At 42.7% G+C, this 576,716-nt stretch overlaps 7 protein-coding genes and 2 long non-coding RNA genes across 25 annotated transcripts; 4 read left to right on the top strand and 5 right to left on the bottom strand.

Annotated features, from left to right (window-relative positions):
* Positions 1–95,452: 95,452 nt before the first annotated feature.
* LOC115343314 lies at positions 95,453–113,517 on the bottom strand. The gene is made up of 3 exons (XR_003924073.1): positions 113,406–113,517; positions 113,117–113,281; positions 95,453–95,509 (listed from the first exon to the last, which is right to left on the bottom strand). It is a non-coding gene; the product is annotated as an uncharacterized LOC115343314 (long non-coding RNA).
* A 5,398-nt stretch (positions 113,518–118,915) lies between these two features.
* LOC115342803 lies at positions 118,916–130,198 on the bottom strand. The gene is made up of 3 exons (XR_003923908.2): positions 129,881–130,198; positions 128,500–128,620; positions 118,916–120,274 (listed from the first exon to the last, which is right to left on the bottom strand). It is a non-coding gene; the product is annotated as an uncharacterized LOC115342803 (long non-coding RNA).
* A 680-nt stretch (positions 130,199–130,878) lies between these two features.
* Positions 130,879–388,396, bottom strand: PLCL1 (phospholipase C like 1 (inactive)). Of its 2 annotated transcripts, XM_041124407.1 has the most exons (14): positions 387,809–388,387; positions 219,340–221,811; positions 216,940–217,143; positions 205,964–206,039; positions 201,955–202,064; positions 174,916–176,985; positions 151,343–151,467; positions 142,739–142,998; positions 140,390–140,479; positions 137,153–137,209; positions 136,926–137,027; positions 134,531–134,626; positions 134,274–134,444; positions 130,879–133,999 (listed from the first exon to the last, which is right to left on the bottom strand). In XM_041124407.1, exons 1-6 carry the CDS (start codon positions 388,079–388,081, stop codon positions 176,803–176,805), a joined length of 3,318 nt encoding a protein of 1,105 aa, XP_040980341.1. In that variant the 5' UTR covers positions 388,082–388,387; the 3' UTR covers positions 130,879–133,999; positions 134,274–134,444; positions 134,531–134,626; positions 136,926–137,027; positions 137,153–137,209; positions 140,390–140,479; positions 142,739–142,998; positions 151,343–151,467; positions 174,916–176,802. The 2 variants fall into 2 exon arrangements, with proteins under 2 accessions (XP_040980341.1, XP_040980342.1); XM_041124408.1 differs by lacking the exons at positions 134,274–134,444; positions 137,153–137,209; positions 142,739–142,998; positions 151,343–151,467; positions 174,916–176,985 and having other exon boundaries at positions 387,809–388,396.
* Positions 388,397–396,586: 8,190 nt separating this feature from the next.
* BOLL (boule homolog, RNA binding protein) lies at positions 396,587–438,373 on the top strand. Its single transcript, XM_030018111.1, has 12 exons — positions 396,587–396,672; positions 405,678–405,821; positions 409,686–409,777; positions 412,142–412,196; positions 415,095–415,170; positions 418,592–418,719; positions 420,737–420,808; positions 421,839–421,886; positions 429,505–429,630; positions 431,010–431,084; positions 436,148–436,284; positions 438,232–438,373. The coding sequence occupies exons 1-11, from the start codon at positions 396,670–396,672 to the stop codon at positions 436,169–436,171; spliced, it is 843 nt and encodes a 280-aa protein (XP_029873971.1). The 5' UTR covers positions 396,587–396,669; the 3' UTR covers positions 436,172–436,284; positions 438,232–438,373.
* Positions 438,374–446,395: 8,022 nt separating this feature from the next.
* RFTN2 (raftlin family member 2) lies at positions 446,396–483,995 on the top strand. 6 transcript variants are annotated; one of them, XM_041124442.1, is made up of 10 exons: positions 446,396–446,474; positions 446,927–447,073; positions 452,172–452,355; positions 455,035–455,146; positions 457,155–457,467; positions 460,502–460,702; positions 465,351–465,472; positions 466,620–466,723; positions 473,539–473,617; positions 478,871–483,995. In XM_041124442.1, exons 2-10 carry the CDS (start codon positions 446,935–446,937, stop codon positions 479,138–479,140), a joined length of 1,524 nt encoding a protein of 507 aa, XP_040980376.1. In that variant the 5' UTR covers positions 446,396–446,474; positions 446,927–446,934; the 3' UTR covers positions 479,141–483,995. The 6 variants fall into 6 exon arrangements, with proteins under 6 accessions (XP_040980376.1, XP_029873769.1, XP_029873771.1 ...); XM_030017909.2 differs by having other exon boundaries at positions 446,398–446,474; positions 446,869–447,073; XM_030017911.2 differs by lacking the exon at positions 446,396–446,474 and having other exon boundaries at positions 446,629–447,073; positions 478,871–479,144; positions 479,378–483,995.
* An 888-nt stretch (positions 483,996–484,883) lies between these two features.
* On the bottom strand, positions 484,884–505,804 carry LOC115342827 (MOB-like protein phocein). Of its 6 annotated transcripts, XM_041124448.1 has the most exons (10): positions 495,822–495,884; positions 494,953–495,173; positions 494,184–494,348; positions 493,528–493,590; positions 492,903–493,003; positions 491,247–491,289; positions 490,901–490,987; positions 489,190–489,269; positions 488,243–488,354; positions 484,884–487,295 (listed from the first exon to the last, which is right to left on the bottom strand). In XM_041124448.1, the coding sequence occupies exons 4-10, from the start codon at positions 493,552–493,554 to the stop codon at positions 487,164–487,166; spliced, it is 582 nt and encodes a 193-aa protein (XP_040980382.1). In that variant the 5' UTR covers positions 493,555–493,590; positions 494,184–494,348; positions 494,953–495,173; positions 495,822–495,884; the 3' UTR covers positions 484,884–487,163. The 6 variants fall into 6 exon arrangements, with proteins under 6 accessions (XP_040980382.1, XP_029873778.1, XP_040980381.1 ...); XM_030017918.2 differs by lacking the exons at positions 494,184–494,348; positions 494,953–495,173; positions 495,822–495,884 and adding exons at positions 503,698–503,862; positions 505,525–505,804; XM_041124447.1 differs by lacking the exon at positions 494,184–494,348.
* Positions 505,805–506,006: 202 nt separating this feature from the next.
* On the top strand, positions 506,007–516,533 carry HSPD1 (heat shock protein family D (Hsp60) member 1). 2 transcript variants are annotated; one of them, XM_030017907.2, is made up of 12 exons: positions 506,007–506,165; positions 506,926–507,161; positions 510,062–510,314; positions 510,783–510,865; positions 511,546–511,641; positions 511,958–512,051; positions 512,460–512,628; positions 512,987–513,086; positions 514,024–514,269; positions 514,625–514,799; positions 515,412–515,590; positions 515,682–516,533. In XM_030017907.2, the coding sequence occupies exons 2-12, from the start codon at positions 506,988–506,990 to the stop codon at positions 515,832–515,834; spliced, it is 1,722 nt and encodes a 573-aa protein (XP_029873767.1). In that variant the 5' UTR covers positions 506,007–506,165; positions 506,926–506,987; the 3' UTR covers positions 515,835–516,533. The 2 variants fall into 2 exon arrangements, with proteins under 2 accessions (XP_029873767.1, XP_029873768.1); XM_030017908.2 differs by having other exon boundaries at positions 506,008–506,165; positions 506,986–507,161.
* On the bottom strand, positions 516,140–530,234 carry COQ10B (coenzyme Q10B). 2 transcript variants are annotated; one of them, XM_030017914.1, is made up of 6 exons: positions 530,102–530,213; positions 529,318–529,478; positions 526,065–526,211; positions 524,413–524,605; positions 521,718–521,819; positions 516,140–518,639 (listed from the first exon to the last, which is right to left on the bottom strand). In XM_030017914.1, the coding sequence occupies exons 2-6, from the start codon at positions 529,338–529,340 to the stop codon at positions 518,472–518,474; spliced, it is 633 nt and encodes a 210-aa protein (XP_029873774.1). In that variant the 5' UTR covers positions 529,341–529,478; positions 530,102–530,213; the 3' UTR covers positions 516,140–518,471. The 2 variants fall into 2 exon arrangements, with proteins under 2 accessions (XP_029873774.1, XP_029873773.1); XM_030017913.2 differs by lacking the exon at positions 529,318–529,478 and having other exon boundaries at positions 530,102–530,234.
* Positions 530,235–536,970: 6,736 nt separating this feature from the next.
* On the top strand, positions 536,971–562,931 carry SF3B1 (splicing factor 3b subunit 1). Of its 4 annotated transcripts, XM_030017858.2 has the most exons (25): positions 536,972–537,096; positions 544,891–545,057; positions 546,390–546,491; positions 547,186–547,300; positions 549,150–549,229; positions 550,456–550,623; positions 550,783–551,017; positions 551,822–552,034; positions 552,419–552,540; positions 553,209–553,406; positions 553,498–553,599; positions 554,438–554,617; positions 555,064–555,150; positions 555,279–555,549; positions 555,817–555,962; positions 556,051–556,197; positions 556,359–556,484; positions 556,887–557,108; positions 557,359–557,541; positions 558,242–558,353; positions 558,440–558,560; positions 558,991–559,122; positions 560,001–560,273; positions 560,754–560,970; positions 562,299–562,931. In XM_030017858.2, the coding sequence occupies exons 1-25, from the start codon at positions 537,069–537,071 to the stop codon at positions 562,455–562,457; spliced, it is 3,906 nt and encodes a 1,301-aa protein (XP_029873718.1). In that variant the 5' UTR covers positions 536,972–537,068; the 3' UTR covers positions 562,458–562,931. The 4 variants fall into 4 exon arrangements, with proteins under 4 accessions (XP_040980365.1, XP_040980364.1, XP_029873718.1 ...); XM_030017859.2 differs by lacking the exons at positions 536,972–537,096; positions 544,891–545,057; positions 546,390–546,491; positions 547,186–547,300 and adding an exon at positions 547,308–548,833; XM_041124431.1 differs by lacking the exons at positions 550,456–550,623; positions 550,783–551,017; positions 551,822–552,034; ... (15 more) ...; positions 560,754–560,970; positions 562,299–562,931 and adding an exon at positions 548,778–548,833 and having other exon boundaries at positions 536,971–537,096; positions 549,150–549,226.
* Positions 562,932–576,716: the final 13,785 nt, after the last annotated feature.

The following is a 576,716-nucleotide window of genomic DNA, read 5'->3' as shown; positions in this document are numbered from 1 at the left end:
GACTGGCCAGATCTTCTCATTAGCGGATAGACATTTCTAGGAAAGTCTAGAAGCACAAGTCAGCATGATTCCTGTGCAGTCTGATTTATCTGTGGGATTCTGAGGGGGGGGGGCGGTTCCCATCAAAACTGTTTCAGCTCTTTTTAGTGGGTCCTTGTGTGACCTGGACTTCTCCTTAAGAAATGAAGTTCAATTAAATTTTAAAATCCGACTATTTAGAAGCTTTGAGTAGAAAACATTGTCCCCCTAACAGAGACATTCCTTTGGGGATGCTGAAGCATCCGCTCAGCCATGTCTGACGGAAACAGATGGGGAAATTTCATATTCCCAAATAGAATGAAAATGTTACTAGCTCAGTTTGACTTTATGCTCTATATGTGTATAATCCAAACATACTCCTTCATGGACTCAGGTTGTTAGTCTGGCTACATCCTCCAAGGTGCACCTTTTGCAAATTTTTCTGTGGGTTTTAGCAGTTATGATAGTAAGCATAGGTATTTGTCCTCCTATGGCAGATGAAACTTTCTTTAAGCTGATGAGGGAAGCAAAAGAAAAAAAAAGTAGTTTATACACAGAGATAAAAGCTTTAAAATATTTTTGTATGTAAAAGAAAAAACCCAACTCTGCTACCCCAAGAAAGTTAGCCAGAAATTCATTTATTAAAGCCCAAGAATTTCAGTTCTAGCACAACATGTAAAAGGAAAACATTTTTGCACAGTTTGAGTAGCCCACCCACACAATCATCATGTTCATCTGCCAAATCCAGAGGGAGCCAGGGGACAGGGCATGCAGGACATCATGCACCAGTGCCAGCAGGCTCCACAGATCCCCTTCCTCTGCGCATCTCAGACCTCCATGCCGTCCCCTGCCCCTCCTTTCTTTCACCTCCCTTCTCAGGCCACACTTCTTTTAAACCTTGTTCTTCATCTTGCTGCCTCCCTGGTCTCCTCAAACACCCCTCACACCTTGGGTTTTGGCCATGGTCTCCAGCACCTGGAGGACCTGCATGTTCTTCCAGAGACTTGAGAGCAGGGCCAAACAAAGAGACAGCAAAATCCCCAGGATAACAGAACATTTGTATTCAGCCTCACCCCCTCCAGTTTTGTAATATTTTCTGGTAAAACCAAAGCTTTCCAAGTGGTACTTCAAAATATGGAAAATTTCTTGTGCTGAGCATCCAGAGGGTTCATCTGAGCATGGTGTTTGGCATTTAGGAGCCCCAGTATACTACTGCTGATGACTTCTGTCCTGGGGAAAACATAAAACACAGGTTGCTTGTGTCCAAGCTGCAGAAAAAAAATCAAGTTGCCAAAAATGTAAAGGAAAAATTTTATCTTCTACTTACTTTATTTAATGATTTGTAAACAAATCAACTGCTTTGTTGAGAATAATGGCTTCAAATCTGAGAATCTTAGAATAAAGGATTTGAAATGGTACTTGGACTCTCTCCTAGTGACAAAGTTACAGCCTGTCTCTTCTTGACACTGACCGTGGGAGAGCTTTATAAGACTTGGTGTGTTCCTCCTGAGTGGATGAGAGGGTGCTGTATCAGTTACAAATAATGTTTGGCAACACTAAGGTAAATGCAGTTCAAGTTTGAGTGGAGAGATTTACGCAGTGAGAAGGTCAATGATGTTACTTTACATTAATATTTACTTAATACCACTATTTACTTTATTAGTTCTTGCTCTATGTATCCTGGGTAGAGGAAAAACGGTAAGTACCTGCCAACGATAGGTAAATGCTAAGTGTGACAAAGGTGAAACGAGGGAGCAGCGTGGTGTGGGGGTGCTGATGTGCCGCCCTGTCACTCTACTCCCGAGAAGGGCTGGCTTCAGATGTGTCACCTTCTCCTGACTTCTTCAAACCTGCTGTGCAAGGGGAGGCAACACGCAGCGCAGCATCTCCCATCTGCGTCATTACTTTCTAAAGAAATATGACAAGAAGCAGGGGAATGATTTGTGAATCAGACGCATGTTTTCAAATTGTGATAATTAGTCATTTATTAGGAATGCATTTTTTACTTTTTAAATTTTTTTAAAGATTTTGCTTCTCTTGCTTGAGAAAGTGCAAACTTGTAGATGGCAAAGATTTCACAATGCTTCCTATTTTCAAACAATTTAGTATATCTAGGGGAAATCACAGATATAAACCCAATGTGCTGCAGTTGCTCTTGAAATGGCTCTTTTTCTCATCCTCTCATTTGATTTCAGAAAAGTCAGTTCAACTGAAATAGGTTAGTATTCCCTACAAAGGGCAGCTGTGCTCCGTGCCTGGCTGGATGTTTGCTCTGCTGGATGACAGTCAGGACGTGGGTGAAGTGGAGCCCCGCTCTGCTGGGGCCGCAGGCTCCCCAGGCCAGCAAGCAGCTGGCGGGAGAGGGCTAGCAGCACCCCTGTGAGCTGTGCACTTGAGGAATTTCCCTGTGGAAATGCCTCTGTGTGCACAAGGCCCAAACACGAAGCAGGGGAAAGGAATGGGAAGGGAACTGCACCGCGGTACATAGACCTGACTGCCTTAAGTCACTGTCTTAATAGAGAGCTGCCAGCAGCTTCCTTCTGCTCCCAGCACCTTCTCAGATTTGTTCCCATCTCCTCAGGTCATGTCCTGCTATTGGCAGTGGGGAACGGTGGTACATCCCTTCTGCATGTAGCGGAGCTCACATTGAAACCACAGAATATTGCACTGTGCGCTTCGTTTTTCAGGGCTTAGAGACCAGAGCACACACCCAGGCAATCTAGCATCAACTGACTGTTTATTCTGAGATAGATAGATAGAAAGCCTCTTTCAGTCCTGCTGTCATAACAATTTTCCTCCAACTCTGTTTCTGCTTGATGTAAGTCCTAGAGATGAAGCCTGCAACCTGAGGGCAAACTCTGCTCTTGGGTCAGCAGCGCTGCGTGAAGATGTTACAGCCCCACCACAGCCCAGCTATCCTGGTCTCACCTAACTTCAGATCCATGGTTAGAAAAGCTGTATCTTTGTGTTATTCACCATTCACATTGTTTGGGTGATTATTCGCACATGAGATGACTCACCTGACAGTGCTGGTGGCTGCCCGACATCAAGCAGAACAAATGCACGGGGAGTTTATGATACTTGGGGTGCCAGCAGCCAGGTTCACAGTTTGCAGAAGTTAAAAACTCTCACTTTGCAAATAATTTTTTCCCATTAATTTGTGTATGACACTGAAATAAAAATAATCTTTTCCACTTTCTATTCTCTCTGAAGGAAACCGTGCTAATAATTAAGCTGTGTGCCAGGACATTTAAGGAAGAGCAGATACTGAGCTGAATTCTAAACAAAAGTGTAACGGAAGCAAAAGTGTGTTTTCTGTCTATTTTCTCAGATGTTAGGGCCTATTTATGATCTCCCTCATGCCTCAGAAACCTCTCTGAAATCAACACATATGTGCTGTCATGCAACCTGGTTAAATTTAGCAGGGGATGAATTTTCATTTAGGACAACTGTTTGCTCAAAGCTGATAGTGTTTCAGTTTCAGGAGGAGCTCTGGGTTTAGTTGTTACTGATCTGCTGCCTGGAGAGCTGTGTGGTCATCCAGATAATGTGTTCTGCAAGTATTTTGTATGCACTGGCACAGAGGTTTCCTGCTGCCCCATAGCCACGGCATCAGCAGCCAGATCCTCAGCTGGGGTGTCCAGACTGACTCCTCCCCAGAGCCAACACCTCTGTGCCAGTTTGCATGAGCTCAGGGTGTGATCCTGCCTGCAAATGGCACCAGCAAGTTAAACCAAGAAGTTACCAATTATTTTTCTAAGCGGACAAAACGTGGGGTATAAGACAGTCAAAGCGCATCAGGGAGCAGGGTTTTCCTAACTTCACCGCTACTAAGTCACTCCCTGTTTTCTACAAAACAGGAGAAGTTACGTGTCCCCTCTTGCAAAGTCTGCAAGCTGATGCAGCCCTAGATCTGCCTCTTCAGCCTGCACATGAGGAGAGGGTTCAAAAGGAGCTGAAGTAAGGGTTGCGGAGCACAGGCACATGGCTGCTCTCACCTCTAGCCCTAGTGCTGCAGCCCTGGACCTGTCCTCTGAGCCAACAGCTCTTCCTTGCTGCAAAATCCTCTGCTTCATGCATTTAATCCTTAAAAGAGGACTAATGAGAACAGCCAAAGGGGCAGACTTTGACCAGACATGAGAGAGCAGTCTCACCCCACCCAATGGTGCTGTGCTGGTGTACGTACTGAAGAAACCAGCCTGTTCTTTTTGTAATTTTGCATTAGGCAGTACTGATTTCACAGCTTTCCTGTTTGTCAAAAACTCAATAAGCTGGCCATTAGATGGGCAACCCTAACAGTACTGTCTTTTAATGAACAGTACTGTTTCGGTGTATGTGGATGTGTACACACAAGAGAGAATGTGTGAATAGTTGGTAACAGCTGGAATTTAATTTAATAAATGAACAGAGAAAATGCAGGGCTGACTAGTGAGGTGAATTATTGGCTTTTTCATCACTGACATCATAAGCCACATCCAATACAGACCAGAGAAAGAAAAAACCTTTTGATTAAATGTAAGGAGTTGTAAAGGAAATTGAGTACATGCAGGCCAGTTCTGTTCCACGGTTGCCACGCAGAGGCTGCGTGAGGTCCCAGCTATGTTGCCAACAGCTGATGAAACACTAGGGACCTGTGGCAATGGACTAACACAGTCTGGACCCCAATTTTAAGGATGCTGTCCCGGTACCCTGTATTAGAAACCAGAATCTGAGACAACCTTCTCGAGCAATTTCCCTCACCCTAACTTAACATAGCAGCAACTCCAGGAAATTGGCCGGGGGGTGGGGGGGGGGGAGTTGTGGGGGTTTGGGGGTTTGGGTTTTTTTAAATCTAAAGTATCAGCAGACTCATAACCAAGGGGATTAGTTTTTGTAAGTTTGAGATTAAACAGAGATGGCAGTTTGGACATACTAAGGAATTTTTTTAAATAAGGGCATTTTCATTGTTTGCCATCATTGCTTTCCCCTAAGAGAGGATGGTGTTACCATATGTGAGAACGGCTTGGTCTAGAAATCTTGCATCTGTTTTATCTACTTGCTCTTGCTGTGAACCAGTGTGTTTGATTAAAGTTTTTAAGCTGTATGCTTACTGTTGGAGCTCTTCTGTTTGAAGTGTTAGAAGCCTGAAAACTTCATTGGCTACTTTAAATCTTATGTACTTAAACCCTGCAAGGAAGTTATTTTTGTTGGCCATTTCTCAAGCAGCAGCAATGTGCTCGGTGATGTGTGAAATGCTAATATCAGGAAACTTTCTTTCTCAAATAATTTACACTAGAGAAGGAACAGATTCAGTGAGACAGGGTGAAGCCCCCAGGCCCCTGTCACAAAGTCAACAGGAGGTGTTTTCCTCCTCCTTAACCCAGGGTGGTTTTTTATTTCATATTAAGGTGTTTTGGAAGAAGTGATCTTCCAAAACATCAGGCTTGTGCAGGGCGTTGCATGTATTTTAATGTCTCTGTGGCGCGAAGGGAGAGCAGCTAACAGCCAAGAGAGAGCCTGGCTCAGTGTGGTTTGGGGGCTTGGAGGACCGAAGCCGCGGTAGCCCCAGCTCCGCGTTGCCCTTGTGCTGCATGGGTGCTGAGCACCACCCCTGCAGCAAGGCAGCGTTTGCACTAACTCTGCAGTGGTGTCTGCAGCTACTCATGGCACAGATGACAGGTTAGATCTGCTTCAAGTGTCCCAGAAGTCCCTGGACTTGTCATTTTTCCAAGTTTAAAGATATACTTGAGGATTCTAAAAATACTGCATCTTCCCACAAAAAAGTAATAAATTGAAAACTGTTAAAATTCGTTAAGGGCTCTCACCCTGACCATGCCTAAAATCAAGGGAGTGTCCACTTAAGAGAGTACATATTCTTCCTATTTTAACCCACACACATCGCACTTATAACTTCCCCTGACAGACACTGTCTCTATAAATAAGTCCCCGTCACCTCCCCCGGGTACAATAACACAGTATACTAGAGGTGTCAAACATACGGCCCATAGGCCAGATCAGCCCACATATGTACTCAGAACTGACAGAATCTAATCTTTCATCTGAAGAAAACGAAGTCTCTAGACCTCAGAGTTAAAAAAAAAAAAAAAAAAAAAAAGAAAAACGAAAAAAAAAGGCTTCGTCAAGGAGTTGAAACTAAGGAGTTGAGTAACATCTGCTTGAATCCACGGGCAGCCAGACATGGGGATGGAGGGCAGGAGTTTGTCATTGACTTCATAGGGATGTCAGTGCTTTGGGAGGATTATCAAGCCTCATATTTTTTCTCTGACTGAGACACTATAGTTCAATTTAACACTCTGAAGAAAGCATTAATGTTCATTTATGGCTAGTTAACTGCTTGTTATATATCTTTTGCCAACACAATTATTGAAAAGAATTTCCCTCCGTGATGCTTAGTCCTCCTTTTCCTTTTGCGGTCCCATGAATCTGCAGCCACCATCATGGTGGTCTTCTGGCTTCATTTTGCTGGGCTAAACTGGCCAAGATCCATGCGATCCGTGCCTCCCTGCTTGCCCTAATAGCCTTTCTCTCTACCTGTTTCATCTTTCCTGAGCACAGATGGTGATGAGAGTTTGCCGCACTCCTGGTCAGGTCTCCAGGCCTCGAGCAGGGCTGTTACTGCTGCCGTATCTCTGGGGAAATTACCTTGCCTCACCTGCCACTGCAGACTCCTGTTTTTCTCAAGGCCAGGTCGTGCTGGTGAGTCACGCTTGTCCTGTGACAAGCCAATACCTCCATGCCCTTCTCATCTGCTGTCATTTTCAGCCAGTGAGCTCCCAGGGCACAGCAGTGGTGCTGCTCTGACTCCTTACGGCTTATGGTTGGGCACGTTGTGCTATTGAATCCCACCCCATTTCTATCACTCCAGTCATCCAGCTCTTCCAGTTCTCCTCCTCCAGACCAGAAATATCCCTCCTATGCACTCTTTTTCTCCACCTTTGTAGTGTTGATCCATCCATCTCAACCATTAAGAAAATAAAAGCACTTGTTCAAAAAGGGTGTTTCGGATTTTTTATGTCAGGTTTTTAAATACATGGGTTTTGACTCATTTCATTTTATAACAAAAAAAGCAAGAGTGGAAAATGGAATTTTTTCTCTTGCAAAATTATTTTGGGTTTGTTATTTTGAAGGGTTGCCATTTTGACCTGGAAAAATACAGTATGGATATTTGATAAAATGCAATGGTTCCCCTAGTGTCCCAGCTAAGTTGGGAGAAATCCCTTTTTCTGGGGCCCAAGACACCACTGAGATGTCCACTGCCCCAAAGCACATTCATCTGAAGTGGCAGCAGTACCAAGCAGCCAGAGTATTAAGTTCTGCTCCTTGCCCCAATCAAGTCTTTGTTTTCCCTGACTTGGTGACAGGAAATCTGGGCAGGTATAAATAATGTTGTTACCTAAAGAACGCTGTTGGCCTCTGGTAACTCTGGGCTTTACCTGTAATATTGTAAAAGCACTGAGATGTCTCCTCCTACATGAGATATTTGTGAGACTGTGGGAATCTAATTTTTTCTTGATAAGGTCTCAAAGCTGGTTAAAGGGACTCCTTCTGCCTTCTTCCTTTCATATATAAAATGGTTTTAGCTGCTCAGTGCTCTCAATTCCTTACCAAGTAGTGAGGGACTTGCGCCGTGCTCCATCAGCTATCCTGGGTGGCTTTTATGGCATTTAAGCACTGCTTCTGTTCATGTAAGTGGTATATGCCCAGGGACAGCCATTTAGGGCACATATAAACTTTTTGGCTGTAAACCAGGAGAATCCTATTGGGGTGAAACTGGAAACCATCACACCCACACTGAAAACACCATCATAAAGTATCGACAGGAAAGTGAAGGTTGGGGCTCTTGCTGTTCATTCTCATTTAGGAGACAGAAGCATTCAGCATTGCCTCACTCAAAACTTTACTACGGGAAAAATCATCAAGATAGATCTGTTTTCAACCACAATACTCAAGTTGTTTTTTTAATTCAGATTATTTCTACAATGAGACTTTCACACGAGGCATAGAGCACAGGCCAATATACCATATTCATTGGGGCTGGGAAAACCAAAATTACTTTATTTTTGACCCTTGAAAGTTTCTGATACCTCCATTTGGTTTGGATTTTCCCAATCTCCAACATGATGCTGTAGCTGAATAGAGCATATGGTCCTAATAGATATTCAGTCCAGATGTTAGTTGTCTAATATGTATCCTGAACGGCTGTGCCGAGCAGCATATAAGAAAAGCTGGTAGAGCAGTTAAATAAGGAACATGCACATTCCAGTATTCTCACCAGTTTACGAAAGTTAAGAGTTCCAGATTGCAATACCTCCGGTTCTGTCACTTTGAATTTCTGGGAAATGTTAAGAGCATGAAGCTTGCTGTACATGCTAAGAGCAGGCGGGGAACAGGTCCACCTGAAACCCGAGCAGAAATGTGAGGCTGGGAGTTGCAGTGCGTGCGTCCTGGCTTGTGCAGGCAGCGAGTGCTGCCCTCGGCTCCACACTAGATGCGAGAAGCGCTCAGATGTTTGTGGTCTTCTGGTGCAACTGAAGGTTGGATAGCAGCTCGCTGTCTGGATGGTCTTGGAAAGGGGGTTAGTCAGAGAGAAAAATTCACACTTAGTGAGGGAGGGGAAAATTTCCCCTTGCACCTTTTGAACCCAGGGGCTGGTCTCTGCTAAGCTTGAGCAGTGGCTATGAATGGTAAAGATTTTAATTCTGGCAGACTTCATGAAACTGGTGAGGGACAGAGAAAAAGAGCATTAATCCTACTGCCAAGGGAAGGGCTGCTCTCCGAGCAGCCGCCTGAATGCCCCCCACCAGTGGGAAGAGCTTCAGTCAGAGCTTGCATACTGCTCCGCACAAGAAAATCCCACCACAAGTTACAAAGCCAAGGAAACCTTAATGTTTTCCCTGCTGCTCAGAGAGCTATTTATATTTTAGTGTTCGACATAGCATGTAAGCTGAGAACAGACCTGCTTTTCTTCTCCCATACTGTGTCCTCTTCTTGCTGAGGTGATGCTGGAGCTTCTGGGGGGTCCCACACTGCAGGTTACTGGTATGAGTAAGAGGAGGAGTAAGCAGGGCTTGTGCATGGCTGAATACAGCCAAACCGGTTCACAGCAACTTGAAGTAGTCTGAGACATCTGGTATGTCCTTCATTCCCTTTTCTTTGGCTACAGCTGAGGAACGCTAAATCTGTGTGATGCTCAACTATTCTTTAGTTCTCTGGGTTGGATTTTAATTGAAGAATAGGGACAGGACTACATCCACTGGGTTTCTTAAAAAAAAAAAAAAGGTCAAAACCTCCCCCTCTCTCCTTATCCTTTCTGTTCATCAGGAAGATTCACTCCCTGTAACAGCTTCCCATAAACTGTGACTAGATGAGGGTCCTGACCTTACTCCCTAAGTCCTCTCAGCTCAAGCCTTGTTCTGATTTCAGTGGAAGTAGGACCCCACCTGAGGAGATAAAGCAAATTGCTTTATAGTTTTAACCTGTGAGTGCAACTTACTCAGCAAGGAAATTAGCAGCCTCAAACACATGCACAGGTACACACAAACCCTCTTATTACTCAAGGAAACCTGAAAGTAGTTTCAGAGCTACAAGTTTATTGACTGGGAAGTCAATAAAAAGGATTAGCTTTTAAGATTAACAGTAAAACTTGATTGCTGCTTTCAGCAGCTAACCTAATAATTTCAGGAACAGAGACTCTGCGAGCTGTAGATCACATACAAGAACTTGGTGAACATCTTTGAAAAGGAATGTTTTTTACACATGGATGGAAATAATTTAAGCTACATAAAGCAGCCTAGATATGCTCTACTATGTGTGGTTTTTCTCCTTGTCAAATAGAGAAAAGAAGACTTTGACCTTTTTGGGAACAAAAGGAGAGGGTTTTCTTTATGAGAAGTACTCTTTAGTGGTTAAGTACAAGTGTCTCATTGTGTTAATTCTCAAGGTCTATGCTTATTAATGTTCAATTGTTGATTAAAGGCATTGTCTGCAATTAATGCCTGTCACTGACGTTTGCACGTGATGATGATATTTCATTGGAAAAGGTGATACTGTTAATAAGTCGCAACCCTGAGAAATAAGCAGAGTTAAGTGCCACACAGAGGCCGTCGATCCCATACGCATGCTCTTGGGTACTAAGCTGGACTCTCACATATTGCCCCTGTGCTTGTTCACAACGGCTTTGCCTGCTCGGCAGATAGGCAGGTTTCTGCTTTTGGATTAGCCCAGGGAGGTGATGGAAGGGATGCAAGGGGCAACGTGACAACAGAGCTGACTGGGTCCCAATAGCAATCTTCTGGTGGTAGGACTTCTGGGGTGAACGCCATGGTTGCCTGCACTGAAAAACACATGAGCAACTCTCTGAATTCCTTCTCAGTGGCCTTTAGAAGAATGTATTTGACTTTTCTCCCTGGCTTTCGCAATTCTGCCTCACCACCTTTGAAAGGCTTTTTAAGGTACATGATAGTTTGAGGCAGTACTGTCCCCCTGCATGCTTGTGTTTCAACCTGTAGTGTAGCTGTGCATCCTTCCTGTATTGTGTTAACAACCTGACTGTGGGTCCTTGAATGCCGAAGGGAATTTGCACTTCTCAGCTCCCTCAGCCTCAAGGAGAATCGTGGGTTGGAGGTGAAGCTCTCCAAAAACCTCCCATAAGAGTGATGCAAAAGAGGATTTGAGCTCTTTCTTCTGAGATCAGTTGCTGCCACTTGGCCGGATGAGATGCAAAAAATGTCTACTTTACCAACTGTCAAAGCAGTTAGAGTCAAAGGCAGGAAGTGCATATTCAGCAAAATAGAGAGTTGTCTTCAACATCTCCTTGGAGGAAAGATGTTTAAAAGAAAAAAAAAAGCAAATAGAAAAGAAATTGTAACTGGAGAAAAATAATTCCAGTGCCTATAGCATAATAGCTATCTGTGCATGTATTGTATTTTACTATTAGTTACTCAGTGTCGTACCTGAAGCAAATCCTAACTTTAATAGAGCTAAATAACTCCAGTGACCTGACCCTAGCTCCCAGGCTTAAACTTGTGCCAGGACTAATCCCTGCCAGTTCAGAGAGGGTCTGCCTGCTTCCCTCTCTGGGGATCAAGTTGCTCCCTTTTAAGGCTAAACTCCAGTACTGGTCCTATGTGGAGTACAGAGTTGATCTGAAACCTGCAAAAGTCATGTGTTCTTCCCAAAGGAGGTTTGAACTCCACACGGCATTTGTAGGAAGAAGCAGATCCCTCCTGTTAACTCTGGAATCCACTTTTACTTCTCTTCTTAAGTTTCGCAAACAAATAATTGTGCAAGAATTAGTAGGCAAATGGATTCCCCGTAACGACTAGTAAGCCCAAGGGGAACCAAGGGGATGAGAGAACAGAAGGTAACTATGACGGGAGAGAGAGTCTGGGCAGAAACTGAGTAATTGTTGCACTAGATGGAGCTCAGCTCCACTGTGAATTTTAAGTGGACTTGCACAGGCAGTAGTTGAAGGAGCTGAAGGCAGAGCAACCAGGATTAGTGGAACAGGGCCTCTGTCCCTGTGAAGAACCTTCTCATCCACCTGCACAGGTGTTGTGTGGAAATCCACTTACATCACTAGGAATCACTCCTCTCTGAGGACAGTTTAATATCCAAAGCTCTTGTCCACCTGAACATAGACCTTGAAAGGTCCACTGCAAGGTGGATCTCTCCCATGGCAGGAAAGGATCCTTAGAAAACAATACTGAAAGTATAGCACCTTTTCAGTCAGTCCCCAATCCAGGTTCCCCGGTCAAGGCTCTCTCATGTCTCTGGCTCAGATTTGTCCAATCACAGATGAGTTAAAATGCTCCAGGATTCAAATGTTTAGATACTCTTTAAATGTTGCAAGTTCTCCATGAGTAATCAAGCTGCTCATTCCAGGATGACATAGCCTGTACCTATGGGAAGCGTGATGCCATACTTCTACCCAGAAAAATAAAAGCTTTTGGCCTTGTGCCAGTCCAGTTGCCAACATAGCACTTTGTACAAAGCTGTGGCCAGCTCTGAGCCATTACAGATGAGCTCCACAGAAGTTTTCTGCCTTCATTTTTAATTGGTCTGCAGGAGGAAGAAAGCAAATAGTTTCAAACAACTTTCACTTTTGCTTCTCCAGAACTTACCACTGAGATTCTAGCGGAAGGCACTTTTGTGAGTTATAAGTATTAAACCCTCATTTCTCACTGGGTGGTAAATGGACGTTTGCATCCTCACATTGATAGATCAGTCATTCTCAATACAAACAGAGCTCCGCTTCCCTGGACAACCCACGTCAAAAGAAGCAGAACACCATCAGCATCGTGCTTTTAGAAGTCTTGCCCTGTTTAGACATTCTTAGTGTACTAAGTTTGGCTTTGAGGTCACCCTTTCAGTGTCTCTATTTTCTTTGATTTGACCCACCCCATCTGCGGTGTTCTGGATTCAGTCAGGTCTCTAGTTTGTTGACGGGAGGGTGCTCTTTGGAGGCTTGATCCACAGCTCAGCTCAGTCAGTAAAACGGCTCTTGTTGACTTCAGTAGATGCTGGATGAGATCTTGAGCGTCTTTTGCTCCATTATCTTTGGCGTCTACTGCATAGGGAGCACAGCTTGCAGGCATTCCAGAGCTTCTGAATTTGCCCAGCATCTGCATTCCAGATAACCAAGATGCTTACTTCTTAAAAAAAAAAATAGAAATGGTGCCTATAAACCATCCTGGAAGTTTACATTACATCAAAGTTCAGAAGAATGCATAACCATTTCATTCTGCTTCCAGTCTTTTGTGCACAGTTCTAGGTTATCCTTTCTATTTTAGGAAAACCTTTAAACATGATTTGGGGTGACATAAAACAACCTCGCTGACAGTGACAAAGATAGTGTGCGCTTTCAGAAAAATCATTGTGTCTATTTAAATATTAGGCTTCAGCTTGTTAGTGAAAAATGTGTTGCGCACAGCATTTTTTTTGTGTGTGTGGGAAAATACAGTACAGATTTTGAAGTTTAAAAAAGTCTGGCAAATTACAAATTAGGATAATAATTCATGGGAGTAATAAAATATCAGACTTTTATTGCACTATTGAGAAGGGCATTAAAAAGCATCTGGGAACTTGAGGTTTGGAAAGATGGGCTTTGAAAGACTTGGTGGGTTAAATATTAATGTAGAAAATATGGCATCTGTAAATGCCTGGAAATATGCTAATAGGGCTTGATTCAGCGAAGGATCAAGTGTTCCTTTGGGGTGCTGAGTGCCTCCAGGAGCTCATGCTGACAAAGGGAGCTGAGGGACGGCAATATCTCCTGAAAGCCTATGGTTGCTGAGAGACCTGCGCTCATAATGAACGTCCCAAGGGCGTTTGGTGTCAGCTGGGCCAGCCGAGGGGAACATGGCAAAGTGAGAGTCACCCACGCAGCTGAGGTGCCCCAGCGCAGCATTTTCCCAGGCCAGCCTGGGCCCCAGGCAGCCAAGAGGAAGAGGCAGAGCCACCCCACGCAGCGCCAGCCGGCGTGGGGCCGTGGGGCAGGTCGCTCGGGAAGCTGGGCTGAGGGAGGAAACAAAGGCTGTGTTATCTCCCAGCACCCATGGTCCGGCACCCTCCGCTGCCAGGCTGGAAGCAATACCACCCCTGTTATCTCCAGGAAGCTGCAGGAACACTGGCCAGAAAAGCTGCTGTCCCCCAGCATGGTGGGAGCATCAGATGTTTTCTTCTGGAGCCAGCAGGTCTGGAGAAGGAGACCCTCACATTCTCCCCGTGTCCTCTAACTCTGGGTAGCAGCTCCCATAAAGTCTTGCTCTCTTTTTACCTTAATTCTAGTCATATTTTTCAGTCTGTTATTTGTTTAGATGCGATGGTCTCAGGGGAACTGAAGTCTTCACTCATCAGCCTTTTATTGTTTGTGCTGAGGAAACCAGCCCTTGTTAGCAGTGGAAACCTCCAGAGGCATGTGCTTTTCGTGCTGTTTTTCAACACAGAGAACCACTCTGTGTGACTTACTGTCCTTCTGAAGACACTGTGAGTGCGAGGGAGACTGGTGAACTGGGACGAGGTGCCTTTCTGCTTCAGCCACCACTTCCTATGTGCAATGGGCTGCCTGGGTTCTCACCTCGCTCCAGAAGCAGCAGGTTGCCAACCCAGCAACGAGGGCTGTACTCGGCTCTTGAAACACCTTGGGTTTATTTACATTATTATTTTTAATACCACCCCCTGCCCCCCGACATGGTCTTTAGATTGCTGGAGGAGTTACTGTACCATGTGCTCCACATCATCTATGTGTAGCAGGAGAGCTGTAATGGTGCACAGGCGTGATGGGGCCTGAGTCTGCACTGGCCACCAAGGAGTTGTCAGGGAGTGCGGTGCCATCCCTCACTCAGCCATCCAGGGGTGCCAGCACCTTTGGTGCAAGGTGCTGGGGAAGCCTTGGCGGTACTGTGGGCCTTTGTTAGCACTTGTCACAGAGCGGAGCTGCGAGGGGGCTGTGTGTTGCGTTTCCTGAGACAGAACAAATACGTCTCAGCTTTCTGGCATTGATTTTTGACAAAGGATTCAAGAAGCTGCAGCTGTGCTGGCTTCCTCATCCCCTCCCCCGCTTTATTACAATGCATGTTGTTCTGAAATACTCAATTCAGCTATAAACAATCTACTCTATCAACAACATGCTTTTGCACTTTTTGAAATGGTGCTTTGAGGCAGATAAATGAAAGTAAGTATGGCAGCTTGCCAGTAAAAATCCTGCAAACTGTATCATCACAGGGGCACTGACTAAGACAGCACATTATTTTATTTACTGTGGAAACTGAAAATCCATTTCTGCCCATACAATAGCTGTTTATTTCATCTTTGCTTGATGTTTGTTCTGATCTTTCTTGACACTTCTAGATAGTAATGGTTCACAAGCTGTTCAGATCAGTGCTCGCAGGGCTCCATCCGCCAGTACTTCTTTCTGGTTTTAGAAGTCCAGCACCATCTTCGGTGGTGTGTGCCCTCTGTCCAACAGCAAGGGAACCTGCCCAAGCCCTGGACACAGGCAAAGTGCTGGGGAGGTTCTATAACTCCCTATGTCCATCCCCTGGGTTAAATTAGCACATTCACCTCTACCAGCCAAGCTGTACACAGAAGCCCGTATTGTGAATGTGTTGCAGTGGGCTGACCTGGACAAAGGAGCTCCTCAGGTTTTGAGTTCTTCTTTCTAGACGCTCAGCCCATCAGATGTTTACATTGCCAGCTGTCTGAATTATATCACGCATCCCATACTAGATAAAGCCGATTTTGAAATGCAGGAAGATGAGGTGATGGGGTGACCAGTGTATTCCTGCTAAGGCCTGCTGGATTCAGCCTGGCCCTGGTGATTTCTTAATCTGGGCAGTGTGTCTTCTGACAGCTCGATGGCCTGTTCCCCAGCTCCGGCTCTGGTGGAACGGCTCCTCCGGCACCACTCATCACAATGGCTTGGAGACGGGAGAAAACCAGGCTGGGGAAGAATGTTGAAACCATTTCAAAAACCTCTGGAGAGAAAATGAGTAATATTTTGTTTTCCTGAATGGTTTCACTGAAATTTAGGGAAAATAATTGCAGTTGAAAGGTCTCAGTTTTTGTTGTTCTGTTCTGTCTTCATTACTTGTTTTCACGTGCTTCTTTTTGAATATACTTCCTCCTACTCCTCTCCAGCCTCTCCTTTGTTACCCCTTATCCCATACCCACCCCCCAGAAAGTTGTGGAGATGGTGGAAGAGAAAGAATAAATATAATTAAAAAAATATAAAGAAAACAGGTTTTTGTTAACTTTCAGATCTTAATGGTTGCCTTTTATGGCCAAATATCAGCTGAAAATTATTCTAAGCAGCTGTGTTTAACCCCTGTTTGGTTACCTAGCTGTTTCTGGTGAATGCCATTTTATCCTTTGACATAGCCAGAGGGCCTACCACATTTATTTTGCTCTGGGGAGTTCTCGCCTCTGCTTATCCATTATAACCCATCATGCTGAATGGTCAGGAAACCCCTGAAGAGCCTTTTGATACTGTTTTGTTGGCCATCTTACGCTGAACTTGCCCCTTCCATAAGCTTATCCAGAGTACAGTCTCTTCCTACGCCCTCTGCTTGACTTTGAGGGTGTTTGTTAAAGTGTAATGGTGTTTCATGCATGAATATGTTCTTTTCACTGATATTGTATGATTCTGTATATTCTACATTCATGGTTACTTAAGGAAAAACACTTGTATGGAAAGAGATGCACCAGAGGTCAAATAGCAGCCAAAGCATCTCTGCATCCTGAAGCAGGGGAAGTACAGAACTTAGTGATACCTGGAAAATCTACTGAAAAAAACCAAAACAAAACACTTCTAAAGCCACCATCCATGGCCCACAGACAGAACCTCCTTGACGCTTCCGGTAGAGAAGGTGATTGCGCAGGACAGCTGAGATTCACAAGCAAAGAGACTGGTAATAATCCTGTTGCGCAAAGCACTGGCCCCTGGGGCAGTGCTAATGAGCAATTGGCAGTGGCAAGGCAAAAAAGCTGTGTATGGCATGAAACTGGGTAGCTGGGCTGGTAAGAAGGACAGGATCTAGTAGAAGAGGCATGGCTGAAGATGAATTAATAAGAATTACACTGTTTGGAGAGAGGGGTTCCTTTAAATCTGTGGATTCGGCTCTGCTTTTACCTGTTTCTTCTAAGTTCTGAGCAAAAACTGGTAATGCAATTTTCATTTGAGAATAACCTGCAGGCCGAACATGCAGGATTGCTGAGCGCTTTCAAATGGGTGTCAGGCAGATAGGTGGGTGTTGTTCTTCATTCTGCCAAATTTAGGATATACCTGAGTGCCTGCATTTTAGTCTGTTTTATCTTACCTTGAATCTATTAAAAATAAACTAGAACTGACAATTACACACATGCATTGTACATTTGAAACCCACAGGCATACTTGCAAATCACCTAGAGGACTGAAATGTATGTGTTTGATTCATTTTAGCAGTAAAGCGTCCAAATCCCTTACTCAGCCTTGCAGTGCTCACCTATAAGTATCAGCCATACTCCATATTGGTGGCCCTTTTCATTTTTATTTCACAAAACATTTATTGATCTCTGTTCTCAGCCCATCACACTTCAGAGCTAAAAGAAACGGCCCTTCCTTTCTGCACAAATGTTTTCCTGGAGCGTCCCTGATGGTAAAAGGTATGTGCAAGATTTTGGGTATACTCATTTGTGAAAAATTGTGAATCACTGAAACATCCCCAAAGCAAACTCCAGGCATAGAAGGGCTATGTCTCAGACTAGAGGGGCAACTCTTCAGCTAATGCAGTGCAGTAGGCTGTATAGGAAGTCTGGAGAGAGTCTGCCCATCCTGGGTGCTTGCTGGGGGTGGCAGCAAAGTAGTGCAAAAAATTCCAGTGAATGGAGCAGTTCACTTTTAATATTAGTTGACCCAAGAAACCCAGCAGAAAGGGGAGAAAGGAGGTTCTCCTGTTATGATACAACACCTAACATTTCCCCTCTCATAACTGTAATGGGGGGAAGAAGAGAGGCCAAACTGCCATCCTATGAAGACACTGCTGGTAGCTGCCTTTGTACAGTGGTGCTGCACTGTGCTGGGTGGGTGAAATGGCCCACAGCAGAGGCACAAAAAGCTAAACTCCTACAGGGTTGTCTTCTTCCTGTGCAGGAGACAGGGATATCAGCAAATTTATACCAGACTAGCAAGAGTGGGGGCTTCACAGTTTTAACTGGATGTGTAGTTTTAAATCAGTACATCCTTTGCAGATAAACACAGTCTTAGCCCTTGGAAACCCAGGGTAGACAGGATCACTATCTTAAGACCTGCCCTAATAGCCCAGGGCCTAGTCATTACATAAGTCTATTCTAAAATGACTGGTAATGTTTTGGCCGCTGCAGAGCTGGGGTAAAGCTATTGTGCGCACACAACTGTTTTGACAGCAAGTAGAAAATAATGGCATGAAAGTATCTTATTGAGTACAGCTTCTTTCACTCCAGAAAGCGATACAAGCTATGCCAAGCAAATATCAGCTTGGAAGGAGTCGTCATCCTCGGAGCAGCTCCCGCCTAGACAAGGTTCACGCTGCTCTGGCACGGGAACGATTGTTTCCAACCTGTGCAATGCACAAGCAGGTTCAGAGCTGGGGGGAAGCAGACAGGGGGGGATAGGAAAAAAGTATTAAGGAAATCCCACTAAAAATGCCTCTGGGCCAGGAATGCCTTTGCTTGTTTTCTTACTGAAAAGCAAATGTTTTAGAAGACATTTCTTCTGGCCTTATAGATCAAATATAACTGCATTTTATCCTCTCAAGTACCGGCAGGATTCCCAGCTCCTTCCAGAGGCTCAGAGAGCTTCCACAGCAATGTGATCCTTAAAGGGACACAGAAATAGGAAAAAAGCAGTGGACATTGCAAGGTGTCAGTGTGAGCAGCAAATCACCATCACCTCTGCTCTTGCAGAGTGTCCCATGTCCCTTTGGATCAGAGCTGGTGAATGGCTACAGCCCATCCTTCTGTGTTCAAATATGCAGCAAACCACTGCCAGAAATTCCCATAATGAAAAGTCCGTTTGATCCTGGTCCCTTTCTTTTCTGTTTCCTTTCCATTTTGCTATTTCTTGTATCTTGTCCATAATGTTCAATGCCTTATTAAGCAGCATTAACTCTATAAAACTATGTATCCTCCGTCTTTCAGGTCCTGCACCCTGTGAGAATTGTTGTCGTGTGGCATGTTGTGGCGCAGCCATCCTGACGCAGGCGGAGGGACCCCTTGCGCAGCTCCCTTCAGCCCTTTGCCCCTCAGGTGGGATTCAAGCCCTCGCTGGTACCAGTTCTGCCCAAAAACCTGCTCGGTGCTGATTTATGATGGAAGCGAGGCCTCGGTGCGGACGGGCAGGAGCGGCAGAGCAGTCATATGCAGCATGTGCTCCACTGAAGCCTCCCTCCTCTCACCCAGCCCAGGGGAAGCACAGGGGGTATTTCTGCCCTGACCCGTGCTCACAATGCTCCCCTTCAGCACAGCCACCTGCACGTACCCTGGGGGAGTGCAGGGGCTCAAAGTGCTTGTGCTCCTCAGCACTCCCTCTCAGCCAGGAGGTGCCAGCTCAGTCTGCCTGCTTGTAAGGTATACCCCTGTAAAAGAAGAAGTGTTTGGCCTTACAGGTGTCTCAAAGGCGTGGGACCAGAGCTGCAGGTTCGCTGCATAGGCATACTCTTAGGAGAGGTATCACCCACCAACAGGGTGACATAAGGGGTGTGCTCTGGGTGCCCTCAGACCCAAAAGAGGACATCTGACATCCCTTTGAGAGAATGCCAGTCAGTGTTAGTAGTTTAATATAAATCAGACACACAAGAAGTTTTCTTGGGGAAAGCAACATAAATTTAACTGAGCTGGCCCCCATTCCTCCAAAGAGTGATTACTCCCTCAGCCTGCAGTGGGAATTTGCTACTAAACAAAACAAAACAAAACAAAACAAAAAAAAACCAAAAACAAAACAAAAAAAAAGAAGTGGGATTTTCCATGCAATGGATACCAAATGTAACTGCTGGGGGAGAAAGCAGGTGGAGAGATTAGACATGCCTGATGCTGACAGAAAGCATGTTTGTGCCTAATACATCGGAGAAATTGTTCAGGAATAATTCAGCCATGTGAAAATGCGACCCTTGTAATATTGCCAAGGTCAGAAAAATCTAAGGAGATCCGCTGAGTAAGTGCTGGTCCTGCAGGGAAAAGCCATCTACAGGCAGCGTGGTTGTGTTGCCGAGGCAGTTTTCCATCAGGGTCCCGTAGGGGCAGAGGCAGGGAGAAGAGCTCCTGCGGCTTTTCTCTGTTCTTGTTGCTCACAAGGTAAACTCCTATATCGAGATCCAAACATGCTCAAGCTCACCTGGCTGTTGGCTCTTTAATCACTTCTAAGTTGAGTCTAAAAAATCACACTGGTCCTGAAAGGTTCATGAAACCTGTGGGAGGGAGTTGAGTCTCCTATGGGTCCTCTTTCCATGCTGTCTTCTTTTCCTTTTGCTCTGTTCTGAAGATACTGAGGTTTAATAATCTTTTTCATTCCTTCTCGTCAGGGCCAGCTTGGGGAAGAGAGGGAATATGATTCTTCCTACTTGCAAATGTGTCCCTGCCTAGAAAGTCCCTCTGCAAACCCATAAGAGGTGTGTGAGAAGTTTGGGGCAATCCTGGGGTGTACCAGGTGTGGGGAAGAGGACAGATGCTTTTACAGAAAAATGACAGACATACAGGTAGGAATATTGCTCCTCTGAAGTCCTCTCTTTCACTTCCGTAAAGGTTTAATATAAAAGACCAGTCCCGTACCTGCTAGAAGATTTGGGCTGAAGGGAAGTAATAGCCAGATGCTCTTCCCAGGCAACTAAGAAATGCCATAGGTTAGATCTCTGTCATGCCCTGGCCAAGTGAGCTGTGCACAGACAGGCAACTGGCCTCAGGCCTGTAGCAGGAAGGCATGGAAGAGGCAGGTAGTTTTGGGTTGGTTCAGGCAATTTTCACAGTGCCAGCTTGGCACTCCATCCCTCTCATCTGAAGAGATGTTTGCGGGGAAAGCAGCTCTGGAGATTGTCTCAGGCTCTGTGAAGGAGGGAAAAAAAGATGAACTGGCAAAAAGTTAATTAAAACTCTTCTGATTATGAGGTGGAATTTAATACTTTTAAAAATGCAGTGTGACACAGTGCAGCACTGCAGCTGAATTAATCATGAATGAGGATAGTAATTTTTAATTTTTGTGTGCATGAGAAAAACACTCAACAGATTTGACAATTAGAGCAGGGTAACAGCATTGCATGGCACAATGTGAAGTAGTTTTTCCCAGTGGTTTTTGAGAGGGAGCTAAACAGATGTGCTCAAATATTTACAAGTGCACAATATTCACATGCTTTTCAAATGCTGACCCTGCTGATTCGCAAAAGTCTGCTTCAATCTGGAGACCAGCTACTGTGGTGACACAGGCTATTTATTATAGGTAACACAGCGGCACTACTGCCAGCTCCCAGTGTCCTCGTGTGCGCAGTTATCTCCTACTCTACTGACAGTGCTACACCACCTCAGCACCTCACCTGTATCACCAATTTGTCCCGTCACAGTCCTGGCAACAAACTGGGCCCTGCTGGCTCAGCCCCAGCCTGTGGGGTAGAAGGGGTTCCTGTGCCACACCACGCCAAAGAGAAACAGGTTTGATTTCAGCCACAGCAATAAAAATCAGAGTAGTTCAGCTGAAGTGCCACAAGGGCAAAGCAGTCCTGTAGGGGTCTAATATTACATGTTTACACTGCGTAATTCAACAGGGTGAGCCATCAATTATCTGCATCAAAGTGACCACCCAGAGACCCAGTGTATTTGGCCTCGTCTGTTACTTAGCTGTCCCCTGTCACGCTTCAATTAAGAGCTAAGAATGCCAGCTAACATTGTCCGTATCACCAGTAGTGCAGGGTGTTTCATTGCCTTGTTTTCCTCATAAGGAGCCCAAAGAAAAGTCAGGTTTATTCAGCACAAGCTGCAGCTGGGGAGGATTCAGGTAAGCCAGATGGCAATGTCAGTGATGGATGGTACAGATACTGTAGGGCTATACCGGAATATCCTAACTGGGAAAGCTGAGCTGTGCTGTACCTCACTGAAATATTGACTACTGCAGCAGTTGCTTTACACTGTTCAATTGGCTGTGTAATTGCTTTCACAAATTAAACAAAAACAATGGTGAAAATTCGTAAAATGTCACCTGGACTGAATTGTGGTTCAGATCGCCAGTGACAATGAGTTTGGCAGCCTCCCCTCACTTCTTATCTGCTTGATTTCAGCCTGAATGCCTCTGTGCTCACAAGCCCAGGTTGGTGTTGCAGGTCAGGCTTAGATGTGGTATGGGTGCTGCTATGCGAGAAGTCCTGCTTATCTGGCTCAAGCCGGGGTGACTAGCACCCCGTTTTTTTCCAAGCCATCCCCCTCCTTCCATGCCTTGTATACTTTTTGGTTTGCTGTGCCTGCTCTCCTGGGTTTCTTTACTTTGAAGGGCAAACATGCAACGCTGCACTTTTCTCTTGAGCTCACATTTCTTTTCCTTTAGCATTTAGCCCTGTAAATGTGGTAGTCGTTCATTTAGTGAAGGCAACCAAGGGAATGACAAGGGGCCAAATCATCCAATTGCAAGTTTACAAGTCAACAGGTCCCATCCGTGCTGACCTCTCCTCTACAAGCTCAGTGGCACAGACAGCAGTGAGTCAGACAAGGTAGACAGCACGCCCAGCTCTTTCCTCTCCCTCCATTCTCCCCCGTGCTCCTCAGACAGCAGTTAGGGGGAATTAGCCAGCTGGGGTTCTCTTCATGCCAAGGGGTCTCAGGCAATCAGGCACGCCTGCATTTCAGTTTCTTTCCACTGCATGTTTGTGGGGGTTGCACTTTACTCCATTTCCTTTCTCTCCTATTCCAGCCCGATTGTGTTACTGATGCAGTGGCCTGTGTTTAGGAGAAGTGTGGAGCTGCTGCACCCAGAGAAGTGCATCAAGAGACACTGCCATGGACCTGCAGACAGTAACTGCAACTGCTATGATGCATCTCATGGGTTTTCAGGGACAGAGGTTAGCTCACGCACTCTCAAGTGGGGAGACTAAACTCTGCACTCTGTGTCCCCTTGGAAATTCTGGTTATTCTCACATTGCCTTTACCAATGGGTGTGAAGACCTCTAGCCAGTGTGAACCACCGTCTGGTCCTGGAGCCACAGAATGGATTGGTTTTCTCTTCTTTAAGCAATTTAGATTGGAGAGCTTTTTTAAAGTACCAAATGAAAGATGGTTCTGTTTCAGCCATGCTCTCGAAAGCCAACATGCTTTAAATGCCAGTTACTGTGTATCCTGAAAATAATGGGCGGTTGTGAGTTAGCTGTCTTGGTTTTGGTTGACAGTGCCCCGTGTAGAAAAGAAAATGAGATCTCTGCATTCAGCCTGAGGAGCAGAGTAACCCAGGTAGGTATAGGAGAGTCTTCACTCTCAGTGACACTCAGGAGGTTTCTGTACCAGTGAGAGTCTGGATTGCTACAGCTGGAATCACCATCAAGCAGTCACAGAGATACAGTGTTTTCTATCAGGCATGCTGGAGGAGCCCATGTTTCTCATCAGATAGATGCAGTAGTGCTTTTTAATACTTTTTAATAGTTTACAAAATTATGATAAGCTCTGCAAGGCCATTTAAAATGGATAATCTTCAAGTGGTATTAAGGATTAAAATGGGTCTGCCTTGTATGCCTTAATGGGCCCCTCACAGGCTGTTCAACGTTATCAAAAGGTGATTTTAAGAGTTTGTAATAAATATGTTCCTTTGGGGAAGATTAGGAAACAGGGTGGGATTTGCCATCCTTCTGCTACCTCCAAATTGCTGTGCTCTAACTGAATTAATTACAGTGGGTCTGTCTTTAACTCCAGAGTGCCAGCTCACTTTTGATCTATTGTTCAGTAAAGAGGTTTGTCCTTAGGGGGAAATGTTTGCTCCAAGAACCAGGGCTATTTAGTATTTGATTATCAGCCTAGGAGAAATTAGTCAAATAAGGCTCCAGCTTTGTGAACACTTACATGCATGTTTAACCTTCCATTCCTGAGGAGTCCTTTGGATTTCAAAGTGCAATAAAATAAAGTGTGCCTGCAGAAATCTTATGGGGACCAGGGACTATGAGAGCTATTTATTCTCAAAGCAGAAGTGAATGACTTCATTCAGAAAGTTTTCCTTGAGCAAGCAGTGCTTATCCTCTTTTAGTGTCCCACTCCTTGTCTTTGTTGCCAACCCGGCCTTTGTCCATGCCACTGTCAAGGGTTGGGCCTGAAATTACCAGGACATTTGAGTGTATGGGTAAAACTGGATAAAATTACTGCAAGTACCCTCCCTAAGCATTAATTTGTCATTTCACACTTTTCTGTATTGACAAAGTCTATGTCCTTGGGCAACCAAGTTGTCAGAGTGGTACAAAACACAGAATAATAATCCTTCTCTGTGAACCTTCTGAGGTTTCTCTTTATATATAAATTCCATTGTATGTTAGTTAAAAGATTTAAAGTACGATCATGATACTTTCACATTTCATAAGATGTTGAAGGTTGAATGATTTCTTGTGGAGCCCAGCAGAAAACTTCTCATAACAGCTACTGCCAGTGTCCTGCCAGCAGTGTGCTTACTGCTATTTTTGTCTGCCCCAAACCAACTTGAACACACTGGAATTTACTGATTTGTTGAAAATTAACAGTTTTGGAGGAGAAAGTGGTTTCTTTTGGTTTTACCAAATCTGTTTGATCTTTACTGTTTCTGAAGCAGGCTTTTATCCCCTTGGCTCCCCAGCCCCCTAAGCTTTGTGCTTTGGAGCCAGTATTCCCAGAACTTTCATATTGACTGATTTTCAGTTATTATCCTTGCTGAGATACTGAGATGGTCCCTGTTTTCATGGACTTGAGTGTGGTTTGGAGGCCTCAGTTCAGGCAGAGAGCCTTCAGAAGTCACAATAATATTTGTACATCACCAAAGGGTTTCATATAACTGCAAGCTTCCTGCAGTGATGTGTGTGTGTCAACCCACAAATCTCCACACTTAGCTCTAGCCATCTTTCTCGACTGACACATTATTCTATATTGATGTGACCCAAATAGATCTTTGCACACAGGATATTCAATTTCTTAATTTGCTTAACCATATGATTGCAAAATAACAAGATGTAATACAAGAGCAGAAAACATTAATATAATAATTTGTATTAATGACCTAATATGATGACATGAGAAATTGTCATCTGTATATCCAGCTCACACTGATTTTGACTAAAAAATATTGTAATGAGAGGTTAGGGGCTAGAAAATGTATTGAATTGGGCTGGTGATGGTTAATTTGAAGGAATAACTGAGGGAGGGGCAAAGGGGGGGTGTTATGGGGCTGCAGACCTGCTAACCCCATGACGTTGGTGCTCCCAGCTCACACGACAAGAGGAGCACATAGTCAGGCTGGGCAATACCCCCGTCCCAGCTGTGGCTACATTTGCTCCTTTTATTGTGACTGCCTCCAACTATGTAGTGCCAGTTTAACTCAGCCTGAAGGTACACACTTCCTAAATTTCAGACTGTAGTTTTTGAGTCTTTGGTTAGTGCTTAAGCTCTGACTCCAGAAAGTGAAGTGGGCAAATGCTCCTATTGCCTTCTGCATTTCGCACCCTTAATCCTGTGTTTAGGCATCTTGGTGAATCGGCCTAACATCCTACTAATGAAAATGCTAAAGCAGATATTTTACTTTGAGCACATGAATAACCCTGCACCAGTATTTGAAGCCCAGGACCTTTTAGATCCGAGAATAAGCTGGAAAACTCCAATGAGGTATGTACTGCTTTTACTTTTACCCTATGGGACAGTAGTATTTACGTATTTTTGCCTGCAGGACTATGCTGGGCAACTGAAAGCATGTGTGGAATCTGGAACACTTATGGTGCAAACATCATTTCAGCATTCTCCTACGCAAGAGATGATGAAACTTCCTAAGATGAGAGCCTATGTAAATATGTGTTATGCATCAGCTAGGCAAGCAGATGAGGGAATGTTGTTTTTAGAAGCTCCAGATGATGGCCGTGATCCTGTAATGTGATTATTGTGAGCAGAGACATACATCCATCTGCAGTCCAACTAATTCATCCTCTGCAGATCCACTGCAGGACTGGGGTCTAACTCTGCTCAGCCACCAATGCCGGCTGTGATTCAGGAGAACTGAGCAAAGCCAAAAAGGCTGTCACACTGAAAGAGGTGAAAAGGCATTGGAAGACCAGGAACCCTGCCATCCATGCTGAGACAATACTTGTTCAATTAAGCATCTTCTGACTGTGTGGCAATAGCCTGTATCTCAATGTGCAAAATCCCTGGCTCCCTGCTAGCCTCTGCACATACTAGCTGTCTTAAAACCCCTCAGACTGAGAGGTGGCCTTTCCACTGGGGAGGGTGGGGTCCATCCCCTCCTGACCACTGAAGGTCACTTCAGCAATCCTTTCAGAGTTATTTGCTTTGCAGAAAACACGAAGAGCAGCAGGGCTTATGCCAATGCCAAGCCTGGTGCCACAGTCACAGAAAAGGAAGTGCTGTACTCCTACGTGGTAAACCTTCCCCCCACCCCAGGTGAAAAAAAACCATTAGAGCTGCCACTCTAAGCTAGATATTAACAAACCTGTTCTTTTGCAGTAGTATGTATATGTATATATATGTATATATAAAAGAATATAAAAAAGACTACCTTCCATAAATTGCAATGGCTTCTTCTGTGTTCTTATTAATGTTTATTTTAAACTTTGATGTCTAACTCTTCTTAGGCATTCCTGACTAGAGTAATTAATTTATAGTTTGTTCGGAAAGCATATCAGCAAATGGGCATCAATGCAGATAGCCATTTATTGCTCCAGCAGTGAGGTTAAACAGCTTGTGCTTTTAACTGCAGGGTACAAAAGATATAAAACTATTTGCTTGAGATATTAATCCAGGATGACCTGATATAATGTGACAGTAAAAGCGCTTTTCCCAAAGAAGGGGAATATGTGCTCTGCTCAGTACCTCCTGCTGACTCTTTGCTCCAAGTAAATAAACATACAGCTGAATTCTCCCAGCCAGGTGTGATCCAGGAACAAACTGGCAGCACATCTTTGTGTCTGCTAATGTCAATTCTAACTCACAGAAGTGGCCTACCACCAGCTCTGCAGTCAAAATGCTTGCTCTGTTTTCTCAAGAATCAACACAGAATATGCCACAAGCACAGAAAAATCACGAGGTTTAAATCTCTGAAGAATGAAGCACCATGGTTTATACTGATATACAATGAAACATCACATGCAAGAGTGGTGTTTCAGGACTCAGCCACCACAGATGCAATGGAAGTAAGAAGGGAAATCTTGCATGAAGCAGACAATAAATAATCTTAAAGACAACTTACAAAGTCTAATCTCCACAGAAGCTCTAGTGATCTGAATGAGAAGAGATATGTTGGAACATCTCATCTGAAATAATCTGCTCCTCAGAACATAGGAGCCACACTCCCTCAGCCTGCAGCTGCTAAACTGTCCTGCAGGTCAAGGAAAATTGCATGCTGAATTTGAATATTTGTCCTGTTCTTCTATGTCCCAAGTTTAGCTCTGTGCCTTTCTCTCTGCTCAGAAAGAACAGGAAACACAGTTAAACTCAGCTCGACAGCTCCATTTAGGCTGCACATAAAAGCACATTAGCTCTTGACTGTAAAATGCACACCTGGATTTGAATAGGTCAACCTTGTCTTGGTATGGTAATAAGGAAAAAGACGGTTAACAAACGATACATCATATACATAAAGATAAGAGAAGTTGGGTGATAGGTACCAGTGTCTGAACAGTCTTTCACAGGACTCAACTCTCACAAAATAGAGGAAAAATCAAGCAACCTCATGGTTAATTATTGTAATGGGATACTGATAGTTGCCATTGGCTGAGAAAGAATTCACACATTTCAGATCCTCTAATTCACTGTGATCCTTTAGATGTTAAGCTCTGAAGCAGTGCTGAGTTTGGCAAAGCAAGGACAAAAGCCCATTCCTATTCTAAGCATGCTACTTTAGCTACTAGCTTTTCATTCAAGAAAGGGATTTGTTGACAGCAAAATTATTTTCTTAGAAAAACACTAAATGAGAAGATGACAAATGCTGTTGTGAATACTCACACAACTGCAGGAGCAATCAACCATGATTATTCAGACAGGGCTCCTACAGGAATGGGTAGAGCTAAAATCTTGAAATTTGGCAAGAGTAAGGTCCTCAATAAGGAGTAGCACTTACAGTTGCTCTGGAGAAAATCTAGTTTCATTAGCCAGATTCATGCTCATTTGGAATTGACCATGTGCAGTAGAACATCTTGTCTGTATGGATGCAATTAAGAGATGCACAGTGAATAGTTGCCCTGCAGTTAGCGTAACATATGCTCCAGTACTTCCAGTCGTGACTACTGAAGTTGGTAGCAAAATCCTGATGTCTTCAACAAGGCCTCCATGTTAGTCATATAAAAACTGCTACGTGTGAAAGCAGCTGGGGATCTCTTCCCTGGAAAAATGTGAGAAAGAGAAGAGGAATCTGTGCTGAGGAACTGACTGAAAGTCTGGAGAGGTCAGTGGGTATAGCCCTGGGTTGCAGCATTCAGGAGACAGAATGATATTGCTACCCAGTCTGTGACCTGCTGTTTGCCTTCTGGCAGATGCTTTTATATCTCTTACACTTTGCCTTGCGCATCTCAGTAAGAAATCCTCAGCCTGACCCCTACTGAAGGCATCAGAGCATTCCTCTTTGGTCTCCATAAGCATCGATGTAATGTGCTTAACATTTAAATCCCATGGCCCTATGTACTGTAGTCTCTGGAAGAAGAAAGGCTTGATCACTGCACTGGACCACTGTCACAGCATCTTGGCCTCAGGGACTGAAGCTCATTGGTGGCATCGAGGCCTGTTTGATATAGGACAGTAAGAGCCTGCACTCTAACAAGGCAGTGATCTGAGGAGAAGCAATCTTAGTCCCAGCGGCAGTTGTGGATCTGAAGCCTCCTTACGTCTGTGGTGCCAAAATCCAGGGCTAAACTCTGCAAATCGCATGTATTTTCCCAGTGACCTATCCCGAACGCTGGCTCCAAGCAAGCCCCACTGGAACTGTGTATGGTTCCCCACTTGAACCGGCTGATGTGAGCCCATCTCTCATCATGACAAGCCCAGCGGGTGATGCACAGGCTCATCTGGTGCTGCAGTTCGTGACCAACTCTCCAGCTCTGCAGATAGCAGGACCGTGCTGAAGCTTTAGACAGGGCAAACAATTTTAGGCAAGGTAAGGACAGACTAGATTTTTACCCGACCAGAACTTATTTATGTGAGGTTTCTAAAAGTTCAGCAGTTTTTACTCCACTGCTGTGTGCTTTACTGCTGTTTTCTGGAATCAGGAGAGGAAGTAACAAATTAACACAAGGGAAAGTGTTCTTGCAGCAACACCACGGTGGGAAAAAAATCATGAACTGCTGGAAATCCACCCAAGAACATTCCTCTGATCTTCCAAGACTTTTTAATCTCTGTTCCAGATCCCAGAGGTCTATAACACAACAAGTTTTGGATAGGTCTGCCCAACTCTTTCCTGACTAGTTTCCTTTTCACAAGTCCAGGGGTTGGAACATTTCCCTCCTCACTCTGCACTTGGGGTCTCCTGCTTTTAGCAAACCCTCAGGAGCTGCGGCCATGGTGGGAACATAGGCTGGGTGCCAGCCAGACACTGCACTCAGAAAAGCCATCGTCTGCGGCCAGGAGCTCTGCGAGCCACAAAGGCTGCTGCATCCTCTCTCTGGGCTCCCCCAGCTCTTTCCTTTTCTTGCATGAATGCCATCTTCATCCAAGAGAGCAGGTCTTGCCCACCAGCTCTTTAACTCTGCCTTTAACTCCAGGACCAAATTGCCTGCTCTGGAGACAGAGCTGGATTCTCCAGAACTAATTTGAACATCTGCATTTGAAAGACCCAAATTACATTGTTTAAAGCAGGTCAGATCCTGTTCAACCACAACAGCCAGCAGGTAATTCAAGTTCGAATCCGCAGCCTAGGCCATGGATTTGTATGTATCACACGAATGTAAACATCCCCTCCTCCTCACCCCAAGGAAGGTTATGGAGAGCACTGGCTGGCTTCTTCTCCACACAGCATTGTTAAAACATCGTTGCAAGGTCATGGACAACATTCCAGCTCATCGAAACTGCAGATAAACATACTTCCTTCCCAAAGAGGTATGAAAACAGCTGTTCGGCATTATAGTGTATTGCAAATGATTTCTTGTCTCTTCAAAGGCAGTTGTTCTTAAATAATCGAAAGGTAGCGGTCTGAGAAGCACCTATCACCTGCTCGGAGCTATGCTGGTTGGAGAGGAAGCTGGAGCACAGGAAAGGCAATGATATGCCAGAAAGGCAGTGATACACCAGACTCGCTGGTTTGCATTCCGCATTTATTGTGAATTAAGCGGGGGAAAAAATCAGGTGTTTAATAACCAGACTTCGGAGGCAGGCAACATGTCAAACATTTCTCCTACGGTCTTACAGTGACACTCATTTCACTTTCCTTGCTTCAAATGTGTAGGCAGGGCTCAACCTCATGAGATTTGGGGCAATGTGGACCTGCGCAGCAAGGCACAGCCACGGGCTGGGGTGCAGGAAGCATCTGTGGGGAGGACACCAATAACGGGCAGAAAAGGGAGCATCTCATGTGGGGGAAGCAACACAGGGGCTCCGACACCATGAAAAACCAGACCTGCTTGCACAGGGAAAGAGGAGAATGAGATAGGACCAAGCACCTGGCCTGGGCAGGCACAGAGGTGGGGGCAGCCAGGGTCCTGGCTGGAGGTGGGCTGGGAGGTGTGGGTCCTCCACTTGCCCTGAAACAGCCTGGAAAGCAGACAGCTCTGCATTTCTCCTGTCTAGTGGTCAAAAACATACAGACAAGGCAACCTGTACTGCGCACGCCTGCTGAGGAAGCAGCCCGCCAGGCCCTGTGGGGCCTCCCAGCAGGAGGTAGGAAAATATATAGAAAAAACTGTGTTCTAGTACTGTCCTTGTCCTTTCTTTAGTTGTAAAGCTACCCAGGATAGTGTTTGTTTATCGTCCTAGGCTTGCATGTGTGAACGGAGTGCTGACTCGCTGTTTAAAAGCTCCCACAGTGGGCAAGCTTTCTAAGGCCAAATTAAAACCATTAGTTTGCTGCATGATCAATTGGGACAACTGACAATTGATGAAAATGCTTTAGAACAGACAGAATCCACAGAAATAAATAACCCAGTTCTTCTGAACTGAAGGCAGCCCTCCATCCCCCAAAAACATTTCTGTTAAGATACTGTTTACACAAATTTAATCAGTTGTGTCACTGGGGCACAGCGAAAACAGCAATGTGACCTGCTGAGATTTAGCACCAGATTGCGATTTACAATCAAGGCACCAAGAGTCACTGAAGTGCATAGCTCCCACCCCAATTACTAATTAATCAGACCCAAAGAGGTCTCCATAAAAGGCATGGCAGTCAGCTGTGAGCCCTATAAATTCAAAGGGCTTCTCTATCCTTTATGTAGGAAAGGTGACCTGGGAGGATTTGCATCCTGCTGTTAGAAGCTGGCCACAGGAGAAAGCAAACTTGTTAAAGTGTTTTGGTTTTGTTGGGGGCTTTTCCCCTCCTTAATAAGAATGCAGCTAGTTTGTTTGCAGTAAAGCATTGTTAAAAAGGCAGCGTGAGATGCTGGGATGAAGTGAGTTGGCTAACTTGCTTTCTTGAAAGTGTGTGAATGTTCGCATGTTTTTGGTTGATTTGGTTATTTGTTGGTTTGTTTTTTGGTTGTTTTTTTTTTTTAATGTGCTTAAAAGCATTAACGAAGTGGCGAGATGGTAACACAATGGCTCAGAGAGGGCAAACCACAGCCCTGCATGTCACCACATGCTGCAGGGAGCCAGACCCTGCTGGTCCTGCCTGTGCATGGGGCTGCTTCTGCAGCCGGGAGCTTGTCCCAGCAGAAAATGCTGCATGTCAGGACACCGGCAGTGACCTGCTGGCAACGCAGGTAGCAGATCCCAGCAGGCAGCGTGCCTCAGGCTGTCTGTCCGCTGCCGTGTGCATGCAGGGAGCAGATCTCGCTGCTGGCATGCAGGCACGGTGTCAGCGGTTTCAGGGGTGCTGCCAGGGCAAGGCCAGAGGAGGATTTAGCCGTGGTGACCCCCTGGGCTGGGAGGGCCTGGTGAGCCCATCACTTGAATGCTGGTGGTGCTTGGTCTTTAACCTGGCACTGACCTTGCTCCTGGCTGACCTGGCCATGACGTTGGGCTACGTCATCTTTATTCGAGTCCTTCAAGAGTGCTGCTGCCTTTGTGTCTGAGCCCCTCCAAAAGGGGCAATGGGGCTTTGCCAGCAGCTGTGGCATCTCTGGGGTTGGGGCTGCAGCAAGGCCTGTCACCCACGGAGGGGTATCGCAGGGAGCAAGGCATGGGCTTGGCATTATTTGCTTGTTGAACTCTTGCTGGGTTTACAGGACTTGAGGCTTTAAAAGCCACACTGCGGGTACCTAGCTGGGCTGGGGGTGAGCAGTGCTGCTCCCCAGGGACTGATGGAGGTGCCCCTGCGCACATTCCCCAGCAATTTCCAGCTCTTTTCTAGGGGTTGGAGAGTTTTCCACTGCCTTTGGCTCCACTAGACTGTGACTGTTGGCCTCAGTGGGCTCTGAAAAACATCTCGGAGTACCTCAATCATTCCTTAACATATCTTTTAATTATTTCAAGGCAAAGGGGATAGTTCTGACATTTAAAAAAAAAAATGGGGAAGGAAATATAAAAGTATGAACTAGATCCTCCCATTTGATGTTTTTGCTTGCTTTATTGCACTTTGTCTCATTACTTTTATGGTCAGGCCAATCCTTCTTGATGCAGATAGTCCAAAATAGAAACCCACAGTTTTTAATATAAAAATAATACAAGTTTTAAGATGAAACCACAAGATATTGTGAAAACAGGAAGTCCAGTGTGTCATTAAAGTGGACTATTTAAGTAAAAATATTCTATTTTCTATTTTTTTAAGAGTTCTGTCTATATTTTAGGAGATGATACAGATTTATTTTTTGAGAGCTAGAAATAACAGGGTAAAATCACACTGGTGGTATTTTTCTAGTCACTTTGTCAAATGCACGACTGTGCACATTACATGCGGGAAAGAAAAAGCCTTCCCTCTTCTCACCCCTTGGCAACATAACAGGGAACAGAACTGCACATCTGTAAATAAATGCATCATTAGATTCTCATCAATTTGTAAGCTTCACTTGATGTATGGCTAAAATAATCCCACAAGGATAACTAAAGAAGTGTTCGCTTTCAAGCACACACAACACAGACCAGCGGAAACACTATTTCAGTTAAGCAGGGCTTTTTTTTGGTTGTTGGCTATTTTATTTTTTTTTTCTTATAACAGTCCACATTGAAGAATTACTTTAGATGCATTGCTACCAATATATTCATTAGCTGAGGATCTCTGGACATATTAAAAGAACACAGTAAAACAACTAATGATGCACTTGAGCAGTAACAGGTTGTCATTAGAGCAGCATCTGCTCTCATCAGAGTTAATTATTCAGTTGCTTTGTTTTCCAAGTAGGTGTCTGGTAGAATTTAGCAGAATCTTAATTAAAACACATTTTCAAACTCCATGGATGCTCATCTCATCTAAAGAAATCAAGACAATTTCCACCATAAACATCAAGCTTCAGTTGAGCCATCAAACAGCAGAAGGATCTCAGCCAAGGCAAGTTTTAGGCATTAACCATTACAGCGCCAGTGGGATGCAGGTTGCTGCAAACAGGTGCCCCAATGAACTCCCCCGATAAACTGTCCTGTGCATGTACCAATAACCAACACAGGCACATGGTTAAGTAATGAGAATATTCATACTGTGTAATTACTTTCACTGTACAAACCCCTCAGATGCTGCGTGCTAATTCTGAGCTGCAGAGGGGCAGCGTGTGCGTGTGCTCCCCAAAAACATGAGTCACTCCGTGTTCAGATGCAGACCTGCCTTCTGTCCACTTCTGCTGTTCTGAACACCACCACCCTGGGCAGGTCCCCTGAGCTGACCTCGCAGCAGATGCTGGTCCTTTTGAAGCTTTTTACTTCCCTGCACTCTTCTGCAGTGCTGGAAAAAGATGTTTTTCCTCTTATAAAAACTTCTCCCTTGGAAAGGCAAATGGAAGTGTTCTGCCTCTGGACATAAAAAAATTAAGTGATTACTGTGAGGCTGCACTGACTGTCAGAAAATTGCTGCTAATATAGTAGCCACAGACATGCCAGAGAACTTTTCCTGTCGGATGTGGTAAACCCAGCATGCCACCAGTGAGGATGCTTACAGGGAGGGAATGGGGAACTGGACAAATCCATGGCTTTGTGTTCCCACTCAGCTAAAAGCTCTCTGTAAAGGAAATAACCCTCTGAGGTAAACATGCCTAGGTTCAACCTGTTTCACTCAAATGCCATTATCTATGGTTGCTTTCCAGGGTCTCCTCTTTATTAGATTTCAGCAAGCGCATACCAAAAAAGTTCGGTTTATGAGTAAAACCTTTATTTCCCAATGGCCAGCACAGCATATGAGAACTTGAATCTTAAGCTTGGACTTGTTTGCTGCAGTGTATTGACTTACACTTGGAGCTGGTTGGGAAGTTTCTATAATAAAAATGCTGTTTCATCAAAAGAAAATGTTTCATGGAAATCGAGTGTTATAAGCGGACTGAGACAGCCGGATTCAGCCTTGTGGATGGGGATGGGAATGTTCTGATTTTTCATGTTGAAACTGTTTTTATAAAAACCTTTTTATTAGTAACCTTACAAGCAGCTTTTTAAAAACTATAGGTGAAAGAAAAAAAATCAAAATTGTCACGAGACATTTCAGGTTTACCACAATGCAGTATCCATTTCAATCCTGTTTTACAGTGCATTTCAAAGCTTTTTGGGTTGGTGATGTTGGGAATGGAGCTGCACCTGGAAAAGTTTACTTTTGTCTTTGCTTTTTATTCCTTTCTTAGAATAAAAGCTGTTCTAATAGAGAGTATCTGTCTGTCATGAAAGGGAAAAATGGAAGTCTATAACTTGGTGACTGTGCTTTAATGGCTTGTACAATTTTTTTCAGGTCTTTTTAGGAGCTGAGCGAGCAAATCCTCCACAGAGCAGGTGTAATGCCAGGCTCTGCAGTATCGCAGGACTTCTGACTTGGCCGATGGAAATACCTCCTGGTTTGGGCTCCTTAAGGGAAAACAAGCCTCTGAACTCCAAGGTATTACTTTATCTGTATTCTCCTTCTCCTCCTCCTCTTCCTTGCTGCTGCTTCTCACCTCAGAGCAGCTGTAAGAGGCTGCCCTTCAAAGTCAAATTGGGCTTGGAAAGAAGCTCCCCAGGAGCTGTTTCGCCACCACCATCTTCCCTCTTCCCACCAGAAGTGACTCAGGATGAAACCGCCAGCTTTTCTCTCCTGCCTGGATGACTTGTCAGATCTCATACGCGACAAACGGCATACTGCAGGAGCAGAGCAGTCCTGGTGAGGAGAGATGGACATCTCAGGGTGTCCTGAGGGGTTTGAAAGGATACACATTCATTTTTCATCCCAGGCCTGAGCAGTTGGACTCACTCTTTCTGGCATGCTGGCCTTATGGGCAACAGGGCTCAAAACAAGAATGAGCTGATAACCATAGTGCTACCACCACCTCCAAACCCACAAGCTTTTCTCCAGAATAATCAGGGTTGCATCAGAATTGTTCTGAAAACTGGCTCAGGCTGAACACCTGATGGTCCACATCTCTGTGAGCACAGGTGGGACATAAACTTGCCCACAGTTTTATCCCTCAGGAACAATCCAGGCTCCCCAAACTCACGCCGTTAGGAACCGCACCACGGGTGTTTGCACGCTCCTCCGCTGACTAACAGGCAAAGCAGGCAGGCATATCAACAAAGCCGTGGGCTGATGTGGGTGGCATTTTCATGCCACAGCACTGGCGGATGATGTGGAGCGCTGCCACATTCGAGCTGTGGGATCCTGCTTCAGCGGGTGCAGAGCAGCCGTGACTGCAGCTGCGGGTGACTGCTGCTGCTGCGGTGATAGCCTGTATCCGGGGAGCTTTGCTGCTGTGCTTCCTTTTAAAGCTTCATTTTTGCCTAGAAAAAGATATATTTAGGGACCTCTCGGTGTTGGAGGATGCTTGTGCATGACCACTTACGGCTTTCAAATCTCTCAGAAAGGTTGCCGGCATTTGCTGCTTGGAGGGAACAGACGGCTACTGGGCCGTAATCTCTGCTGTGGGACGTGGTGCCCTGCCCTGAGGGAAGGAGGTGTTTTGGAGGGGAAGAGCTTGCTGGTGGTCTCCTGCTCCTGTCATCAAAGCATTTGTTGTGCTGCATGAAAATAAATAAATGAAAGCAGTACTTTGGTCTTCACAAAAGCATCTTTTATTTACTTGCTGAGTGGGGCCTTCTGGTTTCTCCTGAAGAGTGGCTGCTGCCCAGCAGAGGTAGGCGCTGGAGCCTGCGAGCAGCACATGTGTGTGAGCTCCACGTGGCATCTTCTGATGAAAGACCACCATGACAAGACGGCGGCACCTGGGCTAGGGCAGAGGAGAGGGCCACCGTTCCTGCTGCTGTGGTGTAGTCACGGTGACTCAGCCAAGTTGCAGGTCTTGCACATGGCACTCACTTTTGGAAGGGAGTAACATGTATTTACTCACTGCTGTGTGCCGCCAGCAGAAAGATCTACCTTATGCCATCCAGTCTAATCAGAGCTGGGGTCAAACAGTTGCGCAGCCAAATTTCATGGGCACACCTTTGTAAGCAAGAATAACTGCACACGTGCTTACATTTAAGCATGCAACTCGCAGCCAGCATCTGCATCGTGTGGAGCTCAGCACCCCGGAGCTCTGCCATGGAGCTGTGTGGGCTGGGCTGGGGTTGTTGAAGGACCAGAAAGGGTGAGACATGCCACCCCAGCGGAGCACCCAGCCTGCCCCATTCGAGTTGCGGGCGAGAACTCTGCCTTTTTGCTGTGAAGACTTCTGTGCCTGCAGAAGTGCGTTTTTCCACCCTAAGCGAGATCAGATGGGTTGTAATAGCGGAGTAGGCAGAGAGGGGGGCGCGTAGCAAGCCCAAAACTGTAAGTGGGGAGCTACAGTGATGCAAATAGCTCATTCCCAGAACTCACACTTTCAGCTCAGCGATATGATCTGATCAAATTTGTCAAATTCTTTGACAGTTACAAAAAAAAAAAAAAAAGGAAAATGAGGACTTTATTTGGGTAAATGGATTTTTATTAAAACCTTTATAGCATATTTTGTTTCAGTCAGAACTAAACTTGAATCACTGTGCCAAAGACCAAGTTTCTGGTGAAACTCTGTTTCCTTTCATTCTTGCCCAGACCTGACTGCAGGATCAGGCACCTGCACCGCTCTGGCGGTCCTGCACGGCACTTTCGGTGTGGCAGAGGACTAGCCAAGCCCCCAGCAAGCACCCGGGGATCTTCGTATGTACAAACAGGCACACAGAGCAGACTTGGGGTGCCCACCACTGCTGGGGCCCCACTCCCTGCCAGACTACCCTGGCAAGGGCAGGGCTTGCTCGAGGAGGGGCAGCTGCGGGGACTAAGTTCAGCCCTCTCAGGTGCCCCTGAGTGGGACCCCAGCAGGGCCTGGGCACCAGGTGCTCTGAGGTAACCTCTGGGCGAGCTTATTTTTTTGCACTGATGACAGTTGGGGCCTACAGGAACCAGGCTGAGGCTGAGAGAGGGGCTGACCTCCAGAGGAGGTGCAGTGGTGAGAAGGGCTGACCCGCTCCCCCTGCCCTGATGGGCAGATGTGGAGTGAGGGCTCCCTGGCTGCTTCCCTGCCAGGTTGGGGCCCCTGCGGCTGCGACCAGGCTCCGCCTGCCCCAGGTTCCCTGTTGCCCACCTGCCATTGCTGCTGCAGGAGCAGAAATGCTGTGTGGAGACCACCGAGTGGTTTGGACTCTGCCAGGTAAGACAGCGTGAGCGTGCGTCGGTGGCCGAGTGGTTTGTTTTGTGGTGCTCTGGTGGGTTGTTACGCCTGGCTTCCTGGCAGTGATGCTACTTGTTGCCTTTTGTGCTGTTTGGACCCAGCTCTGTGGGTTTTGCTGTGATGGTGCCTGAGTGAAGTACTGCAGGGACTGCTTCTTGCTGGCCTTGCAAAAACAGAGGTGAGAGCAAGTGATTTAATGTTAATGGGACGGAAGGGGGAAGCTACCTGCTTGGGTGTAAAATTTGTTTTTAAAACCACAATGCTTACCGTGGTCTGAAGTGCATTGTCGCTGCCGGGGTTTGACCCAGTTCTCTGTTCAGCTGGGCCGGCTGGTTCTGGGAAACTCCACCTCCGTTCAATGCAAATACGACGTCAGCTCAATTAATCAGGCTCCATACAGTGAAAGCATTGAAAGCCAAAAAGTCCCCTGTGACATTTATCTCTGTCTTCATTCCTGGGGGAAAAAACACAGGCGCACAAACCCCTCCTAATGAAAAATCAGACAGTGTGAGCAAGTGGCTCTGAAGCAAAGTTTTTCTGCTCCTAAACTGTACTTCAAGTCATTACAAGCTTTGCTTGCCAACGTTACAGTAGCTGAAGCAGTATGTACAGCCTGTGATACGCAGACTGGAGTAAAACCTTCTTCATGACATTTTGTTGTATGGGAAAGCTTGAGTTTTTGGAAGACGCGCTGATAACACAATATGGAAAGCATGCTATCTTAGCATTTCCTACGCCGACTTGGAATGCCTTCTGTTTGGAGAAGATCCACTGGCAAGTGAGGGAAGGTCTGAACAGTCAATTTAGATTTTTCTTTTAAATGTATTCTGTATGCATATACTGTGGTTATTTTGAGATTTTTGCCTTCTGGAATGATTACTGTCTGATACCAGAGAGAAAAGTCATTATGCATAAAACATAGGTGTCCAACAAGTTCAATAGCTTAGGGGAGCTGTGGATGGAATCAATTAAGTTTTGTTAAGAGGTGTGGACCTTATTTGTCTTTAAAACCCTATACCACACCTGCAAAGCCATTACTGTTAAATTAAAATCAGTTGTAGAGGCTGCTTCTTTTTCTCTGAAGTACGGTTTTGCTGAGGACAACTAGACACCCTAAGAAAGGAGTAGCATATAGTTGCTGTCCCAGGATCAAATGCATGATCTCACTGTGTCTGTCCCTTCTGTGGTTATGTCCTTACATGCCCAGCTTAAATGGGCTTGACATAATTTGCAGGGGCGGGGGGGGGGGGTGAGGAGAAGTAGGAGTCCTAACCTCTTTGTGAGTTAGACCGGCATTGGTCCCCCCTGGGCTGTACCCCACAGGGCTGGCAGCATGACTTGCCCAGAGGGGAAGGGCAGCACCTTCTGTCCCTGTTTGAGCATGCAGGGCCAGCTCGCACCCGGTGGAACAGCCGGGCTCTGCAATGGGAGCATCCGCGTATCTCTTCTAAAGAGCTTACAACTTGCAGGGGAGTGTAAGGGAGTGGGATGTTATCAGAACATGTAAAAGTGTTTTGTGCATTATATCTGTATTACCTAAATGCCTTCAGGATGGCTGTGAGTGGTGGGAGGATTGATGTGGTTGACTGGAACGGTTGGCTGGCTGGTCTGTGTTGGTGGAGAAGAGGGAAGGATACACAGGAAGAATGGCAGCAGTCGTGTTGTGTGGAGTGGCACAGTAGAGGGGACAAAGACGACTGTAAGGGAGGTGCCAGAGTGGCTGGATAACTCTGCTCATCTACAGTGTTAGAGGAAACAGCCACGGGGCAGGAAAGTGGAAGCTCCCCCAGGTAAGGGTACCTCATTGCACCTTGCGCTGCCTGTCTGTACAGGGCAAAGACAAAATAATACTACTTCCTTGTCCCCCTCTGAAGGAAACTCAACAGAGAGGACATAGTTACTAAACTCAGCAGACGGCCCCCCGTATACCCACAGCTTCTGCTTGCTGCCTCTGCTGCCCTGCTCGGAGCACGGCACAGCTCTGGGGTGGAGCATGACCTGCTGCTGGGGAAGACAGGGAGCCCCGCTGGCTCCTCGTCTCCTTCGTGCTGTAAATGGGGCTTGGGTGATGTGACTGGGTGCAGCAGGGCCAGCATGTGGCCTTATCCAAAACCTGGCTCAGTAAGCCCTGAAGCTGCTGAGCTGTAGCTCTCTGCACATCTGGGCAACACATCAAAAAAGTGGGATGCTCAGCTCCACCGCAGCTTTGTGGAGCCCTTAGTCACAAGCCTGCGTGGGAAGGCCAGGCAGGGAGCTGCCAGCATGGCCTCCTTTCCTGTAGAAGCACAGCTGGCACCAGCCTTTGGTTGCTGTTGTCCAGTGACTACTCTTCATCTCTAGTCAAAAAGGCATTTGCTTACAACGCTGCTAATACCTGTTGTTGCACCGCTGGGGACATACATGTTGCAGGCTGCCCCCTCGGTGCTGGGGAGTGGCTGTTACAGGTAGGGAAGGTATCTGGGCCTGTTGCTGAGCTCCTGGTTCACGCCTGGCTGTTCGTAAGCAGCATTAGCTAAAATCTGAGGCTACGAGCTAGCAGGGACAGCAGCTTTTCCTCCTTTCCTCTCTCCTCTTGGAGGATGCAGCTGTGCAGTTGCCAAAGTATCTGCTGATGCCTGCTCAGCCCTGGGCTTTCATGGATGCTGTGCAGTATAAAGCCAGTAACCTCTGTGCAAGCAGCTAGAGAAAGGCAATCCAAAAAGAGTGTGTGAACAGAAGGCTGGAAAAAGAGCTACTTGATTATTTGGTTCTTAAGATTGGGGGGGGGGGAATGCTGCAAGAGCAGCAGAACTTATGAATCCTGTTTTTTTTCTCTGGCGCTCTCTCCCATGTCTTGATTATCTTGCGTTCATCCTGATTAAAGCTTTTCCTGTGGCTGGATTATTCATAGCGTTGCTTTCCCATGTAGGATCTGTGGTATCTAATAGCATGGGTAATTTCACATTGCAGTCTTGTTCTTCAGAGGGGACAGCAGTTCAAGTCTCTCTACATATTTTCTCGAAACTCATAGGAATTTGGTACATCTGAGATTCCTCTGCAGCTTTAAATTTGGCTGAAATCAGCCGTCAGAGCGCAGCAGTACCAGAAAGGACTGGGAAGTAAATAGTGCAGTTGCGTAAATCTTGCCTCCTTAAGAAACCGGACTGGCAAAAAACATATGTTAACAACATACTATTGAATACCAGGGTCATTTCACCTCCCAGATCGCCAGCTGAAAGCGTACAGGGCTTGCTCACGTGGTGCTTTGAGTGTACCTGTTCTCTTATAGGCTCTGATCCTGCACTTAGTTTTTCTGCCTCAGTAAGTGCCCTGGAAGCTGCAGAGCTCTTGTAGGACTGAAATGAGGCACATGTACAGCTGGTGCGGCCAGGGCATTAGGCTGGTTCATGACGGAGGGGGAGCAGCCTGTACTCCTGAATCTGGATGAGGCTTCCCAAAGTGCTACTGCTGGGTGGGTGAACGTGTTGAAACACTGTTCCTGTGGGCAGAGGGATCTGCTGGCCCAGACCAGGCAAAGGCTGCAGTGCAAGACACCCTACTGGGAGATGGCACCATGTCCCTGTCCCTCATGGGTGGCAAAGGCAGGGTCCCATACCAGAGGGTGCTGGGGCTGGTGCTGGTGTCCTGGCTGTGGCACAAGCACTGGGGCTGGCAGGGGTCTCTGCTGGCTCCTAGGCCGGGGGGGTTGTGTTCATGCCTGGGATGACGTGCCAGGAAGGAAAATGGTTTTTCAGGAAGTGTGGCCTTTGGTGTGAGCTCACGTTGAAAATGAGGTGGCTGTGGGAGACATTGAATCCCACCTTTGTTGGGGGAGGGAGGAACTCAAAATTTAGCAAAACGTTCCTAATCCCAGAAAAAAGCTTTGCTTCGAAACACTTCTCCCAGCAGGATCCGAGAGGCCCGACATGCTTTTAGTGCTGGCCCGGCTCAATCTGCGAAATCCAACGTGAAGCCTGTTTCCCGAGCCTGCGCCGATCGGCGCAGGCATGGCCAAGCGCTGCTGGCAGTCACTCCGGCTGCTCAGCACTCAGCACTGGCGCCAGCCAGAAACAAACAGGCAAAGTGCCACGCCAAAGAAAAGGGAAACATCTTACTCCTTATTTAATCAATATCAACAGACATATTAACAATTGCGTATCAACATGCGCAATTATTTGTAACCCACCAGTAAACATGCTCGTTAGGCCAAATTTGGTGGTCCCCTGCGGAGGCGAGAAGGGAGGAGCGTGTTTGGGAGTGCACAGTCTCCCCTGGGGATGCAGACGGTCTGAATGCTGGGTGCCATGGGCACAGAGCTGCCCAGGAGGAGTGCTGGAGCTCCAGGAGCATCACGGCTCCCAGGGTGGCACGTGTTCCCAGGCTGCTGCGCATGGGTGATGAGGGCAAAGTCATCTCCTCTGCCCAGAGGTGCCTGCAGTGACCACCACATATGCTCTGGGCCCCGCAGTTGTTTACCCTCATGCAAACTTTGCACAAAAGCCTGGAACTTCATCTTTGGTGGCTGCCTGTGGCTGGCGATGCTACAGCTCTGTGTTGCATGGTGCTATGGGCTAGAAGAAAAGCTGGTGTCTAACAAGTAGAAAACCAAGGTCTGGCCTCCAGCAGGGTGATGATAGCCTCAGTGCTTGGGCCCTGTCACAGGCTCTGGCAGCAGCAGGTTAGCTTGCACCAGGGTTGGCGTGAACCAGTGGTTCATAGCCTGCCGTGCATGAGTGTGGACAGGGGAAGAGCTCCTGGAGCGGGTCTGGGGAGGACGAGCAGGAAGGCTGATGATGGTGGGTGAGCCAGAGGACAGCTGGGGCTTCAGGCTCTCACCTGTGCAGAGGGGGGTGGCAGTGCTGCTGTTATGGCATTGGCTTAAGAATAAACTAAGCCTCGGTCCTCCTTGTCCATGTGAATTGCATCTCTAGCAAGTGAAATGCAGAAAATGCCCACTGCCAGGCTTCTCATTTCCTCCCTGGAATAAATGAAGTTTTGTGAGTCCTACTTGCTGCAACGAGGATATGTCCTTTAAGAGAGGCAAAAATAGACCTCTGCTTTAATGTGAGGAATGCAAGTCTTTCTCTAGTGGTTAAGCCCCCCCAGGTGAATGTGCTGTTGATACGAGTGTGTGCAGACAGGAGAGGCGGCACAGCCGGTTTGGGTGGTGGGCTGGTGGGAAGGATGCTGCCTCCCTGCTCCTGGGGCCAAGGGGCAGCGTGGCCACCCTGCATGGGGGACACCAAAGGTGGCGTGTGGGCTGCCTTTCCTGACCCCTCTCTGGGCATCAGCTCAAAGACCATCCGCTCCCTGCAATATTTGCAAATATATCTGCCTCTAAAATCTGCCCGAGTTTATCAATGAGGCAGGGGTAGCATTACAGAGCTCTGCGCACACATGTTATACATTCCCCCAGCAATAATTCCTTCCTCTAGTTATGCTATGTATTTAGTGCATTCCTCCAGTATGATAATCATAAACATGCCTTAAAAAAAGGCTAACGAGGTCGAAACAAAACATAGAAGCTGGCCAGATAGTGGGAAGAGGCTGCTGCAGCCCCTGAGGCTGAGACTTCTGCATCCTGACAGCCCCTGCCCTCTTGGAGGACAGTGGAGCTGCTGCCTGTTGCGAGAGCAGAAATGCCATGGTGGGTGGGTAGGTGATAGCAGCCAGCCCTGCTTGCCGCCTGCCAGGCAAACGGCTGGGGTTGGCAGGGGCAGAGGGGAAAGGAAGGCTACAACATAACAGAAGTAATAGGAAGCAGGTTGAAAATCTTTTCTCTATTTACATATCGACCCACAGAGACCGGGGAAGCTTTGTGGTGCATTCAGCTGTTGCTAGCTGCCTGCCCAGTGCGGAGGGTGAGGGAGCTGCTGTGGGGCTGCACCGGGCCCGGGCCCTGTGTTGTTCTCAGGCTCAAAACCTGCTTTCCCACAGTTTGCATGTGAAGCAGCAAGCAGTGCAAAGCTGTTACCTGTGTCACAGGTTTTTGTTTGTTTTTAAAATTGATTTGAGGGCTCCAGGTCTGCTGATGCTCAGCTAATGATGAAGTGTGCTTGGGTTTGTGCGGCCAGTCTCTCCCCTTTGGCTTGTCCTGAGCAGAAAGCTGCTTCTCAAGCTGACCCCAGCACGAAGAAATCACTGCTCCTTTCCCTTCGTCCTGCTTGCTTGGGGATGAGCACCCTGCAAGCACTAACTGCTCCCAAGTGGGCGAGGGTGCAGGCGACTGTCCGAGCTCTCTCTCCTCCCCTTGCCGTCATCAGACAGTGCCAGGTTTGGCCCCAGCTTTGTCCCCTGGTGGTGCCTGCAGTGTTGCTGGGAATGTGTCGGGCAGCATTTTTCGAGGCTTTCCTTAGCCAGGACTAATGGACGGGGTCTTTTGGGGCCGAGAAAGGTGGAAAGGAGTCACCTGTGTCCGTTTGCTCTCTGTGGGACACCCTCAAAGTTGTCAGCCTGGCAGGAGCCATTAACCTGGGAGGTCTGGGCAGGAATTAGCAGTTGGTGAAGTGCTTTTCCCCCGCACTCTGCTCCCTTGCTTTGTGGGAGCCATTTGCTTTCCTGGGAAAGCAGATGCTCAAGCATCCCGACGGCAGCATGCTCCCTTCAGCCTGAATACGTTACCTGCTTGCTAGTAAGCAGGGGAAGCATTAACCGTGACTGATGGCAGTGAAATGCATTAAAGATGGCTTTTACCAGAGGGGCTTGCCTGGCTTCACAGGTACAATGCCAGCTGCCTGGCTTCCTTCCTGCTGCCCCATGCTCCCCACAGGCCTCCCCACGTGGGGGTACCCCACTCCGCCGCTGTGGCTGACCTCCCTGTGAGGCCACGGGGCACTTGGGGATCACGAGGGGCAGCCACGGGTATCCAAGGGACCTGGTGACAATCAGGGTGGTGTTTCCGGAGGTTTGGGGTGGCTGAGATGCTCCACCTGTGCCATGTCTCAGCCTGCTGCTAGGCTGTGTCGGCTCCAGCGTCAGCAGCCTCTGCCACGCTGCCGGGTGCTGTGTCCCACCGCGCTGCCAGGGCAAGGGCTGCTGGGTTTGAGGAAAACCCTAGACCTCCCAGGACATGTCAGTGCTGAATACTTCCCCAGACTTTTTTTTTTTTTTTTTTTTCCCCCCCCTTCTTCTTCCCCCTAAAGGCAACAGAGATGTGTTGGGAAAGGCAAGCAACTTTCTGCTTCTCTCTCTTCCTGATACGCAGGCAACTGATGCTATTTTTGCTTATTTTCCATCCTCCAGGACAATTTAATGGTAGCGTTTCAGCCGGGCAGCCTGTGCAAGCCCTGCATCCCGGAGCTGCCGTGGCAAAGCAAACTGCTGTGGTGTCTGATGGTGAGAAGCGCAGAAAGCAGGGTCGCACGGGGGTCTGGGCAGGGGAGGAGAAGGAGGCTTGGGTTTAATGCCTGAAGTGCAAATACTTGGCTGGGAGCACGCGTCGAAGCACTACTGTGTGTGCCTCTCTGTCTGCATTCGTCTTTCAAGCAACAAGCGGCAGCACATTATCGGGTGTGTGAATACATATTTACTACGGTAGGCCCAGAAGGGCTTTTCAACAACTTTCCCTGCATGTGTTGCTAACAAGTCACTCTACAGATTTACCAAGTGAGCAGAATCGCAAATGTTTCTCTTTACAATGAGAAGTAATCAGAGAAGGTCTAAATGGCAAACAGCGATCCAATATATACATTTGTCACAGATATAATGTAAAGTCAGCTCAGCCTCTTTGATGTCACATAAACATGTCATTTTGAAGCGACTCAGTTTTGCTGGCATTTCATCAGCAAGCGCACAACAAACAGTGCCAATTACGCTCCATCACTGTTTATCATTTGCCTCCTTTAAAATGCCCATCCGTTACCAGCAGAGCGGTTTGCAGTGTTTAGTCTCTGGTGGGGATGGTATTCCACAGCACTCAGCCCTGAGGCAGATTCTCTCTTTTGCTGTTTAACCCACTGGTTTAATTACTGTGTGGGTTCAAAAAAAAAAAAAACCCAACCACAAAAAAACCCACCAACCCCACCCCCCCCCCCAAAAACCCCAAAACACAAAAAAAAACCCCTACCCCAAAAAAACCTTGAATTCTCTATTCCAAACCTATGTAATATTTAGACAGCCTCTGAAAAAGGAGATGCTGCGGACAGTCATGTTGGGAGTAGGATTTCTGTTTGAGGAGGAAAGGAAGGACGTGTCCCCATCTCCTCGAGTGTCCTTGTTACTTGTCTGGTTTCCTTCTCCCAAAGGAGAGGGAGAGGGCAGGGCATCTCATGGCTGGGCCCTGGGACCTGCCGGCATGGCACAGGCACAGAGCGTGCCCCACCGGCGCGGCTGCGTTGGGTCCCACTGCAGCCTAGCTAGTGCATGGAGAACCACTCCGAATTCACAACTAAGCATTTGAATCCCAGCACTTGTGCTATAAAATACATTTCTGGTTAATTGAAGGAGGATGCGGTGCAATCCATTGTGTATTAGCAAATGCATTGTTTGTAATGTACACCAACCCCCACACATACGTGTGTGTATGACGTAGTTGTCAGATCCTATGCTGATGTTATTCCAAAGAGTTTGGGAGATAGGATACTATAAATGTGGTGTTTGAAATACTAAGGCTACCAGCTGCTGAACTCACTGAAAATAATACAGTGATTCCGTTTGCTTCCCTGCTAGTAGTTAAAAAGTAATGAGTCCTTTTATGCTTTCTTTACATAATAGGCTCCAGCCAGAAAACTGGATGTTTCCTCGTCAATAAAATGAAAAAGAAATTCCCAATATTAAAGGAACAAAGATGAAATTGAGCAAGTCTTATGTTATTGTGGTTAACAGTCAATAAGGAAAACCAGAGTTTTGTTCTGCTGACTTAAAAAAACATTAAGCTGTAAATATCTAACTCCATTCTATTTTAGTGTTGTGTGTTTTGGGTTTTGGTTTTTTTTTTTTTTCCCTTTAAATTTAATTCTGGAAAAAATTCCTTCCCAAAGTTTTGGTGTTAGTTTGCTTCCTCTCCTTCTCTCAAAGCATCAACCAAATTACATATGAGGGTCTTGTCTTCCTAAAATCTACAAAGCTTAATGGAAGCAGTAATTTTTCACATGAAAAAATAATTCTGGGGTTGCTGCATAGTGAAAATGGGATTTCAGCACTCATGGAAACCCAGTCAAAGAATAGGAACGAAATGTCTGAGGTTTGCGCTTGTGTGGGCAGAGTGGGGAGGGGTTTGGCTGCAGGAAGGATGGCATGGCTGCAGCTTTCATGGACAGCCCAGGGTTCAGCCACTGGTGATGGGACAAATACTTCTGAGCATGCTTGAGAAACCTGAGCCACCATAAAATGGGGCCACTGTCTGCTGACTTACTAGCAGGCAGTGGTTTTGAGGAGTTTTTTCACGTGTCTGAAGACATTCTATGACAAATGCTCATCTTGGGTGGGAGAGCCCAGCAGTCCTTGCCTGGTACATGGGAATCCAGCTTCCAGGCAATTTTACTTCTAGGCAGGGATAGGTCCAGGCACACAAGCTGGAGCCAAAGGCTGCAAATCCAGCATGGCAGAGGTAACATGTTAGGAAGAATAATATATCTGAATAATTTTGAGCAGTTTATAGAGAAGCAAAGTTGCACACATACATAAACTGTTGAGTTAGTCTATAGATCACACTGTTCATTAAATATAGCCATGCTGTAAATTTTGCGCACAAATCCGCTCTATATATTTTAAGTGCCCCGACAAAGGCTTTGGTTGCAGTATTTAGAGGAGAAAACTGTTTTCTTTCCCCTGAGCCCAAACTGTTCCCAATGAATAATTTGTCCAGTTTTAATGTATAATTAACATCCGAAGGTGGAGACTGCTGTCGCCTATAAACATTACCATATTTTCATATTCCTACTCTGCAAGTTATCCATTTTAAAAAGGACACCACACGAGCACGCACAGAGGAGTGAAACAGGGCCTGTGACCTGGCAGCAGCGAGTGCTGCTGGTAGGAGTGTGGTCACCAGAGCCCCTCACCCCGTGGCCATTCACCCTTGCAACCTCCCCAGCCTGCCCTTTGCTACCCAATAACCCCCTTCACAGAGTTTGTGTGCTTTCCTCAAAGGCTTATTTAAAGGACAGGGCTTATGGCAAGCTGTGGGTTATCACAGGTGTAGGTCAGGCAGGAAAAAGAGAGTGATGATGTGCTGCTGTGGGTCTGCATCCTTGACATGGCCATGGTGGGACTGACATGGACGCAGCTGCCGATCCCCTCCTGCACGCTGCTAATGGGGGCTAATTGCTGCCTACTGAAAACTTGTCAAGGATCCATCCACAGAAATTATGGACAGGGTTTGGATCATCTGCAGAAATTTGGTTTCTTATTTGGGGTTTAATTGTGAGTTTAGCACTTCTTTTCCCGCCCTTTCATCTAGTTCACTTAACAGATCCTCAGAACCTTTTTCCTGACTTTTTGGACTTTTACCATCTGCTGGTATTAATCTGTTGTTGCCAAACGGTGCCTATCATTCAGGAAAGAGCATGTTGCAGAGGCCTCAGCCTTCTCTGGAGCAGGACCTGAGATGAGATGTGTGATGCTCTACCTGGCAGGGCAGTCACACGGCAGCTGCCAGCCGGCATGGCCATACAGAGTCCCGTACAGCCATTAACCAGAGGCGAGACAGGGGAATTGATGCTCCTGGGAGCAGAGTCCTGTGCTCCAGTCTTTGGCCTGACAAGAGATAAGGCACAGCACTGTTCTGGGGCGTTGGAGGAAATTAATAGAGCAGCATTGGCAGCCGATCCATCCCAGCGCACCTAGCAGATGGGTCGTTACGAAGGAATTCACCTGTATCGCTCTGGGTCCCCTGTACTGCTATCAGAAAAGAGTCTTTTCATTGCCTTTTATCTTCGGAGTTTTTTTAAGGAGGCAAGCGGCAGCATCCTTCCCAACAAGAGCTTTGCATGGGTGGAGGCTGCGACAGCCTGGGGTTGCAGTGCTGCTTGCCAGACCGCTGCCCGGCCACGGGGGCCCGTGTGGCCGCGGCCCCAAGCCGTCACACATCTCTGCACATGTGTGGGATGGAGGGGCCCGCCAGCGGCTCCGGCCTGTGTGCGCCCAAACTGCGCCTCGTCTCCGTCCCAGGGCATCGTGGAGGCTGTCCTTCGGCGCAGCCGTCGGCTGGGGGTGCGGGGTCTCTGTGCTGTGTTGCAATGACTCTCTTTGCTCTGCGGCGTGCGGCACATGGGAGCATATGGCTCTGTGTCTGGTTTGTTTGTTTGTTTTAGTTTTTTTGTTTCTTTCTATTTTGGTTTACTGTCACAAATAATTTAATTATCCCATGACTTGCCGTTTCAGTTATGCATTGTCTCTGTTCCTGTTTGACTTGGGGGCAGCTGTTGAGCTCTCCAGATTTAGGGCTCAAATCTGCTCATCATTATGTGTGAGCACAACACAGGCCGTCTTGTAAAATCGGCAACTCTGCACAAGGTAGGCATGTGTGAGGGCTGAGGTGCTGGGATGCAGCTCACATCCTGCACCAGGAGATGGGACCAGCCCTTGGCCCTCACCAGTGCCCTGCAGGACCCAGAGAGGCCTGAGCACACGGTGAGTGTTTGTTAGCAGCCAGCAAGATGACCCATCTGAAGCACTCATGGGTGGCAAAAATCACTCAGTTGTTTGGGTTTTTTTTCCTCAACAAAACCAGCCATGAATCTTCCTTAATTTGGCTTCTTTTGTCCAGAGCCTTGAGTTTACAGTCCCTCCTGTTCACTGAGTAGTTCCTCATAGCTCTGATACCAAGCAGTTTAAAAGCAATCCCCCCTCATGCCACCTGTACAACTGGAGAGGTCAATGAATGTGAGATGGAGATGTTCAAGGAATCCCTTGAATCCAGCAGCCTGGGGCTTGAAGAAAAATGCCTTGCAATAAAATGCCAAGAGTGGGCTGTAATTAGTGTTGGGTTGATGACTGATAACTTAGGTGCTGCAGCCCTTGCTCAGAAAATTGCATCAACTTGTGTGTTGGTCCATCGCTTCTTATCAAACAATCGGTGTTCGTATTTACATCCAGTAAATCCCCAAAAGTAGCTGTAAACACTCTGCTGGAGATGGATGGATGACTTGTGCCTACAAGCATGTGCCCGGAGGGGAACATTTGTTTGGCTTTTACCTATGTTTTTCTCTCGTGCAGTGGATTTAGGAGGCATGTCCTGTGGGAAGATAGGGAAGCAAACAATCCAACAGTATCTTGCTGGAGCTCTGCAGACGTTTATAAGACATACAGCTGTTTCTCTTTTTAATTTGGAGGAATACAGGCCTCACAAACAGGGTGGTTGGTTGTTCCTACAAATAAAAGCTCACAGCTCAAAGGCAAAATATTTTGAAGACAATGTACAATAAGAGCCTTTTTTTTTTTTAGCCATGTAAAAGCTGTTTTATGAAATTAAGCTGGAAATATCATAAGTGGGAAATGACCACAGAATAAATAGGAACCTTTTAGAAAGACAGCAAACATATGTTATTTATTTTCCTAGTAAATGGAAGTGGCAGATTCAATCAGCAAGAAACATCAGATAGTTATGACCATTTTAATCACATAAAAAAAAAAGTTCATAAGTTTTGTTTATGGTACATTTAACAACATTTTCAGTTTAGTATGGGGGAAGTGAATAACTCGTATTTACTAGTAAACTAGAGATAAGATGGGACTGTTTCTTCTAATATAGGCAGAAAGGGGCAAGAGGTAGAACAGTGAAGTGTCTGTGCTGTTACCTTTTGCACTCCGTGTACACATCTGGAAAGCGTTACAACGCGTTGCATCAGAAATATTTTAAAACTATCAAACAGTTCCAAAGCATGCACTGTACCCCATGAAGAGAGACAGCCTTCATGCCTGCCATTTTGGAAGGCTTGTCAGCATGCCAAGAAAACCTATTTTATATGGGTCTATCTCTGCTTATATTTGCTTGAAAGCTTTAAAGTCACGTTCAAAAATGTTAATGCTAGATGTTAATTTTAGAGATGGGACAAAGCGAGGGTTATAAAATAGCCAGCTGAGATTAAATCCCTACATAATGACAAGCTGCTGATATGCCATCAGTAGCTGCAAGAAGAACGTGGAAGGAGGGGCCTGGACACGTGGCATGTGTCTTGGCACCGGGGCTGCACGAGTGCCAATGCTGACCAAAGGCAGCACAGTGTTTGTTCGTCTTCCCCTCTATTTTAGAAGCCATGCATCTCAAGTTGAAACCCACTGCATGGGCTCATGTATTATAAAGAAAATAGTCGTAAGCAGATATGTTGAGATCTTGATCTTCTAAGTGTTCTTGCAGCTGACGTGTCACTTTGTCAACCTTTGCAGACCCCAGCACGTTGTCCTCACTCAGTGTATGTGTGTGGTCTGGGACAGCTGGGCAACTCCAATTGCTCAGCAAGAAAGGTTAAATTTGCTCTCAGCAAATGTTCCATTACACTAAGTGGGAAAGGCTCGTATTTGAGGGACACAGAAGGAAAAATATACAAGCAACATAAATACACAGGGGTGTTAACTGTATGTGGAATAGACTGATTTATAAGAGGAGAATGTGTGCTTTTGTGGATACCACATGTGGTATTAGTGTCATCTTGCTTTGGGTTGTAATACTGTAATAGTCATACTACAGATGAAAATTGTATACTTGGGATGAAATGTGTGTACTAGAAGAGGTATTCCTGACATTATGTGCTCTGCTCAAACATGAGTGTTTTCCTTAGAGACAGCAGTAGATATAGAGTAAGTTCATATGCTTGGGATATCAGCTGTATTGACTTCTACAGAGTAATGAACCCAAAGAGGGGTAGCAGAAAAAAGCTCAGGGAAGTCTTTATCCGGGGAGAGAGAAGTTAGCAGTGGGACAGCAGAGAATCATCAAATCATAGAACCATTTAGGTTGGAAAAGACCTTCAAGATCATCGAGTCCAACTATTAACCATGCCCACTAAACCATGTCCTGAAGTGCCTTGTCTACACGCTTTTTGAATACCTCCAGGGATGGTGACTTAACCATCTCCCTGGGCAGCCTATTCCAATGTCTGACAACCCTCTCAGTAAAGAAATTTTTCTTAATATCCAACCTAAACCTCCCCTGCTGCAATTTGAGGCCATTTCCTCTCGTCCTATCTCCAGCCACCTGACAGAAGAGACCAACACCCACCTCACTACAACCCCCTTTCAGGTGGTTGTAGAGAGCGATAAGGTCTCCCCGCAGCCTCCTCTTCTCCAGACTGAACAACCCCAGTTCCCTCAGCTGCTCCTCATAAATCTTGTGCTCCAGGCCCCCCACCAACTTGGTTGCCCTTCTCTGGACACGCTCCAGCACCTCAATGTCTTTCCTGTGGTGAGGGGCCCAAAACTGAACACAGTACTCGAGGTGCGGCCTCACCAGTGCCAAGTACAGGGGAAGAATCACCTCCTTGCTCATGCTGGCCACACCATTTCTGATACAAGCCAGGATGCCGTTGGCCTTCTTGGCCACCTGGGCACACTGCTGGCTCATATTCAGCTGGCTGTCAACCAGTACCCCCAGGTCTTTTTCTGTTGGGCAGCTTTCCAGCCACTCTTCCTTCCCCAAGCCTGTAGCGCTGCAGGGGGTTGCTGTGACCCAAGTGCTGGACCTGGCACTTGGCCTTGTTGAACTTCATACGATTGGCCTTGACCCAATGATCCAGCCTGTCCAGATCTCTCTGTAGAGCCTTCCTACCCTTGAGCAGGTCAACCCTCCCTCCCAGCTTGGTGTTGTCTGCAAACTTGCTGAGGGTGCACTCGATCCCCTCATCTGGATCATTGATAAAGATATTAAACGGAACTGGCCCCAATACTGAGCCCTGGGGAACACCACTTGTGACCCGCTGCCAACTGGATTTAACTCCATTCACCACAACCCTCTGGGCTCGTCCAGCCAGCCAGTTTTTAACCCGGCAAATAGTACACTTGTCTAAGCCATGAGACGCCAGCTTCTCAAGGAGTATGCCATGAGAGACAGTGTCAAAGGCCTTGCTGAAGTCGAGGTAGACAACATTGACAGCCTTTCCCTCATCCACTAGGCTGGTCACCTGGTCATAGAAGGAGATCAGGTTGGTCAAGCAGGACCTGCCTTTCATAAACCCATGCTGACTGGGCCTGATCCCCTGTTTGTCTTGCACAGAAGTAACCCTCAGGAAAGATTTGGGTGGACACACATTCATAGTCAAGGAGCAGTGACATTCCTTGAGCACCTTAAGTATTCGTGCAGCCAGGCAGCACAACCTTTGCCTCCTTGCTCTCCTTCATCTCAATTGCTTTCAAATGAAGAATGAAAACTCGTTAGATCTGGTCTGAGAGTCCAGGAACTGGCCTGCAGTACAGGAGATGACTGGGCCTTAATGATGCCCAGAGTACAATCACCTTGTGCCTGGGGTGCCCTGAGATCCCACTTTAGTTTCACAAGCGACTGGATATCCTGGGAAACTGGCTGGAGGATGTGGCATAATGCTGCTCATCTCTTGTGATCTTGTTGACTTCCAGCGAGTGAAGATACACAGTATAGATATTAATATAAGAGAAGATTGCTTCTAATGATAGGTCTTCACAACATAAAAATGCCCTGTTGCTTAATTGCCCCATGTCTATCAATGGAGTCAGTGTAAAACACAGGGAGCAAGCGGAGAAGCTGATTTGAAGGTGACAATAAAACTTGCCCTTCATGGGGAGGTGTTGATCTGAAGAGCTGTTTGAGGTGGAGGTGCCTCCACCTGCCTGCTGAAAATTGTCTGTCCCATAGCTTTGTTTCTGGGATATGAGCCCTATTTCAGTGTCAGGTTAGCTTGAACAGCCTCTGGTAGCTGTTACACCAGTTCGACTTTGCCCACTAGTGGGTTAAAGAACATTTCCAGGATGCTTCCCAGCAGCAGAGGAGTGGGGCTCAGGTTGGAGACAAGTTTGTGGATTGGAAGAGTGGTCCACAGCATGGGCAGACATCATTGGCTCTGTATAAGCACAGCAGTCATGGAATCTGGAAAATGCTGGTGTATACCATTAAAAAAGGGAAGAAAAAAAAAAGTAGTTGTTGTCATCATGGATTTTCTCAAATTCAATCCCATTATGAAACTCAAGTATCTTTGGTTTGGACAGAAATAAACACCTACATAACTCGATCGGCACATTAATGCCAAGGATTGTCTGGGTGAAGGGTAAATTCTAGCTCGTTTACAACCAATGGTCTAGCAACCTTGTAGTGTGACTTTGGGTACTTGTCAAGCTGATTTAGAAAGAGGCTTGGAGCGGGAATGGTTCTAAGGGAAACCTTGTGCTGTTGGGTTTGGTCCTGGGCTGAAGGCGAGATAATGTTCCTGGGGAGAAAGTGCAAGAGCGTGTCTTTACTGCCCATCCTGGAAAGAACTTCTGTAATCAAATCAAATGCAATTTCTTGCTTTCGCTTTCTAGCTGAGCAAGGGAGAAGAGGTTATAAGATCCTCTGGTGCTCAAATCCTGGGAAGACCTTGGGGGTGGGAGGGGTAAAGGAATTTTCTTGTGGTTAAAGTCCCCAGATGCATGGTGTTCAGCTCTACTTGTCTGAGGGTAAAATAGAGCCATAAATCTTTCAAACAAATACACAACACGCGTTTTGGCCTTTAGAAATCTGCGCAACTTCATACCACTCCATTTGCCTTTGCTTTAAAATAGTGTCTGTGAACAAAGTCACAGAAGGTGCTAATAACTGAGTAAAACTGCAAAACCTCTTTGTTTTGTTCGGGCTGCGTGTCCCTAAATGTGTATTTATAGTGTGGAAAAAAGCTACTGTCAAAAGCACAGCAGCTGTGCCTCAGGTTCAAGGCTATCGCTTAAATTCTGACTGTCCGTTGATGAAGGTGTGTGTTTGGATTATCAAACCTGGTGGATGGGCTCTCTTGCAGACTGAAGTCAGATGGCTGCTGACCTTTGGGGTTTTACTGGTTTTGTGTATATCCAATACTGGTTTTGTGTATACGCAGTGCTATGTCAATGAGTGATGACAGCCATGTCGTGTTAGGTGTGACATTCAGAAGGTGGATGTGTGGTTAGCAAGCAAAGAAACACAGGGGAGCAGGGGCTGCTGCATCCCTGGGCTCCACCACCGGTCTATGGCATCAGCCTGCTCCAAGTGAAAGGGGTGCGAGGTCCTCCGCTTCACCTGCCACCTTGAGTTGTCCCTGGTGGGAAAGCATAGATAGGTAAACATGGGCATGGTCTCCTCTGGCCCCTCGGCAGGTTCAGTGCTGTATCCATCGGAGATCTGGGCGTTTCTGGGCTCCCCTGAAGTTACTCTCGTTCATCAGCAAAAAGAGCATGATACAGTTCTGTCGGAGGAAGCCTCATGTCACCTAAGAAATGTGACAGGTGTGTTACTGTATTTGTATGGAGCAAATACAGATAACAGCGAAGTGACCGCCAGGGTTTGATGGCTTGGCTTTGTGGCAGGGGCAGGAAGGAGCCTGGGAAGGCACGAAACAGTTGGGAGAAAACAACTCTGCACAGGGCTTGGGGAGCGGGTGCACAGCATGTCACTGCCGGGGCTTGCCCCTGGTCAGAGATTTCTTCTGTGTCCCTCAAAGCACAAGGTCTGAGGGGAGAAGTGGGAGATGGCTCCTTTCCCAAACGACTGCTTTTGGGGGACAGACTTTCTCAGAGGCTCGTGACTCCCACTGCTTTAGTAGGGACCTGGAGTCAGCCCCCCAGGAGGAGATGGAGAGAAAGCGGAGCAAGGTTTTGGTGTGATAGGAAAAACATGTTTCCACTCTGCTGAAATACTGAAATGCTAAAATGCGGGCAGACCTTGGCCACTCCAGCAACAGCAGCCTCAGCATTGGTGCTTAGGATGGGCCTGCTGACTCTCCCAGGTCTCTTGTGTGCGGTCTCACTCTCTATATGTATGTACACATACACATATAGCTTAAAATAAACAATGCCGCACAGCTGCTGAGTCAGAGACCAGCCCCGGCTGGGAGCCCGCAGCTTGGCATTACCTCTGTTCCCTCAGGGGATTTCCAGCATAATTTAGCCTTGAGCTTAATTAAGACCTTGGGTTGCAGCAGCCAAATAAAGGCTTATAATAATCTGGAAGATAAAAAAAAAAAAAAAAAAAAGTCATAATGCTGTGTATGAGAAAAGCAAAGAACAAGGGTCACGTAGCAGAAGGAATAGCCACCGTTACGTAGTGGTACAGCCTCGCACATGGCACTGCAGTGGATCCCGGGTATGATGCTGCCGCTTCCAGTGTGACGAGCATATAACAACAAAGCCATGCAACAGATGATGCCCTCTTCCTCTGACCCCTGATGTTTTGTAGAAAAAAGGAGCATCCATGACACAACAAACATTATCAGTTCGAGTTACGCTGTGGAAACGTTGCACCATGCCAGTGAGCAACCTCAAGGCAGGGTATGTTGCCTGCCAGCCACACCGTGCCACCCCAGCCGGGGAATACAGTCCTGCCCAGCACGTGGAGCCCAGCCATGGGCTGGAGCCGGCACTCGGAGGATGCTTTTTGTGTTGACTTTTGGTCAGGAAAATAGCACACTTAGCCCATAGAGAGATGAAAAATCAGCTGCTCCTGACCCATGTGCAGGCAATATTTCTGCATAGAAGCACGAGTGACGCCGCTTGGCTCGGACACGTTGGTGGTAAGGTGCAAGTGTGAGTGCGTGCATAGGGGAAGAGCCCCTCGCTGCATTTTGGTGACCAGCACTGGACTTGGCAGAGCAGAGTAATGTCTGTTCTGCATTCGGGCTTGCCTCTCTCTCTCCGCCCCAAACACACACAACTGGGTAATTAAAGTCACCGAAATGTTCTAACGCAGGAAGGTAGTCTGTGTTTCGTCAGGAGGAAAAAAAAACGTTGGCTGCCGTGCAATGCTGCGGACAATAGCTGGAAGAAGTCTAGCTCTTTTCTGCCTCGGAAACAAATCTCCCTCAATAAAATAGACCTTGGCTGTTGCATTCTTCCTACAGGGTTAAAAGAGACAAAAAAAAAAAAAAAAAAAAAGAAAATCCAGGACATGATGCTAATTTTCCTTTGCATATTAGGGGTCATTTATCCCACCACACTATTGCCCTGTGCCAGCAGCATCTTTGGGTTGTTGCAGCCATGGGGCCAGTGGCAGAGGGACAGGCACCGTGCTGCAGGCTGTCCTCGTGGGAGCAAAGTGGGATGCTTTGCTGCCGAGCGGAGCTGGTGCTGGGTACGGTGTCCATGGCACCAATGGTGCCTCTTCCCTTGTAAAACTAAGACCGAACCCTTGTACATGTGATGGGTGGCAGAGTCCCAGTGTGGGACTGGTTACCAGCTGTGGGGAGCAGGAGGGCTAATGGCAACCCTCCACCATGTGGGAGTGATTAAAAAAAGAATTGTGCTGGATAGATCCCAGATGAGTTAACTTAATAAAGTTGTGGCCTAATTAAACCACATCCCTTGCATCTTATCTGTCTTCCTGCATGTCCAGAGCAGTGCCCGAAGACTGCATTGCTACCGAGCATTCACCTCACGCTGCAACCCAATAATTGCTATCTGCACCCCTGGATGCTGGGCAGCATGCTAATGAAATTGCAGGGGCAGATAACCTGATTTCAAGTTCTCACTACCTGGAGCCATTACATGCTGGTCAAGCACTTGAGGGTTATCCCATCCTATAAATGGGGAGGCAGATGCGTGCAACTCTTTCAAACATGGCTATTTCTATTAAGTATATCCAATTAACCTTGAGCGGTACAGAGATCTGAGAGCCGGGAACAAAACTCATAATGTAAAAGGCACATGGCGTCTTCAGTAACGAAGTAAAACGCCTGTGAGTTTAAAGGGTCCCTCCTGCTCAGCCAGTGCTTTGGAGGTTTGTTACTGCCCAGCCTCTCAGCGGCTGGGCTGGAGATGTCACCCGTGGGTGACAAATCTGTGCCTGGTGTCAGTTAAATGAAGGAGGAGGGGTTAGGGGTGGCTTGGCAGGGTGGTTTTGTAAGTGAAACCTTGCACCCATGCACCTGTAGGTGCTGCTCGGCAAATGCAGAAGCTGCTGGTGTGGTTTGCTGTGAGTAGACGTGAATTTTGATGCAGAGCTGCAAAAGCTGAAGCCAGAAGGTGGCTGGGGCTGTGGATTGGGGAAGCAGCCCAGGGGTGTCTCCCCAGCCCTGCCAGAGGGGCAGAAGGGGTCCAGGGCAGGACCTGGCAGGGACCTGGGGCGGCTGTGTCAGGAGCAGTGTCCTTGGCATGTCCGTTGTTGCCTGCATGTGCTGGTGCTAGGAAGGGCTGCCCGCACGCTGCTCCTCGGTGCGGAGCTGACACTGGATGGCTTGAGGGACTGACTGCTGGTATACAGATGTCAAAAAACAGAAAAAGAAAAAAAAAATATTTAGCCCTACTTGTTTTTTAGGGAAACTAACTAATGGTGACCTGTGGAACGCCATCACTAACACACGTGGAAATCCTCTCATGGGAGTTTGCGGCTGACCTGTAAGAAAACAAATAAAAGCTTCTCTCGAGTGGGAGCACAGGAGATGTCTGCGGCCGGGACCAGGCGGGTTTGTTACCTCTCACTCAGTGCCGCGGTCACGGCTGTGTTTCTGACTCCTAGCTCACTGCACAACCAGAAAGCTGATCCCCAAAATTACGTGCCGTTAAATGAGTTGGAAGGAAAAAGTATACTAGAGAGTCCTAATACGAAGGTTTATATTCTACATATCTGGTCTATGTCTTGCTGCAGAAATAAACAGCCCTTAACTGAGAAGTCTCTGTGGACAGGAGCATAATAGATGAAGGAGAGATGGTTGTGTCATTTTGCTCAGTTGGTCATTACATGGAATTATAACTGTATTATCAATAAGCCTCAATGTCATTACCTTGCTGCACTTGGCAAATGCACACGTGCATTCAGATAAACATTCTCCGTTAGAAATATCGCAGCCCATTAGCTAACTCTAGCTGCCTGTGGCCCAGCCAGCAGGTCCCTGCTGCTCACCTGGCTGGGGGGAGATGCCGTGCTGCTCCCGCAGCAGCACCACGGCACCCCGCATCCCCCTCCTCGCACCCCACAGGTTCTGGGCAGGCTTCACCGGGATGTGGGTACCAGCAGCTAGCCTTGCCGTAACGTTTTGCTGAGTCTGAACGTCCTTCTTCAAAGGAAAAGAAATTTTAGCGCTCACTTAGCTATATCAGCATCCGCAACCCATCCGGTAAATCTTGTTGCGAGTTTCAGGATATTTATTTTTAAAGAGAGAATTAATAATAATTGTCTCCTCCCTAATGAAGATAAGTGTCACAGGAGATTCGAGCTATCGTGTATTTCATGTATATGGTCTCAAATTCTTCTGTATCCCTCTGCAATTTATTTTCACTCAATTAATTTTATTTTATGATAAAGTAAATGGCCCACAGTGCTGATGGGCATTAGCTGTGGAGCTATCACATTATAATACAATCAGGTTAACTCCTAGCACTATGAGTTAACACTCCCATCTGCCACACATGCCCAAAAAATGATTATCTTTCTGGAAAAGCATGTCTCTAAGTCTGCTAGTAACCTGCAGCTGAGTTACCATCAGAGGCCAAAGGAGCATGTACCTTGCGGGGGAGCTGCAGCGTGGGACCTTTATTGCCTCCAAAAAGCACCAGAGTAGGTCAGATATGTTTGTTATTCTTCATGGATTTGTCGGGGTTTTTTTAATTGTGCTGTTCTCTTGTGTGTTAAACTTCTGTGGGTTTTGAGCAGCAATAGGAAAAGTTGGGTTTCAAAATATCACAGATTCTCAAAACCAAAGCTGATATTTTCTTAAGTTGCTTTGAAAAAGTGTAACAAACATTTCTAGAAGGGTATTTGCTGGATTTGAAGGAGGAAAATGTAAGATAATTCTTTTGCCCTAAATACTGTGTAACATATCCATAGCGAGTAGAAAACCCGTTTTTGTTTAGGAGGAGGTCACGGGTGCGTGCCTGCAGCCAGGGTGCATTTCCCACCCCTCTGCCTGGCGCCCTTGTCACGGCGGTGCCGTGGGGTGCTGCAGCCTGGCGCGGCGCGGTGCCTGCCAGCGTCCCCGGGGAACTGGGGAGGTGTGCACCTGTGGTGCTGCTGCTGCCGTCCTCTGGCTGTGCCCCGGGGAGTACGGGGGCGTCAAACCACAGCTGAGACCCGTCCCGCCGTACCCTTCACGCTGATACTGCTTTAAGAAAGGCCATGGTGTTTTCTCTTTCAGAGGGCTTGAGTTTCAAGAAAACGGGCTTTGGCTGAGTCCTTGGTTTAGAGCCACGTTTAAGGCTCAGAGTGAAGCTTTATGGTCGTCTTTGAAAATTTCCCCTAAGCAGGGGTTTGTTGTGGAAATGCCGCCGCAGCCTTTGCCATAGCAGCAGCCCTGCTCTGCGATTAGCTCTCTCTTCTTGCAGGGGCTGCCAGACGGCGGGGGGACAGGCGCCCAAAAGGAGGCACCCCGCGTTTGGTCGGGGCAAGGTGGGCATTGCCCCACGGCCTCTTGCTCCCACCTCTGCCGGTGCTGCGCCCGGTGCGAAGGCACCCGCAGCGTGCAGGCAGGATGGGCAGGACCATTTTGAGGCAGCGCGTGCTTCAGGCAGGTTGACGGGTGGGAAGACGAGTTTTGGTTTGGATGTAGGCAGTGCTGAGCACATCAAGTGCTCCAGAGTGATTAGACTGGGCTGAACACCACGGGGTCTTGCTAACTGGTGAGATTTGGAGGCACTTGTTTTCTCATCCCACATGTACCTGAAGATTTCAAGCTTTTCCTTGCAGTCAGTACAACTGGAAGCTTTTTTTCCTTAAAGTTGGCTCTAATGCCTTGGCTCTGGGAGGTGAAGCTTGAGGGAGTAACTCCTTAATGATAGTGATGAAAATGATTTAGTCAATAATAACATACTCACAGAATCTATGCCACTGGCTTTTTCCTCCCAGAGGAAATCCTTGTGGGCTGGAGCAGTTTGCTGTGTAGAGAATGAACAACCTGCTGATTTAAAAAAAAAAAAAAAAAAAATTAAAAAAAATTTAAAATCTTCCCAAATTCAAAATATTAAATCCACGGCAAAGGTTGGGTCTCTTTGGGTTTGCCTACTCAGACTGGGACTTCCCGAGCGAGCGGTACCTCTCACATTGCAGGACTGCAGGGAGCGCAGTCTCGGGGCAGGCTTGTCCCAGCTGAGGCTGGTTTTAGCCCAAGGGAGAGAGAGACCTGCCTGAGCCGCAGTGCCAGGGCAGCGTCCTGCCTTCCCTCGGCATCGATGCCCGCAGCGCCGGGGGATGCCGCGGCCACCCCAGGGAGGGCACGGGCCAGCAGGGACCTGTGCAGGGGGCTTCGGGCTGAGCGAAATGGCAGTTTTACTGCTTAAGTGCAAACAACTAAAAACGCTTTCTCAACAAGCACCCAATAAAACTATATTATTACATCCTGTGAACAGCTCCAAAATCCTTCACTCGGGGATATCAGCAGCTCCTCAGTGAAACTAAGCTAATAAACAAGTAGATAATTAACAAAGGCAAACATGAATCTCGGTACCAGTGACTTCATATTAAGAAACCTTCTGGTTTTAATATTTGGCATGTATGCATGAAATAATTTATTACTGTTTCAAAGCAATTTCAACTGTTAAACATTCATTGGTTTGCTGAAGGAAATAGTAAAAAAAATTCTTTCATGTGAACATTAGTTCTTAATTTTAACATTTCCTTATTTTCTATAATGGGATTTGATGTGGCAATAAGCTTTAGGAACAGATCTAAGTGGAAAAATATTGTTAGCAGGTGAAGGTTTTCTTGCCGGATCCCTTAACTATCAGCTGAACAGGATAGTTTCATCAGCAAGCACCCGCCAAAGCACGGCATTTGAGTGGCAGGGAGGGTTGCCTCCCCTGCCAAAGCTGATGAGTAGCCTTAGGGATAGCTAAATAAACCCTCAGGTGCGGGGCACGCTCTGCATCCCTGTGCTGCTGCTTCCCAGATTTTGGGAAGTATCAATTTACTGAAGGTGCATGCGAATAAAGTGCGTCAACTTATGACCGTGTGAGCAGCTGGGGGACCTGTGTATAGAAAAGTGTCGTTCAGGTGTCACCGTGTGTCTGCCAACCCTTGGCAGCCCAAGCCTGGCCGCAGGCAGCCAGCGAGCCCCGGTTCACTGCCGGAGCTGGAAGAAAAGCTCCGCTTTGACCACGGCTGCTGCTAGCGGTAACCTTCAGTTTGTCGAAAATTGAGTTGTATGTAGAAATCGGGCATTTTTGCACACGGATTCCATGCCCTGTTATATCTGGTCTCTGTTTACGCACTGATTGAAGAAAGAAGACGTTTTGCTTGACAGCACTGTGCAGCTGAGAGATAATATACAGAAACGTCTCCAAAATACTTCCAATCTATTTTTATTTTCAAGCAGCCCTGGATAATGTCATGGCACGGTGCACCTTCAACTCGCTCTGGAGAAGAAAGCCCGTGCGGGGAGGACCCGTCGCCCGCCCGGTGCCGCGTGCCAGAGCAACCCGGCGCTGCTCCTGCTCGGCGCTCGGGCTGGCACGAGGGCTGCGGCCGCCGTAACGCGCCGCTGGCGGGGCGGTGGCTGCAGTGGTGTTAGAGGAGCCTTGGCTGAAAGAAACAACCATTTGATTCCGGAATAATTTCTAGGCAGCTAATGCAGTGAGAGCCACAGCTGGGACAGGGTGTGCTGCGCTCTCGGTTTACAAATGCTTTGCTAAGTCCTGCTCCCTGCTAAACAGCAGCCCACGGCTGCCATCCCTTCACACCCCGGGCACCCCGCAAGCAAAGTGCGTGGTGCAAGCTCGCTGTCCTCACCACAGCTCTGCGCCGCCTCCATCAGAAAGGTTTTATTTAACGGAGGCATGGAAAAGTGATGATACGGTTTTCTTTCCCAACCTTGTTTTACTATTAGTGCTGTGGGATATGGAGAGGTATGGATAGGCGGGAAAGCCGCGGCATACTTTTGAATAGGAAATCTAGCAATTTCTTTGTGGTGAGTTTAATCTCCTGTGTTTTTCCCAGCTTGGTTTTCACTATTATTAGGCACAATTAAAAATTAGTAAAGCTGAGGTAAGAATTAAAGTTTGTAATTAAATTTTCTCTCCCTCCCGTGGTTAGCATGAGTTTGATGTCGATTTACAAGGAAGACTCCTTTTTGCGGCAATTAGCTTTCAAAGAAGTAGACAGTAATGGAAAGCATTTGCTAAATTAAAAAGACTATGGTAAACCATGGCTATTTACAGTTAAGGGGCACTTTCCGCTCAGTGCGGGGCCAACGGCAGGCTCCATCGCTCTCTGCCCGCTCCTGCGCAGGCCCCGTGGCCGCCGGGCGATGCCCCGCTCGGCATCATCTGGGTGCTTGGGTGAGCCCCTGCAGACGGCAGCGGCTGGGGTCACGGGGAGGAGCTGGCAAGCCCCGCACGTTTATCCAGCAGCCTTTGTGTTGAAGTTGGAGGTGCTCTCGCTCTGCTCGCCGCCGCTCTTCCTCCGCGCCGCGAAACCAGGGAGGTGGGAGCTGCCCGCCTGCGCGGCGGCTGCCCTACATAAAGCGAGTTCCCAGGCTTGCATCTCATTTCGGTGCAAAAGTCAAACTGAATGACTCATGCCAAATCTTTTTATCTTGTCGCTGCGACTGTCAGCGTAGCTGAACTCCAATATGACTATACTTATTGGAAGGGTTATTTTTAAGTACCGAGCATATATTTATATGTGCAGCGATACTTCATCATTTTCAGCTGATTTGATCTACCGGAGCAGAACAGTCCCTCTTCATAATAATCTCCAACACGTTAACTCATTCATCTGGGTAAGGCAACAAGTTCAAGTGAGGCCTCCAATATGTTAATTATTCACGCATGAATCTTTTATTTCATCTAGCCTCATCCGCACCAGACTGCCTTTTCGAGGAAAGCTCTCTGTTGAGAAGAAAGCAACAAATACTGTACGGTGATTTGAGGGGAAAAAAAAAAAAAAATCCGCTGCATATTCCAAACTATGAATTGTCTAGTCTCAGCCTTTTTTCTCTACTGCCATCTATTGTGCAGCAAAAAATGCATAGTTCGCCGGCACAAAATCATGAGTTCTGGTTTAAATGAGAAGGGTTATTTGGTGGCGGCTCCTGGGTGCTTGCAGTTGCTTCTGCTCATCAGAGAACCTATTAAGTTAATAAGGAGAAGTAAAAACGACCAGGAAGCAATAATTAGGAGGCCTTAGGAGCACCTAAGAATATAGACGGGATCTGGTGTTAGAAAGTACAAAATGGGCTGCTGGGACTTTTCTTGTAAAAATTCCCCATAAAGGGGAAGCGGCCCCTGGTTCCCCGGACGGCCAGCACCTGGATGGCCCCGCGCGGGGCCAGCCCGTGTGTGGCCTCGGGCAGGGTAGGCACAGGCTCCTGGTCCCCCGCTCAGGGCTCATCCCCCGCCCCCGGGGAGCCAGGCAGGGGGTGGCACAGGGACCCCTTGTCTGGTCCCCCCTCCCACTGCACAGCTGCAGCTTCTCCGAAGGGCAATTGCAGTCAGCACCTCTGTGACAGCAGGCAATAACCAGAATGGATATGGGGGGGTTTCTCCTCTGCTCGCTCCCTCTGTGAGGCCGCCTCCTCTCTCCAGAGAGGCACTGTGTTTCTGCAGAATGGGTCATGGCCCTTGTGCAGAGAGCTAAAAGACGCTGTTTGCCGTCTGTAGTAACAGTAACTAGGCAAAAATGCCTTCAGAAAGGTAAGCGCTATGGGCCAAGTGCTTTTTTTCCCCTGTAGGATTGGTTCAAGTGTATCGCAGGTGTTTTGTCTCCTGCTCGTACTGGTTTTACACTAACCCTACTCGCTGGAACAGGGTTACTCCTGGTTTACACCGACATGATGAGAGAACTCGTGCCCAAGGCCATCCCCGGAGAGCCTGGGTTTTCAGAAACATCATCTGGCTGCAAAACTAGGACCGTGTGAGTGTCCCTCATGGTCTTGCCCCCACCCTGGCAGCCAAACGAACAGGACCCGTCGCAGCAGAAAGCAGCAGGCAGCCCTTGCCCTCTCTCCTTGCACCGCTGATGGGGTGCTGTGCTCGTGGCCCCCAGTGCTGCCGGTTAATGGTGACCACTGGTTTTTAGGGATGCCTGCTCCATGTAGACAAAGACAGACCTACCAGTAAAGGGGGGGTTAGTGCTACTGGGAACTCAGGGTGAGCCCTTCAGCGGTGCGTGGGGGACGCACGGCAGATGCTCCAGCAGCTGCCCGTCCCGCTGCAGGGACGAGGTCCCTTCCCTTTTGTGGCTCTGTTTGCTTCCAATTTTGTCAGCCATTTCCTGGGCAGTAAAATAAAACTGCCCGATAACAAAGATAAAGCCAGTCAAGCCCTTCTCCACTTAGGCTGCCTCTCAGGATGTCCCCGTGAAGGTGCACCGTCTCCCATCATCAGTGGCACACAAAAGGGAAGGATGTGGTCACGTCCCAGCTACAAATTTAAATGCACTTGTATGACACTGAAAACATAAATCCACAAACTAGAGGGAATTCAGCAGCAAAATCAAGTGCAGGATGACCGCAGCAATGATGCATGCTTAAAAAAAAAAAATCCTAAAAGGTTATGACCCAGAACGTTTTCGGGGAAAGAAAGGTTAAAATAATGATGAAAAATAGCATCAAAGTAACAGAAAGCATGTGAAAATTAACAACCGTACTCAGTATGTCTTGCATAAAAGACAGCTGAAAGCCAGTTACTAGTGGAGTATGTATGACAGAGTATTGAACCGGTTTTGAACACGTGAACGGTGTAATGCACCGTGGCCCTAGGGCAGAAAGGAATACGGCTACCCCGCCAAGTATCGCTCCTTTTGCTGAACGCCATGACAGTACCTGTTTTACAACTTTACAAATACTAAAAAGTCATCCATCTATACCTAAATCAAGATGACGTTACATATTTTCTCCGATTTATTAGTAAACTACTAAGTAGTAACATTAAGCTTTTAGGAAAAGATTAACAACACTGTGCAGCGGTAACCTGTCATCTTAATTTAAGGGCAAGCCACTGAAAATGCTCACGCTTTGCAAGGGAACATGCACAATCCTTCGCCTAATGGATGTGGAAATGGTATTGGATCCCTCCCGCACCGGGACATTAAAAGCGTGTTATTTGTTCTTTATTTGTTCGGTTTGAAGTTTTGCTCCGGTTTTGTTCGGCTTTAGTTTCCTCGCAGAGGTGACAGTACGCGGGCCCTTGCTCGCCGCGTTTGCGTTCCCCGCTCTCTCCCCCGGCCGCGACCCCTCGGCCGGCGCGGAGGAAGCCCCGCGTCCCGCCGCCGCTCCGTGCCGGGGCTCTGCTGCGCCGAAGCGGCGGCGGCGGCACCCCCGCGCGGCGGGACCCGGCCGGCCGCTGCCGCCCCACGCTCCGGGGCCGAGCCCGAACCGTGGCCGGCGGGCACCGCTGACGGCCCGCGTCCCCGCGGGACGGGCGGCCCGCTGCCGGCAGCCGCCGCCAGCTGCCCGCTCCGGGGCGGCGGCGTGCGTGTGAGGCGAGGGGCCCTGCCTGCCCCTCGGCGCCCGCGCCGCCCCCGGGCGGGCTGCGGCCCGGGTGGGCCCGCGCCGCCTCCGGGCGGCCGGCGGGGGGGACGAGGGGGCTGCTCCCGTCCCTCCCCTGCGGCTGGCACGCCTGCTTCGAGGCCGAGGCGGTTGCTTGCAGACCTCGGGTTGATTCTGGCGTTGCTGAAGGCTGTTCTGGCGGTGCTGGGAGAACCCAGACCCTTCAAAGAAGTTACGTGAGCGACTGCGTGCGTTCGTCAACGTTACAACAAACGTTAGTTTCTCCTCTTAGGCTGGGAGGGGTAGCATCGACAAATGTTTTTTGTTTTCGATTGCTTCGCTCAAGCATTTTAAACGGTAGCCACCTCAGCCTAGGAGCTTACGAAAGCGGTCCCGGTTCCCGCTGGCCGGGACGGTGCTGTGCAGCAGCACCCAACAGGAGCCTGCCCCCAAACCCGCTTTTCACAGGAATACGCTGGTTCGCCGAAGCCGACGGGTTCTGGTGACATCTGGGTTGTGCTGCACCCGTGCTAGCAAACCCGCCTGGGTCTGCCCGGTCGGTGCCTGACGGACCCTGGAGCGTACACAGTGCCTGCAGCCTCGTCCCTGCCCCATGAATCGTCCCGCCCAGCCAGGCGGGACCCCCAAAATCGGGGTGCCTGCCTGCGTGCTGCCCTGCATGGGAGTGGTGGGGCGAAGGCCGCCGGGCTCAGCTTTGCCTGGTCATTGCCAGCTGAAACATGGTGCCGGTCTTAAAAATGGTAAATTCGAACTGTAGCCCGGAATTAATTTATACTAACGAAGGAGATCGAAATGCTGCTGTTGTGACCTAGTAACGCTGCTGCTTACGATGCGTTGGTGTAAACGAAATGGAAGATGCCAAACGGGGGCAAACCAAACCTGCAAAATTTGTAAAAGCTTTTGAGTCCGTTTGAACGCAGAGGCAGGCTAAAGAGAGGTTTCCATATCAAGGCTGGACAAAAATTCCCAATCGCTTCCCAGACAAGCAACCATCGATATGTGCCGGTGAAACCACGTGTGCTCAGACAATGCTTTTGCCACAGAACTCTAAGCCCGCTCGTACCTGCAATTATTGCCCTAAAAACCTCTTAGAAAACCAAGTAAGGGGAGAGGGCGTGCAAAAATCTTGCTAATGATTCAACAGTAAAACATAAAATAGGTATTGAATCAATATTGCACCCCAGTCCAAAGCTCACTCAGTTCAAAGCAAAATTCCGATAGATTGGGATACGGATTGGATCAGCCCTTAATGAGGTGTTGCAAAAGAAGTGCCAGTAAAATATACAGGCCAGCGTATATTTTATGGGGAAGATAGTCTGAAGTCAACATTACAATTTACTAATTCAGTAGAACAGCTGGAAAAATAAATTTGTTTAGCTAGAATAGCACATCTATTTATTGAGCCTCCTTCCGAAGCTATGCGCATATCAACAGTAGGATTGGTCTCTAAAACACGGGGGAGGAGAGGAGGGGGATGATGGTGAATTCAAATTGATGCGCTACTTATTCCACACTAGTAATTCAATTAATGATTTTATAGACCCTGCGCTGTCTCGCATTCTCAGTCGTTCTCAGGCAAATGAGATGGGGAATCAAGCAATTAGCTGGGGTTGGCAACGCGGCGGGTTCAGCCTGAGCAAAGTGCTGCACAAAAGCCACCTCTCGCTGCCTGCTGGAGTGCGGGGCAACGGGGAGCTCGCCTTTGGCTTTTGGAGAGGAGGCTGGGCGGCTGCTTTCGCACGCCTGCCACCAGAAACTTTGGTCCGTTATTCTCACCATCAGCAACAGACTTGCCAGCGCCAATGCAAAATGCTTTCATCTCATCGCTCGTTTCCATAACCTTTTTGGTGGGGGAAAAAACCCTAACTGAGGTTTTCCATACTCGGTCTTTGCTGAGGGCTGATGACATAAGGAAATAGTTGTGTGTGATTTCTGAGTTATGACCAAACTTTTGGTCAAAGCTACAGCAAAGCTAGTGCTTGAAACTTGAGATGAATGTAAACTCGATCCAGGAAATTGTTTAGGTACCTGCCTAATTTTAAGCAGTGAAATAGTCCTACTGCGTTCACCTGAATTACTAAAGTGCTTGAAGATAAACGTTTGCTGACATCAGGCCCTGAGACCCCCCCGATCCGTGCTTCTCCCAGACCTGGATGGAGTCGGGGCTGGGCAAACAAAGCGAGGGTCTCCCGTAAATCATGCTTTGAGTATTTAATTTCGTTCGGGTACTTCATAGCAATATTTGCCGATCTGCATCAGGCTTCATGCCGTGCTGCCATTGAGAAATTATTGTCGTATGCGTGTATGCACGTACGCTGCAGGCATCGGTCGCAGTTGCGTCCCTTAAGAGGGTGTCCCCTGCCCTGCCGGGGTGGGCGTGCGGGTGGCTGGGCAGGCGGTCCCTGACAAGCCTGTGCCCTGGCTTAGTCTGGAGTAACAGCCCTCCCGCAAAGGCAGCAGGCGCACGCAGTAGAGGCATTCCTCTCTGTCTTTCTCCCACCATTCATCCCATTAGTCATTGTTTTATTTGCAAATGAGCATCTCTCCAAAGACTTCAAACTGCAGTTTTGCTGAGATATCTGACAACTGCCATCCTTGATCTCAAGAACGCTCCGCACCTGGGCGACTGAGCGCGGGCAGGAATGCTGGCTGGGCGCGCTGCCGGCAATACCCGCGCTGGGCTGGAGGTGCAGGGAGAGCTGCGCCCTGCACCTCGATGCACGCAGGGCACTGATGCATGCTGCTAAGGCACACTCAGTTATTTTCTTCCTATGCAGGAAAAATACCTTTTTTCAGGAGGCCAGCAGAGGTCTTTATATTTTATTCACATAATCCAGACCTTCAGTGTCAGTGCCTGAAACGAATTACTGTTTATATTAGAAACTTAGTTTAATAAATTAAGTCTGGTCTATGAACTGTCAAAGTTCCTATAGTCTGCAATTCATATAGAACAGATGCCTTTTCCATGACTCTTAACTAGAAGTGGCCAACTTGATTGCTTCCTTTTTGCCATTACTACATTCTGTAGGTTTAGTTATCTACTGCCTACAGAGAATTCAAAACAATTTAAAAGGGCATCTGGTATAAAGCACTCTCCGGGAAAAAAAAAAAAAAAAATCTTTCCATATACAATAACTTTCTGTTTAGGTCAGAGAATTATTCAATAATTGGCACTTGTTTAACTAGATCATTCAGAATCAGTTTGATTTGGGTTTTCCAACTCTAGGTAGAGTTACAGGGGTTTTTTCTTTCCAAACAAGCAGGTTTGCGAGTCCTAATTTCCAACATATTTGTGGCACCGCTGTGATTAAGAGCTAACAACTAATTTTTGTACAAGTAACAAACACATATTTCAAAAGTGCCATAAATAATTCAGTGATTTTTTTTCCCCAGATTGTTTATAAATTATAAATTTTCATTTACTCTGTCCTAGTTTTATATAATACTGATAAAAACGAATAGCTAAAAGCAATGGTTTAATTGAAGAATAGAAAATGAGGATAGGATGGTCAAAACAGACCTCCTATACTTGCATTCCAGTTTCCCAGTCACCACCATTTAAAAGGCTGGACCCGCTAATACGGGCTGTTAGAAGTCCTCACTTCCAATATTTATGTTTTGTGAAGCACTTTTAATGCACAAACAGTTGTCACATGAAAAGTTAATAATGAAGCACATCTACGAGGATGAAAAGAGAGCGGGGCTGATGCTCGTTGCGTCAGGAGTTGCACATCCAGGCATTTCCAGGTAATATTTTTTCCGTGTTACGCATTAAAATGATTCATCACAGGACCTCGAGCCTGCCAGCGAGGGCAGGGGGAGGCTGCAGGACCGGGACGAGTCCCCACAAGGACAGCTGCCTGATGAAATTTTCATTGTGCTCCCTGCTAACACGTTAAGCTTTTGGGACAGGCTACAGCCCTGTTGTGGTTGGAAGTGAGAAACATTTTTCCGTGTTCCTGTGTCTGTCACAGCCTGTGAGATGAAACAGCCACAGGACAGCCTGAGCTGTAGCTGCCGCTGCTGCAGATACGGTGTCTGTCTCAGAGATCGTTTCCTTAATGGCTGGGGCAGGGGCTGCTGGCAGCGGGGGCTGCGCAGGAGCCCTGCACCCCTCGCCCTGACACAGCCGGGCTCTGCTCTGCTCCTGTCTGTAACACGCATCTCAAGGCAGGCTTAGCTACATGGCACATTTGTGTCCCAGGGCAGGGCCATGGTCCGTGAGTTCCTCCTCTGTACCTGGTGGATGTTTACTAAAAGCGGCTGTGGTTCGTGCTTCCTTCGACGATGATTTTCACAGCTCAGGCTAGCTGTGTCGTGCCACTGGACACAGGTTGTTCTTATCTAAATACCACCAGTGCTGCTGTGCCGTTACGTGCAGTGACACCCCGTCAATCAGACATCTGCATGGGGTGCCAGTCCGGGGAGAAGTTCTTCGCTTTGGTGCTCTCCTCTTCTTTGAGCAGAAAACAAGAGTAAGGCCAGAGGAAGAGAGAAATCTCCAAGCTGGAGGGACCATCAGTCTGCCTGGTCTCGCAGCCTGTCCCCACCCATGGCAAAAGCAACTCGATTTAGTGGAAAGTGAGGGAAATTTTGTAATGCCAAGTTTGAAATAAAAGTTAGTGAACCTCTGCAAACGAGCGGCTATCTTGTGTCCGGAGGCGTGAGAGGTCCCTCCCTGCAGAAATGCGCTCTGCCTGCTGCAATTTGTGAATGAACGCTGTCTGTCCTGACTTGCAATTTCTTTACAAATCCTATGTGGGGTTTATTTTTCAATACTGCCCGCTCCCACAGCCCCAGCCACCTCCTTCGGCTCACAGAGCCAGGCAGCAGTCACAGGCTTAAAAACTCTTCTTAAAAACTCTGCTTTCGTAATTGATCGCGACAACATGGATGATAACGTTACTTATTAGTCATAAAAGTTACTTCCTCTGTGGAAAACAGAACTGCACAAGGAGGTTTATATACACATCTATGTGTTTATAGTAAGTATACATATAAATTATCTATACGTGTGTAAGTAATATGTAGAAGCGTAATTTTGCTTGTGTGGGAAAGAAACATCTCTGTTGCTGTGTTTTGTGTAGACCCAAACTCTTATGCAAATAGATTTTGTTAGCTATTTAAACACAAAAGGAATAGCAAGTAGAAATCAGGATTGTGAAACTAGAATGTAAATGGCAAACGCATACCAAAGCTGAGAGCAAACTCTCTGTGTGTAGAAGTTGTGTGGATGCATGGTTTGCTTTCATACGGGAGGGTGAACAACTCCAGAGCTAGCGAGCACCGGGAGAGTGTCGTCACCGCACCGGTTTTAGTGCGGCGTCTATTTTTTAGAAAATAGATGCCTGCAGAACTCATCCCATTGTAGTTGCTGGCAAAATTCCTGTTGGCTTGGGTGTTTTACAACGTACAGTCCTCTCAGGTTTCCAGTAACAAGGGATGTGGTACTAAGCAGGGCTCATAAGCGCGTAATTGTAGGGATTGATGGGTCTGCGCCATGCATGTGTTTAGGCATAGATTCAAGCACCTGGCTGAATGGGGCTCAGACTTGCTAACATTGACTAAGGTGCTGCTGCTTCAGTGAAAGTCTTCTCGGTTTACATAACTGATTTTTTTATTGCCTGGCTTGTCCTACTCCCAGTCAGGCCAAACACGCTTAAAATGTCAGGATCAACTCAAAATGTTACTTCCCAAAGTAGTGACTTTCTTCTCTCACGCTTCCTCTTGATTTCTAATTTACATCCATTCAGAAACCCTGTGCAACAGCCAGCTCTGTTTCTCTTTTAAATTCATTTATTTAAATTATTTAAATTCATTTATTAATCTCAAATTGCTGGGAGGTTGGTCTATTTTTACTTTTTTTGCTTTATTTTTTTACTTGGTGCTTGTCCTGTGCAAATCCTGTACAAATGACATGAGTTCAATCTGCTGGGTATGCCTTTCTCCTTCAATTATTCTGTTCTGAAACTTTCTTCGTGTCTGTAATCCTTTTTTTTATTGGCTTGTCTTTTTTTGTCTTCTACCCTTTATTTTACTGTCTCTCCCCTCCACAATGCTCTAATTATCTTGACTTTCCACAGCCATTTTGCAAGCCACTAGCCAAGGCAATTTCAATATATTTGAGCTTGCCAAAGTATTCTTGGATGGTCCCTGCAATGGAATTATACTGTACTGAACCTAAATCCGACCCACTGCTGCTCTGATTATAGCCCTGCCTGGTCTGCATTGAAAAACCCCAGCACATTTAAAGAGACAGGTTTCCTATTATCTTAAGAGGCAGCTGTCATTCTCCCGCATTCCTCCTTTTTCTAATTAGTTTAGTGAAATGGTGTCTGTCAAACCCACTCTTGACGGTGATCTTTGCACTACGTTTCTTAAGCTGAAATGCCACTGTCCCCTAAAACCCCAAGGTCTGTTGCCATCAAGGGCTTACTGTGAGCGACTCTGTTATACAGTGCTATGAGATAAAACATTTTTTCAGCCAAATCCACATGTGCCTGGTTCATAGACCACTGGAATTAGAGGGACTCTTTCCACTGGCTGCTTTGGATCCTGTGCTATTTCTATTCGCCCTAAAAAGCGCAAGCTTTCGGCTAACGCCCCGTGGCATTGGCCTCTGAGCCGCAGCTTTACCTCTTGCATCTTCCACTGCCAATAAAAAAGCTTCTGTGTAGCCGCCGACCCTAGATGACCTCCCAGGGTTGTTCTCTCCGTTGCAGGGCTTCTACTTTTTCTAGCTGTTTCGCCCCGGCTGGAATCACCTATGTAGGGGGGATCAATGGCGCAAAGTCAGAGAAGCGTTTTTGTTTGACAAACAGAAGCACCAGAGGAAACGGAAAGCTTTTGCGATCTCGCTATGGGCCCAAACGCAGCAGTTCCCATCGTTTATGTCCGTATCCATATGGATACCCTGTGACCCAGGGCTGCGGTGCCGCGCATCCCTTGCAGTGAGCACGTGGGAAACCGGCGTGTCCAACCGCTGGTATCTGACTGCGGCGGGGCCGAGGGCCGTTCTTACGTTCTTGCGGTGGGCAGCCAGTGGGGCGGCTCAGTGTCACCCGTGCCGGCCGAGGCAGGAGGCACGCTGTGTGCTGCGCAGCGCGAGGACCTGTCAGCCAGTGCCTCACAGCTTCAAAACCTGCTTGGCCTCCTCTTGCGAGACCTGCGTCTTATAACTGACAGAGCTGTATTGATCTGCTGTGTCGCTTCTTTTATTCCAAGTCATTTATTTCATGAAGAAAAAAAAAAAAAATCCCAAAATACCCCGAGCAATGGAAATAAGCCTGCTCGCATCTTCATTTTATTTTTGTTTTCTATCACTGTTACTTCACCTCGCCTCCCTCTCAGCCTCGCTGTGTGTACCAGCAAACTCAACATTGTGTTTTGCAGTCACGTACTTGTCCCTTCAGGTTTTTTGCGTTTGCAGGGTTTGGTACAGGGGCCAGATTTCACGTAAGGAAAGATTAGTCCAGTGATACCTGCTGAGGAGCTCTGGTTGGGTCTGAGCAACTCTCTAAATACCTGAGGCATATCTGAAAGCGTTTGGCAATGAGCCGTGACATTCCTGAGGCCGTTGCAATGGCACTATTGAATGCTGCCAGTCAAATGCCTGTTGACGTCAGTGGGAATGAATTTAGGGGCAAATGAAAAGCTTTGAGAGCCCACAGCCTGGGCGTGCTAGGAACAACCTGTATCATGGTCAGAGATGGAGAGCTCTTGGCTACAGAGTCTTGGGAGAGTTTGGTGTAGGCACCCGTGCGTGCAGGCAGGCCGCAGAGGCAGCGGAGGCAGGAGTGGCTTTGGTTGTCTGTCTAGATGAAGGTCTCTTGACAATTCATCTCTTGCTCCCTCTCACTCGGTAAACCCACTTAAGAACAACTTGATTAAAAAAATGCAGCAAGTTTTTAGTGCCTTGAGATGCAGCCTCACCCAGGTCTTGCACCCAGGCAGAGGGAGTGTGGTGTCTGGCTGTGGGCACACACCTGGGTCTCCTCCCTGCACAAAGTTTTGGGGTCTCTGGGTACCTGCCCAGCCCTGCCTGCAAACTGGGGAGTGGCAGGACCATGTCTGCGGGCCTGGGGGCTCAGAAATGTCTCTGGGCTCAGAAATGTCTCAATCAACTTTGTTGGGATGAAGCAGCAATACCAGGATGATATTTAAACAACACCAACTAACTAGAAAAAATAATTCGTAAAGAGCTGAATTATTTTAGCACTACCTGGGCTCATACCTGTCTGCCTTTAGGGATGCTATTTCCTTCAAACTTAAAAAGTCTGTCAATCCCTTTTTGACACCCCCTTCCTCCTTTCTGTTGGGAAAAACCTTTTTTTTCTGAAGCTACCTCACTGACACCTCTTCTTTGCTCTCCTTTTTAGAGGCTCTAAGGATTAACAGTGAACTCCCAGCTGTCTTCCTACAGGCTTAAATTATGCAGATTCACAAGCAATATTTGATCGGAGCTATCCAGTCTACCCAATGAGCTCTCTTACAGTCTTGAAGCTGTCTTTCTCCCTTTGATTTCTCAGCCTCTGTCCTCCCTCTCTGCTGCAAGGAGGGCAGGTAGCCACTCTACGCTACGCATGGCTGTGTCTGCTCTCCATCTATTTGTGCTTGTCCCCAGCTCCTCGCTGATGCACCCAAGGGCTGAAGCCATAGGGAAGACCCCAGCCCCGCAAGCTGGGAGGGATGGACCCCTCGGCGCCTCTCGATTATTTCCCACCCACTGTGAAGCTTTTCGAGGCATTGTCTTGGCAATCAATGGCACCTCGGTGTTTTGCAAAAGGATTCTGCGTCCCCATCCCTTGCCGGTGTTGTTGAGTCCCTACGTATTCGCTTCAAGGTCTCCAGCGTCGGCAGAGCGGTGGCGTCAGCAGATCGCAGGTGGCTCGGGTCCTTGGGTCCTTTTCTTTATCCTTGGAAACCTTGAAAGTTTTTCCCCAGGCAGGAGGTGAAGAGTCTGTTAATTTCGCACTTCAAAATAATCTTTGCCCTCTATTTCTCGTACTTAAATATGATTGTGTTATCCAGGGAGATGTTTTAGGGACTTGGAAACAATGTGGGGCTTCTCTGTCTTTCTTATCCGGTGCTCCCACAATGCTTTTATTTCCACTGTCTTGAAGCACGTCTTGCCATTCACAAAAGCCGACCACAATGCCCTGCGGGCTGCTATCCCTCTGGCTCCACGCTTGGAGGCGACCAGCCAGGCAAGCTGGCAGTAAACATCTCAATCTTGGCAATGCTAAGATAAATTATTTTCCCCTGCGGTGCAGGGGGTAAGGGCACAGAGCACCTTGGCGTGTTTCTGGTGACCTGCACTGCCGAACGCTGGGAAAGCAGGAAGAAGGAGGCAGCCCCCCGCTCCTCCCCTTGGCAGAGGGGCTAAGCGCCTGGGCATGAGCCCAGCAAAGTGTGGCCCCCCCGCCGGCTGGCGTCCCCGCTTCTCACCCCAACCCTTTTATCCAGAGAGGCAGGGAGAAATGGGTGGAGAGGGTGGGAAACTGGTGGGATTTACCTGCTGCTCTTGCAATTGGTCCTTCCTGCAGCACGGTGCCATCAGCGCAGCCCTGCGCCTGCCCGCGGCTCTGTGCCGCTGGCCCGGTGCCACCTCCACACCGTGATAGTCCTCTGGCACTTCGGTCCTTAGATGCAGGAAGGAGCAGGTTTTACTCAGAGAGCCTGGCGATATGAAGAAATTGAAGCGTATGAGCATTTGTAGCGTATTGGTCTATGGTCAGTGGTCTAGTTAGATTTTCTCCTACAGATTTGGTTGAATTTCAGCCAAGTAAAGCTCCTGCCCTCAGCTCATCTTATACTGCAGGTCTTGTGCACAGCGACTGGGAAAAACCTGAACTCACTGAGTTCCAGCACGTATTTACTGGTGCACATGGGATTTTCCAGCGTGGAACTTGAAATATTTTAAAATGAGAATTTTTCCGCAGAAGGGTCCAAGAGGTGCTGTGGTGAGGTATCCACGTGTGAACAAGAAATAAGGACAAAACTGTGGGCTGAGCTTTGCTGGAAAATAATGAGGTTGGGGAAATGCTGGAGTAACCGACGTGTTTGTGCCACTGCGATGCCACCTGAGGAACACCTAAGCACAGCTTGTGGCTGATGCTACCCTTGTTTACTTTTTCCACTAGAAAAAAACTCTGTGCAGATCTGATCTCAAATACGGCCCTTCAATCCTGCGCCATACGCCCCGGCAGCTCGTGGCACGCCAGGGAGCTTCATGCAGCCCCCGAACCACTCAGAACCTGCCCCCACGCTGAATTTTTGGGATGGCTGAGGGGTCACCTGTTTCGCCCTTCCCCTCATCCCCAAATCCACACCAGGAGCTCTGAGCACACTGCCCGGTACCAGCGAGGCAGAACGGGCTCCTTCGGGGAGGGGGCTTGCAGTAGGCTTGGGAAACAACAGGATGTTTTAATCTTTTCCTGCAAAGCTTTGCACAAGAACTGGTGTTATGTTTGGCTGCGTAGAGGGGTCCTGTCTTAAAGAGCTGGTTTTCTTCTTGCCTCAGGGGGAAGGAATGATATCAACCAGATTTGTTGAATGCTAGCAGTTTTACATGTCATTGTTGGGATTGTAAACACTTTGGGTCATCAACCCTCTCCTCTCCTGATGTCTTTGCCCAGGTTCTGCACGAGGAGCCCCTTGTCCGTCTTTTGGCCATGGCTGCTGCCAGGACACTGCTAAGAAATCACAGCAGCATTTCTCATCTGCCTCGAAGTGCTCGCAGCTGCAAAAGCTCCTCTGGCCCCAGGAACTGCTGCCATGGTGCCCCCAGCAGCACCTCTGGTGTTTTTGGGCTACCCCCTTCCCAATTTCTGCTCTCTCTGCTCATGGCCAGGTGCATTGCCAGTGTGTTTTGGGGCAGGTATCTGCTGTGCGGGCTCTCCCATGCCCTCCTCAGTGGTGGCCGGTGTCTGTCCCCAGGCTGCGGCAGCCACACAAGGGCGCACATCCCTGCACAGACACCCGTTTGTAGGAACAGACACATCTTCCGGAACGCTTGGGCAGATAAAAACCGTATGTGTTTTGGATTAGCTTTCCCCAGCTGTTTTTCAGCTCACATTTTCCCTCAAGCTGAATGGGATTTTGTTTACGCACTGCCCGGGTTTCCCGTTCCTGTGGGCCCTGGCACTGTCCCCCTGCGATGCCCCTAGTGCTGCCTGTCCCCTAGGACAGCAGGTCCAGTCCCTGAGGGGCTTTATAAAGCACTGCAGACTCAAGGACCCCAAACCACCCATCACTCCGGAAAGCCCTGGGCCTCGTCACCCCACAGGCTGGCAGTGCCCTCTCGTCCCCAGTGGGGCGATGCAGGGGTGGCCGCATCCAGCTGGTCTGGTGGAGTTTTGTCTTCAGCTCTGCCTGCTCCTCACAGTCCCCAGCTGCTTTGCACCCAAAATGCTTGGTCCGTGCCCCGACCGAGGCTGGTCCAGCAGCTGGGTTACCCCAGCACAGATCAAGCTGCATGTGGCAGAGCTCGTTTTTTGGGGCGGGCTGTGCCTCCCACTCCCTGTCAGCTGCTGGCAGGGCAGCAGCTGCCCGCCCTCCTGCCCAGCCGTGGCCTTGCAGGGTCCGAGCCGGCCATTCCTGGCTGTAGGAGCAGCCCATGTACCGTCCAGGGAATCGCACAGGTCTAGTTATCAGCTTGGAAATTGATGATCCCGACATCAAAGGGAAGGAGACCACGGTGAGAGTGTGGGTTTTCGCAAATGCACTGGCAGCAGGATTGACCCGACCTGGAAACTCTCCCTCCAGCAGGAGCCACTTAGCAAATCGGGTCAGGTCCCTGCCGACAGACATCAAAACTTTCTCACAAGCCAATGACCCGCTTTGTATTCCAACTTTAAAATGTTTATTTGCCTCTATCTTTGTGAGAGTCACTTTTGCAAAATTAAGCGACAGAGCAATGGAAGCGTGGTGTCTTTGATTTGACTAATTAAACGAAGGCTGTGCTAAGTTCACAACACAGTAATTCGTGCTACCTGGTAGCCTGCTGGCAACTGTGTGAACTGGGGGAGAGGCAACCCTTGCTGAAGAGCCCGCCTGGATCTGCGCTGGCTTTGTTCGGGGGGAGGTTAAGTGCACTCCAGCGCTGACAATCACAGCGTGAGAGGCTCTCAGGAAGCGGCAGCCGCGGCTCTGCCTGCGCGGGAGGGAGAGGAGCCGCTTCTCACTGGAGAGACGGCCAGCCTTTTGTAACGCTGAGCGCCGGAGAGAGTTGGTTGTCTCTGCTTGGGAAGCAATTGCTCATACTTGTGTCTCTCGTCGTGCTTAGGGAGAGCCTCTTTCCTTCAGTCGGGGAGCCAGGCCGCCCCAAAGTCATGCTCCGGTTGCAGGGAGCTTGGGAGCAAAGCCTCCCACGGGTGCAGGAATCCCTCCCTGATTCCCGGTGTGTGCTGGACCCGTGCTCGGGCAACACTGCCGCATCATTTATACTTTAACTTCATTAATTACAGAGCAAATATGTGCTTTCCTCCCTGCATTTCAAACAACTAGGGAGACAGCGCTACTCTACCGACAGCATCGATGGGTATCTGGCTTTGATTCCTGCTTCGGTGTCCAAGCCCCTGGTCTCGGTTTCAGCGAGGAAAGGCCATCCCATGCAGCCCACCAGTGTCAGGAGAGGAGAGGCTCATCATTTAAAAGAGCTTATTAACAGAAAACCCGGATGTTTAGTCTTCTCTCCCCCGGGGTTTAAAAAAAAATGTTTTCCAAATATTGTTGCGTGCCATAAGGTCTTTCCCCCACTGCCAGTCGCTTCTCTGGTGCTTGGATGGGAGTCACGAATTCGCTGGCAGGCTGTGCAGCAAACCGCCGCTTCTGTCTCCTGCCACCCATCAACCGGCCCCTATTAGAAGAGAAATGGCAAGTGGTTTATTTGCTGCCCGTATGGCAGCCCTTATGGGGCAGGTGTCGGGGGGGAGAGTGCCGCCTGCCAGGGGGTCGGCCCCCCTAAAAGTGGCACTCCCCCCCCACAACACCCCCTCCCTGGCAGAAGCCCGCCTCTGCCAAGACCCCGCTCCCCCTGCACCTTCCTCATCTTTGGCATAAAAATGGGGGCTGTGGGGTAAATCCCATCAAAATCACGACACGCCGGGATTCTGCTCCCCTTCAGGTTTCCCCATCCGCAGAGCATCGCTGTTAACCTGCCACCAGCATGCTCCCTCCGTAACCCCCTTCTCCCAGCTTGTTTTCTTTGGAAAGGCCATCGCTCCTGCGGTTGCTGACAAAGTTTCTTTGTACGCGTCCCGCAGGCTGTCAGTGCCTCTTTCCCCGGCCTGGCCAGCAAGGAGGGCTATCACTAATGTGTGTCATTCATCAAAGCAAAATTACATGTGTCCCAAAAAAAGGACAGCATGCAGACAAATTACAGCATGCAGCAAATTGCTTACTTGCAGAGGAAAAAAAAATACAGCACGCTGTTTTCCTCCCCTCCCAGAGGTAGGTGTTTAATTCAACATATTAAGACTGAGAAATCTAATTATAGTGGTGGGACAGGGGAAACCCAACTGCAGTGAGGCACAGCTCTCGCCCCAGCCGCCGGGTGCGGTGCGGCCAAGCTGTGCCACATCCCAGCAGGGTCAGCCCGCGGCCCGTGCCGGGGGGGTCCTGCAGCACGGGCCAGGCGAGCCCCCCCCATGCCGCACCAGGGAGATGGCACGGGGAGCCGCCCCGAGGCCACTCTGCGTTGCACCAGAGCACCTGGGGCCACAAGGGAGAGGACATGCCTGCGCAGGGGGGCATGCTTGGGGCAAATTTTATTGTTTTTAAGGGTTAGAGGTTTAGATAATATTTTTTAAGCGCCTTCCTGCATTGAGGGACACTTCATTTCTCTGTGGCTGCGGCTGTGCTGCTCTGGTGCGAGCCAGGGCTGAGGCTGGGGAGAAGGGCTGCCTGCATTGGCGAGCAGCTGGTGCTGGGGAAGGGGTGGCTGGAGAGGGGACCCCGGGAGGCAGTGGTCCTCCCAGAGCCCCGGGGCAGGGTGTGAGCCTGGCACATCCCTGGCATGGCACCTCCGTCCCCAGAGGGAAGGGCCAGAGGGGGCCTGGCCCCCAGCCACCCTTGGTTCCCACCTGGCTGGCCCACCAGGAGCACCCTGGTTTTATCTTTCAGATTGCAAAAGCCCCTCTTACATAGTTTATTGATTTTCATTAATCACAGTCTTCTCGTCTATTTGTTTATGTTCTTCGCTACTTCACAAATCTACTCTGACATCTGATTTACAGATTTCAGATACTAACCTTCCTCCAGTGTTTCTGTTTCAATGTATCTTTATTTATTTATGTTCCTGTCAAGTGCCTTTCAATAGGAATGATTTCTACTTTTGGCAAGCAGAGGAGCCTATTGTTTTCCATGGAAATGTACGGGTTTGCCAATGGGGTAGAACCCAAATGGGTAATTGTGGGTCAAACCGTAACACCCTTACTGCAGTTCAGCGGCACTGGGCTGCAAGGCGTCCCAGATAGCCGGGCTGCAGCGCAGCCCCTGCACAGCCCGGGCATCCCAGATGCCCACCCGGAAGAGGGAGCTAATGGCAAATCTCCCTGCCCCGGCTGGGGCCGGCCGGGAGGAGGGCTGGCCTCTGCACCATCGGAGCTCTCCGGCAAAGCTGCAGCCTGGCACTTTGATTTGGTTTGCTCCAGTGACCCGGGTGCTCTTCAATCAGAGAACAGCTGCCTCCGGGAATAGGGATTCTGTATTTCAGAAGCAACAGTTACCTGGCAATGACATTATTTTCTTATTTGCAGGACTGTGTGTGTGTTAGTACTGAGGCACCACAGAAATAAAGCTCTTTGGCTCACTCTGCATCCGAAAGCTATTGTCTTTTACAAAGCATCATGCAAAGAGCGAGAGTAGCTTCTCCTGCAGCAGCTGCAGTAGACCTTGCAAAGGAAATTAAAACAAACCATGAACAATTCTTTATCAGAATGAAGAAGAAGAAAACAAAGGGGGGAGGAGAAAGTGAGGGCACAATGCACCAAGGATTAAAGGTAATTTTGGAGTGGCCCCAAAATAATTACCTCTGTTTTCCCTGGAGATGGTGGTGCTGCGGGCAGGAGGGGAGACAAGGAGTGAGACCTAATGGGTGGCACCGCACAGAGGCAGCGATCCCCACATCCCCGCTGGCAGCAGCAGCACGCACACCTCGCAGTGCTCAGCCTCCGCACCGGGCAGCAGAGAGCAAAACAGCCATGCCTGAATAACGCAGAACATGTTTTTCCAGAAACAATACTGAAGGGTAAATGGCAAATGCAATAAAATGTAGCATGGGTTTACCAAAGGCCGTTGGAAGCAGACTAATCTCATTTCCTTATTTAGTGAATGATTTCTCCAAAGCAGTGTCATCCATTCCCTTTCATACGACACCCTGTGGGAAATTATGAGGTAAACAGGTGATGATGGGAACCAGTACGGGAGCAGTGGGATGGCAAGGGCAGCAAGCAGAGCAGAGACGACAACTTTATAAGCTTCAAGGGGATGTGTTGCGTGAGAGGGTAGTTGCCCAGTTTCTCGAGCATCCTTCTTGGGACCAGACCGCTTCCATATTTTAACCATTTACCTTGACGTAAATGTGGTAATGTGCTGATGAAAGTTGCTGGGGAGAGCGGAGCAGGACATGGTGCTGGGGCAGCTGGATGGCCACAAGCAGGGTGCTGCCTGGAAGGAAGAGCAACGGTCATGCACTCAGGAACTCATAATTACTTCTGTCGTTAGCTGGGAGCGCATCGGTCAGGAAGCACGTAGCGGCTGAAAGACCTGGCTGAATTAATCTAGCCCTGGGTAAACCACGAGCCTCTGCTGGGAGGTGGCCAAGGAAAGTGGGAAGTCAATGGCGGGGCGTATCAGTCCAGGCAGCCCCAGCAGAAGCAGCACTGAGCAGCACCGTTCAGTTTGATGTCAAGGTGGCAGATAATCATCCACCTTCCCGGTGAAAATGTGGGTGGCTCTACCACCAAGAATGAGCCTGACCCTAGAGCAACCTCACAGCCCTTCCTCACCCTTGGCTGCTCTCACCGTCAGACCACATTAGAGCCAAACACCGGAGGGGGAAAAAGCCATAACCTGCAATAACCAACCTGAAATAGCCCAGGGGACCGGTTCCTGACCCTTGCGGGCTTCCTGCGAGTGACTCTCGCCTGCTGTAGCGCGCGGGTGGCAGCCGGTGCTGACTGCCCTGTGTGCAACCTGCACCCCCGGGTACCCCGAGCCACCGCCTCGTCAGCAGGGCGGTGGGGAGCCCTGCACCCGAAATGCCCCGTGGCGGGGCGTTCGGGGAGCTGCCAGCCGAGCCCGTGTGCCCCCAAAGGCCAGGGCACCATTTGGCCGCCCCATAGTTACAAACCCAGCCCGCGACCTTCCCTCCATCTGTCGCCTGGCCTCGCAGTAATGGAGAGGTTTCTATTCTTGCTGTGCTGAGTCCACTGGTACTTACCCACCCTGTAAACAAAACCAGCCCTCTGGGAGCCAGCGGACATCAAGGATGTAATTTAGTTTCTTAATAGCCTTGCTGAGGCTATTTCGGCACGCACGCCGCAACGGTGGCGTGGCGCTCCCTGCCGCCTCGGCCAGCGGTCAGGGCAAGGGACAGCGGGACGAGAGCCCGGCAAGACACACTGATGGTCAGAGACCTTCAGCTGCAGGGGGACTGCTGTGTTGGTCTTGCTTTGTTACAACTGTCTCGCTCGGATGATCGCCTTACCTTCCTTCGCAGTTGCTGTAAGGTTATCATACCAAGCACAAACATGTTGGTATTTCATTTCCCTCTGAAACACGAGGGCAGGAGGTGGAAAGCCCGGTTTTCCCCTCAGCCAGGTGGTTCTTCACAGTGTTGTCCTGTTGGTGGTTTTACTCCAGCCCAAGCCCTAAATTTGTTTCTATGCTGGCTGTACTTTTGCCACGGTGTTGCTACATGGCATACTCTTAGCCTCGGTGATAGTGCACCATAAATCATTATTTGTAAACATAAAATAAAGTGCATCCTATTTGAAGGCGTTTGCATTAGTTTGGTTTTGGTCTACAGAGCAATGCACGCCTTTCAGAGCAGTGGGGCGGAAGGACGTAATCAGAAATATATCCCTTTTGGGTACCTTTTAAAAGCAGCCAGGCGGCTGTAAAGGGAATCTTTCCTCTTCATAAAATATTAGAGGCAACAATTAATACCTTGTCTGCATTTTGTATTTCAGTTGCTCCCTTTCCTTTCCAGTGACCATGAACTGCGCAGCTTATTCACCCGCAGCCGCTGGGATTTCGGTGGTTCAGGCACCCTTCAGGAAAGCGTTCATTGCCATAAATCAAATGGCTGTGACAAAGGGCTCATGCAACCAGCTGAAACGCCATGACCGGCGTCCCGACGCTACTGTGGTGCCGCCGCCTCGGCCCCGGCGTGCCGCGTGGTCCCTGCCAAGCCGAGGCAAGCGGGTGGGAGCCTGGGCTTCGGCCGAGGCGCGAGCAGCGTGCTCCTCAGCTCTCCTCCCTTCACGCTGAAACGCGGCCTGCTGGCACTGGCCCGGCAGCCGAAGGCACGCTCCGGCACTCGCGCCTGAATCCCCCCGAGCTGAGCCCGCCAGCTCAAAAATAAGGTGAAAATTTGCTGTCCTTGCAGCAAGGCTGTCCTGAGAAATTGTTGCCTGGGCCCTAATGTTAGCTTTGCCTTTGAACGCTTCTGCTTGCAGCACGCTGTTAACATAAACAGCAGGTTTTGTCGGCAGAGTCCTTTTTCCCCTGTTTCCTCCTCTAACCCTGCGTTTTCAGGGTTGACTGCCATGACGTGGCATCAGGGTGCAGGAACGTGGCAAGCGTGCCCCTACAGCGACTCCAATCTCGCCGGCAGCCAGGTACACCAAATCAATTTATTTAAACTTCAGCCCTCTGAAACGCTCGTTCATTAGAAACGAAGCCATTTTCCTTGGCGCTCACAGCTCTCCGTACATGTGCAAACTCATTCAAAACCCAAATTCCTTCTCTGAATTAAATTGTCAGCCTCCCACTCAGGCAGATATATTAGCACTGACTGTGTAACATCAGCCTGGCTCTCTGTGTAACATATGAATAAGCCTTTAAAATTGTATATTCTGCCCTGCAGCATTTATCTCATATTTTGATCCTGATTTTTCTCCGCTAAAATGTTTGCTGGCCTATTCAAGTGCCTTGATGGTTTATGCGCTTCTAATTTAGGGTTCATTTGGGACTTACCAGTTCTGTGCTCGTTTGGTAACAGTTCGTTCACTTACTAATACATTCTCAAGCCGTGGCTTATAATGGATTTCTGAAATTGTTAAAGATAGTGACAAAAGATTTTTTCACATTTCATAATGTGTAGATGTAGCAGTTTATACTTCTGAAGGAGCTCTTAATCACCATTTTCATTCTCTTTTTAAAGAAAAAAAAATGTTAATTATCTTTAGAAGTGAAGACAGGGTTCAGGGGTAATTTTGGGAGTAGGGTATAAGAAGACACTTCATTAAAATAAAAAAATCATATTGGCTAGAAAAATTTGTGTTGAGACAATACTCCAAAGTTAGCAGAGAACTGATGCCTGCCACAGAGCAGTAGGTTGAAATGCGGTGGTTAAAAATAATGCCTCTTATTTTCAGTAATATATTGCCTTTGTGAAATTTCTCACGAGCAGTTTGAGTTCCCAGCAAACCTTAAAGGCCAAGAAATAGCATCTTGGAGGCCAGGAGGGGAGAAGGGAGGGGAAGAGAGCTCTGCTAGCCCCAGAGCAGTGGCAGAGCCCTGGTCATGAGGCTGCGGTGGGCAGTGCTGCTGTATGGGAGTCGCTGGGAACCGCGAGTCTCCAGCTCTGGCAATGGGCAGATCCTGCTAGATTAAAATAAATGGCAAACATCGCATCGACTTTGAGTGAGAAAAATATCCCATCTTTTCGTGTGCAGCGTGAGTAATAATTAAAAGAAACATATGGGTTTTCAGCTGATGTACAGCCACATAAGGATTATCAATGGTATCTTTCTCCCTGTCTGTGTCCCGGTCCCATGGATCGATTTGCTTATCCAACGGCATCGAAACTCAGCAAAGAAAAGGCGCCATGCTTCTATTGTGTGCTTACAACTGCGGCGCTACCTTTTTCTTCTCTCAGAAAGAAAATGCAGACCGCCCTGCAATTAGCAGCAAAACCATGAATACTTTCTTCGTTAACCACAAATGGTTCTTTTCGCGACGAGCAGGCTCACATATGTTCTAAATATGTTCAGTTTCATTAGGCGGCGAAGCGCTGTGGATCTGCTATTTTATTCAGGAAGGCAAACAAGAGCTGCATATGTGCAACATAAGTTGAGGAGAATGGGAAAAACTCGAGGCACTTGCAGAGTGCCCGAGATGCTCGGACGTGCTGATTTAATGCGGGATTGCTCCCAGCTCGTTTCCGTCAGCCTTGTTGCTAGCGGAGATCGGTGTGCTCGAGCCGGTGATGCTCCTGCCCTCTGCCAGCCTGAAAGTCCTTCAGAAAGGTGGATTTGTGTGCTGCAGGTGACTTGCTTTGACAGGGCGTTTGGCTGCGTTGCTGGAGTTTGTCTCCGCTGCCCGGCAGCCGCCTCTCGTGCCGAGGAGCCGACTGCTCCCCCAAAAAAGAGCGACCCTTTCTGTACAAGGTTTACAAAAGGCAGCTGCAGTGAGATGTGGCACTGATTGCAAGCTGCCTGCAGGGTCCAAGCCCCCCCCGCCCTGGGGGGCAGCTGGACCTCGGGGTGCCGTGGCAGTCTGCGGGCTGAGCGAGATGGCTGGGGCCTCCCCCAGATTTTCTCCCATTTGATGATAATTTGAAAAAATCTCTCCTAAATTTTTCCATTTGTAGTTTTTAGGGATTTCTTATTGCTTTTGTGTTTCTCTAGTTAGCTGGTCAAAATGTTTCAAGTATTGGAAATGCATATATTTTTAATAACTCAGAAACACAAACATTCATTTTTTCTTATTTTCTTCAAACCATTTTGGACACTGGAGGCAAAGCAGCACTGCAAGCTGTGTGTGAGCAATCCCCCCAGCACCCCACCACCCAGCACAGCTGCCCACCAGACGGGTGCATGGCCTCTAAAACCAAACTTTCAATATCAACACTTTTCCTCTTAAGGCTAGATCCCACCCCCCACATCACTTAAACAACTACAGTTTGTTCTGGTGAAGAAGCGGGTAGAAAGGGTTCTTCAGACCTCGGTGTCCCTTTTTTGTGTCTCCCCTGAAAGTGTGATGGACTGGTTTTAATCCATGTAGCAAGTTTATACAGTGTAGAAAATGAAGATTTGTGTAAATCACATTTTTTATGTAAACACATACAGTGTTAAAAATATTCACACCCCTAAGTGTTTCCCATCACGTGTACGCTAATGAGTGGATTATGAAATACGTTTCCTGTGTCTTGCACTTGGTCCTTCTGATCCACTTTCTCCCACCAGAAGGGACCCCAGAGGAAGCTGGACGTGCCCGCAGGCAGAGCAGTGTTGTGAGAAGTTTTAAGAAAGTGCACTGTGTCCTTGGTCCCTACCGAGAGCTGGAGGTACCACGTTACTGGTGTCATGTCATGGGACTTTGCATTTGTCAAGGGGAAAGCTATCTCCTGTGAAATTGCAACCCGTTAAGAGATATCTCAGGTGGGGCTACAAAAGGCGATGCTGGTCGGGTGTCCGTCCAGTGTCTGCAGCCAGGCAGTGCCCTCGCTTAAATTGCATATACAGAGTGGCATTCCTCAGAAATACAGACAGCAAAATATAAATAAACAGAGAATAGTTCTCAGAAAGGATCTGTAGGAAATTCATCTATTATTATTTGCTGATGGTGTAAGAGGTATGTTTTAAATGCCTGATTTGTGGCAGAGAAGCAGTTGTAAAGCACCAAATCAAATAAACTAGTGAGAGCTGCCTTTGTAGGAACAAGCAGTGATCAATAAGTATCCTAATATGTGCAGCGACTCAATTAATTTTTCTTCCCCCTAAACCCACGCATTATATTAATGATGTCTTTAGCTGTGCATGGGTTGCTCCGTAATCTTTGTGCAGTACTGCCAAGCCATCTTCACCTCGGCACACCCCGTGCCTGCTGCCAGGAGCTCAGGAAGCATGGAGTTAAATAAGTTTGCCTTTTCCTCCATCCGAACAATTGGAATCAGCAGTTTGCATTATTTTAAAAATGAATGCTCGGAATCAGCAATTTTCTTTTTCCCTTTTTTTTTTTTTTTTTTTTTTTAAGATCTTGAGGGTTTTTTTTATTTAAAGTGGAAAACTACATTAAGTGCAAGGCACTCAACAAAGAAACAGTCATAAAGCCTAAGTATTCTTAGAGTTATAAAATATGTCCGTGGTGGCAATTCTACTGCCAACAATGAAGTTTTAAGCATTAATATGCCTTCATTGCAGTTTTAATGCCTTAATATTGACTCTATAGCTCTTTTGGGTAATTTTGCTTTCTCTGGTACTTGAAAGGTGATGATGTCAGCGTTCTTCGTACTGATTCATATGCAGGTTGATGAAGCTGAGTTATTTATTGAGTTCCATTATATTTTCTATAAACATTAGTTCTCAATAAACAGAGACATTTAGCCGAGGGTTTATTTATTAAATAGGTACTGTACAGATGGTTTTGCCACACATGATGTGCTGCAGAGGATATTACTCAGGAATAATCAGCTGTGTTATAGCTTGGCTAAATTAATAAGATGATAATGATGAAATTGATGCTTTTGAGCTAGGCTTGGTAAATGGTTTTTGCATAAACAAACTGATAAATTTGAGAAGCAATTACTTGCTTGTCAAAGATAAAAACACAACAGGGCCCATTTATAGTTAGGTCCTATTTATTTTTAAAGATTGTACCAGATTTTATGTTTAATACGCTGCAATTAAAAAATAATACTTAAATGAAGAATAATAAAAAACTAACTTTCTGAGCTCTCCTTCAAATTTGAAGATGCAGCATTGCTTGGTTAGACATCAAGTAAACTTTTTCAAGGCTTTCACTACATCTAGAAAAAATATAATTGTTTTATGAAAGATGCTGTCTGGAGTTGTGCAACGCAGACACTGGCAGCGCTTTCTGTAGCAGTATTTGCTCTAAATTCAAGCTGGATTTCCTATAGAGAAACACAGTCTCCAATTCCCTGTTTAATGTGGATTTTGCTGCAGTGATCACGCAAGTGAACAAAACACTCCACACACACACACCAACTTCATGTAACTCTCCAATAAAATAATGACTTGTGTGTGTATAGATGTATATGTGTGTACGTATACATACACAACGAAGACTACCACTTGACTTGTCTACTAACAAACATGTGTGTGTTATGTGGTTTTATATAGCAGCCAGAGTAGCTTATTTATGTTTATTTAGAAAAAACAAATGGACAAGTGACATGCGGCCCCTCGGGTGGCCCCACTGGAGAGAACCTCACAAGCTTCTGCCACTATCTATGTTCTCAGAGCGATAGCAGTACTTTACAGTGACAGTGGTTGGTGGTTTCCATCTGAGGGTTTGAAGGCACCTTGTGAACATGCATTTAGCTTTGTAACGTCCCCAAGAGGTAGGTGTTATCACACGGCTCACTGCTGTCTCCTCGGTGGGAACAGGCAGCTCTTGTGTGCACCAGCAGGACAATGATGCCCCTAACGATTTATTTTACCTTTTTGTGCACTGAAGGAAGGGCTCAGGACTTCAATTAATTCCTTCTTTCCCTGGAAATCGCCATGCCCCAAGGGCACTCATGTCTTCTACATGTAAATATTCCTGTGGGACTGTCCTAAGTGGATTATACCTGAAAAGAGGTATTGTATGGCCAAACATAGCAAGCTGCATAGGCATGTCCTAACTTACAAGCATGTGTTTTCCACCTTGAAACAAAAGGCTTTTACTTGTAGCCTTGAAGAGAGCTTTTCCTTAAGTACTTTGCTCCATAAGGACCTAAAGCCGGTAGCAATGTGTGGGAGGAGTCCAGCCCTGGGTTGCAGCCCCGCAGCGACATATGCCAGCACGGCCACGAGGTCCTGCTCGTCCAGGAGGACTTCCCTCCCGCCTGGCAGTGGTGTGGCACCATCGGGAGATTTTGCAAAGGGAGTGAGCAAGGAGCCCTTCCCCTTGCTATTTAAAATGTCCTGCCATGAGCAAGAACAGATTTCTAACAGTCCTTCTTGGCTGTAACTTTTTTTTAGGAAATTTGGTGCTGAAGTATTAGTGTAATGTATTCTATGACTTTATGTTAGCAAGTCCTTCATATGTTTTTCTTGCAGCCATTCAAAAAGAATTTAAGGTCTTAGCTGACCTGAAACTCTTGGCAGAGACAAGCGGGAGCGTCATTCTCTCGGACGTGATGCCAGCAACAACTACCTAAAGGAAAGATCATAATGTGTCACAACATCAGCAATATATATAAAATACCCCACAACCAGGCACAGTTTTTGCTGTCAGCTGTTAGTTCAGGTTGATTACCTGAATTACAATTATTAATTATAATAAAATGAAACAAGGTCATTGGGTTAGCCTTAAAAACCCAAAATGAAGTTGTCTATACTGCTTGTGTCAAAGGTATGAACGTCCGTGATGAGTTTTGCGCTGGATTCCAGGCCACGGGGAGACACAGGGAGAGAAGCTGTGGTTTTCTGCAGGTTTCACCAGGAAGGCAGAGCTGTTAAGCTACCTGAGGTGGAGCTTGGCTAAGCATTTAGCGATCAATTATCCCCTTGATTCTTTCCGTAGAAAACAGCTGCATCCACCCAGCACCTCCCTGGTCCTGCCTGCAGCCAGTCCTGCTGTGCAGCGCGGGTCTCGGAGCTGACCCGCGGGGCCATCGCCCGCCGGGGTCGGCTGGAGCGGCACGGCTCCCTGCCGCAAAACCCAACACGCAAACCGAGGTGGCAACACAGCCTCGGCCCTGCCCGGCTCCCGCCACCCCACGGGGAGATGAGGCCCCTTGAATGCTGCAGAGGGGCACAGACGGGAAGAAGGGCAGAAGCTGCCGCTTCCCGGTAAACGTCCGCACGTGCCTGGACCCAAACTTGTCACGTCGTCCCTTTACAGTCTCGTCATGTAAATGGCTGTGCTTGCAGGATACAGAAGAGGAGGTTTGCATTCACAAAAATACCGTTTATGTCATTATAACTATTTTAGGCTTTCACAAACATTTGTAAAATGTGCTCAATGGTCCGCAGGGAGATTTGAAATGATATGACTTTGTGAAAATCCAAATCCAAAAATACGGTGCGGATCAACCTGCTTAGCTGGGACGGGTTTGCAGGGGACAGGGACTTCCCTGCGCTGGCCCTCCAGGAATGAATTTAACTCAGACATCTGTGTGAATTGACGTCCCTGCTGCTGAACTGAAACATTTTTAGCGAGGAGGTGTTGAGTAGGGAAAGGCGAAGCTGTTTCCATGCTGTGGTGCCACATTTACTTACCCAGGCTGGGGGTCAGTGTGAAATGGAGCTGATGCCGTTCAGCTGCGTGGCACGGGGTGGCTTAAAAGGGGGTCTTGGCAAAAGACTTGAATGAGACTGCTCTTGGAAAAAAAGACTCCCTATATTCTTTTGGGTATTGTCAAGTTTCTTGTGCTGAGAAGGAAAAAAAATGAGAAAAGTCAAAGTCACTTCAGTGCTTTCAAAATAAAATTACTTTTTAAGTATTCCTGGGAATTTCATGTAAAAAATTATAAGGCTTTCTTTTTTAGAAAGTGCCATGTTCAAAGAAAATATTTACTTTTAAGTAAAACAAGATAGCTGTCAGTGAAGATTTTCTCCTCCTGCACAGCTTTACAGTACTCAGAGATATCGTTGATCAATGAAAACGGAGACAGAATTTTCCCAAAACATTGTTGAAGTATTTTCTCGCTTTAGACAAGGTCAGTACTGAACTTTGGTTTCAGTAGGAGAGTCAGCTCTTAGCTGCTGTCGCAAAAAAAATTGACTCTGAATAGAGACAAATCTGGAGCTGTAGCTGCACAAGGCGCCTGGGCTTAGGACCGTGGGCTGCAAGCACGCCGTGCCGGCGCAGCGCTTGCCTGGCCTCTGCCAGCACGGCCGGTGCCCGTCGGGGTCCACGGCGGCCGAGCAGCACCTTCTCGCACATTTCTCACCGGGCTGCGAGGAGCAACCGAGCCGCTTCAGCGCGGTTCGCTGTAACTCTTAAGTCTGCCTTAAAACCCGGCGTATGGCGGCGCTTCAAAATAGAATCATTCATTATTAATTAGGTCACAATAAAAAAATCCTATGGATGCATTCGTGACGCTAAATGAGCCGATCCCAAATAATGCGATTGTAATGAATTCCAAAGGAATAAATAATGGCTGGGCCATTAGCATAAAGTGCCAGCCACAGCTCTGCGCTGCCCGCCGGCGCCCGCCCGCCTGGCACTGCTTCCAAACCCACCCAGCCGGCCGCCGGCCCAGGCGTGGGGGTCCCTGGGCACAGGCTGGCGTGGGGATGGTGGGGTCTGTCCCGCCGCGGGGGGATGCCGCGGGGGGTCAGGGGACTTGGGAGGCTCCCGCCGGGCCTTGCAGTGGCATCACCCCCAGGACGGCCACCCCAGAGCCCCTTGGCAGGCAAGAAGGTGGAAGGTAACGTGGAAGCATGCCGGAAGATATTTTTGCACCTCTTGCTCTAATGTATAATCAGAGCTTTTGTTCCGTGGCTTGCACAAGCAAATTAATTAGAAATTTATCTGACCAGAAGTTCAGTTCAGCATGCGTTTGAGGCAGAGGCCATCCCTGAGCACATATTTGCTCTCTTCGTCATGGAACAATTATCTGCCCATTTAGGAAATGCAAAATTTGTTTGTATTTTCACAGCCGCTCCTAACCATAAAAAAATATCAGACTGCTTCTGACTGTAGCGTGGTTAAAAACCTCTGAGAGGAAAACACCGTCTGTAACCCCCCTCCTCCCACCCGGAGCATCGCCCCGCGTGTTCCCGGGAGGCCGCAGGGCAGGCGGCAGCGCCAACCCGCACCGGCGGCGGGACGGACCGGCACGGCGCTGGCCGCGACGGCACAGCCACCTGGGCGAGCGGAGGGCCGAGGCGGCGGGAGAGTAAGACGGGACCGTGCTGGAGGGAGAGGGGTGCACGGAGGGAAGCAGCGATGGCGGGCTTCTGGGAAGGAGGGCTGTTCCCCCCAAGGCGTGCGGCCGGTGCGGGGGCAGAGCGGGGCGGCGAGCGCTGTGGCAGGGCAGGGACCGGCGGCTCCGGGGACGCCGGCCCCGGGCAGAGCCCTCCATCGGTCTCACCGGGTGCCCTGGCAAATGAAATGAGTAGGTAGAACAGGTAGCGGGGACGGCGGTGGGACCTGTTTTGTCAACGTCCCCTTCCCTCCCAGCAGCCAAGCAGACAGGCGCGTCAGGTGCCTGTGCCCCTCTTATGTCTGCTGTTGAAAAACCCAGCCAGGGAATGTCATTAGAAACAGCCACACCATCTGCCTTTTCCTCCCCTCCCCTTTAAATAAGGAAACACCTTGTCAAACACATCCCACTAAATATCCCTAACACCCTCCCGCACGCTTCACGCTCGGCGGTTCGCAGGATCGTGCACCATCTGGACCCTCGCGCGACGTCTCGGCGGCGAGGCCCCGGCTCGGACCTGCCGCGTGCGCTACGGCCGTCGGTGGGTCTGCCGTGGCCGGCGGCGGGTCCGCACTGCCCGCATCTGTGCGTGGCAGCGGGACGTCGTGGAGTTAAGCAAAAGCAATGAGTTCACGGGGAAAAAAAAAAGCCCACCAACTCCCCTTCATATTGTTAAACCTAGAAAATTAACCATGGAGGACCTTAAACACAGACATTTATTAACATGTAAATGGACTTGAGTCAGCAATTAGTCAACAGTCAGCATAATTTAATAGAATATAGTAATTAAGTTGCCATTTAATTATTCCCATTTCGTTTAAGGTAAATATTTACTACAGTCATGGGTTTTCCATTGTCTTTCACACGGAAAACCAGTATCTATTCAGAGAGTCTCTGTCAAAGTTTCTCAAGAACTTTAAAAAGGCAGGTTGCCTCCCCCTGTCCCGGCGGTGCCGGTCCCCGATGCTGTGGGTGAGCGTGGCTGAGGAGCATCGCTCGGTCTCCTGTGCTTGGGACGAGCTCTGCGGGACGCCGTGGCCAGGGCCTCCAGGCCCTGAGCCACGCAAGGTGCTAGCTGGGAGGTGTGGTCTGGGGCTCGGCGACTTCCCACCCACGCCCCTGCAAAGCCGGGCAGTGTCTCAGGCACACACGTGTACACACACACACGCTCACACACACAACCCCCCCCCGCTCACTGACCGTGCAGATGAGTCTTTGTTCTTGGTGATTACTGTGCAGACAACACACTCACCCGGCTGCGCTGAGACACTGCGTACGAACCAAGCGATGTGCTGATAAGTAAAATAGTGTTGAGAAGAGCCTTAGGAGATAGAAGAACATTATTTTAAATTATCTTGAACATAAAAAAGAAAGTGAGGATTTGGCAACCTTGCAGCAAAAACCTCAAAACCAGTTATTCCTTTTAAATAAAAACAAAAATGAGAAACAGTAACTATTAGAAATCCCACCTGGTGCTTTCTCTGTGTTAATGATGCTTCTTAAATTGCATGTGGGTAAATGGTAATTTTGTCTCACACCATTAAAAACTAATGGAACCCTTGATGATAAGAAATGCCATAGCTAGCTTGTTGGAAAACGTTTAATTAATAAAGTAATAAAATTATTGTAAACTAGTGCAGTTTCACAGAGGATTCAATGGGATATAAAACAGATAAAACATCCTTGAGAGTTGGTACAAGAAATAAATGCTCCTCTATAAAAAGCAGCACTATAAAGTTAAGCTGGTCTGCGTTATAACGAGTTAAGGCAAGCTATGGTGATAGTAAAGGTATTTGGATGAGCCTTTCGTGGGAAGTGGTGGGAAAACCTCATGAGTGCAGGCGGGTGTATTTTCACAGGGGCAGAAAGCCAGCACCCCTTCCCCGGCGCTGGTGTGGGGCCAAAGGTGGCTGCTGACGGGAGCTGCAGCCCTGTGAGCCCATGGGAATATTTCGGTGCTGTTATTGCTGTCATTGGCCTGTCCCAGAGCCTCCGGAGTCAGTGAGACAATCTCCACTAGCTTGAGCGGGTTTGGGGTGAGGCACCATCCAGCCCTGCTGCTACGGCCGCTTTGCCGCGTAGTATTTGCGAAGCAGGTGGCTGGCAGAGAGCGGAGAGGAGGGGTTGGACCCTTCACCCCCGCCCACCGTGCTGCCGGGGAACGAGCCCCTGTGCTCCGAGCCGCCGGTCTGCAGCTCCGTGCAGGTGGCCGGCTGGTGGCATGGGCAGTGGAACGGCCGTCGTGGCTGCGGTACCAAGCATTTACACATTGGTAGGTCGGTGCATGTGCATCGCGTCCCGGCTGCTCTACGGGTGAGAAAGGGCTGGAGAGGGGCACGCATGGGGAAAAACACGCCATCAGTGAAGGCTGGGTACCGCTCCTCGTCCTGCCGCTGACCCCAGTCTGTGCTTCATGTCCTTCGGGGGACGTTTCCTTGCAAGCTTTGGGGATGAGTATCCTGTAACTGGGAGACTGTACAGAGGCTTTCCGCATTGCACAAGCTGCGCCTGGTACTACTAGTATATACACGCCCATCTACAGGAGCCCATAAGTCTCTATTACACGCACATCTTAAATATTTGCAGAGGTTTACATTCAGGATGAGTGTAATCTGCCAGGTGCCCAAACTTTCATTTAGTCCTAAGACCAGATCTGCGCATCTCACTGACAAGCACTGTCAGCCCTTTATTCAGGAGCGCTCAGCCCACGGTGACAGGAGCCTGGAGGAAGCAACGGCTGGGAGAAAGGCATGCACGGGCACATCCCGGATTTCGGGGTGTCGCAAGAGCCAGTTGCAGCCCCTGGCACTCGGCAGCCCCTGTGCAGAGCCGGCGCTGCTGGGGCAGTGATGCCAAGCGACGCCAGCACTCTGATGTGCCACAGACAGACCTGGAAAAATTTGGGACCGACCTCGGCCAGTATTTTTCCAAACCTCCAATGATGTTTTTCTGTGAAGAGCTGGAAGTGTTTCTGCAGCGGGTTGGCATGCCTTCTTTCCTCCCACGTCAGAACAGTTGATGCTCATACTGGGAAATGAAGGACGCTCCACTGTGCTCCCGGTGTGGATGGTTTCTTTAACCAGGGCTTCGTACAAAAACAATCACAGCCATAGCCTCCGTCTTTCATGTAACTGAAAGAAATGATATTGCAGTATATACAACTTGTACATTGTTGCACCACAAAGGTTAATGTTTGTGTTCATTAGCCTCTTATGGCTTGATTGTAAACAAGGAGGTGGTCAGACCTTAGTCACAAAAAGTCCACTCTCCTCACCAAGTCACCGCAAATATTGCTGTGCCCACTGATGCAATGGCAACTTCTGGTTAGCGTTTGCAGCATCATCTACCTTTAATTTGAGTGCCTTTAGTTTCCTCTGCAGTCTCCACCTTGATCCTTAGTTAGAAGCCACCCTGCTTGAGCTCTAGTTTTAAAATAAAGTGGGGGGTGGGGGGGGGTGGGGGGGGGGTGGGGGTTAAAACACATCAGCATAAATAATACTGCTGACATTAACGGTCGCCCAGCTCCCCGGTGCGACAGCACACCAAGGGGCTCCTTACTCACTTCGGCCTTGGTGCATGGACAGACTGGCAATGCGAGACCTTTTCCGCACCCAAAGCACTGGCTGCCTCTGGGAAAAATACTGTGGTTTCCTCTTGTAGGCAGATTTATTTCTGAGGTAGCTTCAAAAATGCAGGCGCAGGGAGAAGGCTGCCGCTCTTTACTGAGGCATTGTGAAAATGTTTATGGGGCTCCATAATTCAGCCCCACTGGCAATACCAGCAATGGCTTTTTCATTTCCTTGGTGCGTGAGAAATGAAAACATGAGCGGCAGTTCAGTAAAAAACTGGTACAGCCAAGGCTGGGTTATTTGTTCCCTGGCAAACTGTGGTTGCTCTGGATTTAGCCACAGTTTTCCCAGCTGATGTTTTGCAAACCCAGCAGAGGATTCAGCTTTCAAGGCTGTGAAAGTGAACGCAGGGCTGGAAGCCACCCCTGCGCTCACCGGCAGAGAGTCAGGCCGAGCCTCCTTCTTTCAAAAGATGTTGCTGCTCCCAGGACTGCACGGCTGCGGGGGCAGTTCGGAGATGGAGATTTAATCTTTTATTTTTCCCATATGTCATAAGTATGTCATAAGATGATGACAAAATAATAACAAGTTGGTGGCTGCTTGAAACTTTTTTTTAGCAGCTGTGTTTTTAGAATATTATAATTAACCATCCATTTGCCTTAATCACTTTAAGATTTCTAAAATAACTAGGAGCTTACTGTACCTTCCCTCAACATGAAGCTTCCCCATGTGGGGACCATGACTTTATTTTCAGGCAGGGAGGGCAGAAGAAGCAGGGCAGAGCTAGAAACACATAGTCAGGTTTATCAGTAGAAATTGCAGCATAAATTACTGAAATTGCTGTAATAATTTTAACTTACAGCCATCGTACTACAAGCAGGAAAAGAGGTGACATTGTATTTAATCTGCACAATGACTGAGTCGCTTCGCTCGGGCTCGTTTTTGCAAAAATTTAAATCAAGTAAGCGCAGTATTTGTCGGAAAAAAGAAAGGGTGAACTGTGAGTAAAGGGAAAAATATTTGTCGGCTTGCCAGGGAGAAGCGCGATTAAAAGCTGACTGTTAATAAAGCATGTGGGTGACAGGGCTGTCTCACCACGCGGTGCTGGCGCCTGGCTCAGGTAAAAGCAGAGGGCTTTCGCTCAACAACGCACTCCTGTCTGTCAATGTTAGTTTTTTTTTTTTTTTTTTTTTTAAATGACATGTTTTCTTTTGGCAGATGGGAACAAGCCTTGAAGAATAAATTTTTTGGAGGCAGACAAATTGGCTGCCTGGAAATATATGTATTTAGGAACCTGTCGGGTGGCTGTGAGTGTCAGCACCACCCCAGCTGAGCTGGCCAGCACCGCTCCGTGTCTTGCCCACTCCAGCCTCCCCGTGGACCCCCCAAATCCCCAGCCGGCCCCTGCCGGGCCGGAGCAAAAATGACAACTCCGATACAAGATTTGCTCTGGATATTGCTGATATTGCTTTGTGCCTGCCTTATAAAACTTCCCCGTTGGCTATTTCTCCAGCCAGGGGATTTTACCCAGATGAATGTGCTTGCCTCCCTCTCACCGGCTGCCAAAACCCAACTTATCTGTAAGTGGAAATAACGCAGTGGCCCCCGGTCGATCGGAGCCACAATGCTCTTTACGAGAGGAGGCAAAATAAAACCGTTCCCCGTGTTAACAGCTGCGAAAGCCGACGTGCTGAGAGGTTAAGTGATTTGCCGGGTGTGAAGGGGGATGGCGCCCGGCTCACAGGAACCCCGTTTCTGCAGCGATGGGGGTGGCTTGGGGTGGGTGGGCAGCCCCGGGGGGGGACCCCGGACCCCGGGCATCACCACCAGCCCCAGCCCCCCATCACCTCCCCATCCCCACAAGGGCAGCTGGTGGGGGGAACCACCTGCAACACGCCTACCCCCAAACCAGGCGTAAACGAAGTTTCACCAGTGAAAAAATACATTCTTCAAGAATGCCCCCAAAATTAGGTACTGACAGCGGGTGTTGGGTTTTGTGAGCCAGCATCAGAAATAGCTGGCAGCTGGAAAGATTTTTGAACGTCTCAGCAGAGCCTAAACGTTGGAGGTAAGCAAAGGAAGAAGTAGATTAAGCCAAAACCCAGATGCCTTGAAGCCCACATCAGCGCACATACCCAGCACAGCCTCTCGTCTGCCTCGGGACATTTAGGCCTGCTTGCTTAACAAACAAAAATAGGCACCTTTTAAAAGCAATTCAGGATGCCCAAATCAGAGCCTAAGTATCTACACAGTCCTTCAATATAGGTGGTGCAGCATACGTTAATACAGCAGAATAGTTAATTTCTAGAAATGTAATATCTATTGCTGCTTTATTAGAGGAATGTGCGAGACATGAAATGGCTGTATATATGCAGGTAGGTAATAAAAAAGGTACGGTAAAAGGCACACTCAAAAATAGGCAGCATTGTTCCCAGGTTTTGGGGGGTCGATAAAACTGGTAGCAGCTCCCTAGCAGTGGCTTCATCTCCACACTCGCAGTGTGTGTTCTTCACACCTTCCTTCACTGCAAAACTGAAGTATTTAACCCAAAACATACAAACAAATCTGTTATTCTCCTCCTTTATTAACCTTCCAAGTCCTCTGAAATCTCACACGAGGAGAAAGCCCTTCCCTTTTCCTTTGTCTAAGCGAAGGGGTTTCAACTTTACATACAAATAGACATGTGCATATGTGTAAAACCTATCCGTGCAATCAGACACATGCAGCTCACTCTTTCTCCTTCTCTATAAATATATATACACATATGTATATCCACAGATATACAGGCATGTGTGCGTATGTGTGTGTACAAAGAGAGAGAAAAAGACTCTCAGAAAATGAAAGACAAATGTTAGAGAATGATATTCCCAAGCCCTCAAATCCCTAATCATGAGTTTGATGCAATATTTGCCCTAATGGGAAATGATAACTGGCACTATTCCAAAGCAAACCTCGAAGAAAGGAGCAATAAAAAAGGAAAATGCTAGCTTGGCAGTTAAAGAAAGAGGAGCCGAAGCGAGAACTGCTGTCGGAGATAATAAAGAATTAACCACAAACCCCTTTTCTATTAAGCACAAAAAAGGATATTAAAATAACATGCCCCCTCCCTAAATGTTTCAAGGCTTGTGTCATGCTTTGCTGCGCAGCTTCCCCGGGACGTTCTGAGCCACAGGGCTGCAGCCCCGTGCAACCGCCTCCCCAGCCTCCCCTCTCGTGCGAGGAAGGCTGCTCCAATCCAACGCACAGCAACTCACTCACAATCACGCTCCTATTTTTTTCTAACTTACACACTATGTTCCAAATCTTGCCCTTTTGAAGGAGAGGGAACATGGTCGCAGCCCGTGACCATGTGGACCTTCCAGAACCGGCTGTGATAGAGCAGTTCTGATGGGCTCCCTCTCCCCGTGGCAGCCTATGCATTGCGAAGCCCGCTGTACAATGCAGCTTTGCTATGTTATCCATGCCATCCATAGGCACAATGACATCTATTCAGTATACAGTGAGTCTTAGTGCTCTGTTTTCTGGCTATTGTGGCAAACATCAGTGCTTTTACCTTCATGTTTTTATACTGACTTTTACATTCGGGGCATTTTCTCACTTTAAAAATTATATGTGATCAATTACACAGAAAGTGCCACAGATCTGGGACAAAAAATTGGTGCAAAAAACCCCTGAATCAACATCTGCTAGATATAGGAAAGAAGAAAACAGAAGGGATGGCTATGAGTCAGGAGGCACTCTTCCATACAGTACGCCCCTTGGGAGCCTACTGGGACATCCCGTAACATTACCAACACACAGAGACACTGCTGTCTGCTGAGTTTTGTTTGACTGAGGGTAATAGGCACTGCAGGAGAAGTGGAGCTGATTCCCAGTGCATGTGTGCCTCGGCACCGGAGATGCTCTCGTGCAGTGCTCCACAGGCAGGGACGTACCAGACGGCCCTAGATCAACACAATTTCTGTCTGGTCTCATGATGTGCAGGGTTTCGGTAACCGATTTTGACCATTTTGTGACTACCCAAACCATTTTAACAGCAAGATCCAACATAAACATCCCTTGACATTTCCACCTCAACTAAATACCAGATTTTACTATGGCAATTTTAAATTTGCAAAAGAAGCGGTACTCAGTGCACTACAGACCCAACAGGCTGAAGTTACCCCTTTATATCAAGTCAAAGAAACCCTCAATAACCTTATATTTCAAAGCCATTATGACCTGACTTTGGTTCATTAGCACATAGGGAGGCATTAATCACGCGGAGTAATGAAATGTAACAACTCCTTTGGTACTTTCTTATTATCTGGGTCTTTAATATGCGGTTTGACAAGAGCTAGACTGTAGCAGCTCTAACAGGGTTTTGTAGAGCCAGTGCTTGCTTGTGCACTAGGAGCGCCCCGAACCCAAAATGACACAAGCCAAAAAGATGAAGACGCAGTAAGGAATTGCTAAGAGTTTATCGCAAATGTTAAATGAAGTACATCTGCCAGTAAGAGCTTATTTAAAAAACCAATGTGTATATTGCATTGATCTTAGCCACTAAGAGGGTAAAACCTTTAGAAGGGAAAAAAAAAAAAGCCCACCTGTACAAGACATTTTTAAAACCTGAATGCCTTGCTCTTTTAGACTTTTAAAACTCTTTGTGAAGGAGATATATAATCCACAACTCAGGAAACTACTAGTGCAATCTATCTTTCAGAGGCAAAAATCAAAACTCCCTCCTGAGTTATGCAAGTGCAGAAAAGCAGAGTTAAACATCAGCTGCTTTTATCTGAGTGCCTAAATGTAAAAATACTTAACCAGAATTATACCAACTATTACATGGTTTAAAAGCTGATCGTTTGTATGCCAGTACCAGTCTAGTTTAATTTCTAAGCTGAGCTTAAAAAAAAAAGACCAATAAAGGTGTAGGTGGAGAGGTTTAAAAAATAACTACTGGAAATGGTGAGCCAAGATCTTCAGAACAACTTGTCTCTGCCTGAGGTACAGGCAGGCTGGTTTTTAGATCAGTCACCTACAACTGTGGTGTCATGAAGTGGAAAAATACCACCGAGAGTCATTTTTAGCAAAGAACACCAACAGCTCCTCTCACATTTGCATCCAGTGAAACTCTATTCCAATTAGATTCATTGCCAAATTGTAAATTCTTATTTGATTTATCAATCACAATTTTATATTGTTAATTCATATGTTCATTAGACAAATCTATCCCTCCAAGGTAATCACTTAAGGTACTGCTGGCACGTGAACATGCACAAATGGATAATTCTTAATGACCTTCCAAGTTGACATATTTTTGGCATCAGTTTTCTGTATCCTAATTTCAAGCTGCCTCTCTGGTGTTATCGTAGGGCTGACTCCACTCAAGAAGGACTTGCAATTGGAGGTCTCTAGTAAGGTTGTTCCCACCAGATAGCAGCAGAACAAGGAACAATTGAAATTACCCCCTTGGAAGAAACCCCCATATTTCCAGCTGGGGAAGTCAGTAAGTAGTCCTCTATTTCAGCAGCCTTGGAGGAGAAAACATTCACATCGTACAATTTGAGCGGGTTTGTGACTTTTTCAGTTTTTCCACAGTAAAGAATTTTTGGCCAACAGATGCTTGTTGGAAAAAAAAAAAAATTTGGTAAATATAGGTCATCCAGGCTACTGTTCTGCCGGCTGGTCCACACGTTGCCCTCCCACAAGGCCAGGCCAATATCACAGATCTTCTACTGCAGGTTAATGTGGTGCAGGTGGGTCACAGACCAATGTACACATGGCATAGCCATCTATTGCAGACGTGCAACAGAGGAGCTCACACTCTTTAGACCTGTAGATGGATCCATCGCTGGCTGTGGACACCAGGTTTGCAGCATTACAGAAGGATTAGGTCAACTATTAGAAAATGCAGGACTGTTTTCCATATTCTCAATTTGATAGATGGGATTTGCCCAGCTGAACGACCATTATTCACAGTGATACCCAGACCCCACGAGACCAGCTCTCTCCACGCAGGCATTATCCCCACTGGGGCTGCGTGGGGTCGCTATCCCCAGCCTCACACTCTTACTGCTGCTCATCCAGTGCCATGAGAAGGGGGAAAAAAAAGGCGGTGTCTTAAACGCGGGGTTTCCAGGGCTGCCAGTGTTTCCACAGTGCTTCCCAGAGCAGATCCAGGCAAGGAAAGAGCAATTTCTGGCATTTCCCAGAGTCTACAAGAGACGGGAGGAAGAAGTGGGGGGAAAAGCTGGGGTAGACACACTGCCACTGTCCACTGAGGTTTGGAAATTGGCTTTTATGGGTTGGGAGGCAGGCTGGGAAGGGAGTGAGATGGGACGGGAGAGAAAAGCGCCGGGAAAGAGCCTTTCCCCAGCTGACGGCCGACACGACCGGCCCAGACCCTCAAGAAGGAGCCGCTGGGGCGAGAGGCAGTGGGTCGCAGAAGAAGCTGGCAGGGGCCTGCGTGGGACCTGCGTCCCCTGCGCGCGGCAGGCTGCAGGCAGCGCCCAGCTGCCTCCGAAAAGTTGAAGAAAAGAGTTTGCATCCCTTCCTCAAAAGCACAGCTCGGGTTGCAAATCCAAATGTATGGACAAAATGTAAATGCATTGTGACAAGCTGTACGGAGAATCAAAACAAGGAACAAGGAGCGTATGTTTCTTTTAGAGAAATGTCCTTTATCTTGCAGGCAGAACGAAGCGTGTGGCATTCAAATGTTAAGATTTTTACACACTTTCATGAAATACTAAAGAGAAACCAAAAAAAAAAAAAAAAAGAAAAAAGAAAAAAAAAAACGACAAGAAAATAACCCAAGTCCGTGTCACTTCTCAGCTAGTTTGGTTATTGCTGCTCCTGAGTACTGTAACATATGCACTTTCCCTTTTGAAAATGTATCAAAGTTGTTATTTTGGGGGTGGGATAAACTCTTACCCATGCATATCTTATGTTTCGAAGCCAAGAATGCTTAAGAACCTGCTCTGGATCCGCACATCAGATGCATAACTGATTAGTGACAAGTGACACAGAAACAGAGAATGTGCTGTGTTACGATGAATAATAAACACGCGCAATTTATGCAGGCAGAGCGAGCGGGGAGATGGCATCCTGCACTTTTTCCATATAAATAATGTGAATCTCTCGGCAATGGAGCCAGGCCGACCGGGGAGTTTCTGCAGCCCGCCAGCCACGCAAGCCGGCGGGGAGCAAAGCGGGGACAGGCGAGGAGGGGTCGCCCACGAACAGGGCTGCTTCTGGTTTCCTATGGGTCATTACAGAATAAACCGATGGCAATTAGTTGTCTCTAAACTAGAATCAACACAGGAAAAAGATTCACAGTGGGCAAAATTTTTCACTCTCTGGGAGAAAGGAGCTTTTAGATAAATGAAAAAATCTCACTGAAAAATATTCGTATCATTTTCTGCTTCCTGGGTTTCTGGAGAACATCACTACAGTGTCCGCTGTAAAAAAATTGCCTTGCAATAGGATTGGTGACGCCTATCTGAAAAAGCAAAAAATAATTAATTTTTGAAGGAACAAACTCAGTTTTTAGATGAAGTTTCTCCAGAAAAGGTGAGCACGCACCCTTGGGAGGCTGGCAGGGCTGGGGAGAGCTGGCAGCAGGGTTTCCCAAAGGGCCGTGGTGTACCTGGCTGGCACCTTGCCACTTTTGCATTTTCCATTAGCAAAACCACACATAACCCCTAAAAAAACCCCAAATGCCAAAGCCAGACAGACATTTGTCCTTAGCCCAGCTCCGGTGTTTTTCCTCTTATGTTTTTCCTCTTGTGTGCATCCACCATGCACAAACACCAGAGCCGCGGGGTGATGCAGAGGCGTCCTCCCTCGGCCTCGCATCCCTCGGCCTCGTGCTCAGCCGGGGGGACAGTCCCTGGCCGGGCATGGGGGCTCCTGCAACGTCCCCGCTTTGACGCCTGCTTTCCTCTGCCCCTTACTGCCCTCCCACAAATGAGCCACCCTCCAGGGAAAAGAGAAAGGTTTTTTGGTTGGTTTTTTTTTTATTAAAAAAAAAAATACCCCAAATGCACCTGCTACTTAACTCTGCACATTTTTTCCTGGCTGTCCTGGCCTGCCAACTCCGAACAAGCTTTTCTCTCTCATTTTTACACTCTCTCTACACTTCCAGAAATGTACGCACTTGGATAAAAGTAGAACTGAGAGAGGAAAATGCATATTCTGTTAGATTTTAAAAAAAAAGTTGAAAAAAGTGTCTAAAAGATGGATGCGTAAAGCAATCATACCCATACTTTAACTCTGGGTTTGAGTTATATAAACTGAACTGTGGTAATTACCAAGCTCCTCCAGATTAATAAACAATTACCATAGTAACTACACCATCATATGAAACCTATGCTCATGAATTTTTAAAGCATAAATGGAAATACACGCTGGATGAAAAAGTCTCCTATTTATTTTGTTCCTGGAAGACAAGGGAGACAGATCCATTAAAGGATCTCGTCAAGTTATTTCTTCCTCCGCTGGTTCCTGCAGCCACACTTCGGACAAGTGCCATATATTATGTACTAACTAGGAAAGTCCATTACGCAGCACAGGGCTGTGGGCTGGCGAGCACGGGGGCTGACCTCACGCCCCGCTCCCCCGGCAGCCCCAGTGCTCTCACGCCTCGTTTCCCCGGAGGGTTTTAGCTGACGTGATGCACCCCTTTATTTGCCAAAATGTAAGGGGTTAGTCGGCACAGCAAGTTGCCCCCGTTTGCCCAATGGGCTGTTTCTGTTTTTCTTATGGATAACATGTGAGAGAAGCTTTCAGGTGGATGTTGCACGACCACATGTAGGAAAGGCATCCTCACCAAATATTTGGTAAGCAAACTACCGTGAGACAATGCACACATCCAAATCTAGCCTTCCACAGCACGGTGTGATCGAGCCTGATTTCCAACATACCCACCAGCGTCCCGCCGAGGTGACCCTACCGCAGGGCACACCGCAGCCTGATTTTCCACGAGTGGAAAAACCCAGCGTGGGCTGCTCTCGTGCCGGCGCCTCGCCCGCGGCGCCGTGCCGGGCACGTGCATTCAGCCGCCGGGAAAGGGCTTCGCTGGAGCCCCTGTGCCTCCGCGCGGTCTGACCCCGCCGCGACAGAGGCAGCGAGAGTGGGCAAACGCTCCGGGCAGAGCAGCGCTAAACCAGGCGCGGACTCCTGTCGTGTGCCAGCTGGCAACACGGACCGCCCGGCAGGAAGGGTGTCTCGATCCGGCGTTGCCTTTCCTCCCGAAGCCCAAGCGGAGCAGCCCATCAGCACTGCCCCACGTTCCTCCTGTCTCTGAGCCGATCCTGCCAAAAAAACGTGCCAAAACGTGCCCTCGCTTCCTTGCAGGAGGCATCAACGATTAAAAGCGGTTTATGAGATGCACCCGAGGTCATTAAAAAAAAAAAAAAAAAAAAAAAGGCTTTCTCCTCCACCAGCGTCAACTCTTGTATTTTACTATCACAGACGAAAATCTCGTTTGAAAGCTTGCACCCTTATTTCGAAGCTTTAACACAGCTGAGCCTGGCTTTACTGCACCTCGCAATTTGTTTCTAACATGTAAAAAGAAACATATCAAAATGCCAAATAACAAGATTATATATCAACCTGTTGATAATTCTGACAGGAAAGCTGAAAAGCAGCACTGAGTTAAAAAGTACTGTTCAGCGTTTGCAGTAATAGTTTAGAACATGAGGTGAGACCTCTACACTTCAAGTTTGAGCCGCTTACTTTTGATAATTTTGATGAGCTGAAATAATATCCCCCTTTTGTAAGAAAGTATTTCTTCAGACACTCTGAGAGTTAGGAAAGCCATTAAATCCTTGTGGATTGAAGGTAGAAAAATAAATTGTATGTATTTTAGACTTTGAATGATCTTCCTATAGCAATTTTCGGGAAAAAAACCTATGAAGAATTCTGCAATTTTAATCTCCTCAGTAGCTTCCCATTACTAAACAAGCAGAACGCCACAGTACAAATGTGGATGTTACATGTCATCTTGATCTGCTGCTTTTTTCTTTCATTAAAGCTTTAATGCAGCAATTATGGCTACGTTGCCCTATAAAAAAAGGAAAAGGCAGTTTACTTTAAAAAGTGAAATTGCATAGCCTACTATTTAATTATACACAAATGTAAATGGCCTATTTTTCCATAACTGGTTATTACAGCACTGTTTTACTTTCTGAGTTTTCACAATCTCTAAAACCTACAACGCTTCCTGCTATATAATTGTTTTGCTACATTATTGTTTTCATCTTATTTTTTCTTTTAATGCGAGTGCAGCGGGATAAATCTTGGTTTTAAGCCAGCCAGTACTTCATCTACTTAAGCTTTTATAGATGAAGATTGCTGTAATTATCAGAATACCCGCTTATTTCTGAAGTATTATCTTGGCAACCTGCTGGCATTTACAACCAATTAACAAGCTTTGCCCATTAGTTGCATAAGGGGTATCACAGAGTAAAGCCATTGTGTGCTAATTTTCTATTTTAGATAATCAGTTTTCAGAGTAAAGCCATTGTGTGCTAATTTTCTATTTTAGATAATCAGTTTGGCCATCCAAAATGGAAAGGGGAAGAAAAGAAAGGTTTGACACCCAGTGGCAGACATGTAAAAATGACTACATGCCTTCCAGAGACAAAGGTATCCAGCGACTGCATGATTGCTTCACTGTCGTCACCACTGGGTTTTAAGTATTTATTCCCTTTGTCTCTTTTGGAAGAGAAAATAGAAAGTACGGCTTCCGCAAAGTAATCATGTCCTCTTTTTATTTTTTAAACAGACTAGCTTCTCCCTCTGTCCTTTCGGGCTTGTAATTTCACCAAATTGTACAAGTGTTAAACACGATTTCTGGGGAAAAAAAAAAAAAAAGGGGGAAGAAAAAGCAAGCGAGAGAAAGAAACCTGGCCACCGGTGGAAATCACAGCTTTCCTCTCCTAATCACAGGGGCCGAGCAGAGCCTTTGCACCGAAGGCAGCCACTCTCGCTCGCCTTGCCGGCACCGCGCTTGGTTAAAGCCATGTGCCAGCTGGGGGGTTTTAACCAGGCGCCGCTATTAGCAAATGGGCTCCCGGCCGTCCTTTGGTTCCCGGCTGCTGAGCTGCGTGCCAGCCCTGGCCGTCTTCTCCCCCGCCCTGGAGGGTTTGGGGCAGGGAGACCCCCGGCACAATGCTGGCTCAGACGGTAATGCTGGGCACTTCTCTCTGAGGAGAGGGGAATAAAAAGCTGTGAGAGTTTGAGGGATTTTTTTAAGCCTGAACCACTGGTTAAGGCACTGTTTGCTTTCCCTGTTGCCTGGTGCAGAGCAGGGAAGACGCATCGCCATGCAGGTGCCCTGGGCGGGAGGATGCTCCTGCCTGTGGCCACAGTGCTGCATGCTCACAGCAACCCCCGAAGTGCTCGGCCCCACCAGACCCATCTCCAGGGCGGCCCCACAAGCACCCCAGCCCCACTTTGCTGCCCCATCCACACAGCCTTTAGCTGGGTCCTGCCTCGAGCACGGGCACCGTACCACAAAGCCGGCACAACAGGGATGTGGGCACAGCCTGCTCCAGCATCCCAAATCAGCAGTGCCCTGCCCCTGCCCGCCCACCGACCCCGCACCACGCCAGCCCATGCCTTCGCCTTCCCACCCCATCCCTGCTGCCCGGCCGGCACCAGGCACGAGGCTCCGTCTTCCTCGGTCTCCCGCTGACCCTGGGCCGTGAGCTCGGCCTTTCTCTGCATCTCCGTCCCATCCTGCCCGCAGCAGCCGGGACCGTAAGGGTCCCCTCCGTGCCGAGGTTCGTCCCGCGCTGCGGGCAACGGGCAAAACGGGGCTCTGATCCTGCCCAGGCTGCCTCAAGGTAAATAACGACGATGAAACGATTATGCTGGAGGCAGCAGGGCTTGCCCATCTAATTGTATATAAAATTAGATGTTAGACCTGGTATAGATGCCTGCGTTTTGTAATAAGGATAGAAACTAATCAGTTTAAAGATGAGCGCAGTCCTTAAAGCATGGTTAGATCCCATTTACTCCATTGAACAGAACGGGTGGATGGTTCATGTTGTAAAATGGTTTTATAAAATGTAGCGAACTGTACAATGACGTGTTTTATTTGCCTCCTGTGGTTTAGATTCATATTTTGCTTTAGCATAAGTTAAACAAAATTAAGACTATGATTATACTAAGAGGATGCAGCCAGTAAAGTAAAGATAGAAAATGTTGAACTCCTCGAAGTCGTAAAGAATTATCAACTGTGCAATTAGTAAAGATGGAACATATACACTGAAGTCTATTAAGTCATAAATGAATGAGAAAAATGTTGTGCTTGGCAATTTGATGTGTATATTTGTCTTAATTATTTTAAATTAATTGCTATTGGCTACAATCATTAGAAAATTTAAGATTTAAGTAAGGTACAGCACAAACCCCCTCCTGTAAAATGAATCTAGTTATACAGCCAAACCGTTTTTTTAATTATTTAGGCTACTGAAAAGGAAGAATTAAGAAGGATCAATGAGCAGAGTGCTGGGGACAGCTCTGAGCTCCTCACAGCCTGTCTCCAGCAATGCTGCCCCAGGCTTGAATGCTCTGAAGCCCCTCCACCGCTGGCAGGGAGCACAGATTCCCCAAGCACCCCTCTCTCCTGCCGGCTTCAGCAGCACGAGAGGTCACAGATGTCCCCTTTTTGGGCACCTCTGTACAGTTATGCCCCTAGACATGGCCTGGCCGCACGGCTGCTCGCAGCCCCTGCAGCGGGGCAGCACACCGTCAGCCCAGGCACCACCAGCAGAAGGCTGTTGGCATTATCCCTCTGCATGGTCACGAGAAGATTATTGTTGAAATGGAAAAAAAAAAAAAGAAAAAAAAGCGGGTTTCTCCCCATCTTTCACTCCTGAAGGACCCTTGAGAGATGAAGCTTATCCCAAGCTAAAGGAAAACATTTTTGTGAATGATATGTGGTGTAAGTAAGGACCCTACCAGTGTAGCTAAGGCACGCTGTGTGCCCCGTCTCAGCCGGCGGCAGGGAGCAATGCCCCGCAGAGGTCTCCTCATCCCGCTGGAGGAGCCCTCCCCGGCTGCCGGCGGGGCACTGCGGCACAGCTCCTGGCACCAAAGGGCCGGTGGGACAACGCTGCTGCCTCTTGTCAGGCACTGCACCGTCTTCTTGGGGGGCTTTCAAGATGCTACAACTAGCCAAGGGTAGGAATTGAATGAGGCAATGGGTCTTGTCCAAAAGCGAGCATTTCAGAAAAGCCAGCGTGTTTTTTTTCTGATGTCTTGGAAATTAAAAGTTTCTATCTCCTGTTCCGAAATGTGATTTGGAGATCACTTGTAGTCACATTTCATTTCCTTTTCAGAATAAAGGTGATTAAAACCATAAGACAGATATCAGAAGGTATGCCCTTTTTCCCAGGTTTCCGTTTTGCTTTCAAGAAAAAAAGGAAACCTGTATTTTTGGGGAGTTTCTTTCAAAGTCTCAGGTGAAAAAGCAGTTATTTGCCCAGTTCTAATTAAGCCATTCCCAGTCAAGATTAGAGTGTCTGAACAGCCTTACCAAGATGATGACAGGGACAACTAGAAAATGGGTGAGCAGAGAAACCCTCACTAGGGAAATGAAACAGTACAAAAATCCCCATTATACGTTCTGCATCTGCAAGGAAAGAGGCACGTTCCTCCAGGACTCTAATCTCCATCGCTAATATTATTATTAAATATTTACGTACCACCCTAAGTTTGCACGACACTTTACAGAGATAAAAGATGCTCTCTTTGCACTGAAGATCTTACAGCCTATGACAGACAAACAAAGAGAGCAAAGTTAGCAGAAAGAAGACATGATGAAGATTAAGAAATGGATCTAATTCTGGTGACCCAAAAGCATTTTTAAATTGTAACACAGCATGGGACTAGGGCTGAGGAAAGCTAGCAGCATCGGGGCCCATTTTGCTATTAGTGGCCAGCTGACCACCTTTCAAACTCACAGTGGTTGTGTGGACCTATTTCCCAACAGCCTTGACCCCAAACAAAGAAAATAACGGCATCCTGTAACCTTTAGAAAAATACTTTTTTTATCTGACTTGTCTAAGGAAGAGAGAACAGTTCAGCAGTGTGTTTTCCCAGGCTGCACAAGTGGGAGAAAGGCCGGTACGCTGCACCACTGAGCTGAAAACAGAAATAAGAGTTGCTCAGTCCTTCAGCTTGGGTTTCCTCTATGTTGCTTAGTTCCCTCACTTCATTTTCTTTTCTGACAGCGCAACTAGACCGCCCCAATGAATTCAGCCTTCCCTGCCAGACACACGCGACTGGGGCAGCTCTGGCCTTCAGCTGTGGGGTGAAGCGCTGCAGCAGCAGGAAAACAAAGCAGCGAAGGGGGAGAAATGGGAATACTCAGCACAACTCTACCTGCCTGGGGCGTGTGGCGGACTCCTGTCCGGCACAGTACAGGGGAATACACCTCTGCAGAAATGATGCTAAAAGCCCCTCACTTGAGGGTAACGCTCTTTCTATGAAGTCTGTAAAATAATTTAATGTATTTTAATGCAGACGTCGTTAACATCTTGGGTAGCCAAGCCAAGCCCAATGCTAAACTGCTGTAGGGGAATGCCCCTCTGCTGCCTTTTCCTCTCGGCGCGGAGGGGAGCTGGTGGGGCAAGCAGGAGCCAAGCCTGCTCTGCAGCAGCTCTGCCCCCCTGCAGCGCCGCAGGGCCCGACCCCAAAACCCCTGGGGCTAGGGGGACTGTGGAGGTGGCGGCAGCAAGGGCAAGGCCACTGGGCTTGGGGACAGCAAGAGGCAGATGAAGAGGGGAGGTGCCGGCACCTCCAATGGAGGGGGTCTGGGTGCCCCAGCTCAGGGGGCAAAGACCCCTTCTGGGTCCCCACCACCCACCTACTATTTTCCTTCACAAATTTGGTGATCAAGAAAAAGAATATTTCTCCTTTTTAAATTTTTAAAAGTAATGCTAGGCTAATCAATGGCAATGGGAGCTTTCCCCAGGTTTCCAAGAAGAAATACATTTGTAGACGGACCTGAGCCATCGTGCAGAGGGAAGCAGCAGCACTCATTGTATCACCTGAAACAACAATGGGCAGGACATGCAGAGCAGATGAAATGTAGTCTAAGGCATATAGCAACATATATATCTGCAGACACACGCATGCACACACGCATACATATGCACATATATATATATATATATATATACACACACACATTTACATGCTCCTAACAATTCAGTTAGATAAATTTGCTTTGGCTATTCCATTATTTAACTATAGTCCTTGTATAGTACTTAAAGAATCAGGTTAAGCATTCTGCATTAGGTATACAAACAGTGGTGCTTTACCTCCACATGGGTGTTGTGAGACTTTAATTAATGTTTGTAAAGTGCTTTCAGATCCCCAGAAGAAAGGCACTATAGAAGCGTGAAGTCTGATTATTTCACAGCATACAAAAGTAGAGGTGAAAAGAAATATTCTCCTTACACATAAAACTACTGATCTCAACTCCTGCATTTAAGAAACCAAGATATTAAGAAAGAAAAGAATTCTGACCATGAACCTACTTCAGGCTTCCCCTTTGCCTTTTTCATCTGATTTCTGGTTGAGTGAAATAATAAACTATTGTATTGCTGTAAACTCTTTGTAAGTAGATTTGACTAAGACAACAGAGTTCAGTGCCAGCAGCTACTCTGATCATTCTTTTAAATGGAAATTTACCGTCTGCTGCATCACATGGAAAAAATATAGAACTATTTTTCACAGCTTGTTCACTGAACAGATTATTGGAGGGAAGAAAAAATAAAAAGGCTTCATTTTCTACAGATCCCAAATCTCAGCGTAGAAAGTCTTGGCAATTTCCTTTTGAGAGGAGACAGATTTCACTTTCACATTGATTTAACAATGAGAAGTGCATCCAAAATGGGGGCCTGATTCTGAACATTCAAATGTTTAGCCGTGGTTGATTCAATAGCTTATCTATGGGAGCAAAATTACTCACATCCATAAGTCTATGTAGGATCTGGTCCTAATATAGAACCAGTTCTTGATGTCATAAAATCTTTTTAACAGCATCTTGTGTTACATTTAATTTATATCACATGGCCTCATAAAATAAGATAAAAGCTTGTAAGTCTAAAAGTCATATAAAGAGGATGGAAAAAAAAAAAAGTCCTACAATGTATTCGTGTTTATTAAGTATTGTCTTCATGCAACTTATAGAGTTTTAACTCCAGAATTTCCAAATTTTTTCTAATCCTAATAGCAGTCAGCAAGAGCTGCCAGTGCGTAATATAAACAGATTACAATACACATGCTTTTTGGAGAAGAAAGTCCTTCCCAAAGCTCTCTCCCAGCCAGGTCGTCCCTTTTAGCTCGTGCTAGCAGCACAGAGCTTTACAAAGGCGCCTTACCAGCTTACCTCGTGCCTGGGCAGGGCACAGGCAGGGAACATCCCTGCCCTCCCTGGCACCCAAGCAGTACAGCTGTGTGGTCTAACCTCCAAATTTAGCCCAGGAAGCTCCAGGGTGACAGCCGCGAGAAACACCGGCTTGCATCAAACATGGTTTAAACTGGTGGTGGCCTAAAGAGTGCACAAGCAACTCTCCAGTTCTCCTATTCTTAAATACAAAGAAAGGCTCCAAACAGAAAAGTCTGTAGCAGAAAAACCTTTTTGGAGCCAAAGGCGGCCTCACCCTTCTTTAAATGGAGGTTACAGAGCACCTTCCCTCCACCACTGAAAATGCGCTTTCTGCTTAGGTCCCAGGAGAGGAAGGCAAGGACTGCAGCCACGTGCCCCAGGATCGAGGGTGAGCTCACCTGCAGCCAGGGGGAGATGGCCAGGAGGTCCCAGGAGGCATCCATGGTAGCCCCTGGGGTGTGAGAAGGAAAGTAGGTCCATGGGTGTAGCTTGGCACCCACAAATTCCCCACGGAAAAGAGGATCATTTTCCAATCTTTGAGGGATGACATTTCTGGATGCTGGAAGGTAAACGAATTCAGGGACGCAAGTCAGGAGGTGAATCTTGGTCTGCCTTTAGGGCTCCCAAAGGTGTGTGTGCATCTGGGAGGTGAGGTGCTCCTCCAAGATTGGCAGTGGGGCAACCAAATGCCAAATGGGGCAACTTCCGACTCACAGTATGGGTCCTTTACTTGTGCAAGCGTACAATAGAAATCGTTATAAAAGTGCCTTCAGCATCTCAGAGCATGTCAGTGACTTCAGAGGGCTACTGGTATGAGTACTTATTTGCCAACAAGAAAAAAATTTGTACAAATAAAAAAACCCCAGTGCCCTGGTTCTGATGCCTAGGAGTGAGCATCATAACAAGTTAAGGGTATGCTACATTAAAAAAAAAAAAAAACAAAAAACAAAAAACAAAAAACTAACAACCAACCAAAAACCCTAAAAGAAAAAAGTTGCCCTTTTTTTCAGCTAACATTTCCTTAGTTTATCAACGATAACAATTACTGTAAGAAAATTATGAGGTCTTACCTCATGCTGCTGCTAGTAAAATGGTTTCACTACCAGAAGGCCATCACAGACTGGCACTGTTTTAGGAACCAGCAGCAGACCCATCGCCTTTCCTCCAGGAAGAACAAGCCAGAGGCAAACCCGGGGGTAACGTGGTAAGCAAACACTGCGCTTCCAACCTAAGCCCTGGAAAAGAAAAGTTACTTTTGATGAAGTAAAAGGATTCCTGAGGACAACTTTCAGTAAAGATAAACTTTAACCACAATCTGACACGACAGCCGATAAATAGCTTCAAGATAATCGCACATACCTCTTTGGTAGGCAGTGGTCTAACCCAGGCAGAGATGCTTTTAGAACATGGCTGTTCTCACCAGCCCTTGATATTTTTCTTGTGATCCAGGCAACATCCACATTGAAAAACCTACGCCACAGCTGTCAGGGCTTCTCTCCAGCAGATAATTAAATTCCAACTCTATTGCCATTGTGACAAGTGAGCTCAAGTTTAGCGATACCATCCCTGCCAACCGAACAAGAATTAGAGCCATCAGCTGCATAGTCGTTAATCGCTTTGCTGAAAGAAGAGGTGTCTGCAGTACTTACTCGCATCCTCCCAGGGTAGGTGTTCAGCCTCCAGGAGATATCTGACAATAGCATGAGTACGTCTCAAGGGATGATTGCGTTTGGATCAGTGTGCTTACGCAGGAAGGCCTGGCAAAAATGGAGCAAGTCAACAAGTTTAAAGGACTTCCAAGATCTCTTCCAAACCAGAGAAAGGCAGGGTTTAGCTTGGGCGGTCGCATGGTAGGGTTTTGCTAAATGCAAAAGGTGAAGCCGTTGGCGTTTTCGCCTATGGATTGCCCTCTTGAGTTGCTCTTTCAGGTAAAGAGTTTTTCCTCTCCATTTGACTGCAACATGCACATCCCATATTTTTGCAGATATGTCTACTGTCCTTAGAGTATAGCTTTCAAACGGAGCTTACCCATCAAAAATCAGACTGCACATTAGCTAGGACCTATTTAACTCCCTAATAACTGCTTTTTCATAGCTATCTTACTTCATATGTAAATGTGTTATTTCTAGGCTAGTTATTGAACTACCCAATTTTAAGTACAGCTAGAGGAAAACTGTATTTTTTTCTCACAAGAGAAGAATACTGCTTCATTGCTAGCATTCCAGAGAGACTCCCTCAGTTAATATAGGGTGACCATGTCTCACATTTAAGTATTGCTTGAGCCATACCTGTTCCCTTGCTTTGCCCGTTGCTCAAGTGTTTAAAGCTAGTGTTCCTGCTGCAGCAGCTCCATGGAGGCCGCTGTGGAGATCGCAGTTACAGAGGCGTACATCTGCCTCCGACGTGCTGTGCCAGCCGAAGAACAGCTCAGACCCCACACAGGCTCCAAGCTCTCACCCGGTACACAGGAGGAGGTATATATGGCCTCCGGGGAAGCACTCCAGGAGCCTACTGCTAAGCCAATGGCCAGAAAATGCAGCATATTTGAGAAGGAAATTAAACCTGACTCTCCCACCACCTCAACAAATGGCTCAACCAGCCTGCTATAAAGTCAGTCTCTTGGAAGTCTCTCCATCCCCTTTTAAAACCGAACACGAGCACACACTTTCCGAATCAAACCTGGCTGCCCCAGGCCGGGGGACGTCAGCATCGGCAGCTGACTGGGGAGGTCTGAGGCTTGACAGCACCTAAATATTGGGTGTAGAGACTTAAAATTGTGGCTAAATAGGTTAGCCCCTTTCTAGATCTCATCCTAGGCTCCCAAAGGCTGAGTTTATTCATCACCCTATGTGCTTTGCTTGCAGCATTGGCTTCCCTGCTTGTCAACACGCCGATTTCTGAATTCTCAGTGCAAAGGAAGCCTTTCATGGTTTGGCATCCTCTTATATGTTTATGCTTCTCAAGATATATTCTCTAGCCAAGTCTTTAAGTTCTTACATTAGTCCCCAAGCCCAGACATCAATCTGTTGCTGATCAGGTCTTTTCACATCATGCTGCTTTTATCTGGAATGCTGTTTTTGATGCTTCCAGGGAAGCTCTGGCTGATGTTTTTAAGAATGTGGTTAATTTTTTTTTTTCCTTTTTGTTTAAAATGACACTTGAGCACAGCTATTTCTTTTAACCTTTTGCTTTTACTGTAAGACTTTAGCAAGAAATTTGCCTTATAAATGCTATTATACTGGGGAGGTCCTGATTTGCATCTTTGTCCTTGGATAGTGTAGAGGCAGCACAGGGGTCCACAAGCAGAGAGAGAGATTGATTTTTTTTTTTTCCCCTTTTATAGTCTACAATAAAAAGTTTCTTTAAAGGGGAAGAAAAGAAGGGCACATGCTTAATACTGAAGAAAAGCCTGCTTGTGCTTGATACATTGGAGAAACAGTTCAAGAACACTTCATCCTCCTGCAACTATTTCCCGCACTTCTGCCAAGGTTAGGGAAACCTTGGATTAGCTGCCGTCTGAATAACACAGGCTGGTATCAGTCTGAACAAGTTCAGCTGACTGCTTAGATTTTCGTCTTTATTCTTCCTTCTGTTGTCTCCTGACTTTGGCAAATAGAAATCACCTTCATCTTTGGGGGAGGCCTCAGCCTGAAAGCGCCCAGCAAAGAGAATTCCTTGAGAGATGCTGTCTGTGGGGTCAAGGTCCTTCCATTGAGTCCCCCAACTCGGCTGTACTGGTGATCAGCCAGCTGTCATGAAAACGAGACTCTGTCGATCAGCGTGGTCTGGGACCAGGTGGGTCAGAAAACACAACAGCATAGTCTGATAGATGACCGAAAAATTAGACCAACCAAAACAAATGCAAGAAAGATCCAACCCTGCCCCTCACATGTAAACTCCCATTTTTTCACACCAGTGAAGAAAGAAACAAAGTGGCAGAAAGCAAAAATATCAGGCAAGTATGACAAACTTTACCTCATTTTTCATTTGACTTTAAATGAAAAACACTGCTGACTAAAACAATCCTTGGATGCCAATTGTTTTTGCACACAGCTCCTCTGACGTACAAACCAGAAGGGAAGCAGCGCTGGGGCGGAGAACAGACCGATCGAGGGATTCCTGCTCTGAACAGCTGCGGGACACCCAGGCCAGCACGACTACAAATGGAGAATGCAGTCCTGCCCTCCATGCTTGCTTCGGGTTGCCCCTTACCGTGGGAACCAGCTCTTTCATTGTCCTTTTGCACTGCTTCAGATCTAAGGTCTAGATCAACCAAAGGACTGAAAACAGTATTTTGTGTCTAATGTACTGGATGATTAACCAGAGTCAAAACCTGAAGCATTAGCTTAAATTTAAACTCTTAATTTTTATGGTTTTTTTTAAACTAACAAATATATCTGGAGCACCTTATGCAGAAATGGCTTGGGTCAGATCATTACATCATGGAGTATAAGCTCAAATGGGCTTTGACAGAGTTACAACTGTTCTTATCACCATGGAGCTGCCCCAGCGTTTGTGCAGAAACAATAATACTCTCCTGAACTCATTCTGTGTATCTTATAGAGAGAGCCACCCGAGTAAACCTGACCTGCTGGTTCATGGAAAATAAGACAAAAATACAGCAAATTCCTCCTCTAATGGTTGTCTTCTTTGTAACAAGGATCACGCTAATCACTGCTTTCTCTCACAGGACCATGATCTGGGCCTAATTGTAAGAGCTGCAGTCATTTAGAGATGGGAAACGGAGAACATGGGGATGGGAAGAGCTTGAGCGCTTCAGCAGATAAAGGAGAGCAACTCCTTCTTCTGTATGCTCCCTTGGGGAAACTGCTGAAGACACATTACCATGGCTACCTACTTCGGCAGACAAGTCTTTTTTCAGATATTTTGTGGCAGCAAAAGGGACCCCAGTGAAGGCTTTCTTCTTCTTCTCTCTTCCATGAAGAGATGCCAGCAGTGGTTCCCGCTGGCCAGCCCACCTCCTCCCACGGTGACTGCACTCACAAGCCCCTCAAAAATCCTCTGTGGACCTGGGGCTGCTCTGCCTCTTCTGCCTGGGGGCTGCTTTCCACTGCACTGGCGAAACCCTGGAGATGAGCTACCAAAGACCCTGCCACAGCTGGGGGGGGCTGTCTGGCAAAGGGCCTGGGCCCTGCTGTGCTGGGGGAAAGCTCAGAGGTGGGAAACAGTGGGAGAAGGACCAGGGGGGTCGGGGGAAGAGCACAGGTTTATTGGGGAGGAGGCGCCCGGAGGGAATGGGGTGCACTTCATGATTGTCAAGTCTATTTTATGATACGTCTTTGTTTTTTTTTTTTTCCTTTCTGAACAACTGTGGTTAGAAATACCCTAATTGGCAGTAATACAGTTAATGACTAGTAACTGGCAACTACACGGGCAGCTGGCCAGGACAGCGAGGGGCACAGAGAGCCGAGGAGCCGTGCACCCCACGCTGCGTGGCGGGTGGCTTTGCCCAAACGGCCCCTTCGCTGGGCAGCGGCAGGGCCGAAACGGGGGGCTGGCCGCCAACAGCTGCAATCGCCCCGCGGCCCCATCCTGGGGCATCCCACCTGCAAAGAGCGGCCCTGGGCTCCTCACAGCGCTGCTTAACTCCTCTGCAAACAGCGTTCGTAAATCCCCCCGTGACCCCCAGGCGCGGCAGTTTGGGATGCGGGAGGAGAGCCCCGCTGCCTGCCTCCGCCAGCTCTGCCCGGCAGCCCCGGCCCTGCGGTACCCACGCTCCACCCCACGAGCCAAGCGACTTCATTGAACACATACTCGTTTAAGGATTACTCTGACGTTGCTCATTTCGAGGTCAATTATTGACTTGAATCCTGTTAAAGTTTAACACAAATATGCTACTATATCACCTGTACATATATTACGATAATTATATGGTTACAAAATTCTATTCAAATACTAGGGAAACTAGCTACTACTGGAAAATAAAGGCTCACAGACTGCTCTGAAGCCCATGCAAAGAAATAAAAAGATTCCCTTTACCTTTGTATCGGCTTCACAAAGAATAATCGATTTAGATTATTAAAAGCACCTACAAATTAATTACTCTCCAGTTAAAATCTTTGCTTCCTAAAAGTGTTTTGCCTAACCTTATCAAAGAGGGGGGGGTAGAGGATAAGCAGAGAAAGGAGAGGCACCGTATCATAAGCAGCTTGTAAAGCTACAAACAATATGAGAATAATTTTTTTCTTTTCTTTTTTTTTTTTTTAAAAAAGGCACTGCTAACTTTTTCACATTTTAGCAAACTTTTCAATTAGGATTTCTTCCTGGCTATTTAAATATGCTTAAAGTAATGATTTTCTGTAATTTGTCTTTTTCCTTTGGAAACATACCGTGCTATTGTCAGCTTTAAAAAAGAAGCAATTTTCTGACTTTTGAGATTGAGCAGGTCATGGAAAAATTACTACTGTGGGAACCTATAATTAAATAGAAAATGCAGCTGCACTTATAAAAAAACTAAAATTAAGTTTATTCTATTAATACTTGATTCTAGAATTGTATTTGACTCTTCAGACACAGGTCTTAGCTGGAACTGTACCTTACCTGCAGACCATCACTAGCTGCACAGCTACTTGCAAAAGCAGACATGATATAATATGTACAAACATATTGCCAATTATTTGCTGTTCATCTGAATCAGATTCAGTATAGCATTGTAGTCATTTACACATGTAGTCCCTTTCTTTCCTCCTTTCCTAGTATTGGCACTACATCTTTGGGTGTTGTTTTTTCTTTTTAAGGAACTGAATTAAAATAAATCTACGTAAAATAAGGACTGTTTATTATAAATTTAACTAGAAAAAAGAAGTACAGAAAGGGACTTTTGATCAAAATTATGTAGTACATCTGAATTGAATAAAGATCTCTTCCCAGCATTTGACTAGTCATGAAATGGAGACAAGATTCTACACAATACCATGATACAAAACCAGGCTTTGTGTATATATAAAGAAAATTTATCATAGTTCCCGACTGAATGTTTACACAGTACCAGATACAGGCTTTGAATTAAATTCTAAATTAAAATATTAAAAAAAAAAAAAAAAAGTGACCCACAATAGATTTTAAAACACCTAAAATGAACAAGATTAACAAAAACCTCGTTGAGAAAATAAGGTACAGACATGTTGACTAACAGTTCATAAGACTTGTTCTGACGTCTAATGATAAAAAATACTTGCACAGAAATCTTAAAAGAACTCTAAAAAATTAGAAGGCCAAATCAGTCTCAAATAACAGTATTAATTTTATTTAATAATAGTAATAAAAATAGCATTTTTTAAATAATTGCATTTAGGATGACCACCTTTCATGATTTTCTAGAGTAATTATAGGTGAGCTTCCACAACCCGTCCTTGTTGCATGATATTATAGAAATTACTAAATACAAATGTTCTTTTATATATTATACAATAATTTGTAAAACCATATTTCCTTTTAACCTCCACTAATTCACTAAGTTTGAGAGTTGATTTTTTTCTTTTAATAAATAGGAAGGAAATTTTCCATAGTCTTTTCATCAATCATTTTCACATATCCAGCTTTCTGTGTTATTATAAAGAATATAACTAAAGCCATACAGTTTATATAAATGTCTATAACCCATTTATTACATATAAGAAGCTGAAATCTTTTCTTCGTGTGCAAATTCAACTTCACTATTTTTAATACACTTATGTATTATATCTAACACAGCTATCCACAACTACTGGGAGAATGAAAACAGCGTATCAGAAATGGTAAAACAAAAGGATTTGTGAAGAAACATTATACACAACCTGGGAAAGATTTTTTTCTCCCCTTTCAGAAATGACTTGTGAGTGACAGTGTCATTGCAGAGAAAACCCACAAAACCTATATCATTGTGTACACTGCTTTATTAAGGCAGCCAGAAGTGATCGTAAGAACCAGCAGTATAATTATTTCAATTTCACATCTACGGCTTGCTTTCTCTCAGCTGCCTGCTTGGTCAGTGGCATGATTTTTGGTTTTTTCACTACATGCTGTGGAGCTGGGTTTCTATTTTCCAGCTGCATATATTCCACGGAGGAAAGGAAAACTGATCCATGAAGTTCCTATTTGCATAACGCGCAGAAACATCTGTCACAAGATTCTTGTTGGTGGATTGAAGCATCAGGAGATACTGCCGTTGATCATCTGCCCTTAATAATATTGAATTCTTTTTCTGTCAATAGGAGCTCTGAGTGAGGCTGTTTAAGGAGGCAAAGAAAAGAGAGAATTTGATCAGCGAAGACATATTCTTATTATTACTTGAAATGAATGATTGGTTACATGATGCTGTCTCACACAAACACTCAGAAATGAGCTCTGCCCCAGGATCAGCAAATGCCCTGTTCCATCTGATATCAGTTCTTTGCAAATACAGATCTTATAAAGGTGTATGGTGATTTAATCAGCATCCTGCAGTTGCGTACAATGCACAGCAGCTTTTTTTGTTAAACTTTATGCAATGAATGATCTGTGGTAGCAGGGCTAACATTAGAAAGTGCTCAATCTGCAGTGCTGTTTTGAGTTTTGATTTCAGTTTAGGGGATCAAATAAAAAATCTCAAAGACGACTTATCTGTGTCTCAGATCAGGAAAATTTTCATTCTGTTTCTGCATGTATACATAATGCATGTCTACAGTCATAAATATCAGGTGGAGCAGCCAATTCGTTCATACAGAATACATAAATAGAATAGAAACTCAGTGAAATAAAATAGCAACTATTTAAAAAACAGAATTACTATGCTAGGTCAAGTGTTATTTCTAAAATCACTAAAAGTACTTTTGGTAATATACAAGATTCATATTTCTATGTTACTTTTTGCTCTTTTTTACTACAGACTTTTTAGAATTCGCTAGCTCTGTTGATATAATTGTACAAACAGATTTTAGGCTGGCCTCCTCTCACACCACTGAGAGTCAGAAATCAGTCTAACCTACGGCATGCAGCGCAAACAAAGTGCTCTTCTCAGCTCGTGTGTTTTGTGGAGTTTAACAGCCAAACCGAGAGGAAAAGAAAGTTTCTTCACATTTACTGTCTGCTTATGTCAGAAGTAGCATGAAGGTGATCGATACAGCACTATTCTCTCTGTTTTCCGCCAACAGCTCCAAGATAGCCAGCTTCCTAAGCTAGGTCAGCAGAGATTAATATCACATTAGTAACATCTCATTCATCATTGTCATTGTAAAACAAAAAGGCTTTAGACATTTCTTATTCATAGCTGATCTCTGTAACATGCATGCATGCTTACCCCCCCCCCCGCCCCGCCTCACTCCTTCACACATTCACAGATACCTCAATTCAGCTGAAAATGTCTGGGTGCAGGAAATACCTGCTTGGGAGGGCACAGCACAACAGGGTCACGGTATATTGTGAAATAAACAGTTGTAAAAATAATACAAAAAAAACCCCACCAACCCTGCAGCAGGAGTGATCTTTGCTTCCATACACATATTTGTATAAAAAGTTTCTCTGGCAGTGGTTCACCAGCAGGCAGTAATCAGCTAAGATACTTCTTTGTAATTTTTCTGTTTCATAAATAATACAGGAGTTTACTAACAGGAAGTTTGTGGGAAGCAACAGTAAACAGTCTAGCAATCCATCTGTTATTGCGGAATGCAAGAAAGCTGAATCAGATTCTCTGCAAGTGGACTATTTTCGTTGTTTGTGCTAACGAAGATGTGTGGGAAATGGGCATTTAGAGTCATTATTAATGTGAACTCTTGCAGACCTCCTTTCTCCCTTGCCTTGTGGAAAGGGATGGCTGGGTACGATTTCAGCAAGAAGCTCCAGTGCTTCAATGGCTACAGGGCACCTTGTAATAAACCTGAGCAAAAAGGACAAGGCAGTTGTATCAGATGTGAAATATTCAGGTGACAGTTACAAAGAGAATTTTGCTTCCTCGAAACCAGTCTTGGAAAGAATGACTGCTAAATTAAAACACACACAAACTCCTGTTAGCATCTTCCTCAGCCTCAAGATATTTATCAGGGAGAAACTGAAGGAAACTGGAGTAGGAGGAAAGGAAATAAGGAAAAATAAGGTAATGATGGAGGTTGTACTGACAGGCTTTCTGTGCCAGCACAAGTAGAGAGTCAAGCAAGGGTGAAAAAAAAGCTAGTATCTTTCCCGAAGACAGGCTGTTCTGCTGGCATTCGTCCACCCTTGATATGTTGCTTATGAATAGAAGGCTAGAAAGAGAGCGGGGGCAGGCGTGTAAATTAGTCACTACTACTACAAAAGCAAGGTTTCTTTGCCAGCGGCAACACGGTGTCTCACCTCAAAGATTAATTTGTAGCACTGAAAGTGTGCGGGTCCAAGATAAAAAGTTGTGCTGCCAAATGAATGAGAGTCAGAAGCCTAAGTACAGGATTATATCCTGTGCTAACTAGGAATCATTTCACTTTAACAAGCTAACAAATTCTGCTTATTCACAATATGTCTGAACATTACACATGGCACTTGGTTTAGAAGAGACGATAAATACACAGAAAACCTCTGTCCGAAACAAAACCTACTAAAAAGACGTAGGAAGTTGTCGAGAAACGGAAATGTCAAATTACCGGGCACGATATCAGCTAATTGTTGTGCATTTAATAAACTGGGGGCAGTAGCACAAAACTGCCCTGCAGTAAGAACAATTTTCACTGGGATACTCTTCACGTCAGAGTTTTAATCTTCACAAAGTCTTTACAATGGCAAGCTAACGTGCTTTGGAGCCAGTCGAAACCTCGCACGTTGGCAGCCTGATAACGACTCTGACGCACGCAGGACCACGAAGGTGACGGCCTCGCTGAGGCCTGGGGAGCCGGGGGTGGGGGTTGCCGTTCCCGAAACGGGAGAGCGGCCGGGGGGAGCGGCCAGAGCCCGCGGCCGCTCAGCCCTTCCCTCGGGGAGGCCGCTGCCCGCCGCCTGACAAGGCTGCCATCTCCTGGCTTCCCTCCTTAAACCGGCTCTGACCGGCAGGGAAGAAGGCCTCGCGCTAGGGAAAACGCCCCTCCCCGGCACAGGGATTCGGAAGCGGATTTCAGGGGCGGGGGGGGGGCAGAGCGGTGCGGGCTCACCCCCACCCCACCCCGGCCGGTTGTAGCACCGGGAAACGGAGGAGCAGCCACACGCGTATCCCTCCTTTCACCTTCCACCTTCCCCAGCCCCCCCGCCGCGTCCTGTCCAGCAAAGCCCAGGCACAAACACTTTCCCAAACAAAACAGCAACGGTTCCCTCCCCCCCCCGCCCAGGGGAACGCTGCTGCCTGGGGTGCCCCGAAGGTGCGGGACATCCCTGGCGCTGGCCTTCTGGCTGAGGGGTTTGCTCCCCTACACGCGCGCGGTGTGAGCAGCTGAGGCGGCAGCTCGGAGCTATTTCAGAGCCAAGGAGGCAGCGGGGAGGACATGGCGGGAGCCAGAAACCTGGGGGCTCGGAGGGAGGGAGGGCGGGCGGGCGGGCTGGGCGCCCCGCAGCCCCCCGCCGCCGCCCGCCGGAGCAGCCGCCCGCCGCGCTCCCGAAGGGCTTTGCTGCCCCCTGCCGGCCGGCCGCGCGCACTGCGGCCCGCCGGGCGGCCGGTACCGCCGGCGAGGCGGCCGTTACCTCCTGGCGAGGTGGCCGTTAGCCGCTGGCGGGGCGGCCGTTACCCGCCCCGTGGAGGCTGCGCTGCCCCCCTCCAGCGAGCAGGGCGAGGGGAGGCCGGCCTCCCGCCGCTGCCTCGGCGTGGGGCAGCCCGTGCTGGCCGGCATGACTTTTCCAGAGGAAACATGAACTATCCGAACGCCTGCAGCCACCGATACAACACGGAGAAGCTCCGCAGGGCGGCCTTCACATACAAGCTCTTCGGTCTCACCAGATTTACCTCAGTCTGGGTAATAAAAATCAGGATAGTAAGTGAGGTTTTCAAGGTTTCACTCTCTGCATAATACTATTGGGGTACTCACATCGGCAAGCATATTTTTACAAGATGACGTTGCACCATTGCCGCTGCAGCAGATACTGACAATTTCATTATTATTCCCTGAAGTAGTAAAAGACATTACCTAATAACTGTGCAGTGTAGTTAAAAATTCAGCATCATCTATGCCAATTACACCTTGACAATGGGCAGAGTTGCAAAAAAAAAGACGAAGCTTTTGATGATTTTAACACAAACTGGTGGAAAAGCCTGGAAATCCTTTTTTTGAACCATCAGTATCTGAATCTATAATGCCTATGACTGCATAGGACCTGTCCTTTCCTCACATAAGCCCACCAGAAGTGAATCATACAGCACTGCCACTCTACTGCAAGTTTCCCATATGGGTACACAATGGTCTTGGATCACTGACACAGGCAGTAGAAGTGAACCTGTCAAAATGTGGTTTAGTAAAGCTGTGGCATTACCTCTTGTGACTGTCTCCAGCTCCAGCCCGGCACTGGAAACATCGAGTCTTTCTAGGCTTTTTTTTTTTTTTTTTTTTTTTTTTTTTTTTTTTTTTTTTTTTTTGAGTATGGTAAGACTTGCTACTGCTCCTGACTGGTCTAATGCCTGCTCTTACCTTGTGAGCATTCACCTCCAAGTGACAAAGCACAGCGGTATGATTTTATTGCTCTAAGGACCAAGAAGGATACCTTATTTCTTAGCATCTAAATCTCATCCACTCCTGCACAGTTAAAGAGATGTGCCACTGAGCCAGGTCTATGGCAAAAAACATTGCACAGTAAGAATGGGTGCTGTTTTGTTACAATATTTTTGTCCTGCCTGTGTTTCACTTGTTTGGTTAGAGTAGGGCTTGAGGGCATTCCATTTATTTCTGCATCGTGATGCGGTTGATTTCAATACTCACCAGTGTATCAGCACGGCCTAGGTGCTAAGAGTGAGGTAGCTATGATGGTCTGGGGTTCCACCTAGGCACACACAGCCTCTCCGCAGGAGCAGCTCACTTGAACATGACATGCACTGATGCGCATAGTTCTCCTATTTCTGTAATCAAAATGAGTCACAGCAAGCTCAGGAATCCGGTGTACTGTTGCAAGAAACTGCCATGATGAAGGGTCTTGATGGTACTTCTCCTGGGTATCCACTGATGTGCATGCTTGTGCAACCCTGGCTTTTCCGCTCCAGGTACCCAGCAAAAAAACACCAAGCAAGTGTTTGATGTTATGGACATTTGTGCACCACAGGAATTATAAATGTGAACTAATTGCAGGCTAGCAAAATGGTCTCAACACTGACCAGTCTGGACACAAAGCCTTCCTCTCTGGGAAGAGTATGATGAATGAACTTGTTATTTATGCATTTGTCCTGGTTTCAGCCGGGGTAGAGTTAATTGTCTTTCCAGTAGCTGATATAGTGTTATGTCTTGGATTCAGTATGAGAAGAATGTTGATAACACACTGATGTTTTCGGTTGTTGCCAAGTAATGTTTAGACTAAAAGTCAAAGATTTTTTCAGCTTCTCATGCCCAGCCAGCAAGAAGGCTGGAGGGGCACAAGAATTTGGGAGGGGACACAGCCAGGGCAGCTGACCCAAACTGGCCAAAGGGCTATTCCATACAATGTCACGTCATGTGCGGTATATAAACTGGGGAGAGTTGGCCTAGGGGGGGATTGCTGCTTGGGAGCTAACTGGGCATCAGTCAGCGAGTGGTGAGCAATTGCATTGTGTATCACTTGTTTTGTACATTCTGATGCTTTTATTAGTATTGTCATTTCATTGTTGTTACTATCATTATTATTTTCTTCCTTTCTGTTCTATTAAACTGTTCTTATCTCAACCCACGAGTTTTACCTTTTTCCTTCCAATTCTCTCTCCCATCCCACTGGGTGGGGGGAAGTGAGTAAGCGGCTGTGTGGTGCTTAGTTGCTGGCTGGGTGTTAAACCACAGCAGCGTTGAACAAAATCCCTTCCACGGGGAGCCTGAGTCACTTTAACACTTTGAGAGTTTACCATATAGCACACCAACAGATCAGATGCAAGACTCCACTCAGCTTCACTGCTACAACCTAGTCAAGTCTCTGAAAATCAGAGATCAAACACCCCAAGAAAAACTCTCTGAGCTGTGATCCCTGCTGCATGTGTGAGGTACTGCCAGTGTCTCCTCTGCACAACTTGCCATCACTGGAGGGATCGGAGCTGTCACGGTCTCCCCATTGATTGCAGTTTGGAGGCAGGCTGTCTTTCACTCACTCACTCCTGACCAGCCTTGCCAGACATCTTGGCTCCAGTCTGCCAACAGAATAATCTAGCATTGGGTGCAACCTGTGCCACTACATATCTGGATTTCCTGGCAGAGGGCTACTAGAAGTGTTATCCAGTGGATCCAACAGATCAAAACAGATGCAGCAGATCTCATCTCTTTCCCAAGGTTCTAAGGGAGAAAGTGACATCTCCACAAGCATGCCCAACCTTCACCTCCAAAATGCCAAGCCCTTGGTTCCCACTGCAATGGGATGTAACAACACAAAGGCTCACACTGTAGTAGTCGGTAGGAAACTCGGATTCTGACCACTTTTGGGGAGCCTGCCTTTACAACTATGTTGGGTCTTTCCCCAGACCTCACCTCCAGGTAGCAAAAATAAGACTACTTCATGTCCTCCTTTTACATGCCAATCCTCTCTTTCAGACACATTGGTTCAAGCTGCCATTCCCTGTGAGAGTCTCTGCTCAGACAGGTTTATGCCCCTACCATGGTCTACCAGACAGACTGCAGGCTTGCTGAGACCTTTTCCCAGGAAGGGAGTTTCTCCCATTGTAATGGAAATTTGAGTTAATGGCAAGTAAATGGTAAAGGAAGATTGTCTCCCTGGTCATGTCCATGGAACAAATGCAGTAGCTCTTGCTGGCATATGCCCTTCAAAAACACATGCTGCTTTGCTGGGAGAGAAACTGAGGGATCATATGTTGTCTTCAAGTGAGGACTTGGGTGGGGTCTAAGCCCCAACATTTCTGACAACCTGAAACTCTCAGAGATGCCGATAGAAATTGAAGGTGCTCAGCATATAGTTAGAGGTGCACAGAACCCCACAACACCAGGTCAGAAGACAACTATTTGTTGCTTGACATCAGAGCCTCTTGCACAGAGCAGAGAACGAGCAAAATACAAAGGAAACATAAATGCCTTTGAGCCTACAAAGGAAGATCTGGAGAATAGTGTCAGTGGTTTGCAGGATTAGGAGTGGAAAATTCTTGGTGAACTGTTTCAGGACCTTGGACTCTAGTGACGTGCGGAAACAGACTCCACAATCAGTGAGATTGTAAAGTAGGTATCTTCATTCAGCGCTGGGCAGCACGGGGGGTAGTCCCACCAAAGTCGTGCGTGCCTGACACGGCAGTTCGCTTCAAATTTATACACTCAAGTGTAACATATACATAGAGTTTCTCAATACGCCTATACATAGGCATGACCTATTCCCACTTCATATTAAAATTAGTTCCAAGAAGTCATTTCCCTAAGTTCTTCCCAACTGCGCCTGTGCAGTGCCTCCTTGTGGTGGTCGTCGGGGGTCGTGAGGATGAAGGCTGCATGTCTTCTTCGCGGTGAACTCTTAACATTCCGTCCCTGCGCAGACTCGGTCGCTCCTTGGCATTTATCCAAATCACAAGGCCGGTCTTGGCTGGTTCTTGGGGTCGACTTCTGCTTCTTATCAGGGACTATCTCTTGCCCCAGCCAGCCTCAACAATGCAAACGTTAAACATCACCTCTCATCCTCTTGGGCCATGTCCACCTCTATTGAAATTTCTTTAACTTCATTATAAGCTAGATAATTATTAAACAGTTCCTATCTACATCCATATATCTACTATATCTACTAAGGTTCCTTTGGCTCCCCGTCTCACTTGCATGACGTTTTCACTTCAGGATGCCCTGTGGAGTAAAGCCACACTCTGGAGACTTAAAAAATCCAGGAGGCTGCCCAAACCTGCCTACATTGTCAGATCTTGCCTGAAAGCTACATTAGCATAACACAGCCTGAAGGATCCCAGCATGTACTTGCTCAAGCACAGTCCTGCTCTCCATCTCTTTTGGTCCCCTGAGAGAAAGCCAGGCAGTTTAGACTCTCTGTCTGATAATCTGTCCTCTTAGGTAAACCATGAATTCAAAGAATTGTAATGCTTAAAACCAAACAGAAAATGTAACCAAGTTAGCTAAAATAGGTTAAATTCAAGATAAGTAACTGAAGATTTAGGACACAGTAGCAAATAACAGGGACCAGCAAAGTAGATTTTCCCCGGCACTGATCATTCTTTATTCCTAAAGGCACCAGGAACTGTTTGATGCTTCTGTATCCCTTGTAAAATTAAGACCAATACTGATTTAGACGGTCCTAATGTAGCCAGATCTTAATCCCACCCACTAACCCTCCAGCTCTAGAGAGATTTCTGCCATCACATGCCAAGGGGTATTAGCCCAAAGCATTTAAGTCCTCTGTGGCAGACAGCTTTTGGGAAGAGACTTACCAAAGCAAGGCCCCATGGCTTAGAGATCAGCTCTTCCTCGCTTCACCCTTGTCTGCTCAGCTTGCTGTCACATCCTCTCTGAGGTCAGCTCTTTCCCGCCAGCTTTGCCCAAATCTCTCTGCTAGAGATTTAAAATCACTGGAAATTTTCAAGACATCCAAGACAAACAGTCACAGAAAAAGGAACTGGGAAGGGCAAACTATTGGCATACTTGCTGACAGAAACTACATTTTCTTCAGAAAGAGAACTACATCGTTTCCAGTGTGGTTACTCACAGAAAATGCTGCTGGGACTATACCAGAAATTCATGCCTACACATTCTTTACTCTCAAATAATGACAAAAATAACTAGCACTAGAGATGCTGAGCACTGATGTGCATTTTCTTCTATTGGTGGTATAGCTCTACAATAGGAAAAATAATGTTGAAAATCCAAGGCATCGATATAGGTGATGTGTATGCATAGAGCTCAGTGCTTAAAGAAAGGCATTGTGTTTTATTAGTGACAAACAAATAGGCACATTCCTAAAGAACAAGCTCAGGTCATGAATGTAGTAGCTCTGTGTGTGGTCTTTATAATGATATTGACACAGGACAGGGTTAACGACCTACAATGTGCATACCCAGAATGTGCATATGTATCTACAGTCTACATGAAATATAGTCACTAAAAACTGTGTGTTCTGAAATAAAGAAATAGTTACCTGGAAAAATGAAACACAGTAGCAATAATTTTAAATGTTAATCCTAAGCAATGTTTAAAATTAATTTTGTTTTAGAGTGTTCTGACATTTCCAACACAATAGTTCCATACAGAGCCTCAGAGTTAAAAAAAAAAAAAAAGTATTTTTGCCAGATCTTCCCAGCTCTGAGTTCTACCAAAGGCCATCATGAGGTCAGTCTTTGTGATGTTCTCCTTGGAGATTTTTGTCTGCCCTAGCTCTCTGGATATGGTTTTCTGTCTTCGGTCGGTTTTTCTTCCCAGCCCCTCTCATTACATGCAATAATACATCTTCTGTTTCAGTTTGGGGCTATTGTGTAACGTTCCCCAAGTCACATCTTGGAACTAGAGTGCTCAGCTTTCTTCTTATGGCCCTTTTTTTTTTTTTTTCCAGCCTCGTTTTGAAAATATCCCCCCCTATCTGGAGTTGCAGACATGTTTACCAATAGTTCTGTTCTTTCTTGAAATATTTCTGGTTTCCATCTATTTCACATCTTCTCTGTCTACATGATAGCAGCAATACCTGCATTTCTGAGTGCTGCCCCTCTGCACCCCTTTCCGTATGTTCTCAATTCTTGCCTCTGCTCCCACGCACACGCAGACGACGTCTCTCCCATCACCCTCCGGCAGGAGGGCAGGTACCTACAGCACAGACATTACCTGTTTGAGCTAGTTGCCTGAAGGTGGGCCGTCAGTGCCCGCTTCTGCTCCCGCCTCGCTGTGTCACCCGCACCAGACGCCCTGGCTCCGTGTCACCAGGCGGAAGGCTTCTTCCCGTGCCGGGACAGGAAAGAGGCGTGGGATACAGCTCAAAGCTGCCACTTGGGCGGCAGCGGCTTGCCCCGGGCGCAGCTGTGTGGGCAAGGCTTCCCCGATCGAGCAGCTGCCGTCCGATCCGCCGCACCACGGGGCACAGGGAGGGACCCCCAGCCCCGCGGCCGGGGCTCTGCCGCTGCGCGCTCCGCTCCGCGCCGCTGCGCGCCGCCGCCGCCAGAGGGCGGGCGAGGCAAGCGGCCGGGCCCGCCGCCGCCCCGGCGGCCTCCGAGGAGCCCCGGCAGAACTGCGAGCTGCCTCGGGCCGGGCGGTTTCCCCTTTCAACGGGGGATTAACGCCTGAGGTCACACGGGGAAAACGCGCCACTAAGAACGTGCGAGTGATCAGTGGAAGTACAGGGGGGCTTCCTCCTCAGAAGGAGCACTTTAGGATTTGCAAGAAAAAAACGAGCAGGTAAAAAGGAGCGGACAAGCAGGCGTGCTGCCAAAGAAGAGGAAAGAGGCCCGTTAGGATGAACCAAAGCTCTGCTAAGGCATCTATCGTGCGCCTCTTGCAGAATCCAGTAGCAAGGCTAGGCATGTATTCTGCGGAACAGAAAGGCAGCATCCAGCAGGAGTGAGGCTGAAATGACCGCACCTCAACTATGAGTTTCGGGATTTCAACCAAAATGCAGATTTAACAAGATGCCATTCTTCATCCCACACAATCCTTGAAAATTCCTGAATTTTCAAGGGACTGATTGAAAAATTTCTCTTAAGAGGACTGCAAGTTTTAAACAAGTCAGCTTCACTACTTGCGATCCAAAGCCCTCCTTTTTAGTATATATGTGGAATCCAAGTATGTATTTTCTCATTGCTTCAACATAAAAATGCACAAAACAATTGTTCCTGATTTCAACATTAAAGCTTTATTCATTCCAGGACTTGGCAATAATGTATAAACCTCAAGTCAATAGCTGAAGTGAACCGCACATTTTTCTCACAGTACATTTAATCAAGCTCTCGAAGGTTTTAATTTTAAAAGACCTTTTTTTTAATTTTATATTCCCCCTTTTTCTTTCATAATACAGATGGGAAGAGTTCTTTGTATGGTCTGATGGGACTATCTACAAGAAAGCATTAGAAACTGCATTTTCAAGCACTTTCCTTTCCCAGATCAGTTACCAAACGAATTTCCTTCACTGGGGCTAAACCAGCTGCAAAGCATGAGAGGTGTATAACTGCATTTTCAGCATGAAGTGTCATCTGTATGGATCTAAAAGTTGTGTGTGTGGAAAAATAATAAAGTTCAGTGATAATGTGAGGCAACCTAGACAAGGGAAACTAGACAAGGAAGAATTCAGCAGCTCATCAAGCCTCCCAACAATCCCACTAAGTAACTGTTCCCAAGGCTCAGTCATGCTACTGGGAACAGAGGAAACAAGTATACATGGCATAAACTGGTACCCACCCCAACTCTGTTCAGTCCCACAATCAGGCAGACAATCAGACAATGGTTGCACCAATTTTTTATGTACAGCTTATCTTCCTTCTCCAGGGAGCTCCTCAGCAGAAGGGACTGAAGCTGCCCCTGCTCCCTCTTTAGAACCTTCAGGACCCAGGCTGAAGACAGAGCAAGCGAGAGAGCCCCACCACGGGGTGTAACACAAGCACAAAGCTCCTCAACGGGAAACTGCTCCAGTGAGGAGATTTCAAAACAGTCACAAACATCCACTACTTTCTTTAGGCTATATTTTCCCAAGGTCATCATAATCAGTGTTTTGCCTATTAGATTGAAATTTCTTGAGAAAATATATACTTCACAGAAGGCCAAGTTAGCTGTTATTGTTACAGTGACATACAGTGTCACTTACAAGCTCTAATTATTTCGGAATAATTTTTCTGTCAGTGAAAAGCATCCAGAATGCACGGAATTTGGCTCCACTGATAAAAGTAGCAAACATTTGCTTTATGTTCCACTTTCGGGGGGGGGGGGGGGGGGAGAAAAAAAAGAAAGAAAAAGAAAGGGGAAAAAGAAAAAAAAGAAAAAGCTCATTTTGAAAAGGTCAAAATTTAGAGGGGGGAAAAGTAGACTTAAATCCCCAAAATGCAGCAGGTTCAGCTCTGTCCCTTTTAATCATCTGGATCCACAAGCAACTGTAGGAGCTTGGCTGACACCAAATTAAGGAAAACTGAAATCAGACAGTATAGTTGCAGAAGTTTTCTATACTGATCTTTTAAAGCAGCACTGACACACTTGAAGAGAGGTAAAACGTAGTTATGTAAGGAAAGCACCAACATACTGCATCACATAAGTGAGAATTTTCAAAGCATTGAGATCTTTGGTGGCTGCATGATAACAGTAACAGGCATTTGCCACACAATGTACAGTGAAAATACGTTCCTTTGTTAAATTATCCTTGGATTTTTCCACTCTCTTCTCTTCCCCTTTCCACCAGCAGGAGTCCCACAGACATTAGGGCACAGCAAGAACTGATAAAAGACTTACAAATGCATGGTAGGTTGTTTTTCTTTTTCTAATCGGGGTTAATGAAAAGTCTTCCATTGCAAGACATCATAAAGCTATTTCAGAGATATTCCTCTATCAATAGCCAGTTGGCCCTATTTAATGGAAGCTTGGAAAGTACACTGTCAACTTAAATTTGTACCCACATAAAAAAACAGTTTAGAAACCTATAAAACTAGTAGGAATGTTTACACAATTTTAAAACATTCCAGCAAGGACTATAGCTATTAAACAAATCAGCATGTCCCAGAGTGTTTGAAGCCCAAACACTGAAGCACTAAGTACCCAGGAGTATAATTTGCCTTCAAACACTTTTTTTAAAAAAGATGCTCTTTATTGTCAACAAAAGTTCCAGTAAAAAAAAGTAGGGACAAAGGAATCTCATGAATGAGTACTGAGTTTAGTATAGACAGAGGGTTACAGGTTTGCAGGGCTAGATCATAAGCAGGAGTGGTGCTGGTTGTCATGTCAACTGAGGACTGTGATTATGATTTATAAATTTGCAGTAGCCTTTTTAAGGCTGCTGTAGGCCTTCAGGATATGGATCTGGTGAAGAATCATGGCTCCAGTGAAGTCAATAGCAAAAATTCTTCAGTGCACACAAAGCAACCCTACTTCTTTCGTTTCAAAGACTGCCAGTACTCATATACAGAGACTCTACTAAATTGCTTGCATACTACAGCCAAAAGATGTTCTAATAGGTGATGAATTATTCTCCTTTTTTGGCAAAGTCCCTTTTGAGGACCATAGCAACTCAAACTGGCCCGTGTCAGCTCACAGCCAGTACATCCCCTTTCTGAGTGACACCACTAAGTATCCCTAGCTGCAGGTTGCCAAATTCCTCAACATAGCGCTGAACATGAGAAACTGCTTTGAAAAGTGTCTCTCACACAGTGTCCCTTTCTTCCTAGTGAAGGCAGCAGGACGGCTTCCTTCCTAATGGTCAGCCCACTGGAGCCTGAAAGACAACCCAGATCCTTTTCTCAGCCCCACTGCAGAATTAGCTATTTTACAGGGAAAAATGTGATACCAGTTCCATTAATGTTACACTAGTAAGAGGAGTTACACCTCAGCTTCTCTTAGTGTTGTTATTAGATTTATGAATTAGGGCCTTTAAATCTTGATTATCTGTGTTGCCACTTTAGTCAGCAACCAAGACTCAACATATACCAGAAGGTCAAGAAAGAGAACAAGAAAGTGTCATCTTTAGAGGGGCTTTCATCTATCATAATCATAATCATAACCATTTGCACAGCAGAAATTTTCTTTATCATCTCTCCCATCACAGTGCAATCCAGAAGGAATGGAGAGAATCGCTCTGCATCCACCTCTGTTATCAGCTCACATCAATACAGTTACCAGATGTAATGATCTATTTTCTGGCTCTTCACAACTGTGTTCTTCAGAGGACAGGGTTCCCATCTGGTTGAATTCGGTAAATACATGTGTAGTATGAATGACACTCAGGTTTAGGTGTGGAAAATTCTTTCCATTTGCCTCCTGAGAAAAAGGAGGATGAAAACATGAAAAAAAGTTTATTGTCTAAGGATACTCTTCACTGAGTTCCCTTCACTCCCCTTTCTCTCAGTCCAGGAGTCAACATGTTTATGCTGAAGAGAGCATCATATAGGAGCTTATTGTCTTTCTGTCCCTGTACCCCCTATTAAACTGCCCTTCCTGTTCCACTTCACAAAATATAGGAAAAACATCAGCACAAATGTGAAGGTGCCCTGTAGTAATTTGCAAGTGCCAGTATATATTAAATAATAGATACCGCATATTGGTCTGATTAATGTATGCTTGTCATATTCATTTATTTTCCTAAAGGCCTGTGTGGGGCTCATGCAGGGCCACAGTACTTGTGGGTACTGAGTAGTTCCAGAGGAGCCAGCATTTGGAGAGCGTATTTGGGATGGATGTGCAGGCCACAGGAGTGCACCTAGTTCTAAAACCATGGCAGAGATTGCAAACACCATGAATTTACCACACAAACCAAAATGTTCTCCTCCCCATGGGAATTCCAGAGCATACCTCCAACCTGAAAGTCTGCATGGGGGACCCATCCTGGTTGTAAGTGAATTTGCCCAAGAAGTAAATTCCTTCCTCTTCAGAAGCATCTTTCATATCCTTAAAAAAGAAGAGTGGGGAAGGATGACATTTCCACCATTCCAGAGAGAAAAATCATGACAACAGCCCCAATGGCTGTTGCAGCTTCAGTCACAAGTCTCAGGACTGTGACTGGGCACGCAAGCAAAAGGAACCAGCAGTCTAACTAAAGAGGACCAAAAAAGGAGTCTTTCAAAGTGACTCACTACAAAGGATAAAAAAAGGAACTTGCATAGAGAGCTAAGTTCTTTGGAGCACTCATGATCTCCTCTGTCTGCAAATGTGAGCCAGCATCACAGCATGTGGGCAGATGACTCTGGACAGCTTTCTCATGACATATCCCTGCAATCCACCCATGGCTCAGCAGTTTCTTTGGTCATTATCCCACTGAAACAAGGCACAACAGGGAACATTGAACCATGTTCCAGATTACAAGATCCAGACTGTAGGCAAACTGCTCTTGTGGCATATAAATCCCAGGATCCAAGGCCACCAACAAAATAGGGGGAAGACAGACTGATTGTTTGACAAGCAAACCTTGTCTGGTTTTTGATATGGAGGACACAAATCAGATTAAACGTGTTCCTGTGCTGTTTAAGACAGTTATGGAACAGTGCTAGAAATGCTGCTCAATGTCCACATAAGAACCTCCATCATGGATATATTTGACACCAGATTAGCAACGTGGGGATTTTTTCTAAGTAATTTTGCTCCTTAGTGGAGACACAGCCAAACAGGGTTAATCCACAGGTCTTTTACACTCCATACAGACTGTCTCATATCTCCCTCATATCTGGTGAGCATAACAACCTCTACCTTTCTGACACGGGACCTCCAGGTGGAAGTACAGCCACATACAGCCCACAGCCTTGCAGGTATGAATGGAGGCAAAGTAGCTGTTACAATTCCAGACCTGAGTTCAGCTTGAGTCTTCACTCAAGCTTGCTCCATTTGCCTTTGCAGCAAAGATGCATGCATTTGTGGGTAACTCAAGTACATACCAAACCTATACACCTTGTGCAATGTGAATGAAATTGAACAGGCCTGTGCAAGAGCTAATATTAGCTGGTCTCAATTACTCAATACTTTAATAATAATCCATTTATAAAGCAGTGTTTTCATTTAAACATGCAGCATAAATAAAATGTCAGCTAATGTTACTAAAAGACAAAAATGTGATTTCTGTCACTTCAAAAATCTCAAGCACTTAAAAGCCATAAAATGCATGTCTAAAGACATCAGTTCTCACAAAAAAACACTTTTTCTAAAGCTATAAAAAGCACATATTTCATCACAAGAGTAATGGTATTCAGACACAATTTTAAAACTCAACACTACATACTTTCTTTGCTGTGAAACACAAGCAAACTCTTTCTCAAGAAGCAGCAATTATCAGCACTTTCTGAAAAATCATTGGTCGGAGGATATCACATCTCTAAAAGCAACTTGTTAAATCCACTGGTCAGAACTGGAGTTGTAAGTCAACAGTAATGGTCTTATGTCTGAAGGGTATGTTTAAGCTGCATAAAGTTAGAGGTCCTGCACTTGATCTCCCATGTTTGTTTTCTGTGCCACAATAGGGACCACACTGGCACTTTAGCAGTTATAATTGTTTGGTTTGGAATTATTAACCTACCCTAACTTTGTTCCAATTCAAAGCTGTTCTGGAATTTGTTTCAACTTCCCTTTTTGACCCCCAAAAGAGCAAGATATTTCCTCTTTACACCTAGCTGCCAAGATCCAAATCTGTAGTTTCTGTGTTTCCCTGGTAACAGCTGATGATGTCATAAATTTACTAAGTGGTAGAGGGAGACGCTATTCTCTGTGCAGCCATGAAAGTCTGGAAGAGAACAGCTAGCTGGCTTTCTGCCCAGCTGCCAACACCATTCACCTTCCCTGCCTGCCCAGCTCTGTATCTGGATCAATTTGGAGAGTTCCCCAGCAGGCCTGAATCCTCCTTGGCAATGGGAGTGCAAGGTGTAGAAATTATTTCTACCGTCTCAATCTTGAGTATTTTGTGAGCTCAGTATCCTGAGAATTGTGTTCTAAGCATTGTTTGTATTTGAAATGACACTCTGAGTTTTTTGTTTGTCACCAATGTAGCTGTCAACCTGCTCAGAACTGGCAGCAAGCTGTACTTCCACATATATCACTCCTGCTAACAGAGACTGGTGAGCTCCTCTGAAGGTCCATACCCATAGCAGAGGTTGGCAACTGGTTCCTGATCAGCCTGGGTTACTCCACCCAGTGCTGTGTCATACAGGAATATGTTAGGAAAGGGGGGAACAAAGAGAGCATGTGTAACACCCTGATTTCTTACCTGGAGAATGACATCCAGAAAACGTGCATATTCCCAGCAGAATCCAAACACACACAAATGTAATACTCTACTGGAAGTTTCACTCTATTTCACAACAGTCACCTGCAAACATTATAGTACATGCATGAGAGGAAAAAAGCTTTCCCATCATTAAATACTAGGAGATAGAAAGAACAATCACAGAATTAGATGCATAAAATTTCTATAGTTCATGTACTGTCACTTACTTCTTAGCATATACAGGCAATGGAACTGGCATTCCAGTCCCGAGGCATGGCTCACAACTACAATGAAAAGAAACAGGTCTGCATATTATTCTTCCAGATTAATCGAAAGCTATTTATTCTAATTCAGGGCATTTCCCTTTGAGGAAGAGGCCAAGGGAAGGGAAAGAGTTAGGTATGTTACAGAGCTATCAGCATGATTTGAATCTTATTTATCTAAGGATTTCAAAGCAAGATCCTTCTTGACACAGTCCCTTGTCATGCTTCAACTCGATACATTGAAGAAGATAGAAAGTAAGGGAATGCTGTACATAGAGAACTCAGGAGGCAGTTGGACAAACATATTTCCCCAGGACAGAGAGACAAAAGAGTTTTTATATTTTTCAAGATTTGTACTCCTGGTAGGCTAAAAACAAGTCTACCAGAAGCAGATGCAGAATTTCTGCAGAAGTTTCATCAGTGCTCTACAGAGATAACTTGCCTCTCTAGTTTTATGCCTGCTATGTATTTCTGATATATCTAGAATGAGGAAACACCTGTGCACCACATTGCAGTGCCACATGGCTCAGATACCATAAGCAAACCCAGCTCAGGTGCCTGTACATAGCTGTGTGACCTTTAAGTTATCCCTGTCATCCAGGGCTTTACTATAGGAGATCATTGTTTGGATAATTGCCCCTGATGTCATTTTCAGAGTCAATGCAATTCACAACACAGAACCTATTGCCCATCTCCAGACCAAGGACAGAAGTTTCACTGGTGACCCCAGCTCAGCCAGACCACAGGAGTTACAGGAAAAAGAAAGATATGTAGATGAGCAGCAAGATAATGAGAGCTTTGCCCTCTCCATTTCATTGTTCAGGTCCAGTTTTGACAACTGATGGCAGACTAGTTTCTCACAAACTCCTGACATAGGTGACATCTCAGGAAGGATAAAAGAACTGCACTTACTGAGAAATACTGTTCTTGTCTACATTGGCTATTCCTTTACGTTTGGTCTAAAGCTTGTTGTAAAGGCTCTCCATCTGACAGCTGGTGCCTCTTCTTTACTTCTTCCTTCTTCCCATCAACTGACCAAATAATGAGTTTGCTTGGGATTCCAACAGCACCAAAAATTAATAAAGTAAAATTACTTTGAGAGATAAGACCCCTGTAATTTCCCTTTTTTTACATGGCTTTAGCCTAGAGCTAAGGTCTTTCATGAACCAAAAGAAAAACAAAATAAAACACACCCACACCCGCCCCCCCCAAAACCCAAAGTCCCTAGACAAATAAGAGGAATTCAGACCACAGCAATGAACTCTACAGCACTCCCTACAAAAGATGCCTAGGAAGAATATTACTGCTAGAAAAGCAATCATCTTCACTACTGGTGCACAGTGAGGAAAAGAAAGCCCTAGGCTGAAATTGGTATCAAGCTTATTTTATTAATTTCTGTTATTAAATCATAAAACCTTTGAAGTCATTAAGAGGCCAAACTGGAGAGCTGAGACCAATTATTCAGGAAAACATGCTATGGGAGATAAGACCTCTCCCGAATATTAGCAAGAAACATGGGGAACTGCCCAGCTTCAGTCTCGCTGGTGATCTGGAAGTATTGTGGTATTTTAGCATTTTCAGCAGTAATGGCTAATGGAAACAGAATTGCTTTCTAAACAGAAAGCAATTAAGGTTTTAAGGGCCCACCAAAATGTTTTGTTAGCTTCCATACTAAACATCAGAGTACCAGGATCTTAGACCCAAGAGTCAAATAAATATATAATGATTTCATTTACTATAAGAAAGGGTGAATTGTACCTGCTAATAAAGCATTAAGAGCAATAAAGCATGAAGTGCATCACCATGTTAGGCTTAGAACTAGGTAATGGCATATTTTAACATCAAGTGTCCTTATAAGAGGTTAATGAAGTCAGGTTGTGTTTTTTGAAATAATTGTCAAGTTAATCTTTAATAGTCTGACACTGGTGACATTGGAATGCAAGAATAAGGAGTCACATAACATTAAAGAGCTGACTAAGGCATATTAGTTGCAGGATAAGATGTGTAAGCAAAGCATAAAATCCACAAACACATATGTGTATTTTATGTTTTAAAAATGATACTGGCATGCCTAATGGTTTACAGGGAAGACAAGCTATTTTTCTAAGATCTCTGTAACCAGTTTATCCTTCCTACTTCCACCAAGCACAGGAGATTTTAATTATAAGACATTTAAGAGTGTTATCCTTCAGAAGATGATGCAGAATACTTGCACAATTTTAGTATAAACTTAAACCCTGTGGCTTTTCTTGTGCAAACTACAAGATTTTCAATAATAATTGTAATTGATGTCTTGTGGCTTTTTAGAAGGACAAGCCTATTTAAAAAAAACAGGTATTAACCTGTGCTGTCTTCACCTTTATGTAACAGGTAACAGATTGATAGATGGGGCTGAAAAAAGGGAGTCTATCTTCCTTATCAGCTGCAATATTTGCAGAATGTACAGAACACAAATATGTTCTCCAATGGCCACAAAGCTGCCAACAGTATTTTTACCTTGGTGGCCACTTATTTTTTACTGTTCTGAATGAGAGAGATTTTAAAGCTTCAGTGGTACTCAGCAAAAGGGAGAACATTCTTCTGTCCCAAATAATGGTGAGAAGTGGATGGAAGCCCACTGAAAAATATCATCTTGGAGAATTTCTGAATTGGTCTCTTGAGGTTTCTGAGGCTCAGAGATGCTTCAGATATCCTCTAAACAAAGGGATAAGTGCCAGATGTACTTAAAGTTTGAGTTTCCTCATTTTTGTGTTTTCCTTTAGTAAGCAGTGCCCCTACTTTTGCAATCCAGAACTTAACTCTTTGCTTTGCTAACAAACTGGTTTTCTTCATGCTTTGTGCCTGGTATGAAGACTGATACCAGCACAACATATCCTGCTCTCCAGAAGCTGCTGTTCCATGCAAAGAGGTCCCATTAGCAGAGCCAAATGCTGGGATATGAATGGAAATCTGTTCCTGAAGTGGTTGAAGTGACACTATTCCCATTGGGAGCCTCATATCATCACGAGGTCTTCACTCAAAAGAGACTTCGTTGTCACTCTTTTATGGGCCTGTCTCCATTTTCACTCTGTTCCATCTTTCATCTCTGTCATGTATCACAGTTCTTCACACTTCAAGATTATTCTGTCAAGCATACAACTACCCCCTTGTCTATGGACACACACATACATTCAGCAGCTTAAAGAGCTTCAAAGCCCTTACCTTGCAAGAAACCCCAGGTCCTGCTGCTATATAGATCAATAGCCAAGTTCATGCAGGCAGGCAGGGTGAGGCTCTCCATCCTTCAGCGATCTACAAAGAAGAAAGGACCTTTGCTGTAAATCTCATTCATACTCTCTCACTTAAAATGGCTTTAGCCAGGGGCAATTCTAAGTGCATTGTAATATTTTGACCTCAAAAAACCTCACTACTGCAATGCCAATCCATTCATGAGCTCACGCAGCAACTGAGCAAGTTCTAGCTCATGATGTAGTTACAAAGAGATGCTGACTAAAGACAGCATAATTCCTAACACAAACATTTCTTCTTTATTGTGCTTCTAGTAGTGGTATCCACATCCAGCAGAGAAGCTTTCAGAGCATTTGACAGCTGGATCTCCGAATAAGCATACTTCTTACTTCTGTCCAATATTGCATTTCAGTATGATCACATTGTATAAACTCTGCCGAGATCTGAGATCAACACTGTAAACACCCCAAAATGAAACTGAGCCAGTCATGTTAAAACCCACGTCATTTCCTACATATCTGTCAATGAAAGCCACGCAATTGCCGGTACCTATGCTCCAAAGCAGTACGTACACACTGAAGGTGTGCAAGGAGTCTAGAGTTATCGGTACCAGTGAGCAGATTCAGTTGCTCTCAGTGCTGTGTTACGCAAGCTAACTTTGAAGAACATCTGATACTTATAATGAAGAGATTAGTCAGTGAAGTTTTTTAACAACCAAAAATCAAAATACAGTTAAACCTCACTAATTCCCATTTGTGTCTGGGAAACTTAATTTTGTTAATTAGCAAATAACAACTGACTTGCAATGGGAGCCTGTACTTTACCAAGCACTAATAAATTATTTTCATAAGGTCATATTACATCTTCCTATATCATCAGCATTCACAGCCACAAGAACATTAATAAAAGATGAGTTTGTGTTTATGTGTATATATATCTGTGTGTGCATGTGTATTGGTATACATACTAACATATATACATTTCTTTAAAACTCTGTGATCTTAGCTTAGAAAAGCTCAAGAAACCTCAAGAGTGGAAGAGGAAGAGGTTTTTGCACGGAGTAGAAGATATTAGCAGTTGTCTGCTGTAGTGTCATTCAGACTCCAGAAGACACACTTGACAAACCCGAATAGGTAAATGTCAATAAAGACAAAATAAAACAGGGCATTGTTGCTGCTTGGGGAAAGAGTGGCTTTCACCACTAATTGTCACTAACTTCCAGCCTTAAGTCTCTGCAAGGAGGAACCAACTCTCAACTATTTCATTTTTAAGTGTTGGTACACATTTTCCCTGGGGTTCTTGCCGTTCTGTCACGTCTGCCACCGTGAATCGGGATTTACTCCACTCAAGCAAAACCAGGGAGGAGAAACTCAGGCCTTCTGTTTGTTTAACATGAAGAACACTTGCAGTCATTTTTTACCCTTTTATGATGACAAAGCAATCTCAGAATTTAACTTCATCAGCTCCTTCACCTTCTTCAAATAGTGACATTGGGCATGATTACCATAAGGAATTTTAAAAAAGAACAGCAGCAATAACAACCATATTCTGAACTTGCCTCTTCTGATTAGGAAAATGCCTTGTAGCTGTCAACAGCTAAGAATATCACGTAGACTTAACAATTCTCTTAACTGGAGACCTCAAAAGGCCACATACATGACAAAATGAGTCTCACAGACACTTCTGGCAGCAAGGGGCCGAGCAGGCTGCAGGCAGAAGGCCGAGCAGGCTGCAGGCAGCCCTAGCACCAGTCCTCTTGAGTGCAACAAAATAACTCTCAGGAGCCCACAGCAATATTATGCATCAAGAATATGACTGTGCTGAATGAGATACAGTCAAGATCCTAAGGCTGTTCTGAATCAGACACGGTTTTGTAGAAACAGCAATGTTATTAAGTTCTGTTTTCCATTTTATTTTAAATATTATTGATATGACTTTTGTCACAATGATCAAATATTACTGTGATAAAGCTCTAATACTGGCTAAATGAAATAAATAGATCATATATTCATTGTTGACCCTTGCATAACAACTTGCTTTATTTTTAGGTTGCTGGTACTACTGTACCAAGAGTTTATTTAAAATAAGGAATAAAACTTCTAAGCAACAATATTCATGTAATGAGAAAAAAAAAAGAAGAAAAATAGGAGAGCAAAAGATTGCAAAGTGATAGCTTTGATCAGATTGCCAGCAATTTGACACGAATATATTCTTAACTCTAATGTAAAAACCCCTTATCACACACACACCAAAACATCTTACTAGAGACATGTCTATTTTTAAGAGCATCCAATGTCTGACAGAGGCAGATTTCATCCTTACCTTTCACATACAATGAGGATGACGAGGAAAAAAAATGAAAGGAAGAAAAAAGAAGAAAAGCAGCAGATACATTTAGTGTCCCGTTCACCAAAATAAAGTTTAGCTTATTTGTAGCTTTTGGCTTTCAGCCTTTCCTGCTAAGCTGATTGAATTCTTCAGGAAATGATGCATGAGGGGAGGTTTCCAGCCAGTTCTGTTGAGGAACTGAAGATTCCCAGGAGGGTGGTGATAGGCTGAAATGATGGGTATGATAGGAGGCACTGCAGATATAGATAGGAAGAACAAACCAGCTTCAGCTAAACACATCCAAAATGCACAATCCTGAAAGTGCATTTAGAAACTATCAGCCTGGAAAGATGCCTGCTTCAGCAGAAATGACTTGTCGGGGGCAAGCAGCCACTTCAGGACTTTTTAATCAGTATTTCCCAACTGCTGCACTGTAGGCATTCCTCCTGGCATCATTATTCACTTGGCTGCCCATATGCCTGATCATAATGGTTGTCTCTTGGCCATATTGCTTATTACTTTTATAAGGCAGCAGCCTTCCAGCTGCATGACATATGTAGCCCACAGGCATATACTTTTAACATATGCTGCATCTTGTCCTTTACACTGTTCCTATTAAGCTGACACAAAATGAGGAGGCTGGGACTGCTCTGTCCTCTAAGCAGTCAGTATGTCCAGGAGCAAGAACAGAAAATCTCCCAGTGTTGCAAGCCTGGCCTGAAGGATTAGGAACAGTAAGGATTAAACATTGTCATGCGTCTAACCAGGCCCTCATGCTGAGTGTTCTTGCCTTGACTTTTCCTTGTAAATTACCTTTCTTTTAACCTACTTTCTCCTTTCAAATAGAGAAGCGGTCCAGAGTACTCTTGTAAAACTCATTCTGAATAAATACTCAATGACACTTTAAATTAGATCACATCACTGTCAAGCCCATGAGACTACCAGAAGGCAAAGTACAGATGTAAGATTTACATGAGCTATTCCTGATCTATACCCATTTAAGTGACAATTGAATCAGAGCAGCATTTTTAACTGCAGACCAAGATCAAAGACTTGATTGTTTTACCTGGCTGGCTAGAGACATTTTATCATTCCCTTGGTCATTCATAGTCAGTTTTGAATTTGCAGTTCAGCTAAGAGACTTGCATTCTGCTGGATACCAGAAATAAGCATTTGGTTGTGCAAAACCTCTTTGTTACTTCTCCAATGGGTTGTGTAGAAAGCTCCTAATCCCACCATCCAGTATTTACTGCATTCTTAGCTTCAGGTTAAGCAACTATAAAGATTTGTAGTTTATAGAAATGAGAAGTGGAAGTAGTTAGATAGTCAACCCTAGCTTTTTCTCACTGATATATACAACACGTACGTATGTACCCACACAACAGAATCTCCTGCATTCAAAACACAGATGACCCAGTGAGTCATAATCACTTACTGAAAGATTTAAAATAGAACTATCCTTTCCTGAAACAGCAGGTCATGAAGCATTACTTTGTGTTGGACATTAAGTGGGACCTGAGCAACCTGACTTCCATGCTACAACGTGTTCCAAAAGTTTGGGCTCATGGAGTTGGTGGTTCTCCAGTCATATCTATGCATAGTCTGCACATGAAAAGAAGCAATATATGGAAGGGAAAACTAGGGATGACAGATTGCTCTAAAAAGCTTTAGAAGAAAATAAGAGTTGCTCTCCTATCTCTCCAATTGTCTTCACCACAAAGGTGTACACTGTCATTCTCCATTTCATGATAAGCTGCAGTTTTATTCCTGATAGAGCAGTGTGCACAGGCTCAGCATTACTTATGAGAGTCAGTCTTGGCAAAAGGGTAGAAAAAAAGAGGCTTTCAATAACTGGCATTTTTTTAGCAACTTCAGAAGTGCTGGGAACAAAAGATCCAGCCTAGCTATAGAATTGTGAAACTGGAAAGCAGTTTTATGAAAGTCTGCTCTCATCAGGAGCTCAGAATCTCATCTTGAAGGGCTAAAGTCCACTAAGTGCTGGTGACAGGCAGCTCTTTTTCCAATGGCTCTTGGCACTCTTTGCTTCCTATTTGAACCTGGGATTAATGCCAGGCTATTCCTGAAGCTTTCAGACCTGCAGACCATTTGTCAAATTTCTAAACCAGAGTACGGCCACAGTGCAGAGAAGCAGGGTAAATTTAGCCCATGCTGAGTCTGATGGCTGGATTCCTCTGTGATATCCAGTGCACTTCATTTAAAACTAGCTCAGGAACCTCTGTACTCCACTGCAACACAGGCACACTCCCCAGGCTTTGTACCAAAGACACTTTAAAAGGGATCCTTGTGCTCTTGACGAAAAATCATAAAGCAGGAATCACAGAAGTCCTTTGTGTTCCCTTTAGCCTAAGACTTTTGTGGATTAATCTTTCATAGTAGCCGAAATGGTGAAAGGCGTCTTACAGCGGTGGCTGGAAGACTGGACACCACGTGCGCCAGGGCACTGCGAAGCCCCGGAGCGGCGGGGCTCCCCTGGGCTGGCAGGGCAGGGCGTCTCCGCCAGGGCCTGTCCTACCACCCCAGCCAGGGACCAGGGAGGCCTGGGGGCAGCCCCAGCCATCAGACGCCTCCCTGGGGACGGGAACGGGACAAGGCCAGGCCAGGACGTACCCCCATAAGTGGGGGTCAGGTTCAGGCCTGGTGCAGGGAACCAGGATCAGACGCAGCCCCACGACGGCCGGGCAGGGCCTGGCCAGGATGTCAGCACGCAGATCAGGCCAGGCTGTGGCAGAGCTGGAGATCAGCTTCCTATGGCGTGGCTGGGGCAGGGACCGAAGCGGGGTCCTGAGCCATGGGTATGGTGGAGGGGAGGCCCCAGGGGAGGCTGGGCAGGGACAGTGAGGGCCCATGTTAGTGCTCCATGGCCATGACAGCATGGAAGTAACACCGTATGCGCTGGGGGCTGTCACAGAGGAAGGACCATGCAGCTGCCTGACACTAGACTGTATCCATATTTGAAAGTTTTAAAACACAATGAAGAAAAAATTATATATAACTCTGCAGCAGGAAATGAAGGCATTTAGGTTTGTTTTTTTGCATTTGGCAGGCAGAGGGCATACTCAGCCTAGACCTAAATATAGCCTTCTCTCTGCTTAGGGACTATTTATTCTTTCTGTCTCCTGACACCGGTACACACAAAATTTATTTAACATTCAGCAGATGCAGCACTCATACAAAACCATACAATCTGTTCCAGAGAAATCAGCAGTAATTTTAAGAAGCCATCAGTGTGCTGGGGGCGGAGGACCAGCCAGCAGCACCATGACAGTCATCCATTTCCCAGCAAAGAATCACAATTCTCCCCCAAACACCTGAAACTGGTACTGGGAGTTGGGAAATAAGATAGTCAGGACCAGTTGAGGCAACGCTAAGGTATGACTAATCAAGAGTTTTCCACCTGACTGATTTTTCCAATAAAAAGTCACAGACTATGCTCCCCTCCAATATCACTTCTTTTCTGTCAGGAAAGTCAGACCCACGGCTCTCTGCCCAGCTGCCTCTAAAGCTTTTGCAGTTTTGTTTCTGCCTCCAGGAAAATGGCCGTTTTTTGATCCCTGCATGTATAATAACCACATGGAAAAATTAGCAGCAATGAAAGTTTCAATGCAAAAGTATTATTTTCCATACACAGAGACTGCTGTCAGTGATTAAATTAGCAGCCTTAACCTCAGCTCACATTTTCATTATATATTAAATAGTGCGGTGCATATATCCTTGCTTAATTTAATAACTATTCATCTGATAGATCTTTAACTATTAGAACTGAACTATTTCACACAGAAGATTTTGTCCATTTGCTGGCAATACTTGTTACTGAATGCAGTGAGTCAATTTAAATATATACTGTATGTGGCACACAGAAACATTATTCAACTCAGTATTTACTAATATCCCTTTTTTCTTTGCAATATCAAGTTTTTCTATAAAAAGATGCACTGTTAAAAATGAGCTGCACAATTGAGTCCCCCAGGGGTGGGGTAGATGCCCCACATGACAGGGTCCCTGCAGTCCCCAGAGATCAGTGGGTCTCTTCGACACCCGGGTCCCTGTGGGATGGTGGAGTCCCTGGCATCCCCAGATGCCTTGGTCCTGGGACTCTCCATGGGTCAGCAATACCCCAGTTGCCAAGGTCCTCAGCCTTCCTGGACACTAGGGTCCTTGCCTCTAGGACATAGTGATGGTGCTGGAGGTGCTGACCCAACTGTGGCTGCACTCACTGCTGTGGGATGAGCCCAGCCTCAACATCACATTTGCATGGCCGAGGTGGGCACAGGGTCATGGTGGGGTTGGGGCACCCAGGTGATGCTGCAGCAGTGGCTAGAGCATGTCAAGAAGGAGTAGTAGGTGGGATGCAGGAAGGACTGGGACAGAGGGGAGAGAGGGGGCCATGGGAGGACAGCAGGGAGATGGGGAGGGACAGGGACCCAGGGACACATGGTGTCTATAGGATCCCTGGGTGCTTTGGTCCTTCCCAAAGCACCACAACCCTAAAAGAAGTAGTGTTCCAGGGTAGGTTGATGAGTGAGTGCCCAGAGGTTTCAAGGGCCTGCCAAATATCCATGGTAATGGAAGAGGAGAAGAAAGATCAGCATGAGCACAGTTGCAGGAGAGTATACCAGGGACAGCTTGTTTCTCTAACAGAAAATTGTCTTTTATAATGCTTGGTGCCAAAGGAAGCATCATTCCAAATTAAAACAGAGAAATATGCCAGGCTCATCCGAAACCAGTGTCCAGGGCTCACAGCCAACACCTTCCAAAGCAAGGAACCATCATTGGCACTTGGGGCATCTCAGAGGTGAAATGGTACCCACTTACTAAAAAAAAACATATCTCAGCAAGGCACTGAAGGTGGGCTTGCCAGACCAGGTGTCCCCACCTTTAAAGGCTGTACTAGGAAGCTGGAGCCAGTCTATTAAAAAGAGCCTACCAGCTGGCATGGGATGTTCCTGCCAGGCCTCACACAAGAGTCCAGAGATGGAAAAGGCACAATTGTCATGACATGAAGTTGTATTTCTCTAGAAAAAAACCTGCAGAGAAGATAGCCATATAAACCTGAAGCCTTAAGTGGTAACAAGAGCTTGGGCAACTCAGAATTACACAACCTGTTTTTCAAGCTAAGCAGCAGAAGTAAACCCCACCATCACTGAAGCCTGGGAGTGCATGGCTGATTTTAGCAAAGCCAGAATTTCTCACAGGGCATCAAACACCACTGAAAGAAAAGAAAAAGACTATTGCAAATCCTATGGAGATTTTGCTCTTCACAGAAGAAAAAAATGTGAGAATTAAATGCTTCATTTAATGCTTGGGAAGATAAAAACCCCAAAGCCTTAATCTCTCACTTTTAAGAACATGAATGTGAACCTAATTCTCATGAAACACCTATATCAATAACTTCCTCTGTATAAACCTGTGTTTCCTGCAGAGATGCATTCCCAATTCACAGCACAAAAAGAATAGGCAAGGCAGGTACTTGGATAAAAAATTAGACAAAGAAATGTGAATGCATTCTATGAAGAAAACAGGAAAACTCTTAAACTCTTAGCACATCAATATACCTGATAAGAAAAGAATCATGGCTATTTACTCAAGCACTTGTTCAATGCCTGAAAACATATATAAAGATGTGCAGGTCTAACTCTTTAAAGAACATTTTTTATTCTAAGAACATCAACTATAAACATGGTTACAAAAGAGCACTAAGCACTGGGAAAATTGTAGTAATGTATACACTTCTGATAGTCTAGTCAGCTGCACAAACCTCTTCTCAATCAAGTCTGCAGGCACTTCTTCAAGAGCCCTAACTACCTATGTTGTCCCTCAGGTGGCTGCCTTTTGCCAGCCAAAAATTAAATTCCTGGGTATTTTTAGTCCAAATCTACTTCCCACATCAGCACTTGAATCTGGAGATGGTTTGGAAAGTGCACATGCACTTTTCTTATTCCACCCAATAGTTTTAAGGTGGTCCTCTTCCAGGAAAAATGTTCTGTCCCTCTGAACAGAACTATAAATAGGGAGAGGAAATTCAGATGCGCTGTTTCATTTTACACGCCTGTGCTCTCTGTTTCAGTAGCAGCACACACTGGGTGTGATTCAAGGTATTTGACTGGGGTCTGCTCCCAGCACAGAACTGTTATGGAAGTAGCTTTTCATGTTGCTGCTGAGCAGCAGGTCCACTGACTGCTGATTCCTGAGCTGCGTTCACTGCCGGCTGGCACTCACAAATCATGTTCAGCCAGTCCTTCTTTGCTGTTTGTCCAGGTTCTTTCTGTCCATTTAGTAGACGAGCCTGGAATTCACATTGCTGAGTTTGGGTCTAATTGGCTACAACAGTCTGAAATGATGGCTGTCTAAATGCACAGTCTGCACCATGGCATGTGCCTTCTCATCCACTTCCCCTTCCATTTAAGATCACAACACATATCCATGGCAACTGCAGCTCCTGCTTACAAGGAAACAGAGACATTAGGAAATGTCTAGAATCTCCTTCCACAGTTTGGCATCGAAACATAAGATGTAGATCCAATGCCTCTCAGTTCCCTGGGAACCATGACCATCTCCTTCCATGGGTCTCCCTCCAGAGACCCCAGGCCACTAGAGCACCATAGTTGCCCTAAATACACAGCAGCAATCAAGCACAGCACTTGGCTTGAAGTGAGCCATTTCCTCCTTGAAGGATCACTGCAATGTAGAAAAGATACGACAGTAGAAGGAACACAGTGTAGGAAAAGAATTAGTTCATTATACAGGAGCAAGATACGAAATAGCAAGCAGCTTGCATTTCATATGGGCAGAAAGGTGAGGTCTAGGAGAAAAAAAATTGACGCGTTGGAACAGTCTGTTCCAGCAAAGCACAAAGCTAAATGTGGCACAGAGACATGCTATTCACCCACAAACTCTAAACCTACAGAGGAAGCATACGCCTGTCAACATTTTGACTTATAATAGAATTATCTTCACATTACAGCAAAACCAAAAAAGGCTTAAAAAGAGGACCCTAAAATGGGAGAGAAAAATGAAGGTAATGAGAGGGCTTGTCATACTCTGCTGATCCTGGCTGACAGGTACTGAGAACAAAGAGGTTAAAGAGACTGTATATTGTAAGAGAGTCTGCCACTCCCTGGCATTTGTGTACATTTACAAACCCAACTGATCCTTTGGGGTGACAGCAGAGTGACATTAGAACAACACATACCTGCCAAGAGACTCTTTTGGATTTGCCGTTTGACTAGCCATCAAAATATGCATTGTGCTTTTTCTTTTTTTTTAAACTATTGCTCAGACACTTCATCAATGATTAGTTTGTAAATGGCGGTCAGGCTTCTTCCTTCCCGGGCATACCGCATATAAACAAAGGAATGGGAAATTCTAGTTCTGGAAAGAAATGCAAGAAGGGATGTTCCAAGACATCCTACTGGAACATGTGTCTTGTTCTGTGAAGTTGCAGTGATTATATCCAAGACAGAGGTTTTATAGAAGCTATGCCTCTTATTAAACCAGCTGATATAATGGGCAAGAAACAGAATTTTCCCAGCCTTCTTGTGTCCTTCAGAACCTCTGTTTTCTTTTTCCCAAGACTATGCAATTTTGTCTTTTCTTTTTATTACATCTCTCTACAAACCTAACTAGATCATGCTAGTTACAAGAAAGCTACTAATCATTGCAAATTCTCTGTGAAAAGACACCACAGGCATTAAAATAAAGAAAAAGTTTTCTGAAGATATTTTATCCCCTTGTGCTGATTTTGGATCAAGCCATAAGGGCTCAGCACAGATGCTGTAAGTTCAGCTGAGAAAAAGGAGTCAACAACACAAATGTAATCCTTAGGTACATGAGTTCAGGTAGGAGACCAAAAAAGTACCAATTACATCCCGCACAGCTAGAAAATGGTCTATTTTTTTTTTTTTTTTCCAAAACTGGAATATTCAGCTTTGGTGTCCAAAGGATGAAATCATCACTCTTGTCAGATCTTATAAGCCTCACGCTTCTGTCTGACAAGAATGACCACAAATAGCCCATGACCTGGCAAGCTTCAAATTGCATTCTCCACACTGTTGGGAGTTAGTTGTTACAGAAAGTCTTGTTATCTTGGGCACAAGTAGAAGTTAGATGTTCAGCAGTTACTGGCATCCAATGAATGTTGCATGTGCATAACCATCAAAAAAGCAATTTATGAATACATTTCTATTATTGTAACCCGTTCCTCCAAGTTATCACTATTGCATCGGCTATCACAAGTTTTCACTATTGCATATTGCATGCAAAATACCAACTGGGTGTGCTCTTCACAGCTGCTGAAATCTCTTCACTTCATAGAACATGAAAGTGGTATGTTCTGCTTGGTGGTGGCTCTAAAACTTTTTACTGATGGGGAGTAAAAACTGCTGTACAAAAGAGTTAGGACTTCATAGTGTTATTCCACCACTGCTGCTATTCAGAGGGAACAACAAAGAAAACTACCAGCAAGGTTTACCAAGTTCTGATGGGGATGAAGTCCACTTCAGCCCATGGTTAAAGTGAGGCAAACCCCCAGCATTCATCACCAGAAGCATGCACAGTACCAAAACAACTCATGCATCATACCTTCCCATCATGGCTTCATTTTTCGAGACAGTGAGCAATGCACTTTCTTGGAGTCCACACAAGAGTCTCTGGTGGCTGTTTTTAAACAATGTAGTAGCAGGTTAGGACTTGTGCTTATATAGACCCTAGAAGCAAAGCCAGACAATCACACCTCAACACACACATTTAAAACCTTTGGTTTAACTGTGGCTTCCAGTAAGAATATTCAAGGCTATCACAGTAGCATCCCTGGGTCTAGCATCCCTTTTTGTTTAGTGAGGCATAAACAGAACTAAAGACCACTCCTGCTTGAAAGCACTTGCAATTTCAGTGTAAGAAAGAGACAACAGGTGGATGGAGACAAATGGGCAAGGAGAAAGAAATGTGTACCTACAGAGACAGGACAATGCTATGGAGAAAGGGTCAGACTAGCTCCTAATGAACTAGCTAAGGTGTCCAAAAAAAGGGCAGTCACTTGGTGTGATCAGCCACCTGCTACATTTTCTAGTGCTCAAGCTGCTTTCCTCAGAGCTAGTCCAGACACCTCCATCACGTCCTGCAGGCATAACCAAGAAGCATTAGCCAGTATGATGAGTAATACTGGTCAGCAACACTGCTTGTCTAATCATTGTCAGGCTTATTTGACCTACAACCCTCTTCCCTGATCTTCCACCACATTTAGCAGCCAACTTACAATGAAACAGCAGGCCAGGCCCAGGAGGGACCTATGCCAGGGGCTTTAATTCTTTTTTAATCTATGATGGGGTGGGCAGAGCTAAAGAACAGAAGTAATACAGTTTTAGTAATTAAACTGTTGTCCCGTTTCACAGAAAACCTTGCACTATTGATATTAGAGAGACAGAGATGAAGCACTGGACTATAAGTGTGTGTATGTCTGTCTGTTTCTCAATCTGTTGTTGGGCAGCAGGGGTGTAAGGCGAAAAAGCTGTTCTTCCTGCTTCTTGATTTTAAAATATGCATGGAAAATACTTACAGAAGTGACATATACAGAGCTACCTAGAGACAACTGATCTCCTTGAACATCACGTTTCCAAATAAGCAGATCAAAGATGCACAGGATCAAATTCCCTTGAGGAAGGCAAAGTGAATAGTCTCCAGTTTTCTATTCTGGTAAGAAATCTCCAGAAAAGACATAAAGGAGTCAGTGGCCAGTTGTGTAGGGTGTTTACACTTACATTCACTACCAGGAGTTCAATGTGTTCAGCTGGTCACAGACTCAAGTTTTCATATTATAATAAAAAGGGCTTCATCACCTTGGCCCAACTGGTGACTCCCCAAACTGCATGCCACACAGCACAGGTAGCTCTGCTATGCCAGCGCCCACCTGCCAACAGGGCTCATTTGCCCTGCTGAACTGAAAGCCCTGCAGAGCTGAATCGTCCTGCTCTCTCACCAGCAGCCCAGCACACCGCACAGCTCTGTCCCTGCCACATGCAACCCCTCAGCCAAATGCCAGTTTCCTTTTACTTGGGAGCATGCAAGTATTTATTGGGCTGAGAACCAGTTCCTGTGCAAATTCCTCATAAGGTGTCTTCTCTCAGGCTGATAAAAAGAAAACAAGAATATCTCCTACAGTGAATTTTGAGAGTATTTACATCATTGAACAGGGCTTTCTATGAAGGCTTCCCCTACACAACTCCACAGTGATGCATTGCCATATCACAGCTCAGCTTTATCTCCAACCATGTGATTCTGCATTACGAAGCCAATAATAACCAGGCAATAGCTTGCATAGCACAGCAATTGTGACATGCACAAGAACCAAGTTTTTCTGCTAAGCTTTCAGGGAAATGCAGAGCATAAACCCTTGGTATTAACCTTCAGATTGTGATTAAAGACCTTGTCATGCAATTTTACTTATAATTTTCTTCACAGAAATAAGAAACAGCAGGTAAGGGAGGCCCAGACATGGCTGCTTTTCCAAGTGCTATATCACTTTTGGAAGATTAAGAATAAAACTTCTTTTTAAGAAAAATGTATTACAGTACAAGTCAGAAAAGCATCTGGGATCATTCCTTCTCTAAAATTAGATGTCTAGTGTTTATTAGATTGGCATGAAAGGTTGTTTCAGCTCATGGAAGAGCTGAAAACAGCTCATGGAAGAGCCAAGAGCCAGGAGTGTGAGGCCAAACACAAAGCAGGATGCACAAGGCCTCCTAGCAGCAGACTGCAAGAACGTGCAGAGAGGAGGGAAGGAAAATAAGGAGCGCTTGAAAGGTAGTAGAGGTACTGAAGAGTTTTTCCACACCACCATATTGGCACAGGCTGTTTGTAATGAGCAGTTCCCAGCTGCAGTGTTGCTATAGCTAAGCCATCATTTCCAGCCATTTGTCATTACCAAGCAGAGAGGCAGGACTCAGAAGAGCTCAGTGAGACTCAGCTATCCCAGTCCCAAACAGAAGGTGAGGAACATTCTCTTTCCCATCTCCTCCCACCCTTTGGTATCTTTTTCCATCTCTCTGAAAATATTTACATTTAATGAAGGTGGGTGTTTTCTATTTTTGTAGGGGACACTAAGGAATTGGGATCAGTGTGTAATAATGTATCACCACTGAGGTGCACCAGTGGGATTTCCAGTGGATCATTCTGTTCCAAAGCCAGCTGAGGCTGTCAAGGAAGAGTGACTTTTGCAGTGATGAGTCTCTGAAGAGACTGAAGCCTTGATGATTTTCAGACCAGAAATGGGAGGCAAAGAGCAAGAAATGTCAATGATCCTCCAGGGTTTATATACCTTCTGTTCCTATTGAGTGCTGAGAGATGATTTTGCCCTTCACACGTCCTGCTCTAACCTCTTCAGACCAATGGAAATTTGTTGAAGGGTCTCTGTTTAACTTGGAATTCCTTCAAGTTAGTCTGGCTTTTTACCAACTACATTTGCCTATCAGACCTCCTCTCTGGGTGTGCCCTAGCACTGTGAAAGCACTACATGGCTGCTTTATAGCTAGCTTTTATTAGACTTAAGGAAGAGAGGAATAGAGGGGGATCTGAGCAATGAAAATGTAACTCTGTTAGACCAAGTTCTGAGAAAGCAAGAAAGTAGAATGCACATGAATAAGCAATAATATAAGACAAGGCTATAGTTTTCCTCTTTTGTTTTCCAGACATAACAGAAGAACTGCCTGGTAAAACCAAACGTGTTTTCTTAGAAAGGAGCTACAGCCCATCTATATTTACATCAGGAGTAGGGGGAAGGTAAGCAGTGTGAACCCCTATGGGAAGCACCAAATATATATATATATATATATATACACACTCGCACGCGCACACACGTTGCCTGTACAAAGGCTGCAAGTGTGGTGGGAAAACACTGCAGAACTGCAAAGACTACGCAGGAGCGCCAGCATGCGCATGGCTCCATTTCAAACCAAACAGGGACAGTATTTGTTGTTCTTAGCTAGTTTCTTAGCACTCAGGAAATCAAATGCCACATTGTTCTTCCCTTTATGCTTGGCATTTAGGAGGCTAGTGGTCATTGGAGTGCTATGTGTTAGGAAATTTTAAGGAGGTTTCTTTTCTTAACAAATTTTATCTTTTCCAAGAAATAACTTCAATGATTTAGAATCAGTTGCTGTAAAAGCGTATCTGCTTGATAAAAAATTTGCAAAGTTGACTAGACCCTGGAAAGCTGACAAGCCCGTGGAAGCTTTTACGCTGGTTTCAGTGGGAATGGGCTCTGATCCTACACAGACTGCCAGATTTCACACAAGACAGTTAAGACTGGATTGAAAAACAGAAGTAAAAGAAAAAAAACTTTTCAATGAAAATAATCAGCTGTTTGTAACATTCAGATGAAAATTGGTTTTACCCCTAATCTGCCCTTGCCCCTTTAAACTCTTAAATCACAACTAAAACTACTGTCTTCTTCCCCGTAAACGCTCCATATGTCATTCAGGTCCACTGCCTCTGCAATGACTACTTTGGCGTGTCTATTCCCCGGATACTGTTTTTACTGCGTGAGCCCAGCATAGTGGGAATTTTGATCTCCTCCTGCCACTTACATAACTCCTCCCCATCTAACAAGAATTTGGGACGCAGGCACTCACCACCGCAGATCTGTCTCATGAAGCAGGAGCTTAATTCCCTATAGAAAGGTGAAAAAAACCCCAGTCTTATTGAAGATAAAACATGCAGATAGTTCTATTCTTCTGAGAATACTTGGCTGGCATACTTCGAGCCCCCTTATTTCACAACACATAATTAAAATAGACTCGAGGGGAGCAAGTTTCTTTCCTACCCACTCTTTCACCTCCTCTGCTGATTTGTGGTTAGACTTTCCTCAGGAAATTTTACCTACAGCATTTCCACAAAGCTTTGAGACAGAGCTAAGAAAAGATGTCGCCTCTGAAGAACCAGCCTCATACTCAAATTCCAGTGGCCTCAAAACTCAAACTCCTCAGCTCTGCACTGAGTGGGGAGGCAGCTGCAATGTGCCCTTTGCAAATGTAGAGTGATGCCTTGCATACACTCCAGGATGAAGAGAAGTGTCAAGAGCATCTTTGAGCTCACCGAGCCTTAAGAGCCTGCCTGCTTTCTGCCCACATCAATGACTAGTAGTCCAGCTCTACCGTGGCCACAAGGGCACACTCCATTTAGCAAGAGCTGAGCTGAGGATACTTGCTAGCAAATGGGGCTGCCGAGGCCACATCTCTGCCCAGCCACAGACAAAAGCAAACCTGGCTGAGGTCAAATACACTCAGGCTTCCAGAGAGGGCTAGACCTCAGGACAAGACCTCCTCTGCTCTAGGAAGACAGTGAGCAAGCCTGCCTGGAAGAGCAGGCTTAGACATTGCGGTGACCCAACCAACAGCATGGCAAAGCCTAATGACAAATACGAAGATTTTATGGATCACTGTAATCAAAGCAGATTCATTTCCAGATACCTCATTGCAATATTCCACTAGAAACTGTGATAACCCAAAGACCTCAGCTTTTGGGGCTAGGTCACACCTCAAGGTCACCAACACCTTGCCTTGGCCTTCTCCTGGGAAACAAGCACTAAGCAGAGTTCCTGAAACAGCACTAAAATCTGTACTCACATGATGGACATCCAGCTGCTGTGTGCACAGAGTGCCCAGGAAAACCTTGTTTCTGACTCAGTGATCTCAAAAGATGGAAAATTGTAAGTAATTAGGTCCAAAAGATGTCTTTGATCCAACTTCTTGTCCAATATTTTTGTTGCAGAAGACAGATTATTGTTACAATCCACATCTGAATACACTGTTTCTTGGGGAAAAAGATATCGCGTACAAAGGGTGCATTTAACATCAGTGCTGAGCCTTGCACACCTGGTCACACAAACCCTTCTACCCACCAGATAATCCCTCTGAACTTTGTGGGACCCTTCATGAAACAGAATCATTACAACCTTTGTGCACAAAGGCAACACAACTCAGGTTACTGCTCGGAGTATGGCCCAATCTTTATTAAAGATAGTTCAGTGAGGATCCTATGGAGTTACTGCAAAGCAGGCTTTTGCCATATAGCTTGAATATGATGGCCCATGATATCTGGCAGCAAGTTCAGAGGAAGTGAAGCATCCAAGTTCTTTTCCGGTTTGTCTGCAAAATGTGCTACATGACATGTTTTGCTTGTGATGATCTGCTTTATTTGGCAGGCAAGACAAAAGGATTCAGTCATTGTCCAGTAAAGCTTTCAAGCAGGAATAGCCAGGAAATCAGTGCAGGAAGAAAAAAACCAAAAAACCCCCCATGATTCTCCAACCCTAAAGCAAGGCAGAATTTATGCTCAAAATGCAACTTTTTTTTGCAAAAAGTATCTTGGCAAGACAAAGTGGAAATTTAGAAGCACCTTTGGCTTCACTCAGATGATTTCCATCGAGACCAGCATCTTCTTCCTTTGTATACTTGGTTACTGATGATGTGTTAATATGGGACATATTAATCTTGTTTGCTTTCTGAACTGTCTCTGGAAGAAGCAGACACTGTGCATACTCATCCAGCCAGGGCAACGGTACCACAGACAGCCGTGCTGGGCCGTATCCATAAGTACCACAAGGTGGGGGCAAGGAAGACACCACAGGCATGAATAACTGGGCAACCTGCAAAGGCAAGGTCACCACAGGTTTCCCAAAATGAGCCTGCAACAAGCTGGTGCTCAGGCTGCCCCAGGGGCTTGCCTGGTGCTCATGGTGAGCCAGGTGAGCAGGCAGCCCCTCTGGCTCAGTGGCATGAGAAAGAAATGAAAAATTCAGTTTCTGCTTCAGACACAGATGCACACAGACTTTTATGTGTTTAGACTAGTTTTCCCCTTAGGACTGGGGCTGTGTTGGAGCCGCTGGCCACCTGTGCCCCTTGCTGCTGCCCTGCAGCTTTTTTGACAATACTCTGAGAGAAGAAATGCAGATATATTTCTGGAAACTACGCAGTGATCGGTACAGCTGGAACATCCTTCACCCAGCCAGCAGAGCCGCTGGCTTCAGCCACTGCAGTTTTATTTCAGCTCCAGCAACGTTGTTCAGCAGAGCTATAACAGTATTAAACCTGTCACTCCCTACCCTGGTGCTGCTACAGCAGCCAGTGCATCGGGTGCCAGACAGGCTGCTTGAGTCGATGGCTGCTTCTGCTGGATAACAGGTTGGTCACGCTGGAGGGGACGTGCACACGTATAGCTGTTGCGATCATAACACGTGCAAGGCTCCAGTTCTGGGGGAAACATATCCACATCTGGGTTATCTCAAAGCTGTTATCTGTTTGATCTATTTTCTCAAGTCAGCATGGGGAGAAAGTAGTGACTTTTTTTTTACTATTTCATAGTTAAATCCCAGTGGCTCACAAGTGCTACTGGGACAGTTTTGAGGCCTAAAACATCAGCCACAGGACAAGCAGCAATCTTGAAAAGCAGTAAGAGCCTGAAATCCAGAGGTAGTGTCAGTTGGCACATGGCTGAATAACCTTGGCCCACAATCCGATGTACTTGAGAGTAATCTGATGACAGAAGCTGTTTTTATATGAACTAGTTTTGTACTTTCCACATCCTGCATTTTGATTTTTATAGCTATCCTTCAGTTGGAGCAAAAAGTCTCCAGACAAGATCAAGATCCTGGGGTGGCAGGACCTCGAATGTACAGTATTGTCACTGCCAGGAACAGCTTGCAACAGAACAGCCCAGCCTCGCTAGGAAAGTATCAGTCACACTTTAAAGAGGTGTACAAGGATTAGGCACTTTCCCAAAACAGCTCGGGATGTCTCAAACTCGGCTTTAGGCTTCAGCAGGCCAAGTCAGCGCCTTCTCTACAGGCAATTCTTCCTCTCTTGAATGACAGAGGCAGATTTTACAAAGTTGCAGCAAAATTTTCTCTGGGTTCTGACTGATTGGTAAAATTGCCCTGCTAGTGGTCACTCGGCAGGAGAGCAAACACTACAAGTGGGCTGTTCTCCGTCCCTTCAGATCTCTTAACATTTTAATAGTGGTGTCAGCAGGGAACAGGAAATCTCAGAATTATTGAAAATAAAAAACCTACAACTCCTTTACTGCAATACACAACTCTGAGTCATCAGCAGAGTTTGCCCTCAGCTCAGATTTTTCCCATTAAAATAAGCCCACTGGAACCAGCTGTGATCAGAAGCGTTTTGTCCTGCATCTAGTTTACCCTGTCAAAGCATCTCTTCCATCTGAGTCTCTGCAGGGAAGACAGAGTCATCTCCTTGTGATTCCACCTCTAGTCAAATCCCCTGTGCCCTAGTGAAGGTGACAAAGATAATAATTTCTGTAACATCCAACAATTAACTGGTACTGCCCATTAGGAGTATCACTTAGTTCATAATCTCCCTCCTTTATTCCAGTTTAGGTGGAAGCAGGACAGGTTTTATCCTGCAATGCTTGAGAAACTGTTCAAATACCCTCCCTTTTCTGAACTTTTCACAGTTCTCTGCTGTTCCGTTCATTTTTGCCACATAAAGACACAACATTTCCTCTAAATGTCTGCGAATATGGGAGGAAAATACAGGCTCTTCAAGTACCTCTGTCTGCATCTGATCAAATGTAGTCTCTGAGTTCAGAGTGGTCGTGTTGCTATTTCTACTGCACTTCAAAAGAATGAAGCTTTTCTTCTGTCAGAAATTCTTAGAAGAGTGTAAAGCAAAATTAATATTTTGCATACTGCATTCCCAGCAGCCAAGCTTTTGAACAGTAAAAAGTCTAAGTTTTCTGAATAGTCCGACTGCTTAAATTACTTCTATTAATAATTTGTCAGAAGGATTTAGGACAAGCTTCTTGAAGGCATATTGATCATTTTGAATCAATGTACAAGATAATAGCTCTGGAACAGCATGTACAAAGCTGCCAAGTAAAAGTCATCTTTCAGATAATCATATTCATGAGGTCAGCACAGGACACTAACTCTCAGCACTTCGCTTAGTTTCCACATGATCTCTTCCCCTTGGGGTGTGAGATTAGATCAGGAGAAAGCCCAGTTACCTCTCATCTCCCAACCAGTCTTCAGCACTGAATCTCGCAGTACCGCTACTGAGTCAGCTACAGATTGCAGCAACCTGAAGTCACGGCCAGGGCACAGAGGGAGCAAAATGAAAAGGACCAACAGTGGTGAAGTCCCTTGCCCCTTCTTTGTCCATCTGCCTCTCTCCTGCACATCCCACCCAGGTGAGCGGGGGTTCATGGCACTCCAGTGTTCAATAGGCACTGGCACTCTCACCACTCTGGCCGTTGCATCTGAAAGAGGACCAGGGTCCCCAGCAGCTTGAAGCTAGAAGGTAGACTGAGATTTAGGGGCACAGAGCTGGGAAGGGCCAGTGGGCTCACCAGATCCAGTTGTGCCATGGGGCTACTTGGAGATTCAGTGTCCTCCACTACTGTGCACAGATCAGTGTTATGTATGGGGAGCCTGAAGTACAATCTAATGGCTCAGCTGTCCATCCCAGGACCGAGGTACGCAGCTTGTCAGTCTGCAGGACAGCCTGCTCATGTGGTGCGGAGTAGGGCAGGCTGGCACATTTGGGATGATGCAGCTGGCTCAGCCAGCCAAGCTACAGAGGGGCAGGAGCGCCTTTCGCAGAGGGAGAGAAAAGCAGAGGTAGAGATAAGGTTCTGTTATCTCTATGGCAACTGCCAGGGAGCTGCACCACGCTCATCACCGGGGGAGAAGGGAAGAAAGGGAGAGGGGAGAACAAAACCTAGAAAGCATGGCCAAGAAAACGCTTAGCAGGGAGAAATCCACAACAAAGGGAAAAACAGAGGTGGGAGAGGAGCAGCGCAGCTGTCTGCTGCTGAAGGGGGAAAGCAAAGGGCTCACGATTGGCATCCAAGGAGGAGGCTCTTGAGCTCCCAGCACGGGGGCAGCTCCGCCAGCCTCCCCATCCGCATCCTGCGGCACACGGTCTGCTGCAGCCAGGCACCGCTCTCCGGCAGGCCACCAAAAGCTCCCCATCATTTTCTAGGAGACACCAAAAAATGTGTGAGACTCAAATAACTGCACAAAGGTCTTTAAGCCAGAGATGCCAGCAGTGCTGCAGTGCATACATAATTTAAGGTCTGAAATACTCATTTTGCTCAAGCCACAGATGAATATTAAGCTCAGATAAAGTTGCCAAATGGGTGGTTAATAAATTATATTCATTGAAATCCATCTGAAACAATGTAAAATAAATGTTGAAAAACAGCAGGCTGAGGATCATGCCAAAACTGTACAACTTGTTTCATGTTTGCATCAGAGTACAATGAAAATGCAGCTTTGATTCAAAGTAGCCACATTTGTTCAGCATTTGTTCACATTTCCCTCATCCAGGAAGGCTTCATTCTGTACAATCTGGAAGTCAAGGTGAAAAATTCACTCCTTGCTTCCCAAACAGTCATAGCACAAGAAGTTATTCCCCGCAAAGTGGAAATATACTGTGCTTGCTCCAGGCCTCCAAGAGATTCCTGTCCCTACTCATCTCCCCTCTGCTAGTCAGTAGTCATTCATATGCCCTAATGATTTGAAAGAAAGAGTGGAAAATGATTCCTAGGGACTTCTCTTTACATAGATAATAGAGAGAGCTCATTTTAAAACCTTACCTGTGTACGTAGTATGGGCTCTCTAGCTTGCCTGAATTTCAGTTACAGCAACAGAGTGGTTTGCACTACTGAACTCTGTGATTCAGAAGAAAACACAAGTGCAGAAGCCTTGCCAAGCAGAGGAATTAACAGCACAGCCCCTTCCAAGCCAGGAGGGCATTTACTTAGCACAGAAAATCTCTCAGCTGCTCATGTAAACAGAGGACAGGCTGCCAGCTCAGCAGCATGTCAGAGACTTACTCCAGGATGAACAATGCAGGAAACCTAGAAACTCCAGGCTGAATTATGTGCTTCCCCACGAAACCTAGAGTGAGGCTTCCCAGGCTGAGGTGCATCTATACTACCCCCAACCTCCTTCCAAGACGAAGGCAAGAAAACTTTTTCCCCAGAAGTGATGGGAAGCAGCCAGGTTCACCTCACATAGGCACAGGAAATACTGCCCTCACCTTGGTGCCAGAGGAGATGGAGGGGTCGAGGTAGTCACATCCCTCAACATGACCATGGGCTGGCTCGGGTCTGCAGGCTGCGTTCTTGCTGCTGCAGCCTCCTCAGCAGTTGCCTTTCTGTGAGGGAGAGATGCTGCCTTTCAGTGAGGGCCAGGCTTGGGCAAGGTCTCCTCAGCTCCTCCAGAGGACGGGAGCAGGGAAGATGGTGGGCGGCGAACGCTGAGAGAGCCCTGACCGCCAGCCAGCACCTCTGCACTCCTCTTTTCCTTTTGGAAAGACAAGAGTGATGAAAGCCCAGTACCACATTGACTGCTGGGGACTAACCGTGCAATAATCTGCTGCAGCTCACATTGCCATCCAATTTATGAATGCACCAGCTAATTTACAAGCGGGAGATTGGCATCACCTGTGCCCCGGGGATGAGCTGTGAAAGAAACTACTGCCATATGGCTCAGCCAAAGCACGGAGGATTATAATGACAAAACATGGCCTCAGACTGGGTTTCTTTACCTCAGAGCTTTTTGGTTAACTGCCCTGTTCTCTCACCTTGCTGCCAGTTTTTGATCGCTGAGCAGCAGCCAGCTGCTGGAAGAGTTCAAGGCCAGGTTGGATGTGGTTTTGAGCAACCTGGTCTAGTGGAAGGTGTTCCTGCCCACGGCAGGGGGGTTGGGACTAGATGATCTTCCAAGTCAAACCATTCTATGATTCACACGCTGGGAGCTGCCCCATATCCACGGGTAGTTCTACAGCTCAGTGTTTGTCAAACAAGACATTTAGTCTCTATTAACTAAAGGTCTGAATTTAAGGCAAATTTGTTCAACTGCATCAAACACTGTTGGGGATGCTCACATTCATAACTACTTCATCCTTAATTAGGTTGATCTTAATTAACTTTCATATCTAGGCCATTTTATCTGTCCACATATGTTTAACACCATTGAACCACTGGGAAACTGAATTCAGTTTTTTTCTTGGGGTACAAACAGACAACCAAGTTACAACATACCAGCTGAGTCACAGTAGGTGCTCATGCTCACATTGTAGCCCTTCACAAACGTCATGTCTGACATGTTAACAGAAATATCTCTCCTTGAGGCTTAAATGAAGGCTTTGCCTCACAGCTGCTGTGGGGTGGGAGCACCTGCAGCATTAGCTCAGCTCTTGGAAATAGAAGAATTTGATTGAGCCTGTAGGATGAATAGAGAAATGGCCCCAGTAAATACCTACATGATGAAATGACATGTATGCTCTGTGGAAAGGACACTCTTGTCTCAGTCAAGCAAAGTCAGCTGGGCATCACTTTATCTACACTGAAACAAACCTCTTTTCCATGAAGCAAGTGTCCCCATGGCATCAGGCTTTGGCTCACCTCCTCTCCCTGGAAGGCAGACACGACCACGAAGGCAGCTCTGCAGTACCCCCACGGGCTCACACGTGGGACCTCACACATTTCACGTGTCTGTGTGGGACGTTCTCAGCCTCAGCGTGACAATGGTTAAATGCAGCTGTGGCAGCTCGGAGTTGGTCTCCCACACACATGTACTCAGGGATGCCCCAAGTATTAGAGGAAAAACCTTCCTCATCTTCTCAGGCACAGTGGCCCTGCCTGCAAGGATGGGCACAGCCTCCGCATCCTCTGCTCGCACTGTGCAGCCCAAGGGAGCAGTTTTAGCACAAACTCGCATGAAAAGGACAGACCGGCAAAGCAGGGACTTCGAGGCAATTATTTTCTAAACAATTCAGCTGTCTTGCTGCTGCAGCACCTGAAGTTGTAACAGAAAAGGCTTTGTTTTCCTCTTCATACAGCATTTTAAAGGATTTTTAACCCATTGATCAGGTGCACTACAGTGCCTGAAGTTAACAATCATACAAAAGAGACTTAAAGTGCCTTTGGCCCTTGAAGCCAAGCTAAGTGCAAGCAGAGATGGAGAAGCCTTCTGAAGAGACCTGATATGCTCATTGGAAACCCTGCAATGGGTCTCTGCTCAGTATTTTTTGATATCCTGAGCACTGCCAGGAGCACACAGCTCAGTGGGAACCTTTCACCAGCAGAGCCAGAGACAAGGTAGAGAACTGTGGCACTGCAGCAACAACAAGCGTGAGGCTCCTTGGGGAGGCCTCTGCTCATCCTCGCCCAAAGAAACAGCTGAGGACGAGTCTGCACCAACATGGCCAAAAAAGGTTTATTTGCTCAAAAACCATTGTAAACCATCAGCTGGAAGAAGGTGGATGAACAAAACCAGCAGGGATGGTGAGATGCAGCCTCATAGCAAGGACTGTGCTGTACATCTTGCAGCCGGACACAGCACAGAGACCTCTCAGCCTGTGTCAAGGTGCGAATACATCTGGTGTAGACCAACTTGCAGCACACCATTGCCAATGCAGAGCCCTTTGTAAGGATGTCCTACCTGTGGTGGGAGAGGGAAAGTGCTTCGGTTGCAGGAAACCTTGGGTTTTCTGTGCTCCCCTTCAGCGCAAAACTCTCACCATTAGTGCAATACATGGGTAGTTCACTGAAGCAAAGGGTGTTGCTCAGCCCCCATAGATTTTGCTGAATTGCAGCCTGTGCTCATGCAATGCAGACCAGGGTTTCCAGGTAGAACAATCTCTGGGGAAAAAAGTACCCATGATCTCTTGTCCTAAATGAAAGGCTCAGATACCTTTATATGGAGGGACCAGTAAAGTTCTGTAACTGAAACATTTTGGGCAACTCTCCATAGGAGCATCAGCATAGTACAAGAGAAGGTGTCTGTGGCTTCTTCTGAGAGGACAGTATAGACTCCCTTAAACATTGGAAGCAGTTCAGGTGCTGAAAACAACTCTAAATCCCTTTCACATGACAAGTGAACCCCCCTGAACTCTCTTGTATAACTTATATTTTTTTCCTTCTTACAAGAAGATTCATTGACCTGAAAGAAGGTTTACTAACTGAAAGACATTAGATTTAGGCTACCAGGCAGAAATCCTTACTAATCTTGGCTAATCTTATGCCTGCTTAAACTCTGCTTTCAAAAATTTCTGTTCAATCACTTACAAAACAACCTACATTCAAAAGACAGACTGATGTCCTTAATTACCTTTATCCCTCATCATATCTCTCTCATCTGTCTTAAAGAAAAGATTAACCCCCCAGTTAAAAGTTTTCCTTGGGCTTAGGGGTTCACAGAGGACGAGGAGTTGTGGCCTGCATGGGGAAGTTGAGAGCTGTATTGCATTCCCAGGAGGAAGTTTGGTTCCCTGCTCTGCCACAGACCTCAGGTCCCCGTTAGCCGATCCCCTGCGCTTTCTGTCTGCATGTCCCTCGTGTGTGCAGTGAGGGCACACTGCCTCGCCTGATGGACGGCAGGAAGCAGAAATATTGCAGGGTGCAATAGTGTTAAAATAATGACAGTCCCAGCCCTGGGAGTCCAGAAGTCCCACGGGAGCCCTTCCAGGAAAAGAGGGCAGACCTCTCCACTCCTTGAACGGGCATTACAAAAAATGGTGATTTCATGGCCTATTTCCCTGCCATCTGGCACAAACCAACGACTCAGCAGGGACCGCGCAGGATTGGGGTGAATTCGCCAAGAGGAAGACATTCACTTGCTAAAATACAGCATGAGACCAGAGGCTGCACACCTTCCGTCCTGCCACCCTGTGTCCTTGCAGCCCTCCTGTGTCCGTGCAGCGTCCCGCAGTGCTGAGCAGGGCACGTGCCAGGCCCCACTGCCCCCTCTGCCCATGCACAAGGACTGACCCTCCACCACGGCAGGAGGCAGGGGCACTGCTGTGCTTCACAGAGTCTCTCTGGCAGACATAACCACATGGGCAATCGCACTAAATCCCCATCTGACGTCTCAGCCATTCTGGATGCCGTTAGAGGCAATTTTCTGTCCAGCCGCCCGTTAAACAGATTCAGTGCAGTTAAACAGATTCATCCTTTCAGCTTCACTCTGCAGAGCCTTCACTCTCCAGCCACCACCGCTCCCATCCCAGGGAATTACAGCGCTCTCTGTGTTTCTCTCTTGCAGGCAGGCATGTTGCTCAGAGAAGTAGCTCTTGCCAAGGAAAGTGTATAATCTAGAAAGCCACCTGCTCAGCTTTCGTTCTTTGAGCTCCCTACAATCAATTTGCCTTTCCCAGGAGAAGGTGCAACTGTTTTCAGTGCAGGAGGAAACAGAGGATTCATGATGTGCTACAAAAGCACAGCCAGTCCCAGGGAAAAGGTTAACTGACCTCACTGAAGGGGCTGAAACCCGTTATGCGGGAGCACCAGAGACACCCTAGGATCCCTGATGCCAACCTTCCAAATTTCATGGTACTGTCCTTGTGCCTGCTTTAGCCTCTTGAAGATTATCTTCATGCTTGACCAACCTGATCTCCTTCTATGACCAGGTGACCAGCCTAGTGGATGAGGGAAAGGCTGTGGATGTTGTCTACCTGGACTTCAGTAAGGGCTTTGACACTGTCTCTCATGGCATACTCCTTGAGAAGCTGGCGGATCATGGCTTAGAGAAGTGCACTCTTCGCTGGGTAAAAAACTGGCTGGCTGGACGAGCCCAGAGGGTTGTGGTGAATGGAGTTAAATCCAGTTGGCAGCGGGTCACAAGTGGTGTTCCCCAGGGCTCAGTATTGGGGCCAGTTCTGTTTAATATCTTTATCAATGATCCAGATAAGGGGATCGAGTGCACCCTCTGTAAGTTTGCAGATGACACCAAGTTGGGAGGGAGGGTTGATCTGCTCGAGGGTAGGAAGGCTCTACAGAGGGATCTGGACAGGCTGGATTGATGGGCTGAGGCCAATCGTATGAAGTTCAACAAGGCCAAGTGCCAGGTCCTGCACTTGGGTCACAACAACCCCATGCAACGCTACAGGCTTGGGGAAGAGTGGCTGGAAAGCTGCCCGGCAGAAAAAGACCTGGGGGTGCTGGTTGACAGCCGGCTGAATAGGAGCCAGCAGTGTGCCCAGGTGGCCAAGAAGGCCAACGGCATCCTGGCTTGTATCAGAAATGGTGTGGCCAGCAGGAGCAGGGAGGTGATTCTTCCCCTGTACTTGGCACTGGTGAGGCCGCACCTCGAGTACTGTGTTCAGTTTTGGGCCCCTCACCACAGGAAAGACATTGAGGTGCTGGAGCGTGTCCAGAGAAGGGCAACCAAGTTGGTGGGGGGCCTGGAGCACAAGTCTTATGAGGGGCGGCTGAGGGAACTGGGGTTGTTCAGTCTGGAGAAAAGGAGGCTGTGGGGAGACCTTATCGCTCTCTACAACCACCTGAAAGGGGGTTGTAGTGAGGTGGGTGCTGGTCTCTTCTGTCAGGTGGCGGGAGATAGGACGAGAGGAAATGGCCTCAAGTTGCGGCAAGGGAGATTTAGGTTGGATATTAGGAAAAATTTCTTTACTGAGAGGGTTGTCAAACATTGGAATAGGCTGCCCAGGGAAGTGGTTGAGTCACCATCCCTGGAGGTATTCAAAAAGCGTGTAGACAGGGTACTCCATAACATGGTTTAGTGGGCATGGTTGATGGTTGGACTCGATGATCTTGAACATCTTTTCCAACCTAAATGATTCTATGTTCCCATCAGGCCAGGTTACACTGTAAGTGCCATACAAAACAAGATGGGGCACTTTACCTTCCTGACAGGTCTGAATTTCATCCCTGTGGCTTTGCTCCTGCCAGAAATGCTGCTCTGCTCAGGACAGGGGTGTCTGGCATTTGCTACAGCGGATTCTCTTGGCTGGTCACCCTGTGGCAGGGCCATCGCCCGCCTCAGGCCCCAATGCCTTAGGCAGTGAGCAAAAGGTCTGTGTAGCTAAAAGCCACCTTTTCTCCTAGTCCTTTGGTTTTTACAGATGTGAGAGTTCAAACCATGTAGTATCACAAAACTGTTCTTGGCAAACAACAGCAGCATCTGCCCCTATGTCTTTCCAGTGTAACGTGAATCCCCACAACCCCACCATCATCTTTCTTGGATTTTCTTGGTAAAATGTAAAAAATGATGGAAGAGATACATCCCTTGGCCTTGTACAAGGTACACCTTGTGATGAGCTGTCACAGCTAGCTGTCTTTTATGCAGATAAAGGCTTGGTTTCTCTTCAAAGGTTTCTACTACAAATACTTGCAAGATACGGCATGAAGCAGGCACTGTTAGGATAAAACTAATCCTCTCCTAACGTGCACAGCTAAAACAGGTGGGACAAACTGTCTGCTGCCTAAAAATACCTATTTCAGCACTGACAATAGAGAGGGTCAGGAAAACCTGCCTTACACGAGATGGCTGGCAGCCCCATGTGCCGAGTTGCTGCTACAGGCAGTGACCGGCACCACTGTCCCCAGGAGCCCACCCTGGTCTCCCCGTCAGGCTGAGACGCTGCTAATTGTGCAGCTTCTCCAAGCAGGAGCCCCTTGGCCCCCTCTTGGGGAGCTCCCAGTGATTGGAGGGTACCGCGCAGGGATGCACCGAGCCTCTTGCAGCACGCAGCCTCGCTGGGATACGGCTCAGCACACCATCTGTGTCCCGCTTGCCTTCTAGGAAAAGGCAGGTCTTACTGCTACCTGCTTCCCTGGGTAGGAGGGACACACAAGCTGTTTTTCTCACTGTATAGCTGGGATCCAGAAGCCCCAGCATGTAAGGCTACCCAATAAAAATTCCTCACCAGGCCTAAGGCTCTTTCCCATGCACATCGTTACAAAATACTATTTAGTTAATTTTCACATCCAATTCATATAAATAATGGGAGAAATCAAAACTGGTGCCATTCTGTCTTCATTAATGCTGTCGTCTGACTCCACATCGGAGACTTTCATCTGTCCTTAATTTGATGCCTGGTAGAAACATTTTTCCTGTGGACATTTGTGTTCATTTGACGTTAATTATAACCTTTAAGCATTAACAAAAAAAAATCCCCTGGCAACAGCCTCTATGCACAAAGAGAGTGTGACGGACCATGGTGTTGGTTTTTGCATAACACATCTCCTCAAGACCTGGGAGAGACAATTCCAACTGAATCACAGCTACAGGTTTATTGCAATCACCTTGCTAGGAAATATCAAGTTAGAATCAATAACAAACAACAACAAAAAAAATTCTTTTCTATGGAACTGACACACCCCAGCACGAGCAGAAGCATCGCACTCGGTGGTACCATTCAATGGCATTAATTCTCTGCACTCATTGTAGCTCTTCCAACACATCCCGTGATGGGAGAACACGGCTGAAATAAAAGTTGCAATGTTTTTAAAGCGCCCAGTGGCAGGGGCCAAGCAGGCCATGTTGTGAAATGCAAGTATCAAATGGCAAACAATTTAGATGCAAGTCTACGTGTGGTTTTCCATATCTCAGCAAAGAGGTCAGCTGTGCCAGCCGACAGTGCCCAGCTCGCTGACAAACAGCTCAAGGTAACACCTCTGTCCCAGCATGCCGGCTAGCAGATGGAGCAGCACGGATGAGATGCAAGGACTGCTCCTGGAGGGCTCTCCCTGCTCAGCCCTGCCGCACTGCCCCAGGGGCTGAGCTCTGCAGACGGCCTCGGCCCAGGGAAAAGCTTTCCTTTGCTAAAAGGTCAATATGGCACGGGTCTGAAACACCAGAGAGGGGGCAGAGCATGACAACGCTGGAAGTTTTCACAGCTCCTGACCCACAGATACACCTGGGTTTGTTGATCCCCCCAGCCTGCTGGATTGCAAGCGGTCACTCGCACACATGCTGCCTCCACTCAGACCCTAAATACCGCAGCAGGCTTTCCAGAAACACAGGATTAGTGTCTGCTTGCCGTAAGGGACACGTGCCTCACAGCAAGTCCTGGCCAACCTCAAATGCAGTTTGCAAACCTGAGCCAGTCTCATGGAGTTGGTGTTTTGGGTTTACTCTGATGACAATTCTTCCACTCTACACTCAATCACTTCCGAAATGTTTTGGGTGATCTGACAAGGGGGTACCCTGCCATGTCATCAGCTGCCCGTTGCTGTACACCTCTGGACTGTTTTCTTGGCCAATGCATCAAACACCTCAGAATAACTCTGTTTCCAAACCACAGTCTAGTGACAGTCCTGAAACAGTGTTGCCACCCTCCCACTCAGGAGCTGGGACAAGGTACCGCTTGCCTTGGCGAGGCAGTGAGCACCGGGACGCTGGGACGGGCCTCAGCAGGAATCAACGGACCAGTTTGCGTGGGCACACAGCTACTTACAGACAAGATACTGGTGAAACGTAGTCACAGTATTAGCAGGTGAAATTACAGTTTGGCTTTGGTGGGAGCTGAGCCCACCCACGCTGCGGTTGGTCTGAGCCTCCTAAAACCGGCCACGCCGGGTGGTCTCGGAGCGAGAGCCCCACAGCAAGCTGCCGCCAGCCCAGGGCAGCCCCACGCATCCCAGAGAAGGCTCCCTGCGGCCCTGGGCTGGGTGCCCGCCAATCCCGCACAAAAGCATCGCACAAATAAATTCCTTCTCGCTGCTTGGACTCCATAAAACCTAGAGAGCACTGAGAAGCACAAAGGAAAGGAGCAAACTAGATGTCCTCCGGTGCCGAGGGGGAGCCGGTGGTGCGGCTCAGCTGTAGCTGTGCTGCCCTGGCTTTGCAAACACCTTGTGCGGGAAGGCTGCTGCAAACCAGCAGAGCACAGCTGAGCTGGGGCCCGTGAATCCCAAAGGCAAAGGCTGGAAGGACAGTACATCAACACCAGCAAGCAATGGACTTGCCAGTATCAGTATGTTCTTCAATACTTTGTTTCTGCCTCTCCAGCACACTCTACTTCTTCATTTTTCACTTTGGGAGAACCCAGCTATGAACCCAGCAGCGACCGATACTTTGGCCTAATGTGCTTTGCGCAGAAGGGAGCAGCAGCGCCGCTCGCCCTCTCCCCTGCGCATGGCACGCTAATGCTGCAACCACAAAGCTGCAAAACTCCTGCTGCGCTTTGCTGCCAGTACCCTTCTCCATCCATCAGCATCATAAATAATCATAGCAGCTCCTGCTGTCTGAATCATAATTTGTATCTCGTTTCTAATTGTATTACGTGTATCTGGTCCACCAGACCCTATCTGAGGAAGCATACAAATAATTCATCTGTATTCCTCCATTCTCCCCATACGTGCTTCCAGATGAGCCAGATTAATACCCGTCTTTGTCTACTTCTAATCTCATCTCCATCCTGTATACCTAGCACCTTATTTAGCTGCATTTTCAGCTGCTATCTGAAATTAATGCTTCACCTGGCATATTCAATCTCTTCCCATATTCTAAACTCTTGATTAAATACACTTCAGAGACTGAGGATGAACTATAGGCATTTAGTCAGGTTGACTTTGAGGACTAATACTTTTGGGTCAAAAAAGATCATCAGTTTTGTCTTAGAAAAAATAACACCTGATACATTACAGCAAGCAGAAATATCTATGATGCTCTCCGTGGCACATTATATCACTGAAGCAAAGCAATTTTGTGATTTTGCATGCCAGCAACAAATGAAGTCGTTTAATGAGATGTCACTTAAAACCGATTGACACCTGCAGCCAGAAACTGTGCCGAACAGCACTCCTACCCACCGAGCCACAGCGACAAGCTGCTCACATCCAGCGCCATCAGTGCTGCAGCCCCAGCCGCCGCGAACCCGCCCAGCTCCAGGAGGGCTCCGGTGGTGGGAATGCCGCTAGGGCTCCCGTCCCCTGAGGGTTTCTCCCACTGCCACCCTGCAGCCACACTAATGCATGGGTCAGGGATGGGACCAATCGCCATGGCCACCGTGCCCCCTGCCCTCGCCAAGGTCTGCGCGAACTGCTCCTGGTGGAAACCAACCCCACCAGTTGCCAACCTGCTCCCTGCCCAAGCGGCCCTTCACCCCCACTGCAGGGAGGGTGATGGCTCCTCCTGGGGGCTCTCGGCCAGCACTCACCCACGCAGACCCCTACAACCCAGCATCCCTCCCCACACGCAACATGCTGCTCTCCATGCTCACTTACTTTTTGGCCTCAAGTATCACATTTGCTTCCCAACCTTACTAAATTCACGTCTTAATAAATGAATGAGTCCCTGCTGTGCAGTTTAACAGGGAAAATACTTCTAACGCCACCGATAACTCAAACTTGCTTTTGCAATCATTCATTCTTCTTCCAGTTTCCAGAGTAGGGTGGTGTGGACTGTGCAGAGCAAACAGCTGTCAAATGTAACACTGCCTCCTGCTCGTGCATTGTCTGCTGAGATTTTGATTTCTGCACATTTTCCTGAAATTACTCCATGAATATTTTCTGCAAAAGCAATTTATTCATAAACTGTTTCAAATAATCAAAGAGAGTAGAAAATCCTCATTTAAAACGTGACCTGTTTGATCAGGGGCATGTCCACACAGTACTCTGTTGCAGAAGAACAGCTGGTGGGGCAGCATGCGCATCACATTTCTGGCCTGGTCACTCACATCTCGGTTACTGAACTCACATGTTCCTCAACATTATTTTTAAAAGGAAACGTTTTTTCAGGGACCTGGTGTGGAAAGCAAATGCAAGACTGCTCAGCCTGAGTCTGTGCAAAGGCAACCTGAACGGACTGAGCCAGAAGAGTCTCAAACAGCACTCACGCTTTGGACCTGGGAAATGCATCCCAGCAGTACTCACCAGCTGCCTGGGGTAACTTAGCGCCTCATGCTTGGTGTGGCAATTTGGAGACAATTTTACAGGTACAATATTATGGAAATCTTTAGATTTTCATGCCTGCCCAGGGAGGTGAGAGGGGCTGACAAGGGAGGGCGTTTGGGTGCCTGGTGTTTGCTCCGTTCCCAAGTGCACATTCACTGTGCCCAGATGTTTTCGTCCTTCACAATGACCTTTCCCCTGCTAAGCACTGCACTTCACAAGAAGTAAATCTCAGATTTATTGAACACGTACATCATCTACTGCTGCTGCAATATGAGCCAGGGCCACCACGCTCAGTCCCACAGCAAGCGACGGAAGCAAGAAGAGATTGCTCCTGCGACCCCCCTCACCTTTTTGTTTTCTGAAGCTTCCTGAGTTAGTCCCCTGCGTGAGGCTGCTGTCTATCGCTACAGGAGTGGGATGGAGGCCAAGGAGGCTACGACCTTATGTTTTAGTCTGAACAGAGAGATGGAAGAGATGGATTATTCTACAGGAAAGCTCTCTCTGGGCACACAATTATTTGATAACCATCTACTTTGGGAGATGAATCTTGGAAGGAGGACCATGCAAAACTCTCACTGTGTTTGCACTGGGAAGCTGCATTATCCCTTTAAAAACAAGGAGTAAAATGCAAGAAAAATGATACAGAAAGCAGCAGAACAGCATGGTGCTTTAACTCGTGCTGAGCTCAGGAGAGGGAGGGGGAAGGGGTCAGTCCTGCTCGTCATGCTAGCACGTGAAATTTGGTAAAAACTATTCCTGCTGATTTAAGACTAATCAGGTCTGTGAACAGCTGGACTAATTCAGCCTCTTCCCGTGCCTCATGGCTGGATTCCTTCATGTACCTAAGAAGCAAAACCCAAGTGAAACCCATCCACCTTTCTCTCATGGGCCTCGGTGCCTAACACACAGGTAGAGGTCACGCTGCAGCCTCGTGCCCCAGGGAAGGTTTTACTGGGGCCTCTTTGAGCCGCCCGTCCTGGCTTTGCTTGGGAAATCTGCAGGAACTTAACACCTTTGAGGTGGCTGCCCCTCTGCCAAGCATGACCAAAGGTGCAGTTTGGTAGGGGCCAGGCACACAAGCACATGGAGAACGTACCCCTGAGCACTGGAGGAACCGGAGCAGGTCACGGCTCAGCCCTCCTCACACGTGCTGGCTCACATGCGCTTACCAGCAGTGGAAGGACTTGGCAGACACTGGTGTTACGGGACAGCCCGAACACAATGCCTGGATGTTCTCCTGAGAGCACCAGCACACTCAAAGGGGTTTCAGAAATGTGTAACCTAATCTGTGCCTGGGAAGGAAAACATCATCAGTCTTATCTTACAGATGAGAGAATGACACAGGGAAAATAAATACTGTAAAGATGTAGGACTCGGTGGCAGAGCTGGAACGAGAACCGAGGTAGATTCACTCTTGCACTCCCTCTGGCAGACACCTCCCCACGCCAGTCCCTGAGAGCTTCTCTGATTTCTAGTTTCTAAAACACACTGTAAATAACTGCAAATACCTGTAACCCTTTCCTGACACCACTTCCGCAGAAGTGATATAGATAATATCCACCCATTCAGGTGGGACATCAGGCAAATCGTACCAGCACAGGGCCCAGAGAAGGTTGTTGTGCCACTGGAAGAAGCCAGGCATGTCATGAAACACTTGCTGAAAAGGCCAGGCAGTCCCCGGTGTGTTGTTGCTGTTGATGCTGGATATGATTTTTCCATGTGTTCTCCTTCAAGGCTGAATTTTTATTAGGCTGACTGCCACTTTATCATCCACTTCTACTCCCAGTGACTTCAAAGGGGCAGAGAGGAAGGTGAGATGAGCTTTTGCTGCCAGCCCTCTCTTCGTGCAGGAGGCAGGCTGGAGCTGCTCCAGCTGCGGGTGCCGGCACCAGGAGCGGTCCCAGCTGCCTGGGGCAATCCAGGGTGCCCGAGGTTTTCTACTCCCTGTATTTTGGCAGAGAAAGCCACGCAGCATGACCTTGGCATGACATGAATGCTAAACAAGGCATGAAAGGTGTGTGTGTGCATGCTATGGGATTTCCATCCAGCCGCTATCTTCTGGTTCTGCAAATACATACAGAGCAAGAGCTATGTGGTACCCCTTTCCACGTGAGCACAGAAAGCAAATCCTTCTCTATGTAATTTTATGTTAATTTGTTTATAACATCAGAGAATGAAGGAGGACTAGAGGTATTTTGCCAGCAGTTCCTGTACAGACATTAGGATAGCCTTTTAAATTGAGAAAACCAAGCTATTTCTAGCTTTAAATGAAGCACCAAGAGGCAAGCCACTCACCCTTCCTGACACAACCTCTCCCTTCTGAGAGAGGTGCTTTCCGAAGGCTGATCCTTCACAAATGGTGGTGCTAGGTTAACAGTTTCCATCCTCCCTAACTGTAAATACTGAAGGCCAAGTGCTGTTTTTCATATAAACATAACCCATGATGAAATCAGGAAGGTAACCCAGGAGGGCAAAACATGAACATGCACACTGACACCATTGATCTGGGCTTTCTGCCCTGCCTGAAACACAAAAGACACCCCTCTCCAGACCTCAGTGAAGGCTGAATACACACTCATAATCTAATGGAGAGATAAACAGAGGATTTAGGGCTGGATCTGAACACATATGGCAAGTTCTACTGAAATGGTATTTAAGGCATCTGAGTTACAACCTTTGCAATAATACAGGTCCTGTTAGAGCAGGACCTTCTCTCAACCAACTTACCCACTCTAACCCACATTTATCCAAGTTTCACAGGTTACCTTCTGTATTAAATCACTTTAAAAACATGGGTCAAAGTTGTTTCATAGCTTTACTCTCTCAGTAATGTGCAACATGAACATAATAGTGTTATTGAGAAGTCAAAAATAACTTAACACAATAGCTATATAAGATTCTTCAATGGTCAAACTTTCAGCAATTACTTTTTGTTAAGTTCAGAAAATTAGCATATTTGTTAATCAAATTAATTTAAAAAGTAGCTTTTCAAAATAAAAGCAATGCTTTAAATAAATATAGTCTTTTTTATAACCATAAAACACTTAGTCCTGTTAAAGGTAACACAAATACTACACTCAAGCACAGTACTTAAACAATTGAAATGAATGTTGTGAGCGTACATGAGCTGGACACTGGGAGGGACGAGGATGCATTTCTTTGTGACATTCTCCGTTTCCTTTCTACAGCAGCACAAAGAGGCATCCAATTCTCAGAACTACCCTAAACATATGACACGTGTCAGGATATTTGCAACTGCTGCACAAAAATGCTGGTACCCTGTTTTTTTTCCCCAAGCTATTTCTCTACACTACATCTGTAGCAGTTCTGCAGCCTTGCTTCAAATTTCTAGCACAGCATGATTCTTAACCACAACAATGTAAGGCCAGATCCTGCTTGCTTCATCCAACTGGCTTCAACATCTAAGCAGAAGGCGGTAAGCAAGATCTGACCTCTCACACCTCTTGTAGTAAAGCTCACAGTTTGTGAAATCTGTAAAACCTTCCTTCCAATACTGGCACCACTGGGTGTTTCAGAACGGCCTGAAGCTCACCTTCAGCGTTCATGATCACCAAAGGATATTCACAGCTCTCCTCCTAACTACAGGGCTGACTAGCTATGTTCATTACTACATGAGTTAATGCCTATCAGCAACGACTGTAACTGTCCTGGAGATCTACAAGGTAGCAATGATTTACTGGAATGAAATAAATCAGCTAGTTCTTATGTTAGTACGTGCTAACTGGGTGTATCCTGAAGAGCTGTTTGCTAAAATTCAGTGAAATATACACCTCAAATCTAATCATAATCTATCCAGCAACTCTGACCATTTAATATCTTGTTTACTTGGTTTAAATTGTTCATTAAAAATCATGTTCAGGATCTGCAGCAAACTACTGGTTTTGCCCTCACAAAAACAGCTGTCGGTGACATTTGTTGTTGTATTTTCTTTGTTTGTTTAAACAGCGTAACAGTAATGTAACCTATAAGTTAAATGATAAAAGCTGGAGAGTAAAATAAAGCACAAAACTGATACAAGTACTTTCTATTTGTTTTGATCTTCAGAATGAACAGGCCTATTCAAAGATGACAAAGGAATAAATTAGCAAATGGCTAATGTAATGCATGAAAGGGCGTCTACAGGATTTGCATGTGCGCACACACACACACATGCACTTGCATACAGACAGCTTGGCTTCATTAGAAATCTCACTACCAGAGTTTAACTTAGATAAATTAACTGCATTAAAATACTGACATTGTGAAGATTTGAATACTATCAACACCCTGTAGAGGGCATTCCTGTGTGAATTTTTAAATGCTTTAAAAAAATAGTTTAGAGTTATTGAAATCTGTGACAAATGTGACAGCTCTGCCTCCCCTCACAGCCTCCCGTTCTCATCTCCGGCATCCTTCTCCTGTATTGCCTCCAGGCACCGTTTTGACTTGGCATCCGCATGCCCACTTCCAGTTTTGCTCAGTCCGCACGACAGGCACGCCAGCTGGATCTGCTTCATGTTCTCCAGGGCTTCGTTCTTGGCGTTCTTCAGGAGATCTCCTTGGCCCTGAGGATGCAGACAGACACGCAGGAGACAGTCAGGGATCGCACACATCGCTCGGGACCGAAAGCGGCAATACTGCTCTCGCGTGTCTGCCATACCGTTCGGTGCCACGGAACAGGTCCAAGGTCCTGTCTCAAATCCCCTCTGCCGCCCGTGAACGCCAGCCTCTGGGGAAGGGACTGAAGCCCCTTCTGCAGCCCGGCACCCAGCTCAGGGAGGAAGGCAGCGGCTAGCACAGTGGGACAGGCACCAGACTCCCCCCGCTTCCAAGTCACCCCGGGAGGTAATTTGGGCCTGGCCTTCAGGAGCCCGCAGGGGAAGGCATTTGCTCTTTCACAGTCAACAGTGAGCGCCTGCCAGGGACGAGGCAGCAATGGCACACGGTAACCCCCTCCCTGTGCCACTGCTCCGTCCTTGCACCCTGGCATCAGATCCCACGCGGCAATGGCTGTGTGTCCCCAGCCGGGGGTCCCTTGTGAGCTGCGGGACCCTGGTTCCCCACCCCTCCTTGCACCTGGATTTGCTACCCAGCCTCGGGCCCTCCTTTAGCAGAGGCAGGCCAAGCTGCGCGCCTGTATGAAACACAACAACCTGTAGCGCTACAGTGAATCCACCTGAACCATTTTGTTTGGGACCTTCGAGCGGGCGAACAGGAATGAGAGACTTCATGAGCAAATAAATGCCTGCTTCTGTATCTTCTCGGAGTGTGTAAAGGTGAGGCGACTAACAGGATGTCAGTCCAATTTGTAACTATCAGGAAAAACGTGTTACATGAAATTTGTATTAAGGAGTTTGTGTTCAGAAATGCCAGAATGAATATTTATGCAATATTGATATCTCAAGTGCTGCAAAGTGACAAGATTCTGGTGCTAGAGGATACAAATAAATAAAAGCCTGGAGATGCATCTGGTTATTAACATTCAGTATCACTAAGAACTTGAGCTGCTCTTCTCCAAATGTCACCCAAAGTACAGCTTAAAATACACCACCCACTGCAGCTGGTTATACGCATATTCAGAAGGAATACCTCCGCTGACTGAAATGTCACATTCGCATCCCTGCAACCTAACCTGACCTCCTGCAAACCACAGATGCTTTGCGGGGTCTCTGAGGAGACAATAGATGTTACAGCAGAACCTGGGGCACACTGGAGGGGCAACTGATCACCGACCCTCCTTCGGTTTTCAGAACAAACCAGTTGTGTTGGACGAGTCACAGCACAACACCTTCCAGCAGCGGGAGCATCTCTCTGCTCTCCCTTTCCCCAGAGCTAAGCGGAAGGATTTATCCCACACTGATGAGCACAGTTCCCTTTTCACCAGCGCCTGGCACCGGACTTGCACCGCCTGAGCCCATGTAAACAATGTTCACAACGAAGAAACAATGGTGGCTTGCACGTCCCACTACACTGGTAAACACCACGTGGGAAAGCACGTCATCCAGGGACGGCAGCCCGCACCCAAGAACGTGATTGCTTCATCTCCTGGTGACATGAATTTGTCCGTGCTGAACAATGCAAATAGCTACCCAGATGCTGGGAATCCAACTCAGTGCGAGAATAACAAAAAATACTGGGACTGCATGAGCGGCTCTGTGCTATTTGGTATGAAGCACATTTGAAGAGATTTGTATCTCGGCAGCATGACAGTTACGGGAATAAACAGACAAGTAGCTTGGGATCCAGCAAACAGACATGGTTTGAAAAACAAAACAAGAATAATTCACACAGCACATATTTCACATAGCTGTGATCTTGCTTTTAGGACAGAGGTTGAGCTTATGGTTAAAGACAGTAGGCAGGAATCCAGGAGCCCCGTAGCTGCCTCGAGCACATGGTATGCCCCCGTCTCCCTCCCTGTCTGCAAATGGCACAGGAATCATGCCGGTGCTGTGGTGACAGGGACAAGACACTGCAGCATAAGCAAAGAGATCCAACAGCAGTATCATTAATAACGTGATAATGTTATCAAAAAGGGTGGTAGATTCTTCAATACACAAATGCAGTTTTAAATAGTTTGGTTTTAGGATGAAATAGACCCTGCTGCAGTGGGGCTGCTGCTGTTTCTTATCATACACATGGGGTTGAAGACACCAAACGCTGCACCAACAAGCAGACAAAATTGGTGTGATGATGCTTTGTAGCCTTAACCTCTCTAAGTCAAAACCTGGCACTATGTATTCTTGCACAAGAACACAAAAATCCCCCTAGCACAAGAAGCAACTCAAAGTAGACAGCCCTACAGCTCCAAGAACAACTAAGCTCAAAACCTGGGAGAGCCAGTGCAACAGAGAGGTAAAATGATGATGATGAACATCCAGTACCCTGAAACACCTGGTGTCCCCTTAGTTGGGGTGTCTGCGGCAAGACTGCTGGAAGTCTGTCCTCTGCTGTGGCATGGCCGGCATCTCCCCGGGCAGTGGGAGCGCTCACCCACACCGTGCAGAGAGGAGGATTTCCCGTCATGCAGCAGCACAAGACGGATACAGCTCCATAAGCTGACACAAAAAGAGCTTCAGCTGAGTCCATGTCGCCTTCTTCCTATCTCCTCTTCCTTCTCAGGGTAAGGGCAAAGCATGGAAATCTTTCTCAGGGTGGCCCACAAACTGCGTCTCTGCCTAGCGACTCTCTGAGACACTCATTTAAGGGAAGCTACTTGGGATTTGACACACCCCCGCTCGGAGGACGACAGCCCGAGTCCGCCCTGCCGAGACTTGTATCTGAATTCCCTGGAAGCCAAGGGACTTCACACCCCGTGTGACAGTGCTCAGCCACCCGCTCTCCCTTATGCATATTCTGATTTCACATTTAACTAACCAGCAATTCAGATTACAGATTTCATCTGAGGCAATGCACAACATGTCTTCAGGTTCCAAGAAGAAAAACACTCCTCCTGAGCATACTTCCAATATTTTGAAGACATTCTTATTTTACAGTGATCTAAAAACAGAAATGGACTTATCAAAATAGTAAAATTCCATTCATGTACAGAGCAATTGATTTATGTCTTAGTCTCCTTGTATTTTTTATTTTTAAACAGCTGGTTCATTTGAGCAAGCTGAAGGAGCAAAAATGATTTTGAATCATCTGTCACAAGAAAATTAACGACAAACCAGACCCCTCTGACAGAGCTGTCATAATTCTAGAGGCGCCGTAAAAAAAATCATCTGTGGGCATGCTCTGTTTGAAAAGCCATCTGTCTGCTTTGAAAAACTGGCTGTGAGCATAATCCACTTAAGAAAAATGTCAGCAAAATTGTGTCAACACCATAATGAACTAAATACTGGATAGAAGCTGGAGTAAACTTTAAAAGTACGATTGCATTGAAACAACCCTCATAAATCAGTCACTGTGATCATCTCCGTGCGCCGAACAATCCTCTTTGCCCTTACAAACAAAGCATCTCTCTTCCAGACAAAGAAAGATCACAATGGTCCACTTCGGCATCTATCCATCTATCTCCCTTCTGCTATTGATATCACCAACTTTCCTGAAAATAAATACTTGTGAGAAAGGTTAAACTCAGCATTTGGCAGGACACTAAATTAAGCCAGAAGAGATTAACCGAGTGTTCTACTTGAAAAACTGATCAAGGGGGCTGTTTTTATTTAGAGTTAGGGAATATTAAATGTCAGGTTTCATACACCTGACTACAACTAACCACGGAGCCTCAGCATGAATTAACATTACAGTACAAATAATGCAGCTTGCCAAGCAGCTGTAAGATTATAAGCCTTTACCTTGACAGGTTAATACTACTTAGAAAACAGGGATAATCTGACATGGCTTTAAATATTGCTCAGTTTCAGTGACAACCCATGAAAGGCTTTAAGAAGCATAAGTAGTTCTAGACAGACACTGGCAATGGCCACAGATGGGACGAATTCTGTATGTTGTTTTTTATAATTTAATTTTTTTGCCAAATAAAACTCCTAAGTTTTTATGAGTCAAGATGACAGCTCATTAGATCCAACAACAACCCAGACTCTGAGGTTGCGGAAACGAGAGAAGAAGGTGAGTTAGGTAAGTGGCACCATTTTGTGTTCCACTCCACAGTATTTTTTTTTTTTTTTTTTTTTTTTACACATTGCATGTATGTTTCTACATAAATATATATATATATATATATATATATATATGGGCATGTGTATGTACATTAATAACCACTATTTCAATTCCTATGCTTTCTAGGAAACACCCTGCAACATGTAGGTCATGAGGCACTGCTAGTTCTGGGCCCCCACCAGGACTGGGCACGCCGGCTATCGCACAGGCAGGACCCAAAGCCCCCGTGTTGGCAGCCGCCTGCACCAGCATCAGGGGGTTGCAGGGGACCCTGAAGGCCACCGCTCGGCCTGTGCAGAAGTGCACTGCACTGCCAGGTTACCCCACACCAGCATCTTGCTTTACTGCTGGCAAAGTGGAAAATCCCGTGTTAAGCAATAGGGCCTTCCCGGCATTCAGACCTGGCCATGTTTTCAGGGAGGCTGAAACAGTAGCTGCAAAGGCCATTTTGTAATCTGCTGCTTGCTAAAGCAGACGGTTGCTTATCTCCTGGCAGACACGTTCTCTGACAGCACATTATGGGAGCTTTCCTTTGCGCTCCTCAAGGGCTGAGTAAACAAACAATAAATAACAGAGGTCTTACCACCCATGCCACATCACATTCATGATATTACTGTTATTTTTTAACCTTTTGTCAAAGAAACAAGCTCTTACATTATTATTTAATCACAAAGTAAAACCTCCAGAGGCCGCCAGCGGTTGGCTGAAAAAGCCAGACACGGCCAAATAAAACAACCATGAGCGCTGCATCACTCCACATTTCAGAGGTAACACGCGTAAGGTAACGGCACCGATAGTCTGTGCCAAGGGACTCGGAAGCAGAAATGCTGGAGAGCTGCTGTGATATTGGGATACTCTGTGTGGAGGGGGCATTTACCACAAGGGGTGCACTTTCAATGTGTCATAGCGTGACTTAAATTGTGTTTAATATTAATAAGGAAGCACACAATTAAATGATCACACATGGCTTTGAAAATGTAATCCTGAGGAGGAAATCAGTAATGAAATGATTAGACTACTATGTTAAACTTATTACAAAAGCAGATATTTTTTCATGCCTCCTTCAAAGTTAAATGTGGGAACAATTGATACGAATTTGATTATGATCCATCCACATTTCAGAACAGAGTACTCCAAAAAACACAGTGTATTTCTGTATCAATGCAGACTTTAAAACCCTACCCTTTTCGTTATTACTGCATATAGTTTGTCAAAAGCTTTGCTTTATTCTCTGTGATAGAGATCATAGTGTACATGTTAGCATGAAAAATTACTGTACACAAAGATTTTACACAAAGCGTATAATCACTTCTCACACACTGAAAAATAAAGGATTGCAAAAATGAGTCACCCCATAGGAAAAGCACAGGCCAAACATTACTTGCTAATTTATTTTAAACCCTTGCATAGCAGAAATTCACTTCCTGTCAGGAAAATAAAAAGGCCACGAATATAAAAGGTGGCATGTAAATGGCACTCCTTGTGCTACTGGTGTATCATTTAAGGTCTGGGTTTTGGGGGTAGCTTCCCACACACCCAATGCTGAACCAAATGCAAGAACTTGTTTCTACCTGGCTGAAACCAGCAACAGTTTTGCCACTGAGTGAATCTGGCAATCCCACCAAGTCCTCACTGGGGCCTGAGTCACTGAGTTTCTCAGTATTTGCTAGTAATTTCAGACGTCAAACTGAGCTTCTCATTTTGGTGTATCAGCATGTTATTGACAGCCAGAGACCTTCTCTCCCACTTCCCAAAGCAGGGTCTAGCAAAAATTTGCAAGAAGAAAACAGAGCTGAGAATCAATTATATCACACAGAGAACAGATCTGAGATGTATGAAAAAGAAAACATCCACCCAGGGAAAGGCGGTCACCATTATATGAAGTGTTAAATCTCTGTAAGCAAGAGCAGGAAAGAGAAACTATTGTGGAATAGATTGTCATGTGCAGCTTTGACACAAGGTTATGTGATAAAAACAAGGTGAACATGAGTTTTTAGATGAGTGTTAAAATTGAATCAAAGGTTGTGCCAAGCAATGAGGTCAGAATCTCTAGGGCTGATCTGCACAACGCATCGTAGCCATCAGCTGGGACACCTAGGACAGCAAGGATGAGGAAGAAGACAGAGAGGAGGAGGAATAGTTAACAGGAACAATCACCCAGTATCTCTGCATCTAACCTAGATTACTCCTCACTTCATCATTTCTCTGTTTATTTCACAAACAAGCTGTATGGATGCTGGCTCCAGGCTTTCCTGCCTGTCTTTTATTACACAGGGGGCTGAGCAGGTTCAGAGAGCAGAAAGAAACTCAAGCTCATTTCCCCAGGAAAGACACCAGGAGCGCAGAACTGACCTTGGCTGCACTGTATTTCCCAACTGTTTTACTACTTATGCAGGGAAAAAAATCCTGTTCGCACCTGGTATTTGCACGAGTCTCAGAAATGAAACCACCCCTGCAAGCAACACTGGCAGCCTTGAGGGCACTCACCAACTTGCCAAGATGCACAGCCCTAAGGCGATACATCCCAGCCAGCAGCCTCCTGCCAGCAAGGACCTACCTTAAGGACAACTGCTGGGTGAAGAGCTAAGGCGTAACCACCTCTGCAAATACCATTTACAAAGCACAGTCTCTTTTCCAGTGTAGTCAGTTTTAAGAGCAAGAGAACAACCCCAGCATTACTCCAGGTGGTTGGTAAAATTCACATGGCAACTCCAAAGCAACCTGGCCAGGAGCCCCCTGTGCAAAAGCAGAAGGGGCTCTCAGGAGTTCAAGGGAAAGCGGGCAGGAATCTGGATTACGGCCCCTCCACAGAGCCCATTCAGCCCTGGCTTGCCCTGAGCATCCAGCAGGTTCCGGTATATTAGTCCAGTCCTCTGCAAGGCACAGATCTCTGCAACCATAGTAGGTGGTCAGATACCATAGCAAAGGGACACAGAAGTAGTTAATAAAAATGAATAAATAAATGATAATAAATAGAACAAATAAATAATGAAGTAAAGTAAGATTCAGAATGGCCCTAACTTGTAATACAAATCAAATCTTAACCTCACTCATGGCTCTAGTGTGATTTCTCATCGCAACCACAGGCTGGACAACTCTGTTAACACACCCAATGGTTTACCTGCAGATGGGTACTCTGAAAGACGTAGACCTGCTCAAGCGGGTCCAGAGGTGGGCCACAAAGCTGATGAGGGGGCTGGAGCACCTCCCCTATGAGGACAGGCTCAGACACTTGAGCTTGTTTAACCTGGAGAAAGGAAGGCTCTGGCGAGACCTTACGGCAGCCTGCCAGTACTTAAAGGGGGCCTACAGGAAAGATGGGGAGGGACTCTTTATCAGGGAGTGTAGTGGTAGGACGAGGGGTAATGGTTTTGCTAAAATTGTAAGTGTGGTGTGTTAAGAACAATATCCAGGTTACCAGAAAAACAGTTCCATCTGATTTTAACTACTTATATTTAAACTCCCAAACTAGACCAATCTGCCAGTTGTTCATTATTAGGCTGTCCCACGCAAACCCCAAAACTTTTAAACTGATTTCATTTGCCATTTAGGTCTCACCCCAAAAGTCTGCATTGGAGAGGATGATTAAACAGGGATCTACAGAGGTGTTTTGCATTTGCCTGGTTATTTTTCTAGGAGGCTAGTGACAGTTCATTGCACAGCCAAGCAGTCAATCCCAGAGCACAAGGCAGTAATGTGAGCGGTTGGGAAAAGGGAATGCTGGCTGCCTCTGCCAGTGTGGCACTCCCTTGAAAAACACCCGTGGCATTTTTCGCCTTCTTTCCCAGCTGCTGGAAAGGTGCAGTTAAAATCTAACTGGCTGTGCTGGATACCGAGAGACAGGCCCCTCGGCACCACACTGGGCGAGGCTCCCCGGTTTACTACAAAACTGCTAGCACACCTCTTGTATATTCCCAAATCGTGTGACACAGCCGAACCCAGACCTTGAGGGCAGCCTGGGAGGTGGAAATGAACAAAACACTCCTGTCATACAAGGAGAACCTCAAAAACATCATGCAACTAGCAAAGAAGCAAATACTTAGAAAACCTTCTGGTTCTGGCTGCTGGCCTTGCCAGCGTGAGTATATCACTGCCTTGTGCAGCCATGGCAACTTAGGAAAGAGGGTCTGTATTTGTAATTCTCTTACAGGATTTGCCTAATGAAATAAAGGCGAAGGACATAGATGGCCAGCTTGTTCTCTGAAACACAGTCAAGTGTCCTCCCAAACCCTACTGGACCTATACCAAAGCCTGAGAAGGAATTAACGTCAAGCATTTGCTTGAATACCTGAGTGGCAAAAACACTCATGCTATAGCGTTCCCTATTGATCTTTAAACAGAGCTCTCCACTGAAATCCATGGGCTCTTGCAAATCAATTGCACTGTATGGCTACTAATCTATTCCTTCAAGCAGGCATTTTACATGCAAAAAGAGTGGGCTTTTATTTTCATTTTTTTAAAAAATGCCTCTTGCTTGTCTTTCATCTGGGCGTTTAAATTAAATTACCTTATATCAGGCTGTCAAAAGCAATGAATGTGAACATCCACTGTCTGTAACTGCGTTGCAGCAGGAATTTGCTTTCAGAAATAATGCCATTAATTTGATGTTAGCCATGTGCTGAGCAGTTCAGCTGTTTGTGTGTCTCTCGGGCACTACATCTAGCAGACAGTTTGCAAGCACAGCCACAAATGTACGGACTCTCGCTGTCAACCCCTCCACGCTAGGAGTCTGCCTTTTTTCTGGTGATATGTTTGAAATCAAAGGGTTGGATGGGAGCCCAGGAGTGCACAATCAATACTAAGAAAACCCCACATCATTGAAGAATTTGGGGCACTATTTATTTTTGATACTCAGCCATGAGATGGAAATCAAAGCTGTATGTCCAGGCATTTATTTCTTAGTCCTCCTTTGGTCACAAAACCCAATTCCCCACATGTACCAGCACTAGCTGGTAACTCCAGTAAAGTCCAGAGAGTCCCAGAAAAACAAAACAAGGGGAAGAAAAATGAGGTAGGAAGTGCAGAATTTTCTTGCATTTCATTTTTCTGAGTAAAAGGACCAGCTGCAGGAAAAGATATGTTTTGCAGCTAACAAAACACCTGTGCAACGCAACCCCAGAGTGTAACACTTGGCTGGGAATAGCTGGCACCTCCCTGCTCCCTGGTGCCCTCTGCGGTGACTCACAGCCGCCCAGGCTGCAAGCCACAGAGTTAATGTCAAAATCATGTCCTTCATCACCAAGTGTTGACAGCAAAATGACCCTTCAATTCCAATTTTCAATGGAAAGGGTGTACTGACCATCTCTGAGCTGATTCTGTTTTGACTGAAGACAACAGGCACCTGTGCTGGTTTTGGTTTTTTTTGGGGGGGGGGAGGAGTGTTAGAGGAGGTGTAGCACAAACACTTACTGCTCTCTTTAGACTACTGCTTAGGACAACAGCTAAAAAAAAATACCTGCAGCTGTGCTTAATGCTAACTGAAATAATCTAATTAAGATGAAATGAAATCACGCCAGCCAGGGCACAGCATTTCTGGACAGGTAACAGAGCATACTCATGCTTTGCTTGTTCCTGCGCACAGCTCCTTACGCTCTCCTTGTCTCTGAGTCTGGCACAAACACTAATTTCTTAGCAACTATACAGTTTGCAAATCCTCCTGCTCCAGTAGTGGCTGGCAAACATCACCAGCTGACTGGGACACAGGAATCTGCAGAAGCCACCTGAGCTCCCCCAGAGGGGACATGACACCCCTCTGGTTTGGCTGCTCTCCTCCCTTCATACAAGGCGCTGTGGGCAATCAGTTTCTAACCTGTTTACAAACAGCACAGACCACAAAAAACTATGCTGAAGCAGAAAGCTTTATGCTGAGACCTTTGAATCGATGGGCTGAGGCCAATCGTATGAAGTTCAACAAGGCCAAGTGCCAGGTCCAGCACTTGGGTCACAGCAACCCCCTGCAGCGCTACAGGCTTGGGGAAGAGTGGCTGGAAAGCTGCCCGGCAGAAATGGATGTGGGGGTGCTGGTTGACAGCCGGCTGAATAGGAGCCAGCAGTGTGCCCAGGTGGCCAAGAAGGCCAACAGCATCCTGGCTTGTATCAGAAATGGTGTGGCCAGCAGGAGCAGGGAGGTGATTGTTCCCTGTACTCGGCACTGGTGAGGCCACACCTCGAGTACTGTGTTCAGTTTTGGGCCCCTCACCACAGGAAAGACATTGAGGTGCTGGAGCGTGTCCAGAGAAGGGCAACCAAGTTGGTGGGGGGCCTGGAGCACAAGTCTTATGAGGGGCGGCTGAGGGAGCTGGGGTTGTTCAGTCTGGAGAAAAGGAGGCTGAGGGGAGACCTTATCGCTCTCTACAACCACCTGAAAGGGGGTTGTAGTGAGGTGGGTGCTGGTCTCTTCTGTCAGGTGGCGGGAGATAGGACGAGAGGAAACGGCCTCAAGTTGCGGCAAGGGAGGTTTAGATTGGATATTAGGAAAAAATTTCTTTACTGAGAGGGTTGTCAAACATTGGAATAGGCTGCCCAGGGAAGTGGTTGAGTCACCATCCCTGGAGGTATTCAAAAAGCATGTAGATGGGGTACTCCAAAACATGGTTTAGTTTAGTGGGCATGGTTGATGGTTGGACTCGATATTGAAGGTCTTTTCTAACCTAAATGATTCTATGATTCAAAAACTCCAAATCACATGGAAGGTTAAGTGAAGAAAGAAAAAAAAAAAAACACAAAATGTTATCTAACTGCTAGGAGGGAATTGCTAGGAGGTTTTTAGAAGATTCCTAAGCAAATGCTCTGATCCACCTTGTCCCTGTCAGCTGGGACATCCCTGTCCAGGGACCAGCCCTGTCATTCTGGTCCCCTGCAGTCAAAGGCAGGTTTGCTGCTGAGACTGGCCAGTGAGCTTGGTAAAAGCAGAGCTGACCCACCTTCTCTGTTCACGTTCCCCCAGCCAGAGGTCAAAGGTGCTCCTGTGGGCACAGTGGCCATGGGCCCCACGTGCTAACAGGACTTGTTTCCCTTGGGAGAATCCCAGCCTCACCTTCCCAGCGCAGATGTGAAACCAAGTTCAAACAGGAGCTGGTATGGTTATTTTTGTAAGCAGCACACTGACCCAGCAGGAAGAGAGCTACCAAAACAAAGTGGCTGGGAGGGGAGACGAAAATCAGGAGGGGTCAGAAACAGGCATGGCTGGATGTGAGAACCCTCTGTGAAGGATGGGAACAGAGACACAAAGCAAACTGAGTGAGCCAGGCACAAAAATAAGTGGTGCAGGATAGGGACTGTAGTATGCATTTACACATTAATTGCCCCAAAACGTCAACGAGGGAAACTGAACAAGCATAATTTCTAACCCGTTATGATGCCATGCCACAGAAAATAAGAGGCTTTTCAGCAAAATTGAACTCGGTTTTTAAGCCTGATACAGAGGGCTGTAGTAATACCTCCACAGTTATTGACCACCGAGCCACCCTCTGAAGGAAACTGTCCTTCTCCTGATGCTGCTGGCAGTCTCCAGTCTCAGCCCATACATCCCAGACTGCTAAATTAGGCCCCTTAGGCTGAGCTGTGCAACTCCCACCACATTTGTCACTGTTTGAAAAGGTAAAAAAAAATTTTGGGTGCTTTTCAGTGCCTTCATGTGGCTCACTTCCTCCCCACTGCTAGGTACACCAGCATTGCCAGGTCGCTGGTGTGATGGAGCAGGAGCCCAGGCGACATTGAGTGAGAACATGCAGAGCACTTAAATTGCAATTATCGTCACTCCCTGCTCTGTCAATTCAGAGTAATCACAGCATATCAGCAAGGCTCCTCTTGCTAACATGGGACCTATGTCTGATCCATAACACAGAGGATGTTGGAGAAAAAAGCTACTATATGGCCTTTTTAACTTATTCCTCCAAGTCTGACTGTTGTGTCTTTTTAGTCTGCTCTCTCACACACATAGCCTGTCTGAGATAAACAATGCCATCTTTTTGTGATCTAAAAATAAACAGCAGCTACCACAGCAACAGAATCCCTGGTTTTGTCTCAGCTTTTCTCCCCAAATGGATCCCACCTGTACCTGGGGAAATGACCCATAAGAAAGGGTCCTTTAGCTCCTGCAGGGTTTGTCACCTTGCACTTGATTTCATCTGACCCAGGTAAAAGACGACTGTAGCTGTCAAGGATACAACATACAAGATCGCAGTTTCCCAATCCGTTGTTCATACAGTAAAGCTTACTTCCACCCGCAAGCACTTGGGCCTCTGATTTCTCTGATTTCCCTAGCTCCTGTGCAAGTTTTTGGGAATGCCTGCCACATTTAGGGCTTATAGGATCTACCAGGGTTGCTGGGGAAGAATAACTGCAAAGCTAATGCCTGGTCTCACTGAACACCTACAACTTTCACTTAATGCAGTTTTTAACTTTTGACTAACTGTCCAAGCCCTCCCTACATATTGCCAATAATCATATATGTTAACACAGAAGTCTTTAATCCGCAGCCCTCTACTGCTGGTGGCTCCAGACTACAAAAGTGAATCAATACCACCAATGAGTTAAAAAGCATTTTACTTTAACCACAGCCCTCAGAATACGTTAGCCATGTGGATGGACATTTTCTATTTTCAACGTCAGGAGGCAGTAATGGAAGCTGGACTGGCACAGTGAAACGGGGAAGGTCATGCCAGCAAATCGCTGCCTGCTGGATTCACATTTCAGCTCCCCTGACTCATGTACTCATGCAAGTGCAGAAGTCAAAGGTCCTGGCTAGCAATGGTATTATGCATATCCTGACATGTGGAGAGAGGATTCCTATCTATGCTAAGGAGGGAGAGGGGGAGGACTCAGCATTCATACAGAGACAGGCTAACCCCTAGCTTCAGCAAAGCACAAAGGCCAGGTATCACTTGGTTATAAAGTACGTTACCAGATTAGACTGAGGCCACTGACAGTGCCAGGGAAAACCCGACCACCATCTCAGCAACGGCAAAGGAGGAAGTTTCAATGGAGCAACTGGCAGCTTTCATCAACTCCTAAGCTCCCCCAGGGAATTAGCTTAAATTAGACACCCGTTCCCCCCCAGGGAGCAGGGTTTTGTAGATGCTGGCACGTAAGTCACATAACAAAAGGGGCAGTCAACTTCCCATCATTTATAAGCGCTGGGAAACTGTATGTGATCCGCTGACAGTAGCTGTAATGAGCTCAAAATATACCCCAAAGGTAATTTTTAGAAGACGTTAAACCTCTTGGCACACACCAAAGCTTACATTCAAACATAACCATTTCAGGCTAGCACCAGTTTACAGCTCCCAGAGAATGGCACAATTCAGATTTAACAATAAGCAAATGCTGGAGAAAAAACAATGTACAAGCGATTCTCTCTTAATGTTCCCGCCATGTACAAATCAGTACCCCAGCCTCTCCCTGATACTCAACAGCCCTACACAGATTCAGAAAAAATGACTGTGGGTGAAGGCTTCAGGCAGCAACTCCCTCTTACTCTGTCCCGCAGGGACCACCTAGAAATGGAGCCCTTCACTCAGACACATGCTCCCTTGTACAATGTACCCGTGTCTAAATGAACCAGGGAATGTAACAGTGTAGGAATATGTCTGTTCTGGGTAAAAATTCTCCCAAATTCTGCGGGTTACCCTGACTCAGGCAGGGCACTGAGCTGACACACACGAGCTCCACGTTTGGAGGAAAGCAAAGGGAGTTTTGTCTACCTGTATTTTGTTAGCCCTGAAGCACACAGCTCTGCCAGATCTTTACCAGGACACAAGGCGCTGATTCACAACGGCATTTGACAGTTTAAAACACAAGGAAGACAAAACACCGTGGCAGGCACCATCAGTGTCATCTCTATGTGGGCCAGAAGCGGCAACGTGGGCTAGCCAGTGACGGATAAGATGAGCACAGCAAAAGCACATTCTAGTTTATAAAGTGAATTTTCTAAATAACGGAGTTTAAAATACAAATGAAATTATTTCAAAAGGTAATGTGTCTTTTCAATAATAAATAACCATGCAACTGAATCTCTCTTCTCATATATTATTTAAGGGACATCAGGGATCCACCAAGTTGCATAAAGAGATAACTAGAGTTTTCTAAGCAATAGTCAGTCCCCGAGTCCAAGAAAAAACATCCATTTTGCATGTCTCGGCACATGAGAAAGACCGCACTGCTTAACTGACCACCCTGAAACAACATCAGTAGTGAATGTAAGGGAGCAAAGGAAAAGACCACCGAGGTCTTCAGTGTCACGAATAATCATCCAGGCAAGGCACCATGGGACACTGCCAAGCCAGGACGGAAAAGGTCTCTCCGAGACCCTCACTAGTGCCAGGGGTTGGGGCAGGAGCACTGCCTAGAAAGGCTCACACCCCTCCAGCAAACTGCCTTGCTTCAGCTGTGTGTGGTAGGGCCGGCAGCTCGGCTTGGCTTGCAACACAATCTTTAACACCTTACAGAGGCAGCTGCTAATTTTCTTTCTTTCTTTGTTAGTACAGCCATTGACAGATAAAAGCAAGAAATGTGTGAATTTCTGCTGAAACTTATACTTTCATTACAGCCCTTTTAATTCCTCTGAATGAGGTCATGTTATCAGATTGGCACAAACAAGATTCCCAACTTCTATGTCTTCCAGGTTGTGTTAATTAACTCCACCAGCGTGTACAGCGGTCTTTGATATCCATGTCTCTGATGAAAATGTCACCATTGCGGGGGGGCGGGGGGGATGCTGGCAGAAGTTGCTGGAGTTCCTGCACCGCTTGCAGTTGCTGCCTTCACTGTCTCCTCCTCCGAGGCACAGGAAATGACAGTGACCCAGTTTTTACACTCAAGCGATCCTCCTTTAGTGGGGAACCACGTACAAAGATTATTCCATTCAGTCATCTTTCTGCCCCCCTGTCCCGCCCCAGTACTATCCATTTTCCAGCTCAGTTCTGCTCAGGCATACACACGTGCAGCAGTAGCTCCTTTTCCTCAAAAGATGAGCGCCTTCAAGGAACTTGTAATCCTGCCTGCTGATTTTTCAAATAACCTCCTCATAGGTGATAATCTTGTTACTGCTCAAAGCAGCATTCAGAGAGCAAACTCTCTTTGTATTTGCACATTATTACTTGAACGTTATGAATTACTTTTCCAGTTGCATAGTCTTTGTACCAGATGACCTACACCCCCGAGAAGCTGGCCTTCACACCAAGGCGCTAAAATCCCTGCCAGGTTGGTAGAGAAGACAGACGACAGCAGCGCAGCTGGGGCTCAGGCTGCGATGAGGCCTGCCCCACCAGTGGGAGCACAGGAGTGCCAGATCCCGCACAGCTAGCCCAGGGTGAAGTCGGCACAAATACAGAGCAATAAACTCATGCGAACAGGTAGAGACAGCTTTAGAGTCAGGAGAAGTTTAGTCCAGATCAAGGGGGGGGGAGAAGCAGACACATGGGTAACACAAAGAGCGTGGTGGCTCTCCCACTGCTTTAGTATGATTTAGATGATGCACAGAATTGGGGTGATGCAGAGGGAACGGGGAGTTGAGGCTGGGGAGAAGAGGCAGGAAAGATGGAGACAACACTGAGACACAGGGGGGTAACTGAGGCAGGACAGCCAACCAAGAAGAGGGCTTCACTGAGCAGCCAGCCTACACAAGGAGAGAGATAGGCATCTATTTTGGCAGACTAGCGCTATTTAACCATCTTGACAAGCCTCCATTTGTGAAGCAACACTAAAATTGGTTTTCTACGCACAGCACCTCTGCGTGCCAACCCTCTGCTGGGCTTGAAGCCCGCACCGCTGAGGTGGCCTTGGCACAAGGGGCACCAGGCACAGTGACCTCACGTGCTCCTAGCCCTGTCTGCCACCACCATTGCCGCAACGTGATGCACCTCGTCTCGTGTGCACAGCCAGCGGCTCGGCATCAGATCCATGACTTTTGACAATTTGTCACATCACTCAAAATAAAAGGCACATCACAAGATTGCTTGCCATCTCTCTCTGGCTTGTTTTAGTCAAATACAAGGACAATCTTTGTTAGTGACATGGACAGTGGGATTGAGTGCACCCTCAGCAAGTTTGCTGACAACACCAAGCTGTGTGGTGCGGTCAACGCACTGGAGGGAAGGGATGCCATCCAGAGAGGCCTTGACAGGCTTGAGAGGTGGGCGCATGCAAACATCATGAAGTTCAACAAAGCGAAGTGCAAGGTCCTGCACATGGGTCGGGGCAATCCCAAGCACAAATACAGGCTAGACAATGAATGGATTGAGAGCAGCCCTGCGGAGCAGGACTTGGGGGTATTAGGGGATGAAAAACACACCAGCAATGTGTGCTCGCAGCCCAGAAAACCAACCATATCCTGGGCTGTATCAAAAGAAGTGTGACCAGCAGGTCAAGGGAAGTGATTCTCCCACTCTACTCTGCTCTCGTGAGACCCCACCTGGAGTACTGCGTTCAGCTCTGGGGCCCCCAACATAAGAAGGGCATGGACCTGTTGGAGCGAGTCCCAAGGAGGGCCACGAATATGATCGGGGGGCTGGAGCACCTCCCCTATGAGGACAGGCTGAGAGAGTTGGTGTTGGACAGCCTGGAGAAGAGAAGGCTCCAGTGAGACCTTATAGCGGCCTTCTAGTACTTAAAGGGGCCTACAGGAAAGATGAGGAGGGACTCTTTATCAGGGAGTGTAGTGATAGGATGAGGGGCAATGGCTTTAAACTGAAAGAGGGTAGATTTAGAATAGATATTAGGAAGAAATCCTTCACTGTGAGGGTGGTGAGGCACTGGAACAGGTTGCCCAGAGAGGCTCTGGATGCCCCCTCCCTGGAAGTGTTCAAGGCCAGGTTGGATGGGGCTCTGAGCAACCTGGTCTAGTGGAAGGTGTCCCTGCCCATGGCAGGGGGGTTGGAACTAGATGATCTTTAAGGTCCCTTCGAACCCAAACCATTCTATGAATGGTTTCCATTCTATGAAAATGGGCAAAGACAAGATACACTCAAGGCTTTTCATACCTTCTTCCACTTCTCTAATCTGTTCTTTTTGTCCCAAAGTTACTGTTGTTCCACATATATATTTGATGGCTTGTCTCACCTCCTATGTAATACATGCGTGTGTGTTTGCACACGTACACACCCACCGCACTGGAATTAAAGGAATAATATTTACATCTGAAATGCATAACTTTGTATTGCAGTCCCCCTCGCCCCTCCCCAAAATGGTTTACACCAAAGGAGGCAGCTCACAGCACTTGTTTCCTGGATGAACTTTGGTGACGCTCCATTTTTGGTGTGTTCTCCTACACTTGGGTCCCACACTGAACGCAAGGGGGTCTTGTCCCTAAACCCACTATTGTGAAAGACCTCTGGGAGGAGAGCTCTGGCGCTGAAGGTGGAAGAGGGAACCAAGAGAAATGGCAGAGACCCACGTTTCTGCCCAGATCACTCTGGCCATCAGGTGTTTCCCCATGCGCCAAGTGACACCAGGTCCCTGGGTCCCCCAGACACTGCATGTCACCATGGAGAACACCACAGCCTCATACCAAGCACCTTGTCATGCTAAATATTGTTTGACCCTGCATTGGGGCAGCAGGAGGAACTACACAGCCTCTCACAGGCCCTTCCAGTCCTATATTCTATGCACCCAAGTATCTATTAAAGGTTGGAGAAAAGTCAAAAAATGGTGCATGCTCCATGAATGAACAGAAAGTATTAACTGGGCTTGGTCCTGCGGGGGCCGTGTGAGGTGGTGAGGTGAGTGCTGCTCATCCCAAGCACCAGCACTGCAGGCAGGTGAGTGCAGGTGCATGTGGATCCCTGTGCCCGGAAAGTTAAGCACTGACTCTGTGTGATCCAGATGTTTGGACAATCACTTCTTGCCAGTCAATGAAATGGTCCTGTTGTGAAAATACTGGACAAAACCCCAGGAATAACCGACTAATACGGGATGAAGTCTCTCCTCTTTGTCAAGCCATCCTGGGACTCCATGCCCTAACACATCTCCTCAGAAACTAACAGTATCATGAAGGAGCAAGAGCTGTGAACCCTGGCAGTTGCTGCTGTCCCTTCCCCCATTAGTCCCTGTTGTTGCCAGCATTTGGTACTTGCAGATTTAAGATTGCCTGGGTGGCCTTCATATATATTTTAAACATATGTGAATATTTAATTTGCTCTCAATCTAACTCAGGTCTTGAAATTTTCCTTGGCCAAGAAAACAGAGACTTTGTCAGAAACACCATTAGGGCTTCAAAAGCTCGTAGGGAGCAGCCAGGTACCCAGAGAGGCTGTGCTGTACTTGTTTGAGACTGCTCACTACATCCTCCGCGGAGCAATGCTCGGCAGCATGGCTGATGGCCAAGAAGAATAGTATATTCCAGTTGATTAACTAGTACCATTGAGAGACTGGGATTACACTCCTTTTACCCTGATACACACTGTTGAAGTAACTTGAGAAGTTTCCATCACCAGATACAACTGACAAAATCCACTGAGACCAAGTGTCTTTTAAAGAGCTCTAGTTCCTGCCTTTGGGCATGGGCAAGAAAGGCAAAAGGCAGTGCTGTGAACAGTATGGGGGAGAGCTTGAGGAGGCATCTAGCAACCTAATCAGCAGAGAACGGCACTCTGCTACTACAAGAAAGATCTGCTTATCTAACAATTACATGGTTTGGTTCTGTTGGTTTACAAAATACACTGATCAAAACAGTTTTGCCTGTGAATCACACACTTTTACCTCCTTCTCTTGTAACTCAATGTCTTTTAAAGGACTCTAAATGCCCCTATCCCAGAAAAATCTTGAAACACCTCCCCATAGACAGATGAGCCCTGCAGCATGGCCTGAGGGCCAGGAGCACAGGCTTTGCCCTCTGAATGAGCTCCAAAACTGGGAGCCTCCACCGCACTCACCACCATGCAAAGGGCTTGGGAATGGGTTGTACTCCCATGCCGCTCCTTCAGACTCTTCACAGGGCCAGTGAGGAACAAACTAAACATATCTTCTTCCTCACTTTCCCTCTACTTTTAAATAAACTGCTTCAAGCTAAGCAGGCTGGTATTTACAACAATAAATGGATGTTGACCTTGCCGGACCTTTTCACCTTCTCTTTAGCACTCTCTCAGAAAGCCAGCTGTTTTGCGTTTTTTTCTTTTTTGTCCTTCAGTTCATGTGTAAGATGATCTAGTAACTACGCGAATAATTAGAGCAGCTCTGCATTTCCTCATGTTTGTAAAATCTGTCATCCCATCAAAGACTGATTGCCTCAGCCAATCTCAGCTGCAACTGAGCCAGTCTCAGAGTAAGGCAGCAGATCACTCAAAAGTAGCCAGGGCACACAGTCTGGAGAGGTTTAAAAATTAGAAACACCACTCTGAACTGCACCAACAAAGGAAATGCAAACAATGTGGGGACTAGACAACAGGAGAGGCATTTAACCTCTCCAGAAAAAGAGCCTTTGGGGTAACCACATTCAAAACATATTTATCTAGGGAAATCTGGAGACAAGTAGACATGGAATAATACAATAAGCCCTGCATTTAAAGGCAAGTGTGAAGACTCCAGGCCACGAAAACCATTCCTGCCTACTGATCTTGCTGGACCATCACTGTCACAAGATGACAGCAAATCACAAGAATGTGTTGCTAAGCCAGTATGGCTTGCACTTCATCTATTTTTGCAGTTTCACAAATTGAGCACCAATGTGCTTACAGCCACAGAGATATGCTGGGAACAGGAGAGACATTAGATATGAGGAATTTTTCGGGGATGGGGGGGAGCCTAACTGACACAGGGAAAGAAATATATGGTACATGGAATGCAGCAGCTTTACGGGGGCTTGTGAATTCACTTGTGCTGTCGCTTAAGATCTAGATAGTGTAAATTGTTGTGCAAATCCTTTGGCAGCAATTATATTACATGCAGTAGAATATATTGTTACCATTGTGCTTAGTTACATGAAATGTCCCTAAGATTCTGCCACGCTGCTGTGTCATCCACTCTGTAGCGTGCCAAGAAGTGAAGCCATGGTTCTTGCCTAACTGCAGGAAAAAGGACTGATGTGAAAAGATCCAAATAAATCTTAATTTACAAGATGGTTTTAGAGTACTGTAGAGCATCCATTAAAAAACACTCCCATAGTGCACTATAATAATCCTTAAATTAAGGCTGTGAATGGACCTAGATCAGCAGCAACTCTGTGTGGTACCACTGTGCATAAGGTGCTTTAGAATAACAATCACTGTCCGATACGTTGCTTTTCTTCCTAAAGAAAACTGATACCTTATAGTGATGCTAAATTCATCTCAGTTTAGGCGAAGCCAGATAGCCTGCATGTACATCTTTCAGAAATCTGGCTTTTATCTCTCCAAGTAGCCTCAAAGTGCACATTTGGGGCTCTGCTACCCAAGTGAGAAGTCTGGATGCTGCAGGTCTCCCAAGCAACTGAAGGCTGATCGTCACAAATGACTGTGATGAAGAAACAGGTCGTTTGTGGACATCATCCTCCAAAAGTGCTATTTGTGCACAGTTTTGCTGCATAAAACCACTTACACCAGAGCTAACACTGATCACGACTACATCATAAAATCATGGATTTCTCCCCCAAAGAGTGAACTGCATTAGCAATTTAATAATTGTACGCCTTCTGCATTCAGCAACCTCTCTCTTTACACATGTAATCAGCATGAATTTAAATGCAGGATAATTAGCAGATACACTCATGGACAGGTGCTGAAATGATCCCTGAAAATTTAACCACTTGATGTCTTGTAGCACGCACTAGCAGTTGGAGTCCTAGTAAGACAGAACACATGGCAACAGAGGTGAAATCTTACCATGGGCAGCAAAAAAGATTTAAAAAAACACAAACGCATTTCAGAGCAGAGACTAAATTCAAACATTTGGGTGTTTTCCCCTTCAGTAGAAGACACAAAAAGTAAATGCCACTTTATCTTTGTCTTCCCATGTTTTGTCTATAAATAAGTCAGTATGTTGGTATATTTACCGTCAACGTGCAGGCAAGTATCTGGTGGTATTGTTCCTAGACTTTGTATGTGCTGATCCACCAAAGCACAGATAGCCCAGCAAAACATGTCTGCAGATAGACAAAGACATGTCCACCTGAGAGCAATAAATCTGAACCACAGCCAACACACTCGAACTTTGCTTGGCTTACTTGCCAGGCTTTTGGGACTCAGGCAGATCCCAACTTCTTTGTCCAGGTAAACATCTCCTGGTAGTCTGTTGCAGTTTTGCCTCAGCAAGGAGAGCAGTTTTACAGGCTACAGTTTTTTTTCCCCCAACATTCTCAAAAACTCATAGAGCAGTCATTAAATCATTGCTTTGCACATGTGACATGCTGAGAGTGCCTCAGTTACTGGAAAACGCTTGGGACAAGATCCCTCAGGAGAGGCAGACGAAGCAGGCGGAAGGGCCCCAGGATAGGCGGCAGCCGAGAGGGCTGGGAGCAGACCTGAGCTGCCCCGCACGCACGCCGCTCGTACGTACGTACGTGAGCGTACCTGACCTGAAAGCCGTCTAGTGCTCTACGGCAGCACTGAGTGCAAGTGGTTCTGTTCCAGCTCTCAGGAGGACTCGTTAGCTCAAAGCTAGAACTGCCCTAACGAGGCGTCTCAGCTTCTGCCTTACATGGCCCGGTGCCCCGCTCGCTCCAAGCGAGGCAGGAGGAGCTCACGCCTGCCTGCAAGAGCGGCCACACGTGCCAGGGAGGAGGTGACCTCGCCAGGGGAAAGCGGGAGGAACACCAGCATCTGGGGAGAAACAAGCACGAGCCCATGCACCCATGTGAACCCCTTCATTCTGTGAAATGGAAAGTCTCCTATTTTAAAAACGGGTAAATATCTTGTGAAAGTGAATTGTGAACTTTCATGCAAAAGGGAGGGCTGGCCAAGCCAAGTGGTTTTGCGTGCTCATTAGGATGAAACAAATGGATCCTATCACCATGGTCCCCATGAGGTGGTAAACACAAAATTTCTTTTGCTACCTTTGCATTTTACTGGCACTTAAATTAAATACAGAAAGGAAAACAGAGGCACAGAGATGGTGGTGTATGGAAATAAAAAAGAAAGCGAGACTAAATTTGGGATCATAACCATTCCTGCAATGTCGCTGTGAGAACATGATTTTTCTATCTAGTATACTGACGTTGTGCCTCTCAATATTACTGACTGCGAGCCCAACTATTTTACAGGACTTGGGGCCAGATAAGATGTGACATTTTAAAAATATGCACATATGTCAAAGTTGACTGTCACCAAGTTATAATGTCCCTGTTCTTACTAACATTTTTATGTTCTGGCAAATAGTTTGTTCTTCTAGTGGGTATTACTAATATGTAATTAAGTTTATACAAACTAAGGAAGAAAATGACATTTTGATTCATTCTCATTAGGTACCTCTTAAAGTACCTCAGGGCATTTTTAAACATGAAAAATGCCCACAGTTATGATTTTTATAAAAGATACGTTAATCTTGCACTCTGTAACTATTTAATGATTTTGCCAGTAGCAATTTCTTATTGCATCCCCTCTTTGTATTCAAAGCTTACCTATTGCAATGAGTCTTTATAAAGAAATACATTAATTAAATATGCCTTGGCTTTGCTAACCTAGGAAGAGAGTATTAATCATCTCACAGGCACAGGCACAACATAATACCTGCTATTGCTCATGGGCACCTCACACAAACTGACTATTGCCACATTGATGTAATTGCCTCCAACAACCCCGAGCACACAAAGAGGCTTTCTCCTGTCGGTGTTGTGCCATTCACTCACCTCATCTAGTGTAAAGCAGCTGATGCATTTGTGAGATGTTATGGGCTATTTTCTTCTTTTCTTAAATCACTATACCAGCACCTAGTGAAATATATTTTTAGTGACCACCCTGACATGAGACATACAGAGGACACCCATGGCTTGAGTGGGGCAGGGTTGTTGGTCTTTCCTCACCAAATCCTCCTGGGGAGCTCTCACCAGCACAGAGGGGAGAGTCAGTATCAAACACAAGATGCGGCTGTAACCAGCAAAGGCGTTTGTTATGGGCAGGGTCACTGAAATGCACTATTCTTCAGGAAAAAAAAAAAAAAGGTTGAAAAATAAGAACAATGACTGATGGTCTTATATCAGACACCTGAGGTACAACCTCATTCCCAGTTGTCTAATGTCATTGCTGAGTTGGACTTCAGTCAGAATGAAAAGGTGTTTCACGTGCATTTATACCTGTGGGTAGTTGCCACAAACTCTGTTAATATTTTATTATGTGAGAAAGGTAAAGAAGTAGTTGTGGCTTAGAAATGAAATATGTCAACTATTCCTTGACCTTGACTAGATGTTTGAAATGCTCTTCAATATGCTGACAATATGTGCTAGGCAGCAATTATTTTTTATGGAAAATGCTTCTCCAATACCCTGCTTGTACCTTCATTAATCACAGGTCACCCTCATAGGTCCGAACTTCTCATTCGACAAACATCTAAAAAGGGAAAAGTTTAGAGTAACCCTGACTGTGTTTAGAGTGACTCTGAGCATAAGGCATTTATTTTACCTAACACAGCTAAAGGTATTCAGATTAATGTTCACAACTGCCTAGTGCGCTTTTTTTTTTTTTCGGTCCTCTTTAGCCACTTGCCTCAATTATGCTGTGTGGAAAGGGTCAGTCCTTCCATCATGTTTGAATTGGCTGCCTTTTCTCTTCATCAGAGGTCCTATTAAGTGAGCCTACACTGACTCCATTACTCACTTTTCCTCTCTCTCATGGTGAATCAAGTTATGCAAGGAACCACAGGTGTCCTCCAGGTCTTCTCTAACCTTTCTCTACTACGAATGGCCTCTCCCGCCCATTTTTGCCCCTCAGCCTCTCTGTTCCCAACTCCTTTTTCTCTCTCCTGCTCAGGATGTGTTAGTGCTCTTTCCAGCTCCATGACACTGAAGCATGCATCTCCTACTATTCTTGCTACCACTGTTGCATGTTATATTTAGGTGTACATTTGATGAGGAACTTTATAAAAATTCCCTCTCATCAGCTGGCTCACCGTGGGATGCCAGTGAAGGGAAAGGCATGGGGGGTGAGCACAGGGAGATGCTGTCAGACAGGGCAACCTGCTTAATGGGAGCTGGAGGGAGGGAGCAGCAGGGAGAGAGAAAGGGGAAATCAAAGCATGATCTATCAGAGCAAGGTGGGAAATGAGGCTGTGAAAGAAGGCGTGAGCTGAACGCTAACAACCTGAAAGCTTGGCTCAGGTCCTCTCCTTGCCGTCTGCTGTGGCTGCACCAGATCCTCTCCTCTTTCCATCTTCGGCTGCCCCTGGGTAACTTCACCCAAGCTCAGACATCCAACTACCGTCACAATTTGTGGCTGGTCGGTGCTGAACCAGTAGCTAAAGCCTGGTGAGTAACATCATCACCACGCAGTGTGTTACTGCGCAGGCAGGATGGAGGGATGAAAATCCCTTTTATAGCTGTTTGGATGGTGCTCCACTTCTGAAACATAACCCTGACATTTCTGGAGGTTCTACAATATTCCTCGTGTTTTTTCATGACAGCCCGCGCCCTGCCCTGTCCCTTCCCAAAGAGATGCTCTAGCTCTCATTTTACAAAACAAGTATCTGAGACATGGCGAGCTCAGACAGGTCACGTTCAGGGTGTGTGGGGCAGAACAGACAACCAAAACCAGGTCCCTGAGCACACAAACCACAAGATATCTTTCCTCTTTTGTTCAGGCTTAGGTAAATTCCCTTCCACTGCTTCCAAACCAGAGGTGTAATTAGATATATTTGATAAATCTCTATAATTGGGGGTAATTTATATATTCCGTTAAAAAAAATAAATGTTGCTTCAATATTAGTAAGACAGTACAAATGGATGAGCTAAAAGAGCAAAGGTTTGCTTATAAAGTTAATAGGAGACACGAGGTGGTGCTTTCTGTGCTTACCTTCAGCACTGTGATATTCCATGCAAAACTCTCAATGGCTTTGCTTAATTTTCTTCCTTTCAAACCTTCCTTTGTCCCAAGGTTATGAAGCTCTTCATGGAATTCCATTCCTAAAAATACAGATTGCTACATTACCCAGTGCATGATTGATTTTCCCTATAAAATGTTCAGTGAGCATTTTCAGTCTCGCAGCTGGTACTTCCTACAATGTCTTTCTGTGTTTCCCCCCATTCCCTGTTATGACTCTGTCCTGGAAAGTGTCTTTCAAAATAAAAGGGTCATGTGCAATCTTGTGGTTGTGCTTCCACTTTGTATGTAAGTCTCCTTTCCAGTGCTGGGGTCCCACGCAGGCACGCGCCTGGTCCCCGCACAAGCACTCCTCCAGCGCTTCTGCTTGCAGTCTACATTGCTGGCAATATTGCGACAAAAGGCAATCGCTTGTCACTCTCCTTGAATAGATGATTTTGTACCTTGGAAGGCAGTCTGACAGATGTGGAAGATACCTGTTCAGCACAGCAAATACAGACTCAAATGCACAGCTCCTCATTAATCTTAATCACAATCATACAGAAAAGCCCTTGTACTTCACAATGATAAATTATGTCAGAAACGCATACTGCTAATCACAGGATTGCTATTCCTGCCACCTGCAGAACTGAGACTTCCAGCCACAGCCCTGGGAATTGTTACATTTCATTGCTAGTTTCTGTCGCAAATGTCTGCAAATCTGTTGCTGGACACAAGAATTCAGGAAATCTGGGAGCAGATTAAAAACCTTAACGAGTCCAATTAGCCCACCAATTCCACAAGATTTGCACAGTGTATGCAAACATTTCTCTGAGTCTGGTGTGGATTAAGAGACAAAATGGAGAGAGCGCTGCTTGTGTTCCCTTAATTTGTATCTTAAAAAGGCCAAATTGGCACTAGATTACTCCAAAACGTCTGAAGCCCATCCTGGCTGCACACACCAAGTTCCACCTCCAGTTTCTTCATTGCTCTACCTCCCCTAATGTTTTATGGCAAATGTCACTCGCAAATTTGAGCTTCATTGAAATTACGTCAAAGAAATGCCCATTGAGAGAACACCTGCATGGAGTAGATGCAGAGGGCTGTTTAGTGGGTTGCTGAAGGAGTCAGTCCTTTGACAGCCCAAGGCAGGCTTGCACTCGGCGTAGCTTGCCCAAAGCACACCTGGAAGACTAAAAATAGGTTTCTTCTTGCCTTGCACCGATTTCAGGGGCTCAATAACACTAAGGCAGTTCAACCCCACACAATGCAAGATTTCTCTACTGTTTATTTTCCCAAGCTTCACCCACTGACAGGTTTTGCCTCTCAAGGGTAACAGAGCTCCTGCAGCACTTCCTTTGGAAAACAGTCTAAATAATTGCACCCCAAGCAAGATTCCCCTGCAGGTATGCCTCATGCCAACTGACTTACAGATCATTACACTTCAGTAAGTGAAAGAAAAGCTTCAAATGACTAGCTTTGTCCTGCAAAAAAATATGGAGACTAATGGTGCTCAGCTCCACGTGGACAGCCTTGCCTTTGTGCAGCATCCTTTTAGTTATTTTTTCCCTCTGGACCTCACTTCCCCACCTGTAACTTGGAGACAGTGCTGCCCCAGAGAGAGGGAGCCACAAACATTTGTTAGACTGCGTGTAGGAGCGCCAATGAAAACATTTAGCAGTTTGGTCCTCCAAGCTGCTGCTGACCACTGTGCATTGGGCTGAGACTGCACATGAAAAAAACAACAAACCCAGCCACTTGAGAAGCCATCTGGGGGAGTGGGCAGGACCCTGTGGCACAGGGAACCCAGACCAAAACAGGGTATGATGTGAAGCAGAGGTCTGGTGGAAACACATGTTCAAAGGGAGCAGGACTGGGGTGAGGTGAAGGACAATGTCACAGGCAATTGTACCTCTGACACGTCTTAATTTTGAGTGCTTCATCTTGCCACATTGAAAATGTTATTTAATAATTTGCCTGGCTAACATTTGCAACAAACTAATTGGCAATTAAGCGTGATGAGGAATCTTCTCTCTCCTACTCCTTTCCTCTGTCTAAATCCCGAGTCTTCAGAAGAGCACTTCATATCTCTCCAGCCTTCTTCTCAACCAGAAATTATTTTCTAAGGCTAACAAAGCAAAACAAATGAAAATACAAGTAGATACAGCAGCAAAGAGAACAAACTTGAGAAATTCATCTTCTAGGTGGGGGAAGGAAGGAGGGGGGAACTGCACAGAACTCTGGACATCAGCATGGTGGCATGGTCCTGCATTGTGTCCTCTGCACACATCTCCAGCCCTCTGCTCACAAGGACGCCAGTGCCCAGGCAAGTGTTGCAGGTTCTTCTCTCTGTGCCCAGAGCAAGGTGGGCAGAAAGCTGGCTGATCCTGCTGAAGGTCTGCATAATTTAGTGCAAAGTCTTGCTCTTAGACTATACCATCCAGAAGGACCCCTTGGTGCTACATTTTCCTGTCACTGTCCCATTCCTAAACCCTCTGCACCTGATGAAGGCTTTGGGCTGAGGATGTTTATGCTGCTTATGCAGATACACAGAAGCCAAAGCATGACACAAGTTGAGGCACATGAAATCCAGAAAGACATAGCGGCTTGCCTCTCCTCCCTTTGTTACCACAGTGCCAGCATGGCTCCAGAACTCTGAATTTCAAAGAGCAAGGACTAGGTTCCACCCTGCCCTTAAAAATCAGTTAAATACTACTGTTGAAACAGTTTCCAAATTTCCTCTAATTAAAAAGAGGAATTAAAGGACTTACTACAAAACATCAGCTTCATTCATTATTTACATTGAATAGCAGCAAATGGCTGTAGCCTGTGTCACTTGCCAAATCCCAAAATGCCTATCAAAACCAACAGTATTTATGATCGTTGTGGTCCCAGAAGACTATGCCCAAGAACACAAACTAAATGCAGTAGCAAGTTTGCATTACTGACCTTCAACGTTTACTACAGGTTAGGAAAGTTGCAGCTGTACAACTAAATGAACTGAAAACAGATTTAATTTCTGCAGTGTAAACCCCTAATAGAAATACACTGCATGTATTTATGCAGCATGGTTTCCTATACATGAAAGCTGATTGATTTAGTTGTAGAGGATTACCACCACCAAATGTGGAGTCTTATCTCTCTGGCAGGGCTTATTCTTGTGTATCAGTGGCAACTCCAACAGACGTGTCCCAGTTCCGAGTCTAGCCTGCTATCCGGAACAAGTGATGAAGAGGGGTTTGCATGAATAAGCTGAACTGTGAATCACAGACACTTTGCTGATTTCTACCATCCTGAAAAAGGAGCATGAACCTGCGGTAGAGCAGACAGCATGCGGCAGGCCACTTGCGAAACCACCTCTTCCCCTTCTACTGGTGCACATGAGACAGAGCCCTAGTTCAGATAAAGACATCCACTACAATACGCTAGTAACATATGATCTACTTTAAGCCTAGAGTGGTTTGCTCCCATATACCTCATGTACATAACGCATAGTCACACAAATTCACTGTGATACAATGGAATTATAATATAGCATAAGTTTCCAAGGTCTAAAACAAACCTAAACAGCAAAAGTAAGTAAAGGTAGGCAACTCAGCTTGGTCCTGTGGGTTTCAAAACCTCTTGCCTCCTCTGTGTTTAACGGAACGATTGTGGTAGAGAGAATGGAGCTCAGTAAAGGCAGCATGCCTTCTCACTCCCTCTTTTTAACTGAATGCCTTTCTAGTTCATTTGACCAATTTAAATGCTGTCAGACATTTCAGAGCTGTAGAGCAGATGGAGAAATAGCTTTTAAGGTGAAAGCTGAGGATTTTTCCCTGATCCGATGCCTGCATTGCTACTGGAGGATGAGCCTTCAGGAGGGTGAAGTCTGCCAGGGAAAGACCAGGATGTTCACTTAAATACCCAGGTGAAAGATGCTGCATTAGTCACAAACTATAAATAAATTATGGTACATTGTTTCCCATCTCCCATCCAGAACTGCACAATAAAGAAGGATTACCTGCTTTCTGGCACTGAACAATCTTGTCATGAGTGATGTCTGCCGTCTCAATGAGAACCCTGCTCTCTTGAATCATCTGTGAGAAAATAAATGGAAAAAAAGCAGCATTACTAGGGTTTCCTGCAACATCTAGTCCACAGAAAACTACAAACGTTCAAACTTATGAAGAGCTCTGCTCTGTAAGAAACACTGTAAAGATTGGATCATTGCTTCCTATCAGTGCTCCCAGATCTGTATCAAGCTAAGTGACAGTTGCTCAGAAAACGTTTTGCTCCAGAAGTTAAAGAACAGCTGTTTTACATCAGTGAGACACCACTGCAAATCACATGAAGGAAACACAAGTGATTTCAGAAGAAAGCAGAGTTAGCAGACAAATAAAATTCATTCTATGTGAAACTGAGCCCTTTCTAATTAGTACTTTTCTTGAAACAAAAGGAGAAATAAGTATAGTCCTTGACATAAGTGGTAATAAAAAATGTTAGCGAGTCATGAATAGCGCTGATTTCAAGAGGTACTTAAGCCTGTGCTGAACTTTATGCACTACGACAGTTCAGACAGCTACAGTATTTCTGGAGTTTCTCTTCGGAGAAATTCAGATCCAAACCTATCCTATCCTCAATTTCTGTTGAAGTTTAAAAGAAAGGGGGAAAAAAAAAAGAGGCAGACCTACTCACAAGTTTCAAGAGATATCCATATTTATGCATCTTCCTAGAGTAGCCCATTAACAGCAAAAAGATGAAGTGTCCATTATGTGACAAGTTTCCTGAGCCTCTCTTCTTGCAAATGCTATTCTCCTTTGATGGTAACAAACCTTCCAAAACCCTTCAGAAGCCCAGGCAAGCAAGCAAATTGTTCCAATGCTATGTTCTGCGAAATTGCAAAACGTGGCACACACATCTGTTACAGAAGACAATAACATGCTGTATAACAAACTATGCCTTAGAATAATCTCACTCTCCTGGGACATACACTACAAACCCCAATCAAACCCAAGCAGCATGAGAGCGGTGCCAATTAGAAATGAAGCAAACTGAATACTGGCTAATGTTACATCCTGAAATTACACAAGCCGCCATCTGAAAGCTTTGCCAAATGCTCAACTGCTAAAAGCCTTCCTACTTTCAAACACACTAAATATGAAAACACAACCAGTACGTTTTGATGATTTTAGTGGAAGACAGTATAACAGTATCAAATTAACACTTGCAAATTAGCATGTCTTATTGCTTTAATTAGATACAAGGGAGATGCTTCTACTTGTCACACCTGAAATTCCAAATTCTGGAGAAATTCAGATCCAAATTTTGCTCCTCATGCCACCTTCATTTCTAATTAAACCTATTAAGACAGGCTGCATTTAATAAAAATACCTATGTCTTTGCTTTGATATAAACAAGAACATGAGAAAAACAAAATCCATTACCAGCTTCACGGGCAAAGAGAAAAAAGCCTGATACATCTACGGAGTGCAAAATTGTTTTTTAACAGAACATGCCCAGTGGATATGCCTGAGATTGAAATTACTTTTGATAGTATCCTTTGCCTTTCATTCTTGTTACTTGCTTGTTCGGGCATCATGTTGATTTTTTCCTCTTTGATGTTTTTGCTTGTCATCTAGAAAGAAATGACAATTTCTACCCACCCTCTGGCTTTTCTGTACCACAGCACATAGTCATTTTGTGCTGAAGGAGCCATTCAGCTGCCAGCTACAAATGCTGAAGTTAGTCTGAGCAGTAAAGAGAGCGAGAATCCAAAAAAAACTTGCAAGTCACTAGAGAGGCAGCCAAAGGCCAAACGTGCATCTCTTGCATATGCAGACACAGGGCCTGTGAGCCAGTGCCCGCACTGCCCGGTCCAGCCCGGTGCTGCCAGCATCTTCACAGCGGCTGGGCCCTGCGCACCCATCACCCTGGGCTTGGCCCCCCGTGGGTCTATGCCTGTACTTCCTACCCAGCAGCAAGGTTTTGCCCAGCAAGGTCAATGCATCTAAGCTGGGACAGTATATCCAAGGCATCCGACTCTTCTGTGCTCGGATCCCTAAAGTAGAACTTCACTTGTGAGAGTTTTTTTATATATATATATATATACACACACACACACATATACATACATATATACATACATACACTCATATATATATATATATATATATATATAAAAATATATATAGCCACAGGAAATTATCCTACCATGCACAAAAAAAGCAAGCCTGAGAATCATGCAATTTGGTAATTTAAGTTTGACCATACCTTCCTCCAACCACTGGACCCACTCCCAGGAGTTTCTGGCACGCCTGTTTTAGGATTCTCAGACATGAAGGTATTACATCCATTTTTTAAGAGAACAGTGGCAATAGGATGTCAATTTTCCCTTACTGCAGAGTAGGTAGAGCAGCCCTCCACTCCTTTGATGCTGACATCAAAGTTTCACTGCTCTCAGCTCAGCAAGAACAAACAATTAAAAACAGATCATATAGCAGAATTTAACCTGTTCCTGTCTTCCTGCTCAGCAGTAATCTTGACAAACATAAGCAGCTTTTGTCCCATGACAAATCCTGAGAGTGGATTCAGAATTCCTCAACTCAGTGACTGGGATTAGGGGATACCCTTAGAGCACCACCTGGCATCCCCCCCTCACAGGTTCCTCTAGGAAATAACACACTAGGCAGAAATAATACACCCTGGGCCAACTCTGATACATGATTTTGGCCGGCCTATGGTGTCTTCACCACCTGTGATAACAGTGTGCAGGACCCGGTACCTCTACATGACAGGCCAGGCTCTGCTCCCAGTAAGAACTGCATGTGCTGTTTCAGCGGGCATGAGATCTTGCTTCCTAATGCTGCGGTAAAAGGTCATTAACAATGGGCTAGTGCAAGGATGAAGCCTGGGTGTTCACTTTGAAGAACCAGACGAAGAACCAGATTCATACAGATAAGAGTACACCAGGCAAGTAACTGCTGTCCAGGAATAAAATTATAGGATAGGGCGGGGGGCGGGTTTTGTTTGGTTTGGTTTGGCTTTTTTCTCTTGTTCTGGGTTTTTTCCACCCCTCCTCAAAACACATAACAGTAGGTACTCTTGAAAGGATTCTGTGCAAATCCTGGCAACAGAACTGAGATAACCCTCAAAAAATAGGCAAACTAATCTGAAAACCCACTTTTTCTTTTTCTTTTTTTTTTTTTTTTTATCTTCCCCTCTCATACGTTTTCACTTACACCCAAGGTAGCACCTTGGGGGATATTTACTAAGTAAATATTGTAAAGGTCACCTAAAAAGCTAAGTAACTAGTAACTGTTTACTGGAATTAATATTAACAATTTGTCAGTATTTAATCTCATGCAGGTAAAAGCAGGTAAGAGCCTCAGCTAGAAACTAGCGCCCCGCACATCCTCTCATGCTGGACACAGAACAGCAGGCGGCAGTTTTGGCAGCGTTCCTGGCCGCAGTGGAGGATGCTGGCCAGGGATGCAGCATGTTGGCCATAGATACCTCCACTTGGTCCCATCCGTCAGCCCCTGGGAAACCTTGCTACCGTGGCTCTGCTCAACAGCTCCCGCTCACAGTTCTGTGTCATGGCATCTAGATACGCTTTTTCTTTTTTGGGACTGGTTCTGAAAGGAGTCCATGGCCTCCCAGTCTGGATGGTCCCCTGCTTTTCCAGCTGGCATCACCTCCAAAACCCTGCTTGGGGATGTCACCTACTTCTCACAGTGCCAAGACAAGAACCAGAAGCCCTAAACACAACATGGAGGGCCGTGAGATTTTCAGCTGGGAAGCTAACCCCATAAATCACAGGATAGCCCGAGACTTTCAAGCCCAGTTTTGCCAGTAATATTTCAAAATCCTCCAACCTGTCTCGAATGTGAAGAGTGAGCTTTCTGATGTTTGCAGCATGAATGTCCACGCACCTTTACTCCGCTCAGACCCACGCCGAGCATGCTCTCGGGCAGTTGTGTAAGTCCCAGCCATCTGCCCGGAGACCATCAGGCTGCTGTTTAATGTCAGCTCCCAAACGGCAACTTGCTTCGGTGAGTGACTCTCAAAGAGCAAGAGACATCCTACTCCCTCAGGAAACTCATGCTCCACCAGAGTATTAACTCCTCAACGCTGAGCTTCAAGGGATTAACCTCCAAGCAATATATACTGAAAAGCAACCATTAGAGGATGGATGCTGGTATCTGGGTCCACTTGGAGTCAGTGAGGAAATTTTTAGCAGCTGCTGAAGCTGTCAGGATTGCTCAGGACAGCTTGCATTTCCCATGTCAGAAAGAAGGTGATAAACTTTACCGAGCGATGTGTTTAACGTAACTACAGGGGGAAAAAATGGACAAAAACAGGAGTGAAAGCACACAAAACCCGATTCTGGTATAGGGACTTAAAAAGCTATCTTGCTGACCAATAGCGTACACGTATTCGAGCAAGGCGAAGGGAAGAAGGCTGAATGGGAGAAACTGCCACACACCTTGACGTCATTTGGGACCCTGCTCATTTCAGTACTGGGCCCTGCATCCCAAGGGCCGAGACCCGCGGGGAGGGCGCGGGGTCCCCTCTGCGCTCGCTTGGCAGCTGCAGCAGCGCAGAGCTCTGCGGGAACAAAGGCCGGCCCCGCTCCTCCCGTCGGGGACCCTTACCACGTTTCCATGGGAGCAGGGACACAAAGATTTTTGCAAGGCCTGGAGGTGCTGACTCTCCTGGAGAGGCTGCAGCGCCAGAAATGCTCTCACAACTAGGGGTGAATAAGGGGTTGTTCAGATTGACAAAAGATGCACACGGCACGAGTCCCAGAAGTACATGTCACGTTTAAGAAACTAATGGGAATGAGGAATACAAAGCCTCATCTGCGTAGGTTAGGTTTTTTCTGCAAAATAGCTCATTTAATTTAAATATTCTTACACAATGCTGAAAGCAAGAAGCCTAAACTTGATTCACCTCATTCTACCTGAAGCACCCTGTTACAGTCACGCTGGTTTCTCACAAAAGCATGGGAAGCAAGAGCTGGCACAAACCTGGGAGCTCTCTCTCGTCTGGTATATGAGACCCAGAAAGTGGAACAGACCACGGGCTGAAAACGTCACTGACCTGTCTCACTTAAGCGTCTAAATACAGCATGCAATATCAAATTTAAAATCCCTTTGCTTCACGGAAAGAATGATGCTTTACTTTGTCACTTCTGTTAAGTGTTAATTACAAAGATAAGTAAATTTTAAGTGAAATTTAAAATATTTTAACACTGACAGCATCATATTTCTACTCACAAGAAATTAACAGGCTTATTTATTGTCTGTACTAAAGGCAGTTTAATCATGGGATCAGTACAAACTGAATAAAAAATGTTATTTCTTTTTACTTTAATGAACTCATGTGCTAGAGACCGATTTCTTCTTCTCATTACAAACTATTCTACAAACTGAAAAGGGGAGAGGAAATTAACACAGCAGAGTCTCACCAAAAAAGACAAAAAAGGACAGGAAAAACTCCTGGTGGCAAATTAAAGCACTGTTCCTGCTGGGAAGATAAATGATACAAAAGGGAGAGTTCACAGATTCCTCTCATAAATATTCCAAAGTTTAGAACAGAAACTGACTGAACATCTAACTAAAAATAAGCTTTCTCTCAGGTATCTCCTCACGGCCATTGTCCCAGTCTCCTATGCCTTTCATTGACAGTGAAGAGTTTTGCCTGGGTAAGGAGTACCATATTGTGCCTCTAGTGCTAAAAAAACCCCAAAGAAACAACAAACCACCCCCACCCCACCACCAAACAAAAATAAAAAAGGCTACAAAAATACAACCAATTTGGAAAATAAGCTGAAGCACAAATTGAGCTCATCCCTCTTTAGCATTGAGCGTTTCTTGCAGACATTTGGGACAAGAAACAGCCAGGCACGCAAACATGTGCTGGCAAGTCTTGCAAAAAAGGAAGGATGTGCACATGGTGCAAGGACATGGGAAGGAATGCTGGCCTCCAGTCCACCTTGTCTCTGTCCCAATATGCTCCAAGCCAGGCTTCTGCATCTGAGCCTTCTCCTGCAACAGCCCAGCAAGAGGAACAGTTATCAGGGATGGTTACATCAGCTGGAAATACCTAATATACCTTATTAACACAAACTGCAGAAGGAACTGAATAAAGTTCACCTTAAATTCCAATTTCGTATTTTTGCTTACAAATATTTCTGGGGGAATACGGTGTCAGAGTGTTGCAGGATGTGATCTGATGCATGAAGACCAGTCCTCTATGAAACAACAGGAGCAGTGGAGGAACAGGGGGAGGGGTCAATTTTCAATATGCTTATGCTAAAACAGAGTAACTAAAGTACCCAACTGGAACTTCGTTCTATAACAAATGGTCTAATCTGACTGTTTTCAGGTCCTATTTTAGAAGGGACTAAGGGACATAGTTCATAATTCTCATAAAAGAGAGAATTATAAGAAGTGAAGAAAGAAACAGGATAATTGCTTTCCCAGTCTATGTCCAATTTTGGACAGAAAAAACAGATACAAATTCAAGACAATGTCCATGTACTGGACTATGTTTGACGTCAGTGCATTATGACACTTCCTTGGCAGTCGATACTCTGCTCTGCAATATCCCTTGTCTTCAGCTGCTCAGAGAATTGTGAAAAAAGTTCCTTTGGGGATGACTCTGTCCCAGCTGAAACATGAATTTCAGTGGAAAAGCTCACAAAAATCTATTTAGTCATTTTGCATTAACATAACTGTGAAAATGGACTGTCTCCTTGGGAATAAAGAGCTGTCACACCTGCATCAAGACAAAGAAACCCAAAAAGACCAAATCTGAAAGAACAGTAGAAAAAAGAGCAGTTCCTCTCCAAACACACCTCAGACTTTTGCTAGCAAGCGTGGACCAATACCATTAAACACATTGACTTATTCCCCAGCAGCGCCACAGATATTACTGCTCAAAAATTCCCAATCCATCACCATGTTGGCCAAGACATTCTTAACTAACTTGCTGTCTCTCAACAGTACCTACAGACATCCTGTCCTTCCTTACCTGTCTGCTCCCAAATAGCAAGATCAGTTCCAGTAGAGAGGCTTGAATACAGAGAAAAACGTTAACATCAGCATGAGATTATATAACAAATAGCTTCTCTGTTCAACCTTTTTTACACTTTTTGTTGTTTATGATCCAAAAACATGTAAAGATACTTGGGGAGCTTCTTTTATTTTTCTAGAAAAATTTCTGTATGCACACGAGCCAGGAGATTGGGTAAAACCAAGAACATTTATTATCACTTGTTTATGGCTTTTGATTTGCAAACGATTCAATCAGTTGATCTTGCAGGAAGAATAATGCTGAACCAATAACTGAAAAGCAAAGTGCACAAGTGTCCCTGAGCTCATGCATGCTTGCATCAGCACATGAATGTATCGTGCAGACAGAGAAATCGCAATCTGTTTCTGAACAATTCTCAACCAAAAAAAATCCTAACTTCACAGGGTAACTGTTTGCAATGAATAATTCAACCATCTGTCAGGTCCAGCTGGGCCCCGTCCCTTCTCTTCACATGGAGTATCTCCTTTTTTAGGTGTGATCAATGAACACCAGCATCAATTTGACAGGTTATAAGGCACACTGCACATGCTGCCCACCTGAGCGAGCATTTTCCCATGCCTAGCCACTGACAAGGGGGAGCACACAGGTGGAAGGGGAGAGGAAAAGGGGGGGTCCTTCCTCATGGGAAAGGAAAAGTCTGAAGAACAGCTCTGTAAGTGACATGCTACACTATCCTAAGATGTATGTGTGGGAATCAATGACAACATTACTGGAATCCATTCATCATACTCTATATATGGTATCAACCAAAGCTGTAAGTTGAAATAAACCGTTCTAAATGGTATTTCTGGTAGCTGACATACTTTTTAAAAATGTTTTCTGTGTATTGTCAACGGTCCACCTTATTTTTGTGTTTTTGGCAAATCCCATTCCCTGCTCTCCTCTGCTGAAACTCCCATACAATCCAGTATCATCAATGAAGCCTCTTCCTCCATGAGACACAGCAACAGTCAAGTTCCACTAAACCACTGCAATGCGACCATAAAAAAAGAAAAAAAAGTCCTGAAAAATCATTCCAGTTCCTTAAAAAAAGCATATTAAATTTTATTCTAATAAGGCCTCTCGCAGAATAAAGTATTTAATGCGGAACACAATTGTAAAACTAATTACCCAGGAAAAAACAAACAAACTGCACAAACCAGTCTTTGTCTTTGTCTATCGCGCCTGCTGACAAAGGCCAAGCAGGAGGGAACAGACAGTTAATTGTTTTCCAGATCATTGTGGCAGGTCTCCGAGCGCTTGCACTGCCATTTGCCTGGACTGTCAGCCCTGTCTATGCCCCATTAAACACACAGGCAGAGTTTATACTTTCCGGGGGGTTGGGGAAGGTATGTTCAGTTGGCAATTTCCTGTAAGGGGAAAAAATTCTAACACATTAGGGCTGGTTTTATCAGAGCTTATTTTCAAAGCAGACTTTTAAAGATGTGAAATTTGTGGTGGTTTTGGAGGTGGTGAGGAAGGGTTTGCCCAATACTCACGCTACCTATGCTGCGGAGCCCAGCGAGTGAGGCAGACCTACAATCACAGCTCCCCACTATGAGATTTAGGAACAAACTTCTTTCCATTTTACTGTAAAAGGAGTTAAGAGGTACAGCCCATTCATACAAGAGAGAGGCCAACAGCAACAGCTTTTATTTTATGCATTTAAAATTGCTCTTAGGCCTATTCACCCAAAAAGTGCTTTGAAGTAGAGACATTTCTGGGGAATTAAAGACATGCAGCAAGCATTTGTGGATCCAGTTCCTTGAAGCCATATTTATCAACAACTTAAAAGGCTGAACAGTAGTATATCTTGAATATAAATAAATAAATAAATAAATAAATAGTTAAAATACTTTATATTGCTTTCCACCAACATCTCCTCGTGCTCTCATTTGCACAAAAAAAAAAGGAAAAAAAAAAAAGAAAAAAATTATTATTAAAAAGAAACACACCCTGGATTATTACATTACAAACACCATAGCAAGGAAGAGCCCTTTTTCAACATCAAAACTGCAACGCCTCACCACACTGTGTTTTCAAATATCAAGATTGATAGAGACAGTTCATTTTTTTTGAACACAGAAAAGGCAAAATAGATTTCAATATTCTGCTGCTGGCATTACCTCAAAAGGCAAATATCCAAAATGTAGCAAAACCATTTATTAAATCTGGCTTTTGCTTTTTCAGAAGCAAATAGTTTTAGCAAAGTAAGAGGTAGTCCCAGCCAGACAAAGTGAGTAAAAATAATTTAGAGTATCCTGTTCTCATTAACCAGAGTTACGTCTCAAATCAACCCTTACATAGGCACAGAAGAATTCCCTTCTCTTTTTCAGCCCTCTGATTTTAAACTCCTTGTACTGTCTCTTGACATTCAAAGTACATCTTCCTCCATCAGAGACAAATGTGAGAGCAAACATTATTTAAAACAGTTATACAAGTGTTTTTGTCTGCATCCGAAAGAGGCCTTTCACCTATTTAAATTGAAAAACGGTTTCCAAAGCACAAGGAGGCCTTGAAACGTCCCATGTGTACTCTTCAGTATATAATTACAAAGATAAGAAGTGACACATTCATTCTGGTAAAACTCCATTGAGTAGGCCTCCAAAGACAGAAAAATCTCTTATTTATGTGGTATTTGCTCCTTCAGACAGACATCACACCATGTAACAAATCTATCAAAAAAAAGTCCAATCTAAAATATGGCAATCAACTGGATTTGCAAATCTTTGTTCTGGTATTGTTACAGCTAGTATTTTATTACCACAACTTAATCACCTTCAAGTAATATAAACTACTCTGGAAGGAACCCAAGGGTTATTTCAGAGTATTTTTAGTATTTCTCATCAGTGTCTCCCTCTTCCCCCCAAGCTGATTTTCACCTGAAAAGTGTGTTGTAACAGCAAAAAATGAGATGGAAAGGAGGCAAGCATTTGGCACATTGAATACCTGGTCAAAGCTGTGATCACTCTTCACAGCACTTCAGGGTCTCTGGAAGCAATTCGATACCCCCCAGTTATTCACCTTTTTAGTCCTTACAAACATAAGCTGCAGAAATAACTGCCGTGCACTGAACACGCATCGTGATTTAGTCTGATTGCCACAGTGTAATATTTAAGTCAGGGTTTGCAAAACTACGTGGCTTGCTATCAGTTGCTACAGACCATCTACTGAGGATGGGAAGCAATGGGGCAGTCTCATAGCCCGAGAGGCACAATGTGACAGCAACTTCTGCTGCTGGAAGTCACACACAGCTGTTGCTCAGTCACCCACAGCAGTGACATATGTCATACAAGGCTGAGCAGCAGCATTCATCTGGAATGACTTCAGTTCGTCTCTCTACCTTTCTATAATTATTCCTGTACCACACTGAGCTCTCCTTGCCCGTGCAAAAAAATGGGCGTTGCAAAACTTCCATTCCAACTTTGCCATGCCCTCCCCGAAAGCAACACTGACTTGGTCTGGCAGGGACACGGCCACAACTTAACAGTGCTGGTGAAAGGCGTCAGGAAGGGAACGGCTCAGCTTTGCCCAGGAACTCCCATGCTGCAGCTCCCTGTCTAATGGCCTTGCCCTCTGCTGCGGAGAGGCAAGCGAAGGGCAGCGCACACATCTTGCCGCTTCTCAAGGACAACGACTACCCGCTGCCAGTACACGCTGAATTGCTGCTATTTTTGTAAACAAAGTCCTCTTCAAGTGCCAACCTGTGCTAGCCACAACCCTGTTTAGAAAACAGAAACAACAACGAAAAGCCCAGTGTGGCATTTTGGTGATTAAAGAACAATTTTGCATAGCCTAAGTCATTTGAAGAGCCTTGTTCATTTAACTGAAACGTTTGGGCATGTGAAAGCCAGCGAGCATCACCTGTTGCGTTCAAAATGGTGGGAAAAGGCAGAGGTAGCAGTGGTAAGCGCCTACCAGGTCATATGCTGCCAGGACCTTTTTCTGCACGTCGGGCATGGTCCCCAGAGGCTCTAGGTAAGGAAACGCGTCCTTCATGCAGAGGGTAACGGAGGGTGCGTTGTCACTGCTCACAAGCCGCGAGGACAGGGTCAGGATGCACTGCTTCAGGCTTGCGATGGGCGGCAGCCCACACAGCTCCTTGACAGACACCATAGCATTCTGAGGGAAAGAAAAGAAATACCTGAGCGCATGTTGTCGCTTGCCACTCGCTTCCCCCTACCTGCCAGTACTTCGTCAGCTTCTGCCTGCTTCTCCCCCCTGACGTGGGGCAGTGCTACCCTGCCGCCCGCAATCCCTGGGCCCCCCGTGGACCCCAGGGTGCCAGCACACACAGGAATTCCCAGCCAGCCCCGTTGTCAGCTCCCCAAGCCTACTGCCAGCTCCAGCTTTCCCCCAGGCCCAGGTATCCCAGCTGCCAGCTCTGCAGCTACTTTGCATTGCAAATCCAGCCCCAACAGGGACAAGCTTTGGTCCCCAGCATACTAAACCATCAGCCTAAAATGCTATTTCTCTTCCCAACTGCTCAGACTCCAATTGCTTTTGATGCTGTAATCGCCTCGTTCTCCCGTCATTATCATCCTCCAGCAAGAACGAGTTTGACAGACCTTGTATTTCCCATGGGAAAGGCAAGCAGGAAAAAACCACTTTGTTTTCAGCCTTACATTACCACATCATAAAGAAACAGAAACACTCTTTCCCCTTCAGAGGTCACATGTAAGAAAATCAATACTGGATATACAGGTCAAACCAAACTAGCATGCCAGGATTTATTTATTTATCAAGTCAGTGGATGTATGGCTGACATGCCCTCATCATTTAGCTTCTTGAGTCGTACAATGAGTGACCACGATGCGCAACATCTAAGTAAGAGAGTATTATAATAACCCATACTTTGTAAATGTTCCCCACAGATCTTGCTGAAAAAAGTCATCAGAAAATGCCCAGCTAATTAATAGAGGCTCTTCTCATTAATCAAATACATTAGCATGCAGTTAAATCTAATGACTGTGTCTTTACAAAGCATTCCCCAGAACAAGATCTTGTACTGAAATTTTGCTTGGAAGGCACATTAATGCTGTTTCTGAGTCAGATTCAGAGTATTTTCTTTTATATAGTTCACATATAGTGCCTGACCTAGACAGAAGGTGGAGTCAGCGGTTCAAACTAGTTACTTTCAAGGCCTGCAGGAAAGGAAAGGCTGGGAAGTTTCCCATTCTTAAAAATATGCTTAAACTATTCCTTTGGGAGTGATTTAAAACTTATGTCATTTTGTAAACTCTTCCAGCTGCCAACATTTAATTTGCTTTAGACTCTGTCCAGAAGAGTGGGGTCAATGAAGTGCTATGCGTTTTTCTCCTGTTTTCAACAAAGAAAAATGAATTGTTTCTGTATCTTTACCAAGGAGATAGTTATGGCTGATTTCAGCTATTTATTAAAGTAAACTCATTGTTTAACGCTACTCAGTTTTGTTTCTAGGCAGCGCCTGGACCTCTGAATTGAGCTGCCCCTTAACCAACCCACAGAGTCAAGCACCGGGCAGGCGGGTTCTTGTTTGGCCTCTCTGCCACTTCACCCACCTCCTGCCGACCACGAAGGTCTAACCCAGGCAGCTGTGACGGTGCTGCGCACCTGGGCCCTGGTGCTGCCGGCCGCAGCAGGCTCCGGCTGCTCTTGGAGCAGCACGGGCGGCGGAAGCGGTGCCAGGAGACCCTCCGAGCCAAGACACGGCACCGGTGCCCGTGCCGGCACTCAGCCAACTGAGACAACACAGCTGTTTCGCAGGGAGGAAATTGCAACCCAAGTGGCATTCAGTGCCTACGTTGAACATCTGCAGCCCTTGGGCAAACAGTGGCAACACACGCTCAGGGAAACGTGCTGCTCTTTGCACAGTGGGCTTCTCTGGCGTAGACAAGACCTCAATGACACATCCACTGAATGTTGCTTATATTCACCCAGACAAAGAGAATTAAGAGCATAACCCTCACTCAGTTAGCAAAACAAAAGCTTGCTGACGTTTTCCAGGACCAGCGAGGAAATGAAGTTTTTGAGACCTGAGGCATGGGGACACAAATGTACCCTCAGTTCTGATTTCTCAGACAAAAACAACCAGTAAGCACGTGTTTGGAGAGGGCATATTGATTTTTAAAACATTTCTGCCTAATCCCACATTTTCTTGTTAGTTAGCACCCGTAACTATCAGCCTTCCGACGTCCAGTTAAAGGTTGACAACAGCTGTGGGTCGGAAGCTTCACCAGTTTCCACCAGCTTCAGCAAGTTAGCCCTACCAGCAGCTCGCACCAGGACATTCACTGCCACATTCAGGACACACCAATGCACATGACGGAAGTGTCATACCTGCATATTTTCTCTCATGTCAGTAGCCTCTCGTAGCGGATGCACTGCCAACTTAAAGATATCATCGATAGTCTTGAGACCGGTGTTCCTCAGCATAGTGTACTCCCTTGCTTTCTTTCCTATTCTCACTGAGAGGCTGCGCTTTTGGGCCTTCCCGCCTCCACTTCGGTTGGTTATAGCAATGTGAACAAAGAGGGTAACGTGCTCCATGATATCACCAACAAAAGATCGCAGCGGTATGTGCCTATATCCAGGCTGTAAGCACTCCAGCGGGATGGTGTACTGCCCTATGAACTCATCCCCAATGTAGTCATCATCCAAAACAACAAAACGGATCATGGCCAGCTCTGGTAGATTGATCTGGAACTCAAAGCTTTCATCAAAAATGGGGTTATCACTGTTTTGCTGAACAGTTTTAGTTCTTTGTTCAGTGCAGTCTGCAGGAATGCCGTGTATTTCTATGCAGACATAGGGGTCTATGACATCCCCTTTTGCACATGCACCCTTGGGCTTTGGAAAGTTCTGACCACTGATTATTTTGACATGTAGAACTTGGGGAGAGACCCCTGGAACAATGCCCTTGGTATTTGCGCTGAAGTAAGACACTTCGTCACGCATTACTGAAGGCCTGAGAACGTACCCGCATCCCCCATTCTGTAGAAACCAGCCAGTGTGTAGGTCCATCATGGGCCCTGGGGTCTGATAGTTCATTGCCACTATCTGGCAACCACAATTCCAAAAATCTTGAGGATTTAAGTTGCTAGAGTCTATCCTCATAGCACTTGGGTACACCCTGGACAGAAACTTTTTATTGTAGTTGACAAAATCTTCAGGGTATTCATTTGCAATCCGACTGGCTTCTGCCTCACTGAAGGAGCACATTTCCCAATAATTTTGAGCTTTCATGGATGTCTCAAAGTCTTTGTATTGGACAGACTTGCATAGGGACACCAAGTCGGACAATTCCCTGCAGAGCCAGATCAGCTTCGGTTCCCTTGAGAAGTCCTCTGACAGTCTCCGGGATATTTCAGCCTCTTCATCTTCATCCGTGACTTCTCCTTCTAATATGTCCTGGTCACAGGGCAGCTTCTTCCCCTTCACAATGATCTTCATTTTCAGTTTCTCGGGTGATGGGAGGTAGACTTCTGAGGATAAAGGTGCCTCTGTGTATAGTTTGTTTCCAAAGATCCTTTTCATGTGTTGTACCACTACCTTCTGCTGTGGTACTGAGCAGTGGTTTCCCAAGCAGAGAATAAGGGGGTATTCTGAAGCAAAGAAGGCCAATTTGTTTATTACCTCAATAACATTTCGAAAGGCAAGTGGCGATGTCATGTTGTTACGGTTACAAATAATGGGTTCATTATCTGGGCCGTCACAGACATCTAGTTCAATACTCCGACAACTCATCTTTAAAGCTCTGACATAACCGTTGATATCAGCTGGCCCTCTGAGCTGGTCTTCTATTAGATATGTATTGTGGGATGCATTGATGTAGTAATGTGACAAAGGCTGTGTCATGTCTTGGACAATTTTTTTGTGCTCTGGGTCAAAAATATCACATTCTGGGGACAACAAGTATTGAGTAAATCCATCAATCGCAAGAAAACCTTTCAATCGCCCTTCTTGAGAAAGCTCATACCTGCGTATAATATCTAGACACATTTCTTCTGTTATGTGGGTCACTCCTTGCTCAGCCTCTAAAAACAGCATGAGGTCATTGGCATCTAAATACTCTTTGTTTTTAGATATCTGCACGAGTAAGAAATAAACTTCAGGTCTTGTGCAAAGTTCACTGAACGCTTCACAAAATTCCTCTTTCGTTACTCGTGTTGTCAGTTTCTCTTTGCTCTTCTGGATTTCCTTAAATTTTAATCTAATCTTTGACTCCTTTAAGGTGGGGTTAAGCTTCTTTATTAGCTCCACAGATGTATCTTCTAACATTATGCCATTACCATCAACATCTGCTGCTTCGAATACAGTTTTTAGCCAGGCAAACCGTGGGGTATTATGGCTACTTTCCATCAAATCCAGGGGTTGTTTGCTACGAGAAACCAAGTACCTTAATCCTGATACCCAAATATTGGCCACATCAGCTGAATTGGCAACCAAATCAAGGGACTCGTAGTTCTCACCATGAATTACCGACAGCGCACAGTCCTCAGAAATCTGGTCTGCGAGTCCATTATTCCTGAACGTTTCTGTGTTCTTCCCTAGTCTGATTTCTTTTATAGCAGAAATATCAAGCTTGGCTTTCTCAAGGTCCTTCTTGGAAGGCTCCCAACGAAGAGCCTGCAGGTCAGGATCCAGAGTAAAAAAACGGTTATAAATCCGGGAATTTGGACGAACTTTCTTCAATTCACACCCAGCCTGCATAAAACTGATACAGTCGCTGGCGCTGCTTATTTTCTTCTCTGATGGCATGCTGCTGAAGGACACTGTTTTCTTTCTTCCACATTTTTGGTTTGAAGGATCCTGTGGAATAATTACATAAAAAAAAGATTGAGTAAGTTTTCTTTGGCCGTTCCACAAGTACATAAATAATAGAGAAGATATGTTTATGTAAAGATAATTCATGTTCTTATGAACCTCAAAACACAACATATTATCCCTTCCCACAATTTAGTTCCCTACTGAGCTATAAAATATACGGAGCTATACAGTGACTTGATTGATTGCAGCATTAGAGATACCAAGTTTTCATGAGTGACATTTGCAGCTGTTAAACTGCCTTCCAGATCTCAGCAACTCACTACAGCAGTGAGGGGGTGGCATCCGGTTGTGTCACATACATTTTGAAAACAGATACGTATGGGAAGAGGGGTTTCATGGGAAGCTCCAGCACCTGGTTAAGGTCCACGTAACCAGAAGTGGGGTGGATCTCACTAGAATTTAAGAGATATCATGAATAAAGGAGGAACTTTGGCATAAAAAGGCATGAGAAAAGAGTCTCAGCCTGTGTGGGAGGAGAAGGGGAAGAAAGAATTCTCCTAAGCAGCGCTGGGAGGAGGGCCCGGGATGGGTCAGTGTGCTGTGGGGCACACGTGACAGCTTGGTGCTCAGCAGATTAGCATCCTGTCTCAATTCTGCCTCTTTTCTGCAACTTTGGACACCTCAAGCAAAACTAAACCAAAACCAAACAACAGTCATGAGTCAGACCCCCGAGATACACACCCAGGAGAGTCTGGGCTTTCTTATTTGTATGTTTTAGGGTCCTTTGGCAAAGGACGTTCTCACTAAGCTGAGAAGCCCATCTCTGCTGCATGCACAACCGCATAGCTCTCATCGCTGCTCTCGTGGGAGCCCCACGTACCCCGGTGCTCAGCCCTAACCTACTTCACACTCTCGTCTCCCCATTTGCTTTGAAAAGTAGCTATGTTAGTCACTTCTGTGTACCAGGACCACAAAACTGTGGGAAAATGGACAACCAGGCAAGAAACCCAAAGCCTTTTTCTTTAGGGAATGTATTCTAACTCCTCTTGAGAGAATACTTAGCCAGACGCGTGTGACTGTCTTTTCACTATCAACTACCTACTCACTGCTGGATGTAAACCCAGCTGCCTGCAAAGCTTTCTGTAATTTTAGTGCAGCAACTAAATTTAAATCTTTTCCCACATATTATCAATTCAAAACATTTCACAATAATTATAAATTGCAAATCATTCTTTTTTCTCTGCATGATTTCCATCTACTCCATTAGTACATAAACTATCCAACAGCTACCAAAAATATTTTTAAAATATCATTCAAGGCTGTAATTAATAGTGAAACACTTGTTAAAATTGCTTTCCTTCCTATTTCCCTAGCCACCAGCAATACGTTCCCAGTTCTCTGCTTTCTGCTGTTGAAGGGACTTTTGCTGCCTGGATTTTGACTACATGAGGGGTCCCAAGGCGAGGAAATGTTGATGCTGGGTATGGGCACACAGCCCTCCAACCACGCTGCCCTCAGGCCCAGCCATGAGATATGCACCAGGGACCAGCTTCCTGACAGCCCCTGGGGACCTGCTTTGAGACACCAAAACCCCCGACTTCCAAACCCTTTGCAGCCTGGACTACCCTCCCCTACCCCAGGAGCTGGTTCCCTGCAGTTCCCATTTATTTGCTGTGTCATTCACCCTTCCTCAAGTCATACTCCCCTGCAAATCCTAAATGCAACCCCTGCTCGAGCAGTGCCCTCCATCCAACAGTCTCTGTCCTTCCTCTGCGCTGCGCTGTCTGTGCCTGAGCAGGACCCTGTGTAGCTCTCCTAGCCACAGAGCATCAGTCCTGGTGCTTGTAAGAACATCTCCACTCATTGTCTGCAAGTTTGTAAGGATACTTTCAGCAAATTAGTCAGTATAAATGTTTCTACAAAATTGCTATTGTCATTCACTCACTTCATTCAGTAACATCCGAAATATTTCCAAAACCACCAGCCCCCAACAACTGGATTTAAAGGCATGGGATCTGCTGGGAACAAAACCAAAACCTCTAAACTTCTTATGCTGAAGATTTCTCATTAAACTGATACAGTGACTTCTACTGACAAGAATAATTACTCTAACCATTTATTGTAGAACTTATTATGAGAATTGGTCTTAAAAAAATAGGAGGAAAGTCAATGAAGCAAGTGCCTCGGGTCAGCTACTTTTTTAATTACAGTTTTCTGCTAAAATATTCTGTTCTTGCACTAACATACTGCATTTTAATACATATCTATGGCCATGAAAATCTTCAAGCAATAGATGCTAATGAATACAAACGAATGGAGCCGATTACCCCCTGGGTTCTAGAAGAGCCTTTTCGTTCTTATTTCTTTAGGTTTACAAGAGCAATATTTAGATTTAAGATTGATTATTAATTAAGATTATTTTTCTCATATAGGAAGATGTATTAATGGCCTTTGAATCTGCAGTGATTCATTCCTTGATGCAGAGTGGTTCCTCAGGGCCAGACTGGAAAACTCATCAGAGCAGCATAACTGATTTAGCCACAGGTCTGCCATTTTGTCTTTGCTAGAGAGGCAGGAGTTGTTATGTTACTAATTTTTTTCTGCTGAAAAATAAAAGCCATTTATTTTTAGTTCCAAGATATCTGTGCTTTTTGATGAAAATAAGCCATGGAATTAATCAGCTATTTTTTGGGTATTAAGGTGGGAAAACAACTAATTGGCCTCATGCAGAATCAACAAAAATTGCCTTTTAACATTCAGTCTTAACCCCTCAGGGATTTCAGAGGGAATTAGATTATCCTCTGTATCCTCTTTCCCTGCTTTTATTTTTGATGGATACTTCTGGTTTCGTACTTGGTGGTATGTAAGAAACATCAGAATTGTACAACAGCAGTTCTTCATCTCTGAGTAGGACTTCCCCATATCTTTTAACCAATTGAACAGAATTCAAGTCTAATCCATGGACTAATTGCCTAAAATTAACAAGATTTGAGTATTACTGACATTGATAGGGTTATTTTAACTGATACTAACAATCTCCCCAATCTACTGTACAATACACACAAACCCTGCAAAATTGCAATTGCTAACTGAGCTTATTACTGCATCTGCTATTCCCCTCTCGGTCTCTACAGAATAGGAACATACTCAGTCTTTCGAAGTGAGAGCTGCTCATTTAGATTTAATGTGACAGTTTTCATTCATAATTATCAAGAAGTTATTTATTTTAGTATTGCAAAAACTCGAAATGTATTACTGTGAGCTCAGCCTGGCAAGCCAGGCGCTCGCCTTTGTTCTACCACATTCACATTGCTTGAACAAGCATCTCCAGATCCTGACACCCCAGTTCAGCCAGGCCACACACATCCAGGTCCAAGGGATCACCCTGGGGAGCAGGGGAGTGTTTTCTTCCAGAAGTGTCCTCCCTTCCCTGGGCTCCACTCACATCAGAGCCTGGAGAAGATGATTTAAATACAGTTTGCCTCCCCACTGATCTTATGCTCAGCTTAGTTCAACTGAGCCTACAGACTTAGGTTGCTGATTTTAGTTTAGCTATTGTTTTTCTTTAAGTCTCTACCTTAATCCAATTTCGACATTGCTCTTCTAAGACAAGACATCCAGCTAAGAATACTTCCGTGCTGCAGTGTCTCCAGTGGCTAAGTTCCTGCTCCGTTTTACCTTTCACTGGAGACTAAGAACAGGAACAAGTACAGCCACCTGGCAAACTAAAAGCTGCCAACATCTTATGTGAATAAATAGCAAACCTGCTCTCTTGCGTTACCTGCCAAAAACATTCACACTGCAAATTATCAAAAAAACTCTCTACAGTATTCACCCACACAAGAGCACTTGTTCCCCTTCATTAACCAAAGCAATCAGAAAGCACAATGAGATGTTCCCCTGAATCTTGGAGGTGAAATATCTATCCTTCTCCAAGATGCTAAGTCCACCAAAATTGATCTTACCACACAGTAACTGGCCTAGGACTGCCCTTTATCCTCAGTCACTTGCACTGATGACACTGAATTTATTGTGGCAATGGAAGAGGGAAAGGGAAGGGACAGGGAAGAATGACGTTTGCCAAAAAAAGAAATTTACATCAGTGGGAAAACAAGCAACTAACTTGAAGATTTTCCACCCTAAGACCTTCTCTACCAGAGATAACCTAGCTCTATACAAAACACTTATTGGAAACAAACAGAACCAGTTTGCATGCAATGTACACATACAAAAAGAAAATCCCTACTTATATGGGAAACCTTGTGCTTTCCAAGGCAAGACCCTGCTTTCAAATCGACTCAAACTATGGTTTCCTTCAGTTCTTTGGACAACCCCTATAAGGTGACCTAACTGGCTGCCTCCATCTCCTGCTCCTGAGCCTGCATAATATCCATTATGCAAAAAATACCTCAAGACCTCAACCACAAGACCACTTCAACATATGCTTAGCTTTCAGAGTACACACAGCTGCTCTGAAATCAGTTAACACCAAGGAGATGTATCTGAGTGCTGGCCTGACTGCATCTTAACATTTTCTAAACGAGGGATTCAGAGCTCCAATCTAAGCATGCTCCCAAAATAGGAGAAGCTCTCCTGTTGAACACATTATCCTCGTCAGAGGGACTGGATGTGTAAACAGTGGGATCAGCAAGCCATCAGCAGTTGTGGGAAAACTCCACCCCATCCACCCTGACCTTTGACCACTCAATATTCTGCTGTTTAAATCAAAGAGCTAACAGAAATAAATATGTGGGATTAAAAAAAAATGAATAAACATGCTCTCTACCTCATCCCACCCCCTTCGTCAAAACTATAGGACATAAATTGTTGATCTGAAGTTAAGAAACAGGGCAGTAGTAAGAGCTGTATAGCAACCCTGCACACAGAGGTCAAGCTCATGAATTATTATTTGTCTGAAATGAAGTTATCTGAAGGACCTCTAAAGCATTGACAGTCTTCCAGGATTCTGCTAAGGAGGATAAGAAGGGCAAAAAGCATCACTTACCCGAAGACACCAAAAGCCCTTAAAAAGCTGCACTGCTTCTGTGAAAGGATGTGAAATTCAGTAATGATGCCGAGAGCTAAACTTGCTAAGTGAGGTTAAGAGCCATTTCCCCCAAAACCAATTCACATTTTCACCAGCGAGTATCACCGTTGCTAAAAGAGAAGCTTTATTCTGATCTTTGCCATTTCCCATGAACCTAGCACTAAGAAATCAATAACAGACAGCTTAGTCTGTCCTCACAAATAGATGGTGATAAATGGTGCATCCTAAAAGCTATCTGCTCTGGAAACTCCAGATATCCACTTAACTGGCCAACTGATTACCTGATTTTATTTTTTTTCTAGGAGAAATTAATTAGCTCTACAGGGTGAGGTTTTTTGGGATGCTTCTAGATATTTCAGTTATACACAGACAGAATCCCAGTCCCTGAAAATCTTAAAGCTTTACAGTACTTGTCGTGGGAATATGTACCTTTAAACATTGAATAAAGAAGTCAGTGAGTCACTAGTGGCACTCAAAGCACCGTGTAGCAGGTTGACAAATGATGGTGTAATTTTTCTATAATGAAGTAAGTCAGAGCAGGGAAGGTTTACATAAACTATCCAAGAGAACACAGAAAGTCAACGTTGGCACCAGGGCTGTAACCAGATCTCATGCACATGCGAGGCTTAGTCCATCTGATCAGAAATGCAACTCAAAGCTTGAACCCAGTACCAGGACGTGACTACTACAGGTAGCAATGAACATTGGAAACTGATATTATTAGCACACAAAGCTTTCTTCTGTGAATCTCAAGCCATGTTCTAGCCATCCTCGGAGAGCATTCCAGGACTGCCCATTTTGCAGATTTTATCGGTCCTCCTCACAGCCTCTGCTATCACAACAAATTAATGAGCTGAACTCCCTCTAATCTTTCTTGGCAAGGTCCGTAGGATGTAAGTATCAGATATCCACTGCGACAACTCACAGAACAACAAAGAAAAGGCTACCTACTCAAAATTCATCCAGGCTGACAACTCATGGCACAAAGTAGCTACCTTTGCACAGGGGCTGAACAACTAAACACCCTCATCACTGGTGCAGGCAGCCACAGGGATGTTGCCAGTCACACTTGGGCTAACTGTGCAGCCCAACAGATTGCAAGAGCAGATGTCAATGCTGTGGGATTGACCTCAGTAGCCTCTTCAAGTCAAAATTCCTGCCAATTCAGGGATTTGAGCACATGTGGAATAAAGACTGGATCCAAAGTTTAACACATGCACTCTTAAAAGCTGATACACATGTAATGGAATAAACAGAAAATTTAAGGCAGACCAAAAATACGACATGGACAGACACATGAGAACACAGTGTCCAGCAATTTTCCAAATACCAAAATAGACTCGCTGGCATGTCTGCAAATCCAGCTAGTTGTCACTAATTAGCAGTTTAACTTGAGCTCAAGCTCGACGCAGAAGCCTAAGCACTATCATCATTCATGCGAAAGCAATGACTAAGGGATCTCGGACACAAGGTAAAGAGAAGTGTCATGGGGAACAGTAATATCAGCATTTACAGTGTGCTTTTCTCAACTCCCCAGGATTACCCAGACATCGGGTGTGGGTAGTGGATTGTCACCAAGATCTATAATAATGACTTTACAGTCAGCTTCTCATCAAAAGGGAGGAAATGTCACCCTGCAAAATGGGAACCTCGAGGGCAGGAAAACAGCGTGAAGATAATAGTTTAACTATTCTGGGATGCTGAATAGTCACTGCTCGAGAACTTCAACAGGAGGCAAGATTATAACAGCTCGTCTGCTTTCCTCCTTACCTCCGTTACTAAAAATCCCTTTCAAATACTGGAGTGTAAGTCTAGAGAGAGATAGAGAAGGATGTCTGGAGGAGATCTTTGAGAAAAACATCTGAACCAAAATGATTTGCTGTTCAAGGAATGCTTTGTTGTGTGTTTGCTTTCTTCTTTTCTTTTTTAAAGCACTGGCATTGCCAAATTTAGTCAATTTTACCTTGAAGAAAATTTACCTTTGCTGTTTAAATGAAAAATAAGAGCAAAAGAAAAAAGCAGCAGCACATGAAGTCTCCATCTGGAAACACTTTTTGGAAATGGAAACCATGCAATGCAAGAAGGGTTTATTTTCTGGCATGGTACGACACTTAAGTTACTACTTCTACTTGTTTTTATAATTAGGGCCACAAAGCCAAAGTCAAGAAGCTTCCAAGAGCACAAGAACATGAATGCCTGTAACGAGGCTAGCACTTCACAGCTCCTTCTGCTGCCATTGTTCCTGAAGTTTTCTCTTTACACTTCATCATCCAACTGGTTTCCAAAAGGACAGTCCTTAAATGAAGGTGTAAGTACCTATCCCTTTATGTATTAAGCAACATCTACAGTGAGAAATTAATTCCTGTATGACACTTCAATACATACACACAACGCCTCCATATAACCCTATGGAAGAGCCCACCTGATGCAGAAGACTTTTCATGGATCCTCTTCATGCTCCCTGTGGAACAAAACCTTCACTTATGACACCCCAAGTGCCAGATCTACTTCCAGTTGGGAGGAGGCTTTCTGTTTGGAAAGGACTGACACAGCCCACTGGATGTAATGTCTCCAACCACTGCCACTCCCAAGCACTCTGTTATTTCCAAGTACTTGGGTTGCTCACAGGCGGTAACACTTACAAGTCTCCGAGGGCATGGTGGACATGGATTGAATTTTTCTCCATGCTCTAAGGGAATATAAACCTGAGAAAGACAGAAAGACACTTTCTGTCTTCAAGCAGAAGCAGTAGCAGCAAGCCCTGGGAAAATGAGATCTCGGCTGCAGCATTCCCAGGAGACCTCCATTGTACAAACCCTTGGTCTTTTACAGATTCTCCTTTGAATGCATCTGAGGCAAAAATTAAAAAGCGTGTCTACTTACAGAGCTCCTCCCTCCATGCAAAGCCAACCACAGCTCCTATCAGCCCCTAACTGCAGATAAGTAAGCTGTACTGGGCAGTCTGTGCCAGAGTCCAACAGATAGTGCTGTTTCAGACCAGAGAGGAGAGGTGAGTAACCAAACCAGGGGTCCTTATTAAGTACCCATTTTGAATATTTGAGCTGATCACCACTCTTACTAGGTGGCACAGGAAAAGAGTCTCTCAGGTTGAAAGGTCCCAAGTTCCTTAGATGTAATAGATCAAATGCATGCCTTAAATCCAATCCGGAGACAAGCCAGCACCAAGAGTAACTGGTGGGGTTCAGGCAACATGAACTTCCCTCATTTATACCTACTTAAAGCTTCTGCATTGATTGCAGGTTTACAGAGGTGACTGCAGCAATGGGACCTTGTACTGACCAAAACGTGGATCACAGGAGAAAGAGCTACATCTGGAGAAAATGGCCAGATGCCCCACAGAAGGCACAGACGGGAAGCCACGCTCCACCCACTCTTCATACAGACATGGAGCAAAGGCATTGCAAGTGCACAGGGCATGTAATCAGCCTGAACCTACAGCAGAAAAAAATGAAGAAGATCCAAGATCAAGATCTGGGACACACCAAAGATCTGGTGTCTCAGCATCCTCCCGACAGCTCTGAGCACCTTGACCAGGATGACTCTAAAATATTGCTGTCAAACACTGTGCAGGCTCACTGAGAGTTACAGCATTACCCTGCATAAGGGCTGCCATGGCCCCAGGGAATAGGAAAACGAGCACTGCAGTATCTGCACATCTCAGCACAGCGTTAATGTTCATCTCTTTTGCTAGTCAGAGATATGACAGCTCTGCAGCAAGTGGAGAGGACACTGCCACAATGTCCTTCCAAAACACAGAGACTGGAGCAACTTCCCACTGTCCGTAAAAGATTTAGAAGCTGCTCCGTACATTAGCACAGGGATGGGTGCAGTCACACCTACACCTGCAAGCTAACGTGGAGATACCCGACCCAGCTTCAAGGTCCTCACCCATGGCCCTGCTAGCAGGGAAGCCACAGCTTGCTGTGCATGCTGCCGTGGCCACCCTCCTCACAGTGCCCAAGTCTCGGTGTGATTGCACAGGCAGCACTCCCTGCTGGAATAAACCGTGGCAGTAACTCCAGCAATCCACAGGACTTGGAGAGTGCTAGCATTCAAACCAGAAAGAACTTACTGGCTTGAAGCCTTTGAAACTATAAAAGATAAGCTTTTTATTTCCACATCACCTGGGCGCCTGGGAGAACAGCATCATGCACCACATCCTGCGACGCAAAAATTCAACACACTACACACGCACCTTCCCGTGGGCTTTTAGCTGCAATGATTTTGTTTATTTCTGCATCTCTTCAAAACAACATACACTTTTAAGTATTTTGAAGAAATTAGTTATTCAGACAGAGACATTAAATCTGAGCAAGACCTTCTCTGCATCCCTTGTTTAGACAAAAAAAACAACCCACAACTAAAATTAAGGACTTTCACTGAGAGAGAATTGCAGGAATCTGACCTATCTAAACTTGAAAGGTGGTTTGTTTTATTATAAAGAGACCTCCATTGCATCTGTGGAAAGTCCATCGTAAAACCTGACAGAAGAGGATGACCTGTAGGTAAACCATCTAAACTTCCTTCAGTGAATCCATGGAAAACACTACTTGGGCCAGACAAGCCAGGAAGAAGGTTATGCTGGTTAAAAACATTGTCTCTTAACAGGAAGGAAAACCAGCTACAAGAAAGCAATACATTCCATGAAAATAAGAGAAGTTGTTGGTGTGGGTTATACAGTAAAGTAAGGAAAATTAGGAAATTAGTAAAGGAAGAAAATAGACAAAGGAGGAAACAGCAACCAGCGGAGTTGATATAAGCAGGAGAAGGGTTTGGTGGCGGGTGGCAGTTACAGCAGAGAAGGTCCAGACAGTTCATTTGAAAATATTAGGAAGAGGTTGAATCCCACCAGCAGTCCATCACTGCACGGGAACACTGGTGGTGGTACTAATATAAAAGAGCATTTATTCACTAAATGACAGTAAAAGAATTCAAGTAGTAACTCAGGAGGAAAAGCCAAATGAGTTTAGAAAGACCTGGCTAAGGAAAAGCTTGCCTCACTGGTACTCTTCTTCATTACACCTCTGAATGCTGGATTTGCAGCATATCTATGAGTGGGTATTTTTCATTGTCAAAATAATGGAAAAGCTGAAAAACTATTTGATTAAGAAAGAATAAAAAGATGATTAGCATTAACTATTTCCAACATTATGGAAAACAGAGCTTGTCAGACTAACCTGATATCTCTTCTTTTATGAGATTAAAAGTTTGGTTGATACACATAATAAAGTCATTGTCATATACTTAGACTGTAATATATTGTGGTTTCTGCAATGCATTTGACTTGGTACTGAATGACATTTTGATTAAGAAGATAGAGCAATAAACTCAGAAGACATTAAATGTATCAAACACAAGATAAATGATATGTCTCAAATGCAACAGTAAATGTCAAACACTCATCATGTAGATATGCTTCCAATAGGATCCTGCAGGGACCCATTCCTAGCCCAGTGCTATTTAGCATTTTTAGAGTGACCGGGAAGAAAGCATAAAATCAATATACATGGAGTCTGGAGATGATACAAAGCCAAGATCTGAACAGCGATGAATAACAAAGAATATGGGTCAGCGATCAAAAGTCAAAAGACTGCTTGAGAAGCAATGCATAAAAAAAAATCATGTTCCAACAAGGACGAAAATATGAGGTAATAAATCTAGAAACACAAGGGGCAGGCCTTATTTACAGGACTCTGATCCAGGAAAGAATAATTCTGGAAAAAAAACCCAACTTCATCATCACAGACAATCAGCACAGAATATAACAAAAAGATCACAATGCTATACTTGGTTGTATAAACATAGTATCTACTCAGGATAGAAAAGTTCTAATATCTTTGTATTTGTCCATCATGTGATACCCTCAGTTTAGAAATTACCTTGAAAACTGGAGAGAGTTCACAAGACCCACAAGAATCACGAAGACTCTGGAAAACACATTCGAGTAAGAGATTCCAGATTCTTTTAGTTCAGTACTGTCCTAGTTTCAGCTGGGATAGAGAGTTAACTGTCTTCCTAGTAGCTGGTACGGTGCTATGTTTTGAGTTCAGTATGTGAAGAATGTTGATAACACTGATGTTTTCAGTTGCTGCTAGTAGTGTTTAGACTAATGTCAAGGATTTTTCAGCTTCTCATGCCCAGCCAGCGAGAAAGCTGGAGGGGCACAAGAAGTTGGCACAGGACACAGCCAGGGCACCTGACCCAAACTGGCCAACAGGGTATTCCATACCATGGGATGTCCCATCTAGTATAGGGACTGGGAAGTGGGGGCGGGGAATCGCCGCTGGGGGACTAGCTGGGTGCCGGTCGGTGGGTGGTGAGCAATTGCACTGCGCATCATTTGTACATTCCAATCCTTTCATTATTGCTGTTGTCATTTTATTAGTGTTATCATTATCATTATTCGTTTCTTCTTTTCTGTTCTATTAAACTGTTCTTATCTCAATCCGTGGGTTTTGCTTCTTTTTCCCGATTTTCTCCCCCATCCCACTGGGTGGGGGGGGAGTGAGTGAGCAGCTGCGTGGTGCTTAGCTGCTGGCTGGGGTTAAACCACGACAAATACATACATTGTCTGGTCATAAGCAATTGCAGAAGCCCAAATTAATATAAGGAATAACTTTAAAGGACACTTCTTCTGCACTAATAAAGGCATATCTGGGCGCTTTTATTCAGAATGTAATGGTTTCAATTGAGTAGTTTAATTAAATAGTGAATCAATGTATTTTAAGAAGTCCTTCAAATTACGTTTCCTTACAGACCCTGTAGAAACTCAAGATGTAGACTGACATTGTCTCAGATTGTAGATGATTATATAAAGATCAGTACCATCAGGTGATACATCCTTTCAATACCTGGAAGTTGACACATTCAAAGTAAAGCTAAGACTTAAAAAAAAAAGGCAAAAACAAAAAAACCACCACCTACCACCCCCCACCCCAACCAAACCAAAAACAACCCACAGTGAGGACGGCTGAAGATGGTCACAACCTCTCAAGGATGGCAGAAGAGTCTCCATCACTAAAAAGGCATTTATCAGCACCTGATTCCTTCCAAAAGGATGCCCCATGAGATCAACCGTGATTCCATTTAAGCCCTATATGACAGAGAGCGGACCAGATTTCAGTGGTACCTTCTGGCCTGATTATTTAGGTATTAGCTCAAAAATTCAATCCCATATTTTTCCAGAGATAACCGTTGAATGCAACTATGCTTTCTGGTCTGGTATCACGGCACTGGCGATTACCAGGCACTGGGGGCCCAAAATAGGATGACCAATTTAATTTCATTCTGAATCTTATAACAATCCTCCAGGAATAAAACGTGTAATCCAGTAAGCCACCCAAATCTCCACAGTCTAATCACATTATTTTAAGCCCTTTTTAATCAACTTAAATTATTTCTTCATTAATCACATTTATGCTGATTCAGATCAACCCCAATCCTTAAATTTAGCAATGAAGTTACAAAAAACCAATAAACTAAGGTAATGAAACTGGTTTAATGAGAATATTTTTTAAAAACTCTGTCGTTCATAATTGAATTATTAAATAGGTTGAGCTAGAATACATGCAACCAAATATGAAACTACGTGGGCAAGATAGCAGCATTGTTTTAGCTGGTCCATAATGCACTTGGGGGTGAAATTTTGCCTCGAGCATGCTGTCTAAACGCCCCAGCTTTCTGTGAGAGAGAAAAGCAACTTTCAGCATACCTGACAAATGCATTAGCTCCTCTGAGGGAATTGTTTAACAATTTAGGAAGCATCCTTGAGGTGTAGAGTTTGTACAGCTGGTGTGCAGGCTCTCTGCGGGGGTACAGGCACCACCTCCACGGGAACCCACAAGACAGATCTCTGTGGCAGCCCCAGTGCTCCCCAGCTCGCCTGGTGTGGGCAGGTGTGCAGTCCACCTTCCCACGCACGTGGCATGCCCACGGACTTGGCTTTGCCTGTTTGTGCTCTACTATCCCTTGTCAACAAGCTTCATCACAAAACCAGGATGGGAAAACTTTCTGATTGCTCCTCTACAAAGTGTACATACGGGTACTGAGGTGTGTCTGTATGTATACACATACTGAAAAATTTCTGAAGTATTTTACAGCCATCTACGGCTTTTTAGCTTTGCAACTATGTGCACAGTGCATACAATATATTCACCTTCAACATCCTTAGGCTGAAAAGCTAGACTGTAGGTATAAATTATGCCCGCTGATGTAAGAGCAGACTGTGTCAAGCCATGAAATGTGCTACTACACTGACAAAGGAGCTGACAGGGCTAAAACTGACATACAAGTGAAACAATTATTTCAACAGTCTACTTAGCAACAGTACGACAAATTAAACATCTCCCTTAAAAGCAAACCACAGGTTTCCCCATTAATACAAAGGAAATAAGTACTCAAGAGACAGCTGTGGTAGCATCATTAAATCATATTATGTGAATCTAAGACGTAGGCATATTCCAAATTTTTACCAATGCAGATGCTGAGTGTTTGTATTACTCATTAAAATTGGGAGTAAATGATGCAGGTTACAAGCACTTGATAAGCCTTCACAGAAAACTGCAGCATCATAATCATCCCATTTATTTAAAGAATAACTTATTTGCTACGGTGATGTGCTACAATTTTTATCACATTTCTTCAAAACTATCCACCTTCAAGGGCAGAGCTCTCCTACTTCCTGGAGCTCAAGTCTTAGGGAGAGAAAAATCAGTCATTTGGTTCTTTTTCAATAAATACAGGACTGCAATTGTAATGTAATTTTATTCTGGTCATATATTTTGCTAAATAATTATAATTCCTTTTTCTCAGAAGTAAATTAGCTGCATGCCTGAATGTTACAGTCCCTTAGGTTTCACATAGCACATGCATTTTTATGGTTTAAGTATATCACCAACCTGGTGTAATTGCTTCCACCCAGCTAATACTTAAACATTACGAATCAGTGGCAGTAGGGGTATTAAAAAAAATAAATAATCTAACCACAGTACAATTATACTGCAACTGCAACATAACTTAGTACTTTATGAGAAAAAAATAACACCTCAAATCTCTAACAGTTTTGTACACTTGGAATGTTTAGAAAATGTCGAGGAACAAGAGAACTGCTGTGTTAGCAACCAGAAAAGTGGGAACCCCCTGGCTTCTAGTTCTGCTCTCCACCTCAGGAAGAGCCCTCAGGAAACACTATCTGCTCTGGATTTGGACTCATGATTTCCGTAAGACTCAAAAATGTTTCTGAAGCACAAATCTCAGTACCTTCAGAGACAAGGCAGTCTCTGCCAGGGTCTCCATCCTTCCCCTCACCTGGGGGTGAAACGCATGGCAGACAAGTGGGTGTCTAGCAGCAGGGATGGAAGCAGCTGGGCCAGTGGTTTTGGGAAGCTTTTTGTTTTGGGAGGTCCAAGTTTTGTATCTGCCTTCTTGAGAATGAAAAGCCACAGGCCCCATTGCTAAACCACAAGCTTCCCTTATCTTGCACACTTGTCATTAACACCAACACGCACGCTCCCCAAAGTGATTCGAGAAGGACCTAAAAGACATCTGTTAAATACTGGCAATGTTCAGTTTTGCAAGTGAGCACAAATGGTGGCAGGAGCGTGGCATAAGTGAGTATGGCTCAAAAGCTGGGACAAAATGTGTGACTTATGCTGCAGAGAATTAAGCAAAAACCACGCCTGAAGGAAAGGTATTCACAGGAAAATGTTGCTAGCCTCTAGGAACCACTTTTCCGTGGACAAAAATCAGCTCAGAACTCACAGTCCATTCAATTGGTCCTTTAAAATAGATTATGATTTGCAACAACTGTGTGATTTAGCAGTTGCTCATTTTAAGCTTTAATCTTACGAACGCTTACACACACATTTAGTCTCTACAGTCACGCTGTTCATTTGTTAATATCCTATTCAGCATAAAAGAGGTGCGTTTGTGCGTTTGTTCATGCAACATCTCAAGTCCTTTTTAAACATCAGTGCTCTGGGTTTTCAAGACTCTTAGAGCTAATCCCTCCCACCAGGGAAACACAGATTCTAAGTTTGTTGGTGTGGTTTTTACATAAGCAGATATGGTGAAATTTTAAGGAATTTTAAGGAAATAAATTTTAAGGAAAAGCCTTTTTCTTGCTCTAGAAGAATTAGCTCCCTCTTTTCTCTTTCTTGCTATTTTTCATCAGTTTCTCTAGGTGGACATAGGAGCAACGAACACTCCCTAACACGTTGCTCCAAGGGAAATAAAGGGTAAAAGAACACACTTCCATTTAGCTGCAGGACTTGCTAACTCTCTGAAAAAGAGACCAGAGGCAGGCAAGAAAGCACCGTGGCAGGGAGCCACCAGCATTGAGTAACCCACGCCCAGGGGAGCAGGGGACACACTCATTCTCCGGCTGGACTGCTCCAAGTCCAGCATACTTGGGAGAAGCCAACTTTTGTGTTCTGTTTTTACAGATGACACTGTATTTTTTTTCTAGCTGGTGGCCATAGGAAAATCATACTGCTGTAATATGCCATTTAGCTATTTTTTTAATGTGTCTGCCTTTTAATGGAAGACTAAAAAGGACAATAATTAAAAAAATACATAGCTTTCAGAAAATTACAGAATTCATTTGCTTTGCCTGTCAGCTTTCAATCTCAAAGCTCTTCATGAAATTTCCAGTTTTAACCCTAAAGCAAAGCTTTGTGCAATGAAGGGCAGACATATTTTATATCTGTTTAATTATAATAATGAAGGCTTTGGTAATGCATTTAAAAGAACTACAGTATAATCAAGGCCATATCCAGAGAACTGCTTTGTGGTACCCAGGAGATTTTGTCTGTCTTAATTAAGTCTCCTCTCTCAGATGCAGAACATAGCGACTCTTGCATCGGAACTACCTCATGTAATTGCACAACAGCTCTACTTATTGCATACGGCATACATTTGTTTTTCAGTGCAGTTTCTAACACTATCATCATACTTCTTAAAGCAAAAACATAGAAAACATAAAAAACAATCTGGACAATGTCGTTGTATATACTGAATGGTATGCACATGCTTCAGTCTTGTGGTTCAGCAAAGGGGCAGCAGTAAAATATGAATGCCTTAATGCTATTATTAATCTGAATCAGATTAAATTCTCTTAGTACACACAAAGCAATTGTTCTTTACTTACCTTGATGTAATGAAAGCAGAATCTAGCCCACAGGAGCAATGTATGAGGTTCATGGAGATCCCATTCTTAATTATACCCTATTTTCTGGATACATTCTTTTAAGGTATATTTGGAGTCAGGAGAACGGTACAAAACACTGTAGTAGCACCAGATAATTTACAAGTAGATTAAAAAAAAAAAAAAAACTATTAGAACTACTGTAGACAGTAAACAGCATAGCTCATTAATTTCAGTGGGTTTTGTCTCTGCTGACTTCTGATTTTGAATCAATATTGAAGCTTATGTAAAATATTTTCCTTCTTCTGCCTATACATGAACAAAATGAATTAAAGTTTTTTTTTCCAGACAGTGTTTTCAGCTGGGATTGCTATTAACTGAGAGAAGGAAAATAATCAACTCTTTGTATGCAGTAAAGTGGCAAACATTTTTTAACTATGTACTTTGGAAAATAATACATTTTTAACTCATTTTCCAAAGACAGTTAAATTATCTGTCAATGAGTTCTTGAGCTACTAGGTAAATTGAGTCATGTCAGATACTCTGTAATTGCTGAATGTTTTCTATTGATCAAAGCACGCTCTTGTAGCTCAGCAAACTGAAATGGCATTGTTGCCCTTATGAAAAATGAGTGCTTCATCCTGCAACCATTTGCTGGTATCTGAAAATGCAAATATCGGTCTAAGTGCTCCAAGTGAAGTGCGGTCATTTGGCGAGCTCTGTGCACCACCACACCGACACAGGTATTTCGGCTGTGCTGTTTCTGTTAAAAGGGTGGCACAACCCAACCGCAATCGCTGGTTCCTTCCTAAACCCTGAAAGAAAACATAATTTTCTCCTATCAATAACAGCATGCCCCAGAATAAACTCACATGCAACGTTATAAAAGAGTATGAAACTACAAAAACCACCCCATCCAGACAGTAGCCAAAATACTGAATTACAAAGGATAAATTTGGAAGGGGTCTAAATACATCCTTTCATTCCAGGGTCAACATGGCTATCAGAAGTGGTAGAAGGGAAATAACTAAACCTGTGAAGAACTGAAGGGTAGAAGATTTTTAGAGTATTAACTGAGCTGGGCTGTTACCTTCCAGGGTTTATAGGTTACTTCTGGTGGCACACTCATTCTGGATACCTTAATGCTAAACTTCGAGAGTTTTCTCTTTCTCTGCTGTCTGAAAACACAGGGCTTGAAATAGAATTCTGAAATCTAAGTAGGAAAATATACTAGACTGGGTATGAAGCAGGTTTTCCTTGCATCCCATTTCTGAAAGGCTCAAGTACTGATGTCACATATCATTGTATATAGAGGTACTTGTGTATCAACCACTGAAGCAATAGATCTGACTCCACACTAACATTCACTTAAGCAGAAGTTCAGTTACTTTGCTTTGCATAAAGCATAAAGCTGATGATACATCCCCAGCTCTTGCTGAGTCAATGAAACATTTAAACACAGATCTACTGTATTCAGTGAAACTTAAAAGAGATCTTTTAGCACTTTGCTGATCTCGGAGACTCACCCACAGTCATGCAGGACGTAGAGGGCTGAGGAGCCTTGAACGCTGCTGACACGCTGCTATATCGAGCCACAAAACCACCCCTCTGTTTTCAGAGACTGCTCTAACTCTGTATCAAACCTACATGTTTTGTGAATCACATCTTCACGATAGGAATATATCAGCACACAGTAAAAATAAGTCAAACAGTTGTCTAAGCAAAATAAGGCGTTTGTTTGCAAGTGCAGAAAATATACTGCACACCATTCCTGAATATTTTTCAACTAGACTGCTTGGGATATCTTCAGAAAAAACAGACTACATATGTGAAAGATAATCCTTTTCATTTCTGACCATAAACATGATCTGAGGGCAGGTAGGAGAAATGGACTTGAAACCTCTTAACCTAAACCATATCCCTTTGACCATGAGTTCCCCAATAATTAAGCAAGATGTAATAAACGGTTCAGTTTGGATAATACCAAATGTTGGATTCTTCCTGAAAAGTTTCAGTGTAATTGTTTTTCCTTTTTGTATTTGAGTGTCCTTGTTCATGCAATACGAGAAAAGATACACCGAAGTCCCCCATTACCTCTACCATTTTCTTTTTATGTGCTTGAGCAGTGATGACACGAAAAAATGTTTATTTCAGCAGAGTTTTGTGCAGAGCTGGTCCAATGCAAAAGCAAAACCAGGTTCACAAGCAGTCCATATGCACAGCCTCATTAAGAAAATGACACACTGCCCATAGTTTAACCAGAATTTTCAGAGACAGAAAATGTCTCTTAAGTCTATGAGATGCAGGTGTTTATGCTACAGGGAAGAATGGGACTAAAAGGCCTGGAAAATCTTTTCTTGTTTTCCTATTTAAGCCTGTGCATAGAGACAGGCAATGTTTGGCAAATAAACGTATTTTAAATACACATCCTGGACATGTTTATACTCCATTTGTGAATAACATAGGGAATTGAGACTAAAGCTGTGTTAAGTCCTGTGGCTTCAGACAGGACACATGGGCATGAGCACACAAGCACGAGCACAGGCGTGCAGCTGTGCGAGCACACGTCACGCACTGACACAAACTTAACACAGAGCCGTGAAGGGATTTCACCACCTCCTTTCCAAGTGCAACCTGTAAAAAAAACTTGGTACATTCCAAGCCATTGCAAGAACAAACATTTTCTCCCACACAAATATCTCCTTGAAGCCCAGAGTGCAATCATGTCTTGCCAGGGTGATTACGCAGCATCCAGAAGGGGAAAGAGAGGCAGAACGAGACAGAAGAACTCCAGCAGAGAGGAACTGGGAAAACCAGAAAAAGACTTCTCTCCTTATAATTACCTTGGTAGAATAATGGCAGAATTATACAAAAGGAGCAACCAGATCGCCTTCCAGCATACATTGCTACTGCTTGGATTAATCAGATAGAGCTGTTCTTGAAACTGCATAAATTGACATTAGTTCAGTCTGCATGTATAATTTCAATTCACTCTCATTTTTCACACCAAATGATGTCAGATTTTAATTAAAATCTTTTAACTGAAAATTAAAATGTCAGTGGTGATGCACAGATGCTGCTGAACAGATTTATCTTCTCCCTTTCATAAATTAAAAAAAGAGGAAATACCTAAGAGCAAGAGTTTCAAGTGATACTCTGCTCAGCCAGCATCAGGGACTGAGCATCACTGAATTAAGTCCCAGGGTTGTATTTTCTTTCTAAACATACTTCTTGCTGCCAGTTACATGCCTGCAGGATCAGGGACTACCCAGCTAAACTCTATTATTCAAATAGCAGGGGAATGTAAAAGCAAATAGCTCCTAAATGCAGTATATCAGTACGGTGTGTGCCTAATGCACAACTTAGGAAACTCCAAACAGCTTTTTTGCTCATCACACAAAACATGGCCCCTTAGCAAAACCGAAACCTTGAACTCCACCGCTGGTACGTCACCCCACACAGACACACATGGGTGCGTGCTTCTCTGCCTCAACTTCCCCCCAGCCAAGGCACTGCAGACCCGCATTTGGGTGAGACTCAAATGCAGTGGCTGAACATCACCTTCCACCTCTCCAAAAATATTCATTGGTGAGTTTCACTGGGAGAGGTGATAACGGAAGAGCCACGCAGTGCGGCACCCATTTTCCAGAGCTGCTGCTTTAATGAAGCCTAACTCCACTTCTGCCGACTGCTAATTGCTTCAAACAAGCTAACCTGGTCTGACACACCAGCACTCATTTACCAACAGCTTCCAAAGGGGTGTTCCCCAAGGTCCCTTTTGGCCTTGCTACTACCATCAAGCTCTCAACTATTTTAATCAACAGACTGTTCAATCTACATCCAACGTCCACAGGATCACTGGCATGAAGTGAGACCTGCAGCTCTTTTCTCCAAAGCTGCCATTTCTGGTGTTTCCAGAGGTTCTTCTGTTTGGTTCAAAGGAGTCAGAGTTACAAACTTTCTTTGTCCACCTCAAACTAGCCACCAGCTTCAGCCTGGATTTCTAAGTTCACGTGTGCTTTGGCTGGGCCCAGCATCATAAGCAACCAGACCCTACTGATGCTGCTGGCCATGTGCAGAAACACTTTCTCTGATTCCACAAATAAAGCCCATTCCATGGCTTAACTTCATTTTCTAGCTACAAATTAAATAAGAGAGACAATAAAATGTTGCCTATTGCAACGTACTCTTAAAGTGAATGGGGAGCCCTTAAGCGGAGTGGGAACATAAACAAAAATTAAGGCATGAGTCATAGAGAGCAAGTCAAAGCGAAAAAAAAAGAAAAAAGGATACACAAAGGGGGTGAAGAAATTAGGAACAGAAGTCATAAACAGAGGCCCATGTAGAAGTGGCTCTCAGGCATGGGGAGCACACTTCAGAAGTGGACAAGCTAAAGAGGTTTTGACACCTCTCTCAGTTCAACTTTCCATCCTCATTAAAAGAGCACCTGAAAAAGGAAACCTCCGTTCTCCAGGGAGCACATTTACTTCTCAACAAATGTTATCGAGAGTTGCACTGTTGATGTTGATAAAAGGAGAGTAGCTAGTTTTGGGTTGCTACTGATTTGATGAGGATCTGCTGCTCAAACTGCTAATGGTGTGAGCCTCATTTTCTGATGATTTGTTTCTGTGTTCTCAGTGACTGCATTTACCCCCCTTTCCTCACTGCTGAGGTATCTAACATCACTGTACCTGTCAGGTGCTGGGAAATGAAAATTATTTCTCTGCAGTATTAAAAAGTCTGAAAAAAGAAAATGGGCATTACTAATAGGCAGCTCCAGCCCTGCTGTTCGTACAGGATATGGCAGGTCCACAGAGATGAATTACATTACATATTTGCACATGGCAATTTGCACTGTACAGGAAATACTATTCTCCTTAACCGAGTCTCACTGTTAAAACAGATCAGCCAGAAAAAAAAGAAAGAATAGAGGTCGGAACGGAAGAAAAGCCAGCCTGATCTTTTCAGCTGTCTGCAGAGCGCAGGTACGTCCCCACTAACCCCTCCAGCCGGTGTGCTGCCATACGCACCACACAGCCATGCATGGCAAAGACGGGCGATGCAGAAGGTGATCAGCAGTTCTCATCTTTGAGACCGAAGGCCAAACTGAACCAACCCCCCCGGCGGCAGCAGAGGCACATACAGCCCCAGCAGACCCCCAAAGCAGAGACCTGCCAAGGGCAGCCAGGCAGCACAGCAACGCCCAACGTGCCACCACTTCACCAGTGATGGCTCTGCCCTAACCTCTCAACAAACCCAAGCATTTTGTGCGTGACTGTTTCCCAGGGTCGGTTCCCCTACTGCTCGTCCTTTGTAGAGCCGAGGTGGGTTGGCCAGTTGCGGGGAACCCGGCAGCCTGCGCAGAGGCAGCGGGCACAGCCTGGCTGGCCTGCGCTGAACAGCAAATGCCTGAGACATCCAAGACACCCTGCACTCAGGCATGCACGCAGTGATTCACAGCATCCATTTCAGTTGCCAAAACTATTTAATAAACCACTAGTAGACTTCAGGCTTGAAATTTCCCAGGGATGTTTAGACTGAGAGCTCATACAGTGACAAACTTCTGGCTTTGAAAAAGACTGTTAAAACCTATCTTTGGTCGTTTACACATCCTCTCGTTTAGTGTGAGACCTGCCATCTGCCTACTGCGATTTGCCAGTTACGCTGCCGTATCACCAGCCACCCTGCTGCTGCCGTCGTGCTACTATAATGCAGACAAAAACCTCTCCTGGTGTTTTCACCCGCATGCTGCTTTTGGACTGTTGCCTGAGGAGCAGTGAGTGGCTTAGGGTTAGAGGCAGAGGGCAGGAGGACTCAGTCATTTATATCCCAACCATTGCCATACAGGCAGGCTCTTCCTCTCTGGGAGCAGAGAGGAGCACCAACACCCCCAAAGTCCAAGTGGGGAATCCCAGTGAGCTGACACCCCTCTGATGGCACTGCAGAGAGACTGCCCGGCACCAGCCCCTCCACCACGACTGCATGCACCCTTGCATGCACCCCTGCATCTCCTCCGCCCTGCTTTTTGGACACTAAGCAAGGCCCCTGAGAACTAATAAACACGTCAGCCCTCCTACAGACCCCTCATCTGACCTTAGACACAGTCGAATTCTCCCTCCTTGCGTCAGTTCATCACCTGCAAGACCAAAATCACTCACGTGATTTCCACCCCTGCCCTGCCCTGCAGAAGCCGAGCTGGGGGAGCAGCACATGAAACAGCAGTGGCTGTGTGTTCAAGCAGGGGCTGCGTGTTCAAACAGGGGGCCAGTCCACCTAGCACCCAGTAAGTTCATGTCCCCTGCTCCTTCCTCACCTGCCTGAGCCCAAATGCATACAGCAGACTGTTTAAAAACAGAGGTAATTTGAATTAAACAGTAGTCCTAACACATTCCAGGAACATTCCTGAAAATGAAGCATTTGGATTAATTTTATTCAAAAGCCTCTGAACAAACACCCAGCTCTACTGTAACACCACTGCTCTTGCCTTGCCTTAGTAATTCAGTTCCCACTGTGGGGGGCTATTTATCTTGCCACATAAAAGGCACTTCTCCAGTCAAACCTCTACATTATATATGGTTATTTTCTCCCTTATCATAAGCCCGCTAACAGTCTATTTCATATGGAGGCAAAGCACACAGCTGAATGATGAAGGCAGCGGCAGAGAAGCAATCCTGCTCACGCAAGGGACCTCTCCCAGGATTTTAAGCTGTTTGTGAAGGCCTGACTCCAGTGCCACGCTGGCTGTACATCACTGTGATTACACTGACTAGGTTATTCTGATTTACTGGAGAGAGAGACAGAGAGGCAGGAAATTGGCCCAGCAATGATGTACTAATGTATACTCCTCTCCAGAAGCTCAGTGCCTCTAAATATGAAAATGTTAAAACCATGTTTTTGATAAGCATGACAAATCACATAAAGTCATTACAATTTTATTAGAGGAAACATTTTCAAATGCATTGATTAAATTAGGAATAATGACTCGGACCTAAAGTTATAAACCTTTAATCTCATCAGCACTAATGACCTCCTGAAATAGAAGGGAGGAAGTCAGCATCTTCAGGGCTGAGAAAGAGCGCACAGCGCATGACACCAGCCCTTTATTGGCCATGCTGCAATGGATAAAACTAGGCAAGAAGACAAAGACTGTGGAGACCCAAATCAGAATCCAAATGTTAAATAGCTTCAGCTCTCTCTGATACTAACCACTGTTTAAAATGACTTAGTTCTTGAGCTCCAACAAACATTGAGACACTTAATGTAATCAAAAAGCAGCCTATATAAAAACAGTAAGTGTTATTCTGTGCATATTCACAATGAAGCACATGGAAAACTGAATGTGTTCAACCTGTAATTGTCTTCCCAATGCAAATGGCTTCCGGCGTGCACCTTCCAATGTATAAGTTGCATGCAAACATCCCACAGACCAAACAAAGAACATGCAGCAAGGAGCTAGTCGTAAGGTAGCATTCACCCTCCCGCTCTGCCGTAACTCCACCACTCTTCTCTCACAAAAAGTCCAACTCCTCCCTGATATAGACACTGACCTCCCTCCACAGGCCTACTGAGAGGAGGAAGACAAGGGAAGGTTTAGACCTGTCATTGCACATAGAGCCTAAGGATCAATCCAATTGTCCCTTACCTCCCTGATGTTGACCGACAAAGAAAAAACATCATCACTGAGTGGGCCTAACCTGTAACCTGTATTTCAAGGTACCACTGCCAAAATGAGGGAGACCTGAGCTTGATAAAGAGCAAGGAAACGAGCAAAGATAACCATGCATCTTCTTAAATGTTCTCCTGGGTCCTGGAGGTGGCCAGGGCTTGTTCTCATCCCTGCCATGGTTGAGACAATCTCAGGGACACGTACAACCTAAACTCGTCTCCAAATGTCTGCACCCACTCAGCAGACCGGGTGGAAAGCAGATCATGGTCCTCGCGTCCTGCTTCCCAAGCCCCGAGGACTGGTGCGTGACTGACACCTTCTCCCTGCAAGTCTCCCAAGAAGTCTCTTCACACTGAAGGTACTTCCTGGTGGAAACAATCAAGTAAAACTAAATTGCTCGTGCAATACTGCGTACCTAATTGGGGCCTTTTATACTGAATACTCTTTTTATTTTCCCCTAACAGCAAACATTATAAAGGATGTTTTACCCTATTTTCTTTTTTCCCCTCCCATGTTTAGCCCTTCTCCTCTTGCTCTGTGAAAATCCTAAGCAAGATGGAAGAGTGAAATGAATATATGCTATGTCTGTCCAAATACAGACAATAAACTGGGAGAAAGTAAACTGTTCTTCCCTAAACTCAACAATTGTCATTATCTTACATGTTTTCTGTAACACCAGCAAACGTAAGAAACTGCTGATGGAAGAAGAATTATTTTAACAAAGGTTGTATCTTTAAATTTAACATTACTAGGGAAGAATAAAATAGCAAATAGCGCATCATTGTGGAAAACCAGCAGAATTATCCAAGTGCTTTCCCTCACCTTCCCTCTTTTATGCAGTTTATAGATTTATGTACTTCTCTTTCTCGCAAGGACCACATCACAGGAGAATATATGATTCATTCATTAGTTCATTAAACTTCACCAGCGCAGCTTCATCTGTCAGGTAAATGGGAAACACATACTGACAATATACAGCTCTGCATTAACGCCACTTCTGCCTGTCTTGCCATGAGCTCAAAGCCAAAAAACAAGCCTCACCTCAAACAGGGAGAGATATAGCTTAACCTCCCTTCGAGACTCAAAACTCATGCAACACCCTGGGCCCCACATCAGAGTACCCTGTATGGTAAAAAACTGAGTTTCAGAGCTTTGCTTCTGAACCTCTGGGACACATGAGAAGCCAGGAGCTTGCTGGCTACAGACACCTTCCTGCATGCTGGAAGCTAGAAAGATGCTCTTCTGTGCACCCCTGTAGTTTGCAGGAACACAATACAGAAATAATCTCATGTATGTATCCAGGAACAAGAGAGAATGATTCACCTTGCATATTTTGTGCAAATGTGGTCTAAAAGTCCAGACAACTAATTACTTGAAGTGGATTGCTATTATAAGATTATTTTTTTTTTCTTAAACTGTAATTCCAGATTCAAGGTATGAGTTTGGTTGCTTTTTCTTCCCTTTCCTTTATTACAGGAATAAAATTTCTATTATTAGTCTGTCATTAAATTTCTAGTGTGTGCAAACACTGATAGGTGGTTTTTTGCTCTATCAATCTCTGTTCTGTTGTAACAACTGGGAACTACATCTTATACTGCATTACACATGAAATATTTAGAACAAACAAAAAGAGAACGCTGGTTACCCACACACATTAAATATCTGATAGTAAAGTGAAAATAATACATGTGGTAGTGCAGCTGCACAACATTACAATAATTGAGTCTGTCTGCCACCTCTCATGCCACTGAGTTTCGGCCTTTTTCAGTATTCTTATCTCTTTTTTGTTGTAAATAAGGAGACTTGATTTCCAAGCTCTTCCCATCTTTATTTTTTCCCTTGAACTCACCTCTGAGAGACTTAATGAGGACAGAAAATTGATCAGCAAGTACATTTTATGCCTTATTTGAAAGCACACAATGTTTCTCAAGTCCTCTTTGTAGGGAAGATATTTCTGGCAAGTCCTTCTCTTCTACAAAAATATTAAGAAGAAAGATGGAAGAGAGAGACATGGCAGCCCAGGACTTGGGCACAGGCCTGTGCCATTCAACTTTCACAGGAAGATTCACTCCAGGTCTACAGGTACAGGGTTGGGCGAACCACTGTAACATAGCGCCGTTGTAGCTGCCACTGTAAAAACCATGGTCAATCTGTTATCCCTCTGGGGATCACGGCCGCACTGCTGCTGTCTCACAGGCACTTTTAACAGCAGCGAGTGCTCACGCAGTAAACAGTGTGATGGCAATCAACAGATCGCCACCATAAAGGTCTGCACTCACACCTGAGCTTGCACAGGCAACTGCAGAACTCCTCTGCAACTTTCATGATACACGTTATCTTGGCTGTTTACATATGGCAATAAGGAAAACCCACCTACTAAAGCAACTCCCCAAAACAGCTGCGCCTGCCCATGAACATCCTCTTTGTATTGTATAAGTCAAGCTGATGTTGAACAGGTCACATTGCAAATTCCATCTTCATGTTACTGAGGCCTCAAGGGATTTTGGGGGATGCTGTATGGGGAGGGAGTATTCTGCTTTTAATGAGCCCTTGGCTCCTACAAAAACTGACAGTAACAAGAGTTAGCTTCTAAACCTTCATTGATTTCGATGTGCGAATTCATCACTCTATGCAGAAAAGGGAGGGGAAGCGTGGCAGAAATTGCATACACCAGATTCCAGCCCAGGGCATGCTAACCTGCCAGCCGGTGCCTTGGTGCAAAAGCTGACGAAACCACAGAGGTCCCTCGTGTGAGCACACAACTCAGCACACTGTCACGAGGATCCACTGGCAAACCCTTGGTATGACAAAACGCAATGATTTGGTTAGCACAGACGTGCTTTTAAGACACCAAGACTGCATATCCCCCCAGCTGCGCACTGCCAGCCCTCCCCAGTGGCAGCCCAGCGGGTTTTAGGACCAATCAGAGAGATTTTGCTTACTCAGGTCATGAACCTCCAGTGACCCAAGTAACTCATCTGTGCTGAAACTTGGCTCCCTTCGAGAAGTGTGAAGCTCAATCCTGTTCTGTTTTTATTAAATGAAAAACAAAACCACAAACAAATAATGGTTGGTGTTCAAACCCAAATCTTCATCGATTTATGGACCACTATTTACATGTGGGGGTTTTGTCTCCTAGAGCTTTCCAATTCAAAATGAATTTATAGTCCTGTCTTCAGAAACAGAACATTAACCACAGAGTGACAAGACATCAGCATGGGAGAAATAAACAACCTTTGGCAGAACACACTAGTGTGCAAGTTAACTAACATGCAACTACAGGAGTAGTAGGAAACAAAACCAGCTAGTTACCCTTAAAATACCAACACAGTATGCTTAAAATTTTCTTTTCTATTGCTTACTGCTATAATTAGTGGTTAGTAAATACTTGTGTGATGCCAGCGTCCAGATGTCGCAATGGGATCTTGGACAGCACTGGGTAGGTACCATATGAATAAAAAGAGGCAACAGTTGGCCTAAAGGGTTGACTGTTAATACTGCTTGCATTACTCCCACTTCTGGGAAAAAAAAAGTCTTACTCAGAAAGAAATTTTAAAGGACACTCAGAATATACGTTGGCTCATCAGTTAGGCTATTAACACAGAATAACTGTGCTAATAATAATTAAAAATAAACACTGTGTTAATAATAAATACAAATTACTCAGAGCAGAAACAGTAAATTATACAGTTTGAGAAAAAGCCTAATAATAGCAGGGCACTGTTTGTTGATGGGGCGTAGGGTTTAAGACATTTCCCATGTTATCCAAGAGTAATTTGTAAATTGAACTGGAAAACAGTTTGTGAAAAATGAAAGAACATTTAAGTGCAAAATGGACTCAAGACGTGCATTAAATCAACTAATCTTATCAGGCTCCATTCATTGGTAATTCTCACCAGCAACAAAAATGGAAAGCGGGTGGGAAGCTGTTTCAAGTGCCTTTAAGCTTCCCACTGATGTACTCTAAACAAAAGGTTCAAGGTTTCTGCGGGAAGAGTAGCAAACCCACCAGGACTTCACGAAGGGTATGTGTCCTCAGTTTTCCCATGAACCCCTCTCCGCTCCCAGCGCTGCGGCTGTGGGAGCGAGGTGGCCTGCCTCACCCAGGGCTGCGGCCGGCTGGGGCTGCGCAGCTGAGGCCCTCTCACTGCCGGCAGCTCCTCTGAGTATGAGTGTGTTCAACGTGACCGTTCGCAGCAGTCTCCCTATACGCTGTGCTAAATTTAACGTTTGTACTAGATTGTCCAAGATCTCCTTTTAAACCGACTGCTACATGCAAATGTTTATATTCATTTGCAAGATACAAAAAATAAAGGTTTAAACAATGAATTTGGCCACGATCATTAACCTGTAATTGATTTTCCATTACATCATTTTAATGTTTTCATGCACCCATTATATCATAGACTAAAACTCGGTCTCTTCAGCAAGCCGAGTGTGCTCACAGTCAGTCTCTCGGACAGACAGAAAGTCTTCGCCCAGCCACACGCGGAGTTCAAACGGCACAGCTTAGGGACACACTGTAAATAAGTGGTTATAGTCAAGGGTGATAAGGTGAATATTTTAAGGAAGGACATCCAAGCCTCTTCCCATGCCTTGAAGAGACCAGGGAAGGAGCAGGAAGCCTATCGGTCCAGTGAGGCTACGGAAGGGAAGGACCTCGCTAGCTAGCTGTGCTGCAGCAGGAGCACCCCTGCCAGGCCGACGGCAAGTCCCAGCCCGAGGGCTGCAGTTCAACGGCGACAAGGGAGCAACTGCAGGAAGACCGAGGGAGGCGAAAGGTAGACAAGGATGCAGCATTTCCCTTCATACGGGTTAAGCGCAGCTCCCGCACAAAGCAGAGTTTCACCAGGCATATCGCCAGCGTGCAGGGGAAGGCAGCGCCTGGCCCGCAGAAAGGCCTGCAGGATTGCACCTTGGGGAGACGTGGGCATCGCTCCCACCCATCTGCTGTGGAGTGCTCAGGGCCTTCAAAGAGCAGAAGGGGAAGCGGGAGCCCGGCCCCGCCGCTCTGCAGCACTTGGGTAACAGCTGCTGCCGGGCTTCCCGGGGGCTGCATCCAGCTGCACGCACGAAGACACCCTGCTCTTGGTTCTGCTCGCGGGGAGGTTTGCCAAGGGGAGGGCAGCTGGTAAAAGCCGGTAAATCCTTCAGCTCAAGCTAGCAGAGATCCTGCTGGGCCCCTGCCAGCTCTGATGGTGGGTCAGATAAAGAGCTCTGCGCTCCAGGTAGCTCATAAAAAGAGATTAAAGCAACACAGTCAATGAGACAGCTTCCTTCTATTTGCTCACTCAGGCAGAACAACTTCCCTTCCAGATTAATTTCTGCCTTCCTCCACTGAGCGGAGGACGCTGCAAATTGGCCCTGATCAGGAGGCACCAGGGTGCCCAGGTGGGAGGCATGGGAAAGCCACAGCCAGAATGGAGAGGGGCACAGCCAAGGAGGCCCCGAGCCCCCGCTCCACACTCATCCTGCCAGCACCAGACCATTCCTATGCATGAGTGTGCTTCCTGCTGCGCCAGGGACACAGACCCACAGGCTGCAACACATATGTAAATGAGTGATTATAAAAATAATTTTTAAAAAGCATTTAATTGTCACACAACTAAACAATCATTTCCATGGCATTTAGAGAGTCCATGCAGACTGGCTGTGGAGGTCCATCAGACTGGGAGGTTTCCTCTGCTCCTTGCAAACATGGCTTTGACTGACGAGGGAGCACAAGACAAGCATTAGCGATGTGCCTTGTTAAACTTTGTCAATAACGCAACGAGGAAGCCAGAAGACGAAGCTGAGATGTGAGAACAACAGATGGAGATTCTGCCAAGATAATCCTGCTTGCCTCCAAGGATAGCCATGACCTACCCAAGCTCCGGGGATGGTCATCTATCATGTCAGCATTCCCATCTTCCCCAAGAAGGGCAAAGCTAGCTCCCCAAGGCTCAATATACCTTAAACCTCTCCATCAGAAGGGACAAAAGAGAAAAAAGTGATAGAGCAACACTGTGTATCAGCTGTGCAATTATTAACTGTACATGGAGTCCATATTGGCTATGCTTTTCTCGAAAATTTGCAGAGCACCACCAAACTGAAGTCTACATCAACAAACAGCACTTGGCCACCTGGCAAAGGGAATCCACTGACTAAGCCACAGGTATGGATCTGCATAAACATTTTTAAAAGATGGAGGTCTGCAAAGGAACATACACACCTACTTGCACATCCATGTGCCTAACATCTGTGTAGCGCTTCATACCAGGTAACTAATTACAGCAGGACAGAAATACCAACACCCCAGTTAACCGACTACTTAATGAATCAAGATTTTGTGAGTGTTAAGTTGATATTTCTAGGGAAATGCAGTGTAATCATGAAAAACAGTGTGTTAAAAGATTCTCTTCAAAAGCATTCAGTTCATTTTTCCAAGCTGAATAAATGATAGGTTAATACCTCTAATGCACTGAAAACATTTGCTGTATAGTCCCCGAGAACCCCTACTCCCTTTAGCACAGTCTGAGGTTTCTGTTACTGCACCAAGAGTCTCAAGAGAACAGCAAGATAAAGAATCTACATTCTTCTATCTACAGCATCTCTATTGTAACTGCTGCTTACTATACGCCTGCGCGGTGCCTCAACATCGTTTACACCTGGTTTTGCACTTACTTTGAGTTCTTTATGGATCGTAATTCTGAATTTTGTTCCCCGTATAGAAACTTCAATCTCTCAATCTGATTCAAGCTTCTACCACATGACAGTTAAGTACAACATCTGAGCCCTGAGGTCAGATTAGTAGAATTTATTTCAAGATCATGCAAAACAGAAAGCATCAGCTTCCAGCAGCAGCCTATGTGAACAATTAAAAACACAACAGAGGAGCCTTTCTCAGCTGTCAAGTGGCCGTTCATGTTTTATTTAGTCTGTTAAGCATATTGCTGCTGGCTTGAAATGAAGATAAACACAGTTTATGGACAAACATACTTTTAGAAAAAGTAAGTCCTCTGAACTGCAGAGGTGTGACACAATAGCTTTGGCCTCACCCCACAATAATAACGGAGTGTTTTACCCTAACCTCTGCCTAACGCCGTCATCTTCTGGCATGCGCTTCACGTTCAGCTGCACCTTCTGGGAAGAGCTATAGTGTTATTAATATATTTGCTATACTTAATATACTTCAGATTCACTGAAACCCGCAGTAGCAACTCCTGAATTGTGCATCTTTCAGCACTCCATTCCTGTGAGAGCCAAAAGCAGAGACTTTCCCCTAAGCTGTCTCGGCCTCATGCTTATCTGGAGCTGCTGCAGCGGTCCCACAGCTGCAAAACATCCGATGTAGCTTTAATTAGTGGATGACACTGAGATGGTTTCAGAAATGGAGAAGTCTTGCTCTCTTATTTTTTGTTTCACAGCCTGTCCCCAAGTCTCTAATTATATATATTCACACCTCCACATAGAATTTAATGGGAGTGGAAAGAGATTGCTCATCTGCAGGCAGCACATCATTTTTCTCTAAAATGTGGAAAGTTGTTAAGTGAAATGTCACTAGGAAAGAAATTCCAGGTGACATTAGATTATTTAACTGTCTACACAAAGTCTTTGCATACACCTTGAAATGAAAGGTTCCTTTCCATTGAAAAAGTACATATAATTTTAAGAGTTTGCAATTAAAAATGCATTGAGAAAATGCTCTGTCTCTAAGCTGGTGCAAATCTTCATAGTTCTGTCGATTTCAACAGACCAGCATACAACAAAAATAGTTTTATAAGTGGGAAAAAGTCAGTTAAAAATATGTCTTCAAATACTTTATTTCAAAGCTTGGGGGAGAATTACTACTCTTACACCTAACTCTCAGGAGTTTTGCTAACAAAACCCCAAGATGTGAGGGCAGCAGCAGTCTCAGAAAGCCCATGACAGTCAAAATTCAGCAGAATTATTTGCTTTGCTTCTACCAAAATAAAATCCACCACTCATATTTTTCTAACAAGTAATTCCTGTCAGGTGACTTACTAATACTTTTACAATTTTGTACAAATTTATTTTTTCATCTGGAAACATTTAAGGGAAGGGGCACTCAGTAAATATCTCAGTGAACTACACATCCATTTCTTGGTAATCTGCTAAAGAGATAATTCCTACCAGTTACAGAAACCTGAAGTCTGCTCCCTGAATGCTCTTCAATTGGCCGTTATTTGTACCTCTGACCGGCGCAGGGGGAACAGGAGACCTTGGAAGACGACATCAGGCAAAGCAGGAGGTTTTCTTTACTACTTACTTACTACTTTCTGACACAGGTTGTTCAAAATGAAAAAGCTACAAAGTAGGAGGACTTCACTGACAAATTCCATTAGAAGGCTTTCACTGAAAGAGGAGGAAAACCAAGGAGCCAACATCAAACAAGAGCCTGCGACCTCAAGCTCCACCTGAGGCTGGGGAAAGGGAGGCCTGAGGGCACTTTGTGAAACCAGGGCTCATGGCAGGAGCACTCCCCAGCGTGTTTCTCCTACAGCCGGTGTAGCACTCACTGATGAACGGGAGCCACCGGTACCCCACAGGTGACCCTGCAGCGTCCTGTGGGCTGTTCCCCACCCTTCCAAAGGGTCTACTTTGGTTAGCACGACCATAAGCTTCTTCCCCACACAAATGCTCTGGGATGTGTTTCCCTTGCCGCTGTGGTCCCCTTAGCTCCAAACACATCAGGCACCTTAAGCATTCACAGGGCACATCTGCGCACTCCGCTGAGACACAGTTGCCACTATCTATAAATGCAGTTTTTACTAGCCAAGGCAGGACCAGCACCACAGAGGCAGCACGTCTTGTCAAGGACCTTACTCTAGTTCCTCATTTTGCAAAGGTGTGAGGCACGCAAACGTGCAGGCTGACCGCCTCCACCCCACTGCCTTTCCTTGGAAAGGGCCACTACAGTCTGGCGAGAAGAAGGGTGGTCTCAGCCCATGGCTGAGGGCTGTAGGTCCCGGACACCTGCACATGGGCTAACAGGAGGACGCAAAACTGACATCTGCCCCCAACCACTTCAATATTGGGACACTCAGGTTAGAGGCACAAACTTTGCAAGTAATGGTTTCCTATTTTCTCGGTTGGGTTTTTTGTTGCGATAGCAGGTTCTGTAGGTCTAGCTTCCCTCACAAGAACATGTCTACTGCAAGCTGAAAAACAACCAGCTATTACTAATGCTGTTAGGCTACTCAAGTGACTGCATGTTATAGATGGGTCACCCTGAACTCTGCAAGCCAGAAATACATTTCCAGTGCTTTTAGTTTATTCAGAAAAGGTCAGCTGCAGTTCTGTAAATAGAGCCTACCTCCAGCACCAAGGGTCTAAAGTCATGAAGTGAGCTGGAATATGCATCTCCTAACTGCAAATCCCTTAGTAATCTCAAAAAACAGGAAATGAAACAAAAGCCCACAAATAAATTGTATTTCAGTCACTGGTCAAAACACTGGACGTTTCTTCCCAGAACCTCTGACCTTTACTCAATATCTCACGGAAAATAAAGATTCAAGGAATTTCTGCTTAGGATCACATTTTCCTCTCCTATGCATATTTTCAGCCCTCATGTCAAAGAAACCTTCTTAGGAGCCAGAAAGAGAAGAAACCGCGGTTCCCTCCAGAGCTCAGCTCACTCACATTGCTCCTCCGGCTGCCTGAAAGGAGGCCCCTTCTCCCACCCTCTCACCTGGGAAGCGCCGCGTCCTGGCCTCGGGGGCTTCCACTCGGGCAGGTGGCTGCTGCTCCCCTTCCCCTCATGATGCTGCCACAGCAGGATGAAGGCAAAGGTCTCTCGGATGGCTGAACCTTCTACCATGTTCATGCCCTGCTACTCCACGCCCATATGGCGGACAACAAAGATACCAAATGAATCAGGGCTTTCTCCTTCCAAGTAGCATAAGCTTTTAGAATTATTTTACCTAATTCTTGTCAATATCTACACTGCAAGATGTCATCATACTACCCTTAAATGATCTATTGATAGGATCATTTTCCAGATGTTCAGTCATTAAAATGAACTTGCTCCGCTAGCCTCCTTCTCAAAGACAAGAGAATATGAAGTGTTAAAGTAGTACTGAACCCAAAACTTAAGAAACTGAAAACTAATTTTTTTTTTTTTTTTTGTAAGAACACTTCAACTAAATGTAGTTTGGGCTTTTTCCTCCCTGCGCCCGTCGCATATTCTCCCTCCATTTTTATTTTTACAGGAAACAACAACAACCTAGTGTTTTCTCTGTGCCAGAACAGTCTCCGTGTGTGCTATTAATGCTGCAGGTTCCTCTTGTACACTCCAAGCGCCCTCCAGGACACGTCTGTAGAAGAGAGAAAAGCTTCTCTTTATGCTAATGCGGCTGGCATCCATTCCTCGTGTCACCGCTTGCTCGGAACTATACTTCACAGATTCATCTCTCTTGCTCTTTTATTCCTTCTCACCACCGCTGACTCCAAAACACATTCACCTACTTAAATTCTGCTTGAGTTCCAAGTTGTGAGGCATTCAAATGTTTTTAATTTCCAAGGAAAGGAATATTTAGAAAGACTGTTCTCACTTTGCCGAAGCACACACACACATACACACACACAGAGCTTTCCCTGGTTAGTACATCATTAGTATTTCTTCCCAAGAATTTCATTGCTTGCAAATATATTATGTTCAGGGAAATGTACTTGGTGTAAAATCTTGCATGGAGGTGTTGATTAGCTAAATGCTGCCGATTTTGCATGGTCTTTTTTTTCTAGTTTGGATCTGTAGGAACATCCTGGGAGGTTAATGGATGCATAAAAAAAGTTTGTGTAAAATGAGCCAAGTGTTTGCTATAAAAGATAGGCAAATGGTTGCAAGCACCAGCCACCATGGAGGGCTTAGATGCAGGCAAATGTGGACACGGCAGCGCACAGAATAAACACAAGGTAAGTGCAGCTCTCGGCACGTGTAACGGGTGTCTTCAGGGTCACCAGTCTCCAGCCAGCCACGCTCTCACATAGGCTGCCTGCAGCACCAGGCTCCCTGCCAGGGCTGGGATGGATGGGACCTCCTGGACAGCTGCAACTTGTACCTTGAGCAGATGAGAAGGAAAGCGGTCTGTTATTGGGCTTTCTTCTAAAACAGATTAACCCTCACACAGGAAAAAAGAAAGACTAGAAAAAGTCCGTTCTCCCATGCTCATGCACGTGACCTTCTGACAGGAAATTAATCCCTTGACCCCATCCATTCAGAAACAGGAAGGAACAAAAACTATGTTTCAGTTAACAAGGAACACCCCAGTGTCAACCACAAATATTTGCCTAACTCTGTTTCTGGATAACTTACATGTAGGTAAACTAGGTAGTTCATTACATAGAATATTGCAGCTTTGGGGAGGAAACAAACAAACAAACAAACAAACAAAAAAACAACAGAAAAACTACTATTAGTTGAGGTTTGTTTTGTTTTTATACAAATGTGGAAAAAGAGTTAAGATGGACGTTTTCACATTTGGAAAGCCGAAGCCATGCATCTTAGTCCATGTTATATGTCCATATTAAAACCACTCTCTACAGCTGGAGCTGCAAATACTCAGAGCCTTAAGAAATCAGGTCATTTATTCACAGAGCCAAATTTTCACATTTTCATGTTCTAAACCCCCTTTTTAAGTCGTTTACCAAAGTTGCACAACACTTTAGAATTTGTTTTAAAAAAACGTTTCAGCTAAGATTAGATTTGACTTCAGACTCTGCCCACATACCTAAGACTACAGAATGATTCAAAATTTGCCCATCCCATGGCCAATCCATCCAGGAGCATGAAATTATTACACTCTGGCTTAAAACATTTCTTCTAATTTATAAACCTTATCTGAGATAGCATGGTGATTGATGCGCGAGTAAAGAATTTCCTCCAAATTTCATTTTAGGTTAAGTATCTGATTTTCAACATAAGCAAAAGAAAAAAAAAAAAGTATTCTAGTTGTAACATGAAGCTGACATTTCTGAAATGCCAGTGGACTGGTTTCTAATTTTTGCCGGAGGAAAGACTGCCAATATTTCTTTGCTTCTTTCAGCATTCCTAAATTTTCCCTGTCATCATTTTGAAATAGTGGGAGTCATTCCTCACAGCACAGCAACCCCCAAGCCTCTCCGATACCAAAACTGATCGCTACATAGCAGAAGCCATGAAAACTGATTTCCCTCTGTCAGGTTGAAAGCAGAGCACAGATATCTTAAAATAGGGCAAAAATCTAGAGTGATTTAAAAGTGGTTTGAGGGTCTAGAAAAACACCTGAACCAAACCAAGAAACACCCTAGTTCAGATACGTTGAGTGTATAAGTGACTCTGAAAATTGAACTTAACCTAGAAATCATCTGAAAATGAATGGCTACCGTGCTTTGTATTCACAGCCAGCAGCAGCAAGACCCCCCTGAAATAAACCTGGCCAGAGAGACAGACACAGTTTGGTGCATGGAGACACGCCAGGCTAATACCTCTTGCTCCATATTCACTGTTCTCCCAGCTTATTGCATAGTTTAAGCGTGCCATGTAACAAACATCTCTGTTCCTCTGTGCAGCTACCCACACAAACCCTCACCTATTAGGGCCTCACAGAGGCTTTATGTATAGGAGTTTTACTACCTTTGGCTGAAGGAGTGCTACATAAGAAAGAAAAGGGGGGTTAATGTTGCTGATTTCCTTTGCCCCCTGCACACCACCAGAAAGGTATCATGCCCCAGCAACCTCTCCACCCTCAGGATGTTGCTCTCATGTTTCCCGTCTCCCTCCCTCAGTGGAAACCTTTTAAACCACTTCTACTAACCCATTAAAGCCACGCACCTGCCTGCAAACCAACATACCACCCAGCCTATTCATGTTAAGGAGGCTTCTTTGGGTATCACTCTCCCAACAGCAACATGCAAAGCCAGCTCTTGACTGGGATGGCACAAAGATAATTGAAATTTGCAGCCCTAACCAGCCACCAAGGCTAAGCATCCAGCCTCTCTTCTTGGGCTGCTGCTGGAAGGAAACAAAAGCCCATGTCAACAGAGAGGAATGATTTAAAACATGTTCGCTCTTTATAGTGATGCACTCTATAGCACCACTTGGTAAACAAAAACATGCCATTAAATAGTTACCAGTAAGCAATTCTGAAGTTGACAGGTACCTGATTCTTCTAGCCTAAAGAAAAAATACTTTACTGTGTCAACAAGGCGACTAAGCTGGAAACATAGCAATTAGCTGAATCTGTAGAGCTCAGTTCTGCGCCAGCCACCCTCTGCAACCACAGCAAAGGCAGAATGGGTGACAGAAAGCTAAGATCAGACCTTAAATGTTTAAAGGTGACTCACAAATCACATGCCTGATTATGGCAGAAATTTCCATTAGTACTGAGGTGCGGCTCTGACCTCACTGAAACCAGTGGAAGATTCACAGTCAATTTCAGGACATCCAGGTGGAATCTCTTCAACAGGACCTGTGAGGCAGCAGTGGTGGCACTAACTTTACTTCTGATGTAGTCTCTTGAAAAGGTGAAATCTCATTATCTGCATCTCTTTTAAAAACCTCTGTTTTCACTTATTAAGTATCACTGAGTCTTTATTACCAGGGTCATAATGAGGCTCCTGTTCACTGACCATCGCCTCCACACCCTAAAAACACCACAAAAATGGAGAATAAATAATGACGGTATTACCCTTGAAGGCCCATTACACCATCAGGCACCCAAGCAATGCTGATTAAACGATCCCCTAGCCATGGTGAGCAACTGACAATGGAAAGGACAGCCACACTTTCTTACGGTGCTGTATTCGATGTTTCACGGCAGACCTTTTAAAATGTATTCTGTTAAAACCAACATGATATAAATATACATTACTAATTCCGCATACGTTGTATGTTGAAATTGCTTCAGGAAAATGCTTAGCGATATGAAAGTACCAAGGTTATCTCTGAGGTGTAACCTCTGCGTTTAGCAGCCATCACCTGCAATGTTCCTATTACTCTTCAGCAGAATTAAAGCCATGCAACCTCCCCTTCCCTCCACCATACTGAATGCAGAAAAAGAAAGGATGTAAAATAGCAATAAAGTCACTGTTCCCCTCTTTGCTGGTCCACCTCCCTTCACTGGTCCACCTCCCCTTCACTGTCAGCAGCCTTAATTTTCATCTGATACACATGAAAAATCAAAGCCGCCAAACCCAGAAAGGACCAAATCTCTTCCCCAATCAACCTGCAACGCCTTGACATCAGTGGCTCTGCACCAAAAGCAAGCATTGCTCAGGCAGAGGAATGGCGCTGGTTCAGCAATCAACTTTCAAACCTCATTTTGGCTAAACTGCTGCTGACCTTGGTCTCAGCAGTGAAGATCACACAAGGACAAAGGCTGCTCACAGCCCATGCAGCCAGGCAGGCATCACCCAGCGACAGAGCGGCCAGAGGGATGCAAATAATGGTGGACTGCACCCCTCTGCTCTCCCTGCTGTTCCTGGTGCAGCAGCAAAGTTGGCATGTTATACCTAAGCACTGCTGCATAGATAACACAGTTTGCAATCAAGTACTCTGTGACACAGAGAAATCCCCTTCCTGATGGCAGAAGCAGCACAGGGATGGCTCTTGTGCTGGTGGATGACAACACCGCAGAGAGACAGCACGCTGAGGAGGTAGATGAACAGAAGAGGTACCGCAGAGGCGAGACAGAACAAACTCACGCATACCTTCACAAACCAGGACAAGTTTGATGCTGTACTTAAAGTCAAGGGAAGCCCTCAGTGGGGCGCAGAGGGTCAATGTGATCTATCTTCTCGGTTTACCCAGCTGACAAGCAATAAAGGCAATCTGTTCATCTCCTGCAGAAATTAAGTGAAATTGCAGTGTTCAAAAGCATTTGACTTGGATTAACAGTAACTGAATTAAGCTGGCTGATTGAGTTGCATTAGGCACTGAGGTGTTTAAACGAAGATTAAGAAAGAGCACATGCATTTCGGTTGGGAGAACCAAAATAATTAAACATCACTAGTCCCATCGCGTGGTGCAGCACAGATGACAGTACTGGAACATCAGACTACAAATGGAGACTAGGATGTACTAGGACTAACCTGTACAAAACATCACAGAGTTACTTTCCAATCCACACAATGTAGCTTAGGTTTTTCTGGAAAAAAAACCACAGATTAACAGATACTGCATATGGGTCTAAGAAATTAATCTTCAGGGCACTTTCTCGAGTGTTTCTCCCCACACATTGGGTGAAGTTAGGAACACAAGGCCTTGACAGGTTCTGTTGGGTCATGAAATCCCATTCTCTGCTACAGCACATAAGCACATCAGGTATCTAACCCTACACCTCCACCCTCCCACATCCCACACCCCAGCAGCACCCGGGTCCTAGAGTGGTGGGAGGGAGGTGAAGGAGCAGCGAGAAAAGAGAAGGCAGAACTGGACTGGACTGGAAGGAGAAACGCAATGACGCTAGAGGACAAAGCTGGCCGCTGAAGGGCTGCAGTGAAAGGAGAGGGAGCAAGGGGAAAGGACAACCAACCACTAATTTGGTTAAAATACACAAGAATCTCCCTGTTACCAAAAAAATAAACCACAGTAAAGGGACCATGCTACGGAGCTCCCTCCCATAGCTCCTTCTGGGGCTGCCACCTGCGGAAGCGTGACACCTTCCTCTGGCTCAGAGGCATGGAAAACACCAAAGGGTTGCAAGGCGGCAATTTATTCTTCAGAAAATCTCAAAATTTATAGGATTTCCATTAATTTGCCCCACAAAAATTTATCCTTTGGTTCCAATTCCAATATGGAAGACAGCAAAAGACTGAATATGGAAAGGAAGGAAGATTTAAAAAAAAAAAAAGAAATATGGGAGACAGGGACAACCTTCATTAAATTTAAGTTAAACATAAAGGAGCTTAATTTGTGAAAACAACAACAGGAGGGGGTCTTCCCTATGACCCAAAGCACATCCCCAAAAGATCTCTCCCACAGGCACGGTGAAGCAACAGCATTTTTTCAGCATGGCAGCGGAGCAGCTGCCAAGTCTGTTCTGATATTGTAATCACTCTGCTAACCACAAATCCCCATGACATCTCTTAGCTACATAACTTTTTTTTTTTTTAAGAAGCTTTAGAAATAAAGACCTTTTCCATTTGGTCTACATGGTATTTTAGTTCAACTGATGAGTCTGGTATTGTAATTCCTATACTCATTAATGCAGCCTACACTCAAAACCAAAACCTGCTCTAGAAGCCATGGTTCCTGTATATCTAGGAGCTGTGTTTACCACAAGAATGCTAGAAATAAGAATAATTTAAAACCTTTCTGTGTTCATTAAAACACCTAATGAGAAAATTGCCGCCTAGAGCAGTAAATGGTAACTTGGTATTGCTGATGAAGACAGCAGAGCTCCCTTGTAAATACAATAAATGCTATTTCAGCTACTCTGGCCCTGAATCAAAGAACCAGCATGTTGTTCATTCACAAAGAAAAGTGATAGGATTTGTACAGTCTGCAAGTGCCTAAATGTTGTATTTATCCCACAGAAGTGCAAAGCTGTACAGAACAGGATCCTCACTGAGGTCAGGACAACTTTTGACTCAAATGGAAGGAAATTAAACTCTGCCACCTCTAAGCTCATAGACCAGTCAAGAGGACCTATTGTGTCCAGAACTTTAGGAGCAAAAATAAAGCAACCTGGCTTGAAAAAACACAAGTGAAGCACTAGATTGTGTAATAGCTGCATGTCTCTTCAGAAAGGAGATGTGTGCCATCATGGTTGGAAAGCACAGCTATACATATTCAGTCAGGCTTACACCCTGGCACCATTTTTATTGCTCCTGACTGTTTGAGCCAACCAAACCTCAAAGAGGCAACATCAAAGTCACGCAGATTTCAACCACGGTTATTTCTGGAACTGCCAAAACCGGAAGGGAATAGCCTCTCCCCCACGTTTTTCATCAGCTTAGAAACAAAACACAGGAGTATTTTCTCACCATCTCGCATCACTGAACAAGCAGTAACACTTTCATCCCGAAACAAATGATGCTACAGGAAACTATTCAGTCACGAGGGCGATGGGAGGAAATTATCACCAAGCTGCTCCGTAGTCTGTCAGCAGCGCCTGTAGCTTCACGTTCCGGCTCCACCACACCAGTGCCCCAGGCACAGACACACCGCATACACTTGACACTATGCCAGCGCCCATTCTTAGACAAACCATTCAATATTGCATGATGGTTCTTTGTAATTTATGCATGCCGATATATCTATTGCCATTATTGCCATTCAGACCACTACAGGCAGTAACTGGAACCACCGAGCCCTAACCAGGACTTTGATCTGGTATTCCTTTTGTACAGTAACTTTTGTAGCAACATCTATCATAACCAGTATGGTACAAACTGTCAGGTGACAGCAGAGTGAGCTCTGATGAACATTCGTATGAACCTGAACTAAGACAAAGACATTTATTTCACCACACTGAGTTTAATACATTGCCTTTCACCTATTAAATTAAGCAAGGGCAAGGCACTTTCCCATACTCATAGCAATGGAGTTAAATTATGCATTCAGAGCTAATTATCTGATATGCTGTTTAAACCCTGTCATTATACACGTCAAATAAGGAGAATGCAAAATGTAGCTCCCAGGCAGTAAGACAGAAACAGGGCGAGCGTGAAAGACACAAACTTCCCTTAAAGGACTGCAATGCCTGAGACACCCGCTGTCCACCTCTAGCATCTGGACAAAACTCTGGTGTACGGCAAGGACGATGCAAGGCTGATTGTTTTGGTCTCCTGGCTGGGGTTGAGGTGTGTTGGCTGATGGGGGTACCTGTCACCTCCAGTTCCAGGTTCTCTCTTAACACGAGCATGACTGATGAACCATTGTGTAAGGCAGCATGGCAGGCAGTTATTTTTTCTCCTCTGGTTTTTCCTCATTATGCACATTTTTTGCAGTCCAGAGGAACCGCAAATTTTTGAAGGCCACAGAAACCATGCAGCCCCAAACCTGCAGAGGGATTTATTCTGGCACATACCAGGAACAATCAGCAGTGACCGATTTGGTTCCCAGCCACCCTCCTGCTCCCCTGGGGCAGCAGGAGCACCCCCACAACCCCCGGAGGCGGCACGGGGAGCCTGGCTGGCAGCCTGCCAGTGGCCGCCTCTCCTCTTCTGCGAAAGGCTGGCAGAGCTGCGGAGAGCTTTGCTGGGGGGAGCAGGCAAGGAAGAAAAATGTTTTCTCCTAGCACAAATACAGCTGTTTCCACAGATGCACGCCTGCAAAAATGCGTGCAAAATCCGACTGGTCCTCCACGTGCTGCCGCTGCTTTTGGTAGCCAAGGCCAGAAATGCTGAGAACAGAGCGATTCTTTTATGACCTGGAAAAGCTTGTCAAGAAATGATGGCAAAACCAGGCTTCATCTGTACTTAACAGTCACAACTGGCAAGGACTAAATGAAAATAACGAAACTCAGGGAAGCCCCCACGACCCGGTGGGGACGTGGAAGCATGGGACTACCCTGTCACCATTACTAGGGAATCCCTATTCCCCTGGAAAATAAATTTCTGGCACATGACGTCGCTGTGGCTCCTGCTGATGGCTGCTCCTGCCAGGCTCCCTGCTGCTCCACCCCAAGCCTCCCCAGCCAGCTCGTAGCCAGCGGCTGCTCCTCCCCTTACAGAAGTGAGGGTAGGCAGGTCCCATGGCATGGTGAGCCTGCACCCTCGTGACAGCCCAGCCAAGCTTTTGGGCCTCTGCAAGTTTTCTCAGCACTTTCTGCCTGCACCCAGGCGCATCTTCCCCACGCAGCCAGCATGCTCCTCCAGCCACGGCCACAACAAGCACCCCAGTGGCTCACACATCCCGCTGCAGGCTTCTTCAAAACGCTTCCCTGGAGGTTTGCCCAACTTGAATGAAGCCATCGCAGTTCCCCTTATTTACAACAGGACTAACACCAGGCTAAAAATGGAAGCAAGCTTCAGGATAACAATAAATAAATGGTGTCCTTCAGGGGGATGAAGTTGAACTCCAAAACTCATTTCATCCGAGATGATGACAGTGATTAATAACAGTCCAAAAGGATGTTGTACCTCCAAAAAGATGCCTTTTTAAGTCATAAAATAACCCTGAAAATGTCTGCTTCTTTGGCACAGTGAATATGTACTTGATTAAAAAGTTGACCAACCAGTGGAACACCAGAATCGTTTGCTCTGTCCTGGTTTGTGCTGTGGGTCCAAACGGCTACAGACAGTGCAATTATAGATGGCCCATAGGTTAACAGGTACCGTGCAGAGGTAAAACTGCCAAACAGCAGAAGTAGCCAAGTTCCATTAATCACTGACAAAGTATCGTGATGCTAAATGCTTCACATTCATCCCTTCCTGAGCTTTTCATTTTGCAGTTTACGATAAACAGAGCTTGGCTCCAGAACCTCAGTAAACCCCCACACAAAGCCACATTTTTCAAACTGTCATCCCTAGCAGTCCTGTACTCTCCTCATCATCCACAAACGTTCCTCCATATTTACATTATGTACATTAAGAACATTTTTAATTATTCTTCCAGCCCAACAAACAAGCGCTCACAATAATTCGGATGCCGGCAATGTCTATCTGCGGCAGGCAGACGCTACCGTGCTCAGTAGAAGAGGGAGCTATTTTTATTTTAGCATGCAGGCGGGCAAAGCTTTTCAAAACAAGCAGACACTAGAGAAATTTTTGCCTCTTTTTTTTGCTGCTCCCTACCCCTTGCTCTTTGAAGGAACAGCGGTGCCTCCGTTCATGGCAGGGAGCCCACCTGGGGAGATGCAATGCCAAAGGACAGCTGCCTTTCGACCGTCCCCATGTGTTTATATGAGAAGTATGTACTCCTTATTATTGCAGCTGGAAAGCTGGCCAGACCATACAAATTGTATATTTCAGTGTATTGGAAAGCAGTATTTTTAAAGGATGGCAGGATCCTTTGCTTCTATTAACATGTTAGCAATCCTGCAGATCAATTGCAATTATGACTCACCTTCCAGTAGCAGTGTGAATTTTGAACAATTAAATATTTCAACTAGGAAGATAAGAAACCTTTGGTTTTCCACAGAGCACTATCATCTCAACAAAGGCTTGAGAGGTTTTTGTGTCTTCCCTTGCCTCCCCATCACATCATTTGTACCACCCTTTTCCTTAGATCTTACATGCGTTAGGAAATACTCACCAGCAAGCACTAAATTCTCTTTGTTCCTCTATCCACCCCACTCAATATTCCTCTGCCTTTCCCATGTCCATTTGCCCACAGTTACACAGCCTGGCTCTCCCAGGTTTCCACAGAAGTGACTGCAGCTTAACATACAAAATCTCCTCTGGGCCCCTTTCAACCTCAACTCATGAATGCTCGGACCATTCCCCTCACATACTCGAGTTTTTCACGTCTGCAAAACACTCAGCAATTCCTTATGTGCAAAAGCACCGCACAGGAAAACATTTCAGAGTTTTAAGCTGCCACCACAGTGAGAGGGGAGTTGGAAAGACCCACGGATGGGACACAAACACCTCGCAGCCCAGAACCCTAGGGCAAATACAGAATGCATTCAGCAGCTGCTCCTTAAAGGGTATGAAGACAACCCAACTGGTTTACACCATAAAAGACCCTGTAACTACAGCACTGCTCTATCAGCTGAACCATGCAGAAATAGTTCTTAAAAAGCCACTTGGGTTCCCCATCACCACACCATCCCTCAGCTCCACACCCAAGTTTTTCTGATTCACTGTTATTGAATTAACTGGCAGACCCCAACAATAGCCAAAGATCGTAGATATCTGAGTTGCCAGGTAAAGGTGAAACTGCAGCCCAGATGTATCTCTGTTCACTGAAGTGCCTGCACCATTCATGACAGATACGCATGGCAAAAATGGTCCCCAAGAGGAAAAGCTTCCTGTTGATATTAGATAGATTAGGCCAGATTCTTCCTTAGGGTAACTCTGATCTGCAAAAAGGAATTGAACTAGAGATTGACTTACTATCATCATCAAATTATCATCATTTTTAGCTACACTTCTGCATATCTTCTTCCCAAGACTTCAGCTCCCTGGTGAAGGAGAAGGCCATGAGAGCTGGGAGAACATGAAGTGCCTCATGACACATCTGTCTGTACATTTTCCTGGTGAGAAAGGCTTAAATGCTGGTGGTAATGTCAAAAGTTACCAGGGACTTAGTACAGGGCAGTTCAAAAGAAAAGACATATTTCAGTGCCAGTGTTCAGAGGCTGATAGGATGCTGAAAGCTGTCGCAATTTTCTTGCCATTCAAATGGAAGTCTCAGCTGTGCAAATTCAAAATCAGCAGACTGCAGCAACTGTAGATAAGAAAGTCAATGTACCTTGGTTTCCAAGTCAGGGCTATTTAAGCCCTAACTCAGTAAAGTACTTGTGCACTCAGCAGCTTGCGATTCAGTGGACTGCTTGCTCTCCTAAAACTTGGTGCTTCCCCAGAAACAGCCTCTAACTTCCAGAGTGAAGGGGGAGCAAATCTCCTGTTTGCTGAGCTCCATAGAGACTGAAAACTTCCTGGTTTTGCCAGGGAAAGATTCTGCAATAAAGACACTAAAACAGGCAACAAAAGTTCCCTTTTGAGGACTTCTTCTCATCCCCTGATGCAGAAGCCAACACCCGGGCAGAACAGCCCACTGCAAAGCATGCGTAAGTCCCTAGGGACTTAGGTTGTTCTAGTTCAGAGTGGTTTCTGTACTCAACCCAGAATCAGCAGAGCATAAAAACCTCTTAAAATAATCACTGCATCTTTATAAGTCTTTTTCCAGGCTAAAATTCAACACAAGGCCTTTTAATTCCTCTCAGAACAAATGCTGCAGGGCACGGTGCAATGGTCCTCTGCTAAAACTCCAACTGCAGACCAAGGGCATCTTGCATCAGTGACAACTGAACCATTCTGTTGGGCTCTAAAGAGACACGTCATATACTAAACGCCTGTGCATTCACGATGTGAAGTATTTATCAAGGCTGGAGCTTCGATGCATGTAGTAACAAGCTGTAAAAACATGTCAGCAGAATTTGAGCTGAAGTTGCCAAGTGTCAAAATAGGGTAGCATTTAAACATTTGCAAATTTTGCTTATGATACAGCAGCACAAGGCAAATATACCACCATTAGCATTTCAAAAATAGTTTCTGAATGAAAGGAAGCTTTAAAAATAACTTTGTTTTCTCCTGGCAGCTCTATGCTAATAGATTCTACTTTTAATTAAAAAAGTCTCTTGTATGCAGGCACAAGGCGTCACCATCCCCTTATGCAATTTAAGTTCCTCCAGCAAAGCAAATCAGACCGTGGTCCACCTCTCACTTCTCCCCAACAAACCTGGGAGGTTTTGTGCACAGGCTGGTGTCTCATGCCACTCCAGATGTCCACATTCCACTCTCAGGTGACAGTAAGCTCGTGGCGATCCCTCCAAGAGAGCTCTTTCAAGTAAACTACATCACATCGATGAAAAACATGATTAACTTATCTTATAGATAAATCAATTGAGCCAAAGAGAAATAAATTTGTTTATCCAAAGTCATCAGATTACCGCTTGTACCATCATTAGTACCATAGCAGACAGTAAAGTATTAAAGCAACAGGAATCAACATAAAACTATAAGGCAGAAAAAAAGAAAAAGCGAGATTCCTACTGAAAAAAGAGTGTAACTATGTAATAAATGACAGCACCATAATGTATAACTGCAGAGGTGGTGAATTCTAGTTACACAGGCCCTCTTTACTCATAGGATGCTTTGCTGTGCAGCACCAACATTTTTCCAGACCATTTTATGTGTGTGTTGCAAAATACACTGAGCTGTTTAATCTATCTTTCAGCACATTGTTTTTTTTTTTTCTTTTCCTCTCATTATATTCTCAGGTATTCAACCTAGGTCCATGGTTTGCAAACACTGCTAACTAATTCAAGAATTATCTACCTGGAAATCTCATTAGCTAAGATAGAGAAAGCATTGCTAAAATAGATAAAGGTGATTTGTTTTGTTTCCATTAGCCAAAAGGACACAAAATAAGGCTGTGAAGATCTAAAATTACACACTTAACATGAAGCAACACTAAATCTTAGTACAACACTGAAAAAAAAACCCTGGACAAGCAAGAATTCTGCAAGTAAGGTCCTCTGGAAAGTAAGTTATTTAGCCGACTTTTAATCTGTTTGACCAGTACAGCTTCACTGGTAAATATACTCTGTCACTGTTTTCATTCAGGATTTCTATAGACTTCATCACTCATTTTCCCTAATACCTACCTGCTATAGTTTAAAAGATTCCATCTTACTATATGGCCTTTTACTTCCCAGCTCAAAACAAACAGACAGATAAGACAGAAGCACTGTGTTGGGCCACTGGTAGTGGAGAGACTGCAAAGTTTCAAAGTATTTTGGAGCTGGTCATTTTACAGGTTTTCTGTGTAAGAGAGGTCATTTAGTGTGGTGGTGCTAATAACAGTGCCATGAGGAACCAGGTAGAAGAATTTCAGTATTTCTGCCCGTGTTCACATCACGATAGGCCAAGTGCTGTGACAGTGGTTAGCACCTCCAGGCCACTCTGCCTGGTCAGGCAGCTCCAAGACCTAATTCACGCCCAAAGGAGGCATACCTTGAGCTTGACCTCAAATCCATCAGACTGTGGTATCAGATGGGATAAGGAAGTATTTTTCCCCCATCATCTGAAGAAAGTAAGGCGACCAGCAGAAAAGGAACGAGACTCTACCGTAAAACCAAAATTGAGATGTGCCCTGGTGACAAGACACAGCCCTTCCATGCTACCATTCACCAATTAGCACTACAAAACATCGTGCCTAGTTTTAGCTTTAAGGCTTCTCATAACAATGTATTTATGCACATGCTTACACATTTTAAGAAGTGGGGCCAAATTAATATAAACTGATTAAGTTCCTTAACTTCAAAAGTGATGGGCAAGTTTGGGCTTTCTAAGATACCCTCCCTGCCACACCCTGGAGGGGCCTGATTTTCGTGAAGTGCCACTCACCCTCTCTCCAGGAGATCCCTTCCTGCGTAACTCAAAGCGGCCAGCCAGAACTGTGGGTCACACTGGAGAGCATGGGGTGCGCTGTGCCAAACACCACGTGTATCCAATGCTCATCTTCAAATCCCAACCAACTCATTTCCTTCTCAACTGTGTGTTTCTGAGCACGGAAGCTGGCTCGCTGTACCATATAACAAGACTACCTTGTGCTTCAGCGTGTGGCATCCAGAGAACTCTCCTCTTCTTTTTGCTGGAGCACAGATACTAAATCCTCAGTGTTCACAAGTGGACAGTCAGTTTCCAGGCTGCAGCCTTTCACAGCATACACCTGGTAGGAAAACTATGCCCTGACACACTGCATCTCCAGGTGTCAGAGCCCAAAGAGCACTCACCCTGCCAAGGGTGTAAACTGCATTTCTCACCACTGCTAAAGGAATTGGCTGTATAGATTTGAAACCCTGAGGTTTTATACTACATCACCTGCCTACAAAAAACCCCCACAACCAACGAACCAAACAAAAAAAAAAACCAAACCCAAAACAGTCCTAAGAAAGAAAAAGAAATCTAAGCAGGAAGACATGAATTTTAGTCAAATCATTGTGGGCAGACTGCACAGACACACAGAGATAAGGAAAACTTATATTTTGTGTACACTAGGGAAATACCTCTGGGTAGGGGCACCGTTAAAGCAGTGCTGGCTGGAGATACAGCGTACAACTGCAAACAAGTAGTGTAGCTTGTATCACTTCAGGTAATGAAGGAAGCTATACCAGGAACAAGACAACTTTATTTTTTCTTTGAAAGGGTAGTTCCATTCTAGCTAACCTTTATTTTCTTGGGGCAGTTCTGCCAGTCAAAAATGTTAAAAGTAGAAAGAAAATAATCACATATGTAACCAGCAGCTGCAATACAGCAAATTCAATACAGCAAGGATTTGTACATCTTCAACTGGCATAATAACCATATTCATATAGTCAAAATCTTGTAAGAAATACAACAGCACATACTGCTAGTTTTCTGTTTCCCTCATAACCCAGGAGAGTGTCAATTAATTTCAGAGGCCCGCAATGCTCTTCAGTTCAGAGCTTCCCTAGACTTCAGAGGCTCTGAAATGTTGAAGAAAGAAGGGAAAGGCTTTACTCTCTCCAGGCTCTGAACAGCTGGTGGTGCCTGACAGGAGTGGTCACACTGTGGAGGCAGAGGGTGCAATTCCATGGGTGGCTTAAATTGGATCCAAACCCAAACTCCTCCCGCACAGGGTGTTTTCATGCTCATGTCTCCCCTGACCCAAACCAAACATTTCCACGCACTCTCTTGTGTCAGCAGTGCAATCTTACAACAACACAGTAAAGCAGGAAACTGATCCAGGTGAAAGCTCATCTTTGGCAGTTTAGTGTGTGCTAAAATATACGTAATTATTGATGATGCAAACTTGTACGTAAGAGTCAGCAACATCCCTGAGGGAGCATCAGGGTACACTTTACTCCACAGAACCAAAAGAACTTCTCTAGGAGTTTCAGAAATTGTTCATCTGTATTTAACTTATCTTCCTACTTATTAATACTCACAAAATACATCGCCAGTATTTATCAAGAGATTAGATGACAGTCCTTCCCTACAGCTGTCAAATATTGTTATTGTCATCTTTTAGGAATTAGTACTAAGGAATACAGAAGTAATTCTGCATAGCACTCTGAGCTGTGGCCCTCATTTCAGCAGAGCCAGTAGGCAAAGTACAGGAGGAAGGACCTATAGTGTTTCACAGAACATGTGTAACACTATACAATATTTATGTCATGCTGCGCAACTATACGTGGCTTAGATAATTATAAATATTATTATAAAGTGCTTCTAGAAATATTAAATTGTTACCCTCAACCACGCCCCACCACAGGCTAGGGAAGAAGGCAGTGAGGACAACAGAGAGGATTTCTACAGAAAATACCATCCATAAAGGGAGAGTCTACTCTGAATTAAATGTAAGACCGATCTCTTTCCTCCTCTCTCCTGCCCAGGAACTGGCCCTGCTGGTCACGTCTACCACCAACTGCCCGACAGGACACACAGCTCAAGAGAAGCCCTGGAGGCTGCAGTGCTGAGCCCTGGCAGCCTGGCAGCATTTGGAAAAACCCGCTGTCTTTAGCCGCAGGTCCCAGGCACCGTGCCTGCAGCACCGGCCAAAACAGGGGGCTGCAATCCTGGTTGGTGCCTTGCACGTCAACTTGCCCTGTTCAGGGACACACAGCCTCTACCCTTCCCCACCACCGCAGCCTCTCCTCTGGATGGGTGTCCAGAACAACCCACCACTCCTAAGCCCCCAGCCAACCTGCCAAACAGAGCACAAGCTCCCTCCCTCCAGCAGCCGAGGCAAAGGGGGCTTCTTGGACCCCTGCCCAGCCCCCAGCCCTCTTCGCACAGCGGTGGATGTGCTGTGCCGAGAGAGACAGCCCGGTACAACGGATGAGATTCAACGTGGGGATTACGGTGCTGCTTTCATGTCTGGCCTTTACAGGTCCCCAGACAACACCCGTACCACTGCTGAATTGAGCCTCATAAATGTAACCGCTGAATGCATTTTATGGGCATAATATCCAGGGTCTTTGAAAACAATGCATTCTGTCAAAATAGCATCCAAACGAAACAGGCTCTTTAACCACCCAACAAAGCCCTGTTTGATGTGCCACATTCCAGGAAGCACAACTCAGTATGATTTTATCTGTGCATTGTTGGGGCCCTTGTGCCTTTTGTTGAAAAACTAATACAGCTCCACAACAGGGGAGAAAATATTTTTCTCTAAAAGTATGCAGCCAGAAAAAAAAAAAAGAGTCGGTATTAAAAAAAGAACCACCATACCAAGTTTTTCTGGTGTCACGCTTTCTGTTTTCTTCCTTCAATGATCTAAATGCTCACCTCCTAGAATTAGGGTCTTTTTTCAGGCCACCTGCAGTGACCAAAACATTTGTACTAATCCAGCTGGCAAGGCAAAAATCAGAACATGTTTTGTTCAGATGCATCCCCTTCAACCTCCAATATCTGTGCATTGCCTAGTTTGCTTTTAAGTCATTAGTCATGACAATCATCTCACTGAATTCAATGTGAGGCCTCACAAGAGAGAACGATGCTTCATTTCTCCTGAGGCCAAGATGCTTATGCCTTGGGATAAATTTCAGTTTTCATGTCCATGTAGGCCCACACGAGCAAATAGAGTACATTCTTCTCTAATGACAGTGCACATCCAGAAGCAAAAAGTCAATACCAAAGAAAAGTAAGTCCTACCCAAGCTTCTCAAGTGCTCAGAAATCTCTGCATGATCACAACACAATGGCCAAAGTACATTAAACAAAAGGTCCATCTACCTGCTGTGCTTTCTTTGACAGCTGCTAACACAGGAGACCTACAGGAGAGCATTAGGTGGTGGCCAGTGACACTCTCCTGGTACAGGCTCTCTGGACAACTTCTAGATATCTACTAATTAAGCTTAATTACTTTTCGTATGAAAAAATGTATAGTCTTTGGTCCTGAAACTGCCACCTGACAGTTTCATTTGAGGTACCTTAGCTTTATTATGAACAAAAATTAGCAGTTGTTTCCAATCTATTTAGTTCATGACGCTCAGTTTGTAGAGCTCTGCATCTCCTTTCTGTAGTCTCTTTTGTGAGGTGAAGAATCTTCACCTTGGAAGTCTGTAGTTGTTTAGAAGTCATCCCATAGCTGGGACCGTTCCTGTCACCCTGCACTGTGCCCTTCCAGTACCACTAAGACCAGTCCAACCTGGCTGAGATGAGATGGCCAGCTATGGTCACAGACTGAGTCACTGCTTAGGAAGATTTTAAAGCACAGCAAGAGCTGACAGCTCACTTCATATCCCTCAAAGCAACATTTAGCAAATGCCCTGTGGCCATTACTAATAGCTGAAGGCATTGGTGTCCACCAGCACCTGAGGGCCACATTCTCTCCCAATCTAAAGTTCCAGCTCAGTTAATAAAATGACACCCATGACAGTCTGGCTTCTTCTGTTAATGATTTCTTAGAAGGGTATTGACTAAACCTTCATTCCTGCAAAGACTGTGCAGGGTCAGAGCATTTGCACATCTTAGTACTTCGGTGCCCAGTGTGGCTGTCATGACAGGGTGGAATTACCACTTTTTTCTTCCTCTTTTTTTTTTTTTTGTTTGTTTGTTTTTGTTTTTATGTCAGTGCTGAGCCCAGGAATGGAAGATTTAATTTGCCAGCCGGGCACTCACTAAGCTGCAACTGCATCCATGGCAGCCCACCAGCACGCAGGGCTCTGCATTCTCTTAAACTGGGTTCCTGTGACTGAAACGCCATTGCTGTCCGTGGTATCATATAGCTGCCAAACCAGGGGGGTGGAATGGGAAGACCCTGCCCAACATCTTCCTGCTGCCCTGCTAACTGGCACACATAGCTGTTCTGGAGCAGATGCTGACATACACTCTTCACAGATGTCCCCAGCCAACAAGGCCAACAGATTTACAAAAAAAAAAAAAAAAAAAAAAAAACCCACAAACCAAAAAAACCCCACACCAAGGAAGTTGTGACCATTTTGCTCCAGGGCAGCAAGCTGAAATTCCCTCGCATGAGAAGTGAGAAAGGAAATGGGGGAAGAGGGGAAGTGTTTAATTAAAGCTGGCACAAAAGGATGCTGCCCTTCCAAGAAGGTGCACACTGCTAGCAGGGCCTCAGAAATGGCCATTTAAAAGATAAACTGTTTTCTAAACACCTTCCCCAGAGTTTGTGCACAGAGAAGCATTTCAACCCATGGAAGCTCAGTCTGTTGAGTGAAAGAACAATGTATTTTGCACTCCCTCGCAGCTATTTTATTCACAAAACACGCACCTGTTGGTCAGCATGCCTTTGGAGCCATGGTGGGGAGGTGAAGCAATCTCAACCTCGTCAACCACTACCGCACTGCCAACCATTAGCTTCTGCACACTGTGAGACCATGCTGATAGTGCTGCTGTGGTCTTTGCAATTCAGTTGCTGCTCTGAGGAGGGGGTAAAATTAAACCACTTGCAGATTAGGATTGACTTGCATGGTTCTCTATACTATTGCATTTCTGTATGGTACAGATGTGATTCCTTTTCTACCTCAGCACCTCTCTCCCTGCATTTCAGTTTGCACTTCTGGCTTCACTTGCCGGATTGCTTGGAGCAGATTTTTTGTAATAGCACAAGCTAGACCTAAAACCTGCTTGGTGAATATTAATGTATAACAATTACAGAATTTCTTACCTTATTTATGTAAGTGGGGCTCTTAGTTCCTTGTTATATTACCTTACTTTTGGCTGAATGAAAACAAAAGTGATTTACATCATTCTGAAAGCTGACATCCTCATTACTTGCTTGCACTTCCGTATGCAAACTCTACCAACAAAACTTTGCTATCAACAATAGGTACGGGAAAACAGGAATGGGTCTCATTGTTCATATGTACATGTTAACAAATTCATTTCAAAATCTCAGGTTTTAAATCCACTTAGCAGGTTAATTCAATACAAGGCAAGTTTTCTGGATTTTGCTTTTAATAAAAAAGAGACATACTACTAGTTCAAATGATTTCGAGAGAGCCAAGCATACTATACAATTGCTGGGTTTTTTTATCATGAAAGCATATAACCCTATCAAAAGAAAAAACAAGTTGACAAATCTATCAGTGGTTAAAGCATACTAAGTAGGAATTATATTTTTAGGCTTTAATACTTTGGAGCATTAAATTAATACAGAGTCTCAAACAAACTGTCCCCTGTCAGCCTGTAGCTAACATTAAATCAACCTGACCTACTAACTAGGGTTATGCTTTTGGGCCCTTTTTAAACACCAGAATGGCCTTACATTCCTGCAGGCCTTCGGAATTTCCCCAGTTTTCCGAGATTTGTTAAAAATCAACATCATCATTTCAGAGAGTGCTGCAGCCAGCTTCCTGAGCTCTCCTGGGCATTACTTCTCAGCACTGGAGGACTTCAAAACACGAGTGGACACTGCCTTGCCACCTCTGCTCCCACGCAGGACCACCTTCCCTTTCCATGCACCCCACCGCATAAGGGGAGACATCCTGCCCTTCAGCTTGAGTGCCTGCGAGAAATAACCCCTGAGCATCTCTGCTGCTTCTGTATCATTGTTTATAATTATACCAAGCATCTCCTCTTACACGTTCATTAGCTCTCTGCAAAGTGCCATTTAGCCTGTTCTCTCCTGAGACTGAGTGGCCTATTACAAATCCCCACCTCTGTCTTGTGTTTACTTAAATATGCAGCAGACAAAATAGTTTTCAATACATAATTGTTATAAATACTACCTCACAGATACAGCTACTTGTGTACTGGCACATTATCTTCTTGTGTAGGCACATAAACCTGCGAGTGTATATATAGTCCTGTGCATATAGGAACAGGCAGTTGTGGCTTCTCACATATGGATATGGAAGAGAGATTAACCCAACGCTCATTAAATAAGGGACTGCTTTGAAGTACTTCGTAAACATACTTAGCATAATGCAGTTTGCATCCTGACTGGGCCTTCCAGGAGCTACCAGAATATAAACAAATTATAAAGATAAAGTTTCTAGAAATAATTGTGAGACTCATGTTTTCTGTTTTACACAGCACCAGTATTTTAACTCAATGACCTGGCATCTAATTTTTCCAAAATGTGACATTTAATTAACATTGTTTCGATGCATCACTTCCTCTTGCCATCACATCAGAAAGCTGCTCTCTCCACAAGATAGCTTTAATCTCTAAGCATGTGTGCGTGTGTATACACACGCATCCTACAGAAGAATTTGCATGCATTATCAGGTAACTTGATAAAGGACATGAAGGCACTGCACTGCAATCACTGCAATAGCTGCACCTTTGCCAGGTCTATTTGTGCTGGCTCAGCAGGCGCTTGGCTGGGGTATCACCAAGCAGAGCTGACCCAGCGCAGGGCTGGGGACTGATCTCCCCGGGGTGACAGGGGACCTTGCCCAGCTAAGTGGGAGCTGCCTGCTCAAATATTTTGAGTTGATTGTGCTTCCTCCCCTGGGTACGGCTGCACTAGCTACTGCTATATATGCTCATAGATGTTGTTGCCTGATGTCTTTAATGGTCATTTGTGGTCGAAAAAAATTTTAAAGGCAGCTAGAAGGGGCGACAGACACCTTTCTGTTAGTTTTACAGAGACACAGGACTAAATATAGTAAATAATGTATCATATTTCAGACCCATCTTTTGCATTATGTAAATAACAAGACGCCATTCTAGTTCCAGAAAACTTCTAGTCTCTCTTCCACACTCCGAAACAGCAAGGAGTATACAATTAAATTTGAAGAGTTGCAGCACAAACTTTCTAAATCTCTGCTCTCACCTACAAACTTAGGGATATTGTATCTGTCATTTCCAAGATGGCAGGCAGCCTGCACCTACTGCTATCATTAGCTAAATCTGTGCCTTCTGATACTTCTCACTTTCCACCCTCATCTATTATTTTCCTTCCTCTCACTTGGAGGAGCACAGTCAAACTCCCTGATGTGCTGGAGTAAAGCTGAAAACCAGTCAGTATTTAATAAGCAAAACTGTGCCCGTTTTATTTATTTAGGCGGTTTCTCTGAACTCACCGATCATATTTGCATGAGTGCTCCTCATCTGTACTAGCTGGATGCTACAGGAAAAAAAACCTCATAAATAATTGATATTTCATGAAAAACATACACTTTGGGAGCTGTTCTGCTCCTCGAGACCTTTCCTCTGTTTCTGTTTTCTTCTTTATTACTAAGGACATTTGTAGACAACAGGATCATTGCTTTTAAGTGAACATCTGCTATTAAAAGCTATCTCCCAAGTGAGCCAAATCTTGCTTGCCTTGGTCACACAGTTTTATTGACTTCAATAGAACTATTTGTGTGAAGCAGACAGGACTTGACCTCTGCCAGTAACTACATGCCGTGTTCCTGCCGGTTGCTTTTGATACTTTCGTGATCTCACACACCGAAGTTTTAAGTACTAGTAGTTTAAACAGAAAGACACTAAAGAAAACAAGTTCCTGCTATCATATGCAACTCTAAAGAAGAGAGTCAGAAAGGAATATCAGACAACAAAGCATTAAGAACTTTTTCTTCCCAAAATTCAGTGCCTGTTTTGCATAGATAAATTTCTCCCAATATTGTTGTTCTTCCCAATGCTTAAAATAGGAGACCAACACAAACTCAACCCTCTTGTGTGGGGTTCCCACAAAGAGTTTGGGGCTAGTGAACAGCAGTCATCCCTGTGCTGCGCTGGGACATGGGGTGGGAAATTACCACAAAAGGGAAACTGTAAGGTGCGTGCAATCACACCAGCTGGCAAATCTGCAGTCTCTTAAAGGGGTGTTAACAAAAAACAGGTTTTACACCAAACCCTTGTGCCATTGTCTTGCACAGATGCATGACTTCATACATAAAAATAATACCCAGCAGTTTTTCAAATGCCTTAGTTCAAAACTACATATACGCAACATCTCTTTTCTATTGCCAGCTCAGGCTGCCACAACGGACACACTTGGGTAATATTCTTACTGCTTCCTTTGCATTTGTACAACTGGTAAATGATAAATCTAATGCTTACAAACAAAGAGATTAACCACACAGTAGGCAGTGCTGAACTCCTCCATTCAGCCATAAACCACAGCAGTCCTACATTGATAACTCAGCTGTAATTCTACATCCTGTCAGAGCTGGACTCCGTCACTACGTATATTTCAGTCCAGGCCTGCTTTTTTGTTAAAGCAAATATTGGAAAACAGCCCACTGCTGCGCAGATGGGTACATACAACATGGGTATACTCCACCTCGTAAAGTGCTGTCCTTGCACGGCTGATTCATTCAGAAATTATCCAAGGATCTAAATGCACTCCAGTCACAACAAGAGCTGGCTAATTCCTCAGAAAGTGACAGCAAATCCACTAAACAGCACAGTCTTCCTGCTCAACCTTCCTGTGAAGGAGTGAATTTGCTACTAATCCTTTTAAGACTGTCCACCACATGTTGGCTAGTAAGGACCAGTGCCATTACAACAAAAAATGTTGTCACCTGCAAAATATTAGTTGCTTCACTTCTGATGAAAATAGCTGTTTTCATACACACGACACACAAAATAGACTTTAATTTATCTAGGCTTTTAAACAGTTTGGAGTTTTAACTACAGAAATTAACATTTACTCTAGAGGCTTTTTTCTGGTAGTCTAAAGCACTTGCAATTTAATTTCCTTGATTTATGAACTGTGTCAGAAATAGCTGTTTAGGACCCATGCTTTACGTTAGGACCTTCTTTCGGTTGCGTTCTTCCTGAGGACCACTGCACCGACACTACCTAGATGACACCGCAGCACAGATTTTACCCGCTCTCACACGTTTCCAGCAATCCACCCACAATTACCCCTGGAACAGGGAAGGCCCTTTCATTCCTAGGAAAAAATACCTTATGTGTAAAGTCACCACGATAACCGGGCCAGGCTCTAGCGGGGCTGCCAAGCACCGCATACCTCCCGCACCCCGGGCGCAGCAGGGGCCGTGCCGAACTCCCCGCACGAGGCGGGAGCAGCGGTGGCACCGGCCTTCCTGCGAGCAGGCGGGCTCTGCGCGCGCCCTGCCCGCGGCCTGGTGGCAGAGGCGGCGACCGAGGCACCTGATGAGGGGGGGAGAGCGAGTAAGGGAACGCGGGCAGGCTGAGAGACGGGGGCGAGGGCATACTTGCAGGAGTCCCAATTATCTCACGGAGTCAGTTGACTGCATCTCTCCCAGCTCCTTTTACGGTATTCTACTGTCCAGCTGGTACCAAAAACAGAAAATGAAATGGAAATAACTGAAGCACAAGATATGATGCAACTAGTGGGAAATTTCCAGCTCCCTGACTTGAATTCCCCGTACATCTTTAAGGGGATTACTGATAGCTCTTCTGAAGTATAAAAGAACTGACAGACATTTGGCTTAGAAAACACATACTTCCTTGGAAAAAAAATTATTTATCACATTCTCATTATCCACCTCCTTTTTTCCATGTTAGTAACACACGGAGGAAACATTGCTGGCTGACAATTCATTTGCTCTAGTTTATTGATTTCTCATATGAAGCCATGTTCCCCAGATGGTGATGTCATTTATTTCCATAGCAACTGTATAACATCAGAGAATTATACCTAAGCAGGTGGAGGAAAACCTTTAGGGAACAAGAATATCTTATGTTCCTGCAAATCTGCCTGCACCAGAAAAGGGCTTTTAGAAGATGTCTGAAACCTGACTCTGAATGGTCTTATAAAAGACTGAGCAGTGACAGTATTATTAACCATTTTTCATTGGCGGTGGTCAAATGAAATTCAGATGTGCAAAGCCTCTCCTTTCCACTCTGCAGAGCACTACTCTGTATGTATGTGCCACATTCAGAGAAGTCGCAGAAAGACACAGCTTTTCACCAGCCCACTCCAACCGCCAAAGTCCCCCCACCTCCCGCAGAAAAGCAGTGCTCACCAAGTTACCAATGAACCCAGGATGGTTACCAGCTTTTCAGAAGCAAGATTTACCCTTCCAGATCAATAAATTAAAACCTAAGTCATCCTGTCAGTGCCAGCCACCTCTTTCCTTTGCAGGATGAACTTGTGCAGCAGCTGGCTCCAGACACACAGTGGGCTGTGAAGTTTCTCATTCTGCAGAAGAGACAGCACAGAAGCGGTCCAGAGACAGAATTATTTGATTGCATGAATTACTAATTACGCTCATTACCTCTCTCAGAAGGTAATTTTTACCCAAAGTACCAGAGGTTCAGGTCATCAAAGCCTCCATGGCTCAACAAAGTCCTAGATGTGGTATTGGCTCCTCTTCAGCAGTCACAGTATTTGAGCTGAATCTGATCTTTTTTCCCACCTAGCTGGCCCATTTCTTTTTCTCCCCAAAAAAGCACAGCAGCTTCAGTCACAACCACAAGAAAATGACCCTGCTAGAGCCCTTTCTTCACCACCTACTGAAAAGTGCTGGTGTCAAGGAGAGAGACAGGTCCCAAGGTCAGCTCTCTGGGGCAGACCAGCAGGCTGACTCACCCCTGAAGCACTTGCCCCCTGACTCACTGCCTCTTACACTCATGTGAATTAGCAGTGTACAAAGGGAAAATGGGCACAAAGGTGCTCAGAGATTATCAGCAGCTGACAGCAGCTGCATAATGCAGAGCCTTCTTAGCATCGCTGGGTTGGGTACAGACCTGCTCCCTTCCAGTTCTCCCATAAGCATACATGGTATTGATTACACCCATGCAGATGACCAGATGCGATCAGCTCTTCCTACCATCAGTAAATATCAAGTAAGCCACTCTACTTCCATCACTGTAAAATACTTCTATAATCTATACTGATCAAGTATTCCAGCTGATTTCTGCTTTGTATAAAAAGAGAAAAGGTGAAGTAAGCTGCTTTACATGGCAAATAAAAAAAGAAAAAGCAAAAAATAATTGTTGTTACATCTTTTTTCTTCTGTGAAACTCAAGAGATAGACACCTTAAATGAGGTTTAGCTGATGAATCTCTCATACAACAAAAGCACTAGATGGTAAATGGTTGCCTATTCAGCAGGTTGCTAAATCCATTACCATGAATTGCTGATCTAGTTCATCTTAGCAAAGCATAAACTGAGGCTTTTGCTTTGAAAAAACTTCAAATTGCAACAAGAAGCTGGTCTTCTCTTTTCCTGTTAGCAAAATATATAAACTGAGAAGGGATGCTTTGGGTAAACTCAAGACTTTAATTATTCATTAGCTTGACTAATTAATCTGCAGTTCGGTAGAGGTAGTATTTTCTTTAAAGTAGCCTCAGAACTCATGGAGATACAGAGCAACAACTGACAGTGCAAATATATTTTTCTTTTTTCCTATTACCACCACATTAGGCTGTGCATAAAACTTTCTTTTGACATGTACGTACCTTCCCATTGATGTAACACAGTATGGGTTCAGATTATTGCTGCCAATAACCAGTATTTTCCATTTTTATGATCTCTGTATCATTCAGAGGCTTCGCTCTGCTTGATAATTCCATTGCCCATCCAGTCTCAGTTCTTTCCTGCATTTGCAACTTTTTGCCAACCATGATTTGCTTTACTTTCCCAGTAATGCCCCTTCTTGTGCCCTTCAGTCGGTGCTTAAACATAAACTATATTGACTGCTAGAGAGACTTGACTGACAGCTCCCTCTGTTTCCCTTTCTGAGTTTAGCCTGTAAATGTTGGGTATAGTCTCATGAAGGCACACAGATGAGAAGCTGACATCACTAAAGATGCCTGAGTGGCAGGCAGTCTCCCTGAAATACTCTGAATATATTCCCACACTCTCAGATGTGCCCCAAAGACAACATGAATACTATTCAGCCCATGGTCCCTGCATGGTTGCATTGAAGAACACATAACAAATTTAAATAGACTAGTAACTAGCCATACATAAGATGCTGTTCTTCCTGCAGAAGAATATATAATTCTCCAGTTAAACCCCAGGATCAGTTTAATGAGTTGACTAACATTTTTCTACATTAACTCCTTGTTTTGCATTCAGATTGTACCAGACATCCTGCACACTGAGGCATTCAGCCTATGCTGTACTGCCCTATTGCTATTATACAGCTACTGCTAGAAGGTCCCTCCCTCAATGGAAAAGCCTGCAGGGCTGCATCCCTTTCCTCCTTTCCCCAGGTACCCCAAGAAGTGACTGTTCAGCTGGGAGCAGAGGCCAAGAGAAGGAACATTTTCCTCTTCTGGCCAGGGAAGAGCTGTTACGGAAAGACACCGAGGGCTGTTCCTCCCGCACCTGCAGCTGCAGAAAAGATATTGCAGAGATCTGTGCCAGGGCAGACACAGTTAGGTGAGTATCTTCCCAGCTTCCAGAGGAGGCCAGGTGTCCAGACAAGATGCCTGGGGACTGATGCAGAGGCTCAGCCCCTGCTCGCAGGGCCACCGCATGGCAGGACACCCTAGAGCTGGCCAAGAAGTGTGTTCTGAAGGCTAAGAGTTCCCCTCCACCAGGAGCACATCTGCAGTGGGATCACTGAAGATGTCTGCAGTGATGATATTCAGATGCACTGAAAGACCGTGATTCTCCAAAACAGACACCCACACCTAGACAAGGAGTTATTTATCTGGCCACATTTTCAAACTCCGTTTCCATTAGCCCTATTGACTTGAAGCTTAATCCTGCAAAGTCTTTGCTACTCTGGCAGTCACCCAGCACAGATCCTATCTCTGTGCTCAAACACCGCAATACCTCCCTGACCACAAGAGAGCAACAGCGGTGCCTACCCACCACTCACCTGTGTCACCTGCGCCACCTGGCCTTGAGGTGGGTGAGACCCATGGGGTGAAAAAAATCTTGGTTCATGTTAACAAATCATTACTTAACATATTATTCCATATGAAATACCAGAAATTAACTTCAACTAATTCTTACTTGTAATTCAAATTTAATTAGATGTAATTAATTTGGAATGCAACAACATATTACCTTTTCCCAGCAACTCACTTTCTCTTACATATCACATAAATACCAAAATAATCTGGAACCTCATTCTAACCCCGACTGACATTGGTATACATCACTATTAACTCTACCACCGTAATATAGTCTGCCCTGGTGTTCCAAGAGCATAATGAATTTTGTAGTCTTTAAGATCACACTGATATTACCTAGAATGGGAAAGTGGAGCATTTCAAAAGTATTTTCAGTTCTCCATTTAAACTTAATATGTGGAAAACTATTTTCATTTGTGCAATTAGCTACAACCCTAAGAATATTTTCCTATTGTATTCACTGAGCAACAGCGAGAGCTCAGCTAAAACAGGAGCAAAAACAAAGCAAGTTGAAGCAAGCCCATTTATGTCTAGTTCTGTTCCTTCGTCTTTTGTGAGCAGAAGGACCACATATGATGGACAGCTACCAGCCTCTTGAAATCAAATCAGTTTCTTTCAAAGAACATTTGTATTTTGTAAACCAATTAAACCACATGAATAGTACAAGCATGAATAGGCTTTTGTTTTATTCAAATTAAGATATTTTGGATTTGTGAAAATGCAAATAGATATGACAAAAAAGGTAACAAGGGTACAATAGAAAATTATGGAGCAGGGAGAAATTTAATTACATGCCTGTTTGATTGAAAGTTCAAGGTTCTTTTTATATTGCTTCAAATTTAAAAATTCACAGATCCCTTCCCTCTGTTTTCCAAATATGTTCATGAAAATAAGTTGGTTGAATTTGTCCTTCCATGACTTTTAATTTTAAGTTGCATACTATTTGGATCCTTTTATTTCTATGGAAATGCAAGACCAGTTCCATGTCATGAACTAACACACTTCCTTTTAATGAAGACTGGATCAAAATCTGCAGTCCTCCTGCAACAGAAAAATCCAGCAGAATTTAACAGTGCACAATAACCCTTCCAAAAAAAGTTTAAAGAAAATCTACGCCAGCCAGCAGAGCTCTACAACACTGTAGTCAACGATTGAAAGAGCAATGCTCTCCGTCAAATACTGTTTAAAACTTTTAAAGCAGTTTTTTAGAACACTATTTCATTCCCATAAGTGAAACCCTTCCACTAGACTTAAAAAAAAAAAACTCCTACTGACACAAGCAATGGGTTCTGCTCACAGCCCTGCTACAGCCTGACCCTGTGGAGCCGACCACCTTCATCCCTATCACCTCCTCAGGACGTTGCCCCGGCCTCCCTCAGCACCACCCACTAATTCCCATTCACTTGAATTCACTGGCATTTTTTGCTGGATTAAAGAAAAAAACCAAACTGATACCGGGAGGCCTATTTACAAAAACATATGCATGACAATAGCCTTCTTCATTTCAGAAACCATATTCAGGATGAGGAGAGTGGTCCAGATACGTGGAGTTCTGCTGTACAAGTCTTGAATGAGGACTTCAATCATCTGGGCCTAATCATATTCCCATGAAAATCAATAGGAGTTTTGTCAGTTTTACTGGGAGCCACATGATGTGCCTGACACTGCTGGGGGGACAAGACACCTATGGTAAAAGGCACTGACCTGGGTCTTCATCAACTTCTAGGCAGAGAACTCACTACAATGAAATGCATGTGGTCATTGCTGAGCCCTACGGGGCAAGTGAGAACAAGCATTAGGAACACGACTCCAGGTAATAACTTAGTGTCACAAAACACAAAAAACTGTCCCTTTCTTTTGGCTAAGAAAAACAGACCTTAGCCTTTAGGAATTCCTCTCTCTGCCATCCTTTTTAATGCAATCCATTGGCCTCTGTGGTCCCAGCTGTATAGACAAGCTGCCTGATGACCTAAAGGAATCTGTACAAGTGGTAGCTCTATCCCTAAAGGTAAACAGCCAAAATATACAGTTTGTGCTGTGTAAGAGGTAAAGAAATACAGGCCCCATCCAGCCCCTGATGTTTTCCCACCTCCTGTCTGTTATGGGACACAAGCCAAAGAATCTAATAGCGCAAGGTGCCAACTATCTCCTGTAAATTAACTCCCTATGTTGTCAGTCCTAAAAGGAGACATAGCAATACAGGCTGCTGTTACTGGAAGGATACTCATACAGATCTTCACACATTGTTTTACCCCTCCACGTGTCAGAAAGAAACTGTATGAACAACGACTTAGAGCAAAGAAAGCAAGCCAACTGCAAAAATTATGCTGAATATATCTAGAAGAACTTAACACACATTTCAGCTTTCTCCACAAGACCGGCTCCGTGGCTGCTCCTGGCTGCTTTGGCCCTGGCAGCACAAGCTGAGTGCCACCCCCTGGAGCACCTCATCCATGGCTAACGAGGCAGGCTGCAACACCGGCAACTGCTCACCAAAGCCAACCTCTACCCCTTGCCATACTGAAGGCACAGGTCAGCAAGGGGCAGCTGAATCTCTATTACTGCTGCAAACAGCCAAGTCAGCTGAAAACAAGAAGAAAAAAAAAAAGGGGGGTGGGTGGGAAATGACGACATGAAACTGGTCTGACTTAGACTTCTGCAGAGGTTGCAGGTGACCTGTCTGTACAGTGTATTTGAATCCAGCTGGCAGCAAGGACACAGCCATGGTATGCTACTGTGTCATTTCTACAGAGATAGTTTCCAGAGAGGAGCTGTACTTGAAATAAACTAAACCAAAGGAAAAGTGAGAGCACTGGGAAGTTATCTAGCCCGTTGCCTGCACAATGCAGTACCTTTATAATAGCTCTTGCAGGGTAATACATGTGCTGCAATTAATACCAATGAACCTTGGAGTATATTAAAGTACATTTGGAGTGAATTAAAGCTGGCAGCACCCATACAGAAGGAAAGGTTCTGGTTTTAGACAACCTTCTTTAAAATTTAAACAACAGCTGAGGATTTGACCCAGCAAGCGTAAAGAAAACTCAACTGAATCCATCATCTCGGGCTTCACAACAGATGTTTGTGGGGTGGAAGAACTGCAGCTCTTAGTTTTCCTTTGGAATTTCCACTGGATAAAACAGATCTAACAATTATAATGGGATAAATTCAAGGCCGTGTGAAGTGTCATGCCAGAAAAACTGCAGCTGGCAAGGAAACTATTCGGAAACTACTCAGTGTGCAGTTCTCCATTACAGAGCCTCTAGATGGTGGCTGACTGTGTTCAAAACAAGAGGTTGTACATTCAAGCACGAGACACCAAGGGTCCTTGAATAAGCTCCTTTGATCCCCCCAATCCACCTGAGTTACATTTGCATTACTCCTGCTTATCCCAGCAGAAAACCTTCATGTGGCAATGTGCAAGACATGGGGCTACCACCAATACTTCCATGACAGTATCCACAATCAAAATCTGCCTAGTCATCTTCCACCAGGCACTGACACTGACAAATAAAGACTGCCATTTAAAAAAACAAAATTAAATTATGCCCTCCATAGCGAAGAGGAACTGTTTAAAATGTAAATTTCTCTAGGATTTTTGTGATAGTTGTTGCTTTTAGATAAAAAGACATGCTAGGAAGACAGGCCACTGCTTAGTATGTTCATGCACTGTGAATGTAACTTTGTCACCAGCCTATTCCCTCTTTTATAGCCAGGTTACGTAAGTCTATTACTCATCGTTCAAAATAATGTTTTCCTGTTCAAATTACAAACATTCAGAGCGGCATAAAAATAATTCTTTTACACTTCAGTTACTTGATGGCATGCTAACACTGCTAAATCATGTATACATTGAGTTACATACATGTCCAATTTAGGGGATTATTTAAACAGTTTCCTGCTTGCACAAATGAAGGAAAATCGGAATTTAGGAATTGCATAGAAATAATCTATAATTCTGGTGTTTGTAGGCTTTGAGCCATAACATGTCTGACAATCCATTTCAGGGGCATGCTTGGCACACAAGGGAGTAGCTGTGGAAGCTCAGTGTCCCTCTCCACGCATGCCCCGCAGACCTCATGGACTACTTCTTGTTAGTCCGCAAGAGGTTACTAAGAAAAATAAAACCTGATGCATGAAGCTCACCATCACTGTCCACACCTGCCTCTCCACTGAAAAGCTGTTACAGGTCTGCAAACTGGAAAGGATTGAAAACCTGTTTCATGTTTTACCGTGTCTGCATGAAGTCACCCAGAGCTGAAGCAGCATAATATTGCCAAGTACAGTCACCTGCATTATCTGGGAAAATGTAGGTCCTGCAGCATAAAAGAGGAAACAGCAAGAAAAAACCCTCCATTACAGTTACATCTATAGGTAGTAAGGCTTCCTGCACAGAGAAAAGGTAGGTATTACTATCTTCTGTGCAGTACAACTTCCTATTTACAAGCACTGCTCCTTCCTACATTTCCCTGTAGAAATTTCCAAGTACTTTTCCAACAGCCACAGGGTGAAATCTTGCCTCCACCAATGTTGATAGGAAATCTGCCACTGACTCCAATGGGATCATTATTTCATACTGGTTTGGGAGGGATCCTTGCCTGAGTGAGTGCTGCAGGACTTGGTCCAGGAAGAGCTAGCACTCTCTTGTCAGCAGCACAATGCCTCCCCTTACCTAATTTCCATAATAACTGAGAGACAGCAAGACTTTTTTTTTTCCTATTAATTCTAGCCATGATAGATGCTCTGTGGAAGCTGAACATTACCTCTGCAAAACACTCTTTGGAGTAATTGCAGAACTTAATGCCCTTACGTTCCCCAAACAGGCTGCGTATACAGTCAGTGCTGCCTGCCCAGAATTTGACAGTATTTCTTTAAAGTTGCTAGTATTACGCTTCTGTGGATATAAATTCCAGTTCTCTTCACTCTTCCCAGTTAAAACCTTCTCTCTGGATAAAGGAGCACATCATCAAAAAGGGCAGTTCTACTCAACAGTCTTATTAATAATGACAACCCTAGTAACGCAGTCACTTCCATATGGTTTCCATCTCAGTGACTTCACACACATTCACTCAATAAACATTCTTATACCTAGGTAGTCAGTGAAATATTGATTATCTCCTCTACTTCATTTTGCCCTTTATAAGCTAGAATGTACCAGTGAAATTACGTGACTTGCCTGCAACTAAGCAGAGTCCAGAACTCAAATATTTTCACCTTCCAAATTGCTCAGGCCCCTTCCAACTTCTAGTCGCACACACAGCTGCTTTCTTAATTTAAGCCATCTTTTGATTTAGTTTTAAAAGAGACCACAGTTTAGGTAAAATATAATTCAGGAACACCTACAATAAGCATTTCCATAAGTACTGACACCAGCTGAAGAAAATTTACAAAGCAATCACGGCCTAGTATTTGCAATGCTGTAAGAGAACTTCAGTCCTTCAAATGGTTTAGCTGCTCACAGTTTGCCTGCTAAATTTATCAGGAAAATGTTAATCACTGTTGGTTGTCAAATTCAAACAGACAGTTAAAGTCAGATCTTCTACACCAGCTCTAGTAGACAGCTCAAACTTACCATTTGTACAGAAAGATGGAAACTTTAATTATTACAACAAAGACCTTTCCAAGCTGAGCATGACATAAGTCATTCTGATACCTCTGGCATTTTATAGCCATTCCCATTTTTAAACAGATGTAACTCTCTTTCTACGGTGTCCAACATGCTTGTTTTTTAAGCAGCTAGATGTGACAGTCAGATATGCCAATACCCTGCCTTACCTCTTAAGCAGAAATCATTCCAGCACTGTAAATTTCAAAATCCACAACCCTCATTAAAAACAAAAACAAAATATGCATCCAGTATGAGAGCAGAATATCTTCAGGAAGGTATCATACTCTACCAGCTTTACAAGACAAACTCACAAATATAACATTTAAGCCACTCTGCAGAGGAGGACTCGCAATAGAGAGCTACAGAATAGAAAGTAGCATCAACTCACACCACACTGCATTTCAACACAATCCCAAAATCCTAGGCTGGTTTAATAGGAGAGGAAATGCTGTTGCACACTTTATAGAATGAAAGGACTTTCCAAAGCTTCCTCTTCAAAAGCTCTGTCTGTCAATTACTGTTTTGGAGACTAATGATGAGCAAAAATCAGTTAGTGCTTCTCTAGAATTAACCGGTAGGCTTTGCAGAAGGGGTTGCTTGGGTACTGCATGTGCAGAGATAAATACCTTAACACCTTCCACCAAAGAAAGCTGAAGCCTCTTTGAGAAAGCACCTACCCATAACTATCTTTCTGCCATTACCTCACACTAACCTACAAGAGCTGCTGAACAAACAGCAGATGTTCATTTGCCATCAGTGCTTCAGTAGGTGGCAGAGGAGTGTGAAGGGTCCTGCCAGAGCTCACTCTGCCCAGCACTCTCCAGTGGTGAAATCCAGCGTCCTGTTAGAAGAAAGTTTTTCGGCCTTGCTTGTGACCAGAGAGACATTCTTTTGGTCCCTTCACCTCCCATAAGACAAAAATTGAGGCATGCTGACCAAAAATACCATGAAAGAAGATTTGCATTCAGGAGAATAAAATTAATTGCTTCTTCAATGGAAGATGCAATGTAATCCAACTTAGCTGTCTGCAGTCATGATCCAATTTGCTGTACTAACACATGTACACACCCACCTGCTCTCTTGTACTGCTGCCGTACAGACCAACCTGAATATACAAAAGAGCCCGTACACCTGAACATAACCTTCGGCACTACCTGTGCACTCTGCATGGACACGTGAACTTTCAACTCTGCAGCTGGAATCAACCAGAAAGTCTAAGGCTTCACACATTTTGTGAAGATGATATGTTGTGATGATTTTTCTGCATTTTCAGCCAGCACTTGCATATCCATTAACAATGAAGGTGCCAAAAGGCATGGCTCAGAGCCAGAGGAAAAACTGCCATCATTCTTAGCAGTTTTCAGATTCAGCTACATTATTAAAAAAAAGGGCCAAAGGCTCTATAGAGACAAAGCCCTTCCTATTCTGCGCTGTGCTGTATATCATGCTCTTAGACAGGAATGCCGAAAGGCCATTTTACATGTTTACATTATAGAGCAGACCAAGGTCTTGAATCTTATGGAATTAACGTTGTGCGAGAGGAAAGAAAACTGTCATTCTAACAACCTCAAGGTGAAACACATGTTGTCCCTCCCTGTAGAAAAATTACATGAGAATGCATAGGCATGTGCATGGGCAGGTTTCACTATGGCTTAGCTCAAACACGGTTTCTCATCATCTGTGGGTTTAGGAACAGCTTATTGATGACCCCGAGGAAGCGTGGGTATTGCAGCTGAGTTTAACACTGGAGCAGAGACTTCCCCAAAATGGGGGAAGAAGACAAGAGCTCCCAGCTCATCAGGTTGGTATGAGATTTCTGAAACACTTGCCAAAATTGTACATGTTTCTAGTACTTTAATGTTAATTCATTAGCAGCAAATCAACATGAACTTTTCCGAAAAACTGGAAAAGGAGACTAGTTGGCACTAAAGGAGACTTTCTGAAGGACATAACATAAAAGGATAGGGGAAAGTCTGCTTTTTCCTATTCTGAAACCCTCCAGCACAAGAGGGATATGGTCCTCTGATTTGTAGATGTTAAAGTCAGGGCTTTCAAAGTAGATTTTGGTCATCTTCTGGAAATCAGACACCACATACAAAAAAATATCGTATCTACATAAACAGAGCACAAATAATTGTGCAGTAATGCTGCAAAACCCCACTATATTAAAAAACCAGGATGAGTAATACTTTCAGTACTGGCCTAAAAGCAGTCCACGGTATTTCACTTCAACACATTCAGTAAGGCTCCAAGATTTTTTTAACCTTTCATAACAGAAAAATTAATGGATATCGCTGAAACAACAGTATGATTTGATCTTCACAATAATAACTAAAAAGCCTTGTTAAAGCACAAGAGCAAGCAGCAATGAGGCTGGGAACTAGAAAGCATCAGGCTTCCTATTATACTCAATTAAATTGTTAATCATGTCATGTACTCACTTTTTAATCTCTTTAAACCAATACAGCAGTATGATAAGTAATAAATTCGTTTTTATGAGAAAGTTTCTGATATATCCTTGGTTGCCAGGAATGAAAACTGTTTATGAAAAAGTAATTTACAGCAAAAGTTTATATGAAGTATAGAGCTTCACGGATATCAACTCATATGAACAACAATTCAGAACAGACAGAAACATAAGTATGCTAAAGTTAATATTAAATTCTTCATATATCTGGAACTTTTAATCTACAGTTTGTAAAGTGTATATTTATATTACAGTTTCTACTGTTTCATAGTAGTTTATATCTTTTCAATCCTCCAAGATTGGTGAAATCCTGTTCATAATGTAGAATGAACACTATGCAGTTGGTATGTTTTAAAAATTGGGACTTCATTATGGACTCTGTTGCCTTTCCGTTAAATAGGTGAAACAAAACCCACAACAAAATTAATCACAATCTACATACCTTTGACAACAAAAAGTGTTTTTCCTAATCCTGCAGCCCAACAGGATTCAACAAGAACATGAGCTCTTCCATCTCTCTTTTCCTAAACTTTAATCCCCATCCCAGTGAGACCTGCACCAGGCTTAATCCCAACCCCATCGCTTCCTCAGGACCTTATGATCAACCTGTCTTTACAATCTCCTAATCCTGAGCCTAAGCTTAACCCCAGCTGTCTCTGTAGACTGCGCAGCTCACACCCAGCATCAGGTCTGAGTACAAGCAAATTCACCACTGCCAACAGCACCCCCAAACCTGGCCCTGCAAACCATGAAAGTTTCTCCAAAACCACAAACTTCACCTTGCTGCTTTTATCACACCTTTTCTCTTACGTGAATATGAAACCTATTCCTAACTATACCTAAATCACCAATACCTTTGCAAAATGATACTTAAGGCATTTGTGCTTAATGTCACCAGCATTCACATTACCAGTGTGATCCATGCAGGATTCAAAATTACATTGAACTGCTTATCCCTTTTATACCCCACAAGCCCTCATCTTCTCAACCACAACTCCGAATTTTGTCTGGAATAAGAAAACAAATGCCATTCATGTATAAATGTGACATTCATGGCTGCCAGCCATCTCCTTGCCCAACCTAGCATACAACGTAAGATTCGGACAGAAACCGAACAATTCTCTCACCCAAAATTGTGCAAAAAATTTTCTAACATTAAACACAATCAAGTGATTATTACCTGCAAAAAAATGGGGGGAAAAAAGCTTATTCCAACATGCCAAAGCCAGCTCACACCACAGCTCTGGGACCTGTTACTTTTACAATTGCTCATCCTTTTTTAACAAGCCCTAACACTAACAACAATGCCAATGTAATAAACGCCCAAATCACTAGTTGTGGCTGACTTCACTAACCAAGTTTAACACAAGTCTTCCTTCCAATTCAACTGTATCCTAAAGCTGAGGACCACAGAAGATTTACGAAGAAACATAAAGTCTCACTCTTGCGCTCTCAAAACTTAGCCTTAACAAACCCTAACTCCAGCCTTACGGTACTCAGATCACCAGCAGCTATGCTGATGATAAACTGACACATTTATGCCCAGCACCAGCTCTCATCACACCCCAGTGGTTCCTTAAAGATATAGTAAGAAAGGGGCCTCTGCTCTTTCCTCACCACCACTGCCTTAATGCCCACACCTACAACAAACCTAAATACGCCATAGTCCCTCCTGCTAAAACTAGCTCTAGTGCCACACTAACTGCTCCTGGAGGGAATTGAGCAAGAAATCGATTGTTGTCTTCTCAAGGGGAGAAAAGGTGGCAGCTCTGACACTAGCCTAGAAGGAAAAAAGGGGCCAGAGAAAGAAAACACAGAGACTTTGATGAATTTGTCATTACTTCAAACCTAAAGCGGGGAGCAACTGTCAGAGCCTGCCGTGTTAACTGTTCAGAAGTTATGGTAATTCTCAGTGCATTTCCACATGCTCCCAGGCCTTAGGCACGATGATTAATAGCCCTCTCTCACAGCTCTGTATGAATGGGAAGATAACGACAGTGACAGATCACTGTGGCTGAAACTCTCCTAGTTGCCGCCAGCCTTCGGAAAGTTATAAATGCTGTGATTTCTTTAACTCGCAGGTAAGGTGTGTCAGCATCCCTGGCTCTAGTTAGAACCCACAATTACAGCTTCATGCAAGTAACTCTCAGCTGAGCAAAGATCCTTTAACAGTCTGGCAAAGCACTGATCAGGGTGAGAGAGCCAGAAGGTCAATCACCAAGTAAGTCATAAATGTTTCATTTACATTAAAAAAAAAAATTAAACAATTTTTAAAATTCCAAGTGTGTAGGACAGATCTGGCGTTTCAGAAAGGACTAAGAGCCTGTCACTTTGTCCCTGGCACATCCCCCCCGATCCTAAAAAGCCCTGAACTCTACTACATCTAAATTCCTAGAGGCATCCTGATAACTAATAAAGGCAAGTCATTCATGCTATCCTCTAGAAAATCAAGGACTGCTTTTAGATGTCTTCCCTGCTCTGAAATCCTTGCAAATTCAATTTGCATGCTTAATTAGCATCTCTGCCCTCATGCCACACTGTTTACAAGAAGCAGTCCTCATTACACAGTTATGCATCTATATTTCCTCCGCTTCTGAGTATACATTGTGCATTTTAATTCTTGGATCTGTTTCACTTGCTGGTTTGGGTGCGAGACACATACATCAACACTTTGAAGAGCCAGCCTACCACCTTTGTATCTGTTTTGCTCAGTTATATTTATGAACTAGCTCTTGAAATTCCTTTCCATAAAGCCTTTCTGAAATACCTGAAATCCACCATAGCTGCAACTGTGAAAGGCCTTTTGATCTTAGAAGTAGAAATGACCCTGGAAGCTCATGCAAACTTGAAAGGTAACACATCAAGGGATGGAGGGCAGGGAAGCTGAAATCTGAGCGCTGTGTCAAAAGAATGATTTTTTTAATGAGCATTTGCACCTGTTTTCTACCCTTTCTATTGGGCATGGATTTAGAGCACCTGTCTACCTGCAGCTCTGCTCAGCTTCCAGTGCCCTCTCTCCCACACATGGTTCACGCGCACAAGGGAAATGCCACCTTGCAGATGGGGAATGGGGCAGACGCCCGCGAAGGTGCTGGAAGAATTAAAGATATCACATAAGTAATGCAGCAATGTATTGCGAGAGGCAATGAAGAGTACCATTAACATATTCTCCTAGGTATATATTAGCTGGCTATTTGTGTCCATAATGGATCAGCAAAAGTTGTTTGGGAAACAAATTTAACACAATCTGCAAATCGCCCAGATGCTGTGTGATGCTGCTGATGAAACAGCACCGGAAAAGCTCGTATGGCAAAATCATCTGAGCAAGACTGGCAAACTAAGAAGTAACCCTATCCCTTTTATATCCTAAACTTATCCCAACAATTTAATTTGCCTTTTCTTCATTTGCTTACTCTTTGCATCTTCCTCGCATGACAGAATTTTATTTGAACACATCTGTATGCCAAGACAGTGCTGTGGCATGCTAAGGGACACCACATTTGTCTGGTGACTGAGAAACACATGTGCAAAGAGGCTGCAAAAACTCTCAGGTGTTCTCCCCAAGGCACTACTCATGACTCAGTATGGATGCCTCCACAGGAGGTGGTCGGAGGGCCTCAAACTTTTCAGTTTTGTGACAAAACACCATCTTCAGACCTCTCCAAACCCACAGTAAGGGCAGGCCCAGAACATGACTTCCTATCTCGTTGTGGCCTCTCTCCTACAGCCGCTGCACTTCTTATTTTCAGCCTGACTTGAAAACCCAGTGTGACCAGATGCATTTTTTGCTGCTACGTGTAAATACTGACCTGGAACTACCTGCACTGATAGCCTACTATTTGTTTTTACATGACGTACATTTTAGATTTTCTCATTTATTATTTGTTTTGATGGATGCTTGACCATTTTGATATGCTTCAGCCGCTAATAGGAAACAGTATAATTTTAAGACTGGGCATGACAGGTTCAGGTTCGATCATGGTACAGTCCCTGGGTGATAAAAGCTTGGAAAAAAATGTGTTAAACTGTATAAAAAAAATTTCATTCTCCATTTTCCAATAAGCAAAGCTGTAATGTATTATTATTTGTGCACTGGTGTGCAAGGTGCATCTTACTACAGTAAGGGTGAGCTCCATCAGAAATGACCAGCCTCTAAATTCCTTCGTGATCAAGCAAAAGTCATGGAAGTGTTCAATAAATAGTACAGTACAACACAAAGCATGCACTGAACACTATGTAATCACTGAAAGAGTGATGTCCCTTGGAGGGAGGAGGTTTTCCAGTGTTTCCCTTGCCCAGGAGGGACACGAGCTCTAATGGGGTTGCTCTGACGATGTGACACAGCACAAAGGCAATGAATGGGTCAGACTCAACACTCGTCCAGCGCAGACACTGGATGCTCAGCAGCACACGGCTCCGTTTCAGTACAGATTGAACCTTTCTCTAGCGTATACCTTCAGTTTTTAGAAATCCAGGGGTTACAGTCTCCCACAAAGATTGGGAAAAATGCATCTTTGCAGACAAAGTATTTGCATGCAGGGCCTTGTTATTGATGCTCTTGTTCCTCCAGCAACCAACAAAATATGTTCCTCACAAGTACCAGCAGTTTACAGACAAATAAAAGGCATGACCCCTGCCCCAAGCAGTTTACAGTGGAATGAGAAAACATGGTAAAAGGCAGGGAAGTGGAACAAGAGAATTGATACAGCATAATGTCAGGAGGGCACCTGCTTTCACAGTCCAAGCATCCTGCTATTTCCATCTTTTAAAACACTGGCACAAGCCTTCAGGACCATGCCTGCCCTGTTATCACTAACATGCCAGCATGGCAAGCCCAACTTTCACATGAATGATTCCCTTCTCTAAATCCCTCTTTTCCCTGCTTGCAATGCTATTGTTTCCGTAAGATCTCATTACATATTAATAACCATTCACCCATTCATTCTGATTCCAGATGGGAGATACCAGCTATACAGGGGCTGACAGAATGAGATTTTATTCACAGGTCTTAACATTTCACTTGTGTTTCCAACGTCACCATGGTTTTCGAAGCAAGGAGAAAAGAAACAGCCTGGCACTCAGCCATGCTAACAATCTACTTGACTTTTTCCAGGACTACAATCAAATTCTGTTCCTGCTTAGATTAACCAAGAGTTTGACTCTTCAACTGTCACCTCATCCCTCTGCCAGCTACATTTTCCAGCCAGCTATCCTTTGATGCCTTTTTGTCTCCTCCCATTTCAAGCAGGAGAGCTATTCACAACCAATGCAGTGGTCTTAATCACAATGCAGCCTCCTGTGATTAACAGTCATGAAACTCAAATAAGGATACTGATGATAAGCATATTAACCACCATGGGAGAATTTTAATCATTTCACAGTCTTCTGCACTGGAGCTCTGCTTGGTGTCTCTCAGTAAAACATAATGGCCACATATACTGTAGCTTTATAGCCCTGTTCACTTTAACTGCTTACACCAAATACAAACATACATCACTGCAATTCTACATAGTCTCTTATTCTTTCTTCCTCTTTCCCTGCTACCATCCTGCATCATGACCCTGGTAGTCACTCAATGAAAACAAACAGTATTTAGAGTTCAAACTCTTTGACCTGAGCCTTTTATTATCTGGTTGTAGAGCCCCATACTGTCTATCTTCTCTGCTCTTTCTACTGTTCTCTCTTTGGAAATGGATCAATAATATATTTTCAACAACATGAAAGGTTAAGTCTGTGGGAAAACAAATATCCATCTCCATATCACAAGGCAATTATGTCAATTTAGTGTCTCAGGTCCCCAGGCAAGTTTCCTATCTGATAACAAGAAAAGCTAATTACTAGCTGAGGTTTGAGCATACTTACACCTTAGCTGTGCAAAACAATCATTCTGAATCGAGATGCTCTATTAAAACAAACAACCCTTTTAAACTTGAAAAAAGTAGTTACTGGGACAAAAGGGTTATTTATGAAGCAAATCACATTGTATGTTGCTGTGATTTTAAACAGCATAAGATGTACATGCAAACAGACCATACTTATCAGTATGTGAGGTGCACACATGTGGAAGCACACACATAATAAAAAGAAGATTCCGTCAGAGATAGAAATATTTTCCATATAGAATTCATTTTTATTAGCATCTCCTAAAATTAGAGCTTGAACAGAATGTACTTTCTTGCATATATTTTTAAGTAAAGGCTAGCACATCCTTTACAACTGTCTTCCATCCTTCAATGGCCTGCAGGGTTTATTTCATAGTTCATTATTAAGGCGACCACAAAAGCCACCTTCATTCTCACAGGCACTGAACACACACAATTCTTTTCCAGAGCTGGGGCTGTTCACTCACCCCTCGCACGCTCCACCTTCAGTCCCACCAACTATACCGCTCATTCCCCATTTCTTAAAGGGCTGACCAACTTCTTTGACTTGATATCCAAAGATGTTGATCCACTTGCAAACCTGTGGGACCAATTCCATTCCATCTGGGAGTCACCAGACATTAAAAACTTCCCCTTTTGTGTTCAAAGCACTTAATTAACTTCCCACACATAGCATACTACACTACCTGCTCTGTTGATTTTTCAGGCAGTCTTTTCATTCTTACCGCTCCAAACCAGACTGCAACCAGAAGGCAAAAATCTCTCTACCATTGTTTCGTTTCCTCTGTGTCTATCTCTGTCTTGAACTAGAAGAATATGAGAGAATGCTGTAGATGCTATACAGAAACCAAGTTGCCTACGTGCTCATACATGCATAGAACAACTTGACAATAACCAAACACGTCTCTAGAGGATATCAGTATTTGCAGTTCTAAAGAAATTATTTTCTATATTTAGACTAAATCATGCTTTCATGCTTCAGTTCATGAAGATGCCCAGAAAGGCAACACTGCAATGTCTTCTTTAAGTTACTGACAGGTGATTTCAATTACAGTAACTTTCACTGTCAAGCATCAGTTTGTGATTAAACTGTAAATATAACTCACACTGAAAAATACACAAAGTGGGCTACAAAGAAAGGGCACATCTTCAAGAAAGCTCCCCTTGAATAGAAGCATTCCTTAAGCATGAAAAAAACCCACCTTCTCAATTACCTATGCTTGGGAAGCTTCCTTTAGCAAGCCTCCCTTTTTTTGTTTATTTCTGCAGAATTTAAACTCTCTCTGCAAAACATGAGTTAATAATCTTGGTGGGTAAAAGGCAGGCAATTTCCAAATGTTAATGAACGCTGGGATTCTTCCAGAGACTGCTGGTATCTCTGGTACCTCCAGTGCTGTCTGTCACCTTGTCAATAGAGTAAAACTGAGACGTCTACAATTCACATCCGGCAGGATCCAGCAACACTGGGGGGGACACAACACACAGAAATAAAGAAAAAACACATCACCTTCAACCCATGGCTTGTAAGAACATAGAGTGGTAGGTGAGGGCAGACACAGGAAACACTGCAAAAGAAAAAGGTAGGAAGAGTAGCACCTTTTCCCAAACTCTAGGACTCTAAACCAACTCCCACTGAAGCTGGCACTGCTGTCAGGAGGGGGAGAAGCAAAGGACCTCCGCTTTGTGCCCAGCCCTCTAACAGCAATGTATTCCCACCCCCTGCACTCTTCCAGCACAAGCATTTATGTAACTGTACAATGAGCTAGAAATAACCCAAATACACAATACATGACTATGGATTGAGTCTCCAAGGTCGATGAGTAAGAGCAAAGAAAAGAGGGATCACTTCCACCTCCTCTCCAGTAGCTGAATAAGGAAGTTAAAATGCATAAATTGCAACCCCAGGGCATCCACACTTTCTCCATATGCCATTCCTCCCTGTAGCTGCAACTCTACAGCATCCTAACCAGTCACTTGCTGTCAGAGATAATTCATTAACCGTAAGAATGCCAAAAATATTGACTAGCCCTTTATGTTTAAAGGTTCAGAGCCCATCTCCAGTGTTTTGCATGCAAACATACCGCTTTCCACTAAGTTTTCGGCCAAGACATCTTTGCATTAGAACGCATATAAAGAGTGATTGCATTTTAAATGGAACCATAAGCAACTGGAGATGAAGATACCTTCCTCTCTCCCTTCAATAGCTGAGCAGTTGCCACCAATGGAAACAAAAAAGACGTGAAAAATCAAAGTGTAATAACCTATGTTGATGTGAGGTGAGCTATTTAACCTCTCTGACCAGTCTGTTCTCCCTGACATTTAGCAGACAGCCAAAGCTTATAATGGAGGATTAGCGGAGACCTGCTCTTCAGCAGGTATTGACCACCAGGGTTCTGGTACATCGACTTTTATCACTTGCTCACAAGACAGACAGGCAGCTTTTATAGCCAATAGTACTTTGTATCATCTGTTCAAACAGTTCTGGTGTAAAACGTAATAGGTAGAGGCAATTTGTATCTGCTAGTCTTAAAAGCAGCTTCAAGATTTCCTTTTAAATATTATTTCCTACTCGACCAACATTTGCTTTTCTCCCACAATATGTTACACTTTTCAGAAACTCAAGTTCAGTCATTTACAAGCTTCTACTAAAAATCCACTTTAAGACTAAAATCCACTTTGTTTACTAAAAAAAAAAAATAATCCAGCTTTAGTGACGTGTGCCCAGTCTTCTGTATACTCATGACAACTTAAAAAAACTGAAGCTATTTAATACGTAGATCCACTGGGACTTGTACACAAATAAATCCATCAGAAAGCATCATCCTTATTTTCCTCCTTCCTTATGCTAGGCCATCTGTGCAACCCACTTCACAGCTAGAGAAAAACCAGAAAGAAGATGCTCTAACATTAGACACTTATTTGAGAGAAGAGCATTTTGCTGGTGGTAGCATCTTCAGCAGACAACACTTTTGAATTGAAGGAGAAAGTAAGACTACTTTCAAAGGTTTGCCTTTATCTACATCCTGATGGAAATCTCCAGCACGCAGTCATAGCTCCAAAATGCTTCCACCACATTCAGCTCAACCACACTAACAGATGTTTAGACCATTACCTTGTATAGAGAGGTTACACCATAGCCTTTCATGTTGATAAGGACAGGAGTCAGTAAATTCTTTGAACCAGTCTCATCTTTGTTTTTCCTGTTCATAAGGGGAAAAAAAGAGGCTGGTTTTAAGGCCTTTAATTTTGTTTCATGGTCTTAATAGTAAAACCTGAGCACTTGCTGCTCACCTTAAAACACAGCGGGGGGAGCGGGAATCATCCCTATTCCAAATGGTAGTTTTGGCATCTCAAATTTAGCCATATACTGAGCGCCTTGTTGAACGACAGCCAGGTCCTGCAGTGACAGCAGGTATCCCAACAGTCCTCATGTACCCGACAGCAGCAACATCTACGCCTAAACACCAGCAACTAGAGAGAAATCCAGCCTCAGTGCTCATAAGATTGCCAGATTTTGAAAGAAGTATTGGGACTAGTCAAAACCTAAACCAGTAGGGTTTTACTCACCAGGGTCAATTTAATGATACCTTTCACACGATCTGTACTGAGACTGATGAATATATTCACACCACTAATCTATTACTCTTTCTTTTACCTTATATTTCCCATTTCTTTTGTTTGAAAGATATATCAACCTACCCAAAAGACAGCATGTTTAAGAGTAGCTTTCCTAGCAGGCTGACCTATCTTAGAGAATTATGAATTGAGGAAGCTTAACTGGACATTTACAAATCTTTAAGTCGTATTTTTTTCCCCACTATAATACACTTTTTACTAAAACAATGTTTAGTCCAGTTCAAGGGGGTTTGTTTTCCCTGAAACCAGCTTTTAAAAACTATCATTTTAATCAGTGATTTACTCCCCTTTTTCCTCCAGTTTCATTTGGCACAACAGCTCATTTTTCATATATTTTTATAAATTGTCTCAAGGACTGCATCACAGTATGGACAACCCCAGCAAGCCATCCCCATTTACAGCTGCTCCCTCAAAGGAGCACTAGTCACACAGCATCTTCTCTGCACACAGAGGGTTGTATTCTACAGAGCACAAGATTTCTCCGCACAGCTCACCACTGTAAATCAGCTCCCCATTACTCCTCAGTCTCAGCTGAAAACGCAGTAGATTAGAGACCATCTTTTCTCTCTCTGTTAATACTAAATCCAGCTGTCAAGAGACAGCACAGAGCATGAGGCTTTAAAATGGTTAGTGAGTAATTTCTGCAAAGGCAGTTTGGGTTCTGTCATGGTTTAACCCCAGCCAGCAACTAAGCACCACGCAGCCGCTCACTCACTCCCCCCCACCCAGTGGGATGGGGGAGAAAATCGGGAAAAGAAGTAAAACTCATGTGTTGAGATAAGAACAGTTTAATAGAACAGAAAAGAAAAAACTAGTAATGACAATGATAACACTAATAAAATGACAGCAGTAATAATAAAAGGATTGGAATATACAAATGATGCACAAAGCAAATGCACAAAGCACCCGCCGATCGACACCCAGTTAATCCCCGAGCGGCCATCCCCCGTCCCCACGCCCCCCAGTTCCTATACTAGATGTGATGTCCCATGGTATGGAATACCCCGTTGGCCAGTTTGGGTCAGCTGCCCTGGCTGTGTCCCCTCCCAGCTTCTTGTGCCCCTCCAGCTTTCTCGCTGGCTGGGCATGAGAAGCTGAAAAATCCTTGACATTAGTCTAAACACTACTTAGCAACAACTGAAAACATCAGTGTTATCAATATTCTTCTCCTACTGAACTCAAAACATAGCACTGTACCAGCTACTAGGAAGACAATTAACTCTATCCCAGCTGAAACCAGGACAGGTCCCTCTTCCTCAAATAAGTTTTTCTGGATAATTCTATTTTAGAAGAAAAATAACATCGTTTAAAATCTTAGCAAATGCACTACAGGAGACAGGCTGGTTGCACCACCTCAGACCAGCACAAGGCAGAGTTTTGCTCCTAGATGCACAACCCTCCCTTCAAGGATTAGAATTGGCATTAATCTGTCTCTCACCCTTACCAGTAGTAATGTTAGCGAGCCCCCCAGTACCCTCTCCCTTCAGCTCCCCAGCCCGGCTGTGGGAGAGGGAGAGGCATACAAGGAGCCCAAACTCCCAAGGCCTGTCTGTTTTCCAGGGAGGGATGAGGCGGAGGAAGAGCAAGACCCATTTTTCCTAACGCCTCCAGCCTCTGCTGACAAAAGCGCTCCTCAAAGATGCAATGCCTTATTGCAGGGGGGAAGACAATTGAACTGCCAAATGACCAGATCAGGACTTGTTCGTTCCTCTCTGCTTGTTTCGTATGGAAACACCATAAATGTAGTGGAAGCCTTATATGAAACTCTTAATGGATTAGACTCCAAATTCTTAATGAAGTGCTTGTTAGATCTACATTGTGCCTAAATCACTACAACTGGTATTACAAATAAATTAAATGTGAGAGTAATACAAAGCCCCTGCTTCCACTTGCAAGCAAAACTGTGACTCTTCATCTAGACAGCAGTCCTGCAGGAATATAAATTGCCAGTGCAGAAGCAGTGAGTATTTTTTCCATATAAAACAAACCAACATTATTATATGCATAAAACAGTCCAAGTTTCTACACGGCGTCACATTTGCGAAAGCTTCCACCGAACAGATCTTCATTTCAGTATTTAAAGCCATAGAAAATTTCAAATTGTTTTACATTATTCGAAAAATAGAAATAAGGATGTCCCTTTAGTCTGTAATTAAAGTGGAGCTGTCTTCCACTGCTGTCATCATATTAAGTTGCAGCTTTTATTGGAGTTAGCCTCTACCTTACTGGCCTATTTCAGCTGTTTTGGGTGTAATAAACATAGATTTCAACTTCCCCACAGCCTAGTCTAAAAGAATGTGTATATTGCCCTACTAATACAGGGCAACGATGGACAAGCTAAAGTGTGTAAGAGAGTGGGCCTAAGGTGACAAAAAGAAGCTTGTCAATCTTTGTAACCATTTCATTATAGTAAGATCACTGCTATTTCTGTGTTGTCTCTTTTTTCCACAGGAGACTCCTACAGTAGGAGATGGGCAGCACCACAGCCTAAAAAAAGGCCACAAGTTCTCCACATGCTCTGCTGTGATCCAGCCCTAAAACAGGTCAAGTTGACGTGCAGCCCAACAGGGGAATCACCTGCACAGATCTGCAGGCTGTGCTCACTGACTCTCTTCAACCTTTGTTTGCTACTGTGCTTTGTCTTCTCCCTCACTGCTTCTCAGCTCAGAACGGCATCTCAAGTTTCAGAGCATATGCAGATTATAAGCAATTATTATGGGACATGTAATCCAGAAGCATTTGCTATGGCTTGCACTACCTACAGTAAGATGAATGTCTGAAGTATCCCACAAGGTGACCTGAATCCAGCCCTCCCACTAATGTGATAAATGAATCCTGTAAATGAAGGTCAGAGTGGCAAACATTTTTGCCTGTAGGAAGCTCTGGTGCCGCTGTATTCTTTCTACCTGCTGCAATCTCCTTTATTTTAAAAGAAATTTTAAAAGAAAATTGAAAACAAATTTTAAAACCTGCTTTCAAGAGTTGCATGCAACAGAAACGTGCTAGACAGTTCCACATTTCAACCCTAAATTAAAGCCCAAAGCAAAGCAGTTAGTTTGTTAAGACCCTTACTCTAGGTAACGGCGTGCCAAGGGTCCAGACCTTCGCTCTGCCCTGGGAAGGCAGGGCTGGTACTCTTCAGGCCCGGGAGGCTGGCATTTTCTTCCCAGCCTGCTACTTAAAACTGCCACTGAAGGGTTCTCCTCCAGCAGCTCTCTCCAGCAGTTAAAGCACTCCTCAGGTTCATACATGTTACTCCATGCTCATGCCTAGATACGGCTGGACATCTACTATATCTACTAGGCATCCACTAATGAGTAGCAAATTTCAAAGAAGCTGAAAATGAAGCTTTTATGCTCAACACTTGCTTGGCAGAATCACTCAGATTTTCATGGATAAAGTTTTTCAGTCCTTGATGACCAAATGCTGAACAGTCTGGTTCTTGGGCTACAGAAAATATAGAGTTCAAGTTTTCATCTCTTCTAAATAAACTTGGGGGAAAAAACAAAACAAAACAAAAAACATTCCCCATGTTTTGTCACAGATGGGAATTTTCTCCCAAGAACATCTACTTGGGCAAAAAGTTATTTTTCTTCTAAAGATGTTCACCCAAAGACCGCCAACCATCTTCACCATCCCATGCCCCAGGCAGCTTTGCCAGCTCCTCAGTTTTCTGACAACAGTGGTTTACTGAGTCAAAACCAGATGTCTACTGAGTTTGAAAAGATTATTAGAAAGATTTGTTTGCTTTTTCATCTTTTTTTTTTTTTTTTACAGTTGCACTGCATCCTCTGCCTAATTAATCTTCTCATTTGCTATGCTCTATTATCCCAAACTCTTTCAGTAAATATCTACCAGCCAGACCTACGAGTACTCCACGTGGGAAGACTGGAACATTTACTGACTACCCTGTAATTATTCTCTAAAGTCGAATGGGTTTCTTAATGCACCAGCCATGCTGCAGAGGCTCACCAGCCGTGATCAGCCTCTACAGAAACAGCCTGCTTTCAATGTCTCGTTCACACTTCTTAGTACCACTCATAAGAAATAAACAAAAACCAAATTACAACATATAACAAACATGCAATCTTTTCCTCTTTTGATTCTAAATAACAATTTAAGGCATTCCAAAAGCAAGCACTCTCCTCTATAGTAAGATAGAAAAAGGAGCAGCAGACTTATGCTTTGGCCCATATTATTTTTCAAACCGCTTTTCAAAACAAGCCAACTATATGGATGTCATTCATAAAAACTTGAGTCATACTGTCACACACTCTTCAGCATGACCTACCATTGCAAATGAAAATTACTTTCAAATGAACATGAATTAGCTCTTTTGTTCCAAAAAGTGAGAGACAAGAAATTGTTTGCTTTTAAAAGGATATTACCCAAATATGCTCTAGATTGAAATATAGCTATTCCCACATCTCACCATTACCTAGTAATGCAAACCAATTATGAAGTCATTTTAATTCAGATCTAAATGCTGCAGGAACAGTAAATAAAAATATCCTATCTGAATAAATGCATAAAATACATAGATTGTACAATTATTTCAGCAATTGAAGACTAAACGCTGAGTGAACATCTGTGCTTTTATATAGCCTGCCAACCCAGGAGGACCTACAGGCTCAAATAAGGCTACCAAACAAGGACTGTCAACATTGGAATCTGAAAATACGAATTTAAAACAGCTTCAAAGGAACCAGACTCAGGTTTGATTTTCAAGAACACAGTTCTCCACTTGAGTTGGTGCTACATTCATTCCCTGGTCTGGGAGAATACATCAACAGGATCCTCAAGAGCAGCCACATTCCCACGCATGAGCTTTCATAAAACAACTGCCCATAAATCCATCACAGTCACTCCTTCCACAAACACCCAATTTCGAAGATGTGAGCAGCTAACCAGCCAGCAGCATCTGTGGGATTAACACACATGTAAAATGTTTATGACCATTAACCAGATTCTGCAACCCTTCCACAGAATTTTATTATGTGTCCTTTACTACACTAATACTGCATTCATCTGTCTGAACACTTCTTTTCCCTTATTTCTATTACTGGTGAGAAGGAAGACATTCATGCATATCCCAATAAGATGGGTTTCAAACGCGAAAAAGAGAGCCTTGTTTTCTGACCAAAGAAAACAAGCCCCCATGTCCTCATCAGCTGTACAACTGGCTAGAATATCTTAGTCCTGAGGTAGCTGGAAGGTAAAAATACCAGGTGAAAACTGTCTCCCTCTACATTAATACGAGGTCAAAGGGACAGAAATACAGCACAGCCATATCAGCTTTTATCAGGAGATATCTGAGGCATTGCATTATTTTTCTACACTAGGAGCAAAAAAATTATGATATGCCAGACTTTGCAGTGTACTCTCTGCTGACATGGTAAACATGGCCTTTTCATACAGTCTGAGGTTATTCAGTCCATTTTAGTACTAGTGCTGGATTGCTCTTGACAGGTTTTTTCCCAGTACTTCATCCAGTTTAGTTTCAGATGCCCCTAGATGGAATGTGATTACTTTGCTTGGGAGATAATCCCCAAACTGAAGGGGTCTCAGTGTCTAAGAAGAAATTAAGCCCCATGAACCTGGCTTTCTGCTTTTTGTAATTTCACCTAATCAGTCTTAGTCAGAGCCCCTCGTAAGTATAAACTGATTGTACCCAATGCTTTCACGATAAAGCTTGTAATCCATTAGAAAGTCATCTGCGACCACAAAACTCAATTTACGTATGACCTTTTAAGCCATCCAATCAAAATTATTCCAAGTCACTTTGGTTAATGTCAGATTTGACCTGCAGACTAAGGGAGCTCATTAAGTGACATACTCAACTGTACATGTTGATGTTTTGCTCTGAAGAAGGAGTATATTTCTCAGAGGTTCCTCTTCCATTCCCACGTGAATCATATGCTATGTCATATGTTTCATCTGCAGCTGTCGTCTGCTTTCGAATTACAGCATCAGCAGAGACAGTCAAGGATACAGCCACAGAGGCATTAAAACATTCCCCTAAGCCAATCTGTGGGAAGATCTAACTCTTCTACCGCAACTAGCACTTCATGGCTTATTGTGAAAAGTAAGAAAATAATGTGAGGGCAGGATATTGCAAGCCAAGTATGGCATTAGAAAGGCAGAAAGAATTCACTGGACCAGTTTATTACCATCATTGTAAAATGATATGTCATCCTACTTAGCATCTTTATTTACTGAACTTTACATCAAATACATCAGACCGATCAATTACCTAACAGTGTTTCTAAACTAGTGTCCTTGAAAGATGTAACTATTTTCTGAGAGCTGTGGCTCACAACATACTGATTTGTACTTTTTGTTCCTCAGATAAGAGCCCAAAGCAAGCTGCCCACGTTCAGACCAGTTACGTAACTGCCTAAAATGTCATTAGCAAGTTAAGTGTTTATAGGGGCCATAGGATTCATAACACAAAAATGATCTGCTCTGAGAGTTGGTCACTGTATAGCCTGGAAAGAAAGAGTTATTGTCATTCTGCTTCATTTGCTAAGAAGGGCTCTTCTGCTCGGCTAAACCCTGAATGGACTAAATTTAACTGTCTGGGCAGTTTCTTATCTCATCCAGCCACGTCCAAGGGACTTCATAATTTCCCAAAGCAAAAAAGAACAGTCAATTAACTACTGTGAGGGACACCAAAATATCCTCCCAATCAAAGTAAGGATTAAGAAATACCCGAGGGAAGGTTTTGCATCTGAAAAAACCCCACAGCTGGGTTGGAAGCCTAGAAGGGAGCCAAGACTCCCCAGATCCAGATCATCTTCTGCAAGCACAATACATGTATGAAAATAAAGAACATAAAAGCCTCCACCAGGAAGCCTTGAACATGCTGCAAACAGAGAAGCCCGTGGAGCTAACCCAAACAGACAGAAAGGTAGATAACACGATTATTGTGCAGACTTTTTCATTTCTGTTTATCCCTACATTTGTAAAAGTGTTGATCCCTTTAAACTTCATAAATAAGTATCTATATTTCCTTCTAGCTACTCTGAGGTACAGTTGATTTCTGATTATCGCCAAAGCCTTCTGGGCAAGGCAGCCATTAAAACTGGGGCTGAAATAGCCTCTCAGTGCCCAGAGCTCACATGCTTTTCTCTGAAGCGCTGCGCACACCCTCAACTAAGCTCCATTTGCCAGCATGGGACACACCAGCTCCTGGTCTATATTGAAAAGGTCTCAGGTGAGCTGTGTTGGCTGGCCACACTCCTGGGTAACAGCACAGAAGCAGGAGAGTGCTTGCACCCTGAGCAGCCAGGCAGTTTGTAACAGGCAAACTGGAATAGGAAACTCGTCATGTAGATGAGGAATTTCCAACCTGTACAGCAAGAGCACAAGAGGAAAAGCCTAGACTAAACACCATGCAAAAATGCTTATTAGGAGAGCTTGCCACACCTGGAATGAAAAACTGCAATCACACATAGCTGCTGATAAAGTCCACTTGACAGCTAAGAACCTCACAAGGTAATAGCAAAACACAAAGCCAGCTGGCTGGAGTGGACTTCACGCACTCCCACTAAACATAAAAGGAGTTTGCATTGTATTCACAGTTTTCAAAGAACAGTGAGTGTTAATACACAACAGAGCACTTACCTGTAGCTTGTTGTTAAAAAAAAAAAAAAAAAAAAAGGCATCTTAAATGCAAACTATTCACATCTCATCCTGAGATAGGAATACAGTAGGGTACAGTAGGGTTGAAGCCTGCCAAAAGGTTAGGTGTCAATTTGCATAAAGCCCAAGAGGATGCTTTTGAGGCTCCCCAGTGTTTGTGGCATCCCTTTCCTGAAGCGCTGCCATAACAGTCTTCCTGCCATTTGTAACCACCTCTGCCTGTTTTCAGGCTAGCAGGTCAGTCAAAGCACTGGCCTAAAAAGCAACATGTCACCACGTCCTTCCCCTTCCCAGTCTCACTTGTCCACAGCCACTCCACATCCAAGGATGACTTTTCTGTGGCCGAGGATTTAAAGAGGAGATACCCAGGCCCTTTGCCCTCCCTGAGCCCAGCACAGCAACTAGTGTAAGGCAGCTCATCCTTTGCTGCTTCTTAACCAAAAGCTTTTCCTCCCTGTCACTCTTCCCCATGCTGCTCTGTGCAGCCATCTCCCACCTCCTCCGGTCACAGGAGAAGACAATCCATCTCAAAAACCAGAGCCAGCCCAAGACCTTATAGCTGAACCACCCTGAAACACAGCTATTGCAGCCCAAGCTGCAATAAAGGTGACTTACTCCTCTGTGTCCCCAGGCAGCTGAGGCCACACTCTGGGAAACGAAAGCCAGGAAGAAATTCGTGTTTCAAAGTGACTGTCACTACACAGGGGTGCAGATTAACAATAACCAACTAACACCTAATAGAGCCATGTGAAATGAAAATAGGAAGAGAGGAGAATGAGGAACATGTAAAAGTGAGAGAGACAGAAACTAGAAAGAAAGAGGATAGGAAGTGCATTTGCTTAATTAGCAAACGATCAGAAAAGCAGGGCTATGGAAAGTCTAATAACAGCCTTCAGAATGGGAATGATCCCTCTCCAACCTGTCTGGGAAGCACCTCCCCTCTCACTGCGGCATTCACGGTACTCATTTCTTTTATCTAATTACCACCAACAGGCATCTGCTGCTGTTGGCATCCTCCCTCTAATGAGCAAAAGCAGCAGCTAGATCTGGCTGGAGCTGGGGAGGAGGAACATGACCACAGAGATTATTTTTCCTGAAGTTCATCAGAAGCACCTGCTCCTCAAGGAGATCCAGAACTGTCTCAAACTGGGAAAAGGAAGGAGGAGAAGTGCATCAAAGAGATTAAAGTAAGAAGAGTTTTAAAAGGAGGCGGTGAAGAAGAAAGTGCAACATCGACAGGTACATCCAGGGCTAAATGCTAACCCCCACCACTCAGCTGGAGGGAGCTATTTCGGTAGGGACCAAAAGCAACTGCTGCCTTTTTTAGGACTGCCACATTCAAGCAGGGTTACATTCACACACAATACAATCTGAAGTTGTCTTTTCTAGTACACCACAAGGGAGCTGTATCCTGTTTCCGATGTAAACACGGGACATGGTGCTCCAATTAAAGGTGTCTCTAGCTCATAATATAACTCGCAAGTGACATTTCTGGTTTACTGGCTTTAACAAAGTCTATTTAAGAAAGCATCACAATGCACAAGGTGCTCTGGGAATAATCTCTCTGAGATAGCACAGAAGCAAGAAAAGATGGTTAGAGTCACTCATTCAAAAAATTAGTTTTTTAACTTCTTTGCAAAGACGAAACTAGGAAAAAAAAAGTAAACCTGCCTTTTAAAAAAATGTAACAACTACCCCATAATTTTGTTCAAAATGTACATTGGCACATGTATTAAGGTTACTTACCTTGCAGGGAAAACAGAGCCCTCTAACAAATAAATGCTTAGGAAAAGCTATTACTGACCCTGACAAAAACGGACAGATGGTGAATTCAGTTCCAATGAGTCTGCTAAAATGCTGCACAGAGTCAATAGATGGAATTACTCTTTTTCCATTTCACGTCATTTAGACTGTCAGCCCTAGACGACAGATGTAAAACATTTGACTCAAAAGACAATCACTTGTAATACATGCTAGTGGGAAAACACAGATGGAGGTTTTTAGAGAAAAGAGAAGTATGGGATTTTCTTTCTTATTTTATTAGAAGTATAAACCTGAATAACCTGAGGTATTTCCTCCATATTTTGAGAAGCTCCTACAGGCCTTGCCTTAGCAGGAGTTCAATTTAAGTTGTTCAGTTACCTTGGGTAGGATTATTCCCATGCTTATGGGAATTGTCAATCTCCCCCTCAATATTATAAACATGTTCCATGTAGTACTTACCAAGTCCATCATCATTAATCTCTTTGCCCAAGAGCCTTGCTGAACTAAGCTTGACCACAAGTACCAATCTGAAATGCTTTGCCTGTATTTATCCCCTTCTAATCACATAATCTAGTGGCAGTAGGGTCCACTGACTATGCCAAGGCAAAGGCCTTTTAGCTCCCAGGCAGACACCAGGGATCTAAACTCTGCAGGTAAAAAACAGGAGTTGCAGGGCTCTAACAACAGAAGTGTCGCTACAAAACCTGCATGTGCCAAACACACAAATACTAAAGGAGAGCTCTGGATGCCCCATACCGTGATTTTCAGAAACCTTTCTCTCTAATACAGTTCAAGATAGTTAGCAAACACACTACAGCAGTACCCGTACTGTGGGTGCACGGTCCAGTTCCACAGTTACTTGTGTCCACAACTTCACTACCAGGAGTAAAGTTGCAACGTATTTCCAGCATCAGCACATTGGCTGGCAAAACCATCCTTCACCAATAGTTTAAGGCAACTTCCTTCTCAGCAACAAGTACAAAGTAAAAGCAGTTGAAATGCCTCCCTCAGAACACAGCAACCTCCGTTCTGCTGTATTGCAGAGCTGTTGGTTTGTTTTTATAAACTTGGATGACTGCTTATACTGATAATAGACTTTCCTGTCCTGTCTCCTCAAGTGCCGTTTACCCCAAAAAAAGAAAAAAAGACTTTTGTTTATTGCCGTGTCTGAAAATCTAGCTTGAATATGTTTTATATCTTGACTTGAATGTTTGCATAACGTTCCTCTAAAAACGCTCTCAAACTGCATGCACACTCATGAAAGCAGTCAAGCAGTCAGAACGTGATGAAACTGTTCTAAGTGACAATCCGAAAAAATGCAGAGAGATTATGCTGCTTGGGCTGAAGCATTTTATTTCCAAAAGCAGGTCATGGGCAGGAGACAAATTCTTTCCTGTAAGAAATGAACTGGGGGGGGCGGGTGTGCAGAAAGGCACAGATTATCTATTCCTCTCTATTCCCAAACAAGTGGGCTTAGCAAGAACTGTCTCTGTGAGGTTATACCCAGCAGTGGCATTCCCCAATTTGCAGGTGGAAGACCCTCCACCCTGCCAGCAGAAAGAACAGCAGGCAGCTACTGGTGCAACTACTTGGCTTTGAGCTGCTGAACAGAAGCCCTCATCACTACAAACTTCAAACTTGAAACAATCATACTGGTATGTTGCAAAGGAAATCCACTACAATGAGAACCCTTCCAAATACTATCAAAATTATGAATGAAGTACAGACTTTTGCCATTCTACGATGATGTAACCTGCTTCATAAACTTAACTAGAATTTGGGGGACCACTGAGGCAGAACACTGTTTTCTGCACAGAGATGCTGGGAGAAGGTCAGCACCACCCCTGCCTCCTGCTGCTAAGTGCCTGATCCTTGGAAATGTATGCGGACGGGTTGCTTAACACTGGGTAGTAAAATTACTTACGTAGTGAGGTGTTCATTAGAGGGCTGGGTTCACTAAAATAATCCTTCCCTGAATGGTGAATGCATTCTCTGCTTCCCAATGGCAACAGTTGTGATCGCTGAATATAAGAAACATTCACAATTACAGCTGGATTGCAGCCATGCCCTTTGGATATATTCTTCTCTGTGAAGGACAAGTCTGCTAATTAGCATTGCTACAGCTCTAAAATAACAAAAGTCTTTCAAGCAGAAGCTTCTGATGTTTTTAACTACTTCATGCTTTTATTTTAGTGCCTGTTTCACACTAACCACATAGTATGCAATTTGGACACAAAACCACTAGTATCTGCTTTTTTTTTTTGCTATACTTAACGTAGCCAAGACCTGTTCCTCAAAGAGTCACATTCTGTAGACCAGACACTTCTCCAAAAGAAGTAAGTTCTATTATAAAAATAAAAACTTAGAAAGTGTTCTTTACTTAGTTTGCAAATGGATCAGTATCTGAACTTTAAACACCTTACCCACAAATCTCAGACATACCAACTTACTTAAGCGTGCACCAACCACAGTACCAAAGAGTTGCCTTAAGACCTCTATATTTTCCTTTGCCTCAGTTAGCCTAGTTTTAGGGCAAAAGCTGACTCTTCCATTCCTGACGTTCTGATTCTACAACCTAGAAGGATTCTACAACCTAGAAGCTGTCATTAAAAAAAAAAACCACCACCACCACCAAAAAACGCCAAAAAACTTTTTATAAAAGAATTGGTTTTAACAGAGCCAATAGAAATTTTTCTACCAACAGCCCACTCGTTAAATATTTCAAAATATGCAAAATCCTAATTTTAAAATCATACTTCCTTGCTAATCTTGGGAAAAGTGTCTGGCTTACAGCAGGGTCATCCAGAGTCCTGTAGGCAATCCGACACAGACGCTGGCTTGTCTTTCCTGTCGCACACCAAACTCCTATTGACCTCCCTCCCATGATCAACTCCAGGTCCTTTCCAGCACCACCACTTTCCAAGGCTCTTCTCCTTTCATGGTATGTCTGTGTTTTGAATTATTTCTCCCCAGATGTGCCAGCTTGTATTTTTCCACTTTGAATCTCATTTTATTTCTCAAGTGTGTTTTTAAGCTCTCTAGAAACTTTCTCCCATTTATATTATTTCTCTGACTTGCCAAGCAGTGTGAGCGAATTAATTCCACTGCAGACTTTAACCACCTCTGCAGCTCACCTCTGCCTTCACAGAGTAACGGTGTTAAACGATATGTGGCATTTTATGAAATCACCATCCATCCAGGTCAGGACTTTGCACACAAAACAGGCTAGTAGTCAGTCTGGGAAGTAGGATCCTGAGTCTACATGTCTGACAGCCTCAGTAAAGAATCAGCTGTTATTTTCCTCAGGTGAGCCCTTACGCAAAAGCTAATCCCTGGAATACTCCTCCCAGTCCTGCATATGGCTCTTCCCCACGCCTTGCCCTGAGCTGCCACTCAGCCCCATTCATCCCACAGCTCAGCGTAGTACATACCCACATACAAGGCAACCTGAACGCTACAGCAAGAAGCTTCTGCAAGACTATCCCTTCATTACAATGCAGTTTCATCCTCTCCTAGATAGAGCAAGCACTTCATCGCCTAGTTGTGTAATTTGATCTAAAGTTTTGATCAAATCTGCCTGGCAGAATTTGTCCTTTATAAACTGATGCTGTTTATTGCTCCTTGATCTTCTCCAGACTTCCCCTTCCAGCTCAGAGCCAAGAAATTGTCTCACTGCTGCAGAGCTATAGATGACTTCAGGACCCTGAGGCCTGTTGATTCCCCCCTTCCCCTCACTCCTGAGATCCTCCTTTCTGAGCACCTCTTCCTTCTTTTCATCCAATTCTCACCTGGCTCTATATATTAAGTGTGATTTAACACTCATTTCTGAGATGTGGCTGCACAAGGAAATTTTTTTTTTTTTTTTTTTTTCACATTTTTGAAAGGAGGGGTTCTCCAGTCTGTTAATGTTATTGGGTTATAGATCATTCAAGGGCCTGTTAACCACTCATTTGAAGCTCCCGCATTTGAGGGACAAAACCGCCCCTTGGCCTGTGTGAAGTGAGGAAATACACTTGCCCTTCAGTGCCAGCCAAGCAGTAGGAAATGGGGGCTCATGAAATGTGCCTGCGGTCCCCCCACTCCCTGCAGGGTGAGGGATGGGGGGGTCCCCCACCAGGCCCCCCGGGAAGAGGCAATGTCCCTGGCCCTGCCTCCCCCACCACATCCCTGTCCCTCCAGGCAGGGCACCGCTGGGAGCTGCTGCTGGCTCATGTGGGAGCTAATGATTCTTCTAGGTGTTTGTCTGTAGGTAGGCCAAATTCCCATAGAGTTGCTGGTGAAATAGCGCAGAGCCTTCCTCTCAAATAGTAAGCATTGTTTAAAATCTGGCTCATACACTGTTGGCAAAAGGGGATTTTCTGCTACAGATAAGAGTTCTTCTAGACTTATTCTCCGAGATCAGTTCACGGTGTAACTACTTTTGGAGACAAGTGGTAACTTTTACTACTTTCTGCTGCACTGGGGATTTTTCAATTATTCTTTTTAAGTTGGCTGAAACTTACTTTTTGTGTGGGAAAGACTCTAAAATGTAAACTTTTACACTCGGCAAAGTCTGTTCTCACTGTGCACTTAAATCCTTCTGATGACAATGAGTGTTATTGTTCACATATTTAAAGGAAAAGTGACCTTGTTTAGAGGGTTAAAAGTGCTCTTAAAAAAAAAATAATACACTAAGCCAACAGAGAAATTACAAACACTGCAAAGGACAATTCCAGGAGTAATGTCATAAAATACTCACACAACTTTAGCACTAATTAAGTGTGTTTCATTCTGAGTATCAGGTTAGTATGATATCTATGTCACATTTTTATTTTTCCTGATTAACAAGGTCGTGAAAGACTGTTCAATGCCAGTAACGCTTTGTGTTAACCACAGGGAGCACCACTCCATTCTTTCTTTGCCGGTTGTGGCTCTGCTGAAAACAACAACCATTTGCATGTGTCTGAGCTCAGCCCCGAACATCTCCTCTTGCCAAGACTCACTTATCAGTTTAAGTAAATGATAATGTAATTTCAAACAAAAGTTTTTCAAACTAGTAGCTGGAGAATTTCAACAAATAGCTGCACTATTTTCCATGGTTATCTTGTAGCACCTTTTGAGACCAAAATTAGTACAAAATATGTATTTTTTTCACAAAATAGTCATTTTTAGGGAGGCCTATTTTGTTTCTGAGAATATTATTGGCCACATACTCGAGTACAGAAAGTTGACATATCCCCAGTAAAAAACAACGGAGCTATGCAGCTTTACTCCAGCTAAAATTCCCACATTAGCTGTGCTATATATTTTATTGGTTAGTGTGTATTGCTTTGGATTAATCACAGCAAAACAGAATGAAGAAATGTGTTATCACTGTTGAAAAGAATCACATGTCCTAAACATCTCCTCAATTCTCTCGCATAGCTCTATTAATCGTATAGCTTTCTCAGAGTTAACTCACAGCATCTGTTATGGTAATTTTCTTGAAAAAAACAGATGAAAACTACATTTGTTGGCTTATGCTATACAATGAAGTGAATCACATGAAATGTTGCAATTTCCATATAAATACAGTTGCTCCATCTTTTGCCTGGAATATTAACTTCTTCTAATCCACACTTACCTGAATCACAAGATTCAATCTAACAATTTATGCCTGCTGATAGCAGTTACTTGGAAAGGAATTATTTCAGCAAAGCCAGTATAATTACTAATGATCTTATGACTAGTTACTCTCTTCAGATGCTCAGTAAACCATCCATAAATTCATTCCACCTACTATCTGTTTATCTTGTCAGGCAAGCTTACTGACAGGGAGTAAGAACGGCTTTTAAGAGGAAGGAATCAAACCAAGCATATACGCCTTTGCCCCGAGGGATAAATGCAACTATTGAGGCAAGCCCCAAAAAATCTTTGAATCCAACGGTTGTTGTAAAAGCCTGTACCAACATCAAACATCGCTCCAAATAAGTGTGCAGCCACATGCAATGGGTACATGCAAAGTAGCTTAAGTCAGTGGGGTTTTTTCCTTTTTTTTTTTTTTTTTTTTTTTGCAAACTTGACTCTTTCCTTGCTCTGCTGCCTCTGAGCCACTCTGTGCCCTGTGCAACCTCTTTTTCCTTTTCCTTGGCTCGGAAGAGCTGGCAGCAGCTCAGTTCCTCCAGAGCAGGGAACCAGAAGCCACCTGCAATACAAGCTGCAAGTGCAGCTACTCCCCAGCTCCTACCAGACAGAGCGGATGAAGCCAATTAACAACAATCTGCTCTTTCCTGATCCATTTAAACACTTCATGAACTCCTTTAAACTTTCCCACAGCTCTGCTAGAGGATACAACCCACTTTGACAAATGCAAGCCTGAGGCAATATTTCTGTCTGTTCACAAAGCAAGCTGAAACACACAGCACTGCAAGGCAGTAGAGCAAACCCACTCTTCTTCAGCGATCATTTGCTTACAGGTTCTGCCCTTCTGTCTTGTTCCAGAAGCACTCAGTGCCGTTGCTCTTCCAAACACAAGCTGACATACGATCTAAATTCATCTCCATAGAAGTTCTGGTAGGAAACAGAAGTCTTGAACAAGTTAAATGTGTTGTTTGCAGTTGAGCTGGTTGAAGATGAGGAAGATACACTTCTCTTCTCCACCTCAAAACCAATCCAGTGGCAATCATGTTTGTTTTTAAATAGATTTAAGCCTAATCTTGTATATACTCTTCTCAGCGGAGCTACAACCATCACTTTCCCAATTACTCTATACTTGCTGCAGGCTGCTTGAGTTTTACAGCTATCTAAAGCTCCCTTAAACTTTTAGTTGTTTGGATTCCATATTCTTTGGTGTTTATTTTTTAATTATTCAAAGGAAAGTTCTATGGGGTTGGTTTTCTGTTTTGCGGCGTTCTTTTTTTAAATACCCAATGCTCTTGCTCCAAGAGTTAGTCACAATGGACTGCTCATTTTTTGGCATGTCTTCCGAGTATTTTGCAGCACATTCTCAATTGCATTATGCAATCATTTCATTAGTCCCAACTGTTTCACTTGGCAGTAAGATCCATTATAAAATGATGTCATGTCTTAGAAAAATATGGAAGTCAGGGGAGGTGACAGTTTCAGGGGTACGCAAACCCTAAAATCACAGCCACTTGGAATTCAGAAATCCCCATTTGTATACCCGTTACCTCTGTTTTTCACCAATAAGCCACATCATCATATCGCAGTTATCAAACAGGTACAGAGCTACAGAGCTGCTCCCACCACCACTCCGCCACCCCCCAAAAAAAGGAACATTTTGGACCTATTTTTAGAGAATCTTTTGGACTACCAAAGGTGAACTCACGTCCAGTTCAGCACAAAAGGCAAAGCAATGACGTACAGCATGCCCCTCCATGCTCTTCACTATTGCAGTATGACATGATATGCATGACATGAGTCACCACAAGGTAACAAAAGCATAATTCCTCATCACCTTGCCACCTGACAACCCTACTGAGTGGTTTTTACCTCAGAAAGAAAGACCTAATTAGATCTTCCCAATGCCTGAATATAGGCAGTCTTTCACAGAGGACACACATCATGTTCTTGCCTTAAGTCACCCAGTGGCTCCTTGGAAAGCCAAGTGTTTCCAGAGCAAACAAAAACCAGCATGCAAATTTTGTTGACAGAAAGTGCTGTTTCTTGAGCAGGGGGTCTCCTTCTCCCCATCTCCCACCACCAGGTGGGATGCCAGGTGGGATCCTCTATTCAGGGGCTAGGGAAAAGTGGCAGCCCTTTTTGATTTTGACATTTGCAGTTCTAATTTCCCAGACTGCCTCTATCGCCTTGACAAGCCTCCTTTCTGAGAGATCACATAGCCAAAACTACCAGTGCACTGAACTGCAGCTTGTGAGGAAACTCAACTCTGCCTCTAGTTTCAGTATGGCCTCAAAAAAGTCAGTTATCTGTGTTCTGCTCAACTTCCCCTCTCTGCAAAACAGAGCAGTGTTCACAACTGTAAAATGCTTTAAAGAAAGTCACAAAGATAGTATTTCTTAAAACAGTAGCAGGATATAGATTGGACCACACAGCCAAATGATAACTAACCAGTCACTATATACAATATGAAAATCAAACCAAATTCTACCAATAAGCAGTAATAGTGGAAGATGGTTGTGTGTAACCTTCCCTCCCGTTTCTCCACTAAGAGGGCCACTTGCCTGTTGCCCTGTGACAGACACCACACAATCTAGGAGTCCAACCTGTCTGCCACTCTGGGGAAATTTCTGAAAATGCAAACAATCTCAATGAACCTGTTCCCCTGAGTCTCAGCTAATTCTTGGGTAGCTTTCCATTAACTTATTAAGCCCTCACCATGGTCATCATCGGCATGAGCACAGCATGTCAGCATGCCAGCCTGATGTCCTCTTACTTTGGATGCTGCCATTACATACCTCTGGATGCCAGCTCCATGCATCTCTGGGAAGAACTGGAGAGCCAGTCTTGACTCTGCAGAAGGCTGCATTTTGAATAAGCAACCTGCAGTTCTGGGGTGCTCCAAATTATAAACTGAAATGTGGAAAACTTAATTTATCCATGTCCAGTTATCTTAACACCCCCTGCCACATACAAGCAGCTGCTGACAAGCAAGAGAGATGGGAAATGGAGATGTTGGCCCTCTTATCTCTAGACATCTAAGATTAAACCAGTAACAGAGTAGAGCCCCCATCGCATACAGACCCCGAAACAATCCAATACTACTGCTGTTGTTGCAAAACAGGCTGCTCTGAGCAATTGGATCTTTTCCCAACTCCAAAGCAGCTGGCATTGCAGTCTGGGCATCACGTTGCTTCCGTCAGCATCAGGGCTTGCCATTAGCTGTTTGCGCACCAGAGGGGATAGGCTCATCTTCACAGGAGGTAAGGAAAAAAGAAAGGGCCATGTGGGTTGGGGAGAACCTCTCACCCCCAGTTCAGCCTTTTCAACACAGCCTGGCAGAATGTGGCAAAAAGAAGATGAGGAAAAATCCTATCGTCAGGGGAACAGCCACAAACCTGCAGACCCCAGAAATGCATCGTGCTTGCTGATAGAGCAGAGCGTGCAATTTTATAAGAAGCAATTAGAACAATGCATAATACCCAGTGAAGCAAAAAATTGCTGACAAAAGCTATTTCACCTATGTGTCAATTTTTTCTGACAAATACCTACAGAAGTCTCTGTAAATTCCTGTCAGAATGAAATATGCCATGAACAAGAATTCACATTTTTAAACAATGTCACTGAAATGTAATACCGTACTTCAAGTGGATAAATAATTATTCAGGGATTCTACAAGTAAAATTTGTAGGGTAAAGGCAAAGCAACCAAAATCAATGCCTCATTTTTGTACCTAATAGAAACTATTGTTCTTTTTTCTATGGCTGCATTCTATTTTTAACACGTGTTAGACTTGAAGGAGAAATGATCCTGAAAGCCTTTAAAAATAAATATGAGCTATTTGTACTTTTCCTCTAAGCCAAGCTCTGTGAGCACTAGCCGAAGTATTTAATTGCAGTTTCATGCATAAATCAAAATCACTGGGAGCACAGAGAAGAAACCAACAAGTATCTGCAAGGACCACAAATCAGAAAGTAACAAAAATGTAAATAGTTAGGCTCAGTTTCAAATGCACCTTTAAATACTGTCAATATGAATACAAAATTAAAAAAAAAAAAAGCAGACTGTATGAAAAGCCAAGAGAAGAGGTAGAGGTTATTTATGGCACTACAACAGCATTCTTTTTTCTTTTTTCCTTTTTTTTAAATACAGAAACAGCACTGGATGAATAGTCGATGCTTACAGTGTCTATTGTACAAGTCACTGCCAAATCTGCCATAGCAATGCATTCAGCACACATATGCTGACCCGGATTTTCTTCTTCAAACTTTATCATTTTGCCTTCAGGGCATTTCATTTCAGACACTGTTCAGAAAACCAGTACTCAGGTAAACATCTTTCCCTGTGTTTTATATAATAAAAGCTGAAAGGAGAGCAAAGTAAGCTCTTGAGCAGGAATAGCCAAGCACTTGGAGAACCTCAGTAAGAACCATGACTTTGTGCTGATAGGAAGAATTTCAGTGATTGCTACTGCATTAATTAACCCGTGCTTCGCTAATTTAGAGGCACTCACAAAGTCTACAGGGGATGCCCAAACTAAGAAGGACTCAAGCCAGACAGTCCACATAGTGCAGTGCTAAACTGATGCTACCACTTTGAGCTAGTTATCATGGTATCCAGGTCTCTGTGATGGGCCTCCCAGAAAGGCCACAGCCAGCTGGGATGCTGGCAGAGCCCTCTCCTTGCATGAAGAGGAGGCAACTGTCAGAAATGGGAGCAAGGGGATGATATGAGATAAGGCAGAAACAGGGGAAGGAGAAGACTCCAAAATACTTCTCGGAGACCTTGTTCGTCAGGGTTTTCTGTTCTAGGATTCATCTAAATGGAGCCAGCAGACACTTCTCTGCACCCACAGCTTTGATTAGCTCTCACAGTCTGGTAGCTTCAATAAAGCAGAGAAACAAAGAGTGAGCTTGCCTTTATTATGGCATTATGCACTATGCCATAAATAACTGCTTAGGAAGAATAACTAGACAAACACTTCAAACTATATTAGTCAGATAAACTGGGTAGAATACATTTGGTGATCACATCAGCCTTGCAATTGTATTTATTAATTTGCTTTTTAATCCAGCAAGCAATAGCACTGACAGCAGGTCTCTTAGTCATTAGTGAAGTCTAATTGTTCTTTTTACTCCTCATCCCCCAGAGGCCCCACTGAAAAGAATGGGGCATTAGACAGAGGAAGGCTTGCTAACCCTACTAAATCCAGGGAATGCAGCCCAGGCAGCAGGACACATGGTGCTGCGGAGACCCAGGCTTGACCTCTGGGCCAGGATAGCAGCACACTCGGGTTTTCAGCACATGCGTACATCTCGGGCCTGGCACGGCAAGGAGGAGACGCCTCCGCTCAACACTCTGCAACTCCTCTGCAGTCACCGAGAGGCAATGCTGGCGGCTGCGGGGACAGTGACCACAGCAGGGCTTGAACCCATTTGTAATTCAAGCCTTGTACAGGATTCGCCATATAACAACAGCAACACCTTAGCTCGTATAAATTTCCACAAACAGAACTACTTGGATGCAGTTTATTAGCTGTTTAAAATTATCTGAAAACATACAGAAAAAGACTTTTCAATAATGAGGTCTGCATAGCTCGGAGTTTATGGGGAAAATCCTATGAACAAGATAGTTGTAAACACACCTAAAGCTTCTTAAATTGAATGAGCTGTTTGCACTACAGGCAGCATCACAGTACTTCTGCGCTTCAGCATGACATTCATTCAGTATACAGTGGTTCTAAATATTCTTTAACTTTCTGAAAACCACATTTATAACTTATGTCTTTTTAAAAGAAGTTCAAGAAAGCTAAAAGTAAGCACCATCACTTTCTAGCAGAAACACTATACCTACTATACCCCACCTCTGCCGGGCTGCCCTCTTTTGTTGGTTTTTTGGGGGTTTTTTTTTTGGGTTTTTTTTTTTTTGGGGGGGGGGGGGCGCTGGGGGAAGAAAGAAAAAAGAAAGTATGTTTCCTAAAATTTGATCCAGTACCCTCTGTTTTTAAGAGTAGACATACCCTTGGAAATATGAAGGACTATTAATAAGGTTACATTCCACCTTTTGCCCAAGCATCCTAGGAACTTTCTCCTTTCCAAAGGAAAAACACAAGGCAATTCACATATTACCCTGTATTTCTGAGGTCTCATCTCTGATGGATCTAAGCATTACATCCTTCCTTTTGGTAGACTTCCATTTTTCACCCATTCATATCTTAGAATGAAAACAGCATCACAGATTGATTGTTGCCACTCAGTGGCATTATTTCTTATGACTACCTCCTATTTATTGTTCACAAGTCACCTGAAAAGCATGAGAGTCCGCTCCTCTCTCTCACTGCTTTTCAGTAAGGCTGCCTGGGTGCTTTAGATCCCTAAACATAAAAGTGTTCAAAAGTGATCAGACAAGTCCATGAAAGAAGTGTCGATCAAAAGATATCAAACATGATGTGGAAGACACAATGTTTAGGTCAGAGAATCACAATGCTGCAAGAAGACAGAAACATGGCCTATCTTACACTTTTTTAACCTGTAAGAGTTGTTGCTCTTCCTTATTCCCACTATCTTCTGAGTAGTGTGCATCTTTGTTTTCACACTGGTTGAGTTGCCACATAAGAGGATTGTGCCATCAGCAAAACAGAAATCTTCTAGCACCATTTTTAAGCTATGTGACAAATGTGCTGTGTCTGTCTAGGATTTTCTACAATAGAGTCAAGAGCAGTACTAAATAGGAGGGTGAAAGGAGGCTTTTTTTTTTTTTTTGACACCAGTGTTTATGTTAAAGTAAACACAGATTTGAGTGACTTATTTAAATGTGGAAGTTGTAACCCGATTTAAAGCCTCAGTGCTGTTAACTTTTTTTTTATTGGCATACCCTAACATTTTGAAATGTGCCAGAGCAAATTGCAATAGAAACTGTCAAATGCTTTCTCAAACGTACGCAGTTAGGAAAAAATTGTTTCATTGCCATGCATTACGCTCTTTCATGCTAATTTGGGGGGTGAAAAACTAGCTAACACATCACCTTCTAGGCTGAAACCAATTCAGATCCTCTGTCAGCTTTGCCTCAACTGGATTTTTCTCTGTCTAAGAGAGCAGGGAGCACCCAGAGGCCAAGCAGCGGTGTTCCTGGGGTGCAGCACTGCAGCTCCCCTGCACAACTTCAGCAACAAAACTGCAGCTCTCATGTGGGTTCAGCTGCACCTTTTTCCACTTTGAAGCATCTACTCCATCACTGTGTTTCAGCCATGGCCTGGCTAACTTGGAGCTGCAAACCAGGCTAGAAAAATTATTAAGCCTCTTGTTACAAAGCTGAGATTTCTCCAAGACAGAGGATTTAATTTTAATGATGGCATTAACAAAGTAACATCAACCTATAGCATTGCCTTGGATGAAAAGGGACTTTTGCTTGCCAAGTTATAGTTAGCTGAGGGAGTAACGGCTCCTTTGTGTTTTCAACCAGACTATTTACTTAGCACCAATCCTTTATGTGATTGAAGTCACTCAAGTTTCCTTTTAAAACAATAATTGTATGTTTCATAGCCATCTTGTGGAAGGAGCTATCTGACCACATTCTAAGCTCTAACGCTTGGAACAGCTTTACTGCCCCCTGCATTGCCTTTCTCAAGGCTCAACCAAAGAAGAGCATCTCTGTAAACCATCCCAGAGACAAATTTCAGTCACTCGGATCTTTTTAAAAGCTCATCAATGGTAATGAGCATCTTTATTACACTTTCCAGCAGTAACTGAAGCAATGGCTTGCAGTTAACTAATTATATGTTCACCTAGAAAGTAACTCTTAAGTTTCTTTTAATAATGCATCACTATTCATTTCCCAGTAGCCTGATAATGATAACTTGAATATTACACGTAAAAAAAAAAAGCCATACGCATCATAAGGGAAGAACTGCCTGTACAAAAAATCCTGGTGACTTCTCTCTTTTAAAGGGACTCAGAGGAAATCATATGCACCCCTTTGAATTCCTACAACAACTAGAAAATTTTATTGCTTCAGGGAAAAAAAGAAATCACTCATGAAGTTAAACAGCCATCATTTCTGCTGGACATTTTTGAAACAACAAATAAATGAGTTAACTGCCTCTGCCTTCAGACCACTGAGCTCTGACTTGATACCACTAATTAAAACTAACCTACATCATAAGAAACGTCTCAGCCACAAGCATAATTTGAATTACTCAAATTCAAAATGTGAACTAACAAATTCCCTTTATTAAAGAATAATAATAAGTGCTAATAAATTATCCTTTCCAACCTGGCACTACAAGCAAGGGATTTGCTGTGATTTTTAATGCTAACAGCCTTAGCTGAAGGATGGGAAGGGCTAATCCTTGAACAAGCCTTGGAGTTGTTCTGGCTGCCTCCAACAGCTCCAGAGCATTTAGCCACAGTGAACAACCCTGACAGTATGCAATGTACTTGAATCCTGCAAATGCCGTGGCAAACTTGTACATATTAGAGTCTTTTCTTCAGACTTTTGAGGGGTCTGTACCGTCACATGAAAGGATTTGGATTGTGGTTCCCCCTATACAAATGCAGTGGGTGGGCTACACTCCATGTGGCCTCCTTCACTACTCTATGTTTGCAGAAATCCCCAGTCCAGCAGATTCCTTCAGCATACATGTAATTTTAAAACACTCTACAACAGTTTTTAAACTATGCACATGCTTAGTTTATTGGATCAAGGCAAGTAACTATGCCTCTACACAGATAGAATATTTTCTGTGGGACTTGCTTTGCGCACAATTCCTAAGATTTTGCATTTAAGTTTTTTCCTGTGCTGTCCAGTAACAGTAAAAATGACTGTAAAACTATTTCTTCCTCCTTCCCCTCAATCACCTTGCAAATCCAAAAAAGGCCTTAACATAGTCGGTCCAACAGGCACAAGTTTTTTGCATTGCAAATATTTGTTTAGGCAGCCAATCCAGATTTGGTATAATTTTGATGAGATACAATCCTGTTCACTTCTGGTCTCTGCCAACATTATCTTCCTTTGCTATTTTGCTTCCACTGAAGAAAGTATTTAAATGAAAAGCACACTAATATTTTTATGCTCTGAAATACACACACCTTATAAATACCTAACCTTTCTGGAACACACACACTCCAAATACACATTTCACACACTCCAACATACCTAGATTTCTCCTTGGCAACATGCAGCAAACCAAATTGAACAAAGCTGATCCTAACATGGGAAGTTACAGTAAACAAAAATGTTCAAGATCCTGAGTTTATTCTTGGCAGTTTCATCAGTTTGAACTTTTTACACCCACTAAACAAGTTAGAGCTTGCCAAATAGCAACACACATTTGGAAGTCTCGTCAGAGTCTTTCAGGGTGAAACAACATCCTGAGGTCATGTGACTGCTCCATTTTTGAGGAATATGAAGAAAATGTATGAACAAACAGCAGGAGTACCTCCTGTACAGCACACATATGCTACTTGTCTTAAAAATAAAAAAGTGGAGGGGAAAAAAACCCAATCCAAAACAATGGTAACTAGCAACATAAGCTCTTTTAACCCAAGCCATTAATGATGTATCATTTATCAGCATAAATGATACGCAGTTCTGCAAGATCCCTGTTGTTGAATCTCTATGTACATAATCATTACTGCAACTGCTATTTCAAAATAAGCAAAGAAAACTGAAGAAGTGTTAGCTCTGGAGGTCAGAAAAACAAGCAACTTTCAGAAAAGGCTGACTGAGTTCTCCTCTGTGCATAAAGGACAAGTAATACTCCAGTGAACTTTGTGGACTACTGGATCCACACGTTGTGTTACAGCCAAGAGTCATGTCGGTTCATAAGCCATGAGGACCTGGATTCAACCTAACTAAAAATCTGCTGGCTCTCTTGTGAATCACTAGATGGTGGCAGCAAATACCACATTTCTAAGATTTTGCCAATCTTTCCTGTCCTCAAGGTGCACCTGTAGACTCCTGCGACCCCTGCTCTGCTCCCCAGAAGGATATGTGAACCTCAGAGAACTCGCCTCTCACCTGCAGTCAAGGTCAGGACAATGCGCTGCCTGTGCGATTGAAAAACTTCTTTTAGGAAAGTTGTGGTCCTAGGCTGGAATGGAGCTGGTAAAAGCAGGGCTTGAAGTGTGTTTTCCTACCAAAGGCACTGACCCCCGCCTGAGCTACCATACAAGATCAGATTGAGTCAAAGCCTGTCCATTTTTGGAACAAACTGCAACACCTGTCTGTCTGCCACAGCCCTTGCACTGTTGGCATCAATAAATAAAGAGAAACAGAAGAAATACATGAAGCATTTGGGAAAAAAAAGAGAGTATGCACTGTATGAATCTGAACACCCATATCAAGTACTTACCCGCACAGCCTGAGATTCTGTACATACCTGCTATCAGATATATGTAGAAATGAGACTTAATAGTGTATATTTCCCAGGTCAACCGAAAGTATTGCAATCTACCACTACCTGGCCTTCCCTGGGTACTTGACTGGGCGGAGGAAGGAGCAGAGTTACTGACTGATCAATCAACTGTCCCTTTGCTGAGGCTGTGAAGGAGATGCTGGTTATGCTAGTCTTGTGGGAATCTGACCTATACAAACTGAAGTAGTATTACCACTGAAAGAAAATACGTCCTAGGGTAACAGCGCTTTTGGGATTAATCTGGGGACAGTGTGAATGGGATCTTTAAAACTGATGGTGCCTCAACACCCACCCCCCTGGAAAGGCTTCCCAGTGAACGTCACAACCTAAAATGCCCCTCTTCAGATCATAAAAATGGGGCTGCCCTGAGAACACTGCATTGTTTTAAATGCCATTAGCCACTGGGGACAGTTGTGTGTGTTTTGGATCTGGAGGGAGTTTGGTGGGAAACCACCTCTAGGTAATCCATGGATGTCTTCTCGGTCTGCGATGAGTACAGTGAGTGACAGGGTAAGAGCAGCTCATTGTCTTGACCTCGACTGCAGGCGAGAGGCAAGTTCTCTGAGGTTCACGTATCCTTCTGGGGAGCAAAGAAGGGATTGCAGGAGCCTACAGGTGAGGTAGCATTACTCAAGCCCTGTACAGTATTACCAGACCAAAGATTATTGCACTGGTTTAATTTCATAAATTTTCATTTCATAAATAAGAGCAGGGTGGCAACAACCGTGCATACAATAAAACACCACAGGTTATCTGAAGATCACGCAGATCTTGCTTCCTCTTTCTGCTACTGAAGCTGTGGGTGCCTTTGCCACGCGGGTACAATGTTAGGGACCTGTGCCTTGCAGGAAGGAGGTATGGTATGGCTGTAACCCAGCTCAGTGAAAGGCAGGCATCCGCAGGCGACTCTGGAGGCAGCCGGCTGCCAGCTGGGTGGGTGCAGGCAGAACCCTGCAGGACTCCCCAGGCACAGCACAGGGAGCCCTTGGCTCTACCCTAGATAAGCATCAGTGCAGCCAACACAGGTCTTTTGAGCTGGCAGAAAAGCTTGTTTGCTCTGGAGTTGGACTTCTAATTTCTTTGTTTTGTTAGGAAACAAGTAAAAACCTTACCAATGGCAAACTTTATGCAAAACAGAGAAAACCTCTTGGACTGCCTCAAGACTCAATAGTCTCCACAGGAGAAAGAATTTTAGCATCAAGAGTACTTACATTGCTAATTTCAATCAAGATTTACTGCAATGTAATAGTTTTAAAAAGCAGATTTAAATCACAGTGCTATTTTATCAAGTCTGCTTCTTTCCTTAATTACTTTCCTAAGGAAAAGCCCATTCAATCTGTGGGAGCACAGCTCATTTCAGTAGTGAAATTGCAGCTCTGTATATTCAATCTAGCTCTGTCCATTTTCCAGCTTGTGAAAAAAAACCAAAAGAAACAAACAGAACCAAAAAAAACCCCACACCTCAAAAGATGAAAACACCCCCAAGTAACACTTACTATAGTACCATGGGCCATACCTACAAATGTCTCCATGCAGAAGAGTAAAAAGAAAGGCTACAGTCCCTCTCCTGCATTTCCCAGTTTCTACTTTTTTTTTTTTTTAAATCCTCATCCCCTCCACATGTTTCTTCTCAATATTTGGTATTTTATCATGCTTCCTCTAGCCTAATTCTAAGCTAAACCACTTTTAAACAGTGGAATTACTCTCATTTCACACTCTAGCAGCTGGTATCCCCCGAGCTTTGCATCTTGTTAGCCTTTATGATTGCCTGTGCTCTTGCTTCACATAGGTCCTGCTCCTGCAGTCTGACCTGTTTAGGCAGAGCCCTGCAGACCCCTGCAGACCCAGGCTAACAGAGCTTCATCATACCCAATGGCCAGAAGAATCTGGTCACACAAACCCAACAGCAGTGCTGTACTCCCTTCCTTCCTATTACTCTCAAAGGGGTGTAGATTTATAGCTTTCCATAGTCTACGCTTTGCCAAACTTAATCTGTACTTGCTCCTTTCTTCAGACTCCCCTCCAGCGTTTTAATTATTTATTGCTCTTATCTAAACTCCTTCCAGTTAGTCTATGTCATTCTGATACAGAAAAAGCACAGAAATAAAACGGCATTTTAAATGCAGGCACCACAGCTTTACAAAGCAGGTCTATAATCTACAGGCAGACTCGTTTAACTTTCACCCAAGTCTCCTTTGCCATTATTGCTTGCCAAGCACCTTGCCCCAATTAAATGTCTGCTTTGGTTTACTTCTGCCGAATACACTTGCTTACATATGAGGCTGAAATTCATTCTTATTCATGTTCCTCATGTCTCAAGCTGCAATATTTTGCTATTTTCTCCATCTTTAAATGCATTTGCAACTCCTGTCAGTGTGCTATGGTCTGCAAGTCATCTCATTTCTGATGCACCAGCCTGGAAGACAAGGCTGCATGCTTGCTTGAGACTTTGTGGGAAACCTCAGCCAGACTGAGGACCTGGAGAAAGCACACAACAGCTTCCTCCCACTCTAGATGTCTGAATTTCCTTCCAACACAGATCAAGCATCACATGTGGAAGCTGGCAGTCATTCTCAACTTAAAACCTTTCTCTTGCTGTCCCCACCAGTAGGTCACCTCCACTCCAGACTGACTTACTTTTGCAGAAGTCCTGTACAGCATAACACCTCCTCAATGACGCCTGTATGATATAACCCAAAGGAAGGTAGTATTCCAACAATTTGGATTCCCCTGACCTCCCCATGAGGCACTTCTATTACTACAGTGAGCTCTGCCCAAGTGCAAATAGACGAATTCTTCACAACGCTATTACCCAAAAAACATCAAATCCCCCCCAGTCATTTTGCTGTGCTTTTCCAGATTTCCTCATTTACGAACGTGGTGAATCTCAGCAGCATCCATCACTCTGCGCAGCTCTGCCAGCGCAAGCGAGCACCAGGAAAACTACGACGCCTGAGTTTCATCGCTGCTCAGCACACAGCTGTGTTCGCTCAGACCTTCAGGGAGAAAGCCTGCATCTGCTCCCTGCAAAGGCACAGGACATAGAGGTCTCCACAGCCTCTGTTCAGCACCTCCTGCTGAACGTTATCTTGTGTCTGCCACCATCACTATTGCTCATTTCTTTTAGCATGGACAGAAATCCCAACCGGACTTTTGCATGCTCTGAATAATTACAACTCCAGTGAACCGAGCAGCTGAGGACCTACCCCTCAAAATGGTAACAGTTTGGTATGGAAATTTATTAGTCCAGCCCGGCCCAGCAGCATACACACCTGAGACTTTGGTTGAAGCAGAGTGCTGTCAGCAGCCATGCCTCTTGTAATATATCCATAAAAGCTTAGCAATCCATGTGTCACACAATACAACCTGCACTACCGTTTCTGCCTCTTTTCTCCAGTCACTCCTTACTGCAGTAGCTGAGTATCTTCTTGTAAAAATCAATCCTAGGAAAGTCCCTGATGCATTAGTGGAAGCCTCTGGCACTTCTTTTTTGGGGAATAATTACTTACCAATGCAGGATGCAAAGCATTTATGTTTTAATAATAGCAGTTTCTCATATCTTGGCTACATTTTATGTATTCATTTTTTTTGCTTCTCATCTCCACAACATACTTTCTTAATAAACTTAATGGCAATACTGTGATTTTAATTTCAGTCGGAATCCAAACCACTAAATCTGCTCTGGAGACCTACTGATTTATGGTCATCTTTTAATAAGTTGCTATTGGTTTTATTAAAGCACCTCTGGGTGCTATTGCAGTGGAGCTATTTATAATTGCAAATGAACAACAATGAGGGAGATTTTCTAAGAAAAAAAAAATCCAGAGGGCTGTGGAAAATACACATAAGAGAAACAGCTTCACCTACATGATTGCATATAATTCAGTGAAATGCCAAATTGCTACGTACTGTGTTTAAACTAGACTACAACAGCTCTTAAGAAGAAATGTGGTTATTTGATTGCTTCCATAGACAAATCTGGACAAACCTGTGTCAGAGATGCATTATTCAGAAGATGTATAGCAGAATTATAATACAGGAATATTTTAAACCCTTAAGAGATTTCTAAACAAAAAAGGGTTTTAATACAGCCTGTGAAATGAAATCAGCAGTGCCAGGAAAGAAGGCAGACCTCCAAAAACCAAGGGCTAGTATACTAACAAAGAGACGGTTGGTACTGAGTTTGTGTTAAGTATACCACAAGTGCTGGCCACACTATATTTACAACTGCCTTGGCAACAACTCAGAGGAGGCTATTAAATAGACCTCAGTCAAAATTGGATCCTTCCCATCCTAGCATCTTCTGTCAAACCACAAGGAGAAAATAATAAAGGAAAGAGGAAATCCAGAAAAAATTAGCAAAGAAAAACCACACCATGGATTGATTAGGCCTATTGTGTACTCCAGGGCTTTTGGTTTTGCCTCTGTTTTGTCATGATTAATTCTTCTGCAGACACTCTGTTGCATATTATGGTACAATGGGGATTTTAGAATGAAAGATAAACTGTTGCCATAACCAAGTAAACATTTAATGGGATCATTGTAGTTTACTGTATTTTGAAACTGCAAAATCAAGACAACCAAAGTGGCAAAACAATGAGGAAGTCAGATAAATAAGTAGAAAGTAAAAGCTGCAAGCTGTACTATAAAACTAACCACCTACATTAATTTTGATCCTTCTATGAAAAGGCACTGCTTTCCCACCACCACCACCAAAAAAACCCAACAGACAAAACTGCTGGTCACCTATAGATGCCTTTGGCTCTTCTGTTACAGTGCAGAGAAGGTTCTGAGGGAAAATCAATTCACCCTGGGATTCAATAATCGGTAAGATTATTTAGGATGAAGAGAGGATATTTCAAAAACTTAAGGTAGAATCCCAGACAAACAACCTGTTTCTCAGGAACACTGCACACTTAAGAGCTCCTGGGTGATTTCTGCCTGCCAGTGTGAGGAGCCAGGCACTACCTCTGACCTGAGGAGCTGTGCCACGATCTGTCTCTGGAGGATTCGGGCAGAGCTCTGAAGGCAGCCACGCTGACTTCAGTTCACCTGCTGCTTCCTGGTGTGAATAAAGGTAGTTTGTAAATAATTATGACTTCTAGCAAAACTGGAACCTCAAAAGGCACGGAATGTTGGGGGGGAATCTATCAGGAGTTAAAGTTCAGGCCTCTTCTCAACATTTACTGTAGCATTTGAACGACCTCTCATGTTCTGCAGGTAAGCAAAGGCACTGCCAGCAGCTACAACCATATCCACAATCCAGTCATTCTTAGCCTGTGGAACAAGTTAATGTTTGACAGGTGTTCAAAAACATCTTAAATGCTAAATTAAGTAGCGCAGAAATTAAGTCTAAATACGAGCTATCACATTGCTTAGAGCATAAACCAGATGCCTGAGGGGAGAGGTGGAGAGAGCAAGCACATCATTAGAAACAAAAATGCTGAGTCAGATTGATCTTTTATTCCCATGAAGCAAAACCTGATTGTATCTTGGCACGTGCCCCACTCAGCCCCTCGGCAAGAGGAACAGATTTATTCAGATGACAAGTAGCAGGGAGCATGCAGAAATGGCATATCCACTCCTCTCCCACAGATGCATGTCTCATTGAAGCAGAAAAGGGAACTTTTTAGATGCCAACAGGAAAGCACCAGGCGAAACAGCTGTGCATAAATAGTGGTTTTCAAATTTTTTTTAACGTCTAGACTCCACTTTTTGTAGTGGCGGTGTGAAGTGCTCTGAAGTGTATTTAAGTCTGACTAGGAAACTTGCTTTTCCTTTCAACAGATCCCTTAGAAGTAGTCAATGGACCAGGTGTCTGTGGACCAGGTGTCTGTGGCTGAAATTGGGTCTTCAGTCTAAGCAACTCATTCACCTAGAGCAGTAAAGAGAAAATGCAGGGAGAAGGAGGCAGCAACAAGAAGGTGGCCCATCCCTCACCCCAAATTGGTTCTGTCCTTCTGGGAAAGCTGAAGGTAGCTCCTGGCCTGCGACTCTCTCCCCAAGTCCCTGCCCTGCTCAGCTCTGATCTCTGCCAGCCTCTCAGCCCCCTTTGTCCCACAGGGCTGCTGCCATCACAACTTGCAGCCCAGGCTACTCTGCAGGTTGTGAAGCCAGGAAGACTTGCTTCTTAAATAGTTTACCCTAAATGGATGCTGCTTTGACTACTTCTTTACTGAAATATGTTTACGATATTTTTAAACAGTCAAGCCCAACAAGCACTCGCTCCCCACAGCAGTTTCAGGCCATTCGCTCCTCATTTCCACCAGCTCCTGCTCGCTCTAGCCCTTCTTGCCACAGCAAGCAAGACAACCATTGCTTAGGACAAAATAAAAGAATGCAGCTCAGTGATAAAAAGAGAAGTTTGAAAGGTCTGTTTACATCTCCCCCTAATGAATATGTGCTCTACTCGCTCTGGGACAACATTTAGAAACCTGTTCTATATAGCTGTCATGAGTTATATAGCCCTGGGAGTATCGCATCACAGACTTGACCCATTTGGACTCCTCCAAATTCATAGCATCTCACCACGCATGACAAATGCTGACAGTAATACCCCATTTCCTTATTTAAAGGCATAACTTCAGTGGATGCAGAGCATTACATAAAAGACTTTCAATTTTATTATGGCTCGCATAGAAAGGCTTTGGATAATTGTTGCCTACTAATCTCTCTAATCTTTAATCTTTTTCTCATAGAAGACTGACTGTTTCATTGTTACTGGCAGAGGTAGAAGGAGGATGAATAGGAACAGGGAGTAACTCAAAATCAAACTGGAAAAGGGATGCACCACCAAATCCTCTTTCCTATTAGCATTGCAGAAGTATTTAAACCACAACAGAGCTTCCCTTATAGAAAGGGCAAACAATGTTATTAGCTGACAAGAAAATAAAGTGAAAGAATATAATAAGATTAACTTAAGAAACCCTTTAAGGAAGGGAACAGTTGTGTCTCCCTCCAATCTCACTGCTTTGAGCTAAAACCAGATGAAGCCACGGGAAGCCTTCCTTGAATGCAGATCAGACCAAACTGTACCTTTCTTGTAGATTGAGAGATACTCAGACTATATACTTATTTAGTACTAGAGCTAGTCTTTATCATGCACAGGGTGGGTGATTGAGGAGCCCCACGGAAGTACAATGTATGCATAGGACTCCTTGTCAGTCTGTCTTACCATCAGCAGTAAGGATGAAGACTTCTTAGAAGTCAAACTGGCTGGTTGCTATCACAAGCACCATACAGCACCTCCTCTGAATGCTTGCTAGACCCCGGGTCCTTTTCTATTGCAGATGTCTAAGTACCAGATGCAGCTTAGTATTAACACCTATTTCATGTTGCAGGCTAAATATAATTTTTTTAATGATCTTAAGATAGTTTTGCTGTCCATAAAATACTTTTCATTAGCTCCAATTAGAAGTTCACATAATCCAAGCATAGGCCATGATGTGTTCAGTGTTACTAGTTAAAACGCACCAGGTCCGTCTGACAGGACCATCTGAAGTCTGTGCAGCATCAGATAACCCTATCTACCTGATTTTGTCTTAAGAAAAGAGAGTTTGGCAGTAAAACATTAAGTGTCTTAACTTCTTCAGCTCACGGTGTTGGTTACATGAAGCCCTGAAAAGACAAAGATGTAACAGCACAGCCAGAAGCAGCATCTTTACCACAGACTCACTCCAGAACACCCTTGGAAACACAAACTTTCGGTGCTCTTTCCTGCTTTCAGGTAGTCCAGGTTCTCACTGCAACAACAAACCACATTTAGGGGACTGAATCCTTCTCTCTGCTAAGAGTAATTCAGTTCCAGGCACTGAGCTGAATTTGGGCATGTACTTTTTTAAAAATGAGACTATTAATTTCTAACCAAGAAAAACTATGTACTCTGGATATACAAGATGTTCCAGAGTTGTAAAGCCAGAGCGAGACATGTAGATTTCTCCTCCCTCTCCCAGACTAGGTGGATACTAGGTTATGGCTAAACGTTTATAAGCAAACTCACACCCGCCCCAAGACCCTGGGAAAGACTTAAGATACATAGGACTCCACAGCCTGAGCGTAATGGTGATTACAAGAGAGTAAACAATCTTTGCACCTTGATTTATGACAAAAAGGAGTCAAACCTTTCTTACTTAACACTGATTTTTATACATCAAGCTCCAAACAGCAAATATTCTAATTAACTTTTTTTTAATGCAAAACAAAAGCTATGTTTATTTTGGAGTGCTCCTGTGCCCATTTGTTTTCATAACATTATCTTAACTTTGAGCCAACTGTCATTTCTAGAATACAGGTATAGAGGCAATGCTCCAGCAAGGCGCTCTGAAAAACAGACATCATTTCCTCTACTGCTCCGAAGAGAGAAGCCCAAACAAGCCCTTACACCCAGTGGGAATCCTGGTCTGACAAGCAGGGATAAGTATAAAAATCATGCAGTGCCTGAGGTTATAAACACAGTGTGCAACTGCTGCTTGGAAAGCTTCAGATACACAGGACACTGACCATGATGACTGTGCTTTATTTTCCCCATATGCCATCTGTGAAGCAAGATAAAACAGTACCAGGCAAAAAGAGGTGTGATGTCTTCAAGGACAGGTTAAATCAAATTGTGCCATGAAAAAACTGTTTGCACAAACGTATTTTTAGTATAATCCCAAGGATATAATTTTATCTTGCTCCCACACAGTGCCTTCTTATCAAGTCCCGCAGTCTGTGTTATAATTCAGAGCAAACACTGCATTCTGCTGTCACAAAGAAAAGCCGGTACTATTTACTGGCTTTTAAGCACCACATACCAAGTGAACTGCATTGCTTGTACGAAAAATGTTACCAAAAATATTCTTAGACCATTTCACTTTTATTCCAAATAGGAGAGAAATCACTTCAAAGAACTATAAATTGAGAGTTGGAGGACCAAATCTAAGCACAGCTCATTAAGTGATGTGATGACTTAAAAAAAAAAAAAATTAAAAATCTGGTTTTAGTTATAAAAATGATATTGTAGCCCTCAAACTGGCAAATTTGAAAGTGACCTATGTGTAATCCCTACAGCAATATTTGCCCGAGTCCACAGCCAGTCCTAAGTGGTTCTGAGTGAAGGGCGCTGTGTATTCGTATGTCAGTATTTCTTCAACTCAGTAGTCTAGGTGATGGCAGGGGAGTCTCACAAAACATTAGCCTCTCGAGAATTTTACTGGGTTGGATGGCAGATCTGTTTCCTTCTCCAGGTGTGCCGATTTCTACAGAATGCACTTGGTGTTCAGACTGAAACAATAATTAGATTTCACTTCGGTGGTCTGGTTCCTAGAACAGTTTATAAAACTGGGTCTTTGTGCTAAACTGTTTATGTAAATCCTTTTACTTTGCAAATATTTCAGAATTACACTGCAAGTGTGACTTATGGTGGACCCAGGAAACGAATCACTGTAGCAGAGGGCATGAGTAACAACTTCCCCCTCACTTCTTTTTAACTGTACATGGAGAATCTGGATATTTCCATAGTTCTCTTACTGTGGGAAAGTCCCTGCCATAGACAAAATAAATACAAATTGTAGTATTTTACAATGAGGTACTGTAATGTACAATCTTAAGGTTAAAATCTTGGAGGAGGAACAGGATGTAAGCTGAGGATTCACTGTTACAAGTGACAGCTACAGGGCCACAATTCTCTAGGAAAAACCTAAAGCTCATCATCTTATTACCTGAGTAATTTCTATTTATTGCTCTAGAGTGAACTGATGGGATCACAGCACTTTTATTGCTGATTAAAGGTAAAACAGTGTTCCCCCTTGAAACATTAAATATAAAAGCAATTAATAATTGCATGCAAGGGAATAAAAACAACTGGTACATCTGGAGATCAAAGAAGAAAGCAACAGCAGTGTAACTTCAAAGTGTTTTCTAACTGCTTAAGTTTTTTTCAAGGACATTTCCTTTCTCTTCTAATCCCTGATTAAATGTATGCCAAATGGTCTGGCAGAAACTCCATCACCAAACATGGAAAACAACATTTGATGCAGGTCTCCATATACACAAGTGAGCGCACACACATTTCTGAGAAATTTCTCAGTTTTATCTTCTCACAAAACAGCAGGGCCAGTCCCCCGCAAGACAAGTTTGCAGATAAAGTGCAACACTAGGATTACTTGCAACATTCCTGTTCTGTCGAAAGCCCTCTTCTACACATGTTTTATACTAGTTTCGAAGTGCTGGGCCAGTGTCAGTATGGCACGTACCTTCACCAAAGAGGTAGCTCGTGGGACCAGACAGTTGTAGCTGCTAAAGCAAGGCTACCATCCTGCAAAGTAGACTTGACCGCCTTGGTCTCCACTTACTTCCTTTCAAATGGGTAAAGGAATTCTTAGTAACAATACCCTCCTAATACAATTTTTTGCCAAGACTGACTTATCTAAGGGATGCTGATGAGTTATCTTCCTAAACTAAAGTATTAGTAATCTACTGGTATTGAGAAATGCAAAAATATTTAAGCAGCAAAAGCATCCAAGGGCTTACTGATCTTCGAAATTTTTTCTTTCTCCACAGCAGAGTTTGCTTCTACCGTCAGAGCTCAAATCTCCACTGAGGCTAATGCAGTCCCTTGGTTTTCTCTAGAATATGTGTGGAGCTCGGCAAATCTGCCATCCCAAGCTTGCTGTCAAAGTTCATACACATGGCAAGGGCAAATGCCAATCCCTTCGCTGAGTCTGGAGCGTCACTGACAACCTGAGCTCTGTCCCAGAGTTAATTGCCCTTCCTGGAGCCATCCACACATTGCTGCAGCGAGGCCCATTGCTGTATTTTGAATAATGAGGCTTTGAACCAGGCTGGGTGGGGCTGCTGACAGCCTAGCACTACTGGGCACTCATACAGCTTGTGTGGGCTCTGCACTGAGAGACAGAGGCTTCTTCAGCTCATCAGCGTGGCGAAAAATTAAAAAGCAAGTGAACACTTATTTGATGTCTCTGAAAAGTCAATAAACCTCCCATTGCAAAATCAGCAGTAGGTAAACTCCTTTTATCTCAACACTACCATTTTTCAGCTCTACAATAAGGAAAGCCATAGAGCTTTTCTACTTAGGAGGTCTTTTGATCTGTTAAATCCCTGCCTTCTTGGTTCTCAGTTATTTTAACAGGTACATGCAATTTTAGATCAGACAAGCCTATAAACTGTGTGCATGGCTCAAGCCACTTCTTTTTTCCACTAATCTGATTTTGAAAATACACAAGATGTCAAGACTAACATTTTCATTCCATGTTCAAGATATGGGTCCTCTTAGATGTGTTACCAACTGCTTTCCTCTTCTCTGGTCTCCACCCACAAACAGCATCAGTCTCCAGAAAGTCTTCAAAAGGTTTGGGGTTTTTTCTTGGGGGGGGGGGGCGTGTTTTAAGAGGTGAGGTGAGTGAATGTTTTAGCCCACTTTCTTGCCTACTTCCTATAAAAGTAGAACAAGAAGAATGAAGAAAGCACCTTCTATCATAATCTGGCACTTCACATTTTTAAGTTTAAGACAATTATAATGCATTTGCCTTTTTTTTAAATTAAATTCCTGATTTGGGGGTCTTAAAATTAAGGCAGTTGTCCTTCTAACATAGCAAATCCTAGCATATCTAACAAGATGTACAATGATGTGAAGCCATTAACACACATAGCATCCCATTCATAAAGCATACATGAACGGAAACCAGTATGTGTTGTATATATGACTATAAAATGCAAAGAACTGCATTAATCCATTACTACACTTCAAACTGATAGTGAAGTGGCACAAGATATTATTGGACTAGCACCCCAGCATTACTTTAATTAGGCTTTATTTTGAAGGAGCTAATTTGCAATGAAACGGGAAAAAAAAAGACCTAACCCCGTAATCACAAGTGCATTGCCAAATTTTTGATGGCTCTCTTACATGAACACCTAGAGATTAAAATCTAGCAGATGGTGAATCAGTCTGAGAAATAACAAGGCCTCTTCCTGATGAGTGGTTAAGGTCTGAGTGCTGCAGTCTTCTCTACTGCTTGACTCTGCTGAAAGTTTTATCTAGTCATAATTGTAAGAAAAGTGTTTATTTCAACTGGCTATCCCTGTTAATTATTAACCAGAAGATTAATACTAAACAGTCACTTTCTGCAACCCCTCAATATACTCTGTGCTTCCACAAAAATTTATATACAACTGGTCAAAAAAAAGAAAGCGTGAGTGTGACTAACACACACACCCCACACACACAAAAACCACCCCCACCTTATCTGGGAAAAAAATAAAAGCATCTTGCATGGGCACAGTACTCAGCCAATTTACCTGAAGAGGGAGGCCCCATATTCAGACTTCACTGGAGAAATACTTTTAAAACTTAAAATTAATCTGCAGGCTGGAAAGTAGAGCAGTACAACTGGGAAGGCAAAACTGCCCTTCAGTTATAGTTAAAATATCATTTTGCTACTTTATCAAAACAAGGATTGGGTGAATGTGATCACAGTTAGAGCCTTTCTTTCTCCTCCAGCTGGGCTCTGACGGGACTGATAACCAAGACACACTGCTACAGCAGTGGGAATTGTTCAAAATACTGCCCCAGTCTCATTTCCAAGGCAATATACCCCAAGTAAAAAGAGAAGTGAAGTATTCAGTGCCCCAGCCATCCTCAGCTCTCTCTTGGATGCTTGGGAACCCTGCTATAAGTCTAAGCTTTAGCCATATGACAGCATTAACTATCCAATTTACCATATGCTAAAGCAGCCTTCCAAACTGGGTTGAATTTGAACTTTCAACCTTGAGATAAAAGGCCCACTTCTGAGCCACATTGTCCCTAGGGTTCTCCCCTTGTAAATAATTCAGTCATGCGTATCTTAAGTGGATCATGAAAAGGACAATAAATATAAATGTCATTTAACAGCATATTTAAACCAGAAGAACAAGCAGTTGTGGTTATTTTTATACCTTGCCCAAACAAGGAATTACCCACCTGTTGCCACCTCCAGTCCATGACCCAAGAAAACAGAAGAAAATTAACAGTTACATTTAGCACTTTCAGAAAATCTGAGAGGGATATGAATATTTTCTCTCACTCTCAAATTCATGGTAGCACATTAACATTTGAATAGCAATGTTATGAAAAGGATGAGTAGTTGACGATTCTTATATTTTCAAGGGCATATGATCAAGTTTAGCACTATAGTTTACCCACATTTACCTCCAAATAGCTTCCATTTCATTTTCATGCTAAGATGATGTTCTGAGAGAAATAAGTTATCTAAATAGTTAAATTGAAATATATCTGAATCCAGATTTCAGTGGAGGTTGAAAGGGGAGCAAAACCAGAAAAACCCCCCAATGTGCTAACTAGAAATTTATTAAGTTCAGCATTCATTCAAAGCATGTGATAAAGAAATACAACAGGCATTCTGGAGTATAGCCTGCTCACATTCCTACAAAGATGCTTTTTATAACCATCAGTCAAGGACCAAACCACGCATTGCTGGGATTTCTGATCCTGCAGTAACTGTTGCTCCTCAGTGTTTCCAGAGATCATTAGCACTAATAGCCAGGATATGCACAGGGTACCAGCCAACTATGTTTCACACCTGAGAGGCTCTTTTTTTTTTTTTCCTCAAGATAGAACTCAGCTAATTCTAAAACTTTTTTTTTCCCCCCAAATGAAAAAAAAAGATATTAGACTTCATAATAAAATGGAAACCATCTAATCCCTTCTCCCACATTAGTAACAATAAATACTATCCTCAGGGGCAACACAGGAACTGGAACTCGCCTGTTAAATGCTTTCAGGGAGAAGTCACTGCAATGACCTGGGTGTTGCAGTACAGTGCATCCTGGGCTCTGATGTGGAAGAGGAACTGACCACTGCTCTTCACTAACAGCAAAGGTATGTTTTCCTGCAAGGTGGTATTTGTGGACACGAGTCACATTAGTTTTATTTCAAGGTAAACTAAATAAGTAGAGTGTTCAGGACTAACTTAGTAGCTGACTTCAATGGTGATATAAATGGTTTGCCTTTAATTGCAATTTCACAGTGAGGTTCCTATCATCGCATTTCTTACCTTCTTAAAGGAACCTCCTCCACAGTTTTAAAGAAAATCAACTTTTCCCAGCTGTTATATGTCAGAAGCCAAAAGGGCTTATAAATTTACAAGCTAAAAAGGACTCTTTGTGGAATACCCCTCCAGGCATTCCCATCATTCTAGAAGTGTCCTGGGATAGCTAGAAGGATCTTTCTCATGGAGTGATCTGCAGCTGTTACCTCTCTTGTGCATTCTCACAAGATAGAGCTATTTTAGTTGGGACTTTCAATAAAATCTTTTCTTAAACGCCTTTGGCCTGAAGTATGAGCCCAGCAAGAAGAAACTGAACCCAAGAGGTTAAAGTCCAGAAAAAAAAAAGTCTATACAACTAAAGCACAACAAGAAAACAGTCAGTTTTCAGACAAACTGATCCCCTGGTTGAGCCAGCTTTGCCTGCCTTGTACAGTGAACAGACTACTCATATGAAAACAAGTTTAAACCACTGTATCTATAACAACAGGACCAACCACACCTTGCACTAGTAGGAAGTTATGATACAAGCCAGTACTGGCAGCTTTGAGTATGCAGGTGCAACTGAAGTGACCCCAGTCCACATGCGTGCTTCAAACATCTGCTTTGTCTGTTCTCTTTGACTGCAAGCTCTTGGGAGTAAAGACAATTCTCTACTATGTATAGGTAGCAGGTTTAAAGTGATGTTGAGGCCTTTGGGCTATAATTAAAATGTCAAACCAAAATAGTTACCAAGGAACACTGAAGGAACATTTTTATTAATTTCAGATTTTTAGAGGGTTTTTTTGTTTGGTCTTTTTTTTTTTAAAAAGGAAATGTAGTACCATGTGCCTTAAAAAAAGGAGGCATGGCTTTAGAATAGACAAGTAAACAACAGCTTTAAACAGTCTTAACCTTTATTAATGTAAAACTTTATTAAAATCTCCCCATGAAGATAAAAGTCTGGGTTTTGTTAGACCTCTCATCTATACAAGTTTCCTGCCAAAAAGAACGCTTATGATATTGCAGATCAACAAGTTGATCTGCTTTCTCTTCCTGCTGTCAAAAAATTAAATCATTTTATTATTTTACAAAGATTAGTATCATCACTATTGCAACAAACCTATGACCTGGAGAATACCATAAAATAACGTGGCAAGAAAAAGCAACAAAAGGAAACAAAGAATGAAGAACAATTCTGGAAGCATTGCTCTCTCTTGAAATATTCCTTTTTTAGGAAACTCAGTTGAGAAAATCTTTAGGTCCACTTAACAAGGAAAGATGAAGTGACTTCATTAAAGTATATAGAATAGAGACTCCAAGTACAGACCAAGATTTCACCCCAGACGAGGCTTGCACTTCTCAACAGCGCAAACAAAACCCCAGAAAGGGCACCTCTGATGCTGCTGGACCAGGGTGGGAAGCCACGTACACAGATAAGCCCCCAAAGGAAGCCCGCACTGAAGCTGCTTTGTTTTGCTGCTCAGTAGAAGGGACCCATCAGGTAGGACAGAATGGTAGTCAAAATGTCCCCGTCCTCTAAAATGGGAAAAGCATTACTTCAGGCTATCTCCCTGGAGCTTACAAAGATCAACATTTCTGGAATGCGGTGGGTATTGAAAATACAGTCAGAAGGTTAAATACTATTATTCTGCCCTTAATGTTCTTTCTTGTTTATATCTTTTCTCATGGCCTAAGACATTTATGCTTGCACAACTCATGTACTGGGATTGTTCTGCATGCAAGAATGATTAAAGACACACTTAACTCAGCTTAACATTTCTTAAATACTCTTAGGTCCTCTTTCGGCAGCCCATTAGTGGTAGCGACAATCTGATTCACTCTTAAGGGTACAACAAAATAGTATCACTTACTATGTAGCCTACCTTATAATGAGAACTGTTAACAGCAACACAAATAACCAGCAGTTTTGACTGCGTACTGCAGCATCCAACATAGTCCAAAACCAACAGACTAGAAAATAACTTGCCTTTAAAGCAGTCAAGGAATCAAAAGGTCACATCTGAGTCATTTTGGTCCCTCAGTTAAGACATTTTTATGTGTGCTACATTAAACCAAAGCCTGTACTTTGCACATGGGGATTTTCAAACTCAGGGCAACAATGCCTTGAAGACATTTGACAAATTTAGAAAGAAATCAAGTTGTGTTCCCTTTTCATTCAGAATGGGCTTTGACTCCAATTATGTAAATATAGAGAAGAATTTGGCCCTACTTATTAAACTCTAAACCCCAATTAACTTCACGTTCAACCCTCTCTTATTTTTCATAACTTAAAACCTTTTAGTATCTTTTTCATACTTTTTCTTTTTAAATGGCAGGCAGAAATATTTCCTAAGGCTATGCAGATGTAATAAAGCATCTTTATCATCTTGAGCAATTCCACTTATTCAATGCTAAACCAATCTCAAATTAATATTTATGAAAGAAATGGATTTCCATGAGTGTTTCGCAGCCAACGCTATAAATGTCATTCCCACTCCATATTTCTAACTCTTCAGTCTCAACTACTTTGTGAATGATAATCAGTTCACTACTCTTACTGGTCAATGACTACTGTGCTGTGTGTACTACAATCAAGGTAACGCAATGGAGATGAAAAGGTTTTTTATATTATCACAAAGCTTTATGCTTTAAGTCATGTAACCACTGAATTAATTTATAAAATGCATAGCCAGTAGAAAAGACAGTTGGCATTTGTCTATAAGATGAGAACCAGACTTAATATTTCTCAGCTTTTGTTTTAGACAACTCATTTTGTCAGGACTGGTACTTCAGGGTAACCAAAACAACAGGTATATACAGGTGAATTTTGCCAAACACTTTGGCTGCAACAAAAGAAAAAAAATGTTTTCAAACTGTTGGGCTTATTTGGTTCAGGTTCAGCAAAACATTACAAAAAAAAAAAAAAAAAATCTCTTAACAGTTTATTCCAGCAGTTCCAGAATAAAGTATACTGACACTCCCACAACATTAAATTTTCAAGCTCTTGTAATAAACACCTGCCCCCTCCCCCAAATTAATGTTAGATTTGCAAACCACTGTTCCCTTTTACCAAATGACCCTGGCCTCTCCCCGGCTGCGGAGGATCCACATTGTCCTGTTTGCACTGCTCTCATCCCCCACGTGAGAAATCTTGGAAATCACGATTTAAATTCTTGCTCTGAACCAGATAAAGAATGGTAGCTGCTCAGTGGCCTGCCATTTGAGCACTGGGAGCTGGCTTCACAGCCCCTCCAACAGGAATGAAAACCCTGCACAGTGCCCTCAGTTCAAGCTAACTCAGCCCTTGTGCAAAGGGGAACACAGAACGTAGCTCCTGGCCCTGTTCTGAGAACTTCACTTTCCCTTGGAAAGGGAAACCAATGTGTTTTTCAAATGTCAACACAATTAGCTTCAGTTACATCAGAATAAACTATTTTGACACATCAGAAAGACTGCATTTGACCCAAAATGAAAAATTCAGTTTCCCTTCATTTCAGTACAAAAACATTTTTGAATATTAATCAGACTAGCTCAACCTCACTTTTTCTTTTTTCTTCCCCCAGCGCCCCAGTTTGATCAACAACTGGAAGTATCAGGTATTTGCATAAAGTAGATGCTTTCTGATCCAAAATAAAGAGAAGAGCCCAACAAGAGGAAGACTAGTAGTTTAAAAACTAACAAGGAAAACAAAAGAATGCTAGCACCTTTCATGGTCGATGTTCTACAACTAAAGAGGAAAAAAAAATCCTCTTTTTCATTTGCATTAAGTTAATACTTTGATGACCAATCTAAGATGAGCTTTCCATGCTCAGTGAAAGATACCATCTCACCTAAACAAACAACAAGGGCAAAGAGCAGGAGAGGAAACAAAAGCATGAACATATTAAGCAACTTACCCAAAGTCACCTGAACTTACTGGAAAAGCCCAACATAAAGCCTATGTGTTGTGCTTCCCATGCACTAGCCCATGCTGAGCCAAAAAGCCTTCCCTGGGAAGCAGTTCCTGAAGAAATATGCCAGATGCGAAGACTACATCCAAGAAATTTAGAGAAAAAGAAGTCAACTGTCCCCTTCCACTGGCACTGCTACAGTGCAACATCCAGCTTCCAAAGAGGGGAAAGGATGCAGAGAAGAATCACCTAGCTGCCTGACAAAGCTCTGAAGAATAATTACTACCAAGGGCAGTCTCTGTACCTACAGCAGCTCAAACCCATCATAACCCTCAAGTCTTAGAGATTGTTAAATCTTGCTTAAACTCTTAAACCTAAATAGCAAAAAAGGTGATCTCTGTCTAGTTTTCAGAGTGCCTGTAATATAAATCCTGTCCTTCCAAGCTAAACCAGGCAGACATGTCTGGAGACACTACTTTTGTCTGGGATAAGGGTGTGTATTGAAAAGCTAAACAAATATGCAAACACAATATTGTCTTCACCATGGCACCTCCTTCTCTTGCACAGAGTTGTGCTTCTTAGGTATTTTCATTTAAGAAAAACTCAGGGTCCCTTAGACTGCAAACCAATTTTGATTATTGAAATAACAGCTTTGGAAAATCAGCTCAAAACATTCATTTTGTGTTGCATAATCAAAGAATAATCCTTAGGTGAATAATCTTTATGTGAATAAAATAAAGAATCTAAGAGTAGTAAATCTATAGTTTTTAAGTTACATGAAAGAAACTAATGTGCAATCACATGGGCCAAGAAAGCACAGATGATAGTGTTTGTCTTTCTTCACTAAAGATCAGCAAAACACTTGGGAGTGTTTGACTTAAAAGCAGTTTTCCCTCTTACTGAACTTTTTAACGCTCATTTTCATTGAGCCGTGATAAGGATGAGAAAAACATTGACACAAAACTAAGTTCACTTACAGATATTGAGAGAGATGATAAAAAAATTTCAGGTTCTCTTTCAGCTCTATTTATCTAGCTTTAATTCTGTGAAATGTGTTTATGGCAATTTCTCAAAGTTATGTTGATTTTACAAGTAAACAATGCTGCCTACTTACAAATACATCTCTGACTAAAGCAGCATTAACTTGGTATTTAACAGGAAGCAACCAATTTTCTCCTCAGACAGTAAATTGTTCTACAGCCATTAACTTCTTTTATAAATATACATTGATGGTGCTATTAATCATTAAATACAGCTTCTAACACAATCAAACATTAATCATTAATGACATTAATTGCCAGTTTGTCACAGCCTTAGTAGTCTCTTCAGTGAGCAAAGCCTCATTTATTGTAGACTCTAGGCATTGATTCCCTGGGTGAGGAATACATAGTTTTCCTATTACACTAGTGAGAGCATTATCAAGGTCTTCACTGACAACTGTCTTCTCTGAGGATTATAAACCAAACACATCTTGCATTTTTCCCTCTGAAAAGAAAATTGTTTAGAGAGCATGATGTGCATTCATTCATGCTCTTCCTTACAAGTCAATTTGCCTCTGGATTTCCATCTTGCAAGACTTGAAGAACTTAAAGGGACATGAGGTAAAAATTTGTGAATCAGTAAATCCACCTTATTTGTTTTGTAGTGCTTTCCTTCTCCACCCACATACTAACTCTCCAAGAGCCCTCACTCCTGTAGTTCTATCTCCCGTGTTAGTTCCATCTCTCCAGACTATCATTCTTGCCACGTATTGTTCTGCATACCCCTTCCTTGATAGACTCTCTCTTTTTCTTTGGACACCAGCAGCTAAAGCTATTTTCCAGGATATTTGCCTTTTTACCTTAGTACTCAGATCTCTCTCCAAAGCTCCTCTGTCACATTGACTCCATATAGCAGTTTCCCCCTTCCAGCACCCAGCTGAGGTCCTCCTTATTTCAGATGACAGGACGCCTACAGTAAGACACTGAGCTCTCCACACTCACCACAAGCTGCATGTGCCACTCTGATAGGGTTTCTCAGTACATAATGAAACAAACACTTGGTCAGTTTGCCCCCATTCCCCTGCTTTTCCAACACCCTCTCACCTCTTCTTTTTCTTGCCTCTTCTTCTGAGAAATAAAACCAACGAGAAATAAAAATGAAACATAAGGGTGCTTAAAATCTGCGAGGACAGTTTCCTTCTGCCCACACAGCATGCCTGGGTGGGTGACAGCAGCAGAGCAAAACACACTGTCTATCCTCATTGCTCTCCCACTCTGGAAATACAATACACGACTCTCAGGAACTCCAAGCTTCTGCACCATGGTGTGTATCTTTTGTGATTTAGGTGTTTGAGTCTAAAATAAAAGGGAAGCAGTGCAAAAACAAGGCAGCAAAATCATTCCAGCCAGATATGACATTAATCAAAACATGAGCAACTGTGCAGCAATCACTTACCTGTATGCAACATCTTCAAACCGTAACAGCAATGAATGATAACAAATGGAGTAGCTACATGCTTTTGGTTCATTTGATGGGGTGCACAACACATTAAGAAACTTTGAGGTATGTTATTTCTTATTTAAAAAACAAACAAAAAACAGAACAGTCTGCAGCTCTACAGCGTAAACAGTAACTTTGGAAGAGAAAAATTATTGCAAATACTTCTATCTTCATTTCAAAAAAAGAGAACAGCTCAAAGGACCAGAGAGCATTTGCAACAGGACCAACTGTTAACCCACCTAATTAACATGCAGTTACCTGGGAGCCAGTTGGTACAACAGAACATCCTTGCCATTTACCAATAGAGGACATTTAAAAACAAACAAACAAACAAACCAACCAACCCTAGCTTAAGCTGCACTGAAAACCAAAGGTCTCCACTTAATTCACTGAGGGCTCCTATCCTAATCAGAAAACGAGTCAGAAGAGCTGGTGACTTGAATACTAACATGGCAGAGTGGATGTGAAGGAAGCATGACATGTGGTGATCTTGGCCTACAGCAGTGCCCCCCTCAAAGGGATGGCAGCCCTGGGGAGCTTGGCCGGGGGGGAGCAAGGACTGGCTGGGGTGTATGGCAGGTGTGGGGCAGCAGCTCCTGCCACCTGCCTCCCTCGCCCACTCACCCAGCCAGCCCTGCTGCCTCCCTCTTGTGCCCAGGCTGGGGCATTTCCAACGGGATTTCTTGAGATAAGGACAAAGCACGCTCATCTGCCTGTGTTTTGTGTCAGCGTTGTAACCTCCACCTGTACTGCAAAGGTCTCTTATCAACAAGTTCGTAAGTAATAAAAAAGTAAAACTGGGAAACGGGAAAAATAGCCTTCTTGTTAAAGGTTACTTTTTCCCTCTTTATACAATATCAGATGAGGTCTAAAGAAGTATTTGTTCCCCACACAGTTACCCAAGCAGGCTTCAATTCAAAAAGCATCCATATTCAGAATAGAAAAGGACATGCTAAAGTTCAAACAGGCGATTAAGTGCAGTTCTCATGGGGTTTAACACTAGGAAAATATTAAAAGGCTTGTCTTGAATAACAATATCCTTAAGACCAATATTTAACTGCTTTCTTGAACTGGGGCCATGAAGGAACTGTAACCCTGAGGACTGGGCAGGTGGAATGGGAACTTAAGAAAAAAACCCAACTGTAATTACTATTCAGATCAGTGCCCACAGGAGTGTATTAGTGTATTTTGTTTCATTTTGGTACTTATATTTGCAATTTATGTGTCTTTTGTGATCACCAACAGGACATGTATTCATGCAAATCAGTGACCTGACTCAGTGAAGAGTTTTAATTCTGTCTGCTAACAGAAGGTAGACCATGCAGCGAGCGACAGCAAGCAGCACCATGAAGAAGCTGGGCCTCCCAAATGCTTCACAGCAAGGTACCTCTGACTTCAGAAGCACCACTCCTACCAAAGGTTCCACACCTTAAAAGTTCAGTGGTTCAGTGAGAGGTCTCCCAAGTGTAAAGGCAGAGGAGTGCTTCAGCTTCTCAGACAGCTCCTCAGGCAGGGAAGGTGGTTTGACCTCTGTGCTGGTTTTGGCTGGGATAGAGTTAATTTTTTTCACAGTAGCTAGTGTGGGACTATGTTTTGCATTCGTGCTGGAAACAGCATTGACAGTTCAGGGATGTTTTAGTTACTGCTGAGCAGCGCTCACACAGAGCCAAGGCCTTTTCTGCTTCTCACCCCACCCCACCAGTGAGTAGGCTGGGGGTGCACAAGAAATTGGGAGGAGACACCGCTGGGACAGCTGACCCCAACTGACCAGAGGGATATTCCAGGCCATGTGGCGTCATGCTCAGCGTATAAAGCTGGGGGAAGAGGAAGGAAGGGGGGATGTTTGGAGTGATGGCATTTGTCTTCCCAAGTAACCATTAACATGTGATGGAGCCCTGCTTTCCTGGAGATGGCTGAACACCCGCCTGCCGATGGGCAGTGGTGAATTAATTCCTTGGTTTGCTTTGCTTGCGTGCGCAGCTTTTGCTTTACCTATTAAACTGTCTGTATCTCAGCTCATGCGTTTTCTCACTTCCACTCTTCTGATTCTCTCCCCCATCCCAATTGGGGAGGAGTGAGTGAGTGGCTGTGTGGTGCTTGGTTGCCGGATGGGGTTAAACCACGACAACCTCCCATGAGCATCCTTAGAAAGGCCAGGGAAACACAACCCTTGGCAACACAGCAGCAGCCTTCCAGCTCCCATGCAAAAGCAAACTGACTCAGGACAGAGGCAGCAGAAACCCAATGATTTCCCCATTTTCCTCACAATTAAGTCTTCCGGTCCTCTCAAGAACCTCTTTTTCAACCACTTTCAATCAATCTGCTTCTTTCTTAAACCATGCTGCACAAAACTTGAATATGGCTCTCTGGTGAGGTTTCACCAATACTACACCTGTACAGAGCTACACCTGAATCTTACATACACAACTCCTGCTAATACCCAGGAACAAAATTTTCCTTCTTTTAAGCCCCACTAGCACGGTGCAGTTGAGTCATGCATGATCTCTTAAAATCCCTGGATTCTGTTACTCAATATAGCTGTTGGGCCAGGGAGCCTACATTTTGCATTCGTACATTTTGTTTTTCTTTCCTTGGGTTTCCTTGTCAAGGTCAGCATGGCTTTTGCAACACTGAATAGAAATGCCACTTACAGAGCACAAAATGCTTAGAGGAAACACAAGACAAAGTCATACTTTAAAGCACCCATATCTCACCCTCTCACAGCACTTCAGAAATAAATTTTTGTGTTAAAGAATCATGCATTTGCAGCAAATACTATGTTTTGCTGACTTAAGAAATCTGTAGGTAGGCAATTAATGTCTTTCTTGCTGTCTGCCATGTGAAATAGTTAGCTTTTGACTGTGTCCCAGTAACAGTTTTCCTCTATACACCAATTTCAGTATCCTCTACTCAAAGCTGTCACAGAGGTACCCATGCAGGAAGGAGCACAATAACAGAACAACAAATCTAAATTCATGGTGTTAAAAAACTACCCAATAAATACAATACTTAATTTACTATTTAACCTGTCAGAAAATCTATTTTAATTCACCTGCTGGAGGACTGCTTAAATTCTTTTTTGAAAAATATTTTAAAAGCTCCCAACAGGAGACCCATCTTCCAATCTTAGATGAGGCTGACTGCAGTCAAAGCCATCACTCTAACCAACTACCAGAACGGCAAAGCCAGTTCTCACCAGCAGCAGTGCCTCCCACTGTACACGCTTCCTACGCTGTTATCCCAGACAACACTGACCACAGAAACACACCCCTCCACCAGGAACTGCATTTCTGCTACTACCCATACAGTGCTGCTTTTTTGTCCCGGGATCCACAGCAACAGCTTTGGAGTCCAAAACAAGACACTTCTTCAGATGTCCATCAGGTCCAGCCCTGCCACTGACAACAAAATCAAGTTCACGCTTAGTTTTATCTATTTCTTCTCAAACAGCAGATGGACCATAGCAGAGTATAGTATACTGAAAAAACACCACTCCCTTTCCCATTGCTTCGTCTCAGATGGACGTTTTTACTTTAGATTCTCTTTTTTTTTTTAATTTTGTACTTTTTCTTAACATTTGTGCTCTTTTCAATTTATTTCTTTTTCTGTATTCATTACTTAAAAAGGAATAGAAAGAAGCAATGTTAGTGAGTTATAAAAACTGGCACCAAATAAACAGATGCTAACCACACATCCAACGCAGTTGCATAGGTACAGGGGCTGTGAAATCTTGACAATATACAAATCAAGGATATAAGCAAGGAAACTGATGGAACAAAACACATATGCTTTATTTGTTTTACCCTGCAAACAGCCTTCCTTACCTGCCCAATCTACATGAAAGATTAATACATTAATACATACAAAAATCTTTCGTTATATCACTGCAATACACATTTCTCAATTTACTCACAAGGACACATGCTAATACAATCATACCATATCCACTGGCCTTCACAGCACGGTTCACTGAGGAGAACTATGATTTATGTTTCCGCATTGGATGGGTATTATATTGTAGTCAGAAGGCGTTCACAATCGGGCAAGCTAGATCACTCTGACCATGGCTCTCCTTACACTAAAGCCCTTTAGATTCTTCTGGCAGCAAAAAGAAAAATTAAAGCAACTGTAAATCTAACTGGACCCCATTTAACTGTTTTATATCCATATGCAAACATCTGTTTTCAGTCACAGTCACAAGGCTGGACTGCGACCCTCTACCCCTCACCAAGTCCTTATGCCCTTTAAACAAAAAACTTTGTAAGGAAAAAAACCCACAGTCAGATGTAATTATTACCATTTTACTTTAGGTCCCAGGAAAACAATGCAAAAACACTACGGTTGGTTGACTGAACTGAAAAGTTAGTATGAGATTAGCTGGAACAAGACAGTAATACGAGCCCTCCCTGGATGCGGCTCAGAGGAACACCAGGCCATGGTGCCATCCTGTGTCCCACTCTGGGACTCCCAGCCTGCCCGAGAGGTGCCCTGGGCACTCCCACACCATGGGCTGCCCAGCCAGCCTTGCCTGGCGCCGTGTGTCTAAAAAGCCCCGGGAGCTCCAGCAAACAAATGTTCAAAGGAGGGAAAGGTGGGAAGCATCCTGATACCACTTCTTAGACTTCATTGCTGCAAGGATTGTAATTCTGGCCTGGGTAGGTATGGAGGAGGTAGCAACCATCTCCTTCCACAGCCACAAGTGAGTGTGCAGAACATCACTAACTCAGAGTGGGCAAACAGCAGAGAAAGAGCAGACATCTTCCTGATAAAACAAAGACTTAATTGTTGGTGAGACCGATTACTTTTAAGGTTACTTAACACTCTCCACTATGTGAACTTGTTTAAATTAAATGTGTTCTTTCACCAGCTGAATTTCAAATCAGACAGGTCTGCAATTTACAAGAATGACATTAGAGGGGAAAAAACCCTAGCCCTTCTTCCTTGTCTTCATATGTCAGAAAAATGTGATGACCCTTTCTTTGATCCATTCCTGAAGATATGTAATCTAAGGACTCTTCAAAATAAAAGGCTTTTAAATCAGACATTGCACGGAACACTTTTTTCTCCATGTCTCAGTTACTCTTTCTAAAATTAAAGATATGCCCTCAGTTTGCAGGTGAGGAAGGCAACCTAATTACTGCCTGAGCAACGCTAAGCTATTATACTAATGAGAACTAAGGGAAAGTGTATGAGTTAGTTAATAATCCTATCCTGAAAGCATCGCTTCAACAGCATGTAGTAAATATAGCCTGGGGTACACATGCAACAATGACAAAAACAAAATACTGAAGAGCTGATCATCAGGTAAAGAGTCCCTCCTGTGTGCTGGATAAATAGGAGTCTCAGAGAAAACATGGTATGTGGTCAATGTGACCATAAAGGAGAGCATTAAAATGTACGCACATGGTAAGCCATAGTATGACTACCTGGGCAATCTTAAATCTGCCATTTTCTCCCTTCTGAGAGCTGACTTCACCCCCCACTGATGGTCTTTTAATGTAAGGAAAGCTGTATGTTTATGGGAGAAAACTACATCTGTCCTCAATTCTTTAGGAGAGTTTTAAAGAAAAACACACATGGCAAAATGCCCAACGTCCAAGCCTTCCACAAGGCTGAGAACTGCCTCCCTGAGCAAATAGGAACAATGATCATGCTCCCAACTCACAAAGGAAGAAGAGCCAGAGAGGGTGCACTGTGTGGAAAGCTGTAAAGATACAAAACAGTTCTGGCACAAGCTTCCAGCGCTGCAAGACAGCGCTCCCAGCACAGCTCTAGGTAATAGAAAAATGCCTTGATACTACATGGTATGATGTTGGGGCACAGCATCAGACAGCTCCGCTACATACCTCAAATACTGCTTTTCTTCAATTAGTGTAACCGGAATGATGGAATATAGTCAACAATCCAAACCCGTTCTGCAAGATTCAATGGCATACAATACAGAACAGAGTAATTTTTTCAGTGGATTAACCCTCACGTCTAAAGAGGGGTCAGACAAAGCTTAGGCAATAAATGAAATTAATTTGAACATCTGATAATCCTCACCAGGCAAAAGCAAGCCCTAAGCAGCAACATTAACTTTACTTTTAGCTTTCCCAAAACATTGCTTTTAATTCCTCTTTTTAAAAGCTTCAAAGAAAGTTATTTAAAATATGTGTAAATGCAAAGAAAAGAATCCACGTTTATCTGTTCCTTCCTGAGAATCAAAATTACGTATTTATATATTCCCATAGCTTATATTAATTAATGGTTAAGAGACACATCTGAGTCTGATTCGCCTCAGCCATATAAAAACACTATACAATCATGTTCATGAAATATCCAAGGAAAAGTGATTCACACCTTATAATAGAAATTTAAGATAAAGTACCTTGGAAGAAGGAATTCATTCAAAATCCAGCCCAAATTAATTGCAATAAGATTCTTCTGATTTACTTAAATGGACTTTGGGTCCAGTATTTACTAGCTGTGCTCTTAGAAACCAGCAGTGAACATCAAATAACAAATGTGTTTTGATTTACAGTACTCTCATTTTCAGTGTACTATTCAGCTCCATTGCACTGTTCCCCCATGAGTACTTACAACCAATTTTACACTTGAACTCGCCAACAATCAGTACTTTCCCACTTAGAGGATTTCAAACCAAAGTCTTTCAGCAAGTTAAATATTTTAAATCAGGGACACACAGACACAAAAAAAACCCCCACACAGCAGAAGTCATTAGGAAGCATGCAGTATTCAAACAGTCCCTCCAATTTCGACACAAAAAAAACCCCCACACAGCAGAAGTCATTAGGAAGCATGCAGTATTCAAACAGTCCCTCCAATTTCAAGAAGCAAACAAACCAACCACAAAAGGATTCTCAGTTTCCCATTCATCTCCCTCACCACCAGGAACAGTCCAGGTCAGCTCCTGCTGACTGCCTCCACAGTAATTTATAGAGCAATACAGGTTTGAATATTGTCCTTTGTATGTATGGGATGAAGTCACAAGGACTGCAGAGGTGACAGTGCCATGCTATTTCTTTCTTACACGTAGCTTTTAATGAAACAAAAAATGTTTACAAACCCTATTTCCCTTACCCAAGATGAAAAGAAAAAAAAAAAAACCCCAAGCAAAAAAACTTTCTTTGTCCTTCACAGTTCAATTTAAATTGGAGAAAGAAACAGTACCTGATAAGGTATAGAGTGATTACTTTGTTCCTTAGGAATATATGCATGACAGCTGCAGATGCATCTTCTTTAGAAAAGATTTTCTCTCAAGAGTTTCTTTAAGAGAGATTTTCAGTAAACAACTTGACTATGACCATACAGGTTCACATAGTGGGCACATCAGTACCATGCTGTGGATCTTCATTTGGCAGTGCTTCTGCATATCCAGATGCAGTGATGCTTCCGCCATCAGCCCAGACAGACAATTTCCATTCTAAGGTTAATCTTTGTGCTAGATCCAATACAGAGCCTGGGGTACACAGCCAGGTAGGCAGAAGCACAGAAGCAGCCAGGATCTCACAACTGCCTAGCTTCCCAAGCCCCAGTGGCTCCAAGGTACTGCCACAAATATCAACCATTTGGTCAATGCATCTTCACGGCCAAATGCCCCAAGGAAGACAAGAGCAGTCTCAGGGAAGGACTGTTCACCACTCACCTTTGCTATGTTTGCTGCACTCAAGGAAGGAAGAAAAACTAGAACTGAAAGGGAACAGACCTGATTTAACACAGAGATGGAAATGCTTTCTATGGATCTTTGACTGGGTTTAACCATGGTCTTACCTCAGATATCCTGAACAGAGCCACAGAAAATATTAAGGGAAGTTATTGCACTCAGGTTTGGAACCAGTCCTAAACCACCACGCTTCAATATAGCTGCTCCCTCTGCCAGGCTGCAAACAAACAAAATACTAATACTTCAGCCTCTGAGGCTGAGAAGAATCCAAAAAAAAATCAAACCACAGCAGGTGTGCTGCTCTGCCGGGGGGCTCTCACCAGGTCCAGAAAGCTGGCAGAGCTGGCACTGGGCACAGGAACACCTTTGCACAGACCTCTGGTGGCCTGTCCACAACTCCACATTGCTGTGAAGGTGGAGCAAAGATCCCTCCCTCCCTTCAGCAGGATGAAGAGTCTCTTTCCACCCTGGAAAGGGAAACATCAAAAGGGAAAAAAAAAATTCTCTGAAGTCTGACTACATAACATTTTAGATCCCTGGTCTACACCCAGCCTACTAACCACAACCAAATCCTTAGGGAGACATAGGGACACTCTTCTTATGAGAAAGAAAATGGTAAGTCAGGTAGAAATAGCTGAATTCTGCTGTTCACAGCGGAAAACAGCCCCTCTTCCCCAGTAAATTCTTCCAGTCCATGCTGCATCCTACCAACGTTATAATATCGAAGGTGGGGGCTGGAGGAGTAAGAAAATAAAAGACAGGATGCTAGTGCAGCACTGGTAGGAGACAATGCTGTATCAGCTTTAAACTCCTGCCTCTATTCGGAAAGCTCTTATTCCTATTATCACAGGTTTTCTTCCAATATTACCATCAAAGAATGATTAGGCAGATGAAAATCTTAAATTTTCAGTTTGTTTCCATTCTACATTTGACAACCGTTTGTTCATAGCCAGAACTACTCCCCTGAGGAGCACTAATCAACTTCCTTTGCTGTATATAGATTTTTCACACAGCTTGCAGGCAGAAGAAATATTTTCAAATGAGATAAAGTGATTGCAAGAAAACCCACAAAATTCAGAGACAGTAACTTAGATGTTTCACCTCTTTTTTTTTTTTTTTTGCCTAGTATGAGGAAAGAAACCCCCAACAATACATTGCTATATACCAATTTGCTTCTATCCCAGCACTTTTAAAGGATAAGAAAGTAGTAAGTCAGGGCAAGAATAATAAAAGTAAATAGGTATCTTAAAGGCTTTTTTTTCCATCAAGGACACTCAGAAAGGACTTGACTAAATAGCTTTCTTGCCTGTTTATACAAAGCAAGTAACTCAGCAGAATGAATGTTACCAACAAACAGGCTTTATGCCACGTTAGCACTTAACCCACTGTAACATATTTTTATTTAAATTCTACTGTGATTGTGAAGCATTGCATAACACATAAAAGTACGTAATACACCATCTGATATCGGCACCAAAGCAGTTAGCTACCTACCCCCTTACACACAAGACAATAAAGTTCTCTTCATTTAGATTTTTGGGATAGTTTTGCTCACTTCATCATCTACCTCTTCTCTCTTCCTTTAGCAGATGGACTCAAGGTACATGCAGCAGTTAATGGTTCCCTGACACTGAAAATTTATTCCCTATACATCACAAAATAGACTACTGCAGCCACCACATGAATCTCCTCATCAGTTAGCTAGTCACTACCCAAGAAACAGTCTGAACGGGGAGGTGGTGGGGTGGAGGGGGGGAGTGGAGGTGGGAGTACAACTAGGTTTTAAAGAGCAAAAGAGTGCAATTTTTTTTTTTTTTCCCCTCTTATGAGGAAAGAAAAGGCCAGGGGAGAAGAGACATACCCAGGCAAGGCAACACTGACACACCTGGCTGCCCAGCCTCAGTCTCAGGCAGACCGCCTGATACTGACACAACTGACCATGCAAAATCCTACTATGTCTCAGCAGAGGAGATGGTGGCATGTATTTCCCCAGAGCTCCTGCAGTGAGGACAGTAAACAAGATTACGCTTTTGATGTGTAAGCGCTCATAGTCAAACTAAGTTCACCTAATTGCTCAAATTCTGACCTTGGTGACTGCCCAGGACCCAGGGACCAAGTCCCAAACCACGAAAGCTCAACACACCTGATCATCCTTTTCCTACGGACCTTAAGCACAGAGTAAAACTCTCGGTATTTTGGCTTTGCTGGTGTTGCTTCTTTTCAAGACACTAGCGCACAACAGCCATATCCTGGAAAGCACTGAAGTCCCCAAGGTATCCTTAACTTTGTATGCATGGCTTGTCTAACATCTCCTCGAGCAATACTGCACTCCAGAATAGTTTTGTCTTCTACGTTACCAGCCTAATAACAGTCTAATTAGTTGCATTAAGCCAAAGAGAGCAAGCAAATCTATTAATAAACAGCATTGTAAAGCAGAACTTTGCATAACTCAGGCTTCTTAATAAAACTTCTATATAACTGAAGAAGAAATAGCTACATTACACTCAAATGACTATGTTTGAAAAATGAGCTGTTCAGCAGCACTCTGGCAAAGCTACCTCAGATTTTTATTACCAGTGAAAAGTGCAATTTAATTTTTTAAAATACCAGTGATTATTACAAAGTATCTATGCTGAAAATAAAAATAGCTTCTTGCAAACAATAATGCACACAAGATCAAAACACTACCACAAACATTATTTGAAGATTTTGCTTTATGTATTATACTACTCTCATCTCTCCTAGTTCTGCCCATCTTTAAAACCCTTTTGACATGCAGACGCAAGCTGTCTGTACATCAGCAAAGCAGCATGGCCCAATTGGAATAGGTTTGCAGAGCAAAACAGTTGGCATTGAGGTCTCAGCCCCCCCACCCCACATGCACCAAGGGTTTTGCTGGGACTAGCTCTAACCTGGCCCCAGGCAGGACACTCAACAGGGAGCAGAGCATCCTTGCGCCCCCCGGAGCCCGGCCATGCTCCCCCAAACCACTCTGCAGCGAGGTCCAAGGCTCAGTAACAGGGAACAATCAGGGGGCTCGGATTCAAGAGCACGCTCACTCTTGCTCTGCGCTGAAATGCTAAAGATACATGCACCCAGAGGAAGCTGTTGCTTCCTGAAAGTGCAACAAACTAAGCACAACATTTATCTATGTGAAGAAATATTGACCAGTTGTGGGGGTTTTTTTCACCAAACCATTAGGGCTTTGAGAAGGGGAAAACGTGAATGCATTCTCCCTTATTTTTTAATCCGACTGCTTAAATTTGTAAAAAGGTGTTAGTGCTAAGAAGATGTGTTGTCTCTGTGTTAGTTACCTTTTGCTATAGATACTGAAAATTCTGTAAGAACTTTACAATACCTCTATTTCACCTAAACAATATATGCTTGTGAAAATACACTACCCTTGGGTTATGCTGACGAGGTACTGTATAAAACTCTTATTTTTGCTCCCAAACCATTAAAAAAAAAGAGGTCTATCCTTAAGGGGAAGTCAGCTCCATTTACAGGGTGACATTCTCTGTTGTGAACAAAGGACGGAGCTGTGCCTATGTATCATCCTGATTCTCAATACACTGCCACCAGAGCCACGCAGCTTATCTCGGTGATGCCACCTTTGAGGGCCTACATTCATTTGACCTAGTCAACCAAAGCTTGTTGGTGACAGAGCTGTCATTCCCAGAAAAGGTCTGGAAGACCAAGACGACTTTACAAGGTCAACAGCATGTTTTCTTTGCATTTTTCACACTGAGTTTTCTCCAGTTTGCTGCCTATAGAATAGGAACCGAGTAGCAAAGTCGTGTGCATGTGAGCAAAACTACTACCTTGCTCACCCCTAAAGCTTCGGTAGAAAACAGATTTTTTTCAGAGACAATAGCATCAAATGGAGCCACAAATACTCTCCTAATGCTGAGATGATGGAGGGGCCTTTTGCAGTTGGGTTTAGATGCTTTTTATTACATATTCTTTTCATCATGTAAAAGCTTTATAATGTTAATGCAAATACATTACTCATGAAAGTGAGAATCCAAGGGTATCAAGCCTGACCTACACAGGCTGTGAGCAAACTGAAAGAGAAAACAAATGGATGTTGACTTTCTTGAGACTGTCATCAAGATTTTTTCAGCAGATTAGACTGCTGTTAGGTAAATGCTGACTAAATATAGAGTGTTGAGGAAATGTTTCTAACTCTCTTTGAACTGTATGGTTAGAAGTCATGCATGTTGAAGACCAAGCCGAAGAAACCGCCTATTGCTAATTTTATTCATTAGCAAGAGCTTGCCTTTTTTCAGTTGCTTATACACTTGCCAGCTTTCAACTCTTTAAGCCAAAATTTTCCATATGAGGTGCCTGCCTTTAAAGAAGAAAAAAATTTTAAAGTATCAAAATAATTCAGCAGTTCCAAGAGCAAAGCTAGGAAAAAAATAAGTTGCCTTGCCAACATTTGAAGAGAAGTCAGAAGAATGTTTAAAAGACATAACTGCACACAAGGACCTACACTTTGAGGGCCTGACTTTGCGACCTTACCCAAAGTGCATGTGAAAGAGCTTTTTGTGTGTAACATACTATTAGATGGGGAGTCATGTATCAGTTAAGCTCACCTCAACTTGTAGTTTAAATGTGAAAAGTATACACTGCTGTTCTTGCAAGCTGTCTTTTCCCACAGAAGTGGACGGGAGGGATAATCACTTGTAGAAAGCTTTAAGAATCAGGCCCTGGACCATTTTTCTTTTCTTTCTGGAATCTGTTTCTATTGAAAAAAATTTATCACACATGTAGACAAGAGCTAAAGAACGTCCTAGTTATTCATGTTACACAGCTGATACCTACCCACGACCAGAAAACACAAAGCAGAAAGTCTATGTCTGATGTCAGCCCTTCCCTGCAGTCTTCTAAGATCATCAACATGAAATTATATTCTCCGAAGGCATGAACAGCAATGCAAGGGACAAAGAAGTGAAGAATCAGCTCTCCCAATCTTTGTGCTGTGGCAAACCCAGCAAACCCAGCAGAAGCTGAGTGTGTCAAGAAACAGAATGAGTAACCAGTAAGTGGGTGGTTCAATATGTTCATTTTCCTCCACTATTTCCATTTCAAGTGTCAGCTTCCCAAAATGTATTTAATTTGTACTATAAAATTTGATTCCAAAACTCTTGCCATGCTGTTCAATGAAAGTCTGCACACACACATGTAAAAGGAAATATTGCCCCAAGCCCTAATGACAGCAAGAGCCCTTGTATGAAATCTGTTGCAGCTACATTTGCTTCCAGATCTGAAATAAAATGGTAAAAGTTTTTTTGGCTGGATGGATCTAATGACAAATGAGAAGCAATCCCCCTACCATTTTCCCTTCACTGCACAGTCCGCACCAAGCTTTCAACCAGCAACAGCAGCAGACTGCTGACAGTGTTATCAAAGAAGTTTCTGTGGGCTCTTAATCACGATTATAGCCTCTATTGTAATAATAGCCTTCTGACGCCTCATTAAAGCCCAGCATTATGTTGGAATAACCACATTCCACCACACCTGTTATTTAATCTTTGGTAGCTCCTGTAAATGCAATAGAATTAATGAAAATGCTTTTCTGGAGATAGCCTTCATTGTAACATGCAGAACTCAAAGGGCTCCTTGTAAAAGCCAGATGAAAATCACATCCCATAGCCCCAAAAGAAATGACAGCATCTGTAAAAGCTCTCTCCTCTCTGTGCCCTGCCTTGGCAGGGTCTCACCAGCCCCACTGCTGACTACACTGGCAATTTAGTTTAATCAGAGAAAAAGGGGTCAAGTGTGGGAAAGCATCTGCACCTGGGTGAGCATGAAAAAAGCAAAGAGGAGGGCAGAACATGGCATACTGTACCCAGTAAAACAACACAACAGGAGACTTTGCCAAACAGTGCCCCTGCACACATCGTGGCTACCTCAGCACATTTCCCACAAGGCCAGACAGCACTGCAGTCAGTTCCCTCTGCAGTCAAGGGTGCCTGCTGCAATCTGGTCCTACAGCTGCAAACCATAAATATCTGCCTACAGGAACAGATGCACACCCACTGCAGTAGGATCTCTGTAAAAATCCGATATGTTAGGCATTTTCTTCAACCAAAGCTTCAAGAGGTTCAGGCTGGCATGGCAGTCTCTGAACTCTTCCTTTCATCTATTAGTAGATAAAGATATGGTTTCCTAATACTTCAGGATGAAGCACTGAGCAGATTGTCCATGGCTGTGCACCACCTGTACTGACTGACCCAGAGGGAAAGCAAAGCACCCTCAGAGGCTGTAACTTTGAACTGGTTGCTATGCCCATGATAGCAAAAAGCATCTCTAAAATCAGACAAGGGAAATAAAGCCTTTCCAATAGGAAATTAGTAAAACTAAACAAAGGGGCCATGACTCCTGTAATTAATGCCATAAAAAGGCAGGTTGTCATAAGAATCCTAACTAAAGGTAAAGCAACATTTAGTGAAACGTAGGAAAACTTACTGATCAAAGCTCAGAACATACCCCTACGATGATAGTAAAGGGGGGGGGGGGGGGAATCGCTAATGTTGTATTACATACCCATCAAAACCCATTAATCACTCTAGCTGAGTGGGAGAGCGGAATTTTGCAAGCTTGTCACAGACCAGGATTTACTATGTCAGCTCTAATTTTAATTGTCACTTTGCTCTAGAAATGTGATTAAAATGGCAAATATATATTAAATGATGGATTGCAGGCTTAAAGCTGATACAATTGCAAAAACTGTTAAACTCCTTGTATTTATGTTGTTAAAAACATACAGTTGCTCTTTGCGCCCATCCAAATACTGCTGCAGAAGTGAATTATTTGAAAATGTGCACGGAGCAGGCAGGCAAAGCCTGGAATTACCCATACTATGGTCACTCCTTCAGGTCTTATTCCAGATCAAGTATGTACTGTGGCAGAAACTGTGCACACAGAACACCCCCCCTGCATTAGGAGAGCTGTTGGCTCACCTCCTGAGCTGGAAAGTCCAGGAGAAAGAGCAGGGAGGTGGGGACAGACGATGGAGGTAGGGAGGACACACAGAAACTGCATGAGCAAAGCCCGAGATTTTTCTCAAATTTAGACATAGCTCTTTTTGAGCAGTCTTCAGCTCCACTGACTTTTCTCTTTTGGAGCATTACAGACCAAGCTGGAGGGTAACAGAAGGTAAAGCCACTGTTTTTCTCACTGGGGTGTGACACAGCATGTTCTCCTCCCTGCCCATCAAGGGACAAGGATGATTTGCTTCCCCTCTGATAAGGCTGGAGCAGAGGCTGAGGAACAGAACTATTAGGATTAACTGGGTGTTCCAGAATTAAGAGTTTTATGGGCATCCCTCCTTAGCTTTGCAACATACATAAAACCCTGAGCTCTCCTGAGAGCTACTGGCAGTTTCTAGCAGGTCTTCCCTGCTAGCCCTACCAAAAGTTTTCTACTAAACCATGAGTCTTGCATACAAACCAGTTTATTTTTACAATGCCCACAAACAGAGAGAAATCTACAAATCCTGTTTGCCAGGAGCTGCTGCTAAACTCTAGTCAACAATTATCCCATTACTATATTTTAATCACTAATGTTGATGAAAATTATTTTCTCTAAGTATTTGCAACATCCTTATCAGCAGTGCATCTGCTATGGTGGTTTACTGTTCAGGTTTTGACACCTGTGGTAGTCAGTGACCTCAGCAATGTTGCAGGTCAAGTATCAGCTGAAGCATGTACCCAGGTACAACTTCTGTATGTGATGAACCCCCTGATTTGAGACTGAAAAAAAAATTCTACTTTGTGAAAATATTGCCATCTGCCTAGTACTCCATTTTCTGATGAGCTGCAAAACGGCTCCTCTTTTAGTACTTCACCCTTTTTATCCTGTTTGTATGAAAATTAGAGAAAGACATATAATGGCAGTTGGTATGGACATGAGCCAAATAGTTCAGTCCTCAAATAGATACTGCTTTAACTCAAATTCTAACCTGCTTATTCCTAAAAGCTATGCCACTTCTTCACAAAATCAAGTTATTGCTCACAGAGCCACAAAAATTACAGTCCTTTACCACAACTGACCCTGAATTTCTCAAATGCAATACTAAGTTGTGAGCTTAAAAGCTGTCTGCAGGCTCCAGAATGTGGAGTGAAACAGATGCATAAACTTTTTTTTTTTTTTTAAAAGAGCAAAGTAACTTTTCATACGCCTGAATTTCCTTACCAATCCTATTCCACACTCACACAAGACCACTAACACTCAGTGGAAAACAACTAAGACTGAAGCAATCTTTCCATTTATTTTGATTTGTAAAGAAAAAGTTACTTCTGTCTCTTGCCTGTTGCAAGGCCTCATTAAAAGTTTAAGGATAACACACCCTGCTACAGAGGTCCCACCTCAAATGACACTGAATGTCTTTTGCTTGTCTTTTCATTCAGTGGAAGAGCATGAGGCCCAAGTACACCTTGGAAGCTGGGCCAAAGGTACTTATGCAGTTGGTGTATCCAGAATGCCAATAATTTCTGTAGTGCTGATCAAGTCTGAACTCTTCACACTCATTCATTTAGTCTCATACTGAGCCATTTGACTTTGGATGTGTGAAGAATCATAAACAGATGATCTGCTACACATGGACTCACAACGCAGAGACTCCAAGCAAAGTCCTGACCCAATGATGGGTTTGATGTCAAAGACGCTCTTAGATCACACGTTTCACATTACTATTTTCTGTTAAATCACTTGTTTGTGTTGCTATCAGAAAAGGGCTAAACGAAGGCAGCTGCTTGTTTTTAGATCTACATATATTGGTTTTTAAATTAATGTTTGCGTAAGGCAGAACAATATCACACCCCTCCTTTACTTATTGCACATCTCAAATAGTCATCACACACACAGAATAGCTTTGCTGCTGAATGTGTGCTATATGTAGCTAAATTCACACAAAGTGTTGTCATTTTTACCAAGAGTATTAACTCACTCAAATCAAATCAGTTGTGACTGGAGCATATAATGTACTTTTTACCTCTAGAAAAACAGACTTCTTACCAAATATGTGCAAGATTAAGATTACAAAGTTGCATGAAAGCATCTACATTTTTATCCCTTACATGGCATTTTCTGTATATACTTGTCCACATAGTCACTTTTTCGACCAATCAAGAAAATTGACAACTCAGAAAATGAGTTTCACAAAGATAGGTCTAAACAGAATTATAGAATCATTTAGGTTGGAAAAGACCTTTAGGATCATTGAGTCCAACCGTAATAATATATTGGGATTACAATATCAATGTTTATACTTGTTTTAAAAAATTATCATTCCCACTATGACAAATAGAAAAGAAATTATCCCATCTCTGCTACTTCTCCTTTCTGAAAGGAACTGCACACAAGGGGGAGGTCCTTTTACTTGTTTATATATACAAAGGCTTTAGATCACAGGGGACAGTCCTATGGGTCAGCAACAAACCAGCTTTACTGAATCCATAGAGTGTTTGTTGTTGATGGCATACATCAGAGCTGACTTTACTAGCTTCTAGCAATAGTAAGTGACACAAGATTTTACAAACGTGACAGATCTAAAACAGGATCTTTGCCCGTGTTAACAGACCATGCAGCACACAAGGATAAGCTCTGTATTCAAACAACGTTGAGTGTACAGACTGCATCAGAGACATACCTTCTTTTTCCAACATTCACCAGAGCACAGAGAAGACTCTCCTTTTAACATGAACCATCATGACACTAGAGCCACAGGCTTATCAAATGTTTCTAATCCAACATTAGAATTGATCAGTAAAACTGCCCAAAGACAGTTGAAATGTAAGCAACCTAAAGATGACATCAAGTGTCCATGGGGGGCAAACTGTCTCAATGCCCTGTCTCACTCTTATTTTAAAAACTGCCTCCATGAATATCTATGAAGCCTCATCCACAAGTTTGCAGTGCATAAAGGCAGGCAGTATCCAGCTCAGTCTACTGTCGTAGTGATTTACATCACAAATTCAGTGGGAGGTTGCCTGGTTGACACTGAGGGCAAAGAACAGACCCATGCATACAAAAGTGGTGCTTTAAAAGTCCATTGCCATGATTAGAATGAATAATCCAAGAGATAAGCCTCTCATTTCTCAAAGTACTCTAGTCCATATTGTATCACTCCATAGCAGAACATACTAAGCTGCTGTTTACATTACATGAATTGCTTGGGTAGGAATAAAAATATTTATGAGCTATTTTTGTATTTACAGACTAACACCTCTGTGTCTCAATGACAATGTTTTCTTCTTTGCGTATTCCTGATGCACAGTTTTGACAAATTCTGGATCTATGTGGTACCAATATTTTTCAGCAGAGAAATACCATTTGGGAGAATTGTATCACCTTCTTTTTATAACATAGTTGCCTCCCCAGAAAGGTTTATCTAGTCCAAATTTATCCTTGAAATTGAATTCTATAGAAACTTATGTAATAGCAACACAATTTAATACCCCAGGCTTAGCCTTCTTTCCAAGGCTAGACACTGCTGCTACAGTAGGGCCTACAATCATCTGCCAATGCAGTGAGATCTTTGCTACCTTATACTATTTTCCTTCACACATTTTTAAAACCGTTAGCATTATTATTATTGAGAGTGTGATGAGGAGACTAAAAGTCAATCAGAAGCATATTACGAGTGGATCCAGCAGTCTCTTCTGCAGCTAGTTATCCTGAGATTGCTTCAACACAGTAGCAGTTATTGTTCACTGATGCCACAAAAACTCATCCTTTAAACCGAATCTCTAATGCATTTTGATCAAGGTACATAAACACTTTTTTAAAGCACTTTCATAAGGCCCAACTAATCATTTAAACATCTTTCTTGGATTAACAGCCCAAAACCAAGGTATGCTAAATAAGAGTATTTTAATACAAACAACATCCATGGGAAGTCTGAAGGATTTCATTTGTAACCAAGCCCGCCGTTATCTCTACTCCCTCCTTTCACAACAAAATTGACAAAATGAAGACAGGAAGAAGAAATAACAATTCATCCATCAGCTTTGAGACCTCTCTAGACCTTGGAAGAATCACTGAGACAGTATTTAGAGGAAGGTCCCACCCAGCCCAAGAAAAGCTGGCCTCTTCAACCCCGCTAAAAACAGAGCTAAAGAAAAGGTAGCAATCAGTTTCCATTGATATTTACAAGATAAAGTGAGAAATAAAACATTTGTGTTTTCAGTTAATTCAATTTTTAAAATACCTTAATGTGAAATAATAAGCTAAAATACACCTTACCCAAATTGTAACTGTGTAAGAGAACTATTAATTGCATCTAAACTTAATTTGACCCAATGGTTTCTATTGGACAGGAAAGCAATTACCAGTAAACTAACCCAAGGGAGGGTGTTTGTTCTAAACCATCACATTCTCTTAAATTAATGGTCATGCTAGTCAGGAAAGCAGTGCATTGCTTTATGATACTGCTTTACAATTGAAGTACATTTGACATCCGAAATTTTGTAGCTCCCAGGGAAAAAAGGAAAGCATGTTAGCTTCCTTTATTTGGAATTGGAAGACTGTCATAAAATTTTCTGCAGTAATATGTTGCTTAACAAAGATGCAAGAAAAATATTTACAGATTCAACTATTACAAGGCTTGGATCCTCAGAAAATAGCTGTCATAAAACAAAGCATCTGGAGGGAGAGTGAGCAAAAGGACATTTCAGTACATAAACTCTGTAGCGAGGCCAAACATAGCAACTCTGTAGCGAGAAGAAAGTCAAGGCAATTGGAATGGTCATTATAAGCCACTGCAAAATAAATTAGCATGAGAGAGATAAGAAATGACACTTTGGAGTAAACATCCTGTAAAAATTAGAGGTGGAAGTCACTTAAGTCATTGTGCAGAACAAAAAGCTTTGAGGAATGAACACAACTGAGTGTCCTATATGCCTTGCCCCATATCCCCACAGCTCCATAGCAACATCCTCAGCCTTGGTGTCCTTCTTTGCTTACAACTGCAAGTCCCTACCCCTGAGGACCTGAAGTTGCTCCTCAAATACCCTCAACTCCCTGCCACGTCCCCTCACGCTTAGCAGGGCTGACCATCCCGCCACAGAAGGGAGAACCCCAACACACAGCTCCCTAGACAGCCTCCCCACCCAAGTGCAGGGCTGCAGGGACTCTGCCAGAAGCTACAAACTCTGCAGCATCCACCTCTGTCAGCACCAGCAGCGAGTTCAAAAGGACGGTCACAAACAGCGTTAGCAACTGGACCTTGGGAAGAAAATCCTGCTTAGAATATTATGCAATATGCATCTTGCACAGCTTTTCCTTACACGATCCAAGTATGGTAATTAGAAATGAGAAAACACAGTTCCCAAAATGAAAGCCTCCAGAAAATATGTGCCCTTAATTACCTGAATTGTTCTAATGGCTACTCTAAAAAAAAAAAAAAAAAAAAAATCAATTGGTAACTAGAAATTGCAGCTAGGACTTGAGAATTTCTTGGCCTTAAATAACATGCTGGTGGCAAAAATCAGTAACAGGAAGTTACTTATTCATAACTCATCTTCATAAGGAGTGCCACAGTTACGGCTCTGTCACTCAAGTTAAAGTAGCAGTTAAAACTTTTTTATATGCTCTAAGCTCATACCTACACCATTTGCTTCTTCAAAGGAAAAAAGAACTGAGAAATCTACTTTTATTTGTTCTAGTTATATGTCATTACTAGACTAGACTTGGGGGGTGTTTTGGGCAGGGGGTTGTTTCAGCTGATATTTTTTCACCTTTTAAAAAAAGAAATGAGAGCTTTTACCTGAAAAAACACTCAGGAAAATGAGCGTCAGGAAGAAACTAAACCAGGCTCAATTGCAGAATTTTCAATTCTCACTACTACTCACACTAAACTATAACCTCCAGATCTGGGTTTTGATTTATGTAGCAAAAAAGAACACGTGTTGCAAATGCACGTAGACTTAAACATCTCTGCATGCTGGCCTAGTGCATACATACAGATGATTACTTGCTATTGAAGGCCACCTATACCTGAAATAAACCTGCAAAGCAGGGTGATGAATACAGAGAATTAGGTTGTTACAGTAAAAATGTTTCAGTGCTTGGTTCTACAGGCCCTGGTCGACACTTCTTCAAGCTCTGATCCAAATGGGTCTGGAGATGAGAAAATAATTTAAGAGCAATACATTGCGTGTGACACTTCACTCCCCCTTTTGTACGTCTCAGTGGCTTCAGGCAGAGTAGCCAGACTGCGTACTTCTCCCACATATGCTCTGGAAAGCAGTGATACAAGGTAAAACAGTACTAAATCCTTTCTGTCTCTAGGAGGCCCAGGCACAATCTGGCTCACAGCAATGTTCAGCTACAGTCCTGCAATTAGTTACATGTATGCTTAACTTGCCATTATTAAGGGTCTTGCTGATACATGGCAGGAAAACAATGGGCTCGTGGGATCACAGCGTTAATAGGTCTGAAGAAAACTTACAACCGAGAAAGAAGACGATTTATAGTTACTTCTTTCATCAAGCAGTTCATGCTATGAAAGCTTCACTTCAACACACAAACCCCATTGAAACCTGGACTACTCTAATTCAGAGTACTTCCAGTGCTTTTCATATACCTTGTAATTACACCTTTTAATGAGATTATTTTTCAATGAGACCTTATTTAAATGTGACAACCCACTAAAAGGGTTTTCAGTAGACTGGACACTCTCAGAGATAAAAGAATCTTTGAAGAATAAAACAGGTTACCAATTCAGAATCTCTATAGTCTGGCAATATACAAATTTATATCCAATATGCACCATCCAGAATAATGGCTGTTTGGTGCCCAACACCAAGCATATTTCTCTTGGTGGTCTCTCTTGTGGAAGAAGGAGGTTTCCCACCCTGAAAGTCTCAAGAGTTTCGAGAAAGTAATCCACCTTTTCTATAGAAACACCTATGTCAAAGTATTTTGCAAAAGCAGCAGGAATAGCTATTTCATAGACAGCAGATTTCTGTTCCCACAGTTGTAACCTTATAAAACAAGATATATTTGAAAAATAAAACAGAACTACACAGATTTTAAGTAGAATAATAATTTGCTGACTTTTGGTAACAGTAACCTCTAAGGAATGGTGGTTTTGCTTGGTTGCATAAGTAATTATTCTGAAATCCGTTTCCATTTGTATCCAAAGGAAACCTCTTAGGAAAGTTCACTTCCCCTCCTAAAAACTGCAGGTTGAGACTTTTTTATCACTCGTCAAACACATTATTCAAATAGCTCATTACATTGTTCAATCACTGCAGCTCTTGCCATTGTTTTCAATAAAACTGATTAGCATAATTCTACCTGTATCCTTCAGTTATTTTCCTCATCCATTTAAGTATGGATAATTTAAGTCTGAAAATATTTTCGGCCTAGTATTTTTCTTTGTAGTCAGAAATTACAATTTATAGGACCCATAAAATAACACAACGTGGAAGCTTCTTTCCAAAATAACGGAGTATTAACAGTGCTGGCAAATTCCAAAAGGGAATGTAGGAAGACAGTGAAATTCATCTTTGATATAACTCTACAGGGCAGAGCAAGAACAAATGAAAAGATGGGCAGTTCTGATTCCCTACACTGCAGCAGTAAGTCTCGATTTCAGGAACTGGCAATCAAGACTATGTCTGTGAAATGTCTTTTCCCCTCAGTTCCATCCTTTCCTTGGGTGGTTTTCAGTACATCCACAGAATGCCTCTTCCTCACAGAGAGAGGGATTTTACATTGGCATCATAATCCTTAAAAAAAAAAGAAAAAAAAAAAAAAAAAAAAGGTAAAAGAAGGGGAGGTGGGGGCTTCCATTAAAAGCAACAAACTGCATAGTTAAGATTTGAGAAATAGAATTAAAACCGTGGGACCAAAAGAGGATTGGTTGTCTGAGCAAAGGATTCCCAAAAAGCCAAGAAATTAAGTTTCTAGCAAGGCCTCTGTCAAGAGTTATTTATGACCTGCCTGGATTGTCACACTGCCACACTGTATATAGCAGCTCCAGGAGGGGAGGGGAAGTCTGAAGGGAAAGTATCCAACCTGGCGAGAACATAGAGATTCCAGCAGAGCCGACCAAATCCCAAGGTGAAATTGCTTCAGCCTTGCCCCCGTGCCCCCCCTTCAAAAAAAAAAAAAAAAAAAAAAAGGTATTTCCAGTAAGTTACTTCAATAAAACAGTGGAGAATGATGAAGCTGAGAAAGTGTCATTATTCCACTGAAAAAGGAAAATTCTGGGGCTAAAGGGATTCCATCAGTCTGGAAAAATAAGAAACCTGAATAGCTTCAGGACACAGTCCAGCAAAATGTGAATACTGAATACTAACTAGGATCAGCATCCAAGACTCTTCAGCCTGTCATGTTAGTTGAGAGAGTAGCGTATATATAATCTCCATCCTTATATGCAAAAAGGAAGAATCATTTGCAGAAAGGTAACAAGACATAAATATACTAAGATTTAAAACCAACTGTTGCTATAGGAGTAACTAACAACTTGTCGCACAAGCAGTATTTGTCATATTTATGACAAAGGCATTAACATCAATTTCAGTAAAAGTTATTCCGAAGGGAGCGATGCTTTTCACCCCAGTCATGCAGACTGGACAGCAGTGGCCAGCAGGGAGACTGGCTATGCAGGCTCGGGCTGCAGCCAAGCAGCCCAGCACAAGAGACATTGCATCCTCTTTAGCCTCACTGATAGCAAACACAAGAGAGAAAAAATCTGACATCCTCAAAGCTGGATGGAGAAGAAAAAAAGAATTTCATTTCTGTTCTAATACAGTGGTTTAAAAGTCTCATCCTTCTGGAGAGTGATGCTCCTTCATCGCAGAGACTCCTTTCTCATTCAATAAAAGAACCTCTTTTTGCTGTCTTTTCTGTGCCTCCTCATTCCTTTCTCCAACCTTCTATTTTTAATCAGTGTTGTAATCATACTGCTTTTGGGGAAGAAGCTTATACAAAAAAAAAAACAACAACCCTGAACTTTTATTGTGCTGCATAGTGTCCATGTAAATGTTAAAATTAGAGAGTGTCTGCCTGTCTTTCTTTTACCATCAATCTTGCACACAAAGCATTTTATCTTTTGTCCAACACCTTGTATTCCTTCCCAAAAAGACAAAACATGGGGGTTTCATCTCTGAAATTGTTACACACCTGAAGACTCACCACTACGTTATTATGGCAACAAAAATAATATAGCTTTAAACAGTACTATGCATGTAAGAGAAATAAACACAGTAACTCCTACATGATCCAAAGTTGGTTTTCATGCAGAAACTATCATTCTATATTCTGAAGTCTTGGGACACTAGTAGAGCCTACTACAGAAAGAGTAATCACAGCTCCATATTTTTGTCAAATATAACACAAGTTTTAAAAAGCATGATTGAAAACAAAACAAAACACACTAATACTCAACAAGTCTGTTGACAACACGATGTCGCTCTTACTAGTCCAGTGTTAGCACCACAGTAAATTGCTCCCACAAGTTTTGGCAAACCTTGATATTGTAACGGTGGTGCAAGGTGATCTCAGGCAGAACCTCAAAAGCACTGAAAGAACTGGTCCGATACTTAGCTTTGAATTACTCAGGGACAGCACAGAAATAAGACCGGCTAAATGCATTAAGTCAAAACATGTGCTACTGAGAGTTGAACCTGCACTAGCAGGGAATTGCAATGACAGTAAACTAAAAGCACTATTTTTCCTGACCGTCATAAAATAGGATTTAATCTGGACTTTTATGTGTTGTTGTCAGATCTTTAGTCAACTTGTCTTCCATTTCCCAAGAACTTCCCAGTGTAGGCAAGGCCACAGATCAAAATCAAGGGGCAGATTCTGAGTCAACAGTAACAAGGTTATGGTGGATAGTGAGGACGGGGCGGGCGGGGAGAATCAAAAACCTGTATGTCTGTGTGGCGGTCTGACAAATTATAGTCAGTGTCTCAAACATTCATTAAAGAACTTTCGTGGAGAAAACAGCCTCTGTAAAAACGCTGGAGTTTTGTGAACAGGACAATGTGGCCAGAGGAGAGGGCCCCACAGAGGGTGGGACCACGCTTCTCCAAAGCTGCAATTCCTTAAGTGACCAGGAGAAAGAGCACAGCATATGCGCCTGGAGGAGGGGGCCCCATGGAAGATGGGGCTGTGCTTCTATCTTAAGCTGTCATGCCAGCAGGGAAAGAGAGGCAACTCCCCAATAAACCCCCCCCAAACTCACTGACTGATTCCAGAGAACCCCAGGAACATGAACTGCGCATGTCGAGACCACCGACTAACATGCTATAAAAGAAGGGAGAACGAGTTCTCAGCGCGCGCCCTCCGGAACTGGATCTCTACGCTGGCTGGACCAATGCTAGACCCAAGACTGGTGAAACCCTTTTCTTCTCTCTTTCTTTCTTTCCTTCTCTCTCTCCCTCTTTTTCTTCACTCTTTTCGACAGTCCCTACACCTCATCCTTTTAAACATAAACCATTGATCAAGTCTGAGACTAGGAGTGGATCTAGTTGCCCCTGGGCTCCTCTTTGAGAAGGAGGCCAGAAAGCAAGGGGGTCTGCTCTGAACCTCGTGACTCAATGGGAGGGCTCTCCTTCTGACACAGTTTCATGTTCTTTTTTCCGCTTCTTTTTCTACACCTCTCTTCTCTTTTCAAACAGTGGTTTAATGACATAATGCAAGGTTCATATTGATAAGTTCACCTGTACTTGGGCAAGGTGTATTGGGTCTCGCTGAGATGGAGTTAATTCTCCCCATAGCAGTCCTCATAGTGCTGTGCTCTGCATTGGTAGCTAGAAAGGTGTTGATAACACACCAGTGTTTTGGCTACTGCTGAGCAGTGCTGGCACAGCATCAAAGCTGTCCCAATACACAAGGTTAGCCAGGTTGAATAAATGTTGATTGTTGTTTGAACTCCCCTGGTGTCGTTTCACCTTAATTCTGACAAAGGAAATCCACGAACCTGAGTCGCTCCAATTTTGGGACTTGACAGTCTGAGTCAAAATTCACAGGTTGATCAACACCACTGTGGGTTGACCAGCCATTTGGAAACCAGCAAGACTTTCCCAGTAGTTTCAAAGCAGCATAGATTTAATTCCAACATACAGGGCAAAAAACGTTACTATGTGGACAAAAGGTTGCAGATGTATGTTTTTTAACTTGAAAATGTAACTAATGATCTTCACCATTAAATGATGACCACTTGCTTTGCAATAATATAAAATGTTCTATTTTTAAGTGGCAAGATAAGATTGAAAAAATAGGAAAGACCAGAAGTATTTGGCTGTAAAAAGAGGTAAAGCAGCTATTTAAAAATGGCTGGCAGACTCTGGCAAAGGTTAGAAATACTTAGTCAAAGCCTCCTTAAGTCACACTGCAAGCTTCCTCCACTGTTCTCCTGCTCTACACAACCAGCCTATTCCCCTGAGCTGGCAGACACATTCAGTGATGCAAGTCTCCTCTGTTACCGACTTTTAACACCAGACATTGGCTTCACAGAATGGACAAAGTACGGCTAAACAGGATGAAGCTTTCACACACAAGTTACCCTTGCTTACAGGAAGTATTTACAGGAGAAATGTTATTAAAAAATTTGAACTGGATTCATGACACATTTCCCCCTTCCCTGTGCCCCAGTCCAAGAGAAGGATTTTGTAGATCCATCACAACCTGTCTATATTAATAGATACTCCAATACCATCCTGTATCTCCCTGTGTTTTGGCTCCAAGCATACACTACAGTAATTAATACAAGCAGCACCTTCTCCAGCAGTATATTTATATAGGATTACGTGGGAAAGGTCCCTGCAGTTAACTCTCTACAAACTCTGGTTTCTCTTCTGGCCAAATAGTCCTTCTCCTACAAGCACACTATTGCACAATGCACAACATACTTTAAAGTGAGCAGGAGAGGGGAATTATTTCCTAGGCTGTTCTCCAACTCTTTGAATGCTTCTAGGTGCAGTTATTTGGCTGTTAAACTTTTCTTCCTGCTTTTCACACCTCCCAGAACAAAGTACAGTGGTGTCCTCAGGGAAGAAGGTACTCCGACAGATCTGTAAAACCAAACACAAATCCATCATCATAACGAGTCAATTAATTAATCAGCGAGGCATGGCTGGAAGTGACCTGCTGGGAGAGACAGTGGTAAAATTCTCATGTAGTATACAAACTAGGAAGAAAAAAAACCTAGAGCAGTCAACAGCAAAGGAAGCATTAATCACTATTATCACTGGAAACACCATGAAGCTTACCTTAAAAGTTAAACAACCACTTGAGAAGAGCAGCTATTCTCCCTAGTGCATTGTCTGGATTATTTTACTGCTATTGATCACTAAATCATCACAGAAAGAGAAAAGCTTGGCATTCTTTGGTTGGTAGTGGCCCATCTGACATCATTAGAAGCTCATTTAAAACAGCTCTGTAATGTGTCCACCCATCTCGGGTCCTTCCAGAAGGATGCTTAATACCTCCCTGATGTCTGGAGTCCTAAATGCTCATGAAGTTAGCTTCTCCAGCCTTTTCTAAAAGGGATTTAAAATTATAATTGCAGTGGAACTGCTGCTACCAATACAGCCAAGTGTGACAGGTACCCCAAATAATTTCTTGATGTAGTTGAATCTTTTATACAGCAACCAAAACAGGCATTATACATCCAGGGGCAAAACACTAAAAAAAAACAAAACCAAAAAACAAATGAAACAAAAACCACAGTATTTTCAAAAACATGGAAGAGGGAGGAAATCTTCAAGTTTTGCAACAGAGCAAAATCTGGTATACAGATTAATGAGTAGCTAAGACCCCTAACTGAGAAGTAACTGGTGATACCAAGTTATACAAACACACAGTGTGTTTACATATTTTCTACAATATTATTTGCTTTCATATCATTTACCTCCATATTGGCATTCATCCATTAATTACTTTATTGGAGCATAATAAACCCAAAGGGGTAATGCAATGTTATACTCAAACACTGCCCATGGATTCAGATACCAACCTATAACTGGAAACATACAAAGTTCCTGAAGAACAAGTGCAATACAAACATCCACTAAAAATACAGATAGGCATGACAACCAACCACTAAAAAAAAAAACCCAAAACCAAAAAACACCACCAAAAAAACCCCAAAACCCCCAAAAAACCCGGATTCATGTACTGTTTTATTAATTCAACAGCATAGTCAACATTTTATATACACAGTCAGGAAGATTAAATAACAATTTCCACTGTCCAAACTGCAAGTAACTGGTATTTTTCCATAGGGGACACTCATTGGTCCTATCCTGAAAGATGCTACTCATACACAACTGCCAATATTCAGCACTCACGAAGATAACTTTCATTTCTGATACTAAGAGTTTTGCCAAAGGCTCCTGAATAGTCTTTTCTACCTAAATACTGTATGGATCAAATCCTACTTCAGTGCAACAGGCCCTAATAAGAATAAGCAAAGTCTCAGGCCTGCAACACCTCTGTGCAAGCAATTCTGTTGGCATGAGGGAGTGCTCTGTATTGCAGTTTGCCACAGAAGCACAAGATAGTCTGCACCTCTCTTCCTCCTCAGAGAATAACACAAACAGCAGCTTTTTGCAGAAACCACCAGCTCAGGCTGAAGGTAAGCACACCAGTTTTCCAGCCAACCCACTGGCCTATGGATGCGACATTTGCTCTTTTGCATTCTCTGGTCATTCTGACACTTCTTTTCATCTCCATCTTCCAAGAAAAGGGCCCTTGACCTTCGTCCACACAGAAACTTATCTTAATTAAGAACTAATGCAAATCACTATATAAACAACCTAGTACCAGCTTTAGTTTTAGCTAACTCCTGATGACTCTCAGTTTAAAATCTAGACTTGTCTATACACAATTTCTTTTTAAAAAATCCTTTTGAATAAACCATTGTAACTTGTATTTACAGTAGGCCAAAAAGAGTAGGAGATAAGTAAAAAAAAGTACTTGCAATATAGGCAAGTTATTTGGCAGTGTAAACCATACTTTGCCTTCTTATACATACATCTCTGCTGCAATGCTGAATTAAAATAGTCTTTTTTTCCTTTTGAAAAGAAGTTGTATTTTGCAATAATTACCAAGTTTAGCCCTTGGGTTCACTAAAAGAAACATTACCATTTCCCACTGCTAAAATTGTGTAATAAAGCAAAATTTAGCCTAGAAACTCAATGTAACATGTTCTGTGAATTTCTATTAGCATGCAAAGTATATGTGATACATACATAGGTAGCTGGATAGGAAGACAATAAACTGAGCAAGTAGAACTGTGTTCTTTAGAACATACACATATCCAGGCATGTAAACAGTTCAGTGTTTTCCTTGAATGATATTTGGAGAACTGTGCAATATGTGCTCCTGGCTGCAATATGCCACAACACAAGTTAGAGACATTCTGCAATCCCTGAGTAGGTGTACAGATAGGTAAACAAAGTAAATGGCATTTCAAATTAAAAAAAAGTTCTGGATTATACCACATCTACACCACATAAATGGTGCATCTCAGCGGGGTCATGTCTTTTGCCTCACAACTGTTCAAACAAGGCAGAAAATGTTGCAACCTTTTGATGTTACAAAGCCGATCTTTCCTCTCCTAACCCAGTGAATGGAACACTGTGCCCACACTGTTCCTTTCAAATCCTCAAATTTCTAAAACCAATGCCAAATGCACTTGCAGTAGGATATAGCTCAGTTTATTCAAGCTGAGAGCTGAGTATCTTTGGAGAAGTTAAAAGCTGGTCTGAAGGAAATACGCAGTTCCCTCTTTGCAGAGAAGGGATACGTGGAAGCCAGGCACCAGCTGTATGTCAATTTTCTTAAGAAAGCTAAGCAAAATGTATGGTCCTCTCCTATTTGGAAGGCAAGGTACTGCTGTGGGATCCAACCGTACTCAAGCTTCAGGGTTTTTACTTCGCAGAATGTAAGCCTGATTCTTTGAAAAGCAACAAAATTGTTCTCTTCTCCAGACATCACAGGCACTGCCACAAGTGGACACCAACAAGTCGCAGCTTCCCAACACCTCACTTCTCTGCACTGCTCTGCAGTCACCCTGCTTAACGTGCTCTCTGTTTCTCTTTCAGTCTCATCTCTTGTTGGTAAATGGGATCATCCATCCAGCATCAGCTCACATCTAAATGTGAGTCTGGGCATTAGCCCTCAGAAAGGTGAGCTCTTGGGGCAAAGGGACAGTCCTTTTGATGACTCTCGAACAGTTGCAAGATTTCATCACAAGTGCTTGTATGGCAGCATTTCACAGCACATGGGACATTGTTACAGTGAAAGATACTTAGTCTTTACATTGATCAAAGCAAATGAGGATACTAATCCCATTTCATTAAATTAACCTTTTTTCCCATCACTTAAGTTTTACCTGCTCCCCACACCCATGCCCTCCCAGCAAGGCTACAGAGCCTAGGCAAAGCATGCTGCTTAACACAGTCACATTTCACTCTCCCAAACCAAAAAAATTTACTTATCCTCCCCCTCTACTGCTGCAACACAGCTTCTTCTGCAGAAAGACACCACAGTCCTTGGACTGGTCTAGGTAATCTATGCTCAGGATGAGAATATAACATTATTTAAGTAATTATAACGGTTAAAAGAAAAGCAAGTCTTCAAAGTCAGGAGCTATTGCTGCAGGGAACACTCCTCCATGGCGACCAAGGGTACTGGGAGAATTCTGAAGTCTATGAACAGGGTCTGATTTGACCTCAATTAGATTTGGATCAGTCCATTGAAATGAATTACTTCTAAGCACTATTCCTGTCCATCAGACTTGACTATTTCACCACTATGTATGAAAGTGCCTCCCTCTCACCCATAAAGATGTAGCAAAAAAAAAGTACTGAATATGAACAGAATTGTTAATATGCATCTAGCACACAGACCCCGCAGCTGCCCTGCCAAGCAAATAAATAAACAAATGCACTTGCTGTGAGTAAGTCATCTCTATCTTTTTTTCTCAGCTCTAATAGCAACTCACTCTTTTGTGTTTCTAACAAGAGCAACTGTTATCTGGAAACAATCCTCTAAAATTCATTCTTCAGCAGTAATATTCAGGTTTAAACTAATATAGTTTTGCCAAACAAACCTCACCTAGCTCAAAGTAGGATCAGCATAACAAAATTAACAACACTTTAAGTCTTTAAGAGCCTGAAAAAGAAAATTTCCAAGTAAAATAACAGGGTTTAGAGATTGGGTATTTGTGTTCAACCCAATCCTACCTCCATTGATAGCATGTTTATACTCAAAATCTTCATTGCTTTAGGGAGCAACTGTCACTGTGAATCATAACACTCTGAGAAAGAAATTCATAAGCTATATATACTATGACTCGCATTTCCAAATCATACTCAAGTACAACCAATTTTACATAACGCTAGAAGATGAGACTTCCTTCGGGATACATCCATACATATTTCCCAGAAGAAATCTGTCTTTACCCCAGCACCAAGACTCGGGTGGTACCTGCAGAGCGAGGCCGGTCCTGGCAGACCTCATGCACAGCGTTCCCATGAAAGGCTGTGCAGCTTTCAGGCAGCCTCCAGGACTGGGGTCCATCTACCGCAGAACACAAAACATCTGCAGAAAGTCTTTTTCATATGTTTAATGAATTCCAGTGTCTGTTTTTTACTCAGTGCTCAGAAAATTTTTTATTACAGTATTTATATGAGGTAGCCTGGAGGTGTGTCATAGTCCAATGGAATATAATTATTTTATTAAACTATTACATTTGTTAAATTAATTTAATAAGCTCCTACACAATCTCATTTGGAAAAAGAAAAGAGATCTTACAGTAATTAATTCATAGTGCTCTCTCCTGATAGCTCTGGCTTGAAGAGATCAGCAGTCACTTTAGCTGAGCAAAATGCAACTTCTAATCAGATATTTATGAAAATTGTTATAAAATTAAATTTAAAAAACAAAACAAAAAATGACATGGCTTTTCCAAACAAAAGTACAGCTTATAAAAAAATTTAACGCAAGAACCCAGAACTCATCTACATTTACAATGAGAGTTGCAAGTGTCTTAAAGAAAATCCAATGTTAAGTAAAACATGATGCTTTTTATTCTTGTGAGCAAACAGCAACAGTATGCTGAAAGTGACAGAATCCACCAAGAATCTCTCTTCTCTCAAAAAATTATCCTTACAACAAAAACAAAATTAAAACACAACTGTGGTGTTAACTTAAAATGGTAAAACTTGCCTAAATGCTACAGGGGTGTGGAAGGCTTAGTAGGAGATGCCCAAATGGCTTTGGAGTTGCCCCAGAATGGGTGGCAAGCTTCACTCAGGAAGAGAGGGATGCAAGGAATTAGACTCAATCACTGAGCTGGCAAGAGCAGGACCAAGGCAGCCCTTGCTCATCCTCCTCTTGTTCCCTCCACAAGAGCTACCTTAAGTGCTTGTGGCACAAAAAGACCCTCTGGCCTCCTGGCAGCTACCTTGCACCCTCTTGCAGCCCCCCTCCCCAACTCTGCCCCAAAACGTTACACCATTCAGCCACCACTCCCCTTAGATACCTACACACCTCTAGCTCTGTACATGCCCAAGAGACCACCATACCAGAGCAATTCAGCTCAGACAACAAACTGTTATTTTTGTGCTCTGCGTGACTTTCCCTGCAAGGGAGCTCAGCGCTGGGTCTGCAAATGGGATGTCCGTGGCTGTGCTCCAAGCTCTTGCTCCAGTCCTGGTCACTGCCCGTCACCTTGTCCCTGCCCTGCTTGTGAACTCTTGGCTGACTCCTGACTCCACTGCCCAAGTTCCCAGCCAGGCTCCCCAGTTTTATTTCAGCCTTGCCTGCTCCCTGTTACAGCCTCCCCTCCCTGCACCATTTGGATTACATATAATCCAATTTTCTGAATTTCACTTGAGCTTCTAGACATGGTCTCACCCTGCTGTGCCCCATGGCTTTCCTGGTTACTTCAGCACTAGCATCTGATTCCTGATCAAGGAGTTTTACTTCCTATTGCTATTTACTTCCTACCTTTGTCTTGCAAACATGGTGTAGCTAACATTCCCATGCGGTCACTACAGCACACATACTCCTCAAAATGTATTGACCTTGCAGTAGGATCCAATGTTACAGAATTTCTTAAATTCATAGGGTCTTTTTCATCAATATTTCTGGCAGAAGTTTTTGTTGGGATGGTTGTTCTTTTGGTTTTGGTTGGGTTTGGTTTTTTGTTTTTTTAAGCAGATACACTTTCTAGGAGATGCATCAACACAAAACACAGAGAAAGGTACACCAGCATACACAAAAGCAAGATGGATATAGCCACATTTGCAAAAGCAGCAGGCCTCTCTTAAACCATAAATGCACCCTACATTTTATTGTTGTGTTTTCCCCCAAAACTATTTGAATGGGCTAAATAAGATAAAAACTTTTTGCAGCTTACAATCAAAACAGATTAGCAATCCATCAAAACTGTCTAATGAATTAAAAACATGCTATGCTTCCTATAATACAGTACAGGTAATTAGATCCAAATGATGCTGAGAGGATCACTGCTCAACATAGCTTGACAGACTTTGGGTCCATAAAACAATAAACCATGAGCACTATACTTTATCTGAGTCTAGACTTATTTGAAAGGTATGTAATCAAGTAGCCAGCTTCATACTGAATAGATATCAAACAGATTCTTATTGCCCATTCAGAAGTTGTATCTAAGTTACCAAAACAAACTTTCAGTGAAGAATGATGATTTTGGAGTCCTAATTATCCACCACCCTGCTGCTTCTGTAGTCATTTACACCCATGCAAATCAATACATGGCAACTTTGCAGTACTCAAACTAATTTCCACTTTGTATGAATCTCTGAACAAGGTATTGGGCAGCAAAGACATGTTCCTTTTGCCCCTTGAAGAAGCACCAAAACAGCGTGACATAGGTCAACCAGGAGGGATGAGATCTAGCAGGATGGAAAGAAAACCTCTGGGGAATAATCAGTATGAACATAATGTTTTCTGTAACTGTTTTTACTAGGATTATCCAAGACACGGCGTGAGCGTTGCAACTCAGGAGAAGAATCAAACCTTCACAGTATACATTTACAGTTAGAATATTTTTTAAACTCCTCTCAGTACAGTAGCAAAGTAGTAATACTTTGGTGTGCGTTACCTTTTAGACTTTGACGCACCTTTAAATAGGCATGTCACAATAACATTACCTGAGGCATGCTGCCCAAAATAATCCCAAGACTAATTTTGTTGATGTAAGTAGCTCTGAAACAGGATTATTTTATCTCAGTTTGATTCCAGTTAATCATTTAAATTAGGGCCTGTACACAGTCCTAATGGTCAGAGTCTTCCAACTTAATAAATACACACATTAACAATGAACCATGACTAAAAGAAGTCACTACAATGACCTCAGTAATTTAAACACGTTTCAGGAAGGGGCTCAATAATCACTAAAACTGCAAATTTCTGACGTAAAGAGATTCCCCCAGAAGACAGTATTCTACATAAGTAGGCTTCAAACCCAAAAACGTTTATGATAAAGAAAGATTTAAGAACAAGGCTTTGACTGTAAATACACTTCTACACCAATACATAGAAAGATATCAGTCTTCAGAACTTGTTAGTATTTGGTAAAGGCATTTAGCCTTTTGCAGAACTTAACCTTTTAATCAAGTCTGAGTAGTTCCTAAACTGTCATGCATGTCAAAACCTCTAAGTCATATTGGCTAAAAGAAAAAAAATAAGCTAGACTACATGTGTAATATTATATTAATCATCCTTCCCCATTTCTTAGAAAACTCACCAAGGTATTACCAAAAATTACACCTACCAGGTGCATCCTGGAAAGAAAAAAATATGCTGATTAGGTTTACGAGCATGATCAGCCAAATGTTTTACCACAGAGGATGCATTATGGGTTCTACAGTAACTGCGTGCATTTTCACATCTACTGTGGGGAAGGCTAGAAAAAAAAATATACCATTAACTCAAATAAAACATTTTTGTTACAGATGGAGTTGATCTCAGTGGAACTACAAAATGAATACAATATTATCATAAGAAACAGGATTAGCATCTCTGCACAGATATGAAAACTTAGTTTTATTAACAGCTGCTTAACATATTTGGAAAACAGTAGAAAACACTCCTCCACCGCTGCTCTACCCACCAGCACCACTACTCCAATAGAACATTATTTTTAATCATTATTTATGTACTTCTGCAGAATAGTCTTTGTGCACATAACATGTTTTAAAAACAAATCAACCATTATCACCAACTTCATCTTTTATTCCTGACCATAACAGCTCCTACCTCTTACCTAGAAAACCTATGAAATGACTTCCTGAAAAGACCTGCCAGAACTTGTTTTTGCAGATTGCTAGACTTGCTGATATCCTACAGAAAGGGTATTGTCCCACCAGTTTGAAAAAGGTCACCTCTAGGTGATTCCAAAGACATTCAAATAATCTTGGCTATTATGATCCTGTATGGAAAGATACCACAAACACAATGCTATTATCTGTCTCTACCCACATGTTTAAGGCGATCACTACTTATGTGTTAACACTATGCGCTATATGGAACTGATTGACAAGAAAACTACTCCAGAGTTAGCAGTCAGCATAACACAAATTTGCTATAAACTTTAATAGAAGCAGTTTGTCCTGGATGTAGGTTGTTTGGGTTTGGTTTCTTTGGAAGTACTAACTAAAGTTTACACAAGTCAGTTTAAAGGCTCCCATTGATTTTTAAGAGACTTTTAGCCAGGCCCCAAGTTCTCCTTGAGGAGAAGTTAAGTTAAATAACTTTTTACTTGAGTGCAGAGATGGCTGGAAATCAGAATTATTGTATTTTGTGGCAAATCCAACCATCAGAAACAGAAAGTCTAAATTAAACATGAAAAATTCCAAGAAATTCAATGGAAAGAAACCTTACACCTATTATTCATAGATTGCACAAGGTACATATTAAAATGCTCAGCAGCAAGTGTAATTGACTCTGGGCCTGCACAAGAGAAAAATCTCTGTAAGAAACTTTTCTGGCAAAACTTAGATCCCTGAAAGGCATAAGAAGCTAGGTGAGCCTTCAGGACAGCTTCATAGGACCCATATGCCTAAATCCTGCACCTGAACTTAAGTCTTCAGTGAATTGTGGTCTGCATTGCTACATATAATTATTATTGATAGCCTGACACAAAAAATTCCAGAAGACTTAAATCCTTCTCACTACAATGTTACCATCTTAGGCACAGCCATACTGGACCTACCAATGTTGCTTTGTTTTCAGGGAAGAGATGGGGATTAAAGCCCAGTCTGAAATGCCTACTGCCCTCCATGAGAAAGGGTCTTAGTGATAAATGCAACAGTTCCATAGACAAACTGTCCATCTTCAGTGATACTAACTACAGGATATAATTCATGTGACAAAAGCAGGTCTATAACCAGTACAGGTTCTCTTCAAACCTGTCTTAATTAGATGCTTAGGAAAAAACAGTAGTGTATGGAATACAGGTGCAGTGTTATGAAAATATTATAAAGACTACAAACAGCTATGCCACAGCAATCCAAAAAATATCTCCAAATGTTTCTCTTCTGTAGAGCTGGCAAAAAAAAAAAAAAAAAAATAATTCTAAATAAATAATTAACAGAGAAGATTCTTTTCATTTCTAAGAATTTTTTTTTATACTAGCAATAATGGAAAACAGTCTTCTGTGTTGTTCAACAGTGTATTTAATTTTTTCTTAACAAATACATACTGGGTTAGATAAAGGTCAATCTAAGCTGGTATCCCAGCTACAGGAGTACACGCATGGGGAGACACATAAGAAACAGGAAAGTACAAAGTGATCAATCCTCCACTGTAGCTTCCCAGTGTTCAACCGCTTGTAGTTTAGGGACTTTCTAAGCCAGATGCTTTTGGTGCATTGCGAAGCTCTCCTCCATCAATTTGTCATTTTGAACCTGCTTGAACCCATTTACATTTCTGACTGCCACAGCTTTCTGTAGCTGTTAAGTGCATGATTTAATCACATGCTGCATCAGAAAATACTTCAATTTATTTTAAACCTGCTGCTATATAGCTATCAGTGGGTTTCCCCTATTTCACATTCTGTGAAAGAGAGTGAATATCAGTTCCCTGTTTCTCTCTCCACAATGTTTGGGAATTTACATACATTAAAATATCACTTGCCAGTTACCTTTTTCCAGACAAATCTGATGAATTTCTCATTTTGTGGCAGTCTCTCCATGGCTAGGCATGTCATTCTTGCCCTTCTCTATACCTTTTTAGGCTCTACTGTATTCTTTAATGTATTCTCCACCTAAATATTTTCCTCTTTTTCTAGGGTACTTACGAATATACCAAAGAATGCAGTTGTGGTAAAATCACCATTGGGCTAGCAACTAATTAATCAGCTTTAATGAATCTTACATAGTCACAGTTTTAGATTATTAAGTACCAAGTATCTAAATGTAAGCTTACACAGCAAAAAGCTAAGTAAGAGTTACTGGAGAATCATTACAGTCCAGAAAAACTCTACTGTCTTCTGAAAAAAAGTCTTAGATAGTCATGTTGCATAGACAGATGTAGCATGTATTTAAAACAAATTCTGTCACCACCCTTCAGAACACAAGCTGAAAGAAACTAAGCCTCATTCTTTTTTATTCTAGGTTTGGGTTTTTTCAAAACTAAAAATGTCACTAAGATAAATACAACTTCTTGAAACAAGACAGCTGGCTATCTTGATACGCTTGCACTGATTAATTCAATTGCAAAAACCTAATCCTTGCAGTTCATAGACTAGTAGTATATGATGGGCAAGGACAACTCAACTGGCTTTTAAAGAAAAAAATCTGTGTGTGAAACAGAAGCAAATAGTCTTTGGAAGAACTTCATTGAGAGGTCTCATAGCTCTACTGTGACTGAAGTTAAAGTCTGACTCTGCAGTTCCTACTTCAAGTTCACTTCATGGGCATAGTCTGCTGTTACTAACATAATAGAGAGCTGCATTATCCGCTACAGTATCTTGACACAAAGAACCAGGAAGAAAAAAACCCACATGGTCCCAAAAGTTTGTATTGCATGCAAACAAAGCAGAGAGAGAAGCCTGATAAGAACTGACAGGGAAATATTTTCGTTAAAAGTTACAAAATAATTCAGTAGGCATTACATAACAAATTACACAGCCTTCCTACCCATTTATTAAAATGCTTGTAGGTCGCAATGTCAGAAGGAACATGCCAGAAGGAAAACAACATCAGTCAACTCTGTTTAGAACCTCACATAAGAAGGCTTGCAAAGCATTACATGTAAAGAAAGAAGAAATCCAGTTCTTCAAGCAGTGTCTTCTGTTCTCCTGACCTAAAAGTGGTTGCAATTAACATTTTATTTGCAACCAGTTGGCCCTGGATTATTCAAAAGAAAAAGAATTGCAACACTTGGCAAATAATTTAGCCAACGCATGGTCCATCTTTGGGCTTCTTCGAAAATGAGTCAAGTTCTATGCTCTCTTGCCCTTTCTCTAAGTTTGTCTCCTAACCATTATACTCTGCTGACTTCAGGCTCCTCATCGCAAAAACACTTTCTTGCTCCAGTTCTGTAGTAAGACCATTTACCTCTTCCTTGCATTAAAGAAAAAAAAAAAAACCAAAAAAACAACCCAAATCCCAACAACTAATGCACATGTATTAGGGAAATTTTCTAAAGCACAAGAGCAGCTACAACTATTTCTCATCAATGCTATTTCAAATTTACCTCAATCTACAAAGCTGTGAACATTAGCAAAGCAAAATGGGAATAAAAATATTCCAGCTACCTTTTGTTCTTTTTATATAAATGAGTTCTCTCTTGTTTCTGAAGTCAAATATAGCGCACATGAATGCACTGAAGATTATCCAGAAGGGTTCATATTTTACTTGCAGTGTATGCCAAATGTAATTTGCTGCAGGAAAGGTTTTTAAAGCAAGTCCCTGTTCAGTCCTTTATATTTCACAGTTAGAATGCAGATGCCAAAACACTCCAATGTAAGCAAGTCTGGCTTCCACTGGAATTGCGCTCTCAGATGCTAACCTTGAAACTTGCAGAGCTCTAAAAGCTGGGAAAAAAAAATGCTGTTAAAAGTATACTTTGATCATCTAAATCTACAGAATTTTAACTTTTTGCTTAATGCAGCAAGACCACTCATGCTTAAAGTACACCTTTAAATAATTGGGAGAGAAATGGGAAAACAGGGCAAAAGTGTTCAACTCCTGCAGAATAGGAGCTTCCCTTACTGTACAACTTCCTTTGCTTTCTTAAACCTCCTTCTTCAGCTGATAAGATCAGCTTAAAGAAAGCGATGGAATACTATTCTGACTATAGATTTATATGAACATATAGACTTTTTAGAGTAAAATAAATATAATAAAACATTGTAAAATTAATTCCCCTGCAAAACATACAATGCTTAAACAGAACTCCTGCATGTTAAAGTCCTGAAAAAACAGAAAAGGTAAAATAAGTTGGGGGGTTTTTTATCTTAATTCCATCTAATATTTGCATTCAACACCTGATGAACATTTCCTAGGACATCAGAAATTCCTGAAAGATGCAGACAAATAAATTACTTAATTCCCATCCCAAGTGAAAAGTATTTCCCATTCACTAGTATAATGCCAAAGGAAAACTGTGATGCAAAACACTTTTGTACACCACTGAGACAACCCTGTGGGAAAATGAACATCATGCTCTGTATGGGGTCCCAACAGCATGCCTTAGAGATGCATAGCCTGCAAATTCTCAAGTTCAGATACCTGCTATCAGACACAACTATGTTACCTAATTTAATTCATCATCTTAACAACCAAATTTAAGATGAATGATGATATTTTTCATTCTATTTCTATCATAAGACCATTCCAGACCCTTACAGTGATTGGAATAACTTTCTTGTTTTCACATTGGGTCTATGCATAGGCATCCTTTGTTCTAAAGGCAATGCTGTCCTAGAAATTTTCCCTCATACAGTATTCAATCCATTGACCTTATCAGCCCATCCTCATTATCTTTCTTTGCACCTGCTCCAGTTTGAATGCACCATTCCTAAGCACAGGAAACCGAGTTTACCCAGTATTTCAGACAAGGCCTTACCAGTTCCTTATATATCAACATTAATACTTTCTTATCTCTGTCAGAAACCTCTCTGCTAATAAACACCATCCCAGGATGTATCTTGAGAAATTTCCTCCAGCTGGAAGACAGATCATTATCAATCTCAGTAGTATTGCTAAATATCAACCTGTAGTGAAAATGCTACACAGTCATTAAAACTTACCTACCATTTGTGACATTAAAATATATCTACCACAGAACTGGTACAGTCTGTAAAAACAATGATATGTTCTTTAATTTAAATCCAAGATTGTATATTTTCAATTTTTGAAACCATCAAACAATTCCAAGAGAAAATACCATTTCCATACCAGAACACTTACAGAACTTTGGTCCTGATTTTGTAAAGCATTTATGTAACTTCAGATTGGAAGCATTCCCATCACATTCAGTGGCTGTCTTTAGACGACTAAAACCACACTTGAATGCTTTGTTGGACTTAATGGGTTAGTATTTCAAGGTGGAACTTTCAAAGGATCCTCGAGACTCTCTTGCACTTAACTACCTCGGTCTCCTATGAATGTTAAAGCTTTAAAATGCAAAAAGCAAATATTTTGTTTATCCATTCCTCCTTTGAATGGATATACCAAGCTCTAAGAGCTAAGCATATGTTCTTTGCTTCTTGCCTTGAGCTAGAGCTCTGCCCAGTGCCTTCACACATTTACAGAAGTGAAGTCTCATTTTCCAGTGTTCTCCCAATGCCTTCCAAGTGGAAATCACTACAAGAGGATCACGTGTGACCATATGCTAAATTAAGTTTGCCCAGGAGACTTCATTCATCGCCTCCCCAGAAACTAGCGATTAGCCTATATACTTGCAAGGAGATACCATTTAATTCGAAACCACATAGTTTATTCTTAAAAATTAAACTGGGGGGAAAAAAACCAGATAAACATAATCATAAGACCATTTCCCCTACCAGATTATAATAAAGGCGGAGGCTTTTAAGATCACGCCCGACCTGTTAATTTCACATAAAGGGTGTTAAACACACGGTGCTGCTCCGTAGCAATCTGTACTACATTCAGTCTCCAAACACGCCTTCTGTTAACTTGTGACACCGCATATTTTGCTACTCAAGAGCAAAGAAAGCCATCGCTGTAGAAGCTACTTATTCTGCCTCCAGGTGCTTCATAAATGTTACATAAGAACAGATACAAGCTGCCACACAAAAACTTTACAACTCCGTGGGAAGCTGCCCCGCTGCGAAATCCACGGGGCACGCACGAGTGCGGGCGGGACCCCGACGCGCCTCACAGCACCCCACCACAGACCACCACCCCCGGAGCCTGCTCCCCCGGGACCGGCCGGCCGGGTCCCCCCGCGGACACCCCCTCCAGCACGCCGCTCGGTCCGGGGACGCACCTTCCCCCGGAGGGCTCCGGGGAGGCAGCGCGGCAGCCCCGCCGCCCTTCCTCGGTGCCGGCGGGGAGCGGAGCGGCAGCCTCACCCGCGCGGAGGGTGCGCGCAGCCCCTCGCCGCGGGCTCCCACCGCACCGCTGCCCACCCCGGCTCGTTCCCCCGCCAGCCCCAGCCGCCCGGCGGGCAGGGGAGGCGCACCGGAGGGCGGCTGCAGCCCGGGCGACCCGCGGCGGCCGGACCCGCGGAAACTTCCCGCCCTTACCTTGATGATGCTGCTCCTCCGCGGGGTGGCCTTGGCCGCCTCCAGCAGGCCGGCGTCGGGGTCGGGTGCCGCCGCCGTCCCCAGGCTGCCGCCGGGGAAGCGCTCGGCGGTGCCGACGGCCGAGACGCCGCTGCGCCGCTCCCGCCTCCTGCCCGCGGTCGCCGCCGGGGCGTCCAGCGAAGCCGGCTCGGGCTCCTCCTCGGCACGGTGAGCGGCGTCGGGAGGGGCGCGGCCCGCCGCCGGCTGCTCCCTGCTGCCGGCAGCCTCTGCCATCGCCCCGGCGAGCGGCGGCAACTTCTCCGGGGCGCTGAGAGGGCGGGAAGGCGTGGGGGACACGCGAACACGGACGGACGGACGGACGGCGTCCCGCGGCGCTCCCCTCACGGCACGGCGGCGGCAGCGCCAACTTTCCCCGGAGGAGCCATCCCCGTCCTCCGCAGCTGAGGGTGCCCGCGCGGAACTCCGCAGCCCCCGCGGTGACGGAGGAACGGGGAGGGTGGCGCGGCTCCGCGCCGCGGGGACGGCGCAAAGTGGCGGGGCGGGGGAAGCGGGGCGGCGGGGCCGGGCGCCCGGCGGGGCGGCCGCGGGGAGCGCCGTGCGGGCGGCGCGCGCGCGCAGGAAGTGCCGCCGCGGCACCGCTCTGTTGTGACAGGAGCCGGGCGTGTTTTGACAGGCGGTGTTGACGGACGCGGCGACGGACCACTCAGCACTGCGGCGGCCCCGCGGGGGCGCCGCGGCGGCCAATAGACTTGGTGAAGGGCGTGTCCGCGGGGACGCCTGGATGGGCGTTCTGGGCGGGGCGGCGCAGCGAACGGCCGAGGGGCAGGTACGGCGGGAGGGAGGGAGTACGTCGGGAGCTATAAAACCTGATAGCACCCGCCGCAGCTCCCGTCGTGTCCCGTCCCCTCCGTCTGTGGGGAGTGTGCTGGGAGAGCCGCCTGAGTGCTTCCCCGCGCGTATTTTAGGAAGGTGCGGGCTGCGCCCGTGTCAGGGCAAAAGCAGCGTGTGAGGAAAGGGCGGTTACGTTAACTCTCCCTCAAGCCCGCAGCCCGCGTAGCCGCGGCGTTCGTGCGGCGGCGCTCGCGTTAGGAGCGCGGCCGAGGAGAGGCGGGGACGCCGCCAGGTCGGCGGCGCGCGGTTAGCGAGGGAGCGCTGCCGCCGCCGGCCGCGGGGCTGGTGTCGCGAACGGGAGCGCCGCGCTCGGGCCCTCGTTGCTGCGGGCGGGTCAGCCGAGCGGGCGCGCGGCGTGAGGGGGGTCTCGCAAAAGACGGCAAAGACTCGCGTCGGGACCCTCCGTCGCTTGAAAATGAGCCCACGACAAGGCGAGTCGTGCGGGGCTGTGACTTCGCCCCGCCTTCTCCCCTCAGCTCGCTCCCCTCGCGGCCGCGGCCCGGGGCGGGGGCCCTCACCCGCCGCGCCCCTCACAGCCCCGGGCCCCGCGGGGCCGCCGGCGCGCGGCGCTCGCCGTTGTAGGGCCGACACCGCCCCCTGGCGGTGCGGCGCGGCCGGTCCGGTTCCCGCGCCCCGCTCCCGCAGCGGCCCCGGGACCAAGTACCGTCCCGGGCGCGGTGCCTCAGCGGGAGGCGGAGAAGAGGAGCCATCCGGGAAGGGTTATCCCCAGGCAGCAAGGTCAAGAGCCGTGGTCAGCCCTGAAGAGTTAGTGCGAGCGTGGTGGTGTCCTTCACGATTCTTCGGGTGGTATTTAGTTACAACGAGATTATCCGCATGGAGACCTCGGGAAAGATGGGGTAAAGGGGAGTGCAGCAAGGGTAAACGCAAAGGAAAGAGGAAAGCAGGAGAGACAGTTGAGAAAGAGATTGTATAGAAAGATGGAAAATAGGAGGGGTAGGGCTGGGCAAGCTGAGAGTCACTGGAGATGTAAGACTACTCAAAATTACAGCTATCGGCTTTAAAGGCAGTAAGACTCAGTGGAAAATTTCATTTCTGTCTGGTTTCTAAAGTAATTTCCTAATGAATGTGTTGGGCACCTGTTGGCAGTCGATGGTTAAGCAGGAAAGAGTAAGAGGTAACCTCCTTACCGCAGCCAGTCATTAGCTACTAACAAATGCCTAGCTACAGGATATAATTGCCACTTAAAGGATGTGAAATTTTTCTGTACATATATGCATTATATAATATTTATAATTCCATGTAAAAAAAACCCAGAACTTCTGTCAAGGTTACCAAGGCGTTTATCATGTTCAACACAAAGAAATGCTAACTGGGGGACAGATCTAAATACCACTGAACTTTTGTTCATGAGCTTCCATCTAAATTTGATGTGAAAAATATGTCATAACACATGTATACAACAGTTGTTTGGGGGTTTTTTTAGTGAGAAAGGCAATAAAATAAGTAACCCTAAAAGAAGATACAAAATAGTCACATTAAAGAAACATTTATCTTAAAAAATACTGGAGAGGAAAGTCTGGTAAGGGACCGAAGGACTCAGCCCCAGCCTGCATTGTACAAGAGAGAGAACATGATACCAAGTCACTGCAGCAAAGGGGGAGGGGGGGGGGGAAGACAAACCACCAAATAAAAGCTTATGGTTGCGTATCCACATACTGTCACACAGATTGATCTAAGACTAATTTAAAGAGAATGGAAAACCTAACTACCGTGCAGTATGTTACTAGAGGGAATTACTACTTCATGTAGAAATATGTTGCAGCTTTTTCATATATCTTATGAAATCATGTGAAGTTTAATCACCTGTTTAATTATTTGGAAACAGCAGAGTATTCTCATAGCTGGAGTCTGCTGCATCTACCAGAAACTGTCCGTAGCATGTTGCACAGACAGATGCATATAACATATTAAAGAACTTTATCCTTTCTAGGATATGTCTTACACATTTCAAATTAGAGTGATATTTGTTGTCCAATGCATTTGTCTTCTGAGATCAAAAGTTTAAAATAATTTAATTCTCACCTTAAATTACAGCCTTTGATATCTGAAGTCTTTAACTGAAAAGAGTTAACTGAGACAAGGGGTTTTGTTAAATTTAAAAAAATATTTACACTGCTTGATTCAATGTCTCTAATTTTTTTGTTAATTCTTGTTTTGCCTTGCCTCCTACTTTGTTGAAAGAGCCTCGCTATACTTACACATCCCATTTTATTTTCTAGGTAGTATAAATGTTGTGTCTTCTCTAACTTAGCAAGAAGTACTTTTGTGATACACCTCTATCTTAATGATGTCCTTGTTCCAGCTGAAGTCACTGATGAATTCTTTTCACTGTCTGAGAGTCCTTTCAGGCTAATCCAGTGTTTTTAATAATTAGAATACTTCAGTTATGGAAGATTCCTGCCAATTCTCAGCTCCGAGGAATAATCCTTAATTTTAGCAGTATTGTCTGCCCAAACAGGTATGCCAATTAAGTATGAGAAAGGGTAAAATCAGGACCTCAATTAGGTCATGTTTAATCCTATTTTACAGCCACTGCTTGCTATATAGACAGAGGCACAAGCCCTTGGAGTGGAATGTATTGATTTCTATATGGAGATCAGTGTATATAAAAAGATCATTAGCACTGCAAAGAGCCACCCAAAAGTTAGCAAACACCAGTATTAAGGTTAGTGGTCCCAGCGTGCAGTTTAATATCCTTTGGTGCAAATGTTGCAATCATGTCAAATGCTATAGGACTGTGGCTTCTCTCACTGCATGGGGTAATCCCTGTGAATGAGACTGCTTTCCTCACCTTGAGCCCTATCCCAGTTCTTCTCATCTTCCTCCAGACAGGACATTTTACTGTCACCCACCTCCTTGTCCTCTGAGCTGCAGCAAGGTGTTCTGGCACTCAGCACTTCTTCTTCTCCCTCCTTCCCCTACCTGGATCCTCCTAGTTACTGCTACCATCTTTTGCTCACCAGCTGCTGTGGACCACTCAGCACAAGAGACCTGAGAGGACTACTGGACACCCTTGCCAGAATGGTTGTGGCATTTTTTGCCACTGTTGGGGGTACTTCTTTCACTGCTCCTGCTATGGACTTACTTTACCCATTTGCTCCCTCTCCTGCAGGCTCAGCTCCTACCACTGTGTGTTCAACCAACATAGTTTCCTTCACCCCCAACCTGGGCGTAGTGATGGGTCACTGCAAGCAGGAGAGAACGTCATTGCTCATGGCTCTGCTCGTTGACTTTGACCGTGATACAGCACAACTGCTCCACAGCTGCAGAGAAGACTGAATGGAGCTCAGGTTAGGTAGTCCCTGGCATGAACAGGGGAGTAAAATCTGAGATGCAGAGATTCTGTAAACAAATTTTTCAGAGGCATAGCAGGTAGCAACATTTGAACCAAATTTTGTAGACAGGAAAGAGCACATCCCTGATAAGGAAGCGATTCTTCTACCAAATCTAGCATCAGTTGTAAAAGAAGGTGACACAAGAATTTTTCTAAGGGAGAATGGTAAAATGTCACATGTTGGTTTGTTTTTGTAAAAAAATTAAAAAAACTTTTTTTCCTATTCTTATTTTCAAGGGTAGATGTTTGACAAGAATCCATTTCCCTTACAAAAAATATGAGTCATCCACCCATCTTCAAATTTTTGGCCAAAGGGATTGACGTTTGGGAAGTTAACAACTAATTGAAAATAAGGTTTTTAATAGACAGCATCAGATAATCCCAGAAGTGGTGCTACAACCTAGGCAAAACATAGATAGAGTTTATTCATTTGCGGAACTAGTGAAGCTTTCTCAAGTTCTCCATGTTTAGCTGCAAGTTCCTTAAGTTTAGGGGAGGGAAGAGAAGGTACGTTGTACACATTGTAACAGGAATTGTCTTGGGGATTTGGAGGAGTCTTAAAGATGAATTCTTATTCAAGTCTAATGATACTTAATAATAATGGCTTTTGTTTAAGGTAGGTGGCAATTCCACTTAATGAGAACATTTACCAATGACTAGCTTTTTCATAGAGCTCTTTTTAACTTCTCTGATCATTGCTTTTAGTATTTCTTTGGCTGTAACACATGCATAGAAATCTTAATTGTAGTTGTTGCTACCTTTCAGGCTATGTGAACTTACTTGTTAACTGCTATGAACAGTATGATCCAATAGGTGTATGCCATTTCCCCCTTTCTTTGGTAATTACCTATCAACAGGTACAATTTCATGCCAGCATACTATGTCACAGCCTTTCACAACCTTGCTAGCTCAATGGAGATATTCAGTGTTAGAAATATATGTGGCACCATGGTTCCCATGCACTTACATGCAATTTTTGGGGAACATTTGGATTATCATGAACTATGCAGCTGCTGGGAAAGCAGCATTAGTGTTAAATGATACTTACTAGCCAGGAATTCTTCTTACTGAGTATAGAAAGCATTCTGGTAATATCCCAATTAAAGAGCTACTGTTATGGTCTCTAATCTTGCCAGCTCAAAAGAAAATTGCTAGCAACATCAACAGTAGCCATATTCATATCTACTTTGCAGTTAAAGACTTTGGAGGAAATTTGGTCAGTATACCAAGCATGGAATTTAGGCTATTCTTCTGGCAGTTAATCAGACACACAACCTTCCTCTTAACATGCGCACTCTGAAAGATTTTGGATTGCTCAACTAGGTTTTGTCATGACCAAGTTAAATCATGTGCAGCCTGGACCACCGAGGGGATATGCACTAGCCTGACCATCAGGAGAAAAGATTACTCATTTGAATTCGTTCTGGGTGCTCCTGACAATGATGTGAGGAAAAGTATCAAATAATCTAGTAGGAGTGGATTTGTACAGGGAGAGCGTTGGTGCTGAGAGCCTGACATCCATACCATAGGCATTTTGGGTGGGGGTTACTTGAGAAAAGTCCTAGTCCAGTCCCATGGATAGAATAGCTGCATACACGAGTACAGTAGTGGCATTCCTGTGGCACAACATCTTTTAGTTTCAGCTGAGAAGTCAGTTTGCACACTCAGAAACTGCTCTGTGATGTGAACCAAGTAGGTAAGTTAGGGTGATCAGGAGATTTGCTTCAAAATTGCACCCTTGATCCAAACAAAAATGCTAAACCAGGCGCACCCGAAGTATGTCAGTATTAGAACTACATTGCTATCTTTAGAACACCTGTGCCTGACTGGCTACCCAAGGAAAGAGTGTAAAGAGCTATGCCCATATCTGCCTCATTTCAAAGAAAGCTGGTTTCCTGTGAAAAAAGTCAAGGCAGTGTTGCCCAGGAATATTTTTGACAGCTTCGACACTGGCTTAAAGTGGTAGTAGATGCGAGCAGAGAACAGGTACCCTCTAAAGTCTATTCTTTCTATAATGGAACTAAAGTTATAGTTATAGGCCTAGTCTTTAATACCACTTGCAAATACAAGCTTACATGTAGCTAGATAGATGGATTTGAAAACTTGGTAAAAACATTTATGCCTGTTTCTCATGCATGCAAATTTGGCCCATCTCTTAATTCATTAGAAAAAGTAATCTCAAAGAAAAAAAAAAAAGCTATATAATTATGATCAAAATGTAATCCTCAAAATAACTTAAATTCCTCTGGTATTAATTAAACAGGATTTTAAGAAGATTCAAAATACTTTCCATCAGGGATGAAGTATATTTAATCTTTTATTGCAAAATCTCTTGTTCCTTAATGTCAGGTTAGAAGATATTCTAAGGACATGGAAAAGAAAGGCTAATGACTAATCTATGTAAGCTTATTTTCCTGAAATTTGCCACTGTGGGAGTACTAACATGCATAAATTGAAAGCATTGTTAACCACTGTTTATCTATATTTTTTCTGAGTGGGGTTAAATAAGCTGGTAGTTGAAATCTGTAGCCTATACTAACTCCCACTGTAGTTTGCAGCAGGATTAGAAGAAGTGAAGCATTCTGCAAATAAAGGGCCAGGAGAGCTTTACTCCCAAATGCAGAGTTTTACAGACAAATCCACAGTAAAAGTGGAAAATTATACCTGTGTTGGGCAAACTTAAAAAGACACCTGTTTATATTGTGGTTTGGGAGAATCCTCTAATTCTAACCAGTTACCCTCTCTTTGTCTGTTCTCAGATGTACAGTCCGACTCAGTAGCAAGATTTGGGGAGGTTAAAAACTGAAGTGTAGTAACTCTTCAAGTGATACTGCTGTTGTCAAAAGACAGCAGGACTTTTCCTGTATATACTCTGCAAGTGTGATGTCCAAAGATGCCATGAAGTGTTTTTATGAGCAGATATTACACACAATGAGGCTCAGTGAACCATACTTGAACACAGCACTTCTCAAAGGTTTGTGATTTTGGGGAGGATAGGAAAAACGAAAGGAAGAATGATGTCTCTTGTTTTGTAAATCCCCAGATCCATAGTGTGGGCCAAAATTTACACTGAATTATTTCCTATGAGCTGCTACAAATAAAACAAATTGAATTTAAATTACCTATTGGTCCAAATAATTAGAAACTCTTGATTTGAATGGAAGGCAAAAGGTAAAAACCATTTCAGAGCTCACAAATGCTCTGAGATTGTATTCTACAAAATGCAGAAAAAGAGTGAATTGCAAATTTACCAAAATAAAAAAGAAACAAAGAAAAAAAAAAAATCCCCTGATCACTCACACAGGCAAGATAAGTGATCTTATAAATCTTGATTCTAACTGAAACATTAATATGGAAAAATGTCTTCATGTTACATAAAACCAAGATAAATTTAGTGTTAAGTAGGGAAACATTAGCAATCCTTTTTAAAAATCAGTGCTTTGAGTTCCTGTTCTTCCTACATATCAAATAATATTTAAATAATAATAGAAATTTTCAGAGGAAGGGGCCTTCTTTGTATAGTTATTTGAGATCTCCAGATAAAATATTCTGTTTCCTTATACAAGTAGATTATGATGAAGTGTTGCCCATTAAAGTTTGCGAGGCTTATTTCTCTAAAATTGATTAATAAATATCAGAAACCAAGTATTTAAAAAAGGATATCAAAGTCTGAGGTTTTGTCCTGGTTTCAGCTGGGATAGAGTTAATTTTCTTTCTAGCAGCTGGTATAGTGTTATATTTTGGATTCAGTATGAGAAGAATGTTGATAACACACTGATGTTTTCAGTTGTTGATAAGTGGTGTTTAGACTAAGTCAAGGATTTTTCAGCTTCTCATGCCCAGCCAGCAAGAAGGCTGGTGGGACTCAAGAAGTTGGGAGGGGACACAGCCAGGACAGCTGACCCAAACTGGCCAAAGGGATATTCCATACCATGTTACGTCATGCCTAGTACGTAAACTGGGGGGAGTTGGCCTAGGGGGGTGCAGATCGCGGCTCGGGAACTAACTGGGTGCCAGTTGGTGAGTGGTGAGTAATTGCATTGTGCATTGCTTGTTTTGTATATTCCAACTCTTTTATTATTATTATTGTCATTTTATTATTGTTATTATAATTATTTTTTTTTTCCTTTCTGTCCTATTAAACTGTACGTATCTCAACCCACAAGTTTTACTTTTTTTTTCCTGATTCTCTCCCCCATCCCACTGGGTGGGGGGGGAAGTGAGTGAGTGGCTGCGTGGTGCTTAGTTGCTGGCTGGGGTTAAACCACGACAGGTCGTAAAACGTACTACTTTCACCTCTGCAACTGGTATTTTACATTTGCATTTCTCCTTTTCACCATTAAATTCCATATTCCTTTCAATCAACTAACAGGGAAATTAAATCAAACCATAATGCATAGAATGAGACCAAGCATAAACTTTTCTTCCTGTACTTAGCTGCCTTCATTCTGTTTCAGTTCTCTTTTGACTCCTATTAGGTACTTGTGTGGAGGAGATAGGAAAACACTGGAAAAGACAACACTTCTTGGTGTGTTTGATATCTTTGTAACCATCCTGAATTGATGCCATTTGGGGCTGCAACTACAGAAGCTCTTCACTCACCGGAGAAAGGCAGATGGTAGGTTGGTATATATTCCATTCCATACAGTTCTATACAATATAGTGTGGGAAAGAACAAGACAAAATGAAGTAAAGGTTGATTATTTTACTGCTGTGTTCAACCATTCAGAATAGTGTTTCTAAGCAGTAAGTTATGTTATGTTATACTTTTCTTTCACTTTTACATGTAGAAGTTTTGAGTAGCAGATCGTAGAACAAAAACAACAGGAATGCGTGGGGATATATGCAAGTATTGCTCCATAAATGAGGCACTTGCTAAAACAGAAGCAGCTGTCTTATCTGAATCTGAAAAACTGCATGTACGGAGTAAATTACCACATGCACAAAAATGAAACAAGAACAAATCATAATGTGCAACAATAAAATGGCTTGGCTCTTTTACTGTATTTATGTGTGTCATTCTACTTCAAATCACTGAAGTCAATTGAAAAGCTCCTGGCCTTTTGGACTACTGGATCTAAAACACAATAAAGAAAATTACAACATGAGTCTTAAAAGATTTCCCCAAGTATGTGGAATAGATTAGCAACATCCTATCTGCAGTGAGATTCTTCTTTACTTCCTTCTTTTTTATTTGGAATCAATACCTAAACATATAATGACATTTGAAGAATCAAATTGTGAAAAAGGGTAGGATTAGAACCCAGAGCCATTTTCTTAGATGGCAGTCAAATGAATTGGGAAAGGAAGAACCCATTGACCTTATAAGAACCCTTTAAAATCGTGGCAGCATATAGGTGTTATTAAATTGCACTTATATCCATGTAGCTTTACACTTCCAGAGCAAGCAAAGCGTGTTACTTTATCTTTCTTGCAAGTATTTTTTTCCCACCTGTGTTTCATAATACATGTCAATTGTTTTTATCTTTTCTACTCGTTTATTTCTGTCTACAGAATTTTATATTCAGTTCAGTGAAACATGTAAAGTATAATATTATGACAACTGCAAAAGAATATTAAAACCTAAAATTTATCACAGTCAGGGTAAGCATTAAATTTTTGTTTGACTAAACGAAACACAGTAGAGAAAAAATGAGAGGAAGAGCCCATCAAGGCTGTCACACCAAGTTAAAGTAAATGAGGAGTCTGATAATTTTCTCTTCACTCAGCTAACTGGAGATCTATTAATATTTCCATGTGACACATATCTATCGTGTTTTGTTGGAGGTCTATGCTTTTATAATACATAAAGGAATCGGATTTCTCAGTAGACATATTTAGTATTTCCTATTAATAACCACATTATCAGATTTAACAAAGGATTGTAATACAATTCTTCCATTTGCTTGGGACATTTGTTAAAGTACTGATAAGCTTTACAATTTTACTCAGATGCTACTACATTTAGAAGTACTTTTCCAGATCTGGCACTTTTAACGGTATCTTTCATATTTTAATTGTGACAAGTTTCATCAGCAATGGAACTTTTATGCAGCAGTTTCCAGTAAGTAAGTTACATGTAAAATAAAATGCACATAAATGCTTTTACAAATAAAGCATATATACTCTAAACTCTGAAGTGAGACAGAAAACAAGACGGTCTTACATAGTGACTTAGTTCCAATAATCTTTGTCATGCTGACCATTACTTTTGGAAAATAAGGTGGTTTTAAACTAAGCTATAAAATCTAGTTATGTCTTCAAATTTGGAAGAAGTCAGTCATTGGCCTGATACATTTTGAGCTAGAAATCATCCATAATAATGTTAATATTCTGCAAGGATGGACTGAGTGAGGATGCTTTTGTTACGTAGTAACAATCTACCACCCTGGGAAAACACTATCAGGAGAGTAGTCCAGTGTACTGACCATCCAAGTCTCCTGTTCCTCTGGATCATCCATTGCTGAGCGTGGAGAAAATGTGAAACAGGAAGCAAATGAGCAACTCACACCGGAGTAGAGCAGCTCAGCTTGATGGAGCCATAGGAAACAGTGTGCAAACCCCACTCACCCAGCACAGTACCCAGCCCTCAGAACCCCCCAGAGTTTAACAGAGCCCCCAAGCACCCTGCAGTACTCATAACAGACCCCTGAGCTACCCAGTACCTCCCCAATTAACCTAGTATCCCCTAAAGCCCCCATATACTCTCCCAGTGCCCCCAGTACCTCTGAGAGCCCTCCTAATACTATTCTAGAGTCCTGCAGTACCCTGAGTACCCAGTACCCTGCCAGAGCCCCCCAGTACCCACCCTGTGATGACTGCAGGGGTTAAAGGGGTAGTGGATACCAGTGCAGCCATTATGAGGAGGAACAGGAGACAGAGACAAGAGGAAGCGAGCAAGAGTATTGTTAGGGCAACCTGAAACAAAGTAGGAGGTAGAGACGAATGGCAGAGAGAATGGTGGAAATTGGGATGCGGTGAGGAGTCATGGCTTGTCTAGAAGGGAGATGTACCGAACTAACCTAAGAAAGGGAATGGTGTGGGAAAAGGGCCTGTAAGATGGAAATGCCATATCAGAGAAATACACACACCCATTTGAATAAATGGAAAAGTTCCCAGAAATGAGTAATTTCCTTTTGCATTTTTCACATGGCACTGACCATAATTTTTTTACTCAGTGGCACTCCTTAGGTGACCACCATAATACGGGTCTAAGCACTGTTAACTCTCTCACAAGGTCTCCTCAAAGTCTTTGAATATATAAGAGCGCTTAGCTTTTTGATTGTTCTGGTTAAGGCTCAGGGTGCAGAGAATCCGCTCACAAGCTCGTAAGAGAAATCACTGTGTATGTCTTCATAAATTACAGATTATTTTTTTTAAATACAGTTGTAGTCTATGCAACAGAGACAGAAGCCAATCTTTTAGTAGCATCCTGAGAGACATTTTTATGAAATTGAGAGCAGGAAGTAAGTAATCTTTTATCAGGTACAGTCTGGCTCTCTCTGTCTGACAACAATGTATTAATGCTCATACTTCCATTGAAGGATCTTAAGATGCTGGTAGGAAAGCTAGCATTATTATCTACAGATGAGTAATAGAAGCAAAAAAGGTAGCATGTCTTTTCCAAGGTCAGGGAATCAATCAGTGAAAAAGCAGTCTGTTGCCAGGCCCATGTATTACTCATAAAATCATCCTTGTCTTTTTGTGCCTGGAGAGTTCTTTTCTTCCTTTCTGCTCCCAAATAATTTTTTCTCCCAATTTTTCTCTCCTGCTTTGTTCAGTTTATCTTTCCCCACTTAACCTCTGACTTTCTCTGATGCTATAAAAAAGGACAAGCTCTTGCCTACAGGAACCAGCACAGTCAGAGTCTTGTCTTTGTCCAGCACTGCCTTTTAATTTGTGGGAGAGAACAGTAGGAGAGATCATTTCGTGGTGCGTATATTGCTGACATGCAGAGCCAAGAAAAACAGTTGCACTCCTTACTTCCTTTGAGAGTAACTCCCTTAGCCGGGATACTAATCCATTAATGAAGCAGCCACATGGTGCTAGGGCAGCCCAGCAACTTTTGTTGTAATATTTAAATCCTGTATGCATGGCAACATCTTTTGCCAGCTCTGCTAGTAATCTTGTTAAATTTATAGATGTGTTGGATTTTCAGGTTTTCAGTTTTTAAATTATCAGAATAAAAAATAGCTCCATCTTTCTCATTTATTTGCGAAAGTCCTATTTTTGTCACAGTTGCCTTATTTTAAATGTAAATGTCCCAGATTTAGGTTTTTTAACTTGAGGAGGAGGTGTAATGTAGAAGATCCAACAATTAAAACTATGTAAAATACCCTTTAATGTCTCTGAATATTTCTGTATTCTTTCAGCTGTTCTGACTTCAAATTCCCCAAATCAAGATATGAAGCACATGAAAGGCTTGGCCTGTTCTGCCTTTCACATCATTAAAACATAGTGCTGTTCTCAGGATAAGCTTTGTTGCTGTCTGATAAATAGGCAATGAATGCAATTCAGCAGAGTTCTGTAATCTCGCAAAATAACTATTTCTAAAAAATCTCATCAGCTCTGCTAAAATTGCCTTTAGTTTTTACAGTTTTCTCAGCTGAAAAAAAAAAATCGCTACTAAGAGTTAAGCATTTTATTGTTATATATTACAGGCACAGAATTATTAGAAACTCTCTTTTAGTTTTTTTTATTCCTTCTGGTAACAGTAATGTTGCAGAAGCTGATAGATGTTGAAGCAACACCAGAGAAGTAAGGAGCAGTGTAGGGTCCTGTAAGGACTGCAAGTCTGTGTCCTGCCTAGGCTCAGTGAGAGTTAAGTGATGTAATTTATATGGAAAGTCCTGTTGGGTTTAGGTTGGTTCGGTATAATTTGCATAAAGCAAACTTAAGCAAGACACAAAGATTTGAATTCAACTAAAATATATTTTATGTAGACATTATCAAGATAATCTTCCTTGAAGTTTTTATTTTAAAGCACCCACAAAAAGTAAAACAGGAGAGTAGCTAACGATAAATTGACCCTACAGTGATCGTGACATTGTATTTTGGGGTTGAGCTGCTGTGACATAGCCAATGAATGTTTGATCACTTTGAAAAACGGCTTTCCCACTGGGGTGGTTCTCCTGGCATGCATTTGTCTGCATTCCAGCTCTTGCCATCATCAGATCAAGGATTTTTGTCAGGTTGTGCCTTGTAACTACATTGATTATGAGCTTGATGTTTGAATCACTCTTTTTTTCCAGCCCTGTTTAGCAGCTGAGCGATTTTCAGGGCAATCTGCATTTGCAAACAGGATGAAATTACGGAACAGGGGAACAGGTTGTAGTGCTGTTCATTAAATGACCACAGAAGTACACCTGACACACGTTACTATTGGTGCTTCTCCAGTTTAGTAAGGGCTGAAAAAAAGAGTTGGAATATTTTGAGTAGTGGTCACAAAGGTAAGCGTTACTTTTTAGTCCTCTCTGCTAGCAGACCCCAGATTACATCTCTAAGGTCCTCCCAGGCCTGCTGTTTTCAGGGCAGACTGTCTGCTTGGGAGTCTCTTTGGGAACCTTGAGAAGTCTCTTTGAGGTGAAGTTAAGAACTTTCACTTCTTCGTGCTGACAGTTGTAAAGTCTAAACCGTGGGTTTGCTTCCATCAAGTATGGCCTGGTGGCCCAGGGAACACCCTCACTGGGCATTTTTGTATTTCTCCAGCTGAGGCCAGGTGAAATGAAATGCATGACCCTATTTTCCTCCCCGTTTCATTCCCTGGTTGAGGGGATAAAAACCCAGCCGGGATTTGCCACCTCTGTCCCCAGGTGGTGGGGACAGGCCTGGAGGGAGGTTCCTGGGCTGCCCCAGGGCTTCATCGTGCCATTCCTAGGGGTAGTATCGGCAACCTCCTTCTCAGAGCTGCCACCCGAAGCAGGCAGGATGCCGGCCCCGGCTCCTGTTCCTGTGCGGGGGCTCGCCGGTGACACGATACTCGCGGGGAGGGGAGACGAGACGGGTGGCCTATGACCCGCCGGCACACGGGCACAAGCAGCTGGGCGGGCCGGCGGGAAGCGCCCGGGGCTCGGGAGACGGTACCGGCTCCGAGGCCGGCGGCGGGGGACAGGCGGCAGCCTCCCACGGCCCTGAGGCGGGGCGGGCGGCGAGCGACGGCGCCAGCAGGTGCCGGGGAAGGGGCGGGGGAAGAGGCGCCCCCGGCCGCCGGCTGGCTGCAGGTGGGGCCAGGGAGGCGCAGGGATCCCGTATGGGGAGGCGAGGCCCCCGGCGTGCCGGGGAGAGGGCGCGAATTTGCGAGGGGGAGACTTCCCCGGGGGAAGGAGGGGTGCCGGGCAGCGCGGGGCCAGCCGCGCTCGCCGCGGCGGGGGCGCCTGCCTTCTTGCCGGAGGCGCTAGGGCGAGGAAGGGCTGCTCCCTCTCTCCTGGGCGTTCCTCCCGTCACCGACCACTGCCCCAGCCCGCTTCCTTCCCCCCCCCTCCCGCTCAGCGCCGCCCCTGCTCGCAGCGCTGGCCGCGGGACTGCGTCTTCCCCCGCCCGCTGCGGGCTTCTCTCTGCTGGTGCTCGTCGGACGGGCACGAGGCGGGGCCGAGGAGCGCGACGCGTGCCGGCAACGTGCCGGGGCTGAGGCGGCGGCGACGGACAAATGGAGCCCGAGGGCGCGGTGAGGAGCCTGGCGGGGTGACGAGGCCGCCTGCCCGGGGGGGCCGGGGAGCCGCTCCGGCGAGAGGGCAGGCAGCGGCGGGGGGTGGAAGCGCAGCCTTCCCGCCGAGGCGCCCGTTGCTGGCGGCGGAGGCCGTTGCCGCCCTGGTCCCCACGCCCGCGGGATGCCGCCATTTCCTCTGTGGTGCGGCGCTCTGGGGTGGCTTCGGGTTCTGGTAAACCGCTCCCCCTGCCTCGGGTGTACAGCGGTACATGATAACCTGGGAAGGATGGGTGTCCAATTTCTGACGTTGTAGGATACGGACTGTAAGAAAGGGATTGTTTAGGGAGTAAGGTGGTGGGATTAATTACCAGGCCTTTGTAGTGTTTGGCTGCCTGGCTGTGGATGTGTTCAACATAAAAATGAAAATGTATCGATTCTGGTAAAGACCGGTTGGCAAACACGCTAAATAACCCATAAAAATACTGATGAATATACATATTCCCCCCCCCCCCCCAAACGTGGATAAAAAGTGAGTTTAAAAACCTGTAGAAACACAAAATGATTAGGCAAGTGACATGGCGTTAGCACATAGAATTTTTTTTTTTTTAATACTGTTTTTTTAACTGCTACACTGGCATTAAAGAGAGGAAACGATGTTTGAGATGGCTATCAGAATACAGATTTTAACGTTTTAAAATTCATTGGGTTACTGTACTGGAGTTCACAAGTGATGTGTTTAATTCCTCATTTCTTCCACTTGAGATTTGGGTGGTTTGGTTTTCTTAATAAGACTTGCAACTCTTAAAACTTGTATGGAGAAAATGAAGTTCGAGATCTTTGAGGTAAGGAATACGTTTTGGCTGTGGTGTTAATTGTTAGTTGATAGTTAAACTAGGATATTTTAGTGCTGTATGCAACTGCCAGATGATTATACAAGTAGAATATTGTATTTGGTGTGAGAGGTGAGGAAAGTAACCTGTTTTCATCATCCTTCAAAAGTTGTTCTTGGCAGAAAATGTTCCTCCTTCTAAAGCCTGTGGGACTGTAGCAATTATGATTGTTCCTTGCCTGCAAGTTTGGTTTGGTGGTTTTTGGGTTTTGGTTTTTTTTGTTGTTGTTGTTTTTTTGTTTTTTTTTCAGGTTAGGCACTACTCCAGGGTAGTATTCCCAGTAGGAGGAATCCATACTTTCTCCTCAATAGATCAGGTTAAAGACTTGGGTTTTTCTTCTGCTCCAAATGTGTGTGTGTTAGTAAATTTGGAAAGGATTTTTGTTTTCTGTAAAACTAAAAAGTTGTGGACTAAGCTGGATTTATTATCTTTAAGGTATCAAAACCAATAGTATTCATCTCTTACTCAGAATTAATAGGACTAATTCTCAGGTAGCTAAGCAAATATCAAATAATCCTAGAAGGACTTGCAGGGCAAACAAAACAAAACTTCTTTTGTAACATTCTTCATTATTGATCTTCGTTTCTCACTGCACTTTAACTGTCAGCCTTCATTTTTCGTGTGTTCTCCCAAAGGTAAGTGGTTTGTTTTTATCCAGGAATATTTAAAGGCAGAGATAAGAAATTGCTGTCCTGTGAATAAGCGAGAGAGGCAAAATCAGGAAGTAAAACAGTGTAAATGAAAGGGGGATTCTGTGAGGAGAACTGTTTAAGAATACTTAATTTTCTGCTGTAGGTTTTGAGAGGCTAAAAGAAACGGATACCACAAGAAGTGCAAGAACTTTGTAATAGATGCAGTAGCTTTCTGTTTTTAAAATATGCTTGCATGTGTTTTGTTGGTCCTCGCTACAAATTTTAAGGGTTGCACAATAGTAAGAAAAAAAAAACATTTCTCTTGAAATCCTTTCAAAAGAAAGATTGGAGGCTGAGACCCTTAGATTCCTACTTCTAGTTTCCACTACTCTGCTTACTGTTAGTCTTGTTATCCGCAGCATGTGGCAGCTGCTTGTCTTTCACTTTGGGCTCCTTCCTAGTGGCACTGTCAGGGCACTGTAGCCCAGGGTTGGTTTTTAGTAAACTTTAGTTGGGGGGGGGGGGGGAGGGGAACCCCACAACCCACAGCAAAAATGGTCTTGAAGCCTCTACTGCAATTCCTGTTAGAGAAGTTAGTGACAGTACTATGCGGCTGCTTTACAGCTATCATCTCACAGTTAGGGTTGACTATGTAAGGAAGTATTAGTTTGTTCTGAAAAGGGTTTCCAATGAAATGCAAGTCTGTATTGTTTCACAATTCACAGGTGTAAGCATGGTGGAAATTAAAATATCAGGCAGACTTCACTAAATAATGGTTTCCATGAAGTTCCCACCATACTGCATTTCTTTCCTTTACTGGGGCAAGAGCGATCTGCTGCTGCTTCTGCAGAGAGAATTTCTGTTTGGATCACTGTGTTTGTAGGCCAAGAGTGTTGAATTAAAAGACTAGTCTTCAAGTGCTGTTCTCATCAGTTGTAATGAGCTTGTTGATTTTATGTGGTGGAATTATGGGTGCTTGGCTCTTAGAAAATCAAGCAGAAGCTGCTGCAGAGAGTAGAGTCTTGTAGGTGTGTGTGAGAGCACAGGTTGAATTGAAAAGGTCCTTTCTATATAGGCTTAAACTAAGGGGGTTCTAATAGGTGTAAGTTAATCTGAAATAAAATTCGTAAGTTGGGATTCATACAGCAGGGTGTTGTGCAAACAGAAAAACTAAGATTGAGGGATTAGGCCCTAAATGTCTGATTCAGAAAGGTGTTAAAAGTCAAGCCTCAGACCATAGTGTATATACTAAGTTACTGAATTGCTTAAAACTAAGCTTATGTTTAAATACTTTGCTGAGCTGCATTCTGAATAAAAATGTGGTTAATGTTCAGTTGTTCAGCATTTGCTGTGCCTCCCAAAAAATTCTTTCAGTATTTTCTGTTGAGAATTTTTTTATAATAGTTTATAAAATGCAAGATATTGAAAATATTTGAAAATACTTTCTTTTAATCAGCAGACCACAAATCAGACGCAAGCAGAATCTTTATCTTCATGTCCCAACACTGTGTCACCGGTGCCATTAAATAATCTGACCAGTGCTCCAAGGTTTGGAACAGTTACTCCAAATCGTGTCTTTGTAGGAGGAATTGATTTTAAGGTATTTTTTTTCTATTTTTACTACTAAATGATAATTTATAACCCTATAAAAATCAATAGGAGAAAATGTGAGACATAATCGTGTGTGTCTGTGTTTAGGTGGTAAGTGCCCTTCACTGAAATGTTCAAATCAACATAAGAGAATAAAGCTTTAAGCCTTGATTTACTTAACTGTACTACAAACTTGACTCTTTGTACAACTAGCTGCTAGAAGCTTTTGATGTACTAGTTCTTCAGAATTTTCTCTTTTTGCAGAAGATGGCTTTTGTCATCAGCAGAGTTTATGGTAGAAAAGTATGTAGAAGGGTTTTTTTATTATGTATAATACTTAGTGTGATTTAATAAGCTATAAACACAATATTATAGATTGCAAACAGAGCAAATGTCAGTAGCTTCAGTTCCTTTAGCACTTTTCTTCTAGTTCATAGAAAGAAGGAGCTACAGTGCGTGTATTCTTCACTTACCATAGTAATTTTCTTAAAAGCAAGTGTTTGTTTTAAAACAAATATTAAAGCTTCTCTGGGCAATTTGCAGTACTGATCTTAATTCTTAGAATGCTTGTGCCTTTGCATATGCCCTAAAAACCTCAAATAGCAGTGAATATTGAGCCATTCTTACATTGTTCAGTCGCTTTCAACATCTGTGACAAGATATGCACCAGACCTTTATACCAGCAACCCTCTTTTTTTTTTCTTTTTTTTTTTTTTTTTTTTTTTTTCCTTTCTTACCACTTCAGATAATGAGTTAAGTCATTGACTTTTGCAAAACATTCTTGGTCTGCTTAGCTGTTTCTTTGTTCCCACCAAGAGTATCTTCTCTGCTGTAATCCTCCTAGGCTGAGGACTTTTTGAGCATTGACTCAGATGAAGAGGAGGAGTAAAGACAATTCACTCAGGCTATTTGGCATAATACAAGAAATTCCAGGATCTTCTGGCTCATTTAGCTGAGATAACTCAAGAGATGTTGTACAAGGTCTTCAGTGTATTTGGGCTTTAGCAAAGAGGCACAGTAGCTTTTTGCATTAATAGTCAGCAAATTGCTAGAACTGTAAAAAGACCTGTCTCCTCTGTTCTTTCTTCACTGCAATTTCAAAGGTTAAAAGACTTTTCTATGTACCGTATCAATATTCTTATTAATTATCATATTTAGTGTTCATTTTGAAGGGTCTCTTGACTTGGTTCAGTTGCTGATACATCAATCTATTATGAATCTTGATTTCAACAACCAAGGAATTAAGTGTGTAAGCATAAAGAAGATGGATTTCCTTGGGAGAGGAAATAGAAAGGATGAAACCTCTGTAGATGGTTTAGCTACTCTTCCATTTACTATGACTCTTGATTTCAAGTAGTCTTAAATTTCTGTGCAAATCATAGGGTATATATGCCAGTCTTAGATTGTTTTCTATTGGTAATCTTGTGGAAAAAAAGCATTGGTTTTTGTTAGTTTTTTACCCCAAAGGTCTTATTCAAGTCAGCTGAGGGGTGGTAAAAAAGCTATTTATTTATTTTTTGAAAAAGGGAGACACTTAATCAACAAAAATTTTTTTTTGCTTTCCAGCAAGCTCTTTTATCATTTTACCAGGCACTTCCATTTGGTCTGTCACCATAGCAGTGATTCCTATTTGTAAGAGGAAACATCTGGCTTCTTAGAGAAACAATTCAGTAAGAGAAGTTACAGTTGGGTACGTTTTCATCTTGGTCTGAAGCGCTCTTTCTTCAGTGGTGTATGCCATGTATCTTTGCTATAGGTGAAGGCTTAACATTAGCCTTTCTTAAGAATCTGACATGTGCCTTTGTCATGAGCAGGAAAAGGCAAGTCCTGAATGTGTTTCTGGCAAGCTTCTAGATACCGTGTTTTTCCAGATACTTGCAAATTTCAGTGTGAATCTTAAAACAGTGTTTCCTTCTTGTTCCCTTTTAATACACTGCTGTGCAGGTAAACTTTGGCTTTCGAAGTTTTTAGTCTTTTGTAGCCATCCCTCATGTCCTTGAGGTACTGAATGACACTTTTCAGCACTGATTAGTCTTAAGGGCTCTTCAGTTTTTTCTTGGTGTATTTTAGCCTTCAACTATTCTGTCATAGGTTCTTTTTCTCAGCTTTGTGAAGCAGCTGAACTACATATAACATATGGAGCTTAAAAGAAACAATTGGCCCTGAAATGGGAAATTTTATCTATAGGCCTTTCATGTCTAAGCAGATACATTTTGGTGTTCACTGGAGAAAATTTTAAGGGGAAAGGAAGATCTCCACTATGACTCTTTTGTACTTTGTACATGCTTTTTGATAGTTGAGAATGTGCAAACGCTTTAGCATATGCTGTAGAATTGTTTTATATAAGCTATCAGTTGTTTGGCTGAATCTGTTTTCCTATGTACACAGGCTTTCACACTTCTGTTTAGGTGCAAAGCATGATCATCTATTCAAGAGAGTGGTTTTGGACTCCAGAATTTTTTTAACCTGTTCATGGTGGGTAGTTTCTCAAGAACCAGTGCAGGCAACTTCCAAGGAGAAGATATAGCTACTGAACTTTAATAAAACATTGAAGTGTTTCATGCCTCTTCAGTGCACTTGTATCTGTTGTTCCTTCTCACACTTCCAGAGTGACTGAGTATTTTCTAATGTTTTTATGCCTGAATACTTGGATTAGTGAGGGCGATAAAGCAGTCTTCTACCATCGTTGCTCTCTGCTGGACTTAGAGGTTGTAGCAAGCAAGCTGCATTATTTCTTTTTGTAAAATGTGTCTTGAGGGTAGAATTATTCAAAAAGAGTGTTAACTTAATATTATTTGCAGTTATGGAAGTTGTTTAAGTTAGGTTTTGTTTCTTTTAAGTTTTTGCTTTTCAAACTTAGATGAGGCAGATAATTCTTTGATGTGCAGAAGAGGATTTACTAAATTGTATACATACAGTTGAAAATAATAAAAGTCATTCACTTAGAAGTAAAATAGTACTTCTGATACACTTCCTTAAGATAATGAAAAGTATAGATGAATATGGAAATGGCTTGAAGTGCATAGAGATCCATGTATATAAGCATACTTCTTACAGAGTTAGGTATAGTTTTAACTAAGGACCATGTAGAACAAAACTTTAAAATATCAAATGTGGTTTTTAGGGCACCATATTTGATACATGCTAACATTGTAAAAGAAAACTGATTTATAGAAGGTAGATGAGTATCTACATAGCTTAGATGTGCCTTTACATTAGGAACTTGTCTTACTCCATGCATGCTCAGTTTCCTCCATGTGGATTTAGACCATTCTCCATTAAAAAGACCTTTTCCTACTTGATTTATAATGGGGAGTTCCTATGGTGTGCCTGTACATATTTGCAGAGTCTTATATTAAATATACTTTAGAAAGAGGGATCGTGGTATATTAGATGCATTTGACCATTAAGTCACTGTGATTTGGTGCATATTTTTTTCGTGTGACCTATGCATATCCTTTATGGAAGCCTCCATATGCTCCTGTTTTGAAGTTTGAAAGCATTACAGTGATGTTTCATACTGTAAACAGTGGTCTAGTGTGTACTTTAAAGAAACTAAAATTCAGATCTAGTAAACCTGCTTCAATGGTCTTACCTGTAAAAGGACACTTGTTACATAAATCCACTGAAAAAGGAGTTTTAATATTTTAGTGGTTTTCTAGCATTATTGCTGAATATGAAAATGCAGTAATTAAACAGGAGCTGTGAGGCTCTTACATGCTCATTCTTCCCTCTTCCTATCTAGAGTTATAATTAGTTTGTAGCAAACTTTATGCAAAGTATATCCATTAAAAGTCTTATGGTAAATGTTCATTGAATAACTATGCAAACCAATGTTTCTTCTTTCCTCCCCCCTCTTCATTTACTGTACTAGACTAATGAAAGTGATCTGAGGAAGTTTTTTGCTCAGTATGGCAGTGTGAAAGAAGTGAAGATAGTAAATGACAGAGCTGGAGTATCAAAGGGGTTGGTATACTAGAATAAGCGTCTTGCGGGAATTGAAAATATAACAGAAAGCTGACTGACTATAGTAAATTTGATTGTGATTTTTGTAGCTCGGAATATTATTAATTTTATGTCATTGATGTTCCCAGTTATTCCATGTATGCAGAAATCTTTCTTGCCCTTTAACATCTACATGTAAATGTCTTTGTAATTTGCATAACTGTAAAACTCTATAGTCATGTTATAAGATGAAGCTGTGTGCAACTAGGACAAAATCAATAGTCCTTTCAGGTTTTTTATGGCAATAATAATTTACATAGATAATCCTAAAAAGGTAATTTAGTTATTAAACATATATATTTCTACTGCTGAAAGCCAGTGTGGAAAGGAGCCTAAGAATGGAGAAAGAGGATGGAGGAAGAGGTGAGGTACACCTGATTGTACTGGAGTGCATGGCAACAACTGAGATTTTGTGTGAAGATTTTTTGGAACAGTAACATAAGGGACAAATCTAACAATGAGTCATGATTGCAGAAAAGGGGACAGACACCGGAACTCAACAATAAGAGAAATGCTGAAGAGCAAATCTGGACAAAGATTAAGACTGGGTAGTAAAGTTATTGCTAGAACCCAAAGAATGGTGAAGGAAATAAGGATGGGAACTGTACTGCCACAGAAGGGTGGAAAGAGGGCTGAAGCAAAAAGGAATGTGCATGAGAATTTGTACCTGTAAAGTTCACTTTGGTCAGAAGTTCTCTTCTGAGCAGTAAGCCTGTGGTGTCCGAATCTCATAATTTTAATGCTGTCAGCACTTAACATGTATCAGCAAATTACGTACTGAGCTGCAGGTGTTAGCATAGAGTATACACCTGCATGGCATGTTGGACTTGGTCCTGGTCCCAGATCTGTCACCAAGCCTCTTACCCTTTCACTAAATTCCAAGAAATACCTGACACTTGCAGTACATGAGTCCATCTAATACAGTAACCCAAAAATATCCAGTTATTATGCAGTTGTGATTGCCAGCATATGTCTCACAGTAAATATGTTGGAAGATAATTACTTTCAATGGTGTTGGAATTTCTGCTGAAGTCCAAGCACAGGCTTCATTGCTTCTCATTGACAAGTGATGTAAGAAACTTAAAAGTTTGTGTGATTGTGTGACAAGTTTGTTAATGTCTATTAATTTATTGTCCAGATAGCACATAGAATGAAAAGTCTGTGTAGGTAAGGTCCCAAGCTAGGAAAATAGTTTCTGTGTCCTTTTGAACTTGGAAATGTTTTCAAATTTGTTTAGAGAAGGCAACGCAGGAAAAGCCCACAGATTCAGAAGTATAGCTGGTCAGAGACTTACTGGACCTCTGTACTCAAATAAGCATGGAAATGCTCACAAAGAACGATATGTTGTATTGCAAAATTCAGTCTGCTGGCTGGAATGACAGAGGCCGCCTTGGTATCTTCTGAAATCTGACCCTGAGAAATGAGCCGTGAATCTAACAAATTATGCATACAGAATGACTAAAAGATTTCAAAAAAAGAGTTGTTGAAATTCAGAATGTTGAAGTTAATTTTGGAAAAAAAAAATCCATTTTTTTGTACATATGTGTTGTGGTACAGGCTTTAATTATAAGATCAGGTACTTAGCTTTGCACAGGCAGTGCCACATTCAGTGGCCTAGATTTCTCTGGGAATGAATTGAGGGGTTTTGGTACAGCAGGAGTCCTGTGTAGAAAGCCTGTTTGATTTGTTGCAGCTGTTGGAGGAGGTATGGTGAAAGACACACTGTGTCATGAAGTATGAAAATACTTCATACTTGATCACCACAGAACTCTTGCTTAATGCTAGTCATGTCAAGACTGACAAGAATAATTCACAGACAAACACTACCTCTGTATTGCTGCTTTTCTGAGAACTCAATATAGTGGATAGTGCCTGTGGAAGTGTGGAGCATTCACAGTTGTCGCTGAAGTAGGTGGGAGCTGTGCTATGAAGTACAGTACAATAAAAAATAACATCTCATCTTGGGTACCCATAATGAGTGAGAGGTTCAGATTAAAACCTCTTTGTTTAATAGAAATAAAGGAACTAAAGACATATGCTGAGTAACAAGGACAAAACAGAGTTTTGCATGGCTTTCTACGTTGGCTACTCATTCGCTGCATAGAAACAGTAATATGTTACCACGTACTTAAATATATTAGTAAGTAGACTATAACAAGGATGTTAAATTAAGATTACAGTTGTTACTGCAATCTTTATTTCTACGATTGATTTTTTTTTCCATTAGTTTACCTTTTAATGTCACTTGTACTATATATCAAGTAGTAATGTACAATGTATGTAAATATGAACTTCAGAGGCTTAGCTTCTGTAATTTTTATTTAGGTATGGCTTCATTACTTTTGAAACCCAAGAAGATGCACAGAAGATTTTACAAGAGGTAAGTGATAGTCCCCATTATGATTATCTCTTAAATGGAATACATCATTTCATATTGGACACAAAGTAGTCCTGGTTGCCTGGTCCTCTTCTGTTTGCCGACTTGGATTTGAAGATCTGTTAAGTTTGGTCTGCATAGTTAAGAAGATGGTTTAGAGAGATCTAAGATAAGATTTATACTGAGATCTTCTGAAACTAGGGAAGGGAGTTGGCAGTCCATAGTACAGCTCTTGACTTAGACTAAGTAAAGACTGTATGTCAATGTGTGGTCTATTGTACATGTAGAGCTATAAAGACTATCCTTCACAATTGCTTTCATTTGCTTTACTAGAAAATCCATTGCTGTCAAAATTTTTTGGGGAGTTGGGAAGATACCTGCTGTCTTTTATTCTGACATGTTTGGTTGTCAGAGCTAACATAATTCTTTTCAGGAATAATTAGATTCACTCAGTCTTAAACAATGAAGCTTATTTTACACCATGTAATTTTTGCTTCTCTTAGCTACATTATTGTCTTGACACTCCTTGTAGAACCTCCCTTGAGACAGTTAGCTCTTCAGCTGTATGTTAGCTCTTCAGTTTGTTTTGTTGGGTTTTTTAGCGTGTGCTCCATGTTCTGGTTGGAATGTATCGGAGAGATCCGTCAGGCAGGATCTATTCATACACATGAAGGTATCCAGGTGTGGGGAAAAAAAAACCCCAGAAAATAGTATCTAAGGCTTGCAAATTGCCTTCTCCCAAATATAAAGCTGGTTAAAATGTTGAAATACTGAATCTTTGTTGGAAATTCCTGTATTAAAATTCAAAATGAGAGCTGGGACATATTCAAAGAAATTTTCAGAGTGTTTTCAAAAAATACGGTTATGTGGAGCCAAAAGAGTATGCACGCAGGAACTTCCGGAGTCAGCTACTCTGCTTCCCCTGTTTCTTTTTATTGTTTTATTTCTGTGATCTAGAATACCACCAATGGTACTGAGTACCATTGTGAAAATGGCTTAGGATTTTTGGCTCTCTTGTAACTGAAAGGCTGCTCCGTGTGAAGTCTTACTGGTGTCTCATTCAATGATACTAATACTCTTTTGTCTGCTATGAGTGCTCTAATTTAGATGTCCTACAATTCTATCACCTGTTTCATCTTTGCATCATCATACTACTATCTCATATTCATCTTAAGATCACTTACCATCTAGGTCTTCCTCAGACATCTTAAGCTGAGAGTTTCTAGGCTTTAGTAATTTATGTATGAAATGAATGGGGTTTTTTTCATTTTGTACTCTTGAATTTCTTCTTATTTATATGATATTCTGATCATCCTTTGCACTGATTTTTTTTTTTGCACCCTACTTTTCTATCATGAGTAATGTCTCCAGAAATTTCTTTTTCTGTGTTGCAGTCTTCAAAAGTGTTAAATTGCTTTAGTATCAAGAACAGACCTTGAGGAATTTCACCAGGATCCTCTTTCCAGTCATATGCTGTTACTGCTAATGCTACCTCTTCCAATCTTTCTGAAGTAATTTTTTATTCACCATGGTTTTTCCTATTAGTCTTCACTTTCCATAGCATCATGTGTAATTTTTCATGTGGTGCTGTATTAAATGCTTTGAAGAATTCCATACAGATTAGATATTTCTCTTAACTCTGAAAGTTGTGTATAAAAAAAGTCTAAATTCTGATGGATCGTATCAATGAAATACATTGCATTGGGAAGAATCATCTTCCTATTGTGTTGGAATGCAGTTTCACTGAAATGCGCATCTGTTTTCTAGGAGTTGCTCTGTGTTTAATAGGCTAGGTAGGTATGTTTGCTGTAATTAATACTTGTTCCTCAGATTCCACGAAACAGTTTAGACTGTTCCTAACTTTAAATCTTGTAAGTGGGACTTTGCATTATGTATAGGCGTTCAAGTATTTTGCTCAGTTGGGCTCAGATGAAGAAAAAGTATTGAATACCTAACTGTTGTCCTGTTGAATGTGATGTAGAACTGTATTTCTTTCTCTGTTCCTCTTTAAGAAGTAATTATCTCCTTACTGGAGAAGTTACAGCTCTGCAAACTGAAAACTTCATGGTGTAATGTAGTAGTGTTTAGTGTATGTTCTTCCTTGCATAACTGTTCAGGGAAGCAGGCCTTCAGAACCCTTTTCAATTTTGCGCAGCAGTATTAGAGGTGCTGACAACTAAAAAAAAATGGTTGACTTACTTTATTCCTTTCCATTATATTAACAAGTAGGGAATTCAGTGTCAGTTTAAAAAACAAAGGCAAGGTTTAATTTACCTGATGTACTTGATGCTCACTTTCTTTTGTAAGCAAAATGACTGGAAGAGAATGTAGCTACACTTGTCTATACCTAGCACTTTTTAATAAAAAAGTTCTTCCTTACTAGGATATCTGGTTTAGTGTGCTTTAATGTTTTGTTAGCCTGGATGTAAGGAAGTCTTAAGGCAGTCCTGAGTGAATATGGGGATTTCTTACGTTCAGTCCTTATAATCTGGCCATTTTCATAAATTGACTTGTTCCTGTTGTCTTCTGTAAAATAATTTCATGATCATGAAAAAAAATAAACTTAATCTTTTGTACTTAAAGTTGTCTGTATACACGTGTGCTTTTATAAAAGCAGTAAATACATGAGAGGTAAAACTAAAAAAAAATCTGCTGACAATTATAGGTATCAGTTGTTAGTCAAGAGGCTCCATGAGGAGTAGGTAATACTTGAAATTACTTATGATTAATTTTGTTTATGTGAAGTCTAAGGTTAGGATAGAAAAGGAATTAGTATAGCTTTGGGGTTTTTTTGAGATGTATTGTAAATAAAAAGCAGGGGAGGGTGAAACCTGTTCTGATTTTTGTTTCTTGCATGCCTAGTTATGTGTAGAAAATAATGTCGTCTTTGTTTAATTCTAGGCAAAAAAACTTAATTATAAGGATAAGAAATTGAATATTGGTCCAGCAATAAGAAAACAGCAAATACGGAGTCCTCGTATGTATTTTTACTTGCATTTGTAGATTATGTAAGTGTCATTATGAATGTTAAGTTTTTAACCAAGATGTGCCTGGTCTTGCGCTGTGTTAATGCTGTGTGTTGAATATGCTCAGAATGGTTTACCGTGGAAGTAAATGCATGCCAGTAGAAATGTCCAGATAAACAGATTTATGATCTTTTGGTTCTTTTATCTCTTTTAATATGTTGTTTGCTTTCATTCTTGGAAAAGGTTATCTATCTAAGAACAAACTGAATGGAAGTTTCTTTCAGTTGCCAGGCAGAACCTCAAACCTAAACACTTAAGACTGTCCTCACAGATTCTACAGGATAAAGCAAGCTGTGCTGGTTGGTTGGGTTGTTACTGATTTATTTATTTATAATAGCAAAATCCATCAGGACTGTTGCATCTTGCTTTCTTCGGTAGAAACCATAAGGAATGGGTGGTTGCCGTCACTGTTTGGCTCTTAAGAGTTCTTTGCTGTAAGTTAATGGAATGGGTGCTGTATGTTCTTTCTGTGGCAAAGAACTATTTAGATTGAACACTTCCATAAGAGGAGTATTGGTAAGTTTCTTTGTCAGACAGCTTCTTTATCTTGAGCAAGTATGCTGTTAAGATGTTCTTTTGGGGGAGATAGAAGGCAGGTTTTCTTTTAGAAAAAATGCCCTCTCCTTCTGCCAGGGGCTGTTTTATTTCTATAATACACTATTGAAAATGTAGGATGTAAATCACCAACTTTTAAGATGAGAACGGTCAGGTTTTGGCATAGCAGGACATGCTGTTTTGTTATTCCTTACTACAGGCTGTGTGTCAGAGATGTAGAATACATTCCTTTTATAAGTCCAGCAGGCATTTAAGTGTACTTCTGTAATTTTCCTTCAGTATTTGTCCTATGGTACCTTTTGGAAGGGAAAAAAAAGCTTTTGCTCATCTTCTATCTGAGGACAATGCAGAAGAATTTTAGTTTAATTTTAAAGCTTTCTTTAGTTGTTTACTGTCATGTTATCGATTAGAAGTAGTTCCTATGTACACTGACACTGTTTGTGCAGACATACTTTCTGCAGACAGTCTCTCTTCCTCCCCTTGTGCATAGGTACGCCTGTCTGCCTTGTAAGTGCATAGAGTAGTGTTTGCCCTGGGGAAATGGAATACTTTGTTCCAACTGTATGGTTTCTTTGCCCTAGAAGTTACTCAGCATGATCTTTGCTTAGTCACCATCAAGGGGTGTTATGCTTTTTTTTTTTTTTTTTTTTCCTCTCCTGTGCTTTATTTCCCTTTCCATCTTTGACTTGGACTTCTCAGTTGCATTGCCTGACTTGTGGTGCTTCCTTCCTCTGAATCCTGTGCTGAATGTGTGTATTGATATGAGGGGTGTATCTCTGACTATGCATTTTAATTCTGGGACCTGGCGGAACAGAGGGGAAAGAAAAACCTCAAACATTTTCTGAAGAAAGCTGCTGTGTCCTTTTGAGATCCGTTTGTGGCCCTGTTTGACTCTGCCACTTCTTTCTCAGGCCTAGGATAGATCTGATACAAGATCATATTGGCATCTAGGGACATATCCTAGAGTCTGATTTTAGTGTTGTCTGCTCTCATGCTTAGCCTATCTAACCTTAGTCACCAGGATACTTTGTCCTACTGCAGCTCACCTTGGGGTTCATGAAACATAAAACCTAGACTCGGAGTATCACTGTAGGGCTATGGTTCAGTTTTATTTAGCAGAATTGAAGAGATAATAGCCCATTTATTGCTGTCCTCTCCAGCCCACCTGTAATCTAGTACCTGTCTTCCCTACTATTAAGTGAAACAATTTTTAGCTCTTCTGTCATTATAGGACTTTTTGTGCTAAGAGCTTTGAACATACTGGGATGACCACTCAGTTTGCTTTTCCCCAGCACCAAGTATTGTGAAAATGGGCATTCTGAAAGCTGAAAAGTAGAAACCAAACATGAACAACTGAAAGAATGATGAATTGTTTGGGCTGGAAGAATTTCAAATAGCTATACCTCTTTCAAGTTGTTTTATTTTTCTGTCACAGTGAGTTTGCTGGGTTTGATAGAGAACACTTCCTTCTCCTTTGCAAGAGATGTGTTCAAAAATAGCAGAAAGTTCTGTGCAGTGTACTTGGTAGTTAGTGAAGTGGACAGGATTGTTGGCCATGGGATCCTGTTGGTCTCCTCATTTGAGATATGAGTAACTGCTATTAGAGATTGCTTACTGGAGCTAAAGCAGCCCTTAATTTTTCTAAGGTCTGTTTAATAGTATCCTAACAACCATCTTAGCCTGACCTGTCTGTGGATAATATTTCAGCTTTAATTGTATCCAAGTGTCTTCAGGCTTTTCTAGGAGTTAGTCACTATCGATAAAAGCTCTGGAATCGTTGTGGGACCCTTCTTGGTCCTCCACTTAGCATTCTAGTAATCTCTTCAGTGTTGTGTCTGTCCATAAGATGGCACTTCCTCGTGGCACTTACCTTTCCAAGGAAGACGAAAAACTAAAACTTGCACAATGATCTTTACATTGTGCTCTTCCTGAGTTTTTTCCATGCTATGTTACTACTTAATGTGATTTCAAGATTTCAATTTCAGTTACAGAATTAATTTTCCTTTTTTTCCACAGAACTCTTTTTGTACTTGGAACTGAAACTCATCTTTGTTTTTGACATAAAGTTCTAGAGAAATATGAAGTCCTGTCCTATCCCCTTCCAAAATGCAGACAGAAATAGAGTCTAGGTGATCTCAAAGGCAGTGTTTGAAAAAGATAAATAACCTCTGTATAGGGATAGATATCCCTTTATTTGAATAATGCTTGCTGTCAGTACCTGTTAAAGGGCTGTGTAGATGAAACTCTGTTTTGGGATCAGACCATGCTGGCTTACAGCCTCTGCCGCAGCAGCAGCATTGCTGAGAAGTATCCCTGTTGCTGACATCTAGATACCAGTTTTTACTTTTGCCAGACTGTGGGCCATCATAGAAACACAGTCTGTGTGTTGAGAAACTAGGCTGCACCTTGTAATGAAATCATTCTGTTGTTTTTAGTGCTTGGATCCTGTTTCAGCTAAATATGAATATGTGGAGGTTACCAGTGAAAATATCCTACAATGTGAAGTTACCTTCGGACATTTGAAGATTAAAAAGTATATGTGTTTGCTGGTAACTGAAGTTATTGGTGTTTCGTAATTTATATGCATGTCATCTTCTGCACCCCTTCCCATCTACTTCTGGAGGCATCGTTTGACCATCTGCTTTCATGATTTTGTGTTTGAGAGGGAATTGAGATGGCAGTAGGCACACTGCTCTGCTCTTTGCTTTGAGTGTTTTGCTTGTCTGAAAATCAGAAATGATCTTTTCTTTTTTTATGTCCTACACATCTAAAAAAATAAAATTTACTGGTAAGTAAACTTTAAAATATTAATTCCAGGTTCTACTGTAATACCAGAAGCTGGTACAATGTACTTAACTACTTCAAGTGGATATCCTTATATTTACCATAATGGAGTGGCTTATTTTCATACATCTGAAGTTGCTTCTGTTCCACAGCCATGGCCAGTAAGTAATTTATTTCTGTATATATGCTTTTCCGTGGACCAGGATGAGTGCAGTGTTTCCAAGTCCCTCCTTCCAGTTTCTTTGGCTGTGCCTCATGTTTGATGTTCAAATGGCTTCCTTATATTAGTCTGTTTATTTTGTGTTTTTTAAATACTACTTAAGTTTATTGTTCTTCTGCAGGGGACTTTTGCTTTGATGTGGCCTATTGGGCAGGGTAGTTCAGAATCAATGTGGGCACTACCCCAGGAGAAGTTTTGTTTTGCTAAGGAGTTGCTGGTGCTTATGACCCTTGATTGGCTCCATTTATTATTCCTCCACGAGTGAAGTGTTTTTAGCTGCAAACTATTATGTTGGGGATAAAAAGGGAACATAATACTAGATCAACAAAGCAAAAGTGAAACTGGGTAATTTTATAGTCTGTATAGATACATATTCTTTTTTCAAGAATACCGCTTGTTTTAGGAGGAAGATAATTCAATAGGTTAATTGGTTGGCTTGGGGAAATTGGACAGAATTTCTTGGGAAATACAGGAAGGTGTTGTCAATTGCTTCAGTTTTTTCTACAAGAAGGATTGCAAGACTGATGGGGTCTGCATAAGGCACAGGACCTACATAGGGGATGCATCCTTACTAATTTCTGTAAAAGCAGCATTCACCGAGGCTGTACATACCATCTCGATATATGAGTGGAAAATGCCTTCACATATTGGGGGAAAAAGCTCAATGGAATAATTACTAATAAATAAAAACCAACTTTCCCAAAACAGAGATGAGGGCAGTAAGAGCTTCTTTTATGTTGTTCATTTTGGCACTGTAGAATCTTTTCCTTGGTATTTAACCTCTGTTTTAATCACTTCTAAGATGTTTGGTCCTCTAACAGAGGCATGATGTAGTGCCTCATAGTGCCTTATTAACTTTAGAGGATAAGCATAAACACCTGTTCACATATTTTAGAAAGGCTTTTTGAAGTTCATGCTATATAGATCTAGATAACTTGTTCAAATACTATCTGTTGGAAGAAACAGTATTTTTTTTGTGTTCTAGTACTGAACTTTGGTTCTGGTGCCCTGGCTCAGATCCACTGTGTTTCAAACAAATAGCGCTCAATCTTTCCAAGTACAAATAGTGCTGCCTCTTTTGGCTTCAGTTATTTACATATTTGTAGTTTTCATTGTTAGGAAAGTACCTATATAAAGAAGTTGAAGAAAAAAACCTGCAAATTTGATGTTACAGAAAACATTAATCAAATTAAAGATATTAATACTTTTTAGTGTTATTGTGCATGTATAACAGTTCACATTGGGTCTTTTATTTTCCATTTTGCATTCTGCATTTTCATATAGTGTAGAATGAATTAAAGTAGTTTTGGAGCTGTTCCTTCCTAAATACTTGCAGGAATGAAGGAATTTCATGACATGGGAGTTACACATGCTAGCTTTAACTGATCAGAACTAGAGGTTCACAGTGCGATGTTGGCCTCTACCATGGCCATATATTTCTGCCCCCCTTTCTTTCACTGGTGTTTCTGTGACCCTAAACTGGGCCCCCACAAAACCCAGGCAGGTTTCTACCTGGTTTAGTTCCCTAAATTGGCTCACTGTCAAATCAGATGAATGCTTGGGTTGGTGTGAGATGGGGAATGGAAGAGGGAAGATTTGGTTGGGGACATGGAGAGTGTAGGAATACGTCAGTGACAACTTAGATTGCCCTAAGTGTTTACAAAAATGTACCTATGGTCAGGGTAGTAGATGGCCTTAGCATATCTAGATAATCTGTGATGGCCTACTGCTTTCTGGAAAGACTTAAGTAAATATGCCAAAGATTTTTCTTTCATCTCTAACGTAGGCCCTTAGAAACAGTGGTTTTGAAGAATCTAAGTGTAAGTTAAAACTTGGTAAATCCATTTTCAAAGGGGAGGGGAGGCGGTTCAGCATTATAGTATTCCAGAACTGTTCTTAATAGGAGTGACAATTTATGAAATTGCTGCATTAAGACTTGTAACTTTTTTCTTTTTAAGCCGCGCTCTGTTTCCGGTTCACCTGTGATGGTAGCTCAACCAGTTTATCAGTCTCCTACATACCATTATCAGGTATCTGTTTGAAAATGGGTTTCAGACCATCAGTATTCCTTTCAGCCATGCAGTTTTATTTGCAGCACTGTCTCAGGTCTGTTTATTCTTAGGAGATAAAAGGACTGTTGAAAATAGTCATGTAAAACAGATTTTAATTTCATTGAAGGCTTTCTTTTCACTAGAATACAATTTATTCTTCCTATGTAATAAATTAAAATTTTCTTTGGTGTTGCTAGACAACTGGCTTAGTACCATCCTTAACTTTTATCATCTAAGCCAAACCACTGCTCAAAGCAGGGCTGGTTAGATCAGGTTTGTTGGGAACTTGTGCAGTTGAATTTTAAATATCTGCAGTTACGGGGATTCCACAACCTTTCTGGACAGCCTCTTCCAATACTTGACCCTTCTCATGGTAAAAGACTATTTTTCCTTTTAACTAGTTAAAATTTTCAGTGGTGTTGCAGCCTGTGTCAGTTGACTCTTGTGTTCTGAACACCTCTCATGAGAATCTGGCTCAGTCATATTTATGGCCCCCCCCGCCCCATTAGGTAGTTGTAGCCAGCAATAATTATCCCCTCCCACCTTTATCCTTCTCAAGGCTGAACAAACCCAATTCTGCCAGCATTCTGTTATGTCTGTTCTCCAGTCCACTAACCATCTTGGTGGCCCACAACGGGATTTATGCAGTATGTCCATGTTTTTAATGTGTATTGAAATCTATGCATATTGAACAATTTTATACATATTATACACTTATACATTATATTTATACAATATTATGCATATTGTATCTTCTGTTTTCCTAATTAGGCATGCTGCTTAGATGCTTCAGTATTTTAGAACCTTATGAAATGCCCAAGTCAGAGGCTGAGTGGAAGTAGAGAAAACTACGTTCCTGAATTATTTGGGGGTTTAATGACAATAATCTTTCTTCTTTTAATTAAGAATTGATTATAGATTAGAGATGCGTTTGATTCTAGTGTGTTGGGAATTCTAGTATGTGTATATTCTTAATCACATAAGTAATACCTTTTTTGTTTGAATTTAGGCAGCAGCACAGTGTCTTTCAAGTCAGTGGCAGTGGTCTGTTCCACAGGTAAATACAGTCCATAGTTGCAGTATTTTACTGTTAGTTTGCATCTAGTTTAAAGGTATGGTGCGCTTTTCTAACAGTAACATTTCCCACTATACACAACACTGTTGAAATAAATACCAATTGCTATATTTTAGCAATGCATTTGCAATGCTTGCTGATACAATAGAAGGCATAAAATAGCATTTATTGAAACATCAAATCTGATGTAAAGAAAGCATCTTTCCCACTCTTCTCCCTCTGGCAAAAAGTTTGTAGTAAATTATCTAATATGTTCTCAGAAGCAGGTAGAAACTGCCATGTTTTGCCTGATAGGAGAAATGAGCATTAACTAGCTTATTAACTGATACTGTGATGTTTCACTGGAGTTTTGCTAGCGGAAGCATTGTCCGAAAAGCGGATTCATCACCCAGTGTGCAACGAGCTGATAATCACACGCTCAGGAGAGACGTTGTTTATTTCATATTTGTGCAAAGGTGGGCGCTAGGTGGTAATTCCACAAAGCTAGCACACCCTACAGTTAAACAAGCAAGCACTTTACACAGTTTCAGATTCACCCACTTAGTTTCCAAAGTCGTTTCCCAAAATCATTATTGGTACTTGTTTAGCTGCCACTATTTCTATTGGGCTAAGGTTTTCTCTCCTTCAAATTAAAGGTACAGTGTTCTTTTATTCTACAGTGCATGCTCAAGGAGTAGGGGTGAGGGTAAGTCTCAAATTGAGTCGGTTGTCATGATCTCCCCCAGCCACCTTTACTTTACCCCCAGTTACCGCAGACGTCCACTGACTTCATGCCCGTTATCAATGACTCAACTTTTGGCGCCTTCTAGAGTGGGATGTTTCCTTCTTATCGGTCTTTGAATTCTTCTTTGAGGTTCCTCAAGGCCCAATTACTCCAGGATGTCCTTGGTTAAAGAATGCTAGCTGTTTGCTTTTCTGATTACAAATAATTAAGTGTCTTTAGACTATCAGCTTAATACCCATACAAAGAACATCTTGCATAGAAAGAAACAGATCATTTCACATTTTTAGGTTAGTCTTCAACAATTTCCCCCTTTGAGACTTGTATGAATATTCTTCGTATAAGTCTCATTCTAAATGTAACAATTTAGAAATACATTTAAAAATACATGATATGATTACATAGATACAGACAAATATCACTACTACAACTATTAAGATTGAGTAAACTTGTACAAATAGAACAAAAAATATTAAAATAATTCCCATAAGACAGTATTAAAAACACTTCCCCTCGTGTATACTCTAAATGCAGGATGGACTTTATATTAATCCAAGTACAGTTCATGCATCTCTATTTTCAGCTTCAAAGGTCCAGTTTCCTCAACTCTCCACGTTTTAGGAGGCGCTGCTTTCACTTGGGTATAGTGAATGCATGAGTCTATTCCCTGCAGCTTCACGATGGTATTAGTTGTCAGCAACACCAAATAAAGTCCTTTCCATTTTTCTGCTAGTGGCTCTTCTCTCCAAGTTTGCAAATATACTTTATCTCCTGGTTTAAATGAATATACAGGTGAATCCAAAGGTACGGGGGTTCTTATTTGGATATACCTGTGCAGGGAAGAAAGAACTCTTGCCAAGGACAAGAGGTAATCACTAAGTATCTAGTCACCTTTTGGGGCACATTGAATTTCCTTTTCCAGTTAAATTTGTTACATATGGTTTTCCATATAAGATCTTAAAAGGGCTAACCCCTTCTCTGACCCTTGGAGTAACTCTGCTTCTTAATAATGTTAATGGTAAAACTTCAATCCATTTCATGTGTGTTTTCTGATACAATTTACTAATTTGTCTCTTCATTGTTTGATTCATCCTTTCTGCCTTCCCACTTGCTTGCAGCCTGCATGGGGTATGCAAGTCCCATTTGATTTGTAAAAATTTGGATATCCCTTGGACTATCTCTGCTACAATTTGCAGTCCTCGATCTGAGGAGAACCCTTTTGGTACCCCAAATCTCGGAATGATTTCTTTAAGTAAAACCTTTACCAATTCTCTTGCCTTGGTGTGATACAGGAAAGCTTTGGGTCATCCTGAAGAAGTATCCATGATCACCAATAGATATTTAGATCCCCTACAACTAGGTAGCTCAGAAAAATTGATTTTTCCAGTAATCTCCAGGTGTAAAACCTTTGCTTACCTCTCCTAGGGGGGCCTTTTCTGAATTTAGGATTATTCTTTAAACAAACTTCATATTTCTGTACAATCCCTTTATCTATTAACAACATATTAATTCCCACAGCATATGGTCTCGTTGCCTCAAGCAAAGCTTCAACTCCCATGTGTGTTCTTTTATGTGTCCTTTCCATTAGCTCCTTCATTATAGGCAAAGTCACTCTACACTGACCCATCAAGGTTACCCACCATCCTTCCAGAGTCTTCTTACATTTCAGTAATGCTGCAAGTCTCTTTTCCTTTTTGGTGTATACAGGTACTTCAATTTTCACAACTCTTTCTGGGATTAATTCTGCTACATTTATTGATAAAGCTGCCCTCTTTGCAGCCTCATCGGCTTTTTATTTCCTTTAATTACATTAGTACATCCAGATTGATGGGCTTTGCAATGTGTAACTGCTATTTCTTTAGGCTTGTTAACTGCATCAAGTACTTCCCTAATTTCTTTGCCATATTTTATGGGCTTTTGTTGTCCCAAAAGTGGGGTCGTTTACCCGGTGTGCGAAACGCCAATATACACACAGAGCAGAGGTATTTATTCCAGTTCACGTTTGTGCAAAGGTGGGGGCTAGGTGGTAATCCACAAAGCTAGCACACACCATACCTCAATGGGCAAGCAATTTATACAGTTCAGTTATACGTATTGAATTTCCAGAGTTCTTCCCCAAAACTATTACTGGTAGTCACTTATCCACCACAATTTCTGTTGGGCTAAGGTTTCCCTGCTTCAAATTAAAGGTAGAGTGTTCTTTTATTCTACATCGCATGCTCAACAAGGGGGGGTAAGTCTTTTTGGTCTTGAGTTGGTGGTTGTGATCTTCCCCTGCCGCCCTTACCTTTCCTCCAGTTATCGAAGGTTTTCGCAGACTTCATGCCTATTAGCAATTATTCAACTTTTTGGTGCCTCCTGGGGTAGGATGTTCCCTTCTTATCAGTCTTTCAGTTCTTCTTCAGGGGCACAGTCATTAGCGAGGCATGCCTTGTTTATACGAAGGGTATCTTGTTTCACAAGACCTTTGTGGTCTTCTTAAGGTGGCTTAAGTACATCATTTCTTAAGTACATCATTTCTTAAGTACATCAGTTCCCTTGTGAGGATAACGGTCCTCTTTCTTTCCAAATTGTACCATGAGCATGTATCACACCAAAGGTGTATTTTGAACCAGAATACACATTAGCTCATTTTCCTTCTGATAATTCCAAAGCTGGAGTTAAAACAATCAGTTTAGCTTTCTGAGCAGATATATTTACAGGCAATGGTTCCACTTCTGTTTCCTTCTCCAAAGTCACAGCAGCATACCCAGCCTTCTGTTCCCCTTTATTTACAAAGCTACTTCCATCAATGAATAGCTCCTAATCAGGATGTTTTAGAGGGGAGTCCTTCAAATCTGGATGACTAGAATATACTTGCTCAATGGTCTGTAAACAATCATGTGTTAATCCTTCTTATCAAGAGGGCAACAATGATGCTGGATTTAAAGTATTAGATACTTTCATTGCCACATCCTCTTGTTCAAGCAAGGTTGCTTGATGCTGTACCATCCTGCTTGGAGACAGCCAGTGATGTACTTTTTGTTCCAAAACAGTTATAACTGCATGTGACACATAAACAGTGATTCTTTGTCCCATTGTTATCTTTTGTGCCTCCTGTATTAACATCACTGCTGCAGCTACTGCCCTTAAGCACCCTGGCCATCTAGAGCTTACGTTATCCAGTTGTTCGGAAAAGTAAGCTACTGGTCTTTTCCAGTCCCCTAAAGTTTGTACGAGCACTCCTGTTGCTTGATGTCCTCGTTCATGCACATAAAGCTCAAAAGGCTTTGTCAAATGGGGGTGGCCTAGTGCAGGGGCACTCATAACAGCAACCTTTATATTGTCCAACCCTTCTCAACATTCCGGAGTCCATTCCAACACTTGTGGTCCCCTGATAGCCTCATACAAAGGTTTAGCCATCAATCCAAAATCGGGTATCCAAAAGCGACACCACCTGGCCATTCCAAGAAATCCTCTTAACTCTTTTTATTTGGGTGGGGCAGTCATGACAAATTGCTTCCCTCCTCTCGATCCCCAGTTTTCTTTCTCCTTGAGAAATTTCAAAACGAAGATAGATCACATTTTTCTGTGCAATCTGCGCATTTTTCTGAGACATTCGATAGCCAGCTAGCCCTAAAAAGTTCATTAAACTAATGGTTGCTTCTTTAAACTCCTCAATGGTATTTGCCCCCAACAGGATGTCATCCACATATTGTAGCAAGGTAATTAACAAGTTCTTGCCTTGCCATTGTTCAATTCCTTTGCTAGTACATTACCAAAGATGGTGGGGCTATTCTTAAATCCTTGGGGAAGTACTGTCCACCATAGCTGCATCTTGTGTCCTGTTGTAGGACTCTCCTGCTCGAGGGCAAACAGTTTTTGCCTCTGTTCTTCCAGAGGAATACAGAAAAAGGCATCTTTTAGGTCCAGCACAGCTTCACTCCCTGTTTTAATTCCACTTTAACCAGTTTGGCTGATCTAGCTCTTCCAGGCCTCTGTTGCCCACACAAAGGGGACCACCACATCCATAATTTCAGAGGGGATTTCAGCTTGTTCATTCTTCATGTCCTTGATTTCCATTGACTCTTGTAACATATAAACTTGTGCTCCCCAGGCATTACTCTGAGGAGCATGCACTTGAATTTTTTTTCAAAAGTTATCTGTGCTCCCAATTTATTTAGTAAATCCCATCCTATAAGAGGTAATTGATATTCTGGCATATACAAAAATTCATGCATCAGTGTTTTCTTTCCAATTTCACACATCATAGGTTGGGAAAGGGCCTAACCTCTCGCTTTCCCATGGCACCAACCACTGCCATAGAAAACTTACTTATAGGTCCCTTACAGCTATTTAACACAGAATAAGCTGCCCCTGTATCTACTAAAAATGTAACAATTTCATTCCCCAGCTTGACTGGAACCAGGGGCTTGGCTGGGGAATTAAACTTCTCAGCCCCTGGTCCCTGTCAATCAGAACCCTCTGTACTGATCACTAGTAAGTCAGCCTCAGGGATAGGGGCACAAGGGGGAGACCAAGTTGGTCTTTTTTTTTTCAGACATTCATTTTTCCAGTGTCCCCTTTCTTTGCAAATGGCACATTGGTCGAGCCCCAAAGGGGTTCTCTTGTCAATGTTTACCCCTTTTCCCCATCCCTTTCCACACTCCCTGCCTCTCGGTAAACCCCTTCCCCTGGAGGATGTTTGCACTTGACTAAATGCAGCTGCTAAAATAGCAGCCTTTTGCTTCTGATCTTTTAGTTTCTCCTTTTGTTTTTCTTTCTTTCCTAACTCTTTCCTGTTATTATACGCCTTATAAGAAATCTCAATCGCTTGAGTTATTGTCATCCCTGACATACCATCTACCTTTTGTAATTTCCTTATCAGATACTGACAATTTGCATCTCCCTCTTGTTTCATAATAATTTCTTAAAACAAAGAACATATCTGCATATGGGATTTCATCCCACTTATCTTGCCTTCTACAAAACAGCGTTAGCTGCAAAATAATACTGTAATTCAAAGTTCCCATTTCCGGCCATTTTTCTTCATCATCTGATTTATACACCAGCCACCATTGAGTGCAGTACTCTTTTCATTTTTTCCTTGTTAGGGGATCCCCACCAAACTTGTTCCAATATTTTAGGATGCATCGTAATGGAGAGCAAAAGGGAGGCTCTGCAGACTGTCTTGCCCCTTGTCCTGCTTCCATACTGTTAGCCCAAAAGAACATTCTTAACCACGCTTTCATGCACTCCAGTCGTCACCGTCAAGCGTGTACAAATTTTATAAAATATCTCTATATACCTTTACCATGTAAAGTACCCCCCTTGCAATGTCTCTAATATGTGTGTTGCACATTTGTGCTGCTTACCTGCTCCAGACAGGGAGAGTACTTGCAGAGTCCCCAAAACAAAAGGTCGGTGCGTGCTGGAGTTTGAAGAGCAGCTTCTGCCTGCCAGTAGCTGGCAAGTCGATCCGGGCAAGGCTTTACGGCTGTCCCATCTGGGTCACCAAAACCTGTTGTACAAAAAGCGGATTTGTCGCCCAGTGTGCAACGAGCCGATAATCACACGCTCAGGAGAGACGTTGTTTATTTCATATTTGTGCAAAGGTGGGCGCTAGGTGGTAATTCCACAAAGCTAGCACACCCTACAGTTAAACAAGCAAGCACTTTACACAGTTTCAGATTCACCCACTTAGTTTCCAAAGTCGTTTCCCAAAATCATTATTGGTACTTGTTTAGCTGCCACTATTTCTATTGGGCTAAGGTTTTCTCTCCTTCAAATTAAAGGTACAGTGTTCTTTTATTCTACAGTGCATGCTCAAGGAGTAGGGGTGAGGGTAAGTCTCAAATTGAGTCGGTTGTCATGATCTCCCCCAGCCACCTTTACTTTACCCCCAGTTACCGCAGACGTCCACTGACTTCATGCCCGTTATCAATGACTCAACTTTTGGCGCCTTCTAGAGTGGGATGTTTCCTTCTTATCGGTCTTTGAATTCTTCTTTGAGGTTCCTCAAGGCCCAATTACTCCAGGATGTCCTTGGTTAAAGAATGCTAGCTGTTTGCTTTTCTGATTACAAATAATTAAGTGTCTTTAGACTATCAGCTTAATACCCATACAAAGAACATCTTGCATAGAAAGAAACAGATCATTTCACATTTTTAGGTTAGTCTTCAACAAGACACACAAGTATGGTGAAATTAGACCCAGACCCTTGAAATAGGAGGAAGAACTTGATATTGCTAACTTGGTAATTTTAGCAGGGAGACTTCACTGGTTTTGTGATCTCTGTAGCAAAGGAGCTTAATATGGAAATGTTGACACTCAAAGAACTTGAGGAGTTTGAAGCCAAAAGGAGGACCAAGTCCCTTAAGCTTGAACTGTAGAATGCATCCTTATTACTTTAGTAGCAGCCAGCCTTGTCCAGTTATGGTCAGTTCTTCTCTTAATAGATGTCTCTCTATTGCTTTGAAATCTGGATGCTGATTTACAGAAATACTGTGGGTTTAATTTTAAAACAAAAATACTTGTTTTTTTTAATGTAACAATTTTTCAAGAGAAAATTAAACTGTATTATGTTTCTGTGATCTTGAGAGTAAGTGTTAATTTTATAAATTTTAGGGTTTCTCTAACAATGCTCTCCAAAATGTAAATAATATCTGAAAAATATATGAAAGTGATTAAAGGACATATTTGGTTTTGTTTTATCCTACTATCTGACATTTCTACCCACTTCCCCCTCACTTAGTTTCCTGAAGTTATCAAAGATTAATTTGACACTTTCTTTTAAAGCTTTATCTTCGTTTATATGTAGCAAAGAAGACCGTAAAATAAACTTTGGTGTTTATAATGCCTAAATTATATAACTTATGAAAACTATGTGTTTTATTTCAGTCTCCTGCCTCTTCACCTTCATTCTTGTATCTGCAGCCATCTGAAGTCATTTATCAGCCAGTAGGGGTTACCCAGGAAAGTGGATGTATACCTCCACCTCTCCTAGTGGAAGCTGCAGTTCCTGAGGTATTTTTGTAAAAAACTTTACTTACAATTGAAGCATTTATCTGTAATTGAAAAACATAATCTTTTAGTTTAAGCACAGGCAATTCAGAGCACTTACACCAACTATTCCCTGTGCTTACCCCCACACCCATGATGCTGCTGTTATATCATTTCTGTTGTCCTCAAGTTAGAGTATCTCTTCCAGTTTTCTAGGAGGATGCTTTGGTTCTGAAATATTTGAGAGTCACAAGTGTATGACAGCACTATAAAGACTAGTCAATTTGGTGTTTGTTTTTTTTTTAAATAACACTTAAATAAAATTAGTCAGACTCTTCAGAATGCTGGATTAGTCTACCTAAGCCATAACTGCTTCTTGAAGTAATAATTCTTCTCCAAGTAGAAGCTCGTTTCTAAATATTCTGAAGATCAGAATGAGTTAAGAGTAGTTGAATGACAAAATAACTTTTTTCTTTGTTTACAATTTTTTTGCTTCTATATCAATAGCATTTCTAATGTTTCTTAAGAGATTCTTAATGTACAATAAGGCCATTTCTTTATAATTGGATATTAAAAATGACAAATAATTCACTACAGAAAAACTTACTATAAAATTAAAATGTATTACGATTAATTGGTACTTTTCCTGTTTGATAATTCATTCCTCTTTAACAGGGATGCCAATATAAATGGTAAATTAGGACAGTAATCAAGTATTTTTACAAAAGTTGAAGAGTATTGTATTATTACAAGAGAAGTTCCAAAACTGGTATTTCAGACATCTTAAGCGGGAAATCCTGAGATACCCAAGTAATATAATTTCCCTACAAAGGTATTGAATAATACAAGACTTTGGTTGTTGGGGTTTTTCTTCTCTTTTTTAAACTGCATAAATCTTGGTATTTATTGTATAATCATAAATCTTATTATCAATGTTACTGTTTTACCTCTTGTATTTCATAAATTGGATATCAAGTTACACAGAAAAATTAGAAATCTGTGAGCACTAAGAAAAATACTGAAACTAGTTAAGGAATATTTGGATGTAACATGGTCTCAGTTCACAGGTACATAATTTGTTGATGTTAAAGGAAGCAGTATGTGGGAATTCAGAAGATGGTGTAAAATCAAAAGAAAAGCCTGTGTATTATTTGTATGTAAATACTTTTTAAGTGTGATAATGCTGAGAATTACATTTCAATATGCTGATCTACACATTTGAACACTGTTCCAAATATTGAAATTTTGGTTTGTAAAAAGTCAGTAGTTTAGATAAACAGAGCCCACAATTTGAGTTTTAGGGAATCTAAATTCGCGTGAAAGGTTTGCAAAAACGCAAAATTGTGTAACAAGTTTTTCTGCCTTTTTTTTTTTTTTTTTTTTTTTTTTTTTTTAAATACCAGCTGTATTCTGACCATGGAGTTCAAGCACCACATCACCAGCCTTATGCCCAGAGTGCCATAGCCATACCTGCACCTGTGAGTGTCAAACTAAGATAGTTAAAGCAAGCATGGTAGTATTAGTGTCCCGTTTCTTCCAGGGAGACAGTAAGACAAGAGGGGCAGGGATGAAAAAGTCTTTTATTAATGAATTAATAAATAAAGGAAAATGGAAATGTTTCCAACAAACTGATTTTTTTTTTTTTTTTTTTACTTGAGGCTTTGTTACAGAGGACATAGGTATTACTTATTTTGGAACTATTTGGGGAAACAAAAAAACCCATGACTAGTTATTTTAAAACTTGAGATATAAAGAAAACTGCAAATAAAAAAATGTATTTTGAGAGAAATCCGTGAACCTCATTCAGTTCTTTGACATGATGGTTACAAATCCTTGTCTGTATGTCTCTGGATCTTGAGAAGTTGAATTCATTACTTGCAGCCTTAGATAAGCACCTCATGTTGTGGAAATGAGGGATTTTGGAACACAGAGGATGAAAAGCTGTCCTGGTTGGCCACCTGTGGGTGTTTTTCTGTGCAGTCCTGATTTTGAATGGCTGTTCTAAAATGTGATTCTTCCATGTCACCTGACAGAAGTTGTTGGGGTTTTTTGGGTCCTAGTTTAAGGTCCTTTTGCCTAAATTAATAAGGTTATTAACACAACATATGAAATAACGTCTAAACTAGATTTAGCCTAGATTTGCCTGATAGCAAAGGACTAAAGGTATCAGTAGTTTTACTTGATATTACAGCACTTACTCTTCTGTGAAAGATGCTTACTCAACTACAAATAACAGACTAAATAGGAATGAATCAAAGCCATGTTATAGGCTTTTATATGTATTTTTTTCATTTATTTTACATTTCTTTTAAGAGAAGAATCTTTTTTCCAGACTATTGTGTAATAATATCTGCTAAATATTTCCAGTAGAGGGGGCTGTAACATTAAGTGTTGTCTTGGAATAAAATGCAAGTACTCCAATTAAAAAAAACAGAAGCTAAATATGAATTTGAGAATACTAATCTTGACTGATTTGTATTTTTAAGAAATACTTAAAAGGGAGTTGATGTAACACAGTGATCGTAATATCCAGTTTATATTCCATTTTCTAACAGTGTAGGAAAACACTTTTAAAAAAAATGGCAATAGTAGTCTCAGAATCAAAAACCAGTGCATACTTACGGTATCAAATAGAGAAACAAGCTTTTTACCTTGAAACTTGACTTCTATTATCTTTCCTAGGGTCAAGGCTATACGAACAAGATAGTGTGAAGTAAGTTACAAGGTAGATCTAGAGCATGATAGCTCTTCCTCTTCTACAGTAATTGCCATAGTACCATGCTTCACTTTATAGCAAAGTAGTTTACTCTGTGATAAGTGATAATGTGTTAATTTATAGTAGAATGTGTGCATGCATGGTCAAACCATGTTTGGTTACTGTGGCACAGGAAATGAGCTGCAAATTCAGACTCTTATTTATCTCATGATACAGTATTTTCTATGTTTATTCATAGCTTTAGAAGTGATTTCACACACAGCCAAAGCTGGCATAACCCAGCAATTCATTCCATTTTCCACACCACCCATTTCCTGTGCTGGTAGAGGTTTTTGTGAGGCAATGTGGTTAAACCAGGTCAGGGAATGGATGTAGTTGAAGATGGAAGCCCCACTCCCACCACCCAAAAAGAGCTAACTTAAACCTGCATCAGTTCCTCAGACCGGTTTGTCATGCAACTGCACAAACTCTTGTACCTATACAAGAAGTTTGGGATAAGGTAGAAGAAGTAAGATTTTGTTACCAGTGCAGATTTAAACTTGATGAAACTGAGCATGAAATTGCTAATCCTGTCCATTCCTTCACTGTATTTCTTGCTCATTCTTACCTGTTTTCTCAGAACTCTTGTTACCCATAATTGAAAATCTGCTCTGTTCGTGTCTGAAGTAGATTCACAGATACAGTTAAACCCTTACAAAGACTTGCTGAATTCCAGTAATTTTATTCATTACAAGCTGATGGCAAAGAGGTTTTGACAGGTTTTAATTTTTATTTCTTTAGTTAGCTTCGTTTAGTAGTAATTAGTAGTTCTGGAATATAATTCTTCCTTTTCACATTTCACCTTACCTTTTCACGTACCCACTTAAAGTTTTGAATATATTTCATGTGTAATGAATATGATCAGCTTGTATTGTGTCTATCACTGTGGCTGAGCACTCAACAATTGAAAAAAAGAGCAAATGTTGACAGCAGACTGCTATGTATTAAGCAAGTGGTTGTGTCATTACCACCTGCTCCCCAGCTGCATAAAAATAGTGCCTGCTGGCTGTAGTCTTGTTAAAATATCCCAACAAATGCATCTGCTGCTTGAAAATTGCCAAGTAGTGGCCACGTAAGAGAGAGCAGATGCCTAAAGTAATGAATGACCTTACCTTGAAGGTAATCTGCTAATTGCCTCCACAGCATTAGGAATTGCATTAGGAATAAACATTTGCTTTATACTAGGAGCTCTAAGTCCTACGGTGAGAGTCGGATGGGTACAGCCAATATCCAGATATTTTTGGCAGTTGTAGACTTCTTACAGCTTTCAAATGCAGCTCAAAGTGGAGCATGCATTGCAGTCATATTTTAATTAAGTCACAAGGGTGAGCAAACAAAATGGATGAAATCTTTACTGAAGAAAATCACAAATTTCTAAGCCAGTGTTTCCATTAATGTTGTGGATGTATAAAGAGAGCTTAGTTTGTTAATCATGTAAACCATGTAGCAGTTAACAAAGGCAGCTTTGGTTCTGGCAATTCTCTAATTTATTTTTCATTGTATCCTACCACTTAAATAGGATTTTGTTGATGTAACTTCCAGTACAAAATTTGTAATAGTCTTAAATGAAAATTAGAAGAAAACTTTCCCCAACGTCCAACTATAATTTTTTTTTTTTTAGATCCAAATTTGGTATTTAAGATCAGGTTTCATTCAAAAATACTAATCCTCTCCCCTTGATCAAGTGTTTGCTAGTGATCCTTTGTATTTACTTGAAGGTGTTTTCTTTTGGGGATTGTAACATGTTTTGTTCATGAGTATGTGGAAGTCATTTCATCTTCACATTTATGCAAATGGATAAGGTTGACATTCTCAAAGGCTGCTAGGTGCCACCTGTTTTTTAGGAAGCATGAATTTTTTTTCATCTCTGCTGGATCTTGTGCAGTGTTTCAAATCCTAAATCATCCTCTAATAGAGAGATTAATGCTTGGATGCTCCTAGAGGACACGTATAAGATTGTGTTTGGTAGTAAGGTCTGTGTAGTCTACAGTAACAGCAGAAACTTGAGGGAAGATTGAAATTCATGTTCTCCGGTTTCAGACCTGGGAGAAATACCTGTGAGTTAAATTTTTGTTTTGCTGGATGAATATCTTGAGGTAGTGGCCTGGTAAATGTTTATTTTATATTGTGTGTGTATGAGGGATTCCCCTGAGGCCTGGGATGCTGAGCAACACAGTTGCAGTCTATATAAACTGAGCAAAGGTGTAAAAGGTTCTGGCACATGGAGGTGGGTAGGTGAGTGGGGTTTGTTGTTTTGCTTCATGCTTTTGGGCGTTTTTTTATTCTTCTCAGTCATCTTTTCCAGCTGCAGTATACCTGTCAGGGGGTAGGCATGGCTCTAGTCTGTCCGAGTTTTTGCTGTTCCCATCGTCTGTATCCAACAGAATATTTTTGCCGGCATTAACAGTATGGGATCATACAGTGTCTTTTCCTCCTTGGGGGAGGGGAGGAGCTGTTCCCTTTTATTTGAGCTTGGACATTTAGCTTCAGGAGGAAAAAAAAATAAAAATCATTCTTACATTATATAAACTCTTCACTCCTGTCCCCACAATAGACTAGTTTTAGCTGATAAAGCCTGACAATCTTCCTTAATCCAATTCTTGGAACCTAAAAGTGCTATACACTGGATTGGAGTGCTGAGCTATAGTACTTCTTTTAAGCTTACCCTTTTCTTCAGAAAATGTTCTGGAAAGGCATAGAAGAGTACAAAAGCAGTAAGTATTTTTATGTTTTTTTCCTGAAAACCCAGTTAACAGAGTTCTCCAGTCAGAACCTATCAATGATAGAAATGTATCCTGATTTTCGGATTTGTTTGCATGTTTGGTTTTTGTCATTACTTTGTTCTCTATTCCCCACATTCTTTTTTGATAGCTTTAAAATCGAATTTTCTACTCTACTATAAGAAAATGCTTTTTAGAAAGGTCAAAGATGTTTTTGCTTGGGCATTTCCAGTCTACAGTATATTGGCAGTAATTACGTTGCCTCTGAAAAGGCAGAGGAGGATCTTCCTATGTCAAAACAGAATTTGGGGTATTCATTTGTAATATGGTTCATGTATATATGCATTCAGATCATAATGGTGCATGATGCTAACACCTTGGCCTTTTGGTAGTGAATGTTCTGTAAATTTAACTGAACCTAGAGCACTCCATTTTTCTCTGCAGTTGAGAGTAATAGGGTAAAATTTGTGTGGTGTGTGTGTATAATATAAATATACATGTGTTTATACATGTTTGTATACATACACATGCATGTATATTTATACATAAGTTGTGGTTTTTATAAGAAGTAGTCTTGGTGTAATCATTTTGGGAAAAGTATAGTAATTTTATACTGTTGTGTGCTATTGTATGATAGTCCATCTGGAACAAAAAAATTAAACCTTACAACATACTTTCTGTGTAGGTAAGTATTTTTTTCATTTATACATGCAGTGAAATTGAGAGAAAGAATAAACCTTTTGTTTAAAGTTACATTAGTCTCAGAAACATGAATCTAAACTTATAGTCGTCATCATATATGATTAACAAGAGCCTTGTCACCAGCTGTAGCAAGGCCTGTTGCCTGTAAAAGGGGTATTTTAAACTCCACCAAAAACATTTGTTAACTTTATATTAACATCGAAAGGTGCAGATGGCATGCTTTTTCTCGCATTGTTTCATTCTATATTCTCTTTACAATGTCCTCTTTTTCTAGTCTTAATAGTTTGTTCTCATTCCAGTTTAGTGTTTTTTTTTCTTTGACTTTCTCTGATCTGTATGTTCTCTCTCTCTCTTTACTTGACAGACGCTGTGGAGCATTCACTATTAAGCCATTTGCGCAGCTCTAGTCTACCTGTACTGATTTTCTTGTCCAGTCCTTCCCATGTGGCTGAGATCCATCATCAACGTACCAGCTAGCAGCTGCCTGTTGTGAAACTTGGGGTCAGTTGTTTCATTGCAATGTTTGCTATTTACAAATTAGTAAATAATAAAACATGCTCAGATAGAATTTAGCATATTTCTGCAATATTGCTTAGCTGCTTCCTGCATGTTTGTAAATTTCCTAATAATTCTGTTATGTAAAACAAACTTTATATAATCCTTGTCATTCATTCCTGGGATAATAATGTATATATTAATTCCATCATTATTTTATTTCTAGTTCGACTGCCCAAGTTCTGTGTGTGTTTGGATTATTTTCCTTCAACAGGGAGGGAAACTTACAGTACTTCAATGTATGATTTTTGTTTCTGAAAACTCTCTTAATTCCTTTATTGACAACTCAACTCTTTCCCCTTTTCTCCCTATATTGTGTGATTTAGTGGTTTGTATTCATGGAGTTATACTCTGGCAGGTGCTTAACCATGCTTTTATTGTGAAAAAGGTGCTGCTTTTAGTTGCTTGCACTTCTTTAAAAAATAAGGATTTTAATAAAATGAAGCTAGGGAAGAATACATGTTTTGCACATGTTAAAATTTGTGTCCGTTTCTTATTTGATAGCCTTTAAACAGCCCAGTGATTTGTAGCAGGGGCTTGCTATTTGTTAAGGTGTGACTTCTTGTCTGTATATGTGCCTGTGCGTTTTATCCCCACGTGTGGCTGTTAAAAACTATTAGAAGTTTGCCAGTGTGAAACTGAGCGTAGTTCTTCTCTACTGCCTGGTCTCAACAGAAAAGAGAAAACGTGTTTGTGTCCTCCATATTCTAATAGTCAAAACTAAAGAAAGAGTAAGAAATAGATTGGGACTGAAGTCCTGTAAGGTTGATGTAGTGAAAGCTGAAGTGGGCAGGGAGACTGGCACTAGATGGCCATGGAACCTAGAGATTTAGGAAGGCAATGCACAATGTGATGTGGGGCTAGTAGATAATGGAAAGAAACTGAAATCTTGAGATTAAACTGGGTTGAATATCCTGATGGTGATGTAGGAACTACAGCTGGTTGTATTAGGCAACTGGCAGAGCCAGAAGGAAGGGTAAAAAGATGAGTAAATTTAACAAAACAAAACAAAAAGTTAGTGCTGAAAACGCCTGACCTAAGAAGATAAGGTTAGAAAACAAAGATACTTTGAGCCTGTGATATGGCATAGTAGGAATGGGAAGAAAGGACTCAGGTTGGTTAAGAGAATAAAACAGATGGGAGTTCCACAAATGGGATACAGAGCAGCTGAGATAAAAAGGGAGACTGTAAGAGAATTTGATCTTAGGAAGAATAAACAGAATCAAGTATTCCAAAAACTGTTCTTGCCAGCGCTTATAATGGTAGCCCTGTTTTCTGGATCTTGCCATGCTTTTGTCAGCAGCTAGTGGCATCCACTGACAAATTACTTAATCACAGTCCATTGCCTATTTGTTAGTTTACAAATAGGATAGCTATCAGTTATTCAGCTCAAGTTTTATAAATCTGAGTTTTAGCTACTAAAAAAATTACATAAGCATTATTGTAAATTCCCACAGTAATGCATTGCACTAATCTACGTTACGGAGAATGCAAAAGTAAAAAAATAAAATTGGTTAAATGGTTTTGCACTGTAACATATTACAAAAATAAATTTTCCCTATCCAATTAAAAAGAGGATACAATTGCTTTAATAGCTTGACATACTTTATTAAGGCTATATGATCAATGAACAAAACTTGATTATTTTTTGTAAGGTAAATTAATTCTGAACTCATGTTAAGATTCCATAATTGTAAATAAAGGAAGATGTTTCTTGCCACTATTGACTTCACCTATGTACATAATGGAAATCTGTATTTCCTTTTTGAACTAAGTCTGTCTAGCTGACGCAATGTCAAAATGGACTGTAACTTTTCAGTGAAGCATTATTAATGTAGTAAATGGGACACACTTTGAAAAAGAAGAAACAATACAGCATTTTTCCCTCTTTAGGAATCGAGGTCGCATTCTTTGAGAAGACATTTTTCACATAATTCGTCTGTGAGTCTGAAACCTTGATATACATGAAGTCCCCGTTTTCATCCTAGAAAAGATCACACAGAATGGAAGATAACATTCTTATACCACCTTCTACAGATTCTGTGAAACAGATTTTTAGCTATCTACTTCGCTAGCATACGTATCACATGGAGGATATGTTCTTCCTAACTTCTAACATTTGCCTGAAAATGCTTAAGTTAAAATAATACTCCTTTTTGTAAAGTCATAAAATGAAAATTTTCTAGTTTGGACAGGTAAAAACACATGAAACGATGACTTTATCCTGCATTTCCTTTCTTAATAAAAATACTGTTACAGGACAAAATGGTGATTTCAGATACACAGGCAATTGTATAAACTTTGGTTACTAACATAGATTGAAAACCAGCATACTTTTATAAAAGGGAAAATTTAACATTAAAGTTTCTGTAATCCAGAAATTAAAAGATCCGTTAGTTACAAAGTAAAAGCCATTTTCCCACATACTGACAACTTTTATGTGCAGTGGATTAAAATCTATGTACATTTTTTTTCAATTCCAAAAGAGTTTGTCTACTTTTAATTTCTTTTGCAATCAGTATTATCTACTTTTATAAGGTGTTTTACTTATGTGTCATTTTAGTGCTTGGGAATAATAACTTTTTAAAATAAAATTTGGACCACTAGTTTAATAATTGTTTATCCTCATATGAGGCTGACATTTTTCTTGCATATGGTAAGCAGTAAATTTGGTTTTCTGGTATGTTTTTAGCTAAAGAAAAAGGCAAGAATTTACTTATTACCATTATAAGACCGTTGAAAACTCCTCCTTGCTGCTTTGACTTTTTCTGTTGTCTGTGCAAAACTTAGGAACTTCTGGCAGTATCACAAGTTGAGATGAAATACTACTTTCTCCTCAACTGCAGGGAGATAATTTTCTTTTTTTTTTTTTTCCTTGCTGCTTCTCTCACTTCTCTAGGATTCCTTCTATGTTTTATAGAAGTCAGATTCCTCAAAGGTTAAAATACAGCTTCTGTAGCTAATAGGAGTGCAAGCTATGGCTTATTGCTTATATAGCACTGAGGTCTTTGTTTGATGTACATCAAATATCCTTGAGCTTTTCAATTTTTCTTTTATCTCCTCTGTAGTAATTTGGGGGTTTTCTCTTTGTGAGGGTTTTTTTTTTTTTCCTTTTAATCTTTCAGGGATCTTATAGAGTGGGCATTATAATCGGTAAATAATCCATGTGTAATATTTAAATATATTTAAAGATGATTCTAGCTGTCAATAGCATTCTTTCATATGGTGCAGGAAGAGGGGTGGAGTCTGGTTCTGTTCTTATGCTGTTTTGAAATTGTTGTGAAAGGAGATGCCATGTGCTATGTCTTGGCTGCAAGTTTCCTGAAGTGACTTTCCACCTTTTGCTGGGTAGAAAAATCTACATGAATATAACTTAATAGCTTCTGGTTTTAAAAACTTGTTACCATAGCAGCTGTGGGCATTGTTTTACCAGTAAGTATGAAAAAAACCCACAATTTTTTGGATACATGGGTATCAGCCTATTTTTGAGGGGGGAAATACTCATCTGCTGTAGATGGTTGTGTTTCTGAGCCTGTCTGTATCACTAAAAACATCTGTCCAGTTGTTCTTCTGTTTTGATGTTCAGATTTTAGAATTCATCATTATAAATATATTACAGAAATCTTGGCACATCATAACAATAATTCATTTCCATGGAAGAATTTCTACATAGTCTATATTTTTTTTAATGAAGTGTTGTCCCTGAAGGTGCCAAAGAAGGGTTTTGTGTTCTATTAGAGCCTTATTTCTTGTATTGTGAAACAAATACACATTTGACCCAGGATTCAGAAGATTTAGTCCCAAGTGCTTATTTTTGGAATTCACAATTTGTTTACCAAACATGACTTTTATAGAGAAGTCATTTAGTTAACTGCAGATATTAAGATCCTGATCCCTCACTGATTTTGGGGATTAGAGAAGGGCAACATTCTCTTTGGTCTTTTGCAGTTTCCAACTGATAGTTGTAAGGCTTTACACATGTGCTAGGAGGGGACACATCAGATAAGGACTGTGCCCTATGGTCATTCAGTAGCTAATGGCAAATAATCATCTTTGTGCACTGCTTGTCCCATCCACATATTAGCAAACTAAGTTAATTTTCTGGCTTCCACCCCCTAGAATTTAGAGACCCTACTGGTATCTTCTGTTTTCTACTGAGCTAGCTGTCAGAGTATTTCTAGCAACTGTTGTCTAGTTAATGTTATATTTATATGGCAAAATGTTACTTCTAACATGCTCTATTAACTGGATAAAAACCTGTAGACAGGCAGAAAAGTTACTGAAGTTATCTCCCTCCTGTATTTTTATGTGTTTGATCAAGGACTATTTTTCTTGCATTAAGTAGAATTCTCTAGTTCACTAACATGTTTGGTTCCTGCTACGTCTAGCGTTAAGCATCAGAAGTCCATTCATCATCCCTGAAAAACTGTTTATGTTTTTCATATTAAATTGGCAATTCTTTGTATTCTGAAATTCATTTTTCAAAATAGCTAATATTAAGTCAATGAGTAAACTGCATTCCAATAGTAACTGAGCAGGAACTAGCAGAACACATGGCTCTCTTGAAATGTTTTTCTCTGTTTAACATAGTTCTAAAACGTGAGAAATTGTATGGTTGTAAAATAGGGGGGGGATTACAGTAAAAATTAGTATAATAGGTTTGTGGCTTTGTAATGGTGAAGTACTATGGTAGTTTCAATCCATCTGGTATGAAAGTTTCTTATGTTTCCTATTTAAGTACAAAATACACGGTTTAAATCAGTATTTTAAGGATCAAAAATATAATGCCAGTGTCTTGGTACATGTGTGCAATCCTGTATGCAAATCCTTATAAGCTGTTATGCAGAAAATCCAAATAGAAATATAGAAAGCAGAACAGTAATATGTAGCTCCTGTTTTAACAATGTTTAATACTGTAGCTAAGATGTAATGGGAAAGTGTGGGTCTCCTAAGGCCTTAGACTTTTTGAGTCACAAATAATTTAAAGAAGTACTGAAACTGTAATTTTGAGGGCCTTGCATGATAGTTTTGTACATCTGTCAGTGCAGTTGCAGTCTTTGTAAGTGTGTACGTTAACGGTAAACGGAATACTGTTGGTAATGTTTCCAGTTGTTTCTAATCAAATAAACTAGAACATCCATTTTCATTCTAGAATGCGTAATTTTAGTTGATCATATGGCTGTGTTTAGTACTGTATTGCAGATACAGATGATCTAGTTACTGCAGTCTTGATAAATGTGATACTGTGGATGTGCATACATAAAAGCTTAATAAATTTGTAGATCTCATTTTAGAGAACTGTTAGCAATTTTATAAATCAAAAGCTCTTTCTGTTGAAACTACTTGTAATACAGCAGTAATAACCAAGTTTGTGTAGTTTGTAACTTCTAGTAAAGTTCTGGGTTGGTAACTAAAATTTTAATTGATTGGTCCCTATCTACTGTTTGGATTGGAACTTTTGTTTATTTAATTGTGTGTATCAATGAGTAGCTTAAATATGGGTTTAGAAAAATATGAGAAATGGAATTGATGAACTTTTATCATTAAACTATGCTTTTGCAGTAATCAAACTATTGTTGTCATCTCAGTTATTTTTAGAACAGTAAGTTAAATATTATTGCAGAAAAGCTGGCTTTTCTGCTCAGGTTAACATCTTTAACAAGACTATGTTCCTGTTACATTCACAAAATTATTCCTTCAAAAGAAAAAAAAAAATTGGGTGGAGAAAAAGAAAAAATATTTTAAAAGTTGCCAGACCAAAGAGCCTTTGGAATGAAACACTGCTACTTTCTTAATATATTTAAATAAATTATAGACAAAACAGTTCTAATCAAATCATTCTATAGAAAAAAAGAACTAGATATTAGTGTTTTGTTTTGGTTCAAATAATAGTTCTTGGGAATGAGGATGTGAAAAATATTTGACAATTGAATTGCAGAATTTTTCTGGTGGAATTTTTTTCTTTTTCTGTCATTACCCTGTCCCAAGCAAAAGCTTTACATTTGCCTTGAGTCATAAAACAAGGGAAGTAAGCATAAAAAGAAGTTCAGAGAGGAACTGTGAAGTTCAAAAGTGTTGCAATTTGAGATGATTAATATTTAGGGGGTTTTAATGCATTGGGTTGAGTCCTGTAGCTGTTCAGATAGCCTCAGGTTCTGGAGAAATCTGACTAATTTAGCTTATGTTTGTAATTTGCCCCCTTGTATCTTATTAATGTGCCTGTCCTGTGTTAAAAACATTCTGTGTCAGTGATGACTGATCTATAGCCGATAGTATTGCTAATTGGTTTTTGTTTTGTTTTTAAAGTGGTGCTCTTATATGCCTTTGTAAGCTGCAAACATGGGTGGTTATGATCCCAAGTGGGAAACATGTTAGGTCCAAATACTATTTTACGTTTTGCATTTGTCAGAGGAACTAAGAGTTATCCCTTCTGTTTCTTGTTAGATGAGTCAGTTTTAGTCCTAGTGAAATCTTTATAAATAGCAATAATTTATTCTTTAGGTAATTGGTACAGTTTTAAGGTATTTGTGTTTCTGATGCTCACTACTCTAACCTCAAGAATAGGAATGGATCTTTAAAAGCTGTGCTGCTTGTATTAGTGATTTTATTCAGGTAAGCTCATCAGTTAAAATGCTTTGAGAGAATAACCTTCTTGCAGATGCACCACTGGTAATGTTTTTGTCCCAGTAGTGGCCTAACAGGCTGGGAAATGTGAGCTGTTCTCTCAGAATCTTCAGCCAGTTCTAAATCATGTTATTGAGCAGGAGTCGTTTGTTATGATCGCGATACTGCTTAAAAATTTTATAGCCCTTCTTATAAAGTCCTTGATATATATTTTAAAATTTCAAATAAAGTACTGCTTTCGAAGCTTTTTGAAGTTGTTACAGCATTAAAGCAGTATGATTCCTTTTGCTTTTAACATACTAGGCCGTATCCTAATCGGAGAGAGAGAGAGAAGGGTGTCTTTAAGGAAACGTTTGCTATGGATCTTGGTGTAGTTGACTCTGAATTGCAGATTCAGTAGCTTACGATCTTTCTTGAGTTTTGGTATCCATTAAAAATTAAATGCTTATAAGTTAATTTCCCTGAATTTTTATTTATTATTTTTAGCTTTTATTTTGACATTGTGCATACACAGGCAGGGAAAATCTTCTGTGTACCTGCACTGTTTTCATAATTTTCCTTGTATTTTATGATTTTAATCAACAGGAAGCTCAGATGACTTGAAAAAGGAACGTACTGCTGTCACGTACTATCTCCCATTCTTGATCTTTTAAGATATTGGGGGAGGCAAAGTTTAAACTGTATTATTTTATTAAATGGTTTATGCAGGTCATATTTGGTTTTGGAGAAGAGAAGGCATTCTTGTAAATAGGCTTTGTATTCATGCAGGAACAAAGTGTTGTCTTTCTAATTCTAGCAAGAGAGATTTTGTCAAAAAGGGGTGCCAACACCACTTTTATCTGGCACCAACACTGTAGACAGAGGGCCTGCCTTGGACATCAGTAATGTTAATAGTGAGCAGCTCAGCATGGAGTCAGGAACAGAGGGGCGACTATTTCAACACATCAGTTTCAAGCATCAGATGATGTCCCTACATTCAGTGAGTTTGGTGATGTAGCAAGACAGACAAAAATGCGTCCCACACAAATGTTTTCAAACCTCCCATGATACTGACAACAGGGAACAAAGTCAGTCATGAGCAAGGGACAGGAATAACCCTGAGGTGTGGGTAGACAGCAAGCCTTGCTGTCTCACTTTCTGGTCAAAACTACTGCGCAGAACTGCTGCTGCCTCTCATCTTGCACTGCTAGAAGACAGTCGATGGTAGTCCAGTGCTGGACCAATGCTCCTGTTGGTGTACTACTCTTTTGCCATCTTCGAATCATTTGTCCATTTCATCCGAATAAAAACTGTAGGGGCATTCGGGAAGCCTTCCGCAAAAGCATAGTTCCTTTGGATTAATTGGTCTGTTGTTTGGCTATCTTTGCCTTTTTAAAAGTCTAAAAATTATATCAACCTTCAGTGAATGAGTTGCATGCTCTTTCTAATGGGGGTTGCTGTGACTACCACATCTCTGTGAATCACAGTGTAGTTTTAGGGATCTGTTCTTCTCTGATACCAGTTCCCAGAGCCTTTGCATTTTGGGGTCACGAAGTGGACTGTTCTGTAGCTTATATCCACTTTGCAACAGGATACTAAAGCTATTCAGGCAGCTCCTGAATCCAGCAATCTTAGGATCACAGGAGTTTGATGCAGTTTTAAACTCCTGTGTGGGATGCTGCTGGTTCTTTGTTGGTTTGGTTTTGTTTTCTTTTTGACATCTGGGATCTTTGTTTTCATTGGTTCAGTCTAGTGGCTTTTGAGTCAAGTCTGCAATGGCAACTGTTGACTGACTTCCAATTCAGAAGCTTATTAACTACTTAACTGATCTAGGGTTACCCAAAATAAGGACCATTGTTTTTATCCATAACAGTGTTTCTGTGTTGGTGTCATAAGAGTTTGTTTATGCTATGAAAAATCCTATCTTGGTGAGAGGGTTGAAATATGATTTAAGCCTTGTCACAAAGAGTTTGAAATACAATATTCTGGCCTCATTAAAAATGTAGCTATCTTTAGTTAAATTTAAAAAAAAAAAAAGGCAACCAGCTGGCAACTGGACTAGTGCTGCAAAAAGTTGTTTTACTTGCAGCTGTTGTAGTCATGCCATGGCTTTATACAAGCGGTTACAGTGGATCTTAAGGACTGTGTGGAGTGAAGCAGCAGGATTCTCAAGGTTGAGTGGACAGTTTACATGTATGTCTGGTATAGCAACAATTCAGGGATGACCTTTACTGGAAAAAAAAAGAAAAGAGTGTTTGGGGGCAATTCTTTGTAAGCAGACATGGAGGAAGCTGGAGAATTCTGCTTATTTGTTGTTTTCCTGGGTTTTAATCAAGAAGACAACACTGAGGGATTTCCTTTTGGTTTCAGCACCTGGGAGCTTGTTTTAAAGACTGTATGCAATAATTATGACTTCAGTCCCAGGCTCCACGCTCTGTGATTTTTAAATTCTTCCAAAATTAAGTAATTTTAACGTGGATTTCAAAGGGGATATAGTCCGCAGACTGCTCATTCCTGGTAAGCTGCTTAAGTAAAAGTTAGATCACTTTGCTTGCAGTAGAACAGGAAGAAAACCACAAATGGTTAATGCCTAACTTGCGGTGATTAATCATAGAAAATGTGGGCATATTTTATAAGATCAGTATTTTTCAGTGAAAAAAAAAGTAAAAAGTGTTTTAAATTCAAATGTGCAGTTCTTTTAATCCAAAATGGTATTACAAATCTCTGGTTTTCTCTAGATGACTCTTAATTTCTCTAGATGTAGTCTAAGAGTAAAAAGGTAAATTTTCTAACCACCCATCCCAGCAGTAACAGGGCCTTAGAAAAATCAATCACTGTTCCTTTTTTTTGCAGTGCATTATCATGGCCTGCATCAGGTGTAATACAGTTACAAGTGACTTGCAGTAGTTAGTGTAAGAGTAATGAGAGCCCTTAAACTTATACTAAATTTTCAGGACTTAAAGAAAAATTTATTTAGGAAACAGTGTTGAAAGTCTGTGGCTGTACCAACTGAGGTCAGCCTGACAGAGAAGAGGATTTCAGTTGTTCAATACCCATGAAAATTGGGGTGAAAAAAAGTCTTGTAACTATATTCATATGTAACATTGAAAAAGTCTTTCTGATTTGAAATTAGGAATATTTCAGTGTCATTTTTCAGTGTTTATCAAAACCAATTACATAAGCTGATTCTAGTGATGTAGATTCTTATTGATTTTCTTGACAAGAAATTACTGCATATTTTTACATTATTACAATATATTACACTATGTTCATGTGGGTTTTTTTGTCTGGAGGAAAGTTCCTGTGGAAAGGAAATAGGAACCAAACTTTGAAATCTAAAATAAGGACTAAACTGCCTTTCATTTACTTTTCTACCCTTTGAGATGCCAGAAGCAATTTCCTCTTGAAGCTGACTTCCTTTCTGGAAATGATTTTCGTCTCCAACCATGTTGAGGCTCTTTTCTCATTCTTTCTTTCTGACTAACTTGCTTTTTTCCCCTCTGACTTGCTACTGCAGTTGAGAACTTCTGGAGGTAAGTAATTACAGACAAGTTTCTCTCAAACTTTTTTTTTCAGTTCTTCTTCCCCCCCCACCGCCCCCCCTCACCCAGGCAGTCTAGAAGGACAAACAAAGCACTATTGGTGTCCTCTGCAAGAGAGCACTGATAGGGGGCTGGCTGTAAATTGACGTGGCATGGAAAATCTCTGCTAGTTTGTAGCAGCTCTAACATTGCTGCGAAATCACGCCTACTCCTACCAAGTTTGTAGCTTGAAATCATCACGGGTTTGCTGTTTCTGTATAAAAAAATGAATGGAAAGTACCTTCGCTTTTTGATTTGGGAACCAGACTTTTTCTCTATTTGGATTTACAGCTAATAGAAAACAAAATCATAGGGAATTATTTGGTTACTTTTTTTTTTCCTGTAGTGAGAGCGACAGATCTTGCTGCTCCCCCCACCTTTTCCTGCGATTTAATCATTTGCAGATCTTGCCATGGGGTGCGGACTGAGAAAGCTGGAAGACCCAGATGATAGCAGCCCTGGAAAAATCTTTTCTACACTGAAGAGACCACAAGTTGAGACAAAGACGGATTCTGCTTATGAATATGTATTGCTGGATTTTACTTTAGAAGGTATCTTTTTATCTTATATCTTTACTACTCTGAGAATGCAAGGAATAGGATTTAACTTAGTTCTGTCTTGTTTGGCTTACAGTAAATCTTAGATACTTTTATCAAAGCTAGCCAAAACGTAAGACTTTTATTTTGAAACACAAATCATGACGAAGGTCCTCACTTATATACAATTACAATGGAAACTACTGAAGTATTTTTAACAACCAAACCCACCAAATTACACAACTGTCCTTGTTAAGGAAGCTCGCTAAAAACTGTTAGAGATTTTCCGAATTTCCTGTGAGTCACATACTGCCATCCGTACTCACTTTGTATAATGGTTGTCTGAATTCAGTGTGACGGTTCAGAAAATACACTGTGCCTGAGCCTTAATTGAATAACAATTTTTTAAAATGCACTCAACTTCCACAAACAGGCTGTCATTGTCCTTGTTACTTTATGCAGAAGTAAGTCTGTTTCTTATTTGTATACCAGGAGTAGCTTCCCCTCATGGCCGCCTGTCTCTTGGTAGGTATTTTAGTAAGAGGCTTACAGTTTCATCTTACTGTTTTTTTCCAAGTGCTTTACTTGTAGTTGTTGAATAGTCTTTCAAAATCATGACCGAAATGAAACAAAATTTGTATGCGTAGCTGGAGGCAGACAGTGCTCTGTGGGATACTTCCTTCCCGAGGGTGTCCCGTCTCTAACAGAGCAACTCCCTGTTCCACAAAGTTGAAAACATAAACAAGCCCAGATGGCTGCCCTCTGAGAACAGACAGCTCAGTTTTGCAGTTACTTTGTAGTAAATTGCATTTTAGAACAACCCAGTCTACTGGAACTTCCTAATAACAAGGATTTGAAGCAAATGCAATTGCTGGAAGGGTTTGATAAAGGGAGAAGGTGTAAGTGCATGCCTTATTATGTTTTCAGGCACTTTTTCATAAACAAAACTTGGCCTCTGCTTAGTTTTAACTCTGAATTGAAGGGCGGTAGTAATAATTTTATTGAAAATACATCAGTCTGCTCATTGAAAAACTGCAAGATACTGATAGAAGACACATTCTACTAAGTTATAGTACTTGACATCCAAGTCTTGTTTATTTACACAAATAGTTTCTCACTGGCTTGTTCTTTTTGAAGAAACAAACTTTGTGTTGAGTAAGTAGTAGTGGTAATGTACTGGAAATAAAGCTAGGCTGTCTAATGCATATATGACTTACCTACTAATCTACTGATAATAGGATAATAATTTTTTTTTTTTTTTTTTAAGACTGAAGGGCATTTAGTGTTCTTAAATAGTCTGTGTTCTAGATAGTTTTGCTGTGGTTTAAAGTAACAAGTTTCTGGAAGTGTTGTGTAAAGGATTTGTTTTAAAGGTGGTTGTGACTTTTAAGAAAAAGCACACCAAACAAGTGCAAATAAAGATGCATCTCTATTATTTTAATAACCTATCAGTAGAGCAGTAAAGTTTCATTTTCTCCTGTTTAGTCGGATATCCAAAAGTGCTTAGCTTCAGTGGCTTACTGTGGAATTATGAAGACTAAATAACGGTGAGATCAGCTTCAGATAGTTGCTTAATTTTTAGGTTTCTAACTGTAAGTAAGCAGGTGGATTTGTAAACACAGCTGTATTTCTGTTGAATGGTTCTAGCTGTGTGTTTATTTGACCTTAAAATTTTTTTTTTTTGTTTGGGGTCTATACTTTTTAGAGCTAAGATAATGAGTACAGGAAAAAAAAAAGGTGTATATACTGTCTTGGCGGCATTTCTGAATTCTGTTTGCTTATAAAATGTGGGGATCGGCTAAAGTACTGTGGGGAATATGTTGGGCTTTTTTTTTTTTTTTTTTTTTTCCTTCTACTCCAATCAGCTTGCTCACATACTTGTTGCTACTTAAATATCCTTTGGCTAAATGAAACCTAAATGAGAGTCTTTTATATCACTTCAGACCAAAGTTAGTTTTCACTCTGCTGTCAAGTTGTGTTATGTCTTCATGGCACTCTGTGTCTGCTGATTTCCAGAGCAAGATCTTCCCCAACATCTGAGATTTCCGTTTGCCTGAGTGACTTGTTACCACTGGATCTTGCACCAAGTAAAACAGAAAATCTGCACTTAGTATCCTTTATAAGATCCTACAATAAGCTATGTCCTGCATTAAGATAAAAGTATAGCAAGCATAAATGCATTATTTTCATTTAATATGCTTTGTTCTCTGCTTCATCAGATTTATGCTATGTGAAGTTGAAATGAGCCTGCTGGGGAGACTTTCAGGAGTCCCTGATCTTCTCCCAAGCCGTGATGCAGATTAGGTCAACCGTGCTGTAGTCTAAATTTGCTGGCTGGACACCCTGCACGTCTTAACTAGTTATCTATCAGCAGTGTATTGTACCTTGGCTTCTCCCCTCCTGGTCCCCAAAATACTGTCTTCCCTACTGTAGAAATCAGCTTTGAGTTCCATGAAGGTTCTTCTGCATCAAGAGAATCCCAAACAAGAAAATTATAGCCAATCTTATATTTTGGTGGGATTGAATAGTACAAAGGAAAGGGAGCAGTGGACTCTGAAGTGTAATTTTAAATGCCTGTCAAGGATTGTAAATTCTACAGGCCCAATCATGAGGCATATCTCAGTTACAAGAACAGCTGTTATTTTTTGAGGTCAGCCTAACCATTAAGTAGGGATAGTTTGAATACTCCTACTCCAAGCAGAATGTTTTTGCTTTTCCCACAACCTTCCTATTAGGGAAAAGAAGGAATCTTGATGCAGCCCACTAAGATGACATGCTGTGAAGTTCTTGTCACTCTGAATAACAATATGAATATGTATGAAGTAGCTGTTTTGTCATCATCTTCGATATCATGCATCTGAAGCTTACAGCTAGCAAGGTAGCTGTAGTTCTGTTATTTGTAAAAGTATTTTGGCTACCTGTTGACAGTATATCAGGAAGGAAATTAATGAAAAATGGTTAAGACATTTGCAAAATCAGTGAAGTGATGATCACATTGCATACATTCATGCTTTTTTGGCATGTGGACTGTAGAGGAGTTATTCCTTCAATACACATTTAATGTCTTCTGGATTTACTATGAGTGGAATCATGGGAGGGAGGCGTCACTAAGGGCAAAATATCATCTGTCTATGAAAGGGAAGGCTGTAATGTACTGTCTGCTTCAAAAAAAAAAAAAGCAGGCAAAGTAGCACAAAAAAGTGCAACAGCCCAGTCCCTATGACTGAGAATGGCAGAGTTTACATTAATAGGTTGAGTTTGCTAGTTATCAGCAATAAACCATCAATATATGTTAGTGATACTTTTTAGTGGTGTGCATTTCCCATGGTACACTTATTCTGGTTTCTCTTGATAGCTTTTCTGAGCTATTAAGGCTCTTACAGTGACAAGCAAAGTAGGCCTCCATTCCTTTTTCCCTTTAGTAAAAGTTGGTATTTAAAAGTATTTGAGTGTTGCAAAACATTAGTTTCTGGTGGTGGTGTGGTTGTGGTTTTTTTGTTTTGGTTTGGGTTTTTTTTTTAAAAAAGCCCTCCATAACATGTATATATATCAGTATTATCCCCATTTTATTGTGGGAAAGTAGTATAGAGATTGATGTTTTATAGAACATATCACTCATGAACTAGCAGAATTCTAATTCAGTTTATTAGAATAAAAGATTCAGGCAAACTAAAGATTCATATATCTGGTTTATGATACTTTAAAGCAGTAGGATAGGTAGACTTTGTGACTTGCTGTGTCTTTGATAAAGTCCTTAAATTCCTTGCTATTGCCCACCTACAATATAGGGCAGGTAGATAAGAGGATGTAAGAACATGAAATTAACTCTTAATGAATACACTTACAAAGTGGTGAGTGAGATTTATGTCATCACATTTATCTGTTCTGTTTTATATCATTTTTTTAAAATTACAGAATAAAAGAAGAATTGGTGTGTTTAATTGTTTCCAGTTTATTGTATGGTTTGAAAGGGAATGTTTAAAGCAGCATGTTAAAATGTTTGTATCTCAAAAAAAGCATTGTGAGGTCACTTAATTCCAATTGAGGCATCCTTTAATACAGTTGAACACTGGTCTTAATGCACTGAAAGTCTTGCAAAGAGAGGGACCTGTCAGAACACAAAAAAGTATGTCACTTGCAGCAAGGGTCACTGATAGAGACCATCAAATTCCAAGCCAAGCTGTCTTTTCGTAAGAGTTCATATCTGCAAAGGATGAAAATTTTGATGATGGCAAATATATGCTGGCATAATTGCTCTTCAGTTACTGTCTGTATATGAGTATTGATTTCCTGCTTTCTGAGAGCATCTACAATTCCAGTTGGAGTTGAGGGGCACAGGAAATACTGACCATCAGACTGACTGTGGCAGAATGTCGTCTATTACTAGTGTGGAATCTTCCTTTTTCTCTGTACAAAAGCTGTGGACCAGACTGTTCAAAAACAGTTCTCCAAAAAGTTTTCCCTTTATCTGTGTAGTTTCCCCCAATAGCTGTATAGTACCTAGCTGTTGCCTTTTGATTGGAAATGCTTGCACACTCTCAGACAGATCCTCCTTAGAAATTAAAACACCACATAGCTTAGGTGACATGTACTTAGGTCTACTGGAAAAAGGAATTGGGACTATGTTAAAAGTTCAACCTACAATCCACAGATCACTTCTAAGGATCAAAAAAAATTTTTGAAGAAAAACAAACCAGTTGTTCTATGCTTAAATTTGTTGTACGGGAATTTACCTCACAGCTAGGGTTTAAGGATACTGCTTCAGTATGTTTAAGGCTTTGGCTAGGCAAAATAGTTGCTTTGTTAAGTTCAGACCTATTGGGTCTTTAGATGTTGATGCTGCTCTTAAATTAGCTTGGCCAAGCTAGATCCAACAGAAAGTGTTGCCAAATAGATTAAAACCAGATCATATTAACTTGTAAAAATACATACTTCAAGTAGTTGAATACTGTTAAATCAGCTGCGAATCTGCCTTTTCTTGTATAAATAGAACTGTAGTTTTTCAGTAAATGCCTTGGGATGGATTTTGTGTGGTTTATATAAAAGGAACACCCAAAAAGTATATGGGCATACATAGTATAACGTGCATCTCTTCTGCTTTCAACACTTTTAGCTTCCCCAAATCCAGAAGTTATCAAGATCAGTTCTGTGTTGGATATAGCATCTAAGGTGGAAGAATATTACAGCAAAGGATATATTGTAGGAGCTGTTCATCCTATTATACTGCCAATTGGACGTAGAAGGAATTTCCCTGCAAGTCACATGTATCGAGTGGTACTTTCACGATTAAAATTAAGGTAACAGTGAAATAATTTGAATACATTGATCCATTACTTAAGCCATTTGTAAGTGGATTGCTCAACGTGCATAATTTATTACCAGCTTGAAATGAGCACCTCAGAGAATCAAATAACTGTTCCTTGTCTGGAAAGGTGAGCAAGTTAGTAATGTTTTTTAATTAACACTAAGTACACAATAGGCTAATGTTTACTTTGCCTTAGTAAATGTCAAAAAAAAAAAATTCAAAGTTGCTTATCATAATTTGTGGGAAGATAAATTGTTGGTTTAGCCTTTTATATTTAATACATTTTTATAATAAATTATCACCTGTCTTAGAACCTGCAGCGAATACAAGATTAAACAAAACACTAAGAGTAATAAGCTGCTTTAAATTCTCTCATGTCTGTTTTTTCTTCTTCATTTTCAAAACTTTAGTGTTTTTACTTTTCCCATAAGAGCATTATTCAGGGAAAACGAGCTATAAAGTGTGAATCAGTTTGTCAGAGAGAGTTTATTTTTCCTTCTTAATAAGAAAGAAATAATCATTCTGTGATTGGAGGTCATACAAAAGCTTGGTTTTGACACTGAGAGAGCATCAAGAGTTTGTGTTCATGTTCCAGTTCCATAGTCTTGCTTATTACTCCTGGTTTTCCTGCATTGTTATCACCATGTGATCATAAAAGAAAATGTACAAAGAAATTTTACTATTAGTTCCTTTGAATGCAAAGAAGATAACCTTTTGTTCTTGCTCTGAATAACTAGAAAAGTGGATTTCTTATTGCATTAAGAGCTGTCATGCTTCCCCTTCTCTTCTGAGTCCTAGTGCGATGCACAAAGCTGCTTTCATTTTCTTTGGAAGACCAGAAGGGTGTGAGTCGGAAGGTGCCCCCTGCCACTCCAGTAATGCTTCCGTAAACCATGGTTCATTTGAGGGAGCTTCTCAACTGCTTTGCTTAAACAAGCATTGTCCATGGTATTTGCTGCTCATACAACTTAACCTTTATAAATTCATCTGCTAACAAGGTGAATGTTGTCCATGTGGGCAAATGCTTTGAAAAGTAAGAAAAGCAGAGTACTTGCTTTCTGGAGCTGAGGCTTCTAAGAGCTGAGTCTGCCAGCACACAGCTCCCACGACTCACCTTATCCCTGTAGATGTGGGATCTTTATGAAGTTGGGATTTGAACCTTTAGGACCTTGAATAGGTGAAGGATGAGACCCTGCAGCCAACATGTGAAACTGTTGGGTGTAGATTCCCAATTTCCTGTGCAGGCGCCATATGTACCTGTGTTGGTTTTCCTATAGGCAATACACCTTCTCTGACTACTGTCTCGAAAGTAACCTTTTATATTTGTGTCTCATTGATGTTTCATTCTAAAGCAGGTGGTTGTGTGAAGGAAACATCAAATAAAATCACATTATATTATTGGTATACACCAAATATTGTTGTCTGAGTAGTAACCTAACTAGCTTTAGATAAAACATGATGAATACTATTCTTTAACTTTAAATGGTGTCGTGATTTAACCCCACCCTGCAACGAAGCACCAGTCAGCCACTCACTTCCGCCCCATCCAGTGGGGTGGGAGAGAGAATCGGGGCGGGGGGGAGTAAAACTTGTGGGTTGAGACAAGAACAATTTAATAGAATGGAAAGGAAGAAAATAATAATGATAAGAACAATAATAAAATGACAATAATAATAATTAAAAAATCAGAACTATACAAAACAAGTGATGCACAATGCAATTGCTCACCACTGGCCGACCGATGCCCAGTTAGTTCCCAAGCAGCAATCCCCTCAGGCCAAATCCCCCCAGTTTATATACTGGGCATGACATCACATGGTATGGAATATTCCTTTGGCCAGTTTGGGTCAGCTGCCCTGGCTGTGTCCCCTCCCAACTTCTTGTGCCCCTCCAGCTTTCTTGCTGGCTGGGCATGAGAAGCTGAAAATCCTTGACTTAGTCTAAACACTACTTGGCAACAACTGAAAACATCAGTGTGTTATCAACATTATTCTTATACTGAATCCAAAACATAACACTATACCAGCTGCTAGAAAGAAAATTAACCCTATCCCAGTCGAAACCAGGACAAATGGAAGTTAAAGCTTGTTGGAATCTCAAATCTGAGTGATTTAAACACTACCTAACCCAAAGTAATTGTTACTGCAATGTATTTCTAGTAATTGCCTACACTGTATTTCATAAAATAGCTGCAACTCTGCTTTAGTTAGAAAAACTAAATAGCAGCACGTTAACAGTGTGAAAGTACCATTTCTATTCATAGCGTGTTTTCTACAAAACTGAACCTGTTTTGTGCTTGCTACATTTATAGCTTAAATTTGTATTTTTTTCATTATCAGAGATTTTGGGGTTTGTTTATTACAAAATCAGGGCTGTTTGTCAATAAAGCTCAGTTTCCAAAAGATACCTATTGACAGTCTTCAGATGAAATTCCTGTTAAATTATTAATTTCTTACCCTGACATTGTAATATACAGTACCTGCCACTTTGTGTAAGAAACAGAACAAAACACCAAAAATCTGAATTCTAAATAAAAGCATGAAGAAGTATTGCCAGGGCATTGCCAGGATTTCATTCATAACTGTTCCAAAAGAAAAGAATTCTATGTGCAAGCATTTGCCCAAGTTAGCGGCAAACTACTGACAAAGACTGCTTTCTTCCTGTGTTCTAGCCAGAAGCATGCAGCACCCAGAGGACAAAGCCACCCCAGGCTGGTGATTGAGGAATGTCCTTTAATGTATGAAACACTGACAAATGAGGTAGTGAAAGAACTGTTAGAAAAGGTAATGGAGGTTTTTTTCAAACTTCTCTTCAGACTTTTATTTCTACCATACATGTAAATTATATTTAGTGGTTGATATCTTTTAAGTTTGAGTTTTAACCTTGGTTTATTTTATAGAAGCTACAAAGGCTTTTCTTGATGCGATAGGAATTATTTTTCTTCACTAGTTGCTTTTTCTAATTTAGGACTTATTACTGAGCTCTGTAAAGCTTTGGGAGACTGGCTGCTTGCACCACTGAAAGCAGAATTGGGCCCAAACTCTCAGTCACTCTTAAAAATGCTTGCATGGTAGCTTTTTTTGGAATTAATATTAAAAAAAACCCTGAAGTCTTATGTTGTTCTGGGTTAAGTAAGGTATTCCTAATGAACATGAGTATATTCAATTTCTAAGACAGATTTTTTTCATTCTTTGACAGAACTACAAAATACACAGTAACTGTTTTGAAAATACTGTATAGTTAAAGAAAACTAAACCTCCACTGGAATGTAAGCTTTAGTTCTAGTTCTTTTTGTGTTTAACTTCCTCTGCAAAATTGAAGACTTGCTGAAACAGGAAACGATTGTTATTACAAGAGTTAGAGTGATATCTTTTATATTAGTTGCCAAGGAAAGAAGTAGAGGAAGAAGCATATTGGAGATCTTTAATGATCTTTGAAATCATCACAGAGTTGTTTAAAACTTCTAAATGGCTTGTTTTGAAATTTTTAGGTGTTTCAAATTTAAAATGGGATTCCATTACACATTTATACTGTATGTATATTGCCAGGTTGGTTGTATAGCATACCAGACAAACATTTAAAGGAGAAATACACTTGATTCAGTCTTGCAAACAAATCTGGTACAGAAGTAGCGTGTGAAAATAATTTTATTTTAAAATGCTCCCAGTGTTTGAAAAAACTGAGCCAGTAATCCAGTAAAAAAATTACTTGTTTCAGATCTTAAAAAAAAAAAAATTGTCATATTACCTCTTTTTCTGCATGTTGCTTGTCACATTTAAAATTATTTTGGTTGTCTTGGAAGCAGCAGCTCTGTATAATCAGAGTGATTGGCATATTGTATCATTGCTGTACATACATAATGGTGATAGATAGTAACAATTCAGTCTATCATGGTACTAAAAAGGGATTATAGTACCATAAACTATTTGAGTGTTACTCACTCTGTTGATACAATAGTTTGTGAGTTAACTGGATAGAGATCCTTCCCTCTCTGCCCTCACTTAATCCAGTACTTCCTAGGTGATGTCTTCTTCCTGGGCTGGGTGTCTGTATTTTCCCGGAAAGACTTCATTGCACAGGGGAGCTTGTAGCACAAGATGGCAGTGGGATCACCTTCCTAAATGGCAGCACTTCTTACTCCAGCAAAAAAACCTCCTCCCTCCAAGAATAGACACACATCCCACAGGTGGCACGTATTCTACAGTTGTATTTTGAGACTTCAGTGCAGAGAAAAAGACCCACCACTGGTTGAAAGCAGAGTTAAGGAGGGTTTAATTTGCTTCTAGCTCCCTCCTTTCTCTGCTCCTTCACTATTCTCAGTAATAGTGAAGCTGAGTAGCCTCCAAGGGAACCAGGGGATAATGAATCATGACACGTGACAAATAGATATTTCTATAGTATTAGTGGTCAGTAATTTTAGTATGACTGGTATCACATGTTTAGAGAAACAGTACTATTTATTACACCAGTATACCGCTTATCACTACGACACAGCAAGTAAAATACTTTGGATTTGTTCTAAATAAAGGACTTTGTATACACTAAAGTCAGTACCAGTGTTGGCCACCGTTCTTGGCCTGAGTCCAAAGATGTGCTGGAAGACTTCCATTTACTTTGAAACATGGGCAGCATACAAAGACAAGCCACCCTTCTATAGTACAGTGTTGTGTCTTTATGTCCTTGAAAATCAGCAGTTTAGTTAAACAGAACATGAATATAAAAGTTTTTTTAAAAAAAAGTTACATGCAATTCTAAAATCACTTTGCAGACAGATTTCTGTTGTAAATACAGGTTAACGAAGCTGCTAAAAGAGGAAAGAAGTTTGTGGGATTTGTAACGCAACATTTTCCTCAGCCTAAAGCCTGTAATGGAACAAGCGCAGATGGAAGTACAGAGGTGGAATCAACACTGGGCAGAAGAAATAGGGAACACAGAAGAAGAAATTCTGATGAAAACTATAAAAACTGGAATGAAGGGACATTGAGTGGTCACTCATCTGAGAGTGGGATAGAGGAGGAAATGCAAGCAGAAAGCAGTCTGCTACAGGATGCAGATTTCCAGTTTGGAAAAGAAGTCAGCCCTGTTAAACCACGAAAAGGAGACGGTAATAAATGCTGCTTGTTTATTGCAGAAATAAGGTATTTTATTGAGCTGTTGTTTTAAAAAGGTGTTGGAAAGAAATAACAGAACAGCATGTTCTATTGTATCAAATACTGGTTTTGGAAGATGCATCTTCCTTAAATGCATATGTGTTTCTAATAAAGTTGCCAGTGGAAGAAACAGAAGAAGTATTTACGTTCTGCTCTATGTATGCGTGAACTGTGGTAATATATTAAATTGATATTTCAGTTTTCATATAGACTATTATAAATGTACTGTCATAATTCTAGTTTGTTATTTAAAGAAAAAGGGAAAAACGCAAACAAACCCCCCAAAATCTCCCACAGCATCATTCTGATTTTAAATGTGGTGCGAACAGATAGCTTTTTTTGCTTGATACGTGTATAACAAATATGGGGCAGTAAAAATCTTTTCATTTAGAAGGATGCAATTGTTTTAAAACCTTTTCCTAAATACATATAGTTTTCACTTAATATTAAAACATAAACATGTAATGGATTTCCAAGAATATGTTATGATGCCAGTTCTGCCTTTTTCAAAACAGAGCTGTCTCAAAGAGAGCCCCTTCCAGCCAGAGCTGTAATGTTACGTGCTTCTAGCCAACTCACATAATGTACAGCAAACAAATCCGTTCCTAATGGATTCTTTCTGGTTAACATGCCTTCAAGAAGGATCCTGAAAGAGATCACTTAAATTAATGTATTGACCATGAAATCAAAGAGGATAATTGTTACAAAATGAATTTACGCTAGAGAAAAGTAAGCATTAAAAAGTTGTGTGGGAAGGAAAAGTATCATTGAAAAATGTTGGTGCTGTGGTAGAAAACTTAGTTGTAGAAGAATCTGAGATACTTAGTGTAGTCTGTGTGGGAGAGATTGCCTGAAACAGTGACTTCTGATACTGAAGCGCTAAGGCCTCCTGGCTTGCTAGGAAGAAAAGGTGAAAAGGAAGAGGTAATCTAAAGCAGGAGAACTAATGCAAGACAGTATTGTGGAGAAAGCAGGCAGCATGAAACTTTCATGTCAGATTCCATTTTGACATAATAGGTTCTTCCCTGATGGGCCAGACATGTTTTAAGTGCTCTCAAAACCAACCTTTTCACTTTCCTGTTAAGAGTTAAGCACCCTCTCCAGTTTGTAGACTGTCAGGATAATGACTCTAAGCACTGAGATAATCAATGTCCCTGTTATTTTCAACACTTGAATTAAAGCAGTTCTTGTACAACTGAGCCTTTATAGCATGATCTGTTAAAGCTTAACTCTTTCCTTACAGCTTGAAATAGTGGGTTTGCTATACGTAGCAGAATAGAAATCCTGTAAGTAAAAAGTGAAAAACTCTTGGTTCTGTTAAGGAGCTTTGTTTGTGCAGACTGGTGTGACCAGGTAGATAAGCAACCAGTGCATCCTCTACGTGCAGTGTTCTCAGGAAATTCTTCAAAAAGCTTTGGCAAGAATATGCCAGGCTTCTCTGTACTAGTCAAATACTCAGTAAAGTTACTGGAGTTCATAAGACAAAACTTCTTAAAACTTAACCACCTTTCTTTGCAAATGTTGTATGTAACCAACATTTAAAAAAAATACTGGTGTGAATTTTCAAAGCAAGCCTTACATGCGTGTAGGCATGTACTGCCACTTCAGTATGCTATTTCTATTTAGGTCTCCTCAAAAGATGCAAAACTGTCTGAGTTCTAGATTTGGAGGTCATAATGTATGAATTTTGACTATTAATACGCCACTTGCAGAGGCAAATTTCTAATACACGTGAGCAATTGAATAGTTGTATTGAAACTTGATTATTTTTTTCTGAAGAACAAATATAAAAGTGATCTCACTTTAGTATATGGGAAAGGAAATTAAGGTTTGTCAGGGTAAACACATTTATGCTAATACAACCACCTGTGGAGGTGATAAAATAAAACTCTATAGAAAGGAGAGTCATCTCTTACTGACAGAATTCAAAATTTTGTCCTGAATTTACCTTATTCCAGGTACCTAATGTCTCTTGCAGTGGGTGTGGTAACACTCCTTAAAACAGAGAGGGGCTCTCTCAGAGATTGATTCAGACTACTTACAGTCCAAATCCTACTTTCAAAATCTCCCTCTATTTCTGGAGTGTAGAGAGGCTAGTGTCTTAAGTGGGGTCGTCTAAACCAAGTTCCTTTGTTTTGGCAATGTGAATACTTCTGCTTTCTAGAGGTTAGTTTGTGTTGATTTAGGCTGCTCCGATGTTGACGTATTAGACAATCTGAGAGCATTTTTTGGCAACTGCTTTGTGTTATTTCTCCACAGCAGTGACATACTTGTGAGTGTATTTGTACAATACATTTGTACAGCTAGGACTTCATAACTTGTTATCAGTGATTTCCTAAAATGCTATGGATTTGTTGATTTTAATTTTTGATGAATGCTTGTTTATGAGTGATTTTGTAACAGCAGTGTATTAATGCCTAGATATAAAAAGCATTTGAGGATACGCAGGTTTTGTATGCTTAACTCACTCATCAGTTATTTTGTGGGAAACCCCAGTAAGCAACTAATTATACTGGTACTTAAGTAATCTTGAGAAAATAATGGGTAAAAATCAATATTGTACAATGCATTCCTAATATTTAAAAATTTAGAAAATGGTTTTTAATCTTCGGTTATAGTAATTTCAAATATTTGTAGTCGGAAGTTCCATGAGCAGCAGAAATGAAGCCTGTTTCCACTGGGTTTTTCTTAGCTCTAGTGTATTTTCTCTATGTAAAACCCACTTACCTGAAAGGTCCCATGACAACCCAACTGTAATATATTAAAATTTTTCTCGTATCCCAGAGTGTTACCCCCCTCACACCTCGTCCTCAGTGTGTTTAGGGCTCAAGCTGAGTACAGTCACATCAGGAAACAATTCTGAAAACTGTTGCCTAGAATTAGAAAACTGTTGCCTAGAATTAGAAAACCACATTGAAATAAGAGATAAATAATATTTTTGAGTACTGTTTTCCAGGGGTTCATTCTTCTTCCTTTTTCTTTTCTTAGACAAGCTATACACAGTCTTCAATGTTTTTGATGATGATTCTACCTGCTGGACCTATCACGAAGGTGTTTTGTCTATGAAAGTAACAAGAAAGGGGCCAGTTATTAGTACACTGGAAGCAGACTGGCTAGAATTAACCACATTTTATTATAAACAAGGATTGTCCTTAATTGATTCTTTTGTACACTGGGAAACTTCTAAAGGTGAGTACTGTCCCATAATATCATGAAGCTTTTACTTGTTTAAGTAGAACTACATAATTTGCAAAAAGTAGATCATGTTTTGCTTCTTGGTGTGAAGGGCAATATGTAAACAAGTTCAGATAGTCATTGTAAATTCATAGAATCTGATATCTGAAGAGGGAATAACTTGTTTTCTGGGCAGTTATAGCGGTGAATAATTGAAATTTCTGCTTTGTTTTATCAAATAGAGGATTTCCAAAGCAGGAAAGTAGTGTAGCATTATAATGAAATAAACCTTTTGTTCAAGTTGTTTTTTCTTTGTTTTGTTTTTTTAAAGGAAAAGATAATGGGGAAAAAAATCATTAGATTGGTATTTCCCTGATGTTCGTATTCTGCTGCTCATTGTAGATACTGTGCTGCACTCTGTTCAAAATTTCTAATGAAACAAAAGAGCACCTTGAGTTCTCATTGTGCTTACTGTACCGTTAAACCTAAGGCAGACTTTCCGTGCTTCCTGCTTTCTCCAGCTCTTTGCTGGGCTTAAATTCTTTCCAAAACACCAAATTGCATTAAAATTTGACTGTTGATCCTGAAGTATCACGATGTTTCTGCGGGTTGTTCTGGTCAGACGTGGACAAATGCGGCGAGTAGAGAAATATGTTTTTATCCTTGCCCTCAACTGTAGGCAGATCCTCCAGGACCTTTTCATACAGCTGGAAGAGGTCTTCCCTCATCCCTCCTGCATCCTGTGCTCTTCTGCAGGAATCTACCAGCTCAGTTAACACTCACGTTGCTACAATGATAGAGCTTCAGGTCATAGGATTTTCAGATTTCCTTCGTCATTCTGCCAGTTTCAGTTGGATCTCAGTTTTTACTCTCCAGAGAGCCTCCTAGCTCGTTCAGAGTTCCTAGCCTTCATCCTCCTGATGAATAGACACAAGCCTGATGTCAGCAGTGCCACTGCTGGCCCAGGCCCATCGCTGCACACCCTGCTGAGCCCAAAATCCTGCGCTTTGGCAGAGCTGTCAGACAGTGCTGTACCACTGCTGACAACAGGAGAAGCTCTTTATTGGCTGAAGTGTTTTGAACTCTAAAACTCTGTTGTTGGTAAAATATGTAATTAAGAGATTCATTTCCGTTTGAACTGAATTTGTCTGAAAGCCAAAAATTAGAAGTGTTGCAAAAAATAGTGTGTAGCTACTGTTGTGCAATTACTTGAAAATAATGTGAAGAAAATGGTTATCCTCTAGTGTTAGGGGAACAGACCAAGAGAGTCTGACATAGTTAATAATTTCAGAGTGTATTAATTATTGTAATAAATGTTGTTTGATAGCAAACGTAGAATTTATACTTCACTAATACTTAGTCTTTGGTTGGATTTGTTCATGTCTTGCTTGTACTAAGTCCTCAGTTGTTGGTGTTCCTTTAAAATTGCTTATGGCAGTTCAGTGTAAGCAAGCAAAACACAGGGCTGCAGTGGAGAAAAGTCTTGTAGAAAGTTTGTTGAAAAGGTTTCAGAGACCCTAAACAATTTTTGCAATACTCAGGCTGATTATCAAGTGCAGTAGTTTACTTAATAATGTATTAAAGCAGCTTTCATAAGTCATTTTACATCTGCTTCTTACATGAATTATACAAGGAGGGTAGAATTAGTGGGGTTTGGAGTAGTTTTTATATTTACTGTATGTCTTAATGCTTTTTCTTCTGATATTCTGATTTAAAATAATATGCATTCAGCATCCCCTTTGCAAGGCTTGGATTAGTGAAGGGCTTAAAAAAAGTTTTAAACAAAATCTTTGGAAGTCAGATGATGTGGGTTCTTCAAAAATCAAACCCTGAAAATAATAAGAACGCTTCAGTTTTCATTGTTGGTGGTAGTTTAGTTTTGAGTGTGCATCACTGCATTTCTGTAGCTTTGCAATAAACTAGATTCAGTGATTGTCAGAGGAACACAAGCGTATCAACATCACTATATTTACCTCAGATTGAATTTGGCAGCTAGTCTCTCTCAAACTGCATATTTTGTGCACATAAACAGTCTAGTGGCGCAGTTTGTATTGGTCATCTTTTTTGCTCTTAAATTATAATTCCTATCTATTGAAGTCAGTGGAAGAGCAAAGTTTCCTTTGGGGGAGGAGAGGTGAGAAATCAGACTCCTAGTTTTCAATACAGATCTTTTAGAGCTGGAAAATAACTGTCTGGAGATATGTTACAATTCACTGAGGGGTGTTTTTGGCAGCTGTTGAAATTAATCTTTGCAGCTGTTGTCCAACAACAGTTTTACAGTCTTCCCATTCCCTTGTAGCTGTCTGCTCTTCTCTACGTGAATAACTATCCCATCTTTAATACGCAGGTTATGACTTATTTAGGGATTTCATGCTGCCTCTTCACAGCAGTTGGTGCTTCTCCTTCAGCCCCACTTGACTGGTATGTGTTTCAGTTAGACTCATGGGTGGGTCTGAATTAAACTGGATGTATTCAAAGGCACAGCTCACTGTGTGGATGGAATTCTGCAGCGGATCAAGTGTCTGTAACCACAGTAAGAAATTAATTTAGCTACTGAGTTCTTAAGCTAAAATGTTTGTTCTTCAGGTGAACATTGAAGAGATGAAAGTTTCGCATCCAACAGAGGGAAACCTGAAATGCTTTTTGGGGGAGAAAAAGTATTTATGCACTTGCACTAATTACTGGAATTACTTCTTGTATGTCTGCATGTGCATTTAATTATCATCTTCACCTTACTTCTGTTTGTTTGCTTTTAGACTGTGGTGTCTTTAGCAGTAGTTGTCCTTTTATACAGCTTTAGTGAAATGAGCAAATTTTAGCTATTATTTTAATAAAAATAAAAACACCAGATACAAGTCAGGCAGCTGCAGAAATCTTCCTCTGGTTTGGACTCTATGGATGTTCTGCAAAGTCAGCAGAATTCTGTTGCTACCAGGATCAAAATGCAATACCCAATTTAAGGTAGGAGGAAGTTTTAACACAAAAAGAATAAAAAAAAAATAATTATCAATTACCAACTTCTGTGTTCTGCTGCCAAAAGAGGATGCAGTCATAAAAACAAGCCAGGTAAGTTCTCTTTTAGCAGCCATTTGGACCATTGTAGTGTTTCCTCCATTTGTAGCTGCCTTGGAGGCTCTCATGATCATAGAAGTACCTAAGATTAGTGGAAGTGCTGTGGCAATGTTTTTGCTTTTTCTGGTTTGTGTTATCTGTCATGCAGGTGAATCAGTTAGCCACACGTAGCTTTTTCAATAGAGGTGATTTTTGACATAGTACACTTTATCAGTTTGTCTCAAAATACCACTGAGTTGGAGGTATCTTATGTCAATAACTGTTTAAAATTCAGTTATTCTATCACACTTGAAAAATGATAGAAAAAGAAATATTCTAACATGTTCCAAGTGGACTGCCCATTTTAAGTATCTGCCTGAACACTGAAGAAAGGTCGAAGTCCATGAATTTATAGGATTGAGTATTTATGAATTATTAGGAGCTGTGCAGATATTCATATGTTTGTGCCTGAGGCCATATATTCAGGTCCATGTACAATTGCATTACATTTATGTGTAATCTAAAAATAAAATAACATGTCCAATATCTCCACAAATGCGTGGAAGAGATACGTATGCATGCAAGTACCTAGATAATCATAACTCAAACTACATAAATCTGCAACATGCAGTATATTAAAAAATAGTATGAAAACATAGTTGGTGTTTTATGGTACATTAACAAGCATGCTCAAAAAATGGGAATTTCTGGTTTACGTAGCACAACTTCTGTGCCGATCCGGTCAGTTTTTAAAACCAGACCAGTTGTATTCCGTAAGTTTTCTTTGTTCGCTAGGTGGTTTTTTTCTTTATCTGCCTTCCCTGAAGCTGTGGCAAAAACAGTCATCTCTTTACATCTCTTTGTGCGATATTGGAGAGGATTTAAATCTGATATTCTGAGGATTACATAATTTTACTCTTCAAATTTAGTTTAAGGTAGTCAGCTGTCAAGGTACATCTGCACAAAAGGCTTCCCAGTGGCTCTTAGAAGCAAAACCAGAAAATGAACCAATATTTGATGCACAGCTTTAGTTTGTGCCAACCGGATACTGTCAGGCTTCGACAAGTGAGTCTGGGAGTTGTGCTCTGAAACTTCCTTCCCATCAGGAATCTTCCTACAATTACTTCTGTTTCAGGCTCTTCCTGTGGCCATTTACGTATTTATTTAAGTAACAGTAGCTAGACTTTGCACTTCATGCTTCATTTATATTTATGCTCTCTCCCACCATGCCAAAAGCCACACTTATTGTAAGGCATACAATATTGAAGTTGAATAAAGAGGGTTTGTGTCCATCTGCTGCGGGGGATATGTTGAATACAGAAAATTGGAATTCAGATTTGAGCATGGAAGTGGCTAATGCTTTTGAGAAAACGAAACAGTTCATAGTTCAATTTTTGTAGAAAAAGGGGGTTTGAATAATAACTTGACTTGCATACTTCATCAAGTTGTAACTAGATGCAGAAGTAACATCAAATTTGAGTTATTTGCTGTCTCAGTTAATTTTATTTTAGAGGACTGTTCAATGAGAAAAAAACAAGCCCATGTGTACACCTCAGTAAGATATCAACCTAAAACTTTATATTTCAGTTAATATTTGTCTTTATGTTCACAGGGGACTATTTGCCCAAATCTTTAGAAGGATTATTTATCTATGAAGAAGAAGGTGCTGGGGTTCCAGGTTCTAACAGGAAAGGAAATGATGCAATAGTTGTTGAACAATGGACAGTCATTGAGGTAAATTGGTGATTATTTAGCAATGCTATTTCCTACTTATATTTTTCTTTGTTTTTCCTTAGAATGCTTGTACCAGTGTTTGATAAACATTCGGGATGGTTTCTTGAAGCCACCTGCATAAGCTAAACTAAAGCCTTGAATCATAAAAATGAAGTCAGGCCTGTGGCCATTGTTCAATGCGCATAAAAGAAATATGCTGCAGGGATTCTGGCCTGACATTTACAAATGTTCATACCAACAAATACAACCACCAGAGAAAGTGTTGTTTGTTTGGGGTTGTTTTTTTTTTAATGTATGTGTGTCAGACCAATGTAGACATAATTTCAGCAAGTGCAGCTCCACTGATTATGTGCTGAAGTATTTTTAAATAAAAAGGGGAAGAAAATAGCAAAAACTAGAAACAGAACAAGAAGAAATTGATAGTGAATTGAGTATGGTTTTCAGATGTATGTTCTTAGTAAAATTTTACTGCTAAATATGGAAGACTTCATTTTTTCCTAATAAATTACATGTACTACTGTAGCATGGTACAACAATAAAATTATTTAATGTTTTTTAATATTTTAATATTAAGATTATTGGTATGAATTAATGACATCTGAAAGTAATCGTTGGAGGATAAAAAGGGCTTACTTCTGAAATATTCAATGATAAATAAATTTACCAATGTGAAAAGAAACAGCATAAAATTAAGACCTTGTATATATTAAAAAAAAAACCCAAACAAAAAAAACAACCACCAAAACCCAAAAACTTAAGTATATAGCTAGATTAGATGCTTGCTATTCAGATGTGAACTAAAAACCTTAAATACATCGAGACACCTATTATGGTGTTTAAAAAGTTTTAGGCATTAATTTAGCAACATGGTAAGTTTAACAAGTGAGATGTGCTTCGAATGTCTTGCTGAATCAGGGCTCATACCTAAAGTTAATATGTTCTGTCTGTTTTCCTAGACTTCTGTAGTCTTGAACTTTTCAAAATTTTTTCAGATTGGAATAGTGAATCTCCACCAAATAACATAGTTCAATGTCATCTCAAAGGAATATCTCGTTATAAATGAGAGGAGAGTCATTGTAATTTTTGTAGAAATGCAAATAAAACCTGTACAGAGTCTCTTTACTACTTTTTATAATTATTAATATAGGGGTGTGAAATTAAAACAGATTATGGACCTTTATTGCACACGCTGGCTGAGTTTGGATGGCTCCTGACCTGTGTCCTGCCTACACCTATCGTACGACATGACAGGTACCCAAACAATAGATTATGGCATTTTTGGCGTATACCTCTCAGAATTATCAAGTGATTACTTGCATACTTAAATGTAAAAGGAAGAAAAATACTAATAATGTTAACTTCATATAAAATTTGAGATGTAAGTAGCATTATGGTGGAATCTTTTTTACCACACTGTTTTAGGACTACTGACTTGAGTGAGTTTCAAACTAGATCAATAATCCTAAATTTAAAATACACTGTTTATATCTAAAATTAAAGGTTTTACTTAGGAAACTTTTTATCACATACCCAGTCTCTGGCAATGGAGCAGTGATGGGGTTACTCATATATGCTTCAAGTTTAAACAAGTGTTGAAATGTTTCACTAATTTAGGACCTTGGTGAATGACTGGTTGAGACTATGTAAGAAGTCATGTTGTCACAAGACAGTCATGCAGTATTTATTGCAAATTAGGGAGGAGAATGTGCTAATCCAGCAAGTTATTGGGCTGTTTCTCTTCTTCTTTAATGTAGGTATTATGTTTCATTTCAAGTACAGTACCAAACTACTGGATTTCAGTTCTCTGATTGTAAAATTTATTTAGATGACTGAGGGTGCTCTATATACATAAGAAGAGCTAAATAGCAGACCTGGATCCCCTACAAGGTTTGGGGGGGGGGGGGGGGGGAGTTGTTTGGTTTTTTAACAACAACAAAAAAAAGTACTCTGCTTTTCTTCACGGTATCAAGCTAAAAAATGGCAAATGAAACACTGGATTAGGCATACACCTCTTTTCTATCTCTCCCTCTTTTTTTTTTTCTTTCCCTTTTTTTTTTTTTTTTTTTTTAAATTCTTCTTTCATTAGATTAAGATTGCCAAGGTTTGAAAACAAATGTACTGAGGCATGGCTTAGAGCTCATTAAGGACAATGGAAAGAGTGGGTCACTTGAGTAATATTTGGATCCAGACCTCACTGTATTAAATCAAGACAGCATGAAAAAGGGTGTGAATGAAAGGTTCTAAGAGAACTGCTCCAAGAAAGTGGAATTTTGTTCAAGTGATTTGACATAATTAAATCAACTCACCCATGTGAGAAGGAGGTTTTACTGGTCAGGAAATAGGTGTTGGGGTTTTTTTGCCTGTGTTTTTTATAATAGTTGATTTTAACCAACTGGTTAAATGCAAAGACAGAAGAAATTGTGGTAAAACAGTATGGCACATACTTCTTTTTTTTGTTTTTTTTAGAGGGTCTCTGTATGTTTTGTTTTCTTCTGAAATTTGTGAAATTCTGAACTTGTTAAGCTCTTGCTCTGGAAAGAAGCAGTTCTCAGAATATGAAACAAAATGGTTATCCTTTAATTCATTTCTTCAAACAAAATTTTGTAGTCTAAGCGTATATTACCTTTGAACATGGTGACTTGTAAGGGTACTGCTGAGCCTGGTTTTCATAAACAGCTGAAATTTTTGGCCATATCTTAGAGTTTGAGAGTAAGCGTTCAGGATCTGCATCTAATTCTTGAAGGGTGTGAGTGGACAATGGGAGAGAGATATTTTAGTAGTCATGGTGTGCTTTGGGTCACAGGATGAGAGCAAGGTTTTAACCTCATACCTCTTCTATCCCACAAGCAGTGTAACTGTACCCATCCCTGTAGGGTTTGGACAGCAGGGTCAAGATTGTCATGAGCAGCTGCTGGTCAACTACTCAGTGACTATCCATCTGCGCTTGCAGCAGGCAAAATGATGCTATTTTGTACCTCGTAGATTGCAGAGCAAAGGCAGTGCCATTTAAAAGAAGGCAAATGCTATACGAAAAAAATAGGAAAAAGTGCTCTAGGAAGTGCTAACAGATTCATTAGGCTGGACCTGTTCCTTGAATTAGTAAGAAGGTAATATACCAGCCAGATATTTAAGTTGCACTAGATGTCTGAAGCAGCGTTGCCTCCCAGATGTGAAACAACCAGCCCATTAATAGCTGTGATCATGCAAAAGGGGGTTGTATCCTGGCCAAATCTGAAGTTGGATTCATTTTGTATGAATTCTGTTACACTAGAATAATTTAGACTAATAAAAAGCATTTATTTTCCGGCCTAAATGGTTAGGTAGGTGTCTGCATGAATTGTCTGATACTTGTTGTCCTAGTGTGGCTTGTGAGATATTTTTGGAAGAAATACGATAAATCATGTTTTGTGTGCCTGTAGTATCTCTCTCTCATATACAGCTATTCAATTTTCTTTTATAATTAAAAAAAAAAGCCTGTGAACAAGAATTCCTAATTAGAAATTAAGAATTCTTAAGAGTCAAAAAAAGAATGTGTTTCTGTCCTGATAGGCTAAGTAGCGATTGATAAATACTATTTTTAGGCATTGATGTTGGTATTTAGAGAGGAGAAGAAATTCCTGGATGGTTACTACGTGTCCGATATGAAAGATGCCATTACTGTGGTGGTGGATTATCCTAGGAATGCAAGTTAAATATCTCAATAAAGAAGGACACTTTATGCTGCTGAACAGCTGGTCTTTTCCCAGACTTGGAACTCTGACCTCAAAACCCAGCCTGAATATTAACAGCCTTCAGAAACACTGAAAAAATGAGCAACATTTGGGGATGATCTGGCTAATTCATGTTTTCATATTTATTTTTAAAAAAGAATTTGTACAAAGTATTTAAAGAAAATTCTATCTAAGAATAAAATGCTAGCAGGGCAGCCTGCTCCCCATTTTCATTCACCGTAATATTTTACTCTCTTCTCTGTCTTCCTCTTCTAATTTATTGCAAAACTTTCCCTCATCTGAGGTCTTCTGTGATCTGTTCCTAGCCATTATGCCCACTGCTTGTCTGCAGACAAAGAGCGTGACCAACGGGCTAACAGGTTCTGTGGTGTGACAGGATTGTCGTGCACTGATGTGTTCCTTTTTTGGTTTTTACATGATTAGGATTTGAAACAGCTTAAAAAACACCAGGCTGTCATGTCTGTTCCTATGTGGTTTTTTGTTGTTCTTTGAAGTTTTTCTTTTTTACAGATGTTCCTCTCCATAAAATAAAATGTCCTGTTGCGTGGAGTGTCATGCCCACGTGATAGCTGAATGTCATGGATCACTGGCAGGCAGGGGCAGTGGTCTGTAGGCCTATTTAGTCCTTTAGTTCCTACCTCAATGGCTAAATCATGTTGGATGGGGGAAACATTTCCTTGAGAAATGTTATCTTTGCTGTTATGAATAGAGCAACGGTATATGTCATATTCTTGAAATATGCAGAGTTGCTATTTTGTGCAATTTTGTTTGAACAATAAGCGCTGTGGGTTCTGGGGGTTTTTTTTTGGACAGCACACTAAAAACCCACAGAAGTTCCCCTCTTCTGTCAGTGATTCTCTTTTCCAGGGATATGAGAAAACAAGAGCGTGAAAATAAAAGTGCATATGATGCAATGTTTGTTGTATCCATCCATATCTTGGGTATTTAAATTTTGTCAGCAGTGAATAAAGATTGATTTTGGCCAAAAAAGAATACAAGACAGATCCATAATATTAGTGACCTAAAGAGCCTCCTGCATTATATACAACTCCTACTTGCTAAGGAAATGTCTCCAAGACAAGAATTTTACAGCAATTATGGCAAGTTTAGAAGCTATATAGCAAGGATAAAATTAATAGTCCATTTAGGAGCTAAATTTGGTGAGTGGGAAAAAAATACGTTAGAAGATACTTAGCTGGTAACTTGGTGCGACTGCAGTTACTAATATGATATTATCATGAGTTTGTAGAATTTCATACATGTGTGTGGTCTAAAATTATAATTATTTCTAAGGCTTTTTAAATTTTTCATTAAACAGATCCTCTAAGCCAGGAGTCTTACTATCCCAGCCTGGTGTCTATCTCATAACTGAAAGTCTAGCTGCTCTGCGATTCCAAAGGAGTACAAAACTTTATTTTGGGAAATGCAAGAAAACCTGAATTGGTTAAAAGAATTTATTATCTTACTCCTTTTGTTCATTTCACAGAAAATTTTGTCTAACCTTAATTCTAAGTGCTCTGTATATAAAATGCTCATGCATAAAAAAAAATAGATCTGTAAAAATCAGAGCCGTTGGCAGTACTACTTAGCTTCTAGCTTAATGATTGTTTTGGGGGACTTATTATATACATGTAAGAGGACAAATTTATTGCCCATACAGCATAAGCAGACAAGCGAATTGCTGGGGTTTTAACAAAAGCGTCTCTGTTGCTCTTCATCCCTCTTAAAAGAAGAGACAGGAAAAAGGCTTCAGCAGCCTTACTCTGCAGTGACCTTTATTTCCCCTCACTGATTACTGTAGTCCCTGAAAATGGGCAAGGCAGACTGTCTACAAGGGCTGGAAAGCAGGCAGGCAAATCCAGTGCAAAAACACTGACTTCGCAGTTATGAATTTATCATGACAAACTACTTCATCTAAGTTTTCAAAATGCCCTGACTTACGAGGCAAAGAGGGAAGGGGGAAATGTGAGGGAAGCTATGGAGTGGCTTGCTCTAAGCGCTTTTTCTCATTTAAATTCTGTGGAAATCCCACTGTCATTGAGTTCTTTGTGAATTAAGCTCATAGCCGCTTTGTCGTGTGCAGCATTTTAATAAGGTCAGACTTAGAAAATTGTTAATTTACTTATTGTCTACTCACCATCGTGTCCTTTCTCTGTTCTAGTAGAATTTGTACAAGCTGTAGCTTAATGTTTGGGTTTTTTTCTTTTCTCTGAAGGAATGCAGACACTGTTACAAAATAAGCCGTAGGGTCTTCCCCATGCTGGGGACTGTGCTCAGCCTTCTCGCTTAGAAGAGAGATTTCCCAGTTGACATTATCAAAACAGGCATAACTGAAGCAGGGAGAGGTATCTAGCCAAGTGGAATAAGGTTGCAGGATTGCTGATTTCCTTGTCATGACATAAAATTGTAACACATTTTCTTTTAAAGAATGCAAATAGCGAGGTAGGGACTCTCAGAGCAGGAAACCTTGTTAATTTAAGGAAACTAATGAGTTCGTTCTCCTGCTTCCTTGTTTCCCCCACAAGCTGGAGTTTAAGATAGTTCTCTGTTCTCCTCCAATGAAGACATGCAAAGATATGCTATGACCTGAGTTCATCTGGACTGAAAGGAAGATTGTGAGGGGCCAAACACCATCACGAAACCATCATCACTGACTATTGATCAGATGTAGTGGAGTATGCTGGGAATCGTGCAGTTTTGTGTACTTTCTCAGAGCTCACTTCCAGAAGCTTTATTGGGGCAGGCTGTTCACAAGCTCTTCCTGATCTCATAGGAACAGTTTTAATCCCTGCTTTTTCTTGGAGCAAGTCCCTAATGTTAAATATAAATTAATTCTATCAGTCTAGCCCTGGCATGAAACAAGAATCAGTTCATCTCAACTTTATGTGTGTGGTTGTTAAGATTGTGACATACCTATGCTGAAGTACAAGCGTACATTATTGTAGTAGTTCTTTCTGTAATGTTATGCATAATAATACTGTTTTGTGATTTATAGAATCATAGATACTCAAATGAACTCACTACATGTCTCTTTTGTGTTTCTATCTTGCCACTTTTCTTTAGGGCATTCTTAAATCTGTAGTCACTCTTCTGCCAAAGTATTTCAGTGTTTTTCCTTTATATGCATAAAGACCTCATTGAATACTGCCCAGAAGTGGGAGTTGAGGGGAGAAGAAGAGTCTATCAAAATGTAGTATCTGATATTTAGAAGAGCACAGGAATTTTTTAAACCCTCCCATCCTAGAGCTCTGGTCTTGAAATTCTTGCACTCTTTCAGTGCCACCGAGTGGGGCTTTGTAGTACATATGCAATCAGTGTGCTGACCTGTATTTCTGATGGAAAGGTAATGAAAATAAATACATAAAAACTTCAAGAGTCACCAGTATCACTGGTACTAAAAGAGTGTAACACTTCTGAAACATCGTATCAGTAACACCTGACTTGGTCTTGAGGAACAACTTCTCCTTTTCACATTTATTTTTCTAAAAGTATTTCCTTTTGAAAAACAGTTCACAGTGCTTCTTTAAATTATATCTACCACAACAATATCAACATTTCTAAAAGTTCCAGGACTAAAAACTGAAGTTCCTCCTTCAATTTTTTTTTCCTCTTTTATTTCTCTTACTACTATATTCTCTTGTCCTTCCTGTGTGTGTGCCTCCCGTGTACAAAATGGCCAGTGTCATTTATCTTATTATGGATGCAGAGCTTATAAAAACTGAGCTGAGTCCTTTTATCCATGGGTGGTGAGACAGCAAGCTTATCCCACTGTGTCAGTTAGATGTCACGTTACAACTGGAGAACACCTTTTAGTTAGCAGTAAAGAATGTTACTTCCCAAGTTTTATACCACAAATTAATGAGATATTTGTTGAAGCTGTGGATTTATTGAGATTAGGCCTACTTGTTGTGCCGTTAATAGGTAGTAGTATGTTGCTGTATATTTGAGAGTGAAGATTAGGTGAAAGAAAGACTCTTTGAGGTTTACTTCAGTCATAAAGGTGCAGACTTTGATTAAAAGTACAAGCTCTGGTACTTAAACTTTCAAGAGCAGACATGTTAAATAACTCTCATCATAGTAATACAAAATTTTTTTTCTATACATATTTTCATGTACACCACCTTAACCCAGCTCAATGCTTCTATGTTTTGGGTTTTTTTAAATGTGATTACAGAACTGTTCAGGAATTAATAAACCAGTTAATGCTTGGTAGTCTATCCTCTTCTCACTCATGGACTTACGTACACACAACTTACAGTGGACTTTGAAAGGTATGAACGTCTTACAGTAACTTATTGCCTTTAAAATATTGAAACAATTTTCTTTACATTTTAGTGAAGGAAATCTGGCCACGAAGCAAGTCATTTTTCTTCAGAGACCTGTTATGTGGAATTCTGCTGTCCAGACACCAGAGGTGAGTAACATGTTTATGGTATTAATATAAACAAATTAGTACTTCACATAATGGTTAGGTGCAGAAACAAACTGGACTTCAAAATTAAGGGGAAAAAAGTGGCAGAAGAGGGTGTCACTTGAAACAGGTTCAAGTTTGTGGAGGGCTTTTGCAGCTGAACTCATTTTTTTTCTCAGCTGTGTACCTCTTAAGCCATAGAGAAAAGCATAAGCATGCTAAAAACCTGTTTTGTGCTGAGAAATTACTGTGTCTCAGGTGGATCAGGTTGGCTACATTACAAGTATTTCTTTAGAAGTTTTCAGGAAGTCTTAAATGTTCCGATTCAAATCCTGGATGTGTTGCACATGAAAAAGAAAACATTTTCTTTTTACCTCGAAAACGTCTACTTTGACACTTGTAGAAGAATGCAAGTGTCAAGCTGTGCAAGGGATACTGTAATCTGGAGGTTAACAGGGTGAAGGGGTGTTAGCTGTTGCTGCATGAATATGTGTGACAGAAATAGAGGGGTTAAAATTCTTGCAGCTGGACCTCAACAACTCCTTGTCCCTTTTCAGGGAGGCTCCCATAATAGTGGTTGTATACAAGTGCTTTGAGGATTAAGTAACTGGCAGTTGTCACCGTATTCTGCTCGGAGTCAAGGTCACAACAGTTATTGCACCTGTATAGCTCTATAGTAAATCCTGCTGTGGCCAGAGAAGGATGGACTACTGGTAGGCTCTTCTTTGCCAAGTCTGTCAACATCCTGTGGTAGATTTTAATTTTTGTTATTTCTGTTTTTTAATGGCCATGCAACCTTTCTCTAATCAACGTGGCTTTCCTGTGATAGTCTTACGCAGCTGTGAAAACTATGGATGTTCTCTCTCATGTCCAACACCAGAGTAGTAACTTTACAAACTTTTGTCATTCGTGGTATTATATACTATTATAAGGCAATGATACTTCTTCTTTCTCCATCTGTATAATGGTTCCATGAGTCTCTAAATTTCTTGCATTCATGTTTGATCTTTCTCTGTCCTTTTTACCTTCTATCCAGTCTGTTACCGTCACCCGTATTTTCCTCTGCTTAGTGTTTCTAAAATACACTCTCCCTTTTTTTGTTCTTCTCCAGGCTTTTGCTTATCTCCAGCCTAACTTCCTTCTCGCTGTGTCCCCTGATAATTACTACTTCCATGCCTGGAAGAACTGCATTCAACATGCACAATGAAAGTCCTGTTTTATTTTTTGTCTCTACTGCCATCTCAATTCCCAGCTAGTTCTTGTACACTATCTATAATTTATTTCCTCATTTACAAAATTTGAGCTTCCACTTTTTTCTCTTCAGTGTTCTGTGTAGTCTCCCTTGCCAGTGTCTTAACCTCCTCTTCCATTCATACCCTCTTCTAAATTCTGCCAGTTCCTCATACAATTTTTCCCCCCTGTGTACCAAGCGTCTTCAGCTTTTAGCTTTCAGAGCTTCTGACCCCTGCTCTCCTGCCTGACTTCCTACTCTTTACATTCTTTCCTAATACATTTCTGAAAGTATGTTTTGGAACTTAATTTTGGTATCAGTATCGTAAATATATAAAACCTCATTATGTCAGTCATTATCAAAGAAAGTCATACTTTTCCTGATGCTTCCCTACCTATACTCTGTATAATAAGGGCATGGACTCCTGACACGAATACTCTTTCCTTGGTAAGGCATGTTATTTCCAACTATAAGCGTCTCTTAAAAGGCAGCATAACTACATGGGACAAGTTAGAATGGTTAAGACTGGATTCTGCCAAGAGATGTAATACAAACCAGTTCTGGAAAACATTCAGTCTGAGGAATTGATGAATCTTTGAGACGTGGTTTAAATTAAAAATAGGAAGCATTATGCTCACAGTTTAAATTCTCTCACCCGACTGTGAGGTGATCAGCAGCTTTTGTTTATACAAATAACATGGTGTGTTTTGTAGTTAGCGTTTTACTTTGTTGTAATGGGAAACCTTTTGACTTAAGCATTAACATACTGGAAGTAAACAAGAAATAGCTGATTTGTAGCCATTTACGTGAGGATTAATGTGTTTAAAATCTGAGCAAACTTAATATCTAAATGTGCTCTTTAAGTACCAGTGAATGTTTTACTTCTTCACCAGGAAATTTCAGTATGCTGAGGTCATTTTAGCATGGGATAAATAGGTAGTTCAGGCTGAAGCTGAAACATTTAGCACCGTAACATTTTCCTTCTGTTTTTCCAATTAGGTTGTTTTTCCCCTAAATTTTAATCTTTTTATTTCATTGCTTTTTTACCAAAATGTCTGAATTGGCAAACAATATGCTACCTTCATTACAATTTAAATTCATAGATTTGTTAGTAATTCCTAACTGGTATAGAATGTCATGCTAGCTTTGCATTGAGTAGCTAGATTTCAGGTGCAAAACAAGCTACTGAAATTTTGAAAGCATTAACTTTTGCTCTAGAAACTTAAATATGTTTATTTAAAATGCTCCCTGGACATTGATGACACGGCTGTACAACTTCAGCAAACCCTTGCAAACATTTTAGTAAAAACGTTTCATTCCTGTGATTCTATATTGTTGGGCATGACATTTTCATTTTCATTTGTACTGTGTATTTTTTCCTTGATATTCAAATTATATTAAAGTTGTTAAAAAAATTTTCATGTCCACAACTTAAGATGTTTTTCAAACACAGAAGTACTTAAGATAGCTAAAACGTTTTAAGTTCAAGAAGAAGAAAAATTGCATCACCATTTATGTTTATTTAAGCATATCCTTAGCATGTTTCCAATTCAGATACCTCAATAAGAATGCTACCTATGAGAGTGTCAAAATACAAAAGCCGCAAGGCTCTTTCATTACTGAAATAAGAAAGCAGTCTCATGCAGGCCTTCTCAAACAGTTCACTGTCAAGCCCCCCAAGCCCTGATCACATCACTTTCCAGCTCTCCACAGTGCAGCAGGGTCTGGCCATGGCAGGAGCTTTGCCCCACAGGCAGGTCCAGCTGTTGGACCTCTGTGACTTGCATTCTGGAGAATGGCAACATGGGTACGGGTTGCTTTGTGTACTCAGGATTTTTTTTTTTTTTTTTTTTTAAATTGTTGGGTCAAAGTTAGCATTGCCATTTCTACAGGAAGTTTTGCTTCAGTAAGAATTGACAGGAAAACCCCTATTACCTGGTCTTTTATTCCCACAGGGTCTCTTTTCTGAGGAGGGTATATTTTATGTCCTCACAGCTCATCTCTCTGCCTTCTTGTATATTCGTGGGATAGTGCATTATGACCTGGCTTGTGATTTATGTAATGGTTCAAAGGCCTGTTGGATTAGAAGGGCTATACTGTTTCAGTGTACGTACCATTTGCTCTTCTGAGAAAATAGTGCAGAGGAGGAGATCCAAGATTGAACCACACACTGCTTGAAGGTTTTCTGGTTTTTTCTTTTCTCTTTTTTTCCTTTATTTCCCTTAAGCAGACTTCTCCATCCTCTTACCATGGCATCCAGGCAAAGCTTATTTCCTTCTGTTTCTCCTGAGGCAACACTATTTCCCCTTAGTCTAATTTCCCAATGTCTTCTGTAACAGCTTCCCTAAATACATTTCCTTTAGCCACAAGGGCCATTGTTTTTACTGTTTCAGAAGGGTTTGAGAAAAAACTTAGCAATGTATAGAAGGGGGGCACAGAACTTGTGAGAGCGTGGCAAAAACAGTTGTGGGGTGGTTTTGGTTTTAAAGTGTTTGCATTTGTGCAAATCCCCCTGCAAGAGTGCTTGCATCTTTTACCCACCGAAACAGCTCTGTGCTGAGGCTGGATTCCTTCTTAGCTAGTTGTCCTCCTTCTGTGGACAGGGCTGTGTCCCCTGGCAAAGCATCTCCCGGTTTAGCAGTGTTTGTGCTGACAGCAAGACTCCAGGCAGACAGCCAGGGCACTTCTGCCTTCCCAGCTATGCTCTGCTGTGACTCAAGGCCCTGACATTGCCTCTGGACGTGCTGCATCATCACAGATCTTGAGCACCTTGGGTAGCTCCTGATGGTAAAATGAAATAAACCTTTATTTATTTGTAATGCCTCAGAGGACCCTTAGCATAGTCTGATAGGTCTATTGTTTGCATAAATCACAATCTGCTGATTTTTCTTTTTGATATTGGCAGCCATCACTTCTGACAAGAAGCATGTCAGGAGATCCCAGTACTAATGTCAGACTGTATTTATACCGAGTTCTTCCTGTGCAAGGTCTCTTTAGACCCCCTCACAAATTGCTGTACAGGACAGCCACTGACTTCTATCTGCGTAGATGCACCATGTGGATTGAATGCAATTCTCAGGAAACTTGCCATTATCTGAGGAGGCCTCCGAAGGTCTTTAATGGCAGAACTGGAAAGACGGGAAAGCGTAGCAGTCTCGCCATGAGATGGATCAGTGGGAAATCTTCAGTCCTATGAAGTGGTCACATCACACTCTTAAAGAGCTCAATGTTGATGAAGTTTAATTCACATCTTTATCTAATGTTGCACTCTTGTTGAAGCTTCTAGACAGAACTGTGTTTGGGGAAATGATCAACATCTACTGACTTTCAGAACAGCTTGCAGATGAGGGCACTAGCCAGACCTTGTACGTGGTGGCATGGAGATATGTTAGCAAAGGAGAATGAATGTCTGGCTGCCGTAGTAGCTGGAGATGGTGGAGCTGTGTCAGCTGCATGCCTGCCACTGCCTGGCCCTGTCACCCCTCTGGGCAGGAGGGACCTCTGCACCTGAGAGGAAGCCGATGGCAGGAGCTGTGCCACCCTCGAGCGTTCATCCCTGCAGAGCACAAGAAAGGGCAGCACACACATGTGCCGTATGGCAGAAAGCATCAGAGTCAGGGTATGTTAGACATGTACGTTAGGCACAGAATGTGCTTCCTTCAAACAGCTGATTTTTAGCATGGGTTAAGATCTGTAAATCATTCCGGATCTGCCAAGTACTACATAAGAATCAAGCATTGTTGGAGTACCTTTTCTTAGCATTCATTTGTGCTTTCTTGAATCTCGACTATGTCCTGAATCTTCTTTGTCTGTCTTAAAATTTATTTATAGAGAACAAAACTGTATCTGTTGGAGGTTTTTTCTCCAGAGGAGTTCATAGTTTAAACCAGAGTGTGAAATGCTGCCTTAGGTTAAAATGCAGCCAGCATTAAAGTCATGTATGACTCATTGCAAAGTGTTTGACTCTTCCCACCCCCCACCCCCACCGAAATAAGCTAACATTTAAACATCCTCTTGTATTTCAGAGGAAATCCTTAAGACAAGTTATTGCGGAGGAAAAAGGCAAAGTCTCTAGCAGAAGTGTTGGATTAGACACAGCTACTTCTCGCCCTGTAGAAATTGGACAACCACCTGATGAGTTTCACCTATCTCCATCTAAACAATGTTGGATCAAGGAGGGATCTTCCCAGTATGGAGGCTTTCCAGGATTCAGTAGCAGTGATGGAGTATTAAGGGAACTGGATGATGGACAATTTGACCAGGAAGATGGAGTCACTCAGGTCACATGTATGTGATAAAGTAAGTAACTGCATCAGATGGACATGTACATAATTCACACAAATGTTAAAAAAAAAAAAAAAAACCACAAAACAAACAAAACCCAACAAACATACTACTTTAAATGCATTGGTATAATCCTATGACTTTTCCCAGACTCATTTTATATTTTTGGCTGTTTCTTTGTTGTGTTAATCCTACTGTAGTAATAATACTACTGCAAAATAATTTGGTTTTCTGTCTCTCTCTAATAGAGCAACTACATGACTCTGCTAACTTGTTAATGCTTTTGACAAGCAAGGAAGCAAATGCTGCAAAACAGTGACAGTTTGAATTGTGTAAGAGAGAAAGGAATGAGGATGTTTAGTATTTTCCACAAGCTGGAGGAGTGTGTTTTGTCTTTAAAGGGCATTGTAAATATTGGTGGGGAAAACGAACTGCCTGGCTGTTGTTAAGTTTTAATGTAATTTTCACTTTACTTGCCTTGCATAAATTCAAAAGCCTAGAGAAATGTTAAGTCTTACACTAGAGTGTTAATAATGTAAGCTACGTTCAGACTTGGTATGTGCAGAAAACCTCTGGAGGCTGTAGGCAGACACTTGTTCCTGTAATATAATTTCACCTATGCAGGTTTTTTACCAGGGTTCCTTGTACATCTAAGCCAAAAGCTATCTGAGCATATAGCTTCTATAATGATGTATTCATAATTTACTCATGAGTGGAAATGAAGAACCACTCACCCCCTGAAAGATAACTTGCAGTCTATGAAAAAGTACTTTGAGAAACTCACTAAGAAGCATTGACAGCAAGGTGCACAATGATGGTGATAATACATAGGAGGAAGAAGTAGGCTAAACTTAATAGGCAATATTAGATCATAGACTATACAAATATGCTGATGTATATATAAAAAATTTCTCAGCTAAATGTATCTCACACTGGGTAAAAAGTATTCAACTGCATCAAATACCAGAAAGGATGTTCAGAGTACAGGATGAAGTTGCTGTGCTTCCATCCTCACTGTGGGGAGGAGCTGCTTGCATTAAGGGAGGTTAACACTGGCAGGGTTCTCTGGGGAGAGGCATGAACAGGAATTATTTTTATGCTGCTGTCTTGAAATTACATTTTACAGAGGAGAAGCTGAATACAAATCCCATCTCCAGAAGGTAAATGTGATTGTAACTAAAAATTGCGTTTTTCAGTTAGATTTAGAAGCAAAAACTATAAATATTTGTCATACTTAAGCTAATGGAAAATAATATAGTCAAGATGAGAAATCAGAACAGAGGTGAGCAAATGTATTCACAACGCTTCGCTCAATGTTTGCAGTACAGCACACACATCACCCAGGGATTTTGATACCTGTCCGTGCGTGTTGTACTGCAAACGCTGAGAGAAATGTTGTGAATACATTTAAGTACACCACCCCACTCCCCCGGGATGGTATCCCACCAGCTGCCATGGGAGTCTCCCTGTCCGCAGTGGTAGATGCTGGCACTAAACGCAGTGGGCAAATTAATGCAGTGACAGGAACACCAATAATTGACTCCAAACGAACACCCCAGGAGATGACCAGGATGGTGGAAGTCAGACTGCGATCTCTGTGGCAGGGAGCTGTGCAGAAAGAACATTGGCAGAAGCTGCTTATTTCAATAAGCAACAAGTAACTCATGAAAGAAAAAAGTTACACCTGCTAGGATAAGCAAAAGTAGTACAAAGCCTTAGTGCTGTTTCAATTTATTTTTACAAGGTGGGGGGCAGGGGAAACCCTTTCTACTTGCACGATTGTCATAGTGGGAGCTTGAAATGATTATTGCTTTGGAGCTGCTTCCCAACTTCATTATGAAATTGTTGTAGGCAGGCTTGTTTATTTTTCACTCTGGAAGAGCCGCTCTAACAACTGTTTGTAGCAGGTTTGTGGCTTTTTTGAAAAACAATTCCACAGCCCTGGAGCCAGAGACATTCCTTCAACTTCTTTTTTCCTATTGCACATTGTTGAAAAGGGCAGCTTCTATTTTCTCACTTTAATTTCTTAGGAAAAATGCTGGCACCCTGGCAAAATAGTTTGAATGGTGACTGTTTTAAGAGCCAAATACATGCCAGTAGGGCAGGAGGAGGACTGCACGCACCATGGGGAGCGATGGGAGCGCGGGAGTACCTGTGATAGTAAGCACGGTAAGAAATCCATTCTTGCCGAGGCTTCTCTCCCTGCTTTCCCACCAGCACCTCAAGGTCACAGATGTGGGGCACAAACCTCGTGTTCATTCTCTGTCTGGGGGCACCACGTGGAGGAGGATCACCCCGCTAATAGGGAGAGGGCTGGGCTTGGCGTGGTGTTCCCCACAGAGCCTGACCCAACCGCTGCTTTCTCATGCAGCCCACTACTCTGTGAGCAGCAGTCATCGTCACGCAGCTAGCAGGGATCTCCTCCATGGTACACAGACGTGCAAAAAACTATGAAAATACATGTTACATCTGTCTCTGGCAGAAAGCCAAGTAACTCTAGCATATTAAAATTGGGGTAACAGCTGGTCTTGTGCAACTTGGAATATGTTGCTCTACTTTTAAAAGTATTTTTCATGAGTTATCTAAAACTCTCATGCGTGTGCTTAATTTTTTAACTACTGGTGGTTCTCCATACAAGTCAAACCTGTAAAACCAGCAAAAATTGGTCAAAAAAACTAGCAATTCTGAATATTCCAAGTTAAAGCATTTAAAGTATATCAAAGAAATTACCTTTTATAAAGCAGTAGCCCTGCTTAAGATGGTTAATAGTAGTGAACCCTAAAGCAAAACTGAACTACAACTATTTAAATAAGTTACAATGTATAAAGTAATAAATTGCACGCAGTTAATCTTTCTAGAATACATTAATTGGATAAAGAGAATTGTTTAACTTTTAACTGAGATCTTGTCATATCAGCTGTTGAGAATGCAGAAGATTCAAATAAATTAGTGTCTTCTTTTAAAAGAACTTTCCCCCTTACAATTAATGGGATGTACACAAGGGAAATTCTGTTTTGGAACAAGGGTAGAAATAGAGTATGCTCTGGATGTCCACAGGTACACTTTAGAATATCCCCACTTTTAGCAAGAAAGGTTTTTCTTCTTAAAATGAAATAAAGCTATATTGCTTTTCAGTAGCCCAGTTTTAACTGTGCTTTGGTCCTTGCTCTTGAATCTCACAGGTGTTGACTGTGCTGCAAACCTCTGAATTTCTTTCTAGTCTTTTTAATGCAGTGTAAATATGCTAAATTGTTTCCTCTGAAGCCACTCACCAATTCCTATGTAGTTAAGGACAGCTGGGTTTTTTTAATGCCATTTGCCTCACAGTATGTGAAGTTGCCCCTGCTGCAGGAACATTAATCTGGATTGTTTCCCTAGCTCTCTGTTGTCTTTCACCTCACAGGGCTACATGTAGGCTCTCTACTAGAAAAAAATAAACAAAATACAGTTCTTCACCGGGAAAAAAAAGTCAACCTGACAGGAGCCAAGATAGGGATCTGTAAAGTGAGTGCCATGGGGAGGGTATTCCTCAGCATTCTTTCTTTGATACAAGAACTCAAGGGAATCATGGAAGTGGTAAGTAGCAGCTTTGAAACAAATGATGGTATCTACCCAGCTAACTAGAGAACTCCTTGCTGCAGGATGCTGTGTATAAAACTACATGGATTTAAAAAGTGACTGAAAAATTCCTGAGAGGAAAAACATCGCCCTATTCTCTCTGAAAGTCACTGAACCAGAAACTGTTGGGAGATTCTGAAAGCTGGTCTGACTGACTGCACGCTTATCTTTAGGTTATTGTAAGCACCAGTGCTTCAGCCCTGGTGGGCATGTAGCTGTGAGACTGTTCTCGTGCTGCAGGGCTTGCTTTCAGAAATCAGGGAGAGTAACTTGCTTGCTCAGCCTGTGTGAGGACTGTGCAAGAATTATCTGACTTCACACACTAATTGAAGAACACAGAATAAACGCCCTGTCTTCCTAGGGCATGGACGCTGAAACAAGTAATTGAAAATGCTTCTAAAACAAACTATAGAAAATCTTCTATTTTGTTCTTTGTAGTTAAAAATTCTGAAAGCCAACTATATCTTATTTAGAAAAGTGAGAAGGGGAGGGTGTGTTTTGGGTGTAGGGGATTCCAATTTAGGTTACTTGTTTTATCACCTGGGCTTACACAAACCAGAGCATTAAGGTATGCCTTTATTAGGGTTGTGATGAGCACTGTCTGTTAATTAAACTAAGTTTGTAAATCAGAAGAGCTGTCAGAAAGAGTAACTCTGGCAAAATTTTTTTTTTTTGTATGCTCCTATTATATCTATACCCACACACACACCCTGTTCAGTTTTCATTTTACCAGAACTTATTTTACATACTCATCTTTTTATTGGAAGAATTGCAAATCAAACTTAAAAGCATGAATGCATTTTCTGGCAAAAAAAGTAAGTACACTTATTTATTCAATAACAGGGCTTCAGTTAGCAGCCTGTTGTGTCTGAAATGTAATAGAAAAGTCCCTTACCTGTATGTGACAGCAGAAACGCCCTGCAACTATTAGAAAGAAGAGATAGAAGGCAACCGAGGCTGTTCATGAACCTCTGCAAAAGACTGTTTATACTTTTGTTTGGAGAGGAAATACTTTTCTAGAGTTTACAAGCAGGAAGACACTATCCACTGTAAAAAAAAAAAAAAAAATGTTGTGCCCAGCTCATAATTGTCAGAACAAGTTATTTACATACCTGGTCAACTGCAATAAACTGCTGCTTAACTTCTCTGTTTCTGGTCTGTAAAATACTATTTTCTTTTTGTAAAGCTAAGATCTTTTCTATAGTTCTGATAGGAAGCTTCTCACCATTAAAAGCACTTACCAAATCAGCTACCAGTTTCTTTATTACATTTGTCACACCCTGACTTTACTTGGGTTAGATCAATGTTACCTTTCCTCAAGGTAGAATTACTTTTTTGCAGTCTTGTCTGTACATCCATACAGCTCACAAGGCAAAGCTTGTTAGACTTACTGCCATCTATTAAAAGCTGATCCGGTTTTCCTTGTTCTTAGTATATTAAATCTTTTGAAGGTAAAAAGTGTTAGGTTGTTGTCTTGTCAATTCCCTATGGCTTAATTTAGAGAATAGTGTTAGTTAGGATTTAGATTTTTCTAAGCCAAATTCCTGCATCAGAATTTAGACAACTGGTATGAATTAAAGAAGTGAACATTCCTGACTTCAGGTAGGCATAACTTGAAAGAGACAAAGTGGTTTAGAGGAACTGGTCTGGTGACATGTTCTGATCTGTTCAAGCAGAAAAACCTTGACAACATCTGAGAGAATTAGAATCTTGAAAGTAGCAAAAACATTGCGGCTGACTTGTTGCCAGATATGCTAAGCCAAACATCAGGAAAAACCTCAGTGCCTAAGGAAAAAAGTCATTTGAAAGTTATCCTTTGCTTACAATACACCCTTGCATCTGTGATGTGCTGTCATAATGTGCTTATTTTGGTATCTGGAAGGTCCTCTTCTAGATCTCCCTTTTTAATTGTAGAACCAGCGTTTTCCAATTTGAGAGATGTATAAATTTGAGGTCTGACTTCAAGATGCTAATGACTATTGTATTTCTCTATTTTTGAAAGAAGAAATACAACTTCACTTCAGCACACTTTGTAGCAGAGATGAGAGAACACTGAACTTTCTCTTGGAAGCACTCAGTTCCCTGCATTCTTGGATGACACGAAAAATGAGAATAACTTGCCAAAATATAGCAGTATGGATAAAGAAACAGTTTAATTTTATCTTTTTTTTTTTTTTTTTTGTTACAATATAATTCAAAGACAGTCTCTGTTTCCCTATTATGTAGAGTCTAAATTAAACCTGTCAATATTTATTAGACACATCAATGGTTTGCTTAGGCTAACTGAAGTTTTATGGTACCATTCAGGCACATGTGTGTACATAGTAGTACTCATGTAAACAATAGCACGGGAAAATACAAGCAGTGTTTCACTTAGGCCTTATATGAAATCAGCTTAGTATAGCAAGTCAACTTTACAGTGCAAATCTGAATGAGAATAACAGGATTAAAACTTCCCAAGTTTTATTTTGAAGTGAAACTCTTAAAGCATAAGAGGAAGAAAAAAGAGGTTTGAAATTTTAATGCAGTCCTGACCACCACATCATTTTTCTTCAGTTTGGTAGAGGAAATTTAATTAGCAACACCAGTTACATGTTTTGCCTGTCTCGGTCACCACGGCCAATACAAGCATGCAGAGTGACTGTACAAGAGAACCACACCAGGGATGGTCCTACAGCAGACTGTAACAAAACTAAATACATTTTACTACCTCCAGAATACAGCCCTCCTACCTGCAGTACAAACTTACCAAAATCAAGTAACCTAGTCTATACAAGGCAAGTTATAGCTACATGTATAGACGGTGACTAAAGCTACTTTCACTCGGACAACATCTCATGCAATTACCCTGCTGACAATTACATACAATGATAAACGTAAGACAATAGGAGCTGCTGAAGAATACAGCTGTTGAAGTACTTAAGCTTAGTCTATTTTCTCATTGTTTAAATTCCCTTTACATCCAGGTGGTACAGTTGCTTGAGGTGTGCTTGATTCATATAAAGAAAAATAGCATTTAAGGCATGTTTAGTATATTATGAAAAAAGACTTATTAAAAATAGGTGGACTCCCTTCTTTCCAAGTAAATATAACATAGAAAACAAAGCATAGATTACAGAAACTAGTGGAGTTAGCCCATTCTGACCTGCTTAAAGAAATAAAAAGAGGGCTCCTGGCAACCTCAGAGAGAAACAACCAGCTAACTTCTTAAACAGCTAAGCAAAATTCATTTAACAGAAGAACACTGCTACTGCTTTTAGACCCTGAATTCATGTATGCTTAGCAGTATGTCTGCTATATTCATCTCTAAAACATTTAATTCTATCATTCTAGACATAACACAATTAAGCAGCACTCATGGAAATTGTCAGTTATTGCAAATCTGCAAACACAACTTGAAATAAACATCTGATAGGGAACAGAAGCATGAATCCAAATCTTTGTGTCAAATAATATAATTCAGGTGAATGAAGAAAAACAAAGCACTGTATGTTGAAAACATGATTAACTCTTGCAAAGAATCAGGTTCAGTATCTCAGGTACTTAAGAATGTTTTTACTAGGAATACAAGCAAAGACTCTGGTAGTGTGTTATGTAGTGTAACATGAGTATTTATGAGATACAGTCTGTAAGTGGTTGCCATGAATATGCGCAGGTATAAGCCATTGACTTTTCTGCCACAGTTATTCTTTAGAGAAGTTGTGGACTGGAGAACAGCAGACGTCTGCCTTAACAAGACAGAACCTGTCCCCTGTTGTACACAAACCTCCACTGTTAACAAAAAAACAAGTCCAGAAAGTTAGATGTATATCAAGAATATATACGTTCAATAGCATAGTGGAATTGTCCTTTTGGTATTACTAATACTATAGATCCTATTAGTATTTGGATATACGCATACAGGAACATGCACATCCAAAAGTATATCTTCGAAGCCATCTTAAAAAAATAAAAGCTAAATTAGGAATAAGCTACATTGCAAGAAGCTTCCTGCAGAATTATATATTTAAGGTGATAATCTTTGAACTAAGACTTAATATAGCTACTGCATTAAAAAATGGCTTGCTGTGAAAATCTTAATCTCACTTTTTTCCCACCCAATCAGACACATCTTCAGGATTGTGATTCAATGATTGTTTAGCAGCAATTTTAGAGAACTGTAAATTCTTTTATTAACAGGCATTATAAACAGATACTACTACTTTTATTTAAAAACCATGAGTGCCACATTGATGAATATACAGCTCATGAATAACTTAAAGTATTTCCCATATTAAAAGGCAATGCACACAGCATACAAAAAGTATACTAAACAAAGCTATGAGGATACGTGATTGAAGTGTCTAAAATGATATATACAGTGCATAATTAATGTTTTGTTTATATTCAGTACAGGCTTCTGTACTGCCGTTCCCATCATGCCTCACTCTCCCCTGACACTGAATTTTGCACTTCTTCCTCCAAAATTGGTACAATCAGGTTATCCTTGGACATCAGATTATACTTCATCACAAACTTAGTGAACCGGTGACACAAGAAAGTTTCATTCTGGAGATGAAAAAAGGGGAAAAAAACAATATACACAGAGGAATATTTTAAACAATCAAGGAGAACATACTGAAAAAAGCCCTGCTTATATGTAATTGCCTCATTAGATTTACAAGCCTGAGAAAGAAGTAGTAATGCTTAAATGGTAAATTTATATTACTTCTTTTAAATCTTCCCTATACTGCTTGCTTATAGTTACTCCCATTAACAAAAAACCCCACTGAAGTTCAGGCTTAAGTCACAGCTGAATTTAACAGCACTTAGACAAGAATATATTCAAGTATCAATGTAGTCCTGATCCACTCTCCAAAAGAAAATTCTAAGGCATTGTCAAAGTCCTCCCACATACACCATCCCCAGCAGAACAGGGCACAACCATTCCATAGCTGTTTCAGCAACCTTAACTGGGATTTGGCAAAGGTTTCCTTTTACATCCAGCTATACTGCTTACCTCCTTTCTATCTATTAACTTCTACTTTTCCATTTAAAAAAAAAAAAAAAAAAAGTTGGAATCTTCTGGAGGTGCCCAAGCTGCCACCAGTTACTCAAGTTTCTTTGCAGTTTTACAATTTAATTCCTTAACTGTTGTGTAACATATAGGAAACATATACATAAGCAGTACTAACTATACCAAGTGCTTGAATACATTCAGGATTCTTTAAAACAAGATGAATTTGAGTTGTTTGTACAAAACCTCAAATTCTGACCTTTCATCCAAATGAAGGACACCATAACTGGGTAAACTAATTACATAAATTAATTTTCATTTATATATATGCACGTATAACAGCATTTCAGTTCTTACAAAACTGTAATCTACTACAATCAATACTTCACTTGAATGCAGATCTTCTGGCAGGATTAAAAGAAAACATGTAACACAATTACATCACAACTGTAACTTCAGTAAATGCCCTTCTTTCAAGATGTAATTTGAAACTACTTACTTCATATTCATCAAATATCTGCCGGTGATGAAAATAAGCATGTGAAAATATTCTGTAAATCCTTCGGCACACTGATCCTAATTTGGCTACAGAGGATTCCTTTATGCTAACCCTGTAAGCACCAGGAGAGAGGTTACAAAACAGGTCTACTGAAACGACTACCAAGATATATGTTGACATGAATTCTGATTGTTAAACTATACTATATAATTGCACGTGAAATTTAGACTTAAGTGTTGCAGATATCTGTGTCTGCAATTGCTTATTTTTGAAAGGAAAATAAAAATGCTGATGCATACTCCAAATTTAAAAATTGTACTCCGACTACCAAAAAAGTTTTGCCTGTAGTTAAACATCATCAGTTATTCTGGTAAGGGCTGGATTTCTGGTTTCTAGCATTGATGGGCAAAGGGAAAAAGACTTCCAGTTGTACCTCCTTGCCAACACTGGGTTCCTAGAGAAGCACAGTTTTAACTTCTCCAGTTTTAAGTTTCCATGATCCAACATGTGGGCTGCTCATTTAGTACACTCAGTCTCTTGTCTTCTGTGGTCACTGATGTCCCACAGTAGATTGGCGTTGGCTTCTGGAGGCTTTCAGTGCTGTAGTGTTCAAGTCCTTCGAGTCACTGCATCTCTCTAAAGGCCATCCTGTTATTTAGGTTGGCACTACTCCAATGGAAGCCCCGTAACACCAACAGATACTCGTAAAACAGTTTCCACCTAAAAAGCATCCGCCAGCTCCAGTAAATGGCAAACCATTTGAATGGGTAGGAATTCTTCCTTGGCTTAAAAGTGACAACAGGCCTACCATCAAGAGACACATGCTGCAGGACTTCTGGTATTTTCCATGGTAGTCCATGAAAAATGCATTACGCCTTTCAATGTGCTTTGTAAGTGTTTAGGTGCCACCTACTCCCTTCCCTCCTCCCAAGAGAAAGCATTGTTACCTGCTGGGGAAATATTTATTGCTATTCAGAAGACATGCAGCTCCATCAAGTGTGTGTCTGGTGTAGTCTATAGCAGGACACTACAAAAATAGACAGTGAGTGAGTACCTGTATGACTGCATGCATGACACTGTCATATAACTTGTTTGAAGAGAAACATTTTAATTATGTTTCCTGATGCTTTTAATTTCACTGGTCATTTTTACTCCCAGAAGTTTCACATAGCTTCTCTGAAGGTCTAAGTACGTTTCCTCCTTAAGTGAGCTATTTATTTCTTCTGTTTCACAACCCATGTAAATTATTTCAAGAAAAAAGTTACTATGGAAATGTGATTATGCATGAGTAATGAATTTTATGCATTTCCTTAAGTAAAGCTGTATAGTAAGAACACATACTGGAAGTACACTGAAAGGAAAGACGATCATTCCCTCACAGTTCATTTGTTTCCCACAGAGTTAAGTTGCCAGATGCTTTCTTTTACAGCCTAAATTAACACCTTATCAAAAAAACTCAACCAAAACAAAAAAAACCCAAACCTGCACCTAAGTATATCAATGCTTTTTATCTTGGCAAAGAAAACCAAAATCATCAGCGTAGCTAAGTGTATAACAAGCCAAGCCCTGGCTCTGCAATCAAGTACACGTAGAGGAGAAGGAAGAAAGTAAAGATGAACTGAGACAGACTGAGAGCAGGAATGTCTGTCCATTTTGCCATTCCCCAGTTTCAGGAAGAAGACTTCTCAGTTGTACATTTTTGTCAGCAGTTCAAGGTTGCATCACCCACTATCTGACCATTAGTTGATAGCTATTATTGACATGGAAAACAGTAGATGAATGATGCGTGTTCGGAGATAAAAAGCAGCCCGAAATTCTCCAGTCTAGCTGAGTAAAACAGACTTGCTGCATGCCAATATACTGAGTGAAGACGAGGGCAAAAAGGAGGGAGTGGGAAAGAAGCTGGCCTTCAGAGCTAAATCAAGGCATCTTGGGAAATGAAAAAAACAAAACAAAAAAAGCTTACAGGACAAAAAGGGTAGGGTTAAGAAGAAACAATACCTTATTCTGGAAGGTGAAATACAAAGGTAAATACAACAGACTGCACTATCACCATAACCAATAGCAACAGAGAAAGACCTTCTGAAGGCAAAAAAAAAATAAAAGATGTATTAAGTGGTTCAATAGCAGATCTGAACAAAGTTTAAAGTAATTGGACGCTCAGGAAGACAAGCTACTGCCATGCTGATAACCCACTCGACATACAGTATTTTTATGACTCTACTACCTTTTAGGAGCAACTTCCCCAAGAACGTGTACATGCGGTCACTTTCAGAGTGTCAGGCTTATATGCCTAGTGCTATGGATTGAGGCCAAAGTTTGAAGAAGACAGCCTATTCTCAGCGTGCACTCTTCTTTCAATTAAACAAAGACCTTTTTCCATTGAGTTTCAGGCTGTCTCAACACAAATTAAGGGAGAAAAGAGGGGAATGCGCGAAGTCTCTAATACTGCAGTAAAAAGCAGTTTGTTCCTACCTCATCCCATTCTTTTGTAAACCTCTACAGAATGGGAAAGAAGGAAACCTCAAGTGATATTCTTAACCCACATAAGCTCTCAGTTTGACTAAGCAGCCAGCTATAATGGCCTCCCCATGAACACGTGAAATGTGAAAGAAAACCCTACATAAATGGAGTCACTTTTCCAAAATACATCCATACCTCTTTGGGAGTTTTATGAGCTGCACAAAGAAAAATCCATTGTTCAGTTGCTGTCATCTGAGTACATGTGTCTGGGTGACATTCACTCTGTTAAAACAATTGTTCAGTTATGAAAACCACCCAACAGCAAAAAGGAGCTGATCTTTTCAAATCACTTCCTTGCCTTGTTCCCCACCAAAAAGCGTTTTTTGCTACAAGTCTTTAAAACCCTAAAATACTCTTACCTCAAACCACTGCTTAAGTCTATGTGTATCAATTTAGAAGGAAGCTCTGCAAACTCTGCATCTTACAATACAAAAAGAGTCTCCTCCCTGACACAACATAAAAATAGCAAGAAAAGAATTACCTGAAGCTTGACAGCTAGTCCATTGAGCTCAAGGCAGAATTGTCTAAAAAAATTTGAACACAGCAGCATCAAAATCAACAATTTGTTTTCCCACTGGAAACATCTAATAAAAAGCAAGGTTATACATTCTGATCTTCTTCACAGATCTCTCAACATTTTTGGAAATTATTCTTGTAAAGTGGAAAAAATACATCAGATCATGAAAAAAATCATAGTTAAAGAATATCATCAAATAGTTTTACCTGATGTCACACCTGAAAAAGCAACAGGCTAGGAATTAAGACACTGTAGAAGGACTACAAGTTGAGAGAAACAGAATTCACACCAGCATACTTTTTTTACTCAGCAAAACAATTATATTTTAATTCTTACATGACACTAGAGGCTGACCTTAACAAATAATTTAGTGGAAGTATTTAAGATACCAACTCTGTTATGGAAGAAAGTGCTATTTCACAAATACAGGTACAAAAAATTAAAGAACACTTCAAGAAAATTACTTTCTTAAGAGTGCAAGTTTTAAATTCATATAGCTTGGATCATTTCATCCTTCTAAGGTATACTTCCTCCGGATCAATCAAGTGGCTAATATCCCACCACAGATCATTATAGTGGGACTTCTAGAAATACTGCTTTCACTAGAATGTACCTGAAAGTGCATTCTTTAACTTAAGAGAATTCACCCCTCCATCCTACAAGAAAAACTTCAATAAGTTTTCCAAAAGTGACAAGTATTTAGTGACAAGTCACTTTTATGAATCTACAATGATTTTTGGTGTCTGTGAAAGGATGGGAAATTCTTAAAATGTCTTTTGCAATTGTATGTACTTTTTCCTCTTCTGAGGATTCCCTGTGTCTATTGGAACTGTTCCTGACCAGAGGAGAGAAAAAGAAAACGGGAGGCAAAAAGTCAGGATATATAATATAAGTCTAGGAGTAGCTTAGAACTATTCTTATTCCTGAAAGCATATTTGATAAAGTTAGAAGACATGCTTACAAGAAAAAAAAAAAAAAAAAAAAAAAAAATCAGGACACAAGGATACTAAAGTAATGCCAGGAAAAGAGGATTACTACATATGTATTAACAGGGTGTGAACCTACACTACAACTGAAAAATACTTTCAGGTACAAACCACGTAGGCTGAACGTATTTATTATACTGCATAAAACAAACTGAGAGAAGGACAAAAAGTTTTGAGTTTCCTTACAACTAGAAAAAGAACTGCAAGACATAGGTACTCTTGCTTTCCCAGCTAAAGCCTATTTTGCTGCAAGTTTCAGAAAAAGCACTGGGAGCATCTGGAAATCACATTCTCAATTAGTGCAGATGAAGAACTGATGATACTAGGAGAAAGTGCTATGGAAATTCATGGCTATATTTTCATATTCAAAACATGCTAGTACAACTTTTGAAGTGAGGTACAAACATTTTCTTAAAAAACATCAAACTCACTAGATCAGAGCGAATCATAAATCTTTAGAAAGAACAAGGAATTCAGATAATAATTAATACCAAAGTATAAAAATATTTAATAGTAGAAATATCAAGTTTAATTTAAGTTACCTTTGATCTGTCTTATTAAAAAAGACTCACTACCACTATCAATGAACAAACTTAGAATCAGGACACTAGGTTGACAAAAGATGGATTCTTACCTTAAATGTTCATACTTCCATACACCTTCATCCTGGCCTTCAGGAGGTTCAAGGATCTTATCAATGTTGGAACAGTCTGCCCTTATGTTTTGCTGAATATACTAGGAGAGGGGGGGGGGGGGGGGGGAATAAATCTAGATCTTGTTGCAATTATAGTAAGACAGTATATTTAGGACATTATGTCTTTGAGGGACTTACTTTTTACTTAAGAAGTGATTGATGGACTAAAAAGCTAAAGAGTAGATGGGCAGGGTAAGAAAATTGTTATAAAAAATGCCAGATCTGAAAAATGCCTCTCCTCAATTAGAAAAAGTAAAAGAATGGGTAAATTTTACAGCTTTTTTACAACATCCATCTCAAAACAAAAGAACCCCGCAGGAAACCCCACTATTTTCTTATATCTGACTTGTTTAAACCAGACATGGGAATTCTAGTTATTTCTGCATACAAAATTAATAATTACAATTTTTTAAATATATGTAGGGTGCTTATGAAATTCACTCCTGTGCAGCAACATACTAAGCAGATAAATAGCATGCCCTGTTCTCTGGGTTTTTTCTGTTTACCAAAATACAAAACTTGGAAAAGTGAACTTATTAGCAACATTTCACATAAGTAAGAATACCTGCTGAACAGCTAATGTACTATCCATTTCTTCAAAGGATTCATCAGGCCAATTGTAGAAATCCTGTTAGAAAAAGTTTAAACCAGTTTAACAAAAATAGAGGGGGAGGAAGAAAAGCGCACAACCTACAATAAGCTTGAACATGCAGGGAAACAGATGTAGTTCGTACAATTACAGGAAGCTACATCTTAACAGAAGCAGCATGTAATCTTGGCAAGAACAGGGTGTAATGGGTCTTGTGCTCGTAATGTTAAAATAGTAGAACACCTTGAAAGGAAAGTTCTGTGTGACTTGGCATACTATAAACATTGTCTCTCCCCCACATCTTGCTGTAACACCTATATAGCCTGTATCTCTTAAATATTTGCATACAGTGCCCATTTCACATCTTAGACCATGTAAGAATGGGGAAGAAAAGAGGTCTGTAGAGAGTAGCATTATACAATGGTTATAAAACTAAAAATCCCAATATATTCTACTAGTAACACACCACTGAAAACATCTTCTCTAAACTGAGATAATATAATGCACTGTTGGCCTGACTTGGTACTACATTCTCTTGGTATGCTCAGTATGCTGCATAACCGGACAGTTATCAGCTCTGCTAACCCACCATGTTTAATATGGTTAATGATAAAACCCTCCTGAAGTTTCACCTCAGATCCAGCTGTACTTCACTGTTCTGCAGCAATTCACATCCGCTGCAACTACGATCATCCCAGACATATGCATTTTCTAACTTTGCATTTTTCACATCTAAAATTTAGTGCTGCTCTCTCTTACTATCCAGAGATACTGCACATCAGCCTCCCATAGCCATCCTAGTAGACACAGTGACTCAATGAAAATGTTCCAACTATGAAGCTTAGCAATCTGTTCTTGAGAGAATACGGTCATCTCTAGAGAAAGTATCTATCGTGAATATCGAGTGTTGACATATCATTAAGTAATTGTATTTAGATACTGAATAGCTATACCACAGTGTCATCCAAAATTATAAATACAGCCACAAAAAAAAAAATCCTATGATTGCATCACTATACACAACATTCTTCAACCTGCATGAACTTTATACTTTATAATATTTGACCAAATCTAGGTCTATGTCCAGCTTACTGTTTTTCAGAATACCCCAAATTTATCAAACAGAAGGCACATGACGTTCCACTTCCTACATAGATTAAACATGTATAGAATGAACTGATTTACAGGGTTGTGTAATAATTTTACCTCTGTACATTACGACAAAGAACGGGAGGAGAAAAGAGATGCATTCTCCTACAACATCATGTCATACACTGCGCCGTTTCGGACCACGAGCTCTCCTCACAAAAGCAGAGTGAAAAAGTCTTGCATAAAGGCCTCACAGCAGATTACATCTCTGAAACCATCTAAAAAAACGTAGCTTACATGTTTGAGATGTACCTTTTCAAGACGACCTTGAAAGCCCAGAAACAAGTCAATTTCGTTTTGATTAAGAGAAAGGATCTGACAACAGCCCAGGTTCACTTTGGGAGGAGCGCAGCAGGTTACGTAAGGGAAGGATGACTGATCTCTCCGGATGAGCAGGCCAGGTATCGTCTATCTGACGATGCACAACTCCCAACCGAAGTCCATTTGTATGGCCACAGAGTGACCTCACTCGGCTGATGATGTATTTAGCATTTTAATAGCAACAACAGCAACATATCGGCAGTATTTGAAAAACAGCCCTGCCCGAAGAAAGCCTGAGATCTGGGAAGCAGCACTTTTGCCTCAGCTAATGCCCGGTTATTTCACACCGGGGCTCGCCCGCGCCGCCGGCACCGACACCGACACGGGGGGAGCGCGCCACCGCCGACAGCCACCACGCTGCGGGACGCGGCTCGGTCCCGGCGGCCGGCTGGACGCCACACGATTTTCGTTCCTCAACCGGAGCCTGGAAACCCCAGGGAAGCACGGCGCTCGCCCCGCCGGAAAGCCGCGGGGGAGCCCGTGCCGCAGCGACCTTTTTCCCCGGGGCCCGGCAGGCAACGGCCCCGTCGGGAAGGCGGCCGCCCCCGCCGCGGCCCGACCCGCCCCGGCCCGCTCCCCCGCGGCCGGGTCTCGCCCAGGCCGCGGGGAACAAAGCGATCCCGCGGAGCGGGGCCCGCCGCCGCAGTCTGCCCGCCCCGGCGGCCCGGCGGGCAGCGCTGGGCCCCGGTAGGCCCGGCGAGGCCCGCGGCGACGCCCCGGCGGCCAGCCGGGCCCGGCGCCTCGGCGGCGGCGGCGGCGCTGCCCGTCCCCGCCCGCGGGCCGCGCGGCCGGCGCCTCACCTGGGCCTTGGTGCCCGGCCTGTTCCGCCTCAGCACTGCCGTCCCCTCCGCCATGACCATAGTGACAGCGGCGCCAGGACCCGGATGCGGCAGCGCCGGGCGGGGCGGCGGGCGAGGGGGAGGAACGGGCGCTGCGGCTGCCGCCGCGGCCGCCGCCGGAGGGAGGGAGGGAGCGAGCGAGGGGAGGGGCGGAACCGCCACGGGCGAGCAACGGCCGCCGCGCGGCGGGGAGCGGGAACAGCGGCGGGGTGGCGCTTCTCGCGAGAGGAGACGTGAGGCGGCCCTGAGGGGCGGCGGACGGCGAGGCGGGCCCCGGCCCGGGTACGTGCTCTTCCTTCTCCCGGCCGCGGGGGTGCGCGGAAGAGCCGTCCCCCGCACGCGCGGGGCTGGAGGCCCGGGGAGGCGGCGGCCGCTTCCCCGCCTGCTCGGGCCTCTCAGTGGCGCAGAGCCGTGCGGGCAGCCTCTTCGAAAGCAGAGCTTTCCTGCGAGACTTACATTCGTGAGGGACAACACCACCCCCACACACCCACACCCGGGAGATGGGGACAGTTCCAATGGCGGCTCCTGCCACTTTCCGTCCATCCAGGTCTCTCGGTGCCTGCCCGAGGAAGCGTGAGCGGTGCAGCAAGGCCGCTTCCACGAGAACAGGGCTGTAGCAGTGAGCAGAGCTGTTGGTTTTGTGAGATGAAGTCTCCAGAGATTAACGAGCTGACTGGTTGTTGAGAAAATGCATTCTTCTGGTTTCATCCCGTTTCATCGGTATTCCTCTGTCAGCACCTGACTGTGCATGCTCTCCCACAACATCAGCCCTCGCTTGCGCTATACAAGTCTCTGCACAACACAACTGAGTCTGTACAGTTTTGTACAACATAAACCGTAAGGGTGTGAATTTTTATTTAAAGTCCTATATTGAAGAGAGATGGTTGTTAAGGCTAAGAATAATGAATAAAAAAAACCCCAACAACAGTGATTTGGGGCAAAACACTTCAGACAAAGTAGGTATGAAGCCTTTCTAGGTCTTCAAAGGCAGGATTGCCAGACTCGCGAGTTCTGTGTACAGAGGTCAGAGACTGCTGTGCTAATGGAAAACAGAGTTAGCTCGGGTTTCAAGGTTTACTAAGTCGGGTGTTACATGTGTTAACTGTATTTGAGAAGAAAACATATAAAAGGCACTGTTGGCTTATAGTTGGCTGACAAGTAGGTCCCTCTTACAAGCCAGTAGACATTTTGGAAGACTAGAGTGGCTCGTATTATTTCTGTAGGATGAGTGAGAAGAAAATGATTTGGAAACTGCTCTGTTTCTAGGGAATAGACAGTAGGAAGGAGTACAGAATTGCTAAGTCAGAGTGAATTGCTTCTGTCTGTAAGCATGAATGATGGAGCAACAAGGTAAAGATGAGATACCTCCCCTTATACAATCAATAAATACATGGTTGCAGTTGTGTCTTGTTTCCTGAAAAGTGGAGAATGCTGGTACCTGATGCTGCCCCTAATTCCAATGCATTACAGAGTGAATGCTAGGTGTGGTTTCCCTCACTCAGTCAATTAATTTGCTCTAAATAACATGCGCTTCCCCATGTTAAAACCTCTACCCAATGAGAGTTAGAGTACATGAAACATTTCTGGATTGAAAGCATTGAAAAATCTCTAATTATTTTTTCCCATCAGAAAGCAAGTTGTATTTTGAATACTTGTTTTGCTTGGGCAATGCCACGGCCAGGATCCTGCCTTGTTCTGGAGGCCAGGTTAGAGCTAAAAACTGGACAACGTGTGAGCAATGAGAAATAGGTAACGGGGTCATCTCCTGCCCGGGTGCACACACCCAGCTAACCAGCAGTTTATATGGACAGCAATGGCAGCTCCGTTCATGTTACACTGTAACACAGAGGTGGCATTCCTAACTTTAGGCACCTGAGTTCAGTTTGCATTAGTTACTTTTTTACTCCTGGTCAGCATTCCTGCCCCTGAGATGTTAGCTATTTGAGTCATGTGGTGAAACTGAGCAGTTTTGTATAAGAAACCATGAAAAAGTTAATAATGTTGGGAGAAGTTGGTGCATTACAATGAAGGGTACACAAATGTCCTATTACCTCATTAGATTAGCTGTAATCCAACATTAATTTTTTATGAGATTGATATTATAATTAGCCAGTCCCAAAATAAAAGCAATTCTAGCTGTTTAAGTCCCTTAAAATTCAGCAGCTTGTTTGGGGTTTTTTTTTGGGGGGGGGGGTTGGGGGGGGGGGTTGGTTTGGGTTTCTTTTTCTTTTTTTTTTTCCTTTTTCTATCATCATATTCAAGGTTTAACTGATATCTAAAGCACAGAAGAGTTGGGGATTTGACATTTCCATTTGTCCCTGTCCATTTCATGGACATCTTGCTTCTAAAATGGAAATAAATCTGGCTGTGAAGAAATACCTCTCAGGGAGAAATATGTATCTGCTAGTTCAGTCTGAAACTGGCTCCTGGGTTTGCAGAAAAAGGAAAGCAATCTGCAGTGTTTCTTAATGAAGGTGTTAAAGCCTGTAGGTCTCTTCTGTTGCCCCTTGATAATTAACCCTGTATTCCCGAAAGCTGCTCATTATTTTTGTTTTATTGGATTTCAAGTTGTTTTTAAACAAAATCTTATCAACAGTAATTTCACTTTTTAGTTTTCACCTGGTCCTCATTGCCTCATGACCTTCAAGAGTGAAAAATGGAATATTTGGCCAAAATCTTACTGAGTATTCATGTGCTGTTAGGGACCTGGCCTTCCTTTCTTCTCTGCTAGTGAGTAGAAGATTCATCCTTTTCTTCCTATGGCAGGATAACATAATGAGGACGTTTTTCTGAAAACAGTATAGCTGCTGCTAATGGAAGTTGCTCTGAAATGTTAAGAAAGGAAAGTAGCAAAAGTAGATGGGAGTCCATCTTTTTTACCTGTGATTCAGACAGCCTGAGGAAAGGCTGGGAGGGACTGTATCCCCTTGCCAAAACCAGGTAGGGCAATACATAACATTTTTGCCAAAATTGAAGCTTTGAAATAGTCTAGAAAACAGTGGAATAAAGAAGTCTAAATTCCTACAGGAACAACACAGCAAAGAAAAGAGCATTTGTGATTGATTCTGTCCTCCTCTATAGAACCTGAGGGATATAGAATTTGGCATGCAGTCATGGACGAAGAAACAGGAACAGCAGATGGATTGCCTTGGCTATGTAAGTCACCTTGTCCTTGCTTGCAGTGATAGCCTCATGGTACAAGAATAAAATGTTCTCTGTCCGTCGATCCAGCAGATGTTCAAGCGTGTCCTCTGTTTGATTAGGCCTAGGAATGCTTTCCCCACACACACATCCGTAAATTAATTATTTCCATGAAAGTTTTCAGGAAAATGTGACTTTTGTTTTCAATCAGTTATGTAAACACTAGTAGATTCAGCCATGCTAAATATTTTATTAAATAAGCATGATATCAAGCTGCTGAAAATCTGCTGGGGCTGAAAGCATGGGTCAGAGATAAGAGTTGGGGGAGACAGACTCACGTGGTGCACGCTCGGCAGCACTGCAGTGCGAGTTGTGTGATCCTGCTGGGGTGTGGGCTGGTGCACTGGTGCTGCCTTGGCTGAGGAGTACAGTGCTTGGGGATGAAGGCAAGTAGTTCAAGTAGTAAGGGGATATGTGCTACCTCTGGGTCACCTGCCCGCAGATCACACCCCCACAGATTGTAGTGGCTCCTCATACAGAAGAACTGTAAACACCGTGAAATTCTTTGCTGAGTGGGGATCCTATGTAATTCATGTGTCTAAAAGACATTCTTGAAAGAAATGCTGAAATGTTAGGCCTAAACATTTCTCTCGTTGGAAGTCGATTCCTACCGCCTTTTTCTCATCGAGATGGGGTGTAGTTCCATAGTAACTCCTATTAAAATACCTTCCCCTCTTTGGTATGTGAATACACCAGAATACCTACCTTATCATGGAAGATAAAGGCATGCTTGCTCTAGTGGAAGATAATGCTTCTCAATCAGTTTGTGTTTCATTACACAATCAATTGTCTTTCAAGATACTTGTAGTGTGATAATCTTAAGTTTCAGCTGTAAAGTGCACTGCTGTAAATACTGAAGTAAAACTCCAATAGGGCAGATTTCAAGAATGAGGGCTTTTATACTAAAACATACTGGTTTTTAATTTAATTTAGCATCTTCCCTGTTAGCACATATTTCAGTGGGAGTTTAATCACCTGCAGAGTGTAACTAACTTCTGCCTGGTTTGCCTACAGCTCGAAAGCCGGTAGGTGGTAACCAGCCAACAAGCAGCACACTCCACAACTATGGGGAGCAAAGGACATTACAGCCAGCATTGTCAAATGTAGCTCCTAATGGAATAGCTGGGTGATAGTTGGCATCTAGGCAAAGAAGTGGCTCCAGCTCAACTCTGTGCTGAAGTTTAGCTGTTGGGGAAAGGGACCCAAAACTGCCCCAGCAGAAAATATTTTCAGAGTATGTCAAAGCTGAAGTCCCCCACTGCAGCTACTGAGGTATTTTTCATTACAGCCCTTTCCTGGTATCTCCAGAATAAGCCTCATCTAGCAATGTTGATCTCCTAACGACTTGAATGGAATGAGAAAGAAGTACCATTTAGCTACTGCTATTAAAATTGCAGTAGCACCAAGTCATATACTGATTTATTTCACATAAGACTACATCAGAACATTTTAAGGCAGTGTATGTTCTTAAACTGCACTGGATCAATGTATGCATACCAACTTTGAAAGCATCATTAGGAACACAGTATATAAAGTGCAGGTTTGTGTACTTCTGCATGAACAACTGTGAATCCTTTCCCAAGGCAAGACAGGGTGGTTAGAAATACGCAAATTTGATTGCTTCAGCATTACTTAAGTAAATGCTCTCTACTAAGTTATAGGAAAGCTAGAGATCTGGCCTGAGACAGTAATCAGTAACAAAATTTGCTTTAAGATCAGCATCATCCCCAATTCTGCCTGATTAACTGCTGGAGGGAAGTTACTTGTTTTCTGTTGGCAAAATTCAGTGAGAGATATGTAATTCTTATCTGCTTCATCTGTGAACTGGATGATTTTGTTCTAGCACAGGTGTGACTAGTACCAAGCTCCTTTTAGACTGCTGTGGGACAGGCCATTTGTGGCAGGGTGGTTTGCATGCACTAACCTTCCAGTGTACACGTCCTAACTTCTTTTGTCTTAGCAATAGCTAAAAACCCATGTTATCTTAAGATAAAGTTCAATGTGCAAGGGAGCTAGCTGTAAGTCCCCTTCATCGCTGCATCTGTGTGATAACCCTTTTAAACTCATCTCCCAACTTCATACAAGTTTAGGGAAAATGATGTATTAATACAATTGAATTGTTTCAGAGAGATGAGTTCATTACACAATCGAGACTCAGTTTCACTGAGCAATAGCAGAAACTGAGACAGAAGCAGAATAGTTTTAGAAGTTTATTGTAAAGACCTTTACAATCTCAGTACAGAGATAAGGATATAAAATGATGTTGTTTGGAATAATTAAGGCTGGTTGGTGGTCGTCTGAATTTCACTGTTCAATGGAACTCAAGCAAGAGCAACTGATTTCTGACTGTACATATTTTTATTTGTGTTCCATCACTACAGTAAGATCACAAGTTATTTCAGAGACTCAATGCCTACTTATTATAAAACAAAGGACATTATTTACATGATGAAAGAAAAATTTCAGCGTTTTTGTGGAATGGATGACTGATACTGCAACAGGTTTAGTCCACGTATTTCCCAAGAATGTCACCATCTCTAAACAAGTAGTAGTCCTGCAAAGAAAATAAATATTAGTACGTGTCATATCAGTTGTTTTTTCAGTTGTTTTGCAAATACTGTCTTGTTCTGAAGTCAGGGCTACCAGTCATGAAGTACAAAACCAAAAGTGAGCTAACCACAACCAGCTCTACATGCTGACTTCTTCAAAATACTTTTTTGTTCATAAGATACTCTTTGGGAAAGCTACCAAATTACTATTTTTAGTAGGAGGAAGTGCAAGAACCATCAGAAGACAGTTCTGCAAGCTTTCCCTGTCAAAAGCAAGGATACCCCCAGTAATTTCAGAGCCTTTTAGGGTTCCCTCTAATACATGACTGGCATATAGAGCCACTTTGTCCACTCAACAAAGGTCAGGCCAGGGGTTTCCTTGGTTACTTCCTTTTAAGCAGGGGTGGAAGTAGCAAGTACTACAGGTACCAGAAGCTGGCTGGATTCAGCTGCTCCCATTTGAATACCAACAACTGCCTTCCTTGAATGCTGCTAACACTATGAAGTAACTACAGTATTTATCACTGGCAGTATGGCATTTTGGGAACCAGCTTAATTTGCATTCACAAAGTTGGGAAACCTACCTTATCTTCTAGTACAATCTTAGTACCACCATATTCTGGTAGCAAAACCTTTTCACCAACTTTTACGCTCACTGGCTGAATCTCACCATTCTGAAAGAAAAAAAGAAATCCTTAGTTTTCCACAATATAGACAGATGTAATAGAATTCAAACTACAATGATCCATCCACGTATAAAACATTCAGGAAATCACAACTACTCTGTGTTTTCATTGTATAGTGAAACTAGAATATACAGGTTTACTAGGAAGAAAAGCACACCAGTCAATTCTCAAGCATGGGAGTCCTGCAATATTCAGGCAGCAGAACTATAGTCATTTTCTGAATAGAAGTAATTTTCATTTAGTTTTGAGTGTAAATACAACTGTGAGGTCTTTGCTTGACATACTGAATAGGCCTTCACTTAAAGAAAAAAAAAAAAACCACCCAAGAAACCTGAGAAATTAAGTGACAGACCATCAAACCCCCTTCTAAAATGAAGGGACAAAGTCCATTTCCATATTCTATAGCCAAGGCTAATTTATCCAAGTGCCAGTTAAAAGTACCTTCCCATCTTTGTTACTTTGATGCACCATTTCACAATATAAAGCTTTAAAAATCAGGTATTGACACAAACCAGCATGATATGTATGGAGGAACCCATGGTAAAGAAAAAGTCTGAGTCAACATGCCCTAGTTGAAATTTAACCTGTTTTCCACTATTGCTACTAACTGAGTACTACTCTGGTGGGGAAAAACCCATTCTGATGCTGAAGCCCATAGCCATTGGCAGTCTTGTGAAGACTGTCTTTTTTTATGATCCCAGACATGTATTCAACATGCAAAATTAACAAAAAATTATTTCTTTTGATTCATGTTTTTCTTTTGTCCACTAAGCCTAATCCCTATGGACAATGATACTTTGCACAGCACATGACAGCAAATGCCACTTCTGGGACTCCATCCTGCTCACAAGTCACAGAAATTCGGGCATGTAATCATTTTAACAAAGAAGGCTGCCAGTCCTCCAAGGTTTTGGCTGAGAAGTGACGAAACAAGATATGCCCCAAAACACTCTTCGCATATTTAAAACTAAAAAAAAAAAAACAACCCAATCAAAATGAAAAAAAACAAGCAAAACAAACCACAACAAGCAAACACCCAAACACCAAACTCCCCCCCCCAAACCAAAAACCCAACACCACCAAAACCCACACCATTACTTTACAAACAGTTTAAAGCTGCTTATAAATGTCAATAAATAATACTGATTTTTAAAAGGCAAGTATTCTGCCTTTTACAAATAATGGAAGGAATGCTGGAATTCAAAGTCAGAGCCAGTCAGGAGAACTTAAGATTTCTACCTCCTCTTTGAACCTGTACTTCCAGCTTCAGTTGTTGCCATCATCCATTTTGGTGAGGTATCACTGCGTTTACACTGCAACCATCCCTTTCTTATGATAATATTCCCACTACCTCCACACCATTGCTAATTCTACCCAAATGTAACGGTTCAGGGTATTTACCTTTCCTCTGGCTCCTGATCCAATTGCTACTACTGTTGCTTGTAGCACCTTCCCTTGAGCTTTTTCTGGTATCATGATGCCTCCTTTGGTTACTGTCTCAGCCGCACATCGTTCAACCAGAACGCGATCAAAGAGGGGAAGAAATTTCCTAAATGCTTTTCCTGCCTGTGGAAGTAATTGTACATTGTAACATGAGACACATTACAACAAAAATGCAATTAAAAAGAGTTAAAAAAAACCAAAACAAAACAAAGTGATTTTTCTTTTGAGAGAAATTAACATTTAAGAAAACTGCTAGCATTGATTTTTAATAGTAGCAAACATATGCCACCTTTGATTGCATCAGAAATTGCTAAAGACCCAAGCAGATGCTGGGCAATCCTGACAGTTCAGCCGCAGGAAGATGTACTGCAGCTGGGGGAATAAACCATCACCAGATGGACCAACCACCTCCTCCGGCTGAAAAGCTCCACAGGCTTTTAATCCCAAACCCTTAGCTAGAGCATAATTATTGATTATATGAACCATATTTATTCAGATGATTAGGGACCTCTTGGGACAATTGCATTTTTATTCCTGTAGCGGATTGTTTTATAGCAAAGAAGCAAAAGTCTAGCCAGGTACCCCATGTCAGTCTTTTTCAGGTACTTTCAAGCGTTAGCATTTCACATAACAACATACAGCCTCCAAAGTTTGAAGTCTGAAGTGAGAGTGCTCTTACTTTATTGATCTCTAAACACAGACTGCAACTTTACAAGAAGCTTTAGGTTTAAGATCCTAAAAATAGGGAGGTAGGCATACTTCTATACCTTGACTGCTTCAGTATCTGTCTCTGCTTAAGCAGAATTAGGGTGGGTTGGGGTTTTTTTTGGTTTGGGTTTTTCTGCAACTACTTACTGCTGCTTGGCTGATAAATGCAAGCGCTGAACCCCAACAAGTTGCAGGGGTCAGGAAGAAGGAACTTGCTTTGATTTAGAAGGAAAGATATGGCGACTTGCCAAGTCACATGGAGGTAGTTCTCCACTAGACAGGTACCCAGAGCCCACACTCGTAGAAACAACTAGAAACAAAGGCCTGGCATCCACACGCCCTTTACTGACACGCACCAATATACACACAGGCTTTAAAATCGGGAGAAAACAAAATTACAGGCAGAGCATGAAGAGCAGAAGACAGCACATGAGAGATGCGCATCCCTCCAGCTACCGTTACTACCACAACGATGCAAAACAGCAGAGGGAAAAGCCTGCCGCTTGGGATCATCTTCGTTCGGTGAAGATAACGTCTCTGACCGCCTTTTTTTGGCGATAGCCCATGCTTCACAGGACGAAGCAGCCAAACGTACGACCGCGGAAAAAGAGCGCAGCACAAAACGTCTCGGTTTCCCCCGCAGGCTCCGCAGGGAAGCACCGCGGCGCGGGACGCTCCCGGTACCCCAGGCCGGCGACAGCCTTTCGCCGAAGCGGCCGGGAAACCACGGGCAGCCCCCGCACAGCCCCGGCCCGCAGCCGCCCCGCCGGCCGCTCTAACCTAACCCTCCCTACCCCGCGCACTACCCGTGACCTTGCGGCGCTACCGGACCGCTGCGGACATCCCCCGCAAGGAGCGGCCCGCCGCCGCGAGCCCGTCACCTCCCTCCCTCCGCTCAGCCCAGCCCAGCCCCGCGGCAGGCCGAGGAAACACCCGGGCGCGGCCGCGGGCTGCTCAGAGGCCCCGGCGGCGAAGCGGGCCCGCCACCGGGCCCCGCGGGGATTGTCGTCCGTCCCCCCCTTTCCCCCGCTGCGCCGCTGGGCACGCCGGGCCGGTGCGCGGGCAGCGGGCACTCACCATGACGGCCGCTGCGCTCCCCGCCACCGAATGACCCGGCCGCCGCAGGCGCACGTGAGAAAGGTCACCGCCAGCGCATGCGCGCCCGTGCCCCCGCCCCGGGGCGGGGCCCGTTCCCCCGCCCCGGCCCCGGCCCGCTTTAATTCCGCCGGTTATTTTTCGGCCCCGGGGTCACGTCCCGTTTCCGAAGGCGGCTGGCACCCCGGCGAGCGCCGCGAACCGCGCTGCGCGGCGTCCGCCGGCTCCCGGGGTCGGCTACCCGACCGGAAGTGAGGTCAGCTCAACTTTGACCTTCAGCGAGCATGAGCGTTCCAGAAGGTTCTGGAATTGGCGGGCCCCGGAACCTGAGTGGTTCACGCTGGAGCTGGCCGCGCATGCGCGCAGCGCGGCCGGCGCCCCGGCGCCGCAGGAAGGCTGTTGCCGGGCGCGACCGCCCTCCTGGCGGCAGGGGCGGGGCCGCGGCGGCTATGCTGGTTCCCGGGCCGGGCGGCGCGGAGCCCCACATGGGCCGGTGCCTGGCCGGGGGCGGGGCAGAGGTAGTGAGTGCCGAGCGCCTTCCCGCGCCCGCCCGCAGACCTGCCCGCTCAGCTTCGCGTCCGGACGGTGGAGGTGCCTGCTGTTCTCCCCCGCGCTGCCCGCAGGTGAGCGGGGCAGCACGGCGGTTGGCCCGGCCCGGCCCGGCCCGGCCCGTTCCATTTCCCCCTGCGGCAGCGGTTGCCGCCGGGGGGAGGGGTGCCGGCGCCGTTAACGGCCAGGCCTGTTCCGAGGAGCGCGCGGCGCTGCCGGCCGCCCCCGCGCGCTGCGGGGGGGAGGGGGAGGGGTGGTCGTGGGCCTGGGCCCGGGCCGGGCCTTGGGGCGAGGCCCCCGCACCCCCACCTGTGGGGGGGCGATGCCGGCGCGGCGCGGCGCGGTGCGGTCGGGCTGGCGGCAGGGGGCGAGCGGCTCTTGACCTTGCTGCGCCTGTCCGGGGGGGGCGGACACGTGCGGGCGGAGGCCCTCGGCCGCCCGGGGGGGGCCGGCAGGGCCCGGCGCCTCTCTGTGCCGAGGGTCGGCGGCCGCGGCTCTCTGGCTCTCGCCGTCCGTCCGGGCGGGCGGTGCGGCCTGCCCTTGCGGGGCGGGAGTCGGGCGCCGGTGCCGCAGCGGGTGGCCTGCGCGTCCCGCCGCGGGAAGCGGCCCGGCAGACGGAGTTGCTGGTGTCCCGCCGTGCCCCGGCGGGGCGGCCTCCCGCCCGACTGCCGGGGCCGGGGGGGGGGGGGGGGGGGGGCTCGGAGCTGCGGCAGCCCGGACCTCGCGGTGAGGACCTGCCCCCCCCCAGACCTGTTACTTCAGCTAGCCGAGAAGCTGGAAGTCGGTGCTCACCTGCCCCACTTCCTGCATCCTTTTTCCCCTCTCTTATTCTAGGAGTAGCTGCGCAAAAACATAACGCTTGTATTTTCCTCTGGATTCGTTTTAATCTTCTAGACATGCTCCGTGTATCTACAGTACTCCGTCAGATAAGGCCGGTGTCCAGAGCACTCGCCCCCCATCTAACGCGAGCATATGCAAAAGATGTTAAGTTTGGAGCAGATGCTAGAGCTCTTATGCTTCAAGGAGTAGATCTTCTAGCAGATGCTGTAGCTGTCACCATGGGGCCAAAGGTAATGGAAGGTTTTGCATTTATTTTACGTTAACGCTTTGACCTGGTTGAAAACGGCATAGTAGAAACCTGTGGTTAGTTTTCCCTCGGTAGAGCTGCATGATTGCCAACTGAAACACAAAGATGTAGGGGTATGGACAGACTACTGGGAGCAGCCAGGTTCTCATTCTTGTCACCTGAACCGTGACGGTTGTGCATGTGCTTTTCATAGTAACAAAAGTAAAATTAATTGGATCGCTGTGAAAGGTGGGGTATATTGGTTTAAACAGTTTGAAGGTTAAAGGGATGTGCATAATAGGTTACCGTGGCTCAGTTGATGGCCTGTAACAATATGCTAGAGAATTTAACTATCTGTATCGTGAGATGGGTTAATTAGTATGTGATTTTTTTGTTGTTGTTATTACAAATTACGATTTTGTACTGCTTCACCTTTTAGTATTAACAAGATCAAAGAAATACTGAAAGCGTAGTGCTGAGTTTTCAGCTGGCTGGTAAATGTTATCAGTTGAAGTGAAATTCCGTGGCAGTGGCATTCGTTTATGTTGGTTATAGGACAGAATATAGTGTGACTCCCTGTAAGTTCTTTTGGAAGGCTAGCTACTATATTCTGCATAGTCATGCAATGTGTAGCAAGGCTTGAAATGAGGTTCCTCTTTAAGGAGGGGACACTGATTTTCTTTGGGCTCACAAGAATATCTGTTCCATATAATAATGGCATATGCATGGTAGTTCTTCTCGAGGCTGCTCGACCTCTGTAAAATTTGTTTGTGTATTTCTTGCACATTTTTGGTGCTCTGTTAGCTTTATTCAAAGGCAAAAATGCTGTAAGCTGAGCAGGTGAAGGTTAAGGAACAGTGACGTCAGCAAGCTGTGGCTGTTTTCCATAAAGGAACAAAGTTTAAGTGTAGTCAATTTAACTCTTGTTTTTTTGGATCAGGCTGCTTTGTGAATGCCTAAGCATAGCTCTAATGTACTGGTTAAAGGGCAGGTCCTGATGCAACTTACTGTAACGTTGTGGGGTTTTTGTTCCAGTGTTCTCACTTTATATGCTGTTTTCCGTGTATTTGTAGAAATGTAGGGATTGTACTATAATGCCTGATTCTGCTTCCAGCAGTTTTAAGAAATATCATTCTGGTGAGGAAACTTCCCTTTGGCATTGTTCTATATTTAAAGAAATGTGGTTTGTAGTCTCCCACAATCTTTTTCATACTGCTGCCAACATGCTGATTACTTTGTCAGAACTAGTTTATGGGAGTGCTTGGATTCTTGATATGCGGGACCATCCAAAATGCATGTGTGTGTACTGGTGGTGTTCCTTTTTTCAGAAACGCAGAAAAAAAGCGTTTGTGGAGTGCAATTCCTTTAGTGTGATTGGATATAAGCAGATTTTGTTGTGCCATTCTCCTCATAGCTACCAAACAAATGTTTGAAATAAGGCCATGTCAAAATACGGGATAAAATTAAGCAAAATAAGGAGCGACTACGTGAAGAACTTGTCAGTAGCAGGATCCTCCAGAGATAGTTTTCTTACTCTTGAGGCGCTTTTAGATTTAGGAGAAGTGCAGGTCAAATAAAATAGCAGTAAGAAGTCAGATTATGCGTTATTTTGGCATAATTGTATTGTAGTAGAGTTAGAATTACGTAAGCTCTTTCACAAGTTCAACATCAGTAACTTAAGCTTAACGTTTCTTTTGCAGCTTCTAGGGCTAGTTGCGTTTCGGAAGCAACGTAGTCTCATGCATGGCAGGAATCCAAAGTCAGTTAAATCATTGAGGCAGATGTGAGTGGGCTCTGTGCAAGTGAGGAACACAGTGCGCCATAGCGGTAGCATGCTGTATGGGAGTCCTTAGCTAGCTAGCTTGGCACGTGATCCAGATTCTGGTTGGAGCTGAAACCGCGCTGGCCCGTGATCAGCTTCGGCAGTGTCTTGGCAGGAGCCAGCGTGGTCGGCTCTGAGCTGGACCCGACAGGCCAGGTGAGGGGACTCGTGCAGGGTCAGCTGGGAGGGACAGTGGTGAGGTGGGGCAGTTACTCTCCCTTCCCCTCTTCCAACAGCTCCAGCTGTCAGGATAGCTGAAGAGTTTCAGGGCAGCAGTGGACCAGAGGTGGCTCCTTGCATCTCTGCTGCCTCCAGCTCAAACTGGAACATGATTGATTGGGGCAGCTATTCAAGCTATTGAGTTCATATTGGAACAAGCAATCCTCTTGTGCGGGTGCACCTGCCCTGTGTTCCCTGCATGGTCCACATTAACTCTGTTCATGTTGGATAAGGTAGTCCAGCTTTGTAGTTGACTGCAAGTGCGGGCTAAGAGAAGAAAGGCTTGTTAACTCGCAGTGTCTGAGAAACTATTGCAACACATTAACACACATTTGTTAAGTATTCTCAGTTCTCTTTGCTAATCACTGATAAGGTTTGCAAGTCTCTGCTTTTTTAATTTTTTTTCCCCCCGAACCTGCAATGAATTGAGCTTTGTATTACTCTTTTTCAGTCACAGACTTTTTATTGTGACTTGATGGAAATTTTGCAGATTTAGTTCATTATGTTGCTATATTTCAGTTTTAGGGGAAAATATCAGTGTTAGAGGGAAGCTCTTAAATTATTTTTCTCTGCAAGGCCAGTCTTATTTTAGTTGCAGCCCTCTGAGTCTGTGGTATTAAGCATTATGGCTGGGGAGTGAAGCCTCATTCTGTGAAAGTATAAACCTTTTGAGCCATTTTTCCAGTTTTGCAGAACTTTGGTAATGTATGTGCTTGAAAAAAGTCCCAGCTGAAAGCTCTGTGTGAGGTGATGTTTCTGTTCAGCTGTGGCTGTTCAAAAGGATCTTCATCTTCAGTTGAACTCTGAGTAACATGTTGTGGGTTGTGTGGCTTTGATTTAATATTTGTGCTTTGTTGCCTTAGGGAAGAACAGTTATTATTGAACAAAGCTGGGGAAGTCCCAAAGTGACAAAAGACGGTGTGACAGTAGCAAAGGCAATTGACTTGAAAGACAAATACAAAAATATTGGAGCCAGATTAGTTCAAGATGTTGCCAACAATACAAATGAAGAAGCAGGAGATGGTACCACTACTGCAACGGTGCTTGCACGTGCTATTGCCAAGGAAGGCTTTGAGAAGATCAGCAAAGGAGCTAATCCAGTAGAAATCAGGAGGGGTAATGTTTCTTCCCTTATTTTTAATGTTTAATCACTGTCTGTTTACTTTTCATATCCCAAATTTGACTGGCTTCCTGAATTAAGTTGCCCTCTTTTTGAAGAGCCACATAAAGTTTTATATGAAGAGCGATGCATAGAGAACCCACTTGTTTCTGTATGTTACTCTGAACAATTCTTCATTTTTCTAATCATTTTACTATTTTATATACGGTTAACTTGTTTAATTTGAAGTATGTCACACCAGTTCCAAAAAATGATCGCTAGGTATGCAAATGACAATATGGAACTAGAACTGCCAGTTGCTTGTTTTTGAACATGCAAACTTGATGCATTTTTGTAATGTGCACTTTGGTCTGAAACTTAACCTGTTTGTGGTTTGTCATTTGGTTGGGTTTGGCTTTGGGTTTTTTTCCTTCTATGCTGTATACCTTGTTTTGTTCACTCACAAGTATTCCATTCATCTTTAGGGGTGATGCTTGCAGTCGATGCGATCATAGCTGAACTGAAGAAGCTGTCTAAACCTGTTACAACTCCAGAAGAAATTGCACAGGTAAAAAAAAAAAAAAAAAAAAAAAAATACTTAAACCAAGTTTACATAGCTATTTTTCAGAAAAAGTTTTGTGAAGTCAGGTTTAATGGAGTTGGGTTGTGTGTATATGACACCTGGGTATTTTTCTTTATATATCAAGATTCAGAGTATGTTTCATTGAATGATTGTCATCGTAACACTTTGGTTTTCTTGAGTCATTTAAAATTCCCAGTATTCTGCCTACAATTACACTGCTACAAGTTAGTTCAGAAGTAGGTAGTTTTTCTCATCTTCAAGTTTCATTCCAAAATGTGGTCTTAAAAGATAAATTAGGAAGAACTCAGAAAGCAAAGATGTGTTTGTGGATGGGAGCTGATGGCAGACTTCTGGGGGTGTGGTGGATCTCCTGTGGGAGGTTCAGGTTGAGGTGAGTGCCCAGCTGGGTCTCAGGCACCAGGTGTGTTGCCCTTCGTGGCTTATTTCTCCCCACGGCCGCAGATTCAGATGGCCTGTGTGTGCTGCTTGAGCCCAGTGCTTGAGCTGCCCTTCTAATGGAGTTCTTGGGTCCTGGTGTGGGTGTGCCGTGGTCAGCTGCTCTGACTTGTCAGGAAATGTGAGAACTGAAAATGGTTGGTTTTCTTTATAGTGAGGAAACAGATCACTTGTATTGTGAAATGAGATTAAATGGGTTACTGTTTCAGGTTGCCACAATATCAGCAAATGGAGATCAGGAAATCGGCAATATAATCTCCGATGCAATGAAAAAAGTTGGACGAAAGGGTGTGATCACTGTCAAGGTAAGAAGTGGCCAACTTACGGACTAACTGCAAAGTGACCATCTCTTCTCCAGTTAGGGCTGGCTTTTGTGGCACGTGATGTAGCTCCTGCTGCTCACATATGATTTCCCACCCTAATTCCTCCCTCCCCAGCTCCTTTAGATCAGGGTTTGATTGCTGTTCCCTCTTAAAATCCTTTTCTTTTGAAGGGAAGCACATAAAACTGACCTGTGGTGCAGACCCTTTCATTCCATTGTGCATAGTATGCTAAAACTGTATTTGTGCTTTTGGTAGTAGATAAGGGATCTTTAATGTAGACTTTCTTGTATCTAAACAGGATGGAAAAACTCTAAATGATGAATTGGAAATCATTGAGGGTATGAAATTTGACAGAGGCTACATATCTCCGTATTTTATTAATACAACCAAAGGTGAGTTAACAATAACACGTGTCAAATACCTCACAGTGGCTCTTGCAGGTTAGAAATAATGGTACCTGTTGTAAAGACTTTACAATCTGTTACACTATGTACTACAGCAAACAGGACAGGGGGGTCCTTCCCCATCAGCCACTCTTAACTCTTGGTAAAAGCTTGGAGTCTTGGGGGTTTTTTTCTTCTCTGCTAAGTGTGGACAGTGTCCGTGCTAACATCAAGCTGGCCCTGCAACACTCCAGCACAATGTAGAATTGAAAGTGGAGTCTTGGAGAAAACAATTTGTGTCTCTTTTTAATGCCATTGAAAAGTGCAACAGCTGCTCCAGAGTAGCTCCTTAAGTTTGAGAATGCTTGATATGTTTTTATAACTGGATTGTTCAGATAATGTGTGTTGTTTCTGCAGGGCAGAAATGTGAATTCCAGGACGCTTATGTTCTAATCAGTGAAAAGAAAATTTCTAGTGTACAGTCCATAGTTCCAGCTCTTGAAATTGCCAATTCTCACCGCAAACCTTTGGTCATTATTGCTGAAGATGTTGATGGAGAGGCCCTCAGCACTCTCGTCTTGAACAGGTGAGACTTAAAATCCATACTTTTAGAAAAATACTTCTTTTTTTTTTTTTTGCATTTTCATCCTTTTAAAGGGATACATACAAAAGCGTGTATTTGAATTTGCTACGGTGAAGTGCTGTTGTCTGTTTTCTTATCAAGTACCAAAGAAACAGCAGTTTTTTTACATTGGCATACTTTCCATCAGTTCGGACAAAACTTCCATTGTTTCCTAACTACCTTTTTGAGCAAAACCAGCTCAGTTCATGAAGGTCTCGTTGTTTGCTTGATTGTTAGAGCTGTACTGCAATAATTGGTTTTAGTAATTAGACTCGTTCTCTGAATACATGTGGAGTGTTGCTTTCTGAATTCTTCTCTTCAGACTGAAGGTCGGTCTTCAGGTTGTTGCTGTAAAAGCACCAGGTTTTGGCGACAACAGGAAAAACCAGCTTAAGGATATGGCAATTGCTACTGGCGGTGCTGTAAGTAATGATGCTTTAACTGGCTTTTTGCTCTAAGAAATGCTAATGGTATTTAAGGTGGTAAAGAATGTATATCTTTAGGTCCCTGGCTTGTATTTGCTGTGTTGCAGGCTGTGTCCTGTTCTTTCAAATATGTAACAGTAACTCTAATGTTTGAATCTTTGTAATTCTTTTTAAATGAGAATATTGATAATTGCTGTGTAATACAGCGCTGACCAACCATGAGTAATATGTCTTTTTAACTGACTGAAGTTCCACGCAATTTCCTTGCAGCATTTAGGTTGTGAAGGCAAAGAAGGAACTTCAAGGGAATTTCTTTAGAGATATCAAAGCTTTCTTGCTGCCTTATAAAACTGATTGTCTCACAGTTGCCCAGACTCGAGTATGGCAAATACAATTCTTTTAAATGTTTGGAATAGACTGGATAATTTGCTGCTGTACTCAACTTCTCAAATAGTTGATGAGCTGATTAGTCTGCCTTTATGCTGCTTTTTTTTATACACACTTCAAAATCATAGCATGATACTGGGATCCAAAGGTGGTTATTGAAATCAAACTTAATGTTTAAGCTAACTGGAGCACAAAGTAACAAACCTGCAAACTCTATTCTAAAGTCAGTTTAGTGCCTATATTCATAACTCCTTGAAATACAAGGAAGACTCTGTAACACAACTCTACTTTCGAGGCACTTTGAATCGGTGAGTTACACTAGTCAGTCACGAGCGAGAAGTTGGCAGCTCCTCATTCCATGGGGGCCAGTTTGTGAGGTACTTGCACGCCTGGACTGTGTTAGGAGAAGGGAAGAGTTTCATTCAACTCGGCTGCAGTAGTGTGACTATTTTGCACTGTTAGTGTGTTGTATGTGTTTGTGTGTCTATAAATAAAAAATTGTATATGGAGAGCTGTGAATTCCAACTTTTCATGTAATTTGTTTCAGGTGTTTGGAGAAGAGGGTTTGAGTCTAAACGTGGAAGATATTCAGCCTCATGACTTTGGTAAAGTTGGAGAGGTCATTGTGACAAAAGATGACACCATGCTTCTAAAGGGCAAGGGTGAAAAGGCTCAAATTGAAAAACGTATTCAAGAAATTATCGAACAGCTAGAAGTTACCACAAGTGAATATGAAAAAGAGAAACTGAATGAACGATTGGCCAAACTCTCTGATGGAGTAGCAGTATTGAAGGTGAGAAGTTAAACCTCTTAGGAAAGGGGTGGTATTGGTCCTTTATTACCAGTCTAAGTTACTGCTGTGTGGTTGTCTCGTAATCTTAGCCATTGATTTAGGAGTTTGGCTTCTTACAGTGCTATGCTTTGGTATTAAGAACTTGATGAAATAATAAACTAAAACTGTGTGTTTAGGTTTCTTGAGTGCTGAGGTACAAAAGAATGCTGCTGGTATGGGAGAGGATGGGTTTTAGCACTTTTCAGTTAATGACTCCAGTTGGCCATTTCATTTTGCGGCAGCGGTTCCGTAGCCGGCAGTGCTCTCCTGCCTGGGCTCCTTGTGCGGACTTTGATGTGTGGCTTGCTTGTTGTAGGTTGGTGGCACAAGTGATGTTGAAGTGAATGAGAAGAAAGACAGAGTTACTGATGCCCTGAATGCAACCCGTGCTGCTGTAGAGGAAGGCATCGTTCCAGGTGGTGGCTGTGCATTGCTTCGCTGCATTCCAGCATTAGATGCCTTAGTTCCAGCCAATGAAGATCAGAAAATTGGTAAATTACTTGAACATGTGTGTGGAAGTGTTAAGAATAGACTTTCTTCTGTCCTGAGGCTTTGTAAGATTAAATACCAACTGCTTTCAGTGTGTTTTTAGTTACTTGATCTTGAGAACCTCGTATCGCCTTGGTATGGGGGTCTCTGCTTTACAGTGGGAAGGAGCTTTCACTGTGTCCCTGACTTGGATGTGAAAGGGCCAATACCAATAAAGCAGCAGTACCCCCTGCAAAGAATTGCAAACCATTGAAGGAAGAACTGAGTTGATGGTTACAACCCAATATTGCAGACAGGCATAAAAATTGAAGAATGCTTAAGAGATTGTGTGGCACATCAAATGGAAGAAGGCTTTGTGCCGTGTTACAGTAATAATTCTCCTTACTAGCTTTTGCAGAAGTAAAACTAAAACATGTGAATATCCTACAAAGATTTCGTTTGTTGACAAATGTCAAGTAGCAGCGAGCTTTTTTTCCCTGGAACTGATACAAATAGCTTATGTTGTTGCTCAGAGGGTTCTCTCTTTTTGTGTTGACCTCTGGCACATGAGCGTGTGACTTGGCAGTAGGAGCAGTGTATGTAATATGTAATGCTAAACATCCTCTTTCCTACAGGCATTGAGATAATAAAGAGAACACTGAAAATCCCAGCAATGACTATTGCAAAGAATGCAGGTGTTGAAGGATCATTAATAGTTGAAAAAATCCTGCAGAGTCCATCAGAAGTTGGCTATGATGCAATGCTTGGGGACTTTGTAAACATGGTAGAAAAAGGAATCATAGACCCAACGAAGGTAATCTGAAATAGTCTTAATTCTCAGCTTTCCTCCCTCCCACCTCATGTGATAGTCAGCAGGTACTCAGTTATTTCTTTTCTATTTTTAGGTTGTGAGAACTGCTCTGATGGATGCTGCAGGTGTTGCGTCTCTCTTATCGACAGCAGAAGCAGTGGTGACTGAAATTCCTAAAGAAGAAAAGGAGCCGGCAATGGGAGGAATGGGTGGAATGGGTGGAGGAATGGGAGGTGGCATGTTCTAATTCCTGGGATAGGGATGCATCATGAGCTGTGCTGTTTAAGACTGACAGTTCTGACTTCAAAAACTTCAGCTGTCAGTGCAAGAGGGTGGATAGTGACTGAAGTGAGGCTGGTGTTTAAAAGAATCACTGTAACCATCAGTTACCGGATTTCATTTAACACATGTGTAATTGTTTACAGTCATTGTCCATGCCTACAGATAATTTATTTTGTATTTTTTGAATAAAGACATTTGTACATTCCTGATAACTGGGTGCAAGATCCATCTACCAAGGTCCTGATTTAAACTTAATTAAGGCACTTGATATTCTGTTTCAGAGTTTATTGGTGCTTGCCAGTACTAGAAAGAACTTGGAAGCCACTGTGCGTGAGACTAGACAATTGTGTACAAAGTAGGCAAATATACAGTTATGTGACCTTTATGTAATAAAACAAACTGCTCAAAAGTTACAAAATGTATCACCTTATTCACCTGCACACAAAGCCATAGTCATGGGAGCCTTGACAGTCTGCTGCTGCTTCTAATGTTTACTAGGAATCTGACACTTGTGCTTGGAAATGACAGGCCATTTCCCTCCAGGAAACATTCCTTTGGCTAGAATGTTTCTCAGAAATACAAGTGACTTCATTTTTGGCAAGAAATATCTAAGCTGAACTGACACTGCAGTTCTTTGAAATATTAAACAATGCAATGAAAGTAAGGCACGTGCTCTGGACTTTGTTTTGCCCTGTCTATACTGCTTGTTTCCTGTGCTGGAACAGGCCCAGTGCATTGTTCACAGTCTTGTGGGAGGGAAAGTGCGCTAAGGGTAGGAGATGGGTAAGTCATCCTTGTTAAGAAAGGGTTGTGGGGTTTTTTAATACTTCTCTTGCTCAGGTGTGGTATGTGGTTACCTCCTTCCCTTGAGACTTCCAGTCTTGTCTTCCAGCTTTCTGGTAGTGGGCTCCAGGATTTAGTTTGAATTATTTTGCACTAGATGCTGCTTTACCCTTAAAAATGACAGCTTTGTTTGACACCTAATGTGTTCTTTAACCTGACACAGCCTAATGCCTAAACTCTTTTCTGCTTGCTTTTCAACTCTGCTTTCCAGACTTCAAAACAGTGGTGTTCCCAGACTTGTGTATGTTTATCTCTGATTGACTCAACATAGGAAATTGCTTTACAACTTCACAGTGCTGTAAAACTGACCTCTTAATCCAGCTGTCACTTTCCCCAGCTTTCTACCTTTAATCAGAACTATCCTTCACAGATAGGATGTGTAAAAGTTCAATTGCTCTTTCCTGAAAACTATCTAACTCTTAACTTCTTTAAGTTAAGTTGTCAATCAGCCCTGTCTGAGACTGCTTCAGGGCTGTCTTTGTCCAGAACCCTCCCTTCCTCTGCTATCTAATACACTATTCTGTATTAACCATGTGGATGACAGACACTTTGGAGAAAGGACCAGCTCCAACACCTGATGTGAAGCTTTACCTAATTTCAGTAAGGAAATGGGGTAGTGCGAGGCAGCATATAGACAGGATTTAAAATCGGTTAAAACTTAACATTTCTTCAGAGACTAGAAAGAGAATATTAATGTCAGGAAGAGAACTACTGAAAATGAATTTAATCAAAATGGCTGGTACCATCATAATGGACTGATAATTAAATGGTAGTATGGTACTGAAAAAAATCTTAAGAACTAAGATTAGCTCTCTATTAATGACAACTGGCCTTGGGTGTGCTTGTCTGCAGTAAGTGGAGGACATCTTGTTCCTTCCTTCCAGGGAGGACAGCACTGTGGTACAGAATGTTGTGAATCCCTGCCTGAGTTCTCAAAGAGGTAACATTTACTTGGTTTAAAGTTGTGTTGGAACTGGGAACTGCTTGCATTAGACAAGATATATCTACCATAACCTAACTGTGATGTGTAACAGCAAAACAGTGGCAGGTAGGCAAGTTGAGCCTGCCCAACATAACTATGAATTCAAGTGTCTAGAGCCCAGGTAGCCAAGGAACCATGGGCTATAGCTGAAACTGCTGCATTGCAATTACGGTGGTACTTATGTTTTGTGTACCCCTTATGTTTAACATCTGAAAACTCAGGAGTGTTCAGGCTGTGTTGTTTTTCCTATTGCAGTTGCTGGTCAGAATTCAACAGCAGCTGGAGACTCCTGAGTTACACTTATCATTCATTTGGATTAAAAGCACCTGCTGCTTGATGCCTGACAAACTGTTCATACTCCCCAAAGCCAGAATGTCAGTTTCCCTTCTTGTGGCCGGGTTGACCGTTGATGCTGTTAAGTTACATTCACACTACTAATAACTTAAACTTGAGTTAATATGTTACGATGCTGAAAAAAACATAAGCTTGGATAAGGCAGAACTTACACTGTGATTACACAAACCATTTGGCAAGTTGATGAACGGCAGCCTGAGATATGTTGTGTTACAGTAGCTGCCAATTGTCTGTTACTGATAACACCTTTTAAGTCGCACTTAATTGCAGCTTGAACTTTCTATATACACACATAGCCGAATAGGTGTGTTTGGTACAGTATGAAATCACACACAAAGGTCAGATACGAAATAGGCGCCCCAAAGGCGGAGCGTGGCACCTCTTGTACAAATGAAGTGTACAAACAAGTTTATAATTTGCCTTTTACGTGTGATGAACTTCATGAAGCATTAGCTCCCGAGGTATGCTTGTTTCTGGGCCATGGAGTTTGGATGCTCTTCTTTCAAAGGCAGCTACCATCTGCTTTACCACTTCATCAAAAAATAGCGTAGCCAGTTTTGAGTGTAGAAGTGAACGAAATTCAAAAGAAACCTGTTTAAAAAGTAGAGAAAAATAGTTTTTCCTGTATCTACTGTTGTCGTAAAATGCTGTTACAAATAGCCAACTTCATTAAAGAATCCAGTTAGTCTGTAAGCAAGCCGTGGGAGAGAACAGTTAAAACTGAGCTGTAGGGGAGGGTGTCTGTGAAGAAAAGCCTAATCTGTGGTCAGAGGTCCCTGAGCTTTTCCATTAGAAGAATCATCCAGTTCTCTGAAGTAATAATTTCCATTTATCTAAATTAACTGTATTTTACTTAATATATGATGCATCACAAAACGTAAGTAGAAGATTTGGGATAATGAAAAGCTACTGACAAACAATAACTCAGTTACTTTGCACACAGAACTCACTTGGGGGACAAAAGTTAGCTGAAGAAAATCCTGCATGGCAAGACAGCAGACTTACAGGTAAGCTGTAGCAAACACAAGAGATATGTAAAAGCAGCTCAAAATAGCTACCTATTAAATACCAACATTTTAAATTAATCTTTCCATCTTGGTAGCTGTAGTTATGGTATGTTCGAACAAGAGCCATTTGCTGACTAAAGCTACAAATTTGGTTTTGTGTGCCATGCCTCCTACCTGAACACCTTCCGCTCTTGACCTTTGCTGTCCTGACATGGGCAGTCAGGTTCAGAGTACGGGCGTACTGGTTAAGTCCTCTGTACCAAGCCCTCAGGCCTCCTACTCCAGTGCTCAGAACTTAACTTCTGTGGTTTCTTTTAGCTACTGAATCTTGCAGTTAAACTGAAGCTACTGCAGCGGTTAACAGTTATGGCAGGGGCGCAGGGAGCTGGCTTTCTCTCTCCACCCTCAAAAGAAAAGGTCACTTTTATGTCAAACAGCCTTCAATTATGCTTTTGTGCTGTGCTGGCCTTCAGTCTAGTTAAATAAGGTTCCCCTAAGGCTATGTAATCACATTGTTTTGGAACACACACCTTCCCAAAATGATTACAGAATTTTCAGGAAAAGAAATGGGTTGCTCTTCTGTGATTTTTACCATCACTCCTGCTATAGCATGTCTTTTGGACTGAGATTTAAGTATTTTTGTCATTCCTGAGAAATCAGCAGATTAAATGCCAAACAGAGCAAATACAGCTTCTCTCAAATTGCTTCTGAGTAATGCATGTTAACTGTGAAACAGTAGCACAGAAGTAATTAAACTACTTGGACTGTAAGCCAAGTGTAGCTTCATTTACATTTGCTTGACCTCAAGCCTCAGTAAAATTAACGTGCCTTTTGAAAGTCTGAGAGTTGTCATTTAGAGCATGTAGAGTTTTGCAGAGCAGGGATTATGAGTTTGGCATCGAGTTCAGTAACTGTGTAAAAACTTGAGGTGTGGCATACATTCACAAAGTTTGCAGATGGTAAAAATGGTGTTGTGCTTCAATCTATGTACCAAATCATTTAAGAGCCGAAACCAAACGAGAAAAGTTCCCTGCTGTATGTATATGTCTCCTGGAATCAGGCTGGCAAAACAGGATACAGTAGCTTGTGGGAACCAGCATAACCCAAACCTCAATTTACATTTTCTAAAGCAGATGAGCATTCTTGAAATCAAAGTTTTCTCTTGAATATCTGTAATTGCATGGTATGTTTTGAGAAGTTTGTTATGAAATGCTTATCATCCCCATCTGCACAGGCCCAGAGGCAAGCAACACAGCAGGTTAGTAACTAGCAAGGATTAGAGTCCTTAAGGACTTGCCTTTGTGAGGCAACCAGCGGCTCAGCTGGCTGCATTTGCTTCTGCTACCCCAAAATGGGGTAAGCAGTAAGAAGTATCAATAGCGTTTCCCCAAGAAAGTGAAAATATCCATTTTAAGTCCAGTTTTGACTCCCTTTAACTGAAGTTCTTGACCTGAAATGTCAAAAGGTGGCTTTGGTATGGGGGGGGGCAGCGGGGGAGTTTTCCTCACAGACTCAGTGTTTAGTTTATAGGGTTTAAACACTTGCTTAATTCAAGTTTTCTCAACTGATTTATGGCTTGGCTTAAAAAATAGCTTATGTACTGGCTAGCAGCAGGAACTGGCACTTGTTTGCCTGGAGAAATTCAAATCCCATGAGCAAATAACATGCAAACATCGTTGGCAAATCCCATGAGAGATGTATTCTTTTGAGTGCCTATAGATTCATTTTTACTGTTGAACTGTATGAAGTGCAATAGAGCAATAAGCTGAAAGTTATTAACCAACCCAAGGAGATTAACATGCTAGTTTACAAATATTACAAAAAGCTCTTTTTCCTACTTACAGAAGATAATTTTTTAAAGAGAGTATCCCAGCAGATGGCAGCAGGATCCACCCATTTCTGTGTACTTTTGTAGCCTGTTCTGAACCCCAGCTTAGTTACGTGCTCAATGCAACACCTACTCTTAACACTATAAAATGTAAGAAAAAAATGTGATGACAGACTAAATAGACAAAATGGAAAAGCAATAACCTGAATGGAAAAAACCCTTGTCTAGGGGTAACAGGCAAAATCAGATAGTGGATTTAAAGAGAAATAGTTTTGAGCTGCAGTGATATCCCATCACAGAGTAGAAAGACAGCAAAAATCTATTATACCAGTATTACAGAAGGAAGCAGTAAGACTTAAAATACATGAAAAAGTAAAATTGGAAGCCAGGAAATTAAATCGACCAAACTGCAGGCCAAACAGGACAGAGGGGAGAACACCTACCTACTGGTACCCAGAGCACTTAGGTTCTAGAGTATTTAAAAGAAATAGGAAAATAAGTTTAGCAGTTCTCCCTCTGTATTTGACTGTCTAAAAACTTCAGCATGTTTAGAATTGTATGGTGAGAGATACCAGTCCCTAGACTGTTTTGTGATATGCGGACACCTCACAGAAGACTGCTGTCTCTAAACGACACTGTAGTGGTTTCCATGTAGTAAAGTTTGCAAAAATTTTTTTGGATAGTAGTGACTAAAACTAACTTGTTTTCTGTGTGTATGTGTTTAAAAAAAAATTAGTACCAGGCATTAAAAAAAACAAAAAAAAAAGGCACAGCTGAAGGTACCGTTTCCATGCCCTGTTCCTAGCATGTCGTTGTCTTAATTACAGTACTTACTGAAAAATCCAATGTACATGTCCTTGGATAACCAGGGATACCTGGGCTGAAACGCCACACTGTTTCCAGGTGATTAAATAGTTTTCCATCTGTGCAGGATGCCTAAAATAAAGTTTAAAATGTCAAGCTACACCAAGGCTTTTACAGATATGACAAATCGGTATTACTGAAGTTTTCATTTGCATTTTGTTAGACAGTGAAGGTCATGGTATAGTTAAAATTGTTCTTATAGTGCAGCCAGTATGAGATCCCATTTGTACAGTGTCATTTACAGCAGAATAATTGAAGTACTTTTAAGGGAGAGGAAAAACTGTTGCATTGAGAGTCATAAAACAGATCTCTAGCATGATGCATCGAACACCAAAATAATGCTAATGCTATATACCAGAATTTTGAACCACACTGCTTTCAGCAAAGGACATGGATATTTACTGGGTTTGTATTTTTTTTTTTTTTTTCATTACATGTATAGAATGTTTTATATACTGATATACAGACTGGTAGTCCTGGGCTATAGGAATGCTTAGCATCAAAACAAACCTGATTGAAGACAAACTCCAGACATCTTCTGTCACAAGATACTATTGTGATCAAGAACTACCACGAAGTCAGTAAGACTATACGTTCAAGTCCATAATCAGGTTATATGTTGGCTTTTAGTTACCGGCAAGCCACATACGATCCTCCTTTAAAACAATGAAGTATTTGCAGTAGTTGGCTTCATAGTTTTCATGACCATAGGATCCTTATTTTTACTCATTTTGCTTTTAGCACATATAGCTAATTTTGTGTGGCTATATTTATAATAGAAAAAGATTGAAAGACATATGCTCCAAAATCATCCAAACACGTAATCTCAGTTGGCTTGGAATATCTAGAGAGAATTTCTGTAACTTTTTTTTAACTCTTTTTTTTTACAAGTTCTTACTGTTACCACAAGCAGCTCTGCCCCAACAAGGCCGCCCATGATGAATAGGTGTTGTCTGTGGTTTGAAACCCATGGTAAGGTAAGCCATCTCAAAGACTAATCAGCAGCACAAAAATACCTACATTTTTCTGCCCAGGAATGAGATGCAGTGCCTTGCTACTTCTACAGAAAGGGGAGGAGTAGAGGGAAGATTAGACACGAAGAGCTGGGCTTGCTTTCCTGCTGCTGCCAAAAGGGCAGGAAGAATGGGAAAACTGCCAGTGTGTCCCCCTTGCTAGCAACCTTATAAGTAGCAAACTCACTCTGTGCTTTCCTCTGTGGCAAGAGCTGCTGCTACCATTCTGATTTTTCCATTGCTCAAGCACTGCTGCCATAAGCAACAAATCTGTGCTCATTTTGTTGCCACCAGTAGCCCGCTATGTTAGACCACCATGCATGCTGCCTTTGCCGAGCTATTTCTGAGGACAGTGAAGTATTCCAAACACACAGTCACTTCTCTAGAAATGTTCCTACCATTATATGAACAAAACGTAAGCTTCTAGGAAAAACAATCCCAGCAGAGAAAATGCTAATAAGTCTAGGGGGAGGAAATCTAAAGAAACTGTTCTCCTCACCACTTTCATGATCTCTTCTGAGACAAGAAATCCTCTTTTGAGTGAATTGGAGGGAAAAAGAGTTGGTAAGCCAATCTGATAGCTATGTAAAAGGAAAAAGCCAGTCTTGTCAGGGATGAGTAGAAAGGAAAAGCAGTCAGCATATAAAATGCAGCTTTTCCATTGTAGCTGTTCAACTTGCTTAATAAAGGGAGAAAGGTATTCTTTTTTCTTTCCAGAATCAGTAAGTACCTTGAATAAAGGCACTCGGCATATTCCCCTTCCAATTCATGTCTCCCTGTACTTAAGAAACCCAGTTTGTTTTGAGCAGTGTCTCTTAAGAGGAAGCCTAGAAAAGAATAGTGAAATAGGATATCCAAACAATTATATTGAACAGCAATCAACTATTGTAATTCCACTAGTTACTCCAAAAAAATAGTCAAGATCTGCCATGTGAAGGGAGAGGCAGTTTTGCTGTAAGGAGTCTGTTCTGTGCTCTTCCTAACCAAAACCAGATTCAAATATATAAGGCAAACTAGCCAGAAGATCCAGACCTCAATTAAAATTTCTCCCTTGACATTTTTAATTATTGCTCTTGAAAAGCTGAAAGGAGGGTAAACACAATTGCTTCCCTTCTGAACAAATAATTCTAAAAATGGACTTTAAATCCACTCTTCTCTCTTCTCATCAATACACTGAATCACAAGTTCTTCAGCAGATCCTACACTTAAGTTTAAGACTTCTTGTATTAGCTAGGTAAAAATCTCAGAAGAAAAGTAATGCAGATATCAATTTTGCTAAGGCATCAGAAGCTACAGTTGTCAATGATAACTTTGAAGTCAGTATTAATTTTGCATTTAGAGTGGTTTGGACAACATTTTAACAAAAACAAATAAAAATGGTATATCTTCATTAATGGCTGCTAGTTTCTCCAGCAAAAGGAAATTAAAAAGCAATTCCTCCCCCACCTCATTTGGCAGCTTATGTTTTAAAAGCACATTCAAATTCTCTCCAGTTAACCTAAGTCTTTAAACAGAAACAACACAAGTTTTGAGCCACACAAAGCACTTCCAGCATCAATTTTTTCTTGAAGCACCAGTGAATTATTTGAATTTCAACAAACAAAAGTTACAGAAAGCTACAGCTAAGGAAAAGAAAAAAAAAAAAGAGTTACCTTAACTAAATGTGGTCTCACTAGGGTAACAACTGATGTATACCTCTCTACTACAGGAGGGAATCCTATTTCTAGCTGTGCTTTGCAGTATCCAGAGCGCTTTGATAATATATCTGACTTTTTACACCAAGGCACAAATAGTTTGTAATTCTCCACAACAGCAACAACTTCATACATTTCCTGCATGGAATACCTGGAAACAGAAACATGACCATTAATTACAAGGTATTTTAACTTCAAATTCAGTATTAAAAAGTTTCAAAGATGATATAAATGGCGGTTTGGAAAGTGAACATACAGTCACCTGAAAACACTACCACTGTTTTTGGAAATTAAAAAGAGAAAAAAAAAAAAAGTAATAAACTGGTAAAAGTCATTGCATAAAGATGCAAAACACCACACAACATCCAGCAGTAAAGTTAGTGAACAGTGAACCTGGTGTCTGCTACGTTCTGCAATACCAGGTAAATACATGTACATTTCAAATGGAAAAATAGTGTTTCCAGCACAGTTGTGTCTTCATTTAAGTAGATCTTAGACATTCCACATAAAGAATCCACACTTCATGGCTACCAAGAAAAGGTGTATCAAAACTAAAGTACTATATTTCATTGTGTTTAAATAGAGGAACACTACTTTCCTTCTTTTAGCCCAAATAATTACTAAATTAATAAATAATAATAAAAAAATACATGCAATGGAAAAACCTCACAGCATCACAGCATGGCTGAAGTTGGAAGGAACCTCTGGAGGCCTCTGCTCAAGAATATTGAAATCGTATCAAAGAATATGATGGCAACATTTTAGTTGCTTCTATGGTAACATGGCAAAGTATTACATAGCTATGGTTTTTAATTTTTAGTTCTGACTCAGAAAAGAGTTGAAGCCCACGCTTAATTCCACCTGTGTTTAAAATGAAGTATATGTTCAACAGTACTCAACAGTGACTACTATTGGACAAAGGCTCTTTTTAAGTGACTATGCAAAATCTGTTGCAGTTCAAGAACCATCACGTAACTGAGTGTTAAGCATAGTCAAAAAAGTTGTGCTAATGAACAAATAGTTCATACTATTGTGGACCAGAGACTGGGGGCAGATCTCAGTCTTGTCAAATTAACTGGACTTTTCCCACTAGCTTTAAGGCAAACAGGATTTCAAAATCTTTTTTTATGTGCCTAAGTTTCTTCATCACACAACTAATTATTTTCCTTCTTTTAAAGGAAGAAGAAAATCTTGAGAAGTACAACATAATGTAAGTGCAAACATTAGCATGTATTTGGGACAGAAAAGAACAAACAGAATTTTCACACCTGTTGGTTTATTCCCATTTCACCAAATGAAATTAATAGTGTATTCTTCCCTTTCCGGGTTGTTTGTTTTGTCATGGAATAGAAGGATTATTTCTACCATTTCTTTCTATGGGGCAAGGGTTTTAGGTTCCTACAATTTTTGTACTCAGTTTCAGACTGGAAAAGCCTGATCTCTACAAATTCTGAAAGTCAAAACTCCTTCCTAGTCTCCAACTGGGCAGAGTCATAGGGGCATGTGTCTACAGGGATGCTCAGTCTTTGAAATTCCAGTGTTTTGAATTAATCACAGCAAACACAAAATCGATAAGCATATAAAGTTTCTTTCCACACATCTATACAAACCCTATAATTCTTCTTTCAGAATATTCTTTTCTTTTATTTACTAGTGGTGCAGCAATGTTGAAGAAAGTTCTTGAAAAGGTATGGCTCATTACAGGTACTTGCAAAGAAGAAATTCTGGTCATCAGAATACCACAAGAAGCCAAGTGCCTGCAACAGTGAAAATGCTTTTAGATGTGTTTCATATCAGCAAAATAAGTAACAACAAATTCAGGTGAGACAATCTGTTGTATAACATTCCAGAAAATGTCAGATTCAGATGGAGAAACAAAGGCTCATAACAGTATACATACTGTTAAAAACACAAGGGGGATTTTTTTTTCCCTTAGGAGAAACTAAAAATAGCCCCCAGTCACGAGAAAAGTAACCGGCAGAGTAAAATACAAAAGGCCCCATTAAATGTTGACTTCATGGCAGCCTGAGTTCCTGTACAAGCCTCATATGCACTTAATTTGCAGAACAGGCTTTCTTAATAGCAAAATCAAGGAAGAGAATGTTCTAATTGGAGATAAAAGCTGAGCTCTGCTATAATCCCTCTGTTTCCATCCTTCCCTCAAAAGGACAGTTTCATTTTGAAAGTCCTTTCAGAAAGTGAATTGCTTACCCAGCTTTCAAAACTTCCTTCAGAAAAATCATGCAAAACCTTGGACACAGTGTTTTCATCCATAAAACGTAACAAATAACCTTTAAAAATGCTAGTAATTCTAAGATTGCACCTCAGTGTTCTCTGTCAGTGAACATCTACACTAAAATCTAACAAATATTCATTGTGATTAATAGGTCTGTTCTGCTAAGTTGTTGATTTTGCCTAGATCAAGTCAGTTAAGATGCAAAATGCTAGCTCAAAAGCTCTGATTTTTGCCACCAGGGAGTTAAAAATGCCACTATTTTCTGTCAGTAATTCTACAAACATAAGCTGAAAAGCAACCTAGGTCTTATACTGTCCTTTCTCTAATTAATCAATCAGGACTGTACTTCTGCATTCACATAGTAAAAAATGGAACCAACATTCCCCACTTAGCATTAAGGCTTGTTTGGTGGTTTGTTTGGTTGTTTTGGTGTTTTTTTTTTTAACACAATGAACATGTAGATGCAATTTTTTAGTAACCACCAAAGTAGTCTAGCAAATTACAGTTACCAATTTTAAACAATTAAAATTATTATTAACAAGTTCTTTAAAAATCATCATAACTTTGAATTCTAAAGAAACACAGTAATAACCGGGGACTGATCACATTAGCTTATACAGTCACTGCATTAGGACACAGGCAAATAATAAATTGAGTATAGAACTTAGAGGAAAATAATCATCAGCAGCAGCTGATTAGAAACAATCTGTACAGACTAGAAAAAAAAAAGAACTGTAATACGAAGCAAGGTGACTGACAACAGAGATTGTAATCACTGCAGTTGAAAAGGAATTACTTAAGAGGGGACAGAAGTATGGTGTCAAAATTAAGAAAGAATAGGTGGACTTTAAAGGTCTTTAGACAAAGTCTGCAAACTTTTGCAACTGTATCTCAAGGGATGTGGACACAGTCTGGTGTTTTTTCCACACAGACTGGACAAGACTGTTAAGGAAAAACATTGTTTTGACAGAAATGCTGGAAGGGTGCCAGTAACATTGTAGCTGCCTCAACCAGATTCATAGAAAGTGTTCAAATGTTTGGACCAGACCTCGTTCTGGAGAGCTATTTTAAATTGCTTTCTCCATGTGGGGCTATGTATAGTACACAGTCCAAACTAGTTGCCAGGTTTCTTCACTTGGTTTGGTTTTTACTGTAATGCTATGCCAGTGTATTTTTTCCATACAGTTTTATCTAGAGTTGTTTCAGCTACAAGGCTGAAAAACAATCTCTACGAATAATCTTTTAGCTGCTGTTAAGACAATGTCCTTTTCACAAATATATTGCCATTCAAGGAAGGCAAGGCTAAGAGAAGTTATAATGCTAACAAACATGGTGACACTTCATCGCTTTCCTGATTTTATCTGAAGAAAAACAGATGCTATGAGAATATGCTGGGCTCGGTCCAGTTCAGGAAAGCATACCTGTTCAAAAAATCACAAAAGCACAGATTTCAACAGACTGTCACACATGTTTTTGTAAACCTGATCAAGGCCACAGAAAAAAAGCCAAGTCTGTACTAGAATTCAGACACACCTACCACCTCTGTATTTATCCTCTGACAGTGATACAACCATGCCCACTCGCACTGCCTTCACTAGCATCACTGAATTCCTGCCACTCGCTGCTTTCTCTCTAAACATTTGGGCACTGATCACAGTATCACCTCACTTCCATGACCTGAAAAGGAAGCATTTACTGGTGTACAGTATACATACCCAAGTGATCTATATTCAGTGATAATTTTTAATAGCTACAAAATGTTCTAAGCCTAAAGATTAACGTATTTTTTAAAAAAGGGATCTCGAACTCCTGACTATAAAGACTCAAATTAGTGGCAAGGGCCTGCCAGGGCAATTGTGTTTACTGTTATCCCAACTGTTACTTCCATAAGGTTAGTGGTATCTGATGGCCATTTTATGGTCTGTGAGACATGAGTTGATCTCATTCAAATTTTGTCGACAGCTGTTCACATCCCAAAAAATGAGCGTTGCCAACAAGTGTCCTCATTAGCATCTCGGTCTGAATAAGCACAAGAGACCAATTTACCACCTGAGTCCTTGAAGTCTGCTACTCAGCACAGTAAGGGGTCCACCGAGTTGACAACAGGTACAGAATGTACACCAATGACAACTGCAAGATGTGAAAGCATATGCAGCTTCAAGGCTACAAATAATACAGCACCGTTTTGGATTCAGCTTGCACTTGCTTAAAACCAGCTGCCAAGATTCTTGCGGCTTACACTAGAAACATTTTGAAACTTAGTTTGTAACCAGTTACTTAATGAGTTTCCTTATGCTGAACACCCTTCCCGGTAATTGCTTTTGCCCTCAAGACTTTAATATATTACTTTAAAAAACAGCAGTTTTGCTTACCAGGATTGAACTATTGTAATATTGCAAACACATCCTAAAGATTAAAAAACAAAGGATATACAGTAAGAAACGTGGTCCAAGTAAGATGGCTTTATACCACTGCGCAATAGCAATTATGTCAAATGACTGCTTGAAATTTGACATAATGAACCAATCTCTATTCCACTTTTTCACTATTTTTATGAGGATGACAGTAAGACTGAATTTAACAGAGAAACACAGCAGCACAGCCATAACAGCAGTAACAAGTGAAACCTTTTTCCTCCTAAGATTTTCATATTGCAGTCTCTCTCTCATCTGTGTTTTCTTTTTCTTCCAGCTACAAGATCAACTCTTCTCCCAAAGCATATTTTGTTTCTCAAGTTGTTCCAGCCAGCCTTACATGTGATCAGGGGATAAGGAACTTGTTGCATTATCTGAAGTGGAAAACATCTGGGCGTTTTACTCAGTTTCTAATTTCTTTTATGGATTGCTCGCAGTTATGCAATTGGCTCAAGCAAATAAGAGGCAAGTTTACAATCTGAAAATCGTTTGTTCTTCCACCGACACTGGCCGCGCCGAAAGGAGCCGAGGACACCCCATCCGCCCCCACCCCCGCCCCCGGAATGCAGAGCCGGAGACGACCTGGCAGCACCTTCCCTCTCCCCTTCCCCGAAGCCACCAGCTTCCACCCGGGGCGGCACCGGGCAGCGCCACGCTCCCCCGGGCGGGTCTCGCCGGGCAGGGGCTCGCCCAGCACCGCCCCGCGGGGCTGCAGGCAGCCCGGGAGCGTTCACTCCGGAGCGTACTGAGGCACCTCCCGCCTCAGGCGGCCCCACCCCGCCCCCGGGCCCAGCCCGGCCCTGGCCGCGGCGCCCCGGGGCGACAGCGGGGCCGCCCGGCGGGCGGAGGGGAGCCGGGGCGGCCGGGCGCGCCGAGGGGCGGTGCAGGCGGCGGGGCCCCGGGACGGCACGCCACCCGCCGCGGCGGTGGGAGGAGCCGTGGCAGGGCCCCGGCCGTCACCCCCCGCGGTCACTCCGCCTCGCCTCGCCCCGCGTACCTGACAGCGGCCGTGCGCGGCGGCGGGGCGGCGGCGAGCCCACCGGCCAGCGCCCTGCCGAGCGCCCGGCCGCTCCGCGCCATCTCGGGCCCCGCTCCTCACCGGCTGCCCCGCCCGCCCCCGCGCGCTGCCTAACGGCCGCCCGCGCACAGCCGCGCCCCCGCGGCACGGCCCAACCGCCTATCGCCGCTCGGGGGCCGGCCTCGCGCGCTGCGGGCCGGCCCCGCCGCCGGCCGGCGCGGGCGGGGGGGGCGCGCGCAGTCACGAGACGGCTCGGGCGGGGGGGGAGAGGCCCTTCGCCTGATTGGCCGGGCGGCGCGCGAGCCCCGCGCACGGCTATAATTGGGCTTGTGCGCGCGAGCTGCGCCCCTTGGAGCGGGGGGGGGGGGGCAGCGAGGGCGGCCCGGCCCCTTCCCCGCCTCCCCGCTCGGCAGCGCGCGTGACCGGGGCGGACGGGAGGGAGAGGGTTAGTACGGGCCGGCAGACGGCCTCCGCGGGGCGGGAGCGGTGCCGTGCCCCTGGGAGCGCCGGGCCCGAAAACGGCCGCACACCGCGGGCCCGCCCTCCCCGTCCCTCTGCGGGTGCGCAGCCTCCGCGGCGGAAGGAGCTGGCGGAGCAGCCGGTAAGAGCCCGCCGCGGTGGGGGGGCCCGCAAGGGCCCCTTGGGGCACAGCCGGGCGGGCGGCAGGGCCTTCCCGCTCCGTGAGGGGCAGCCGCTTGTCCCGCCCGTCGCCTGGCCTTCCCTCACCAGAGGGCTGCTCAAACAGGTGTGTGTAGCAAGCTGGTGCCCAGCCCGCTTCTGCTCGATGCGGCCTAAAGTTTAGAATAATCAACGTCACTAAAACTTGCCAGTACCTCCACAGACCTGACTATAATCATGGAGCATCGTTTTACCACACACTGAGATGAAAAAACTTGTTACTTATGCTTTCTCCTAATTGACCCTTCAAATACAGCCTCCCTCAACAAAAGCATATTCTACAACTCTCCTGCCATTGAAGAACTACTGTTTAAATATCATTTGTCTCATCGCACATTTCATATTGCATGTAACTTAATGTGTTACACAGAAGTTGCTTAAAAGTAAGTCTGCAAAATCTATTTCCGCAAAATAGTACTTCTTAAAATTTAGTTCCTGGTGGGCTGCTCAACTCTTTAACTGAGATATAGTACTTGTGCTTCATAGTGCTGACGCATCCTTAACTTGAACATGTATCTGGGCTGTATCACACTAAAAGGTAAACAGCATGGATACATTGTTAACAATGTCTCTTCAACTATCTGACGGGTCCATTCCCACTCAATTAAATACAACTGGAATTTTACAGCTGGTGCAAATTAAACTGTATTTTAGTTAAAGCAGTTGAATGCTGAATGCATGGAAATGGAGATTTCTGAACAAAATAACAGTTCAACCATGTAAGTCCACATACACATTCTCTTCAGAAAAGTCCTCCTTATAACTATCTTGGTGTTCTTGCCATTAGCAGAAACACTCATTATTAAACAAGAGCAACACCAATTTGGATAATTGAAACTAACTGGAGCAGCTTTTACTTTATCACATCAAGGTATGGTGTTTTTCAGATAGGCTGTCCTGTAGTGTGTTTTTCATATTGAACTTGATGAAAAACAGAAACATATAAAAACTCATGTTCTCCAGTGGAGGTGAAAAACAAACAGCAAAGCCACAAATAGAAAAAAAAGCCCCAATCCTAGCCTGCCCACCTCCCCACCCACCCGCCTCCAGTCCTTATTACTAGCCTCATCTGTGTGTTTTGCAACTTCTATCAGAGCTGCTCTCCCTTGCAGGTTTGCGATGGGAGTGTGTTGTGTATCAGTTGTTCTAGCTTGCTTCTGTGGATCAGGAACCACCTCTTAGAGAGTTTGATGTCTTTTAGCATTTAGATTAACTGAAGGATCAAGTGTTGAGAAGCACAAGATGATGGATGTCTGAGGGAACACTGAGGGTTTTGTGCTTTATTTTTTTTCCTCGGTAGGCTCAGAAATGCAGAAATAACAGTCATTACACCTTGATTGATATCTGCTGTTCAAAAAGAGATTTGCATTTACTAATTTTGACAGGAAGAGTGGTCCAAATTAATATTTAACACCAGAAAGATACAAGACATTTCTGATACACCGGAAAGAACCATGCTGTATGACCAAAAAGAATTTTTTCTTTTCTAAATGCTGATTTTGTAATACCACCATCATGAGAAAAGGTTCAGCTTAAATCTAATTATGAGGTTCATACTATTTAAAAAACATTTAGGAATTTTAAGGACCCTTTTAAGTGGGCAGAGAGACAGAGTCAATCTCAGATGTGGCAAGCATATCCCTGTTTAAAAGTAGGCTATTTTTTACATAATACATTCAGCTGTGTTCCTGTAGATAACTGAATAGGGCAGCTAGTTTAGTGTGTTCCTTTGGCAGCCAAAGATATGCTCAGTAAAGGAAAAATAAAACCATTCTATTTCTAGTTATAAATGAGTTTTGAACAATACTTGCTCTTGAAATATCTCAAAAACTCTCACAATCACACATTTAGGCTGGGAAGGATGATCTACAAGCATGGGTGATGATTAAGTTGCTACTTACATGATCTGCAAATGATGCAGCTAGGAATTAAGGGCAGATATACCATTTCACACTTAAGTGGTTTAATCAGGAGCTACAATATAATAAAATCAAGAGAATTTTCTTATATTTCATACAGCACCAGTGAACTGGGTGTTTCTGGCATAGCAAGAATTAAAGTATTTGGCTGTAAACCGGTTGTGCAAAGGCTTAGACTTTTTACACCTTCATATGATTTTGATGGGCCTATAAATCCAAAAAAGTTTGAAACCTCAGTTCATACTCACTTAGAGCCAGTTTTGAAATCCAGCTGCTCCGTTCATACCCTGTCCCACTTCCAAAACAATACCGGCTGTATTGATTTGACTGCTAAGGAAGGACACGATCAGCACTAAAACACCTAGACACCAGCCTCAGCTGCTCGCAGGCTGGGGAGGATCACTGCTGGAGGAAGGCTGTCTTTTGCTTCTCCACAGAGCTGGCAAAATCCCTGCCCAACTGCCCTCCCCCTGCCAGCCCTGGGGTGCTGTGCCAGCTGTGACACAGGCCTCTGGTGGGCCTGAAGCCTGGTTCCTCTTAAGATAAAATCTACAAAAGGATCCTTGGACTGCCCCAAGGGATCCCGCAGCACTGGAGAAACACAGATGACTGTCTCTTCCTTCCTTTATGTTCCTCAGTCTGTCCTTAGCAGCAGTGACAGACAAAGCAGGGTGGTTAGTGTTCAGATTACACACGAATCTACTGTGCTGCAGAACACAAAGCAGCCCTCATTCAAGCCCTCCAAAAAGTTTATCATCCAAAGTGTGTTTTTTTTAACTCATTGGCTTTTCAGTGAGAAAGAGGATCCTTTCTGCCTTACTACTTCTCGACAACAGAAGCAAAAATGGGACTGGAAGAGATTTTATTTCATGCTATTTTTTTCTTGCTCATATTGTGTGAGGAACTTTTAAGTTTCTGCAGAGCTGAAACATAGCTGCTGCTGTTAAATATTTCCTCTCTTTGAGGTAAGAATTTTTGCCGTTATCTTAGACACATAAATGTCAGTAAACTGTCCCCAGCACATGAAGCTAAGCACAGACCTGGGGTAAGTTGAAGGACTGGGAGTTTAGACCAGGTTTATGGCTTTTTGCATAGTCAGCTCATTGTGCAATTCTTTACAGTGTTGGGTGTGGGGAAAAAAAATTGAACACAAAAGTTCTTTTTGGAAGAATCATCAGGAGGGTGTGATCAGAAGCATGTCTTTTTTGAGTGAACCAATGCCAGAAACTTCTACTGGCACAATAGGTGGGGTCAATCAAGGACAGGTGAAGGGGGTAGATACTTCTTTCAGCAGCGGTGCCAGCTAGTGATAGCTTAAGCTGGCCATGAAATTGGACCTGAATCTGTTACGTAAAGCAGGACTTCACGGGTCTGTAACTTAGGTATGATTCCAGATCTGCTAAGCTTATGGGCTCTTAAATCCAATCTGTTCCCAATCCATACAGGGATCTCTGTGAAGTGTATGTACATGTTTGTGGGGAGGAAGGGATGGGAGCTTGGGCAGGCAAAATAGGACTGGTAAACCACTAAACTACTGCCTTGTCCATATGCTGTGAAGCTATGCGATAGAGATGCTGTTCAGGAGGCAAAAGTATATGTATTGGGATTCAGGGCTTTGACAGGCAGACACAAATTAAAGAACGTGAGGCAGCATACAGAATTTGGCAGAGGAGGGGGGAAGAGGCACAAGCACTTTACAATGCTTCACCATAGCAGAATTCCCCTCACAACACAGAACTCCGTCTTCTGCGGGAAATGGCATACTCCAGAACCACTATTTAAAAGTGTTCCTTGGGATCGCAACCCCTGAGCTCAGTTCTGTTTAATAACAGAGGAAATGCAATATTGCAACTGTTCTGCCTAACATAAGTTGGAAGTCAGGCTGAAGAAACAAGAGAAAGTTACTGCAAATTGATCTTCATAGTGAACCCGAGCATGTGACATTTACTTAAAATAGTTACATGCATTAAATTCTTGCAGTAGGGAATTACTGTCTGCCTCGACCTTACCCTCACATGTCCCTGGGCAGCTCAGTAAATATCTCCTTTTGTGGCCTATGAGTATGTGCATCTTTCTAGAAATGCAGAACGTGAGTTTAATAGCACTAAGAGAAGAACCAGAAGACCCTCTCCACCTTCAAATGACAGTTGCTCTTAGGAACATTTGAGTACCTGTAGTTATGTAAAATATTACAAGCAGAACTGTTCAGCAAAATTCTGCAAGCTAAGCAACACAAAGCAAAGAGACACATGTATAGATAGATTGATTGGTCAAACATACATATTCACAGAAAATACACAACCTTAACTTTATTTTCTTTAAGACAATCCTCAGAAAGCTGTAATGTGAACTACCAACTTTTGTAAGGGGAATGATTAGTGAGTAGTGAATATGAGTTTCACCATCATGCATTTATCTCCCTTTTTGCAAATAATTTATACATTTTACCTTATCAGAAGTTCTCAAGTTGACTCAACTTTGCTTGTTGCAAAGACTTCTCAGGAGATTAGAAACTTAGCAGTTGCACAGTAAAACTGCATGATAGTAAATAAGCTGTATAAGATTACATATTACACTGTGTTATGAAATATCATTAATGTATTGTATGATTAAGCAATCATGGACTTTGAACTTAGGTTGTGTGGCCACCCTTGGTGTTTTACTTTGGTTTGTGCTTACTACTACTAAAAGTTGAGAGAATAAATAATTAGCTCATTCACAACACTTGACTGTAAGGAAGAGTTTCCAGGGCTTTACCTGTGGACAGAATCAATCCCATTCAGTTACGATGTATACTTTGACTGCACCAAGTGCAATGATTGCTTTCCAGATTTTATATGCAATGCCACTTTTAATGGCCTAGAATTAGATTTACTTCCTCTGCAGCAGCATGTTGCTACTGATAGACATTTAGCTTTGATTTGCTATCCACATGTGATCACTTTCTGATTATTTGGCTATTTTGAATTCATGTACTTGATTTCAAATTCCAATATGTAGTATTTTTTTGCTTTTTGTTATTGAAGTTCACCTCCTTGATCTTAGATTATTTCTTGTATGGATCAATGTAAGATGATTCTGAATTCCTTCTTCCAGCTGCTAGCAGTTTTGGCCAGTTTGGTGTCATCTGCCAATTTTAGAAACATAGCTTCTGTTCCCTCTTTCAAGCCCTTACTAAAATATTGAATAGACGTGATCTGCCTGAAGTGCCGTCAACCAGTTATGCCCCCATCTTGTGGCAAGTATACATATATGCGCTTTATTCTGATATCTAGCAGTTCATCTGTTGGTACTGGGCCAGTTACCCTGATTAGATGAAACAAAGGTCAAGCGATTTGGCAAACATAGCAGAGCAGCCAAATTCCAGTGGGACCAGCCCTCAGGAAGAGGCCAGTATCTGTGAGAAGCAAGTTTTCAGGAAACAGTAAAATGTTTGATGATTGTATTTTGACTGTCCACACAGTATACTGGAAGTGTCATCATCTTTTGGTGTCTCAAATGGGAAGAAGACAGCCTGTAGCCAGATAACGGAAGAGTGCCATTAATTCTCTCCTCTAGCCTGAAGACAAGAGAGAAGCACTGAAGGGCTTGTCCGGTCACATACATAATAGCTTCTTACTCTTGTGTGAAGGCCGCTAGGAGGCATTGTCCCTTATGAAGTGGCCTGAAAAGCACGGAGGGAGGGAGCCACTGCATTTACACGGATAAACCCAGATGGTGTGAAAAGATGTGCATCAGCGGGGGAACAATGCTTTGGGGGGCGTGGAGTTGGCTGCGCCCCACCCAGCTTATCTGCCCCGGCACCGCAAACGGCTCAGCCCCCTTCCGAGCCTTGTCCTGCTCTCCCGACACCCGGCGGCCGCTTCTCCTGAGGCCAGCGCCATCAGCAGCGCTAGCCGCCCCTTCTCCTGTGGCAGCGGCGGACGCCCTGGCACCCTCCCCGCTGTCAGCCGTCCACCGGGCCGTCAGGGCCGCTCCGCGGCCCTCCCGGGCCTCTCCCCGCGGTCTGACCTCCCCTCAGCCCACGGCTCCGTCCCCAGCCGTGCTCGCTGCCTCCTCGCCCTGTCCGGGACGGACCGCCACGGGTCACCTCAGCGCCCGCCCCCGTGCCGCTCGGCCGGGCTGTCAATCGCTGGCCGCGCCATCCATCGCAGGGTGGGCGGGGCGTGGGCCCTGGCTGAGTGGCGTCTGCTCGCCGCCGGCACCGCGCTTGCGCAAGGCGCCAGCGCCTCGCCGGACTCGGCGCGGCCCGCAGCCGCGCTTGCGCAGTGAGTTCCCGGCCTTCTCTCTTGTAGCGGAAGTGGCGGGGCCGCTCCAGTTCCGCCTCGGCGTTGTTCGCTTTGGACAAAATGGCGAAGATCGCCAAGACCCACGAAGGTAAAAAGCCCGAAAAACACCCGCAGCGCCCCCCCGCGCCCCGTAGCTGCGCCCTCGGCCATTGTCTTTCGGTTGTGTTTCTCCGCGACGCTGGGCAGCGTCAGGCCCGGCTCCTCGGGCGGGGGCCGGGCGGGCTCGCCCCGCGGCGGGCGGGCCGGGCCTGTTTGTAATGGCGTCTCCGCTTGTGTCACCGCCATGCCCGGGCCGCCGCCTCGCGCTCGGGGGCTGGAGGGGTGGGGCTGCGGAGGCGGGCGGGGGCGAACCTGACGTGGGCGGGTGGCGGGTGGGGGGGGGGCTCTCGCTGTGCACGCGTGGGGGGAGCGGCCGGCGGTTGCCAGGCCCGCGCGGGGGGACGGTTGTCGGTGAGCTCCGGTTTTGCTGACGGGGCCGGCGCCGTCGCTGGGGTACGGGTCCCTGCCGCGCTCCCGCCTGCCGGCAGGAAGCCGAGGCTGAGCAGCGCTTGCGGGAAAGGCCGCCCGCGGGCCGCGCCTCGCCTGCGCTCCCGATCGCTGCCCGCACCTGCCCGGCCCTCTCCTGGCGCTGGCGTCCGGCCCTCGGCGGGCGCTCAGTAAACATCGCGCTGTACGCCGCCTCAGTTTCGCATCAGAAACGTCAGTGCCACACGTTTGTTCTCTTGGCCGAGCCCTTCGGCCTGGGTCGGCAGTAAACGGGAGGCCGGAGAGGGAGGGTGAACGGGTGTTGCCCGCCGAAAGCCAGCATGGCCTGAGCTGTTACTAAGCGTCGTGTCGGCGTGGTGCTTACTGAGAAAAATGCCCCGAAGGAGAAGAAAAAACAGCGTGAGGTCTCAAGCATTTCAACTGCCATTTTGGCACGGAGAGTTCCTGCCGGCTGGGTGTTTACGTAGGAAATGAGCGGTTTAATGAGGGAGGGCTTTCACTGGCAGTATGTTATTCTCGGAGGTGCTATGTGGCTGTATTCACTACTGCTTCCAGCTCTTTATAGCATGAATCAAAGCTTTCTTCTTGGACAATGTCTGTGGCTTGCCCTGCTCTTAAATATCTTCAGGCAAGGGAGAATAATTTTTAGAGCTGTACTGCTTCTGTGTTTTTGCTTTTGGGTTTTTACTCATGTTTCTGTGTGTGATAGGTGATCTGCTGTGTTTATGTTAATTTACATCTGCACTACTCAAAAACTACCTCTGGACAGTGGTTGTACACTGTGAGGTAGTCAGGGCACCCAGGTATTCATCACCTTTGGGGGCGGTAAGTTTTGTACTGAAAAAACTTTTCAAATGGAGAGGCGTCATCTCCCGTGAAAGTGAGGTTAATGTAGTCTTTAATGCTGCGGACCCTGTTTGAGTTTATGGATGACGAAAAGTTTAAACTGTTGTCCTCGCCTTTTTTTTTTAAATTTACTTTGTTTTTATTTTTTAGTGTTCTAGAACGTTTTTGTAGAATTACAGAAATGGTCTTGTCTTTTGTTTATATGCTGTGACATGCATAAGGCTTGTGTGAGATATTACCCAAGTGAGTATTACCCATCACAGTATTACCCACCCCTCTGCGTCTCATATTACCTAAAGAGTTTTTAATAATAAAATAGAATTGTTGTTGTTTTTTAACTTAAATTGCTTATTTATTGAAGCAAATGGTGGTCCATTGACTTTAATGAAAACATTGACATGCTTCCGGTTGCATGTGTTTTGATTAGTGTTGTATCAGGACAGGTTTTAAGGCGGGGGGGGTGGTGTAGGTAGTTAATAAAAAATTATGTATAACTGGGTATGATCATGTAATGCTGTATTTCCCAACATGGAGGTATTAGCTGAACAGCTTGATTATTTTTCTTCTGAGTTCTATCCTGTCTTACTTTTTTCAGTTCCTGTCTGATTTTCCAAATTGACTTGTTACTAAATTGTCTTAGATTTTTCACATCTTTGTACTGTTTGTTAAATACTTGTTGATTGATGTGTTCAAGACACAGCTTGAAAGAGGTCTCAGAACAGTTTGGGATTGTTTCAGTTACATAGCTTAAGGGGGAACTCTTTGTTTTAGGCTGAAAAGTAAAGTTTTAAGTGGCAGCTTATAAAGCCTCAAAAAATGCTTGAGTTTTGAATGCTGTCGAAGGTAGTTTTTAATTTTCATCATTTTTTTCTTGCTCAGAAAAGAATGAAGAGATCTCCAAACGTAATAGAGAGACCTAACACGTATGAGAGTACTAAAGTAGCTAGAAATAAAGCTGCACAGGGCAAACTAAATGTGCAAAAATATGATAAGGCATGAAAACATACAAACTATTTACGCTGTAAAATACTACTTTAGTACAGTGTCTGATTCGTCTTTCTTTTTTTGTGCTGAATAATGTCTTACACTCCAAATGTTGCAAGCAGAACTATATGGATGGTAATGGAGTATATATTTTGAGAGGCTATCACGATCTGGCTGTGAGCTGGATTTTCAGTGACTTTGAATTCAAGTATGTTGACTTTAATAACATTCAACATTTGTGGTGTATTTCAAATCAACTGTACATGTTAAAGTTACTTCTTTTAAAATACCAAAATATATTAAATGGAGTAAAATACAGAAAAAGGAATGATCAGTAGGATATTATACACTTCCCCCCCGCGTGTGGTTTTGTTTTGTTTTGTTTTGGTTTTTTTTTTTTTTTTTTTTTTTTTTTTTTTGTTTGTTTGTTTTTTTTTTTAATCCCACTCCCTTTACGGTTTCTCTGTCTTTAACTGAAGTTTCTGTTTATGTCCTGGTCGACTAAATCATCAAACAAGTACTTTGCTTGACACAATGTATTTTTAAGCTTTATGATTACTCTTTCTTAATTTGATTTGTATTTAAGTGCTGTGTTAAATAGGGTGTGAGTTTTTTTTTTTTCAAGAAAGCGCCAGTTAGATCAAGGAAGGTAAACACATCTTTAATGTCAAAATAGTCTTTTCCAGCTAAATACGTGATGCTTTCTAAACTGGCAATCAGGCTACCTCTGGCTGCAGACCTGTTAGACTTCCTGGTTAAAGGGGTTTTGTGGCATGTCAAATGGGTGTTCTCTTCGGAGTGCTTCATTTAAATTAGCACTTAGAGACTGCATGGCATTAGTTGAAAATCACGGTGGCCATAAATGGGGGCTTGTTAACCCTATAGACCCTCTGCAGACTTTCTTTTATGGTATAGATAACTCAGTAGGTTTTGCTGTAAGAAAATGAGAATGCTCCTTAGTCTGCAAACAGTTGTAGTCATTGTAATTTAAAGGAGAAGGCCAATGATAAATGAGGTCTGTACCCTCTTCAGTAAATATAGCTATTTTAAAAATAAAATAAGAGAACAAGGCCTTAATATGTAAATTGTGGTTAAGAGCTGTTAATAGGAAAATATTTTTGTATTAATGCTTCTGCTGCAGAAGTCCCACAATTGTTTTAATAGATTCTGTTGATGGTAGTAGTGGTGGGAGCCATGCGCAAGCAAATCTCTGTGGCCCATACTGCATGGCAGGGTACTTACTGGTGCTTTATTTGGCTGAGCTGTATGGTCAGGTTGATTCAGTGGACAGATGATGGAAACGCTTTTGCGTTGTAGGCAAGATCTGTAGGCTTTTTTGTGTTGAAGTTGGTTACAGCTGTGGACGTGCAATCAGGACTTAATATGCTACTAAAGAGGCAGTGTGTTGTTCTAGTAACAGCTCTTTAGAAATAAGAAACAATGTCATTGTACTCTAAAAGCATTTGTTGGTAGTAGCATAGCAAGGGAAGCTTCAGGTATTCCCTTTCACCCTAGTACTGTGTTGCACCAGGCTGCAAAAGGAATCAGGAATTTGATCTATTCTTTGGAAGAAACAGAAATAACTAAAAAATCTGTGAGAAAAGTATTTGAGTTGTATCAGTTCCATAACCATGCCATAGGATGACTTCACAAAAATGGAATACCTTGAGATGACACTGGTAAACACGATATGTGTGGTATGCCTCTGAAGATGATCAGAGTCCTCTGTGGGCAAGACAGGGATGTCTAATTTGGCAGTGGTTTATTTCTGCTGCTTCCCCAGGAAGTAATGTATTGGAGAGCAACCTGTCTCAAGTTCTGAACTCACTGGAGTCCCCTATGCTGTGCCAGATTTTAGGGGGAGCTAGATGTACTTGGGGGTAGGGTTCAGCAGGTGATCATGGCCAGCAGTATAAGGCTTTGGTCAGGTTTCAGCTTCTCATGAGTTCAAGGCAGATTCCTTGAGTTTCTGCAATGCAGAGGTGACTCTCCAAGTTACCCTGTTCTAGATATCTGCAAAATTTTGATGGAAGCCCTTAACTGGCTGGAGCAAGATTCTTCTTATCAGCTACTATGATGTGTCTTCTGTGCATGCAACTCTTGATGAACATGCTTCTGCTGTTTTTTTTCTTCCCCACTAGACCACTGCAGGAATTGCAGATTTGCTGTCATGTTTCCTGTGCTTAAAGTGAAGTCAGTGTTTCTAACTGCCAGTCCTGCAGGCTGTACATGAACACTTAATCCTGCTATTCTCACTCATAGCTATATAGCAAAGATTTGTCAGGTAAAACTACATGTTCAATTACCTCTATAGAAAACACGCCTTTGCACAGGAGGCATAATTTGGCTTACAGTGTGGTTGTGTTTTTTTGTTTTTTTTTAATTATTGGCAGTTTGTGATAAGAAAAGGACACATCCTTGACTTTAAGTCTTGAAGTTTACAGGACTGACAGTTCAAACTTTTAAACTAAGCAATTCTGATCTTCAGTCTTTCAATCATTTTAAAAAAAAAAAAAAAATCACCAAAACCAATTCCACTCCCATTTGTCTTGGGTCCAATAATTTGGATTGGCAATAATCATAGAATCGTAGAATGGTTTGGGTTGGAAGGGACCTTAAAGGTCATCTAGTCCCAACCCCCCTGCCGTGGGCAGGGACACCTTCCACTAGACCAGGTTGCTCAAAGCCCCATCCAACCTGGCATTGAGCACTTCCAGGGAGGGGGCATCCAGAGCCTCTCTGGGCAACCTGTTCCAGTGCCTCACCACCCTCACAGTGAATAACACATCTAATCTAAATCTACACTCCTTCAGTTTAAAGCCATTGCCCCTCATCCTATCACTACACTCCCTGATAAAGAGTCCCTCCTCATCTTTCCTGTAGGCCCCCTTTAAGTACTGGAGGGCTGCTGTAAGGTCTTGTCCTGGTTTCAGCTGGGATAGAGTTAATTGTCTTCCTAGTAGCTGGTACAGTGCTATGTTTTTGAATTAGGTATGAGAAGAATGTTGATAACACACTAATGTTTTCAGTTGTTGCCAAGTAGAGTTTTAGACTAAGTCAAGGATTTTTCAGCTTCTCATGCCCAGCCAACAAGAAGGCTGGAGGGGTACCAGAAGTTGGGAGGGGACACAGCCAGGGCAGCTGACCCAAAGTGGCCAACGGGGTATTCCATACCATGTGATGTCACATGTAGTATATAAACTGGGGGGAGTGGGGGGGGGGGGGTTCGCTGCTCAGGGACTAACTGCGTGTCGATTGGCGGGTGGTGAGGAATTGCATTGTGCATCGTTTGTATATTCCAATCCTTTTATTATTACTGCTGTCATTTTATTAGTGTTATCATTATCATTATTAGTTTCTTCTTTTCTGTTCTATTAAACTGTTCTTATCTCAACCCATGAGTTTTACTTCTTTTCCTGATTCTTTCCCCCATCCCACTGGCTGGGGGTGGAAGCGAGTGAGTGGCTGCACGGTGCTTAGTTGCTGGCTGGGGTTAAACCACGACAGGACTCCCTGGAGCCTTCTCTTCTCCAGGGTAAACAACCTCAGCTCTCTCAGCCTGTCCTCATAGGGGAGGTGCTCCAGCCCCCCGATCATATTCGTGGCCCTCCTTGGGACTCGCTCCAACAGGTCCATGCCCTTCTTATGTTGGAGGCCCCAGAGCTGAACGCAGTACTCCAGGTACGGTCTCAAGAGAGCAGAGTAGAGAGGTAGAATCACCTCCCTTGACCTGCTGGTCACATTTCTTTTGATGCAGCCCAGGATACGGTTGGCTTTCTTGGCTGTGAGTGCATATTGCTGGCTCATTGAGTTTTTCATCCACTGATATCCACAAGTCCTTCTCTGTATGGCTGTTCTCAATCCACTCATCGTCCAGTCTGTATTTGTGCTTGGGATTGCCCTGACCTGTGTGCAGGACCTTGCACTTGGCCTTGTTGAACTTCATGAGGTTCACACGGGCCCACTTCTCAAGCCTGTGAAGGTCCCTGTCAATGGCATCCCTTCCTTCCTGTGTGTTGACCACACCACACAGCTTGGTGTCATTGGCAAACTTGCTGAGGGTGCACTCAATCCCACTGTCCATGTTGCTGACAAAGATCTTGCCTTTTAAAAAAAAAAAAAAAAGGTATTCTGATTAATTCTTGCCAAATTTGTTAGCAGATGTTGTGGTATAGTGCCTTTTGCAAGATATCTCCTTGGGAAAACCTTGTGAAATGTATTTGTCCTGAAAAAGAACAATGAGAAACAATAGTAGAAAACTAGTGAATAGTGAAGGTTTAAGATTATTTGCGAATGGAATTTCCTGTAGCTTTTGTAAATTGGCAAATTTCCGTCAAGTTAATGTAGCAGGCAATACCGCTTCAGATGGGAGAGGGTGAATCACAGAATCGTTGAAGTTGGAAGGGACTTTTGAGACCGTGTAGTCCAACCTTCTTGCACAAGCATGATCCTTGATATTCTTTCAGCCATGAAATGCAACTCTTGGGTATTTTTTTTGGCCATGAAGATAATGGTTTGATCTACTGAAATTCACATTGTATGGGTAATTGTGTTAATCTATTGAATCAAATAAAATACAGATGGAAACTGTAATAATTTTTATGGAGTGCCTTAATATACCTACATCAGAATTACATATGTTGAAGACAGTTGGATTACTGTAAATTATTTTCTTGTAGCATTACAACGGTTGGAGGAAAGCGTGGTTTAATTTGATTCCTTGTTTTCTGGGTTAACAAGTTAATGTGCTTTCTGAAAGTACCAAATTTCCAAGGTCAAACATGGTCACCAGAGTTGATTAGAGTCAGAGCCTGATATGTTAAAGAATGACAAAGCTCCCATTTTTCCTGTTTGAAGTCTAAACTTTTTGTTATCCAGAAGAATAGTAGATTCTTCAGAGATGGTGGTGCAGGCAGGAATAGTCATGAGTAAATTACATTTGAGCTGCCAGAGTGAAAAGAAACTAGTCCGAACTTTTTTTTTGGCTAACTTGGTATCCAGTGGCATGTTAGAGGTTGTTTGTTTTTTTTAATTTGTTCAAAGTTAATACAGTTTTGCAATATGTTAGATAACACAATACAGTGTTGTTTTATTAAATCTGCTCAGATTTGACAACTCATGCAGTAGCTATTTTGAACAGATCTGTTTAAATGAGCAAAATTGGTTTGTTAATTGGTGATAACATTTTGAAAGGCTTTTTTAATGGGAGGATTACATTCGTTGAGAAACTGTTGTATTAGTGTAGTGTTGAGAAATATTACTGTGGTGTAAATTACCTTCTGTGCTATCTCTGTTGGAAGATGAGATACATTAACACTGGGTTTGAATAGTTTGCTTTAGGCCATATAATTGAAGTAGTCTGTGCTGGGTAATATTACAACTTAAGGAAGAGCTGCTTCTAAGCATCATGATTTTATAGTTTTATGTGTTGTATTTGTTTATTTCTTTAGAGATGATCTTTGAAATTGGGTGAAAAACTGTTTGCTGTACATAGTAACATGAGTATTACATTTTGTGTGTATGTGTAAAAAGACCTGATTTTTTTTTTTTTTTGTCTTTACCCTAGATATTGAAGCACAAATTCGAGAAATTCAAGGAAAAAAGCCTGCTCTTGATGAAGCACAAGGAGTAGGCCTTGATTCCACAGGATATTATGATCAAGAAATTTATGGTGGCAGTGACAGCAGGTTTGCTGGATATGTCACTTCTATTGCAGCAACTGAATTGGAAGATGTAAGTGATTTTATGTATTTGTTTAGGGCATGCATTCTAAGTATTTTGGAATTTATTTTGAGTAATTTTTAGTAGCAGTTGCTAAAGTAAAAGGAGTTACTGTCATTAAAGCCATACTGGGCCAAATATGTCTTATCTGGTAAGCTCTTAAGTTCCAAGTCTGGCTTGTACATTAATTGTGCTTTGAAAGTCATGTAGGCCCAAGCAGAAGGCAAAAAGTTGTGGCCTGGTACTTAATCAGTGTTAGCCTTGACTGGAATAATTAACTTTGTTCTGTTGTTGCTACCAAGATGAAAAATGATGGTAAAAAAAAAAAAGTCTAATAAAACTTGGGCCAACAAACTGAAGTGACTAGTTTAAGATTTCTATTTCTACTTAATTTAAATTTCAGAGCAATTTTTGAGAATTGGCTTTTTTACTATATTATGTTCTCCTTATGTATTCTGCTTGTAAGATTACTTTCTGTTAATTTCTAATGTTAAACGTTTGACCACATTTTCAATTGCAGGAGCAGTCAGAAAGAACAGTTCTGGCCATGAATACATAGGCAGCAGCATATTACATTGAGTGGATTATATTTTTAGGAGGAAGGAAGATTGTTATGTTCAATTTAGTACTAGTTGATATTTTTTTTTAGTGATGTACTATGTGTCATTTGTAGACTTCTAAGAATTCCTTTAATTAAGAATTTCTATTACAGGGTCTCACTGAAATCAGTTCATAGTTTTAAGAGCAGTTTTTCTTTTGGGTTGCTGTAAATCATTGCACAGAAACTGGCTACTAATATGAAGAAATAGATTGCAAAAGCATCTTGCACATTCTGAGTACTTGTTATTGCCATTGTGATTGAGAAGGTATAAGTAAATTAATATGAATATATTTCTGAATTTTTCACTGTTTCTGAGGGGTTTTTATAGGGTTATTTACTGAAGTTTTGTTCTATATCTAGCTGGCTTTTAAGAAAAAATTGTTTGAATTTCTGTGCACGAGTTTTCACATGCCAACTAGGGAACTGTATCAATAGCGCTAATATGAAATACGGACTTTTTGTATAACTAGCATAGACAGCATACTTGATTAAATGTAGCATAATGCAGAATACTTGAGTCTTGTAGAGAAAAAGTTATCTTTTTAGTGCAGTGGGTAGGTTTATCTGATGCAGCAGTTTGGGAGTAATAAAACAAGCTATATGAAAAAGCTATTAATTATTATTAATTAACTATTCTAGTTGTCCATTTTCATCTTTTCTATGACCACAGTATGTTAATTTGACATTATTTTATCTAAATATAATATCAACATGACAAATTTGTCATGTCTTTTTACTGACAGGATGATGATGACTACCCTTCTACAAGTTTGCTTGGCCAGAAGAAGCCAGGGTACCATGCTCCAGTGGCATTGCTTAATGACATACCACAGTCTACTGAACAGGTACATCTTAACCGAAGGCACAATAAAATACTGTTGTAGGTATTAGGGGAAACAAGTGTTAACATTTTTCGAGACCAGGTCTCATCTTCTGGAAACACAAGATGTATGTAAAGGGCCATGGTATTTTAATTTTGCTGTAAGCTTGTTACTGCTTTAGTTTAGAATTCCACAGGGTGATAAAAATTGATGCTTCTGCATGTAAAGGCAATGTGGGCATATACACTAAACGATTAAAAAAATCTTTTTGATAGGTCAGATACCACAAAAATGAAAATAACTGGAAAACTTAATGTCCTGTTTGCTTCTATTTTTGTAAAGAAAATGCTATCACTTAGGTTTTATATTTCTGGAGTAGTTTTCTGTGAAATTTAAAAGCATATGAAGTAGCATTAAGTCACCCTGGAAGAAGAAAGGGAAAGGTTGACAGCATGAAATGCTTTAGTAACAAGTGAATAAACTTCTCAAAATAGCAAATTTTTGTCAGAAGTTATTTCATAAGAAATTCTGTGTTAAATAAAATTCCAGTTACAGAAGTAAAATTTATATTAGCGTAGTGTTTTGACATTCCTGCATAGTTGAGATTAAAGTAGGCCTTCTTAGTAATACTGAAAATGATTACAGGCTTATGGTCACCAGACACTTTTTGTATTGTTGTTTGTACATATGTGACTAACAAGATTTTTTCGGTTTTTAGTATGATCCTTTTGCAGAACACCGTCCTCAAAAGATTGCAGATCGGGAAGATGAGTACAAAAAGCACAGGCGGATGATGATAATTTCCCCTGAGCGTCTTGATCCATTTGCAGATGGTAATTTATTTTGACTTTTCTATACCCTTTATGAAATTTGTTGTCTTTGTCTTTAGCCCTTTGATTTCTGTTGGCATGCTTATAAACTTAGTTTTGTTTTAAACATCCCCTTTTCATAGAGATTTGGTTGAAAACCTAGATGCCATATTCTTCATCTTTATAATACGAGTTTTCTTTCCAGGTAGAAGGACAAGAAAATAATGAGCCATTGCCATAGAAACACAAAGGGTTAAAGGTTTCTCTTTTCATTTTGTTTTGGGTTGTGCATTATACTTTGAACAACTTGTGTATTGAGTGCTCAGATTCTTTCAGTACCTTGAAAGTTTTCATTCCAAGTCATAGATTTACAGGGTTACTGCTTTTGAAATGCTAGTTCTCAAAATAGAGCACCTAATTCTTACCATCCTATGTAAACTTAGGTGGTATAGCTAAAAGAAACAAAAGCATATATAAGACTTTGATACTATTAATAGTTCAAGTCTGTTCTGATAATTTTAGAATGCAAGTCAGGAAAAGGGGTGTTAGTGGGTCTGACAGAAACTTTCTTCAGGTGAGTGAGATTCACATGTGGCAATAAGGTGCCTGTTGGCTTAAAATTAGTAGCTATTTTGCAGGTTTTACAAATGAGAATTTCAGCCTGCATGAATTAATAGGGATATTAATTATTTTACTTGCTTAATTGTAATTGATATAAACATGTATTGTCAGAATTCACAGGCCCATACTAACTGTCCTTAATTTCTTTCCTACAGCAGTACTGCTATATGCCAGTCCTGTCTGCATTCTTAAGGGTGCAGTTCAACACATCCTGTGTAGATTATGGTGAAAAAGTATTCCAAAGGAAAGTCCTATGAAAGCTAGTGTCAGAATGACACAGCCAATTGGGCAGTGATCTTCAGCATAGAAATGTTTAAGAAGTTTATTTTTTTTCCCTAAATTATAATGCTATACCACTTGTATAGCAAATCTGTACATTTTTCTTAAAGAAAAGTGTTTTTCTTGACAAGTCTCATTTTTATAAAGTTGGGCTTCTTGTAAAGTATTTAAAAGTTTAATTAACGCAAGATACACATCATAAAACAACATATGGTATACAAAACCCATTACCTGTGAGTATCATTGTGGTGGTATATGTACTGTATTGCATTCAGCTCCCAATCACAATTGTACCTTGAGAAGAGAAGAGGGGGAAAGTGTCATCAAACAGTTCTCTGGGGTTTTTTGTTTTGGTTTGTTTTTTTTTTTTTTATTTAATGAAGCCCTTTTACAATATGACACTAGAAGATCTGGGAGACGTGTCCAGATTTGTCAAACTTATAAATGGGTCTTTATGATAAAACATTTTAAACATTACTTAGGTATGCAATAGTTATTTATAGTCAGATAACAACTAGGATTTAACAGCTTACACAAGGTAATGTTTTGAATATAAATATCTTTCCAAAGTGTTACTAATGGTAAAGAGATAATTTTCTAGGCTTCTATTCTGCTGCTTGAAGTCAGAACTGCTGATGGAGACAAAGGCACGAAAGTGTACGTATTCCGGATTAGCAACCCAGGAACCCATCACTTCTGAAGACTCTTAGCTCTGTTGTCATTTTATCATTTATATCGGCTTTAAAATATTTGTTTGAAACTGCAGTAGTTATGTTTGTGTTCAAACAGGTTAAATTGATCAGCAAACTGAATAAACGTAAGATACATGTAATTTTTAAAATTTTCAATCAAAAAGTAAAATTAAATGATCATGGAATAATATAATATTAGAGCAGGACAATAGAAAAAGTCAATATTTTCTGCTTATCCTGTACTCATTGTGCTCCATTCCTGTTGCTGTTCTTTTCCACAGGAGGGAAGACACCGGATCCTAAAATGAATGCCAGAACATACATGGATGTTATGCGTGAACAGCATTTAACAAAAGAAGAGGTGTGTGGAGGGGAGGGTTTTCCACTTGAACTTAGTTTTGTTTGACAGCCTTTGAAAGCATGTTAAAAAAGTGGGAATGGAAATTATGTTGTCTTTTTGTCTTGACTTAAAAGTCCTTTTCTTTGGAAAATCCTGTTCGTCGCATGTTGAAAGTCAGTAGAATTTAAAGATGAAAGTTTTGAAAAACATCTGTTCTATACAATACATAAACAATGGAGGGAGAAATAGTCTCAATATACTTTAGTCTGGATTTTTTTATAGTGCTTGAACTTTTTGTTTATTTTCTTTCAGAGGATGAGAGACAAAAACTAACAGTCACTGAGGGGTATTCAGTGTCAGGGATGTTTGTTTTTGTGAGCTCCATGTAAAGGTATCCAGGGAGGTTTTAAAAGGCTTTTGTTGAAGCACTTAACAGATGTTGCAGTACTGAGAACTGGTGTGAGGTTGACATTTTGTTTTAAATATTAAAAAAAAAAAAAAAAAAAGGAAAAATGTAAAAGTACATGCTTTATTCATGGCTATTAAAAATTCATTTTAATAGGTAAGAAGATATTGGTAATATAATAAAATTTCTTGTGTAATACCTGCAGTGCCATCTTGTTAATTGGAGCAAGATCTTGTAGTTCCAGTGACCTCTGTAGATTTACATTGATTTACCCTGCTTGACTTACCTTAATTGAGGAATTAGTTCATAATTTTGACAATCTTGCTGTTTATGGATCCATTGATAAGTGAAAAACAGTCTGGGTTAGTGTGCTGTTTTAACAGTGTCATCTCAGAATTTTAAATAAGAATTTCACGGCTTTTTTATGTTGTGGGATGTAACTCAAACACATTTTGTAACTCCTCCACCTTTAATTTACTGAAGTGGAACTTGTTTGAAACAGATGTATAATGATTTTAAGGCATACATATAGGTGACAGAAGCTGATAGCACTGAAAATTCTTCATGCATTTGCATTTGTTGTAATAATGGCCTTTATAAGAAATCAATTTAAAAACAGCCCCTCCAAACACATAGCTGCTCTGTCAGTATAGAAGAATTTGAAAAGCAAATGAACTTGAAATTAAACAGTAGCTGATTGCATGTTATTTGAGCAAAATCTCAAAAAATAGCATAAAAAGATAAGATACAGCTGAAAAATCTTTTAGAGGTATAATCTGAAGAGGCCTTCTGAAAAAAAAAAATCTGTTTCTTATGTTTGTCTTTTTTTGCCCTTGAATAGAGGGAAATTAGGCAACAACTAGCTGAAAAAGCTAAAGCTGGAGAGCTTAAAGTCGTCAATGGAGCCGCATCTCAGCCACCTTCAAAACGCAAACGGCGTTGGGATCAGACAGCTGATCAGACTCCTGGTGCTACACCTAAAAAGTTATCCAGTTGGGATCAAGCGGAGGTAATAATCCTAGTGTTCATCAGCTTATCTACAGAAGACATTATTAATGCTAATCCTCTTGAATTTCAGAAGTTTCTTACGCTACTAAAAAAGAGTAACAAGCAGTCTTTTACTGTACAGTATGAGAGAGATTAATACTTTTGGTTTTGTCTTATATAGACACCTGGACATACACCATCTCTGCGATGGGATGAAACTCCAGGCCGTGCAAAGGGTAGTGAAACACCTGGTGCCACCCCAGGCTCAAAAATATGGGATCCGACTCCCAGTCACACACCAGCAGGAGCTGCAACACCCGGACGGGACACACCCGGTCATGCAACACCAGGCCATGGAGGTGCCACTTCCAGTGCACGTAAAAATAGATGGGATGAAACACCTAAAACAGAAAGAGGTATTTATGGTGAACTGGAAAGCACATAATAAATTTTGAATGGTTAATTATATAGGAGTTTTTCACATTAAGTAAAGAGTAGGTTCAGAAGTCAGGTAAGAAGTAATTATATTCTGACATCTAGTGGTTGATGTGAAGTGATGTTTTTGTCTGAGTTTGTAGCTTTGAGTTCTGCCTGTAAGCTTAACTCACATCTGTGAAAGCACCTCGGCTCAAAAATTGAATCAAAGTTTTGTTGGTATATCTAGTGACTGCTGCAGGTTGGGATTTTAAAAGAACGTAGTAACAGAGCTTATGTTGAATTGCTTTTTGTGATACGTTTGTGTGTGTTAGTTTTGAACTGTTTAATTTTCTTTGAAGGGGTTAGCATTAAAACAAGTTTTGGAAGCATTTTCTCACCTGCCTAATATGAATTAGGCTCATGTGTCAGGGAACAGTGAAACACCATTGTTCCTTAAAGCTTTTATGAAGGGAATATGTGGAGTACTTTGTCCAATTTCTAGAATATCTGAATTCTTTTGTATTTTTTGGAATTTTATCTATTTATGCTAAGATTCAGAAAGAAGATGACATGCTTTTTTTGTAAAATGAAGTTCTCTGTTGGATGTTTCTAGTGTAACGCCTGTGTTTTTTCAATATTCACCAAACTAGTCTTTACTTTTTGTCTAGTGTATTTGTTTATTTGATACTTGTTGATTTGTGTAGACATGAGGATGAGATACTGAAAATGGGTTTGGATGTTGATACTATAGTTTGAGTATAAACTGTTCAGCTTTCTGCAAAAATTGTTTTGTTTTTCCTTAGATACTCCGGGACACGGCAGTGGATGGGCTGAGACGCCTCGTACAGATAGAGGTGGTGACTCCATTGGTGAGACACCAACTCCAGGAGCAAGTAAGAGAAAGTCCCGATGGGATGAAACACCTGCTAGCCAGATGGGTGGCAGCACTCCTGTTCTGACACCTGGCAAAACACCCATTGGTACACCAGCTATGAACATGGCAACTCCTACACCAGGTAAGCCCAGTCCATTTTCTAAGGCTTCACTTTCTTCTGTCGAAATGAAGCACTTACCTTTATATTGCATTTTGAAATAGACTTCTGCCTAACATGTTCTCCTGCCTGTATGAAAGCAGTCAGTATATGCTCAGTTTGCCATTTTTAGTGCCCACAGCAACTTAGTTCTCGAGGGGGAATCGAGACTAAGGTGTCTGTTCCTGTTTAATTTAGTTGTTAAAAATTGATAAAAAGCTCTCTAAAAGTTTGATATCTTACTGGCTACAGATTTCAAGTGCTACGGAAACTTTGGTTTGAGAGCACTTAAAGGTTAAGTAAACAAGTCATCTTCTGCATACAAAAGATTTTTTTTAAATTTTTTTTTTTTTTTAAATTTTAATATAGGTCATATCATGAGCATGACTCCTGAACAGCTGCAGGCTTGGCGTTGGGAAAGGGAAATTGATGAGAGAAACAGACCACTTTCTGATGAAGAATTAGATGCTATGTTTCCAGAAGGATATAAGGTAATTCATCTGGATTAAAATACATCAGACCATGATGTTGTTTTTTTTTTTCTGCCAGGACATATTGATTTTTTTTGTTGGTTTAAAAAAAACAAAGTTACCTCAGAAGTAGAATGTTTCACAGTAAGTATTGATTATTGATTGTAGACATTTGTTCGATTCGGTTACTGATTTATTGTAAATCCATTAGAAAGGGAGAACTAAAGATGATCTCAAAGGCTAGCTGTTATTCTGCTGCTCAATGTTGCGAATGCCTGTCAAGGCCAGAAATGAGCTCTGAATGGGCTGATAAAAATATTAAGTCCAGATGTAGAAAAACATGGGAGAGTCACAAATGGAAAGTCAGGAAGTACTCTGTGTTGATGCAGCTACTGAAGTACTGCTTTAATGCTTTGTAGAGACACTTCAAAGTTTATTATCCAAGCTCTCAGCAGTGGAAGTGAGCTTTCTTCTGAAGTATCATCAATACAGGATAAGCATGAATACAAATTGTCATGGTGAATTTTGTTGGTATTGCTGTGAACATGGGATCTAATGTGTGCAATAGCACTTACACAAATCCCCAAACAAATAAAATGGAATATATAAGTTTAGTAATGTTTTGTATTTGATGCCTTCCTCTTTTTGTATCTGTTGCGATAAGATAAATTTTGTTCTTTCTTCTGTAGGTTCTTCCCCCACCAGCTGGTTATGTACCTATTCGCACTCCAGCACGTAAGCTTACAGCAACTCCAACACCTTTGGGTGGTATGACAGGATTCCACATGCAGACAGAAGACAGGACTATGAAGAGTGTTAATGACCAGCCATCTGGCAATCTTCCATTCCTAAAACCAGATGATATCCAGTACTTCGATAAACTGCTGGTAAATGAGACTTCACTCATGCTGATTAAAGTTTCCTGGTTTCTTTTGAATATGTAGCAATGCTTGTTTATTTGTCTGGAATTACCTGTAGGTTGATGTTGATGAATCAACTTTGAGTCCTGAAGAACAGAAGGAGAGAAAAATAATGAAATTACTTCTGAAAATAAAGAATGGCACACCTCCCATGAGAAAGGTGAGATGAATTTTCAGATGCATTTATGTAATTCCATTTTTCAAAAATCTGCATTTGTTTTTAGGTTTAGTTTCAGTTGTCTGTGGAATTCTCTTTAAGATAATCTCCTAAGCTTTGATATCTGTTTAGTGCTTTCTTCCTCTTCTATATTTGCATGGCTTTTTGTTTGTCATTTGATGTAATCTAGTGTTGCTGCTCTTTGTACAGTAATGTCAGTCACTAAATAGTACATGACTTATATAATTTTTTTTTTAACAATTATGACAAATTGGATTTATAGTGTGTTTTGCTTACAGGGCTTCGAAATTTTCTGGATTTTGCCTCTTAAACTTAAATTAGCAGTGTAGCTCCTAGTTAAGTTTCAGCCTTACACATTATGCAGTGTTAGCAGTCTTTTCTGCACAGTGTTGCTCTAAACTGACCATAGCACCAAGCTGCCTAGAGGCAAGTAAGTGCTGTATAAGCTAATTTTCAGATGGAGCCATTCTTATTATTAGACCAGGAGCATGCTTTTCTTGAAAACTGAACATCTGGGAGCTAACATCAGAGTGTTTCTCTTAACACATTTGTTCTTAAACAAATTTTATGTCAGTATAAAATTGTTTGAAGTAGAGTTTTGCAGTGGTAGGAACAAGTATTTTAAAGCCTGTGATCAGTGAATTACATTTTAACTTGGTTAATATCTACCTGTTTTGTAATTATTCAGTGTCGTTTCCTTAGTTTAACTGATAGGCTGTGAACAGTGAATTACATTTTAACTTGGTTAATATCTACCTGTTTTGTAATTATTCAGTGTCATTTCCTTAGTTTAACTGATAGGCTCTTCGGTTTTGTTTAGGCTGCATTGCGACAAATTACTGATAAAGCTCGGGAATTTGGAGCAGGGCCATTGTTTAATCAGATTCTGCCTCTGCTGATGTCACCAACTCTCGAAGATCAGGAGCGTCACTTGCTTGTCAAAGTCATCGACAGAATTCTTTACAAACTGGATGACTTGGTCCGACCATATGTACACAAGGTCTATTGCAGTTTACTATTTCATCTTTGATTTGCTTTTTCTGATCATTGCTGGGAGAAGTGTATATTTTATTTGCATCTCAGAAGAGGATGGTACCATGTTTTTTTAACATAATTGACTTCCATATTTCTTCTTAAGCCAAACTTTTAAGTTCTTGTAATTTGATCGAAGTGTGGGATTTATAGTATTAAGGCATGATGTAAAAATGATATATGCATACTTGGGGGTGGGAAGGGGATCTTATTTGATCTAGATAGTATCTCTGAGCCAGGTCCTTTAGAGACAGAGCTGTAAAAAGAGCATAATAAATTTAAAGTTTTTCTGGTCATCATAAAGCTTTAAGCTTGTATCCATGGAATCATCTCTGTTTCATGGAATCTAGTAGGGCCAGAAATACTACTAAAAGTATTACCGAAAGGAAATATTAATTTGTTCATCTTTTTCAGATCCTTGTTGTCATTGAACCACTGCTGATTGATGAAGACTACTATGCTAGAGTGGAAGGCAGAGAAATTATTTCAAACTTGGCTAAGGTAAAGTTCCATCCTTCATTAAGGCACTGAGTTAGCTTACATATAGCTGCATGTTTATAGGCATGGCAGAAGGATTAACTGTGCTGTTCATAAATCCAGTTGGTATTTTCTGTATGTTTTTCCTTCAGGCTGCTGGTTTGGCAACAATGATCTCCACAATGCGACCTGATATTGATAATATGGATGAATATGTTCGAAATACAACAGCTCGAGCCTTTGCTGTTGTTGCCTCTGCTTTGGGCATTCCTTCACTGTTACCCTTCTTGAAAGCTGTCTGTAAAAGCAAAAAATCGTGGCAGGCTAGGCATACTGGCATCAAGATTGTACAGCAGATTGCTATTCTTATGGGTTGTGCCATCTTGCCTCATCTCAGGAGCTTGGTTGAGATTATTGAACATGGTGAGTTCTACTTTCCCAGGCAAGATTTTTTTATTCACTTCACATTTGGAAATTTTTTCATATCCCAGTGAGGCACAGTGGTAGTAAGGTCCTTGTTTTGTGTGTTCTTTTGAGACTGAGAAATGGTTCAGCTGACTCTGAGAGAGGATTAGTGGTTCAGTTTTCCTGAAAATAAGCTAATCCCTTTTATACTGCCCCTCTATTTGCTGTTTTGAACTTAAGTCACGGGAGGTACAAGAAGAGGCACTAAACATTATTCTCTTGCAGGTCTGGTGGATGAGCAGCAGAAAGTTCGCACCATCAGTGCTTTGGCTATTGCTGCTTTGGCTGAGGCAGCTACTCCCTATGGTATTGAGTCATTTGATTCTGTTCTGAAGCCTTTATGGAAGGGTATACGTCAACACAGAGGAAAGGTATATATAAAATACTTTCTTTAGTTTGAACTGAAATGTATGTATATCTTTTATAACTCATTAGAGATATATTTCTGCATTTAAATAGGGTTTGGCTGCCTTTTTGAAGGCTATTGGCTACCTGATACCACTCATGGATGCTGAGTATGCAAACTATTATACCAGAGAAGTCATGCTAATCCTTATCAGAGAGTTCCAGTCTCCTGATGAAGAGATGAAAAAGATTGTGTTGAAGGTATGTCAGAATGATTGTTTTGCATTAATATTGAATATGTATGTCTTTCCTTTTCTTAAAACACTAAAAAACCCCAAACCAAACCAAAAAGAACCTCACCCCACCCCAAAACCTCAAACCCTACACAGAATTAAAATGGTTGAATTTTTATTTCCTGTCAGGTGGTAAAGCAGTGTTGTGGTACGGATGGTGTTGAAGCAAACTACATTAAAACAGAAATCTTGCCACCTTTTTTCAAACACTTCTGGCAGCACAGAATGGCATTGGACAGAAGAAATTACAGACAGGTATTTTGGGTTTTTTAGTTGGAAAATTATTTACAGTAGAACAAAATTCACATTAGAGTGTTCGTTCAGGCTAGATGCTTAATTTTGTCTTTTGTGTCCTGAAACTGAATTTTGTTTGGACTAGTGATTTAGAAGTTGCATAGCTAGAAGATTCACAGGTTCTTAGGAGGCTATCAAGACATGTTACATCTGTGAATACGAGTCTGCATCAGTTGTAAGGTGGGGTAGTTCACCCCATTTGTGGTGTTTAAAACATTGGATGATTTATAAAGGTCAAAACAGTTGTTTATAGTGGGCTTAACATGCATGATGCTGTTTCTTGTCAGACTAGGGAAATTTATTTTCAAGATGTAGGAAGTAGATTTTAACAATGCTTGCTTACTTAACATTTGTATATTTCAGTTGGTTGATACAACTGTGGAGCTGGCAAATAAAGTTGGAGCAGCAGAAATTATTTCTAGAATTGTGGATGATCTGAAAGATGAGGCTGAGCAGTACAGAAAAATGGTCATGGAAACAATTGAGAAGATAATGGGAAATCTAGGGGCAGCAGACATTGATCATAAACTGGAAGAACAACTTATTGATGGTATCTTGTACGCCTTTCAGGAACAGACCACAGAGGTATGGCCAAGGGTGTTTAGTATTTGGTTCACTTTAATTGTAAGCTAGCTCACTGTTAGTTATACAGAACTGTATGCTTCTAAGTTAGATTTTTAGAATCCTTTTTTGGGTGTCAGCACTCTGATCAATGAAACCCAGAAACAAGCTCTGGAATGTAAACATTTTAATAGCAATTTTAGATGATGTCAAGTTTAATTAAAATGTGGTGTTGCTGTTGGTCTGATTTTCCTTTTGTTGTTTTTACACTCAGGATTCTGTGATGCTGAATGGTTTTGGCACAGTGGTTAATGCTCTAGGCAAAAGAGTTAAACCCTACTTGCCACAAATCTGTGGTACAGTTTTGTGGCGTTTGAACAACAAATCAGCTAAAGTTAGGCAGCAGGCTGCTGACCTGATCTCTCGTACTGCAGTTGTCATGAAGACTTGTCAAGAGGTATTGTATTGAATTCTCCTACCAAATTCGCTGTTGTATGTGTCGTGGTTTAACCCTAGCTGGCAACGAAGCACTACACAGCTGCTAGCTAACTCTCCCCTCCGTTGGGATGGGGCAGAGAATCGGAAGAGTAAAAGTGAGAAAACTCGTGGGTTGAGATAAAGGCAGTTTAACAGGTAAAGCAAAAGCCGCGCACGCAAGCAAAGCAAAACAAGGCATTCGTTCACTACTTCCCATGGGCAGGCAGGTGTTCAGCCATCTCCAGGAAAGCAGGGCTCCATCACGTGTAACGTGTACTTGGGAAGACAAATGCCATCGCTCCAGACATCTCCCCCTTTCCCTTTTCTTCCCCCAGCTTTATATGCTGAGCATGTCATATGGTGTGGGATATCCCTTTGGTCAGTTGGGGTCAGCTGTCCCAGCTGTGTCCCCTCCCAACTTCTTGTGCACCCCCAACCTTCTTGCTGGTGAGGTGGGGTGAGAAGCAGAAAAGACCTCGGTTCTGTATAAGCACTGCTCAGCAGTAACGAAAACATCTCTGTGTTATCAACACTGTTTTCAGCACAAATCCAAAACATAGCCCCATATTAGCTGCTGTGAAGAAAACTCTGTCCCAGCCCAAACCAGCACAATATGTTATAGTTGTGAGAGGGGGGAAAAAAAGACCAACCAACTTCTAAATCTTTTTACTTGCTTGTAGGAAAAACTGATGGGACACTTGGGTGTGGTGTTGTATGAGTACCTGGGTGAAGAATATCCTGAAGTACTGGGCAGCATACTCGGAGCACTTAAGGCTATTGTGAATGTTATAGGTACGTTTGTGTATTGAATACGTTCCTGTTCAAGAGCGAAAAGAAAAGGCATTATAAAACTAAATATGCCTCTTTAAATTCAATAGGCATGCACAAGATGACACCACCAATCAAAGATCTGCTGCCACGGCTTACACCTATTTTGAAGAACAGACATGAGAAAGTACAGGAAAACTGTATTGATCTTGTTGGGCGCATTGCAGACAGGTAAGCTGACTAATGATAAAATATTTGACCCTCTGTGTGGGCAATTATTGTAGCAAAAGCTGAAGTTGAGTATCACGTTTGGAATTCGGGTATTTATTGTCTTATCTGTTGATATTTCTTAAGTTGTGTGTAAAGCTTAAGATGAGATATTTAGCAGATGCTCTGTTGAACATATTGTGATTATATTATTTTGCAAACGCTTTGTAAGTAGTATGTTGTCCACTTACGCAAACTTCGAATGCACACAATATAAAATTTTTTTGTACACTGTTAACCAGTGAAGGCCTAAGGTTAACAGATACCTACTTAAGGAAATTGCTTAAGCAGTATCCCTCTGTTGATAGCAAATGAATAGGTGCTGCAATTTATGTGGTTTTATTTAAAAACTTCTAACATCACTGAAGAGGTAACCCACTTTATTCTCTTTCAGAGGTGCAGAATATGTTTCTGCAAGAGAATGGATGAGGATCTGCTTTGAACTGCTTGAACTACTAAAAGCTCACAAGAAAGCTATCCGAAGAGCCACAGTGAACACTTTTGGTTATATTGCGAAAGCTATTGGGTAAGTTGGTTTAATGCTTATCCACTTCTACACACAGTTACCTAACATAGTGATGATTGTGAGTTTTCTAGTGAGAAATATTCAAACCTCTCTACACATAAACATATTAAATGTGTGGACTTGGTTTTACTAATTTTGTAGAAGGAGAATACAGTCACCTATTTTTCATTAACAGTGTGCTGCACTTCTGGACTAAATTTGTAGACTAGCAAAGTTAGAGTCTAGTTTGGTAATAAGAGCTGTTTATCTCATGAATTTTGATACTGATATGCATTCAGACCCACTCTGTATTCTTTCATGAATTCTCCTTTAAATACTCAATCTCTCTTCTGTTTTTCCCCCAATCAATACTTTTATTGATTTGCAAAGGATTTTTTGCCACTAAGGTGATACTGCAAGTCAGCAACTCATAGAATGAAGCACAATTCCCATCTTTATGCATATTCTTAAATAAGTGACCAGTTACTGACTTAATGCAGATACAGGAAGCAACCAAGGAATGCTGTAACTGCACTTAACTATACAGGATATTGCCTAGCCTGTCAATGAGCATGATTTTATACAAGTTTGTAATTACCTGTGGGATCAGAGTAATAGTGGGGAGGCTACTGCTAACCTCCAGAGTTTACAAGAGGCAGAACAGAAGGCAGGAAAAAAGCTATGTCTAGAGAAAGTAAAAAATGCTGGTTATAAAAATAAGATCATGCAGTTGCGTAAGCTGTTCTACAGTTTCGTGATTTATGTTGTTTCCCAGTTACTTAAACTTTTTTTTAAGGGCTAAGCCATGCTTTTCTGCCACTTGCTGTTTGAAACTCAACTAATTTTATCCAAATCTTCACTGAATCTATTGACATGGATGCACATGTTATCTCTTCCAGACCTCACGATGTATTGGCTACACTGCTAAATAACTTAAAAGTACAGGAAAGGCAGAACAGAGTATGTACTACAGTAGCAATTGCTATTGTAGCTGAAACATGCTCACCTTTCACAGTGCTGCCTGCACTCATGAATGAATACAGAGTTCCAGAACTGAACGTCCAGAATGGTGTGTTAAAATCTCTTTCTTTCCTGTTTGAATACATTGGAGAGATGGGAAAAGATTACATTTATGCTGTTACACCATTGCTTGAAGATGCTTTGATGGACAGGTGAGTGCACTTCTTTCTATCTATGGTACAGTTAGCCATAGTCATGTATTTTAAGTATATATAGCTGGGTCTTAACGATAGCAAATATGCATGTTGTCCTTGTTTGCTAAAGATGTTAAGTGACCAGCATAATGCGGAAGCCATTGTCTGCAAATAATTCAGATGATATATTTCTATTTTACTAATGCTTTTGAAGATTAAAATGATAGAAACATTTTAAGTGAGTCAAGACTTATGTTCAAACTGCTTTTGATAATGTCTGTTAGTACTTCTGCTGTGGAATTAGAGTGCAGTAATTTGTCAGAAAATTCCGTCTTTTTTCAGTTTTCTGATTTTTGTTACTCTGCCTCTTGCTGTCAGTAAATATGGGTTAAAAGGGTATATTAGTGCTTTCAAAAAAAAGTTTTATTGAAAAGGAATATTATGCTTGTCCACTCATGTTGCTTCTAATTTATTAACAGACCATTTTTCTCTTTGCAGGGATCTTGTACACAGACAAACAGCCAGTGCTGTGGTGCAACATATGTCTCTTGGTGTCTATGGGTTTGGCTGTGAAGATTCTCTTAATCATTTGTTAAATTATGTATGGCCTAATGTGTTTGAAACCTCTCCGCACGTCATTCAGGCAGTTATGGGGGCTCTGGAGGGCCTCAGAGTTGCTATTGGTCCCTGCAGAATGTTGCAGTATTGTTTACAGGTATGTCCTTGTGTATGCTGGGATAGCAGAGACAGCAATTATCAGGCAGGACTTCTTTCCAGGAGACAAAAAAGTCAACTGAAGATTTCCAGCAAAGGAAAACAGTGTGGCTTTTTGTCTCTTTAAACTATTCTTTAAACATGGCGTTCTGTACCAAGGACTTCAGTAATTGAAATACGTAATAAACAGAGATTTTGGTATAGTGAGATAGCTGATTACACTGAGGAACTTGCATAGAAGTAGCAGGTAACTGAGAATATAAATTGGCTAAAATAACCTGGCACTCTGACTTGTAAAATGGAAGCATCTCGCAAATTTGGAGGACACTGACTAATGACTGGGGAATAAATTAATAGTGCAAGGGGTTATGGGAACAAGTAACAAGTGAGATAAAGAACAGGATAGGTGTAATATTAAATCAACATTATTTGTCATTAGCCAAGAAAAACAGTTAAGACATTTAGAACTGTGTAAGAGTGAAGCACTAGAAAACAGTGCTTTGATCAGAATTTATACCATTACATCAACACTAGTCAGTTCAGCTTCTGTAAATGTGTATGTGGCAGTAAAATTTGAAGGCTCCTTTTCTGTGTAATTGCATGTAACAGTTCTGGGTGCATTGACTATAGAATCTAAACTCACATAACAGGTGGGAAGCAAGGATGAATGTAACGCAGGTCAATGTAGAGAAGATACGACAGCATTTTATGAATTATTTGCAGATACGGAATTTCACTGTGGAGTTTTTTTATGTGGGGGATCTCAGCATAAAGATACTGACATCAGTAGGAAGGTGAAAGTTGTCTCTTGCACAGTTTGGTTTTTTTACAAATACTTGTATGTTCTTATTATATAGAACTGTTTTTTTTCTAGAGCTTTCACATTCTGCTCATTATTTTAGGTTTAATAATAGTTTATCTCATGTATTCCTATCTAGCATGCTCTGCACAAATAACAATTAGCAGAGCCAAAGATAATTGGCTAATTATCTTGATAATAATTGATAACTCAGTTCCAACCAAATATACTGCAGCAGGTTTTCATTTTTATTTTAAAAGAAGAATACATAACTAGAAATATATTCGGTGGAATTTCTCCCTGCAGAAAAAAAATAAGAAAATTTGTCTCTAAATAATACTTTGTTACTACTTGCTAGTTTAGATAGTCACAAAAATTTGGAATGACACGTTTAGTGTACCTTTGTTATAAGTGGTGTTAGTTACTATAATGGCTTTTTTAAATGCCTATTGTGCATAGCTTGATTAAATTCAATAACAGACATTTAGACCTTAAGCTTTTAAGAAATTTTGTTCTGTTCTGTTTTCTAGGGTTTGTTTCACCCTGCCAGGAAAGTCAGAGATGTTTATTGGAAGATTTATAATTCGATCTACATTGGATCACAGGATGCTCTGATAGCACATTACCCAAGAATCTATAACGATGAAAAGAACACCTATATTCGTTATGAACTTGATTACATCTTATAATCTTCTTGTTCAGTTGTTTGTGTTTAATGCACAGCTGTTCTTCAATTAAACGCTTCAGATTTGATGATGTAAAATTTTAAAATATCAGAGATCAGTATAGAGCTGGTCAGAGGCAGAGCTAGGAATCCAGTAGCATGATTTTTTTAAATATGTCCTTGTTTTTTGATGTTAAACAGTTAAAGGCAGTAGTGACCAAGAAAACAGTGATTACAATGTACTGGAGGGATTTCATTTTGGATTCATCTTTATGAAGATTTAGATTTCATTCCTTGTGTTTAAAGGGGAAGTTTATTTGAGAAATAAACATTTGTGTATAAAAACTAATTTGTGTGTGGTTTTTGGACAGAGGGGCTTGTAAAACGAGTCCCTTTGGATTAAGTATTTGTTCATGTAATAAATAGGTGGCATAAAACATTTTAACCCTTTTTGTCATCCCTTAGCTTTTGAATAAATAAGAAAAACATACAAACTGTAGTTAATGTGTGTATCTTTGTCATGCGATAATATAGCTGTAGTCTGGCTGATGGTTGTAGTAGTGGCAGTTTATTTTCATGGAAAATTAGTGTTTCATTGCTTCTTGTTGTTATTGCTTCATCTGCAGTATCCTGGTTGTGGGGATGTTAAATTTTCAGAAGTTAAGCAGTTTATTGTAAATGGTATGTGTAAAATCAGTTGCACAAATTATGCCTATTGATCGCATTTAGCATGTCTTTTTGGCACGTATGGCTGTATAAAAAGCCGAATAATATTTATAGGCTGTGCTATAGTTGCTATAAAGAGCTAGGAAAGTAATGTCCCCAGCACCTGAGATGAGGCAGTTTCTAAGTGTGTGTGTGACACATGAAATGCTTCAGCTTGAGATAAGAAAAGCATTTTATTTCCTCATTTGCTTTTTTACTTCTGTGTGTGTACTAAAAAGAAAAAGGTCTTGATACCTGACAGTAAACCACATAAAACACAAGGTTAAATCATTCTGGTAGTATTGTACATTATCGTATTTCTCTAAGATAACAAAAGGTAGTAGCTGGCTATCAGGCATGTTGTTCTGAGAGTTCCTTGATGCAAGTTGAGTGATTAAGTTCCATCTTACCAAGTTCAATGCAATGTTGTTAGCTGACTTCTCTCTGCTGTTTTACATAAATGTGAGATTCTTTAGCTATTCAGCATATAAGAAAATTCCACCCTACCTTTCAAGGCCAAAGTTTTTGTTAGGTGGTGCAACAACTTGGGACCCTTTTGTTTATGAAGGTACTAATTTGTTAGGAGATGAAAAATGTGACTTTTTTCAGCAGCATGCTTTATTCTAAAGTTTGTTTAGTGACTACAGCTGGAACTTCTTAAAGTCTTTATTGCTGAACTGTTCCCTTGGAGAGTAATGTGCATTCTAGTCTGTTTCTAGTGCTTTCTCATTTAATAATATTGTTTGTATTACAGATGGCCTGCCATCTTCATTTCTTCAGTAGTTCTGCAAGATAGGACCAAGCAAGTGCCAATAGAGAGGGTGGAGGGCTGAAAAAAAACCACTGAGTTTTGACAGACTAGCCAAGAGAGCTCTGAAACAGGTAGGAATGAGTGATGGCTCATGACTTCTAGATACGTTTTAGCAAAATAGTTATTTTATAAACGAGTCAAATTGTAAAAGTTTTCTAGTAAGATGGAGAGGAGCAACTTCAGCTTGTTCTCATTTTTATATCTTTCAAGCTCGTCACTTTAATTCTCAAAAGTATTTTCATAAATCTTTTTGAGGAGGATACAAACCTGAGAAGGAGGGAAACGGGAAGAAGATCTGTTTGATGAAACAGAATTGTACATATAACTGTGATTTTCGTCTTGGGGTTTTTTGCTATCCTGAGTATCTGGTATGAAATCAGGTTTGAAGCAGCAATATTGAAGCGCAATTCTTTGTGCAGTGTCATCAGTAGGCCTTTTTTTCCATCCTGAGACTTTTGTGGATCTGTGGAACTCTCAACTAAAAAGGCTGCCTCTGGGTCGCACACTGTTCGATGTGATTTTCTAGGAGCCTACAGCAGCTCTTGAAGAATTTTGCTGATGTTGTTTAGCAACCATACCAAGTTTTATTTAGCACAGGCAGATTAAGGGGACAGTATCTAAGAATACTGACTCCCATTTTTGTTCTGCCCAAGGGCAAAACATTTTGGGGAAGGAAGTAGAGTAACTATCTAGATATACTGGTATTACATCCATCTATCTCTAGACAAACGTGTTTCTTTGCCAGTACAAATTAAAATCATTAATGAAGGGTAAAGTTTTACTTGGAGGTTGTGGCTGGTGCTCACCTGCAGATTTCTGATTCTGGACAACAAAGAGCAAAGTGTTTAAATGAATGGAAAGATTGGGTCACTGCTATCTAAATCCCATTAACGAATAATTAATTGTGCCATTAATATAGAAAAATAGACTAGGCTAAGTGAATGAAAGGTCTACTTCTGCTGTTTTGCTGCTTGTTTATAAAATGGGAGACATGCCATGGCTTGGCAACTGAGAAGTTTACCTTGCTACAGAATTACTGTGTGGTGTTTGGTAAATACAGGTAGAAGCATAAAATCTGAATGTCCAGAGAGCCTCAACTTCCTTATTTAGGTTACTTTGTAAAGGGAACCAAGTGCTCCTTCCCAGCATCCCCCCACCTTTGGGATTTACATACAGCTCCCAACTTTATCAGTGAATTGCAAAAGAAATTCTATGGACAAAAGCCTGACTGACAGCCCCGATTCTTCTGAACAGGCTCATCCAGTATGCAGAATGAGGTGGAGGGACCTATAGGAAAAAAAAAAAAGGTATGTGATTTATGTACGTATTTTTTAAAATCAATTACAATGATGCATTTGGAAAGCAGCAGTGAATTAAAAGCGTAAGCCATACTGCAATAAGCAATACTGCCATGCGCTTTTCCTAGTTTAGAATATTTGATTTAACAATTTTATGTTCTTGATTGTAACTGATTTTTTAGTTTGTCATTTTTAATGGAAAAAAGGATGCAACAGTTTTACATACCTACATTTCCTTACAGTCTAAACTTCACCATCAAAGCATGCCCCTTTACAGCCTGAGCTAATAGGGTGAAAATGTTAGGCTAGCAGTTATCCTTAAGGTATGCTAATCTTAAAAGATTGGAAGAAATTTTTTTTGTGTGTTTTGTCTGAGCTACTTTCTGAGAGCAGCAAAAGATAATGACCTAATGTTTCCTTGGTTCACTTGTAGTTCACTTGTAGTTGGATTCTCTTGCTGCTATACCTCTGTCTCTTTTGGTACAATTTCACACACATATACCCCCTTCGCTCCTACTGTTCTAATTCAGTTGTACCCACTTTGCTTATACTCCATTTTTCCATGGCATCTATCTAATCTGCATCTTTCCACTCTCCATTCTCTGCACCAAAACCTGTACACTTCCCCCTGTGTATGTATCAGACTTATTTTCACCTCTGCATGTCTTGGCACAGTAGCTGTGGTGTTAATGAGAGTACTGGAGAGAGATTCTCCCTGCCTCTGTTTGTTGCACTTACAACTCCAGCAGTTCCTGGATGCATGAATAATCAGCCACTGCTGGAAAATTCTGACTCTGCTTCTGCTTCTCAGGCTAGAGCATGCCAGTTACAGGGGTATATTGAAGAATACTGCTGCCAAACTCTTAAGTTGCTTTGGAAATTAGGAGAGAGTAGAGTGTGCATGTCTGTCTATACTGGTAAGGTTGATACTGGTCTTCCTTGCCCAGCCTGAGCTACATGGGCTGCTCCTCTGCCAGGTAAAGTGGAGATGGAGCCTGTTCAGTGGCTTTTTACATTCAGTTTCTTGAGCCTATAGTAGAGTCACTGGAGGAGTCAGATGAAGCTTGTCAGGGTGTTCCTGTCAAGACAAGGAAACAGGATGCCAGAAGGTTACCGAAAGGCTAGATTTTCTGTGATGCTGTTTTATGTGTACTTCCAGAGAGAACACTGGAAAGCTTATTCCAAAGCACAGCAGAAGAACTTCAAGCCCAAGTGCCTGCTCAAGACAGTTGAGGAGTTTAAGTTAGTAAATAAAGGCTTGCAAATAACCCTGAAATGCATTGGTAATTGTCATTAAAGACATAAGGTAAATCTTAATTTAGCTTTTTTCAGAGACCCTGAGATTGCTTAATAGTGGCATTTTTTTTCATAAGAACAGAATTTTGTTGCCCAGCATATAAAGTGTTGAGTTTTTTTTGACAGAATTTCAAAGAATTATGCAGCAAAGTGTGGATGTGATGATCTTGAAGTAAAATTCCATGTAAAAGTCCTTAAAAAATTAACAAAACAAGACTTCCAACATTTTGTTCTTGTCAGTGAAAGAATTCTGCTCTCTGAAAAATGGTTCATTATGAAGTAGCTTCTACCATGTTAAGAAAGGCTGGAGCTTCATATGGTTGTAATAAACAGAATGGTCTTAACAATGAGTGCTAGGAAGCCTTAAGAATGCTTATCACTGTGGCATACTCTGTTCACTAGCTTTACAGACAAACCAAACCAAAGTGTTTTTCTTACCAATTTTACATCCATGTGACTCCCAGAGATTACATGGTACAAGTTTTTTCTTGGTTATTTTTCACAAGTTGGTCTCTGAAGGCCACTTTCTTAAACCTGTTGGTGCAATGGCTGTTGTGAAATCAATTTTCAGACAGCATTGCATCACACTGATTATTCTCCTACACATTTTTCTCCAAGCTAAGCAACATATTTTCCCTCTATTTAAGCTGCTGTAATGAATACCCTCGTTACTAATAGACTGGGGTGGGATGGGAAACAGCTTTCAAATTTGTAGTTCTTCACTAAATGTGGGAAGTGTTGATGTGTGAGTAAAGTGAGTGCCTGTTATTTAATGTACATCTGTGAACCAACTGCAGAATCTCACTATTTGCCAGTTGATTAAAAAGGGAAGAGGTAAATGTGACTCTCCCTGTGATCCAAAGTACCAATCTGTACATCAGTGTGGTGCTGCATGCTGGAGAGCCTTGAGTCTCAGCAGCAGTAGCTGAAAGAGATTTCTGCTGCCCCTGGCCTCTAGTGCTGGCTTTCCTTCTGGCCTACATGGTTTAAACTGCAGCCTTCCCTGTGCTCCCCTCCCAATGGTACCCCTTGAAACCATTGGCTTGTTAAGACCTCAGAAGCCTGCTTAAGAGATCCAGTGCACCACTGGGTGAGGAGTGCCTCTTCCTTATCCAGTTATGTGCAGTCACTCCTAACGCAAGCCCCAGACCAAATGTTCTGGAAGTTATGACTAAGTTGTTTTATTTGCAGGCAAAACAGCAACAAATGTTCTATGAATTGTGAGTAAGTGAGGGAGTAAATTAATGGACTTGATCTGTTTATCCCAAGGCTGTATCTGATGGGTCTCAAGTCAATTACTGTTTCTCTTCTTGATAGTGGTCATAATTAGAGTTTCAGGTTTTCTGAAAGCTTGCTTTCTTGATGAAAAGAGATTGTTCGTTTGCTTGTTTTTAAGATCTTCTCCAGGGTCTACGCCCATTTGTTTATTCATTCTGAATCTCCTGTTCCTTTCACAAGTAGGAGACAGTTTGGTCACCTTAATATCCAAGTGTTCCTTTCCATTGATAGATAAATATTTCTTTGCTTTATTAGCAATCATCTTCTGCTCTGAGCTGGCTAATAAACTGATTCAATGAGCTGTACAACTCTTCCCCCCCTGCCCCATTTCCTCTGACGGCTTGCATTTCTCACTGAAGAATGCCATCTTTCACTGGTCTTAATGCTCTGTACCAGTTTTTTATGTTAAAACCATACATCATAAAAGCCTTTGAATAGGCTAGCTGTCGTTCATTACTGGCTTTTGATTGAGACCAGATGTGATGGCTGTTAACCACCGTAGGGTGACAAGGGTCTGAGGTGACTTATTTCCAGTCTTTTCTTAGGTAACTTCAGAAATCGTGACCTTCAATCCCTGCCTGTCACGCAAAACAGTAGAACAGAACAAATACAGTGATTTTGCTTTGAAAGCCATACATTTTTGTCTCTGTCAAAGTCTAAGTCTCCAAGGATCTGTGGATCTTGAGCCCAGCTGATAAAAGGAATGGAACTGGCCATTTATTATTTTAGGTAATAAAAGAGGATATTGTATATTAGCTTTTTCACGTTCCAAGGCACTAGCAACAGAATGAAGGTTAAAGGCATCTGATATTCTCAATTAAAGAATGGAGCCTTTGTTTTTAGCACAGTATGCAGCTGAGACAGAAGGAATATGCCAGGAAATGAAAACCAGGTGGCTTGGGTTTAAATTTTTTAAGACCAAAGAAATGACCTTCAAAAAAGGCTATTTCCTAACTTATTTTTATTAAGTTAAATGAATACAAAATTAATTATTCTCTACATTGGTTGGCAGATGTTTCTGTACATATATCTTGCGTTTCCACAGAACAAACATGATGATGAATAGATTTGTCTTAAAAACCCTGCTGAGCTATAACTAGAGATTTCTGTAACACTAGGTTCTAAGTTAATTTTGACAAGATTGGGAGGTACATAATATCCAGTGAGAGCAGGCAGAGATTTTTGTGTCACTGCAATATGTATTAAACATTCAGCTGCATACAAATTTACTGTTAATATTTCTGTAATAATACTAACAGTTACATGGTACTACCAATCTTGTGTCAGTACCTTAAAAAAAAACCCACCACCCTGACATTTTAAAAAAGTGTAAGCAAAATCAAGGGCATAATTGTTTCTTACTCCCTCCAGTTTATTATATTTATTGTAAAGGATATAACCATGGTGTCCTGGTTTCAGCTGGGACAGAGTTTATTTTCTTTCTAGTAGCTGGTATAGTGTTATGTTTTGGATTTAGTGTGAGAATAATGTTGATAACACACTGATGTTTTAGTTGTTGCTAAGTAGTGCTTATCTTAAGTTAAGGATTTTTTGGTTTTCCATGCTCTGCCAGCAAGCAGGTGTACAAGAAGCTGAGAGGGACCACAGGCAGGACAGCTGACCCAAACTAGCCAAAAAGATATTCCATACCTTAGAACATCATGCTCATTATAGAAACTGGGGAGAGTTGGCTGGGAGGGGTGGATCACTGCTTGGGCATTGGTCAGTGAGTGGTGAGCAATTGCATTGTGCATCACTTGTCTTTTCTTGGGTCTAATGTCTCTTTTTTTTTGTTTTGTTATATTCCTTTTCATTACAATTATTATTATATTTTTTATTGTTGTTGTTGTTGTTGTTGTTATTGTATTTTGTTTTACTATAGTTATTAAACAGTTCTTACCTCAATCCAGGAGTTTTACTTCTGTTTTTTTCGATTCTCCTCCCCGTCCCACTGGGATGGGGGAGGAGTGAGCGAGCGGCTGCATGGTGCCTAGTTGCTGGCTGAAGTTAAACCATGACACATGGTAACTTAAACTTAGCATAAGGCATCTGTAAAATAAAATGACAAGTTATCATTTAACACAATAACCATTGTTTTCAGGGACCACTTTCATTTAAAGCTTAGAAAACTAGAGATGACACACTTTGCAAATTGGCTTGGTTTTGTTCTCTTGAAAACGGTGAACGCGACTTTGTGGTGACAAGCTGTAGGGTCATTTTGTTACCCATGCAGCAGTACAATTGTAATTGTCATTAGAGCTCCACAAGATTCTGTATTGCAGCTGTTGTCTCCGGCAGTGGCAGACTGTATCACAGGCTTTGCTATTTGCCCAGATGATGCTGGAGAAGTGTATTGGACCACAGGTGTAAAGCTACTTTTCCAGCTGACTGGGGTCTGCAGCACTACTGGCCTTACTGCCGCGTGCTTTTCTGTGGCAAGGGATGCATTCACATGTTGTGACTCCAGAAGCATTCTCAGGTGGTCACTGAGAAGCTTCTCTTGCAGCATTCTTCTCCTAGAAACTGGGCTTCCTGCTTAGTATCTGTATTAAGGCTAGAGGTGCTTGTTGATATGGGTGGTTTTGCCTGTGTGAACTAACACAGTTAAACACATTCTACAACTTGGTGTTAAGGTAAAGTGTACTTTTTTTCAAGTAGCTGATTCAAAGCCTGGTTTATCTTAATTAGGTAGCATGTTTCCAAGAACAGCTTTTCTTGTCTGTGCTTATATTGTGCTTCAGGATGTTGTATGAAATTTTCTGCCATCTGCACACAGAATATGATAGGCCTAGGACAGCAGCTGACCAAGATTCATACAAGAAACTCAACCTTACTTTTTTCCTAAGCTTTTTGCTGACTCTAATCTGGTATTCTACTGAAGATGTGAATGGGCTTCTTGACTTGCCAAGTTTAATGAACAAGTCCATCTTTGTCCAAAATGCTTCCCTGCTAGTCATCACAACCCTGTGGTTTTTTGATTTTTGTTGTTTTGTGTGTAAGATTTAGTGGAACGTTCCTACAGAGTTTACAGGAACAAAGACATTTAATTACCAAATGCTGTCATATACATATCATTTGTTCACTATTTGTAGAAAGTTACAATTAGTAATTGCATAAGCCTTTGCATGGTTTATATGTTAAAATCTTTCTCTGAATCACTGTCTGAAGATGGGAGAATAACTTTCCAGTATTAATATGCATTCACTTGCCCATGTGCAAGTAAAAAAGTGCATATATGCTCCTGGGTGCAGCTTGCTTTTTCTCTCATGGCCAGTTACAGTTTCTTTCTATGCTTCTTTGTGCTGAGGTAGCTCTTGGATGTTTCAGTCATTGGAGACAGGCCTGCAGTACAAACTTTTTGGAGTTACTACATTTTTGTACGTTGGTTATTCTCTTGGCGTTACAAATGCAAGCCTGCTGTTCGTGACAACTTGTCAGCTGCCAGCTCAACATCCTTTGTGCTGATACAATGCCATGTACCACAGTCGTCCACCCTTCAAAAATCTTATTTTTCCTGTAGTGCGTATGCAGTGATTTAAAAACAAAACAAAAACCCCACCAAAACAAAACACAAAATCCAGCCGCCACCACATTTGCATTTTGGCTTGTATCTCTAGTTGCTTGGATTGCATCCTCTTTGATTGGGTTATTTTTAATCACTTTCCAAGTGAGTCTTATAAAGCTTTCTCCAGTGTCAGAGAAGAGGCCTCCAGTAAGGGTCTTTGCCGGCACTCCTGTGAGGGATGCCTATGTGGTATATAGATACGGGCATTTGGGACATGTTTTGGGACTTCCTGTGCAGTTCAGCTATCAACTTCCTGACACATCTGTTAAAGTTTTTACCTCTGTTCTTGCTTCCTTTGGGTTTCTTGGGGCCTCCTTGTTACCTGCCTCTGGAGTTTTGCTGCTATGGCTTGTAATTTTTCCCCCCAAAGGAATTAACATGCGTCTGATTGTAATACTTCTGTTACTATTGCTTGCAAATCATGTCTCTGTAAACGCATGCGGTCTTTTTATTTATTCTCCCCTATTTCAGGAATGTGTGCTCTTTCCATTGATAAACAAAAGTTGTAACCCTTGACCCCGCTCAGTTCTTCTTTTAACACCCAAACTGATGAGCAATTAATTTTAACTTTTTATTTCAAACATGTTTAATCTGTTCAATTTTTACATTGTTTTACTCATATGGTTTTTCTCTTTAACTGGATCATTTTCTTGTTATATCACATCCATTTTATATGGCTTAAAGCCAAAAGAAAACTCCAGGTATCCTAATCAAGATAGTAGTCCTAGACTCTGCTTAAAGTACCCGCTACCACTATGTTTAGCTCAAGTGCTTTCTTGTTTACCCCAGAATATATTTCCCAAGGATGAAGAGTTAAGGTCTGGGTCCTTGGTCCAGTGTTATGTAGAGTAAGGGTTTTAACAAGCAAACAGCTTTGCTTTATTGTTTTAATTTAAGGTTAAAATGTGGAACTGTCTAGCGCACTTTGTGTGTTGTCTTGTCAAAAGTTTGATTTACGTGCTTGAAATTGGTCAAGTGTGGGTGTGAAGAAGGAGCAGTGCATAGTGGTTAAAGCATAGTGGTGGGTACTGGGACTTGCTGCTCTGCCAAAGGATTTGCTCAGTGACTCCATTGCTGAACTTTTCTGGAAAATAGAAATTGTGACACTTAGTATCAGTTCTTGGAAACCACTCTGAGGGGAGTCAAAGGGATCTTGCACTAAATTAGAGGACAGTTGTTACCTTCTTCCAAGAGGTGTCAGACTAGAAGAGGCACTGGCTATAGCATTGGTCCCAGAAAGGGAAGAGGAGGAAAGTCTATTTGGCATGCAAATTATTAGTTTTATCTGCTGTTCTCTTGCACTTTATCTGTGTGTGCCTTGTGAAGTTCTCTGTTTCATTTTAACTACCAGGTATCCCTGAAAGCTGACACTTCTAACACCAGTTTCTATGCGGGGAAAAAGGCATTTATACTGGGGAAACAATGGGCTTAGTGCTAGTTTTAGGGCCTGCAGGAATGAGTGCCAGGGTCTGACGTCTGAGGAGGCTGGGAGATGTAGGTCTGCAAGCCACGACTGAGCCAGTGAATCCACTCTTAAATCGTGCAAGAGACATTGACGCCACCTGGCTCCCTGGGCTCGAGCACCTGGGCTGTGTGCAGCGAGGGAGTGCTCTGCCAGTGATGCTTGCAATCCTCTCCTCTTCCTTCTTGCAATGATGCTGAAGTAGATCGATCTGTTTTATTCTCCCTCATATTCAAGCAGTCTAAGAAATACTGCTGTTGAAAATTTAAACATTTACTTGCATCTGGGGTAAATTATTGCAAGGCATGTTTAGAGTGTGGATTCTCCCCAGCAGTCTGCCCACAGAAAGACATCCGAGAGCCCAGCTGGTGCTATTTACTGTGGCAGAACAATGCTTTCCATCCTTCAGGAGGCAGGTTCCCTTTCCTTTCGAGGGGTTGGCTGTGTCTCATTGCTGTGATAAGAATGCTTCTTAGTGTTTCTTTTTTCATATCAGCTAAACTGACTTGCTGGAGTGAACTCGGGCCATCTGGCCTAATGCTGGAAAGGAAGAGTACAGCCTGCTGTCAGCTATCTTAAGCTGCTAGCAAATCAGCAGTGTGACATGGAGGACTTAGTAAGGAGTCTCACGCTGAATTGCAGACCATCATGATTAAAACCAGCCTGCCCTACTTGGCATACTGGTTCAAGATGTTGCTGTTTAGTGGGGAGCATTCTGGTAATACAGGCTTAGCTTTTCCTGCCTCTCTGACTGTGTCCTCCTCCCCGCTTCCCTGTAAGTGGGTTTGAATCCATAACATACTGTTCGGAAAATTAGTTTCCTGCGTAGTCAACACAGTCACAGAATTGCTGATATCCTGTACTGAAACATATTGTTTCCTGCGCTGAAGGAACTGCAAAACCTGCCAGGAAGTGGTGCGTGATAGGGGTGTAATTTGTAACGTGTTATTTATTGTAAGTCCTAGTTAATTCTGCCGTAGCTGGACAGCAGAGTTAAGATGTTAATGCATTATTAAATCATTAGTACTAGTATACAAGCATAAACTTGTTTTTAATGTGAAGTAAAAAATCAGCAAAGTTACATCCTGATACATTCACACAGTTTTGTTTTGAGATAACGGAACGAGCTCTCACTTGCCATTCCCCGAAGATGTAGGTTTGACATTCTGAACTCCAACAGTCATTTCCCATATCTGAACACTGGCTGCTTCATGGCACTGTTTTTCTACCAGCAAGGTGTTTTTTTCATTCTCACTATGCTCTGGGATTTAGGGAATTAGAGGGGAGTAAGGCAGCTGTACCATAAGCTTAGAAGCTCATTTCTGACCCGCTTTATTCTTGTAGCTGTATCTGATTATGTCTGGAGATGTTGATAGTGACATTATCTGGAGCACGGCCATTGACCCAGTCTTCTGATCTTGCAAGAGGATCAGGGAAGACATCTGCACTCATGCAGAATCTTACAAATGTCCTTGAGGCATCATGCAAGTGCAGGGCCCATCTGTATGGGCGGAATCTGTAGATTTTTATCTGGGGACCAGGCACGTGTGCTGAGCATTATTTATTCCATCCATTGCTGAGTCAAAATACTGTGCAAAACGCATGTTTAAGAATATATAGTGCCAAAAGAACTTTAACTATTGTATTCTGCATATGTAAATAGTACTTCATGTTATTTTTTATAAACATGTAGCAGAGATTCATGTTGTATGAGCTCTGAAAGGCTTCTACAGTGAAAGACAAATCCATTTAAAAGGATTTTAATAGACTGCAATAGTTACTCAATGTTGGAATCATGACTTTCCTGTCAGATACCTTGTTCCAACTCGCATAAATAGAGGGCGGGCTCCTCATTTCTTAGAGGGAAAGTAGTGTTTAGTCAGAAACACCTCTTATTTTAGTCCATTGGATCTTTTTTGTTTGTTTATTGAAGACTCTCAGCAGTGCTTACCCACAGAGGCTGGATTTTGGTAAAGAACATGCAGGATGAACTGATGTTGATGTCTGTAAGTCAGAGCAAGATCCTATGCTATCCAACAATCCAGTACAAATAACACCGGCCAACCACAAGATCTTCCTGTTCGTGGCACTTTCTGCATGGGCTTCACCAGTGTTAGTACATGCTGTGGACTTCCCTAGGATGCATTGTGCAGGCAGTACCGCCATCAGGCAGGACACTATAATTTCACCAACAGCATTGCAGTTAAGGATGGATTCCTGCCTCTCTACCCTGTTTCTCCCCAGTGGCTATAGGGCTTTAAGAGACACTCCTGTTCTAAAGAAAAATTTTTTTTTTTTTTCCCCCTCCCAGGAACACAATAAGCCCCTGTCAAAACAATCAGTTGTTAATTCTGATGAACGTATGTAATTATTAAAAACAGAACAACCTCTTGGAGAAATGGAACTTCCATCAAAATCTTACAAAATTCTCCTTCCATTACCTTGTTTGGAAATGAAAAGGGGCTGGGGTAGAGAATGCTTTGTTTTCTTTTTCTTTGGAAACATCCTTATTTGGCATCTGTAAAGCATTTACATTCCCTAGTTCTGGATCAAAGTCCTTTCATGGCTCATGTTACTTATTTCCTTCTTTAACTGAAGCACAGAAAGAAAAATGGATTTTTCTTCCCTCAGGCTTACATTATAAACCATTGTAAAAAGTCAAATCCCAGTTTTTAGCAAGGAAGTAGCGAGAATGAGGAATAAAACATCTAAAAATGTATAATCTGAAGAACCACCACCACCCACTTCAGAATGAATGCTGTCAGTAAGTGCAAGTCTCTATAGCAGTTACGAAGTATGTAAGGTAAAATTTAGTAAAGCTAAACAAAGATAACTGTGCTGCTGGATTGCCTTCATTCCTCATGTTCCAAAGGTTTGTGCTCTTCAGAGGAGGAACTTTGTCCTCTTCAGCCTGTGTAGCAGCTAGTACAGTTGGTCAAGTATTGGGATACAAACTGCAGTTGGACCAGGCACTAGAAACATTAGAAGCAAAACACTGTTTTCTTTTATTGCATGAGTGGCAGGATGAAATTTGGGGTTGGTGGAATTATTTTCTGATAGAAGAAGAAGAAACTCCTGTGAATCAGCTATGACACATGATCTTGTTTTAAATTTGCAGGAGAGTGTGGATAGTTTTGTTTCTGAATGCAGAACAAACTCGGATTTCCAAGTCTGCCCCTCCCATTGATTCTGTGCCCTGAAGAGCTTGGTGTTTCTGCTTATTTTCAGAGCTGCTCTGGCAATTCCTCTGGCATTTTGCCTTTTGTAAACACGTGGAACTGAGTCCCATCACTCCCTTCAGTTTGTAGACAAGCTTCTAGGCTGTGACCTGTGACCGTGAATATTGGCTGTCTGCTGTTTCCAAGTATTGCTGTAGCAAAAGGGTATATAATGGCTGTTTCTGATTTATCTTCTAGGAAGAATTTGGACATCTCTCAGTTTTAGCATGGCCTATGATGATCCAACTAGCTTGAGGTAAGCCAGTACCATAATATATGTACCCTTTGTTCTCCTGAAAACAAATTGTAAATTCTCATCTATATTTTAGTGTATTCAGATATTTTAATTGGTTTATTTCGCAGACCTTCATTCTGCAAAGTTGTAGTCTAGTGTTCCCTTTTTGTAAGGGAATATATAGTACTGCATAGCATGTTTTGTATTTAACCATAAAGCAACATGGACTACAATCTGTTAGGCTGATTTGTTTCCATTAGCTTCCATCCAGCAGATGTGAGCTTAATCCAGACTGACAGCATTCCTCCAAAAATGTTACTGACACCCTATGTCACATCGTTCTCCTCACAGAGCTCTTGGCCCCATAACTTCTCTGATGAAAGGGAAAAACACCTCCCTTTGGATTATGAGCTAAC

The sequence above is a fragment of the Aquila chrysaetos genome, chromosome 6 (assembly GCF_900496995.4).
Source record: "Aquila chrysaetos chrysaetos chromosome 6, bAquChr1.4, whole genome shotgun sequence".
NCBI classification, from domain to species: Eukaryota; Metazoa; Chordata; class Aves; order Accipitriformes; family Accipitridae; genus Aquila; species Aquila chrysaetos.
The sequence above is the reverse complement of the archived record's forward strand: the minus strand, read 5'-3'. Positions and strand labels throughout refer to the sequence as shown.

Excerpts from the sequence above, each read along its gene's own strand:
- PLCL1 (XM_041124407.1), bottom strand. The coding sequence starts at position 388,081 with ATGGCAGAGGCTGCCGGCAGCAGGGAGCAGCCGGCGGCGGGCCGCGCC. Across the intron at positions 217,144-219,339 it reads ACATGAGAGAAAATATGCAG|AATGCTATGGTGTCTGTCAA; the intron begins GTATGACACTTC and ends TCTTTCCCTCAG. Across the intron at positions 176,986-201,954 it reads GGAATATCACAGTGCTGAAG|GGCCAAGGAGATCTCCTGAA; the intron begins GTAAGCACAGAA and ends CTGCATCCTCAG.
- SF3B1 (XM_030017858.2), top strand. The coding sequence starts at position 537,069 with ATGGCGAAGATCGCCAAGACCCACGAAG. Across the intron at positions 545,058-546,389 it reads CAGCAACTGAATTGGAAGAT|GATGATGATGACTACCCTTC; the intron begins GTAAGTGATTTT and ends TTTTACTGACAG. Across the intron at positions 551,018-551,821 it reads AACACCTAAAACAGAAAGAG|ATACTCCGGGACACGGCAGT; the intron begins GTATTTATGGTG and ends GTTTTTCCTTAG.
- BOLL (XM_030018111.1), top strand. Across the intron at positions 412,197-415,094 it reads CACAGAAGATTTTACAAGAG|GCAAAAAAACTTAATTATAA; the intron begins GTAAGTGATAGT and ends GTTTAATTCTAG. Across the intron at positions 421,887-429,504 it reads GGCAGTGGTCTGTTCCACAG|TCTCCTGCCTCTTCACCTTC; the intron begins GTAAATACAGTC and ends GTTTTATTTCAG.
- COQ10B (XM_030017913.2), bottom strand. The coding sequence starts at position 530,184 with ATGGCGCGGAGCGGCCGGGCGCTCGGCAGGGCGCTGGCCGGTGGGCTC. Across the intron at positions 526,212-530,101 it reads CCGCGCACGGCCGCTGTCAG|GCACTTGGCTTCTTGTGGTA; the intron begins GTACGCGGGGCG and ends TCACTGTTGCAG. Across the intron at positions 518,640-521,717 it reads CATGTACATTGGATTTTTCA|GTTTCTTTTGAATTTCGTTC; the intron begins GTAAGTACTGTA and ends CTTTTTAAACAG.
- HSPD1 (XM_030017907.2), top strand. The coding sequence starts at position 506,988 with ATGCTCCGTGTATCTACAGTACTCCGTCAGATAAGGCCGGTGTCCAGA. Across the intron at positions 510,866-511,545 it reads CTCCAGAAGAAATTGCACAG|GTTGCCACAATATCAGCAAA; the intron begins GTAAAAAAAAAA and ends TTACTGTTTCAG. Across the intron at positions 515,591-515,681 it reads GAATCATAGACCCAACGAAG|GTTGTGAGAACTGCTCTGAT; the intron begins GTAATCTGAAAT and ends TTCTATTTTTAG.
- LOC115342827 (XM_030017918.2), bottom strand. Across the intron at positions 493,004-493,527 it reads GTACATTAGCTGTTCAGCAG|TATATTCAGCAAAACATAAG; the intron begins GTATTCTTACTT and ends CCCCTCTCCTAG. Across the intron at positions 489,270-490,900 it reads CTCATAAAACTCCCAAAGAG|TGTCCTGCTATAGACTACAC; the intron begins GTATGGATGTAT and ends CTATTTTTGTAG.
- RFTN2 (XM_041124442.1), top strand. The coding sequence starts at position 446,935 with ATGGGGTGCGGACTGAGAAAGCTGGAAGACCCAGATGATAGCAGCCCT. Across the intron at positions 447,074-452,171 it reads GCTGGATTTTACTTTAGAAG|CTTCCCCAAATCCAGAAGTT; the intron begins GTATCTTTTTAT and ends CAACACTTTTAG. Across the intron at positions 473,618-478,870 it reads CTGCTGTCCAGACACCAGAG|AGGAAATCCTTAAGACAAGT; the intron begins GTGAGTAACATG and ends CTTGTATTTCAG.